At 53.1% G+C, this 483,339-nt stretch overlaps 9 protein-coding genes across 29 annotated transcripts; 6 read left to right on the forward strand and 3 right to left on the reverse strand.

Annotated features, from left to right (window-relative positions):
• The first annotated feature begins 699 nt into the window (after positions 1-699).
• C3H10orf90 (chromosome 3 C10orf90 homolog) lies at positions 700-23,840 on the forward strand. Of its 3 annotated transcripts, none has more exons than XM_029059281.2 (8): positions 700-880; positions 3,805-3,899; positions 7,493-8,807; positions 10,210-10,391; positions 11,653-11,848; positions 18,777-18,840; positions 21,533-21,554; positions 22,979-23,840. In XM_029059281.2, exons 1-8 carry the CDS (start codon positions 853-855, stop codon positions 23,015-23,017), a joined length of 1,941 nt encoding a protein of 646 aa, XP_028915114.1. In that variant the 5' UTR covers positions 700-852; the 3' UTR covers positions 23,018-23,840. The 3 variants fall into 3 exon arrangements, with proteins under 3 accessions (XP_028915114.1, XP_028915112.1, XP_028915113.1); XM_029059279.2 differs by having other exon boundaries at positions 701-880; positions 21,533-21,632; XM_029059280.2 differs by having other exon boundaries at positions 701-874; positions 21,533-21,632.
• Positions 23,841-32,204: 8,364 nt separating this feature from the next.
• Positions 32,205-172,900, forward strand: ADAM12 (ADAM metallopeptidase domain 12). The gene is given in 23 exon segments (XM_029058952.2): positions 32,205-32,523; positions 45,746-45,930; positions 68,165-68,238; positions 106,810-106,888; positions 115,220-115,296; positions 122,075-122,243; positions 128,200-128,265; positions 129,944-130,015; positions 132,298-132,467; positions 133,327-133,411; positions 137,504-137,652; positions 144,633-144,810; positions 148,935-149,024; positions 152,666-152,861; positions 155,534-155,642; positions 155,989-156,187; positions 158,860-158,937; positions 160,613-160,721; positions 165,169-165,304; positions 166,632-166,755; positions 168,665-168,832; positions 169,848-169,978; positions 171,502-172,900. Coding segments are annotated over 23 exon segments (2,838 nt in total). The 5' UTR covers positions 32,205-32,390; the 3' UTR covers positions 171,563-172,900.
• Positions 172,901-176,732: 3,832 nt separating this feature from the next.
• FANK1 (fibronectin type III and ankyrin repeat domains 1) lies at positions 176,733-224,247 on the reverse strand. 4 transcript variants are annotated; one of them, XM_029061481.2, is made up of 11 exons: positions 224,162-224,247; positions 202,078-202,255; positions 194,384-194,508; positions 189,138-189,219; positions 188,818-188,892; positions 188,418-188,483; positions 184,961-185,126; positions 180,136-180,279; positions 179,019-179,127; positions 178,891-178,935; positions 176,733-178,513 (listed from the first exon to the last, which is right to left on the reverse strand). In XM_029061481.2, exons 1-11 carry the CDS (start codon positions 224,172-224,174, stop codon positions 178,116-178,118), a joined length of 1,401 nt encoding a protein of 466 aa, XP_028917314.1. In that variant the 5' UTR covers positions 224,175-224,247; the 3' UTR covers positions 176,733-178,115. The 4 variants fall into 4 exon arrangements, with proteins under 4 accessions (XP_028917314.1, XP_028917316.1, XP_028917317.1 ...); XM_029061485.1 differs by having other exon boundaries at positions 178,358-178,513; positions 179,050-179,127; XM_029061483.2 differs by lacking the exon at positions 188,818-188,892.
• Positions 224,248-225,609: 1,362 nt separating this feature from the next.
• DHX32 (DEAH-box helicase 32 (putative)) lies at positions 225,610-265,882 on the forward strand. 8 transcript variants are annotated; one of them, XM_029059944.2, is made up of 13 exons: positions 225,690-225,753; positions 231,307-231,555; positions 243,490-243,820; positions 248,634-248,827; positions 250,995-251,376; positions 253,102-253,347; positions 255,337-255,433; positions 255,534-255,692; positions 257,567-257,758; positions 263,493-263,642; positions 263,867-264,054; positions 264,708-264,889; positions 265,568-265,882. In XM_029059944.2, exons 2-13 carry the CDS (start codon positions 231,506-231,508, stop codon positions 265,731-265,733), a joined length of 2,337 nt encoding a protein of 778 aa, XP_028915777.1. In that variant the 5' UTR covers positions 225,690-225,753; positions 231,307-231,505; the 3' UTR covers positions 265,734-265,882. The 8 variants fall into 8 exon arrangements, with proteins under 8 accessions (XP_028915785.1, XP_028915777.1, XP_028915782.1 ...); XM_029059949.2 differs by having other exon boundaries at positions 265,578-265,660; XM_029059951.2 differs by lacking the exon at positions 243,490-243,820.
• Positions 265,821-276,943, reverse strand: LOC100086699 (BRCA2 and CDKN1A interacting protein). 2 transcript variants are annotated; one of them, XM_039911642.1, is made up of 8 exons: positions 276,477-276,943; positions 273,113-273,187; positions 272,796-272,876; positions 269,794-269,892; positions 268,386-268,573; positions 268,075-268,258; positions 266,560-266,629; positions 265,821-266,181 (listed from the first exon to the last, which is right to left on the reverse strand). In XM_039911642.1, exons 1-8 carry the CDS (start codon positions 276,741-276,743, stop codon positions 265,940-265,942), a joined length of 1,206 nt encoding a protein of 401 aa, XP_039767576.1. In that variant the 5' UTR covers positions 276,744-276,943; the 3' UTR covers positions 265,821-265,939. The 2 variants fall into 2 exon arrangements, with proteins under 2 accessions (XP_039767576.1, XP_028915788.1); XM_029059955.1 differs by lacking the exon at positions 266,560-266,629 and having other exon boundaries at positions 276,477-276,940.
• A 405-nt stretch (positions 276,944-277,348) lies between these two features.
• Positions 277,349-299,755, forward strand: UROS (uroporphyrinogen III synthase). 6 transcript variants are annotated; one of them, XR_003757762.1, is made up of 11 exons: positions 279,769-279,887; positions 284,126-284,223; positions 286,916-286,999; positions 287,364-287,460; positions 288,519-288,593; positions 289,748-289,822; positions 292,075-292,164; positions 294,232-294,317; positions 294,657-294,755; positions 297,195-297,437; positions 298,889-298,961. XR_003757762.1 is itself a non-coding variant. In XM_029059276.2 (10 exons), the coding sequence occupies exons 2-10, from the start codon at positions 284,161-284,163 to the stop codon at positions 299,012-299,014; spliced, it is 795 nt and encodes a 264-aa protein (XP_028915109.1). In that variant the 5' UTR covers positions 277,349-277,591; positions 284,126-284,160; the 3' UTR covers positions 299,015-299,755. The 6 variants fall into 6 exon arrangements, 5 of the variants coding, with proteins under 5 accessions (XP_028915109.1, XP_039767577.1, XP_028915107.1 ...); XM_029059276.2 differs by lacking the exons at positions 279,769-279,887; positions 297,195-297,437 and adding an exon at positions 277,349-277,591 and having other exon boundaries at positions 298,889-299,755; XM_039911643.1 differs by lacking the exons at positions 279,769-279,887; positions 297,195-297,437 and adding an exon at positions 278,816-279,038 and having other exon boundaries at positions 298,889-299,755.
• A 3,898-nt stretch (positions 299,756-303,653) lies between these two features.
• Positions 303,654-318,037, forward strand: MMP21 (matrix metallopeptidase 21). The gene is given in 8 exon segments (XM_029059910.1): positions 303,654-303,773; positions 303,775-303,873; positions 305,868-306,330; positions 307,472-307,611; positions 310,592-310,733; positions 311,441-311,698; positions 314,657-314,829; positions 317,734-318,037. Coding segments are annotated over 8 exon segments (1,698 nt in total). The 3' UTR covers position 318,037.
• A 2,137-nt stretch (positions 318,038-320,174) lies between these two features.
• Positions 320,175-369,784, reverse strand: EDRF1 (erythroid differentiation regulatory factor 1). 2 transcript variants are annotated; one of them, XM_029060537.2, is made up of 24 exons: positions 369,360-369,784; positions 363,762-363,970; positions 361,395-361,461; positions 358,277-358,402; positions 357,796-357,920; positions 357,149-357,308; positions 352,603-352,724; positions 349,882-349,993; positions 348,145-348,292; positions 347,902-348,010; positions 346,005-346,116; positions 345,511-345,765; positions 341,830-341,901; positions 341,362-341,512; positions 340,621-340,809; positions 337,471-337,671; positions 333,850-334,068; positions 333,070-333,299; positions 332,715-332,873; positions 332,083-332,232; positions 328,296-328,449; positions 328,023-328,135; positions 323,497-323,642; positions 320,175-320,938 (listed from the first exon to the last, which is right to left on the reverse strand). In XM_029060537.2, the coding sequence occupies exons 1-24, from the start codon at positions 369,444-369,446 to the stop codon at positions 320,773-320,775; spliced, it is 3,582 nt and encodes a 1,193-aa protein (XP_028916370.1). In that variant the 5' UTR covers positions 369,447-369,784; the 3' UTR covers positions 320,175-320,772. The 2 variants fall into 2 exon arrangements, with proteins under 2 accessions (XP_028916370.1, XP_028916371.1); XM_029060538.2 differs by having other exon boundaries at positions 320,175-320,932; positions 369,360-369,783.
• Positions 369,785-392,849: 23,065 nt separating this feature from the next.
• On the forward strand, positions 392,850-401,343 carry TEX36 (testis expressed 36). Of its 2 annotated transcripts, XM_029061161.2 has the most exons (4): positions 392,850-393,008; positions 394,446-394,523; positions 397,524-397,604; positions 400,815-401,343. In XM_029061161.2, exons 2-4 carry the CDS (start codon positions 394,512-394,514, stop codon positions 401,211-401,213), a joined length of 492 nt encoding a protein of 163 aa, XP_028916994.1. In that variant the 5' UTR covers positions 392,850-393,008; positions 394,446-394,511; the 3' UTR covers positions 401,214-401,343. The 2 variants fall into 2 exon arrangements, with proteins under 2 accessions (XP_028916994.1, XP_028916995.1); XM_029061162.2 differs by lacking the exon at positions 394,446-394,523 and having other exon boundaries at positions 392,852-393,008.
• Positions 401,344-483,339: the final 81,996 nt, after the last annotated feature.

Consider the following 483,339-nt stretch of genomic DNA (forward strand, 5'->3'; position numbering starts at 1 on the left):
GAGATAGATAAAGGTCATCAGGTTGTCCCATGTGGGGCTCACAGTCTTCATCCCCATTTTACAGATGCGGTCACTGAGGCCCAGAGAAGTGAAATGACTTCCCCAAAGTCACTCAGATGATAAGTGGTGGAGCCAGGATTAGAATCCACTACCTCTGACTCCCAAGCCTGTGCTCCTTCCACTAAGCCATGCTGCTTGTCTAATCACAGCCTACTGTCTAATCTCTTCTGCAAATCACTTCACTTCTCTGGGCTTCAGTTACTTCATCCATTCATTCATTCACTCCGTTGTATTTCCTGAGCGCCTACTCAGTGCAGAGCACAAGCGCTTGGGAGAGTATAACAATAAACAGCCATATTTCCTGCCCGTAGTGAGCTGACAGTCTAGAGACGACTGTGAACTCCCTGTGGGACATGGACTGTGTCCAACCTGATTAGCATGTATCTACCCCGGCTCTTAGAACAGTGCCTGGCACAAAGTAAGTGCTTAAGAAATACCGTAAAAAAAAAGAGGAAGAAGCACCAGTTAAGCCGGCCTCAGCCTAAATTCAGAAACTGCTCCTGGTACTGGGGTTGGCACTGGGGCCGGGGCTGGGGCTGGAGCTGGGCTGGGGCTGGGCTGAAACCCCCATGGAACGGTGGTCAGGCTGGATTGCCATGCCAACATGCTGATGTCACAGCTGGCAAGAATCGTGGTCCTGTCCCCTCTGGGCACTGCCCCCGGCCGGCTCCCATGGCCTCTGGGCCCTGTCCATCCTTGCCAGGGCCTGTCCAGCCTCCCGCTGGGCAGTTTTGCCCCCATTTGGGCCGGGTTTGGGTGAGATAAGGAGAGGCCTCCAGGACTTCAGAGGACATGAGCCGGCCCACGAGGACAGGTGGAGGTGACTTCTGGGGCCTCGGGGCAGGGGACCGGGAGGGCCGGGGTGGAGGGGCACTAGGGAAGAGGGTCTCCGATGGAAGCAGCGTGGCCTTGTGAGAAGCAGTCTTGCTCAGTGGAAAGACCCGGACTTGGGAGTCAGAGGTTATGGGTTTGAATCCCTGCTCTGCTACTTGTCAGCTGTGTGACTGTGGGCAAGTCACTTCACTTCTCTGTGCCTCATCTGTAAAATGGAGATTAACTGTGAGCCTCACGTGGGACAACCTGATGACCCTGTATCTACCCCAGTGCTTAGAACAGTGCTCTGCACATAGTGAGCGCTTAACAAATATTCATTCATTCATTCAATAGTATTTATTGAGCGCTTACTATGTGCAGAGCACTGTACTAAGCGCTTGGAATGAACAAGTCGGCAACAGATAGAGACGGTCCCTGCCGTTTGACGGGCTTACGGTCTAATCGGGGGAGACGGACAGACGAGAACAATGGCAATAAATAGAGTCAAGGGGAAGAACATCTCGTAAAAACAATGGCAACTAAATAGAATCAAGGCGATGTACATTTCATTAACAAAATAAATAGGGTAATGGAAATATATACAGTTGAGCGGATGTTGTTAAATACCATCATTATTATTATTATTAATGGTTAGAGCACAGGCCTAGGAGTCAGAAGGTCATGGATTCCAATATCAGCTCTGCCACTTGTCTGCTGGGTGACCTTGGGTAAGTCACTTCACTTCTCTGTGCCTCACTTCCCTCATGTGTAAAATGAAGATTAAGACTCTGAGTTCCATGTGGGACAGGGACTGTGTCCAACCTGATTATCTAGTATCTACCTCAGGGCTTAGAATAGTGCCTGAAACATAGTAAGCACTTAACAGACACCATCATTATTATTATTATCCCAGGAACAACATGGGCTCACAGAGGGAACATCAAGATGAACTAAGAAGAGGGGGTTTAACATGGTGCCCCTATCCTGCCTGACAGGACAGACAGACCAGACCAGGGATCTGTGTGATGGCACAGAATTGTTATTATTGCTAGTATTATTATTGTTATTACTATTATTAGTAATAATAATAATTGTGTTTTTTTAAGCACTTACTATATGCCAGGCACTGTACTAAGCCCCGGAATAGGACATGCCAAACAGATTGGACACATGGGACTCAGAGTCTCAATCCCCATTTTACAGATGAGGTAGCTAACACACGATGAAGAGAAGCGATTTGCCCAAGGTCTCACAGCATACAAGTGGCAGAGTCAGGATTAGAACCCATGTCCTCTGACTCACAGGCCTGCACTCTATCCACTAGGCCGTAAGGCTTTTTCACTTATATTGTGCAATCTGAGGTACCTTGCTGCAAGATTGATTGATTGATTGATTCATGGATTGATTGAGAGCACAGCTCTCCCCACTTCTAATTCTTTCTGCAAGTCCAACCCCTCCAGGAAGTCTTCCCTGATTTCTCTCTCATCTCCTAATCCTATTTCCCCCTCAACTGCCACTTCAGCCTTTGTGCGCTCACACTCCAGATGTACCTATATACATATCTTTACATGCTAGTACATAATAACAATAATAGTAATAGCAACAACAATAGTAATAATGATGACGTTTGTTAAGAGGATTCTATTTGCCATGCACTGTACTAAACACTGGGATAGACACAAGATCATCAGGTCAGGAACAGTCCTTGTCCCCCTCCCTTGTAGAAGGAAGAACAGATATTGGATCTCCATTTTACAGTTGAGGAAACTAAGGTACAGCGAAGTGAAGTGACTTGCCCAAGGAAACACAGAAGATAAGGGACAGAGCAGGGATTAGAATAATAATACTAATAATAATAATAATGTTGGTATTTGTTAAGCGCTTACTATGTGCCCAGCACTGTTCTAAGCACTGGGGTAGACACAGGGGAATCAGGTTGTCCCACGTGGGGCTCACAGTCTTCATCCCCATTTTACAGATGAGGGAACTGAGGCACAGAGAAGTTAAGTGACTTGCCCACAGTCACACAGCTGACAAGTGGCAGAGCTGGGATTCGAACTCATGACCTCTGACTCCAGAGCCCATGCTCTTTCCACTGAGCCATGCTGCTGTTGGTATTTCTTAAGCACTTACTATGTGCAGATCGCTGTTCTAAGCGCTGTTCTAAGATACAGGGTAATGAGGTTGTCCCACCTGAGGCTCACAGTTAATCCCTGTTTTACAGATGAGGTAACTGAGGCATGGAGAAGTTAAGTGACTTGCCCACACAGATGAACCCAGGTCCTCTGACTTCAAGGCCTATGCTCTTTCCACTAGGCCACGCTTTTTCCCTAATTTATTTTACTGTCTGTCTTCCAGGCTAGATTATAAACTCCTTGAGGGCATCAATCACACCCACTAACTTTTGAACACTTCCAAACGCTCAGGACAGTGCTGAGTGCTCCTTGAAGTCAGGGATCATGTAATAATAATAATAATAATGGTATTTGTTAAGCGCTTACTATGTGCCAAGCACTGTTCTAAGCCCTGGAGTAGATACAAGGTAATCAGGTTGTCCCATGTAGGGCTCACGGTCTTCATCCCCATTTTACAGATGAGGTCACTGAAGCCCAGAGAAGTTAAGTGACTTGCCAAAAGTTACACAGCTGATAAGTGGTGGAGCTAGGATTAGAACCCATGACCTCTGACTCCCAAGCCCGGGCTCTTTCCACAAAGCCACGCTGCTTATTGCATTTTCCCAGGTGCTTGGTGTACAGTGTTCTGCATACGATATATTGTAAACTCCTTGAGGGCAAGGGTTGGGTTTGCCAACTGTAGTGTATGCTCAGTGCTCCAGACGTGATAAGCTTTCCATAATTTTCACTGATGGATGAATGGATGCATTGATTGATTGATTGATTGACAATGGGCCCATCTGTCTGGTTTTCCCAGGGTCCGCAGCGATCCAGGGCAGCGCCGACTCCCACCCGCCCCTGAGAAGACTCCGCTCTGGGAATGTGGCCGGAACCAGCCCCAGCTTCACTAAGGTAGCCATCTCTGTCTTCTGCAAGCCAAAGCCACACAACGCCGTCCACAGTAGGGGATGCTCGCCCTCCTCCCTGTGTAGTGCTGTCTGCCTCCTCGCATATTGCTCGCCCATCTCCCTGCTCAGTGCTCGTCCACCACCCTGTGCAGTGCTCACCTATCTCTATAGGCTCAGAGAGCCGAGCCCTGCAGCGGGAGCCTGCACAGGTGTCAGGTCAGGGGTTTGTGTATCTGCGGGTTCAACCCTTTGGGGCTTCCATTTGGTGGGGTGGGCTGGGAGCAGGTGAGAGGCTCAGCGGCAGAGCAGTCAATCAATCAGTCGTATTTATTGATAGCTTTCTATGTACAGAGCACTGTACTAAGCACTTGGAAAAGTAAAATACGACAGAATTAGCAGACACGTTCCCTGCCCATAATGAGCTTACAGTATGTGGGGGACATAGACATTAGTATGAATGAATTGGTCATTTATAATGTAGAATTTAAATATAAAGAGCAGGTGCAGGAGTCCCAGGTGGAGGAGAGAGTGTCATGCTGCAAGATGAAGCTTGTGGCTCTTCCCTGGCCTCAGAAGCGGGTGAGGGTGTTTCTACTTTCCAAGCGCCTAGTACAGTGCTCTGGGTTTTGTTTTGTTCTGATTTGCTTTGCAGTCTGTCTCCCCCATTTAGACTGTGAGCCCGTTATTGGGCAGGGATTGTCTCTATCTGTTACCGAATTGTACATTCCAAGCGCTTAGTACAGTGCTCTGCACATAGAAAGCACTCAATAAATACTATTGAATGAATGAAGCTCCATCCCATTAATGAAACCCAAAGATTTCCAGTTCCTGTGACCTCTGGTCAATCAATTAATCAGTTAATCAGTCAATTATTTATTATTATTATTTATTGTATTTATTCAGCTCTTACTGTGTGCAGAGCACTCTACCAAGCACTTGGGAGAGTACAATATAACAGAATTCGTAGACATGTTCCCTGCCCACCACAAGCTTAAAGTCTAGGGAATCATCATGGTCTAGTGAAAAGAGCACGGCCAGGGAGTTAGAGGACATGAGTTCTAATCCTGACTCTGCCACATGCTTGCTGTGGGACCTTGAGCAAGTCACTTCATTTCTCCATGCCTTAGTTACCTCATCTGTAAAACGGGGATTACAGGTGTGAGCCCCATGTGGGACAGGGACTGCATCCAACCTGATTACCTCTTATCTATCCCAGTTTAGAACAGTGTTTGCCCCATAGTAAGCATTTAACAAGTCCAACGATTATTATTATTATTATTAGAGGAAGAGACAGACTTTAATATAAATGAATGACGGATATGAACATAGGTGCTGTGGGACTGAGGAATAAAGGATGCAAATCTAAGTGCAAGGGTGCACAGAAGGGAGTGGGTGAAGAGAGTGATTTCTGCTTCTAGCCCGCAGACGGCTTGGGGAGAGGGTGGTCAGGCAACTAGGCCAGCCATCCACGGACAGTGCTCAGGTTCCCGCCCCAGCGAGGGTCTGGATAATAATAATGTTGGTATTTGTTAAACGCTTACTATGTGCAGAGCACTGTTCTAAGCGCTGGGGTAGACACAGGGAAATCAGGTTGTCCCACGTGAGGCTCACAGTTAATCCCCATTTTACAGATGAGGTCACTGAGGCACCGAGAAGTGAAGTGACTTGCCCACAGTCACACAGCTGACAAGTGGCAGAGCCAGAATTCGAACCCGGGTCCTCTGACTCCCAAGCCCGGGCTCTTTCCACTGAGCCACGCTGCTTCCGGATTCAGGACGGTCAGCTCCCCTGTCCAGAATGGTTGTGGTGTCGGACACTTCTTGTTGGGCATTTTCACTGTCAACGTCCGGCCTCCCAATACCATGGCTCTCAACATCAAGTCCCACAACTCAGACAGGGTGGCCGCGTCCATGTTCTAGAAAGATGATCTGAGCAGTAGAGTCAGTCAGTTGTATTTATTGAGTGCTTACTGTGTGCAGAGCACTGTACTAAACAGGTGGGAGACTATAACAATAAACAGACACATTCCATACCCACAACAAGCTTACAGTCTAGAGAGGGAGAAAGACATTAATAAAAATAAATAAAGTACCGATATAGACGTAAGTGCTGTGGGGCTGGGAGAGGGGATGAATAAAGGGAGAAAGTCAGAGTAATGCAGAAGGGCATGGGAGAAGAGGAAAGGAGCACTTAATCATGGAAGGCCTCTTGGAGGAGGTGGGTCTTCAATAAGGCTTTGAAGGGAGGGAGAGTAATTGTCCATCGGATTTGAGGCGGGAGGGCATTCCAGGCCAGGGGCAGGACATGGGCGAGGAGTTGGTGGGGAGAGGGAAGATTGAGGAATAGTGAGAAGGTTAGCATTAGAGGAGGCAAGTGTGCAGGCTGGGTCGTCATAGGAGAGTAGCGAGGTGAGGTCGGAAGGGGCAAGGGGATTGACTGCTTTGAAGTCAATGGTGAGGAGTTTTTGTTTGATGCAGAGGTGGATGGCCATCCAGTGGAGTTTCTTGAGGAGTGGGGAAACATTTCCTGAAGGTTTTTAGAGAAAAATGATCCAGGCAGCAAAGTGAAGCATGGAATGGAGTGGGGAGAGACAGGAGACTGGGAGGTCAGCAAAGAGATTGATACAGTAATCCAGGTGCGACAGGATAAGTGATTGTAGTAACATGGTAGCAGTTTGGATGGAGAGGAAAGGGTGGATTTTAGTGGTGTTATGAAAGTTGGACGAATAGGATGTGGTGACAGATTGAATATGTGGGTTAAATGAGAGAGAGATGAGTCGTGGATAAGGCCAAGGTAAGGCCAAGACTATTTCATAATTATTATTTTTATGGTATTTGTTAAGTGGTTACTATGTGCCAGGCTCTGAACTAAGTGCTGGTGTTGTTACAAGCAAATTGGGTTGGACATAGTCCATGTCCCACATGGGGCTCACAGTCTCAATCCCCATTTTACAGATGAGGGAAATGAGGTACAGAGAAGTGAAATGACTTGCCCAGTGACACACAGCGGACAAATGGCGGAGTTGGCATTAGAACCCATGACCTTCTGATTCCCAGGCCTGTCCTCTATCCACTATACCATGCCACTTCTCTTACTCCATCACGCTGCCTCTTCTTCCCCTTAGACTATAAACCTCTTGCGGGCAGGGGATATCTCTACCAACTCTGTTGTATTGTACTTTTCCAAGCGTTTAGTACAATGCTCTCAATAAAACAATTAATTGATTGAGACAGTGCCAGTAGAGCAGGCAGGTCTGCACAGGAAGGACCCCTAGGAGGGTCAGTGGCCCACACTCAGTCCAAAAAGTGGGTTCTCCTGTCCAGCAGCCAGTTTGAGGGTGAGCCGCCTTCTCATGGACAAGATCGGCTGTGCATTGACCTGCTCTGCGCCCCGGCTCTGGAACCGCACCCCCAAGATGGTGGGGTCACAGGGGCATCAAAAGGCGGGGTGGGTGGGGATTGAGTGGGGAGGAGGCTGGTGGGGCAGACGGGAGCTGGGACGAGGAGAAGAACAGGGAGGCCCACATCGTCCTTGAGCAGATGGACCACTGGCATCTCTATTTTCTCCCCCCACCTCCTGTCTCTCCCTTGTTTGCAGGAAGTGACATCATGGCGGAGAGGAGGACTTGTCTCCTGGCCGCTGACTGAGGGGAGCACGGGACTGCTGGCTCCATCCCCACAGAGGGTGACATCATGGGTGGGGCACAGGGTGAGCAGCACCCATGCAGGGTCAGCAACTTCTGTCAACCGGCCAGGCATACCAGGGCCGGTCTCCAGCCATGCCACCATCGTGGCCCGGACTGACATGAGCTCTGGACAGAAGCCACGGCCTGGTTGTCCGAGGAAGGGCTTCGCATACATCACCATCACAGCCAGGAGAGTGGGGCCCCCTACCTCTGCACCCGCCCAGACCTCCCGTGGAGCTGCCGGAGACCCTCCCCACATGATGTTTGTCAGGGGCGAGGGGCTAGGGAAAGCCCCCACCCAGCCCATCGGACACATCCACCTCACTGGCCCAGCCCCCCTCACCAGCCACTCCCACTCAACTGGCCATGGACACCTCTCCAGCCGTGTCCACCAAACGCATGCCTACCTCACCAGCCACAGCCACCTGGCCGGCCACAAATGCATTACTGGCCCTCCCAGCCTCACTGGCCATGCCCACCTCTCAGGCCCCACGGAGTACTTCCACCCCACCCACACTTCCGGCCCCGTCCACACCACTGGCCACACCCCTGGCCACTCTTCCACTGGGCCCTCAAGCAGACAAGGACAATCATTCCATCAGGGAGACTTGGGGAGCATCGGATCATCGGCCCCTTGCTCGCGGATGCGGGCAGGTGGGGGTCCGGCCTGGGAGACCAACATCCGACAGCCAGGGGCCAGGGCGGACCACTCAGTGAGCACCTTTCCCAGTGCCCCGCCCCGTCTCTTCACCTCCTGCCTCTTCCTGCGAGTTTCTTGGCCAGGCCCCCGTTCGGTTTCCCCTTCTGCTGGTCCGCCTCCCACTCTTGCCACTGCCAAACAGTCTCCAGGCCCCAGGCCCCGGACACAGTGGTCTGCCACTGCTCTGTTTCCCGAGGAAGACGCCCACAGCATAGACCCCGGAGGCATCGGCAGCCAGTCTCAGGTCAGGCTGGTGAGGGACAGCACAGGAGGAGATGGGTCCGGGCCACAAACAATCTGGGATGGCCGGTGGGAACGGCCACGTGACGGGCCACCATCACAACATGAAGGGGTGTTGGACAGTGACAAATTGCAGCGGACACAGTCCCTGGGGACCAGGGCAGGCCCCTACCAATCGGCCAGCAGAGTCAGCGTGGTGCCAGCGAGGACGGGAAAAGAAGATGAAGCCTCGAATGGCTGGAAACACGTGTCAGCTGTTGCCTTCACCGACTGGAGCTGCTTGGCAGGTATGTGAGGCATCTGATATCAGAGCAGGATTGGGTACATGAAGCGGGCAATCAGAGAGCAGGATTAGGCACATGAGGCATGCGATCTCAGAGTGAGACCAGATATGTGAGGCATGCGATCCCAGCTCAGGATATGGTACATGAGACGTGCCACCCTTAGCCAAAAATCAGATGTGCGCATGGCCCCATCAGTCGCAAAAAACCTGCTCCAGGGATAGAGAATCCACTTGGTTTCCTTGGAAAAGGTGGTGTAAGAGCAGCCCCATAGAAGAAGAGGGTCTGGAACCCAGGACCTCTGACTCCAGCCCACTCTCCACCACGGGCCACATGACATGGCAGCCCCGGGCCACTTGTCCAGCTGGGACAGATGCCAACCAATTGCACCAGCCTCCTCTGGGCTGCATTCAGCAGGGACCATCTGGGTGAACGCCATAGGGGCCTAGCATAGCCCCACCAGATCCAAGCCTGCTCCCCAATTAATAATAATAATAATAATAATAATAATAATAATAATGGTATCTGTTAAGTGTTTACTATGTGCCAAGCACAATTCTAAGCACTGGGGTAGATACAAGGTAATCAGGTTGTCCCACGTGGGGCTCACACTCTGAATCCCCATTTTACAGATGAGGTAACTAAGGCACAGAGAAGTTAAGTGACTTGCCAAAGTCACACAGCTGATAAGTGGTGGATCCAGGATTAGAATTTATGACCTCTGACTCCCAAGCATGGGCTCTTGCCACTAGGCCATGCTGCTTCTGAATTAAACCTTATTGCTCCAATCCCTCTCTTTTCTGTATTGTCTCTGCACTTGGATCTGTGAATGTCATTTATTTAGTTATATTAATGTAGACTATATGCCCCTTGTGAGCAGGGAATATGTCTTCCAACTCTTTGTATTGTTCTCTCCTGAGTGCTTAGTACAGTGCTTTGCACACAGTAAGCACTCAATAAATACCATTTGACTGACTGATTGATTGTCATCAACTCACAGTGCTCCAGTACTCCTTTGATAAGGGTGAAGTTGCTAATTTACCACAGCGGGGAATTAAAGGACAGAAACCAAAGATATTTATTTATGTAAATGTTACTAATACTGCTACTAAATATCCCCTTTTCAGTCTTCCTCTTGTCTGTGTATTTTAATATCTACCTTCTCCTTTTGATCATCAGTCCCTTGAGAGCAGAGATCATGTCTTTTTAACTCTGTGGTACTCTCCCAAGCATTTATTTCAGCGTTCTGCACATGTAGTGAGCGTCAGTACATACCGTTGATCAATTGTGTGATAGATCCCTTCTCCTGGCAAGGCTAATCAATAACCCTATCTCTACGTGGCCTGGGAACCGGGCCGAAACGGGCCAGTGCTGGGTTGCCTGAACGTGGTGCCAATCTATCTTCCAGGTGACTCCAAGCGCCGTGATTTCACTGCGATGCGAAAGAGAAGCGAGAAAAGCAACAGATCAGAGATGCTCCTCAAGCCCTTGACCTTCTCAGCGGCCGCCATCTGGAGCCCAGATGCTTCTCACTGGCCGGTTGTCGACTCTGAGTCAGAGAAGACCCCTCCCAGCCCCCTGACCCTAAGGGTAAGGATTCTGGGTCTTTGGGAGGGGCCCTGACCAGTCCCTCTTGTGGGGGTGGAGGTGGTGAGGCTTTTTGGGGAATCCCCAGGGCATGACACCAGTAAGATTTGGGGTTCCTCATGTGGCTGTTACCTCAGGCCTAGGAGTCTGCTCCATGAGGGTGGGGGACACTGGAAGGCATTGGCCAGCTCAGGAGAGACAGTGGTCCTTGGTCATTGTAATTCTTGCTAAGCACTTACTATGCGCCAAGCACTGGGATAGATACAAGGTGATCCCGTCCCGTGGGGGCTTGCAATCTAATGGGGACGAACCACAGATATTGAGCAGGTCATTCAAAGTGGCCTTAGGCCACCAGGAGAGACGGGTGGCCCTTGGCCAGTTCAGGGGAGATGGGGGGCCTCTTAGCTGGTTCAGGGGAGACCAGAAACCCTTGACCAGTTCAGGGGAAATGGGAGACCCATACTCATTTCAGGGGAGACCGACAGTTCTTGGTTTATTCAGAGACCAGCAGCCTTCGACTGAGTCAGGGGAGATGGGAGAAAGCTATCCGGTTCAGGGGAGACTACCAGCCCCCGGCTAGTTCAGGGAAGATGGGAAACATATCTAATTTAGCCAGTTCAAGGGAGACCAGTGGCCCTTGGTTGGTTCAGGGGAGACTAGCGGCTCTCGTTTGATTCAGTCAATCAATCAATCCATTTACTCAGTGCTAAATAATAATAATAATAATAATAAAAATGATGGTAATTGTTAAGCGCTTACTATGTGCAAAGCACTGTTCTAAGTGCTGGGGGAATACAAGGTGATCAGGTTGTCCCACATGGGGCTCACAGTTTTGATCCCCATTTTACAGATGAGGTAACTGAGGCACAGAGAAGTTTAGTGGCTTGCCCAAAGTCACACAGCTGACAAGTGGCAGAGTCAGGATTTGAACCCATGACCTCTCGACTCCCAAGCCCATGCTCGTTCCAGTGAGCCATGCTATGGGCAGAGCACTGTACTTAGAACTTGGGAGAGTACAGTATAACAGAGTTTGTAGACACGTTTCCTGCCCATAGTGAGCTTACAGTCTAGGGGCAGGAAGAGGCCAGTGGCCCTGGGCTGGTTCAGGGGAGATGGAAGAACCAAATCCAGCTCAGGGGAGAGCAGTGACCCTTGGCCTGTTTGCGATGTAGTGCTTCAGCGCATAGAACAGTGCTTGGCACATAGTAAGTGCTTAACAAATACTATTATTATTATTATTCTGCAAATCTGCTTCTCTTCTCAGGAAGCATTGCAAGTACACCGTCCTCAGTTCATCTCTCGCTCCCGGGAGCGTCTGGAGAAGCTGCAGCACATGGTCCAGCAGAGGAAGGCGCAATGCCGTGGCAGAAGTGCAGAGACCCAACCGGCCACCCCCGCACCCACCCCCACTCCCAAGCTGAGCAGGAAGAAGCAGTTCACGGTCCCTCACCCACTCAGTGGTCAGTAGCTGGAGGGTGGGAAGCACAGGTGGACCAGACACTTTTTGGATCACCTGAGTCAATCACACTATCAGATTTATTGAGTGTTTACTCTGACAGAGCACTGTACTAAGCACTCGAGAGAGTACAGAATAATAGAATTGCTAAACATGTTCCCTGCCCACAAGGAGCTTACAATCAAGAAAGAGAGATAGACATTGAAATAAATGATTCCACTGAACTCCCCTGGACATAAATCCTGTGGGACTGAGGGTGGGGTACAGTAAAGGTGCAGATGCAAATGCAATGGTGATATAGAAAGGAGTGGGAGAAGAGGAAATGAGGGTTTAATCAGGGAAGGCCTCTTGAAGGAGATGGTTTTTAACAAAGCTTTGACAGTGGGGAGAATAATCTTCTGTCACAAATGAAGGGGGAAGGTGTTCCAGGACACAGGCAGGATGTGGAGGAAAGGTCAGTGGTGAGATAGTTGAGAATGAGTAGGTTGGCATTAGAGGTGCAAAATGTTGGTATTTGTTAAGCGCTTACTACGTGCAGAGCACTGTTCTAAGCTCTGGGGTAGACACAGGGGAATCAGGTTGTCCCACGTGGGGCTCACAGTCTTAATCCCCATTTTACAGATGAGGTAACTGAGGCCCAGAGAAGTTAAGTGACTTGCCCACAGTCACACAGCTGACAAGTGGCAGAGCCGGGATTCGAACTCATGACCTCTGACTCCAAAGCTCGTGCTCTTTCCACTGAACCATGCTGCTTCTCTAAATGTGTTGGCGGGATTGTAGTAGGAAATCTGGGAAGTAAGTTAGAAGGGGACAAGGTGATTGAGTACTTTAAAGCCGATGATAAGAAGTTTCTGTTTGATGCAGAGGTGGATGGGCAACCACTGGGAGAGGGAAAATGTGGACTTGAGGAGAGGGAAAATGTGGACTGAACGTTTTGGCAGAAAAATGATCCAGGCAGCAGAGTGAAGTATGGATTGGAGTGGAGAGAGGCAAGACGCAGGGAGGTCAGTGAGGAGGCTGATAGAGTAATCAAGGTGGGATAAATGCCTGGATAAGGGTGGTAACCTTTTCAGTGGAGAGAAAAAGGAGGATTTTAATGAAGTCGTGAAGGAACCTACAGGATTTGGTGACAGATTGAATATGCCGATTAAATGAGAGAAATAGTCAAGGATAATTCCAAGTTGAGACAGGGAGGATGGTGGTGCTGTCTACAGTGATGTGATGTCAAGGGGAGGGCAGGGTTTGGATGGGAAGATGAGGAGTTCTGTACTGCTTAATGCTACTATTACTATTACTACTAAATCCCAAATTGCAGGAGGATAAGAAAGCACCCTTAAACCTTGCTTGTTTGGCTCTGATTCCCCAAAACCAGGTTCTGTAGGGGATCAGGGCATAAGTAGGTAGTGCACAGACTCGAAGAAGATGGCAATCTTCCTGTAGATGGTGAGTTGGCCTCATCGAGACAACAGGAGTCAGAGTGGCCAGAGAAGTCCAGGGTGGCCAGGCCAGAGGGGGTTGGGTGGCCAGGCCAGCGAAGGTCCGGGTGGCCTGAGCAGAGGGGGTCAGGGCAGCAGGCCAGAGAAGGTCAGGAAAGCCAGGCCAAAGGGAGTCAAAGTGGCCAGAGCAGAGGGGTTGGGAAGGTCAGGCCAGAGGGAGTTGGAGCAGCCAGGCCAGAGGGAATCAATGTGGCCAGGCCAGAGGGGGGCTGGGGCGACCAGGCCAGAGGGTGTTGGGTTGGCCAGAGCAGAAGGGCCTGGGGAAGCCAGTCCAGAAGGGGTTGGGGCAGTCATAGCAGAGGGAGTTGGGGTGGCCAGGCCAGAGGGGGATGGGGCAACCAGAACAGAGGGGGTCACAGCGTCTGGGCCAGAGTGGGTCAGTGAGATCAGGCCAGAGGGGGTTGGAGCAGCCGGGCCAGGTAGGGTAAATGAAGTCCGGCCACACAGAGTAAGCGTGGCAAGGACAGAGAGGGTTGATTTCAGAGCTGTGAAGGTCTCAGGCCTCCTTAGTTGAACGGCTCACCTCAACAGGGATGAGAAACTCCTTCCTCAAAATATAAATCAATAAATACAATTGATTGAGTGAATGATCCTCTGGTCCCAGTATAGGCTTAGCAATCTGGCCAGAGTTAGTCTTGAGTTTCCTGTAGTCATGGCGTTTACTGAGAGCCCCCATGGAACAGGGCACTGTACTAAGCACAGGGCAAAGGGTGACAGATACTCAGATGGGTACCCTGCTGGCAAGGCGCTTCCACTCTAAAAGGGAGACAGACAGAGGAATAAGTACAAACCATGTAACCAGTGGCTACTTGAATAAGCGTGTCTGCATAAGTGCTGCAACTGGGTATAAATGGGCCCTTGTGAGCGCCCAAGCCTGACCAGATCGATCAGTCAATCAATGGTATTTGCTGTGTGCCTAGTGTATGCATAGCACTGTACTGAGCACTTGGGAAAGTACAGTAGAGTGACCTCTACTCTATCCTAATCCTCCTCGATGCCTCAACTGCCTTCAACCCTGTGGACCATCCCCTTCCCCTGGAAACAATATCCACCCTTGGCTTCACTGACACTGTCCTCTCCTGGTTCTCCTAGCTCTTGGGCCTCTCCTACTCAGTCTCTTTCCTGGGCTCCTCCTCCATCTCCCACCCCCTAACTGTTGGTGTTTCTCAAGGTTCAGTTCTGAGTCCCCTTCTAATCTCCATCTACACTCACTTCCTTGGAGAACTCATCTGCTCCCAGAGCTACCTCCTCAATGCAGATGATTCCTAAATCTACATCTCCAGTCCTGATCTCTTACCTGCTCTGCAGTCTCGAATTTCCTCCTGCCTTCAAAACATCTCTACTTGGATGTCCTGCCAAAAACGCAAACTTAACACATCCAAAATAGAACTCCGCACCTTCCCATCCCTGTCCTCCTCATGACTTTCCCATCACTGTAAACAGCACCACCATCCTGCCTGTCTCACAAGCCAATAAACTTGGTGTTAGCCTTGACTCCTCTCTCTCATTCAACCTACATATTTGATCTGTCACCAAATCCTGTCGGTTTTACCTTCACAACATTGCTAAAATCCACTCATTCCTCTCCATCCAAACCACTACCATGTTGATCCAAGCACATATCGTATCCTGGCTTGATTACTGCATCAGCCTCCTCCCTGACTTCCCTGCCTCCCGCCTCGCCCCGCTCCAGTCCATACTACAGTCTGCTGCCCAGATCATTTTTCTATAAAAAACATTCAGTCCAAATTTCCCCATTCCTCAAGAATCTCCTGTGGTTATCCATTCTCTTCCGCACCTAACAAAAACTCCTTACCATCAGCTTTATAGGTTCAATCACCTTGCCTGCTCCTATCTTACTTCCCTGATTTCCTATTGTCATGGGTTATCCCATGATAGTTATGGGAAGTTGTGGGAAGCAGTGTGGAAAGAGCACAGGCTTGGGAGTCAGAGGTCATGGGTTCGATTCCCAGCTCGCCCACTTGTCAGCTGTGTGACTGTGGACAAGACACTTAACTTCTCTGTGCCTCAGTTACCTCATCTGTAAAATGGGGATTAAGACTGTGAGTCTCAAGTGGGACAATCTGATTATGCTTTATCTACCCTGGTGCTTAGAACAGTGCTCTGCACATAGTAAGCACTTAACAAATACCAACGTTATTATTATTATTGTTATTATTATTACTATAACCCAGCCCACACTCTTTGCTCCTTTAATACCAACTTACTCATTGCAAGTCTCTGTTATCTGCCTCACTGCCGATTCCATCCCCCTTCATATAAGACAGACCACCATTCTCCCCACCTTCAAAGCCCTCCTAAAATCGCATCGCCAAGAGGTCTTCCCTGCCTGTCTAAGCCCTTATTTCCCATATTTTCTCTCCCTTCTGAATCACCTATACTCTTGGATCTGCCCTCTGAAGCACCTGATACTCACCCCATCCCTACCCCACCCCTAGCTCCACATTCTCTTCTATTTCCCCTGTCCGAAACTTATTTTAATGTCTATCTCCCCTGCTAGACTGTGAACTCCTTGAGGGCAGGGATCCTGTCTACCAACTCTGCTGTACTGTATTCTTCCGAGTGCTCAGTGCACTGTTCTGCACACAGTAAGTGCTCAATAAATACCACTGATTGATTCATTCATTCATTAGTGGGCAGGATCATTCCCTTCATGGAGCTTACAGTTTACCATAGTAATATTGGTGGTATTTGTTAAGCACTTACTATGTGTAAAGCACTGTTCTAAGCACTGGGGGATACAAGGTGATCAGGTCCCCCCACGTGGGCCTCACAGTTTTAATCCCCATTTTACAGATGAGGTAACTGAGGCACAGAGAAGTTAAGTGACTTGCCCAAAGTCACACAGCTGGCAAGTGGCAGAGCTGGGATTAGAACCCACGACCTCTGACTCCCAAGCCCGGGCTCTTTCCACTGATCCAAGCTGCTTCTCTAAGTAATAGCTGTAGTAGCAGCAGGAGTCCCCTCTAGACTCATATTGTACTCTCCCAAATGCTTAGTACAGTGCTCTGCACATAGTAAGTGCTCAATAAATACAATTGAATGACCAATAATAGCGCAGCATGGCTTAGTGGAAAGAGCCCGGGTTTGGGAGTCAGAGGTTGTGTACACCCCATAAGTCCGCCACTTATGAGGTGTGTGACTTTGGGCAAGTCACTTCACTTCTCTGGGCCTCAGTTACCTCATCTGTAAAATGAGGATTAAGACTGTGAGCCCCAAATATGACAACCTGATTACCTTGTATCTACCCCAGCTCTTAGAGCAGTGTTGACACATAGTAAGTGCTTGACAAATGCCATTATTAGTATTATTATTATTATGAATTAAGTGTGTGTATGTGTGTGTGTGTTTGTTGGAGCAATGCACTGTTTTTGAGAGAGGACAATAGCATTAATAGACATGATCCTCACCCTAAAGGGGCTCACAGTCTACTGTGAGAAGGGCACTGTACTGAAAGCTTGTGGGAGCATAATAGAGTAGACACGATCCCTTCCTTCAAGGAGTTGACAGTCTAGTGAGAGAGGACACTAAAATAAATTGTAGGTAAGGGAAGCAGCCAAGTATAAGGATTCATACCTAAGTGCTGTGGGGGTGGGTGAGGATGAGGGAGGGGGAGGTGAGTATTCAAGGACTTTGGGGGGAATTCGTGCCTGGGTGAAGAGTAGGAGCCTCATTCACTCTTTCATTCATTCATTGAGTCGTAATTATTGAGTGCTTACTGTGTGCAAAGCACTGTACTAAGCACTTGGAAAGTGCAATATAGTAATAGAGACAATCCCTTCCCAATGATGGGCTTGCAGTCTAGAAGGGGGGAGGCAGTCAACAAAACAAAGCAAGTGGACAGGCATCAATACCATCAATATAAATAAATAGAATTATAGATATATACACATCATTAATAAAATTAATAGAATAAAAATATGTACATATATACACAAGTGCTATGGGGTGGGGAGGGGCGTAGAGCAGAGGGAGGGAGTTGGGGTGATGGGGAGGGGAGGAGGAGCAGAGGAAAGGGGGGGCTCAGTCTGGGAAGGCCTCCTGGAGGAGGTGTGCTTTCAGTAGGGCTCTGAAGGGGGGAAGTGTGCTAGTTTGGCCTCCCATGGACACGGCCCCCACGGGCACAGCTCCCACAGACATGCTTCCCATGGACACAGCTCACACAGACACAACTCCCATTAACACCACTCCCTCGGAAGTTCTTCCCTGGATATGGTTCCCACATACAGTTCCCATGGACGTGACTCCCACAGACCCAACTCCCACAGACACAGTTCTTTCATTCAATCATATTTATTAAGCACTTACTGTAAGCGCTTGGGAAAGTACAATACAGCAATAAAGAGTGACAATCTCTGCCCACAACAAGCTCACAGTCTAGAGGCGGGGAGACAGACATCAGTACAAATAGACAGTGCAGATAAATAAAATTACAGATATGTACATAAGTGCTGTGGGGCTGGGAATGGGGGGGAAGGCAAAGAGAGTGAATCAGGGTGACGCAAAAGGGAGTGGGAGATGAGGAAAAGTGAGGCTTAGTCTGGGAAGGCCTTTTGGAGAAGGTGTGTCTTCAGTAAGGCTTTGAAGGTGGGGAGAGTAATTGTCTGGCAGATTTGAGGAGGAAGGACATTCCAGGCCAGAGGTAGGATATGGGCCAGGGGTCTGTGGTGAGACAGGCGAGATGGAGACAAAATGAGACGGTTAGTACCAGAGTAGTGAAGTTTGAGGGCTGGTTTGTAGGAGAGAAATGAGATGAGGTAGGTGGGAGTAAGGTGATGGAGAATTTTAAAGCCATTGGTGAGGAGTTTTTGTTTGGTACAGAGGTGGATAGACAACTACTGGAGATTTCTGAAAAGGGAGGTGACATGTCCAGAACGTTTCTGTAGAAAGATGATCCGGATCCGGGCAGCAGAGTGAAGTTTGGACTTAACTGGGGAGAGGCAAGAGACTGGGAGGTCAGCGAGGAGGCTGATGCAGTAATCTAGGTGGAATAGGATGAGTGATTGTATTAATGTGGTAGCGGTTTGGATGGAGAGGAAAGGGTGGATTTTAGCACTGTTGTGAAGTTGGTACTGACAGGATTTGGTGATGGATTGACGATCTGGGTTGAATGAGAGAGAGGAGTCAAGGAGAACATCAAGGTTTCGGGCCTGCGAGGTGGGAGGGTTGGTGGGTCCCACGATTCCCACAGTTCCCACAGTTCCACTTCCCAAGGTCACAGCTCACACGGACACGACTCCCATGTACACAGCTCCCACAGACGTGGCTTCCACAACCATAGTTCCCACAGACACAGTTCCCACGGATACATTTCCCACGGACTCGGCTCCCACGAGCATGGTTTCCATGGACACAGCTCCCACAGCTGTAGCTCCGAGTGGTCTTTGAAATGAACTGTCTATTTTCTCTTTTTAGACAACCTGTTCAAGCCCAAGGAAAGGTTCATTTCAGAGAAGGAAATGCACATGCGTTCTAAAAGGTACCTCAGCGTTGGAGTGTGGGGGACCAACAAGGGGGAATACACAGCGGGAGTCCTACAGGGGATGCAAGGGGAAGCATGGGCCCGGGTCCCTTTCCCAAGTGGCTGTTGTTGTGTGCTCATTTGGCACATTTGCCCGTTCCCCCACCCCACCATCACTGGATCTGCCCCTCTAGGCTGTAAGCTCACTATGGGCAGGAAATGTGTCTGTTTATCATTGTACCGTACTCTCCCAAGTGTTCAGTACAGTGCTCTGCACACAGTAAGCGCTTAGTAAATACAACTGACTGACTAAACTGCAGGGCCCTTGGAAGAGGAGAGTTTGGACTAGCTTCGGTGTTCAGGGTGCTCCTGATGGGAGCGGGGGGTGGTGCTACCCAAGTTCACCTCCAGGGCCCTAAAACAGGGTCAGAAAGCTGCTTGGGAAACCTCAGCCCGAAGCTTCCCAGCGGGGCCGGGTCTGACTGGAGTCTGACTAGGGTCCGGGGTCTTGGGGTGTGTGGGAGGAGCAGAGAAAGCCAGGCACCCCTCCGTTTCCTTCTATCCACTGTTCCCTAAGGGCTCCCAGAGGCTTCTCGTTTGGTCCAAGCACTGTTTCAGAGTTGCTCAGAGCCAAACAAGTCCAGGGTGATCCTGGTGACCCCTGGCCTGCTGAATCAAGGCCTGTATCCCAATTTTTTTTAAAGAGTATTTGTTAAGCACTTATTATACCAGACACCCTACTAAGCACTGGAGTAGATACAGGCTAAACAGTTGGACACAGTCTATGTCCCGCACGGGGCTCACAGTCTTAATCCCCATTTTACAGATGAGGTAACTGAGCCACCAAGGAGTGAAGTGATTCACCAAGATCACACACCAGACAAGTGGCAGAACCGAGATCAGAACCCTGGTCCTTCTGATGCCCATGCTTTATCCACCAGATTAGATTGTAAACACCTCAGGCAATCAGTCATGGAATTTACTGATCACTTACTGGGTGCAAAGCACTATACTAAGCATTTGGAAGAGTAAGGTATCGACCCTTAGAACAGTGCTTGGCACATAGTAAATGCTTAAAAAATACCATAATAATAATAATTTGGTAGACATGAGCCCTGCTCTCAAGGAGCTAACAATCTAGTGGAAGACAGTTCCTCAAGGTCCTCGAGAGTGGGGCTATTACTCTTATTATATGCTCTGAATCACCCAGTACAGTGCCCTGCACACAATAGGCACCCAGTATAGTGTTCTACTTCCCATAGGCACCTAGCAGTGTTCTGCACATGGTAGGTGCCCAGTACAGTATTTTGCACATATTAGGCACCCTGTGCAGTACTCCACACACAGCTGATGCCCAATACAGTTCCCTGCACACAGTAGGTGTCCAGTCCAGTGCTCTGCCCATACCAGGCCACTCTGTGCAGCACTCTGCAAACAACAGGCACCCAGTACAGGGGTCTTCATACAGTAGGCACCCCAGAAACACTGATGATCATGATGAAGAAGAAGATGGGTAATGAAATGCTTAGACTATACAGCATGATCATTCACTCTCTCTTAGCAAAAGGTGACCCCAGATCAGGCTACACCCACTCCCACTCATGAAAACAGTTCAGGTTTGTACCCAACCCCATGTCCATGTGGCCTGGGTCTTCTGATTTTTGGCGGTGGAGGGACCAATTCTAGGGGGGCTTATTTGGGAGCAAGCGAGCAAGCCGATGGCAGGTTTGGGCACAACCATTTGGAGCCAGCTCAGGGTCTCACTCTGTCCCCACTGAGGGGTTGGGAAGGAGGAGCATGGCTGGGAGGTTGGCGGTCAAGGCTTGGTCACTGACGGTCAGTCCAAGATGCTGCTTATCCAAGGGTCGGGGCTACCCGTCAGTCCCCGTGGGGCCCGGGAGCTCGGGGGGCCGGAAGACAATACCTCTGGTGTCTGGCCACACCCGGGGGCCCCAGACCTCCTGAGGCCTCTGCTTGACAGCCTGATGCATCTGACAAAGCTGACCACTTTCCCCACTCCCACCCAGAGAGGTTGCAGAGAACTGACCGACAGACCAACTGACCGACCGACTGACTAATGGAGTGACCGATGAACTGACCTACCAACCGGTTGTGACCAACCAACCAACTGCCCACCTGAGTGACCTACTGATTGACCGCCCAATCACCCTCCTGACTGCCCAACTGTCTGACCAACAGAATGACTATCCAACCACCTTCTTGACCGACTGACCAACCAACTGCCCAATCGACTGACCAGCCAACTGCCTACCTGACCGAATGACTGACCAACTGCCCAACCAGCGACCCAATTGACCGACCACCCAACCACCTAACTGATCACCCTCCCGACCACCCAACCGACTGACCACCCGACCACCCGAACGACCACCCAACTGAATGACCACCCAAATGCCCACCTGACTGACTGACCGACCGCCCAACCCTTCTGACTGCTTGACTGACTGCCTGGCCAACTGCCCGCCCACCTGACTGCCCAACTGAGTGCTTGACTGCCCACCTGACCGTCCAAACGCCTGACAACTTGACCCACCTGAATGAGGCATCTCTGGCTCTGCCCCATCGAGGGCCCCTTCAATCAATCTATCAGTGCAATTTATTGAGTGCTTACTGTGTTCAGAGCACTAAACTAAGTGCTTGGGAGAGTGCAGTAGAACAGAGTTCTGACTGGCTTCTCATTGGCTTCTAGGATCTACGACAACTTGCCCGAGGTGAGAAAGAAAAAAGAAGAGCAAATGAAAAGAGTCATTTTACAGACCAATCAACTCCGAGCTAAAGTCTTCAAAAAGGTCCCGGGATTTAAAGATGCCCATTTTACCCTGGGAGTCGGGGGGAAGGGGGAGGAGGCAGGGTGGGGTTTAGGAGGAGGGGAGGACTCAGAAAGCGGCCAGGCTAGGAAGCCACATTTTGGGGAGCTTTTCATCATGGATAGGTTACTGTCGGGCCTGGCCATGGTCAGATTCATTCATTCATTTATTCAATCATATTTATTGAGCATTTACTGTGCGCAGAGCACTGTACTAAGTCCTTGGGAGAGGACAATACACAATAAACAGACACATTTCCTGGCCACAACAAGCTTACAGTTTAGATGGTTGGGAGAGGCAGACATTAATATAAATAAATGAATTACAGATATGTACATAAGTGCACTGGGGCTGGGAATGGGGAAGAACAAAAGGAGCAAGTCAAGGTGATGATGCAGAAGGAAGTGGGAATGGAGGAAAAGAGGGACTTAGTGAGGGATGACCTTTTGGAGATGTGCTTTCATTAAGATTTTGAAGCAGGGGAGAGCAATTATCTGTCCTATATGAGGAGGGAGGGCATTTTAGACCAGAGGTGGAATGTGGACGTGGGGTCAGCAGAGGCAAATAGTGATGTGAGGTGAAAGGGGGGAAGGTGATTGCTTAAACACCAATAGTGAGAAGTTTTTGTTTGATGCCGAGGTAGATGGGCAATGACTCGAGTTTCTTGAGGTGTGAGGATGATGTGTCCTGAACATTTTTGTAGAAAAATGATCCAGGCAGCAGAGTGAAGAATGAACTGGAGTCAAGAGAGACAGGAGGCTGGGAGGTCAGCAAGGAGGCTGATGCAGTGATCTAGGAGGAATAGGATGAGTGATTGTATTAACTTGGTAGCAGTTTGGATGGAGAGGAAAGGGTGGATTTAACCATGCTGTGAATGTGGGACTGACAGGATTTAGTGATAGACTGAATTTGTGAGTTGAATGAGAGAGAGGAGTCAAAGATGATGCCAAGGTTTCAGGCATGTGAGACAGGCAGGATGGTGGTGCCGTCTACAGTGATGGGAAAGTTAGGGGGAGGTTAGGATTTGGGTGGGAAGAGAAGTTCTGTTTTGAAAAGGACTGGTCACTGTCAGGCCTATCCACTATCAGTCCTGGCCACTGTCAAGAATGGTCACTGTCAGTCCTGGCCAGTGTCAGGTATGGTCAGTGTCAGACCTGGCCACTGTCAGGCCCCTTCGAAGAGCCGGGCTGCGGCAGGAGGCCAGGAGTCCGGCTCAGACACAGCCCATGCAGACCAGGCCCTTCCTCAGTGATCATCTTTCTCTCTCTGCCTGTGAGGGCCCTGTGTAAGCTAAACACTGACACCTCTGTTCCTTTCTGCCATTCTAGCAACTGCTGGACCAGCTCCTCCACAGAAACACAGATTAGCTGGGTTGCAGCTCCGGCCCGCTTCCGTTCCCTGCACCCAGAATGACTTTGGACTCTGGCTTAGCACCCACACACGCCAACACCTCCAGTCCCAGCCGGGAAGCGATGAGGTCCGGCCTCCTCTCTCCACAGCGTATGGGAAGCGGAGCACTGATGCAAGAGCCATCATCAAGCCTGGACATTCACAGCCACATGACCTACTAGTTGGGGACACTGCAAGGAAGGAATTTCAGGGCAGGGTGGCTTCCATCCCACCCATTTCTACCACTGAGGCCCAGGCAGGGAAAGCTGTCAAAAATGCAGCGAGCTCATCCTTCCAAGGTTTCCTCCCGACTGCTTCCTGGAGGGAAAACCCACAAGAAAATCAGGCTCGGTGATCTTTTAAGGATGTAAAGTGAAGTGAAGTGAGCGGGGAGGGGGTCCAAGGCACCTGGCTCGAGGGTCTACGGGCTGCCACCATCATTAACGTGGTGGGCCGACGGAGCGAGGAAGAGTTCCAGGCAGAGACACCTGCCATCACGCCCCTCCAACAGCCATTTGCGCCACTTTCCTCTCTGGCCTTGCTCCTCACTGCTTCCTGCCCCTTCGCTGGGTTTTGACAGAGCAATTTCGGTAAGGGATGGCGAATTTGGACAGAGAAACCTGCAGACAAATAGCTGGAACAAGGGCTAAGTCACTCCGGAGTTTCTCCTAAAACCTGCAAAATGACAGTATCTGCGCTCTATCTACCCACCTTGGGTTTTTTCCTATGCACATTGGAAAGTTTAAAAGCAATTAGTTTTTTCTCCAAAAAGTGGAAATAAACGTTATCAGAAGAAAATTGTTATATGACTCTTCTATCACTAAAAGTTCACTCATTCATTCATTCAATTGTATTTATTGTGTGCAGAACACTGTACTCAGTGCTCAGGAGAGTATAATATAACAGTAAACAGATTCATTCCCTACCCCTAATGTAAGAAACACACAAAAATCTATTTGTATCATAGGATTTATCAGTAGGAAGAAAATCAGGGTCACTGTCTCTCCTCAGTGCAATGAACTTCCCAGTTCTTGTTCCTTGATTCTAGCACTCTTCCCAGATTTTCACACAGAGCAATTACTGAATTTCCAGTTGTACAACAACTTGTTTACATAAATAACTTCATATACTTGTCCACCTGCATCTTTTACGATCTGTTATTACAGCAGATCCGGAAGCAGAAGAAACAGCAAAGCAGCATTGCCTAGTGGACAGAGCATGGGCCTGGGAGTCAGAAGGACCTGGGTTCTAATCCTGCCTCCGCCATTTGTCTGCTTGGTGGGTCCTTGGGAAAGTCATTTGGCTTCTCTGTGCCTCAATTACCTCAGGTGTAAAATGGGAATTAAGACTAAGCCTTAGATGGAATGGGGACCGAGTTCAATCTGATTAACTTGTATCTACCCCAGCACTTGGCACATAGTAGGTGCTTAACAAATACCAGATTTTAGAAAAAGAAGAGAAGAGAAGGCAGAGAAGAGAGAGAAGGCAGAAAATGAGCACAAACAAACAGATGGCTAAGCCAAGCAAAGGTGAAGGCAAGGAGCCCACCAGATTCTGATGATTATGTTCGGCTGGCTGGCTAAACCTTCATTCGCTAGTGATGTTTTTAATCACAGCTAGAAAGTTTGTTATGCCGGGTTCTTCTGGGCAGATACTGACAAGGCCCACTCAGTCAAGCAATAAATTGCATTTATTGAATGCCAATGTGTGCAGAATGCTATACTGAGCACTTGGGAGGGTACGTGACGCAGTAGACATGATCCTTGCCCTCAGAGAACTGATAATCTGCTGTGGCAGAGCACTCTACTGAGCACTTGGGAAGATACAATAGAGTCTAGGGTTTAGAACAATGCTTGGCACATAGTAAGCGCTTAACAAGTACCATAATTATTAGTTGGTAGACATGGTTCCTACCCTCAAGGAGTTTGTAGTTTACTGGGTGCAGAGCACTGTACTGAGCCCTTGGGAGAGTACAGTAGAGTTGGAAAACATGACCCCTGACGTTTTTTGAGCACCCGCTAGGTGCTTGAAAGTACAGAATAATAAAACAACACATTCCCTGCCCACAAGGAGCTTTTTCTTAATGGTATTTGGCACTTACTATGTGCCGGGCACTGTACTAAGTGCTGGGGTTGTTACAGAGTCCTTGTCCCAGTCTTAATTCCCATTTTACAGATGAGGTACAGCGGGGACAGACATTATGGCTAGATTGTGGGGTGAAGTTGTGGGCCATGTTATGTGGCCATGTTGAGGGGACGTTGAGCTGCCATCATTCACTTGTATCTATTAGGCGCTTACTGTGTGCAGAGCACTAAATTAAGCATATGGGAGAGTACTGTATAACAGACACATGCCGTGTTTTGTGACGACGTTATGGGGTCACGCTGAAGGGATGTTGAAGGGCTTTGTTGTGTGATGATGGAGAAGCAGCATGGCTTAGTGGAAAAAACTGGGTTTGGGAGTCAGAGGTCGTGGGTTCTAATCCCTCTTCTGCCACTTGTCAGCTATGTGACTTTGGGCAACTCACTTAACTTCTCTGGGCCTCAGTTCCCTCATCTGTAAAATGGGGATGAAGTCTGTGAGCCCCATGAGGGGCACCCTGATTACCTTGTATCTACCCCAGTGCTTAGAACAGGGCTTTGCACATAGTACATGCTTAACAAATGCCATCATCATCATTATCATTATTATTATGTTATTGGGTCATGTTGAGGGGATGTTGAACGGTTGTGTTGTATGACGATGTTGTGGGGCCATGTTGGGTGGCCATGGCTGCATTTCTAACTAAGCTCGGCACTCTTCAGCTTCGACCAAGCCCGGTTGAGCCCAGCTCGATGGAGGGTGCATTAACCTGAGGGCTTTGGACGCGGGTGGAGAGTGTAAGAATCTCCACGGGCCAGGGAGCGCAGCCTGCTATTTTAGCAGCTTCATCCAGGTGCTGCTGGAACACGAGCAATTATAACGAGGGTGGTGGGCTGTCCTGTCAAAAATGGTGAACCGGCCTAGGGCCTTCTCCTCCTGCTGCTGGGCGAGCTGTGACCGGAAGCCCTGGAGCGAGTCCATGGTGGCCCCTGGTTAGAGGGGAGGCTGCTTGGCCTTGGATGGCAGAACTGGCGAGGGCAGAGACCTGTCGCGGGCCTCAGACCCCCAAGCCCTGGTGTTGGTAGTGTTCATTATCTGTCCTTGTACCTCTTCCCCTGCTCCGAGGAGACCTTCAGTCCATCCTTGTACCCATTCTCCAGTCGTGAAGGGAACTTCAGTCAGTCAGTCCACTGTATTTACTGAGCTCTTACTATGTGCAGAGCACTGTACTGAGCACTTGGGAGAGTACACTACAACAATATAACAGACACATTCTCTGCCAATAATGAGCTTAATAATAATAATGAATAATAATAATAGCGATGGTATTTGTTAAGTGCTTACTATGTGCCAAGCACTGTTCTAAGCACTGGGATAGATACAAGATTATCAGGTTGTCCCACGTGGTGCTCACAGACTTAATCCCCATTTTACAGATGAGATAACTGAGGAACAGAGAAGTTAAGTGACTTGTCCTATCTCACAGAGCTGACAAGTTGCAGAGCCGGGATTAGAACCCACGACCATGACTCCTCAGCCCGGGCTTTTTGCATTAAGCCATGCTGCCTACAGTCTAGAGGGGGAGACAAAGATTAATATAAATGTCCTTGTATGTCTTCCCTTGGCCTGAGAGGCCCTTCACTCCATTCTTGGATTATTGTGGTTTAGTGGAAAAAGCCCAGGTTTGGGAGTCAGAGGAAGTGGGTTCTAATCCTGGCCCCGCCACTCGTCTGCTGTGTGACTTGAGGCAAGTCACTTAATTTCACTGTGCCTCAGTTCCCTCATCTGTCAAATCATTACTCCATTCAGGAGTCAGGCAGGGTTGTCGGGTGTTGTGGGCACGCCTGCCCTCAAGCAAAGACCCTTTTCCCAGGGTGGCAGGCCAGTGGGACCGGCCAGTGGCATCAATCAGTGGGACAGGAGAGAAGGAGTATGAGAATGATGGAATGGCTGCAGTGGCTTTCCCGATGGAGTTGCCCAAGCCAAGACCACCATCAGCCAGATCAGAAGCCCAGATTGGGAACTTGGATTGGGGCTTTGGATCCGAGAGATTTCTAATCTGTGACTGCACTGTCTGGATTGGGGGCCTGGATCAAGGATTCAGATGCAAGCTTGTTGTGGGCAGGGAATGTGTCTGTTTGTTGTTATTATTGTATTCTCCAAAACGCTTAGGAGGGCGCTCCAAAGCTGTATTTTACTCTCCCAGGTGTTAGTACAGTCCTCTGCTCGTAGTAAGTGCTCAATAAACATCATTGATTGATTGATTGTTTGACCAGAGGGTTGGACCAGGGGTTTGGATAGGAGACTTGGATCAGGGAGTCCCAGACTGGGACTATGTTGCCTGGGTGTGGGGGGGCCTGGATCGAGGGCCTGGGTCAGAGGGTAGGAGCAGCACGGTCTAGTGGATAGAGTACGGACCTGGGAGTTAGAAGGACCTGGGTTCTAATCCTGGCTCTGCCACTTGTCTGCTGTGTGACCTTGGGCAAGTCGTTTCACTTCCTCTGTGCCTCAGTTATCTCGTCAGTAAAATGTGAATTAAGACTGTGAGCCCCATGTGGGATGGGGACTGTGTCCAATCTGATGAACTTGTATCAACCCCAGCGCTTAGAACAATGTTTGATACATAGTAAACGCTTAACAAGTACCACCATCATCCTCATCCTTGTTAGACTGGAGGGTGTCTGGGGCTGTCATCCTTTGTGTGGTCCTCCTGTGATGAGCTTTGTCTGGTAACCGGATTTCTTCCAGCAGCACTCCACAGCTCGAGCAAAGGAGTGGAGGAGGCGGACTTGGGGAGGTGATCCAGGACTGCAGGTTGGTGGTCGGAGACTGGAGGAGGGACGGGAGAGCCAGAGAGTTGAGTTCAGGGGAGATGGCAGTGTTGAGGCCATGGCTTTGCATCTCAAAAGAGTGGGCGTGGAGACCATTTGGGGTAAGATGGCTTTGGAAAATAGGAAGCCCTCGAGAGATGGGAGATTTCTGTGGGAGAACAGAACAGATTTACAGTTATGGGTTAGAAGAGACTGCTGAGAGTAGGATTTCAGAAGGTTTTTTGGGGGGGGGAGGGGTTAGTTCTTTTTATGGTATTTGTTAAGCGCTTACTATGTGCCAGGATCTGTAATAAGCACTTAGTGATAGATTGATTATTTGGGTTAAATGAGAGAGAGGAGTCAAGGATAATGCCAAGGTTATGGACTTGCGAAACAGGAATGATGGTGGTGCTGCCTACAGTAACGGGAAAGTCAGGGGAAGAACAGGGTTTGGGTAGGAATATGAAGAGTTTTGTTTTGGATATGTTAAGTGTGAGGTAATGGGAGGACATCAATAAAGGGATGTCTTGAAGGCAGGAGATGAGAGACTGGAGAGAGGGAAAGAGATCAGGGCTGGAGATGTAGTTTGGGGAATCATCCCCATAGAGGTGAAAGGAAGCATGGCCTAGTGGCTAGAGTACGGGCCTGGGAGTCAGGTGGACCTGGATTCTAATCCTGGTTCTGCAACTTGTCTGTTATGTGACCTAGGGCAAGTCATTTTGCTTCTCTGGACCTCAGTTCCCTCATCTGAAAAATGGGGATTAAGACTGTGAACCCCATGTGGGACAGGGACTGAATCCAACTAGCACTTAGTACAGTGCCTGGTACATAGTAAGTGCTAAACAAATATAAGAATTATTATTAGTTGAAGCCAAGTAAGCACATGCGTTCTCCAAGGGAGTGGGATAGATGGAGAATAGAAGGGGATCCAGAACTGAACCTTGATGGACCCCCACAGTTAGGGGGAGGGAAGCAGAGGAGGAGCCTGTGAAAAAGACTGAGAATGAGCGGCCAGAGAGCTGGGAGGACAACCAGGAGAGGACAGTGTCAGTGAAGCCAAGGTGGAGCACTTATTGTGTGCAGAACACTGTACTAAGCGCTTGGAAAGTACAATTCGGCAACAGATAGAGACAATCCCTACTCAACTATATGGAGGTGGCTGAGGAACTGATGGAGGTAGGGAAGCAAGGACTGAAGACTTTTTAGAGAAATGATCTGCGCAGCAGAGTGAAGTATGGACCGGTGGTGGGAAGAGACAGGAGGCAGGAGGTTAGCAAGGGGGAGGTGGCTTAGGATAAGTGTCAGTTAGTCAATCATATTTACTGAGCACTTACTGTGTGCAGAACACCATGCTAAGCACTTGGGAGAGTACAGTACAATAATAAACAGACACATTCCCTGCCCACAATGAGTTTACTGTCTAGAGGGGGAGACAGACATTAATAGAAATAAATAAATGACAGATATAGCCATGAGGACTGTGGGGCTGGGAGAGGGGTGATGAATAAAGGGAGAAAGTCAGGGTGACGCAGAAGGTAGTGGGAGAAAAGGAAAGGAGAGTTTATTCGGTCTTATTTATTGAACACTTACTGTGTACAGGGAAGTGCTAGTGACTGACTAAGCACTATTTAGGAAAGGGCTCTTTGAGAAGATGTGCCTTCAGTAAGTCTTTGAAGGAGGGGAGAGTAATTGTCTGTTGGATATGAAGAGGGAGAGCATTCCAGGCCGGAGGCAGGACGTGGGCAACGGGTCACCGGCAAGATAGCCGAGATCAAGGTATAGCGAGAAGGTTAGCACTAGGGGAGTGAAGTGTGCGGGTTGGGTTGTAGTAGGAGAGCAATTAGGTGAAGTAGGAGTGGGAAAGATGATTATCTGCTTAAAAGCCAATAGTGAGGAGTTTAATAATGTTGGTATTTGTTTAGCGCTTACTACGTGCAGAGCACTGTTCTAAGCGCTGGGGTAGATAGGGTAATCAGCTTGCCCCACGTGAGACTAACAGTTAATCCCCCTTTTACAGATGAGGTAACTGAGGCACAGAGAAGTGAAGTGACTTGACCACACAGCTGACTAGTGGCAGAGCCGGGATTTGAACCCATGAATTCTGACTCCCAAGCCCAGGCTCTTTCCACTGAGCCACGCTGCTTCTCACAGCATTTGTTAAGCTCTTACTATGTGCAAAGCACTGTTCTAAGCACTGGGGAGGATACAAGGTGATCAGGTTGTCTCACATGGGGCTCACAATCTTCATCCCCATTTTATAGATGAGGTAACTGAGGCACAGAGAAGTTAAGTGACTTGCCCAAAGTCACACAGCTGACAAAAGGCAGAGCCAGGATTAGAACCCATGACCTCTGACTCCCAAGCCCCAGCTCTTTCCACTGAGCCACGCTGCTTCTCTGAGAAACAGGAGTTTCTGTGTGTTGTGGAAGTGGATAGGCAACCAACCACTGGAGGTTCTTGAGGAGTTGGGAAACATGGCCCGGAACATTTCTGTAGAAAAAAGTCCTGAGCAGCAGAGTGAAGTGTGGCCTAGAGTAGGGAGAGGCAGGATAGATGCCTGGATCAATGTGGCAGTAGGCTGGATGGAGAGGAAAGGGCGGATTTTAGCAATGTTGTGAAGGTTGACCTGCCAGGATTTGGTAAGAGATTGAATGTGTTGGTTGGATGACAGAGATGAATTGAGGATAAAGCCAAGATTCAATTATGCTTAGACTGTGAACCCTGTGTGGAATGAGGACTATACCCGATCTGATTAACCCATATCTGTGCCCCAGTGCTTAGTACAGTGTAAGTGCTTAAACACCACAATTATGATCGTTATTATTAGATCCCTTGCCATTCTGAGGGGCTTGTGGTTTGGTCCTCACTGCCCCATTTGCCCTGCTTCACAGCTCTGGAAATTTACACTCGCCTTTATCAAAGCACCTGGGCACACTGGCACATGGGCCCCAGTGGCTTAAAGACACACTAGAACATGGGCACTTGAGACACATGGGCACAGAGGCACAGTGGCACATTGGCATTCATTGAATTGCATTTATTGAACAAGCTCACCTCCTCCAGGAGGCCTGCCCAGACTGAGCCCCCCTTTTCCTCTGCTCCTCCTCCCCTCCCCATCAACTCCCTCCCTCTGCTCTACCCCCCATCTCGGCCCCACAGCACTTGTGCATATATATGCACATATTTATTATTGTATTGATTTTATTAATGCTGTGATTATATCTATAATTCTATTCATTTATATTGATCCTATTGATTACTGTCTACTTATTTTATTTTGTTGTCTGTCTCCCACTTCTAGACTGTGAGCCCATTGTTGTATAGGAATTGTCTCTGTTGCCAAATTGTACTTTTCAAGCGCTTAGTACAGTGCTCTGCACACAGTAAGCACTCAATAAACACGACTGAATGAATGGAGCTGAAACATCCTCTGGGATATTGCGTGACCTTGGGCAAGTCGTTTCACTTCTCTGTGCCTCAGTCCCCTCATCATGGAAAATGGGGATTAAGACCGTAAGCCCCACGTGGGACAGGGACTGTGTGCAACCCGATTATTTGATATCTACCCCAGCGCTTAGTACGGTGCTTGGCACATAGTAAGAGCTTAAGAAATAGCACAATCAGTATTATTACCACCAGTGCGAGGGGCTGGGATTGTGGACGGGTGGGCTATCCGGGAGGGCCTCTGCGGAGGGGGCTGGAGCTGGGGCTAAGCCTGGAGTTGGGACTGGGGGCTGGGGCTGGGGCTGGGGCTGGGGCTGGGGCTGGAGCTGGGGCTAAGGCTGGAGTTGGGGTTGGGGCTGGGGCTGAGCTGGGGCTGGGGCTGGAGCTGGGACTAAGGCTGGAGCTGGAGCTGGGGATGGGGATGGGCTGGGGGGGGAGGAGGGGAGGGGCTGAACGCGGACCCCCGAGCTGAGAGGGGCTCTAGGACCCCGCGGTCCGTTCCATTCATTGGAAAGGGGCCGCAGCCAGGCCAATGAACCCCCGCGCCAGGGGGGTCTCCTCCTCCTCCCCTTCCTCCTCCCCCCTCCTTCTCCTCCTCTTCCTCCTCCCCCCTTTTCTCCTCCTCTTCCTCCTCCCCCCTCCCTCCTCCTCTTCCTCCTCCCCCCTCCCCCTTCTCCTCCTCCTCCCCTTCCTTCTCCCCCTCTTTTCCTCCTCCTCTCCCCCTCCTCCTCTTCTTCCCCTTCTCCTCCCTCCTCCTCTTCTTCCCCCTCCTCTTCCCTCCTCCTCCCCTTCCCCCTCTCCCTCCCCGTCCCTCCTCCTCCTCCTCCTCCTCCTCTTCCCCCTCTTCCCCTTCCTGCGCTCCCGGTCGATGCAGCTGGCTCTGGGGGGTGGCCGCGGGGAGCGTCTCCGGGGCTGACTGTCCCCTTCTTCCTCCTCCTCCTCCGGGCCGCCCTCCCGGCCTGCCGTCAGGGCCCTGGAAGGGCGCCCCGGGGCCTGCCGCCGCCGGTCGGGGGCGATGGACGGTTGGGCTGGGGTCCCGGGGCCGGTCCTGGGGTCAGTGCCGGGGTCAGTGCTGGGGTCAGTCCTGCTGCTGCTGCTGCTGCTGCTGCCCGCGGGCCGGGCGGACCCGGAGCCCCTCCTCCATCCAGGTCAGTCCTCCCCCAACCCCTGACCCCTGACCCCTGACCCCCTGACCCTCCCCCCAACCCCCGACCACGGGGGTCTCCGTCCATCTCTGCCCCCGGGAGAAGCAGCGGGGCTCAGCGGCAAGAGCCCGGGCTTGGGAGTCAGAAAGACCTGGGTTCCAATCCCGCCTTCGGCCCCCTCGTCTGCTGGGTGACTTCGGGCAAGTCGCGTGACTTCTCTGGGCCTCATCTGGAAAATGGGGATGAGTAATAATAATAATTTTGGCATTTGTTAAGGGCTTACTAGGTCCCGAGCACCCTTCTAAGCGCTGGGGGGTGGATACAAGGGAATCAGGTTGTCCCACGTGGGGCTCACAGTCTTCATCCCCATTTTACAGATGAGGTCACTGAGGCCCAGAGAAGGGAAGTGACTTACCCAAGGTAACCCAGCCGACGAGTGGCGGAGCCGGGATTAGAATCCACGACCTCTGACTCCCAAGCCCGGGCTCTTTCCACTAAGCCACGCTTCTTCACGTGAGACTGTGAAGACTGTGAGCCCGTTGTTGGGCAGGGACTGGCTCTATCTGTTGCCGAATTGTACATTCCAAGCGCTTAGGACAGGGCTCTGCACATAATAAGCGCTCAATAAATACGATTGAATAAATGAATGAATGCCTGTGAACCCCACGTGGGACAACCTCATTACCTTGTATCTACCCCAGCGCTTACAACAGCCCGTCATCGGACAGGGATTTTCTCTATGTGTTGCCGAATTGTACATTCCAAGCGCTTAGTACAGTGCTCTGCACATAGTAAGCACTCAATGAATACTATTGAATGCATAAGAGAACAGTGCTCAGTACATAGTAAGCACTGAACGAATACCTTCATTGCTTGGCACATAGTTAGTGCTTAACAAATACCATCATTTATCATTATGATTATTCAGAGTGTCGGTATGTCTCCATCCCCGGCCGTCTCTGCTCCCGGCCTGTCTGTCTCCCCGCCCCCAGCCTTCCCCCCCAAAGTTCCCCCCTCGATGACCAACCCCCGGGGGATTTCCGGACCGCTGTCCTGGGCGTGGGGCACTGTACTGAGCGCTTGGGAGAGGCTAGGAAAGGGTGAGGGGTCCCGCGGGGATTCGGTGGGGCCCAGCCGGGTCTGTCCCCCGGGACTCAGACCCGCCGCGGCCCGGTGCTTTTCAAATCACCGAGGGCTTCCCGGCCAGGGCGCCCACTACACAGGCAGAGACACACAGAGATGGCCAGGCAGAGTCGGGAGGGCAGAGACAGGGAGGCAGAGACAGCCAGCCAGAGATGACCAGAGAAGAGAAGGCAGAGACAGCCAGACAGAGATGAGCAGGCAGAGACATCCAGACAGAGATGGGAGGGCAGAGACAGCTAGCCAGAGATGGGTGGACAGAGACAGCCAGCTGGAGATGGACAGCCAGCCAGAGACGGGCAGGCAGAGACAGCTGTCGAGAGACGGGTGGACATAGACAGGAGGACAGAGACAGCCAGCCAGAGACAGGCGAGCAGAGACAGTCAGAGACGGGTGGGCAGAAATGGTTGGGCAAAGACAGCCAGCCAGAGAGTGGTGGGCAGAGACAGGCAGGCAGAGACAGCCAGCCAGAGACGAACAGGCAGAGGCAGAAGAGGAGGAACAAGCAGGGAGTGACAAGCAGGCAGAGCCGGGTGGACAGGGAGGACAGGCAGAGACAGCTGGCCAGAGACAGCCGGCTAGAAATGGGTGGGAAGAAGACCATCTGCAGCAAGTGATTTTGCCAAGCTGGCGTGGGGCCTGGCGTGTCCAGTAAGTTGGCTGCTAGGGAGGGTTTTCCCCTAGTCTGCACAACAGGTCCAGTGCTCCGGGCCACTCCATTCCACTCCTCTCACAGCCTCTTTCCGAGTAGTAGTAGCAATCAATCAATTGTATTTACGGAGCCCTTACTGTGTGCAGGGTGCTGTACTAAGGGCTTGGGAGAGGACAATAAACAGAGTTGGTAGACACGTTCCCAGCCCACAATGAGTTTACAGTCTAGGGTGGGGAGACAGACATTAATATACATAAATAAATGACACATATGTACATAAATGATGAGCAATTGAGGGAGAGGTGAATAAAGGGAGCAAATCCAAGTTCAAGGCTGATGCAGGGAGAAGTTCAAGGGAGCGGGAGAAGAGAAAATGAGGGCTTAGTCGGGGAAGGCATTTTGGAGGAGATGGGCTTTTAATAAAGCTTTGAAGATGGGGAGAGTGATCATCTTTCCAGATATGAAGGGGGAAGGCATTCCAGGCCAGAAGCAGGATGTGGGTGAGAGATCAGTGCCGAGATAAGTGAGAGAGAAGTAAAATGAGTAGGTTGTCATTAGAGGAGAGAAGCATGGAGTGTAGTAGGAGAGTAACGAGATAAAGTAGGAGGGGGCAAGCTGATTGAGTACTTTAAAGCCCACAGTAAGGGGTTTCTGTTTGATGTGAAGGTGGATGGACAACCACTGGAGATTCTTGAGGAGTGAGGAAACATGGACTGAATTTTTTTTAGAAAAAAGATCTGGGCAGCAGAGTGAAGAATGGACTGGAGTAGGGAGAGACAGGAGGGAGGGAGGTCAGCAAGCGAGCTGATGTAATCAAGGCAGGATAGGATAAGTACTTGAATTAACGTGGTTGCAGTTTGGATGGAGAAGAAAGGGCAAATTTTAGAGATGTCGGGAAGGGAGAACCAACAGAATTTGGTGACAGATCGAATGGGTGTGTTGAATGAAAGAGATGAGTAACACCAAGTTTACAGGCTTGTGGGACAGGGAGGATGGTGGGGTTGTCTACCACGGTTCAGGTGGGAGAAGGAGGAGTTCTGTTTTGGACATGTTCAGTTTGATGTGCAATAAGTGCTTAACAAATAAAATCAAATAAAATGATGGCATTTGTTAAGCCCTTACTACGTGCAAAGCACTGTTCTAAGCGCTGGAGAGGATACAAGGTGATCAGGTTGTCCCACATGGGGGTCACAATCTTAATCCCCATTTTACAGATGAGGTTACTGAGGCACAGAGAAGTTAAGTGACTTGTCCGAAGTCACACAGCTGACAAGCGGCTGAGCAGGGATTTGAACCCATGACCTCTGACTCCGAAGCCCGGGCTCTTTCCACGGAGCCATGCTGTATACCACTATTACATCCAGGTAGAAATGTCCTGAAAGCAGGAGGAAATATAAGCCTGCAAGGAAGGAGACTGAACAAGGTTGGAGATGTAGATTTGGGAGTCGACCACCTGAAGGTGGTAGTTAAAGCCCTGGGAGCCAATGAGTTCTCCAAAGGAGTGGGTGTAGATGAAGAAAATAGTGGCAGTAGCAGTCATTCAGTCGTATTTACTGAGCGCTTACTGTGTGCAGAGCAGTATACTAAGCGCTTGAAAAATACAATTTGGCAACCAGCAGAGACAATCCCTACCCAACAATGGGCTCACAGTCTAGAAGGACTGTAGCAGCAGCAACAGCATTAGTAGTAGTTGTTGTTTTGTTGTTGTAGTTGGAGTAGAAGCAGCGTGGCCTAGTGGGTAAAGCACGGGCCTGGAAGTCAGAAGGACCTGGGACCTAATCCCGGCTCTGCCACTTGTCTGCTGTGTGGCCTTGGGCAATTCACTTTTCTGGTCCTCAGTTACCTCATCTGTAAAATGGGGATTAAGACTGTGAGCCCCTTGTAGGATGTGAACTCCCTCCAACCTCATAGTCTTGTATTTACCCCAGCGCTCAGTAAAATGTCTGGCACATAGTAATTGCTCAAACAAGTACCCTTAGAAAAAATACTAGTAGCAGTTGCAGTAGTAGCTGCAGTAGCAGAAGACAACAGCAGTAGTAGTAATAATAATAATTATGGTATTTGTTAAGCTCTTACTAGGTGCTAAGCACTGTTCTAAGCACTGGAGTATATACAGGATAATCCGGTTGTCCCACGTAAGGCTCAAACTTTCAATCCCCATTTTACAGATGAGGTAACTGTGGCACAGGAAGTGAAGTGACTTGCCCAAGGTCACACAGCAGACAAGTGGCGGAGGTGGGATGAAATTCATGTCCTCTGACTCCCAAGCCCAGGCTGTTTCCACTAAGCCCCACTGCTTCGTTTACTAGTAATAATAATATCCTGGCTCTGCCACTTGTCTGCTGTGTGGCCTTGGGCAAGCCACTTCACTTCTCTGGGCCTCAGATACCTCATCTGTAAAATGGGGATTAAGACTATGAGCCCCACGTAAGACAATCTTCTTACCTTGTATCTACACCAGCGTTTAGAACAGTGCTTGGCACATAGTAAGCGCTTAACAATTACCATAATAATAATTATTATTACACATTACTTGCCCTCAACAGGGACTAGATCAATCCTGGTGAATGAAGGACTCATACCCTGTGGACTGTTTGTAGGAGAGAGTAGGGGAGAAGTGGCTGGACTTAGCCCCTTGAAACTGTCAATGACCCCCTCTCTAAAGCCCAACCAATTGTACCCTTCTCTTGGTCCAGGGCTGGTGCCCAGGATGCCCCTCTCATCTAGGCAGTGCTCCGCGGCAAGAGGCCTGAGGTGACCGGAAGGAAATACCTCATCTCTAGCCCCGCCCTTCCCCTGAGAGCCCGGTGATTCCCTGACGAATGTGCTGATGGCCCAAGTGAGCCAACTCTTGGCCACTTGCCTCCCTTCTCCCATGGCCACTTCATTTGCTTCCCTGAAAGTTCATCCGTGTTTGAAACTTCTCTCCACTGCCATTGCCAAAGAAACCATGAGAAACAGTCGAGCAGGCCTACGGGAAGGTTTTTACCTAGCTGTCCAGGCTGGACCTGGCTGAGAGGACAAGGCAGATGGCAAGGAGTTGGGGTGTTCAGTATTTTAGGAAATTATATATGACTTTGCTTCCTCCTTCTTCCCCTTAGAGGGGTAGCCTGTCTTCCTGTAGCCCTATAATCTGAGGGTGAGAGGGCCTGACAATTCATCCACTCATCATCATAATAATAATAATAATAATAATAATGTTGGTATTTGTTAAGCACTTACTATGTGCCGAGCACTGTTCTAAGCGCTGGGGTAGACATAGGGGAATCAGGTTGTCCCACGTGGGGCTCACAGTCTTAATCCCCATTTTACAGATGAGGGAACTGAGGCACAGAGAAGTTAAGTGACTTGCCCACAGTCACACAGCTGACAAGTGGCAGAGCTGGGATTCATTCATCCATCCATTCATCCACCCAGCCACCCAACTATCTGTCCACCAGCTCATCCTTCCTTTCATCCATCTATCAAACCAACCATCCATACAACAAGCCCATCACCCATCTACCAATTCATCTAATCAACCACCCATCCATATAGCCATCCACTCATCCATCATCAAGTCAGCACCCGTGCAGTCAGTCATTGGCCCTTATTGTGCACTTACTGTGTGCAGAGTGTTGTACTTGGTGCTTGGGAGAGGAATAATAATAATAATAATAATTGTGGTATTTGTTAAGTGCTTACTCTGTGCCAGGTACTGTAATAAATGCTGGATGGATACAAACAAATTAGGTTGGATGCAGTTTCTGTCCCACATGGGGTTCCCAATCTCAATCCCCATTTTATGAATGAGGGAATTGAGGCCCAGATAAGTAATAATAACAATTATGGTATTTATTAAGTGCTGACTATGTGCCAGGCACTATTCTCAGCACTGGGACAGATATGAGATAATAGAGTTGGACACAGTCCCTGTTCCACATAAGGGCTCACACTCTTAATTCCCATTTTATAGATGAGGGAACTAAGGCACAGAGAAGTGAGGTGACTTGCCTGAGGTCACACAGCAGACAAATGGTGCAGCCGGGATTAGAACCCAGGTCATTCTGACTCCCAGAGCCAGCTCTCCCCACTAGGCCATGCTACTTACAGACACACTCCCCACAGTGAATTTACAGTCTAGAAGGGGAGACAGACATTAATATAAATAATCGACCCAGATGCCCTTCCATCTACCATCCCATCTATCCATCCACACATTGTCACATCCAACCACCGATCCGTCATCCATCCATCAGTCCAACCACCAGGTCGTCCACCCACCCACGTTCCCACCCATCTGTCCTCCCATCCATCCACTCACCCTTCCAATTTACTCATTCATCCATCCATCCAAATGCCCTCCCGACCGGTCCAGAGGTGACCTAGAAGGACCTGGACCTCAGTGCTGCATCCCACGATTGTCCTCATCACCGCAGGTGAAAGGTCATATGACTGGTGTGAAAGAGCTTGTTGGCTTAACCGTACTGGGGACACTGAACCATTTCCTGCTTCCTTGGGAAAGAGTCGGGGCTGTTCAGAGTCTGCTTACTCAGGATTCTCCAAACAGCCTGAGCCAAATGTGTCAAGTCCCCAGAGCAGTGCTTTATGTGCTGATGAGGCCAAAACAGGGAAAGTGTCTGGTAATTCTGTTGTATTGTGCTCTCCCAAGCACTTAATACAGCACTCTGCTTATTAAATACCACTGATTGACTGAGCAGCCATCAGTGGTTCCGAAGCCTCGACAAGGCCAGTGTGAAGGCCATGATTAGCAACAGGGATGTGGTTAAATTAAGGTCTGGGCTAGGGAGGGTGTGGGTTGGAGTTGGGACAGCTAGAGATTGGAGTTTCCCGTTAGACTGGAAATTTCTTGTGGGCAGGGAATGTCACTAGCAGCTCTGTTGTACTTTTCCAAGTGCAGTGTTCTGCACATAGTAAGCGCTCAGTAATAACCATTAATTCATTCATTCAGTCGTACTTATTGAGCCTTACCATGTGCAAAGCACTGCATTAAGTGCTTGGGAGAGTACAATAAAACAATAAACAGGCACATTCTCTGCCCCCAAGGAGCTTACAGTCTAAGAGGATGAGCTTTGATTGATTGACTGGTTGGGGTAGTTAAGAGCTGGGGCTGGGGCCAGGGCCAGGAATGCCAGCGATGACATCAAGGGTCTCAAATATTCATTTAATCATATTTATTGAGCGCTTACTGTGTGCAAAACACTGTACTAAGCACTTGGGAGAATACAATATAACAACAAACAGAGCTGCCCACAACGAGCTCACAGACTAGAAGGGGAGACAGACATTAATAAAAATAAATTACAGATATATATGGCTATATCCATATGTGCTGTGGGGATGGGAGGGAGGATGAATGAAAAAGCAAGTAAGAGCGGCGCAGAAGGGAGAGGAAGAAATGGAGAGGAGGGCTTAGTTAGGGAAGGCTTCTTGCAGGAGATATGCCTTCAATAAGGTTTTGCAGTGGGGGAGAGCAATTATCTGCCTGATACAAGGAGAGAGACCTTTGTCGACGTCATCCCATATGTAGGTTGTGAGGTTGTGATATGAGGACCTGGAAAGGACTCACCAAAAAGCATCCCCTCGGATGTCACAGGCCCCTTAGAGCAGCTCAGTCAATCAGCCAATGACCACTGACCCCACCTTCCTCTCAGGGCTGCCTCTTCCCCTCCCAGCTTCCAAGAACATGGGGTCTGAGCCAAGGCTGGCCCTGACAGTGAAAATGCTGGACAGGAGGGTGCCCGGTGACATATCTGGACTGGCCAGGGGTCAGAGCAACCAGAAGCTGAACCATCACTGCGATGTACGTCTGGGAGAATAGCCAACTGCTCTGGTTAGGCCGTAGAGAAGGGGAGAAGTAGAGAAGGATGCTTAACTCATCCTCGATTGGACATCAGGGCCTGGGTGTTGGTGGGCGATTTCTTTGCGGAGCCTGGCGTATGCAGGTGTTTGGTGGGCGGTTTGGGGGGAGGGGGCTTCTCTATAGTGTCCAGATGCTAGGTGACTGGTGGGAGGCTTCTCAACAGTGCCTGGATGTCGGTGGGTGATTGGCGGACAGCTTCTAATAATAATAATAATGATGGCATTTGTTAAGTGCTTACTGTGTGCAGAGCACTGTTCTAAGTGATGGGGAGGATACAAGGTGATCAGATTGTCCCACGTGGGGCTCATAGTCTTAATCCCCAGTTTACAGATGAGGTAATTGAGGCACAGAGAAGTTAAGTGACTTGCCCAAAGTCGCACAGCTGACAAGCAGCAGAGCCGGGATTTGAACCCATGACCTCTGACTCCCAAGCCCGGGCTCTTTCCACTGAGCTACGCTGCTTCTCTCCTGTGCCAGGGCACTGGCAGGTGATTGGTGGGCAGGCAGCTTCTCTGTGGTGCCTGACAGAAGGAGGCAGAATCAGTCAATCGATTGATGGTATTTATCAAGCACTTTGTGCAGAGCACTGTTGCTACCATGGCTTTTGTTTCAACTTTTAATAGTAATTTTTTAAGCACCTATTATACACCAGGCATTGTGCTAAGCGCTGGGGTAGATGCATGTTAATCAAGTTGGACACAGTCCCTGTCCCACATGGAGCTAATAGTCTTAAACCTCATTTTATAGATGAGGTAATTGAGGCACAGAGAAGTCAGTTACTTGCCTAAGGTCTCACAGCAGGCAAGGGGCATATCCAAGTTTAGAATCCAAGTCCTTTGACTCCCAGGCCCGGGCTCTATCCACGCTGCTTCTCAAGAGCATTCATGCTGTTTCCTATCGAATGTTTGCAATCTTAACCCACCCATCAGCTAAATCGGCAAAATTGTGTTTGAATTCCCTCTTCTTCACCTGGCTTCCTTGGAGCACTGAAATCCCGTCAGGATTCTCCCCGTGCCTCACGGAGACCCTGCAAGGAGTGAAACAAGCTCAGCAGAGGCCGGGGAGAGGACTCCTGCATTCCCCTGCAGTACTAGCTGAAAGACGTGGGCCAGTGGACAGAGCCCGGGCCTGGGAGTCGGAAGGACCTGGGTTCTAATGCCGACTCCGCCACTTGTCCGCTCTGTGACCTTGACCAAGTCACTTGACTCTCTGTGCCTCAGTTACTTCATCTTTAAAATGGGGATTAATACTGTGAGCACCATTTGAGACATGGCCTGTGTCCAACTTGATTAGCTATTATCTACCCTGGCCCTTAATACAGTGCCTGGCACATAATAAGCATTTAATCCCGGCTCCACCACTTCTCTGCTCTGTGACCTTGGGCAAGCCACTTAACTTATCTGGGCCTCAGTTACCTCATCTGTAAAATGGGGATTAAGACTTTGAGCCCCATGTGGGACAACCTGCTTACCTGTATCTACCCCAGTGCTTAGAACACTGCTTGGCACATAGTAAGTGCTTAAACATACCATTATTATTATTATTGTTAATGAGTAGCATTTAAAAACCCCAAAACCTGACCCATCCCACAATGGTATGTCCCAAGCGTCCACTGAGCTAGGAAGCACTGTGTTGAGTTCTTGGGAGAGGGTGCTGGAAGCCAGACACCCATTCCCTGCCCTCAGTGAGCACCTTACTCAATGGTGGACGGCTGGACTGGGTCCAAGGGAGGTTTTGAGTGACCTACAGGGATTCCAGACTCTGGCTTGACCTGTTACCTCTGAAGAAGTTTCTGATCCAAGGATTATGACGGCCCCCATTTTGGGAGAGTCACTGAGGGTTTCTGTGTTGTTTCTTAAAAAAAGTAATTCTTAAGGACATACTATGTGCCAGACACTATACTAAGCACTGGGGTAGATACAAGCTAATCAGATTTGACACGATCCGTGTCCCACATGGGGCTCACAGTCTTAATCTCCATTTTACAGATGAGGGAACTGAGGCACAGAGAAGTGAAGTGACTTGCCCTAGGTCACGTAGAAAAGTGGCAGATTAGAGCCCAGGTCCTTTTGACTTCCAGGCCCATGGTCCAACCACTTGGCCACACTGTTTCTGTTCCCTCTGAAGGCCCCGGGACTCTGTCTCAGTGCAGGGAAAGAGAGGATCCAGATCCTTCCCAAATTCCACCCCGAGAACCGAGTTCAGGAAAAATGCTTGAGAAAAGCTCACAGCTACATTATTGTATTACTGTAGATTGTCAAATCCTTGTGGGCAGAGATCACACTTCCCAACTATTTTCCTGACTTTCCCAAGCACTTAGTTCAGTACTCCATACACAGCAAGTGCTCAATAAATACCTTTGATTGACTGCTTTATTACTGTATTCTTTGTGAACGATTTTACGTCTGTGCCTCTGATAAGAATGGAAGCTCCTCTTGGGCAGGGGATGGGGCTCATAATTCTGGTGCTCATGAACAGGTATTGGATCCACATTTTATAGAGGGGGAAACTGAGACCAAGAAAAGTTAAGCATCTTTACCAAAGTCACATAGCAGGCAAGAAGCGGAACCAGGATTAGAACCCAGGTCCTCTGTGTCCCAGACACGTGCTCTTTCCATTAAGGGACAGTTCTTCAGGCCATTGAGCCTCCCCCCAGCAGAATCATGAGAGTTCACAGAACTGCCGGTTTCTCTCACTAACTTCCCTCTCCTCTAAGAAAGTGTGCTGAGGTTCACACCACACTGAAATCCATTTAATGCACTTACCAGGTCATTAACATGGACTTTTAAGTAAGAATTTTGCAATGTGGCTGACCAATGTCTTTGCTTAGCACTATTTGCATGTGGACTGGAGCCAAAATCTTCAACATTCCAAAGATGAAGCATCTTTTAATCTTAAACTCTGATTTTGCAGAAAGAAAGAGCAAAGGGTTATCGTCCAGATTTGTCTGACACAAAGAACAAGTAGATGAAAGAAGGGTTCTGTGGGGCTGCATGATCCCAGGCCCATTTCCCCCTCTCTCCTGGACATGGCTGGAGCATACTGTTCAAATATTCTTGAATTAAGATGGTCCTTGGGAAAAGGAACTTGGAAAATGTGAAAGATTAAATGGTCAAACAACAAAAATGCTTTAAGATTAGTTCAGAGTTGGGAAATTTGCCAAGTTAGATATGCAATCTCTTTTATTAAAACCAGGAACAACAGAGGAACAGAAAATTGAATTTTAAAATTCATGGCTTTGCCTCACGGATGATTGATTCTGAGGCTTATCAAAGGCCCAGGAACGGGGTGTGGGGGGAGTGTGTACTATGGTTTCAGTAGAGTGCTGTGTCCTAGGAGACACCCAATACATATTAGAAATTTGTATTAGGCACTTACTATGTACCAAGCACTGTACTAAGCTCTGGGGTAGACACAAGATCATCAGGTGGGACACAGTCCTTATAATAATAATGATGATGGCATTTATTAGGCACTTATTATGTACCAAGCACTGTTCTAAGAGCTGAGGGGGATAAGGTAATCAGGTTGTCCCATGTGGGGCTCACCGTCTTAATCCCCATTTTACAGATGAGGTAACTGAGGCACTGAGAAGTTGAGCAACTTGAACAAAAACTCACCATTGACATTAAGACAGGCAATCACCTTGCCCCCTCCTACCTCACCTTGCTACTCTCCTACAACGCAGCCTGCACACTTCGCTCCTCTAACACCACTGTACCTCAGTCTTATCTGTCTCGCCGCTGACCCACCCCACCCACGTCCTGCCTCTAGTCTAGAACACCCTCCCTCCTCAAATATGACCATTACTCTCCCCACCTTCAAAGCGTTATTGAAGGCACATCTGCTCCAAGAGGTTTTCTCTGCTGTCTTCCCACCTAGACTGTAAACTCTCTGTGGGCAGGGAATGTGTTGTTTATTGTTATATTGTACTCTTCCAAATGCTTAGTATTGTTCTTGTCTGCCCGTCTCCCCCGATTAGACCATAAGCCCGTCAAAGGGCAGGGACTGTCTCTATCTGTTACCGATTTGTACATTCCAAGCGCTTATACAGTGCTCTGCACATAGTAAGTGCTCAATAAATACTATTGAAGGAATGAATGAATGCTCTGCACACAGTAAGCACTAAATAAATGATTGAATGAATAAATGAATGACCTCGGACACATCACTTCATTTCTCAGTGCCTCAGTTCCCCCATCTGTAAAATGGGAATTAAGACTGTGAGCCACACATGGGTCATAAACTGTGTCCAACCTGCTTAGATACAAATCTACCCCATCACTTAGCACATTACCTAGCACACTGTCAGCACTTAAACTCCATTAAAAAGATAATCAGGGGCATTCTTACATTCCTCCAATTTTTATATTGTTGTATCCTTAAGACCCTGTGAAATTTTATGAGGTCTTTTCTTGCTCAGGAGAATTTATAGACTAAAAATCATCATTATCAGCCCTTTCTGTGTGCAGAGCTCTGCCCTGGACACCTGCTCTACACTGAGTCACATTAGACTCAGCTCCCTGATGATGATCATGATGTTGGTATTTATTAAGCGCTTACTATGTGCAGAGCACTGTTCTAAGCGCTGGGGTAGACACAGGGTAATTAGATTGTCCCATGCGAGGCTCACAGTCTTAATCTCCATTTTACAGATGAGTTAACTGAGGCACAGAGAAGTTAAGTGACTTGCCCACAGTCACACAGCTGACAAGTGGCAGAGCCGGGATTCGAACCCATGACCTTTGACTCCCAAGCCTGTGCTCTTTCCACTGAGCCATGCTGCTTCCCCTGGAGAGTACAGTGAAGAGGAAAACTTGGTCCCTCACCTCATGGGATTTACCCTCAAGTGGGGGAATCAGGCATTCCCCAGAGAATACCCATACAGGGGAAACAGATAAAACTGGTCTCTAGCAAGTGTAAAAACAAAGAAGAAAGTGCTAGAAAGTGTAGAAATGATGAAGAAAGCACTGGAGAGCAATGGGGAGGAAATCAGGTCGCGATCGCCCCCGGGCTGCGGTGGCTGGTGGGCTGGGATGGTCAGTCTGGGAAGGTCCCTTAGAGGAGGTGGTCGAGCATGCTGTTTGAAGGTGGAGGAGGAATGTGGAGCTGTTGATCAGAGAGGGGAAGGGGCTGCCAGGGTGGTGGAAGGTGGGCATGGAGGTGGAGAGAGGTGAGTGGAGGTGGAGCGGAGAGCCAGAAGGACACCAAGATGAGCCTTGCCCAAGGGATTGGTGGAAGGGCACATCACCATTGAAGATGCAGATGATCACCCTTCCCTAGGCAGCGGTGGGAGGGACCGGCCACCAAGGGATGCCGGGCCCATTGCCCTAAAGCCTGCCCCCCCCCCCAACCGCCTCTGGCCACCACCTCGGGCCCCAACCCTTGGGCTGATGGAAAATGGGTCGCTCTCTCTGACCTGGGGAAACTTTTCCTTGTGTGCCCGCCTGCCTGGTGGCGGGGCCCGGAGGGCAGATGCTGAGAGACCCTGCTCTGCCTGGCCCAGCCCTGCCCAGCCCCAAGCCGAGAAGCTGCAGGCCCCAGTCTTCTTGTCTTCTTGTCTCTCTAAGGCCTCAGCGGGAGAGGTCTCTGGGAAGCATCCATGGCCCCGACCACGTGGGACCGCTCAGAACCCTACGGGACCATGCTCTTGACCACGCGGGAACACTCGGCACACCTGGAACCCTATGAAACCATGATCCCCTACTTTCTCAACGGCCAGACCTGGGCCCCGATAAGTCAACTCCAATCACAGGTCAGTGCTGGCCCAGATAATAATGATAATAGTAAAATAATGATAGCAATAATAATTGTGATATTTCATTCATTCATTCGATGGTATTTATCAGGTGCTTACTCTGTGCAGAGCATTGTACTAAGTGCTTGGGAGAGTACAATACAATAATAGACACATTCCCTGCCCACAATGAGCTTACAGTCTAGAGGAGGGGAGAGAGACATTAAATAAATGATTACCTCGTGCCAAGTAACATTTTAAGCACTGGGGTAGGTACAAGATAATCAGGATGGACACAGTCCCCATTCCGCATGGGGCTTAGAGTCTAAGGGATGGGAGAACAAGTAACGAATCCCCATTTTACAGTTAAGGAAACTGAGACACAGAGAAGTCAAGTGACTTGCCCAAGGTTAGACAGCAGTCCCCCTGACTCCCAGGCCAACAGGTCAAATCACCAGCTCGTTTCCGCCCTCAGCCCCACAGAACTTACGTTCATATCCGTAATTTATTTATATTAATGTTTGTCTCCACATCTAAGCTCTTTGTGGGCAGGGAATGTGTCTGCCAACTCTATAACGCTGTGCTCTTCCAAGTGGTTAGTGCTTAGCACAGTACAGTATCATTAAATGCAATTGATTGATTGTTTCCAAAATGGCAGTCGTGCCTGGATACGGTTGGGTAGTGTGTGAGTTGGCTGAGGAGGGCGGTCTTTGTCAAACTAAATGTTTCCTTCCTTCTGGACATGTGGCCAGGGTCTGATGGGGGAAAGTTGGTTCTCTGAGAACAGCCCCCATGATCCAAAGCAGGGACTCCCCCGTGTTTGTTGAAGGAAGATGACAATGGTGCCAGAATGTCTGTCCGAGAATGGCAGGGGGACTTGACCCTGAGGCTTCGGGCCCAAGGTCCTGAGTCGAGGAATCAGAGGCTGAAAGTTTCTATGTAGTTGAAGGCCAGGGATCCGATGGCTTGGGAGTGTTCTTCTGATTTGATTTCTCAATCACCGAGCATGCCATGTCCCCCATCCCCTCCCCGGAATGCAGCCCGCAGTTTCTCCTGGAGATTCTGCTGCCACAGGACACCTCCATCTCCCTTTCCTCCTCCCCCCGACACCATCACAACTTGCCCTAGTGCTCCGTGTTTCCCTAACATCTTGGTATTTTGGAGATGGACCTCTGGGCCACGTGGCCCCAAGATGGCGGATCAGCCTACGAACTGGAGATCAATGGGAATGTTGGAGGAGGGATCAAGAGCCATGAACGAGCTCCATTGGAGACTGAAGGAAGCCAATTTTCTGTTCAACTTCCAATGAGAAGCCACAGATCCGGACAGACAGCATGGGGAGAAATGATGGTTCGCGCCCTGTTGGGGGAACATCTTCCAGAGGGCCAAGGGGAACTGAATGTGTCAACTCGGGGCAGGCTTATGCAAATGGATGGATGTGCTGCACCGTACCACACCATTTAAGCAGTGGCTTGTTCTCAGTACCTTGGACCGGCAGCCACCTCCTGAGACCTCCTGGGAAGAAGAGGGATTAAACGGGCCTGATTTGGAGAGTGGTTGTCCCTGTCTTCTCTTCATTCCACCCCTCTGGGAGTGGTAATAATAATAATAATGATAATTCTAGTATGGTTTAAGTGCTTACTTTGTGCCAGGCACTGTACAATGCCTGGGGTGGATAGAAGCAAATCGAGTTGGACACAGTCCCTGTCCCACTTGGAGCTCACAGTCTCAATCCCCATTTTACAGATGAGGAAACTGAGACTCAGAAGAGTGAAGTGACTTGCCCAAGGTCAAACAGCAAAAGTGGCAGACTCAGAATTAGAACTCACAACCTTTTGACTCCCGAGTCCATGATGCCATGCTGCTTCCCATGAGTGTAGGCCCTTGAGGGCCGAGATCATGTCTGCTAACTCCTCCAGGCACTTAGTTCAGTGTTCTGCAGTAAGTGCTTGATATATCATATTGATGGATTACAGCTTGGGCCTGGGAGTCTGATGTTCATGGGTTCAAATCCCGGCTCTGCCCCTGGTCTGCTGTGTGAACTTGGGCAAGTCACTTCACTCTTCTGGGCCTCAGTTACCTCATCTGTAAATGGGGTTGAGATTGTGAGTCCAGCATGGCACAGGGACTGTGTCCACCCTGATTTGCATGTAGCCACTCCAGTGCTTAGAACAGTGCCTGTCACACAGTAAGTACTTAACAAGAACCACAATTATTATTATTATTATTATTGTTATTATTATTGAATGATTGAAGCGCAGGTGAGGTTTGGCAAGTAGCATGGCTTAGTGGAAAATCATGGCCCTGGGAGTCAGAGGACCCAGATTCTAATCTTGGCTCCACCACTTGTGTGCTGTGTGAATTTGGGCCAGTAACTTCCCTGCTCTGTGCCTCAGTTACCTCATTTGCAAAATGGGGATTCAATGCTTCTTCTCCCTCGTATTTAGACTGTGAGCCTCATGTGGGACCTGATTATTTCAAATCTGCCCCAACCCTTAGTATAATGCTTGTCATATAGTAAGTGCTTTACAAATGCCACAAGTATGTGTGTGCCCCAAGACAGGAGGATGGCACTGGTGGTAATTTTGGTATTTGTTAAGCGCTTAGTATGTACCAGACACTGCATTAAGTGCTGGAATGGATATATCTGTCTTGTCTTATGCCGTCGAGTCACGTCCGACCCATAGCGACCCCATGGACACATCTCTCCCAGTGCGCCCCACCTCCATCTGCAGTCATTCTGTTAGTGGATCCATAGTTTTCTCGGTGAAAATAGGGACGTGATTTACTATTGCCTCCTTCCATGCTGTAAACTTGAGTCTCCACCCTTGACTCTCTCCCATGCCACTCTTGCCCAGCACAGGTGAGTTTTGACTTGTAGCAGATGGCCTTTCACTTGCTAGCCACTGCCCAAGCTAGGAATGGAATGGATATGCCTCTGCTTGACTCTCCCTCCCATAGTTGAGGCTGGCAGAGAACTGGAAAGTGTCCAGGTAATGATAATATTAATAGTAATGATGGCATTTGTTAAGCACTTACTATATGTCAAGCACTGTTCTAAGCACAAAGGGGAATACAAGGAAATCAGATTGTCCCCCATGGGTGTCACAGTCTTCATCCCCTCCACCTGTGCTGCAGACCCCATTCCCGCTCACCTTATAAAAACCATCGCCCCTTCCCTCCTTCCCTCCTTAACTTCTATCTTTAACCGCTCACTCTCCAGTGGCTTCTTTCCCTCTGCCTTCAAACATGCCCATGTCTCCCCCATCCTAAAAAAACCCTCTCTCCCCCTTCCCCTTCCAGTTATCGCCCTATCTCCCTACTACCCTTCCTTTCCAAGCTCCTAGAACGAGTCATCTACTCTCGCTGCCTAGAGTTCCTTAACTCCAATTCTCTCCCGGACCCCCTCCAATCTGGCTTCCGTCACCTCCATTCTACTGAGACTGCTCTCTCAAAGGTGACCCATGACCTCCTTCTTGCCAAATCCAATGGTTCCTACTCTATCCTAATCCTCCTTGACTTCTCAGCTGCCTTTGACACTGTGGTCCATCCCCTTCTCCTCCACACCTTATCTCACCTTGGCTTCATGGACTCTGTCCTCTTCCGGTTCTGTTCTTATCTTTCTGGCCGGTCATTCTCAGTCTCCTTTGCAGGCTTCTCCTCCCCCTCCCATCCTCTAACTGTAGGAGTTCCTCAAGGGTCAGTTCTTGGCCCTCTTCTGTTCTCCATCTACATTCACTCCCTCGGTGAACTCATTCGCTCTCACGGCTTCAACTATCATCTCTATGCAGATGACATACAAATCTACATCTCTGCCCCTGTCCTCTCCTCCTCCCTTCAGGCTCGTACCTCCTCCCGCCTCCAAGACATCTCTACCTGGATGTCTGCCCGCCACCTAAAACTCAACATGTCCAAAACTGAGCTCTTTATCTTCCCTCTCAAACCCTGTCCTCTTCCTGACTTCCCTATCACTATGGATGGTACGACAATCCTTCCTGTCTCTCAAGCCCGTAACCTCGGTGTCATCCTTGACTCGTCTCTCTCGTTCACCCCACACACCCAATCCGGTCACCAAGACCTGCCGGTCTTTATAATATCGCCAAGATCCGCCCTTTCCTCTCCACCCAAACAGCTATCTTGTATAGGCTCTCATAATATTCTGGCTGGTTTATTTTGTCAGCCTTCTCTCTGATCTCCCTTCCTCCTCTCCCTGCTCCAGTCTATTCTCCATTCCGCTGCCCGGCTCATCTTCCTGCAGAAACGCTCTGGGCAGTGGTTGCCTATCGACCTCCGCACGAAACAAAAACTTCTCACTCTAGGCTTCAAGGCTCTCCATCCCCTTGCCCCCTCCTTCCTCTCCTCCCTTCTCTCTTTCTACTGCCCACCCCGTAGGCTCCGATCCTCTGCCGCCCACCTCCTCACCATCCCCTGTTCTCGCCTATCCCACCGCCGACGCCTGGGCCACATCCTCCTGCTGTCCTGGAACGCCCTCCCTCCTCACCTCTGCCAAACTAACTCTCTTCTCCTCTTCAAAGCCCTACTGAGAGCTCACTTCCTCCAAGAGGCCTTCCCAGACTGAGCTTCCCCTTTTCCCTCTGCTCCCTCTGCTGCCTCTCTGCCCCCCACTTCACCTCCCCTCAGCTAAGCCCCCTTTTCCCCCTCCTTCCCTCTGCTCCTCTCCCTCTCCCTTCCCCTCCCCTCAGCACTGTGCTTGTCTGCTCAATTGTATATATTTTTATTACCCTATTTATTTTGTTAATGAGATGTCCATCACCTTGATTCTGTTTATTGCTATTGTTTTTGTCTGTCTCCCCCGATTAGACTGTAAGCCTGTCAATGGGCAGGGATTGTCTTATCTGTTGCCGATTGTACAGTCCAAGTGCTTAGTACAGTGTTCTGCACATAGTAAGCACTCAATAAATACTATTGAATGAATCCCCATTTTACAGATGAGGTAACTGAGGCACAGAGAAGTTAAGTGACTTGCCCAAAGTCACAGAGCTGACAGCTGGCGGAGCTGGGATTAGAACCCATTACCTCTGATTCCCAAGCTCTTTCCACTGAGCCATGCTGCTTCTCAGGTGCGACCCTGAGAGGGGGATATAGTTGTATATATCTGTAATTTATTTATATTAACGTCTGTCTCCCCCTCAAGACCGTGAGCTCGTTGTGGGCAGCAATGTGTCTGTTGGTTATATTGTACTCCCCCAAGTGCTTAGTACAGTGCTCTGTGCACAGTAAACACTCAATAAATATAATTGAATAAAACAATGAATAAATAAATACAGGATAATCAGGTCCCACATGCGGCTCACAGAATAAGTAAGAGGGAGAAAAGGTATTTTGCAGATGAGCTCTTGTTATATAACTTATATATAACTGAGTTATATAACTCAGACTATAACCTTGTTGTGGGCAGGCACTATGTCTGCCAACTGTTGCTTTGTAGCCTCCCAAGCACTTAATACAGTGCTCTGCACATAGTAAGCTCTCAATAAATGCGGCTGATTATGAGCTAGAGGTACCAAAGGGACATCCACATGGAGAGATCAAATGATCAATTAGTGGGATCGATTGAGTGCTTATTATATGCAGAGCAATGTGCTAAGAGGTTGGGAGAGTTCAGTACAGTAGAGTTGTAGACACATTTCCCCCCCACACAAAGCATGTTTATGGTCTAGATTGATGAGAAGATTATGGCCTAGTGGAAAGAGTACAGGCCGGGGACTGTAGAAGACCTGGGTTCTAATCCTGGCTCCACCACTTGCCTGCTATGGGACCTTGGGCAAGTCACTTCACTTCTCTGGGCCTCAGTGACCTCATTTGTAAAAGGGGGTTAAGATTGTGAGCCCTATGTGGAACAGAGACTGTGTCCAACCCATTCATTCATTCAATTGCATTTATTGAGCACTTACTGTGGGCAGAGCACTGTACTAAGTACTTGGGAGAGTACAATGCAACATGGTTATCTTGCTTCTATCCCAGTGCTTAATACAGTCACTGGCAAATAGTGCTTAACAAATACCAGAAAAAATCTCTTGGGCAAAAAGAACCATGATCTGCAGGTGTGAGGGATTTGGAGTTGGAGAGGCAGATTTGGGAGTTTATTCATTTAGAGGTGAGAACTGAAGGTGCTGATTCAATAATAATAATGGTATTTGTTAAGCGCTTACTATGTTCCAAGCACTGCAATGAGCTCTCTAAGCGAGGGAGTGCAGAGGGATCTGGGAAGGGGACCCAGAGCAGAAAAGAACTCAGAGGTTCCACAGAGGCAGGCACAGGGTCAACAAAAGTGGCAGGGAAAGATCCAGTGAAGGGAAGGAGGTCAGTGGAACCAAGATGCCAGGGGGAAGGGGTGGTCCACATCAAAGGGGGTGGGGGAGCGGTCAGGGACGGTTAAGATGGAGTGGGGAATATTTGACTGGAGGAGGCCGGGGAGAGGAGGAGAGGGAGCCAGAGGAAGAGAAGGACTTGGCGAAGTGGAGGAGGTGGTGAGAAGATAAAGAGGAGGAGGAGGAGAAGAGGAGGAAGAGGAGAAGGGGAAGAAGAGGAAGAGGAGAATTGGAAGAGGAGAAGGTGAGAAGGAGGAAGAGGTGGAAGAGGAGAAGGTGAGGAGGAGGAAGAGAGGAAGAGGAGGAGGAAGAGCTGATGAAGAGGGGAAGAGGAGACGGTAAAGAGGAGGAAGAGAAGAGGAGGGGAAGAGGTGATGGGAAGAGGAGAAGGTGAGGAGAAGAGAGGGAAGAGGGAAAGAGGAGGAAAAGGAAGAGGAGGATGAGGAGAAGGTGAAGAAGAAGAGAAAGGGAAGAGAAGGGTGCGGAGAAGGTGAAGAGGAGAAGATGAAGAGGAAGAGGAAGATGGGGAGGAAGAGGAGGAAAAGGCCCCTGGCGACCTTGAAGAGGGCCACTTTGGCGGAGTGAAGGGGTGGAAAGTCAGACTGCAGAGGAGAAGAGGCGAGGTGTTGGAAGAGAAGTGGATAACCCGAGTGTGAAGAATCCAGGTCCTGGGGAGCAGATTGAGAAGAGGCAGGAGCTGGATGTGGCTGGAGGATTGACTGGGACAAGGGGTCGTCCGAGACTGCTGGGTGGCAGGGGTCATCTGAGATTGCTGGGTGGCAGGGTTGCCTGAGATTTCTGGGAGGCAGGGGTCATCTGAGGCTGCCGCCGGGGAGGCAGGGGGCAAGTGGAGGCCCAGTGGAAGAGGGGCAGCTGGGTTGTGGGAGGTGAGCCAGGGCTGGGGGTGGGAGGGGAGGGGAGGAGAAGAATTTGGTTTCGATTTTGTCAGTTTGTGAAATCTCTAGGGTGAGAAAGGGAGATGTAAGGGGTTTCTGGGGGCTTTATCTAAGAAGCAGAGAGTCTGGGCTAATGGGGAGGGCTATGGGCGTGGGAGTTGGGTGGGGAAAGAGAAGGAACTGCTGAAGGGGAAACAGGGCACACAGTTCAATAGTAATAATTGTATTCGTTAAGCGCCTACTATGTGCCAAGAACTGTTCTAAGCACCTGGGTAAGGACAAGGTAATCAGATTGTCCCACGTGGGGCTCAGAGTCTTAATCCTCATTTTACAGATGAGGATTCTGAGGCACAGAGATGTTAAGTGGCTTGCCCAAGGTCCCACAGCAGACAAGTGGTGGAGCAGGGATTAGAAGCCATATCCTCTGACTCCCCAGCCCGTGCTCTATCCACTAAGCCACGCTGCTTCTCTGCAGCATGAGTTTGCAACCCTTGCAACCCACCTAGGGTGAGAGTCCAGTGGAAAGCAGCAGGACCTAGTGGAAAGAATCTGGGCCTGGGAGTCAGAGGATCTGGGTTCTAATCCCGACCCTGTCACTTGCCTGCTGGGGGACCTTGGGCAAGTCACTTCAATTCTCTGAGGCCCAGTTACCTCATCTGTAAAATGGAGGGTAGGAGAATTTTAAGGACTCTTCTATACTGCAAACTCTTTGACTCCTTATCTATCCATTAAGCCACGTTGCTTCCCTAAGCAGTTGGGAGAGTGCAATGCAGTCAGTAGACATGATCCCTGCCCTGATTGACATGGTAAAACAGAGAAGCAGCATGGCATAGCAGATAGAGCAAGGGCCTGGGAATCAGAAGGTCATGGGTTCTAATCCCCCCCTTCTAGACTGTAAACCCTGTGTGGGCAGGGATTGTCTATTTATTGCTCAATTGTACTTTCCAAACGCTTAGTACAGTGCTCTACACTCAGTAAGCACTCAATAAATATGATTAAATTGAATGACTAATCCTGGCTCTTCCACTTGTCTGCTGTGTGATGTTGGACAAATCACTTCACTTCTCTGGGCCTCAGTTATCTCATCTGTAAAATGGGGATTGAGATGTGGGACATGGACTGTGTCCATCCCGATTTGTTTGTATCCCCCGCTCCCAGCACTTAGTACAGAGCTTGGAACATAGTAAGTGCTTAACAAATACCATAATTATTACTGTTATTATTCTTCATCCCAGCGGAAAATCGGGAGTTAACAGCTGAGCGTGGAGCAGCATCGCAAACTTCCCCCAAGGTTGGAGTGGCTCTCTGAGAGAAGGCGTCACGTGAAAAGGGAGACAGGGAGGCAAAAGAGAAAACAGGGCTAAGGCCTGCAAGTATTGAAAACCAGGGATCAACTCTTGTGTGCTCAATATGGCTGGACTGTGGATGCTGCAGTGGCCTTTTCAGCCACACACATATTCATTCTCCCCCTCTATGCTGTAAGCTTGTTGTGGGCAGGGAGTGTGTCTACCAACTCTGTTATTTTATTTTATTTTTTCATGGTATTTGTTAAACGCTTACTATGTGCCAGGCACTGTACTCAGCACTGGGGTGGATACAAGCAACTTGGGTTGGACACAGTCCCTGTCCCATGTGAGGCTCACACTCTCAATCCCCATTTTACAGATGAGGTAACTGAGGCCCAGAGAAGTGAAGTGATTTGCCCAAGGACACACAGCAGATAAGTGGCAGAGCCTCACATATATATTCATTCAGTCATTCAATCATATTCACTGAGCACTTACTGTGTGCAGAGCACTATACTAAGCGCTTGGAAAGTACAATTCAACAATAAAGAGAGACAATCCCTGCCCACATTGGGCTTACAGTCTAGACGGGGAGAGACAGAATCAAAGGAAGTAACAAGCATCAATATAAATAAATAGAATTATAAATAAACTGTACTCTCCCAAGCGCTTAGTAGAAGCTCCACACACAATAAATTCTCAGTAAATCTGCTTGATTGATTGATAGGTGAGCTTCACCATCGGGGTGTCTTCTTCTAATCCAAAACACAGCGATAAAGATTGATTGACTGATGATTGAATGAGCACTGTAGTCAATCAGACCAGCCGGATGTCCTTCCCAACGGCCTCCACTCCTCACGTCCAAACTTTGGATCCTTGTCCTGACTCAGCATTCGCTCCGCCTCCATAAATCCGCCACGCGATTCCTTCCCACTCATCGTTAGAGAAGGTTTGTCTTCTTTCCAAACCAACTTTTCCCCGATAATTCCCCCTGGGTGGGAGCCCAGTCATTTTCCAATGAGATCACCGGAGTACGTTGTTGGCGTGAGGAAGTGAATCTCCCCGAAGACCTGCCCGGTACTCTGGACACATTATGAGCTCATGAATGACCCTGGCTTTAGCTAACGCGGGTGGGAGTCAGGCTGTAGCTTCTCCCCTCAGGACCACTTTTCCGAAATGAATACCATATTTCTCCTCGAAACTGAAAACTTAACAGGATCGCAAACTCGGTCTTCTGTCCTGGCCTTCTTTGTCTTTGGGCTTTGCAAGTAAGAACCGGGGAAGTCCAGGACTCAGTCATCATCATGAGAAACAGCATGGCTAGTAGAAAGAGCCCAGGCTTGGGAGTCAGAGGACCTGGGTTCTAATCCTGCTCCACTATTTCCTTCCTGCTTGACCTTGGGCAACTCATTTCACTTCTCTGGGCCCCTGTTTCCTTATCTGTAAAATGGGGATTAATAACAATAATAAAGTTATGACATTTGTTAAGTGCTTACTATGTGCCAAGCACTATGCTCAGTGGAAAGAGCATGGGCTTTGGAGTCAGGGCTCATGAGTTCGAATCCCAGCTCTGCCACTTGTTGGCTGTGTGACTGTGGGCAAGTCACTTAACTTCTCTGTGCCTCAGTTCCCTCATCTGTAAAATGGGGATTAAGACTGTGAGCCCCACGTGGGACAACCTGATTTCCCCTATGTCTACCCCAGCGCTTAGAACAGTGCCCGGCACATAGTAAGCGCTTAACAAATACCAACATTATTATTCTAAGTGCTGGGGTAGATACAAGGTAATCAAGTTGTCCCACATCTTAATCCCCATTTTACAGATGAGGAGATATGATTTCAATAGGAGACTGCAAGCTCCCTTTAGACTGTGACCTTGCTGTGGACAGGGGCATGTGTTTGATATTTTATTGTACTCTCTCAAGTGCTTAGTACAGTGCTTTGCACACAGTAAGTGCTCAATAAATGTGATTAATCATAATAGGACTTTGGAGACGAGGAGAGTGATGTTCTGTCATATATGAAGTGGGCCGGGGGAGTTGCAGGTTGGAGGGAGGATGTGAGCAAGAGGTTGTTGGTGGGAGAGAGAAGACTGGGGTGCAATGGCCAGGAACAAAGAGTGCTGGATAATTCCAGGAGAGGAACAAAGAGTGCGAGCAGGGGTGTGATGGGAAAAGAGAAGGGAGAGGTAGGAGATAACATGTCTATTTACTCTCTTGTATTGTGCAGTCCAAAGCACTTAATACAGTGCTCTGCATACTGTAAATGCTCAATCATTACTATTGATTGATTGATTGATTGAAGGAGAGAGAGCTAATTAAGGGCCTTGAAGGCCATAGTCAGAAACCCCAGCCTAGCTACCCCCCTACCCTCCCTCTCTCTCACCTTGGTGGAATGTGGGGGACACAGAAACCCTCACCTGGGAGCAATCAATCAATCAATGTTATTTATTGAGCGCTTACTGTGTGCAGAGCACTGTACTAAGTGCTTGGGAGAGTCCAATATGACAGAGGTGGGAGGCACATTCCCTGCCCACAAGGAGCTTACAGTCTAGAGGGGAAGACAGACGTTATTAATAATAATAATGGTATTTGCTCAGCACTTACTGTGAGCCAAGCACTGTTCTACCTCAACTGTTCTACTGTTCTTACCTCAACCTCGAGGTAAGAGGTTGTCCCACATAGGGCTCACAGTTTTAACCCCCATTTTACAGATGAGGTAACTGAGACACAGAGAAGTTAAGTGACTTGCCTAAGGTCACACAGCAGACACGTGGCGGAGATGGGATTAGAACTCATGTCCTCTGATTCCCAAGCCTGTGCTCTTTCCACTAAGCCATGCTGCTTTAATATAAATAAATAGGGGATGGATATGAACATAGGTGCTGTGGGGTTGAGGGAGGAGTGAATAAAGGGATCAAATCCAAGTGGAAGGACAAGGGTGACGTAGAGGCAGCAGCAGCACAAAACCCTCTGCCTGGGACCTCATGTGGTTCTGGACACTCTAACTGGGGACCCCTGTCCCCCGTCTCCTCATGCCACCCTCGGGACCCCTGCCCGAGATCTCCCTGAGGGAATAATAAGAATAAGAATAATAATTTTGGTATGTGTTAAGCGATTACTATGTGCCAAGCACTGTTCTAAGTGCTGGGTAGATAGAAGGTAATTAGGTTGTCCCTCGTGGGGCTCACAGTCTTAATCCCCATTTTACAGATGAGGTAACTGAGGCACAGAGAAGTTAAGAGACTTGCCCACAGTCACTCAGCTGATAAGTGGCAGAGCCGGGATTAGAACCCACAGCCTCTGATTCCCAAGCCCAAGCTCTTTCCATTGAACCGCGCTGTTTCTCAACAACTGTCAGGAGAGGTGCTGGCACAAGGCGGTGTCCGATGGTTGGTCCACGGCCCTCCTGCACAGGGTCCCCCTGGAGCGCCAACCGACCGGCTGGATGCTCCACCAGAGGCCACCAGTCCAGTCCTTCTCGGACTGGAAGGGGACGGGGCACGGCCAACCCTACGGGAGGGTGGGAGACACAGAGGCCACCCAGACACTCCTGAAGGGCAGCCCCAGCCGCTCTGGCACCCTGTTCCCAGCCTGGCCCGGTGCCCGGCGGGGCCTTGCTGAAGGGGACAGAGTGCAGTTCTACCTCCTGTCCCGGAAGGCCTCATGCCCAGGGGGGAAGGCCCCCTAGAGTGGACAGAGTTCGGTTCTGCCCCCTAGCCTGAAAAGCCTCACACCTGGTAGGGAGAGCAGACGGAGGATGGTTCTGCCCCCCGGCCTGGAAGGCCTCATGCCCGGAACCCCTCCGGAGCGGATGGAGCGCGGTTCTGCTCCCTGGCCTGGAAGGCCTCGTACCCGGGACCCCTCCGGAGCAGATGGAGCACGGTTCTGCTCTCTGGCCTGGAAGGCCTCGTGCCCGGGACCCCGCCGGAGCGGATGGAGCGCGGTTCTGCTCCCTGGCCCGGCCGGTGCTTGGTGGGGCCCTCCTGGAGCGGACGGAGTGAGGTTCTGCCCCCCCGGCCCGGAAGGGCTGGCGGCCGAGCTGGACCTCGCCGACGGGAACAGTGAGCAGCCGTGCTGGCCGCGGGCAGGACTGACTGGGAATGTTGGCAGGGGAAGGCCCAGCTGGAGACACTTGAAAGACTTTTTCCTCCCCATAAAACCAGTGTCCAGAAGCCGCGCAGACGCACGTCTGTAGTTAACAAAGACCCAGCAAGGCGGCGGGAGTAGGGACGATTTTCCGGACGGGCAGGAGGCCGGGCGGGCCACGTCCTCGGGCTCCAGGAATGTCCGTGAGCGGCCCGGGATCGGGGCCAGCCGGAAAGCCGGCGCGGGCGGCCGCCAGCTCGCAGCGGAACGGATCCGGGCTCTTCTAGGAATTCCTCTGGCCTCGACACCAAGACGTTTAACTCTTAGAGCACTGCTGCTGCGCCAGTGTCCATCCCAATTACTTTGAATCCACCCCAGCACTTAGTACAGTGCCTGGCACATAGTAAGCGCTTAACAAATAACACTCTTATTTAGGGTTTATTATTATTAACAGCCCTATTGAGCTCCTCGGGCCTCGTTTCCATCTGAGGTCACAGGGGAATTTGGCTCTGGGGCACGGGAAGCTGTGTGGCCTAGTGGATAGAGCACAGGCCTGGGAGTCAGAAGGATCTGGGTTCTAACCCCGGCTCCACCACTTGTCTCCTGTTTGACCTTGGCAAAGTCACTTCACTTCTCTGGCCCTATTACCTCATCTGTAAAAGAGGGATTAAGACCGTGAGCCTCACGTGGGACAGAGATTGCATTCAACCAAATTACCTTTTATCTGCCCCAGTGCTTAGTATGTTACCTGGCACATAGTAAGCGCTTAACAAATAGCACAATTAGTATTATTATTCAGTCATGATGTGAGATTGGCCCCAAGGAGTCATGGTTTTCTTTGGAGATTGGGCCAATTCAGCAATCACTTAATCGGTTATATTTATTCAATGCCTACTATGTGCAGAGTGATGTACTAAATGCTTGGGAGGGTACAGTATAACAGAGTTGGTAGATATGTTCCCTACCCACAACAAGCTTATGGCCTAGCGGAGACAGGCATTAATATGAATAAATAAATGACAGATATGGACATAAGTGCTGTAGGACTGGGGGAAGTGCAAGGTGACACAGGAGGGAGCCAAAATTAAGGCTTGCAAAGACCAAGGAAAGATTTTCCTATCAATTTCCCCATCAACCCTATCCATCGGACCCAGAATTGTATGTCAGTGGGAGCGCTGTGCCCAAGAGTGCGTGTTTATGGAGTTCACTGTTCCTGCAAATGGAATCACTTCCCCAAATGTCTTTCCCTCCAGCCTGCCGGCCCCTACCTGGAAAGCCGCCCGTTCGAAACCAAACTGAAAACCACCTTTCTGACTCTCCTTGTAAAGAGAGTCAGTTTGGGTTGTCATGGAACCATAATTGGCAATTTGAAAGTCGTGTCTCCTGGCTGGTTGACCGAATCAGAGAAAGCTACCTTAAAAACTTTCCTCTTTCCATATTTTTGGAAAAAAAGAGAACATTCCCCGGTGCTAGGGGTTTGTGCTTGCAATTACACTTGGTCTGGGTCCAAGTCCTCTCTCACCCCTGGCCCCCGGCGAAGACCCCCGTGTGCCTCCAGGATGTGGCCCTCCGAGAGCGAATGAGGGGGCGTGTTTCTGAGGAAACTCGCTCCACCTGATGGCTCGCTCCCAGAGGGAAGGAGATGAAAGCCTAGGAAAAATAGGAAAGGCATAGTGTTCAAGGTGTAGATGTGAGCCTTGCAAGCCTGTGGGAAAAGCAGTCAGTCAGGCATTGCTATTTATTCATCGCCCAAGTAGCCTAAACACTGAGCTCAGCTCTTTGGGGAGCTTGCCAGCAGCCAGGCCCACGTCCCCTGCCTGGCAGGAACGGTCAGCCCAGTGTGGGAGACGGGTGGGCGTCAGTGCTCACTGTGGGCAGGGAATGTGTCTTTTTATTGTTACAGTGCACTCTCCCAAGCACTTAGTACAGTGCTCTGCATACAGTAAGTGCTCAATAAATAAGATTGATTGGGCAGGTGGACTGTAAGCTTGTTGTGGGCAGGGAATGTGTCTGTTTATTGTTTTACTGTACTCTCCCAAGCTTTTAGTACAGTGCTTTTCTTATAACAAGCGCTGAATAAATATGAATGAATGGATAAATGAATGAATGACAGAAGTTGGCATTTCATTTCAATTCAATGGAGTGCTTACTATGTGCAGAGCACTGTATTAAGAGCTTGGGAGAGTACAATACAGTAATAAGCAGACAAATTTGGTCGTAGTGGTTCTCCAGATGGAGGTCTGGAAGTAGTTGGGGGCCTCCGGGGGCTGCTAACGATTCTTGGTTCACCCCGCTTGGTCTGGATCCCCAGTGGCCTTACCCATGTCCCCGTGGATGGGGCTAGCAGGGCATGTTTCTGGCATGGCTTAGTGGAAAGTGCACAGGCATGTGAGTCAGAGGACATGGGTTCTAATCCCAGCTCCGCCACTCGTCTGCTGTGTGACCTTGGGCAAGTCACTTAACTTCTCTGTGCCTCAGTTACCTCATCTGTAAACTGGGGTGAGCCCCACCTGTGACAACTTGATTACCCTGTATCTACCCCAGCACTTAGAACAATGCTTGGCACATAGTAAGCACTTAACAAATACCATCATTATTGAGAAACAGCATGGCTCAGTGGAAAGAGCACAGGCTTGGGAGTCAGAGGTCATGGGTTCTAATACCAGCTCCGCCACTTGTCAGCTGTGTGACTTTGGACAAGTCACTTCATTTCTCTGTGCCTCAGGTACCTCCTCTGTAAAATGGGGTTTAAGACTGTGAGCCCCACATGGGACAACCTGATTACCTGTATCTACCCCAGTGCTTAGAACAGTGCTTGGCACATAATAAGCGCTTAACAAATGCCATTATTATTATTATTATTGTTCTGGCCCTGCTTGTCACAACCTCTGAGGGCCAAGGAAGCATGGCTGGGGACTGCCGGGTTTCTCCTCACAAAAAAATGGGGATTCTTGGTGCCAGGAGTAGCCGGCCAGGAGCAAATTTCCTCCTCTCCATGGCCCCCCCCACCCAGATACACACTGGCTTTTTCCTGAACTCGTTCATTCCTTCATTCAATCGGATTTATTGAGTGCTTACCGCATGCAGAGCACTGTACTAAACTCTAGGGAGAGTACAGTATAACAATATAACAGACACATTCCCCGCCCACAATGAGCTTACAGTCTTTGAATAAATAAGATTGAATGAATGAATGCTATTACTATTTCTACTTCTGCTCTTATTACTGCTATTATTACTATCATTAAAGTAGATCCATGGAGTCACTAGGAATCGGAAACGACTCGACGGCACTTAATAATAATAACTACTCTCACTCCTGCTCCTACTACTGCTCCTATGACCACTACTAATTGGAATATTATTACTACTAAGCAGCATGGTCTAGAGGAAAGAGCCTGGGCCTGGGAGTCAGAGGACCTGGGTTCTAATCCCAACTGCACCACTAGTCCATAGTGTGACCTTAGGCAAATCACACCTTCTCTGTGCCTCAGTTCCCTCACCTCAAAAAATGAGGATTCTGTGAGCCCATCGTTGGGCATCTTTATCGGATGCCGAATTATACATTCCAAGCGCTTGGTACAGTGCTGTGCACACGGTAAGCGCTCAGTAAATACGATTGAACAAATGAATGAATGAATGAAAATCCAATGAGTCAATGTCCCTGTCCCACATGGGGCTCACTGTCTAAATGGGAGGGTGAACGGGTATCGAATCCCCATTTCACAGATGAGAAAGCCGAGGCCTAGAGAGGTTGAGTGACTTGCCCAAGGTCACCCGACAGACAGGTGATGGAACTAGAACTTCTCCCTCCCAGGCCTGGGCTCTTTCCGCTAGCCCACCCTGCCTCCTGTGAAAAGCTCCGCTTCCCTCAAATTCAATTCACGATCCTCATCACCAACAAAGCTCTGGGGGTTTTATTCCCAGGCTGATCCCCGCTTTCCTAAACCCTCATTATCTCCTCTCTCACTCCCTTCTGCATCGCCCTGCTGGTTGGATTTGCGTCCCTTATTCACCCCACCCTCAGCCCCACAGCACTTATGTTTATATCCATCATTTATAGACAGAAATACTATATACTCTAACGGCAGTAGCAGCAGCAGTAGAAGTCAGGAAGCGGCGTGGCTTAATGGCAAGAAGCCGGGCTTGGGAGTCAGAGTACGTGGGTTCTAATCCCAATCCGCTGCTTGTCCGCTGTGCAACCTTGGCAAATCACTTCACTTCTCTGAGCCTCAGCTACCTTAACCATAAAATAGAGATTAAGACCATGAGCCCCACATGGGACATCCTGATTGCCTTGTATCCACCCCAGCGATTGGAACAGTGCTTGCCACATAGTAAGCGCTTAACAAATACCATCATTATTATTAATAGCAGCAGTAGTAGCATCTAATTATGTTAATGCCTGTTTACTTGTTTTGATGTGTATATATCTATAATTCTATTTATATTGATGCTATTGATGCCTGTCTACTTGTTTTGACGTCTGTCTCTCCCCTTCTAGACTGTAAACCCGTTGTGGGCAGGGATTGTCTCTCTCTGCTGCTGAATTGTACTTTCTAAGTGCTTAGTACAGTGCTCTGCACACGGTAAGTGCTCAGTAAATACGACTGAATGAATACGATTGAATGAATCTGTAGTCATAATAGTAGTAGCTGAGGTAATAGGAGGGATAGTAGTGAAGCAGTGTGGCTCACTGGAAAGGAGCCAGGCCTTGGGAGTCAGAGGTCGTGGGTTCTAATCCTGACTCTGCCACTTGTCAGCTGTGTTACTTTGGGCAAGTCTCTTAACTTCTCCGTGCCTCAGTTACCTCATCTGTAAAATGGGGTTGAAGACTGTGAGCCTCACGTGGGACAACCTGATCACCTTGTATCCCCCCACCGCTTAGAACAGTGCTTTGCACATAGTAAGTGCTTTACAAATGCCATCATTATTGTTATTATTATTATTAGTGGTCATAATAGCAGTAGTAGAAGCTCAACAGTAGTTATAACTGTGATATATGTTAAGCGCTTACTATGTGCCAAGCACTCTACTAAGGATTGAAGTAGATAGAAGATCAGTAGATTGTACATGGGGCTCACAGTCCAAGTAGGGTGAACGAGTATTCATTCAATCGTATTTCCTGAGCCCTTACCGTGTGCAGAGCACTGTACTAAGCACTTGGAATGTACAATTTGGCAACAGATAGAGACAATCCCTGCCTAACAACAGGCTCATGGTCTACAAGGGGGAGACAGACAGTAAAACAAAACAAGTAGTCACGCAGATTTCTTGTATCTTCCCCAGCATTTGGTGCAGTGCTTGCATACAGAAAGCAGTTTATAAATATTATTATTCAAGGAATAGGGGTGAATGAGAAATTGCCAAGGTGAGATTGGACAGACCAGAGAAGGCAAGGAGGGATGGTGTGGGTAAGAGAGTACCTTGGGCAGGGAAAGAAAGTCCATTAGTACAGTGCTCTGCCGCCAGTAAGTGTTTAATCAATACTCTTACTACAAATGCTACTATTAGTGAAAATGAAAGGTAAATGACAGAGGCTTTTGGTAGAAGTAAGCAATGTATAACCACCCTATAAATCCTCGATTTAGTTCTCTAAATAAGTTCCTTCTGCGGTGGCCTAGTGGAACGAACTTGGGCCTGGCAGTCAGACAACCTGAGTTCTAGTTGTGGGCAGATAGTGTGTCTGTTTATTGTCCTCTCCCAAGCGCTTAGTACAGTGCTGTACACCCAGTAAGTGCTCAATAAATACGGTTGAGTGAATGAATGAATGAATGAATGAATGAATAGTTCTGACTCCGCCACTTGTCGCTAGTGGAAAGAGCCTGGCCTGGGAGTCAGAGGACCTGAGTTCTAGTCCCGACTCTGCCACTTATCTGCTGTGTGACCTTGGGCAAGGAACTTCACTTTTCTATGCAGCGTGGCTCAGTGGAAAGAGCACGGGCTTTGGAGTCAGAGGTCATGGGTTCAAATCCCGGATCGGCCACTTGTCAGCTGTGTGACTTTGGGCAAGTCACTTAACTTCTCGGTGCCTCAGTTACCTCATCTGTAAAATGGGGATTAAGACTGTGAGCCCCATGTGGGACAACCTGATTCTCCTGTGTCTACCCCAGCGCTTAGAACAGTGCTCGGCACATAGTAAGCGCTTAACAAATACCAACATTATTATTATTATTATTATTATTCATCTGATTCTCTTGTATCTACCCCAGAGCTCGGCATACAGTAATCACTTAACAAAAACCATTAAAAAAAATTCACGGTTTCCCCCAGATCTGTGCCCGGAGGGTACTCAGTAAATATCATTACTACTGCTTCTCTTTCTGGGTGATGTACTTTAGGGAGAGTGTGATAGAACTGGGAAGGGATAGTGATGAGTAACCAAGATGATCGGGGGAATAGAGGAGCTGAAAGTTAGGACTCTCCAGCCTGAGAGGTGTGATTAGAGATTGAAGTTTATTGTGTTCTCCCAACCACCTCTTCATGATTTTGTAAACTTCTATCATGAAGAGGTGGTTGGGAGAACACAATAAGTATAATAATAATCATTGTTCTATTTAAGCGTTCACTGTGTGCCAAGCATTGTACCAAGTGCTGGGGTGGACCCAATTTAATCAGATCCCAAATGAGGCTCAGAGTCTAAGCTTGTCATGTTAAACTTGAGGTGAAGAGAGGACATCCAAGTAGAGATACCTTGAAGGCAGGAGGAACTGCGAGACTGTAGAGAGAGAAAGAGATCAGGGCTGAAGATGGAGATTTGGGTACCATCATAGAGGTGGTAGTTGAAGCTGTGTCTTCCTTGACTCGTCCCTCTCGTTCACCCCACACATCCTATCCGTTACCAAGACCTGCCGGTTTCACCTCTACAATATCGCCAAGATCCGCCCTTTCCTCTCCACCCAAACGGCTACCTTACTATTACGGGCTCTCGTTATATCCCGGCTAGACTACTGTGTCAGCCTTCTCTCTGACCTCCCTTTCTCCTCTCTCGCCCCGCTCCGGTCTATTCTTCACTCCGCTGCCCGGCTCATCTTCCTGCAGAAACGATCTGGGCATGTCACTCCCCTTTTTAAACAACTCCAGTGGTTGCCTATCGACTTCCGCTCCAAACAAAAACTCCTCACTCTAGGCTTCGAGGCTCTCCATCACCTTGCCCCTTCCTACCTCTCCTCCCTTCTCTCTTTCTACCGCCCACCCCGCACGCTCCGCTCCTCCGCCGCCCGCCTCCTCACCGTCCCTCGGTCTCGCCCATCCCGCCGTCGACCCCCGGGTCACGTCCTCCCGCGGTCCCGGAACGCCCTCCCTCCTCACCTCCGCCAAACTGATTCTCTTTCCCTCTTCAAAACCCTACTTAAAAATCACCTCCTCCAAGAGGCGTTCCCAGACTGAGCTCCTCTTCCCCCTCTACTCCCTCTGCCATCCCCCCTTTACCTCTCTGCAGCTAAAGCCTCATTTTCCCCTTTTCCCTCTGCTCCTCCCCCTCTCCCTTCCCATCCCCACAGCACCGTACTCGTCCGCTCAACTGTATATATTTTCGTTACCCTATTTATTTTGTTAATGAATTGTACATCGCCTCAATTCTATTTAGTTGCCATTGTTTTTACGAGATGTTCTTCATCTTGACGCTGTTTATTGCCATTGTTCTCGTCTGTCCGTCTCCCCCGATTAGACTGTAAGCCCGTCAAACGGCAGGGACTGTCTCTATCTGTTGCCGACTTGTTCATCCCAAGCGCTTAGTACAGTGCTCTGCACATAGTAAGCGCTCAATAAATACTATTGAATGAATGAATGAAAAGCTGTGGGAGCGAATGAGTTCTCCAAGGGAGTGGGTGTAGATAGAGAATAGAAGGGGACCCAGAATTGAACCTTTAGGGGCCCCCACAGTTAGGCAGTGGGAGGCAGAGGAGGAGCCCGTTCATTCATTCGATCATATTTATTGAGTGCTTCCTGTGGCAGAGGACTGCACTAAGTGCTTGGAAAGTACAATTCAACAACATAAAGGAGACTGAGAATGAATGGCCAGAGAGATAAGAGGAGGACCAGGAGAGGACAGTGTCAGTGAAGCTGGGGTTAGATAATGTTTCCAGGAGAAGGGTGGTTCAAAGTGTCAAAGGCAGCCGAGAGGTCAAGGAGGATTAGGATGGTTGATTGATTGATCGAGTTGGTGATTGGGCAGTAAATAGAGCTTGCAACCTGGGCAGATGGACCCTATCAGCAGCTTCTAGGGTAGTTTGGCTAAATCAAATTCACATTTGGGCTGGGTCACTGGAGGTGAGTCAGTAGTGTTGGATAGTCTGTGCTGGGTCACTGGGGGAGAGTCAGTGATGGAGAAGGGAGAGTCAGGGGTGTTGAATGGTTTGTGCTTGGTTCACTGGGGGAGAGTCAGGGATGTTGGATGGTCCATGTTGGGGCACTTCAGGAGTCAGTGGTGTTGGAGGGTCCAACCTAAACTATGAGGTCGGTGTCCAGGAGGAAAACCAGGACAGGGATTGTTGCCACTGTCAAAGAATCATCATTGTTCGGATGGACCTGGGGACTGAGCCAGGAACTGTGTTTATGTGCTGAAAATAGCTGTTATGTCTTAGTCCCAGAAGCCCCAGAATAAGAAATTCAGCCCTTTTCTGTTGTGCAGCAGGGTTTTGTCACTGATAAACTTCAGGAAAATCACCAGTGAGCCTGTAGCAGAATTTCCCCAAGGTAAAACATACAGTGCCTTTTAGACATTCTGAAAATACCCATCCTCATACTCTCTCACTACCCCTTTCTGTAATTTATCTTAATGTCTTTCTCCCTGACTAAATTATAACCTCCTTGAGGGCAGGGATTGTGTCTATCAATTGGGGAGAAGTAGTTTGGCTTAGTGAAAAGAGCCAAGACCTGGGGGTCAGAGGACTTGAGTTCTAATCCCTACTCTGCCACTTGTCTGCTGTGTGATTTAAGGCAAGTCATTTCACTTCTCTCTCTCTCTTTTTTATGGTATTTGTTTAGTGCTTATTATGGATCCAACACTGTATAAACATGGGGGTAGATATACCAGAATCAAGTTGGACACAGTCCCCATTCCACGTGGGGTTTATGTCCTTAATCCCTGTTTTTCAGATGGGGTGAAAGGCACAGAGATGTGAGTGACTTGGTCTAGGTCACACAGCAGCCAAATGGCAGAGCCTGGATTAGAACCCAGATCCTTCTGACTCCCAGACCTGTGCTCTATGTACTAGGCCACGCTGCTTTTCTGCGCCTCAGTTTCCTTTTTTACAAAATGGGGATTCAATCCCTTTCCTCCCTCCTACTTAGCCTGTGAGCCCGCTGTGGGACCTGATAATCTTGTATCTATCCCAACACTTAGTACAGTATTTGGCAAATAGTAAGCACTTAGCAAATTCTACAATTATTGATACCAATTCTTTTGTATTGGCCTCTCCCAAGGGCTTAGTATAATGTTCTGTACACAGTAAGTGCTCAATAAATTCCACTGATTGTTTGATATTAACAATCACTGTCAACTTCTGCTTTGATCCACACTGAAGCCAGGCTCCTGAGGGGCTTCACGGGAGGTCCCGTGGTTTTCAGACTGGCCTTGACCTTTTCTCACTGAAAATTCCCAGACCAAGAGAATGCTTCTCCAAGGAATCCCTGGGTTTGTTTTCCAGAATCCCCCAGAGGTGCTCACTATCCGAATGCACGTGGAAGGCCGGAAGCTGACCGTCGCTCTGCAGAGAAATGAGTAAGTCAACTGATCCCTCCTGAGCCTCTTCTTTGGGTGCTAGAAGGATGAAAGATTGCCCACTTCACTCCACCTGCTGCTTTACTGACATTCGGAAGGCAGAAAAATCAGCCTAAGGAGTGATCTGCCTGCTTTGAAGCCGGGGCATCCTGTGGCTGGGACCAGAACTCAGGGGTTCTAGCTTTGTCCTGGTGGTAAGGCCTCTGGGTTTTTGGCTTTGTCCGGCTGTGATGCTGAGGAATCCTGTGGCTGGGAGGAGTATTCCAACTTTGTCCCAGCTGTGAGAACTCCGGGTTTCTGGTTTTGTCTTGGCTGTGAGGACTCTCTCCGACTTTCTGGTTTTGTCCTGGCTGGGAGTACTCTGGGTTTCTGGCTTTGTCTCGGCTGTGAGGACTCTGGGTTTCTGGCTTTCTCCTGGCTTTGAGAACTCTCTCTGGGCTTCTGGCATTGTCCCATTTGTGAGGAGTCTCTCCAGGTTTCTGGCTTTGTCCCAGCTGTGAGGACTTTGCGTTTCTGGCTTTGATTTGACTGTGAAGACTCTGGGTTTCTGGCTTTGTCTTGACTGTGAGGACTCTGGGTTTCTGGCTTTGTCCTGGCTGTGAGGACTCTGGGTTTCTGGCTTTGTCCTGGCTGTGAGGACTCTGGGTTTCTGGCTTTGTCCTGGCTGTGAGGACTCTGGGTTTCTGGCTTTATATCGGCTGTGAGGACTTGGGGTTTCTTGTTTTGTCTTGTCTGTGAAGACTCTGGGTTTCTGGCTTTGTCTCGGCTGCAAGGACTCCGGTTTTCTGGCTTTCTCCTGGCTGTGAGGACTCTCTCTCTGGGCTTCTGGCTTTGTTCCAATTGTGAGTACTCTCTCCAGATTTCTGGCTTTGTCCCGGCTGTGAGGACTTCACATTTCTGGCTTTGCCTCGTCTGTGAGGACTCTGAGTTTCTGGCTTTGTCCTGGCTATGAGGACTCCGGGTTTCTCGCTTTCTCCTGTCTGTGAGGACTCTCTCTGGGTTTCTGGCTTTGACCCAGTTATGAGGACTCTCTCCGGGTTTCTAGCTCTGTCCCGGCTATGAGAACTTGGAATTTCTGGCTTTGTCCCTGCTGTGAGACCTCTTGGTTTCTGACTTTGACCTGATGTGAGGCCAGGGTGTCCTGAGCCTGGATGAGGATACGGCATTTCTGGCTTTATCTCGGCTGTGGGGTCGGGGCGCCCTATGGCCAGCATGCGGACTTCACATTTCTGGTTTTGTCCCTGGCTGTGAGGTCGGGGCGTCCTGTGGCCGGGACCCTTGTCCAGCAGAAGCTTGCACGTTAACCCTTTAAGCCCCTTGCTCTGCCCGATGGGAACAGCTGCCTTTATTGATTCTCTGGGGTAGATTGGGGAGATAAAGTGAAAGGAAAGTGAAATTTTCCTCTTTTGGGGGCTAGAAAACTCCTCATTGCCCTCCCACTGATGGAGAGACAAGCTTTCCTGCTTGGAAATTTCCTTTTCTGCAGAAACAGAGAAGCAGTGTGGCCTAATGGAGAGAATACTGACCTGAGAGTCAGGGGACCTGGGTTCTAATCCTGGCTCTGACAACCCCCCCCCCCCGATGTATGACTTTGGACAAGTCACTTAACTTCCCTAGGCCTATTTTCTTCATCTCTAAAATGGGAATTAAATATCAGTTGTCCTTCCCCTTTAGTCTGTGAGTCCTGTATGGGACAGGGACTGTGTCTGACCAGATTGTATCTACTCCAATGCTTAGTTCAGTGCTAGGCTCAGAGTGAGAGCCTAACCAATACCCCAATTATTACTGGGGGGGTTTTGTGGCATTTGTTAAGCCTACTATAATAATAATAATAATAATAATGTTGGTATTTGTTAAGCGCTTACTATGTGCCGAGCACTGTTCTAAGCGCTGGGGTAGACGTAGGGGAATCAGGTTGTCCCACTTGGGGCTCACAGTCTTAATCCCCATTTTACAGATGAGGGAACTGAGGCACAGAGAAGTTAAGTGACTTGCCCACAGTCACACAGCCGACAAGTGGCAGAGCTGGGATTCGAACTCATGAGCCCTGACTCCAAAGCCCGTGCTCTTTCCACTGAGCCACGCTGCTTCTCTGTGCTGCTACTATGTGCCAAGCACTGTTCGATGCGCTGGAGTAGGAACAAGCTAATTAAGTTGAACACAGTCCATGTCCCACATGGGGCTCACAGTGTTAATCCCCATTTTAAAGATGAGGTCACAGAGGCATAAAGAAGTGAAGTGACTTGCCCAATATCACAAAGCAGACAAGTACAGAGCCCCAGGATTAGAACCCAGATCCTTCTGATTCCCAGGCCCATTCTCTACCCATTAGGCTATGCTTCTTCTCACATTCCAAGTGCTTAGTACAGTGCTCTGCACATAGTAAGTGCTCAATAAATGCTATTGAATGAATGAATGAAGATCGCGCTGGTGTTCTCTCTCACCGGTGACTCTCCCTCACTAGTGATCTGTCTTGTTGGTGAGCTATTGCTGGTGACTGCCCTCCAATCCACATCCATGCTAATACCCAACAATTGTCTCTTTCACCAGAATATTTGGTACTTGTGTCCCAGTGGCCTGTGGAAATAATGAGAATTTATCCCCTTCTCAGTCCCCCAAATATCACCAGGCCCATAGATTCCCAAATCCTCACACCCCCAAGCAGCCAGTATAGCTGTCTGCATAAAGTAGATACCTAGTACCATTCCCTACACACAGCAGACACCCAGTCCACCACTCTGCACACAGTTGGAGTCTAGTACAGCACTTCATCTACAGAAGGAAAAAGCAGGAGTTCTCTCACTACTGTCACTTTCTGTCCAAGGGATCTGCTGGAGTTTAAGTTGGGTATTGTACTTTTCCAAGGAATTAGTACAGAGCTCTGCACACAGTAAGCAGTCAATAATACCGCTGATTGGTAGATAGATCTTTTCATCTCTCAGTTTTCTGCAAACCATCTAGAGCCACCTTCCCAAAGAGTTTCTCCTCCATCTCGCTTGAGCGATTGGCCTGCTTTCAGCAATCCCTGGACACAGACATGTTTGTCGCTGATGTGTTCGAACATCTTCGGATGCAGCAGACCGAGGCTGTTCCAGAATGGGGAATTGCTCTGCTTTTTCACTGAGGAGGAAACAGGAAATCGTAAAACACCTTTCCTGGCTGTTTTCCGGTCTGGCACAGGAAATTAGTATTTCCCAGTTTGAGGGCCTTCCTGCTGCTCTACTTTCTCTTCCTGAACAAAGGAGGGGCCCCATTCTGGCATCCTTGCCGACCCCAAGTGTTCCCTGGGCTGGAAGAAGTTTCATTTCCTTTCATTCATTCATTCAATCAATCGTATTTACTGAGTGCTTACTGTGCAAAGCACTGTACTAAGTGCTGTAGAGAGTTCAACGTAACAATAAACAGACACATTCCCTGTCCACAATGAATTTACAGTTTAGAGGTGGTTCCTGGGTGAGAATCTGCCATCTTACATCCCTTGAATTTTTGAGAGAAGCTGAAAGCTGAGTACCATGTCCTGAAATGACTCCTCCAAGAAGCCTTCCCTGACTAAGCCCATCTCTCCCCTTCTCCCACTCCCTTCTGCATCACCCTGATTTGCTCCCTTCATTCATTCTCCCTCCCATCCCCACAGAACATATGTAAATATCTGTAATTTATTTAATTATGTTTACTAATGTCTGTCTCCCTCTCTAGACTATGAGCTCACTGTGGGCAGAGAATGTGTCTGTTGTTATACTCTTAAGTGCTTAATGCAGTGCTTTGCACACAGTAAGCGCTAAATAAATATGATTGAATTGAAATGTCCATTTATCTGCATTCCCTAACAAACAATGGCCGTCATTGGGCAGGGATTGTCTCTAACTGTTGCCGAATTGTACATTCCAAGTGCTTAATATAGTGTTCTGCATATAGTAAGCGCTCAATAAATACTATTGAATGAATGAATAGAAGTTACAGAGCTCTCTCTAGCCACCTCTACATGTATAGATTATATATGACCTCTCTGGGTCACAGTGCCATCTGCAAAATTTCTGATGGAAATTTGCAGTTCTTGAGAAAACTATAGATTTCTGGCAGATTTCCTGCTGTTCTACCCTCTTTTCCCGAACCAAGGTGTGGCCCGATGCTGGCATTCTCTGGGCTGAAAGAGAGGTTTCATTTCCTGTGTGAATTTCCACCATCTTACCGCGCTAGAATTTTTGAAGGAGGCTGATGTAGAGTGCCATATCCTGAAATGTCCATTTACCTGCATTCCCTGTCAAATATTTGAGACTACAGCGCTCCCTATAGCCAGTTCAATGTGTATAGATTATATTTGACTTCCATGGATCACAATGCAATCTGTAAAATTTCTGTCATGAAGTTTGAGATTCTAGAGAAGACTACAGATTTCTGGCAGATTTCCCACCATTCTACCATTCTTTCCCAAACCAAAGTGTGGCCCGGTAGGAGAAGCAGCGTGGCTCATTGGAAAGAGCCTGGGCTTGGGAGTCAGAGGTCGTGGGTTCGAATCTTGACTCTGCCACTTGTCAGTTGTGTGACTGTGGGCAAGTCACTTAACTTCTCTGTGCCACAGGTACCTCGTCTGTAAAATGGGGATTAAGACTGTGAGCCTCCCATGGGACAACCTGATTACCCTGTATCTACCCCAGGGCTTAGAACAGTGCTCTGCACATAGTAAGCACTTAACAAATACCATAGTTATTATTATTCCCTGGGCTGAAAGAGGTTTCATTTTTTGAGTGAGATTCCACCATTTTACCTCACTTGAATTTTGATGGGGGCTGAATGTCGAGTGCATGACAAATATTCAAAACTACAGAGCTCCCTTTAGCCGCATCTACATAATAGATTATATATGACTGCCGTGGGTCACAGTGGAATCAGCAAAATTTCTGTCTTGAAGTTTGCAATTCTCAAGAAAACTACAGCTCCCTGGCAGATGGGTAAAAGCAGGAGTTTGGCTTCAGTGATGGAGTGTGGAGGAACTGAGAGGAAGAGATGTGAGAAGTCAAACTGTGAGAGTGACCCACTGCCCTGGGCACCCTCAATCACCTTGCCCTCTCCTACCTCAGTTTTCTACTCTCCTACTATGACCCAGCCCTCACACTTGGCTCCTTGAATGCCAACCCTCTCACTGTACCTCAAATTCATCTATCTCACCTCCGACCTCTCACCCATGTCCTGTCTCTGACCTGGAACATCCTCCCTCCTCATAGCTGACAATTACTCTCCCCGTCCATCCCATTCATAGCCTTATTGAAGGCCCATCTCCTCCAAGAAGCCTTCCCTGACTAAGCCCTCTCTTCGTTTTCTTCAACTCCCTTTTGCATCTCCCTGACTTGCTCCCTTTATTCATTCCCCATCCCAGCCCTCTAGGACTAATGTCCATATCTGTCATTTATTTCTATTAATGTCTGTCTCCCCTTCTAGATTATAAACTCATTGTGGGCAGGGAATGTGTCTGTAACATTGTTGTATTGTCCTCTCCCAAGCGCTTAGTACAATGCTCTGCACATGGTACGCACTCAATAAATATGATTGAATGAATGACAGACAGAGGGACAGGTAATCGCCCTGGCTCTAGGAAAGTAAAAACAGATTCAGATAAACTACCCAAGAGGGAGCCTCCCTCCTGGAGCGATGGATGGGCTTCTGAGATCCTGCGCGGAGAAATTGAAGCTGGTGTCAGTGCCTGGCACGGTGCCACCCGCATTCTCCAGTCCCTTCCCACTGTGCTCCTGCCAGGGCCTGGAGTGCAACAAGTGAGAAAGGAGGGCAGAGCGCCACATACACTGAGGTGCAGCATCCAGTCTACCCCCAGGATCCGAGCTGAATTAGGACTAGAACCCAGGACTCCTGAGTCCCAGAGTAGGCTCATAATAATAATAATAATTGTATTTGTTAAGCACTTACGGAGGGAGAGAGCTGGTGCAGCCGGGGCCAACGGTCCCCCGGAGAGCACGGCCTGAACTAGAGCCCGGCCAGCCAGAGGAAGCACCCTGCAGCAACCTGGCCTGCATCAGGTACTTCTCTCCTTCCCTCCCTCCTCTCTCTCTGCTCCCCGACCAGCTACCCATGCTGCCGGTACTGGGAACATGACACGGTGGAGTGGTGTGGGATGGTGTGGGTGCGCCCTGCTCCGCTCCATCCCCTCCTTCTTGGTGCCTGGATCCTCTGCCTCCACCCCCCACCTTGTGCGTTGTTGGTCTCAACTGCCCGGCCCTTGCCCTTCCTTCCTCGCAACCCCGGACCCAGCGCTTAGCACAGCCCGTGGTGATTCTGAGCCAGGCTCGGTTCAGAGCAGCCTTCCCACCCTGTAAGCTCGGTGAGGGCAGGGAATGGGTCTCTATTGTGTTGTACTCTCCCAGGTGCTTAGTATAGAGCTTAGAGAGGGCAGGATGGCCTAGTGGGTAGACCGGGGCCTGGGAATCAGAAAGTCATGGGTTCTATTCTCGGCTCCACCACTTGTCTGCTGTGCGACCTTGGGCAAGTCATTTCATTTCTGGGCCTTAGTTACCTCATCTATAAAATAAGGATTGAGACTATGAGCCCAACGTGGCACAGGGACTGTGTCCAACCTGATTACCTTGTATCTACCCCAGCACTTAGAACAGTGCTTGGCACACAGTAAGCTCTTAAAAAATGCCATAATAAAAAAAATAGTAATATATGCTAGACACTGTACTAAGTATTTGGGTAGATACAAGCAAATCCAGGTTGGACACAAGTTTGTGTAATAATTATAATAATAATAATGGTATTTGTAGGCACTGCACTAAGTGCTGAAGTGGATACAAGCAAATTGGGTTGGACACAGTCCCTGTCCCCCATGGGGCTCACAATCTCGATCCCCATGGGACACAGTACCTGTTCCCCCATGGGGTTCACACTCTCAATCTCCTTTTCACAGATGAGGCAACTGAGGCACAGAAAAGTGAAATGACTTGTCCAAGGTCACACAGCAGACAAGTGGTGGAGTCAGTATTAGACCCATGACCTTCTGACTCCCAGGCCTGTGCTCTATCCACTATACCATGCTGTTTCTTTCCACTGGCCTGTGGGCAGTGTATATGTCTACCAATTCTGTTACCTGGTACTATCAGTACAGTGCTTGGCACACACAATAACCGTTCAACAAACACGTCTGATTGATTGATTGATTGATTGAGTGAGTGAGCGAGCAACTAGCTGCTCCCTAGCAGGACTCTGACGACAATGACTTGTTCCGCCAGCCCTCAGCTGCTGTTGGTTTTCTCACAAAGACAAAGCATGTAATTTACCCTAACGAGCTCACTTTGAATTCCGGGACTCTAACGAGATCATTTTCCGATCAGACAGCTGAGATGGGACACTCTCGCTGCGGGTCACCAGTCCAATTAACCCATTTCTTCTTCTGCAAAGCTGACAGGTGACAGAGCTGTGGACAGAAATGTGGGCAGCGTCTTTAAAGCCCATTTGCTGGTTTTGTTGAAAATAGAACATATTCTAAGCACTTACAGTGTTCCAGGCACTGTACTAATTGCTGGGGGAGTAGATAAAAGATAATTGGGCTGGACACAGTTCTTGTCCCACAGAGGGCTCACAATCATAATCCCCATTTTTCACTTCTCTAAAGCACAGAAAAGAAGAGCAACTTGCCGAAGGTCACACAGCAGACAAGTGGCCTTGGATTCACACCCTTTAATCACCCCATCCTTAGCCCTACAGAACTTAAATCCATATCCATAATTTACTTATATTAATGTCTGTCTCCTCCTCGACTGTACGCTCTTTGTGGGGAGAGAATATGTCTATTAACTCTGGTGCACTGTTCTCTCAAGCTCTGCACACAGTACAGTACAGTACTCTGCACACAGTAATCACCTAATAAATGTAATTGGTTGAAGAGGCGGAGCCAGGATTATAACTCAGGTCCTCTGATTCCTAGGCCCATACTCTTTCCACTAGGCCATGCTGCTGTTTTATTATTATTACTATCATTATTTAAGGTATAAATGTTAAGTGCTTTAGAAGCAGCATGGCTTAGTGGAAAAAGCCTGGGCTTGGGAGTCAGAGGTCATGGGCTCTAATCTTGCCTCCACCATTTGTCAACTCTGTGACTTTGGGCAACTTCTCTGTGCCTCAGTTACCTCATCTGTAAAATGGGGATTAAGACCGTGAGCCCTACCTGGGACAACCTGATAATCTTGTATCTCCCCCAGCACTTAGAACAGTGCTTGGCACGTAGTAAGCACTTAAATACCATCATTATTATTATTGTTATTAAAATGGGGATTAAGACTGTGAGCTCCACATGGAACAACCTGATCACCTTGTATCTACTCCAGTGCTTAGAACAATGCTTGGCACATAGTAAGAGCTTAACAAATACCATCATCATCATCATCATCATTATTATTATTATGTGCCAGGCACTGTACTAAGCACTGGGGAAGATACAAGCTAATCAGGTTGGACAGAATCTATGTCCCACGTGGGGGGTCACAGTCTGAAACTCCATATTATAGATGAGGTAGTAGAGGCACAGAGAAGTTAAGTGATTTATCCAAGGTCACATAGCGAGCAAGTATCGGAGTCGGAATTAGACCCCAGATCTTCTTATTCCCAGCTCTACGTTCTTTCCACTAGGCCACACTGCTAATCACTGTACCAAGCCAGGTACAGTGAAACCAAGGGACAGGGAAGTTAAACCACTCACTAAAGGACACACTGCAGGCAATTGGCGGAGTCAGGATTCGAACCCAGGTGTCCAGATTCTACTCTACCCCAAGGGCTCCATCCCATAGCGTCCCAGAAGGACAAGCCCTTCCTATCCCATGGGAAGGTACAATTCAGCGATAAAGAGAGACAATCCCTGCCCATATTGGTCTTACTCCCCCAAGCACTTAGTATGGTGCTATGCATGCAGTAAGTGTTCAGCAAATACAATTGACTGACTCATTGATTCCTCTAGACTGTAAACTCATTATGGACAGGGAATGTACCTGCTGATTTCTCTTGTATTGGACTCTCTCAAGTGTTTAGAATGGTATTCTCCGTATAGAAAGCGCTCAATAAATACCATAGATTGATTGATTGGCCTTGGACCACTGGGGAACTGGCTGTAGTTGTCAATCGTATTTATTGAGTGCTTACTGTGTGCAGAGCCCTGTACTAAGTGCTGGAGAGAGTACATTATAATAGATACATTCCCTGCCCGTAATGAGTATACGGTTTAGAGGGAAGACAGACATTACTATAAATACGTTACAGATATGATGCAGATATATATGAGACTGGGAGAGGGAAGAATAAAGGGAGTAAGTTGGGGGATGCAGAAGGATGTGGAAGAAGAGAAAAAGGGGGCTTAGGGAAGGTCTCTTGTAGATGTTCCTTCAATAAGGTTTTGAAGAGGGGGAGAGTAATTGTCTATTGGATATGAGGAAGGAGGGCATTCCAGGCCAGAGGCAGGAGGAGGGAGGTCAGCAAGATAAACAAGATTGAGGTACAGTGAGAAGGTTAGCATTAGAGGAGTGAATTGTATGGGCTGGGTTGTAGTAGGAGAATAACAAACTGAGGTAGGAGGGGGCAAGGTGATTGCTTTAAAGCCAGTGGTGGGAAGTCTTTGTTTGATGTGGAGGTGGATGGGCAACCAATGGAATTTGTTGAGAAGTGGGGAATAATAACAATAATAATAATAATGTTGGTATTTGTTAAGCGCTTACTATGTGCAGAGCACTGTTCTAAGCACTGGGGTAGATACAGGGTAATCAGGTTGTCCCACGTGAGGCTCACAGTTAATCCCCATTTGACAGATGAGGGAACTGAGGCACAGAGAAGTGAAGTGACTTGCCCACAGTCATACAGCTGACAAGTGGCAGAGCCGAGATTCGAACCCATGACCTCTGACTCCCAAGCCCGGGCTCTTTCCACTGAGCCACACTGCTTCTCGAAACATAGAAACATAGACTGAATGTACATAAATGATCCGGAGAGCAGAGTGAAGTTCGGACTAGAGTGGGGAGAGACAGGAGCCTGGGAGGTCAGCAAGAAGGCTGATATAGTAGCCAAGGTGGGATGGGGTAAGTGCTTGGATGAACGAGGTAGCAGTTTGGATGGAGAGGAAAGGGAAGGTTTTAGCAATGCTGTGAAGGTGGAATCGACAGGATTTGGTGATGGACTGAATATGCAGATTGAATAAGAGGGAGAAATCAAAGATAACGCCAAGGTTACGGGACTTTGAGATGGAAAGGATGGTGGTGCTGTCTACAGTGATGGGAGAGTGATGAGGAGGACAGGGTTTGGGTGGGAAGGTGAGGAGTTCTGTTTTATAGACACATTAAGACTCTAGGGACACGGCCCTCAGGTCTGGCTGGCACGTGTCTCCCGTTAGCCAGCAGCCACAGGTGTCGTCTCTGCCTGACTGGCCATCATCTCAGCGGGGGGACGGTCAACAAAGACAACATCTTCCTAATCCAGTCCTTCGCCTAATGCATCCCCTTAATCTCTCCACAAAAACAGATGGTATAGTATTACAACCCTATACAATGGAAGCAGTATGGTCTAGTGGATAGAGCTCAGGCCTGGGAATCAGAACGACCTGGGATCTAATCCCGGCACTGCCACTTGTCTGCTGTGTGACCTTGGGCAAGTGCTGAGTACAGAGCTTTGCACATAGTAAGCACTCAATAAATATGATTGAATGAATGAAGGAAAGTCATTTCATTTCTCTGGGCCTCTGTTCCCTTATCTGTAAAATGGCCATTAAGGGTGTGAGCCCCTTGTAGGACAGGGACTGTGACCAACCGGATTAGCTTGTGTCTACCCCAGTGCTTAGTACAGTGCCCGGCACATAGTAAGTTCTTAACAGACACATTCCCTGCCCATAATGAGCATATGGTTTAGAGGGGGCATTATCATTAGTATTAGTATTATTATTGTTGACTAAAATTAAAATCAGGGGTTGCATTCTTATTTTATCTCATTAGTCACTCTTCCTCTGGAAGGACTAGGAACATCTGTTATACACATTTTTAACACCCACATGAGCCAAAATTGGATGTTACTTCAGACTGTGATTTTTAAAATTTGTGTATTGGAGACATTAGTAGTTTTGCAAAAGCAGTGTTACAGTCAGCTCTGCACTTAGCCCAGCTAAAGCTGTGACACATTTTGAATGAGTTGTAGGGTTTTGAGCATGTCAATCTGTGTCACTGGTCACTTAATATCGTGAAAGATGGCTCCATTACAGTGTAAACTCCTGAGAACACAGAATCTGCCTTTTCTCTTATTTCAATAATAATAATAATTAATAATTATGATATTTATTAAGTGCTTACTATGTGCCAAGCACTGTTCTAAGTTGTCCCACTTGGGGCTCACAGTCTTAATCCACAATTTACAGATGAGGAAACTGAGACACAGAGAAGTTAAGCGGCTTGCCCAAGGCCACCAGCAGACAAGTGGCGGAGCCAGGATTAGAACCCACATCCTCTGACTCCCAAGCTGGGCTCTTTCCATTAAGCCATGCTGCTTCTCACTTCTACCTCCCTAAGCACCCAGTAAGGTGCCCTACACCCAAAAGGGATCCAGTACAGTGCCCTTCATGCCATAGGTGCCCAATACAGTGTCCATAGTCTCATAGATGCCAAAATTGCCCTCTCAAAGGTCACCAATGACCTCCTTCTTGCCAAATCCAATGACTCCTACTCCATCCTAATCCTCCTCAACCTCTCAGCTGCCTTGGACACTGTCCACCATCCCCTTCTCCTCAACACATTATCCAACCTTGGATTCACAGACTCTGTCCTTTCCTGGTTCTCCTCTTATCTCTCTGGCTGTTCATTCTCAGTCTCCTTCACAGGCTCCTCCTCCCCTTCCCATCCTCTAACTGTAGGGGTTCATCAAGGGTCAGTTTCTTGGTCCCCTTCTGTTCTCCATCTATACTCACTCCCTTGTTGAACTCATGCACTCCCACGGCTTCAACTATCATCTCTACACAGATGACACCCAAATCTACATCTCCTCCCCTGTTCTCTCCCCCTCTCTCCAGGCTCTTATCTCCTCCTGCCTTCAGGATGTCTCCACCTGATGTCCACCCGCCACCTAAAACTCAACATGTCCAAGACAGAGCTCCTTATCTTCCCTCCCAAACCCTGTCCTCTCCCTGACTTGGCTGTCACAGTGGACTGCACTACCATCCTTCCCGTCTCACAAGCCTGCAAGACTGGTGTCATCCTTGACTCCGCTCTCTCATTCAGGCTACACATCCAATCCGTCACCACAACCTGCCGGTCTCACCTTCACGACATCACCAAGATCTGCCCTTTCCTCTCCATCCAAACCGCTACCACGTTAGTACAATCACTCATCCTATCCTGACTGGATTACTTCAACAGCATCCTTTCTGACCTCCCAACCTCCTGTCTCTCCTTGCTTCAGTCTATACTTCACTCTGCCTGCTGCCCAGATTATCTTTTTACAGAAATGCTCTAAGCATGTCACTCCCCTCCTCAAAAACCTCCAGTGGTTGCTAATCAACCTTCGTATCAAGCAAAAACTCCTCACTCTTGGCTTCGAAGCTCTCCGTCTCCTTGGCCCCTCCTACCTCACCTCCCTCCTCTCCTTCTCCATCCCGGTCCATACACTCTGCTCTGTTAACCTCCTCACGGTGCCTCGTTGTCTCCTGTCCCACCGCTGACCCTTGGCCCACATCCTACCTCTGGTCTGGAGTGCCCTTCCTCCTCACATCCGCCAAATTACCTCACTTCCCCCTTTCAAAGCCCTACTGAAAACTCACCTCCTCCAGGAGGTCTTCCCAGACTGAGTCCTCCCTGTCCCTCTGCTCCTCCTCCCCTCCCCATCACCCCATTCCCTCCCTCTGCTCTTCCCCCTTCCCCACCCCACAGCACTTGTGTATATTTGTACATATTTATTATTCTATTTATTTTATTAATGATGTGTATATATCTAGAATTCTATTTATCTATTTTGATGCTATTGATGCCTGTCTAATTGTTTTGTTGTCTGTCTTCCCCCTTCTATACTGTGAGCCCATTGCTGGGGAGGGATTGTCTCTATGTGTTGCCAAATTGTACTTTCCAAGTGCTTAGTACAGTGCTCTGCACCCAGTAAGCGCTCGATAAATATGATTGAATGAATGAGTGAATAGATGCCCAGTTCAGGGCTTTGACTGTAGTAAGCACTTTGCTCATAGAAGTCCCTTGGTACAGTCTCTGCCCACAGAAGGCCACCGAGTACGCTCTCTGAACACAGGAAGCATCCAGTACATTCTCTACTCACAAAAGGCAATCAGTACAGTCTCTTCACACAGGAGGCTACAACGACAGTCTCTGCACACAGAAAGCACCCAATATAGTCTCTGCACACAAAAGGCACCCAATACAGCCTCTGCCCAGAGAAGGAACTCAGTGCAGTCTCTGCCCACGGAAGGCACCCTGTACCGTCTCAGAACGCAGGAGTCATCCAACACAGTCTCTGCTCATAGAAGGTAGCCAGTTCAGTCTCTGCATGCAGGAGGCAACTAGTATAGTCTCTGCATACAGAAGGCATCTAGTACAGACTCTGAAACAGGAGTAATCCAGCACAGTCACTGTTCACAGAAGACAATCAGTTCGGTCTCTGCCCAGAGGAGCGCCCTGAACAGTGTTGTGCACAGAGGAAGTCTCATGATGGGAGGATGGTCCTCCTGTATGCCTCCTGATTGGTCAGAGATCATTTGATTGACAGGTGCCATGTGGGGTTTAGACAGTTTTGAATTGGTATCTCCTCATGTTAGAGAGAGGGAAGAACTAGGGAAGAAATGAGGGGAGAGAGGAAGGGGTTAGAATGGGTAGAAGCAGGGGTGATTGGGAAGCTAGAAAACTCCAACAGACTCTCATCCAGGGTTTACCAGGACTCCTAGGGTTGGGACAATCAATAAATCAGATTTGTTGAGTACCTACTGTGGGCAGAGCACTGTACTAAGCGTTTAGGAGAGCACAATACAAAATTGTGGGAAGCAGCGTGGCTCAGTGGAAAGAGCATGGGCTTGGGAGTCAGAGGTCATGGGTTCGAATCCCGGCTCTGCCACTTGTCAGCTGTGTGACTGTGGGCAAGTCACTTAACTTCCCTGTGCCTGAGTGACCTCATCCGTAAAATGAGGATGAAGACTGTGAGCCTCATGTGGGACAACCTGATTACCCTGCCTCTACCCCAGCGCTTAGAATAGTGCTCTCCACATAGTAAGTGCTTAACAAATACCAACATTAATATTATTATTAACCAGCTCGGTAGATACATTCCCTGCCCACAAGGAGCTTACAGTCTAGAGGAGGAACCAGTGACAGCCAAGGCTAAACAGGTGTGTGCAATCAATCAATCAATGGCATTTATTGAGTGCTTACTGTGTGCAGAACACCGTATTAAGCATTTAGGAGAGAACATTGCAAAATGGTTAGACACACTCCCTGCTCACAGCATCTAGGGATTAAGCAATGGCAGCAGAGGCTAACTGGATGTGTGCAGTGAATCAGGGTCAATCCGTCAGTGGTATTTATTGAGCTCTTAACGGTGTGCAGGACACTGTACTAAGGCGCTTGGGAGAGCACAATATAACAGAGAGTTGTAGCCACATAACGTGCCCACAAAATGTCTGTAGAAGAATCATCGACAACCATGGCCTCAGCCGATACTGACCGTGCCGTTGTCCATCAGAAAATAGAGAAGCAACGTGGCCTAGTGGAAAGAGCACAGGCCTGGGAGGCAGAGGACCTGGGTTCTAGTCCCTGCTGCAGTTCATTCATTCAATAGTATTTATTGAGAGCTTACTATGTGCAGAGCACTGTACTAAGTGCTTGGAATGAACAAGTCGGCAACAGATAGAGACAGTCCCTGCCGTTTGATGGGCTTACAGTCTCACTGGGGGAGACAGGCAGACAAGAACAATCGCAATAAATAGAGTCAAGGGGAAGAACATCTCATAAAAACAATGGCAACTAAATAGAATCAGGGTGATGTACGTCTCATTAAACAAAATAAAATAAATAGGGTGATAAAGATATATACAGTCGAGCAGATGAGTACAGTGCTGAGGGGGTGGGATGGGAGAGGGAGGGGGGAGAGGGAAAGGGGGGAGAAGAGGGTTTAGCTGCGCAGAGGTGAAAAGGAGGTAGAGGGAGCAGAGGGAAAAAGGGGGGAGCTCAGCCTGGGAAGGCCTCTTGGAGGAGGTGAGTTTTAAGTAGGGATTTGAAGAGGGGAAGAGAATTAGATTGTCTGAGGTGAGGAGAGAGGGCGTTCCGGGACCATGGGAGGATGTGGCCCAGGGGTCGACGGCGCGATAGGCGAGACCGAGGGACGGCGAGGAGATGGGCAGCAGAGGAGCAGAGTGTGCGGGGTGGGCGGTAGAAAGAAGGGAGGAGAGGTAGGAAGGGGCAAGGTGATGGAGAGCCTTGAAGCCTAGAAGAGCAGTTCTTGTCTGCTGTGTGACCTTGGGCAAGTCTGTTCACTTCTCTGGGCCTTAATCCCCTCATCTGCAAAATGGGGATTAAATCCTCCTCCCTGAGACTTTTTTTTTGGAGGGGTGCTATTTGTTAAGCAGTTACTAAGTACCAGGAACTGCATTAAGTGCTGGGGTAGATATAAGCTAATCAACTTGGACACAGTCCATGAGTCACATGGGGCTTGCAGTCTTAATCCCCATTTTACAGATATGAGAAATGAGGCCAAGAGAATTTGAGTGATTTAGTTTGTGAACCTAGTGTGAGACAGAGGCAGTGCCCAACCTGATTAGCTTCTATCTACCCCAGCGCTTAGAACAGTGCTTGACACGTAGTAAGCACTCAACAAGTACCATTATAAGAAGCAGCATTGCCTACAGGGCTGTGTTCTAATCCCGGCTCCACCACTTGTCTGCTGCATGATCCTGGGCAAGTCACTTAACTTCTCTGTGCCTCAGTTACCTCATCTGTAAAATGGGGATTAAGACTGTGAGTCCCATGTGGGACATGGACTGTGTCCATCCTGATTTTCTTGTATGTACCCAGTGCTTGAAATGTGGTAAGTGCTTAATAAGTACCAAAAATAAAATAAAATAAAACAAAAACATTAAAAAAAAAACAGTGAAGGAGCCCATCATTCCGTTGATTTGATGACATCACTATCATCATCAGTATTTATTGATCACCCACCGTGGCCAGACAGACTGTTGCACTGGGCAACACCATGTACTGGACACCTACTGAGGCCCTGTACTGGGTGCCAACTACAGGTAAACTTCTGTAGACTCCTCTAGACTGTAAGTCCATTGTGGGCAGGGATTGTCTCTCTTTATTGCTGCATTGTACTTTCAAACGCTTACTACAGTGCTCTGCTCACAGAAAGCGCCCAATAAATACGATTGATTGAATGAATGAATGAATGCTGTGCTGGGTACCCACTGTCTACAGAGTACTAAACTGTCTTCCTTCTGGCTTCAGAGAGCTCTACTCATTTATATTAATGTCTTTCTCCCACTCTAGACTGTAAACTCACTGTGGGCAGAGAACGTGTTTATTGTTGTACTACAGTAATATAAATGATGCTATCTGTTAAGTGCTTACTATGTGCCAGGCACTGTACTAAGCACTGGGGTGGATACAGACAGATCAGGTTGGACCCAGTCCCTGTCCCACGTGGGGCTCACAGCCTCAATCCCCATTTTATAGATGAGATAACTGAGGCCCAGAGAAGTGAAATGACTCACCCAAGGTCACATAGCAAACAAGTTGCAAAGCCAGCATTAAAGCCCATGACTTTCTGACTTTCAGGCCATTCTCTATCCGTACTGCTTCCAAGATGCTTAGTGTTTAGTACAGTGCTTGGCACACACAGTAAGGGCTCAATAAATATGATTGACTGACTGACTAGTGCATGTAAAGCGTTGTACCAGACGCTTGCTGGGTTATGAGCACTGTACTGGGAGCCAGCTGTGTGCAGAGCCCTGTTCTGAGCACTTCTGTGTGCAGAAAGTTGTAATGAGCACCTCTGTGCAGAGCGTTATCCTGAGTGAAGGGTGCGAGCTGGAGAGCAGTGGGAGGGAAAGGTCAGGTGGAGAGCGCTATTGGTGAAGCAGAGCGTAGTGACCTGGGGTCAGAGCGTTTAGGAATAGTGGGATTTAAGGAGCTGAGCAGAGAAGGGAGGAAACATGAAGAGCTGATTAAAAAGCCATTGAGCTTAATGGGCTTCCAGCACTCGTGGGATTAAGTCCACTGGCAGAATTGAAGGGAAGGAAGGAAGTATCCGGGACAATGGTGGGAAAGAGTTAGGTAGGTTAGTTACACACCAAGGAACTGCAGCTGGCTTCCCCAGTCACCCTTCCTGGGGGTCTGAACTCAATCTGCTCCCCCAAATCATAATAATTATGGTCCTGGTTAAGCATTTACTATTTGCTAAGCACAGTTGTAAATACAAGTTAATCAAGTTGGACACAGTCCTGTCCCACATGGGGCTCACACTCATCCCCATATTACAGATGAGGGAACTGAGGCACAGAGAAATGAAGTGACTTGCCCAGGGTCACACAGCAAGAAGTGGCGGATGCAGCATTAGAATCCAGGTCCTTCTGACTCCCAGGCCTGTGCTCTATCCACTAAGCCACATTGCTTCTAACAAACCAAAACCCCAAACAAATCCCAGACCAAGCACGCTGCAGGCCAGGGGCAGGAGGTGGTCGGGGGGGACGGAGACCAGGGGACTGGACCCGGTTCTAGTCGATACAGAGTGGCTACCGAGCACTGTCTCAAAGAAAGAAAGAGCAAGTGCCCTGTCCTCAGGATGGGGGGAGTTGAGAAGCCTTGTGACCTCAGCTCTCCCTCCCCTCCCTGTCACCCCAACTCTCTCCCTTTGCTCTACCCGCCCTTCCCGCCCCACAGCACATGTGTATATATGTACATATCTATAATTCTATGTCTTTATGTTAATGCCTGTTTGCTTGTTTTGATGTGTGTATAATTCTACTTATATTGATGGCTGTTTACTTGTTTTCCTTCATTCCGTGGCTCAGTGGAAAGAGCATGGGCTTCGGAGGCAGCGGTCATGGGTTCGACTCCCGGATCTGCCACTTGTCAGCTATGTGACTGTGGGCAAGTCACTTCACTTCTCTGTGCCTCAGTTACCTCATCTGTATAATGGGGATTAACTGTGAGCCTCACGTGGGACAACCTGATTACCCTGTATCTACCCCAGCTTAGAACAGTGCTCTGCACATAGTAAGTGCTTAAAAAATACCAACATTATTATTCATTCAATCGTATTTATTGAGCACTGACTGTATGCAGAGCACTGTACTAAGCACTTGGAAATTGTTCTGATCGTTGTCTCTCCTTTCTAGACTGTGAGCCCAGTGTGGGCAGGGATTCTCTCTCTCTATTGCTGAATTGTACTTTCCAAACGCTTAGTATTGCGCTCAGCACACAGTAAGCGCTCAATAAATCCGATGGAATGAATGAATGAATGAATGAATGAATGAATGAATGAATGAATGGAAGTTCATTGGGGAAAACCTCCTGGATAATTTCCAGAGGTCTTGGAAGATAGCGATCAGTCAATCAATCGGTCATATTTATTGAGTGCTTACTGTGTGCAGAACACCAATTTATTTATTCATTCAATAGTATTTATTGAGCGCTTACTATGTGCAGAGCACTGTACTAAGTGCTTGGAATGAACAAGTCGGCAACAGATACAGTCCCTGCCGTTTGACGGGCTTACAGTCTAATCGGGGGAGACAGACAAGAACAATGGCAATAAATAGAGTCAAGGGGAAGAATGTTGGTATTTGTTAAGCGCTTACTATGTGCAAAACACTGTTCTAAGCATTGGGGTAATAATAATAATAATAATAATGTTGGTATTTGTTAAGCGCTTACTATGTGCCAAGCACTGTTCTAAGCGCTGGGGTAGACACAGGGGAATCAGGTTGTCCCACGTGGGGCTCACAGTCTTAATCCCCATTTTACAGATGAGGTAACTGAGGCACCGAGAAGTTAAGTGACTTGCCCAAAGTCACACAGCTGACAAGTGGTAGAGCCGGGGTTCGAACCCATGACCTCTGACTCCAAAGCCCGTGCTCTTTCCACCGAGCCACACTTGGGAAAGTAATAATAATGTTAATAATGTTGGTATTTGTTAAGCACTTACTATGTGCCGAGCACTGTTCTAAGCGCTGGGGTAGACATAGGGGAATCAGGTTGTCCCACGTGGGGCTCACAGTCTTAATCCCCATTTTACAGATGAGGGAAATGAGGCACAGAGAAGTTAAGTGACTTGCCCACAGTCACACAGCCGACAAGTGGCAGAGCTGGGATTCGAACTCATAAGCCCTGACTCCAAAGCCCATGCTCTTTCCACTGAGCCACGCTGCTTCTCCGATGTAACAATGAAACGGACACATTCCCTGCCCACGCTGAATTTACAGTCTAGAGGGGGAGACAGGCGTGAATATAAATAAATAGATTGCTGGGGTCTGGCAGATTTGCAGAAGAGGGAGAGTTCGTAGCAGGAGGATGGGTGTGAGCCAGGGGCTGGAGGTGGGAGATGGGAGGGAGAGAGCCAACATTCCCCTAGGAAGGGCGTGGAGCAAGAACTCTGGCTACCATCTTGCCGGCAGTAGAGAAGAATGAGACCCCCTTGGTAATTACCGCAAACATCTTTGTTCATTCATTCAGTCGTATTTATTGAGAAACAGCGTGGCTCAGTGGAAAGAGCCCGGGCTTGGGAGTCAGAGGTCGGGGGTTCTAATCCCGGCTCTGCCGCTTATCAGCTGTGTGACTTTGGGCAAGTCACTAAACTTCTCCGTGCCTCAGTTACCTCATCTGGAAAATGGGGATGAAGACTATGAGCCCCTCGTGGGACAACCTGATTACCTTGTATCTACTCAGTGCTTAGAACAGTGCTTGACACATAATAAGTGCTTAACAAATACCAACATAATTATTATTATCATTATTGAGCTCTTACTGTGTGCAGAGCCGGGTGCAATAAGCTCTTTGGCATTTCTTCTCCAGCGTGGTGACACAAGTGGCGTCTTTGAGATCCTTTGTGGCCCAGAGGTTGAGGAGGAGTTTGTGCGAGGGTTCAGACCTGGAGACTGCTCCAGGTTTGTGAGAGGGTTTAGGCCGAGGGTCCGCTCTGGGTTTAATGATCATCCATTCAGCCCTCAGGGTCCTGAGACTTTCCCCTCCACCCCCTCTCCTCATTCGCCGACTCGACCCAGCTCTGACAGCTACGTAGAGGTGACTGTTACCGATCTTGGGTAAAGAGTCATATCTTCACACGTCGGGAGGGTTGGTGGATTTTGCAGATCCTCACTCTCAGCAGTCTGCCATACCCTGGGAGCAGCACGGCCTCCTGGATTAGAACAGTGTTTGGTACGGAAAGAGCACGGGCTTGGGAGCCAGAGATTGTGGATTCTAATCCCCGTTCCGCCGCTTGTCGGCTGGGTGACTGTGGGCAAGTCACTTAACTTCTCTGTGCCTCAGTTAGCTCATCTGTAAAACAGAAATGAAGTCTGTGAGTCCCATGTGGGACAACCTGATTACCTTGTAACTACCCCAGCGCTTAGAACGGTGCTTGGCACATAGCAAGTGCTTAACAAATACTGTAATTATTATTATTATTACATAGTAAGCGCTTAACAAATACCATCATTATTATTATTGTTTCCAGACCTGGGAGTCAGAAGGACCTGGCTTCTCATTCTGGCTCTGCCACTTGTCCACTGTGTGACTATGGGCAAGTGACTTCACTTCTCTGTGCCTCAGTTACCTCATCTGAAAATGGAGATTAAGACTGTGAGCCCCACGTGGGACAGGGACTGAATCCAACCTGATTAGCTCGTATCTACCCCAGCACTTAGTACCTGGCACATAGGAAGCGCTTAACAATACCTTTTTAAAAAAAGGGCATTCTGAGGTGGGTGCCAAAATCTTTAGGCCATTTTTTACCATTCCTTCCTGTCAGTGACAGGACTGGCACCATCTTCACTGTTCGGAGGTGTGTGGTGGCCCATAAAGGGCTGTTATAGAACCTTTAGCTACGTATGAGAGATTTGGGTTGTGTGTTTGCGCAGCTCTGGTTCCTTATTTCTGCTTGGACGATTAGAGTTGTCTACCTGTTCAGCTGCCATCTTGGCATGTAATGGGCAGGGGTCTACGTATTCTAAATTATTTGTATTATTATCTGTCTCCCCCTTCAGATTGTAAGCTTGTTGTGGACAGGTAACATGTATGCTAATTCTCATATTGCACTCAAGTGGTCTGCCCAACAGTAAGCACTCAATAAGTACCAGTCATGATGATGTTGAAGACAGGTACTCAGCCACCTCAGTGAGGAGAGACAGGATGGTCTAGCAGAAAAAAAAATAGGATAGAGAGGTAGGAGGCTCGATTTCTAGCATCAGCTCCGCCTCTAGCCTGCTGTGTGACTGTGGGCAAGTCACTTCACTTCCCTGGGCCTTAGTTTCCTCATCTGTAAAATGGGATTAAATTCCTGTTCTCCCTTAGACTGTGAACTGCATGTGGGACAGGAACTGTCTGACCTGACTCTATTTCATCAATCCCGGGACTGAGTACAGTATAAGGCACATACATAACAAATGCCACTTTTAATAGTAGTGTTCTTATTGAATGCCTCATTAAACATTGAGATAATATGGATTCTTCTGGGGAGCTTTGCTTATGTTGTTTTTCATTTGTCTCCTGAACGATCCATCCCTTTTCAGAGCATGATCCTCAGCACATTTTTTTTTTGATATGTGCTTACTGTGATCCAGGTGCTCTACTAAGTTCTGGCTTAGATACAAGCTAAATGGGTTGACCATAGTCCTTGTCCCACATGGGGCTCACAGTCTTAAACCCCATTGTACAGATGAGGTAACTGAGGCCCAGAGAAGTGAAGTGACTTGCCATAGGTCACACAGCTGATGAGGTGGAGTTGGGATTAGAACTCAGGTCTTCTGACTCCCAGGCCTGTGCTCTATCCACTAGGCAACCCTTTCTCTAATCTCAATGCGGACTGCTTCTTGAATGGTCAAATGAGCTAATCTCTGGCACGGGGAGAGGGGGCAATGAGCAGAGAATAGTTGATCTGTCCCTGGAGAGCAAGGCAATGAGAAAGCAGCAATCAATCACTTGTATTTATTGAGTGCTTACTGTGGGCAGAGCACTATACTAAGCGCTTGGGAGAGAACAGTACAACAAAAGAGGTAGACATATTCCTTGTTGGGGGAGACAGTAACATAAATAAATTACAGATATGGACGTTAAGTGTTGTGAGATTGGGACAGGGGATGAATAAAGGGATCTAGTCAGGACAATGCAAAAGAGAGTGGGAGAAAAGGCAAAGGGACTTAGTCAGGGAAGCCCTCTTGCAAGAGATGTGGCTTCAGTAAGTCTTTGAAGGAGGGGAGAGTAATTGTCCAGCGGATATGAAGAGGGAGGGCATTCCAGGCCAGGGGCAGGATGTGGGTGAGAGGTCGGAGGTGAGGTAGGCGAGATGGAGGTACAGTGAGAAGGATGGCATTAGAGGAGCGAAGTGAGCAGCCTGGATGGTAAGGAGGAGAGCAGCGAGGTGAGGTAGGAGGGGGAAAGGTGATGGACTGCTTTAAAGCCAGTGATGAGGAGTTTCTGTTTGATGTGAAGATGGATGGGCAACCACTGGAGATTCGTGAGGAGTGGGGAAACATGGACTGAATGGTTTTGTAGAAAAATGTTCCAGGCAGCAGTGTGAAGTACGGGCTGGAGTGGGGAGAGACAGGAGGCAGGGAGATCAGCAAGAAGGCTGATACAGTAATCAAGGCGGGATAGGATAAGTGCTTGGATTACCATGGAAGCAGTTTGGATGGAGAGGTAAGAGTGGATTTTAGCAATGTGAAGTTTTATCTGAAAGGATTTAGTGATAGACTGAATGAGAGGTAAGGGTGGATTTTAGCGATGTGAAGTTGTATCTGAAAGGATTTAGTGATAGATTGAATATGTGGGTTGAATGTGAGAGGGGAGTCAAGAACAATGCCAAGGTTACAGGCTTGTGAGACAGGAAGGATATGGTGCCCTGTACAGTGATGGGAAAATCAAGGGAGGACAGGGTTTTGTTGGGAAGGTAAGGAGTTCCGCTTTGGACATGATAAGTTTGGGGTGACGGCAGGACATCCAAGTAGAGATGTCTTGAAGGCATGAGGAAATGTGAGATTGCAGAGAGGGAGAGAGATCAGGGCTTTGGGAAGCACATCCCGTTGGAGGTACAGGGAAAGATGGTCCTGGCCAGAAGCTGAAGAATGTTGTGATGAAAACCAGTTGGAAAAGAAAACACGAATGTTGAACAAAGGTCTCGTGCTGACTCACATATTGAATGGGAAGCTTTTTCTTTTTACAGCAAATGTCAAAAATGGAAACAGGACATTGCTTGGCTTCTCGCTCCTGGCTCCCGGCCCTAGTCCAGCCCCTAGATCCTAGCTCCGAGCCCTCTACCCCAGCCCTTAGAACAGTGTTTGGCACATAGTAAGAGCTTAACAAGTACCATTATTATTATTATTATAATTATTATTATTAGTCCTGCCCCAGACTCTGGCCCCTAAACCCTAGTCCAGGGCCCAGCCTCTGCCTCAAATTTCTATTCCTGGCCTTTATCTCAAGCCCATCTCTCAAGCAGCATGGCTTAGTAGATAGAGCATGGATCTGGGAGACAGAAGGTCATGGGTTCTAATCCCAGTCCCACCACTTGTCTGCTCTGTGGTCTTGGGCAAGTCACTTCACTTCTCTGTGCCTCAGTTCCCTCATTGTAAAATGGATATTAAGACTGTGAGCTCCATGCGGAGCAGAGACTATATCCAACCCAATTTGCTTGTATCCACTCCAGCACTTAGTACACTGCCTGGCACATAAAAAGGGCTTCGCAAATAACATAATTTATTCATTTTTTTTAATTGGCTGCTCTGGCCCCCCCAGTGCATGCTGCTGGCTCTGTGCCTTCCAGCCCACGCGTTTGGTCCAAATTGGGACAGGGCAGCCCAGCGGCTCCTCTAGAGAGTGCAGTGACCAAGGTCCAGCAGGCGGCCATCCTGCTGGTGAACCTGGGAGGGGAGGGTCGAGGAGAGGATTGTCTCCACATGACTGACATCCATCCCTCGAGGATCCCAACCCCAACCCCCCAAGATTATCTAGCTCCAGTGGGCAGCTTTCACTCCAGAGATTTTCCAAGCTCCAGGAGCTCGCTCCGACTGCCCCTGGAGGAGAGCTGAAGTGCCTCCCTCCCCACACGCCTCTCTGCCATACACCACCCTGCCACACACTGACCCTCTACACACCTCCCTCCCACCTCCTCTGCACACACCTCCCCACCACACTCGCACACACAAAAGCACAAGTGTTGCTCAGCAGAACCTCTCCGTGGACCGACCAAAACCCCTCCCTCTGTGGGGGTCCTGTCCTGATGGTCCTAGAATTCCCCGGGATCCCCAGGGTGGACACAACCTAGCCCAGATTCAGGAGCTTCCTTAGGGGACCCTCGGGAGCACAGTTGAGCAAGGCCAGTTGGGTTGCTGAGTTAAGAGTCTCGCAACTAATTCTTTCTGAAGCGACCACAACATGAAATGCAGAATGTGCTTGTAGCATGGCACGTTTAACAAGTTTATCCTTGGTCTTCAGCAGTTGAGTTAACCCTGCTGGTGTGTGTACACACACAAACACAAACAGTCTCTTTCTGTCTCTCTCACACATACATTCACACACACACTGGTAACTTCCCAAATCTCCACCCCTATTTCCACACGACATTTGGGGCTGGACATAGTTGGGGGTTACATGAATGAGACAATCCCCCTGTCCAAGTGTCATGGGAACCTGGGGGGAACCTCTCATCCCCTAGAGGCCCAGCTCCTCCGGACGTGACTAGACAATAGACCATCGACATCCCACTCTTATTGCTCAGGGTGCTCCTTGGGAGTTCTTCCTCAGCGAGCCACAGTGATCCAGCTCACAGGATCCGGTACCTATGTAGTTTTGACTGCAAAAGATGTTCTTTTCATCCCTTTCTTCCATGAATACTTCAGTTAGCCTTCTCAGTAAAATAAGAGAAATAAACTAAAGATTTATAGGCCAAAATAAATCCTGGGATGAATCAGTTCTTTTTGTGGAAAGAGTGGAGGAAGTGTTGATTCATTGTGAGTCGCAGCATATGGAGCACATTTCCATTTAGAGCTTATTTCAAGAAGGGGCAGTGTACTGTGAGTAAGGCAAGAATGCCTCCAGGAAGCCTTCCATGATTAGCCCTCTCCTCCCCACCCTATTTCTCTCCCATTTGCCAATCCAGCACTTCTTGTTCTAGACTTTAAGCTCCTCTTCGTGATTGTAAGAGCCTTGTGGGCAAGGATTGTGTATGCCAACTCTATTTTCCTTGGGTGGGCTGGTGTCTCCCGCAGTTCAACTGGCTTTTCCCCAGGTGTGGGTCAGTGATTCCCCATGGAGGGCCGGTGTTTCTCCTGGGGTGGACTGGTGTTTTCCCATGTGTGTTTTCCTATATGTGGGCCAGTGTTTTTCCCACGTGGACTGGTGTTTCCCCCGACTTGGGCCAATGTTTCCCCATGCAAGGGGCAAAGTTTTCCCGTGGTACACCAGTTTTTCCTCATGCATTGGGCAGAGTTTCCCCTGGGCTGACTGGCGTTTTCCCCCCATGTTGGAAGCAGTGCGGTCTAGTGGGTAGAGCCTGGGCCTGGGACTTGGAGAGCTCACCTCCTCCAAAAGGCCTTCCCAGACTGAGCTTCCCGTTCTCCCTCTGCTCCCTCTCTGCCCCCCCCCTTCACCTCCCCTCAGCTAAGCCTCCTTTCCCCCTCGTTCCCTCTGCTCCTCCCCCTCTCCCTTCCCCTCCCCTCAGCACTGTGCTCATTTGTATATATTTTTATTACCCTATTTATTTTGTTAATGAGGTGTACATCCCCTTGATTCTATTTATTGCGATTAAGTTATTCTGTTTTTGTCCATCTGTCTCCCCCAATTAGACCGTAAGCCCATCAATGGGCAGGGATTGTCTCTTTCTGTTGTGGAAATGTACATTCCAAGCGCTTAGTACAATGCTCTGCACATAGTAAGCACTCAATAAATACTATTGAATGAATGGAAGGACCTGGGTTCTAGTCCCAGATCCATCACCTATCTGCTCTGTCACCTTGGGGAAGTCACTTCACATCTCTGAGTCTGTTACCTCATCTGTAAAATGGAGATTAAGCCTGCAAGCCCCAAGTGGGACAGGGACTGTATTCAACCTGATTAGCTTGTATCTACCTCAGTACTTAGAACAATTCTTGGCACATAGTAAGCACTTATAAATTATTATTATCATCATTATTATTATTGTTGTCACGTGGGCCCAAACCAGCATGGCGTAATGGATAGAACACGGGCTGGGGAGTCAGAAGGTCAAGGGTTCTAATTTTGGCTCTACCACTTGTCATTCATTCATTCATTCGTATTTTTTGAGTGCTTACTATGTGCAGAGCAGTGTACTAAGCGCTTGAAAAGTACAATACAGCAATAAAGAGAGGCAAACCCTGCCCACAATGGGCTTACAGTCTAGAGGAGGGGAGACAGACATCAAAACAAGTAAAGAGCCATCAGCATAAATAAATAGAATTATAGATATATGCATATATACACATAAGTGCTGAGGGGCAGGGAGAAGGGGGGAAGAGCAAAGTGAGCGAGTCAAGGTGACACGGAAGGGAGGGGGAGCTGAGGTAAAGGAGCTGAGAAGCAGCGTGGCTCAGTGCAAAGAGCATGGGCTTGGGAGGCAGAGGTCATAGGTTCGAATCCCAGCTCTGCCACTCGTCAGCTGTGTGACCGTGGGCAAGTTAAGTGAAATACGGATTAACTGTGAGCCTCACGTGGGGCAACCTGATGACACTGTATCTACCCCAGCGCTTAGAACAGTGCTCTGCACATAGTAAGCGCTTAACAAATACCAACATTATTATTAAAGGGAGATTAGTTCAGGAAGGCCTCTTGAAAAAAGTGCATCTTCAGTAAGGCTTTGAATAGGGGAAGATCATTGTCTGGCAGATTTGAGGAGGGAGGGCATTCTAGGTCAGAGGTAGGACATGATGAGGGGAGACATGCAAGATGGAGGCCAAGTGAGAAGGTTAGTGGCACCAGAGGAGCGGAGTGTGCGGGCTGGGATGGAGAAGGAAAGAAGTGAGAGGTAGGAAGAGGCAAGGTGATGGACAGCTTTAAAGCCAATAATGAGGAGTTTTTGTTTTAATACGGAGGTTGATAGGCAACCACTGGAGGAGGAGGAGGGTGACATGCCCTGTTTCAGTAGAAAGATAATCCGGGCAGAGGAGTGAAGTATGGACTGAAGTGGGGAGAGGCAGGAGGTTGGGAGGTCATCAGATGTGAGCTCCTCTCTTCAGGTGTCAGCTGTGTGACCTTGTGCAAGTCACTTCACTTCTGTGAGCCTCAGTTACCTCACCTGTAAAATAAGAATTGAGACTGTGAGCTGCATGTGTGACAGAGACTGTGTCAACCTGATTTGCTTGTACCCACTCCAGTGCTTAGTACAGTGCCTGACACATAGTAAGTGCTTAACAAATACCATAATTATTATTAGTGGTAATAATAATAATTTCCCTCACGTGTGGGCTGGTTTTTTACCATGCGTTGGCAGTGTTTTCCCCGGGTTACACCAGTGTTTCCCTGTGTGCGGGGCAGTGTTTCCCCTGGGTTGACCAGCATTCCCCCCATGTGGGCCAGTGTTTTTCCTGTATGTGAGCCAGTTTTTCACCACATGTGGGCCAGTGTTTTCCCCAGCTGCATCAATGTTTCCCCGTGCATGGGGCAGTGTTTCCTCTGGGTTGACCGGCGTTTCCGCCCTTGTGGACCAGTGTTTTCCCCATGTGTGGGCTGGTGTTTCCCCATGCCTGGGCCGGATTTTTCCCTGGGTGCAAGAGTGTTTCCCTATGCATGGACCGGAGTTTTCCCCAGATGCAGCAGCAGTGTTTCCCCATGCGTGGGCTGGAGTTTTCCCCGGATGCAGCAGTGTTTCCCCATGCGTAGGCTGATCAGAGAACTCCCCACACTGCGTTGGATACATCTGCTCACTTGTGGAGCCTGGCTCCCTCCCCTCGGTCCCCGCCAGCCCGGACACCTGGTTCTCATTCCAGTCTTGACGCCAACTGACCGGGCAGGCGTCCAGGGGCTGAGCCAGCAGGCTCGGAACCCCAGGAGCTGTGCAGAGACCTCATTCCCAAGTTGGGGAGGGCGTGCCCCTCCCCCTATCCTGCCTCCCCTCCCCAATTTGTTCCCAGCATACCGGCAAAGTGCACGCTAGCAGCGAGCGAGGGCAGTTGAGTGTGCTGAATGGTCCCCGTCCTGCTGCCCCCAGGCGAATCGGGGCGGAGACATGGCAGAGGGTCCCAACTCGGCCTGTCCAGTGGGGTCTTTGCCATTGTCTGGCTGACCTGCTCCGGGACGGGGGGAATTCAGGGGTGACCAGCATCAATGACAGAATTTATTAATAATACTACTAATAATAATAATGGTGGAGACTCAAGTTTCCTGCACAGAAGGAGGCAAAGGTAAACGACTTCCATATTTTTTACAAAGAAAACTCTATGAATCCACTACCAGCATGATTGCAGATGGAGAGTGGGGCATTCTGGGAGAGATGTGTCCAAGGAGTCGCTATGGATCAGAAACGACTCGACAGCATAAGACAAGATGATGGTATTTGTTAAGCACTTACTATGTGTCAAGCACTGTACTAAGCACAGGGGTGGATACAGGCAAATAAGGTTGACACAGTCCCTGTCACACGTGCAGCTCACAGTCTCAGTTCTGAGTACTGGGGTAGATGCAAGCTAATCAGTTGAACCCAGTCCCCATCCCACATGGGGCTCACAGTCTTCAGCCTTATTTTAATAATAATAATGTTGGTATTTGTTAAGTGCTTACTATACGCAGAGCACTGTTCTAAGCGCTGGGGTAGATACAAGCTCATCAGGTTATCCCACATGGGGCTCACTGTTTTAATCCCCATTTTGCAGATGAGGTTACTGAGGCACAGAGAAGCTAAACGGCTTGCCCACGGTCCCACAGCAGATAAGTGGTGGAGCAGGGATTAGAACCCATGTCCTCCGACTCCCAAGCCTGTGCTCTTTCCACTAAGCCATGCTACTTCTTTACTACCAGTTACTATGTGCTAAGCACCGTCCTCCATGCTGGAGTGCGATCCAGATGAGCAGATGGGACACAGTCCTCGTCCCACCTGGGGCTCTGACTCAAAGAGGCCGGGAAAGTAGAAATCTGATCTCCATTTTCTAGAAGAGGAAATGGATCCCAGAAAGACTGAGGGACTGGCCAGGAAGCATTCCAGGCTCTTTCCTCCAGGTCTACTCTCCCCACTCTCCCCATCTTCAAAGCCCTACTAAAATCACACCTCCAGGATGCATTTCCTGGCTAACATCTCCCTACCCTATTCCCCCTCCCTTCTGCATTTACTATGCACCTGGGTCTGTATATACTTATATACATATATACCTAAGTGCTGAGGGGCAGGGAGAGGGGATAGAGCAAAGGGAGCCAGTCGAGGTGATGCGGAGGTGAGGGAGACCTGGGGAAAGTGGGTCATTCAATCAATCAATTAATCAGTGGTATTTGTTGAGTGCTTACTGTGTGCAGAGCACTGTACTAAGCACCCAAAGCACCTTGATACTCCACCCCCAGCTCCACAGCACTTATGTGCAGATCCTTATATGGGTTTTCTTTTTCCGACATGTAAATTGTTTTAGTGTCTGTCTTCCCTGCTGGACTACAAGCTACTTGAGGGCAGGGGTTGTGTCCAACTGTATTATTACATTTTCTATGATATTTGTGAAGTGCTTACTATGTGTCAAACAGTGAGGTAGATACAAGTTAATCAGGTTGGACACCATCCTTGTCCTGTTTGGGAGTCACAGTCCAAGTAAGAAGGAGCACATGTATTTGATCCCCATTTTACAGTTGAGGAAACTGAGACACAGAAAAGTATTGTGACTTGCTCAAAGCCACAAAGCAAGCAATTGACAGAGCTGGGATTAAAACCCAGGTCTTCTGACTCCGAGACCTGGATTCTTGCCACTAGGCCATCCTCCTCCACTGATTCTCCCAAGTGCTTAGAACAGTGCTCTGCACATAGTAAGTGCTTATTGGACACCATTGATTGGTTGAGAAGGCCCCCAAAACAGTGCTCTTCAAACTAGAGTACTGAACTCCACACACAGAAGTCACCCCAACAGACCCCACTGGACCCCACCTCACCCCAGGGACAAGGTGATTGGCATTTATGAGCCCCCAGGGGAGGGATAGCAGGGGCTCTACAAATGGGACACAGGGAGGCTTAATAATAATAATGATGGTGTTCATTAAGTGCTTACTATGTGCCAAGCACTGTTCTAAGCGTTGAAGTTAGATACAAGGTAATAATAATAATTATGGTATTTGTTAGTTTTATATTTGTTAATCAAGTTGGACAGAATCCCTGTCCCACATGGGGCTCACAATCTCAATCTCCATTTTACAGATGAGGTGTTGGGGACCCAGAGAGGTAAAGTGACTTGCCCAAGGCCACACAGCAGACAAAAGTGGTGGAGTCAGGATTAGAACCCATGACCTTCTGAGTCCATGCTGCTGCTTCTGCTTTAGTGGAAGAAGCATGGGGCTGGGTGTTGGGAGACCTGGGTCCTGGACCTCTGGCCTGCTCTGTGCCCTAGGGCAAGTCACTTATCATCTCTGGGCCTCCATTTCGGTGACTGAGAGGTCGGCCGCAGGAGAAACAAGATCTGGGGACTGTTAGTAGGTGGTGGGTTATTCATTCAGTCATTCAATTGTATTTATTGAGCCCTTACTTTGTCCAGAGCACTGTACTAAGCGCTTGGAAGCAGTTCAGCAATAAAGAGAGACAATCCCTGCCCACAATGGGCTCACAATCTAGAAGGGGGGAAACAGACATCTAAACAAGTAAACAGGCATCAATAGCATCAATATAAATAGATAGAATCATAGATATATACACAGCAAAACAAGTAAACTGGCATAAATAAATAGAATTATAGATATGTACATATATACACCAAGTGCTGTGGGGAGGGGAGAAGGGGTAGAGCAAAGGGAGCAAGTCGAGGTGATGGGGAGGGGAGGGAGATCTGAGGAAACGGGGGGCGCTTAGTCTGGGTTAGAGGAGCAAAGTGTGCAGTTTGGGTTGTAGTAATGTTGGTATTTGTTAAGCGCTTACTATGTGCCGAGCACTGTTCTAAGCGCTGGGGTAGACACAGGGGAATCAGGTTGTCCCACGTGAGGCTCACGGTCTTAATCCCCATTTTACAGATGAGGTAACTGAGGCACCGAGAAGTTAAGTGACTTGCCCAGAGTCACACAGTTGACAATTGGCCAAGCAGGGATTCGAACCCATGACCTCTGACTCCAAAGCCTGTGCTCTTTCCACTGAGCCACGTAGTAGGAGAGTAGCAAGTTGAGGTAGGAGGGGACAAGTAGGTAGATGCTTTAAAGTCAATGGTGAGGAGTTTCTGTTTGATGCGGAGGTGGATGGACAACCGCTGGAGGGTCTTGAGGAGTGGAGAAAGGTGGGCTGAATGTTTCTGTAGAAAAATGATCTGTGCAGCAGAGTGAAGTGTGAACTGGAGAGAGGAGAGACAGAAGGCAGGGAGGTCAGCAAGGAGGCTGAAACAGTAATCAAGATGTGATAGGATAAATGCTTGGAGAAAAGCAGCATGGCTTAGTGGAAAGAGCATGGGCTTGGGAGACAGAGGACACGGGTTCTAATCCTGACTCTACCACTTGTCTGCTATGTGACCTCAGGCAAGCCACTTAACTTCTCTGTGCCTCAGTTACTTCATATGTAAAATGGGGATTAAGACTGATCCCCATGTGGGACAACTTGATTACCTTGTATCTATCCCAGTGGTTAGAACAGTGTTTGGCACATAGTAAGCACTTAACAAATACCATAATTATTATTATTAATGTGCTAGCAGTTTGTATGGACAGCAAAGGGTGGATTTTAGCGATGTTGTGAAGGTGGAACTGACAGGATTTGGTGACAGATTATGTGAGTTGAATGTTAGACCTGAGTCAAGGACAACGCCAAGGTTATGGGCTTGTGAGAGGGAGGATAGTGGAATTGTCTACAGTAATGGGAAAGACATGGGGAGGACAGGGTTTGGATGGGAAGATGAGTTCTCTGTTGGACCTCTTAAGTTTAAAGTTTTGGTGGGACTTCCAAGTAGAGATGTCCTGAGGGCAGGAGGAAGTGTGAGACTGCAGAGAAGGAGAGAGATCAGGAATGAAGAGGAACATTTGGGAAGCATCCATGTGGAGATGGTAGTTGAAGCCAGGGAGAGAATGAGTTCTCCAAGGAAGTAGGTGTAGATGAAGAATAGAAGGGGACCCAGAACTGGACCTTGAGGGACCCCCACAGATGGGGGGTGGGAGTGAGATTGAGAATAAGTGTCCTTAGAGCTAGAAGGAGAACCAGGAGAGGACAATGTCTGTGAAGCCAAGGTTGGTTAACGTTTCCAGGAGAAAGGGGCGGTCCTCAGCGTCGAAGGCAACTGAGGGGTCGAGGAGGATCAGGATGGAGCAGAGGCCTTTGGATTTGGCAACAAGGAGGTCATCGGTTTGAGAGGGCGGTTTCTGTGGAGTGGCGTAGACGGAATCCACACTGTAGAGCAAAGAAGGGAGTTGGAGGAGGAGAAGTGGAGGTAGTGGGCGTAAAGAACACACTCCGGGAGTTTGGACGGGAAGGAGAGGAGGAGAGACTGGCTTCTCCACATTCTTCTGCTGGGCCTCTCAGTTGGCTGAGGGCTAGGCCAGAGATCCACTCCTGGGTTCGGAGCCCACTAGCCCAGTCCTGATGTGAGAAAGAATCAATCGCTCAAGGAATCAACAGTATTTATTGAGCCTCTACTGAGTTCAGACTTCAGAAGTAGCAATCAGTGGTATTTATTGAGCACTTACTCTGCGCACCGCACTGCACCAAACAAGTGGGAGATTACACTACAACTGAGCTGGTAGACACTATCCCTGCCCACAACCTTTTGGGAGACCACAATAGTTGCAGGACATTCGATTCTATTTTGTCAAAAACCTTGTACTGTGCTCTTACCATTGCAGAGCACTGTTCAGGGTGTTATTATTATTATTACTATTATTAAGTTCCATTGAGGCATTTCCAATTCATAATAATAATAATGGCATTTGTTAAACACTTACTTTGTGCCAAGCACTGTTCTAAGCACTGGGGTAGACACAAGGTTATCAGGTTGCCCCACGTGGGGCTCACAGTCTTAATCCCCATTTTACAGATGAGATAACTAAGGCACAGCGCAGTGAAGGGACTTGCCCAAAGTTACACAGCTGACAAGTGGCAGAGCCGGGATTAGAACCCACGAACTCTGACTCCCAAGCCTGTGCTTGGGAGCAACTCCATACTTTCTCCAGAACATCCTTTCCTCTGCCATAATCCTCAACCTTTCTAATGGTTCTTCTGTTATGGTTGTTATGGTCTCTATCCATCTAGCTGCCGATCTGCCTCTTTCTTGTTTTCCCTGGATTTTTCCTAGCATTAGTGTCTTCTCCAGAAAATTAATCCTCCTGATGATGTGTCCAAAATATGCTAATCCAGGTCGAGTCATTTGGCCTTCCAAAGACCACTTTGGTTTAATTTGCTCCAAAATCCATTTGTTTGTTTTTCGGGCAGACCATGGTATTTGCAAAAGCCTTCTCCAACACCACATTTCAGAAGAATCGATGTTCTTTCTATCCTGTTTTTTCACTGTCCAGCTTTCTGATCCATACATTGTCACTGGAAACACCATAGACTTGACAATTTGTATTTTTGTGGCAATTGTTAATTCAGCACCTTCCATGACTTTTTCCAGGCTCCTCAGGGAGTGCTAATCAATGACATTAATTGAGCATTTACTATGTGCAGAGCACTGTACTAAGTGCTCGGGAGAGTACCTCCTCTAGACTGTCAGCTTGTTGTGGGTGGGAAACGTGTCTACCTACTCTGTTGTATTCTCCCAAGCACTTAGTCCTGTGCTCTGCACGTAATAAGCAATCGATAAATGCAATTGATTGACTGATTGATACAATCCAGCAGAATGGGTAGACACATTTCCTGCTCACAGCGAGACTACAGTGTAAAGGATGAGTTTACATTGTAATTTTGAAACCCATTATGCCCTTGCACATAGTCAGCCTTTCTTTAGAAAAAGCAGCATTTCTGGAGAGTCCACGTGGCTGTGTTCAGACACTCCCGGGGGGAGCGGGGATCCGTTTTCCAAATCATTGAAAGCAGTTGGTAAAATTAGGCAACAGCGGGGTCACAGAAGGTCCGAGTAGCATCTAGCGGGGCAGACTGGAGAAAATGTGTTCTTTATGGGGCCCGAAACGGATTTCATCATGTTTCAAAGCACAGCATCTCCTTTGAGTCCGTTGTCTGTTTTATTACTGCCGTTGCATGAATCGCTCCCACGCAAGAACTGCCAGGAGTATCTGGTGGCCAACAAGAGACCAGCACAGTGTCCTCCCCCCGGCGCCAGTGGTAATGTTCAGTCTTTCTCTGGGCCAGAATTTGAGTTATCCCCCTCTTGCTCCGGCCCCGGACCAGCCGTAGATGGCCTTGCTACAGGTGGCTGTGGGATGTGGAAAGAGGTCAGCGCGGTGGCCCGGTTCATGGGACACAGGGTTCTGAGCCCCGGTGTCCTGGCCTGAACCTGCTCCCTGAGGCCTGCGGGGAAGCCCAGCCCAGTGACAAGCGGCATTGGCCACATGGTCAATCTGTTGGTTCTTGCTCCTGATGCGAATTCCTGCTGTTCCATCACGCTATTCCACCCCTCGAGGCGGCCTCAGGACCCCAGCCCCCCATCCCTCTCCTGCCTTGCTGCCTGTGCTCTCCTCACCCAGTAGGACTCCAGGAAGGTGGGAGTCGTGGCTGAAGGACACCATGATGGGTGGGCAGCTTCCGTCCTGAGGGATGCCACTCTGGGCATCCGGGATGCTGCCCTGCTGTGATATCCTCCTGAGGACCTGGTGGGGAATCTGGGGTGCCAGGCGGGCACGTGTGTCCTAGAAAGGCAGAGGTGAGTCCTTGCCTAGCTGGGCAGAGGAGGGGCACGGTAGGCCAGATAGATCAAGCACTCCGGTTTGCATTTGGAAAAGCCCTGCCAAGCCCGATACAACATTGGAAGTAGCTTGGCTTAGTGTTTAGAGCTCGGGCCTGGGAGTCAAACCTGAGTTCTAATACCAGCTCCTCCACCTGCCTATTATGTGAACTTGGGTAAGTCATTTCACTTCTCTGGGCCTCGATTTCCTCATCTGAAAATGGGGATTCAGTCAATCCCAATTCACGCTCCCCATTGGTCTGGGAGCCCCTTGTAGGACAAGGATTGTTTCCCAAATGATCTGATGGTCTCTACCCCAGTGCTTGGCACAGACTAAGCACTTAACAAATGCCACCATTAATATTATTATAATTAAGTGCATTCTCCTCTGTTTTCCTAAAAATGATAATGATTAATTTAACAATGGTGATAGTTGCCAAGAACTGTACTGGGCGCTGGGGTAGGTACAAGATAATAATAATAATTGTGGTATTTATTAAGTGCTTACTATGTGCCAGGCACTGTACTAAGCCATGGGGTAGATACGAGATAAACAGGTTGGACACGGTCCCTGTCCCACGTGGAACTCACTGCCTAAGGGTAGGAAGAAGGGGTATTTCATTCCCATTTTACAGATGAAGAAATTTTGGCCCAGAGAAGTGAAGTGCCTTGTTGAAGGACATAATAATAATAACAACGATGCTATTTGTTAAGCACTGACTATGTGTTAAGCACTATTCTAAGCACTGCGGTAGATACAAGCTAATCAGGTTGGACATAATCCTTGCCCCACTTGGGGCTCACAGTCTTGATCCCCATTTTACAGATGAAGGAACTGAGGCCCAGAGAAGTGAAGTGATTTGCCCAAGGTCACACAGCAGACAAGGTCACCCAGCAGGCTGCATCCAACCCAATTTGCTTGTGTCTACTCAGTGCTGAGAACAGTGCTTGGCATATAGTAAGCACTCAACAAGTACCATAATAATAATAATAATAATAATATTTATAATAAGTATTAATTAATATTTGTTTATTGTTTAATATTTATATTTACTATAACACGTGGTGTTTTATACTTTATTAACAATTAATAATTATTATCATTATTATTAAGTGGCAGCACCAGGATTAGAACCAAGGTCCTTCTAATTCCCAGGCCCAGGCTCTGTCTATTAAGCCACACTACTTCTCAGTTATTTAGGGACCGTAATCATTTCTCTCCCGAATCGTTGAGCTACACAATTACTCTGTCAATAAGCATCTAGTGGTGGATTAGTGTTTGTGCCCTGCCAGCCTCCCTCTGGAGATTTATAGTCTGCAGGGGAAACCATTTCATCTTGAGTTTGCTCATAAACCAGCTCAGTCGGCCCATGTCTCTGTGACCTCCCAAGGCTCCTTCACCACTTGCTAAGAATTGTATAAGGAGGCTCACACTCTGCTGTTTTCATTTCAAATATAATAATAATAGTAATAATGTTGGTATTTGTTAAGTGCTTACTATGTGCAGAGAAGCAGCGTGGCTCAGTGGAAAGAGCACGGGCTTTGGAGTCAGAGATCATGAGTTCGAATCCCGGCTCGGCCACTTGTCAGCTGTGTGACTGTGGGCAAGTCACTTAACTTCTCTGGGCCTCAGTTACCTCATCTGTAAAATGGGGATTAAGACTGTGAGCCCCATGTGGGACAACCTGATTCCCCTATGTCTACCCCAGCGCTTAGAACAGTGCTCTGCACATAGTAAGCGCTTAACAAATACCAACATTATTAACATTATTAGCACTGTTCTAAGCGTTGGGTTATACAGGTAATCAGGTTGTCCCACATGAGGCTCACAGTCTTAATCCCCATTTTACAGATGAGGTAACTGAGGCACAGAGAAGTTAAATATGTTAATGCATCCATTAGAAACCTAATAGAAACAGCACGAACCTGAGAATCAGAGCACCTGGGTTCTAATCCCGACTCTGCCTGTTGTGTGAGCCCATCACTGGGCAGGGATTGTCTCTATCTGTTGCCAAATTGTACATTCCAAGCACTTAGTACAGTGCTGTACATATAGTAAGCGCTCAATAAATACTATTGAATGAATGAATGAATGAATGGGTGACCCTGGGCAAGCCACTTTGCTTCTCTGTGCTTCTGTTACCTCATCAGTATAATGGGGATTTAGACTGTGAGGTCCATGTGGGACATGGACTGTGTCCAATCTGACTAGCTTGTGTTTATGCCCAGTGCTTAGTACCGTGCTTGGCACATAGTGTGACCCCATCATTTGGCAGGGATTATCTCTATCTGTTGCCAAATTGTACATTCCAAGCACTTAGTACAGTGCTCTGCACATAGTAAGCGCTCAATAAATGAGAAGCAGCATGGCTCAGTGGAAAGAGCCCAGGCTTGGGAGTCAGAGATCATGGGTTCAAATCCTGGCTCTGCCACCTGTCAGCTGTGTAACTGTGGGCAAGTCACTTAACTTCTCGGTGCCTCAGTTTCCTCATCTGTAAAATGGGGATTAACTGTGAGCCTCACGTGGGACAACCTGGTGACCCTGTATCTACCCCAGCGCTTAGAACAGTGCTCTGCACATAATAAGCGCTTAACAAATACCAACATTATTAAATACTTAAATTAATGAATAGTAAATACTTTTTTTTTTAAAAAAAAAAAAGAACATTCCAGGAATTATTTTGGGTTTCCCATTCTTGAGTGCCCTATCTTTGTGCTTAGTCTCAACAGTAGACACACAAAGCAATATGACCTAGTGGAAAGAGCTTGGGCCTGGAATTAATCAATCAATCAATCGTATTTATTAAATGAGTACTTACTATGTGCAGAGCACCGTACTAAGCGCTTGGGAGAGTACAAAACATCAGAATTAGTAGACATGTTCCCTGTCCTTAATGAGCTTACAGTCGAGAGACATCCTACAGTCTGGAAGTCAGAGGACCTGGTTCTGCTCACAGCTCTCTCTCTTGCCTGCTGTCTGACCACGGACAAGTCAGTTTGCTTCTCTGTGCCTCAGTTCCCTCATCTGTAAAATGGAAATTCAACACCCATTCTTCCTCCTTCTTAGACTGTGATATCCATCTGGGGCTGGGACTGTGTCTGACCTGATGAACTCGCATCTACCCCAGCACTCAGAACAGTGGTTGACACATAGTAAGAGCTCAATAAATGCTATTTTAGGAATAATTAAGAGGAAGTTAAAGCGATGGGCAGGCCGGGACAGTTTATTCGGAATCAGAACTGGTGACTTCAGCTCAGCGAGGTTCTATTGAGGAGAGGGGCTGGTCCCAGTGTTCTGCCGTTCCCCATGATGTTTGCAGACCTTGGCCATCTTGACCCCAGGGGCCTTCAAGGGGCAGACTGGAGGCTGCCATCACAACATTCACTGTCCTTTGTCTTTCCAGTGGGCTCTTTGCCAGCCGCTACACGGAAACACACCATTCGAAAGACGGCACGGATGTTTCGCTTCGTGGGAATGGCACGGTAAGCCTCCCGGCAGGGTGGGTCTCACTCCCTGAACTGCAGGTCATTCATTCATTCATTCGATCATATCTATTGAGGGCTTACTGTGTACAGAGCACTGTACTAAGTGTTTTGAAGAGGGCAATATAACTGTGAACAGACACATTCCATGCCCACAGTGAACTTCCACGTTAAATCCCTCTCCTTTCCAGGCCACTTTTGGGACTTGACTTCTGGACATAAAGGCCAGATGAGGCAGTAGAGAAGCAGTGTGGCCTAGTGGATAGATCCCTGGGGGTCAGAAGGTCATGGGGTCTAATTCCGTTTCCACCACTTCTCTGTTGTGTGACCTTGGGCAAGTGATTTCCCTTCTCTGGGCCTCAGTTACCTCATCTGGAAAATGGGGATTGAGACTATGAGCCCCACATGGGACAGGGACTGTGTCCAACCTGATTATCTTCTTTCTACCCCAGTGCTTAGAACAGTGCCTGGCACAAAGTAAGAACTTAACAAACATCATAAAAAAAGAAAAAATGGACTGTGTCCAACCTGACTAGCTTGTATCTGACCCTGAACTTAGTATAGTGTCAGGCACATAGTAAGTGCTTAAGAAACACCATAAGAAACAAAACAAAAAAAGAGCAGAGGACTTGTACAGAATCACAGTCCGGACACACAAGAATGAGCTGCATCCGCTGGCTTCCCTCAGAAAGCGGGGCCTCAACCTCACCCCGTCCCATGATCTACTGGGGGACGTTGGAATGAGGGTTTCCGGGCTGGAGACGGCGGCTCCTGGCCTCTGCTCTTCCCTGGGGGAGACCCTTTCTCCACAGGAAAAACACAGGCCTTAATGGAACCAAATTTAGAAATGAAGACAGTGAATCTGGGGCATAGGGAAGAGTAGAAAGCCTCCAGTCGGTCTCATGCCCGGGATTCTGCTGACCTGCATTAGTGTGAACTCACTGAGTACGCTTTAACAGCAGTGCTTTGCCATTTCACCAAAGAAATAAAAAGAAAAAAATCTAAAGAAATGACTAACCTCTTGGGAAATTCTGGGATGGAATTTTTCTCACTTTTCTCGAGTCCAGGCGTAGAGAAGCAGCATGGCCTAGTGGATAGATCCTGGGCCTGAAAGACAGAGGACCTGGGTTCTCTTCCCGGCTCCACCATGTGCCTGCTACGTGACCTTGGGCAATTCACTTCACTTTTCTGTGCTTCAGTTCCCTCATCTGTAAAATGGGACTTCAATACCTGGTCTCCCTCCTACTTAGACTCTGACCCCCAAAAGGGACCTGATTATTTTGTATCTATCCCAGTGAGTATAATGTGACCTTGGGCAAGTCACTTAACTTCTCTGTGCCTCAGTTACCTCATCTGTCAAATGGGGATTTAAAAACTGTGAACCCCACATGGGACAACCTGATCACCTTGTATCCCCCAATGCTTAGAACAGTGCTTTGCACATAGTAAGCGATTAACAAATACCACAATTTATTTATTTATTTATTCATTTATTTTATAGTGCTTGGTACTTAGTAAGTGCTTAACAAATACCAGTTATTAGAAAAATGAAAGCAAGGTGTGTCAGTCACTCAGTGGTGCCGAGCACTCACTGTATGAAGTACACTATATTACCCTATATATTGCACTATATGTACACTATAGACAAGCAGCCTGGCTCAGTGGAAAGAGCCTGGCCTTGGGAGTCAGAGGTCATGGGTTCTAATCCCAGCTCTGCCGCTTACCAGCTGTGTAACTTTGTACCAGTCATTTAACTTCTCTGTGGCTCAGTTACCTCATCTGTAAAATGGGGATTTAAACTGCGAGCCCCACGTGGGACAATCTGATCACCCTGTATCCCCCCCAGAGCTTAGAACAGTGCTTTACACATAGTAAGGGCTTAACAAATACCACCATTATTATTATTATTATATTAAGTGTTTGGGAAAGTACAGTACAACAGAGTTATTAGACACATTCCCTGCCCTCAAGGAGCAAACTGTCCTAGGGAGGGAGCAGACATTAAAATGAATTATTATTATTAATAATAATAATAATGTTGGTATTTGTTAAGCGCTGGGGGAGATACAGGGTAATCAGGTTGTCCCACGTGAGGCTCACAGGTAATCCCCATTTGACAGATGAGGTAACTGAGGCACGGAGAAGTGAAGTGACTTGCCCACAGTCACACAGCTGACAAGTGGCAGAGCTGGGCTTTGAACTCATGACCTCTGACTCCCAAGCCTGTGCTCTTTCCAATGAGCCACGCTGCTTCTCAATTACAGATAGGGGAAATGGGGGCATTTAAGCATATGGACATAAGTAGAGTGGGGCTGGGGTGACTATCAAAGTGCTTATGGGGTACCCAGCCAAGTTAATTCATTTATTCAATCCTATTTATTGAGTGCTTGCTATGGGCTAAGCACTGTATTAAGAACTTGGGAGCGTACAACGTAACAACAGACACATTTTCTGCCCACAATGAGGTCACAGGGCAGAGTCATTCATTAATTCATTAATTCATTCATTCAATAGTATTTATTGAGCGCTTTCTATGTGCAGAGCACTGTACTGAGCGCTTGAATCGTCCGTCTCCCCCGATTAGACTGTAAGCCCATCAAAGGGCAGGGACTGTCTCTATCTGTTACCGATTTGTATATTACAAGCGTTTAGTACAGTGCTCTGCACATAGTAAGCGCTCAATAAATACTATTGAATGAATGAATGAATGAATTGTACAATTTGGCAACAGATAGAGACAATCCCTGCCCAATGATGGGCTCACAGTCTGAACTGGGGAGACAGACAGCAAAGCAAAACAGAACAAAACAAAAACAAGACAATATCATCAAGATAAATAGAATCAAGGAGATAGAATAATAATAATAATGTTGGTATTTGTTTAGCGCTTACTATGTGCAGAGCACTGTTCTAAGAACTGGAAGAGATACAGGGTCATCAGGTTGTCCCACGTAAGGCTCACAGTCTTCATCCCCATTTTACAGATGAAGGAACTGAAGCACAGAGAAGTGAAGTGACTTGCCCACAGTCACACAGCTGACAAGTGGCAGAGCCAGGATTCAAATCCATGACCTCTGACTCCCAAGCCCGGGCTCTTTACACTGAGCCACACTGCTTCTCTGAATAAATAAATAAATAAATAGATAGATAGATAGATAGATAGATAGATAGATAGATAAATAAAGGGTAATAAATAATATATATAAATGAGCACAGTGCTGAGGGGAGGGGACAGGGGAAGAGCAGAAGGTCGGGGGAGGGAAGGAGAGGGGAAGCAGAGGGAAAGGAGGCCTCAGTCTAGGAAGGCCTCCTGGAGGAGGTGAGCTCTCAGTAGGGCTTTGAAGAGTGGAAGAGAGTGAGTTTGGTGGAGGTGAGGAGAGAGGGCATTCCAGGACAGCGGTAGGACGTGGGCCAGGGGTCGATGGGCCAGGGGTCAATGGCGGGACAGGCGTGAACGGGGGATGGTGAGGAACTGGGCAGCAGAGGAGCGGAGTGTGTGGGCTGGGCAGTAGAAGCAGAGAAGGGAGGTCAGGTTAGGAGTGGGCATGATGATGGAGAGCTTTGAAGCCAAGAGTGAGGAGTTTTTGTTTCATACGAAGGTTGAGAGGCAACCACTGGAGGTTTTTGAGGAGCAGAGTGACAGGCCCAGAGCCTTTCTGTAGGAAGATGAGCCGGGCAGCCGAATGAAGAATAGACTGGAGCGGGGAGAGACGGGAGGAAGGGAGATCAGAGAGGAGGCTAACACAATAATAATCCAGTCAGGATAGTATGAGAGCTTGTACCAGCACGATTGCAGTTTGTATGGAAAGTAAAGGGTGGATCTTGGCGATATTGTGAAGGTGCGCGGAGGGAAGGGCAGAGAGGGCAGGATAGACACTTCTACTACTACTACTAATAATTAATAATAATTGTGATATTCATTAAGCACTTACTATATTCCGGGCATTGTACTAAACGCTGGGGTGGGTACAATTAAATTAGCTTGGACCAAACCCCTGTCCTACATAGGGCTCACCGTCTCAATCCCTAATTTACAGATGAGGTAACTGAGGCCCAGAGAAGGGAAGTGATTTGCCCAAGGTCACAGAGCAGACAAGTGGCAAAGCCAGGATTAAACCCCATGACCTACTCACTCCCGGGCCGGGCTTTACTACGCCGTGCTGATTCTTGAGAAATGAGTGCTTAGCCACTTTTCTGCTATGTGACCTGGGGTAAGTCACAACTCATATTGTATTAAAATCCCATCTCCTCCAAGAGGCTTTACCCACTAAGTCCTCATCTCTCCTACTCCATCTCTCTTCCACATCCCCCTTGTATTTGGATCTGTATCCTTAAAGCACCTGATAGTCACCCTGCCCTCAAACCCCACAGTACTTATGTACAAATCCATAATTTGTTTTAACATCTGTCTCCCACCTAGACTATAAGCTTCTGGTAGACAGGGAATGTGTCTACCAACTCTGATTTTTTTTAAATTTATGTTTTTTACATGGTGTTTGTTAAACTCTTACTATGTGCCAGGCACTGTACCAAGTGCTAGGGTAGATACAAGATAATCACATTCCATGTCCCACATGGGGCTCACACTCTTAAATCCTCATTTTACAGTTGAGGCAACTGAGGCACAGAGAGTGACGTGATTTGCCCAATGTCACACAGCCAGAGAGGTGGAGGAGTCGGGATTAGAACCCAGATCCTCTGACTCCCAGGTCCGTGCTCTTTCCACTAGGCCATGCTGCTTCTCTATTGCACTCTTCCTCATGCTTAGTACAGTGCTCTGCTCAACATAAGCGCCATAGATTGAAGGATTGATTGATCGATCCTCTGTGCCTCAGTTTTTTCTCCGTAAAGTAGGGTGAAATATGTGATCAGAGAAGCAGCATGGCCTAGTGGGCAGAGCACGGGCCTGGGAGGCACAAGGTCACGGGTTCTAATCCTGACTCCGTCACTTGCCTGCTGGGTGACCAAGGGCAAGTCACTTAACTTCTCTGTGCCTCAGTTCCCTCATCTGTAAAATGGGGATTAAGGCTGTGAGCACAGTGTGGGACATTCCAAGAGCTTAGTACAGTGCTCTGCACATAGTAAGCGCTCAATAAATACGATTGACTGAATGACAGGGACTGTGTCCAACCCAGTTTTCTTGTATCTACTCCAGCACTTAGAACAGTGCCTGGCACAAAGTAAGGGCTTAAAAAATACCAGTTATTGTAATTATCTATTCTTCTTCCTTAAACCATGAGCCCTGTGTGGAGTAGAGATTGTGTCAGACCTGAGGATCTTTTTTTTTTTATGGCATTTCTTAAGCGCTTATTATATGCGAAGCACTGTTCTAAGCGCTGGGGAGAATACAAGGTGATCGGGTTGTCCCACGTGGGGCTCACAGTCTTCATCCCCATTTTACAGATGGGGTAACTGAGGCCCGGAGAAGTGAAGTGACTTGCCCAAGGTCACACAGCTGACAAGCGGCAGAGCCGGGCTTTGAACCCATGACCTCTGACTCCCAAGCCTGGTCTCTTTCCACTGAGCCACGCTGCTTCTCTAAGAGAAGCATCTTCTATCTCCCCCGGTACTTAATATAGTACTTGACACAAGTAAGCACTAAGCAAACACCTCAATTACTTTTATCAATCAATCGATCAGTCAGCAGCATTTATTTGAGCACTCACTATATGCACAGCATTGTACTAAGTGCTTGGGTAAGTACAACATAAGCAGCACATTTCCTGACCATAACGAGCTTGCATTATTGTTGTTAATATTGTTATTGTTGTCAGAGGGATTGTGCTGCTTCAACTGGGTCCTGGAAATCGAGTTTGGTCTAGTAAGAGATGTCAAAAGCTTCCCCCTTCAGGCATGGCACAGTTCCCAGTGGATGAAGCAGCTCTCAGAAAGTCATTACCAAGAGTTAAGGGTGGTCTCCTTAGTTAATGAGCTGAAGGAGTTCAGAACAAAGTAAATACATCTGTCCTTTACGTGAGAATGATTACTGTTTAGGGGATTCTTTAATCAGTGGTTTATAGACCCAAATCTCACTCCTTGGGGAAAAAAAGGGGGAGGAGGGGGAAGAGGAGGAGAGGAGGAAGAGGGAGGGGAAGTCGAAAGAGGGAGGAGATGGGGTGGGAGGAGGATCAATTAATCAATCAATGCTATTTATTGAGGGCTACTATGCGCAGAGCACTGTACTAAGTGGTTGGGAGGGTACAATATACCAGAGTTGGTAGACATAATAATAATAATAATAATAATAATGTTGGTATTTGATAAGCGCTTACTATGTGCAGAGCACTGTTCTAAGTGCTGGGGGAGTTGCAGGGTAGTCAGGTTGTCCCACCTGAGGCTCACATTCTTAATCCCCATTTTACAGATGAGGTAACTGAGGCGCAGAGAAGTGAAGTGACTTGCCCATAGTCACACAGCTGACAGTTGCAGAGCCAGGATTCGAACCCATGACCTCTGACTCCCAGGCCCGTGCTCTTTCCACTGAGCCACACTGCTTATTGTATTTTCCCTGCCCACCCCAAGCTTACAGTTTAGAGGGGGAGGCAGACATTAATAGAAATAAAGTGCTGTGGAGCTGAAGGAGGGGTGAATGAAGGTGCAAATCCAGTACATGGGGGTACACAGAAGGGAGTGGGAGAAGAAGAAATGAGGGCTTAGTCGGGAAAGGCTTCTTGAAAGAGATGGGCCTTCAAGATGTTACAGATAGACCACTGCTCTCCTCATCTTCAACATGCTTCTAAATCCCATCTCTTCCCAGAAGCCTTCCCTGACTTACCTCTCATCTCCCCTATTTCCCACCTATTATCCTTTCAGCTCTTAATCAGTGAATCAATCAATGTATTTATTGGCTGCTTAGTCTGTGCAGAGCATCCTGGCCTGATGGAAAGAGCATGGGCCAGGGAGTCAGAAGACCTGAGTTATAGTCTCGGCTCTGCCAATTGCTTGTTGTGTGACCTTGGGCAAGTCACTTAACTTCTCTGCGCCTCAACTGTAAAATGAGGATTAAATCCTACTCTCCCTTCTACTTAGACTGTGAGCCTCATGTGGGACAGGGCCGGTGTCCAACCTGATAAATAAAGAAGCAGCCTGGCTCAGTGGAAAGAGCCCAGGCTTGGGAGTCAGAGGGCATGGGTTCTAATCCCGGCTCTGCCACTTATCAGCTGTGTGACTTTGGCCAAGTCACTTAACTTCTCTGTGCCTCAGTGACCTCATGTGTAAAATGGGGATGAAGACTGTGAGCCCCACGAGGGACAACCTGATGACCTTGTATCTCCCCCAGGGCTTAGAACAGGGCTTGGCACATAGTAAGTGCTTAACAAATACCAACATAGTTATTATTATTATTCTTATTGTTATAAACATGTACCTACCCCACACTTAGGATAGCTTTTGACACATCGTAAGGGCTTAACAAATTCCATAAAAGAAACAAACACTGTTCTAAGCCCTTGGAAGAGTACAGTAGAGTAAGTAGACACAATCTCTGTCCTCGAGGAACTTGCAGTCTACCGTGGCGGAGCACTGTACTAGCACTTGGGAGAGTACAATAGACTAAGTGGACACAATCCCTAAGTGCTCAGATGCTTCCTCCACATTTCCCCCTACCAGCCTCAGCCCTTAAATCCGTATCTTTAGATTCAGCTATTTCTGCTGCCTGTGATTTATTTTAGTGACTGTATTCCCTGCTAAACAGTAAGCTTCTTGTGGGTGGGGACTGTGTCTATTAATGCTATATTGGACTCTTCCCAAGAGCTCAGTACAGACTTCGGCATCCAGTAGATTGTAAGCTCCTTGAGGGCAAGGATTGTCCCATCATTCTAATGCACTCTCCTAAGCATTTAGTCCAGTATTCTGCAGACAGTAGGCACTCAAGACACACTTATCTGTTGATTAATGTGCTTTCCATTATTATCGGTGGGAAATTAAATTTGTTTCAGTGCTCATTGGCTGCCCATTTGGTTTTCACAGAAGCTATTGGTGCAGGGCTGGAGTTGGGGAGAGGAAGGGGCCCTACTTAGCGATTGGTACAGGGCGGACTAGTGAGTCAATGGGACAGACTGCAGGAAATTGTTTTGAGGAGCTGGGATCTGCCGGAATCAAGCTTCCAGGCTTGGCCTTCCAGGCTCGGCCTCCTGGGTTTGGCCTCCCTGACTCGGCCTCCCTGACTCGGGTTCCCAGGTTGGCCTAAGCAGCAGGGATGCTTGCTTGGGAGAGGTAGAGGTAGAGGGGACTCGGGCCACCCTAGGAGAAGCAGGGTAGGGAGCTCCCACAGAGCTTGAGGTGGTGGGAAGGGCGGGAAGGAACGAGCACTGATTTCCGGTCTGTGTCCAGGGCCGCTGCTACTACCACGGAAGCGTGCGAGGCTCCCTCGACTCCAGCGTCAGCCTGGCCGCCTGCTCCGGACTCAGGTGAGTGGGGCCCATTGGCCTCCCGGCCTCTCTGCCCTCAGCAGAGGGTGAGACTGTGCCTCCTTCCCTCCCTCCCTCCTTTCCTCCCTGCCCAACCTGTACCACAGAGTGGGCCGGATCGGGGGAGACAGATGCCGTGCTCTCCCAGGACCTGTGGGAATATCCTCCCTCTTCCCTCCCCCAAACACACACAGACACACACACTCCCTCTCTCTCTCTTTTCTCTTTCTCTCTCTCCCTCTCCAAGAGACCTTCCCTGATTAAGCCCTCCTTTCCTCTTCTCCCACTCCCTTCTATGTCACCCGGACGTGCTCCTTTATTCATCCCCTGTCCCAGCCCCACAGCACATTCATCCATATCCCTAATTTATTTATTTACATTAATGTCTCCCCCTCTAGATCATAAGCTCAACTGGGGCAGGGAATGTGTCTACCATCTCTGTTATATTGTACTATCTCAAGCACTTAGTGCAGAGCTCTGCACACAGTAAGCCCTCAATAAATATGATTGACTGACTCTCTCACACACATACACACAAAGAGAAGGCAAACACTTGGGGTCTTTGCCTGACGGGACACTGTCAGGTCTGGGCAGAGCGAGGCCAGTGCTGGGCGAGAAAGAAGCCTCTTCTCAGGCCCCAGGGGAGTGGACACCCAAGGCTGAGCCTGCTCTTGGGGAAAAATCCATTTCCCGGGGGAGAGGTGAGATGGTCTCAACTCCATGAGCCTGCAGAAACTGTTCTGGGAACAGTAGTGTGGTATAGTGGTCAGAACCCAGGCCTGGGAGTCAGAGGGACCTGTCTTCTTATCCCAGCTCTGCCACTTGTCTGCTAGGTGACTTTGGAAAAATCCCTTCACTTCTCTGGGCCTCAGTTACCTCATCTGTACAGCGGGGATTAAGACCGTGAGCCCCGTGTGGGACATGGACTGTGTCCAACCTGATTGTCTTGTACTACATTGAACACCTGGGAGAATACTAGAGAAGCAGCGTGGCTCAGTGGAAAGAGCCCGGGCTTTGGGGTCAGAGGTCATGGGTTCAAATGCCGGCTCTACCACTTGTCAGCTGTGTGACTGTGGGCAAGTCACTTCACTTCTCTGGGCCTCAGTTCCCTCATCTGTAAAATGGGGATTAAGACTGTGAGCCCCACGTGGGACAACCTGATTCCCTTGTGTCTACCCCAGCGCTTAGAACAGTGCTCTGCACATAGTAAGCGCTTAACAAATACCAACATTATTACACTAGTTTTAGTAGTCACAATCCCTAGACTGCGAGCCCCACGTGGAACAGGGACTGCATCCAACCTGATTGCCATGGATCTACCCCAGAGCATAGAAGAGAGCTTGACACATAATCAACACTTAACAGATACCACTGAAAAAAATAATTGTCTGCCCTCAAGGAGCTTACATTCTGCTCTGTTAAGAGCACCTTACTGAGCACTTTTTTTAAAAATGGTTAATGAATTAATGGTATTTACTGAGTGCTTACTATGTGCAGAGCACTGTACTAAGCTCTTGGGAGGGTACTGTACAAGGGTGTTTACTATGTGACAGGCACTGTTCTAAGTACTGGGGTAGATACAAGCGAATCAAGTTGGACACTATCCATATCTTACATGGAGCTCAGTTTAAATCCCCATTTACAGATGACTGAGGCACAGAAAATTCAAGTGACTTGCCCAGTGTCACGGACCAGACAAATGACAGAATTGGGATTAGAACCCAGGCCCTTCTGGCACCCAGGCTCACGCACTTTCAACTAGGCCCTGGCTGTGGAAGCATACACTAGAGTTAGTAGGCGTAATCCCCGCTCTCAAGGAGCTTCCAGTCTACTGTATGCAGAGCACTGCGCTGAGCACTTGGGAGAGGATGATAGAATCAGTTGTCCCCGTGACCTCTTGCCTAGAGGAGCTGAGTCCTTCCAGCTCCTCTTGGACTGGCTCCAACTTCCAAGAGTTGTGCAAATTTGCTTTTGTGCCGTGACCCTGAATTGTAATATTTCTCAGGGCCGAAAGATATGTCATTTTTCCACTAAGAAATAATAAAGATGTCAATCCTAGTTTTCAGGGAACACCCAGACTGTTTGATTAGCGAAATCCAGAGAAATCGAGAACAGATTTTTCCTGACCCTGGGCTATGGACCCACTTCAACTCCCACTGGGTCCCACCCACCCCCTCCTCCCACCCCTCGCTGTCCTTTTGCTGAGACCTCAGACCCCTAAAGCTGCTCTGGGCTCCTTGAAACTGGCACAAATGCTTTCCCTCAAAAAACTGTCTTCTGCCCCATCCATCCAGCTGCCTCCGGCTTGGCCTCAAATTCTTTCATTCATACTCAGTCTACCCGCAGCTGTCGTGTCCGGCTTCCAGTTTGGAATTCCCCTTGGCTGGGGGTGGGAAGGGCGGTGTGGTCTGGGGCATGAAGGGAGCTTGAGGTCAGAGGAAGAAGGGGAAGGAGAAAATCAATGGTATTAATTGAGCTCTTTCTGGGGGTAGACCACTGGACTGAGAATTTGGAAGAGTATTCTGCAATCAATCACTTGTATTTATTGCGTGCAGAGCACTGTACTAAGCACTTGAGAGAGTACAGTACAACAGAGTCATCAGGCACATTTCCTGCCAACAACAAGCTTACGATGCAATAGACATGATCCTTGACCTTGAGGAGTTTTCCATTCTATTGTGTGTGCAGAGCACTGAACTGAGCACTTGGGAGAATTTAGTATGGCCTAGTGGAAAGAGCAGAGGACCTGGGTTTTAATCCCAGCTCTGCCAATTGCTTGCTCTGTGACCTTGGATAAGTCTTGATCCTATTTATTGCTATTTATTTATCTATTTATTGCTATTGTTCTTGTCTGTCCGTCTCCCCCGATTAGACTGTAAGCCCGTCAAAGGGCAGGAACTCTCTCTATATGTTACCGATTTGTACATTCCAAGCGTTTAGTACAGTGCTCTGCACATAGTAAGCGTTCAATAAATACTATTGAATGAATGAATGAATGTCACTTAACTTCTCTGTGCCTCCACTTCCTCAACTGTAAAATTCATTCATTCAGTCGTATTTATTGAGCACTTAAGGGGATTAAATCCTACTTAGACTGTGTGACTGTGGGCAAGTCACTTCACTTCTCTGGGCCTCAGTTACCTCATCTGTAAAATGGGGATTAAGACTGTGAGCCCCATGTGGGACAACTTGATTCCCCCGTGTCTCCCCCAGCGCTTAGAACAGTGCTCTGCACATAGTAAGCGCTTAACAAATACCAACATTATTATTATTATTATTATGAGCCCCAGGTGGAACAGGGACTGTGATTACCTTGTATCTACCCCAGCACTTAGAACAGTGCTTGATACATAGTAAGTGCCTAACAAATATCATGATAATAATAACAGGAATACAATGGAATGTGTAGATATGATCCCTGCCATCAAGGAGCTTAAAGTCTATTGTGAGCAAAGCACTGTACTGTGTGCTTAGGACTCTATTTATTGCCATTGTTCTTGTCTGTCTGTCTCCCCCGATTAGACTGTAAGCCCCTCAAACGGCAGGGACTGTCTCTATCTGTTGCCGACTTGTTCACTCCAAGCGCTTAGTACAGTGGTCTGCACATAGTAAGCGCTCAATAAATACTATTGAATGAATGAATGAATGAATGAATGAATGAGAGAACAATAGAATTAGTAGACTTGATCCCTGCCCTCAAGAAGCTTACAGTCTAGCAGAGGAGATGGACGTTAAATTACAGACGGGGGAAGTGGCAGAGTATAAGGGTATAGACATAAGTGCTCTGGGACTGGGGGTGGGGTGAGGAGCTAAGTGTTTTGAGGATACAGAGACTCAAGTGCATCAGCGAGGCTGAAGGCAAGGAGAATAGGGTGAGGTGATGAGAGGTTAGTCAGGGAAGGCTTACTGGAGGAGATGTGATTTTAATAGGGTATGAAGATGGGGAGAGTTGTAGTGGTCTGTCAACCCTGTCAACTGAGAAGCAGCATGGCTCAGTGGAAAGAGCACAGTCTTTGGAGTCAGAGGTCATGGGTTCGAATCCCGGCTCTGCCACTTGTCAGCTGTGTGACTGTGGACAAGTCACTTAACTTCTCTGTGCCTCAGTTACCTCATCTGTAAAATGGAGATTAAGACTGTGAGCCCCACGTGGGATGACCTGATTCCCCTGTGTCTACCCCAGCGCTTAGAACAGTGCTCTAGAACAGTGCAGAGAGGAGAATGGCCATCACTGGGTCCCTGTGGTGCACCTGGAGTTCCTGGGCTGGGATGAACTAAGGGATTGGGATTTGGATTAGGGTAAATTGGATAAATTGAACAGCCAGGGGAATGAAGCTAACCTGCTGCTTCAGAATGAAGAGGAATTTAGCTCTTGGTGCACTGCGGGTCTCGCATCCCTTGCTCTAGAGATGTGTGTCTCGGGGGGACAGGGAGCAAGCCAGTCCCCCGGGATCTGTCCCAGCCAACTCTTGCCTTCTGCCTCAAAGTTCACAGGACATAGCCAACCCAATCAGCAGAACGGGCAACAAAATGGCCAGTGCTCGCTGCCATACTCCCTGGCAGCTTGGATTCAACCAGCTGAGAGGTCACTCTCAGGATCTGAACCTGGTGGAGCCAGCTCTAACTGCCCACTGCAGTACTTACACACAGATCTAGAAATTATATATTATCAATTCTAAATTTATATTACTGTCTGTCTTCCCGTCTAGACTGTAAACTCATTGTGGGCTGAGAATGTGTCCCCTTTCTACTATATTCTCCCAAGGGATTAATATAGTGCTCTGAACATAGTAAGTGCTCAGTAAATACCACTGATTGACTGACTCTACAGTCCAGACTCAATCTCCAACAAAGATGAGGGGCCTGGTGATATCAATCAATCGTATTTATTGAACTCTTACTATGGGCAGAGCATTGTACTAAGCACTTGGGAGAGCAATATAAAAGAGTTGGTAGACACACTCCCTGCCCACAACGAGCTTACAGTCTTGAAGGTAGACAGACATTAATATAAATTAATAAATGACAAATCTGGACATAAGTGCTGCGGGATTGAGGAGGAGGATGAATAAAGGGAGCAGGTCTGGGTGACAAAAAAAGGAATGGGAAAAGAGGAGAGGAGGGCTTAGTCAGGGAAGGCCTCTTGGAGATGTGCCTTCAATAAGGCTTTGAATTGAGGGAGAGTCATTGTCGGGTATGAGGACGAAGGGTGTTCCAGGTCAGAGGCCGGACGTAGGTGAGAGAGAGGTCAGCAGCGAGATAGATGGGATGGAGGTACAGTGAGTAATTTAGCATTAGGGGAGCGAAGGGAGTGGGCTGGGTTGTAGTGGTACATCTCACTTAGCCTGCTTTTACCTGCCCCTTCATAGTTAATAATAATAATGTTGGTATTTGTTAAGCGCTTACTATGTGCAGAGCACTGTTCTAAGTGCTGGGGTAGATACAAGGTAATCAGGTCGTCCCACGTGAGGCTCACAGTTAATCCCCATTTTACAGACGAGGTAACTGAGGCACAGAGAAGTTAAGTGACTTGCCCAGTCACACAGCTGACAAGTGGCAGAGCCGGGAGTCGAACCCATGACCTCTGACTCCGAAGCCCAGGCTCTTTCCACTGAGCCACGAACTAGAGGCCGGGAGAGGCCGGGAGGTCAGCGAGGAGATAGATGCACAAGCAGAAGGCACAAGCCTCCCTCAGAAGAGCGGGCCCTGTCTCTGCCCCATGTCCTGCCCAGGTCCAGAAAGGCTACGGACGTACTGTAGCCTCAGAACACCGTCCCCGTCTTTCAGCCGGCCCAAGGAACCGCACAGTTTCAACTCGGGCCGAAGCACTGCCGCCTGGGCCGCCCGCCCCATGTTGTCCAGTGCCACGTGGCCGGGGTTGCCGCACTCCTCGAGCCACCTCACGGAGGAGCCATGCCAGCCAGTCAATCAGTCAATTGTATATCTTGAGCACATATTTATTTACTGTGTGCAGAACACTATACTAAGTGCTCGGAACAGTACACTACAACATAGTTGGCAGAGATGTTCCCTGCACACAATGAACTTGAAGACTAGAGGGGGAGACAAACACAGATACCAATAAATAATAATAGTCATAATAATTGTGGTATTTGTTAAGCGTTTACTGTGTACCAAGCCCTGTTCTAAGCACTGGGGTAGATACAAAGTAATCAAGTTAGACGCAGTCCTTGTCCCACACGGGGCTCACGGTCTTAATCCCTATTTTACAGATGAAGTCACTGAGGCACAGAGAAGTGAAAGGACTTGCCCAAGGTCACGCAGCAGACATGTGGCAGATCCAGGATTAGAACCCTCCTCCTCCGACTCCCGGGCCTGGGCTCTTTCTGTTAGGCCATTCTGCTTGTCAGTAAATAAATAAATTGTAGATATTCATTCATTCATTCGTATTTATTGAGTGCTTACTGTGTGCAGAGCACTGTACTAAAAGCTTGGAATGTACAATTCGGCAACAGATAGCTGTGTGACTGGGGGCAAATCACTTCACTTCTCTGTGCCTCAGTTACCTCATCTGTAAAATGGGGATTAAGACTGTGAGTCTCATGTGGGACAACCTGATGACCCTGTATCTACCCCAGTGCTTAGAACAGTGCTCTGCACATAGTAAGCGCTTAACGAATACCAACATTATTATTAAACAATCCCTGCCCAACAACGGGCTGACAGTCTAAAAGGGGGATGTAAGTGCTGTGTGACTGAAAGTGGGGCAAATAAAGGGTGCAGAGCCAAATAACAGCTTCTTCCCTTCCACTTCCAACAGGGGATTTATTCAGCACGGAAACAAAACCTTCGTCTTCGAACCTCTGGGCGGGTCCGGGATCAAGCACAAGATCGTGCCCCTGGCCAGACTGGGCAACCGGCTGGGGGCCTGCGGTCATGGCCTGACCGGGCCGGACCCTCTGCAGCTCTTCCCAGCACCTGCAAGGAGGGTAGGAGAAGGAGCCCAGTGGTTCCTGGTCCTCGAGACGTGGGATTGTTATTCACTGTTGGTTGCCTGCTCTGCACTGAGCGCCGTAGCTGAGCGCCTACTTACTTTGTGCCGAGCCCTGCTGCTGAGCACCTACTCTATGCCGAGCATTAGTGCTGAGCCCCTACTCCATGTTGAACCTTGTTGCTGAGCTCCTATTCCAAGCCGAGTGCTGTTGCTGAGAGCCTACTCTGTGCCAACCACTGTTGCTGAGCGTCTACTTTGCACTGAGCACTGTTGCTGAGTGCCTACTCTATGCCAAGCACTGTTGCTGAGCACTTGCTTTGCTCTGTGCACTGTTGCTGAGCACCTACTCTGCCAAGCACGGTTGCTGAACACCTACTCTGTGCCCAGCACTGTTGCTGAGCACCTGCTTTGCTCTGAGCACTGTTGTTGAGCACCTACTCTGTGCCAAGCACGGTTGCTGAACACCTACTTTGTGCCAAACACTGTTTGTTGCTAAGCACCTACTCTGTGCCAAGCACAGTTGCTGAGCACCTACTCTGTGCCAAGCACGGTTGCTGAACACCTACTTTGTGCCAAGCACTGTTGCTAAGCACCTACTCTGTGCCAAGCATGGTTGCTGAGCACCTACTCTGTGCCAAGCACAGTTGCTGAGCACCTACTCGGTGCCAAGCACGGTTGCTGAACACCTACTTTGTGCCAAGCACTGTTGCTGAGCACCTACTCTGTGCCAAGCACTGTTGCTGAGCACCTGCTTTGCTCTGAGCACTGTTGCTGAGCATCTACTCTGTGCCAAGCACTATTGCTGAGTGTCTACTCTGTGCCAAGCACTGTTGCTGAGCACCTACTCTGTGCCAAGCACTGTAGCTGAGCACCTATTCTGGGCTTAGTAGAGTGCTTTGCACAGAATGAGTGCTCAATAAATACGATTGAGTGAATGAATGAATGAATGAATGAATGAATGAATGCCAAGTATCACAGCTGAGCGCCTATTCCATGCTGAGCACTTTGCTGAACAGCTACGCTTCACTAAGCACTGTTGCTGAGCACCTACTCTGTGCCGGGCACTGTTGCTGAACACCTATTTTATGTCGAGCCCTGCTGCTGAGTGCCTGCTCTATGCTGAGCACTGTTGCTGAGCACTAATGCTCGGGAAACCAGGCTGTTTTTTCTCACACTATGGTAGACGAGATCAGGGCCTGGGGGAGATGAACCACCAACATGACTTCACATTGACCATCGCCAGGGAGTCATTAAAATATCTCAGCAAATCAAATTATCAGAAGGCAATGAGCATTGTTTCAATCCAACAATTATATTTCTTGAGCTACCGAGCACTGTACTAAGCGCTTGGGAGAGTAAATCAGTTAGTAGACCTGATACCCTCAAGGAGCTCACAATCAATCAGAGAAGCGCCGTGGCCCAGTGGGTACAACACAGGCCTGGGAATCAGAATAACCTGGGTTCTAATCTCCGCTCTGCTGCTTATCTGCCATGTGACCTTGGGCAAGTCACGTCACTTTTCAGGGCCTCAGTTCCCTCCTCTGTAAGCCCCATGTGGAACTTGAACGACGTCCAGCCTGATTAACTTGTACCTAGTCCAACACATAATACAGTTCCTGGCACATAGTAAGAGTTTAACAAATACCATGTGGATATCTTGCTGCAAGCTGGCATGTCGTGTGCCCACTGGTGAAAACATGATCCTTGACCTCGAGAAACTTACAGTCTTCTGTGTGCAGAACACTGTGCTAAGCACTTGGGAGAGGACACTAGTGCAGAGCACTGAACTGAGCAGTTGGGAGTGCAGGGATTGTCTCTATCTGTTGCCGAATTGTACATTCCAAGTACTTAGTACAGTGTTCTGCACATAGTAAGTGCTCAATAAATACAGTGAATGAATGAGTGGACAATAGACTTAGTGGACACAATTCCTAGCTGTGGAATACAGTGAATGAATGAGTGGACAATAGAGTTAGTGGACACAATTCCATTAAAAAGAAAAATGGAAGATATTAGTGTTTAAATAAGACAGGGAGATACAAAAGTGCTCTGGAAGCAGCTTGGCCTAGTGCAAGAGCACCAGGCCTAGGAGTCAGAGGAACTGAGTTCTAATCCTAGCTCTGACACTTGTCTGCCATTTGATCGTGGGCAAATCACTTCACTTCTTCTGACCTCAGTTTCCTCATCTGTCAAATGGAGATTAAATACCTGCTCTCCCTCCTACTTAGAAACTCTTTACCATTGGGTTTAAAGTACTGAATCAACTCACCCCATCCTTCTTAACCTCACTGCTCTCCTACTCCAGCCCAGCCCGCACACTCGGCTCCTCTAGTGCCAACTTGCTCACTGGGCCCCGATCTCTTCCGTCTCGCCGCCGACCCCTTTCCCACGTCCTCCCACTGGCCCGAGACACCCTCGCCCTCCATATCCACCAGACCACCCCCTCTCTCCACCTTCAAAGCTTTATTTAAGGTCGCATCTCCTCCAAAAGGCCTTCCCTGATTGAACCCTCTTTCCCCCGGCTCCCTCTCCCTTCCGCGGTGTCTCTTCACTTGTGTCTGTGATCTTTGGACATTTGCTATTTATCCCACCCCCAATCCCATGGCACTTATGTACACATATTTCAAATTTATAGGTTATTTATTTATTCATAGTAATGTCTGTCTCCCCAACTAGACTATAACCTTCTTATGGGCAGGGAACATGTCTCTTAATTCTATTGTACTGTACTCTCCTACCTGCTTAGTTCAGTGTTCTGCTCATAGTAAGAGCTCAAAAAATATCACTGATTGATAGTTTGACTGTAAACGTTAAGTGGGACAGAGGCTCTGTCCAACCTTCGGGAGAAGTAGCGTGGCTTAGTGGCAAGAGCCTGGGCTTGGGAGTCAGAGGGCGTGGGTTCTAATCACGGCTCCGCCACTTATCTGCTGGGTGACCTTGGGCAAACCACTTAACTTCTCTGTGCCTCTGTTCCCTCATCTGTAAAATGGGGATTAAGACTGTGAGCCCCATGTGGGACAACCTGATTACCTTGTATCTACCCCAGCTTTTAGAACAGTGCTAAGCACATAGGAAGTGCTTAACAAATACCATTATTATTATCATTATTATTAACTTATATCCTCTCTAGCTTGTAATACAGTGCTTGGCACATAGTCAAGACTTAATACCTCAGTAATAATAAGAATCATTACATTTATACATTATCTATCTAGAAGCAGCGTGGCTCAGTGGAAAGAGCCCGGGCTTGGGAGTCAGAGGTCATGAGTTCGAATCCCAGATCCACCACTTGCCAGCTGTGTGACTTTGGGCAAGTCACTTCACTTCTCTGTGCCTCAGTTACCTCATCTGTAAAATGGGGATTAAAACTGTGAGCCCCACATGGGACAACCTGATCACCTTGTATCCCCCCAGAGCTTAGAACAGTGCTTTGCACATAGTAAGCGCTTAACAAATACCACCATTCTTTCTCTCCCTTTTAGATTATCAGCCCTAAGTGGGACAGGGACTGTGTCCAACCTGATTATCTTGTCTCTACCCCAGCACTTAGAACAGTACCTGGCACATAATAATTATGTTGGTATTTGTTGGTATTTGTTAAGCACTTACTATGTGCAGAGCACTGTTCTAAGCACCAGAGTAAATACAGGGTAATCAGGTTGTCCCACATGAGGCTCACAGTTAATCCCCATTTGACAGATGAGGGAACTGAGGCACAGAGAAGTTAAGTGACTTACCCACAGTCACACAGCTGATAAGTACTTAAAGGTCTAAAAATAAGCACTTAAAAATATCAGAGTTAATATTATTATTAATATATGGAGGGTCTGGGGATTTTTGTATTTATGATTCTTAAGTACTTCCTATATACCAGGCACTATACTAGGCATTGGGGTAGATACTTAACTTCTCTGTGCCTCAGTTCCCTCAACTGTAAAATGGGGATTAGGACTGTGAGCCCCACGTGAGACAACCTGATCACCTTGTATCCTCCCCAGTGCTTAGAACAGTGCTTGGCACATAGTAAGTGCTTAACAAATGCCATCATTATTATTAGATACAAGCTAATCAGGTTGGACACAGTCTTAAAAATAAGCACTTAAAAATATCACAGTTAATATTATTATTAATATATGGTAGGTTTGGGGATTTTTGTATTTATGATACTTAAGTACTTCCTATATGCCAGGCACTGTTCTAGGCATTGGGGTAGATACAAGCCAATCAGGTTGGACACAGTCCTTGTCCCACAAGGGGCTCCCAGTCTTAATCCCCATTTTGCAGGTGAGGTAATTGAGGCCCAGAGGAGTGAAGTGACTTGCCCAAGGACACACAGCAGACAAGTGGCAGAGCTGGGATTAGAACCCAGGTCCTTCTGACTCCCAGGCCCAGGCTCTAACCACTAGACCATGCTGCTTCTCTGTTGTAGCCACCCCAGCACTTAAAAAGTGCTTGGCACATTGTAAGTTCTTCACAAATACTGTTATCACTGTTGTTGGTGATGTTATAATAATAATAATCACTATCATTGTCATTATTTCTGTGACAGAAAGCAAAGATTTCTACCCTTGAAGGGATACTGAAGTTATGATCATTATTGTTGTCATTATTATTATTATTATTTAGTCATCTGATATCTACCCTATAATACAGCACGCTGCCTAAAATGCAGTGACAGGCAAAGAAATAGAAAAGCAAAAAAAAAAAGGCCAACGCCCCTCTTTGGAGACTGTCAAACAGAATGTATTGGCAACGTGGTCTAGAGTAAAAGTAGGAGGAGTCAGACTAATATTAATTAAGTGCTTACCGTCTGCAGAATATTGTTCTAAGCCTGGAAACAGAATACACAGGTGAGGATTAGAAACGGCCCCTTGCCCGTATGGAGCTCCCAATCTAAGAATGTAAGTGGGGAGAGGGGACTGGAGAAGGAAACGTGAGGAGTGTCCAGCCTCATGCTCTATTGCACTTTCCCGAGCGCTTAGTACAGTGCTCTGCACACAGTAAGTGCTAAATAAATGAATTACAGTTGAACGAGTGGTGAAACAATCAAACAGGAAAACAACAGGAAAGACCAGGCCAGCTAGACTAAATGAAAGCAGGGTACAGCCGGGCACGGCTGGGCACGGCCCACTGCCATCGGGCTTCCTGTGGTTCTCTGGAGGCCTCATGTAGTAATTAATTCTAAAAGGCTCTCCCCAATTAAGTCCTCTTTTCCCCAGCTCCCTCTCCCTTTCATCTACGCGGTTGGATCTGTGACCTTTGGGCATTTGATATTCGCCCCAACCCCACAGCACTTATGTACATATCTTTAAAATATATCATTTATTTATACTGATGCCTGTTTCCTCCTCTAGTCTATAAGCTCGTTGGCGGCAGGGAAAGTGTCTGCCAACTCTGTTATATTGTACTCTCTGAAGCGCTTAGTTCAGTGCTCTGCACACAGTTAGCGTTTAATAAATACCGATGATGATGATGATAAAGATATGATGATGATGACCTGCCCAGAGTCACACAGCAGGCCAGTAGCGGGGGCTGGGAGGAGCAGCATGACTTAGCGAGGAAGAGCATGGCACAGTGGATAGAGCCTGGGACTGGGATACAGAAGGTCATGGGTTCTAATCCTGGCTCCGCCACTTGTCTGCTCTTTGTACTTGGGCAAGTCACTTCACTTCTCTGTGCCTCAGTTCCCTCATCTATAAGATAAGGATTGAGACTGCGAGCCCCTCGTGGGACAGGGACTGTGTCCAACCCGATATGCTTGTATCCACCCCAGCGCTTAGTACAGTGCCCGACACATAGTAAGTGCTTAACGTATACCCCAGTTATTATGATTATTATTATTAGATCTCGGGTCTCCTGGCTCTCGATCCTCTGGTCCGTTCATGGGACCCCGCTGCCTCCCCGCTGAAGGTTTGTAGTTTTGTAGGTTGAATCAGTGTGTGATTTTGCAGCCCAAAAGGGAGACGCAGAAGATGGCCAAGTACGTGGAGCTGGTGATGGTCGCCGATAACCGGGAGGTAAGGCCGCTCGGAAAACCCACCAAACCAAACGCTCCGCCCGAGGCCCCGGCTCTGCCAGCGTGGGCTCCTCCAGCGTGAGCTCTGCCTGGGCCTGGGCCAGGGAATCAGGAACACCTAGTTGGAAATAAGGTGATCTGGAGCTGGAGAGGCCAGCCCCAATATCAGTGCTTCTGGCATGGGGACCCAGCACCAGCGAATAAATTTGTCAGGGTGACGCAGAAGGGAGTGGGAAAAGAGGAAAGGAGGGCTCAGTCAGGGAAGGCCTCTCGGAGGAGATGTGCCTTCGGTAAGGCTTTGAAGGGAGGGGGAGACACTGTCTGTTGGATTGACCTGGAGCCTGATCCGTTAGCCCTGACAGAAAGCCACCTGTCACCAGGGTCCCAGCGGGGCGGGGGTTGCCAAGGTGAGACAGAGCGTGGAGCTCAGGGTCCCCTCCCCTTCACCCGGCCCCCCGGCCCTCCGAGTTCTCCAGCTGGACTGGACTGTTGAGAAGACCGGGAAGGTGAGGCTAATATGAAAATAATGTATAATGATAATTATGGTACTTGTTAAGTGCTTATTATGTGCCAAGCCCTTTACTAAGCACTGGGGTAGATACCAGTTAGTCAAATTGGACACAGTCCCTGTCCCCCATAGGGCTCATGCTCTTAATCCCCATTTGACAGATGAGGGAACTGAGGCCCAGAGAAATGAAGTGACTTGCCCAAAGTCGCACAGCTGACATGAAGCAGCATGGCCTAGTGGAAAGAAGATAGGCTTGGGAGTCAGAGGACCTGGTTTCTATGCCGGCTCCGTCACTTGTCATTTGGGAAAGTCACAACTTCTCTGTGCCTCAGTTCATCTGTAAAATGGAGATTAAGACTGTGAGACCCACATGGGACAACCTGGTTGCCTTGTAACTACCCAGCACTTAGAACAGTGCTTGGCACATAGTAAGCACTTAACAAATATCATCATCATTATCATGATTATTATTACTAATAATAATAATAATACCAGCTTCACTACTTGTCTGCCATGTGTGACCTTGGGGAAGTCATTTATCTAATCTGGGCCTCAGTTATCCTATCTGTAAAATGGGAATTAAGACTGTTAGCCCCATGTGGGACAGGTACTCTGTCCAACCTGATTAACTTGTAGCTATCCCAGCCCTTAGAATAGTGCTTGAAACATAGTAAGTGCTTAACAAATACCAGAATTGTTATTATCATTATTATTATGGTCATTATCAATATTATTAACGGAATACTCACACGCACACTCTCTACCCTTACACCAGATCTGAAGCACTGTTGTAGCCTCTCCCGGTTGTAGCCTCTCCCGGACGCCCCCAACCTCACCCTCAAGCCCCTCCCATCTCTCCCACCCTCCCTGTCTCCCTCCAACCCCCTCTCCTTCCTCCCCACCCCCCTTCACCCAGCAACTCCATCCCCCTTCTGACCCCCGGACACACTCCAGCCCCTCAGACCATAAAACACTTCACCATTTCCAGGAGGGGAAATGGAAACATCATCCAAAGCCCCAAAACAAGCAGTTCCCCCTCTCTCAGAGGGGCTTTCTCCAGTCCATTCTCACCCCCACCCTGCCCTACAGTCCCCGTGTCCCGGGTCTGGTGGAGGGTCCGGAGGGGCTGACCACTGCTGCTAACCCAGGCATTGCCCTGTGACCCTTTAAGTTTCAGAGGCAAGGGAAGGACATAGAAAAGGTGAAACAGCGGCTAATCGAGATGGCCAACCACGTGGATAAGGTGAGGCCCTGCTTTCCGTCCTGCTATTCCTTCAATCGTATTTCAGTCGTATGTATTGAGCGCGTACTCTGTGCAGAGCACTGTACTAGGCGCTTGGGAGAGTACAATATAACAATAAAGAGACACATTCCCTGCCCTCTTCAAGCTGACAGTCTAGACGGGGAGACAGACGTTACTAGAAATAAATAAATTACAGACATGGACAGGAATTACAGATACGTACATGTGGGCCTGGCAGGGGGAAGGCTGAGCGAGGCACACCCAGGCTTGGCCCAGTGTAGAGAGCCCGGCTCTGGGTACCAGAATGCCAGGGTTCCCAACCAAATTCTTCCTGGAGCTAATGTGGGCAAGGGTGTCCGTCCGGACTCAGGGTCCCGCAGGAATCCAATAGCACCAGTGTCAGCCACCAGCCCTAGAATCAACTCCTCCACTCAGGGGGTCAGCAGGGAGGCCGTGGCATCGAAGCCCATCCGTCGTTCCCGACAGGAAATGTTGGAAAATTGCCAATGGATGGGAGCGTAGAGGGCGCCCGGTCGACCCTACGGTCCGGCGGCAGGAAGGCAGAGCGGGTGACCCCACGGGGACGGATCTCACTCCCTGAGGTCCAGGCCACAGCGGCCAGCCCATCTGCTCACCCTCATCCAGACTGCTGCTGCCTTATTCCAAACAAAATTCTTTCTTTTAATCGTACTTATTGAGCACTTACTGGGTGCAGAGCACTGTACTAAGTGCTTGGGAGAGTACAATAGAACAATAAACAGGCACGTTTCCTGCCCACAGAGAGCTCGCAGTCTAGAGGAATGTCCTGGGGGCCAACTCACCCATAGTCCAGCTCAGAAGGATTTCAGGCCCATCAGCACTGGTCCGGGAACCTGGCTAGGTTCCCGGGAGGCTCGGACTAATTTCGATCTGGGAAGAGGAGTTACCGAGTACATTCCAAATGCAGAATGCTGCACTGAGTCCCCATCACGGGCAAAGTGTTGAACTGAGACGCTGAGAAGCTGTGTGGCCTAGTGGATCGAACACAGGCCTCAGAGTTAGAAGGATCTGGGTAGAGAGCAGCGTGGCTCAATGGAAAGAGCCCAGGCTTGGGAGTCAGAGGTCATGGGTTCTAAACCCGGCTCTGCCACTTGTCAGCTGTGTGACTGTGGGCAATCACTTCACTTCTCTGCGCCTCAGATACCTCATCTGTAAAATGGGGATTAAGACTGCGAGCCCCACGTGGGACAACCTGATTCCCCTGTGTCTACCCCAGCGCTTAGAACAGTGCTCTGCACATAGTAAGCGCTTAACAAATACCAACATTATTATTATTATTCTCTGTGCCTCAGTTACCTCATCTGTAAAATGGGGATTAAAACTGCGAGCCCCACGTAGGACAACCTGATCACCCTGTATCTACCCCAGTGCTTAGAACAGTGCTCTGCACATAGTAAGCGCTTAACAAATACCAACATTATTATTATTATTATTATTATTATCATCATTAGTGAGTGAATGGTGCTGTTCTGAGCACTTGCTTTGTGTGCAGAGCACTGTTCTGGGTGACTATTGGATGCCTTCTATGTGCAGAGCTCTGACTGGGCACCTGGGAGACTACCATAAAACCAAACTGAAGATCACCTGCCTTCGAGTTCGTTTGATTTTTAATGGTGTTCATTGAGCACTTACTATGTGCCAAGCACTGTACTAAGCGCTGGGATAGATACAAGATAGTCATGGTGGACACAGTCCATGTCCCACGAGGGGCTCACAATTTTCAACCCCATTTTACAAGTGAGGTCATTGAGGCACAGAGAAGTAAGTGACTTGCCCAAGGTCACACAGCAGGCAAGAGGTGGAGTAGGATTAGAACCCAGGTCCTTCTGACTCATGTTCTATCTACTAGGCCATGCTGCTTCTCTTAAATTATTTACACTCTACAAGGCCTAAATTATTTACCAATAATGGGAGCAGGAAGGAAGGAAGAAGAGAGGTAGAATAAACAGCGGATGTGGATATCCTCATCGATGGTATTTATTGAGGGTATACTATGTGCGGAGCACTGTACTAAGTGCTTGGGAGAGCACAGTACAACAGAGTTGTCAGACACTCCCTGCCCATAAGGAGCTTACAGTCTAAAGGGGGAGACAGACACTACTATGAATTTATTAATAATTTATAACACCTATAATACCATCAGTCGATCGATTGAGCGGCGTGAGCGAGGGGAGGGTGGGTGGAGAGGGCGGTCGGGTCTCCCGCGGCCTGGGTCCGACCCCTCCGGCCGGCTTTGGCTTCAGTTGTACAGGCCTCTGAACGTGCGGATCGTGCTGGTGGGCGTGGAGGTGTGGAGCAGCCTGGACCGCTGCACCATCAGCCAGGACCCGTTCCTCAGCCTGCACGAGTTTCTGGACTGGCGGAAGTTAAAGCTCCTGCCGCGGAGACAGCACGACAACGCCCAGCTGGTCAGGTCAGATGTCCGGCGTCCCTCCCATCCTTCCGTCCCGTGTGCCGTCCGCGCCGTGGGGAGAGGCTGGTGTGGGCTCAGGTCCCCGGCCCCTGCCCTCCGCGTCACCCCACCCCTGGATCAGCGTTCGGCCAGTGGGAGTGAGCTGCGGGGAAGTGAGCTGTGGTCCCTGTTGGAGCTAGTGCAGATGGTATTTGGGTCTGAAATCTGGGGGTGGAACGCTTGGGCTTCGACCTCAACGTATGCAGGCTGTATCCAACTTGGAGCATCCTGCTGGGGCCTGCCTGAGGAAGGGGCCTGGGGGCCGGGGCTGGGGCCAGGTGGGGGCTGAGATGAGAGCCCGTTGGTTAGGGTTGAATGAAAATAGAGAAGGATGGGCAGCCGGCAAACCAACTCTGCTGCCCTGGCCACCCAGGGCCACCCCAAAATGGCAGTCTGCTGACCAGGGTCAGCGCTCACCCATTCCACAGTCAAGCGGCCGGTCACCACCTTGCCGTGTCCAGTCTGGTCCGATCCGGGCTTCACCTTCCCAGTTGATGACCCTACTGGGGGCCTCAGGGCAGGCAGGGCCCGGTGACTTGCCCGCAGCTGCCTCTCCCCAGCCAATCAATCAGCGGTATTCGTTGAGCTTACTCTGTGCAGAGCACTGGACTAAGTGCTTGGGAGAGTCCAATAGAGCAGAATTGGCAGATCCATTCCCGATTCCCAAGGAGCTTCCCGGATGGAGCTTGGAGCGGGTCACCCTTCAGGAGAGGCTCGGCGGGGAGCGAGGGCCGGCGGATGGCGTGGGGCTGAGCCCGGGCCGGCCGGGAGGAGACGGGACCCTTGAGCTGACGGACCACCTCTCCTCGCTCTCTCCCAGTGGGGTGTTCTTCCAGGGAACCACCGTGGGCGTGGCCCCCCTCCTCAGCATGTGCACCGTGGAGCAGTCCGGGGGCATCGTCATGGTAGGCAGCCACGATCACGGTCCACTCTTTCCTCCTCCAGGTGGCCATCGAGGGTTCTGGGGGTGCCCCCATTCCCCCAGTGGGAGAAAGCCTTGTCCTCTTGGCATTTCCACCTGAGGCTCCGCTCCCTTTCATTCATTTGGTGGTATTTATTGAGCGCTTGCTATGTGCAGAGCACTGTACTAAGCACTTGGGATAGAATACTATAACAATAAACAGACGCATTCCCTGCCCACAATGAGCTTACAGCCTAGAGGAGTGCCTAGCACACTGTTAGAGCTACCTCACTCAAGAAATACTTCCATCTGATCCCGTCCCAAGATTAGAGGAGTCAGAGCTGGCAAGCGTCAGAGTGTAAGACTGAGGAGACAAAGCCCTAGGTGTATTTTATGGTATTTCTTGAGCATTGACTATGTGCCAGGCATTGGGATAGATACAAGAAAATCGGGTTGAATACAGTCCACGTCCTACACGGGGTTCACAGTCTTAATCCCCATTTTACAGATGAGGGAACTGAGGGCCAGAAAAGTGAAGTGACTTGCCTAAGGTCACCCAGCAGACAAGTGGTGGAGCCAAGATTAGAACCTGGGTCCTCTGACTCCCAAACCAGGGCTCTTTCTGCTCGGCCCTGCTGCACCTCTGTCGACGGTAATGGCAGTCTCCGTTCCCCCTCTTGCAGCCAGGCAGAGGCACTCACTCGCCCGGTCGATCTGTCAGGTCTAGAAATCCCAGGGTTGGAGTGATTTCAGAATCCTGGGGTCAGGGAACCAGCAACGACCATTCCCCAAATTCAAGGTCATTCGGTGGTGGAATGTACATGGACTGCACATGGAAACTAAAGTTCGGATATTTGAATCTGTGTGACCTTGGGCAAGTCACTAAACCACTTTGGTTCTCAAGTCTCCTCATCTGCAAAATGGGCATATGATTCCCCACTCAATTCTCCCTCTTCTATTACGACCCTGGGTGAAACGGGAGCTATTATCTAGGATCAATTCTGGCTTTTGCACAGTGCTTGGCACGTGGGTTTTCAAGACAAAGCAGGGCTTCCCCGAGGCAGCATCTCCTGACAGAACCATTCGAATACAGTGATCCACCTCTCTAAGGAAGGAAGAAAATCCCAACAAAAGTTTTGGGAGCTCAGCTGCCAAGAGCTTTATCTGTTGGACGGATAAGTCCCCTTGGACTTCCAGGTCAGGGAGGCTCCGACTTTCTACATTCTTCCCTCATCCCCTTTCTTCTTTCTGTGGTTCCTGAGGTCAGTTTCCTTAAACAGTTTGTAGGCCGTCCGCTTCGAGGATGATCATTTCTAAGCCAGCCCATGCAGCAGACATTCCCGGCCATGGTGCGAAGTGACTGGGAGGAGAGGAGGAAGAGGGAGGGAGAGAGAAAGCCAACCAACCTGAGTTGAAGCCCTGGGGCCCCTAGAACTTCTACAGTGGAAAGTTTCTCTGCCCAGAGGCTCAACTGGTTAATAATTATAGTATTTGTCAAGCCCTTATTATGTGCCAGACACCCTGCTAAGCGCTGGGGTGGATACAGGCAAATCGAGTTAAACACACTCCCTGTTCCACTTGGGGCTCATGGTTCTCAATCCCCATTTCGCAGATGAGGTAACTGAGGGACAGAGAAGTGAAGTGACTTGCCCAAGGTCACACAGAAGACAAGTGGCAGAACTGGGGTTAGAATCAGTTGACTGACCCTGGACAGCTGGAAAGGGGAGGCAGTGTGACCTAGTGGAAAGAGCCTAAGTCTGGAAGCCAGAGGACTTGGTTTCGAATCCCAGCTCTGCCACTCGCCTACTGTGTGACCGTAGCCAAGTCACCTCACTCTGGACCTCAGATTCCTCAACTGCAAAATGGAGATTTAATACCTGTTCTACCTCCTACTTCAATGTGAGCCCCTTGTGGTACATGGACTGTATCCAGCCTAATTAACTTGTATCTACCCCAGCACATAGAATGGGGTTTGATACACAGTTAGCACTTATTAAATGCCGTAAAAGGTTGGCGTGTTGGGAGGGGACAGGGTTGGCTACCTTCGGGTAAAAGGGCAACAAGGAGATATCTCCAGTGTGAGGTATTTTCCCCAAGGAAAGATGAGTATAAGCTTGTTTGTGGGCGGGGAATGTGTCTTCCACTTCTGTTATATTGTACTTTCCAAGTGCTTAGTACAATGCTCTGCACATGATAAGCACTCAATAAATATCATTGATTGATTATCTCATCTAGGGCTTTAGAGAACCCCAGTCTGCCTCCTTGACAAAATCCCTCCCTCACAATGTCTGACTGTCATGATGTCTATCAGTCAATTAATAGCCATGACAGCATCTACTCTGTTCAGAGCACTGTGCTAAGCCACGGGGAGTGTCCAATGGACAATCTCTGCTCCGCCATTCATGGGGTTGCGATCAGTCTGATGTCTCTCTCGATTGGGGAATCTATGCTCATTTCCGACCTTGTTTCATCTTGAAGTGGTAAAATTCCCACTTTCTGCCATTGAAACAGCATAGCTTCCCCCATCGTTAGAGGTGTAGCCAGAGCTACGGCTATGAAAATTGGCAGAAAGAACAATATATTGTATTCCTTATGGATTTTATTAAGGGCCTACTAAGTGCCGAGCACTGTGTTAGATGTTGGGAGTAGATACAAACTAATCAGATCGCACACAGTTCCTCTCCTACATGGGTTTCACAGTCTAAAGCACAAAGAGAGCGGGTACAGTAGTTATAACAATGAAGCAGTGTGGCCTAGTGGAAAGAGGCACGGGGCTGGGAGTCAGAGTACTGTACTAAGTGGGGGAGGGATATAATATAACAGACATGTTATCTGCCCACAATGAGCTTACAGTTGAGGGGGGAGACAGCACGGTGTAGTGGATAGAGCACAGGCCTGGGAGTCAGAAGATCATAGATTCTAATCCTGGCTCTGCCACTTGTCTGCTGTGTGACCTTGGGCAAGTCACTTCACTTCTCTGGCCCTCGGTTCCCTCATATGTAAAATGGGGATTGAGACTGTGAGCCTCGTGCGGGACAGGGACTGTGTCACCCTATTAGCTTGTATCCACCCCAACAATCTGTATAGTGCCTGGCACACAGCAAGTGCTTAATAAATACCACAATTATTATCATTATCATTGCTATTATTATAAATAAATGAATTACAGATATGTACATAAATTTTGTGGGGCTGGGAGGGGGAGATGAATGAAGGGAGCAAGTCAGGGTGATGCAGAAGTGGGGGAAGAGGAAAAGAGGGCTTCATCAGGGAAGGCCTCTTGGAGGAGATGGACCCTAAATAAGGCTTTGAAGGGGGAGAGAGTCATAGTCTGTCAGATACAAGGAGGGAGGGCATTCCAGGTCAGAGGCAGGATGTGGGCAAGAAGTCGGCGGTGATATAGATGAGATTGAGATTGAGGTATAGTGAGAAGGTTAACATTAAAGGAGTGAAGTATGTGGGCTGAGTTGTAGTAGGAGAGTAGCAAGGTGAGGTAGCACAGCGTGGCTCAGTGGAAAGAGCACGGGCTTTGGAGTCAGAGGTCATGAGTTCAAATCCCGGCTCCGCCACTTGTCAGCTGTGTGACTGTGGGCAAGTCACTTAACTTCTCTGTGCCTCAGTTACCTCATCTGTAAAATGGGGATTAAGACTGTGAGCCCCACGTGGGACAACCTGATTCCCTTGTGTCTACCCCAGCGCTTAGAACAGTGCTCGGCACATAGTAAGCGCATAACAAATACCAACAAATACCAACATTATTAGGTAGGAGGGGGCAAGTTGATTGACTGTCAATGGCATTGATTAAAGCCAATGGTGAGAAGTTTCTGTTTGATGCAGAGGTGGATGGGCAACCACTGGAGGGTCTTGAGAAGTGGGGAAACATGGCCTGAACATTTTTGTAGAAAAATGATCAGGACAGCCGAATGAAGTATGGACCAGAGTGGAGAGAGGCTGGAGGCTGGGAGGCCAGCAGCGGAGCTGGAATTAGAACCCGGGTCCTTCGATTCCCCCCAACCCAGTAGAAGCTCTCTCTCACCAGCCGTGCTGAACGGCAAGAGAGCAAGGAGAATATGTGTATGCTTTTCCCTTTCCCGAGGACCACTCCGACCACCCGGTGGGCACGGCGGTCACCCTGGCCCACGAGCTCGGCCACAACTTCGGATGAACCACGACACCCCGGGACGAGGGGCTGCTCCTGCCCGTCAGCCGGGGAGAAGGAGGCTGCATCATGAACCCTTCCACTGGGTGAGCGACGCCATGGTCCGAACTCTTCCTTTCACTCTGACGCCGGGCCTGGCTCGGGTCCAGTACAGGCCGGTCTGGCTCGGGTGCGGCCCCGGGCTCGGCTGGACACTCCGGCCCGCTCCAGGGGGTGGGTCCCACCCTGGTCAGCGGGAGGGAGGGACCGGCCCCTCCGCACCTTGAGGAAACCGCCTCAGCGCTGGGGGCTCGACTTGGGTCCCAGCCTGGTGGTGTGGCCTGCCCCGGGGGCAGCGGGGAAAGGGATCCCAGCGGCCTCTGAGGTTGGGGAGAGCTGTGGTCTGCGGGATTTGGAGCGGGAGGGAGACCCGGATGGGGAGAGGTGAGAAAGTCGAACGAGTGCTTTTTTTTGTATTTTGGCTGGGGGAGGCTGTTTTTAATCATATTTGCTTACTATGGGCTGGCACTGTACTAGATTCATTCATTCAATAGTATTTATTGAGCACTTACTATGTGCAGACCACTGTACTAAGCACTTGGAATGTACAGTTCAGCAAGTAGATGCTGGGGTAGACACAATAATAATAATAATATTGGTGGTAGGCACTTACTATGTTCTAATTCCAGCTCCATCACTTGTCTGCTCTGAGAACGTGGGCAAGTTATTTCACTTCTCTGTGCCTCAGTTACCTCATCTGTAAAATGGGGAGTAAGACTGTGATCCCCCGATTACCTTTTATCTACCCCAGCACTTAGAGCAGTGCTTGGCACATAGTAAGTGCTTAACAAATATTATCATCATCATGATTACTATTATTATGTGCCAAGAACTGTTCTAAGCGCTGAGGGTAGCTAAAATAAAATTGAGTTGGACACAGTCCCTGTCCCAAATAGGGCTCACAGTCTCAATGCCCATTTTATAGATGAGGGAACTGAGGCACGGAGAAGTGAAGTGACTTGCCCAAGGTCACAGAGCAGTCAAGAGGAGGAGCCGGAATTAGAACCCATGACCATCTGAGTCCCAGGCTCGTGGTCTATCTACTAGGCCACACTGCTTCACAAGCCAAACAGGGTGGACACAGAGGGGTTCAAATAAGTAATGCCTTGCAAACAAAACCCTCAAATTTTTGTGGAGGAAGAGCTGAGGGTCTGAGGGGAACAAAAACCCTAAAAGTTGGGGACTCCTTCCTGCTAGGACTACAATTCCCAGAAGCCACAGGACATTTTCTGTGGCTTGAATAGAACCAGAAGCAACAAAGCAACAGACGCAAAGCCTTCCGCAGATGCTACGCCTCCCAGAAGGCATTTCCATCCATCCATTCATTCATTCAGTTGTACTTATTGAGTGCTTCCTGTGTGCATAGCACTGTACTAAGCACTAGAAAGAGTACAATACAACAACAAACAGATACATTCCCTGCCCACAACGAGATCACTGTCTATAGTGGGAGACGGACATTAATACACATAAATAACAGGTATAAATGTAAGTGCTGTGGGGCTGGGAAGCGGAGTGAATGATGGAAGCAAGTCAGAAGGGAGTGGTAAAAGAAGAGAGAAGAATTTGGTCAGGGAAGGCTTCTTGTAGAAGATTCATTCATCATTCAATTTTACTCAAGTGTTTATGGTGCTGTGCAGAGAACTGTACTAAGCACTTGGGAAAGAACAATGCAACAATAAACAGTGACAAACCCTGCTCACATTGAGCTCACAGTCTGGGGACGGTGGGGCAGAGAGACAGCATCAATATAAAGAAATAAAATAGCAGATACATACATAAGTGTTTTGGGCCGGAGGGTGGGGGGTGGAGGAGCAAAGGGAGCAAGTGGGGGTGACACAGAAGGGAGTGGGAGGATGAGGAAAAGTGGGGCTTAGTCTGGGAAGGCCTCTTGGAGGAGATGGGCCTTCAGTAAGGCTTTGAAGGGGAGAGAGGGTCATTTTCCGTCGGATTAGAGGTGGGAGGGCATTACAGGCCAGAGTCAGGACATGGGCCAGAAGTCAGCAGCAAGACAGGTGAGATGGAGGCACATTGAGAAGGTTAGCGACACCAGAGGAGCAAAAGTATACGGGCTGGGTTGGAGGAGGATAGAAGCAAAGTGAGGTAGAAGTGGACAAGGTGATGGAGTGCTTTAAAGCCAATGGTGAGGAATTTTAGATACAGAGGTGGACAGGCAACCACTGGAGGTTTTTGAGGAGCGGGGTGACATGTCCTGAACGTTTTTGTAGAAAGATGATCCAGGCAGTGGAATGAAGTATGGACTGAAGTGGGGAGAGACAGAAGGCTGGGAGTTCAGCTATGAGGCTGATGCAGTAATCTAAGAGGGGTAAGATGAGTGATTGTATTAACATGGTAGCAGTTTGGGTGGAGAGGAGAGGGCGGATTTCAGCAATGTTGTGAAGGTGGGACTGACAGGATTTGGTGGTGGATTGAACGTGTGGGTTGAATGAGAGAGAGGAGTCAAGGATACCGCCAAGTTTATGGGCTTGCGAAATGGAAAGGATGGTGGTGCCGTCTACGGTGATGGGAAAGTCATGGAGTGGACAGGGTTTGGGAGGGAAGAAAAGGAACTCTGTTTTGAACATATTAAGTTTGAGGTGACAGGAAGACAACCAAGTAGAGATGTCTTGAAGGCAGGAGGAGGTGTGAGCCTGGAGAGAGGGAGAGAAATCAGGGCTGCAGATGTAGATTTGGGTATTGTCTGCATAGAGATGGCAGTTGAAGCCAGGGGAGCGAATGAGTTCTCCAAGGGAATGAGTGCGGATGGAGAATAGAAGGGGACTCAGAACTGAACCTTGAGGGACCCCCACAGTTAGGGGGTGGGAGGCAAAGGAGAAGCCTACAAAGGAGACTGAGAATGAATGGCTAGAGAGATAAAAGGAGAACCAGAAGGGGACAGGGTCAGTGAAGCCAAGGTTGGATAACGTTTCCAGGAGATGGGGGTGGTCCACAGTGTTAAAGGCAGCTGAGGGGTCAAGGAGGATTAGGATGGAGTAGAAGCAGTTGAATTTTGCAAGAAGGAGATCATTGGTGACCTTTGAGGGCAGTTTCTGTGGAGCAAAGGGGACGGAATTTCCCAACAGTATCTCGAAAGGGGATCTCCTGCCTTCTCTCAAAGTCTTCCCCCTCAACCTGCACCTCTGACCCCATCCCTTTGCACCTTATCGAAGCGCTTGGTCCCTCCTTTCTTCCCTCCCTGACTTCAACTGTTTGCTCTCCAATGGCTTCTCCCTCACTGCTTTCAAACATGCTTACGTTTCCACTATCCTAAAACAACCCTCCCTTGACCCCACGGCTCCCTCCAGTTACCGCCCCATCTCCCTCCTACAGTCCCTCTCCAAATTCTCTGAACAAGTTGTCTAAAATCTCTCCTTGACCCCCTTCAATCTGGCTTCCAACCCCATCGCTCTACAGAAAATGACCTGATCTTCTTGTAATAGCCCCATCGCTGAGTACAGTGCCTGGCACATAGTTAGCACTTAACAAATACCACAGTTATTATTACCATTATTATTATTATTATTAAGCACTTAAGAAATACTCAGAATTGTCTATCCCAAGCACTTTACACACAATCACCATCTGACCATTATCTTGAGAAGCTGGACTCCCCAGCAAACAGGGAACCTCCCCCGTTGCAGGGGAGCATCTCATCATTAACCTTTTCCTTCCCCAACAATCATGCTGGTGATGTTGGTGGTGGCATGGCTCAGTGGAAAGAGCCCGGGCTTGGGAGTCCGAGGTCATGGGTTCTAATCCTGGTTCCACCACATGTCAGCTGTGTGACTCTGGGCAAGTCACTTCACTTCCCTGTGCTTCAGTTCCCTCATCTGTAAAATGGGGATTAAGCCTTGTGAGCCTCATGTGGGACAACCTGATCACCTTGTATCCCCCCAGTGCTTAGAACAGTGCTTTGTACATAGTAAGCACTTAACAAATACCATCATCATTATTATTATTATTATGAAAGAACATCCCCTTGATTCTATTTATTGCTATTGTTCTTGTCTGTCCGTCTCCCCCGATTAGACTGTAAGCCCGTCAGAGGGCAGGGACTGTCTCTATCTGTTACCGATTTGTACATTCCAAGTGCTTAGTACAGTGCTCTGCACATAGTAAGCGCTCAATAAATACTATTGAATGAAGGAATGAATGAAGAGGCGATGATGGGAATTGTGTGATAACGATGGCAGTTATGAGGCACTGGTGACAGTGACAGCAGTGGCGATGTTGATGACAATGGAAAGGTGAAAATGGTGAGGAGGATGACGGAGAGGGCGATAGTGTGGTGATGATGACGGCGGTGGTGACAATGATAATCATGCTACCGGCCCACGTCCTACCTCCCCTGGCCCACCTCCTACCTCTGGCCTGGAATGCCCTCCCTCCTCACATCTGCCAAACAATCACACTTCCCCCCTTCAAAGCCCTACTGAAAGCTCACTTCCTCCAGGAGGCCTACCCAGACTGAGCGTCCCTCTTCCTCTGCTCCTCCTCCCCTCCCCCATCGGCCCGACTCCCTCGCTCTCCTCTACCCCCCTCCCCGCCCCACAGCACTTGCATATATATGTACATATTATTCTGTTATTTTATTATTGATGTGTATATATCTATAATTCTATTTATTTATATCGATGCCTGCCCACTTGTTTTGTTTAGTTTTGTTGTCTGTCTCCCCGCTTCTAGACTGTGAGCCCATTGTCGGGTAGGGATTGTCTCTCTCTGTTGCCGAATTGTATTTTCCAAGAGGTTAATCCAGTGCTCTGCACACAGCAAGCACTCAATAAATGAATGAGATACAAAAGCTTGTTTAGAAAGGTGCTGCACTGCTTTAAAGAACACAAATGGCCCAACTGTTGTTGTGGGAGAGAGAAAATGTAACAAGCGAAAGGCTCTTTTAGAAGTGAGCCAGAAAAGTGGCCTCACTCTTCTCAGCGAAAGGTTCAAAGTGACTCCGTCACTTTCCACCCTTTATTTGTTGTGGGCAGGGGACGTGTCTACTAACTCTGCTATATTGTCCTCTCCCAAGCGCTTAGTACAATGCTCTGCACACAGTAAGTGCTCAAAAAATATGATCGTTGGATTAAACTATTCACCCCACCCTCAAGCCCAGAGCACTTTTGTCTGTATCTGTCATTTATTTATCATATTAATGTCTCTAGACTGTAAGGTCCTTTTGGGCAGGGATCATATTTACCAACTCTGTTATATTGTATGCTCCCAAGAGCTTACTACAGTGCTCTGTACACAGCAAGCGCTCAATAAATACTACTGATGAATGGATTGGGTATTTCTGTCCAGACAGATCTCCATTGTCGTGGCTCAGGCAGAGGGTCGATGGAGAGGGGAGGGAGCGAGAGACTGACATGAGACTGGGAACAGTTTCCAGACAGATGCCAATCTCCGTCATTTTGCCGGGGGAGGAAGGGTCGAGGGCAGGACTGGCCTGGACTCGTGAACGCACATTGTGTTTGCGGACCAAAATAACCAAACAGGAAATCGCATTTTTCTCAAAGAAAAACAATTGGAGTAATTTTTCAGTTCCTTAATTCAAGGAATTCTTGCTCAAGAGTTTTCAGACTTTCTAACATCCTTTTTAGGATAGATTTCGGCTTCGCGGGGCTTGAGAATAGGAACCACCGGGCACCAAGTCATGGAATTTTATGGTGTCACCACCGCAGGCCAGGATTAATCAATCAATGGTATTTATTGGGTGCTTCCTGCGTGTAGACTAGATCACTCTACTAAGAGCTTGGGAAACTACAATGCAACAGTGTTGGTAGACACGTTTCCTGCCCTCAAGGAGTGCTCAGTCTTCAGGAGTAGACAGGCATTAATTTTCATGAATACAGATATTGACATGTGTGGCTTAGTGGAAAGAGCCCGGTCTTGGGAGTCAGAGTCCATGGGTTCTAATCCCGGCTCCACCACATGTCTGCTGTGTGACTTTGGGCAAGTTATTTCACTTCTCTGTGCCTCAGTTACCTCATCTGAAAAATGGGGATTAAGACTGTGAGCCCCAAGTGGGACAACCTGATTACCTTGTATCTCCCCCAGCACTTTGAACAGTGCTTAGCACATAGTAAATACTTAACAAAGACCATCATCATTATTATTATTATCTACCCCAGAGCTTAGTACAGTGCCTGGCACATAGTAAGTGCTTAATACCACAATCATTATTATTATTATGTGGGACATAGACGGTGTCCAACCTGATTAGGTTGTATATACCCTAGCATTCAGTACAGTGCCTGCCACATAATAAGCGCTTAACAAATACCATTTTAAAAAGTGTAGTGATTTGGCCCAGGTCACACAGCAGACAAGTGGCAGACCAGGATTAGCTCCCAGGTCCTCTGACTCCCAAGCCTGTGCAATTCCCACTAGGCCATGCTGCTTTCCGATTAATTCACGATACCCTGCGGAATAAACAGTACATGCCTAGCACATACACAGTCCAAGAAGCACACATCCAGATTTTGAGCCCCACAAGGGATGGGGACTATGCTTCATTCCTCTAGACGTGAGCTTATCCTCTAGACTGTGAGCTTGCTGTGGGCAGGAATGTGTCTGTTTGTTGTTATATTGTACTTTCCCAAGCACTTAATACAGTACTTTGCACACAGTAAGTACTCAATAAATACAATTGAGTGAGTGAGTGAGTGAGTGAGTGAGTGAGTGAGTGAGTGAGTGAGTGAATGAATGAATGAATTCCCATCTGTGTATTCTCTTCCAGCTAAGGCACAACACTGCACACAGTAAGTACTTAACAAATACAATTACTAAAAAATGCTGTTGCTATTCTCCATGCCCAGTATCCATGCAGTACAGACAGCACATGCCCAGCACACACACTCGTTACACACCCAGTCTAGGGCGCAGTTTCCTGGAATGGGGACAGAATCCCCTTTCCCCACCCGCCACCACCCCAATCTGGGCCAATTCTCTTCCAGCCCCTGTGGGGGTGGCTGCCGGTCCCACTCGGCGGCCACTCAGGGACCACCCTATCCCCTTGCCCCCACAGGTACCCCCTGCCAGGGGCCTTCAGCAGCTGCAGCGAGAGGGACCTGGAGGAGAGTCTGCAGAAGGGAGTGGGCACCTGCCTCTTCAACCTGCCGGACGCAAAGGAGTCTCTTGGGGCCCGGAGGTGCGGCAATGGCTTTGTGGAGGAAGGAGAGGAGTGCGACTGTGGGGAGCCTGAGGTGAGAGCCCCGAGAGCCCAGCCGGACCCGCGCCGGGGAGACTGGCTGCAAGAAGCGGGCCACCTGGGCTCGGGCCGCGAGAACCCGGGGCCACGAGAACCTGGGACTGCGAGAACGTGGGCTGGGACAACCCAGGGCAATGAGAACCCAGGACCACAAGAACCCAGGCCGCTAGAACCCAGGGCCACGAGAATCTGGACCTCAGAAACCTTGGCTGTGAGAACCTGGAGTGGAGAAGTTGGCCAAGGAGAAGCTTCCTCCGGCCACCTTCTTCAGCCCGGGCAGCAGCACAGCGGGGTGGGTGGGGCAGCAACACCTCCGTGGCCTCAGCGGCCTTAAACACCCACTCTGTGCCAGGTGCTCTGCAGCCGCTTCAAGGCGGGCGATCAGACATGGCCCCGGTTGACACCAGACCCTCTGTCTGAGCCGGAGGCCACACCCGCAGCCCAGTCAGAACTCGTCGCCAGCGCCGGTGAGGCCAGACCAGCCCCTGGGACATAGTGAATGAGGGCAGAGGGCAGAGAGGAGGAAGGTGGCAGGAGACTGGTTGTCACGACAGCCTCCTGGCTTCCATTTCCTGTCTGTGGGCCTTGGGGCCTGGACCAGCTGCCCTGACCCAACCGCAGGATTAGGTGAGGGGCCGATCTGCTCTCGTCTGCCCAGGGCTACGCTGGTCAGCCCTCAGCCAGGCCCAGAGGTGCTCAAAGGCGCTCTCCCAGTCATATCCCATCCTACCCGGCTCATCTGACCCTGGCCTCTAAGACCGCTGACTGCTCGATGATCCTGCCACCTTCCTCCCCTGCTCTTCAGAGTTGTGGCTCCCTGGTGAAACCACGGCCTGGTGGAGAGAGGTTGGGGCTGAGAGCTTAACCTCTAAATTTGGAGAAGATCCGTGCTCTCTCTACTTCATCATGGGGGGACAGTGTCTGATCTGACTATTCTGTATCTACCCAGCGCTTAGTACAGTGCAGCAGCGTGGCGTGGTGGGTAGAGCATGGGCCTGGGAGTCAAAAGGTCAGGGGTTCTAATCCCCACTCTGCCGCTTGTCTGCTGGGTGACCTTGGACTTCTCTGGGCCTCAGTTCCCTCATCTGTAAAATGGGGATTAAGACTGTGAGCCCCGGAGGGACGGGGACTGTGTCCAATCCGATTTGCTTGGATCCACCCCAGCGCTTAGTACGGTGCCTGGAACATACTAAGCACTTATCAAATACCATCATCATCATCATCATCATTATCATCATTACAATATGTGGTCCCTTGAAAGCACTCAATCAGTGTTGTAATGAAGGCACTGCTTTAGGGTGAGCTGCCGTCTCTGGTCAGTGTCTGTTTTGAGAGCACAGATTCCACACAGCCGATTTCACTTACAAGGGGAAGCAAAGACGTGATTTTCTTCAATCATATCTTGTTAGTGCAGTCACTGAGACGATACTTGTGTGTGCCCAAGCGGTTGAACTGCTTCGTGACCTCTTCCTCCTTCATTGACCCGGATTTATTGAGCACCTGCTGTCTGCAAAGCTTGGCGACTCCTCCACGGGCCCCCTCCTGCCACCCACTCTGAGGAAAACAGAGCAACGGGAGAGCCGCTCCATGGCTAGGATGTTGCGGAAGCGGTGGTCGAGGCAGGGGCCGAGGCTGAGGCTGTGGCCTACAATGAGGTTGTTGCCGAGGTCGAGGCTGTTCCTGAGACGGACCCTGTAGCCGAGGCTGTGGTTGTGGCTGAGGCTGTGGTTATGGACGAGACCTGACAGAGGCCGTGACTGTAGCCTACACTGAGGTTGTGGCCAAGGTTGAGGCGGTGGTTGTGGCCGAGACTGCGGTTGTGACCGAGGATTTGCCTGCGGCCTAGACTGAGGTTGTGCCTGAGGTTGAGGCTGTGGCTGAGGCCGAGGCTGCGGTTATGGCCGAGGCTGGGGTGTGGAGAAGCAGCGTGGATCAGTGGAAAGAGCCTGGGCCCGGGAGTCAGAGGTCATGGGTTCTAATCCCGGCTCCACCGCTTGCCAGCTGCGTGACTTTGGGCAAGCCACTTAACTTCTCCGTGCCTCAGTTACCTCATCTGTAAAATGGGGGTTAAAACTGTGAGCCCCACCTGGGACAACCTGATCACCTTGTATCCCCCCAGCGCTTAGAACAGTGCTTTGCACAAAGTAAGCGCTTAACAAATACCACCATTATTATTATTATTATTGTGGCTGAGGATTTGACTGTGGCCGAGGCTGAAGTTGCGGCCAAGGTTGAGACTGTGGGTGAGGTTTTTGGCCGAGGCCTAAGTTCTGGCTGAGGGTTAAGCCGAGGGGGAGGTTGCGGTTATGGCTGAAGCTGTTGCTGTAACCGAGACTGAGACCGTGGCTAAGGCTGTGGTTATGCCACTTGTCGGCTGTGTGACTGTGGGCAAGTCACTTAACTTCTCTGTGCCTCTGTGCCTCAGTTCCCTCATCTGTAAAATGGGGATTAAGACTGTGAGCCCCACGTGGGACAACCTGATCCCCCTATGTCTACCCCAGCGCTTAGAACAGTGCTCGGCACATAGTAAGCGCTTAACAAATACCAACATTATTATTATTATTATGGCTGCCGTTAAGACTGAGGCCTGTAGTTGTGGCTGAGGAGGCAGTGACTGCGCTAATGTCTGGGGAGAAGCAGCATGACACAGTGGAAAGAACCTGGGCTTGAGAGTCAGAGGTCATGGGTTCTAATCCCGGCTCCGCCACTAGTCAGCTGTGTGACTTTGGGCACTGGGCCTCACTGACCTCATTTGGAAAATGGGGATTAAGACTTGAGCCCCACATGGGACAACCTAATTCCCTTGTATCCCCCCCAGCGCTTAGAACGGTGCTTAACACATAGTCCCGATTAGATTGTGAGCCCATCATTGGGCAGGGATTGTCTCTATCTGTTGCCGATTTGTTCATTCCAAGCGCTTAGTACCGTGCTCTGCATATAGTAAGCGTTCAATAAATACTATTAAATGAATGAATGAATAAGTGCTTAACAAATGCCATCATTATTATTATTATTATTACAATTATTCTCTGGGCCTCCGTGACCTCATCTGTAAAATGAGGATTAAGACCTTGAGCCCCATTTGGGACAGCCTGATTACCTTGCATCTCCCCCAGTGCTTCGAACAGTGCTTGACACATAGTAAATGCTTAACAAATACCATCATTAATCCCGTCTCTGCCACTTGTCAGCTGTGTGACCATGGGCAAGTCACTTAACTTCTCTGTGACTCAGTTAATTCATCTGTAAAATGGGGATTAACTGTGAGCCTCACGTGGGACAACCCGATTACCCTGTATCTACCCCAGCGCTTAGAACAGTGCTCTGCACATAGTAAGTGCTTAACAAATACCAACATTATCATTATCATTATTATTATTTTTATTAATGATGGCTGAGGTGGAGGCTAAGGCTGTGTCTGAACACGAGTTTGAGGCTAAGGCTGAAGTGGTGGCCGTGACTGGACCTTTGACTTTTGAACTCTGAGCCCGAGAGCCAGGACTCCATTCCTCTAGCCACAGCGCCAGCCTCAGCCTGAGGAATTCGTTTTACTGCTTACTATGAGCTTCATTCAATAGTATTTTTCATTCGACGGTATTTATTGAGCGCTTACTATGTGCAGAGCACTGTAGTAAGCGCTATGAGCTTGCGGTCTCCAAATCTTTAATCCATCTTGGCAGGGGGCCAAGGGTGTTGAACTTCCTTGAAACTTAATGGTTGTCATGATAATTGCGGTTCAGTATTCATTCAGCGTTTACTATGTGTCGAGCACCCTGTCGAGCCCCGGGTAGATACAGAGGCAGGGGGCCAAGGGTGTTGAACTTCCTTGAAACTTAATGGTTGTCATGATAATTGCGGTTCAGTATTCATTCAGCGTTTACTATGTGTCGAGCACCCTGTCGAGCCCCGGGTAGATACAGACAGACAAATCAGACCCAATCCCTTGGCATCCTTAAATATTCTGTTTTAATGAAAAGCAGCACAGGAATCACAACGGGCTCCAGCCGGCGACACAGGGGTTATGGGGAGAGGGGGGGCGTCGGGCAGGGGTCCGGGCAAGGGCCGGGCACGGGTCGCCAATGGTCGTAGAGCCCCACTGCCCGGCCTCTCCATCCCCAGGAGTGCACAAGCCGCTGCTGCAATGCCACGTCCTGCACTTTGAAGCCAGGAGCCGTCTGTGCCCACGGGCTGTGCTGTGAAGACTGCCAGGTGCGTCCCTGGCTGGCGGGGGCAGGGGTCGGGGGCACGGGGGTCGGGGGGGTGGGGCTGTCCGTCCAGGTCCCATCCAGGACCAGTCTGTCACCCAGTTCATCGGGGGTCGCTACTGATCATGAGGTCCTGGTCTGCACACCTGGGAGGCGAGACGAGAAGCAGGATGGCCTAGTGGATAGAGCCCGGGCCTGGGAATCAAAAGGGCAGTGGTTCTGATTCCGGCTTCTCCACTAGTCTGCCGTGTCATCTGGGACAAGTCGTTTCTCCTCTCTGGGCCTCAGTTCCCTCAACTGTGAAATGGGGATTAAGACTGAGAGCCCCATGGGGGACAGGGACCGTGTCCAACCCGATTAGCTCGTATAATAATAATAATAATGTTGGTATTTGTTAAGCGCTTACTATGTGCCGAGCACTGTTCTAAGCGCTGGGGTAGACATAGGGGAATCAGGTTGTCCCACGTGGGGCTCACAGTCTTAATCCCTATTTTACAGATGAGGGAACTGAGGCACAGAGAAGTTAAGTGACTTGCCCACAGTCACACAGCCGACAAGTGGCAGAGCTGGGATTCGAACTCATGAGCCCTGACTCCAAAGCCCGTGCTCTTTCCACTGAGCCACGCTGCTTCTCCACCCCTGCGCTTAATACAGTGTTTGGTACATAGTAAGCACTTAACGAATGCCATGAAAAAAAGGAGGGGCACCTAGAGGCAGGCCCACATGGCCCTGCCCTCCAAGGGCTCACACCCAACCAGGGAGAGAGACAACCACAGACATAGACACACACAGAAAAACGAGGCACGAAGGCCAGAACTGGGGGTGGTGCCCGGGGCTACCATAGAAAGCGGTCATTCATTCATTCAATAGTATTTATTGAACGTTTACTATGTGCAGAGCACCATACTAAGCGCTTGGAATGGACAATAGGGCAACAGATAGAGACAATCCCTGCCCAGTGACGGGCTCACAGTCTAAACGGGGGAGACAGACAGCAAAGCAAAACAGAACAAAACAAAACAGGACATCATCAAGATAAATAGAATCAAGGAGATATATACCTCATTAACAAAATAAATAGGGTAATAAATAATAGATACAAATGAGCACAGTGCTGAGGGGAGGGGAAGGGGGAGCAGAGGGAGAGCAAGGAGGATGGAGAGATGACAATTTAAAGGCAGGTGTGAACAGGTTTAGAAGGGCCCGGGGAGGAAATGAGATAAGGAGGAAATGAGATAAGATTCCTACCTGCTAAGCGATGGGGGGTTGCGAATTAATCAGAAAGCAGCGTGTCTCAGTGGAAAGATCCCAGGCCAGGGAGTCAGAGAACCTGGGTTCTAATCCCAGCTTTACCACTTGTCTGCTGTGTGACCTGGAGCAAGTCACACTTTTACGGTGTTTGTTAGGCACTTACTATGTGCCAGGAACTGTTCTAAACTCTGGGGTAGTTGCAGGCTAATCAGGTTGGACACAGTCCCTGTCCCATATAGGGCTTAGAGTCTTAATCCCTATTTTACAGAGGAGGAAACTGAAGCGTAGAGAAGTGAAATGATTTGCCCAAGGTCACACAGCAGTGAGGAGGCGGAGCCGGGATGAGAAGCCAGGGCCTCTGACTCCCAGGCCTGTGGCTCTATCCAGGAGGCCATGCTCCTTCACTTCTCTGTGCCTCAGTGTCAGTGTGAGCGGAAGCAGGGTGGCTCAGTGGAAAGAGCCTGGGCTTCGGAGTCAGAGGTCATGAGTTCGACTCCCGGCTCTGCCACTTGTCAGCTGTGTGACTGTGGGCAAGTCACAACTTCTCTGTGCCTCAGTGACCTCATCTGTAAAATGGGGATTGACTGTGAGCCTCATGTGGGACAACCTGATTACCCTGTATCTCCCCCAGTGCTTAGAACAGTGCTCTGCACATAGTAAGTGCTTAACAAATGCCAACATTATTATTATTGTGTTCCCAGCCTGAGGTGCCTGGGTCAATCACTCAGTCCATTTCATGTCCAACACACACCCAGTATGTCTAGCAATCAGTCCAGAACATGTCCAGTAGGAGCCCAGTATGTCTAGCAGTCTGTAGCATTTATGAAGCTCCTAAGCAGCATGGCTCAGTGGAAAGAGCCCGGGCTTGGGAGTCAGAGGTCATGGGTTCGAATCCCAGCTCTGCCAATTGGCAGCTGTGTGACTGTGGGCAAGTCACTTCACTTCTCTGTGCCTCAGTTACCTCATCTGTAAACTGGGGATTAAGACTGTGCGCTTCACGTGGGACAACCTGATTACCCTGTATCTATCCCAGCACTTAGGACAGTGCTCTGCACATAGTAAAAGCTTAACAAATACCAACATTATTATTATTATTACTCCATGCAGAGCACTTTGGAAAGCCTAATAAAATTAGTAGATATGATCCTTTGATGGGAGTGATGCCTGTCTACGTGTTTTGTTTTGTTGTCTGTCTCCCTCTTCTAGATTTTGATCCCATTGTTGGGTAGGGATTGTCTCTGTTGCCGAATTGTACTTTCCGAGCGCTCAGTACAGTGGCCTGCACACAGTAAGTGCTCAATAAATACAATTGAATGAATGAATGAATCCTTGCTCTCAAGGAGCTTCCAGTCTACTGTGTGCAGAGCACTATACTGAGTTCTTGGGAGAGGACAATAGCATGAGTAGACACAATTCCTTCCCTCAAGGAGCTTGCAGTCTACTCCGTGCAGAGTAGTGTACTGAACGCTTGGGAGAGGACAATAATAATGATGGCATTTGTTGGGCGTTTACTATGTGCCAAGCACTGTTCTAAGCACTGAGGTAAATACAAGGTAATGAGGTTGTCCCACATGGGGTTTACAGTCTTAATCCCCATTTTACAGATGAGGTAGCTGAGGCACAGAGAAGTGAAGTGACTTGCCCAAAGTCACAGAGCAGACAGGTGGCGGAGCCGGGATTAGAACCCACGACCTCTGACTCCCAAGCCTGGGCTCTTGTAAAGAGACACAATACCTGCCCTCAGCGTGGTTTAGTAGATGGACACAGGGCTGGAAGTCAGAAGGCCATAGATTCTAACCCCTGCTCCACGACATGTCTGCTGTGTGAACTTGGGCAAGTCACTTTACTTCTCTCAGGCTGGAAATTGGTGATTAAGGGTGGGAGCCCTATGTGGGACAGGGACTGTGTCCCACCTAACTCGTATTAACCCCAGCGCTTAGACTAGTGCTTGGCACATAGTAAGCACTTAGCAAGTACCATAATTATCATTATTATTATTAAGGAGCTGACAGTCTACCGAGTGCAGAGCACTGTACTGAGCACTTGGGAGAAAACAATAGTTAGTAGATATGATTGCTGCCCTCGAGCTGACAGGTAGCAGGGGAGTCAGACAGACAGACAGGTGCAGTTGACAGGTGGCAGAAGCGGGAGGAAGAAGAAGGCAGGGCGGGAAGTGGGTGGAGGCCGGGCGGGGAGAGAACGGAGGTGGGGAGTAGTACAGGGAGGAACGGGCCGAGCGTGGTACAAGGCAGCTGGCACGATGCCGCCGGCACGGCGATGCCGCGCCGACGGGCGAGCTCTGACGGGGGGACCGGACCGACGGGCTGCAGCGGGGGCCGGGAGCTGGGCACGCCTTGGGGCGCCACGATCCGACCCCCGACCCCCCGTCACCAGCTGAAGCCGGCCGGGGTCTGCTGCCGGGCCTCCAGCAACCCCTGCGACCTGCCCGAGTTCTGCACGGGAGCCGGCCCGCACTGCCCGGGTAACGTCTACCTGCACGACGGCCTGCCCTGCGCCCGCGTGGACGGCTACTGCTACAGTGGCCTCTGCCGGACCCACCAGGACCAGTGCGCCGCCCTCTGGGGCCCAGGTAGGCCCGGCCGGCGGGGGATGCGGGGGCGGCGGGGGCTCCGGGCCACCCCGCTCGTTCCTGCAATCACATTCCCTGAGCACCGGCTGGCTGCAGACCACTCTGCACCCATCAGGAGCCCAGAACAGTGCTCTGAACACAGTAGGAGTCCAGTATGCAGTCTGGACCCATTAGATGCCCAGTACAGCATCTGACCCCACCCACTGAGCACCCAGTTCAGTGCTCTGGACCCATTGGATGTTCAGTATAGTGCTCGGCACCCAGTTGGCACCCAGTAGTGGATAGAGCCCGGGCCTGGAAGTCAGAACGTCATGAGTTCTAATCCCGGCTCTGTCACTTGTCTGCTATGTGGCCTCGGGCAAGTGACTTCACTTCTCTGGGCCTCAGTTACCTCATCTGTAAGATGGGGATGGAGACGGTGTCCCCCTGTGGGACAGGGATTGTGTCCGACCGGATTTGTTTGTATCCACCCCAGCGCTTAATACAGTGCCTGACACACAGAATAAGCACTTTATAAATACCAGAACTATTATTATTATTATGGCACTCTTCACCCAGTAGGAGCCAAGTACAGTGTTTTGCAGTCAGTAGACACTCAGTACAGTGCTCCGGGCCCAGTAGATGCTCAGTACGGTGAGCATATAGTAAACAGGGGAAACAGCGAGGGAAGCAGCATTGCCTAGTGGGCAGAGTACGGGCCTGGGAGTCAGAAGGACCTGGGTCCTAATCCTGGCTCCACCACTTGCTGGCAATGTGACCTTGGGCAAGTCACTTCATTTCCCTGGGCCTCAGTTCCCTCACCTGTAAAATGGGCATGAAGATCGTGAGCCCCGTATGAGACATGGACCGTGTCCAACCCGACTATCTTATATCTATCTCAGTGCTTAGAACAGAGCCTGGACCTTCCATTCATTCATTCATTCATTCATAGTATTTATTGAGCGCTTACTGTGTGCAGAGCACTGTACTAAGTGCTTGGAAGGTACAAATCGGTAACAGATAGAGACAGTCCCTGCCCTTTGACGGGCTTACGGTCTAACGGTCTAATTGGGGGAGACGGATGAGCACATGGGGGAATCCAATAGATTTAGTAAACATGATCCCCGCCCTCAGGGAGCTTACAGTGGACTGTGCGCAGAGCCCTTTACTGAGCACTGGGGAGAGTAGGGACAATCCCTGCCCTTGAGGAACTTCCAGTTTACCGTGTGCAGAGCACTATGCTGAGCACTTAGAGGACCATAGAGTTAGTAGATATGATCCCTGCCATTGAGGAATTCCCAGTCTCTCTCATTCAACCCACATTTACAGCCCGTCACCAAATCTTGTCTATTCTACTTTCACAATATCATTAAAATCCACGCTTTCCTCTCCACCCAGAAGCAGCGTGGCTTAGTGGAAAGAGCACGGGCTTGGGAGTCAGAGGTCGTGGGTTCTAATCCTGGCTCCACCACTTGTCTGCTGTGTGACCTGGGGCAAGTCACTTAACTTTTCTTTGCCTCACTTACCTCATCTGTAAAAATGGGGTTTAAAAAGTGTGAGCCCAATATGGGACAATCTGATTACCCTGTATCTACCCCAGTGCTTAGAACAGTGCTCAGCATGTATAAGTGCTTAACAAATACCATAATTATTATTATTATTATTATTTCTACCAAGTTAATCCAAGCATTTATCTATCCCGCCTTGATTACCACATCAGATTCCTCCTTACCTCCTGCCTCTCCCCACTCCAGTCCGTATTTCACCCTGCTGAGCGGATCATTTTTCTACAGAAATGTTCAGCCCGGGTTTCCCCACTCCTCAAGAGCTTCTGGTGGTTGCCCATCCAACTCTGCATCTAAGAGAAACTACTCATCATCGGCTTTAAGTCACTCAGTCTCCTTGCCCGGCCCTCACCTCGCTGCTCTCCAACTCCAACCCAGCCCAAACACTCTGCTCCTCTAATGCCAACCTCCTCCCTGGGCCTCCATCTCTCCTGTCTCACCTCCAACCCCTTGACCACGTCCTCCTGCCTCTGGCCTAAAACTCCTTCCTTCCTCAAATTTGACAACGATTCTCCCCGGCTTCAAAGCCTTATTGAAGGCCCATCTCCTCCAAGAGGCCTTCCCCCCCAAGCCCTCTTTTCCCCTTTTCCCACTCCCTTCTGTGTCACCCTTCCACTCGGCCTTACACCCTTTATTCCCTCCTCCCTCAGTCCCAGACCACTCAGAGTGAGAAGTAGTGTGGAGTAGTGGATCGAGCACAAGTCTGGGGAGGGTCAGAAGGTCATGGGTTCTAATTCTGACTCCGTCACCTGTCTGCTGTGTGACTTTGGGCAAGTCACTTCACTTCTCTGTGCCTCAGTTTCTTCATCTCTGTTGACACTGTGAGACCCACTTGGCAGTGTGTCCAACCCAATTTGGTTGTATCCACCCCAGCGCTTCGTACAGTGCCTGGTACGTAGTAAGCGTTTTAACAAACACCACAATTATTATCATTATTATATCCATAATTTATTTGGATCCGGCAGGAATTCCAGCCCACTCTCTCCCCGACACAACCTTGGGGGCTGAATGGGTGTGTATGTGTGTGTGTGTATTTGTGTGAGTGTGTGTTTTGAGGGAGCCCCAGGGGTGGGGGTGTTTGTGCGTGCTGCAGAAGGGACACGGGTGAGGGTCCGGGGTGTGTTCCAGGAGCCAAGGCAGCCCCCGGGATCTGTTTTGAAAGAGTCAACGCGGCGGGAGACCCGTATGGCAACTGTGGGAAGCAATCCAGGACCTCCTTTGCCAAATGCGAGGCCAGGTGAGTGGGGCACATGAGGATGGGGGAGGGGGTGGAGAGGAAGCCCCGAGATGGGGGGGGGGGTGTCTGTGACCAGGTGGGGGGAACTTTGAGACCATTTAGGAAGGGTCTCGCTCACTCTAAGGAAGGACTCATGTCCCCCTCTTCCTACCCCCCAGTCACACACAGACACCCCCAACACACACACATCCCCCTCCACCCCTGCTCTCCCTCCCTCCCATCCCTCCATCTCTCCCTTCCCCCCAACCCCCTTTCCTCCTTCCCTCTCCCTCCTCCCCTCCTCCATTCTGAAGGCCAAGAGAAAGGCGGGATGTGTGCGTGCCTTCTCTTCTTTCCCTCCTCCCAGGGACGCTAAATGTGGAAAAATCCAGTGCCAAGGCGGTGCCAGTCGGCCGGTGATCGGGACGAATGCCGTTTCCATAGAGACGAACATCGCCCTGCAGGACGGGGGCAGGATCCGTTGCCGCGGCACCCACGTGTACCTGGGGGACGACGTGCCCGACCCCGGCCTGGTGCTAGCCGGCACCAAGTGTGGGGAGGGCAAGGTGAGGCGCGGGGCCGGGTCCTCAGGACGCGAGGCCGGGCCCAAGTCCGTCCGTCCGTCCGTCAGTGGCCGGGGGGAGGAGGCCTACTGGAGGAGCAGCTTGGCTTAGTGGAGAGAGCACAGGTTTGGGAGTCAGAAGAACCTGGGTTCTAATCCCGGCTCCACCATATTCATTCATTCATTCAATCGTATTTATTGAGCGCTTACTATGAGCAGAGCACTGTACTAAGCACTTGGGAAGTACAATTCGGCAACACCGGGCTCACAGTCTAGAAGGGGGAGACAGACAGCAAAGCAAAACAAGTAGACAGGCCTCACTACCATCAAGATAGATCAATAGAACCATAGATACATGGACATCATTAAAAAAATAAATAGAGCAATAAATATGTACAAATATACGCAAGTGCTGTGGGAAGGGGAAGTGGGTAGAGCAGAGGGAGGGAGTAGGGGCGATGGGGAGGGGGACGGGGTGGAGGGAAAGGGAGGACTCAGTCTGGGAGGGCCTCCTGGAGGAGGTGAGCTCTCAGTAGGGTTTTGAAGGGGGGAGGAGAGTTAGTTTGGTGGCTGTGAGGAGGGAGGACGTTCCAGGCCAGAGGTAGGATGTGGGCCAGGGGTCAGTGGCGGGACAGGCGAGAACGAGGCCCAGTGAGGAGGTTAGCACCAGAGGAGCAAAGTGTACGGGGTGGGCTGTAGGAGGAGAGAAGGGAGGTGAGGACATGTCTACTGTGTGACCTTGTTCAAGTCACTTCCCTTCTCTGGGCCTCAGTTACCTCATCTGTAAAATGCGGATTAAGATTGTGAGCCCCATGAGGGACAGGGACTGTGCCCAACCTGATTAACTTGTATCTACCCCAGTGCTTAGAACAGCGCTTGGCACATAGTAAATGCCACAGTTATTATCATTATCATCATTATTATTATTATTCTTGGGTAGCTAAGGCAGGTAGAATGCTGGACTGGCCACTTTCTCGATCAAGAGGCCTTCCCCAGTTGAGTCCTGGTTTCCCCGGCTCCCTGTCCCTTCTGCCTAGTCTATGAATTTGCATCCGTGTCCTCTGGACATGGTATTCGCCCCACCCTCAACCCCACAGCACTTGTGTCCGTGCCCGTCATTTACTCCGATTCCCCCTCTAGACTGTAAGCTCCTTATGGGCAAGGGAGTATGTCTACCAACTCTGCTGTTTTGTTCCCTCCCAAGCGTTTAGTATTCATTCATTCATTCATTCATTCAATAGTATTTATTGAGCACTTACTATGTGCAGAGCACTGTACTAAGTGCATGGAATGGACAATTAGGCAACAGATAGAGACAATCCCTGCCCAATGACGGGTTTACCGTCTAATAGGGGAGACAGACAAAAACAAGACAACATAATCACCATAAACAGAATCAAGGGGATGGACACCTCATTAACAAAATAAATACGGTAATAAAAATACATACAATAGAGCACAGCGCTGAGGGGAGGGGAAGGGAGAGGGGGAGGAGCAGAGGGAAAGGGGGCTTAGCTGGGGGGAGGTGAAGGGGGAAGGGGGAGAGAGCAGAGGGCAGAGGGGGAGCCGAGAGGGAGCAGAGGGAAAAGGGGAAGCTCAATCTGGAAAGGCCTTTTGGAGGAGGTGAGCTCTCAGTAGGGCTTTGAAGAGGGGAAGAGAGTTAGTTTGGCGGAGGTGAGGAGGGAGGGCGTTCCGGGACGGCGGGAGGACGTGGGCCAGGGGTCGACGGCGGGACAGGCGTGAATGGGGGACGGTGAGGAGGTGAGAGGCGGAGGAGCGGAGCGTGCGCGGTGGGCAGTAGAAGGAGAGAAGGGAGGTGAGGTAGGAGGGGGCGAGAGGATGGACGGCTTTGAAGCCAAGAGTGAAGAGTTTTTGTTTCGTGTGGAGGTTGATAGGCAACCACTGGAGGTTTTTAAGGAGGGGAGTGACAGGCCCCAGAGTGTTTCTGCAGGAAGGTGATCTGGGCAGCGGAGTGAAGTATGGACTGGAGCGGGGAGAGACGGGAGGAAGGGAGATCAGAGAGAAGGCTGACACGATAATCCAGCCGGGATAATATGAGAGCTTGGACCAGTACGGTAGCCGTTTGGGTGGAGAGGAAAGGGCGGATCTTGGCGATATTGTAATTTTTGTGTGATATTGATTAGTACAGTGCACTGAACCCAATAAGCGCTTAGTAAATGCCATTGATCGATTAATTGATTTCTGTGTTTCGAGCAGCAAACTTGATATCTTCGGTGAACTGGGTGCCAGCTGTGTGCAGAGCATTCTGCGGGGACATAACTGTGTGCAGAGCACTCTGCTGGGCTCCTACTGTGTGCAGAGCACTCTGCTAGGCCCTGACTGTGTGCAGAGCACTGAACTGGGCACTAATGAGACTAACTAGAAGAGCGTTCAATGAGTGTCCGTTGGGTGCGATCAATCCATCGAAGATATTTATTGAGGGCTGTGTGCAGAGCACTGTACTAAGCACTTGGGAGAGTACAATACGGCATTAAAAAGACAAAGGAAGGAAAAAGTCGGTGTGGGAAGGAAGGTGGCCCTGGGGGGGCGAGGAAAGGGGCAGGGAGAAACGAGTAGGGTGGGAGGGGGCCGTGATCTGGCCTGGCACGGCCTGTGGCCCGGGGGCCCGGGGCGCAGACACGAAGAGCCCCTCCTCCTGCTCTGCCCTGCCCGCAGATCTGCCTGAATCGTCGGTGCCAAAACGTCAGCGTGTTCGGGGTCTGGGCCTGCCTCGCCAAGTGCCACGGACGTGGGGTGAGTCTCCCCCCGCGCCCCTCTTCCTCGGCCTGGACCCCTGGACCGGACTCTCCCGGCCTCTCCCCCTCAGTCCCGGCCCGGGCCCCTCTCCCCTGGCTCGGGCCCCCACCGGAGCCCCACCCCACCCCCTCTGTGGTCATTCCCAGCCCCCAACCCCCTGACACACCCCCCAGCCCGCCCTGCACCGCCATCCCCACACCCCTTGCCCATCCTGAGAAGCAGCGTGGCCTGGTGGAAAGAGCCCGGGGCCTGGGAGTCGGTGGACCTAGGTTCTAATCCTGCCTCTGCCAGTTGCTTGCTGTGTGACCTTGGGCTAGTCATTTGACTTTTCTGTGCCTCAGTTTCCTCAACTGTAAAAAGGGGATTTAATCCTACCCCTTCCTACTTAAACTATGAGCCCCGTGTGGGACGGGGCTGTGTCCCACCTGATAAGCTTGTATTTACCCCTGCATTAGGTACAGTGCTTGACGCGCAGTAAGTGCTTAGCAAATACCATAAAAAAATAAACAAATAAACCTGGCCCAGCCCCTGGGTCACTTTGGTTAGCTGCAGCACCAGCCCCACAACACTTAATGTAAGTATCCTTACAACTTTCTCTTTCTCCTTTTTCTAATCTAATAAAAATGATAACTGTGGTATCTGTTAAGTGCTTAAGATGATCAGGTTCCACCTGGGACTCCCGGTCTCACTCAATTTCTCTGTGCCTCAGTTCCCCCATCTGTAAAATGGGGATTAAGACTGCAAGCCCCACGTGGGACATGGATGCTGTCCAACCTGATCGGTTCACCTCTACCGCATGCTTAGTACAGTGCCTGGCTCTTAGTAAGCGCTTAACAAATACCATTATAAAGTAAGCGGAAGAACAGGTAATGAATCCCCAATTTGCAGATGAGGGAACTGAGGCATGAAGAAATTAAATGACTTGCCCAGGTCACACAAGAGGTACGTAGTGGAGCTAGGATTAGAAGATTAGAGAAGCAGCGTGGCTCAATGGAAAGAGCCCGGGCTTGGGAGTCAGAGGTCATGGGTTCTAATCCCGGCTCCACCACTTGTCAGCTGTGTGACCTTGGGCAAGTCACTTCACTTCTCTGTGGCTCAGTGACCTCATCTGTAAAATGGGGGTGAAGACTGGGAGCCCCACATGGGACAACCTAATTCCCTTGTATCTACCCCAGCGCTTAGAACAGTGCTCGGCACATAGTAAGCACTTAACAAATACCAACATTATTATTATTATTAGACTCCAGGTCCTCCGACTCCCAGATCTATGCTCTTTCCCCCGTCCACATTACTTGAATGTCTGTCTCCCCGTCTAGACTGTAAGCTCATTGTGGGCAGGAAACGTGTCTACCGACTCCGTTGTATTTTCCCAAACACCCAGTTCGCTACTCTGCACACATTAAGCACTCTAAAAATCCCATTAATTGATCGATCGATTGATTGGCTCCACCCCCCAGCCCCCGCTCCTAGCCCCGCCGCCCTGGTTCGGCCTGAACCCTCACCCTCAGCCCTGCTCCCCGAGATCTCCCAGCAGGCTGCGGGCCGAGCGGGAACTAGAACCCGGGTCTCAGACTCCCCGCCCGGGATCCGCCACGAGGCCCCGCTTCCCCCCTGTGTCCGTGAGCTCAGTCGGTCGCCGCCTTCTCTCACTCCCTCTCTGTCGGGGTCCCAGGTCTGCAACAACCACCAGAACTGCCACTGTGAGGCCGAGTGGGCCCCCCCGTTCTGTGACGTCCCCGGCTTCGGCGGGAGCGTGGACAGCGGACCGGTCCGGCGGCCAGGTGAGGGAGTGAGCAACGGCGGCCGGGAGCGCACACGGGCCCGGGAGCTCCGTCGGACGGCCTGTCCGCCCGGGCTCAAGCTTCCGGACGGTCGACTAATCCATCGGTCAATGGGGGGTGTTTAATGAGCACTTATTCTGTGGCGAGCACTCTATGAGAAGGAGAAGCAGCGTGGTTCAGTGGAAAGAGCACGGGCTTTGGAGTCAGAGGTCATAGGTTCGAATCCCGGCTCTGCCACTTGTCAGCTGTGTGACTGTGGGCGAGTCACTTCACTTCTCCGTGCCTCAGTTCCCTCATCTGTAAAATGGGGATGAAGACTGTGAGCCCCACGTGGGACGACCTGATTCCCCTCTGTCTACCCCAGCGCTTAGAACAGTGCTCTGCACATAGTAAGCGCTTAACAAATACCAACATTATTATTATTATTACGATACACAATTCCTGCCCTCGAGGAGTCTTCTGCGTGTGCAGAGCACTATAGCGAGAACTTGGGAGAGTACAGTAGAGTTTGTAGACACCATCCCTGCCTTCGAGGAGCTTTTAGCATGAAGCGGCATGGCCTAGTGGAAAGAGCCGGGGACTGAGAGTCAGAGGACTTGGGTTCCAATCCTACCTCCTCCATGTACTTACTGTGTGACCTTGAGTAAGTCACTTCACTTCTCTGTGCCTCATTTCCCTCATCTGCAAAATGGGGATTCAGTACCCGTTCTCCCTCCTGTTTAGAGTGTGAGCCCCATGTGGGTCCTATCTCGTGTCTACCCCAGCACATAGCGCAGTGCTTGGGACATAGAGAAGCAGCGTGGCTCAGTGGAAAGAACACGGGCTTGAGAGTCAAAGGTCATGGGTTTGAATCCCGGCTCTGCCACTTGTCAGCTGTGTGACAGTGGGCAAGTCACTTAACTTCTCTGTGCTTCAGTTACCTCATCTGTAAAATGGGGATTAAGACTGTGAGCCTCACAGGGGACAACCTGATTACCCTGTATCTCCCCCAGCGCTGAGAACAGTGCTCTGCACATAGTAAGCGCTTAACAAATACCAACATAGCAAGCGCTTAACAAATACCACTTATAAGCTACAGTGTGTAGAGCACTATGCAGAGAGCTTGGGAGAATACAAGAGATGATAGACCTGATTCCTGCCCTCAAGGAATTTACAGTCTACTGCATCCAGATCAGGGTACCACTGGGAGAGTAAAATACAATCAAGGTGGTAGGCGTGATCCCTGCCCCCGAGGAGCTTCCAGTCTAGCAGGAGAGCCCAGGTGACAGGCAGACCCGAGCCGGACGACACCCCACAGGCTCCCTGATCATCTCCATCTTCGGGAAAAGAGACGAAGCCTCCCCCCTCTCCACTACCGGCCAGATTCCTGCCAGGGCCTTCCTGGACAGGAGATGGAAAAGCAGAGTCAAATTCTCTGTCCGTGACTCTCCCCCCGTGACCCGGCACAGACCATCCCGCGCCCCTGACTCTCTCCCAGAGACCCAGCACAGACTATTCCAAACGTGACTGTCCCCTCTCCATCCCTGTCCCTCCCCCGGTGACCCAGCAGGGACAGTCCACTACCCCCTGACTCTCCCCTCTCCATCTGTGTTTCTCCCCAGCGACCCAGCACAGACCACCCAACCCTCCTGACTCTCCCCTCTCCATCCCTGACCCTCCTCCAGTGACCCAGCATGGACTATCCACTAGAGAAGCAGCATGGCTGAGTCAAAGAGGCCCGAACTTGGGAGTCAGAGGTCGTGGGTTCTAATCCCGACTCTGCCACCTGTCGGCTGTGTGACTTTCATTCAATAGTATTTATTTATTGAGCGCTTACTATGTGCAGAGCACTGTACTAAATGCTTGGAATGAACAAGTCGGCAACTGATAGAGACGGTCCCTGCCCTTTGACGGGCTTACGGTCTAATCGGGGGAGACGGACAGACGAGAACGATGGCGATAAATAGAGTCGAGGGGAAGAACGTCTCGTAAAAACAACGGCAACTAAATAGAATCAAGTGACTTTGGGCAAGTCACTTCATTTCTCTGTGCCTCAGTTACCTCATCTGGAAAAAGGGGATGAAGACGGTGAGCCCCACGTGGGACAACCTGATTACCTTGTATCTACCCCAGCGCTTAGAACAGTGATCGGCACATAGTAAGCACTTAAGAAATACCATCATTATTATTATTACCCCCGGCTTTCCCCTTTCCATCCTTGACACTCCCCAGTGACCCAGCACGGATCATCCAACACCGCTGACTCTCCCCTCTCCATCCTTGACCCTCCCCCAGTGACCCAACATGTACCATACAACACGCCCAACTCTCCCAGTGACCCAGCACAGCCCATCCCACAGCCCTGACTCTCCCCTCTCCGCCTGCGGCTCCCCATCAGTATCCCAGCTTGAGAAGGATGGAGGCTTGGGCAGGATGTTCCTTCCTGCCTCGGTAGCCCGACAATCCTCACCCACATCCAGGTGACGTCATCTGAACGAGGAAAAGTTTGATGCTTCTCTCAGCGCCGTCTCTATTGTGTCCGAGGCCCCCGAAAATACTCCTTTTCCACCAGGGGTGATCGGGCGTCGATCAGTTTGTAATTGGGCAAACAGCGCCCGCCGGGACGTGAGGTGGAGAGTTGGTGGCTTGGCCGCTGTTTCCAAGGCAACGGACCGTCGGCCGCGCGGCTCCAGCAGAGCGAGGGGAGAGGGCCGGAAAGGGGGAGTTTTCCCTCAGCCAGCCCCTGCCTGGGAGCGTCCACAGGAATGCCCCTCCCGCCCCCTGCCCCCAGGACTCAGACACAGCCATGGTCCCGGGCACTGTGCTAAGCGCTGGAGTAGATACAAGGTAATGGGGTTGGGTGCATTCCCTGTCCTACATAGGGCTCACAGTCTTAATCGCCATTTTACAGATGAGGGAACTGAGGCTCAGAGAATAATAATAATATTTAAGTGCTTACTACGTGCCAGGTACTGTACTAAGCGCTGGGTTAGATACAAGGTAATAAGATTGGACACGGTCCCTGTCCCTCACAGGGCTCACGGTCTTAATCCCCATTTTGTAGATGAGGGAACGGAGGTGCAGAGAAGCCCAAGGTCACAAAGCAGACAAGTGGCAGAGCTGGGATTAGAACCCAAGTCCTTCTGACGTGCAGGTCTGTGCTGTGCTCTGCATAGACTAAGCATTTATAGAGAAGCAGCGTGGCATAATCAATCGTTCAATCAATCGACTAATCAGTTGTATTTATTGATTACTTCCAAGGTGCAGAGCCCTGTCCTCGGCCACTGCTGTGTGCAGAGCACTGTATTTTTTTTTATTAGTATTTATTAGGCACTTATTACGTGCCAAGCACTGGTGTAGATACCAGATAATCCAGGTTGGACACGGTCTCTGTCCCATATGGGGCTCACGGTCTAAGGGGGAGGGAGAATAGGTATTTAAGATGAGGAAACTGAAGCCCAGAGGACTAAAATGACTCGTCCAAGGTCACACAGCAGGCAAATGGTAAAGTCATCATTAAAACCCAGGTCCCCTGACACCTAGGCCTGGATGCTTTCCATCCTTCTCTAGACAGTAAGTTTGTTGTGGGCAGGGAATGTGTCTGTTATAATCTCCCAAGCATTTAGAACAGTGCTCGTCACACATTAAGCGCTCAATAAATACGATTAATTGATTGATTCATTCATTCTATGATTGATGAGGCCACACTGCTTCTCTATAAGCGCTTACTCTGTGCGGTGTACTGTTCTGAGTGCCTAATAATAATAATGATAATAATTATGGTATTCGTTAAGCACTTCCTATGTGCCAGGCACCGTTCTAAGCGCTGGGGTAGATACCCGGTAATCAGGTTGTCCCACATGGGGCTCACAATCTTAATCCCCGTTTTACAGATGAGGTCACTGAGGCACAGAGAAGTTAAGTGGCTTGCCCAAGGTCACGCAGCGGACAAGTGGCGGAGCCGGGATTAGAACCCACGACCTCTGACTCCCAAGGCCGGGCTCTTTCCACTGAGCCCCGCTGCTTCACAGTAGGCTGCTTCTGCCTACTGTGTGCAGAGCACTCTACTGTGCTCCCACTGGGTGCAGAGTGTTGAAGGCTCTACCGGGCACTTGGGAGAGGAAAATAGAGGGATGGGACACAGCCCCTTAACTGGAACAGTGCTCTGCATATAGTGAGCGCTCAATAAATAGCACTGATTGAGTGATTGATTGGAATGTGAAATCTCTCTGGAGCAGGGTCAGGCGCTTAAGCCAGGAGCGAGAGGTGAAAGAGAGGCCCAGGTGGTCCCTGCCAGGCAGTGGGGAGCGATCCGGGAAAAGGGGTAAATCGCCGGGTCGCGTCCCCGCCCCCGACGGATGCCCCCGGCTGACTGACGGACGGGTGGACAGATGGCCCCTCCGCCCCGGCCCCGGTGGGCGCCGGCGTTGACCCCTCCTGACGGCGGGCGGCGCGGGGGTCGTTGCAGATGGCGGCGGTCGGGCGCTGGGCCTGCTGGGGACCCTGCTGGGACTGGCGGCGGCGGGATCGGCGCTGTGGCTTCAGCGGAAGGCCGTGCTGAGAGTCCTGCTGGCTCGGGAGCGGCTCGCCGGCCGGAAGCTCAGGTGACGGGGACCCCCGCCTGCTCCCTCTCTCCGCTCTCCCCTGAGGGGCTGCCGCTCCGGCCCGGATTAGCTAAAGGGAAATGGAGCCGGATCCCCCCACAGGGCTTTGTTTTCATGCCTGGGGGAGTCTTTCTGGGGAGGAGTTTGGTCCCCAGTTTCCTTGGGATCGTCTCGGTGTCGGGGTGGCCCTGGGAACAAAGGTTAGCACGGAGTGTGGGGAGAGTTTGGTCGTCGCCCCAGTTTCCCGGGGATCGTCTCGGTGTCGGGGTGGCCCAGGGAACAAGGGTTAGCACAGAGTGTGAGGAGAGTTTGGTCGTCGCCCCAGTTTCCTTGGGATCGTCTCGGTGTCGGGGTGGCCCAGGGAACAGGTGTTAGCAGAGAGTGTGGGGAGAGTTTGGTCGTCGCCCCAGTTTCCCTGGGATCGTCTCGGTGTCGGGGTGGCCCAGGGAACAAGGGTAAAGCACAGAGTGTGGCGAGCCCCCATTCTTCATCCCCCTCACCCCTCTGGCCCCATGGGGAGGCCTCCCCTCCGGGGCCTTACTCCCAGGCCACGTCTCGCAAGGGCCAGTCTTCAGAGCGAAGCATCGTGGTGTAGTGGGTAGAGCCCGGCCCTGGGAGTCAGAAGGACCTGGGTTCTAATCCCACCTCTGCCTCTTGCCTGCTGCGTGTGACCTGGGGCAAGTCACTTCACTTCTCAGTGCCTCAGTGTCTCTCCTCTGTATAATGGGGATTAAGACCGTGAACCCCTCGTGGGACAGGGACTGTGCCCAACCGATTTGCTTGTATCCACCCCAGCCCTTAGTTCAGTGCCTGGCACATAGTAAAAACTTAAGAAATACCACAATTATCATTATCATTATCATTATTCCTGGCTGGGCTATTCAGAGAGATCATTTCACAGGCCAGCGGCTCCCAAAGCGGTAACACTTTGTTTTAACTTGCAGCTCCCCAGTCATTACCTCATCACCATCGTCATCATCCCAAATCAGTGTGAGATTTCTTAAGTCCATCTATGTGCCAAGCACTGTACAAAACCCTGTGGTACATGCTACATAATTAGGTTGGACAAGCCCCATCCTACACGGCTCAGTCTAAGCGGAAGGGAGAACGGGTTAGTAAATCCCCATTTTGCAGGTGAGGAAACTGAGAAAAGCCAAGTGACCTGCCCAAGTTCCCCCAGCAGGCAAATGACAATCAGGATTAGAACCCAGGTCCTACTACTCGCAGGCCCAGGCTCTTTCCACTAGACCGCGCTGCCCCTGATTGGTTTCCAAAAGGGCACAGGCCATAGAAGCCTCCATCCGAGCAGCTTCCCCTCTTGTTTCAGGCTCGGGGTCCCCACCCGGCCCCCCGCCCAGCCCCCCAACAGCTTGGAGCCGCCCCGGGACCACCCCCCGCTCCACCCTCAGACGCTGGTCCCAAGGCTGCTCCCCACGACCATCATCCAGCAGGTGGGTCATGAACGGATCAAGTCGGGGACAGCGTCAGCTCCTTGAGGGCCCGGGCTGGGCCCCCTGCTGCCGCCAGCTTCTCCCGAGCGCTCAGTACGGTGCTGCGCAATCAGGAGGCGATCGGTCCACGCCCCCGGTGGACCGACAGAAGAGGATGAGTATTTGCTGTCCCCGCTGGGCCTGGAGCTCCACGGTTACCAGTGACTCTGGGTTTTAGCTCCAAGGGAAAGAAGGCGGGAAAGGGGGAAGGGAGGGAGGGAAAAGTTGGAGGGAGGGAGGGAAGGAAGAGAAGGCTGAAAGGGTTGCCCAGAGGCAGAGGAATGCCCCCGTACCCCATGCCCCTCCACGGGTGCTGTGGTCTAGACTCCTCCTGGGGCGAACTGAGAACAAGCCGGGCTGGAACTTTGCTGAATGTCATTCACCTTTAGCAGTGTCCTCATTCTGCAGGTGAGGAGGGAGCTTTGCATGCGGTACACACCCAGTCCGGGGCTCTGCACTCGACAGACACCCAGTACGGCATTCTGCATCCGTTAGGCAACCCAGGACGGCCCTCTGCCCACGGCAGACACCCGGTCCAATGCTCTGCACCTGACAGGCGCCCAGTACATTGCTCTCCACGTGACAGACACCCATTACGGCCCTCTGCACACAACAGACACCCAGTCCAGCATTCCGCATGCAGTAGACATCCAGTCCAGGGTTCTGCACTCGACAGACACCCAGGACAGCACTCTACATCCCATAGGTGCCCCAGGACAGCCCTCTGCCCACAGAAGACACCCAGACAGGCACCCAGTACATCACTCTGCACCCACAGACACCCAGTACAACACTCTACACACAACAGACACCCAGGACAACACTCTGCGCACAATAATAATAATTATGGTATTTGTTATGCACTTAGTCTGTGACAAGCACTGTTCTAAACCCCGGAGTAGATACAAGGTGATCAGGTTGTCCCACGTGGGGCTCACAGTCTTAATCCCCATTTTGCAGATGAGGTAACTAAGACCTTGGCTTAGTGGAAAGGACATGGGCTTGGGAGTCAGAGGATGTGGATTCTAATCCCGGCTCCCCCACTTTCATTCATTCAATAGTATTTATTGAGCGCTTACTATGTGCAGAGCACTGTACTAAGCACTTGGAATGTACAGTTGTCTGCTCTGTGACCCTGGGCAGGCCACTTACCTTCTCTATGTCTCAGTTACCTCATCTGTAAAATGGGGATAAAGACTGGGAGCCCCACGTGGGACAACCTGATTATCTTACATCTACCCCAGCGCTTAGTACAATGCTTGGTACATAGTAAATGCTTAATAAATACCATGATTATTATTATTAAGTGGCTTGCCCAAGGTCATACAGCAGACAAATGGTGGAGCCGGCATTAGAACCCATGTCCTCTGACTCCCAAGTCCGCGCTCTTTCCACTAAACCATGCCAAGTTAACAACAGACACCCAGTCCAGCGCTCTGCACCCACCAACACCCAGTACAGAACTCTGCCTCCAGTAGCAGCCCAGTAACAACAATAATAATAATAATGTTGGTATTTGTTAAGCGCTTACTATGTGCCGAGCACTGTTCTGAGCGCTGGGGTAGATAGAAGTGATCAGGTTGTCCCCCGTGGGGCTCCCAGTCTTCATCCCCATTTTCCAGATGAGGTCACTGAGGCCCAGAGAAGTGAAGTGACGGGCCCAAAGTCACACAGCTGACAGGATTAGATTAGAACCCATGACCTCTGACTCCTAAGCCCGTGCTGTAGCCACTGAGCCTCGCAGTACTGTGCCGGACCACAGCCTCCCGGACAGGAGATTTCTGCCCCCCAACTTGCCACCCCAGCTTCCTTCTTCTCGGCTGCTGCTGCCCTTGACCCTCGTCTGAGGCAGAGCTGTGTCTGCCCGCAGAAAGGAGGCGTCGCAGGATTCCCGCCGCCTCAGCCCTTCCACGTGGGCAGCCCGGTGCGCCCTCCGGCCCCGGCCCCCGCCCCGCGTCCGGCTGCTCCACCTCCGCGGGCGCCGCCGAGCGCCCCAACCAGGCCGCCCCCAGCCTGCCCCCCGCCGCCACAGCCCCAGGTGAGTCCGCGCGGCCCCGGGCCGGCTCCATCCGTCAACCCATCCATCCCTGGGCCTCTCCCCGCTCCGGGCCTCCGAACCCTCCCATCACGGGCCTGGGAGTCAGAGGACCTGGGTTCTAATCCCAGCTCCGCCACTTGTCTGCCGTTTGACCTCGGACAAGCCGATCACCTTCTCCGGGCCTCGATCACCTCATCCGTCAAATGGGGGTTAAGATGGGGAGCCCCATCTGGGACGTGGACTGTGTCCAATCTGATGAGCGGGCATGGCTCAGCGGAAAGAACCCGGGCTTGGGAGTCAGAGGTCGTGGGTTCTAATCCCCGCTCCGGCACTTGTCGGCTGTGTGGCTTTGGGCAAGTCACTTCACTTCTCTGGGCCTCGGTTACCTCATCTGTAAAATGGGGATTGAGAATGTGAGCCCCATGTGGAACAACCTGATTACCTTGTATCTTCCTCCAGAGCTTAGAACAGTGTGTGGCACATAGTAAGCGCTTAACAAATGCCGTCGTTATTATCTATCCCAACACTTAGTAGTAAGATAGTAAGTGGCAGATAGTAAGCATTTAACAGATACCATAAAAATAAGAAGTTGAGAGGCTGGGGAATAATCATAACAGTGGTATTTGTTAAGCACTTACTATGTGCCAAGCGCCGTACTAAGTGCCGGGGTAGATACGAGGTAATCGGGTTGGGCACAGTCCGTGTCCCGCATAGGGCTTTCGGTCTTAATGCCCATTTTACAGATGAGGGAACTGAAGCCCAGAGAAGTGAAGTGACTCGTCCGAGGTCACACGGCAGACGAGTGGCGGAGCTGGGATCAGAATCCAGGCCCTTCTGATTCCCAGGCCTGTGCTCTGTCCACTAGACCACGGAGGGAGGGGTTTGAGCCCGGGTGAAGTCCGTTCAGGGCACGCCGGTGTTGTGGGCCGGAAGGGGCAGGGCATGGAGCCGGTGGTGTTGGCCATCGGCAGATGTTCCCGGAGGCCCGCGACGGGACATTTGTGCTCTGTTGCAGGAAACGCAGAAGCCCAACCCTCCCCAGAAGCCTCTGCCGGCCGACCCCCTGACCAAAGCTGCCCCGCTGACCCGGGCTTTAGGGACAATGCCGGTAAAGCAGGGTACTGGGCTGCCCATCACACCCGCGAGGTGAGTCTGTCGACCAAAAAAAAAAGCAGTGTGGCTTAGCGGAAAGAGCCCGGGCCTGGGAGTCTGAGGATCTGGGTTCTAATCCCAGCTCTGCCACTTGTCTGCCACGTGACCTTGGGCAAGACACTTCACATCTCTGGGCCTCCGTTTCCCCATCTGTAAAATGGGGATCGAATCCTACTCTTCTCTGATGGAGAAGTTGCTCTCCAGTGGAGAAGTAGCATGGAAATCGTGGGGAAGCCCAGTTTCTTTCTCCCTCATCCCAGCACTCCTCCTCCTCCTCCTCGTCTTTCTTCCCCCTGGCCCCTCTCCAGGTGGCCCCGGGGAAGCCATAGAAGAATGGATGGAGGCTTCCAGAGTTTTGGACTCTCCCAGAGTCATCTCATTCATTCAATAGTATTTACTTATTGAGCGCTTACTATGTGCAAAGCACTGTACTAAGCCCTTGGAATGGACAACTCGGCAACAGATAGAGACAATCCCTGCCCATTTACGGGCTTACAGTCTAATCGGGGGAGACAGACGAGAACAATAGCGATAAATAGAATCAAGAGGATGGACATCTCATTAACAAAATAAATAGGGTAATAAAAATATATACACATATTTTGTATATTATGTTAAAAAAATACACATATGTTTTTATGTGTGTATATATTTTTTATATATAAATATATACATATATTTTGTATATATGTAAAAATATATGCACATATATTTTTATGTGTGTGAATATATTTTATGTATATATAAATAGATACATATATTTAGTATATATGTAAAAATATGTACACATATATATCTCTTGGTTCCCACCTCCCGTTCAAGCGCACGGGGACTAGCAAGAGCACTCAAACGCAGCACCCCTAACCTTTGCTGAAGCCTCTGGGTAACACAAGCAACTGTGGCTGAACAAACGCGAGGGGCCGCAGCGATGCCTGCTGCGGCTATTCCTGCTGACCAGGTCCATCCCACCACCGCAGGCTGCATCCCTTCTCCCCAGGGAGCACGGGATGACCGGGCCAGGGAGTGCGGATGGCTCCGTGCATAACATCCCCACTGCTGCAAACACAATTCTCACGCCGATCTTGCCAGTGGTGGGACGCACCTCTCCCCTCTTCGCCGTTATTGTCTGAGCGATGCTCACTGAGCAGCCGTGGTCCGGACGAGGGGCTTGACCGCGTCTCGATGGGAACGGGGTGCCCCGGAGGTTAGGTGGGTCTATGGGCTCGATTCGTGTGGGAGACACGGATCAGTGAGGGCAAGAAACGTGTCTGTTTATTGTTATATCGTATTCTTCCAAGCGCTTAGTAGAGTGTTCTACGCACAGTAAGCGCTCAATAATGTCTTTTGAATGAACGGACGAGTGGAGGAACAGCAGAGGTTGGGGGCCGGGGAAGGGTCCTCAAAAAAGCCATGGATTGATTGCCTGATGAAAATAGACACGTGCATTTCTGGGAATTAAATCACTTCTTCCCTCCCTCCCTCTGTCTGCCGTCTGTTTCTCCGTTGCTTTGACGCAGGTCCACCCTCGGGCGCCTCCCGCGAGAGAGCAGGCCGGCCCCCGGGACGCCCTCCCAGTGACAGGAAGAGCTCGGAGCCCCCCGGTAGCCGTGAAAACAGAAGTTTGCCCTCTCCTGACCCCGCAGTGGGAGTCCCCTGTTTCTCTGGCTTCCTCGGGGAGGGGTCCCGTCTCGGGCTGCGCTCTAAGTCTCCTGGGCAGCTGCCCCTGGGTGCCGGGCCGAGGGGGGTCTGGCCTCTCGCTCAGTGTCCGGGGAAATGATTAATTTATGTTAATACTTGTTTGGGCGCGACGTCCGGCGTCGGGTCGGCGTGAAGCCCGGCGTACTGGCCGCTACCGTGTCGGTGAAGCCGGCCCCGTCCGCTCTGGGGACACCTGGACAGAACGCGGGTCGCCACCCGGTCCCAGGGCCGGCAGCCGACCGGGCAGGCTTCTCCGGGCTAGGTGTCCAGTCGGGTCCAAGCCCGGTTCACCTGACTCCCGCCCGGTTCTCCAGAAACCTGGTGCCCGTCTGCCCCGGGAGAGATGTACCGGAGGCGGCAGGAGCCAAGGATCTCCTGCCACTCTGCCCCACGGGCCTCTTTCCTAGAGGGATGAGGCCCACTCACTCTCTCCTAGCATTTCTGCGGGATATCTGCTCCTCCAGGATTTTTCCGGCCAGCTTCCAGCTCCAAGTCTGTCTCCTGCTGGGACGGATGAAGGTGCCTCAAGGCTGGAAGCGCGGGTCACCGTTAGACACCCTCTGCGTCTTTCTGTCTCTGAGAGCCACGGGACAGGAGGAAAAAACCTGCTTTCCCAGTGCCCGTTCCTTGTCCTCTGCCGGGGCCGGCTCCCGGCCCAAGGGGTCCGCAAGAAGCCGGGCTCGGCCCACGCTCCGGTCCGGGCCCGGGGAAGCTCCTTTTGGCCTCCGGGGACTTTCTCGTTGGGCCGTGTGGCCCGAGGCTGCTGGCGTTCCAGCTCTCCTCGCTGAGGTTTCTCCATTCTCCTTGTTCCCTCGCCTTTTCCCGGGAAGGAAAACTCTCCAGAAAGTCTCGGTTTCCTTCCCAGCAGACACAGCAGCTGTCGTCAGGCCCCCGGCCTCGGGGCCGCGGACGGACTAAGTGCGGATGGACCCGTCAGCGCCTCGGGGCCGCGGAGCCCCCTCAGCCCTTCTACCCCAGCTTGGGGGCTCCCGCGTTGCGGACTTTCCGCGCTTCTGCTTCGGATGTGCCAGGGGAAGGCTACCGGAGAAACCATGAATTAAACGTTGCCGGTCCGTCCGATTCGGTCAGGGGGTCGGCAGCCGAGCAGACGGTCCGGCAGGTGAGGGATCGGCCCCAGCAGACGTCACTGCTTCGAGGACCTGGGTACTAATTCCGACTCCTCCACTTGTCTTCTGTGAGACCTTGAGCATGTCACTTCTCTGTGCCTCAGTTACCTCATCTGTAAAATGGGGATTAAAACCGAGCCCCACGTGGGACAGGGACACTGTCCAATCTGATTAGCTTGTATCTTCCTCAGCGCTCAGTTCAGTGCTTGACACATAGTAAGCGCTCAAAGAATACCGTCATCATCGTTATCATCGATTCCCTCCCAGTCCTGCTCCCTGCCTTCTGGCATCCCAAACTGCTCCTCCAGCCCGTGCCAAGATGGAGCCCGAGACAGTTCCTCTCAATTCAGATGCCCCCGGCCTGGGGTGGTCCCCTAGCCCCTTCCCCACCCACAAGTCCCCGGAACCCCGGGCGGCCCAGTCTGGCCCGTGGTGGCAGGGGACGGCCGGGCTGGGCGATCCCCCCTGAATGAAGGGTCCGGAGTCAGGACGGGCCCCCGGCCATTCCCTGGACCCAACACGAGGGACCCCCCACCCCATCTTCACCCGCCCGGTCTCCCCGGCAGCAGCACTGACAGCTGGCTTTGCCCCCAGAGTGCCCGGGCCCTGAGCCACGCTCCCTCCTCCACTACAGCTGCCGTGCCCCCGGAGAGAGAGACGAGGGGGACCAGGTACAGCCATGGGGCTTCCGGGGAGCTCTCTGGGGTTTCCAGAAGCCACCCAGGCGTCCTGCTGATTCTGGTGCTTTCCTCTGGAGTTCTGATGACCCATTGAGAGAATGAGCCCCCCCCCCCAACCCCAGTCCCCGCAAAAGAGTGTTCCGCCAGGAAATGGGGGCCCCTGGCCTTCCTAGCATTATTTTTGGCCAGACCTGACACTTCTGAAGGAAGAGCGGGAGCTGAGCCTCTTGGAATGGGAGAAGGGCCACTGGGCCATGGACATTTTGCTGCCTTGCCCGATGAGGCCCTTGGCTGAGGGAGAGAGGGAGGAAGGAAGGAAGGCAGAAGGCTGGTGAGGAGCCAGGGGTCAGCACTAAGGTCGGGGCTAACTCAGGACCGGTCAGACAGGGACTGCTGAGATCTCTGTCGGGAAAAAGCGGGAATATCCATCCACCTGTGTTTACAGGCTGCAGGCCGAACTCTGGCCTGGGTACACTCAGGATGGGAGAAGTGAGTGTGCGTTTGTGTGTGTTTGGGGGGTGATGTGATACATTGCAGGCTCCATCCAGCTCAGGTGTGTTTGTGTGTGTTTGGGGAGTGTATGCAGGCTCTGGCCCAGTCCTTTCAGTGTGTGTGGGGATGTGGGGGGTGCAGGCCCCGGTCAGGCCCCCCTGTCGCTGGGTGTCTAGGGGCGTGAGGGTGTGTCGGTGGGGAGAGCCATTTCTGCGTCCTGGACTTAGCAGGCGGCGGGTGGGATAACTGGCTATCACACGGTGGGATCCCGTCCGGGGTTGCTAGGAGACACGGTAGGGGAGCGGGAGCTGGGGCAGGAGACGGAGCGGGAGCCAGAGCCGGAACCGGGCAGAGCGAATGCCTGCAGCGGGCACGTGAGGGACGACGTCACCCCGATCGACCCCAAGGGCACCGAGAGCTCTCAGTCCACCTCCCTCCCTAACTTTATCAGACGCGTCTTTCTCTCTCCTCCCTCCCCCCTCTCTCTTCTGGCTCCTCTCTATCCTCTCTTCTTTTGTTCCGTGGTATTTTTAGTGCTTAGTACAGTGCCTGGCACATAGTAAGCCCTTGACAGATACCATAATTGTTATTATTGTTGAGCACTCACTGTGTGCCATTCACTGTACTAAGCGCTGGGGTAGAGACAAGCTAATCAGTTTGGAGATAATCCATGTCCCAGAAGGGGCTCACAGTCTTAATCCCCATTTTACAGAGGAGGTAACTGGGGCCCAGAGATGTGATTTGCCCAAGGTCACCCAGCAGACAAATGGCGGAGGCAGGATTAGAACCCAGGTCCTTCTGACTCCAAGGCCTGTACTCTATCCAGTAGGCTGCCTGCTTCTTCTCTCTCCTATTTCCTATTCTCCGCTCTCCTCTCTCTCTCGATATCTCTCTCTCTCTCTCTCTCTCTCTTCCTCCCCCACACCCCTTAAGGCCACTGTTCTCTTGGATGGGCCAAACTGTAGCCTCTTGGTGACCAGACAAGCCCAGGACCACGGTAGGGATGTGTCCCGAATATCCGGGATCCCAACTGGCATGCCGGGGAGAGGAAAGGTCCCGGGACTTTGGTGTCAATCAATCAATAATCATTCAGCAGTACTGATCGATTGATTGTGGTGCACAGCACTCTCACTGAGCACTTGGGAGAGGACGGTACAGTCGGTAGACGAGATCCCTGCCCTGAGCTGACAGTCCACTGTGTGCAAAGCGCTGTACTAAGCACTTGGGAGAGTCCAGTAGGGTCGGTAGACACAATCCCTGTCCTTCAGGAGGTTGGAGAGGAGCTTGGAGTCTACTGTGTGCAGAGCACTGTACTGAGCACTTGGAAGAATACAATCCAGTTGATCGACACAATCCCCGTCCTCAAGGAGCTTGCAGTCTACTGTGTGCAAAGCATCGCACTGAACACTCGGGAGAGTCCAAAAGAGTTAGTATATGTGACCCCTGCCCTCGGGAAGCTTACAGTCTACCGTGTTCAGAGCACTGTACTAAGCACTGGGGAGGGTAGGCAGGATCCCCGCCCTCGAGGACCTGAAAGTCTACTGTGTGCTAAGCACTTGGGAGAGGACACTAGTTAGTAGACGTGATCCCTACCCTCAAAGAGTTTACAGTCTACTGTGTGCGGAGCACTTTGCTAAGCGCTCGGGAGAGTTCAAGAGGGGTAGTAGACAGGATCCCTGCCCTCAAGGAGCTTCCAGTCCTGTAGATCTAGAGCCTGGGCTTCGGAGTCAGAGGTCACGGGTTCGACTCCCGGCTCGGCCACTTGTCAGCTGTGTGACTATGGGCAAGTCACTTAACTTCTCTGTGCCTCAGTGACCTCGTCTGTAAAATGGGGATTAGCTGTGAGCCTCACGTGGGACAGCCTGATTCCCCTGTATCTACCCCAGCGTTTAGAACAGTGCTCTGCACATAGTCAGCGCTTAACAAATACCAACATTATTCGATCTAGGTTCGGGGGAGAGGCAGCTTCGGAAGGGCTCCCGGAAGGGTCCCGCCTGTTCGTCAGGGAAGAACCGCCATTGGCCGAGACCGCGGGGCAGGAGGACGGGGAGGCGGGGGCTCCCTTTGGGTCCGCCTCAGGGGAACGTGGGATTCCCGAGGCAGCCACCTTGGGCCCACCTCCAGAAGGACCCCGTCCTCTCCTGGGAGCTGCAGGACCCCCCCGCTCGCCCCCTCCCCTCCCCTGGACGGGGCCGGCAGTGGGGTCCGGCCCTCCGGCAGGGCCTCGAGGACCCCGTCCCCTCCCGCCGGGGCAGGGGCAGAAGCGCAGCGGCCAACAGCGTCTGTTTCGCTCTCTCTCTGGCCGGGCCCGGACAGAAGAGGCCACGCGTGCCTCCCCGAGGCTGGGTTGAGAGGCCACGACTCAGGAAGTGCTGTGGGCGCCTGGCTTTGGGGTCTCAAAACAAGGGTGGCGACCACCCAGGGGGAGAAGCCCGAGAAGCAGAAGTGGGTCACGGTCCAGCCCGCTCCTGGCCCAATAAATCCCAAGTAGGACCACACGATGGGGAGAGCGGGGACAGTGGCAGCCACGTCGAAGGGTTCTCCAGTGGCCGAAATCAGATTCGCAGAGGCATCCGGGAAACTCCCCACAGGCCTCCTGCTCCGGCCGCCCAGAAAATTCCTGTTGTGTCACCTTCTCGGGGCTCAGTCAATCGGTCGTATTTCTCGAGTGCTTACTCTATGCACTGTACTAAGCATTTGGGAGAGTACACGACCCTTCCCGGCCCACACTTTGGCCACCACCACAACAAATCGAAGGAGTCGGAAAGGGTAGTTTAATTACACCAAAACAAACATTTAGCTGAGCCTCCGGGCTCTCAGACAAGTAAAGCGAAGCAGAGCCAGAACAGGAAACTTCTTTTAGAAGCTCTTCGAGGCATGTTCCAGGATGATCGGAGGCCAGACGATGCCATTTCTCTCCGTCCTCGTAGCTCAGACTCTGAGAATGCGGCCACTGTCTCAAGGTGCGTTGCAATTTATCAGTCTAACTGGTCACAGACTGTTGAGCGGAGAAGCGTTTTGAGTTCCAGGAGGTCGATCGACAGCACGTTCGTGTTTAGTTTGCTCCTCCTGTTTCGAGAGGTGCAGCTTGCTCCCCCGCCCACCCGCCCATGCCCCGCTGTGCCCTGCTACGCTCCGGTCGGTGCCTTCGGTGCCCACGTCTGGGTTGACCTCGCGGCCTCTCTGCTGCCCCAGCAGAAGCAGGTGGTGGCCGCCGGACCTTACGCTGAACGAACAATAAACCTGTAGCCGCGCAGGGCTGGTTACGTTTTTGGTGTCGGGACGGAGGGCATCCAGGAAGGGCGGGAGGGACGGGAGGAAGGGAGAGGTCGTGGCCAGAGCCATCCACGCGTGTGAGCCTCGCCTGGCCTCGGCGCGCCCTCCTCTCCCCCTTCCCCGGGGGCGTCGGTCCATGTGGGAGGCGGAGGTGGACGAGCCGGGGGGCAGCGATGTTTTAAGCGGGGAGAAATGGGCCAGAGCCGACTTCCAGCAGGGGAGTGCTTCTGTCGGGAAAGGCCGGCAAAGGAGCGGACGTGGCTTGGGGACTTTGGGGCGCAAAGGCTGGATGGGCCAGGCTTCAGCGGCTCCGCTGCTGAGCCACTGGATTGTGATCATCCCCACCCGGTGACGTGGTCGCTGCCATCCTCGGGCCGGGGCAAGACAAAGCAACAGGCCCTGACCCCGACCCCGACCGCACCCCCGCCCCCGATCCTGGCCCCGGCCCTACCCTGAAGACCAAAGCCTCACTTTAGTCACGCTGAGGAGAGGTCAGAATGGTGAGCCAGACCGACCCCACCGCTCCCCACCGCGGCGGCCACGTGCAGATGGAGCCACGGGGAGGAGACCTCAGCCGGAAACTCGGGAGGGGAAGAGTCTCGGGCCCCCAGGTACTGTTGGGGCGGGGAGGGGGGTGGAGCGAGCGCCTAAATATCCATATTCCTGCCTCACGCCGCCGTGGGGCTCCCGGGTCAGGAAGGCCCTGAGCGAGTCGGTCAGTGACAGGACTGGCAGTCACGGGGCCTGCAGTGACATGGCCGGGGTCACAGGCCGGCAGCGACAGGGCCGGGGCCACAGGGTTGGGCGGGGCCGGAGCCAGTAGTCACGGCTGGTGGTCACGGGGCCAGGGTCACAGGGTCACAGCTGGCGGTTACGGGGTTGGCACTCAGGGGCCAGCAGTGATAGGACTAGCGGGCATGAGGCCAGTGGTGGTGGGGTCGGCGGGCCGGGGCCAGGCCCAGCGAATTCGGTCAGTGGCAGAAGTGAAGCGTCCAGGGCACTGGGCAGACAGCAGGGTTTGCAAGCGGCACATGGCAGCACATGGGGTGGGACGGGGCAGGGCGGCGGGGGGACGGGGCAGAGGTGGGGGCGGGGCGCGGGGCGCGGGGCGGGCGGAACGTCCGAGGCTGAGGAGGACCCAGGCGGGTGAGGCCAGAGGCTCGCGGGGCCCCCTCGGACCCGGCCTGGGCTCAGGAAGCAGGCGGCTTCTTGGTCCCGGGGCCCTGCTTCCGTTCCTCCAGCAAGGCCACCAGGCTCTAGGGGAGGAAATGGGGCTTTCAGCGGGCATCCCGCGAAACCCCCTTGTCATTCTCCTCATGCTCTCCCCAAAACTCACCCCCGCACTCTCCCCGGTGCTTTCCCCCCGATTTTCCCCAGCACACTCCCCCATGGTCTCCCCGTGGCTCTCCCCGCTCAGATCCGCTGGTCTGTCTTGGCACATGCTGGCCGCCAAGGCGAGCGCCACGAGCCGGGGAAAGGTGGGGAGCCGGAGGATGGCCACCGCGGCTGGCTCGGGGCGCAGATAAAGCACAAATCCTCCTGATGGGGGGCAGTCGGGAGCGTGACCCTCCCTCCCCAGATAAACGACCCCCCCAGAATTGGCTGTGGAGACGCGGGAGGGCGATTCCCAAACCTCTCTGCCGAAAACTCTGGCCATCTGCAGGACGCTCTTGCCGAACTGGGAGAGAGAGTGGCCACGGTGACCGGGGTCTCCCCGCCGGCACCCCTCCTCCATCCCCCCTCCCCGGCCACCCAGCCCACCTCCCCGGGTGTCTCGGCCGGCCGGGGTCACCTCATTAGTCACGTTGGGGTCAGCCCCTTTGTCCAGCAGGAGTTGAACCAACTCTTCGTGGTTGTTGAGGACGGCCACCTGTGGGGGATGGCGGACGGTGCCCGGGCTCTACAAGCCGGCGGCGGGCGGCGGGGCGGGACCCTCCACCCCCTCCACCACTGTTGCCCGTACCTGCAGACGCCCCCTCCATCACCTCTGCCAACCCCTCCACCACCCCCTCGATGGTCTACCACCCCTGGGGTCCCCCTATTTTTTAATGGTTTTTGTTAAGTGCTTACTCTGTGCCAGGCACTGTACTAAGCACTGGGGTAGGTATAGGTTGGGCACAATCCCTGTCCCACGTGGGGCTCACAATCTTAACCTCTATTTTACATATAAGATAATTGAGAATAATAATAATTATGATATTTGTTAAGTGCTTACTATGCACCAATAATAATAATAATAATGTTGGTATTTGTTAAGCGCTTACTATGTGCAGAGCGCTGTTCTAAGCACTGGGGTAGATACAGGGTCATCAGGTTGTCCCACGTGAGGCTCACGGTCTTACTCCCCATTTTACAGACGAGGTAACTGAGGCCCAGAGAAGTGAAGTGGCTTGCCCACAGTCACACAGCTGACAAGTGGCAGAGCCGGGATTGGAACCCATGACCTCTGACTCCAAAGCCCGTGCCCTTTCCTCTGAGCACTGTTCTAAGCGCTGGGGTAGATACCGGCTCTTCGGGTTGTCCCACGTGCGGCTCACAGTCTTAATCCTTAATCCCCATTTTGCAGGTGAGGGAACCGAGGCACAGGGTAAGCTAAGCGGCTTGCCCAAGGTCACACAGCAGATCACTGGCGGAGCCGGGATTAGAACCCGGGTCCTCTCGACTCCCACCCAGGCTCTCTCTACCTGGCCGCGCATCACCCCCTCCATCCCCTCCGCCTCCACCGTCCAGTCCACCACCACCACCACCATCCCCTCCTCCTACCACCCCTCCATCGCCGCCCCCCGCCCCCAGGAAACGTCCCCTCGAGAAGAGGAGGAGGAGGAGGAGGAGCGGCTTCCCTGCAGGGTCCCAGGAGGGAGCCGCCCGTGGGACCTACCATCAGGGGCGTCTTCCCGTCTTTGTCCCTCACGTTGACGTCGGCTCCCGCCTCGATCAGCAGCGAGGCCACGTCCCTGTGGCCCGAGACGGCCGACACCCTCATCAGCGGGCTCCACCCGGACACGGCGTCCAACACGTTCACCTGCCGTCCGGAGAGGCAGAGGGTGGGGCCCGCGACCCAGCTCCGGGCCTCCGCCGTCGGCTCTTCCGGGGCTGGGACGGAGCGGTCCCGCGGGCTGTAGCGCTCTCTCGAGTGCTCAGCACAGCAATAGACCGTCAGCTCCTTGAGGGCAGGAATCGGGTCCACTAACCCGACTGTACTCTCCCAAGTGCTCAGGACAGTGCTCTGCACACACTAGACCGCCAGCTCCTTGAGGGCAGGCGTCGGATCTACTAACGCTACTGCACTCTCCCAAGCGTTGGGTACGGCGCTCTGCCCTCAGTAGACTGTCAGCTCCTCAAGGGCAGGGATCATGTCTACTAATTATTGTACGTTCTTATGGGCTCCATAATAATAATAATAATTTTGGTATTTGTTTAGCTCTACGTGCCAGGCGCTGTACTAAGCATTGGGATAGATACAAGCTCGGGTCAGTCACAGTCCCCGTCCCACATGGAGCTCACAGTCTTAATCCCCATTGTACGGTTGAGATAACTGAGGCACAGAGAAGTGAAGTGACTTGCCCAAAGTCACACAGCGGACAAGTGGTGGAGTCAGGATTAGAACTCAGGGCCTCTGTCTCCCTAGCCTGTGCTCTCGCCACTAGGCCATGCTACCTCTCTCAGTACCGTGCCCGGCACACAGTAAGGGCCCGACAAACACCACTGACCGATGGATTGTGACCGATGGATTGTGACCGATGGATTGATGAGGCGAGGCTTGAGACCAGCCTTCCTTTCCATCACACGTGTAGTAATAATAATAATCATGGTACTTGTGAAGTGCTTACTATGTGCCAAGCTCTGAGGTAGATACAAGTTAATGATGTTGGACACCGTCCATACGGGGCTGACACTTTTAGTATAGCAGCGGGCACATAGTAAGCGCTAAACAAATTCCATTATTACTGTGATTACTATTCCCACCATCCAAGCTGCCCCTCTGCGGGACCGGAGTCCAGCCGCCTCCCGGTCAGTCAATCGTATTTATAAATTTATACTGAATCGTACTTACTTACTGTATGCAGAGCACTGTACTGAGCGCTCAGGAGAGTACCATAGAATTATATAGCAGACATTCCCTGCCCACATTACAGTCTAGAGGGGGAGACAGACATTAATAGAAATAAATGAATGAGAGATATGGACGTAAGTGATGTGGGGCTGGGAGTGGGGGGTGAACAAAGGGAGAATGTCAGGGTGATGCAGATTGGAGTAGAAGAAAAGAGAAGAAGGTTTAGTCGGGGAAGGTCTCGCTTTGCCCACAGTAAGTGCTCAACAAAGACGATTGAATGGATGAATGAATGAATGAATGAATGAATGAATGAATGAATGAATGAATGAGGAGATGGGTCTTCAAGAAGGCTTCGAGTAGGGGAGAGTAACTGTCTGACGGATTTGAGGAGGGAGGACGTTCCGGGCCGGAGCCAGGACGCGGGCGACAGGTCAGCGACGAGATAGACGAGATGGAGGTAGAGTGAGAAGGTTGGCATTTGAGGAGCGAGGTGTGCGGGCTGGGTTAGAGAAGAAGAAAAATGAGGCGAGGTAGGAGGGAGTGAGTTGATTGAGTTCTTCAAAGTCAATGGTGAGGAGTCTGTTTGATGTGGCGGTGGATGGGCAACCACTGGAGATCCTGAGGAGTGGGGAAACATGGCCTGAACGTTTCTGTAGAAAAATGACCCGGGCAGCGGAGTGAAGCACGGACTGGAGCGGGGAGAGACAGAAGGCAGCCGAGCGGGAAGATCAGCCGAGAGACCCCCCCTTCCCGGGACCAGAAGCGCTCGCCAAGGCAGCTGCCCCAGACTGTCCCGAGCCCAGGCCGGGAAGGGGGACTCCGGGGAATGCTTTGTCTCCCCCGTCTGCTCCCGAACCGCTCTGGCTTGGACTCCCCGATACTGCCACCATCCCGCGGCCAGGTGGCTTAGAAACCCAAGAAGCTCGGGGAGATTGCGGGGTGGACCGTTGCTGCTGACCGGCTCCTGGAGGAGAGAGTCCATCTCCCTCTCCAGGCCGGAAGCTCCTGGTGGGCAGGGAATATATCTACGAACTCTGCGGTACTGTACTCCTCCAAGCTCTTAGTATAGTCCTCTGTACACAGTAAATGCTCAATAAATACCACGTTTGAGTGCTCGCCCCAACTCCTTCCCCCATTTTTTTATATGGTATTTAATAATAATAATAATAATGGTGTTTATTAAGCGCTCACTATGTACCAAGCACTGTTCTAAGCGCTGGGGTAGCGACAACCTGATCACCCTGTATCTACCCCAGTGCTTAGAACAGTGCTCTGCACACAGTAAGCGCTTAACAAATACCAACATTATTATTATCTTATTATTACAAGGTAGTCAGGTTGTCCCATGTGAGGCTCACAGTCTTGATCCCCATTTTCCAGATGAGGGAACTGAGGCACAGAGAAGCGACTTGCCCAAAGTCACACGGCTGACAGGTGGCGGAGCCGGGATTAATAATAATAATAATAATAATGTTGGTATTTGTTAAGCGCTTACTATGTGCCGAGCACCGTTCTAAGCGCTGGGGTAGACACAGGGGAATCAGGTCGTCCCACGTGGGGCTCACAGTCTTAATCCCCATTTTACAGATGAGGTAACTGAGGCACCGAGAAGTTAAGTGACTTGCCCAAAGTCACACAGCTGACAAGTGGTAGAGCCGGGGTTCGAACCCATGACCTCTGACTCCTAAGCCCGGGCTCTTTCCACTGAGCCACGCTGCTTTTTGTATTTATTGCCAGGCAGTTGCCTGTCCCCTGAGGTCAGGTGTGCAATCCTAGAAGCCCCCGGGGCCAGGAAAGTGCCCTTAGCCTTTCCCCCCGCTCCCTCCACCCTTGTGGGCAGGGAATGTGTCTGCTCTTGTTCTGCTGTACTCTCCCAAATGCTTGGTATAATGGTCTGCGCACAGTAAGTGCTCATTAAAGATAATTGACCGACTGACTCCCGGGAGAGTCCGGTCGGCGGGGCGGCCCCCTCTCCCGGGGTGACCCCGGAGGGCTGGAGTGACCTCAGTCTCAACCCGGACTCCCTCCCTCACACGGCGGCCCACCCAACCCAAGACGCGAACCATCTGCTCCGGCTCTCGGAGAGAATTCTGACGACGTTTCCAGCAGGCCCTCGGCCTCCAGACACGCCGCTGACCTTGGGACCTGGACTTTGGAACTCGGGGAAGCAGCGTGGCCTAGTGGATCGAGCACGGGCCTGGAAGTTAATAGGACCTGGGCTCTGATCCCGGCTCCACCACTTATCTGCTGGGTGACCTTGGGCAAGTCACTGCATTTTTCTGTGCCTCAGTTGCCTCATCTGTAAAATGGGGATGAAGACTGTGCGCGCCACGTGGGACAGGGATTTTGTCCAATCTGCTTATCTACCCCAGAGTTTAGAACAGGGCTTGACACATAGTAAGCGCTTAGCAAATAGCATTGGAAGTCCAGGTCACCTGTTTCATTTCCTGGGCCTCACGGGGGTCTGGTTTCCTCCGACGGAGGGACCCCTCCTACCCCAAGGACCCCAATCCTGACCTTCCCGGCCCAGAGTGGTCCTTCGACTGCCATGCAACTTGGACCCAAAGCATCCAGGCCCCTTCTCTGCCGCGAATGTGACGGACCTCAAGCCCCCTCTGCCAGCCCCCGGGGCCGGAAGGGGCCTGGGAGGTCCCGGGGGGTCCTGGAAAATCCTGGGGAACCGTGGGGGGGGGGGAGCCTAGTTCACTGGCTCTACAGCTCCGCTCTTGCTCGCTAAATTGAATTTGGGCCTCTCAAGAGCATGAAACTGCAAGCAGCCAAACGTGCTTGGCTCCAGGTAACTGAGGTTAAGGGTAATAGTGCTGAGTTCTCAACGAAATAATAATAATCACAATAATTACGGTATTTGTTCAGCGCTTTCTACGTGCCGGGCACTGTACTAAACGGTGGGGTGGATACAAGCAAATCGGATTGGACACAGTCCCTTGTCCCACGTGGAACTCGCAGCCTCAATTCCCATTTTCCGGATGAAGTAACCGAGGCACAGAGAAGTTAAGTGACTTGCCCAAGTGGTGGAGCTGGGATTGGAACCCATGGCCGTCTGACTCCCAGGCCCGTGCTCTATCCACTCGGCCATGCTGCAGCAGGCTCCCAGTCAGGAAGCGTGGCTTTTAATCTCCAGAAATGTCAAAGCCAACCAGGAATAATCCAGTCACCAAGGATGTGTCCCTTCTTCCCTGTGGGGCGGAGGGGAGGGCCTTTCCTCCTCCTGGGGGTCATCGCCTCCCACCTCACCCCTTCGACTCAACCCACGGGGGGAGACGATCCAGATTTCTCGCCCGAGAGAAAGGGGGTTGCGGGGAATCTCTGGAGGATGCTAGTGGACCAAACCCACCCACCCAGCCTGCATCGGAGGACCCCCACGGCCCTCGCCGACACCCCTCCTGTCACGAGACGGGGCTACCAAATCAAGATGGTGCCACAGTCCCTGCCAGCACAAGGTGGAAACCACTGGTTCCAAGAAAATGGGTCCATCCATCAAGAGTATTTACTGAGCCCCGACTGAGGGTCAAGCCCTGTACTGAGCACTTGGGAGACTACAGCAGTGTGAGCCACATGTTTCGCGCCCTCACCTAGGTCGCAGTTCGATCGGGGAGGCCGACGGATGATGCGAGGGAAGTTTCCATACCTTGCAGCCATCCTGAAGCATCCATTCGATGACGTGGCAGTGGCCCCCGTCTGCCGCCCAGTGCAAGGCCGTACACCCGCCGAGATCTCGGGCCTCCCAGGACGCGCCGTGGGCTCTCAGATACTGAACGATGTCCAGGTGTCCGGAATAACAAGCGAGCATCAGGCTGAAACGTAATAAATAATAATTGCGGTACTTCTCAAACGCTTACAACGTGCCAGGCACTGTTCTAAGTGCCGGAGTAGATACAAGGAAATACGGCTGGACACAGTCCTTGCCCCACGTGGGGCTCACAGTCTCAATCCCCATTTTAAAGAGGAGGTCACCGAGGCACAGAGAAGTGAAGTGACATGTTCAAGGTCACACAGCAGACGAGTGGCGGAGATGGAACTCGAACCCATGACCACCCGCAACATCTGGAAACGTCTGCAAGAGCAAGCGTTTGGCTACAGTGGCAGAGAGGAAGTCGCTTCAGTCCTCTGGCCTTCAGTGACCGCCTCTGTAAAAGGAGCTCTCCTACTGAGAGCTCACCTCCTCCAAGAGGCCTTCCCAGACTGAGCTTCCCCTTTTCCTTCTGCTGCCTCTCTGCCCCCCTCTTCACCTCCCCTCAGCTAAGCCCCCTTTCCCCCCCCTTTCCCCCTGCTCCTCCCCCTCTCCCTTCCCCTCCCCTCAGCACTGTGCTCATTTGTCTATATTTTTATTACCCTATTAATTTTGTTAATGAGATGTCCATCCCCTTGATTCTATTTATTGCTACTGTTTTTGTCTGACTCCCCCCGATCAGACCGTAAGCCCGTCAATGGGCAGGGATTGTCCCTATCTGTTGCCGAATTGTACATTCCAAGCGCTTAGTACAGTGCTCTGCACATAGTAAGCGCTCAATAAATACTATTGAATGAATGAATAAAATGGGGAGTGCGACTGTGAGCCCCATGTGACACATGGACCGTGTCCAACCCAATTTGCCTGTATCCACCCCACCACTTAATAGAGTGCCTGGCCCATAGCAAGTGTTTAACAAATATCGTAATTGTTTACGGCGCCGTATCTGTTGCGGTGGGGAAATCCATTTGCGTTCTTGATGGAAAATGTAAATGGGAGCAGTCTCTTAAGTCTGACTGATCCCGGGGAAAGGAAGCCACTGCAGAGGAACACCCTTACTGTGCTCAGTCAGTCAATCGAAGGAATGTAGTGAGCGCTTACTGTGTGCGGTGCACTGTATTCAGCGCTTGAGAGAATACAATACCATAGAATAATAATAATAATAATATTATAATTTTGGTATCTGTTAAGTGCTTACTCTGTGCTGAGCACTGTTCTAAGAGCTGGGGGAGATGCAGGGTAATGAGGTTGGCCCACGTGAGGCTCACAGTCTTCATCCCCATCTTACAGAAGAGGGAACTGAGGCCCAGAGAAGTGAAGTGACTCGCCCACAGTCACACAGCTGACGAGTGGCAGGGCTGGGATTCGAACCCAGGACCTTCTGACTCCCAGGCCCGGGCTCTATCCACGACTAGCCACGTGCTACTTCTGAACCAGCGAGGACTTCTCTTCCCTTTGACACGAGCCAGGATGGAATTCCCTTCGAGAAGAATGGCAGCCAAGAAGCCCGGGATAAATGATGATGTTGGTATTTTTTAAGCACTTACTCTGTGCCAAGCACTGTTCTAAGCGCTGGGGGGGAATACAAGGTAATCGGGTTGTCCCATGTAGGGCTCACAGTCTTCATCCCCATTTTACAGATGAGGGAACTGAGGCCCAGAGAAGTGACTTGCCCAAAGTCACACAGCTGACAGGGGGCGGAGCCGGGATTAGAACCCATGACCTTTGACTCCTAAACCCGGGCTCTTTCCACTGAGCCACGCTGCTTCTGATGTCTGCCTCCCCCTCTAGACTTGTATACTGGTTGTCGGCAGGGAACGTGTCTGTTTCTTGTCGAAGCGTACTCTCCCATTGACAGTGTATAGATCCAGCGGGGCTCAGTGGAAAGAGCCCGGGCTTGGGAGTCAGAGGTCATGGGATCGAATCCCGGTCCTGCCACTTGTCAGCTGTGTGACTGCGGGCGAGTCACTTCATTTCTCTGGGCCTCAGTGACCTCATCTGGAAAATGGGGATGAAGACTGTGAGCCTCACGTGGGACAACCTGATTACCCTGTATCTACCCCAGCGCTTAGAACAGTGCTCTGCACATAGTAAGCGCTTAACAAATACCAACGTTATTATTATTATTATCCAAAAGGTGGACAGTGAAAAAACAGAATAGAAAGAGCATCGATTCATTTGAAATGTGGTATTAGAGAAAGCTTTTGCGAATAATAATTATAATGATGGCATTTGTTAAGCGCTTACTATGTGCAAAGCACTGTTCGAAGCACTGGGGGGAGGGATATAAGGTGATCAGCTTATCCCATGCAGGGCTTACGGTCTTCATCCCCATTTTACAGATGAGGTAACTGAGGCCCAGAGAAGTGAAGTGACTTGCCCAAAGTCACACGGCTGACAGGTGGCAGGGCCGGAATTAGAACCCACGACCTCTGACTCCCAAGCCCGGGCTCTTTCCACTGAGCCCCGCTGCTTCTCTCTGTGTGCAGTCTCTACACCGTGCACTGCCCGAAAAACAAACAAATGGATTTGGGAGCAAATTAAACCAAAAGTGGTGTTCGAAGGCCAAATGACTCGACTTAGATTAGCATGTTTCGGACACTTAATCAGGAAGACTGATTCTCTGGAGGAGACAATAATGCTAGGAAAAGTCCAGGGAAAACGTGAAAGAGGCAGACGGGCAGCTAGATGGATAGAGACCTTAACAGCGATAATGGAAGAATCCTTAGAAAGGTTTCCGTTTCTGGCAGAAGACAGGACGTTCTGGAGAAAACATATCCGTAGAGTCACTATGAATCGGAAACGACTTGACGGCACTTGATAATAACCTTGGTATTCGTTAAGCGCTTACTATGTGCCGAGCACCGTTCTAAGCGCTGGGGGATACAAGGTGATCAGGTTGTCCCACGTGGGGCTCATGATCAATCCCCATTTTACAGATGAGGTAACTGAGGCACAGAGAAGTGAAGTGACTTGCCCAAAGTCACACAGCTGGCAAGTGGCGGAGCCGGGATTCGATCCCATGACTTGATAATAATAATAAAACTCTCCCAGGCGCTTAGTACAGTGACCACAGGCAAGTCACTTCAATTCTGTGTGGCTCAGTTCCCTCATCTGTAAAATGGGGATTAAAAGTGTCAGCCCCGCATGGGACAACCCGATTATCCTGGATCTACCGCAGTGCTCGGAACAGTGCTTGGCGTATAGGAAGCGCTTAACAAATCCCATCGTTATTATTATTATTATTACAGTGCTCTGCACACAGTAAGCGCTCAATAAATACAGGTGCCTGGGCACCTAAACTTGCTGGGGGAGGGGGAGGAGGACCAGGAGGAAGAAGGGGCGTCCTGGGCACCTGTCCTTGCCGCTGCTGTTCCTCCCAGACACGTCCGTCCCATTCTGAACCAGGATCTTCACGAGGCTGTGAGGGAGACGACATCGGGCCAACGCTGGAGAGCCGCGACACCCTGCCGGGGTGGGGGGTGAGGGCCGGGGGCCCGGAGGGCCAGGGATGGAGCTGCCCGGGGGAGGGGTCAAAGGGCACGGGGTGGGGACATCAGGGTGGGACCAGGGGGCAGGGGCAGGTAGGCCTGTCGGGCCGGAGCTCGGTCCCGCCGTTGCGGCCGGCCCGGGGTGGGGCCGGGGTTCGGGGGATGGGGCTGGGGGGCCGGGGAGGGGGGCCGGAGGTCGGGGGGCAGGGCCGGGGTAGGCTCTCCGGTCCCCCAGCCGAGGCCAGTCGGCCGAGGTGTCCACACCTGGTGAATCCCTTCTGCGCCGCGACCATGAGGGCGGTGAACCCCAGCCGGTTAGGGGCGTCCACTGGAACGTGCCTGGTGGGAGAGGACGGGGGGGGGGGGGGCCGGGCCGACCACGGGGCATGGGGAGCCGAGGTCCGAGGGGACCGTGGGGCAGGGGCAGGAGCGGGCCGGGAGGAGCAGGGGGCCGGGGGGAGCCGGGGCCCGGTGGGACCACACTGGCCAGTGTGGACGGTGGGGCTAGGGCAAGCCTGGAGCTGGAGGGACCTCGGGGGAGGGCAAGCTGGGGTGGCCCCAGGGGCGCGGGGACGTCATCTCACCGTCCCTGGAGGACACGGACGAGCAGCTCCTCGTCGTTCATGGTGACGGCGCGGTGCAGGTGCTCGCTGCTCAGCGGCTCCCCTGGGACCCGGGACGGGAGCGGCGTCACCAGGCCCGAGCGGGGCAGGGGCTGGGGAGAGCTGGGGGCGGTGCGCCGCGGGGAGGGCGGCCGGGCTCCGCGGGGTCGTCTCCCCACTCCCCTCCCCTCCCCTTCTCCACTGGGGCAGGGGCCCGACCGCGGCCTGCGGCCTGCGGCCTCCTCCATCCACTGAGGGGCCCGGCCGGACCGCACGACGCCTCCCCAGTCCCGGACGCCCGCTTGGCACCTCGGCGGTGACCCTTCCCTCGGGCCTAGCCGTCTTTGCCATCTCTGGGAGGAGTTGGAGCCGCTCCGAGACCACCTTCCCCACGGTAGTGAACACTCTAGAGATCAGCGGGAGCGAGGGCAGACTCCCCGCTGTCCTGAACGCTCAGGAGAGGTCAGCGGGAGCCGAGGCAGAGTCCCCACGGGACGGAGAGCTTGGGAGAGGTCAGCGGGAGCAAAGGTGGAGTCGACGCTATACTGAACGCTCGGGAGAGGTCAGCGGGAGCAAAGGCGGAGTTCCCAGGCGCCCAGCCCTCCCGGTCTACGTACCCGGCTCTGGGTTCCGGGGAGGAGGCAGGGAGGCCGGGAGACTTTGAAGGGAAGGAGAGGAGGCGATCACGAACAGGGAGGCCCGGGCAGGCCGGAGAGGAGGCCGGGAGGCAGACACAGATGGGCAGGAGGGAAGGCAGGCAGATAGGCAAGGAGGTCGGAAGGGAGGCAGATATAGATGGGCAGGCCCAGGCACGCGGAAAGGAGGCAGACATAATAATAATAATAATAATTGTAGTATCTGTTAAGTGCTTACTATGTGCCCGGCACTGTACTAAGCGCTGGGGTGGATGCAAGAAAATCGGGTTAGAGACAGTCTTTGTCCCTCGTGGGTCCCTCACTTTCGGTCCCCATTTTACAGGTGATGGAACTGAGGCAAAGAGAAGTGAAGATCACACAGCAGACCGGTGGCAGGGCCGGGATTAGAACCCAGGACCTTCTGACTCCCAGGCCTGTGTTCTATCCACTAGGCCAGGCTGCTTCTCCTAGACAAGGAGGGGCAGGAAAGGAGAAAGGGAGGCAGACTTAATAATAATTGTGGTACTTGTTAAGTGCTTATTATGTGCCAAGTGCTGTTCTAAGGTAATCAGGTTATCCCATGTGGGGCTCACGGTCTTCATCCCCATTTGACAGATGAGGTAATTGAGGCACAGAGAAGTGAAGTGACTTGCCCGAGGTCACGCAGGAGACAGGTGGCGGAGCCGGGATTAGAACCCACGACCTCTGACTCCCAAACCCGGGCTCTTTCCACTAGGCCACGCTACAGACCTAGACAGGGAGGCAGGGGAAGAGAGAAGGGAGGAAGAGGGGCGAACATAAAGCAGCAGAGAGGGAAGCGGGCGGGTAGTCTCTAGACTCTAAACTCGTTGTGGGCAGGGAATGTGTCTGTTATATTGTTCTACTGCACTCTCCCAAGCGCTTAGTACAGTGTTCTGCGCACAGCAAGCGCTCAATAAAAATGATTGACTGAGGGGGCAAGGAGGCAGGAAGGGAGGCAGACACAGACAGGCAGAAATGATTTCCAAAGACGGTGGCGGGGGCCGGGGGAAGCGGAAAGAAGAGGAAGGAATTAAGAGGGAGTCACGCCAATGTGTGCGGCTGAGAGCACGATCAACTGTCCATATGTACGGAAGTGCCGAGGAGACGGATAAAATACAAAACCGTGTCCCAGGCTGACTCGCCCACGCCAGGAGAGCCTCGCTCCCAGGACACATTAGAGGAGCACTGTGGCGGTGCAGCCGGAAGAACCCGGCCCTAGAGGTCGGAGGACCTGGGTTCCAATCCCGGGCCCGACACGTGTCTGCTTGGGCAAGTCCGCTGCGCTTCTCTGGGCCTCAGAGAAGTTGCTAAACGGTTATTAGTAACGAGAAGCGCCGGGGCTCAGTGGAAGGAGAACGGGCTTGGGAGTCGGAGGTCGTGGGTTCCAATCCCGGCTCCGCCACCTGTCCGCTGTGTGACTTTGGGCAGGTCACTTCACTTCTCTGGGCCTCAGTTACCTCATCTGGAAAATGGGGTGTGAGCCCCACGTGGGACAACCTGATTACCTTGTATCAACCCAGTGTTTAGAACAGTGCTTGGCACATAGTAAGTCCTTAACAAATACCATCATCATCATTATTACTATTATTAAATCCTCCCCACCCTGACTTGGCCGGTAAGCCCCATGTGGGACAAGGGTTGCGCCCAACCTGATGATCTTGTAACTACCGCAGTGCTTATTATAGTGCCTGGCACATAGTAAGTGCTTAATGACTACCATAATTTTTTTTTTAAAAAAAACAGGCTTGAGCTTGCAATAAATAATGAGCCTAGCGGTCCCCTGGGGTGTCAGCCATCTGCCAAAAAAAAAAAACAAAAACCCTAAACCACAATGAGCTGCGTTACCAAAATTAAATTCAGGAACACTCCCCCGCACCCTGGACCAATTAAAAATGCATTTTTATGAAGTCGTAGGCTTTCCGACCGCCTCGGCGCCATTTAAGAATCCACTGTAATCTATTTCCCATTGACCGTTTCGATAGATATTAGTATCGACAGCTCCGGCACGATGGTCGTCCCCCAGCTCTTTACAATTCGCAGTTACCCTCTAAGATCTTGCTGTAGACGCAGGCCTCTTCCAGGAAACCGACCTCGTTTTCTGAGGCGGGAGCCGGGAGGGGAAGGGGGCCGTGAGCCGAGATGATTATTGGGGGGCTACAGGCAGGAGAGGGACCCGGGGAGCAGCCAGAGGCAGAGAAAGACAGGGAAGATGAAGGGAAAAGGAGACAGGGACAGACAGAAGAGGACGAAGGAATGGAGAGGGCGGGAGAGACAGAGAGCGAGTGGTCGCTAAGGTCACCCGGCGACCTTCTTCTTGCCAAATTCCACGGCCTCCACTCCATCCAAACGCTCCCCGGCCTCTCAGCTGCCATCGACACTGCGGACCACCCCCTTCTCCTGGAAACATTATCCAACCTTGGCTCCGCTGACACTGTCCTCTCCTGCTTCTCCTTCTACCTCTTTGGCCGCTCCTTCTCAGTCTCCTTATTGGGCTCCTCCTCTGCCTCCCTCCCCCTAACTGTGGGGGGTCCCTCAAGGCCTACTTCTGGGTCCCCCTCTGTTTTCCATCTACACCCACTCCCTTGCAGAACTCATTCGCTCCCACGGCTTCAACTACCATCTCTATGGGGATGATTCCCAAATCTACCTCACTAGACCTGACCTCTCTCCTTCTCTGCAGGCTGGCATTTCCTCCTACCTTCGGGACATCTCTGATGTCTCGCTGACACCTCCATCTTAACATGTCCAAAACAGAGCCCCTCCTCTTCCCACCAAACCCTGTCCTCCCCAAGACTTTCCCATCGCTGTAGAGAGCACCACCTTCCTGTCTGTCTCACGAGCCCGTAGCCTAGGCGTTATCCTCCACTCATCTTTCATTCAACCCGCATATTCAGTCGTCAAATCCCGTCGCTTCTACCTTCACGACATCATTAAAATCCACTCTTTCCCCTCCACCCGAACTGCGACCACGTGGAGCCAAGCGCTTCTCCTAGCTCATCTAAACTACTCCATCAGCTTCCTTGCTGACCTCCCCGCCTCCTGTCTCTCCCCACTCCAAGGGATCGATCATATTTATTGAGTGCTTACTGTGTGCAGGACACTGTACTAAGTGCTTTGGAGAGTACAGTCTAATAACAGACACATTCCCTATCCACGATGAGCTTACTCCAATCCATACTTCACTCTGCTGCCCGGATCATTTTCTAATAAACCATTCAGTCCACAATTCCCGACTCCTCAATATCCTCCGGTGGTTGCCCATCGACCTCCGTATCCAACAGCAACTCCTCACCGTTGGCTTTAAAGCAGTCAGTCACCTTCCCCCATCCTACCTTACCTCCCTGATTTCTCACTACATCCCAGCCCGCACGCTTTGCCCCTCTAACACTAACCCACTCAGTGTACGCCAGTCTCCTCTATTTCGCTGCTGACCCCTCACTCACATCCTACTTCTGGCCTGGAACTCCCTCCCCCTTCGTATGAGACACCACCACTCTCCCTACCTTCAAAACCTTATTAAAAGCCCATCTCCTCCAAGAGGGCTTCTCCGCCTAAGCCCTCGTTTTCTCTTCTCCCACTCCCTTCTGTGTCACCTTTGCCCTCGGATCTGTGCCTTTTCTTCACCTCCTCCTGAGCCCCGCAGCGTTTCTGCGCATTATCTTTCAGGGCATTTGTTTAGCGCTTACTAAGTGCCAGGCACTGTACTGAGCTCTGGGGTGGAAGGAAGCAAATCGGGATGGACACGGTCCCCGTCCCACATGGGGTTCACAATCTTAATTCCCATTTTACAGATGAGGGACTGAGGCCCAGAGAAGTGAAGTGACTTGCCCCAGGTCACACAGCAGTGGCAGTGTGGGGATTAGAACCCATGACCTTCTGCCTCCCAGGCCCGGGCTCTACCCACTAGGCAATGCTGCTTTTCTAAATAGTACTTCCCTAAGCCTTTCATCCAGTGCTCTGCACACAGTAAAGATTCATAAAATGTCTCTATTTTGTTTGTGTGTTTGTCTCTGTTGCCGAATTGTCCATTCCAAGTGCTTAGTACAGTGCTCTGCACATAGTAAGCGCTCAATAAATACTATTGAAATACCATTGAATGAATAAAATCCCTTGGATGGAGAACTGGAAGGGCAGCCCCGGGAAACAGTCTCCAATATCCCGATGGAAAACCAGGCCTCCCTGTCTGCCTTTCCCTTCCTCTCCTAAAATGGGTCCCCAGATCCCATCTCCGTCCCGGAAACCTTGGGATTTCCATTAACTCAGTGATACTTGTACAACCCCGCAGTTCATTGATTTCTATTAATGCCTGCCTCCCCCTCTGGATTGTAAGCTCAAGGTGGGCAGGGAATGCGTCTGTTATACTGTTAGCGTGTACTCTCCCAAGCGCTTAGTACAGTCTCCGCACGCAGTAGGCGTTCAATAAATACAACCGAATGAATGAATGGGGTGACAGAACCTGGAATTTCCCACGCCGCAGCTCAGCGGTACACAGGGGTGTCTTTCTGTACGTGCCCTCTGGGCACCTGAGATTTCGGGGACCTCAAGACGGGGCGGGGCCCTCTGGGCACTCACTGGTGGTAGACACGGCGACTACCGGACTGTATTCGGACTCTCCGGTGGGGCTGGTGACCTTCAGCCGGAATCTATATAGGGTCCGGGGCTCCAGGCCCTCGACGACGTGCTGAGTGGCATAGCCCCTGCCAGGAACAGAGAGGGCACACGTTCTGATGCCTGCTGTCCAATCTGTCAATCTTTCAGTGGTATTTATTATTATTATTAATAATAATAGTGATGTTGGTATTTGTTAAGCGCTTACTACGGGCAGAGCACTGTCCTAAGCGCTGGGGGAGATACAGGGTACTCAGATAGTCCCACGTGAGGCTCACAGTTGTCATCCTCATTTTACAGATGAGGTCATTGAGGCCCAGAGAAGTGAAGTGACTCGTCCAAAGTCACACAGCTGACAGGTGGCAGAGCCGGGATTCGAACCCATGCCCTCTGACTCCCAAGCCCGGGCTCTTTCCACTGAGCCACGCTGCTTCCCGTTAATAATAATATAATAATGGAACTCGTTAAGCGCTTACTGTGTGCCAAGCACCGTTCTAAGCACTAAGGTAGATACGAGTTGACCCGATCGGACCCAGCCCCTCTCTACATTGGGCTCCCAGTCTTGATCCCCGTTTTTTACAGATGAGGGAACTGAGGCCCAGAGAAGTGAAGGGACTTGCCCAAGGTCACACAGCAGACAAGTGATGGAGCCGGGATTACAACCCGTGACCTTCTCACTCCCAGGCCCGGGCTCTACCCTTGCTGCTTCTCCTACCGAGTGCTCACATTGTGCAGAGCACCGGACTGAGCGCCAACAACCAGATAGTCTGCATTTATTTGGCAAACACTTCTTTCCTGCTCCATATTCCAGGGAAGCAGCATGGCCCAGTGGAAAGAGCGCGAGCCTGGGAGTCAGAGGATCTGGGTTCTAATCCCGGCTCTGCCACTTGACTGCTGGGTGACCTTGGGATAGTCGCTTCCCTTCCCTGGGCCTCAGTCGCCTCACCTGCAAAATGGGTATCAATACCCGGTCTCCCTCCAACTCCCCCGTGTGGAACCTGATTACCTCATATCTATCCCAGCGCTTAGTACAGTGCTTGACACATAGTACGCGCTTAACGAATACCACGGTTATTATTATGATTCCTTTCTCAAGCCTTACCGAAGGGAACCTTTTACAGACATAACAATGGGCCTGGGAGTCTAGGGGTCTGGGTTCTAATTTCAACTCTGCACTTGCCTGTTGTGTCACCTTGGGCAGGTCACTTCCCTTCTCTCTGCCCTAGCTTCCTCATCTGTTCTCAAACGTTGTTTTCCCTCCCCGTTAAACTGGGTGCTCTGATGTAGGATGGGGACTTTTTTATGATATTCGTTAAGTTCCCACTATGCGCCAGGCACTGTACTAAGCGCTGGGGCGGATACCGGCCAATCGGGTTGGACACGGTCCCTGTCCCACATGGAGCTCCCAGTCTTAATCCCGTCTGACAGATGAGGGAACTGAGGCACAGGGAAGTGAAGTGGCTTACCCAGTGTCACACAGCAGACCGGTGACAGGGGCAGGATTAGAACTCCGGTCATCTGACTCCCAGGACCAGGGTCTTTCCACCAGGCCACACTGCTTCCCATGTTTTTATGAGATGTTCTTCCCCTCGACTCTATTTATCGCCACTGTTCTCGTCCGCCCGTCTCCCCCGATCAGACCGTGAGCCCGTCAAACGGCAGGGACCGTCTCTATCTGTTGCCGATTTGTCCATTCCAAGCGCTTAGTACAGTGCTCTGCACCTAGTAAGCGCTCAATAAATACTATTGAATGAATGAATGAAGCAGCATGATCGGGCTGTGGGTAGACCAATGTATTTTGCACCTACTTCATGTGGAAAGCTATATTGGGTACCTAATACAGAGTGCTCTCTGGGATGCTGCTGTGTAGAAACCACTGTACTGGGTGCCTACTGTGGGCAGAGCACTGTAACTTCACAGAGAGGGCCAGCAATGGGACCCTGTGAAATTCGGCCGTGTCAGTGGCTCTGCCCCACCCCAGCCTCTGCCCATCCCATTCATTCATTCATTCAAGGGTACTTATTGAGCTCTTAATGTGTGCAGAGCACTGTCCTAAGCGCTTGGAAAGTACAATTCAGCAATAAAGAGAGACGATCCCTGCCCACCCCGGGTTTACAGTCTAGAAGTGGGGAGACAGACATCAAAAGAAGTAAACAGTCATCGATATAAATAGAATTATAGATATATATACACGTCAAAGCAAGTAAATAGGCATTAATATAAATAGAATCATAGATATATACATATATACACAAGCGCTGTGGGGCGGGGAAGGGGGTAAAGGGAGCGAGTTGGGGCGATGGGGAGGGGAGGAGGAGCGGAGGGAAAGGGAGGGCTCGGTCTGGGAAGGCCTCCTGGAGGAGGTGAGCTCTCAGGAGGGCTCTGAAGAGGGGAGGAGAGTGAGTTTGGCGGAGGTGAGGAGGGAGGGCGTTCCGGGACGGCGGGAGGACGCGGGCCGGGGGTCGACGGCGGGACGGGCGTGAACGGGGGACGGCGAGGAGGCGGGCGGCGGAGGAGCGGAGCGTGCGGGGTGGGCGGTGGAAAGAGAGAAGGGAGGAGAGGTAGGAGGGGGCCAGGGGATGGACGGCTTGGAAGCTAAGAGTGAGGAGTTTTTGCTTCGTGCGAAGGTTGATAGGCAACCACTGGAGGTTTTTGAGGAGGGGAGTGACATGCCCAGAGCCTTTCTGTAGAAAGATAATCCGGGCAGTAGAGTGAAGTATCCCAACCCAGCCCCCCCGACCCTGCCCATTTTTTCCCCCGGGCGGACAGTCGGCCTGTCCCAGCCCTCAAACGCCCAAGTCCTGGAAGTGACGGTCAGAGACTCTGATGCATTATGCGACCCACTAAATGAGAGAGGGAAAAAAAAAAAACCCAGCAACTAGGCCGGTGTTGATTTTATTTCACTAATTAATGATGCGCCCTCTGTGTTTCAAAGGCTGCCTGGATTAATAGGATGCTCCGTGGCTTGGAAAACCCCTCACAGTCATCCGTCCACAAGGACCGCAGAAACCGGCAGCCGTTATCTAACATCCGCGTGTCAGCGTCGAACCATATTTATTGATTCGTCCCGAGGTGTGAGACCGTGGACGAGAAGCTGTCATATTATTCTACCGCTCTATGAGTCGTAGCAGCAGGAGGAGGAGGAGTAATCACATTTCTTGAGGGTTGGTCAGCTCTCCCCTTCTACCTCTCCCTCCTCCTCTCACAGCACAGCCAGGCCTGCCCTCTTCGATCCTCTATTGCCAATCCATCAAGCAATCGATGGTATTGACTGCACGCTTGCTATGAGCAGAGCATTGGACTAAGCACTTAGGAGAGACGGTACAACTGAGTTGGTAGACACGTTCCCTGCCCACATTGAGCTTACGGTCTAAACGATTTTAGACTGCCTAACAATGACAACCGTAGTATTTATTAAGCCCTTTCTATTTGCCGGACACTGTACTAAGCGCTTTCTACAGCCCACCCCGCACTCCGCTCCTCTGCCGCTCACCTCCTCACGGTCCCCCGTTCACCCCTGTCCCGCCGTCACCCTGGCCCACGTCCTCCCGCGGTCCCGGAACGCCCTCCCTCCTCACCTCCGCCAAACTAACTCTCTTCCCCTCTTCAAAGCCCTCCTGAGAGCTCACCTCTTCCAGGAGGCCTTCCCACATTGAGCTTCCCCTTTCCCTCTGCTCCCCCTCTCCTTCCCTCCCCAACCCTCTGCTCTTCCCCCTTCCCCTCCCCTCAGCACCGTGCTCATTTGTATATATTATTTATTACCTTATTTATTTTGTTAATGAGGTGTACATCCCCTTGATTCTATTTATCTGGATGATGTTGTCTTGTTTTACTTTTTTCTGTTTTGCTTTGCCGTCCGTCTCCCCCGTTTAGACTGGGCAGGGATGGTCTCTTTCTGTTGCCGAATTGTCCATTCCAAGCGCTTAGTACAGTGCTCTAGCACATAGTAAGCGCTCGATAAATACTACTGAATGAATGCAAGCAGCAGAAGCAGCGTGGCTTAGTGGAAAGAGCCCGGGCTTGGGAGTCGGAGGTCGTGGGTTCTAATGCCGGCTCTGCCACTTGTCGGCCTGCCTCGTGTCAGCTGTGTGACTTTGGGCAAGTCACTTAACTTCTCTGGGCCTCAGTTCCCTCATCTGTAAAATGGGGATGAAGACTGTGAGGCCCACATGGGGCAACCTGATAACCTGGTATCTACCCCAGCACTTAGAACAGTGCTTGGCACATAGTTAGCAAATACCATCATTATTATACAAGCAAGTAGGGTTGGACACAGTCCCTGTCCCACGTGGGGCTCATTTTACAGAGGAACCTGAGGCTCAGGGAGGTGAAGTGACTTGCCCAAGGTCACACAGGATTGTAGACAACCTACTCACTATGACTCCATCTGTTCTCTCTCATCGCCGACCCCGCGTTCACTTTCTCCCTGTGGCCTGGAACGCCTTCCCTCTTCATATCATAATAATTAATAATTATGGTATTTGTTAGAGAAGCAGTGTGGCTCAGTGGAAAGAGCCCGGGCTTGGGAGTCAGAGGTCATGGGTTCAAATCCCGACTCTGCCACTTGTCAGCTGTGTGACTGTGGGCAAGTCACTTCACTTCTCTGGGCCTCAGTTACCTCACCTGTAAAATGGAGATTAACTGTGAGCTTCACATGGGACAACCTGATGACCCTGTATCTTCCCCAGTGCTTAGAACAGTGCTCTGCCCATAGTAAACACTTAACAGACACCAACATTTTTATTGTTATTATTACTATGCTCCAGGCACTGTACTAAGTGTTGGAGCGGATACAAGCCATCAGGTCGGTCACAGTCCCTGTCCCGGGTGGGGCTCACAGCCTCAATCCTCATTTTATAGCTGAGGCAACTGAAGCACAAAGAATAATAAGGTTGGTATTTGTTAAGCGCTTACTGTGCGCAGAGCACTGTTCTAAGCGCTGGGGGAGATACCGGGTAATCAGATTGTCCCACGTGAGGCTCACAGTCTTAATCCCCACTTTCCAGATGAGGTAACTGAGGCACCGAGAAGTGAAGTGACTCGCCCACAGTCACCCAGCCGACAAGTGGCAGAGCTGGGATTCGAACTCATAACCTCTGACTCCCAAGCCCGTGCTCTTTCCGCTGAGCCACGCTGCTTCTCGGTGACTCGCCAAAGGTCACGCAGCAAATGGCGGAGCCGGAATTAGAACCCATGACCTTCTGACTCCCAGGCCCGGGCTCTATCCGCTACGCCATGCTGCTTGTCTAACGTATCGTATCCAACGGACCGGGCCTCTCCCCACCTACAGAGACTTATTAAAATCACCTCTCCTCCAGGAAGCCTGCCCCAACTAACCTCTCACCTCCCCACCCTCCTCACCCTCCCTTCTTCGTCACCTATGCGCTTGAGTCTGTCCCCGCCGAACACGGTGATACTCACCCCATCCCCACCATCCCCTCAACACGTACGTCCACGTCCTCTCACTCTGCCCTTTCCCCGGCCTGTACCTTATTTTAATGTCTGCCTCCCCCACTAGCCTCTAAACTCTTCAAGAGCAGGGGTCGCGAACACCAACGCTACTGTATCGCACGCTACCGAGCGGTTAGTAGAGTGCTCTGCACACAGAAGGCGCTCAATAAAGACCACTGGCAGACTGATGGATCAGAGCCATTGCCCGCAACAGACGTTCAGGGAGGCGCTTGTCCAAATCTGAATTAAAATCCGAAGGATTTTTTTCCCTCTCGACACAGAAGGTAGCCGGTAATAATAATAATAATGTTGGTATTTGTTAGGCGCTTACTATGTGCAGAGCACTGTTCTAAGCACTGGGGGAGATACAGGGTCATCAGGTTGTCCCACGTGAGGCTCACAGTTAATCCCCATTTTACAGATGAGGTAAGTGAGGCACCGAGAAGTGAAGCGACTCGCCCACAGTCACGCAGCTGACAGGTGGCAGAGCCGGGAGTCGAACCCGTGACCTCTGACTCCGAAGCCCAGAGGTAGAGTGCTCTCAGCACAGTAGGCATCCACTTCTGCGCTCTGCATAGTACAGTGCTCTGCCTGCAGGAGGTACCGTCCAGTACAGGGCTCTGCATGCAGAAGGCACCATCTAGTATAGTGCCCTGCGAACAAGAAGCGTCATCCGGCATTCTGCGGGCAGGAGGTGTGGTCCAATACAGCGCTGCTTTGTGGGAAGGAGGTACGGTCCCGGACGGTGGTCGGTACGGTCTGGTAATAATAATAACGATAATTATAGTACTTGTTAAGCGCTTACTATATGCCAAGCACCGTTTTAAGCACCGGGGTAGATTCGGGTTAGGTTGGCCAGAATCCCCGTCCCACCCAGCGTTCATTCTCTTGATCCCCATTTTCTAGATGAGGTAACTGAGGCCCGGTGAAGCGACTTGCCCAAGGTCACAGAGCAGATGGGTGGCGGAGCCGGGTTTGGAACCCGTGACCTTCTGACTCGCAGACTCGGGCTCTATCCACTGAGCCATGCTGCTTCTCCCTCTCGTCAGCAGGCCTCACCACGATTTTGTCTCTTTGGTTGGGGATTTTTAATAGGAACAATTAGGACTGCGAAGGATAGAAAGTTTCCAAGCTCCGGGTTGGGGAAACCTGCAGCCGGTAGCCCCGATCCACCCTGAGCACCCATCGGTCCCTTTCTGCCCGAAACCAGAGTCGGGCCTCCTTCCCCTGGAGGAGACCGGTCCGGCTCGGCCACCATTAAAGCCACCCGCGCGGACATAAACCCGACGCTAAAGTGACCTGCTCGGACAGAAAGCCCAGGGTTCGAGCGGTTGGTTCAGACACAAATCTGCCTTTAAGGAGGCAGCACGGCCTGGTGGGAAGACCTCGGACCTGAGATCTAATTCCGGCTCTGCCACTTATCGGCGCCGCGACCTTAACGATGTTGGTATTTGTTAAGCGCTTACTATGTGCAGAGCACTGTTCTAAGCGTTTAACCTTGGCCAAATCACTTCATGTCTCTGGGCCTCCGTTATCTCATCTGTAAAATGGGGATTAAGACTGGGAACCCATGTGGAAGAGGAAAGGTTTCCAGGGATCATCTTACATCTACCCAGAACTTAGTACAATGCCCGGCACATAGTAAGCACTTAACAAATACCAACATCATTATTATTATTATTACATTGTGGTATCTGTTGAGTGCTTACTATGTGCCGAGCACTGTTCTAAGCGCTGGGGTAGATACAGGGTAATCAAGTTGTCCCTCGTGAGGCTCACAGTCTTCATCCCCATTTTACAGATGAGGTCACTGAGGCCCAGAGAAGTGAAGTGACTTGCCCACAGTCACACAGCTGATAAATGGCAGATCCGGGATCCGAACCCATGACCTCTGACTCCCAAGCCCGGGCTCTTTCCACTGAGCCACGCTGCTTCTCTATCATCATCATCATCATCATCAAAGTGGCCCGCTCGGACCTAAACCCGGCATCCAAACAGCCGGCTCGGGCACAAGCCCAGCATCAAAGCGGCCTGCCTGGACAGAAGCCCGGTGTCCGACCGGTCGGCTCGGACACAGGCCCGGGATTTCGAGAGGCCGGCTCAGAGACGAGTCCGGCAACAGAGCGGCCGGCCGGGACGCCGGCCTGGGCTCAGGGCGGCCGGCTCGGCCCGCGGCCCGGCGGAAGAGCAGCGAGCAGTGCACCTACGTATATATGATACCGAAAGTGTGCCTCTTGGCATCCTCCTCTTCGACGGAGAAGCGCAGCCACCGCTCCTGGGGCCCGCTCCTCTGGGCCGGCCGCTCCGCCTCCCAGCACAGCTTGATGCTGTGGTGGTTCACCTCGCCCACCACCGGCGGCCGCGGCTTCGGGAGCGCCGGGGAACCTGGAAAGGGACAGGGACAGGTCAGAGGCGAGCACGCAGGGGGAGTCTGGGGAGGAAGAGCAACAGGTCAGAGGCAAGAGCCCGGTGGGGGGGGGGGGAACCAGTCCGCCCGTCCAGCTGCCTTGCCAGATGCCGGGCCTTCGCGGAGCCCCTCGGCCTCTCGCCCGGCTCCCAGGCCGCCCGACCATCTGAAGCCACCGGAAATTGGGAGGTAGCCAAGCGGATGACTGAGCCGACTCAGAATCGATCAGTCCACGGGTCAGCGGCATTTACCGACAGCCTCCTGCGGGCAGAGCGGCAGCGTGGCTTAGTGGAAAGAGCCCGGGCTTGGGAGTCAGAGGACGTGGGTTCCGATCCCAGCTCCGCCACTTGTCTGCTGTGTGACTTTAGGCGTCACTTCACTTCTCTGTGCCTCATTTGCCTCACCTATAAAATGGGGATTAAGACTAGGAGCCTCACGAGGGACACTGGTAAGCACCGGGGTAGGTACAGGTTAATTAGGTCGGACACAGACCAGGGTGTGTGTCCTGCTTGGGCTTCTCAGTCTAAGGAGGAGGAAGAATGGGTATCCCAATTTATAGTTGAGGTGACTGAGGCCCAGAGAAGTTAACTGACTTGCCCAAGGTCACACAACAAGCAATTGGCAGGGTCAGGTTTAGAACCCGGGTCCGTTTGTGTCCCAGGCCGGTGCTCTCCACTAGCCTGTGGGCTGGTGCTTCTTCAACTGGGCAACTTCGTAAGAAGATGGGTTTCGCAGAGGGTGTGGAGGGCTTGGGCCCCTGGCCAGGGGCACCTTCGGGTCACGTGTGGGGTCTTTGGCAAGAATAAGGGGAGAGGAGGAAGCAGCGAGGCCTAGTGGATAGAGCCCAGGCCTGGCAGTCAGAAGGACCTGAGTTAATAATAATAATGATTAATAATGATGGTATTTGTTAAGCACCTACTTTGTGACAGGCACTGTTCTAAGCGCAGGGAAATCAGGAAATCAGGAAATCAGGAAATGATATAAGGAAATCAGATTGTCCCACACGGGGCTCAGTCTTAATCCCCATTTCACAGATGTGGGAACTGAGGCCCAGAGAAGTTAAGTGGCTTGCCCAGGGTCGCACAGCAGACAAGTGGCGGAGCCGGGATTAGAACCCACGTCCTCTGACTCCCAAGGCCGTTCTCTTTCCACCAAGCCCCGTCCTGTGCTACAGATGAAGTAACTGAGGCACAGAGAAGCTAAGTAGTTTGCCCAAGGTCAACCAGCAGACAAGAGACGGAGCCGGCATTAGAACCCAGATCCTTCTGACTCCCAGGACCGGGGTCTATCCACTAGACCACACTGCTTCTCTTTTGACCAAGACAGTCAGATGTGACCACAGGGAGTGAAGAGTCCACGTGAAACAGCGACTCTCGTCTGACCTGACTCCCTCCTATCTTCCCCAGCGCTCAGTACTCGGCTTGGCATACAGCAAGCACTTAAAAATACCACAGTAGTAATAATAATAATAGTAATGCAATGATGTTATCATTATCATTAGCCATTCCCCTGCATTTTCTACAGAATTCAATGCAGAGTCAAGAACCCAGAATGAAATACAGGAGATGGTGTTGAACATAGTTTAGCTATGAATGTTTGCTCAAGAAAATGATCGCAGGACTTAAATTCCACCCATCTCCCAAACCAAGCTAAGAAGAGACCTGAAAATAAGGGAAATTCAAAGGGAGGCTCACGGCTTGCTCCATTCCAGCTTCAGGAGATTATTTAACTGGGAAAGGCTTCCAGGGGTTTCCTACTCTCTAACTCCAAAACAAGGGGCCTATTGATAATAGCTTTTATTGAGTATTTATAGAGTGTGAAGCACTCTACCAAGGCTGTGAAGACAAGCAGTTACTTGTTAGAGAAGGCCTGTGTCTGGAAGAAACTCAGTTACGGTTTCAGGAAAGCAGATATATATTAGTTCCACTGGTATTTCGTTAACCTACTTTCTGAAAGTTTCATTCATTCATTCAATAGTATTTATTGAGCGCTTACTATGTGCAGAGCACTGGACTAAGCGCTTGGAATGGACAAATCGGTAACAGATAGAGACAGTCCCTCCCCTCTGACGGGCTCACGGTCTAATCGGGGGAGACCGACAGACAAGAACAATAGTACCAAATAGAATCAAGATAGTAATAAATAGAATCAAGATAGTAATAAATAGAAAGAGCTATGGACTCGGAAGATCCTTGGAAAACTCAGAAATAGCCTCATGCTCTTAATAGTACTTGTTAAGCGCTTACTGTGTGTCAAACACTGTTCGGAGCCCTGCGTTAGGTACAAGATCATCAGGTCAGACACTGCCTCTGTCCTACAAGGGGCTCACATTCTAAGTAGGAGAGCGAATAGGTATTAAAACCCCAATTTACAGTTGAGGAAACTGAGGCAAAGAGAAGTGATGAGAAGTGAGCTCCCCTTTTCCTCTGCTCCTCCTCCCCTTCCCAACCCCGACTCCCTCCCTCTGCTCTGTCCCCCTCCCGGCCCCACAGCACTTGTGTACAGATGTACATATTCATTATTCTATTTATTTTATTAATGATGTGTATATATCTATAATTCTATTTATTTATATTGATGCTATTGCTGCCTGTCTGCTTGTTTTGTTGTCTGTTTCCCCCTTCTAGACTGTGAGCCCGTTGTTGGGTAGGGATTGTCTCTGTTTGTTGCCGAATTGTACTTTCCAAGCGCTCAGTACAGTGCTCTGCTCACAGTAAGCGCTCAATCAATAAGAGTGAATGATTGAATGAATGAAGGGACACTGCCCAAGGTCATACAGCAAGCAATGGGCAGAGCCGGGATTGGAACCCAGGTCTTCTGACTTCCAGGCTCTTTCTTTGCACTAGGCCATGCTGCTTCTTTTAATAACAATAATTATGGTATTTGTTAAGCGCTTACTATGTGCCAAGCACTGTTCTAAGCACTAGAGCAGATACAAGGTGATCAGGTTGTCCCACGTGGGGCTCACAGTCTTAATCCCCATTTTACAGATGAGGTCACTGAGGCCCAGAGAAGTGAAGTGACTTGCCCAAGGTCACACAGTAGACAAGTGGCGGGGCTGGGATTAATAATAATAATAATAACAATGGCACTTGTTAAGCGCTTATTATGTTCAAAGCACTGTTCTAAGCGCTGGAGAGGATTAAGGCCATCGGTTGCCCCAAGTGGGGCTCACAGTCTTAATCCCCATTTTACAGATGAGGTCACTGAGGCACACAGAAGTTAAGTGACTTGCCCAAAGTCACACAGCTGACAAGTGGCGGAGCCAGGATTAGAACCCGTGTCCTCTGACTCCCAAGCCCGGGCTCCTTCCACTAGGCCATGCTGCTTCCTTGTGTCTCTACTGATGAGACTGAGCACAAAGATAGGGCAGCTGAAAATGGGAAACACAAAAAACAATTGCTGGAGTGTCCTTTTTTTTCCAACTTGTATTTGTTAAGTGCTTACTACATGCCAGACACTAAACTAAGCGCTGTGGTAGATACAAAATAATCTGGTTGGACACAGTCCCTGTCCAAAATAGGATTCACAATCTTAATCCCCATTTTACAGATGCAGTAACTAAGGTACGGAGAATCGAAACGACTTGTCCAAGGTCACACAACAGACAGGTGGCAGAGTTGGAATTAGAACTCACGTCCTTCTGACTCCCCGGCCTGTGCTCTTTCCACTAGGCCATCTCGGTCCCAATCTGCTGGTGTTCTTAATCTTGTATGTATATATTTTTATTCCCCGATTTATTTTGTTAATGAGGTGTCCATCCCCTTGATTCTATTTATCGTGATTAAGTTGTCTTGTTTTTGTCCGTCCGACTCCCCCGATTAGACCGTAAGCCCGTCGATGGGCAGGGACTGTCTCTATCTGTTGCCGAACTGTCCATTCCAAACGCTTAGTACAGTGCAGAGCACCTAGTAAGCGCTCAATAAATACTACTGAATGAATGAATGATTATAATTATAATCTGCTCTGAGCTTATCTTCTGTTACTTCAAGTGTGTCTAACCAAATCTAATGGCATCTTCAAAACCTCCTGAAATCCCTCCCTTTCTGGGAACCCTCTTGGAAGCAGTGTGGCCTAGTGGATAAGGCCCGGGCCTGACAGTCAGAAGGACCCGGGTTCTAATCCCAGCTCCTCCATTTGTCTGTTGTTGAGAGCTTGGGCAAGTCACTTCACTTCTCTGGGCCTCAGTTACCTCATTTGTAAAAATGGGGATTAAGCCTGGGAGCCTTATGCTTAGAACAGTGCTCTGCACATAGTAAGCGCTTAACAAATACCAACGTTATTATTATTATGTGGGAAATGGATTACACGTCCAACCTGAATAGTCTGCATCTACCCCAGAGTTTAGACGAGTACCTGGAACATAATAAACGCTAAACAAACCCCATTTTAAAAATAAGTCTCACCCAGGTACAACAGGGGGAAACAGTCAGTCGACTGTATTTATTGAGTGCTTACCGTAATAATAATAATAATGTTGGCATTTGTTAAGCACTTACTATGTGCCGAGCACTGTTCTAAGCACTGGGGTAGACACAGGGGAATCAGGTTGTCCCACGTGGGGCTCACAGTCTTAATCCCCATTTTACAGATGAGGTAACTGAGGCACAGAGAAGTGAAGTGACTTACCCAAAGTCACACAGCTGACAAGTGGCCGAGCCAGGATTCGAACCCATGAACTCTGACTCCAAAGCCCGTGCTCTTTCCACTGAGCCACGCTGCTCCCAAGTACTGTATTAAGCGCTTGGGAGAGTACAAGACAATAATAAGCAGACATTTCCTGCCCACAAGGAGCTCACAGACTAGACTGGGAGAGACAGACATCGACACAAATAAATAAATTACAGATACGGATATGAGTGCTGTAGGGTGGGAGGAGGGATGAACAAAGGGAGCAAGTCAGGGTGATGCAGATGGGAGTCGGGGAAGAGAAAAAGAGGGCTTAATTCATTCAACAGTATTTACTGAGCGCTTACTATGTGCAGAGCACTGGACTAAGCGCTTGGAATGGACAAATCGGTAACAGAGACAGTCCCTGCCCTCTGACGGGCTCACGGTCGAATCGGGGGAGACGGACAGACGGGAACAATAGCAATAAATAGTTTCAGGCCAGAGGCAGGACGTGGGCGAGAGGTCGGTGGCCAGATGGGACAGATTGAGGTACAGGGAGCCACATGAAGAACAGGGTCTTGGTACAGGGCTTGGTACACAGTAAACGCTCAATAAGCATTCACTCAATAGTATTTATTGAGCGCTTACTATGTGCAGAGCACTGGACTAAGCGCTTGGAATGGACAAATCGGCAACAGATAGAGACGGTCCCTGCCCGTTGACGGGCTCACGGTCTAATCGACGGCAAGAAGCAGCACGGTGTAGTGGATAGAGCCCGGGCCCGGGAATCCGAAGGTCATGAGTTTTAATTCTAGCTCCGCCACTTGTCCGCTGTGTGACCTTGGGCAAGTCACTTCGCCCTCTCTGTGCCTCAGTTACCTCATCGATAAAATGGGGATTGAGATCAGAGAAGGCCTCTTGGAGGAGACGGGCCTTCGATAAGGCTTTAAAAGGGGAGACTGATTGTCGGATTTGAGGAGGGAGCATTGGACGGGACAGACAGGAGTCAGATCAGGTACAGTGAGAAGGTTAGCATTAGAGGAGTGAAGTGGGAAGGCTGGGTTGTAGAACAGGATTTCTCCCCCCCAAAATAATAATAACAATAATAATGATGGTATCTGTTAAGAGCTTACTATGTGCCAGGTACTGTTCTAAGCACTGGGGTAGACACAGGTTAATCAGATTATCCCAAGTGGGGCTCACAGTCTTAATCCCCATTTTCCAGATGAGGTAAGTGAGGCACAGAGAAGCAAAGTGACTTGCCCACAGTTATATCCCGGCTAGACTACTGTGTCAGCCTTCTCTCTGACCTCCCTTCCTCCTCTCTTGCCCCGCTCCGGTCTATTCTTCACTCTGCTGCCCGGCTCATCTTCCCGCAGAGACGCTCTGGGCCTGTCACTCCCCTTCTTAAACACCTCCAGTGGTTGCCTATCGACCTCCGCTCCAAACAAAAACTCCTCACTCTAGGCTTCGAGGCTCTCCGTCACCTCGCCCCTTCCCACCTCTCCTCCCTTCTCTCTTTCCACCGCCCACCCCGCACACTCCGCTCCTCCGCCGCCCGCCTCCTCGCCGTCCCCCGGTCTCGCCCGTCCCGCCGTCGACCCCCGGGCCGCGTCCTCCCGCGGTCCCTGAACGCCCTCCCTCCTCGCCTCCGCCAAACTGATTCTCTTCCCCTCTTCAAAACTCTACTTAAAACTCACCTCCTCCGAGAGGCCTTCCCAGACTGAGCTCCTCTTCTCCCTCTACTCCCTCTACCACCCCCCTTCACCTTTCCGCAGCTAAACCCTCTTTTCCCCCTTTCCCTCTGCTCCTCCCCCTCTCCCTTCCCATCCCCTCGGCACTGTACTCGTCCGCTCGACTGTATATTTATTTTGTTAATGAATTGTACATCGCCTCGATTCTATTTAGTTGCCATCGTTTTTACGAGATGTTCTTCCCCTCGACTCTATTTATCGCCATCGTTCTCGTCTGTCCGTCTCCCCCGATTAGACCGTAAACCCGTCAGACGGCAGGGACCGTCTCTATCTGTTGCCGACTTGTTCATTCCAAGCGCTTAGTACAGTGCTCTGCACATAGTAAGCGCTCAATAAATACTATTGAATGAATGAATGAATGACAAGTGGCGGAGCTGGGATTAGAACCTACGACCTCCGGAGGAGGAAACTGAGGACTCTGAGAGATTATGCAACTTGCTCAAGGTCATTTGACGGGTTTGTGGCTGAACTGGTTGCAGAACCTGGGGCTCCTGGCTCCCGAAACCCAGGCTCTTTCCAGCAGCCCAAGCTGGGCATCACTGTCCAACGCAACAATAATAATAATAATAATGTTGGTATTTGTTAAGCGCTTACTATGTGCAGAGGACTGTTCTAAGCGCTGGGGTAGATACAGGGTAATCAGGTTGCCCCACATGAGGCACACAGTCTTAATCCCCATTTTACAGATGAGGGAACTGAGGCACCGAGAAGTTAATCATGATAATAATAATGTTGGTATTTGTTAAGCGCTTACTATGTGCAGAGCGCTGTTCTAAGCGCTGGGGGAGATACAGGGTCATCAGGTTGTCCCACGTGAGGCTCACAGTCTTCATCCCCATTTTACAGATGAGGTAACTGAGGTACAGAGAAGTTAGGTGACTTGCCCGCGGTCACACAGCCGACAAGTAGCAGAGCCGGGATTCGAACCCCCGACCTCTGACTCCCAAGCCCGGGCTCTTCCCGCTGAGCCACGCAGCTTCTCAATGGGATCCAATCACCATCCCCAAGACTATCGCATCCGTAGGCCGCGAAAATGACCGCAGCCAAGTCCCTCTCTCCGACGCTGACTTCCTTCACGCCCCTTTGATTTCTTCCGTGATAAAGGAACCTCCCCTATCATTCCATAGGATAGAGAGCTACTGCCCGGGGAAACAAAATCCAATTCGGAAGATGACACGCTCCACGGGGGAGAAGCATATTCCGATCGCCCGGATGGTTGCGGGTGAGTGAAGGGGAAAATGTGAGCAAACGATTTCAATGACCGCTTTGGACTGTTCTGTCAATATTCTGTCAGACCCACCCGAAAAGCCCCAATCACCATCATCGATCCCCGACGAGGGGGTCTTTAGATGCCCGCGTCCGGCCGGCCTGCCGGTCCGACCGGTAATTGGACGTTTCCCCCTAGGTCACTTCCCATCCTAAGGAGCGATCGCTACTCTTCCCTCAGCCTCGCGGGAGAGTTAAGGGCTGGGCCGGGGCTGTGGACGGGCTCCTATTTTACGATCGGATTATAATAATGTTAATCACGTTGGTACTCGTTCAGCGCTTACTATCTGTTCTAAGCGCTGGGGGAGATACAGGGTCATCAGGTTGTCCCACGTGAGGCTCACGGTCTTCATCCCCATTTTACAGATGAGGGAACTGAGGCACAGAGAAGTGAAGCGACTTGCCCACAGCTGACAGGCGGCAGAGCCAGGATTTGAACCCATGACCACTGAGTCCCAAGCCCGGGCTCTTTCCACTGAGCCACGCTGCTTCAAATAAATGGCAGATACGGACATAGATGCCGTGGTGCTGAGGGTGGGGAGAACAGCAAGTGCCCGGGTAATAATAATAATAATGTGGGTATTTGTTAAGCGCCTACTATGTGCCGAGCACTGTTCTAAGCGCTGGGGGAGACACAGGGGAATCAGGTTGTCCCACGTGGGGCTCACGGTCTTCATCCCCATTTTACAGATGAGGGAACTGAGGCACCGAGAAGTGAAGTGACTTGCCCAAAGTCACACAGCTGGCCAGGGGCAGAGCTGGGGTTCGAACCCATGACCTCTGACTCCAAAGCCCGTGCTCTTTCCACTGAGCCACGCTGCTTCTACTAGATGATACAGAAGGGAGAGGGAGTCGCAGAAAAGAGGGAGGGCTTGATCGGGGAATCACGCTGCTTCATTATACCCAAAGTGGCCCTGACAGTTCCGTGAAGGAAGTCCTGGTGGTGAGGTTCGCCCGTAGACTGTGGGTGAAATCTCAAAAAACAGCCTCACACTCTGCAATTCCCCCTATCTGGAAGTTACAGCATTGCTCAGTGGAAAGAGTCCGGGCTTCGGACTCAGAGGTCATGGGTTCGACACCCGGCTCTGCCACTCGTCGGCTGTGTGACTGTGGGCGAGTCACTTCACTTCTCTGGGCCTCAGTTCCCTCATCTGTAAAATGGGGATTAACTGTGAGCCTCGCGTGGGACAACCTAATTACCCTGTATCTACCCCAGCGCTTAGAACGGTGCTCTGCACATAGTAAGCGCTTAATAAATACCAAGATGATGATGATGATTGTTTTGAGGATCGTCTTCTCCTCTAGACCGTAAACTCCTTTTGGACAGGGATCGTGTTTATCCAAGCCATTTGTATCCTTCTCTCCCAAGTGCTTAGTACAGAACCTTTGAGCGAATGATTCCCCGATCAAGCCCTCCCTCTTTCCTGAGACTCCCTGCCCCTTCTGTATCGTCTCCACGGGCACTTGCTGTTCTCCCCAATCTCAGCACCGCGGCATCTATGTCCGTATCTGCCATTTATAATAACGTTGGTATCTGTTAAGCGCTTACTATGTGCAGAGCACTGTTCTAAGCGCTGGGGGAGATACAGGGTCATCAGGTTGTCCCACGTGAGGCTCACGCTCAATCCCCATTTTACAGATGAGGTAACTGAGGTACAGAGAAGTTGCGACTCGCCCACAGTCACGCAGCTGACAAGCGGCAGAGCGGGGAGTCGAACCCATGACCGCTGACTCCGAAGCCCGGGCTCTCTCCACTGAGCCAGGCTGCTTCCCCAGTTGACCTCTGTCTCCCCCGCTAGCCTCGAAGCTCTTTGTGGGTAGCGACTCCATCATCTCTCACGATCATCTCTATCATCTATCATTGAGAAGCGGCGTGGCTCAGTGGAAAGAGCCCGGGCTTGGGAGTCAGAGGTCATGGGTTCTAATCCCGGCTCCGCCGCTTGTCAGCTGTTCCCTCATCTGTAAAATGGGGATGAAGACTGTGAGCCCCACGTGGGACAACCTGATCACCTTGTACCCCCCCCCCAGCGCTTAGAACGGTGCTTTGCACATAGTAAGCGCTTAACAAATACCATCATTATTATTATCTCTCCAGTTGCACTACTGACTAAAACGGGTACAGCCCCCTCGACCCTTCCAAGGCCCAGGAATTTCAGAAGATACAGAGAGAAAAACCTCAGACGTTTCCAAATCGACAGAACGTTGCCCCAGAGCAACAAGTTTTTCAGTGGTGTTTGTGAAGCACTCACTCTGTGCCAGGCGCTATACTAAACGCTTGAGTAGAAACGAACTAATCAGGTGGGACACAGTCCCTGTACCACATGGGACTTTCCATCTTAAACGGCATTTTCCAGATGAGGTAACTGAAGCACAGAGAAGTGACTTGCCCCGGGTCTCACAGCGGACACGTGGTGGGGCCGGGATTAGAACCCAGGTCCTCTGACTCCCAGTCCCGTGGTCTTTCCACAGGCCGTGCCGCTCACCCATCCCAGTGCCAGAGCCCGGGCTGCGATTTTCACGCTGGTGAGACGTTGGCCATTTTCCTGGCCTAAAAGTCGGAGCATAAATGCCACCTCCCGATCACTTCCTGCTGTGCTTCGTCTGCGCTCTCCCCACATTGACGGTGATGATGGCATTTGTTAAGCGCTTACTATGTGCAAAGCACCGTTCTAAGTGCTGGGGGGATACAAGGTGATCAGGTTGTTATTCAATAGTATTTATTGAGCGCTTACTATGTGCAGAGCACTGTACTAAGCCCTTGGAATGAACAAGTCGGCAACAGATAGAGACGGTCCCTGCCGTTTGACGGGCTCACGGTCTGATCCGGGGAGACGGACGGACGGGAACGATGGCGATAAATAGAGTCGAGGGGAAGAATGTCTCGTAAAAATGATGGCGACTAAATAGAATCGAGGCGATGCACAATTCATTAACAAAATAAATGGGGTAAAGAAAATATATACAGTCGAGCAGACGAGTACAGTGCTGAGGGGACGGGAAGGGAGAGGGGGAGGAGCAGAGGGAAATGGGTCCCACGTGGGGCTCACAGTCTCCATCCCCGTTTTAGAGATGAGGGAACGGAGGCTCAGAGAAGTGAAGTGACTTGCCCGAAGTCACACAGCTGAAAAATGTTGGTATTTGTTAAGCGCTTACTATGTGCAGAGCACTGTTCTAAGCACTGGGGTAGATACAGGGTAATTAGGTTGTCCCACGTGAGGCTCACAGTTAATCCCCATTTTACAGATGAGGCACAGAGAAGTTAAGTGACTTTCCCACAGTCGCACAGCTGACAAGTGGCAGAGCTGGAATTCGAACCCAAGACCTCTGACTCCCAAGCCCGGGCTCTTTCCACCGAGCCACGCTGCTTCTCACAGCGTGAAAAGTGAGGTTTTGCCTACGTCGGGGAGGACGACAAACCGACCTCTCCACATAAAATTTTCCCAGCTTTAGATGCCCAAGTGACCTGACGCCGTCCGCTGGCACAAAACACCCGCTCGATTGCCCGCTCCAGAATCAACCTCCCCCGTCCAGGTCCGGCAAGTCACTCAATCATTCATTCCACTGTATTTCATTCATTCGATCGTATTTATTGAACCCTTACTAGGTGGAAAGCACTGTGCTAAGCGCTTGGGAGAGGACACTAGAACAACAAACGCACACATTCCCCGCCCACAACGAGCTCGCGGTCTAGAGGGGGCGACGGACATTAATGTAAATAAATAAACGATGGCTATTAATTGTGGTATTTGTTAAGCGCTTACTATATGCAAAGCACCGTTCTAAGCGCTGGGAGATACAAAATAATAGTGTTGGTATTTGTTAAGCGCTTACTATGTGCCGAGCACTGTTCTAAGCAGTGGGGTTGATACAAGGTAATCAGGTTGTCCCACGTGGGGCTCACGGTCTTCATCCCCATTTTACAGACGAGGGAACTGAGGCACCGAGAAGTGAAGCGACTTGCCCAAAGTCACCCAGCTGACAAGTGGAGGAGCTGGGATTCGAACCCATGACCTCTGACTCCCAAGCCCGGGCTCTTGCCACTGAGCCACGCTGCTTCTCTATGGCCATCAGTGGTGTGGGGCTGGGGAGGGGGATGAATAAAGGGAGCAAGTCAGGGTGATGCGGAAGGAAGAGGGAGAAGAGGAAAGGAGGGCTCAGTCAGGGAAGGCCTCTTGGAGGAGACGGGTCTTCAAGACGGGCTTTGAAAGGGGAGAGACTCATTGTCGGATCTGAGGAGGGAGGGCGTTTCATTCATTCATTCATCCAACAGTATTTATTGAGCGCTTACTATGTGCAGAGCACTGGACTAAGCGCTTGGAATGGACAAATCGGTAACAGAGACAGTCCCTGCCCTCTGACCGGGCTCACGGTCGAATCGGGGGAGACGGACAGACGGGAACAATAGCAATAAACAGTTTCAGGCCAGAGGCAGGACGTGGGCGAGAGGTCGGTGGCCAGATGGGACAGATTGAGGTACAGGGAGCCACATGAAGAACAGGGTCTTGGTACAGGGCTTGGTACACAGTAAACGCTCAATAAGCATTCACTCAATAGTATTTATTGAGCGCTTACTATGTGCAGAGCACTGGACTAAGCGCTTGGAATGGACAAATCGGCAACAGATAGAGACGGTCCCTGCCCGTTGACGGGCTCACGGTCTAATCGACGGCAAGAAGCAGCACGGTGTAGTGGATAGAGCCCGGGCCCGGGAATCCGAAGGTCATGAGTTTTAATTCTTGCTCCGCCACTTGTCCGCTGTGTGACCTTGGGCAAGTCACTTCGCTTCTCTGTGCCTCAGTTACCTCATCGATCAAATGGGGATTGAGACTGTGAGTCCCATGGAGGACCTGGGCTGTGTCCAACCCAAGTTGCTTGTAATAATAATAATAATAATGTTGGTATTTGTTAAGCGCTTACTCTGTGCCAAACACTGTTCTAAGCACTGGGGTCAGATACAAGGGAATCAGGTTGTCCCACGCGGGGCTCACAGTCTTCATCCCCATTTTACAGATGAGGGAACCGAGGCAAAGAGAAGTGAAGTGATTTGCCCAAGGTCACATAGCTGACACGGGGCAGAGCCGGGATTAGAACCCACGTCCTATGACTCCCAAGCCCGGGCTCTTTCCATTGAGCCACGCTGCTTCTCGTGTATCCACCCCAGCGCTCAGTACGGTGCCTGGCGCATAGTAAGTGCTTAACAAATGCCATTATTATTAGAAATACCATAGATTAATAATAATGTTGGTATTTGTTAAGCGCTTACTATGTGCAGAGCAACGTTCTAAGCGCTCTGAGGCTCAGAGTTAATCCCCATTTTACAGATGAGGTAACTGAGGCCCAGAGAAATGAAGTGACTTGCCCACAGTCACACAGTTGAGAAGTGGCAGAGCCGGGATTCAAACCTATGACCTCTGACTCCCAAGCCCGGGCTCTTTCCACTGAGCCACGCTGAGGCACTACTCTGGGGGGGCAGGGTTTTGGTTAAGCACTTACTATGTGCCAGGCACTGTACTAACCACCGAGATAGATATGAGCTCACTTCCTGTCCCATGTGGGGCTCACCGTTTTCATCCCCCTTTTACAGATGAGGTAACTGAGGCAACTGAGGAATTGAAATGACTCGCCCAAGGTCACGCAGCAGACATGTGGGGGACCCGGGATTAGAATCCAGGTCCTTCTGACTCCCAGGGCCGGGCTCCAGCCACTGGGCCGCACCGCTTCTCCCTACCCTTGCCATGGGACTTTAAGACCCTCTGCTCCTCCCTGTGCTCATCTGCTCATTTGTATGTATTTTTATGACCCTATTTACTTTGTTAATGAGATGTACATCCCCTTGATTCTATTTATTGCTATTGTTTTTGTCCGTCAGTCTCCCCCGACTAGACCGTGAGCCCGGCGATGGGCAGGGACCGGCCCTATCTGTTGCCGAATTGTCCATTCCAAGCGCTTAGTCCGGTGCTCTGCACATAGGAAGCGCTCAGTAAATACTATTGGGTGAACGAATGAATGAATTTAAAATGTGGGCTCTCGTTAAGAAATGTGACATTTCCGGATGCCCCCTTTTCTCTGGATGCTGTGCTCACTCAGAGTAGGTCGGTGTCAGAAAGTTGGCCTGCTGAGGCGGGCTGGGCCGATTTCAGGAGTCTTACGGCCCCGGGGGAAATAGCTGTATTTTTAGAACAAAGAAGCCATTGCTTTAAAAAGAAGTTGGCCCTGAGATTTGGAAGACACAAGGAGTTAGGTCACATATTCCACTCTAACACCTGCCCCATCCTTTCCTCACACTCCCTCACGGCCTATTTTGCCTCCCTCCATCCCCCTCATCGCCTCCTCCCCCTTCCCCTCAACTTATTCCCTTCCCAGATGATCAGAATCAGGAACACCTCACCCTGGGCTTCAATGCAATCACCTCGCCGCTCTCCTAACGTTGGTATTTGTTAAGCGCCTACTATGTGCCCAGCACTGTTCTAAGCCCTGGGGTAGATACAGGGTAATGAGGTTGTCCCACGTGAGGCTCACAGTCTTCATCCCCCTTTTCCATTTGAGGGAACTGAGGCCCAGAGAAGCGAAGCGACCTGCCCACAGTCACGCAGTTGAGGTGTGGCGGAGCCGGGATTGGAACCCACGACCTCTGACTCCCAAGCCCGGGTTCTTTCCACTGAGCCACGCTGCTTCTCTCTCCTAGCGCAAGCCAGTCCGCAGACTTGGTTCCTCTAATGCCAACCGTGCCTCCGTCGCGGTGATCTGGACGCCCACCCCTCGCTCCCATCCTGCCTCTCTTCTGGAACGCTCTCCCTCGCCCGTCCCGCCGTCGACCCCCGGCCCACGTCCTCCCGCCGTCCCGGAACGCCCTCCCTCCTCACCTCCGCCAAACTTTCTTCCCCTCTTCAAAGCCCTACTGAAAACTCCCCTCCTCCAGGAAGCCTCCCCAGCCTGAGCCCTCCCTTTCCCTCTGCTCCCTCTCTGCCCCCCCCTTCACCTCCCCTCAGCTAAGCCCCCTTTTCCCCCCCTTTCCTTCCGCTCCTCCCCCCTCCCTTCCCCTCCCCTCAGCACTCTGCTCATTTGTGCATATTTTTATTTCCCTATTTATTTTATTTAATGAGGTGTACATCCCTTTGATTCTATTTATCGTGATTGCTTTTGTCCGTCCGTCTCCCCCGATTAGACCGTAAGCCCGTCGATGGGCAGGGACCGCCTCTATCTGTTGCCGAATTGTCCATTCCGAGCGCTTAGTCCAGTGCTCTGCACATAGTAGGCGCTCAATAAATACTATCGAATGAATATCCGACAGGCGATGGCTCTCCCCAGCTTCAAAGCCTTATCGAGAAGCAGCGCGGCTCAGTGGAAAGAGCACGGGCTTCGGAGTCAGAGGTCATGGGTTCGAATGCCGGCTCGGCCACTCGTCAGCTGTGTGACGGTGGGCGAGTCACTTCACTTCTCGGTGCCTCAGTGACCTCATCTGTAAAATGGGGATGAAGACCGCGAGCCCCACGTGGGACAACCGGGTTCCCCTGTGTCTACCCCAGCGCTTAGAACAGTGCTCGGCACAGAGTGAGCGCTTAACAAATACCAACATTATTATCGAAGGCTTCCTCCCGGCCAAGCCCTTGTCTTCTCTTCTCCCACTCCCTTCCACGTTGCCTCTGCACCTCGTTCGGCTCCCTTCATTCACCTCGGCCCCACTGCACTTATTCATTCAGTGGTATTTATTGAGAGCTTACTGTGCGCAGAGCACTGGACTAAGCGCTTGGAAAGTACAATTCGGCAATCAAGAGAGACAATCCCTGCCCACACCGGGCTTACGGTCTTGTTGGGGGGGAGACAGATATCAAACCAAGTAAACGGGCAACAATATAAAGAACTAGAATTACGTACTCATCTCCCCCTCTAGACTAGAAACTCCTTGTGGTCTGCTAATTCTGCCGTATTGCGCTCTCCCAAGCACTTAGTCCAATGCTCCGCACAGAGTTAAGTGCTCAATAAATGGAGAAGCGGTATGGCTCAGTGGAAAGAGCCCGGGCTTGGGAGTCAGAGGTCGTGGGTTCTAATCCCGGCTCCGCCACTTGTCTGCTGTGTGACCTCGGGCAAGTCACTTCACTGGGCCTCAGTGACCTCATCTGTAAAATGGGGATGAAGACTGTGAGCCCCACGTGGGACAGTCTGATTACCTTGTATCCCCCCAACGTTTTGAACGGTGCTTGGCACATAGTAAGCGCTTAACAAATGCCATTATTATCATTATTATTAAACTGGGGATTAAAACTGTGAGCCCCATGGGGAACAACCTGATTACCTTGTGTCTACCCCAGTGCTTAGAACAGTGCTTGGCACATAGTAAGCGCTTAACAAATACCATAATTATTATTATTAATAAACCCCATTCCTTGACTACTGATTGATTATGTACAATATCCACGGTTCATCATGGCCGTTAATGTCCGCCTTCCCCTCTAGACCGTAAGCTCACTGTAGGCTGGGAGCGTGTCTACCGGCTCTCTTATACTGTACTCTCCCGAGAGCTAAATAAGATTAATCGATCGATTGATTGGCTTGGGTGACACCCTTCACTGGCCCTCTCTGGTCCTTCCGAATCCTGCTCCCACGGGGGTCTGGAGCCCAGCGAGCCGGCACGGGGATGGCGTGGGAACATGAGCAGCGTGGCTCAGTGGAAAGAGCCCGGGCTTGGGAGTCAGAGGTCATGGGTTCAAATCCCAGCGCCGCCACTCGTCGGCAGTGTGACTGTGGGCAAGTCACTTAACTTCTCTGTGCCTCAGTTCCCTCATCTGGAAAATGGGGATTATGACTGTGAGCCCCATGTGGGATAACCTGATGACCTTGTATCTCCCCCAGCGCTCAGAACAGTGCTCTGCACATAGTAAGCGCTTAACCTATACCAACATTATTATTATTATGAGCCAGCTACTGGAGAAGCAGTGCGGCCTCATGGGAAGCACCCGGGCCTTGGAGTCCGAACACCTGGGTCCTCATCCCGGCTCTACCACTGATTCATTCATTCATTCAATGGTATTTGTTGAGCGCTTACTCTGTGCAGAGCACTGCACTAAGCGCTTGGACCGTACAATTCGGCAACTGATCTAATCCCGGCTCTGCCGCTTGCCTGCTGTGTGATCTTGGGCAAGTCACTTCACTTCTCAGGGCCTCAGTTCCTTCATCTGGAAATTGGGGATCGAGACCGCGAGCCCCACGTGGGACGGGGACTGTGTCCGGCCTGATTAACTTGTACATTTCCCAGTGCTTAATACAGGGCTTGGCACATAGTAAATAACAAAGACCAATCAATGGTATTTATTGACTGTTTACTGTGTTCGAAGCTCTGTACTAAATGCTTGAGAGAGAACAGTACCACCGATAACTAGAGAAGCAGCGGGGCTCAGTGGAAAGAGCCCGGTCTTGGGAGTTGGAGGTCGTGGGTTCGAATCCCGGCTCTACCACTTGTCAGCTGTGTGACTGTGCGCAAGTCACTTCACTTCTCTGTGCCTCAGTGACCTCATCTGTAAAATGGGGATGAAGACTGTGAGCCTCACTTGGGACAACCGGATGACCCTGTACCTACCCCAGTGCTTAGAACAGTGCTCTGCACCTAGTAAGCGCTATTACTATAATAATAATTATTATTATTATTAGACATGTTCCCTGCCCACAAGGAGTTTACATTCTATAGTGGGAGACTGACATTAATAGAAATAAGGAGGAGCAGAGTGGCTTACTGGAGAGAGCACGGTCTTGGGAGTCAGAGGACCAGGGTTCTAACCCCCACTCCACCATGTGCCTGCTGTGTGACCTTGGGCAAGTCACTTAACTTCCCTGTGCCTCAGTTACCTCACCTGTAAAATGGGAATTAAGAGGGTGAGCCCCACACGGGACATGGACTGTGCTCAACCTGATTAGCTTGCATCTACCCCAGCTCTACTACATAGTGAATACTTAAATACCATTTTAAAAAATGAAGAAATCAAGGATGTGTATAAAAGTGCCCCGGGGCTTCGGATGCGGGGGGGGGGACTATCAGGTGTTTAAAGGGTACAGATCTAAGTGCTCTCAATCAATCATATTTATTGAGCTCTTACTGTGTGCAGAGCAGGGGACTATGTGCTTGGGAGAGTGTAATAGTTGGAAGACACATTCCCTGCCCAAAGTCAGCTTAGAGTCTAAGTGGGAGAGATAGATATTAATATAAATACATTGGGATGAGGGAGGGGAGAATAAAAGGAGAAAAATCTAATTAGAAAGGGTGTGGGAGGAGAGGAGACGAGGGCTTAGTCGGGGAAGGCCTCTTGGAGAAAATGGGGCTTTAATAAGGATTCAGAGGTGGGGAGGAGAGTGACGGTCTGCTGTATAGGAAGAGGGAGGGGGCTCCGGGTCACAGAGAGGACATGGGCGAGGGGTCAGCGGCGAAAGAGATGACATCAAGGTACAATAAGTAGGTTGGAGTTAGAGGAGCAAAGTGTGCGGGCTGGGCTGGAGTAGGAGAGCAGCCAGGTGAGGTAGGAGGGGGCGAGGGGATCGACTGCTTGAAAGCCAATGGTGAGGAATTTCCGTTTGATGCGGAGATGGACGTTCTTGAGGAGGGGGTAAAGTGGACTGAACAGTTCTGTCGAAAAATAATCCCGGTAGCAGAGTGAAATGTAGACTGAAGTGAGGAGAGACAGGAGGCAGGGAAGTCAGCAAGGAAGGGGATGCATTAATCAAGGCAGGATAAGTGCCTGGATCAACATGGAAGCAGTTTGGGTGGAGAGGAAAGGGCGGAATTTAGTGATGTCGTGAAGGTTGAACTGACAGGATTTGGTGACGGATTGAAGGTGTGGGTTGAATTCATTCATTCATTCATCAGTATTTGTTGAGCGCTGACTACGGTGCAGAGCACTGGACTAAGCGCTCGGAACGGACAATTCGGCAACAGATAGAGACCATCTCGGCCCAATGACGGGCTCACAGTCTAAACGGGGGAGACAGACAGCAGAGCATAACGGAACGAAACAAAACCACATCATCAAGATAAATAGGATCAAGGAGATATACACTTTATTAACAAAATAAATAGGGTAATAAATAATATATATAAATGAGCACAGTGCTGAGGGGAGGGGAAGGGGGAAGAGCAGAGGATGGGGGAGGGGGAACAGAGAGAAAGGGGGGCTCAGTGTGGGAAGGCCTCCTGGAGGAGGTGAGCTCTCAGTAGGGCTTTGAAGAGGGGAAGAGAGTTAGTTTGGCGGAGGTGAGGAGGGAGGGCGTTCCGGGACCGCGGGAGGACGTGGGCCAGGGGTCGACGGGGGGATAGGGGTGAACAGAGGACCGTGAGGAGGTGAGCGGCAGAGGAGCGGAGTGTGTGGGGTGGGCTGGAGAAGGAGAGGAGGGAGGAGAGGTACGAGAGGGGAGAGAAATGACTCAAGGATAATGCCAAGGTTATGGGATTGTGAGACAGGGAGGATGGTGTTGCTGTCTACTGTGATGGGAAAGTCATGAGCAGAACAGGGTTTGGGTGGGAAGATAAGGAATTCTGTTTTGGACATGTTAAATTGGAGGTGTCCACAGGACATCCTGGTAGAGATGTTCTGAAAGCAGGAGGAAATGCGAGACTGCAGAGAAGGAGAGAGATCAGAGCTAGAGTGGTAGATTTGGGAATCATCTGCTTAGAGATGGGACTTGACGCCAAGGGAACGAATGAGTCCTCCAAGGGAGTGGGTGGAGATGGAGAATAGAGGGGGACCCAGAGCTGAGCCTTGAGGGACCCCCACAGTTAGGGGGTGAGAGGCAGAGGAGGAGTCTGCAAAAGAGATGGAGAATGAATAGAAAAGAGAGATATGCAAAGAGATATGAGGAGAACCAGGAGGAGACAGTGTCAATGATCGCTTTTAATATTAATGTTATGATTAATAATTATTATTACCGGCAAAACGGGGTTTGGAACCGAGACCTTTATTAATATCATCAGGACTGATCGAGTCATGTGCCCGATCTCGGTTCTCACAATTTGGGGCAGGGAATGTGTCCGTTTATTGTAGTACTGCAGTCTCTCAAGTGTTTAGTACAGTGCCCTGCACACAGTGAGTGCTCAATAAATACGATTGGCTAATCGATTGTCAGACGGTTCAGGCCAGGGCCATCCTCACGGCTTATTTTCCACGTCGTCCCTGCTTCTGCACGTAACATGCAGGGTGGCCGCTGACCAGCATTGAGCCAAAATGACAAACGGAAAGCAGATTTATTCATTCTAATCTGAGGAAGGGGGGAAATTATCTCAATGTTTCCTATCTTTTCCCTGGGCAGACAATATGTATTCCTATACAATGACTTTCCCCCGCTTCAAAGCCTTATTGAAGGCCCATCTCCTCCAAGAGGCCTTCCCTACCTAAGCCCTCCTTTCCTCTTCTCCCCCGCCCTTCTGCGTCACCCTGACTCGCTCCTTTCATTCATTCCCCTCCCAGCCCCAAGCACTTGTGTCCGTATCTGTCATTTATTTATTTATCTTGATGTCTGACTCCCCCTCTAGATTGTAAACTCGTTGAGGGCAGGGAATGTGCCTATTGTATTGTTCTATTGTATTCATTCATTCAATAGTCTTTACTGAGCGCTTACTACGAGCAGAGCACTGGACTAAGCCCTTGGAACGTACAATTCGGCAACAGATAGAGACAATCCCTGCCCGATGATGGGCTCACAGTCTAAACACTCTCCCAAGTGCTTAGTACAGTGATCTGCACACAGTAAGGTTTCAATAAATCCGACTGACCGACTGTGCATCCTTTCAAAATGTGCAGAGCCTCTCCTCAAACAGAAAAGCTCCTTGCGGGCAGGAAAAGCATCTACCAACTCTGTTCTATCGTCCTCTCCCGGGCACTGATTACAGTGCTGGGCACACAGTAAGCGCTCAGTACATATCCCTGCTCTACACATAGAAGCGCTCAATAAATACTGTTGAATGAATGATGAATCGATCGATTGACAGACAGGTGGAAAGGCTCGCTGTAGGAACTTTTCTTCTGGGGTTGATTTAGGGGGCAGGAGCCAGGTGGCCAGGGAATGCTTTTAGCCCCTTCTGTTGGACTTTTCCCAAGGAGGTCCAACAGGGAAAGAGCACGGGTCTGGGAATCAGAAGACCTGGGTTCTAATCCCAATGCGGCCCGGAGCTGGCTAACCCGGGCGAGGAGCGCATGTGCACTCCGCAATGTGCTGCAGCCCTGCCCGCCTTGTTGCGCTCCGGACCCCAGCAGGAACCCACCTGGCTGAGAAGAGAAAGGGTGAGAGGTCCCTAATAAACCACTAGCACTGTCACCAGATCCTCAAGGACTGAGATTTCTCTGTCCTTCCTGCCGGGACGCTCCATCCATCCCCTTTCCCAACCGCTTAGTACGGTGCACCCAGATTTTACTGTCCGCCTCGGAGCGGACCATCGACTCCCTACCGTGCGCTTTCGTGGAACTCCTGGGATCAAATCATCCTGTGAGCTTGTTCGGCAGGACTTTCTGAGGTGGAAAGGGCGGGGAGGAAAGGAATTGGGGGGGGGGCGCGGGTGAAAGGGGAAGGTGGGGAGAAGGGGAGTTGTCGCTGAGGGTTTTTCTGTTACCACAGAAGCTCCAATCCGGGATAGGGGGATACTTTCGGGAAGGGTGAGCAGATAGTAATAATAATTACGGTACTTGTTAAGCGCTTACTGTGTCCCGAGCACTGTTCTAAGTGCTAGGGTAGATAGAAGTTAATCAGGTTGGTCCCAGTCCCTGTCCCACACAGGGCTCACACTCTTAATCCCCACGAAGAATGGGGGAACGTCACCGTCTGTATAGGAATACAAATTGTCAGCACAGGGAAAAGAAAGCAAGCGGCACTGAAATGATCTCCCCCCCTTTCTCGGATCAGAATTCATAATTCTGCTTTCCGTTTGTCACTTCTCTGGAGCCCAGAGAAGTGACTTGCCCAAGGTCACACAGCAGACATGTGGCAGGGATTAGAACCCATGACCCTGGGATCAGAAGACTCCCAGGCCGGGGCTCCGTCCACTCAGTCCCGCTGCATTTTTCAGCCTCGCCAACGGGTGTTCCCCGACTCGGCGGCGGAGGCCTGCTCCGGCCCCTTCCCGCTCCCGGCCTCATTCCTTTCCTAGCTCCCTCTCCCCGCCCTCCACACTCTACCCCTCATCCCCCCCATCTCCCACACGACCCCTCAACCCCCCCATGTCCCCAAAAGGCCTCCCTGCCCTTCCTCCCCCTCGCTGCTCCCGGGTCCCGGGGCCCTTACTGCAGGTCTCCATGGTCCCGCTGCTCGGAGGAGGCGGGAGGTGGAGGAGGCTGCAGGAGGCTGCAGGAGGCTGGGCGGGGAAGGTTGCAGGAGGAGGAGGCTGGAGGAGGCTGGAGGTGTCGAAGTAGTAACTGGAGGAAGAGGAGGAGGAGGCCGGAGGAGGAGGAGAAGGCTAGAGGAGGCTGTGAAGGAGCGGTCTGAAGAAAGAAGAGGAGGAGGCAGAAGGAGACCGGAGGAGGAGATTGGGGGAGAATGGAGGAGGAGGAGAGAGTTGGAGGAGGTCGGAGGAGACTGGGGGAGGAGGAGAAAGTTGGAGAATCTGGAGGAGGTTAGGGGAGGCTGGGGGAGGAGGATGAAGGAGGAGGCTGGAGAAGAGGGAGGATGTTGGAGGAGGCTGGAGGAGGCTAGGGGAGGAGGATAAAGTTGGAGAAGCTGGAGGAGGTTAGGGGAGGCTGGAGGAGGAGGAGAAAGATGGAGAAACTGGAGGAGGCTGGAGGAGGAGGCTGGAGAAGAGAGAGGTTGGAGGAGGCTGGAGGAGGAGGAGGAGAAAGTTAGATTGGCCGGAGGATGTTGGATGAGGATGAAGGAGGAGGCTGGAGAAGGGAGGAGGAGGAGAAAGTTGGAGAAGCTGGAGGAGGAGGCAGGAAACGTTGGAGGAGGCTGGGGGAGGAGGAAGGAGGAGGAGGCTGGGGGAGGAGGAGGCAGGAGGAGGTTGGAGGAGATGGAGAAGATGGAGGAGGAGGCTGAAGGAGGAGGAGACAGTTGGAGAAGGTGGAAGAGGAGGCTGGAGGAGGAGAAGACAGTTGGAGAAGCTGGAGGGGGAGACTGGAGGAGGAGGAGGAGGAGGAGGCTGGAGGAGATGGAGAAAGTTGGAGAGGCTGGAGGAGGAGGAGACAGTCGGAGATGCTGGAAGAGGAGGCTGAAGGAGGAGGAGACAGTTGGAGAAGCTGGAGGGGGAGGCTGGAGGAGATGGAGAAAGTTGGAGAGGCTGGAGGAGGAGGGGACAGTTGGAGAAGCTGCAGGGGGAGGCTGGAGGAGGAGGAGGAGGAGGAGGCTGGAGGAGATGGAGACAGTTGGAGAGGCTGGAGGAGGAGGCTGGGGAAGTGGGAGGAGGTTGGAGGAGATGGAGAAAGTCGGAGAGGCTGGAGGCCGTTGGAGGAGGAAGAAGGAGGAGGCGCAGAGGCCTAGCGCGGTGGAGGCCTAGCGCGGTGGAGGCCTAGCGCGGTGGAGGCCTAGCGCGGTGGAGGCCTAGCGCGGTGGAGGCCCTGCGGCCATGGGGGCCCGCGTCCCCCCGCACCCTCCGTCGTCCTGGCAACCCCGGGGGCGGGGCCCGGGGGGGCGGGGCCGGAAGCGGCCGCGGGGGAGGCAGCGCGGGGCGCGGCCGCCAGGGGGCGCGCTGCGGCGGGGGCGGGGCCGGCGGGGGGCGTGGCCGGCAGGGGGCGCGCTGCGGCGGGGGGTCGGTTGCCGGGCGGGCCGCCCGCCTTGCGCCGCCGCGGCTCCGCACGTCCGAGCGGTGGGCCGGGCCGGGCCGGGCCGGGCCGGGAAGGACGGACGGACGGACGGGTCCGGAGCGCGGACAGCGGCCTCCGCAGGTGCGGGGAGGCCGACCGGGGGGTGGGGGGGGGGGAGGGGGGAAGGGCCCGGCGCCGGGCGGGCGGGCGCGCATGCGCGGGAGGGGTGTGCGCGCCGGCGGGTGGGGGGGCGGCTGGCGCGCATGCGCGGGAGGGGGCGGGCGCCGGAGCGGGTGGGGGCGGCGGGCGCGCATGCGCGGGAGGCGGTGTGAGCGCGAGCGGAGGAAGCGTGCGGGTGGGTGCGCATGCGCCCTGGGGGCCGGGCCCTCAAAAATCATCATCATCATCATCATAATTGGTATTGGTTAAGCACTTACTATGTGCAGAGCACTGTTCTAAGCGCTGGGGGGAGATACAGGGTCATCAGGTGGTCCCTCGTGGGGCTCCCAGGCTTCATCCCCATTTTCCAGAGGAGGTCACTGAGGCCCAGAGAAGGGAAGCAGTAAAAATAAACAAATAAAAATGGTATTTTGTTAAGCGCTTCCTCTGTGCCGACCACTGTTCTAAGCGCTGGGGGAGACCCAGGGGAATCGGGTGGTCCCCCGTGGGGCTCCCAGGCTTCATCCCCATTTTCCAGATGAGGTCACTGAGGCCCAGAGAAATGAAGGCATAAAAATAAATAAATAAAAATGGTATTTGTTAAGCGCTTACTATGTGCCGACCACTGTTCTAAGCGCTGGGGGAGACCCAGGGGAATCGGGTGGTCCCCCGTGGGGCTCCCAGGCTTCATCCCCATTTTCCAGATGAGGTCACTGAGGCCCAGAGAAGGGAAGCAATAAAAATAAATAAATAAAAATGGTATTTGTTAAGCGCTTACTCTGTGCCGAGCACTGTTCTAAGCACTGGGGAGACACAGGGTCATCGGGTGGTCCCCCGTGGGGCTCCCAGTCTTCATCCCCATTTTCCAGATGAGCTCACTGAGGCCCAGAGAAGTGAAGCAATATAAATAAATAAAAATGGTATTTTGTCAAGTGCTTACTATGTGCCGAGCACTGTTCTAAGCGCTGGGGGAAACACAGGGGAATCGGGTTGTCCCCCATGGGGCTCCCAGTCTTCATCCCCATTTTCCAGATGAGCTCACCGAGGCCCAGAGAAGGCAAGTGACTTGCCCACAGTCACCCAGCTGACAAGCGGTGGAGGTAGGATTAGAACCCATGACCTCTGACTCCCAAGCCCGGGCTCTTGCCCCTGAGCCACGCCGCTTCTCTGAATGAATTCGTTCAGTCGGTGGTGTTTATTGAGCGCTTACTAGGTGCAGAGCACTGGACTAAGCGCCTGGAATGGACAATTGGGCCACAGATAGAGACCATCCCGGCCCAACGACGGGCTCGCAGTTTAAACAGGGGAGACGGACGGACAGAGCAAAACAGAACGAAACAAAAACAAGAGAACATCATCCAGATAAATAGAATCCAGGGGATGGGCAGCTCATGAACAAAATAAATAGGGTAATAAATAATATATACAAAGGTGCACAGTGCTGAGGGGAAGGTCGTGGGTTCTAATCCCAGCTCCGCCACTCGTCTGCTGGGTGACGTTGGGCCGGTCACTTCGGAGCAGCGTGGCTCACTGGAAAGAGCCCGGGTTTTGGAGTCAGAGGTCGTGGGTTCGAACCCCGGCTCGGCCACTTGTCAGCTGTGGGATTTGGGCAAGTCACTTCACTTCTCGGTGCCTCAGTGACCTCATCTGTCAAATGGGGATGAAGCCTGTGAGCCCTACGTGGGACAACGTGATTCCCCTGTGTCTACCCCAGCGCTTAGAACAGTGCTCGGCACATAGTAAGCGCTGAACAAATACCAACATTATTATTATTATTCTCTGGGCCTCAGTTACCTCATCTATAAATGGGGATTTAAAAATGTGAGCCCCACGTGGTAAATCTGAGTGTCCTGTATCTACCCCAGCACTTAGAACGGTGCTCAGCATATAGTAAGTGCTTAATAATAATAATGTTGGTAATTGTTAAGCGCTTACTATGTGCAGAGCACCGTTCTAAGCGCTGGAGAGGATACAGAGTGGTCAGGTGGTCCCACATGAGGCTCACAGTCTTCATCCCCATTTGACAGATGAGGGAACTGAGGCCCAGAGAAGTGAAGTGACTTGCCCAAAGTCACACAGCTGACAGGAGGCAGAGCCGGGATTTGACACAGTTTAACAAATACCAATGTTATTATGTATTGAGCACTTACTGCGTGCAGAGCACTGTAATAATAATGATGGCATTTGTTAAGCGCTTACTATGTGCAGAGCACTGTTCTAAGCACTGGGGAGGATACAAGGTGATCAGGTTGTCCCACGTGGGGCTCACAGTCTTCATCCCCATAATAATGTTGGTATTTGTTAAGCGCTTACTATGTGCAGAGCTCTGTTCTGAGCGCTGGGGTAGATGCAGGGGAATCAGGTTGTCCCACGTGGGGCTCACAGTCTTCATCCCCATTTGACAGAGGAGGCAACAGAGGCAATAGAAGGGAAATGACTTGCCCAAAGTCACCCAGCTGACAAGCGGCTGAGCCGGGATTTGAACCCGCAACCGCTGACACCCAAGCCCAGGCTCTTTCCACTAAGCCATGCTGCTTCTCTAAGTGTACTTCGCTGCTTCACTATACTAAGCGTTTGGAAAGTACAATTGGGCAACAGATCCATTCATTCAAGAGTATTTATTGAGCGCTTACTATGTGCAGTACTTAGTACTATGTACTAAGCGCTTGAAATGATCAACTCGGCAACAGAGAGAGACCATCCCTGCCCAACACAGGGCTCACAGTCTAGAAGTGGGGAGACAGACAATGATACTAATAATAATGATAATTATTATTATAAATAATTATAGAGAAGCAGCGTGGCTCAGTGGAAAGAGCCCGGACTTGGGAGTCAGAGGTCAGGGGTTCGAATCCCAGCTCCGCCACCTGTCAGCTGTGTGGCCTTGGGCAAGTCACTTCACTTCTCTGTGCCTCAGTTCCCTCACCTGGAAGATGGGGATTAAGACTGTGAGCCCCACGTGGGACAACCTGATTCCCTTGTATCTCCCCCAGCGCTTAGAACAGTGCTCGGCACATAGTAAGCGCTTAACAAATACCAACGTTATTGTAATGGCATGGGTTAAGCGCTTACTGTGTGCAAAGCACTGTTCTAAGCGCTGGGGTAGATACAAGGCAATCAGGGTGTCCCCTGCGGGGCTCACAGGCTTCATCCCCATTTTACAGATGAGGGAACCGAGGCCCAGAGAAGTGAAGTGACTCGCCCAAAGTCACACAGCTGACACGTGGCAGAAGCGGGATTAGAACCTCTGACTCCCAGTCCCAGGCTCTTTCCACTAAGCCACGACACATTCCCTAACAAAACAAGTAGACAGGTCTCAATACCGTCAAAATAGATAAATAGAATCATAGACATCTACGCATCATTAATAAAATAGAGTAATAAATAATAGAGACAAATATAGACAAGGGCTGTGGGGAGGGGAAGGGGGAAGAGCAGAGGGAGGGAGTCGGGGCGATGGGGAGGGGAGGAGGAGCGGAGGGAAAAAAGGGGGAGCTCAGTCTGGGAAGGCCTCCTGGAGGAGGTGAGTTTTAAGTAGGGTTTCGAAGAGGGGAAGAGAGTGAGTTCGGCGGAGGCGAGGAGGGAGGGCGTTCCGGGACCGCGGGAGGACGCGGCCCGGGGGTCGACGGCGGGACGGGCGAGACCGGGGGACGGCGAGGGGGCGGGCGGCGGAGGAGCGGAGCGTGCGGGGTGGGCGGTGGAGAGAGAGAAGGGAGGAGAGGTAGGAGGGGGCCAGGGGATGGACGGCTTGGAAGCCAAGAGTGAGGAGCTTCTGGGGGCAGAGGACTGTACTAAGCGCTTGAGAGAACACAATAGGTGTAATTGACAGATCCGATTCTGCCCCCCAAGGTTTGGCTGAAGGGCCGTATCAGGGAGAGGCCGGGAGACGTTTGCTCCCAGCGGGAGGCACAGCCAGATCCCGGTTATCCTTGGCGGGACTGGCCGTCCTCACCTTCCTTCGGCTCTTGAGTTTTCGACAGTGGGGAGGCCGAGGGAAGAGTCGCGAAACCGTCCGACCCTCGGCCCTGAGGAGCCGAGAGTGCCCGGGATTCTCCGTCAGCGGGAGCGGGGCAAATCCCGGGATCGCCCAGAGCCAGAGGGGCCCCCTAACTGGGACGCTGGCGGAGGAAATAATAATAATAATAATGTTGGTATTTGTTAAGCGCTTACTATGTGCAGAGCACTGTTCTAAGCGCTGGGGGAGACACAGGGTCATCGGGTCGTCCCACGTGAGGCTCACAGTTAATGCCCATTTTACAGATGAGGGAACTGAGGCCCAGAGAAGTGAAGTGACTCGCCCACAGTCACACAGCTGATAAGTGGTGGAGCCGGGATTAGAACCCATGACCTCTGGCTCCTAATAATAATAATAATAATAATGTTGGTATTTGTTAAGCGCTTACTATGTGCCGAGCACCGTTCTAAGCGCTGGGGTAGACACAAGGGAATCAGGTTGTCCCACGTGGGGCTCACAGTCTTAATCCCCATTTTACAGATGAGGGAACTGAGGCACAGAGAAGTGAAGTGACTCGCCCACAGTCACCCAGCTGACAAGTGGCGGAGCTGGGATTCGAACTCATGACCTCTGACTCCAAAGCCCGTGCTCTTTCCACTGAGCCACGCTGCTTCTCTAAGCCCGGGCTACCGGAAGCCCGTGGTGGGCAGCCAGTGCGTCCGCCAACTCGGTCGTCCTTTTTTTCTTTTTAGGGTATTTGTTAAGCTTTCACTGTGTGCCAGGCACTGTATTGACTGCTGGGACTGATGCAAGCTGATCAGGTCCGACACAGTCCCTGTCCCACGTGGGGCTCCCTGTCTTCATCCCCATTTTCCAGATGAGGTCACTGAGGCCCAGAGAAGGGAAGCGACTAGCTCCCACTCTAGAGGAGAAGCAGCGTGGCTCAGTGGAAGGCGCCCGGGCTTGGGAGTCGGGGGTCACGGGTTCTAATCCCGGCTCCGCCCCTTGTCAGCTGCGTGACCGTGGGCCAGTCACTTCACTTCCCTGGGCCTCAGTTCCCTCCTCTGTAAAATGGGGACGAAGACAGTGAGCCCCACGTGGGACAACCTGATCCCCTTGTATCCCCCCCAGCGCTTAGAATAGGGCTCTGCACATAGTAAGCGCTTAATAATAATAATAATAATAATGTTGGTATTTGTTAAGCGCTTACTATGTGCCGAGCACTGTTCTAAGCGCTGGGGTAGACATAGGGGAATCAGGTTGTCCCACGTGGGGCTCACAGTCTTAATCCCCATTTTACAGATGAGGGAACTGAGGCACAGAGAAGTTAAGTGACTCGCCCACAGTCACACAGCCGACAAGTGGCAGAGCTGGGATTCGAACTCATGAGCCCTGACTCCAAAGCCCGTGCTCTTTCCACTGCGCCACGCTGCTTCACATTAACTTAACAAATAACAAATAATACATTAGCTTAACAAATACCACCATTATTATCAGCGCTTAGAACAGTGCTTTGCACAGAGTGAGCGCTACACAAATGCCGTCATTATTATTATTATTATTATTATTATTTCCACTAGGCCACACTGACCCCTGCTGGAAAATGCAGCGGCGGAAGACGCCGCTGAAACGGGGACGTGAACTTTCCTTTTCGCCGTAAATCGGAATTTATTGAGCGTCGGCTGCGTGCGGGGCTCTGGACTGACCACTCGCGATAGTCCGACAGATCTTCCAGTCCTCAGGGAGCTTCCAGTCCGGCAGGGGAGGGAGACCCACAATATGTTACGGACAGAAGGAAGGCGAGGAAGAAACAATAAATATATGAATGAGTAAGTGCTTAACTAGCAGAACGTAGAAATCTGTTTGTACAAAATTGCTGTGGTTAGCAGTAATAATAATAATAATAATAGTTATGGCATTTGTTAAGCACCTACTATGTGCTGAGCACCGTTCTAAGCGCCGGGATAGATACAGGGTCATCAGGTTGTCCCACGTAGGGCTCACGTTTTTTTTAAATCCCCATTTTTACAGATGGGGGAACTGAGGCACCGAGAAGCGAAGGGACTTGCCCAAAGTCACACAGCTGGCAGGTGGCGGAGCCGGGATTAGAACTCGTGACTCCTAAGCCCGGGCTCTTTCCAGTGAGCCACGCAGTAGTAGTACGTGGCTCAAGAGAAGCAGCCTGGCTCAGCGGCGAGAGCCCGGGTTTAGGAGTCAGAGGTCGTGGGTTCTAATCCCGGCTCCGCCACCTGTCAGCTGGGTGACGTTGGGCAAGTCCCTTCGCTTCTCGGTGCCTCGGTGACCTCATCTGGAAAATGGGGATTGAGACTGTGAGCCTCACGTGGGACCGCCTGATAACCCTACGCCTACCCCACCGCTTAGAACAGCGCTCGGCACATAGTAAGCGCTTAACAAATGCCAACATTATTATTAGTGACAAAAATTGTGGTGTTTGTTAAGTGCTTACTCTGTGCAGAGCACTGAACTGAGTGCTGGGAGAGACTACCCAGGTGGGAAAGTATGGAGCTGTTGAGGAGGGAGGTTTTTTTATGACATTTGTCAAGCGCTTACTATGTGCCAGGCACTCTTTTATGGTCTGGGGTAGATACAAAGTAATCACATCGGACCGTGTCCTAGATGGGGATCACATTCTTAACCCCCATTTTACAGATGAGCAAGCATTTTACGAGAAGCAGCGTGGCTCAGTGGAAAGAGCACGGGCTTTGGAGTCAGCGGTCATGGGTTCGGATCCCGGCTCGGCCACTTGTCAGCTGTGTGACTTTGGGCGAGTCACTTAACTTCTCGGTGTCTCAGTTACCTCATCTGTAAAATGGGGATGAAGACTGTGAGCCCCACGTGGGGCGACCTGATCCCCCTGTGTCTACCCCAGCGCTTAGAACGGTGCTCGGCACATAGTAAGCGCTTAACGAATACCAACATTATTATTATTATTATTATTATTAGATGAGGTCACTGAGGCACAGAAAAGTGACTTGCCCGAAGTCACACAGTAGACAGATGGCCGAGCCAGGATAACAATAATAATAATAGTGTTGGTATTTGTTAAGCGCTTACTAGGTCAGAGCACCGTTCTAAGCGCTGGGGGAGATACAGGGTCATCGGGTGGTCCCACGTGAGGCTCACGGTCTTCATCCCCATTTTACAGATGAGGTCACTGAGGCCCAGAGGAGCGAAGTGCCTTGCCCACAGTCACACGGCTGACAAGTGGCGGAGCTGGGATTCGAACCCACGCCTTCTGACTCCGCTTGGATGAGAACCCAGGCCGCTCGGACTCCCGGGTCCGGGCTCTAACCACCAGGCCGTGCTGCTTCTCCACGGGGGAGACGAAAATTCATTCAGGGAAGGCCTCCTGGAGGAGGTAGGACTTCTGAAGGGCCCTGAAGATGCGGAGAGGGCCGGCAGGACGGTGGGGCCGAAGGGGGACCCAAAGACAAAATAAATTAGAGAAGCAGCGTGGCTCAGTGGAAAGAGCCCAGGCTGGGGAGTCAGAGGTCATGGGTTCTAATCCCGGCTCTGCCGCTTGTCAGCTGGGTACTTTTTGGGCGTGTCACTTACCTCTTCTGTGCCTCAGTTCCCTCATCTGTAAAATGGGGATAAAGACTGTGAGCCCCACCTGGGACAACCTGATCACCTGTATTCTCCCCGGTGCTTAGACCAGTGCTTTGCTCATAGTAAGCGCTAAACAAATGCCATCGTCATTATTGTTATTATTATAAATTAGTGTGAGTTTCACCAGGGAGAGACTGAAGATCTCTGACGTACACTTTAAGCTTTGGTTATCGGTCAGCCCATCGGTCCCACCCCAGCCCTGTAATAACGCACACATTTACTCCGTTAAAAAAGTATCCGTTCAGTCGTATTTATCGATTGTTTACTTTATGCAGAACGCTGTACCAAGTGCTCGGGAGAGTACGACCTGACAGTAAACAGACGCGTTTCCTGCCCAAAACCGACTTTCAGTCTAGAAGGGGAGACAGGCATTAATATAAATAAATTACAGAAATGTACATAAGTGCTGTGGGGCTGGGAGGGGGGCGATGAATAAACTGAATATATCCGGAAACTAGCTCTCCACAAACACAACCTCAATCCCCTTTTCGACTGGGAGCCCGCTGTCGGGTAGGGATCGTCTCTCTTGGTTGCCGAATTGTGCTTTCCAAGCGCTTAGTACAGTGCTCTGCACACAGTAAGCGCTCAATAAATACGATGGAATGAATGAACGAATAATTCAGAGATCCATAATGAAGATTATTGAGCAAAGCTTTGAAGTAGTCTGTTCGTTCCAAATGCACAACCATAACCCGCAAGTTGCAACCGATTTGTCATCCCCGGAGATTGATCGTGTTTCCCGGCCTCTTTGGGTTTGCAGAAAAGCCATTTAAGGAACACGAGCAGCAGCGTGGCTCGGTGGAAAGAGCCCGGGCTTGGGAGTCAGGAGTCATGGGTTCAGATCCCGGCTCCGCCGCGTGTCAGCCGGGTGACCGTGGGCGAGTCACTTCACTTCTCTGGGCCTCAGTTCCCTCATCTGGAAAATGGGGATGAAGACTGTGAGCCTCACGTGGGACAATTGAGTCCCCTGTATCTACCCCAGCGCTTAGAACAGTCCTCCGCACATAGTAAGCGCTTAATGAATAGCAAATACCAATGTTGTTACGATCAGTCATATTTACTGAGCGCCTACCGCTTGTGGAGCACTGTACTAAGCTCTTGGGACAGTACAGTACAGCAGAGTTGGTAAACACGTTCCCCGCCCAGAATTCATTCAGTAGTATTTATTGAGCGCTTACTATGTGCAGAGCACTGGACTGAGCGCTTGGAATGAGCTTAAAGGCTAGAGGGGGAGACATTAATATGAGTAAATAAATTGTGGATGTGGACAGAGGTGCTACTTTACTGGGGGAGGAGTGAATAAAGGGAGCAGATTCGAGGGCAAGGGGGCCGCAGAAGGGAGTGGGAGGAGGGGAAATGAGGATTTTGGAGGAGAAGGCTTTGGGCGGGAGATGTGCTTTTAATCAGGCTTTGAAGGGGAGGGAGAGCGATCGTCTGTCCGATATGAAGGGGGAGGGAGTTCCAGACCGGAGCCGGGACACGGGCAAGAGGTGGGTGGTGAGATAGTTGAGATTGAGGTAAGGTTAGTAATAATAATAATAAATAAAATAATAATAGTAGGTTGGCACTGGTGAAGTGCGTGGCCTGAGTAGGAAAGGAGCGAGGTGATTGTTTTTAGACAATTAGACTGTAAGCCCATCGGTGGGCAGGGACTGTCTCTATCTGTCGCCGATTTGTACATTCCAAGCGCTCATTACAGTGCCCTGCACATAGTAAGCGCTCGATAAATACTATTGAATGAATGGCGAGGAATTTCTGTTGGACGCGGAGCTGGATGGGCAACCGCTGGAGGTTAGACCGTAAGCCCGTCAAAGGGCAGGGACCGTCTCTATCTGTTGCCGACTTGTCCATTCCAAGCGCTTAGTACAGTGCTCTGCACATAGGAAGCGCTCAGTAAATATGAATGAATGAATGAATGAATGAATGAATGAATGAATGAATGAATGAGGAGCAGGGAAACGTGGACTGAAAGGTTTTGGAGACAAATGATCCGGACAGCCGAGTGAAGTGTGGACCGGAGTAGGAAGAGAAAGGAGACAGGGAGGTCAGCGAGGAGGCTGATGGAATAATCAAGGCAGGAGAGGAGAAGTGCTTGGACGAAGGTAGCAGCGGAGGGTGGAGAGGAAGGGGCGGATTTTAGTGAGGTCACGAAGGTTGAACCGACCGGAGTTAGTGGCAGATTGAATATGCGGGCTGATGGAGAGAGATGAGTCTAGGTTAATGCAAAGTTTTGGGCTTGCGAGGCAGGGAGGATGGTGTCTTTTTCCCTCTTCAAAGCCCTACTGAGAGCTCACCTCCTCCAGGAGGCCTTCCCAGACTGAGCTTCCCCTTTTCCCTCTGCTCCCTCTCTGCTCCCCCTCCGCCCTCTGCTCTCTCGCCCTTCCCCCCTTCCCCTCCCTTTCAGCTAAGCCCCCTTTCCCTCCGCTCCTTCCCCTCCCCTCAGCCCTGTACTCATTTGGTTCTATTTTTATGACCCTATTTATTTTGTTAATGAGGGGTCCATCAACTTGATTCTATTTATCATGATGACGCTGTCTTGTTTTTGTCCGTCTGTCTCCCCTGATTAGACGGTGAGCCCGTCACGTCTCTATCCGTTACCAAATTGTCCATTCCAAGCGCTTAGTACAGTGCTCTGCACACAGGAAGCGCTCAGTAAATGCGACTGAATGAATGAATGAATACAGTGATGGGAAAGTCTTGGGGAGGACAGGGTTTGGATGGGAAGATAAGGATTTCTGGTGTGGACGTATTAAGTTTGAGGCGTTTGGGGGACGTTCGATTAGAGGTGTCCTGAAGGCAGGAGGACATGCTGGACTGCGGAGCAGGAGGAGAGAAAGATCAGGGATGGAGAAGGGTGATTTGGGGAACACTAGTCAGAGACCTAGCTTCTAGACTCCGAGCTCATTCTGGGCAGGGAATGTGTCTGTTCATTGTTTTATCGTACTCTCCCAAGTGTTCAGGACAGTGCCGGGTAGCCAGTAGGCGCTCAATAAATACGCCCGCCTGACTGAGTGAGAGCGTCGGTCTACGTGGGTGCGGGTAAGTGTCCGTCGCTTGGGGTTGGCCGGTGCTTCCGCCCTGCCCCCGTCTGACTTTGACTTCTGGAATAGCCGGTTATTTTCCCGGCGGTTGGGTGGAGGGCTCGGTTTGTTTGCCAACCCATCTGCCGGCACGAACTAGAGCGAGGGAATTTCCTGCCTCCGCCTCGGGAAAAAGCCAAATAGCAAGACGCGGAGAGATTGATTTGCTTCAACCTCATCCTCGTCAGTGCCACAGATTGTGACGTCTGTTTAGCTCCACCTAAGTACAAGGTCCTGTGCTCTGTGTCGAGGTCAGACATAGCTCCTTTCCCACAAGGGGGGAAGGAGAATAGCCACTCCGTCCCCATTTCACAGATAAGGAAACTGAGGCCCGGGGACGTTAAGTGAGTTGCTCAAGGTCAATCAGTAGGTCGTATTTTTTTGAGCTCTTACTGTGTGCAGGGCGCCTTACTGAGCACTTGGGAAAGTACAGTATAATGGAGTTCATTCATTCAATAGTATTTATCGAGCGCTTACTACGTGCAGAGCGCTGTACCGAGCGCTTGGACGGGATCCCGGCTCGCCCGGAGCTTCACATCCACAGCATCAATCGATCCGTGGCATTTATCGAGGGCTAAGTGTGTGCGGAGCACTCGACCAAGTGCTTACGGTACAGTTCAGTACAGAGGCGAGGGGAAGGAAGAGATGCGGGAGAAACAGAAAAATGAGAAAGTAACCAAGGCTAAGTGCGTGCGGAGCCCTTTTCAATAGTATTTATTGAGCGCTTACTATGTGCAGAGCACTGTACTAAGCGCTTGGAATGAACAAGTCGGCAACAGATAGAGACGGTCCCTGCCGTTTGACGGGCTTACGGTCTCTACTAAGTGCTTACGGTGCAGTTCAGTACAGAGGCGAGGGGAAGGAAGAGATGCAGGGGAAGCAGAAAAATGAGAAAGTAACCAAGGCTAAGTGTGTGCGGAGCCCTCTACTAAGTGCTCACGGTGCAATTCATTACAGAGGCGAGGGGAGGAGGGGAAGGAAGAGATGCGGGAGAAACGGAAAAATAAAAAAGTAGCCAGGGCTAAGTGTGTGCGGAGCCCTCTACTAAGTGCTCACGGTACAGTTCAGTACAGAGGCGAGGAGGGGAAGGAAGAGATGCGGGAGAAATGGAAAAATGAAAAAGTAGCCAGGGCTAAGTGTGTGTGGAGCACTCTACTAAGTGCTCACGGTACAGTTCAGTACAGAGGGGAGGAGGGGAAGGAAGAGATGCGGGAGAAACGGAAAAATAAAAAAGTAGCCAGGGCTAAGTGTGTGCGGAGCCCTCTACTAAGTGCTCACGGTACAGTTCAGTACAGAGGCGAGGGGAGGAGGGGAAGGAAGAGATGCGGGAGAAACGGAAAAATGAAAAAGTAGCCAGGGCTAAGTGTGTGCGGAGCCCTCTACTAAGTGCTCACGGAACAGTTCAGTACAGAGGCGAGGGGAAGAGGGGAAGGAAGAGATGCGGGAGAAACGGAAAAATGAAAAAGTAGCCAGGGCTAAGTGTGTGCGGAGCCCTCTACTGAGTGCTTACGGTACAGTTCAGTACAGAGGCGAGGGGAAGAGGAGAATAAATGTTCGTATTTGTGAAGCGCTTACTATGTGCCGAGCACTTTTCTAAGCACTGGGGTAGACACAGGGGAATCAGGTTGTCCCACGTGGGGCTCACAGTCTTAATCCCCATTTTACAGACGAGGTAATTGAGGCACAGAGAAGTTAAGTGACTTGCCCACAGTCACACAGCTGACAAGTGGCAGAGCCGGGATTCAAACCCGTGACATCTGACTTTAAAGCCCGTGCTCTTTCCACTGAGCCATGCTGCTTCAGATGCGGGAGAAACAGAAAAATGAAAAAGTAGCCAAGGCTAAGTGTGTGCGGAGCACTCTACTTTTTATTTTTCCGTTTCTCCCGCATCTCTTCCCCTCTTCCCCTCCCCTCTGGTACAGTTCAGTACAGAGGCGAGGGGAAGGAAGAGATGCGGGAGAAACGGAAAAATAAAAAAGTAGCCAAGGCTAAGTGTGTGCGGAGCACTCTACTAAGTGCTTATAGTACAGTTCAGTACAGAGGCGAGGGGAAGAGGGGAAGGAAGAGATGCGGGAGAAACGGAAAAATGAAAAAGTAGCCAAGGCTGTGTGTGTACGGGAGCACTCTAAATAAAAATAAATAAGTAAATGGTGGTATTTGTTAAGCACTTACTATGTACAAAGCGCTGGGGGATACAAGGTAATCAGGTTGTCCCACGTGGGGCTCACAGTTTTAATCCCCATTTTACAGATGAGGTCACTGAGGCACAGAGAAGTGAAGTGACTTGCCCAAAGTCACACAGCTGGCAAGTGGCGGAGCCGGGATTCGAACCCATGAACTCTGACTCCCAACCCCGCGCTCTTTCCACTGTACCACGCCGCTTCTCTCTCTCTAAGTGCTTACAGTCCAGTTCAGTACAGAGGCGAGGGGAAGGAAGAGATGCGGGAGAAACGGAAAAATGAAAAAGTAGCCCAGGCGACGAGGGTGACAGAGGAAGAATAATAATAATGTTGGCATCTGTTAAGCGCTTACTATGTGCCGAGCACCGTTCTAAGCGCTGGGGTAGACATAGGGGAATCAGGTCGTCCCACGTGGGGCTCACAGTCTTCATCCCCATTTTACAGACGAGGGAACTGAGGCACGGAGAAGTGAAGTGACTCGCCCACAGCCACACGGCCGACAAGTGGCGGAGCTGGGATTCGAACTCATGAGCCCCGACTCCAAAGCCCGTGCTCTCTCCACTGAGCCACGCTGCTTCTAAGAAGCACAGGAAGAGAAGGCCGGAGCGGGGGCTAGGGGCTGGCGGAGACCGTCGGAGAAGACGAGGCCTTCGGGAGGGCGCAGATGGGAACCTCTGGACCTGGGGGTGACCCCGGCGGCAGGGGCGTTCAGGAAACGCCCACCGGTGACCGGAGAGAGCCCCCGTCCCACGCCCGGCACCTCCCGGGCTCCGGTGAAAAGGCCAAGGGGCTCGGTCCGGTCACGGGGGAAGCTTTTCTCACCCGGGCCCCTCCCTTCGACCCAGTTTCCCTCCGTCCCTGGATGGGCAGCTCCCACGGTCACCAGTGCGGCCAGAGGATTCCCCGGGGCTCTGCCCCGCCCAGCCTCCCCGGCCCATCCTCCCCCGCGCGGCCCCGCTCTGCGGAGGCCGCCGCCGTTGTCCCTCGCACCCCCGGCCTCCCCCACCGGGCTCCTCTAGTCCCTGCCGCCTCCCTCTCCTATCCCACCCACCACTTCCCAAGGTTGGGATCCTTCCCGGAAGCGGGAAGGAAGGGCGGGCTGCAGGGCGCCGCTGCCCGGGAGAAGGCCCGTCCGGCCCAGAGACACCTCACGGCCGTCGGCCGTGTCCGCTCGCCGCCCCGCGGCCCCGCTGGCCCGGAGGCGACGGGGCCCCCCCCCCCTCCGGGCCCCGGCTCGGACGCCGCAGGGCCCGATCCCGTCGATCGTAATCGTTCGTCCGGCTCGATCGTCGTGGCTCGGTGGAAAGAGCCCGGGCTTTGGAGTCGGAGGTCACGGGTTCAAATCCCGGCTCTGCCACCTGTCAGCTGTGTGAGACCGTGGGCAGGTCGCTTCACTTCTCTGGGCCTCGGTGACCTCATCTGGAAAATGGGGATGAAGACTGGGAGCCCCACGTGGGACAACCTGATGACCCTGTGTCTACCCAGCGCTTAGAACGGTGCTCGGCACATAGTAAGCGCTTAACAAACGCCAACATTATCATTACTGATTGAACGCCTCCTGTGTTCAAGGCGCCGTACCGAGCGCTTGGGAGAGCGCGGCGCAATAAACAGACGCGTTGCCTGCCCGCAACAAGCTTACCGTCTAGTGGTGGGGGTTTTTTAGGCGCTCACTATGTGCCAAGCTACTGTTCATTCAATCAAGAGCCCGGGCTTGGGAGTCAGAGGTCGTGGGTTCGAGTCCCGGCTCTGCTACTTGTCAGCTGTGTGACTGTGGGCGAGTCACTTCACTTCCCTGGACTTCAGTTCCCTCATCTGTAAAATGGGGATGAAGACTGGGAGCCTCAGGTGGGACAACCTGATGACCCTGTATCTCCCCCGGCGCTTAGAACAGTGCTCTGCGCGTAGTAAGCGCTTAACAAATACCAACGTCATTATTATTATTCTTCTTTATTAAGGGCTTACTGTGAGCAGAACTATACTATACTAAGCACTTGGGAAAGTACACTTCAACAGTAAACAGTGACATTCCCTGCCCACAACGAACTCGCAGTCTAGAGACGGGGAGGCAGACATAAATACAAATAAATAAAATTACAGATGTATGCGTGAGTGTTGTGGGGTTTGGCGGGGAAGAAGAATGGGAGCAGGTCGGGGACGCAGAAGGGAGTGGGAGATGAGGAAAAGGGGGGCTTAGTCAGGGAAGGCCTCTTGGAGGAGATCATTCAATAATAATATTGTTGGTATTTGTTAATAATAACAATAATAATAATGTTGGTATTTGTTAAGCGCATACTATGTGCAGAGCACTGTTCTAAGCGCTGGGGTAGACACAGGAGAATGAGGTTGTCCCACGTGGGGCTCACAGTCTTCATCCCCATTTTCCCGATGAGGGAACTGAGGCCCAGAGAAGCGAGGTGACTTGCCCACAGTCACGCAACTGACAAGCGGCAGAGCCGGGAGTCGAACTCATGACCTCTGACTCCGAAGCCCAGGCTCTTTCCGCTGAGCCACGCTGCTTCTCAATTCAATAGTATTTATTGAGCGCTTGCTTTGAAGAGGGAGAAAGTAATTGTCGGATTTGAGGAGGGAGGACGTTCCGGGTCAGAGGCGGGACGCGGGCCGGGGGTCTTACGTGGGGTAGATACAGGTCTGTGGGATCGGACACCCCCCGGGGGCTCCCAGGCTAAGAGCGAGGGAGAACAGGCAGCTCATCCCCCTTTTACAGGGGAGGAAACAGAGGCCCAGAACACTCAAGCGATTTGTCCGAGGTCACCCAGCGGGCAAGCGGCGGGGCCGAGATTAGAACCCGGGTCTCCTGACTGCCGCTTCTCCAGTTGGCAGGCCGCCTAAATTTGGGTGGTTCTGCGGGTGCCCGGAGCCAAAGCCAGGGGCGGCTCCTCGCCCGCCTCCACCTCCCCTCCTCCTCGCGCCCTGCCCGCCCCGACCGGCTGCTGACCGCACCCAGATCCCGCCGCTCCCGGCGAGCAGACGCGGAGCGGACGGGAAGGAGGAGGTGAGCGTCCGCCTGGTGCCCCGGTAGGCAAGGGCCCGGTGGGGCGGAGGGGCGGGGAGGAGGAGACGAGAGCCCGCCCGCTGCCCCGCTCGGGCCCGTGGGCAGCGACGGAGGGAGCAGACGTGGAGGGGCAGGAAGGAGGAGGTGGGCATCTGCCCGGTGCCCCTTGGCGGCGGAGGCAGGCGCGGAAGTGGAGGGGCAGGAAGGAGGTGGCATCTGCCCCGTGCCCCGGTTGGGGCCCGGGGGGGGGGGGGGATTCTTGAGTCACAAGCTTCGGGGAGTGTTGAATTTCCAGTTTCTGGGTGTGGCGGGGCAGGGAGGCGCGGGCAGAGGGTGTTCGGAGGGGGGCAGAAGGAGGGCGGGTTTCCCAGCTGGTCCTCCCTCCTGGGGGTGACTTTCTGCTGTGGGGATTGTCTGGGGGGGTTTTTCTGCGGGGGAGAGGAAAAGAGAGACACAGAGAGTCTGTCTGCCTGCCTAACGGGCCCGAGTCCCGGTCCGGGAGGAATCCTTCCCAAACCGAGCCGACTCAGTGAAAGGGAAGTTTATCCGGAGCCTCTTGCGACCACAGGGGGTCTATGACGCTCCCCTCCACCCCGCCACCGCCCCGGGACGGGGGGCTCCTTTCCAGCCCCCTCCTCGGCCCTGGTCACCGTGTGTTTCCTTACCGGGGGCGGGGGGGGATGTTCATCTCTCGCTTCTGACGACTCTAGACTCTGAGCTCGCTGTGGGTGGGCTGTGAGTCCACCAACTCCGTCCTGTTGTACCTTCCCGTGCGCTTAGTATATTCATTCAGTAGTATTTATTGAGTGCTTACTATTCATTCAGCAGTATTTCATTCGACAGTATTTATCGAGCGCTTACTATGTGCAGAGCACTGTACTGAGCGCTCGGAATGAACAAGTCGGCAACAGGTGGAGACGGTCCCTGCCGTTTGACGGGCTCACGGTCTAATCGTGCAGAGCACCGGTACTAAGCACTTAATGATAATAATGATGTGGGTATTTGTTAAGCGCTTACTACGTGCAGAGCACCGCTCTAAGCGCTGGGATTGATACAGGGTCATCGGGTTGTCCCACGTGACACTTAATTACAGTCTTCATCCCCATTTTGCAGATGAGGTCACTGAGGCACAGAGCTGTCAAGTGACTTGCCCGCAGTCACACAGCTGACAGGTGGCAGGGCCGGGATTAGAACCCCTGACCCCCGACTCCCGGGCTCCCTCCGCTGAGCCACGCTGCTTCTCTACCGCCGAGAGCGCCGCAACGAGAAGCAGCGTGGCCCAGTGGCTGGAACGTGGACCCGGGAGGCCGAGGGATCTGGGATCTAATCCCGGCCCCGCCCCTTGTGTGCTGGGTGTCGCTTCACCTCTCGGTTCCCACATCTGTAAAATGGGGAACGGAGACCGTGAGTCCCAAGCGGGACAGGGACCGGGTCCAACCCCACTTGCTCGCATCCACCCCGGCGCTCAGTACGGCGTCCGGCACGCGGTAGACGCTCGGCACGCCCCACGGTCGTCATTACGAGAAGCCGCGTGGCTCAGTGGGAAGAGCCACGGCTTGGGAGCCGGAGGTCATGGGTTGGACCGCGACCGTGGGCAAGTCATTTAACTTCTCTGTGCCTCAGTGACCGCATCTGGAAAATGGGGATTCACCGTGAGCCTCACGTGGGCCAACCCGATGACCCCGTATCTCCCCCGGCGCCTAGAACAGCGCTCCGCCCGTCGCAAGCGCTTAACGAACGCCAACGTCGTCATCGTTAGGAGGGGCCGGCACGCCGGGCCTCGGCTTGGCCCGGAGCGGGGGACGGGGACGGCGCGGGGCCGGACCGGCTGACGGGGCTCTGTCTTGCGTCCGTCCGCAGGGCGGCTCGATGGAAACGCCCTGGCCGGGCCCCGACGACCCCGTGGCCGGAAGGAACGGACGAGGACGGGATGGACGGGCCCGCCGCGCTCCCCGACTCCTCGGGCTCCAGTGACGGGGAGGGCGACGGCGGCGACGGGGCCGCCCCGGACCGCGACGGGTTGGAGCTGAACCCCTTCGACGGCCTGCCCTTCTCGTCCCGCTACTATAAGCTCTTGAAGGAGAGAGCGGCCCTTCCCGTGTGGAAAGAGAAATATTCCTTCCTGGAGACGCTGCTCCGGGACCAAGTGGTGATCGTGTCGGGGGAAGGCCGGTGCGGGAAGAGCTCACAGGTCGGGGGGCCTGGCGGGGACGGGGGGGCGCGGGGGGGGACACGGCCGTCTGGTCGGTCACCCTGGGGGTGAGCGGGCGGAGCGGGGGACCCGCCTCCTTGCCCCTCCCGCTGGGCCGCACTTCCTGATCCCGCATCCCCCAGCGGTTGGGCGGGACTTCCCATCTCCTGGACCACCTGGCGGGAATCGGTTGGGCAACCTCTGGAGGTCCTCGAGGAGTGGGGAAAGGGGGACCCGACGGTTTGGTAGTAAAATAATCATATTGGTGGTATCTCTTAAGCGCTTACTCTGTGCAGAGCACTGTTCCAAGCGCCGGGGGAGACACAGGGTCATAATAATCATAATGTTGGTATCTCTTGAGCTCTTACTCTGTGCAGAGCACTGTTCCAAACGCCGGGGTAGATACAGGGTCATAATAATAATGTTGGTATCTGTTGAGCGCTTACTCTGTGCAGAGCACTGTTCCAAGCACAGGGGTAGATACAGGGTCATAATAATAATGTTGGTATCTCTTAAGCGCTTATTATGTGCAGGGCACTGTTCTAAGCGCTGGGGTAGATACAGGGTCATAATAATGATAATGTTGGTATCTCTTAAGCTCTTACTCTGTGCAGAGCACTGTTCCAAGCGCTGGGGTAGATGCAGGGTAATAATAATAACGTTGGTATCTGTTAAGCGCTTACTATGTGCAGGGCACTGTTCTGAGCGCTGGGGGAGATACAGGGTCATCAGGTTGTCCCAGGTGGGGCTCACAATTAATCCCCATTTGACAGATGAGGGAACTGAGGCACAGAGCAATGAAGTGACTTGCCCACAGTCACAGAGCTGACGAGTGGCAGAGCCGGGATTCGAACCCATGACCTCTGACTCCCCAGCCCGGGCCCCTTCCACTGAGCCATGTGAGGCTCCCAGGCTTCATCCCCATTTTCCAGATGAGGTCACTGAGGCCCAGAGAAGTGAAGTGACTGGCCCACGGTCACACAGCTGACGAGTGGCAGAGCCTGGATTCGAACCCATGACCCCTGACTCCCCAGGCCGGGCTCTTTCCACTGAGCCACGCTGTGGGCAGCAGGGTGAAGTCTGGACTGGAGGGAGAGAGGCGGGAGGCTCGGAGGTCAGCGAGGACGCTGAGGCAGTAGTCAAGATGGGAGAGAATAAGTGCTTGGATCAGTCTGGAGGGAGTCTAGATATTTAAATTAATATTTATAGATACTTATTAATATATTAATATTTATAGATATTTATATTAATGTCTGTCTCCCGCTCCAGACTCTATGTAATAAGGTCACTGTGGGCAGGGAGCATATTCATTCATTCATTCAGTTGTAGTTATTAAGCGCTTACTGTGTGCAGAGCACTGTACTAAACGCTTAATAAACGCTTAGAGAAGCAGCGTGGCTCAGTGGAAAGAGCCCGGGCTTTGGAGTCAGAGGACATGGGTTCGAATCCCGGCTCGGCCGCTCGTCAGCTGTGTGACTGTGGGCAGGTCACTTCACTTCTCTGGGCCTCAGTTACCTCATCTGGAAAATGGGGATGAAGACCGTGAGCCCCACGTGGGACGACCCGATTCCCCCGTGTCTACCCCAGCGCTTAGAACGGTGCTCGGCACATAGTGAGCGCTTAACGAATACCAACATTATTATTATTATGTGCCGGGCACTCTATGAAGCGCTGGGGCGGATACCAGCGTGACTCAGTGGAAATGACCCGGGCTTGGGAGTCAGAGGTCATGGGTTCTATTCCGCAAAGTGCGCAGGCTGGGCTGTAGTAGGAGATCTGGGAGGTGAGGTAATAATAATAATAATAATGTTGGTATTTGTTCAGCGCTTACTATGGGCAGAGCACCGTTCTAAGCGCCGGGGTAGACACAGGGTCATCGGGTTGTCCCACGTGAGGCTCCCGGTCTTCATCCCCGTTTTCCAGATGAGGGAACTGCGGCCCAGAGAAGTGAAGTGACTCGCCCACAGTCACCCAGCTGACGAGTGGCAGAGGCGGAATTCGAACCCACGACCTCCGCCACCCAGCCAGGCCGCTTCTCTAGTCCTACTACTCCTCCGCTCCGCTCCGGTAGAGATGGCCTGAAGGCAGGAGGAAATGCAAGAGTGGAAGGAAGAAGGGAAGGTAGGGCTGGAGGTGGAGATGTGGAAATCCCCTGCGGAGAGGTGGTGATTGAAGCCGTGGGAGCAGATGAGTTCTCTAAGGGAGGGGGTGTAGATAGAGAATTGAAAGGGACCCAGGGCTGAGCCTTGAGGGACCCCCACAGTTAGGGGGCGGGAGGCAGAGGGGAAGCCCATGAAAGAGACCCTCCGGGCTCAGATCTCCTCACGCCTCTGGGAGGTCTCCACATCCGGCCCACCTAAAACTCAACATGGCCAAAACTGAGCCCCTCATCTTCCCTTCCAAACCCTGTCCCCTCCCTGACTCTCCCATCGCCGTGGACGGCCCGACCATCCTTCCCGCCTCACGGGCCCGCGACCTCGGTGTCGTCCTCGACTCGGCTCTCCCCTTCACCCCACGCATCCGATCCGACACCAGAACTTGCCGGTCTCACCTTTATGACATCGCCGAGATCCGCCCTTCCCTCTCCATCCAAACTGCTACCTTGCTGGTACGGGCTCTCACAGTATCCCAGCTGGATTATCGCGTCAGCCTCCTCTCGGATCTCCCTTCCTCCCGTGTGTCCCCGCTCCGGTCTGTTCTTCACTCCGCCGCCCGGCTCATCTTCCCGCAGAAAGGCCCTGGGCCCGTCACTCCCCTTCTTGAACACCTCCGGTGGTTGCCCATCGACCTCCGCCCCGAACAAAAACTCCTCACTCTGGGCTTCGAGGCTCTCCGTCGCCTCGCCCCTTCCCACCTCTCCCCCCTTCTCTCTCTCCCCCGCCCGCCCCGCACGCTCCGCTCCTCCGCCGCCCGCCTCCCCGCCGTCCCCCGGTCTCGCCCGTCCCGCCGTCGAACCCCGGGCCGCGTCCTCCCGCGGTCCCGGAACGCCCTCCCTCCTCGCCTCCGCCGAACTCACTCTCCTCCCCTCTTCAGAGCCCTCTTGAGAGCTCCCCTCCTCCAGGAGGCCTTCCCACACTGAGCCCCCCTTTCCCTCTGCTCCTCCTCCCCTCCGCATTCCCCCTCGTCCCACCCTCTGCTCTTCCCCCTTCCCCTCCCCTCAGCACTGTGCGTATTTGTATATATGATTTATTACTGTATTTATTTTGTCAATGAGGTGTATATCTCCATGATTCTATCTATCTTGATGTCGTCTGCGCTGGACTGCTCGTTCTGTTCTGTTTCGCTTCGCCGTCCGTCTCCCCCGTTTAGACCGTGAGCCCGTCACTGGGCAGGGATGGTCTCTATCTGTTGCCGAATTGTACACTCCAAGCGCTTAGCCCAGTGCTGTGCACATAGTAAGCGCTCAATAAATACTACCGAATGAAAAGAGACTGACAAGGAGCCATCAGAGAGCTAGGAGGAGAACCAGGAGAGGACAGTGTCAGTGAAGCAGAGGTTGGATAAAGTTTCGAGGAGAAGGGGGTGGTCTGCAATGTCGAGGGCAGCCGAGAGGTCGAGGGGGATCAGGATAGGCACATAGTGAGCGCTTAGCAAATACCGTAAAAATACATGAAAATAGAGTAGTGGCCATCATGTCGTCATCATATCGAGCAGCAGCGTGGCTCAGCGGAAAGAGCACGGGCTTGGGAGTCGGAGGTCATGGGTTCGAATCCCTGCCGCTTGTCAGCTGCGTGACTGTGGGCGAGTCACTTCGCTTCTCTGGGCCTCAGTTCCCTCATCTGTAAAATGGGGATGAAGACCGTGAGCCTCACGTGGGACAATCTGATTCCCCTGTGTCTACCCCAGCCCTTAGAAGGGTGCTCTGCACATAGTGAGCGCTTAACAAATGCCAACGTTATTATTATATTTGGCGAGAAGAAGGTCATTGGTTACTCGAGAAGAAGGTCATTGATTCATTGATTCCCTTACCAGTTGCCTGCTGTGTGACCCTGGGCAGATCACTTCATCGTACCTCGATTTCCTCTGTCAAATGGGGATTCGATCCCTGTCCTCTCTCCTCTGTAGACTGTGAGCCCCATGTAGGGCAGGGACTGTTGCCTCCAAAATTAATTTCTATCTCCCCCAGCACTTCAGACTTTTCACGTAGAAGGCGCTTAACAAATAGGTACCGTCATCGAAAAATGTTTTTTACCCAGAGGACCCCAGAGAACCAGGCCGACCCGGGGACTCCGTGTCGCTCTGGGTTCCCGTTGAACACGTTAAAACAGTAACGGGTGACCGGAGCGAAAAGCGTTCTGCTCACTGTCGTATTTCTTGAGCGCCCGCTGTGTGCAGAGCGCTGTACTAAGTGCTCTGTGTGGGTGTCTCTCTGTGTCTGTGGACTAAGTGGGGAAGCGGCGTGGCTCAGTGGAAAGAGCCTGGGTTCGGAGTCAGAGGTCATGGGTTCGAATCCCGGCTCGGCCACTTGTCAGCTGTGGGACTGCGGGCGGGTCACTTCACTTCTCTGGGCCTCGGTTCCCTCATCTGTAAAATGGGGATGAAGACTGTGAGCCCCACGTGGGACGACCCGGTTCCCCGGCGTCTCCCCCAGCGCTTAGAACAGTGCTCGGCACGTAGTAAGGGCTTAACAAATACCAACGTTATTATTATTATTATTATTATTACTAAGCGCTTAAAAATGAGCCCCGAGCTAATCTCCCTCGGCTCCTTCCCGCCGTAGATCCGCTGGGCGGGAGCGCGGGGTTGGCGGGGAGGGAGGGGTGCGGCGTACGCGCGTCCCGCTCTGATCTCTCCCGGCTCCTTCCCGCTGCAGATCCCGCAGTGGTGCGCCGAGTTCTGCCTGTCGGAGCGTCCCGAGGCCGGGAGCGTGGTGTGCGCCCAGGTGCACCGGCAGGCGGCCGTGGCCCTGGCCCTGCGGGTGGCGGACGAGATGGACGTCAGCCTCGGCCAGGAGGTGGGCTACGCCGTCCCCTTCGAGAACTGCTGCTCCAGCGAGACCATCTTGAGGTGGGTGGCCTCGGGGCTGGCGGGGGGTGGGGCGTCTCCTCTCCCGGGGGTCCGGCCTAGCCGATCCGCGACCCCCGAGCTGACCGGGGGTGGCCCGTCTCCTCGGCCCGCCCCCTCTGCCCGCGCACTTCGCTCCTCGAATGCCAGCCTGTTCGGTGTACCTCAGAGGAGCAGCGTGGCTCAGCGGAAAGAGCCCGGGCTTGGGAGTCAGAGGTCATGGGTTCGAAGCCCCGCCGCTCGTCAGCTGTGTGACTGAGGACAGGTCACTTCTCTGGGCCTCGGTTCCCTCGTCTGGAAAATGGGGATTAAGACCGTGAGCCTCACGTGGGACAACCTGATCACCCTGTATCTACCCCAGCGCTTAGAACAGTGCTCTGCACCGAGGAAGCGCTTAACAGATACCGACATTATTATTACTACCTTGATCTCATCTCCCTCACCACTGACCCCTTGCCCGTGTCCACTCTGTTACCCGGAAACACCCTCCTCCTCCTCCTCCTCCCTCCCCTTTCCTATTCGACAGACCACACCCTCCCCATCTTCAAATCCTTTTGAAAACTCCCTCTCCTCCAAGAGGCCTCCCCTGACCGAGTCCTCATTGCCTCTTTTCCCACTCCCCTCTGCGTCGCTCTTGCATTGGGATTTTCTCCTTTTATTTCCTCAGCACTTGGGTCCACATCCATCATTTATTCATCTCTGTACTTAATGTCTGCCTCCCCCTCTAGACTGTAAGCTGGTGGTGGGCAGGGAGTGTGTCTACTAACTGCTGTGGGGTACTGTTGGAGAAGCAGCGGGGCTCAGTGGCAAGAGGCCGGGCTTGGGAGTCAGAGGTCGTGGGTTCTAATCCCGCCTCTGCCGCTTGTCAGCTGTGGGACTTTGGGAAAGCCACTTCACTTCTCTGGGCCTCGGTCACCTCATCTGGAAAATGGGGAAAGTGTGAGCCCCACGTGGGACAACCTGATTACTCTGTATCTTCCCCAGCGCTTAGGACAGTGCTTGGCACATAGTAAGCGCTTAACAGATGCCATCATTATTATTATTATTATTACTCTCCCAAGTGCTTTGTCCAGTGCTCTATCAATCAATTAGACTGAGCATTTGTTACGTGCAGGGCACTGAACTAAGCCCTTGGGAGAGTTCAATATAACAATAAAACAGTTGGTAGGCACATTCCCTGCCCACAATGAGCTGACAGTCTAGAGAGGGAGACTGACATTAATATAAATAAATCAATTATGATCATTCACTCCACAGTATTAATAATAACGTTGGTATTTGTTAAGCGCTTACTATGTGCAGAGCACTGTTCTAAGCGCTGGGGTAGATACAGGTTGTCCCACGTGAGGCTCACGGTTAATCCCCATTTTACAGATGAGGTGACTGAGGCCCAGAGAAGTGAAGTGACTCGCCCGCAGTCACCCAGCTGACAGGTGGCAGGGCCGGGATTCGAACTGACGACCTCTGACTCCCAAGCCCAGGCCCTTTCCACTGAGCCACGCCGCTTGCGCTTACTATGGGCGGAGCGCTGTACTAAGCGCTTGGAACGAACAATGCGGCAACAGAGAGAGACCCTCCCGGCCCAACGACGGGCTCAGGGTCTAAACGGACGGAAGCGGTGCGGGGCCGAGAAGGGGGTGAATAAAGGGGACGGGACGGATCAGGGCGGTGCGGAAGGGAATGGGAGAAAGGGAAGCGAGGCCTCTTGGAAGAGGGGTGCATTCGATAAGACGCTGAGGGCGGAGACAGTCATTTTGTCCGTCGGCTATGAGGAGGGAGGGCGTTCCAGCCCAGATGCGGGACCCGGGTGAGAGTCCGTGGCGAGAGATAGACGGGATCGGGGCCCAGTGAGAAGGTTGGCATTAGAGGAGCAAAGCGTGCGGGCTGGGATGGAGTAGGAGAGTAGCGAGGCGCGGTAGGAGCGGGCGAGGGGATCGACCGCTCTGAAACCGAGGGTGAGGGGTTTCCCTTTGACGTGGAGGTGGACGGACAACCGCCGGAGGTCCCCGAGGACCGGGGAGACGTGGCCTCGGCGTCTCTGTCGACCGGGCAGCGGAGCGACGGCGTATGGGGAGAGGCGGGGGCCGGGGGGGGCGGGGGGCGGAGCCGAGCCCCCGGGCCTTCGGCGGGGGTGTCGCGGGGCCGTGACCCCCGCGCCCCGCCGGCCCAGGTACTGCACGGCTGAGGTGCTCCAGCGGGAGATGCGGTCGCTGCCGCTGCTGAGCCGCTACGCGGTGGTGGTGCTGGACGACGTGCACCACAGGAGCGCCGCCACGGACGTGCTGCTGGGCCCGCTGCGCGGGGTGCTGCGCGCCCGCCCGCGGCTCAGGCTCGTGCTGGTGCTGGCCGACTCGCCGCCCCTGCTGGCCGAGCTGCGGGCCTTCTACGGGCCCGCGCCCGTCCTGGAGGTCGGCGCCCGCCGGACCCCCGCCCGGGTCACCTACCGCGGGGACGCGCTCGGCGACCCTTTCGGCTCCGCCGTGAGGCTGCTGTTCGACATTCACCGGACGGGAGAGAGCGGCGACGTGGTGGTCTTCCTGGCCTGTGAACAGGTGCCGGGGGAGAGCGGGGGAGGGGGCGGGGGGGGGGAGAGCGGCTCCGACCCCTGACCCCCGGGCCTTCCCTCCGGGGCGTCCGAGCCCATCCGACCCTCGGCGCGGAGCCCCAGCCCGGCAGACAGTGTGGCTCTCGCCACACCTCCCGGCCGGATCTCCGAGACCGGAATGAGGAAGAGGAGGAGAGAGGGGAAAAAGAGGAGGAGGAGGAGGAGGAGGGTGGTCAGGTGTTTCTAGGGCCCTGTGGGAAATCCTCCCACGAGGCAGCCCAGCAGCAGGAGACAGATGGGGTCAGGGCATTTCTCTCTCTCTCTCTCTCTCTCTCTCTCTCTCTCTCTCTCTCCTTTCTTCTTTCCCCCTTCTCCTCTTCTCCTTCCTCTCTCCCTTCTCCTCTCTCCTTTCCCCTCTGTGCTCTCCTCTCTCCCACCTCTTCTCTTTTCTCTCCCTCTTCTATCGTCTCTCTTTCCTCTCTCCCTCCCCTACGTCTCTCTCTCCTCCCTCTTTTCTCCTCTCTCTTTCCTCCCTTCTCGCCTGTCTCCTCTATCTCCCTGCCCTCCTCTTTCCCTGTTCTCCCCTCTCCTCTTTTCTGTCTCACCTCTCTTCTCCTCCTCTCTTCCCTCCTTTTTTTCTCCCTCTCCTATTATCTGTCTTTCCTCTCTTCTTCCCCTCCATCTCTCTCTTCTCACTACTTTCTCCTCTCCTCTCCTTTATCCTTTATCTTCTTTCTTTTCTCCCCCTCACCTATCTCCTCTCCTCTTTCTCCCCGTCTCCTCTCACTCCTTGTCGTCCTCCTCTCTTCTCTCTCCTCCCTCTTTCCTCTCCTCTCCCCTCCCGTCTCCCTTATCCTCTCTCCTTTCCCTTCTCTCCTCTCTTTTCTCTTTCTCCTCTTTCTCCCTCTTTTATCAGCTGTCTTTCCTCTCTCCCTCCCCTCCATCTCTCTCCTCCCTCTCCTCTTTCTCCCACCTCTCCTTTCTTTTCTCTCCTCTCTCCTCTCATTTCTCCCCTCTCACCTGTCTCTCCTCTTTCCCTATTCTCCTCTCCTGTCTCTCCCCTCCTCTCTCCTTTCTCCTCTCCTTCTCTCTCCTATCTTATCTCCCTTCTCTTTCTCCTCTCTTCCCTCTTTTTTCTCCCTCTCCTATGATCTTTCTCCTCTCCTCTCTTTATCTTTTTCTTTCTTTTTTCCCCTCTCGCCTATCTCCTCTCCTCTTTCTCCCTGCTCTCCTCTTTCTCCCTGCTCTCCTCTCTCTCTCCCTGTTCTCCTCTCTCCTCTCTCTCCCTTCTCCTCTCTCCCTCCTCTCACCTGTCTCCCATCTTGTCCCTCTCCTCCCTTTCCTCTCCCCTCTCTCAGCCAGTCCGCAGCGATGGTACCAGTTGCACTGGGCTGCGCCGTTAAGAGGTGGAAATAGCTCCCTCGGCCAGGAGGCCGGTGTGCCAGAGAGGCCGCCAGGCACACGGCGGGAACGGTTCCACGAAGGAGAGACAACCACCGGCTTCTCGTGCCGTGACCGCCCCCGCTCACGGGGATACCCTTCCCTTCCACCGCAACCCCGACTGGGAGTCGGAGCCGGATCCCTCACGTCCACGGCGGCCCCCTCCCGGCTCCGGGCTCGGCCGCGTCCGGAGTTGGGGTGGGGGTGGGGGGCCGGCGGTCTCGCGGCGTCGACGGCGAGGACGAGGAATCCGGGAGAGATATCTCTGAATCGGACGCGTTTCCAATTTCAGGAGATCAGGAGAGCCTATGAACTGATCTGTGAGGAAGGATCGCGCCTGGGCCCAGAAGCCGGAGAGCTGGTGGCCGTTCCTTTATATCCGAGGGAAAAGTATAAGATGCTGAGGCCAAACGACGAGCCGGAAGAAGGTTCTCGGGCCCCGCGGAGGAGAGTGGTGCTGACCACCAGCTCGGGAGAGGCCCTGATCGGACCCGACGCCTTCAGATTCGTCATCGACGTGGGTCTGGAGAGGAGGAAGGTGGGCGCCTGCTGGGGGCTTACGGGAAAACCGGTGACCGGAGGGAGGGCTTGGTGTCGAGCGGCCGACTGGCAGCGGCGATCGGCCGGTCGGCGGTATTCACCGAGCGCTTATTGTGTGCAGAGTACTGTATTGCCACCTGCTGCTCTGTCTTTTGGAGAGAGAGTCGTTCCCGAGCGAGGAGAACGGTTAATTGAGGCTCCAGAATCCATCTGTTGGAATCGGTCGATAAATCAATCGTTTATTGAGCGCTTACTACGTTAGAGAAGCAGCTTGGCTCAGTGGAAAGAGCCTGGGCTTCGGAGTCAGAGGTCATGAGTTCGAATCCCGGCTCTGCCACTTGTCAGCTGTGTGACGATGGGCGAGTCACTTCACTTCTCGGTGCCTCAGTTGCCTCATCTGTAAAATGGGGATTAAGACCGTGAGCCCCACGTGGGACATCCTGATTCCCCTGTGTCCACCCCAGCGCTTAGAACAGTGCTGGGCCCATAGTGAGCGCTTAACGAATACCAACATTATTAGTAAGCGCTTGGGAGAGTACGGTACGACAGAATTAGCGGTCACGTTCCCCGTGCTGGTTTTAACCACTTGGGCCAGTCGATCGGTCCGTCAGTCAATGGGTGGCATTTACCGAGTTCCTGCCGTGGAGTGAACACTGTGCTGTCAGTGGATGAGAAACAGCGTGGTTTATCAGTGAATCGTATTTATCGAGCGCTGACCGTGTGCAAAGCACTGTACTAAGCACTTGGGAGAGTCCAACAGAACATTGTAACAGAGTTGGAGGACACGTTCCCCGCCCCCAGTGATCTTACAGTCAAGAGAGGAGCTTACAGTCTAGAGGGGACAGTGGATAGAGCACAGACCTGGGAGTCAGAAGGACCCGGGTTCTAACTCTTGCTTGCGGTGTGACCTCGAGCAAGTCATTTCCCTTGTCTGTGTCTCGGGTCCCCTCCCCCCCCCCCCGTAAAATGGGGATTCGATCGATCCATCGATCAGTGATATTTCTCGAGTGCCTGGGCAGGGCACGGTACTAAGGGCTTGGGAGAGCCAAATTCGACAGAGTCGAGAGACAAGTTCCCTGCCTACGACGAGCTTGCAGTCTAGATGGGGAGACAGACGTTTACTAGAAATTATGCATTTATTACGAATAAATATTATTTTATACGAGTAAAGGAGTCAATCCCCATTGTCCATCCGTCCTCAGACTGTGAGCCTCATGTGGGACAGGAACCGTGTCCGGCCTGATTAACTTCTAATTACCCCAGCACGTAGAGGAGTCTTGGGCACGCGCTAAGCGCTTGCTAATTTGTACCGTACTCTCCCCGAGCGCTTAACTCGGCGCTCCGCACACCGTCAGTCTTCAGTCAATACGTTTGATCGGTTGACCACCCCGCAGTTGTTTTTCTTGTGGTGGTTATCAGGCCTGGGAGTCAGAAGGAGCTGGGTTCTAATCCCACCTCCACCACTGGTCTGCTGAGTGACCTCAGACGAGTCACTTCATTTCTCTGTGCCTCAGTTACCTCAGCTGTAATAATAATAATCGCTATGGTATTTGCTAGGAGCTTATTATGCGCCAGGCACTGTACTAAGCGCTGCGGTAGATATAAGCAGATCAAGTCGGACACGGTCCCCGTCCCACGTGGGGCTCACGGTCTCAGTCCCCATTTTCCGGAGGAGGGAACTGAGGCCCAGAGAAGTGACTCGCCCAAGATCACACAGCAGACAAGTGGCAGAGCCGGGGTTAGACCCCACGGCCTCCTGACCCCCAGGTCCGGGCTCCGTCCCCTGTGCCGTACCTGTAGAATGGGGATGGAGACCGTGAACCCCCCGGGGGACAGGGACCACGTCGGACCCCATCCGCCTGCGTCCGCCCCAGCGCTTAGTCCGGTGCCCGGCGCGTAGTGAGCGCTTAAGAAGCGCGACCGTCATCGTGGTTAACCGGAAGCCGGCCCCGGCGGGACCCCCGGGGCCCCGCGTCTCTTCGGGCAGGTGTACAACCCGTGGATCCGGGCCAGCGCGTGGACGACGCGGCCCATCAGCGAGGGCCGGGCCCGGGAGCGGCGGTGCATCCCCGCGGCCCCTGCAGGTAATCCCTTTCCCCTCCCCCCCCGGACCCCCGGGGTCGGGGGCGCTGCGGACCGGAGCCCGGGGACGCCCGGCTTCCCTCCCCCCACCCTTCCTTCCAGGCCAGGTGTTCTGCCTGTATTCCGAAGAGTGGAGGCGCAGGCACGTGCAGCCGCTCGCACCCGTGCAGCTGCAAGAATGCAACCTGACCGGCACCGTGCTGTTCCTCAAGAGGATGGACATCGCCGGCCTGGGCCACTGCGACCTCATCACCAAGCCAGGTAACGCCGGGGCCCCTTCTCCGCTGCTAGAGAAGCAGCGTGGCTCGGCGGAAAGAGCCCGGGCTTGGGAGTCAGAGGGCGTGGGTTCCAGTCCCGGCTCCGCCGCTTGGCAGCCGGGTGACTGCGGGCGAGTCACCTCACTTCTCTGGGCCTCAGTCCCCTCATCTGGAAAGTGAGGGTTAAGACGGCGAGCCCCACGGGGGACAACCTGATGACCCCGTATCTCCCCCAGCGCTTAGTGATGGTATTCATTAAGCGCTCACTACGTGCCGAGCACTGTTCTAAGCGCTGGGGCAGATACGGGGTCATGAGGTTGTCCCACGTGGGGCTCACAGTCTTAATCCCCATTTGACAGATGAGGGAACTGAGGCCCAGAGAAGTCAAGTGACTTGCCCAAAGTCACACAGCTGACAGGTGGCTCTGCACACAGGAAGCGCTCAACAAATACCAACATTATTATTCTCCAGGCGCCTGCCTGGCCCCGTCTCTGCCTGCCCATTTCCCCGTCCACCTGCCTGGCCCCCGTTCCCCGGCCCGTCTCCCCGTCCGCCCGCTGCTCCGACGGTGAGCTCCGGCGCCCCGCTTAGAGGAGCCGGCTGCCGCAGCGAAGACGGCGGGGCGCGGACCCCCGAGACCAACGGGCTCTGGGCCGTGGTGGAGGCGGAGCACACCCTGGAACGGGAATCTAAGCCGGTCGGCTCGAAGGATAATCATTCGTTCATTCGATCGTACTTATCGAGCGCCTACCACGTGCAGAGCACCGGACTGAGCGCTCGGAATGGACAGTTCGGCAACAGCTAGAGACCAGCCCTGCCCAATGACGGGTTCACAGTCTAATAATAATAACGATGGCGTCGGTTAAGCGTTTACTATGTGCCGAGCCCTGTTCTAAGCGCTGGGGTGGACACAAGGTAATGAGATGGTCCCACGGGGGGCTCACAGTCTTCAGAGAAGCGGCGGGGCTCCGTGGAAAGAGCCCGGGCTCGGGAGTCAGAGGTCACGGGTTTGAATCCCGGCTCTGCCGCTTGTCAGCTGTGTGACTGTGGGCGAGTCACTTCACTGTGCCTCAGTTCCCTCATCTGTAAAATGGGGATCAAGACTTTGAGCCCCACGTGGGACAACCTGATCACCCTGTATCTACCCCAGCGTTCAGAGAAGCAGCGCGGCTCAGTGGAAAGAGCCCGGGCTTCGGAGTCAGAGGTCATGGTTTCGACTCCCGGCTCTGCCACGTGTCAGCTGTGTGACGGTGGGCGAGTCACTTCACTTCTCGGTGCCTCAGTTGCCTCATCTGTAAAATGGGGATTAGCTGTGAGCCTCACGTGGGACCACCTGATTACCCTGTATCTACCCCAGAGCGTAGAACAGTGCTCTGCACACAGTAAGCGCTGAACCGATACCAACGTTATGTTTAGAACAGTGCTCTGCACTTAGTAAGCGCTGAACCAATACCAACATCGTTATTCGTCCCCAATTTACCGACGAGGGAACCGAGGCCCAGAGAAGTGAAGTGACCTGCCCGACGTCGCACGGCTGACAAGTGGCGGAGCCGGGATCGGAACCCACGACCTCCGACTCCCAAGCCCCGGGCTCTTGCCACTGCGCCAACGCCGCTTCTCTGCAAAAAGATGATGACCGTTTTACGGGTCGTTCCCCCCTCAGCTGGGCCGGGCAGGATCCGGGGCAAGGGGCGGGGAGGGTCCCGGCTCCCCGGGCCGTCCCCCGAGTCCGGCCCCGTCGGCCCCCGTCCCTGCGGGAAGTCCGGACCGCCGGGAGCGGGCCGGGGCCGGGGCCGGGCCGGCGGGCGAACCGCGAGCCTCCTCGCCGACGCCGTCCGCCCGTCCTCCCCGCGGGGTCTCCCCCCCCGGCCCCGGCAGCCCCGGCCAGCCTGATGCAGGCGCTGGAGGACCTGGATTACCTGGCGGCCCTGGACGACGAAGGGAACCTGTCCGAGTTCGGGATCATCATGTCGGAGTTCCCGCTGGAGCCGCAGCTGGCCAAGGCCGTGCTGGCGTCCTGCGAGTTCGACTGCCTCTCGGAGATGCTCACGGTGGCTGCCATGGTGACAGGTACCCTTCCCTCCCCCCCCCCCCCCCCCCCCCCCCCCGGGGTCCCCGCAGCCCACCGGGCAGCGCGCCCGTCCGGGCCGGGCGGCTCGGCGGGCCGGGGGGCGACGACCCCCCCGACGGCCGAGTGAGATCGCCCGTCGGCACGGGGGGAGCGACGCCGCTCGTGGGGACTCAGAGCGTTAGTTGGTGTGAGAAGCGCCGTGGCCTCGGGCTGGGGCCCGGGCCTGGGAGTCAGACGACGTGGGCTCTGCCGCGAGTCTGCCGAGCGACCCTGGGCAAGTCACTTCGCTTCCTTTCGGCCTCAGTTCCCTCATCTGCGGAACGAACAGCGCTCCGCACGTAGGAAGCGCTCAATAAATACTACTGAGTATCTGTGGTCCTTCGTGATTAGGCTGTGACCCCCACGTGGGACCCTTTAGCGGCTTGGCTCCCTGGAAAGAGCCCGGGCCTGGGAGTCAGAGGATGTGGGTTCTAATTCCAACTCCGCCACCTGCTTGCTGTGTGACCTTGGGCAGGTCGCTTCGCTTCTCTGTGCCTCAGTGACCTCATCTGGAAAATGGGGATGAAGACTGTGAGCCCCACGTGGGACAACCTATCTAACCCAGCGCTTAGAACAGTGCTTGGCACCTAGTAAGTGCTTACCGAAGACTATTAGTATTGTCCTAGCACTTAGTACAGTGCAGGGCATCTAGTAAGCGCTAACAAAAAACAAAATTCTTTTGTTTCAGTGTAAGGTATCTAGTAAGCGCTAACAAAAAGCAAAGTTTCTTTTTTTTTTTTTAGGAACCATCAATCTCATTTATTGAGCACTCCCTGTGTGCAGAGGACTGTACTAGACACTCGGGAGAGTACAATGTAACAGACACGTTCCCTGCCCGCAACGAGCTTACAGTCTAGAGGGGGAGACAGACATCAATATAAAAAATGAATTATGGATATGTAAATAAATGCCATGGGGTAGAGGGAGGGGTGAATAAAGGGAGCAAATCCAAGAACGTTATTATGAACGTTCTTGGGAAGCAGCGCGGCTCAGTGGGAAGAGCCCGGGCTTCGGAGTCAGAGGTCATGGGTTCGACTCCCGGCTCTGCCACTTGTCAGCTGTGGGACTGTGGGCGAGTCGCTTCACTTCTCTGTGCCTCAGTGACCTCATCTGTAAAATGGGGATTAACTGTGAGCCTCACGTGGGACGACCTGATCGCCCTGTATCTACCCCAGCGCTTAGAACAGTGCTCTGCACATAGTAAGCGCTTAACAAATACCAGCGTTAAACATTAAACGTGAATAACCATGGTATTTTTTACGGTACTAAGCGCATACACGTCTAGCACATAGTACAGTCCCTGGTACGTAGTAAGCGCTTAACAAACCCCATACACAGTGTTAAGCCCTGGACTAATTATAAGCTGTCAGATCAGAATTCTCTAAGTCAGACTTCTCTAGAAAGTGGCAATTTTGACTTTTCATCACTTGAGAACGCTGCCAAGCTGAATTTATTTTTGTCGAAACCCTCCGACATCAGCTCCCCGATAATAATAAAAACAATGACGGTTTTTGTGAAGCGCTGACTACGTGCCGAGCCCTGTTCTGAGCGCCGGGGTGGATACAGGGTAAGCAGGCTGTCCCACGTGGGGCTCGCGGTCTCAATCCCCATTGTACAGATGAGGTCACCGAGGCACGGAGAAGTGAAGTGGCTTGCAACAAGTGGCGGGGGCGGGATTAGAACCCGCGACCTCTGACTCTCAAGCCCGGGCTCTTTCCACTGAGCCACGTGCTGCGATGCTAATCGATCAATAGGATTTATTGAGCGCTTATTTATTGAGCAGTCAAATCCATCGGGGGTAGTTATTGAGCGCTTATGCGGAGCGCTGTAGTAAGTGCCTGGGAGAGGACCGTAGAACAGAGTTGACTGACTCGTCCCCCGCCCACACGGAGCTTAAATCTAGAGGGGGAGACGGACGTGAATAGACATAAATAAATTATGGATGGGTACAAAAGTGCCGTGGGGCTTAGAGAGGCGAATAAAGTGAGCCCGTCGTTGGGCAGGGATGGTCTCTGTTGCCCGACTGTCCATTTCAAGCGCTTAGTACAGTGCTCTGCACAGGGTGAACGCTCAATAAATACCACTGAATGAATGAAAGGGTGCAAGTGAGGTGAACATCCCCTTGATTCGATGGGTCTTGACGATGTTTTTGTTCTGCTCTCATTCGCTCTGCCGTCCGTCTCCCCCGTTTAGACCGTGAGCCCCTCGTTGGGCAGGGATGGTCTCTCTCTCTTGCCAAACTGTACACTCCAAGCGCTCGGTACAGTGCTCTGCACCTAGGAAGCGCTCAATAAATACGATTGAATGAATGCAGAAGGGGGTGGAAAAAGAAGAGATGAGACCTTATCAACCAGTCATTCAGTCATTGGTATTTATGGAGCACTTGCTAAGTGCAGAGCAGTGTATTAAGCGCTTGGGAAAGTACAGCAGATTTAGCGGACACATTCCAAAGCAAGCTTACCGTCTAGAGTGGGAGACAGACATCAGTAGAAGTAATCCATATTATAGAATTCATTCAATGGTATTTATTGAGCGCTTACTATGTGCAGGGCACTGTACTAAGCGCTTGGAGTGGACAAATCGGCAATAGACAGAGACAGGATATACATTAAGGGCTGTGGGGTTGAGGGTGGGGCAAACGTCAGATACCCAAAGGTCACAGAAGACGATGCAGAAGGGAGAGGGAACACTGTTCTAAGCACTTAGGAGAGTACAATAATAATAGTGGTGGTATTTGGTAAGCACCTACCCTGTGCCAAGCACTGTTCTAAGCACCGGGGTAGATACGAGGTCACCAGGGTGTCCCACGTGGGGCTCCCAGTCTTCATCCCCATTTGACAGATGAGGGAGCTGAGGCCCAGAGAAGTCAAATGACTTGCCCAGAGTCACACAGCTGATAAGTGGTGGAGCTGGGATTAGAACCCACCACCTCTGACTCCCCGGCCTGCTCTTTCCACTAAGCCACGCAATACCACTGGTAGATATAGTCCCCGTCCTCAAGGAGTTTACGGTCTAACTAATAATAATAATGTTGGTATTTGTTAAGCGCTTACTATGTGCAGAGCACTGTTCTAAGCGCTGGGGTAGACACAGGGGAATCAGGTCATCCCACGTGGGGCTCACGGTCTTAATCCCCATTTTACAGATGAGGGAACTGAGGCACAGAGAAGTGAAGTGACTCGCCCACAGTCACACAGCTGACAAGTGGCAGAGCTGGGATTCGAACTCCTGAGCCCTGACTCAGCCCTAACTGGATACAGACAATCCGTCGGTTGCATTTATTGAGCGCTTACTGTACTAAGCGCCTGGGAGATTGCGGTATAGGAGTCGGTAGGCATTTTGCCTGGCCGCCAGCCGGTTATTAGTCTAGAGCTTGCAGGGACCCCGTGCTGGTCCTTTTACAGCAGCTGCTGGGGCACGGCCTAGTGGCAAGAGCCCGGGCTTGGGAGTCGGAGGACGTGGGTTCCAGTCGCAGCTCCAGCACCTCTGCTGCGTGACCTTGGGCAAGTCACTTTACTTCTCTGGGCCTCAGTGACGTAAAATGGGGCTGAAGACTGTGAGCCCCACATGGGACAACCTGAGAACCTTGCATCTACTCCAGCGCTTCGAACGGTGCTTGGCACATGATCAGCGCTTAACAAATACCGTCGTCGTTATTATCATCAGCGGGGGAGGCAGACAGGTGTCCATTCCAAGCGCTTAGTACAGTGCTCTGCCCATAGTAAGCGTTCAATAAATACTACTGAATGAGTGAACGTGAAGATAAATTACGGCTATGTACCTCAGGACACCCTGACGACCTTATATCTACCCCGGCGTTTAGAACAGTGCTCGGCACATAGTAAGTGCTTACCAAATACCACATTATTATCATCATCATTGTATTGTACTAGGAAGCGGCGTGGCTCGGTGGAAAGAGCCCGGGCTTTGGAGTCCGAGGTCATGGGTTCGAATCCCGGCTCCGCCACCTGTCAGCTGTGTGACTGTGGGCGAGTCACTTCACTTCTCTGCGCCTCAGTGACCTCATCTGTAAAATGGGGATGAAGACCGTGAGCCCCACGTGGGACGACCTGATTCCCCCGTGTCTACCCCAGCGCTTAGAACAGTGCTCGGCACAGAGTAAGCGCTTAATAACATTTAAAAAAAAAAAATTATACTGTCCTAAGTGCTTAGACCAGTGCTTCCTCTCCCTTTTGCTGGGGCTGAGGGGGAGGAAAATAGCCACGACTTCCAGGGTACAGATAGGAGTACAAGGGCGTTGCAGAAGGAAGGGGCATTTGGAAAGGAGGGCTTACTCTGGGAAGACCTCTTGGAGGAGTTGCCATTTCAGGAAGGTTTTGAAGACTTACTCCTCTTCCAGACCGGTCCACGAGCGCGTTGTGGGCAGGGAACCTCTCTCCCGACTCCCTTCCGTTGCACTCTCCCAAGCGTCGAGTACAGTCCGCTGCACAGGGCAAGCGCTCAATTAATATCCGCGGGGAAGCGGTGTGATCTCGTGATGACGGCGTTCATCCAGCGCTTTGGGGCTGCCAGTCTTAATCCCCATTTTCCAGATGAGGGAACTGGGGCCCAGAGAAGTGACGTGACCGGCCCCAGGTCGCACGGCCGATAAGTAGAGGGAGCCGGTTTGGATGGAGGGGAAAGGGAGGATTCTAGAGATGCGAGGGTAGAAAGAACAAGATCTGGTGACATCGAATGCGTGGGTTAAACGAGAGAGACCAGTTGAAGACGTCTGAATCAACTTTCAGTATCGGTATTAAATTACAGGTGGGGAAGCGGTAGAGCCGAAAGACATCCGGATAAGTGCTCCGGGGGGGTTGGACATCCAAGCGTTTCTACCTAGGCGGGGCGGAAGGGAGGACAACTAGGGAGGGGAAATGAGACACTCGGTCGGGGGAGACCTCTTCGAGGGGGTGATGATAATAATAATAATAATGTTCGTTAAGCGCTTACTATGTGCCGAGCACCGTTCTAAGCGCTGGGGTAGATACAGGGTAATCAGGTCGTCCCACGTGAGGCTCCCAGTTCATCCCCATTTTACAGATGAGGTCACTGAGGCACAGAGAAGTGAAGTGACTCGCCCACAGTCACACAGCTGACCAGTGGCAGAGCTGGGATTCGAACTCATGACCCCTGACTCCCATGCCCGTGCTCTTTCCACTGAGCCGGGGGTGATTGCAGTAGGGCTTTGAGAGAGGGGTGGCGGTCCGGTCCGTCAGAGACGAAGCAGGAGAGAGTTCAGGAGGAGAGTGGAGGCGGAGGCTCCAAAACTGAGCCGGGCAGGAGAGCGAGGTGCGGACCGGAGAGGGGAGAGACAGGAGGCGGTTCGGCTGGAGCGGAAGAGTCGGATTTATTAATAATAATAATAATAATAATGTCGGTATTTGTTAAGCGCTTACTATGTGCCGAGCACCGTTCTAAGCGCTGGGGTAGACACGGGTATCAGGTCGTCCCACGTGGGGCTCACAGTCTTAATCCCCATTTTACAGATGAGGGAACTGAGGCACCGAGAAGTGAAGTGACTTGCCCAAAGTCACACGGCTGACGAGTGGCCGAGCCGGGATTCGAACCCATGACCCCTCTGACTCCGAAGCCCGGGCTCTTTCCACCGAGCCACGATTTAGGCCCGGCGGGCGGCACGGGCGCTTGGGAATCGTGCCGCCCACCCGCCCCTCTCCCTCTCCGACCTCCCAGCTCCTCCGTGCTTCTCCCACCCGCCCCGGGGGCAAGAGGAAGCCGCGTGGGCCAGCCGCCACAGGTTCGTGCACCCGGAGGGAGACCACTTCACTCTGGTCAACATCTTCAACGCCTTCCAGGAGGCCGGCGAGGGGCCCCGCGGCCGAGGTGAGAGGGCCGGGAAGCCGGAGGAGAGGAGGGGAGAGGAGGGAGGAGGGAGGAGGAGGAGGGAGGAGGAGGAGGGGCCCCGGGAACCCCGCGGTCTGTGGCGCCACCGGTTCCGCCCGGGCACCGGCCCTCTCGGCCGCCGTCCCCGAATCCGGGAGCTCGGCCTCCGGGGAGACCACGGTGTCCGCGCGGGCCCCGGCCCCGCGCCCTCCGCTCTCGCGCAGGCCGGGTGGAGCAGTGGTGCCGGGACCGCTTCCTGGACTGCGGAGCCCTGCGGGCGGCGGCCGCCCTGCGGGCGGAGCTCGTGGAGATCGCCAAGCGCGTCGAGCTCCCCTGGTCTCCGCCGGCGTTCGGCTCCCGGGAGAACGCCGTGAACCTCAAGAAGGCCCTGCTGTCCGGGTTCTTTATGCAGGTAGCGGGGAGCGGGGGGCGGTGGTCCCGCCACCCTCGGAGAGCGGCCGGGGGCCCGGCCCCCGGCGGCTGGCCCTCCTCCGGCTCCCGGGCGCTTCCGGCCCCCGTTCCCGCCCAAGCCCTGGCTTCTCTAGGTCCCCCGCTGAGGGAGGGGAGGCGGGGGACACCCTCCAACCCGAAAGACAACCTCAAACCTGGCGGCGCGGAGGCTGGAACCCCCAGGCCTGGCTCCTCTCCGCTTCCCCGAGGACCCCTCTCCCGGGGATCCGGCCACGACCGACTCCCTGGGGGCTTCCCGCCCCGCTGCCGGCCCTCTGTCGGTCCCTGCCCGCGCTCTCCGCGCCGCGTGCCTCCCTCCGCAACTTTTAAGACGGCACCGCCCGCCCCGGCCCTCCCGGATAGCCAGAAGATCACCCTTCCGCCCGTCCCCAGCCTCGCCCGCTCCCGGAAGCGAAAGAGCGGAGCGTCGGGCCGGGGCCGGGGCCGGGGCCGCGCCGACCTCTCCGGGTGGAGCGGGGGAGTGGAGCCCCGGGAGGGAGGAGGGGAAAGATTCCGGGCCCTAAAGCTCGGGTGGCCGGCTTTAGGTCACTTTCGGGGTCCAAACCCGCTCACGCGGAGGCTCTCCGTCTCTCTCCCTCTCCCCGCCGGCCCCAGACGGCCCGGGACGTGGACGGAGCGGGTAACTACCTGACGCTGACGCACCGGCTGGTGGCCCAGCTGCACCCCCTCTCCGGCTACCGCCGCCGCCGCCGGATGCCCGAGTGGGTTCTGTTCCACGAGTTCCGCCTGGCGGAGAGGAACTACATCCGCGTCGTCTCGGCCGTCACCCCGGAGCTGTGAGTTCCGGCGGAGGGGGAGGGCGCCCCGGAGGCTGGCGGCGGAGGGTTCCTCCGGCGGCCGAGCCTGCCGACCGTCCCCCCGGAGCCGGGGCGGAGCCGGGTCCGGTCCCTTCCCCCGTGCCCCGTCCAAACGCGGCGGTCCGACCGTACGGCACTCGAAGGACCGGCCGCTCCTCTCCGACCTGGCTAAGGTGCTCCGGGCCAACAGGTCGAGACGGGGGCGGCTCCGGGAAGCAAGTCGGGAAGCGGCGTGGCTCAGTGGAAAGAGCCTGGGCTTCGGAGTCGGAGGTCATGAGCTCCACTCCCGGCTCTGCCGCTTGTCGGCTGCGTGACCTTAGGCAAGGCGCTTCGCTTCTCTGTGCCTCAGTTCCCTCATCTGTAAAATGGGGATTAACCGTGAGCCTCACGTGGGACGACCCGATGACCCCGTATCTCCCCCAGCGCTTAGAACAGTGCTCTGCACATAGTAAGCGCTTAACAGATACCAACATCATTATTATTATCATTTCCACCCCGGAGCCGGAGGAGATGGGGGAGCGGAAGCGCGGCCCCGGGGACGGGGGACGGGGGACGGGGGCGGTCCGGTACTGGCGCGTCTCCGCGGCTGAGGTCCTCCCCGCCTCTTCCTCTCCCCCCCCCCCCCGCCGGCCCGCGTCCCCCCCCCCCGGCTCCCAGCTTCGTGCAGCTGACGCCGCAGTACTACTTCAGCAACCTGCCGCCCAGCGAAAGCAAGGACCTCCTGCTCCAGGCCTCCGGCCGCTCGGCGGCCCCCGCCACGCCCGAGCGGGACCCCGACCCCGGCGCCGCGGCCCCCGCCGGACCCCGCTGCAGCGTCCAGTGACGCCCGGACCCGGGCGGCGGGCGCGCGCCGCCGCCCGCCCTCCGCCGGCGCGCGGGAACGGGGGCGGAAAAATTCCAGACGAGAGCATTAAGAGGAAAACACCCTGTACCGCTCTGTCACTGAGAAAAGGCAATAAATAGTCTCTCGGCTTCGTTTCCGAGATCTGAAATCCACGGGCGGAGAGTTCGCGGTGGACGGCGGGGCCTCTAGCGCCCGACCAGTCGGTCCCTCCCCGGGAAACGAGATGGGCGTTTCCCCGCCCCGTCCTCCCCACGGGTCAGACGGCCAGATGTTCTTTCAGCTTGTCCATGATGGCGTCCATCTCGGCGGCGGCGACGAGCATGACCGTCCGCATGGGCTTCATGGGCGTGTCGGCGAAAGACCACCTGCCGCCCAGGCACGAGTCGCTCTCCTCCTGCACCGAGTAGCTGAACTTCAGGAGGGCTTTCTGCGGGACCGAGAAGACCGCCGCCTCGGGTCACGGACCGCTCCGGCTCGGGGCGCCGGGGCGGGAGGCGGGCACGGGCGGACCGGACTAAAGCGCTCCCACGGCACGGGGCGCCATCCTCAGACCGGACCCCCCCCGAAGTCCTTTCCTGAGATGGGTGGGGTCCCGGGCCCCTCACCCTTCGCCCCCGCAGGGGGTCGGGGAGGGCCATTTCTAGGGGACTCGGCTCCCCAACCTAACGGGAGCCTCGTGTAATGACACGCTAAGCTCGTCTCTGGGCCGGGGACGTGTCGACCAACTCCGCTGCACTGTGCCCTCCCCGAGCGTCTAGTGCAGTGCTCTGCGGACGGGAAGCGCTCAATAAATACCACCGATTACCTGACTGAAAAGCGGAGGATCCCCGAGACGAAACCGAGAGGCAGCGTGGTCTGGTGCCAAGAGCGTGGGCCTGGGAGGCGGAGGACCTGGGTTCTAATTCCGGCTCTGCCGGGCGTCCGCTTTGTAACCCCGGGCAAGTCTTTTATTTATTTTTTTTTAAGTGCTTACCATGGGTCGCACGCCGTTCTAAGCACTGGGGGAAGTACAAGTGAACGAGGTCGGACGGACTCCCTGTCCCACTCGGGGTTCAAGGACTGAGTGAAAGGGACAGCAGGATAACCGAGGCACGGAGAAGTTACGTGACTTGCCCAAGGTCACCCAGCCAGCATTCGGCAGACCCGGGAAGAGAACTCAGATCCTCCGGGCCTCAGTCGCTCCCTCTGTAAAATGGGGATTCGATCCTTCTCCCTTCTACTTACACCGTGAGCCCCAGGTGGGACGGGGACCGTGTGCGACCGGATGAACTTGTATCTTCCCCAGCGCTTAGAACCGTGCCTGGCACATAGTAAGCGCTCAACGAGTACCGTTATAATAACGGGGGGCGGGGCCCGGGTCCAACCTGATGAACTTGTTTCCACCTCGGTGCTCAGAAGAGCGCTCGGCACAGAGTGAGCGCTTAACGAGTACCATAATGATAATACAGAGAAGCAGCGTGGCTCAGTGGAAAGAGCCCGGGCTCGGGAGTCAGAGGTTGCGGGTTCTAATCCCCGCTCCACCACTTGTCAACGGTGTGACCTCGGGTAAGTCACTTCGCTTCTCTGTGCCTCAGTTCCCTCATCTGTAAAATGGGATGAAGCCTGGGAGCCCCACGTGGGTCAACCTAATTCACTTGTATCTACCCCAGCGCTTAGAACGGTGCTTGGCACACGGTAAGCGCTTAACAGATACCAACGTTATTATTAGGGGTTCGAATCCCAGCTCTGCCACTTGTCAGCTGGGTGACTGGGGGCAGGTTACTTCACTTCTCTGTGCCTCAGTTCCCTCACCTGGAAAATGGGGATTAACTGTGAGCCTCACGTGGGCCTACCCGATTACCCTGTATCTACCCCAGTGCCCAGCGCTCAGAACAGTGCTCTGCACATAGTAAGCGCTAAACAAATACCAACATTATTATTATCATCATTAGAACAGTGCTCTGCACATAGCACTTAACGAATACCGACATTATTATTATTACTATTATAAGAGCAATAAGACCAATCCCCCGAGGGATTTGCCGGCGGCACCAGGGGCCGGCCCTGGGAGCTGCCCGGTGCCCTCGCCCTAAGCGAGCCGAACAGCTGGGCGACAAAGATGGCAACCTTCTCACTGGGACCGTCCCCGCGAGGGGCCGGACCAGCCGGGCGCAGCCTCGGCCCGCACGACGGACGCGGCCTGGGCGGAGAGGGCAGCGACCGGCCCCCGCTCCGTCCCCGGGGCGGCACTCGTGCCGACCGCGGGGGAGGCGATGGGAGGCGGGGGGCGGGACGGGATGGGGCCCGGGGGGCCGAGGCAGGCCGCGCCGCGCTCTCTCACCTCATAGAAGAACTCCTCCTCCGCGTTGGCAAACATGAGGTCCGGGGTCCGGCGGGGACCCCCCCGCTTGCCGTCGCCACCGGCCCGGCCCGGAGCCGGGGCCACGAACGTCTTGCTGAGGAGGAGGAAGTACGCGCACCTCCCGCACGGCTTGTTGGTCTTCTGCGTCTCCGCCAGCTCTTTCCTGGAAAACGGGCCCAGGGCGCCGTTGGGGACGCGCTCCCGAGGCTCGCCGGGGTCGCCCGACTTCTCCCGTGCCTCGGTCTCTCCGAGCGGCGGCCGGGGGGCCGCTCCCCCGGGGGGACACTCACCGGAGCTGCAGGTGGAGGGGCAGGGCGACCTGGGGAGGCATGTTGAGGAAGCGCTCGCTGAGGATCAGCCCGACGGGCCGGGAGGCGTCGGCTAGGAAGTCCTGGAGCCGCGCGGCCGCCTGCCGCTCGCCGCTCTTCCGGCACAGGTCCAGCAGCAGCGCTTCGATCTGCTCCGCGCACGGCGTCCCCTGGAAGCCGAGGCCGGGGCGGTGTGGGACGGGAGGCGCCCCGCGGCTGACCGCGGACTGGGGGACAACCCGACCCCGCGGCTCTTCGACCGCGGCCCGGCCCACGCATTTTGCTCCTCTGAGGCCGACCCGCTTTCCGTACCTCCATCTCCTCTATCTGGCCGCCAACCGCTCGCCCACCTCCTGCCTCTGGCCCGGAACGCCCTCCCTCTTCATTTCTGACAGAAAATCTCGGAGCCTTACCGGAGGTCCTCCATGAGGGCTTCCCTGGCTGAGCCCTCCTCTCCTCCCGCGTCCCCCTCGCGCTCGGATCTGCGACCTTTATTCCCCGCTCCCACGGCACTTCCGTCCACATCCATCATTTTATATTAATCCAAGTCTGCCCCTCTAGACCGTCAACTCCCTGCGGGCGGACGACGCTGTCGACCGACTCTGTTCTCCAAAGCACACGGTATAGCGCTCTGCACACGGTGAGCACTCAATAAATACGTCCGACTGGGAATCCGGCGGCCCCCCGGGTCTCGGCGGAGGCCCCGCCCACCCCCTACACCGGCGGGAAGGAGGGACGGCAAGAGCCGGGAGAAGGATGGGATCCGAGGCGGTGGGCCCCCCCGTACCGAGCCGAGGTGACTGGTCGGCACTGCGCCGAAACCCCGCGCGGCTAATGGGAAGGGGTGATACGAGGCAGACCGGCGGGAAGAGGTGACGAGGGACGGGCCGCCACGCAGCCGCTGTGTGACCTCCGGCAAGTCGTTTAACTTCTCTGGGCCTCGGTTCCCTCATCCGCCAAAGGGGGATTCCACACCCGTTCTCCCTCCTACTTGGACCGTGCCCTCCACGTGGGCCCTGATGGTCTCGTATCCACCCCAGTGCTGGGCACACAGTGACCGCTTCACAAATGCCCCGATTAGAAGGGGAAGGGGGGGGGGTCACCCGGTGGGGTCGGCGTGGGGGCGGGAGGAGGCGCGACGGCCGGGCAGGCCAGCGGGAAGGGGGCCGCCCCCGTCATCGGTCAGACCCCCCGACCCGGCCAAGCGCCGGGACCCGGAAGCCCCGCCGGCTGAGGGAAGCGCATCTCCGGAGGCCCGCGGAGGGAAACGCGGCCATCGAAACGCTCACGGCAGCGAGGCAGTTCCGCCGGCACGTGGGGCGGGGTGACGGGCCGCGAAGGGAGCCCGGGAGCCCGGCGCCCAAATGCTGCCGCCCCCAGCCTCGCTCACCTTTCTCTCCGTTAAATTCAGGAGACTTATGAAGCCGAAGATCTCCTCTTCGTCATCAGAATCCCTCTCGTCCTCACTCTCCTCTGGGACATCTGTTTGCTGTTGCGGGGGAGAAAGAGGGAGAGAGATTCAATAGCATTTATTGAGCGCTTACTATGTGCAGAGCACCGTACTAAGCGCTTGGAATGAACAAGTCGGCAACAGACAGAGACGGTCCCTGCCCTCTGACGGGCTCACGGTCTGATCGGGGGAGACGGGCAGACGAGAACGATGGCGATACATAGGGTCGAGGGGAAGAACATCTCGTAAAAACAATAGAGATGTTGATTCACGCTCCACTGATTTTTAAAAATTTTTCTAATGGTATTTGTTAAGCGCTTACTATGTGCCAGGCACTGTATTAAGCGCTGGGGTAGATACAAGCTGATCAGCTGGGACGCCGTCCACTTCCTAAACGGAGCTCCCAGTCTTCATCCCCATTTTACAGGTAAGGTACGGGGAAGTGAAGCGAACTGCCCAGAGTTGACCCGGCAGAGAAGTGGCAGAGCCGGGATGGGAACCCAGGTCCGCTGACTCCCGGGCCTGCGTTCATTCAATAGTATTTACTGAGCGTTTACTATGTGCAGAGCACTGTACTAAGCGCTTGGAATGAACAAGTCGGCAACGGATAGAGACGGTCCCTGCCGTTTGACGGGCTCACGGTCTGATCGGGGGAGACGGACGGACGACAACGATGGCGATGGCCACGCTGCTTCTCGGCTTGTCCTTCATTTCCCAGAACTGTCCGTTTCAGTGAAGTCAGGGGGCAGACGACAGTTCCGAGTCCACGGCGTTCAAAAAGCTCCAAACAGCACGCTCGCCGTTCGTGTGCGCAGAAACCACCGGGAAATGCTTTCCAGGCAAGGCCCTCCACGATGCCTCGTGACTCGGGACCGGCTAGACGTCCCGGGCTTTCCCGGGCCACCCGCGAGGTTTTAGGGGGCTGCGGCCATCCGGCCGTCCTGGAGAGACGGCGCGCTCCCCTCCGTGACAGTTCGCCGGGCAGGCGCGAGCCGAACCACCGCAGGCGGATCTGGCCGGGGCTCAAACTCCACTCCGCGTCCGGTGGAGCCGGGGCACGTTCCGGGTCCTGCCGGCGGCCAGCTACCGGGAGGAAACGGGAAGCGGGGCCTCGCCCGCTTGTGCCCGCACATCCAACTGGCTCCTCCTCCTCCGGAACACCTCCCGCGCCCGCCCCGACGGGCGCCGCCCTGGTCGGCTCCCGGCGGGACTACGGCACCGGCCTCCAGGCCTCTCCCTCCTTCAGAATGGGCTCGACCTGATTGTCTTACGTCTACCGCCGGCACTCAGAACGGCGCCTGGCACGTAGAGCCTGAGAAGTGCCGCGCTCATTCACTCCATGCTGCCACGCAGGCTCCACTTCGTGGGCAGGATTCGCGCCCGCCAACCGTTCCGCCGGGCCCTCCCATCGGCTTAGGACAGAGTTCTGACCGCGGTCGGCGCACGATAAACGCCACCGACGGACTGACTGCTTGACACCCATCTGCTGGCTTCTCCAAACCCTCCGGGGCTCCCCATCTCCCGCTGCACCGGGCGGCGGCTCCCGCCCGCTGGCCTTTCGGGGTGGCCTCCGGCTCCGTCTCCCCGGTCGGATCTCCCCGCGCTACTCCCCAGATCACCGTCGTTGGGCGGGGACGCTCTCTACCTGTTGCCGAACTGTGCATTCCCAACGCTCAGTCCAGTGCTCTGCACGTAGCAAGCGCTCAGTAAGGACTATCGAACATAACGGTCTTCACTCTTCCCAAGCCAACCCTCTTGTCCTTTGCTCTCCCCTCCATCCCCCACAGTTCGTGCCGTTCCCCTATCCTAGAAACACCTCCCCTCCGCCGCCGTTTACCAGACCACGGCTTTCCCGCGTCTTTAAAATCCTGAATTCCCAGCTCTCGGGAGTCTTCACTGAGGGCCCACCGGTGCACTGTACCGAACGCTCGGGCAACAAGCTCCCTGCCCACAGTTAAGCAGCGTCCGCTCTCCGCTGATTCTCCAGCCCGGTTCTTTGGCATCGGCACCCTGGCCCTTGTCAAATTCAATTCTATCGTGTAGCACGGCTCCCTTAGTGATCAGTCGATCGACAGTATCTACTGAGCGCTGTGCGCAGAGCACTGTACTAAGTGCTTGGGAGAATCCATATATTATTTATCCAATTTATTCATTCATTTTTTCATTCAGTAATATTTATTAAGCGCTCACTGTGTGCGCTGCACTGTATTAAGTGCTCGGGAGAATACAACAACCTAACAATCTACCGATCCACCCGTCTGTCCGTTCGACCTGCTTCATCAGCTGCTTCGTGCTGATGGGTCCGGGTTGCCTTTCCTACTTTACCGTTCTCGTTCTTCCTCCGGCTCCCACTCGCTGGACCTCGAGTCCAGCCCGACTGACTCCCTGTGGTGCACCGGCTCCTCGAGGGCAGGAAGCGAGGGCCTCCCCAGTGCTCGGCGCGGGACTAAGTAGCCCCCGGCGACCGCTGGGCTGGTCACTAGCCTTCATTCCTTCATTCAATAGTATTTACTGAGCGCTTACTATATGCAGAGCACTGTACTAAGCGCTCGGAATGGACAATTCGGCAACAGATAGAGACGATCCCTGCCCATTGACGGGCTCACGGTCTAATCGGGGGAGGCAGACGGACAAAAAGACAACTTAATCACGATAAATAGAATCAAGGGGATGGACACCTCATTAACCAAATACATCAGCCCGTGGGACCCGGAGTGGCCAGCGCCCCTGGGTCTTCCCCATCCCTCCTCACGAAGGGGGGGGGACGGGAGACGGCTCGGGACCGGCCGGGGACGGGGAGCCCGGCGGGAGGCAGCCGGGCCTCCCCACCTCGCCCCCACGGCTGGGCTGAGGCCGCCGGAGGGAGGGAGATGGGGCCGGGGGTGTCCCGCGGGGCGGTCACGAGCCGGACGAGGGTGATCCCGGGCCCCGGCGCCGCTCACCTTGATGACGCTCCCGATGTGACTCTGCTGAATTAAGAGGCCGGTCAGCTCGGCGACGTTCACCGCGGCTTTCAGAAACAGCTAGCGGGGGAAGAAACGACACACGTGGAGCTCGAAGGGGGGGTTTCCGCAGAGCCCGCTCCGACCCCGGAGGTTTCAGGAGGGCCCGCTCCGACCCCGGAGGGTTCCAGAGAGCCCGCCCCGACCCCAAGGAGCACCAGATTAAAACGCGCCCGTCACCGCAGCCCGTAAGGCCGGTCGGGAGATCGGGCCGGCACGAGAACCCGAAAGCTAGAGATCCCAGAGGTGGGCTGTACCTGCTGCAGTAATTTCTTTATCCCGTTGTAATCCTGATCTGAGATTGAATGAGCTTCAAATTCGACATTCACCTCCTGTTGAAAAAGCACCCGTCGATCAATCGATGGCATTTACCGAACGCTTACTACGCGCAGAGCGCTGTTCCGAGCACTTGGGTGGGTGTAATACAACAGAATTAACGGCTTGTTCCTTGTCCACCTCGCTTACAGTCTAGAAGAGGAGAGGGACATTAATACGAACAGGTAATTCAGAACATATCATTTAAAACTCTGTACTTGAGTGCTACGGGGCGACCATCAAATGTCCGAAGGTCACAGATCCAAGTACGTAGATGACGCGGAGGGGAGAGGGAGCCGGGGAAAAGGGGGCTTAATCGGGGGGTGGGGCCTCGTGGAGGAGGCGGGACCTTAGGGATGCTTCAAAGGTGGAGAGAGCGGTGGTCTGGCACACGGGGGGGGGGGTGGGGAGGGAGTTCCAGGCCAGGGGGAGGATGCGGGAAAGGACATGGGAAAATAGAAATTTGCACACTTTGCCCGCGATGCAAAGTCACCCAGGGTGTGTCTCTTATCTCCCTTGTCAAAACCATGAAAATTGTGGTGGTGGGATTCATTCAGGGCTTCCCGTCTGTCAAGCTGCCAAGGAGGTACAATAAATACTAATAATAACTGTGATATCTGTTAAGCGTTTACAACGTGGCTGGTACTGGACCAAGCGCCGGGGCAGATAGAGGCAGATCGGTTTGGACACAGTCCCTGTCCCATCCGGGGCTATCAGCCTTAAACCCCATTTTACGTGAGGAAACAGAGGCACGGAGAAATGAAATGACTTGCTCAAGTTCACGCTACAGACAAGAGGCAGAGGCGGGTTTGGAACCCAGGTCCTCTGACTCCCGAGCCCGTGCTTTTTGCACTAAGCCAAGGTGCTTCTCACAAATCAGATGGGACAAAGCCTCTGTCCACACAGGTGGAGCTCTCAGTTTAAGAGGGAGGAAGGAGAGCGGCGGCTCTATTGCCATTTTACATTTTAATAATGACGTCGGTATTCGTTAAGCGCTTACTATGTGCCGAGCACCGTTCTAAGCGCTGGGGGAGATACGGGGTCATCAGGTTGTCCCATGTGGGGCTCACAGTCTCCATTCCCATTTTCCAGATGAGGCAACTGAGGCCCGGAGAAGTGAAGTAACTTGCCCAAAGTCATCCAGCTGCCAGGTGGTGGAGCGGGGATTAGAACCCTAAGCCCGGGCTCTTTCCATTGAACCATACAGATGTTAAGGCGAGTCACTTCACTTCTCTGGGCCTCAGTTCCCTCCTCTGTAAAATGGGGATGAAGACGGTGAGCCTCGCGTGGGACAACCCGATTGCCCCGTATCTCCCCCAGCGCTCAGAACAGTGCTCTGCGCCTCGGAAGCGCTTAACAAATACGAATATTATACAGATGAGGCTCAGAGAAGTCGCCCTTTTTCCCAGGCTGAGCCCTCCCCTTCCCTCCGCTCCTCCTCCTCTCCCTGTTGCCCCTCTTCCGTATTTATTGGGCGCTTACTATGTGCAGAGCACTCTGCTCTACCTCCTCCCCTGCCCCACAGCACTGCTGGAAATTTGTATCTATTACTTATCACTCTATTTTATTATTATTTATCTGTTTTGAGGGCATTGATGCCTGACTACTTGCCTCGTTTTGTTGTCTCTCTCTCTCTCTCCCCCTTTTAGCCTGGGAGCCCGCTGTTGGGCAGGAATTGTCTCTCTTTGTGGTCGAATCAGCCCAGTGCTCTGCACACAGTAAGCGCTCAATAAATACGACCGAATGAACTGTCTCTGTTGCCCAATTGTACTTTCCACGCGCTTCGCCCAGTGCTCTGCACAAAGTAAGCGCTCAGTAACCACGACTGAATCAAGTGGCGGGGCCCAGGTCCCACAGCAGACAAGTGGCGGCGCCGGGATTAGAACCCAGGTCCTCCGCCCCCCCCCCCCCCCCCCCGAGCCGGTCATGGGGGAGCGCAGCGCTCCGCACAAGGTTGATGCTCAGTCGTCGCCGCTGAGGGATGTGGCTGGTGAGCAGGGGCGGAGGGGGCAGGAAGGCTGGTTCACCATTTTCACCTCATTTATTCATCCATTCAATGGTATTTATTGAGTGCTTACTGTGTGCAGAGCACTGGATTCATTCAGTGGTATTTACTGAGCGCTTACTATGTGCAGAGCACTGGACTAAGCGCTTGGAATGGATAATTCGGCAACAGATAGAGACCGTCCCTGCCCAACGACGGGCTCACGGTCTAGAAGGGGGGAGACAAGCGGCAAAGCAAGGAGACAGACATCAATACCATCAACATCAATAAACAAAATCCTAGACAGATAGACAGACAGACAGATAGATAGACAGACAGATGAATAGATGGATGGATGGATAGATATAAGGATAGATAGATGATGGACACACAGACAGATATAAGGGTAGATAGATATAAGGATAGATAGATAGATAGATAGATAGATAGATAGATAGATATAAGATGGACAGACAGACAGACAGACAGATATAAGGGTAGATAGATATAAGGATAGATAGATAGATAGATAGATAGTCAGATAGATAGATATAAGGGTAGATAGATAGATAGATAGATAGATAGATAGATAGATAGATAGATAGATAGATAGATATAAGGGTAGATAGATAGATAGATAGATAGATAGATAGATAGATAGATAGATAGATAGATAGATAGATAGACAGACAGATAGATAGATAAAAGGGTAGATAGACATAAAGATGGATGGATAGATAGATAGATAGATAGATAGATAGATAGATAGATAGATAGATATAAGGATAGATAGATAGATATAGATAGATAGATGATAGATAGATATGGGGGGAGAGAGGGAGAGAGAGAGATAGATGGATATAGATAGATGGATATGGTTGGATAGATATAGATGGATAGATAGACAGATGGGTAGATATAAGGATAGACAGATATAAGGATAGATGGATAGATATAGATGGATGGCTGGATAGATAGATGGGTAGATATAGATAGATATAGATGGATATAGATGGATGGATAGATATAGGGATAGATAAAAATGGATAGATACAGATGGATGGATGGACAGATGTAGATAGATAGCTGGATATAAACAGATATAGACAGATATAGATGGATGGATAGATGGATACATATAGGGATAGATATAAAGATAGATAGATGGATGGATATAGATAGATATAGATGGATATAGATGGATGGACAGAAAGATGTAGATAGATATAAATACAGATAGATACATATAGATACGTATAGATATAGGGACAGATAGATAGATATGGATATAGATATAGGGATAGAGAGAGATCGATCGATACCTCATCGATTCCTTCCTCTTCCTCGTCGTCTTCGTCGTCGTCTTCGTCGTCGTCGTCGGTGTCGCCGTCGTCCCTGCCCAGCCCGTCGTGGCCCTGACGGGCCTCCTGCTCGTCCTGCTGCTGCTCGTCCTGCTGCTGCTCGTCCTGCTGCTGCTCGTCCTCCTGGTCGGGCTGGTCCCCGTGGGGCTTTGGGGCGGGCCCCCGCCGGGCGCCGACGGGCCTCGGGGCCCCGCTGCCCACCGCCCTCCGCTTGGCGCTCGACGCCATGAGGAGGTGGTGGTGGTGGTGGTCGTCGTGGTCGTCGTCGTCGTCCTCCTCCTCCTCCTCCTCCTCACGCGGCTCCTGCTGCCACCGCCGCCCTGCTGCCTCCCGCGCTTGCGCACGACCTTCTGCGCCTGCGCACTACGCTGCCGGCCGCCCTCCTTTCTCCCGCGCTTGCGCACCGTCTTCCACCCGACTTCATTCGCGCCTGCGCACTACGCTGCCGGGCCCCCCCCCCCGGTTTCTCCCGCGTTTGCACACCGTCTTCCACCGGCTTCTTCCGCGCCTGCGCACTAGGCTGCCGGCCGCCCGGCCGTCTCCCGCGCTTGCGCACCGTCTTCCGCCCGGCTTCCTCCGCGCCTGCGCACCACGCTGCCGGCCGCCCGGCCGTCTCCCGCGCTTGCGCACCGTCTTCCGCCCGGCTTCCTCCGCGCCTGCGCACCGCCCGCCGCCCTGGTTTCCAGCCGCGCTTGCGCAGTATCTTCCGCCCGGTCCGCGCCTGCGTAGCGCCTTCTTCCCCCTCCCCCCAACTCCCGCGCCTGCGCAGCGCCCTCCGCCCTGCTGTCCCCGATCTCCCCTTCACCCCCGTGGACGGAACCATCGAGAGAAAAGACGCGGGGGGGGGCGCAAAACTCCCCGTGGCGACTGGTAGCCAGCGCCATATCTCTGCGAGCCCGAGGACTCAGAGGGTTTTGACTTAGCGTTTTGAGCAATGTCCAACGGTAAAGGGCCTGAGGGGTGAGGCTGTGCCGGCCGGGGCCTCGTCTTCAGGGGGGCATCCCCCCTCAGCCCTCGATGGTTCCGTCCGCCCCCCCCACCCAGGACCAGAAGGAGAAAAAGAAGAAGAAATAAGGGTGAGGTTGATGGGGATTATTCTAGGGGGAGAAAGAAGGGGCTCAAACTCCCTCTGAAACGGCTCCTCCTTGGCATTTGAGAATAATAAAAATAATCCTTTAAGCCCTTCCTCTGTGCCAGGCCCTGCAATAATTAGGGCAGCCTATCAAACGCTTACTGTTTGTTTACTGCTTGTTCATTCCAAGCGCTTAGTCCAGTGCTCTGCACCTAGTAGGCGCTCAATAAATACTATTGAATGAATTACTAGGTGCCAGGCACTGCACTAAGCGCTAGGGTGGATTCAAGCAAATAATCATAATGTTGGTATCGGTTAAGCGCTTACTAATACTAATAATAATGTTGGTATTGGTTAAGCGCTTACTCTGTGCAGAGCACTGTTCTAAGCGCTGGGGTAGACACGGGGGAATCAGGCTGTCCCACGTGGGGCTCCCAGTCTTCATCCCCATTTTACAGATGAGGTCACTGAGGCGCAGAGAAGTGAAGTGACTCGCCCACAGTCACCCAGCTGACAAGTGGCAGAGCTGGGATTCGAACCCATGACCTCTGACTCCAAAGCCGGGGTGCTTTCCACTGAGCCACGCTGCTTCTCTAGGTGCAGAGCACTGCTCTAAGCGCTGGGGGAGAGACAGGGTCATCAGGTGGTCCCACGTGGGGCTCACAGGCTTCATCCCCATTTGACAGATGAGGGAACTGAGGCCCAGAGAAGTGAGGTGACTCGCCCACAGTCACACAACTGACGAGTGGCAGAGTCGGGATTTGAACCCATGACTTCTGACTCCCCAGCCCGGGCTCTTTCCACTGAGCCCTGCTGCTTCTCAATAATAATAATGTGGGTATTTGTTAAGCTTTTACAATGTGCCAAGCACCGTGGTAATGTTGGTGTTTGTTAAGCGCTTCCTATGTGCAGAGCACTGTTCTAAGCGCTAGGGGAGATACAGGGTCATCAGGTGGTCCCACGTGAGGCTCACAGTTTATCCCCATTTTCCAGATGAGGGAACCGAGGCCCAGAGAAGTGAGGTGACTCGCCCACAGTCACACAGCTGACGAGCGGCAGAGCCGGGAATCAAACCCATGACCTCTGGCTCCCAAGCCCGGGCTCTTTCCACTGAGCCCCGCTGCTTCTCTTAAACAGTGCCTGGCACATAACTAAGCGCTTAATAAACGCCCTAATTATTCATTATTATCATGATTATTTGAATTAGCAGACCCGATCTCTGCCCTCCAGGCTCCGACTCTCTACCGTGAGCACTTGGGGGAGTCCAGCGGAGTGAGACACGACGCCTGCTCTCAAGGCTTTTAAAATCTGCGGTGAGCCAAGACACTGTACTGAGCGCTTGGGAGACGAGATGCCCCTCCCGAGCCCGGGGCCGTTGTTTGAGACGCCCCCGGTGCCTGTTAACCCCGGGAGAGGCTGGCGTTGGGGTTCTCTGAGCCCGCCTGCCGCAGGTAATAATCATCATCGTCATAAGAATAATAATAATAGAGAAGCAGGGTGGCTCAGTGGAAAGAGCCCGGGCTTGGGAGTCAGAGGTCGTGGGTTCTAATCCCGCCTCCGCCACCTGTCTGCTGTGTGACCTCGGGCAAGTCACTTCTCTACGCCCCAGTTACCTCATCTGCAAAAATGGGGATTAAAAAACGTGAGCCCCACGGGGGACAATCTGATTGTGCTGTATCTCCCCCGGCGCTGAGAAGAGTGCTCTGCCCATAGTAAGCGCTCCACAAATACCATAATATTTCTTGTTAATCGGGGTGGCCACAGCAGATTATCGGCCGGGGCCGGCGGCCGCAAGATCTCAGTCGTCGGTCCCCCGGCCCGGCCGGGACCGCTCAGGACACCGTCGGCCGAGACGGAATTAGTCGTAGAGACACCAGAGGTGGCAAATGAGCTCGGCCCTGCCCACGACACCCGCTACGGTGCCCGCTCGCCCGCGATAGGCGCCCAGCTCAGAAATCTGCACGCGGGAAGGGCCCGAGATGATAATAATAATAATACTGTCGGTATTTGTTAAGCTCTTACTATGTGCCGAGCACCGTTCTAAGCGCCGGGGCAGATACGGGTAATCAGGTCGTCCCACGTGAGGCTCACGGTTCATCCCCATTTTCCAGATGAGGTCACTGAGGCCCAGAGAAGTGAGGTGACTCGCCCACAGTCCCACAGCTGACAAGTGGCCGAGCTGGGATTCGAACTCATGACCTCTGACTCCCAAGCCCGTGCTCTTTCCACTGAGCCACGCTGCTTCTCAGCCACTACAGTGCCTGCACAGCCTAAGCGCCCAGAAGAGAGCTCCGCACACGGTAATCATAATAATAAGAGGAACGGCACCGGGTTAAGCGCTTTCTAGGTGGCGGGCACCGTATTCATTCAATAGTATTTATCGAGCGCTCACTATGTGCAGAGCACTGTACTAAGCGCTTGGAATGGACAAATCGGCAACAGATAGAGACGGTCCCTGACCGTACTGAGCGCTGGGGTGGCTAGAGGCAGGTCGGACGGAGTACCTGGCCCCCCCCCCGGGCCTGCTCGGAGCCTTCGGGGGTGGGAGATCCCACATTGAAGTCCCTAGTACAGTGCTCTGCACACAGTAGGCGCTCAGTAAATGTGAGTGGATGAAGGAACGGATGAAGCAGCGGGGCTCAGTGGAAAGAGCATGGACTTGGGAGTCCGAGGTCGTGGGTTCGAATGCCGGCTCTGCCACTCGTCAGCTGTGTGACTGTGGGCGAGTCACCTCACTTCTCTGGGCCTCAGTGACCTCATCTGTAAAATGGGGATGAAGACTGGGAGCCCCACGTAGGACAACCTGATTCCCCTGTATCTCCCCCAGCGCTTAGAACAGTGCTCTGCACATAGTAAGCGCTTAACAAATACCAACATTATTATTCATATTATGAATACCATTGATTTTTTTAAGGTATTCATTGAATCCCAGCTCCGCCGCTTGCCAGCTGCACGACTTTGGGCAAGTCACTTCACTTCTCTGGGCCTCAGTGACCTCATCTGTCAAATGGAGATTAAAAACTGTGAGCCCCACGTGGGACAACCTGTTCACCTTGTATCCCCCCCGCCCCCCCAGCGCTTAGAACAGCGCCTTCCACATAGTAAGCGCTTAACAAATACCACCGTTATTTTTATTAAGCGCTTGGAAGAGCACAGTAGAAGATCTCTGAGCACAGGAGTCGATGAACGATAATAATAATGTTGGCATTTGTTAAGCGCTTACTATGTGCAAAGCACTGTTCTAAGCCCTGGGGGGGGATACAAGGCGATCAGGTTGTCCCACGTGGGGCTCACGGTCTTCATCCCCATTTTGCAGATGAGGTCACTGAGGCACCGAGAAGTGAAGTGACTTGCCCACAGTCACCCAGCTGACAAGCGGCGGAGTGGGGATTTCATTCATTCATTCAATAGTATTTATCGAGCGCTTAGTACGTGCAGAGCACTGTACTAAGCGCTTGGAATGGACAAATCGGTAACAGATCGAGACAGTCCCTGCCCTTTGAAGGGCTTAGGGTCTAATCGGATTCGAACCCCTGATCTGTGACTCTTTCCACTGAGCCACGCTGCTTCTCTACAGATCCATTGATTCGTTCGGTCATATTTATTGAGCTCTCACGGTGTGCAGAGCACTGTACTGAGCGCTTGGGAGAATCCAATATAACGATAAGCGGCCACGTGCCCTTCCCCCCACGAGCTTACAGTGTGGAGAGCTGACATTCTGGAGAAAGAGAGAGAGAAACAGCGTGGCCTAGGGAAGAGAGGCTGGGCCCGGGAGTCAGAAGGACCTGGGTTCTAATCCCAGCTCTGCCGCTCCCCGGCTATGCGACCCGGGGCAGAGTCCCTTCACTTCTCTGTGCCTCGGTTCCTCCATCTGCAAAATGGGGATTCGCTACCCGTTCTCCCTTCGACTTAGACGGTGAGCCCCATGTGGGGCCTGATGTTCTTTAATCTAGAAGTCAGGCTAGAATAATAATAACTGTGGTATTTGTTAAGCGCTTACTATGTGCCACGCACTGTTCTAAGCGCTGGGGGAGGTACAGGGTCATCGGGTCGTCCCACGTGGGGCTCACAGTCTTCATCGCCATTTTACAGAATGAGGGAACTGGGGCACAGAGAAGTGAAGCGACTTGCCCAAAGTCACCCAGCTGACAGGTGGCGGAGCCGGGATTAGAACCCGCGACCTCGGACTCCCAAACCCGGGCTCTTCCCACTAAGCCACGCTGCTTCTCTAATAATAACAGTATTTGTTAAGCGCTTACTATATACGAGGCTCCGTTCTAAGCCCCGGGGTAGATACGAGGTAATCGGGTTGGGCGGAGTCCCTGTCCCACCTGGGACTCACAGTCTCGATCCCCATTTAATAATGTTGATATTTGTTAAGCGCTTACTGTGCGCAGAGCACTGTTCTAAGCGCTGAGTAGATAGAGGGTCATCGGGTCGTCCCACGTGAGGCTCCCGGTCTTCATCCCCGTTTTCCAGATGAGGGAACTGAGGCCCGGAGAAGTGAAGTGACTCGCCCACAGTCACACAGCCGACGAGCGGCAGAGCCGGGATTCGAACCCCTGACCTCGGACTCCCGAGCCCGTGCCCTTTCCGCTGAGCCACGCTGCGAAGCACGGAGAAGTAAAGTGACTTGCCCAAGGTCACACAGCGATTAGACTGCGAGCCCGTCGTCGGGCAGGGGCGGTCTCTATCCGTTGCCCAATGGTACAATCCAAGCGCTTAGTACAGTGCTCTGCGCATAGTAAGTGCTCGATGAATACTGTTGAATGAAGTGGTGGAGCCAGGACTAGAACCCATGACCTCCTGGCTCCCAGTCCCGTGCTCTGTGGGCAGGGAATGTCGCTATTATTAATAATAATGATTGTGGCGATTATCAAGTGCTTACACTGTGCCAGGCACTATACTAAGAGCTGAGGTAGATGCAAGCAAATCGGGTTAGACGGAGTCCCTGCCCCACCTGGGGCTCACGGTGTCAATCCCCATTTTACAGGTGAGGTAACTGAGGCACAGAGAAGCTAAGTGGCTTCCCCAAGGTCACACAGCAGACAGGTGGCAGAACCGGGACTAGAACCCAGGTCCCGCTGACTCCCGGGCCCGGGCTCTATCCACTAGGCCACCCTGCTTCTCCCTCCTACTTAGACTGCGAGTCCCACGCGGCACCTGCTGCTCTCGTAATAATAATAATAATAATAATACTGTCGGTATCTGTTAAGCGCCTACTATGTGCCGAGCACCGTTCTAAGCGCCGGGGTGGATACCGGGTGATCAGGTTGTCCCCGGTGGGGCTCACAGTCTTCATTCCCACTTGACAGATGAGGGAGCTGAGGCAGAGAGAAGTGAAGTGACTTGCCCGAGGTCACACCGCCGACAAGCGGCGTGGCTCAGTGGAAGGACCCTGGGCTCGGGAGTCGGAGGTCCTGGGTTCCAGTCCCGGCTCTGCCACTCGTCTACTGTGTGACTTTGGGCAAGCCACTTCCCTCCTCTGGGCCGCAGTTCCCTCATCTGGAAAATGGGGATGAAGCCCGTGAGCCCCACGTGGGACCACCCGATGACCCTGCATCTCCCCCGGCGCTCAGAACGGCGCTCTGCACCTAGTAAGCGCTTAACGAATCCCAACATCTTTATTCTTATCAGAACCCATAACCTCTGACTCCCAAGCCCGTGCCCTTTCCACCGAGCCATGCCGCGCGCACCTCCCCCGGCGCTTAGTACGGCGCCAGGCACGTAGCGAGTGCTTAATAATGATAACATCGCCTCGATCCTATTTAGTCGCCATCGTTTCTACGAGACGTTCTTCCCCTCGACTCTGTCTGTCGCCGTCGTTCCCGTCCGTCCGTCTCCCCCGATCGGACCGTGAGCCCGTCAGACGGCGGGGACCGTCTCTGTCTGTTGCCGACTTGTTCGTCCCAAGCGCTTAGTACAGTGCTCTGCACCTACGTAGAGAAGCGGCGTGGCGCAGTGGAAAGAGCACGGGCTTTGGAGTCAGGGCTCATGAGTTCGAATGCCGGCTCTGCCGCTCGTCGGCCGTGTGACTGTGGGCGAGTCACTTCACTTCTCTGTGCCTCAGTTCCCTCATCTGTAAAAATGGGGATGAAGACCGTGAGCCCCACGTGGGACGACCTGATTCCCCTGTGTTTACCCCAGCGCTTAGAACGGTGCTCTGCGCATAGTAAGCGCTTAACAAATACCAACATTATTATTATTATTATTCACCTAGTAAGCGCTCAATAAATACTATTGAATGAATGAATGAATGAAATAATATCGGTGTTTGTCCGGTGCTTACTACGCCCCGCCGCCCCAGCGACACGGTATCACGTGCGGCCAGCCGGCTTCCCTCGGCCTTATCAGACGGCCGGGGCGCCGGGAGCGGGGCCGGGGGGGGGGGGGCGTCGGGAGGCCGGGGCGGGGCCCCTCCGCGGCGGGATCCGCCCCAGCGCCCTGTCCGGAGGAAGCCTGGTCCGTCCGGAGCGGGGTCTTCCCTCGGGCAGGGCAGGCCGGGGCGGCGGGCAGCTCCTCCTCCCCGTCCCCACAGGGTCCCGGGGGGCCGACCGAGCCGCCGTGGGAACGATGAAGGTCTTACTGCTGAAGGACCCCAAAGAGGAGGATCCCGGACCGGACCCCTATGTCGCCGTGAGTCACCCGCCGCCGTTGACAGTTATGACGGCGACGACGATAACGGTGCCGTTCTCCGAAACGCTCACTACGCGCCGGCCGCCGGGCTGAGCGCCGGGGCGGCCACGAAGAAATGGGGTAGGACGCGGTCCCTGCCCGACGTGGGGCTCACGGTCTCGTGCCCCCTTTTGCGGGGGACGTAGCTGAGGACGGAGGAGTGAGGCGACCCGCCCCGGGTCACGCGGCAGGGATTAGAACCCGCGTCCTTCTGACGCTCGGGCCCGGGCTCTGGCCGTGAGGCCGCGCTGGCTTCTCTGTCGATTAACAATGTCGGTATCCGTTAAGCGCTTCCTGCGCGCCGGGCACCGTCCTGAGCGCTGGGGGGAGACGCAGGGGAATCAGGATGTCCCACGTGGGGCTCGCCGTCTTCATCCCCGTTTGACAGGCGAGATGACCGAGGCACCGGGAAGTGAAGCGACTCGCCCCAGGTCCCACAGCTGACAAGTGGCCCGGGCGGGATTCGAACCCATGACCTCTGACTCCCAAGCCCGGGCTCTTTCCACTGAGCCACGACCGGGAGCCCGGCGTTGGGCAGGGACTGTCTCTGTCTGTTGCCGCATTGTCCATTTCACGCGCTTAGTACGGTGCTCTGCACATAGTAAGCGCTCAATAAACACCGTCGAACGAATGGATGATGATGAGTATGATGGAGGCGCTCGTTAAGCGCTTTCTAGGGGCCAAGCACCGTACAGAGCGCTGGCCTGAATATAGTCGGGTCAGGCATGGTACCTGGCCCACAAGGGACTCAGAGTCTAGAGGGGAGGGAGATCCCATACTTAAGTCCCTAGTCCAGTGCTCTGCACACAGTCAGCGCTCAATAAATACCACTGACTGATTTTTTTGATGGTATTTGTTAAGCACCGACTCATTGCCAGGCCCTCTGTTAAGCGCTGGGGCAGATGCAGAGTGATCAGGTTGGACGCGGTCTCCGTCCCACGTCGGGCTCCCAATCTTCAGCCCCATCTTGCAGCTGGGCAAACCGAGCCCCAGAGAAGTGCAGCGACTTGCCCGACGTCATTCAGCGGACGGTGGCCGACCCGGAATTAGAACACGGGTCCTCTGACCCCCGGCCCGTGCTCCCTTTCCCCCGCAGCCGGGCTGCTTCTCGTTTTCCAGATGAGGACACTGAGGCCGGAGAAGTTAATAATAATAATGTTGTTATTTGTTAAGCGCTTCCTATGTGCAGAGCAGCGTTCTGAGCGCTGGGGGAGAGACAGGGTCATCGGGTGGTCCCACGGGAGACTCACGGTCTTCGTCCCCATTTTCCAGATGAGGTCACTGAGGCCCAGAGAAGTGAAGTGACTTGCCCACGGTCACACAGCTGACAAGGGGCCGAGCCGGGACTCGAACCCACGACCTCCGACTCCCCAGCCCGGGCTCTTTCCACTGAGCCGCGCTGCTTCCCTAAGGGACTTGCCGAAAATCACGAAGCGACCAAGTGGCCGGGCTCGGATTAGAACCCGGGTTTCTGGCTCCCGGGCCCCAAGCTCTTCTCGGCAGGCCGTCCCGTCCTGGCGTAGTGGAAGGAGCCCGGGCTTGGGAGTCGGAGGTCGTGGGTTCTAATCCCGGCTCTGCCGCTTACCAGCTGTGTGACTTCGGGCAAGTCCCTTCACTTTTCTGTTCCCTCATCTGCAAAATGGGGATGAAGACCGTGAGCCCCACGTGGGACAGCACGATCACCGTGTATCGCCCCCAGCGCTTAGAACGGTGCTCGGCACCTAGTAAGCGCTTAACGAATACCATCATCTTCATTATTATTGGGAAGCAGCGTGGCCTAGTGGAAAAAGCCCGGGCTTGAGAGTCACAGATCGTGGCTTCTGATCCCTTCTCTGCCACTTGTCAGCTGTGTGACTGTGGGCAAGTCACTTACCTTCTCTGTCCCTCAGTTATCTCATCCGGAAAATGGGGATGAAGACTGTGAGCCCCACGCGGGACAACCTGCTTACCTTGTATCTACCCCGGCCCTTAGAACGGTGCTTGGCACCTAGTAAGCGCTTCCCAAATACCATCATTTTTTCTTTTTTAGTATTTAGCGGGTCCAGGTCCGGGTAGGGTACTGTCCTGAGCAGTTGGGAGCGTTCATTCAGTACAGCAGAGTCACTTCACTTCTCCGTGCCTCAGTTCCCTCATCTGTAAAATGGGGATTAAGACTGTGAGCCCCACGTGGGACGACCTGATTCCCCTGTGTCTACCCCCAAGCGCTTAGAACGGTGCTCTGCACATAGTAAGCGCTTAACCAATACCAACATTATTATCATTATTATTATTATTATTATCATTTCTGCCTTCGAGGAGTTTACAGTGTAGCCAGGGGAAACAGACGCAAAGTACCGCACAGGTAGGGGGAAGCCGAAGAGTGTGAAGATACGGATGAAAGAGCCACGGCGGGCGGGGCGGGGCGGGGCGGGGGGTCAGTCCTCAAGTGTTTGGGCCACGCCAAAGGACGGAGGAGGCTATTGGCGGGAAAAGCAGGGGGGGATTTGAGCTATCCATCCTCTCCTAGGAGAGTCCCTCCCTGCCGCCGGCTAGAGGGAGGGGGACCCGCCTGCCCCCATCTGAGGGGATCCTGGGGGAAGCACTTCGGAAATAGTTGACGGTCGTTTGGAAGACGCCGGGTCCCGGCCTGCCGATTTTTCCCTCTTCTCTGCAGGAACTGGGGCTCTGGGGACTTGAAGCCACGCTAATCCCCGTTCTGTCCTTCGAATTTTTGTCTCTTCACAGTTTCCGCGAAAAGGTAAGATGGGTGACGACTTCCCAGCCGGGGCGGCCCGGCTTCCCGCCGCCGAAACCGAGGGCGGGCCGGGCCGGTGGACGCCGCCCGCCGAGGGGCTGCCGTCGGGAGAGGGTCGGGTCCGCCCGGCACGTGGGGCTCCGCTCCGGCGGCCGGACCGTCCGTCCCCGGCACTCGGGGCGGCGTCCGCCTCTCCGAGGGGCGCCGGACCCCCTCCGTCCGCCGCCCGGCCGCTCCTCGACCCGCCGGTCCCCGCCGCCGCCGCTTCTCTAGAGGCCGCCGCGCGCCCGGGGGGGCCCAGCCGGTCTCTGGCGGCGGGCGGTCCGGGGTCCGTCCGTAAAGCCCCCCGGACGGTTCTCGTCCACAGCTTTCCCACCCCGAGGACTACGGGGGACTCATCTTCACCAGCCCCAGGGCCGTCGAAGCCGTGGGACTGTGCTGGGGCCGGGGCCGGCCGCCCGCCGGTGAGTGGGGGCGGGGCGAGCCCCGTGGGGGGCGGGGACGCGCCCTCCCGCCCTCGGAGGGGAGACCGGGCCCCCGGCCGCCCCGGGCCCCCGCGATGCAGCCGCCGCCGCGGCCGGGGACCCGCCCCGCGGGACTCGGGCCCCGCCGCCGGGACCGTCGACCCCTGCCCTCCCCTTCCCCCCTCCCCGTGGCCGGCCCCTCCGGGGAGGGAGGCTCGAACCCACGGCTGCAGCGCTCTCCCGAACCCTCGGTCCCGGGTCTCGCCTCCCGTCCGGGTCTGGCGCTCGATCCGGCGTCTTAACCTTCCGCCCGGTGTCCGGCGCTCAGTCCGGCGTCTCACCTTCTGTCCGTGTCTAGCGCTCAGTCGGGCGTCTTACCGTCCGTCCAGTGCCGCGCGTTCAGTAAATGCTCAGTAAACCCCTCCGATGGCTTGAAAAAAGAAAGACGGCGTCGCTTCTGTCGAGGCACGTCGCGGTTGCAAACGATCCGCCCTCGCTATTTAGCTACCGTCATGCCTTGTTGCTAGAACAGTAATTTCCTTTCGGCGTTTTATTTTTCTCCCCCCCCCCCCCAAATCGCTAGCGATGCAATTTCTAAGCATAAAATGTGTTTGGTCGCCTGTGCCCTGAGCGTACCACGACCCTGCTTTTCTGGAATTACGAGGTGTAAGCTGTTGGTATGTGTCGGGGGCGGGGTGGGGGTTAGCTAGTGTACGCTATAAAACACTTTGGATTTTGGGCTATTGAAACTGTCCTTTACAGCGGGTAAGATTCCTTCCCTTCCCTGAGAGACAGGGATTTTTCGCCTCAGCGTCACCAGCCAGATGGCTGCCGCGCGTGAGATCTGTTCTGCCGGTGACGTTGAGGGGCGGCCGGGGTGGGTGGGTGGATGGGTCGGGGCCGGGGGATGTGACCCGCCCGTCCTCGGTGCAGTTGCTCCTCACTTGGCGGGGCTCGCCCGGTGGGGCGCGGGGCGGGGGGGAGTCCGGGCCGAGGCGTCCCCCGACGACGGGGCCGGAGCCGTGGCCCGTTGACCCCGAGGATTTTGTGTTTTGCAGAGTGGGAAGGATCGCTGAAGGACCAGTGGAACGCCAAGCCCGTGTACGCGGTGGGGCAGGCCACGGCTTCTCTCGGTCAGTCCGGGGCCGGGGGCTCCGCTCGTCGGACCCTCCCCTCTCTCCCGGCCGCTGGCCACCCTCTGCCCGTTGGTCCGTCCGTTCCCTTTCTCCGTTCGCTATGCGCTTACGCCAGTCATTTCCCGTGGTGACTGCGGTTTTTTTTAACCGCTATTTGTCACGAGCTAACCACGTGCCGGGCGCTGACCCGCGGGAGATTCCAGCTAATCGGGTTGGACACGGTCCTTGCCCGACTCGGGGCTCACAGACCTGATCCCCATTTTAGAGATGAGGGAACTGAGGCACAGAGAAGTGAGATGACCTGTCCAAGGTCACCCAGAAGTCATGAGGTAGAGCCAGGCTCAGAAGCCAGGTCCTCCGACTCCCCGGCCTGTGCTCTTTCCACCGCTTCTCATCCTTCCCGGTGTCCCCGATGTATATTTTGCGTCTATATAGTCACGTCGGTAAGTCGTTCGAATTTATTGAGCGCTTACCGTAGGCAGAACGCTGCACCGAGCACTTGGGAGAGTACACTCAGAAGCAGCGTGGCCTAGCGGCAAGATCACGGGCTCGGGGGTCGGAAGACGTGGGTTCTGATCCCGGCTCCGCCGCTTGTCCGCTGTGCGACCGTGGGCGAGTCGTTTCGCTTCTCCGTGCCTCAGTTTCCTCATCTGGAAGATGGGGATTAAGACCGTGAGCCCCACGTGGGACAGAGACTGTCTCCAACCTGATGACCCTGTATCTATCCCAGCGCATAGGACAGCGCTAGGCACGTAGTAAACGCTTAACAAATACCATCACTATTGTTATTATTAACAATATAACAGACGCATCCCCACCCACGACGAATAGAGAGACGGGCACAGAGCGATGCTTTGGAAAAGCGATCCGGGCAGCGGAACGAAACCCGGCCTGGATGGGGAGAGGCCGGAGGCAGGGAGGTCAACCGGGAGGCCGACGCGGGGAGGCCGGGGGGCAACGACCGGGGCGGCGGCCATTTGGAGGGGAAGGGAGGGGTGGATTCTGGAAGTGAAGCAGAGGCAGAGGTGACAGGATTCGGCGTCTGACCGACGTGGGGCCGGGGAGGCCGGGAGGGCGGCAGAGGAGGGGCTGCGGGGCCGGCCCGACCCCCGCGCCGGGTGAGGAAAGGCGTTTCCGTCGTTGTCTTTCAGCGGGTCGCATGGGGCTCGCTCCGCAAGGACAGCACTGCGGAAACGCGGAGAAGCTGGCGGAATTCATCTGCTCGCGTGAGTCCCGCGGTCTTTTCGCCCCCCCCCCGCCCCCGGCTTCCCGCCCGACGGTCGGCCCCTGAGCCGGGCCCGCGGCCACCCCGCCCCCCCGCCTCTCCATCCTCTCCTCCGGGCCGTGAGCCGGCCAGGAGGGGACCATCGCCGGGAGGGCTTCCCGGAGGAGGCGGGGCGGGAGGCGGGGAGGGCTCCGAAGGGGCCTTTTCCAGGAAGGTCGAGGCTTATTCCCCATCCTACGGTGCCCCACCCCCCAAGCACGTGCACACACGGACACCCACTTCTCCCTCCTCTTCCCGTGAAGAAAACCTTTCCATCATTCATTCATTCATTCGGTCCTATCTTTTGAGCGCTTACTATGCGCAGAGCACTTGTACTCAGCGCTTGGAATGGACAGTTCGGCAACCGACAGAGACGATCCCCGCCCATCACTCCCCTCCAAGGAAGAATTGGAACAGGTTTTCAAGAGAGAAGGCCAAACCCAGCTGTCTCCGGGGAGAATTACTTCATACTGATAATTGTGCTGTTGGGTTTGGGGGGGGGAGCTTTTTACGGTATTTATTAAACTCTTATCATGCGTCAAGCACCGTTCTAAGCGCTGGGATAGTACGAGGTACTCAGGTTGCACCTAGTTCCCGCCCCACACGGGGCTCGTGATCTGAGTGGGAGGGAGAGCCAGGAATTGACTCCCCTTTTTACAGATGAGGCAGCTGAGGCCCAGAGAAGTGAAGTGACTTGCCCAAGGTCACGTAGAAGGCAGTTGGCAGAGCTGGGATTAATAGGAATAATCATAGTAATTGTATTAAGCGCCGGGGCGGATACGAGAAAATCAGGTCGGAGACAATCCCCGTCCCCTGTTGGGGCTCACAGTCTCAATCCCCGTCTTACAGATGAGGTCACTGAGGCGCAGAGAAGTGAAGTGACTTGCCCAGGGTCACACGGCAGACAAGGAGCGGAGCCGGGATTAGAACTCACGACTTCTGACCCCCCGGCCGGGGCTCTTTCCCCTACACCGTGCTGCTTCTCAACCCGGGTCCTCTGACTTCAAGGCCCAGGCTCTTTCAGCTAGGCCACGATGCTTCTCTAAACGCCTGTCGTGTTCCAAGCGGTGTCCCAAGCGCTGGGGGAGTTACAGGATAATCGGGTCGGACACAGTGTCCGCCCCTCGCCGTCCTCCCGGTCTCAGAGGGAGGGAGGAGAACAGATCCCGGCTCTGCCACTTGTCAGCCGTGTGACTGTGGGCCGGTCGCTTCACTTCTCTGGGCCTCAGTTCCCTCAGCTGTAAAATGGGGATGAAGACTGGGAGCCTCACGTGGGACCACCCGATGACCCTGTATCTATCCCAGCGCTTAGAACAGTGCTCTGCACGTAGTCAGCGCTTAACAAATACCAACATTATTATTATTATTATTATACCGAATCCCCGTCGTACCGATGAGGAAACGGGCACAGAGAGGCAATGAATCGACGGTATTTATTGAGCACTTATTGCGTTCAGGGCGCTGTACTGAGCGCATCGAAAAGTTAAACGAGTCGCCAGGGGTCACGGAGCAGGCGAGTGGCAGAGGTGGGCTTTGAAGCCCGGTCTCAGGGTGGCCAGGGAGCGGCGATCGTGGCTCGGCCCCCAACCCTGCCGGCAACTCGCCGCCCCCCGGCCGCTGGCGGGGACGGGGTGAGAGGGGCCCGGCCCCGACCCCCACAGTGAAACCGGCTCCCCCGCCCGCCTTCCCGGGAAGCAGCGTGGCCCAGTGGCCGGAGCCCGGGCCTGGGAGTCGGAAGGACCTGGATTCTGATCCCGGCTCCGCCACTTTTCTGCTCTGCGACCTCGGGCAAGTCGCTTCCCTTCTCTAGGCCTCGGCTCCTCCTTCTGTAAAAACGGGGATCGAGACCGTGACCCCCGTGTAGGACAGGGACTGCGTCCGACCCAAGCCCGGGCTTGGGAGTCTAGAGGTCACGGGTTCTAATCCCGGCTCCGCCACTCGTCGGCTGGGTGACCTTGGGCCGGTCACTTCGCTTCTCTGGGCCTCAGTGACCTCATCTGGAAAATGGGGGTGAAGACCGGGAGCCCCACGCGGGACAACCTGATCACCTCGTATCCCCCCGGCGCTTAGAACGGTGCTTTGCACAGAGTAAGCGCTCAACAAAAGCCATGATTATTATAGCTACCCCAGCGTTTAGAACGATGCCTGGCACGTAGTAAGCGCTGAACAAATACCGCAGATATGATTATTACAGTGTTGATGATCATTATCCAGGGGAAGCAGCCGCCCCCACCCCCGCCCCTCTCCTGTTCCCGTGTGGGGCCGTCAAGGGCGAAGCCCTGCCCGCGATGCTGCGAGACAAAGGTAAACGGCGCCGGCGGACCCGGGGCCCCCCGCGGGGCGGAGGGGAGTCCCCAGGGCCCTGGCCCGAGGCCCGGGGAGGAGGGGAAGGGCGGGGACCACCCTCCCGGACCGCGGTCCGTCGGGGGTCCCGAGGGTGGAGAGGACGGACGGGCCGCTTCCTGCGGAGTCTCACCTCGCTCCGCCCGGGCTCGAGCCCTGCACGCTTAGAGGTGAAGCGGCGTGGCTCAGTCATCCGTTCCGTCGTGCGTATTGAGCGCTTACCGTGTGCGGGGCACCGTACTAAGCCCCCGGGAAGGTATAATACAGGACAGAGAGTGACAATCCCTGCCCACGACGAGCTCACAGTCCGGGGGGTGGAGGCCGGGGTGGGGCGGAGACAGACGTTCATTCAGTAGTATTTATCGAGCGCTTACTGTGTGCAGAGCACCGTACTAAGCCCTTGGCACAGGAATAAAGAGTGACAATCCCTGCCCACAAGGAGCTTACAGTCGGGGGGGGGGGGGGGGCGGCGGAGACGGACGTCTACACGAATAAACAGACATCAGTGTAAATGACAGATCTATGTAATCAGTATATACACGGCTTAACGGATAGAACCCGGGCCTGGGAGTGGGTACGACCTGGGTTCTAGTCCCGGCTCTACCGTCTGTCCGCTGTGTGACCTCGAGCAAGTCACTTCACTTCTCTGGGCCTCAGTACCCTCATCTGCAAAATGGGGATGGAGACTGTGAGCCCCACGTGGGACACAGACTGTGACCAACGCGATTACCTTGGATCCACCCCGGGACTTAGTACAGCGCCTGGCAGGTAGTAAGCGCTCAACGAATACCAGTATCGTTATTATTAGAACCCTAGTTCCTGCCCGGGAGACAGCGCCCGGCGAAGTCATCCAAGTGGCCTTCTCTTTCCGCCGATGAAATACCCATTTCATTCTCACCCGAGTAACAGATCTGGGTCTCTGCCCGCTCCCGTCCACCCCCGCGCCCCCCGCCAGGCTCGTCCCCCTGGCGGGCGGGGGGCGGAGGGGGTCCAGCCGAGCCCTCCCAAGTCCCGGCCCGACCCCTTGCCGTCCCGCGGAGGTTTCCCTGCCTCCCGGCCTCCCGGCTTCAGGGAGGGAGGAAAACCCGGGCGGCTCTGTAACGCTTGCGAGATCCATAATCACGGTAGTCACCGGGGAATTTGGTGAGCGCTTACTAGGTGCTGAGCACTGTGTTGAGTGCTGGGGTAGATCCAAGCTCGTCGGATCCGACACGGCGCCCGTCCCACCCGGGGCTCACGGTCCAAGGTGGGGGAGAACGGGGATCGAATCCCCGTTTCACAGACGCGGGCGCCGAGGCCCGGAAAAGCCAAGCGACTGGCCCGAGGTCAGAGAGAGGGCGAGGGGCAGCGCCAACTGTCTCCGTGCGGGAAGGCAGGACCCTCCGGTGGCCCGTAAGAGCCGAATGGCTTTCGCTGGCATCTACGGAAAGGGGGGGGGGGGTCAAGGGTTCAGCCAGCTTGGGGTCTAGCAAGCGTCCTCCTCCCTCTCTCCGGTCCCGCCCCCCTCCGTCGCCCCAGCCGGCGTCCCGGGTCGCCCGTGCGGCGGGGCCGGCGGCCTCGCCCACCCCGGGATAAACCGCGGCTTCGTCTCCCGCCCGAAGCGGCCCGACGCGTCGAGGGGAGCGAGGGCCGTCTGCCCCGCGTCGTGGACGCCTCCTGTCCCCTCCCCCGGGGGCCGCTCCCCCGCTGTCCCCCCCGGCAGGTGGCCCCGGGTCCGGGCGGAAGCGGGACCCGCCTCGCCGCCCCATCCTCCGAGCTCCCCGGCCTCAGCCGGTCGGCCCCCGCGGGCGCCCACCCGCCTCACACCTCATCCCGGCGGGCTGGGGGGGGGTGAGCCCTTGCCCTGGCTCTGCGGGACAGCAGTCCCATCTGGGCTCGTTTCGGGGTACGGCTCGTCCCGGCGGGCTCGGGGGTGACCCCCGTTTCCGAGCGCCCGTCGACCTGAGCTGGTTTCAGGGGCGCGGTCCGTCCCGGCGGGCCGGGGGCGACCCCAGCCTCTGAGAGGCCGCCTCTCCGGGTCGATTTCAGGGGTGCCGATGGAGAGCATCACGGTGTACCGGAAAGCCCCCCGGCCCGGCCTGCGGGAATCCCTGCGCGGCTACTTCTCCACGCAGGTACGTGCCGGGCCTCCGCTCGACCGTCCGGGCCCCCGGCCGCCGACGCTGCAAACTCACCCGCCCACGGTCGCCCAGCGGGCCGGGGCGGGCCCGGCCGGGGCTCCGGACCCGCGGCTGCCATCTTCCAGGCTGGCGGGCTGGGGGGTGGCCGAGCCCGGGCCGGACCGTCCCGCCCACCGGCTCCGCTCCAGGCCTCGGAGAGGGGGTCGAGGGGTCTTTTCGGAGGGGTGCCCGTCGCCCGCCGCCCGTCTCGAAATGGGCAGCGGGGATCCGTGGGCGGCGGGCGGGGCTCTCCCGGACCCCGGAGGGTGACAGGCTCTGGGTGTCCGCGCACAGGGCGTCCCGGCGAGCATCACGTTCTTCAGTCCGTCCGGCCTCACCTACACCCTCGAACACCTCCGAGAGTTGTCGGGAGACGCCTTCCGCCAGATTAAGGTAAGGAGCCGGCGGGGTCACTGGCTTTTTTTTTTTTTTTTTAGTGGTATTTGTGAAGTGCTTACTGTGTATCGGGCACTGTTCTAAGCCCTGGGGTAGATAAAGCAGTTGGACACAGTTCCTGTCCCACATGGAATTCACAGTTTTCATCCCCATTTCACAGGTGAGGTGACTGAGGCACAGAGAAGTGAAGTGACTTGCCCAGGGTCACTCAGCAGACAAGTGGCATAGAAGCATAGAAGCGGCTCAGCGGAAAGAGGACGTGGGTTCTAATTCATTCATTCAGTGGTATTTATTGAGCGCTTACTATGTGCAGAGCACTGTACTAAGCGCTTGGACTATACAATTCGGCAACAGATAGAGACGGTCCCTGCCCAGTACCGGGCTCACGGTCTAAACGGGGGAGACGGACGGCAAAGCAAAACAGAACAAAACAAGTAGTCTGGCATAAATATCATCAAGATAAATAGAATCACAGAGATATACACATCATTAACAAAAGAGAGTAACAAATAATGTGTACAAATATACCCCAGTGCTGAGGGAAGGGAAAGGGGAAGGGGAGCAGAGGGAAAGGGGGGCTCAGTGTGGGAAGGCCTCCTGGAGGAGGTGAGCTGTCAGTAGGGCTCTGAGGAGGGCAAGAGAGTCAGTGTGGCGGGTGTGAGGAGGGAGGGCGTTCCGGGACCGCGGGAGGACGCGGCCCGGGGGTCGACGGCGGGACGGGCGAGACCGGGGGACGGCGGGGAGGCGGGCGGCGGAGGAGCGGAGCGTGCGGGGCGGGCGGGGGAGAGAGAGAAGGGAGGAGAGGTGGGAAGGGGCGAGGCGACGGAGAGCCTCGAAGCCCAGAGTGAGGAGTTTTTGTTCGGAGCGGAGGTCGATGGGCAACCACCGGAGGTGTTCAAGAAGGGGAGTGACGGGCCCAGGGCCTTTCTGCGGGAAGATGAGCCGGGCGGCGGAGTGAAGAATAGACCGGAGCGGGGCTAGACGGGAGGAAGGGAGATCGGAGAGGAGGCTGACGCGATAATCCAGTCGGGATATTATGAGAGCCCGTAACGGGACGATAGCCGTTTGGCTGAAGAGGAAAGGGTGGATCTTGGCGATATTGCGAAGGTGAGAGCGGCAGGGGTCGGTGACGGATCGGATGCGTGCGGTGAAGGAGAGAGCCGAGTCGAGGACGACACCGAGGTCGCGGGCCCGTGAGGCGGGAAGGATGGTCGGGCCGTCCACGGCGATAGGGAGGTCAGGGAGAGGACAGGGCTTGGGGGGGAAGATAAGGAGCCTGGTCTTAGACATGTTGAGTTTTAGGTGGCGGGCGTCGGATAAGCAGGTGGAGACGTCCCGGAGGCGGGAGGAGATACGAGCCTGGAGGCAGGGGGAGAGAACGGGGGAGGAGATGGAGATTTGGGTGCCATCTGCATAGAGACGATCTGCCACTTGTCTGCCGCGCGTGACCTCGGGCAGGCCACGTGACTTCTCTGGCCTCAGTTCCCTCATCTGTAAAATGGGGATCAAGACTGTGCGCCCCACGTGGGACAACCTGATTACCTCCTAATAATAATAATGATGTTGGTATTTGTTAAGCGCTTACTATGTGCGAGCACCGTTCTGAGCGCTGGGGTGGACACAGGGGAATCAGGTCGTCCCACGTGGGGCTCACGGTCTTAATCCCCATTTTCCAGATGAGGGAACTGAAGCACGGAGAAGTGAAGTGACTTGCCCACAGTCACACAGCTGAGAAGTGGCAGAGCTGGGATTCGAACTCATGACCTCTGACCCCAAAGCCCGGGCTCTTTCCACCGAGCCACGCTGCTTCCCGTATCTACCCCCAACGCTTAGAACTGTGCCGTTTAGACCGTGAGCCCGTCACTGGGCGGGGATCGTATCTATCTGTTGCCAAATTATACATTCCAAGTGCCTAGTACAGTGCTCTGCACATAGTAAGCGCTCGATAAATACCACTGAACGAATGAATGCTTGGCACGCAGTAAGCGCTTAACAAATAGCACAATTGTTATTATTAAGTGGCGGAGCCAGGATCGGAACCCAGGTCCCCCCGACTCCCAGGCCTGATCTTTGACCACTTGGCCACGCGACCTGCGGGTCGGTCGACCCGCTCGGTGCCGGGACCCGGTAAATCCGAGCCTCGGACGGTGCCGCGTCGCGGCCGGACGCTGGGCGTCGGTGGCCGGGTGCAGACCAGCGCGGCGCACTGCCGTCAAGGAGGGAGGGGGCCGTCCTCGAGCCGAAGCTACGGAGGGAAAGAGGGGCAAAGAGGCGAACGAGAAAACGGCACCCGAGGTTAAGCGCGACGGCAACGGGGGGCAGCCATTTTGTCTGCCGGCCCCGGCCCCGGCCCCGGTGACCTCTTTCACCCCCCGACTCCATGAGAACAGTCGCCTCTGGGGCGTGCCCGGCCTCTCTCTCTCTCTCTCTCCAAAGGTCTTCTTTCCCCCAGCTCGCTCGTTTTGTCCTGCCGGATTCCTCGGGAGGCAGGGACAGATGAGGCTCGTCCCCCCAGAGCCCCCAGGGGGCATGGAGAGATGAGACTCGCCGTCCCCCTTTGACCGAGGAGGGCCACCGAGGAGGCCCAGAGAGGTTCAGGCGCTGGCCTGGGGTCATAAGGGCGGAACAGAATATGGCGATGAGCGAGTTCTCAGGATCCAGAGACAGACGGGGACCAGGGTATGTTGGGGGAGGGAGGGAGGGAGTGTGCGTGTGGTTACGTGCAGGGGTGCGTGTGTGTGCAGAGAAGCCGCGTGGCTCGCTGGAAAGAGCACGGGCTTTGGAGTCAGAGGTCATGAGTTCGAATCCCAGCTCCGCCACTTGTCAGCTGTGTGACTCTGGGCAAGTCACTTCACTTCTCTGGGCCTCAGTGACCTCATCTGTAAAATGGGGATTAAGACCGTGAGCCCCACGATGGGACGACCTGATTCTTAGAACGGTGCTCGGCACATAGTAAGCGCATAACAAATACCAACATTATGCGCTCCTGTGAGAGAGAGAGCACCGGCCGTGGGCGCGAGCGTAGGGATGACCGTAATGATAGCATTTGTTAAGCGCTTACTGTGTGCCAAGCACTGTTCTAAGCGCCGGGGTAGACACAAGGTGATCGGGCTGCCCCACCCGGGACTCACAGTCTTAATCCCCATTTTCCAGATGAGGTCACTGAGGCGCAGAGAAGTGAAGCGACTCGCCCAGAGTCGCACCGCCGACAGGTGGCGGAGCCGGGCTGGGAGCCCACGTCCTCCGACTCCCGAGCCCGGCCTCTTGCCACTGAGCCCCGCCGCTTCTCTTTTGCGAGCGCCTGTAGCTAACGGTAATTACGGTACTCGTTAAGTGCTTACTATGTTCATTCAGTAGTATTTATTGAGCGCTTACTGTGCGCAGAGCGCCGTACTAAGCACTTGGAATGAACAAGTCGGCAACAGATAGAGACCAAGCACTGCTCTGAGCCCTGGGGTGGATACACATTAATCAAGTCAGATGCAGTCCTTGGCTCACACGGGGCTCACGCTCCTATCCCCATTTTCCAGATGAGGGAACTGAGGCCCAGAGAAGTGAAGTGGCTCGCCCCAGGTCACGCAGCAGAGCGTGGCTTAGGGGCAAGAAGCCGGGCTTGGGAGTCAGAGGACGTGGGTTCTAAACCCGGCTCCACCGCTTGTCTGCCGTGGGACCTTGGGCGAGCCACTTCACTTCTCACCTCATCTGGAAAATGGCGACGAAGACTGCGAGCCCCGTGTGGGACGGCTTAATTACCTCGTGCCTACGCCCGCGCTCAGAACAGGGCCGGGCACACAGTAAGCGCTCAACCAATACCACCGCGGTTATTATTATTACGTGGCGAAGCCGGGATCAGAAGCCAGGTTGATCTGACTCCCGGGCCGAAGCTCTTATCTACCAAGCCGCGCTCGTCCAGGCTCGGCCGCGCCCTGCCCCGGCCTTTAGAAGCGCAGAGGGGCCAGAGGTCGGGCCTCGCGCTGGCGCGTTTGCCGTTTTTGAGCGGCGGGCCCCTGCTCCCCGGGGCCGGCGGGGCCCCCCCTCCCCCCCCGGGCCCGCTCCGCGGTCCCTCGGGTTCGGGGAGCGTCGGGGGGCCGGTCCGCTCGGCCCCCAGCCCGCGCCCCTTGTCGTTTCAGCTGGCCGCCATCGGGCCCACCACCGCCAGAGCCATGGCCGCCGCGGGCCTGCCCGTCAGCTGCTCCGCCCGCGGCCCGACGCCCCGGGACCTGGCCGACGCCATCGGGGAAGCCCTCCGCACCTAGGGGGCCCCTCCGCCGGGCCCCGGCGGCCCCCGCACCGCCCGGGTCCGAGGGGCTCCCGGCCGGTGCCGCCCGCTCCCTCGCCGCATCCGTCCCGGCCGTTGTCCCGCGCCAACCCGGGAGGCCGGAGTCCGGACGGAGAGCGCCGGCCGGGCCCCGGCTCCGAGCGGCCCCGTCTTCCTCCCCGGTGGGCGGTCCGGCCCCTCGGCGGGCTTCCTCCTCGCGAATCCCCACGCGGGCCAGGGTCGGCTGCCCGGATGCCCCGGGAGGAGGCTGGGGGCCAGAGGGGTCAGGCCTTCCGCCTCGGGTCACCCGGCGGGCCGGGGGAATCCGGCGGGACCAGAACCCGGTCGGTCTCCCGCGGCCCGCCGTGCGCCCGATCCCCCGGGCCGGCCCGCCCGCGCCTCGTCAGCGGGGGGCCCGGCGGGGCCGTGTCCGGCCGGGCGGCCGCAACGGTGGACGCGGGCCGACGAGAGCCGCGGGCCTCCCCGCCCACCGGGAGGAGGGGAGCGCCCCACGGCTGTTGACCGACCCGGCGGGGGTGGCCGGTCGGTCCGGGGCCGACGCGTACCCGCGGAATTCGACGCCTCGGCGCCGGGAGCGGTGCGTGCGCGCGTCGGGGGGGGGGGAGGGTGCCGGCGCTCGGGAGAGCCCGCGCCGGGGGCGGCTTGGCAACGCCTACGCGGGCCGGACACCGAGTGAGAGCGGGCGATGCCGCCTCTTGGAATAAACCCCGTCCCCCTCCCCGCGGCCCCGGTTCTGTGTCCCGCGGGAGGCTCGGCGGCCACGAGACCACTCTTCCGAAGGAAAGCGGGGCCCCCGACCCCCGGTAGCCGGGCGGAGCGCCCCTGGCCGGGACCCGCCGGTGGAATCGGTCGGTCAGTGGTATTTAATGAGCGCTTCCCGTGCGCAGAGCACTGTACCGGGCGCTTGAGATAGTACAGTATAACAGACGCGGTCCCCGCCTACAACAAGCTCACAGTCCGGAGGGGGAGACAGACACTAGTATCGGTAAAGAAATGACCGATACGGACGTAAATGCGGTGGAGCCGGGAGAGAGGATGAATAAAAGGAGTTAGGGCGACGCTAACTAAAGGAGTGGGAGAAGAGGAAAGGGGGGCTTAATCTGGGAAGGCCTCTTGGAGGAGAGGGGCCTTAATAAGGCCTCGAAGGGGGGGGAGAGGAATGGTCCGTTGGACATGAAGACGGAAGGCGCTCCAGGCCAGAGGCAGGACGTGGCAAGAGGTCGGCGGCGACGTAGACGAGCTCGAGGTACGATAAGAAGCAGCGCGGCTCGGTGGAGAGAGCCCGGGCTTAGGATTCGAGGCCAGGGGTTCGAATCCCGGCTCCGCCACCGGTCAGCTGGGTGGCTTCGCTTCTCGGTGCCTCCGTTCCCTCTTCTGTAAAACGGGGATGAAGACCGCGAGCCTCACGTGGGACAACCCGATCACCCCGTATCTACCCCAGCGCTTAGAACGGTGCTCGGCGCGTAGTAGGCGCTTAATGAATATCAACATTATTATTATTATGAGAAGGTTGGCAACAGAGGAGTGAAGTGCGCGGGCTGGGTTGGAGTAGAATAGCGAGATGGGATAGGAGGGGCCGAGGGGATCGAGGGCTCTAAAGCCGACGGTGTTCGATGTGGAGGTGGACGGACAACCGCCGGAGGTTCCTGAGGACCGGGGAGACCTGGTCTGAACAGCTCTGTATCGCCGCGGGGGCCCTCCCGAGAACCGGGCCGGAGCAGCTCCCCCCCGTTTTCCACGCCGGTCACGAGTCGGGGCCGGGCGACGGTGATCACTTTTGGATCAGCGGGTCCAGCGGGCGGTGGGGGAACCCCAATATTGCGGGGGGGGGGGGGTGGTCCCCGGGAAGGGGGGAGATCTCCGCGGGAGGAGGGGATTTCTGAGGCGGGGGGATCTCTTGGAGGAAGAGGATCCCTGGAAACCGCCCTGCGCTGGACGAGTCGGACCCTGGAGGAAGCGGGAGGGTGCGGGGCCGGGGGAGCCGAGCCCACCGCTTCGAGGGGGCGGGGATCGGGAGGGCTCCGTGAGGACCGTGCCGAGGAAGGTCGTGAGGGGGACAGAGTCGTAGGCGCGTCGGAACCGAACCGCCGACGATGATGGTGGTGGTATTCGTTACTGTGTGCCGGGCACTGTAATAATAATAATAATGTTGGTATTTGGTAAGCGCTCACTGTGTGCAGAGCACTGTTCTAAGCGCTGGGGTACATACAGGCTACTCGGACAGTCCTACCTGAGGCTCCCGGCCTTCGTCCTCGTTTTCCAGATGAGGTCACTGAGGCCCAGAGAAGTGAAGTGACTTGCCCACGGTCACCCAGCTGACGAGTGGCCGGGCCGGGATTCGAACCCGCGACCTCTGACTCCCAAGCCCGGGCTCTTGCCACCGAGCCCCGCTGCTTCTGTACCGAGCGTCGAGGTGGATACGAGCCGATCGGGTTGGATACGGTCCTTGTCCCGCGTGGAGCTCGCGGTCCCAATCCCCATTTAACCGATGAGGTAACTGAGGCCCGGGGAAGTGAATTGACCGGCCCGGGTTCACACAGCAGACAAGTGGGGGAGCCGGGATTGGAACCCACGACCTTCTGACTCCCAGGCCCGGGCACTATCCGCTCCGCCATGCTGCTTCACACACCCCTCCCCTGCATGTGCAGGTGCCTTTCGTTCGTTCGTTGGTCCGATCGTATTCATTGAGCGCGCACCCAGTGCGGAGGATCGTACTAAGCGCTCGGGAAGGCCGGAAACCGCCCCCTGCCCGTCGGCCGGCCCGGCCCCGGCGACCGGAAGGCCTCCCGCCCCGAGGTCGGCTTCAGGCCGCCCGCCCCGGGCCTCCGCCGACCCGCCGGCCGTGCCGGACGGCGAGGCCCCGACCGAGGCGCCCCTTCCTCCCTCCCCCGGGACTCCGACCTGTAGACCCCGGCGTCCCCGGCCGGGCCCCCCCCCCTCCGTCGGACCCTCCGGCCGGCCCGGCTGCCGCCGGAGGCCCCGGACCGGACCGGTGGACGGGCACCTTCGGTCGGCCGAGGCCGGGGCGGTCCGCTGCCCGGCCAGCCGACGCGGACGGGGAGCGCGGGGTCGGGCTTGTCTCTTTGGCCGTCGTTTTCTTCATTTTGGAAGATTTGCGCCTCCCCCTTTAGACGGTGAGCCCGTCGTCGGGCAGGGATCGTCTCCGTTGCCCAACTGTACCTTCTAAGTGCTCAGTACGGTGCTCTGCACGTAGTATGCGCTCGATGAATGCCATCGAATGAATTCATGAATACGATACAGCCACGAAGAGAGACGATCCCCGCCCACGAGGGGCTTACAGTCTAGAGGGCGGGGGACGGACATACAATTACGGAACGCTTCACGGATTTTAAGGCCAAGCAGCCCCGGCAGGCGGGGGCCGATGAACGCCGGGGTAATTCGGGCGCCACCGGCCAGCTGGCCGTCTGGGAGACTGAGGGAAGCCTGTCGTTCACACCCATACGCGCCCGTCCTGACGGCCGACACCCGTCACTCGTGCCAAGACAGCAGCCGGTCACACTGAGAGGGACCTGCCGGTCACAGCGACGGGGACCCGGGGCTGGAGAGCGGGCCTCCCGGCTCCCAAACCTCTCTGCCCATTGGGCCACACCATCTGCCCCGGAAGGACGTCTCCTTGCCTCCCAGACGAGCGTCGGCCCCCACGGGTGCGTGGACACACGTGCCCCTTACCTACTGAAAAAACCCGGAACCGTGTCAACGAAAATCACAGCGGCACCAATATCCAGTAGGCCATCGGCTCCCCAGGAAATCTCCGCGGGCCGAAAAGATTCTCTCATTCTTGCGTCGTATTACCTGAGCGCTTACTATGTGCAGAGCACTGTACTGAGCGCTTGAGAGAGTGCAGGACAACAGACACATTCCCTAGCCACAGCGAGCTCAGATACTAGAATCCAGAAGAGGTTCGGAACCGAACGGCGTGTGCCCGAAGGGGATAATGATGATAATTACGCGACCTCTCAAGTGCTTACTACGGGCACTATATTAAGCGGTGGGGTGGCGGGGGGGGGATACAAGCAAATCGGTTTGGACACAGTCCCTGTCCCGCATGGGGCTCGCAGTCTCATTCCCCATTTTCCAGATGAGGTAACTGAGGCACAGGGCCACGAAGCGACTTGCCCGAGGTCACACGGCAGACGGGCGGCAGACCCGGGATCAGGATCCGTGACCCTTCGACACCCAGGCCCGGGCCGCGTCCCCCGGGACGTCACGGGTCGGCGGGCGGGAAGGAGCCGAGCGGGGGCCGGAGGCGGGCGGCCGGAGGGGCCTAGTTCCAGAAAGTTGACCGTGTGTCCGGCGGGCAAAGCCGGAGGGTCCGCGGGCCCGGGCCTCGGCGTGCGTCCGTGCGCTCGGACGGCAGGGGAGCGGAGGGGAGGGCCGAGCGGAGGCCCCGTGTGTGCTCAGACGGCGGGGGGCCGCTCCGTGCGTGTGCGTCTGTGTGCTCAGACGGCGGGGGGCGGCCCGCCCGGCCGTGCGGCGACGATCCCCTGACAGTTTGGCGAGGCCGGGCCGGGGTCCGGGCTTATAAGCGTCGGGGCCGGGCCCCGCCGTGGGTCGGGCCGGGCGCCCGGCGGAGAGGCCTCCCCGCCGGCCCGGCCATGCCCGCCGGGCTCCGGCTCCCGCGGGCACCTCTGCTCTGCCTCCTGGCCGGCCGGTGGGCCCCGGCGGGCCGGGTCGGGGCGGCCCTGCTGCTCTGCTGGCTGGCCGCCCCCCCGGCCGGGCCGCCCCGAGAAGCTGTTCCACAGGCGAGACCGCTCGGACCTGGAGGTGGCCGCCCTGCCCCGGGCCCCGCCCGTCGCCGACCTCCCTTCGGCCCAGGTAGGACCCCGGGGGCGGGCGACTGGGCCGGGGGCCCCCCTCTGCCTCTGCCCGGGCCCCTCCGCGGACGCGAGGGGGGCTAGGTATCTCCTCGTCCCTTCGCGTCCTTCCTCATTCCCTCGATCGTCTCTATCGAGCGCTCGGCGCTTAGGAGAGTACAGAGGTCGTGGGTTCCGATCCCGGCTCCGCCACGTGTCGGCTGGGTGACTTCGGGCAAGTCACCGCTCTGGGCCTCGGCGACCCCATCTGGAAAATGAGGATTGAGAGCGTGAGCCCCACGTGGGAAAACCTGATCACCTTGTATCTACCCCGGCGCTTAGAACGGTGCTTGGCACACAGGAAGCGCTTAACACCTGCCATCGCTATTATCATTATGACAGAGGCCATCACGGTCATCATTATTACAACCTGACAATAAACAGAGGCATTCACTGCCCTTACAGCGTAGCACCCTCCGAAGCCACCTCCTCCAGGAGGCCTCCCCTGTTGGACGCCCCCCCCCCCCCGCTCGATGCGTCACCCACCCTCGGCCCGGGCTTGGGAGTCAGAGGTCACGGGTTCGAATGCGGCTCTGCGACTTGTCAGCCGTGTGACTGTGGGCGAGTCGCTTCACTTCTCGGGGCCTCGGTTCCCTCATCTGCGGAAGGGGGATGAAGACTGGGAGCCGCACGTGGGACGGCCTGACGACCCTGGATCTCCCCCAGCGCTTAGAACAGTGCTCTGCGCATAGTAAGCGCTTGACAAATACCAACGTTATGATTATCAGTGGTATCATTCGTTCACTCGATCGCATTTATCGAGCACCTGTTACGTGCAGAGCACCGCACTGAGCGCTTGGAATGTACAATCGGGCAACGATCCGGCACCCCATCCTCCCGAATGCGGGTTTCCACTGCCAGCTGGGGAGGGAACACGGTGGGAGAGATGAGAGAGATCCTGCCGCCGACACGTGTGCGTCCTCTCTGAGCACTTACCGTGTGCAGAGCACTGTACCAAACGCTCGGGGGAATACAACAGGGCAAGTAGACCCAAACTCTGCCCTCAGGGAGCTTGACGACCGGTGAAGGCATTTTTCAAAGATCCGAACGGGATACACGGAAAACGGTTTGGCCCAGCGGAGAGAACGCGGGCCCGGAAGTCGGAGGGCCTGGGTTCTAATTCCGGCCCTACCGCTTGCTTGCTATGGGACCTCGGCCAGATCACTTAACTTCTCTGGGCCTCGGTTTCCTCTACTCCTCCTCCTATTAATAATGACGACGGTATCTGTGAAGGGCTTACTATGTGCCAAGCACTGTTCTGAGCGCTGGGGTAGATACAAGGTGATGAGGTTGTCCCCCGTGGGGCTCCCAGTCTTCGTCCCCATTTTCCAGACGAGGGAACTGAGGTCCAGGGAAGCGAAGCGACTTGCCCAAAGTCACACGGCGGACGAGCAGGCGGAGCGGGATTAGAACCCACGACCTCTGACTCGGTGGAAAGAGCACGGGCTCGGGAGTCAGAGGTCGTGGGTTCTAATCCAGTGACCTGGGCAAGTCACTTCACTTCTCTGGGCCTCAGTTCCCTCATCTATAAAATGGGGATGAAGACTGTGAGCCCCACGCGGGACAACCTGATCGCCCTGTACCGCCCCCCCCCCCGCCCCCCGGGGCTTAGAACAGTGCTTTGCACACAGTAAGCGCTTCACAGATACCATTCCAATTATTATTATTTCCGCTAAACCACGCCACTTCTCTACAGTCAAATGGGCATTCATTCATTCACTCGTACTTATTGAGCGTTTACTGTGCGCCGAGCACTGGACTAAGCACTTATTCAATACCTTGTACCTCTCCACCTGAGATCGTGAGCCCCGTACGGGCCAGAGACCGTGTCCGACCTACTCGTATCTACCCCGGAAAGAAGGCCTCGGTCCCCGGGGCGGGGGGAGAGGGCAGGGCCGGACGACGGACCGCGGCGGCCGCCCCCTCCGGCGCTCATCCCATTTTTCCTCTCGGCAGGAATTCCTGTCCAAATACGGGTGGACCCGACGGTCCCCCTGGCCGGCCGCCCCCCCTCCAGCCGCCGCGGGCCCGGCCTTCGCCGAGGCCGTGCGCGGCTTCCAGAGGGTCAACGGCCTCCCGGCGACCGGCCGGCTCGACGAGGCCACCGTGGCCGCCATGAACGGGCCGAGGTGCGGCGTCCCCGACGGCCCGGCCGGAGGACCGGCCCCGGCCGGGGCTCGCCCCCGGGCCTTCCCGCGGCGACGGCGGGGGGCCGGGCCCGGGCCGTCGGCCTTCTCGCGGAGGACCCTGAGGTGGCGGCTGGTGGGCGAGGGCTACAGCAGCCAGCTGTCCGTCGACGAGCAGAGGGCCGTCCTGCGCTCGGCCTTCCGCATGTGGAGCGAGGTCACGCCGCTGCAGTTCCAGGAGGAGCTGGGGGCTCGGGCGGCCCCCGTGGACGTCCGGCTGGCCTTCGGCCGAGGTAGGACCGGCCGGCTGGACCCCGGCGGCGGCCGCCGCCCTCCCCGTTGGGCCGGGGGCCGCGGGACACGGCCGTCCCCGCCGGCGGCGGCGCGGTCCGGGTTCGGTCGGAGGGCAGCCGCGCTGGGCGCTGGGGAGAGTCCGATACAGCAGAGTTGGTAGACGCGTCCCACGCTGTGGTGGATGGAGCCCGGGTCTGGGAATCAGAAGGTCGTGGGTCCTAACCCCTCCTCCGCCCCTTGTCTGCTGTGTGACCTCGGGCAAGTCACTTCCCTTCTCTGGGCCTCAGCCGCCTCATCTGTAAGATGGGGATGGAGACTGTGAGCCTCCCACGGGACAGGGACCGCGCCCAACCCGATTTGCTCGTATCCTCCCCGGCACTTAGTACGTATTCTTCCCAGCGCTGTCATAGAGAAAGCGCTTAAAAAAATACCGTTATTATTATTTTTTCCTGCCCGCCGCGAGCTTACGGTCTAGAGGGATCTTGTCCACGTTCCCCAGGCGTGCAGGACAGGCCCCCCCGCTCCCTAACACGGGCATCTGGGACAACCCTCCTCCATCCTGTGGATGCTCACGTCAGCCCCCTCCCTAGTGGGTGCCCGGGACACCTCCCCTGCCCGCCATGAGCACTCGGGACGGCCCCCCACCCGCCCCCACGAGCGCCCGGGACCGCCCCCCGCCCACGGTGGGCACCCGGGACACCTCCCTCCCCTTCCGTGAGTGCCCAGGACAGCTCCCTTCTCCCCATGAGTGTCCAGGATGGTCCCCCGCCCACCGTGGTCACCCGGGACCCATCGCACACCAGCTCGACAGACACGGACGGCCTCCTCCGCCCCCATCCCCACTGACCCCCCCGTCCCCACTCCATCCAGCGTGGCCTCCCGGCCGCCTCGGAGGCTCCACGGCCCCCGGATCCCCCGAACGGGGTCCCGTCCCGGAGGGCGGACGGCCACCGTCCCGGCTGGGTTGGCGAGCCCGATCCGGGGGCCGGCTTCCCGGAGCTCCGCTTCCGGGCCGGGCCTCGGGATGGGGGCGGCCCGGGGACGGGGCCCGCAGGTGGGGAGTCGGGGCGCGGGCCGGTCCACCTCTTCTTCCACCGTCCCTCGACTCTTCCACCTTTCCCTCCCGGCGTTCCGCCACAGGCCGTCACCTGGGGTGCCCCCGGGCGTTTGACGGGAGCGGGCAGGAGTTCGCGCACGCCTGGCGCCTGGGCGACGTCCACTTCGACGACGACGAGCACTTCACGTCCCCCAGCAGCGACCGGGGCCTCAACCTCCTCCGAGTGCGTATCCCGAGCGGGCCCGCTGGATCCCCCCGGACTCCGGTCCCCTCTCCGGCCCACCCCGCCTTGCCGGGTCACCCCGGGAAGGTCACTTGGCCTCTCCGGGCCTCGGCTCCCGCGTCTGCCGAGATGGCCGTAAGAACCCCGCTCGCCCTCCCTTGGACGGGATGGGTCCGATCGCCCGGACGACCTCATCCCGGCCCCGGCGCTTAGAATACCGGGGTTAATACCCTCCTTCGTTGACGGAAAGCCCTGGGGGAGGGCGAATACCCCGATTAATAACCCCAGTCGGTAAGGACAACCGTGGATCGTACGTCGATAAGGACCGCATTTAGTTAAATGACCGCCACGGTAGATGAGGACCACCATTAAAGACCCCAGGTCGATGAGGTTGTAATAACAACCACCACCCTGGCTGGTCAGGGTCATCGTGAATCAGTGGTGACCAGGGTAATAACCATTGCGGTAATCAGTTAAGCCCTCACTATGTGCTAAGCACAGAGTATGAGAAGCATATGAGAAGCAGCGTGGCTCAGTGGGAAAGGGCACGGGCTGGGGAGGCAGAGGTCATGGGTCCTAATTCCGGCTCCGCCACTTGTCAGCCGGGTGACTGTGGGCAGGTCGTTTCACTTCTCTGGGCCTCAGTGACCTCCTCATCTGTCAAATGGGGATGAAGACTGTGAGCCCCACGGGGGACCACCTCATCACCTCGTATCCCCCCAGCACTTAGGACGGTGCTTTGCACATAGCGAGCGCTTAAAAAATGTCATTATTATTATTATTAAGCACTGCACTAAGCGCTGGGGTAGTTACAAGATCCTGAGTCCCACGTGGGACCAGGGCTGGGTCTAATCTGATTAGCTCTTCCCCAGCGTTTAGAACAGTGGTTAGCGCATAGTAAGCACTTAAGTACCATCATTATTGTTAATAATAAGTAGGAGGGAGAACTGACTGTGAGCCCGTCATCAGGCAGGGATTGCCTCCATCTGTTGCCGAATCGTACATTCCAGGCGCTTAGTACAGTGCTCTGCACATAGTAAGTGCTCAATAATGAATGAATGAATGAATGAATGAATGAATGAATGAATGAATGAATCCTCATTCGGCGAATGAGGAGACCGAGGCGCAGAGAAATGAAGTGGCTTTCTGGCCCCGGGTCACGCTGCAGGTCCGTGGCGGGGCCGGGACGAGAACCCAGGTCCTCCGAGTCCCAAGGCCACGCTCCTTCCCCTGGGCCACGCGGCTTCTCACGGTGGCCGACGGCCCCTTTCCATTATTCACGGCCAGCGCCGGTTGGGCCCAGATGGAGAAGCGGTGCCCCCGGGCGGAAAGCTCTGCCCGGCGAGGGTCTGCGGGGTGGGAAAACCACGATGGCTCCCGCTGAGTTGAATCCAACCCACCCAGCACAGCCCAGGGGATTGAGCCTGGGCCTGGGAGTCAGAAGGACCTGGGTTCTAATCCCAGCTCTGCCACCTGTCTGCTGGGTGACCTTGGGCGAGTCACTTTTCACTTCTCCGGGCCTCAGTTCCCTCATCCGTAAAATGGGGATTCCGAGTGTGAGCCCCGTAAGGGACGGGGACCGTGTCCAACCTGAGCAGCTTGTCTCTGCCCCGGTGCTTAGTACAGTGCGTGGAACATAGTAAGGGCTTAACAAATGCCATAAAAAAGTCTCACCCCGCCCTTCCACAAGGGAGAGAACAAGATGTGGCCGAGAGAGCTGATTGGACCCGATCACCTCACGGGATAGATCTTCGCAACATCCTTGTGTGGGCCGACCTCGTCCACTCGAAGTTCAACCTTTCTTGCCGTAACTCCGCCCTCTCCTCGGCCCCGCAAAACTCTGTCTCTTCCCTTACTGACCCCCAAGCCCATCACCCTCCTCGGCTGTTCCGGACCTTTAACTCCCTCCTCAGGCCCCAGCCCTCACCCCCGACCATCTGGCCACCTACTTCATTAGGAAAATTAACACCGTCGGGTCTGAGCTCCCCAAAGTCACCCCTCCCTCTCCTCCGTCCCGCGTCCTCTGCCCCTCGACCCCTCTCCTCCACTTTCACATCCCTCTACCCTCGCTGCCTCGAATTCCTCTCCTCCGACTCTCTCCCGGACCCCCTCCGATCTGGCTCCCGTCCCCTCCGCTCCACCGAAACCCCCCTCTCAAAGGTCACCCGTGACCTCCTTCTTGCCAAATCCAACGGCTCTTACCCCAATCCTCCTCGACCTCTCAGCTGCCTTTAACACTGTCGACCACCCTCTTCTCAACACGTTATCCAAACCTGGCTTCACAGACCCCGTCCTCTCCCGGTTCTCCTCTTCTCTCTCTGGCCGTTCGATCTCGGTCTCCTTCGCGGGCTCCTCCTCCCCCTCCCATCCCCTAACCGTAGGAGTTCCTCAAGGGTCAGTTCTCGGTCCCCTTCTGTTGTCCGTCTATACCCACTCCCTCGGTGGACTCATCCGCTCCCACGGCTTCAACTCTCATCTCTACGCTGACGACACCCAAATCTCCATCTCTCCCCCTGTCCTCTCCCCCTCCCTTCAGGACATCTCTCTTGGATGCCCTCCCGCCATCTCAGACTCACCGTGTCCGAGACTGAGCTCCTCATCTTCCCTCCCGAACCCTGTCCCCTCCCTGACTTCCCCCATCACTGTGGACGGCGCGACCATCCTTCCCGCCTCACAAGCCCGCGACCTTGGTGTCATCCTTGACTCCGCTCTCTCATTCATCCCACATTCCTCGCCCACGACGCACTTCCAGTCTGAGGGGGAGACAGACATTAGTATGGATAAATGACCGACCCGGACATAAGTGGTGTGGGGCCGGGAGGGGCGTTGAATAAAGGGAGTGAGTCAGGGGGACGCAGAAGGGAGTGGAAGTAGGGGAAAGGAGGGCTTAGTCAGGGAAGGCCTCTTGGAAGAGGTGTGCCTCGAATAAGGAAGGGTTCCAGTCGTTCCTTCCTTGCATCTCCCCCCGCTCCGCTGGCAGGTGGCGGTCCATGAAATCGGCCACGTGCTGGGGCTGCCCCACATCCACCGGCCGGGATCCATCATGCGGCCCAACTCCGTCCCCCGGGACCCAGGCTTCGAGCTGGACCCGGCCGACCGGAAGGCCATTCAGAAGCTGTACGGTAAGAGCGGCCCCCCGCCCCGCACCCCGGGCCCCGGGCCCCTCACCGCACCGTCCCGGATGCTCCCTCGCGGCTGCCCCGCACCTCGGCCCCCCGGGTCCGCCTCGCGTTTGTTTAGCGACTAGGGGAAACCCCCACCCTCCCCGGCCTGTCCCCGTCATTCATTCTTTCGTATCTCCCAAGCGCTTACCGTGCGCAGGGCACCGTACTAAGCACTTGGGAGAGGACCGTAGAACGATGAGGAAGACGCATTCCCTCCCCATAGAGAGCTTACGGTCTAGAGGGGGGGACGGGGTGGGCATCCCGACGGGCTCCCGGCCCTCGCTCGCCCGCCCACCCACCACGTGGCCAGCGGACGGTTTGGCCCGGCTGCCTCGGAGCGTGGCGGGAGGGAGGGCGTGAGGGCCGGCGGTCTGCCCGCCCGGCCCCCGGGGCAGCCCGGGTGGGTCATCCCCGTGACCGGCCGCGTCCTGGAGCGGGGAACCCTCACCCCTATCAACCGGCACTCGGTAGGTGCTCGGTAAATGCCGCTGAAGGACTGAGCGCCAGGCCTCCGGGACCCCCGGGTCAACCCCGCCCGCATCTCTGGGGGGGATTGTGCCATCTTAAGAGCCTTCCCTCGGCCCCGCCCCCGCCCCCCGCCCCCGGCTCCCCCCGGTGCCCGGCGGGAAGCGGGACCCAACGCCTTTCCCGCCGTTCCGCGCCAGGTTCCTGCACGGGGCCGTTCGACGCCGTGTTCGACTGGATCCGCACGGAGAGGAGCCCGTTCGGAGAGCGGCTGGTGCGGTTTAACACCTATTTCTTCCGCGGCGGCTGGTACTGGCTGTACGAGAACCAGAAGAACAGGACGCGCTACGGAGACCCCATCCCCGTGGTCACGGGCTGGCGGGGGCTCCCGGCCCGCGACCTCGACGCCTTTGTCCACGTCTGGTCCTGGGGGAGAGACGAGCGCTACTTCTTCAAAGGTGAGCGCGGCCTCGCCCGGGGGCGTCGCCTGTCCGGCTGGGCCTCCCGGCGGTCCCGAGTCAAATAAATAAACGATGGTATTGGTTAAGCGCTCACTATGTGCAAAGCACCGTTCTAAGCGCTGGGGGATACAAGGTAATCAGGTTGTCCCACGTGGGACTCACAGTTTTAATCCCCATTTTACAGATGAGGTAACTGAGGCACAGAGAAGTGAAGTGACTTGCCCGAAGTCACACAGCTGGCAAGTGGCGGGGCCGGGATTCGAACCCGTGAACTCCGACTCCCAAGCCCGCGCCCTTTCCACTGTACCACGCTGCCGAGTTCTAGTCCCCGGTCCGCTGGGTGACCTTGGACAGGTCATCTTGCCTCACTGGGCCTCGGTTTCTTCATCCATAAAACGGGAAATAAGGCCTGTGAGCCTTGGTCTGGGAGCTGGGAATCAGCTTGTCCCACATGAGGCTCACAGTTAATCCCCATTTTACAGATGAGGTGACTGAGGCCCAGAGAAGTGAAGTGACTCGCCCACAGTCCCACAGCTGACAAGTGGCAGAGCCGGGCGTCGAACCCACGACCTCCGACTCCGAAGCCCGGGCTCTTTCCACCGAGCCGCGCTGCTTCCCCTATATAATAATGTTGGTATTTGTCAAGCGCTTACTACGTGCAGAGCACTGTTCTAAGCGCAAGGGTAGATAGAGGGTCATCAGGTCGTCCCACGTGAGGCTCACAATCTTAATCCCCATTTTACAGATGAGGGAACTGAGGCACGGAGAAGTGAAGCGACTCGCCCACGGTCACACGGCTGCCAGGTGGCGGAGCCGCGATTCGAACCCGTGACCTCTGACTCCCGAGCCCGGGCTCTTTCCACTGAGCCCCGCTGCTTCTCAGAATTGGTGTTTAATCCCCATTTGACAGAGGAGAAAATGGAGGCCCAGAGAAGCCAAGTGATCCCCGAGGAAGTAAAGTGGCCCAACCAGGTTTCGAACCCAGGTTAGCGTGCTAGGTCTATCTAGTGTTTGGTTTTGTCGTCCGTCTCCCCCGTTTAGACCGTGAGCCCGTCACTGGGCGGGGATTGTCTCTGTCTGTTGCCGAACTGTACGTTCCAAGCGCTTAGTACAGTGCTCTGCACAGAGTAAGCGCTCAATAAATACGACTGAACCAACACTCCCACCTGCTTCTCCCTCAAGACTGTAAGCTGGACTGCACTCTCCAAAGCCGTTCGCACAGTGCTCTGCCCAGAGTAGGCGCTCAATAGAGAAGCAGCGTGGCTCAGTGGAAAGAGCCCGGGCTCGGCAGTCGGAGGACGTGGGTTCCAATCCCTCCTCCGCCGCTTGCCGGCTGGGCGACCCTGGGCCGGTCACTTCTCTGGGCCTCGGTGACCTCATCCGTCAAACGGGGATGAAAACCGTGAGGCCCACGTGGGACGACCTGATCGCCCTGTATCCCCCCCCCAGCGCTTAGAACGGTGCTTCGCACATAGTGAGCGCTTAACTTTGGAGTCAGAGGTCATGGGTTCGGATCCCGGCTCGGCCACTCGTCAGCCGGGTGACTTCGGGCAAGTCACTTCACTTCTCGGTGCCTCAGTTCCCTCATCTGTAAAACGGGGATGAAGACTGTGAGCCCCACGTGGGACGACCTGATTCCCCTGTGTCTACCCCAGCGCTCAGGACAGTGCTCGGCACGGAGTAAGCGCTTAACAAACACCAACGTTATTATTATTATTATTATTATTATTAACAAATACCAACATCATCATTACGACAAGTATGACCTGTGGATCGACGGGGAGACGTGGGGGCGCTGGGAGGCCAGCGGGGGACCCTCCAGGGCGGGCGCGCTCCCCGTCGCCCCGGCCCCAACCACATCCTCCCAGTTGGGTTTTTTCAATGGCGTTTGTTAAGTGCCAACTCCCAAGCCCAACACGGGCCTGGGAGCCAGAGGACGAGGCTCCCGATCCCGGCTGTGCCGCTCGCCCGGGCGGGTCATTTCACTTCTCTGGGCCTCGGTTCCCTCATCTGTAAAATGCGGGGAAGACCGCGAGCCCCATGTGGGACAAGGGACCGTGTCCATCCTGATTATCTTGAACCTGCCCCCGCGCTTCGGGACAGCGCCCGGCGCGGAGTAAGCGCTTAACAGATACCGCGAGGCGGCGTGGCTCGGTGGAAAGAGCTTGGGAGTCATTCATTCGTTCAACGGTATTTATTGAGCGCTTCCTACGTGCAGAGCACTGGACTAAGTGCTTGGAATGGACAGATCGGTAACGGACAGAGACGGTCCCCGCCCTTTGACGGGCTCAGGGTCTAACCGGGGGGAGACGGGCAGACGAGGACGATGGCAAAAAACGGAATCGAGGGGATGAACATCTCATTAAAACAACAGCAAATAAATAGGATCGAGTCAGAGGTCACGGGTCCGAATTCCGGCCTCGCCACTCGTCAGCTCTGTGACTTTGGGCCAGTCACTTCACTTCTCGGTGCCTCAGTCACCCCATCTGTAAAATGGGGATGAAGACCGTGAGCCTCACGGGGGACAACCTGATGAGCCCGGATCTACCCCAGCGCTCAGAACGGTGCTCTGCACACAGTGAGAGCTTAACAAATACCGACATTATTATTATGATCGTCATTTTTATGATTATATGCCCGGCACCGTTCTAAGTACCGGCGTAGATACGGCCCCTGACCCACAGGGCTCACAGTCTTGATCCCCATTTTACAGATAACTGAGGCTCAGAGAATCGAAGGGACTTGCCCGGGGTCATAAGGCAGACAAGCGGAGAGCCAGGATTAGAACCCAGGTCCTCCCGACCATCAGGCCCGTGCTGTAGGCGCCAGGCCACGCTTCTTTTCCGCGTGGTCGTGTCGTCCTCCGCCGAGCGCGCGGCGCTCCTCCCCCAGTGAGCGCCCGGCCTGGGTGTTCTCCGGCAAGTGACCGGCTCCGTGTCTCCCGCCGGGCACCAGGGGATCGCTACTGGAGGTACGACAGCGACGGCGACCGGACGTACGCGGAAGACGAACGGGGCCGCGCGTATCCCAGGCCCATCTCCGAGCGGTTTCCGGGAATCCCGAGTCCCCTCGACGCCGCCTTTTACGACCGGAGGAGTCAGTGGATCTACTTCTTCAAGGGCGCGCTGGTGAGGGCGGGGCGGCGGCGCGGGGAGCGCTCAGCAAGGGGGCGGGGGGCCGCCGCAGGGGGGCTGCGTTTGGGCAGCCCCCCGGCTCTGCGACCTATCTGCTGGGTGACCTCGGCCAAGTCGATTCACTTCTCCGGGCCTCAGTCCCCTCACCTGGAAAATGGGGATTGAGACCGGGAGCCCCACACGGGACAGGGACCGTGTCCAACCTGACGACCTTAATAATGTCGCTATTTGTTAAGCGCTCACTATGTGCCGAGCACTGTTCCAAGCGCTGGGGTAGACACAGGGGAATCGGGTCGTCCCAGGTGGGGCTCACGGTCTTCATCCCCATTTTACAGATGAGAGAACTGAGGCACAGAGAAGTGAAGTGACTCGCCCACAGTCACACAGCTGACGAGTGGCGGAGCTGGGATTCGAACTCATGAGCCCTGACTCCGAAGCCCGTGCTCTTTCCGCTGAGCCACGCTGCTTCTCCGTGCTAGACCCCGTTATCTACCCCAGCGCTTAGGACGGTGCCTGGCGCGTAGTAGACGGCCCCCACTGGTAAACGTTTGGGGCGCGGGGCGGTCTCCCCTCCGGGTCCACCGGCACCGGGGTCGGGGCGGCAGCGACCTCCTCACCGGCTCCAGTGAGCCCTCGGGAGGAGAGCATCACGCCTTCAGTCTGAGCGAGCGCTCGGTGAGTACCAAGCAGCGTGGCTCAGGGGAAAGGGCCCGGGCTTGGGAGTCAGAGGTCATGGGTTCGAATCCCAGCTCCGCCCCTCGTCAGCTGGGTGACGGTGGGCGAGTCACTTCGCTTCTCTGGGCCTCAGTGACCTCATCTGGAAAATGGGATGAAGACTGTGAACCTCACGTGGAGCCACCTATTGACCCCCTATCTACCCCAGCGCTTAGCACAGTGCTCCGCACATAGTAAGCGCTTAACAAATACCAACGTCATTATTACCCTGGACTGACTGGCCGCAGGAAAGGGCTGAATCTGGCCGTGTGCGCCTCTGGTCGCCTGCTCTAAAATGGAAGGTTCAGGAAAGGAAACTTAAATCGAATCATCAATAATACATACCAAGAACCTAGGCAGAGCAGTTCATTCATTTATTCATTCATTCAATAGTATTTACTGAGCGCTCACTATGTGCCGAGCACCGGACTAAGCGCTTGGAACGAACAAGTCGGCAACGGATAGAGACGGTCCCCGCCCTTTGACGGGCTCACGGTCCGATCGGGGGAGACGGACGGACGGGAACGACGGCGATAGATAGAGTCGAGGGGAAGAACGTCTCGTAGAAACGACGGCGACTAGATAGGATCGAGGCGACGCACAATTCATTAACAAAATAAACAGGGTGACGAAAATATATACAGTCGAGCGGACGAGTAGAGTGCCGAGGGGATGGGAAGGGAGAGGGGAGGAGCGGAGGGAGATGGGGGGGAAAAGAGGGTTAAGCTGCGGAGAGGTGAAGGGGGGGGCGGTAGATAGAGGGAGGAGAGGGAGAAGGGGAGCTCGGTCTGGGAAGGCCTCCTGGAGGAGGTGAGTTTTAAGTAGGGTTTCGAAGAGGGGAAGAGAGCGAGTTCGGCGGAGGCGAGGAGGGAGGGCGTTCCGGGACGGCGGGAGGACGCGGCCCGGGGGTCGACGGCGGGACGGGCGAGACCGGGGGACGGCGGGGAGGCGGGCGGCGGAGGAGCGGAGCGTGCGGGGCGGGCGGGGGAGAGAGAGAAGGGGGGAGAGGTGGGAAGGGGCGAGGCGACGGAGAGCCTCGAAGCCCAGAGTGAGGAGTTTTTGTTCGGAGCGGAGGTCGATAGGCGGTTGTATTAGATGCTTGGCATAATATTGGTGGCATTAATTAAGCGCTTAGTTTCAAGCACCGAAATGGGTAAAACGTGCAATGTAGTAGACACAATCCCTGCCTTCAGCTTGTAGTCTACCGTGTACAGAACCCTGTAATAACTACGGTGTCCGTTAAGCGCTTACTATAATAATGTCGGTATCCGTTAAGCGCTTACTACGTGCAGGGCACCGTTCTGAGCGCTGGGGGAGATACAGGGTCATCAGCTTGTCCCACGTGAGGCTCGCAGTCTTAATTCCCATTTGACAGACGAGGCGACTGAGGCCCAGAGAAGTGAAGCGACTCGCCCACAGTCACGCAGCTGACAGGTGGTAAGAGCCGGGATTCGAACCCACGACCTCTGACTCCCAAGCCCGGGCTCTTTCCACCGAGCCACGCTGCTTCTCTCCCATGTGCTGAGCACTCTACTAAGCCCCGGGATAGATACAAGGTCATCAGGTCCCACAGGCTTAGGCTCCTAATCTAAGTAGGAGGGAGAAGCACTGGACTCCTATTTTGCAACTGAGGAAACGGAGGCAAAGGCAAGTGAAGTGACTCACCCAGGGCCACACAGCAGACGGGCGGTGGAGCCGGGATCAGAACCCACATCCTCTGACTCCCGAGCCCGGGCTCCTGCCACCAGGCCACGCTAGGACGCGCTAAAATACCACGATTATTCATTACTCACTATAGAAGCGGCGTGGCTCGGTGGAAAGAGCCCGGGCTTGGGGGTCAGAGGTCATGGGTTCGAATCTCCGCTCCGCCCCTCGTCAGCTGCGTGACCGTGGGCGGGTCGCTGCCCTTCTCTGGGCCTCAGTGACCTCATCTGGAAAATGGGGATGAAGACTGTGAGCCCCACGTGGGACGACCCGATCACCCCGTATCTACCCCGGCGCTTAGGACGGTGCCCTGCACATAGTAAGCGCTTAACAGATACCAACATTATTAAATACCGACATCATTGTTATTCTCATCGAGTAGCCACGCTCCCTGGCCTCAGGGAGCTGCCAGTCCAGCGGGAGGGCGCTTAGCGTCACCGGGGGCGCGGACCGAGCTCTCACCATCCTGCCGCCCCACAGGTGTTCGCCTTTGACGTCCAGGAGAACCGGGCGGTCAGCCCGTACCCCCAGAGGCTGGCCGTCGCCTTCCCCGCCGTCGCGCCGCCCAGCCACCCGGCCGGGCACCTGGACGCGGCCTACCACTCCTACGCCCACGGCGCCGTCTTCCTGCTCAAGGGCAGCCGGTACTGGCGGGTGGTCGGCGATGCCGACAGGCGGCGGGACCCCGCCCTGCCCGTCAACGGACTCTTCCCCGCCGAGCCCGTCTCGGAGCGCTGGTTCGACATCTGCGACGTCCACCCTTCCGCCCTGAACGGGAAATAGGCCGGGCGTCTCGGGGCGCTCCCCCGCCTGCCCGGCTGCCCCCGGCGGGTCGCCCCGGGGCCCGTGGGGCTCCCGGCCCCTCCCGCTGACCCCCCGGGGGGGACCGCCCGGAGACCGGACGCTCCCCGCCGGCTGGAAGCCGCGTGGCCTAGCGGGGGTCAGGGGTCGTGGGTTCTAATCCTGGCTCTGCTCGTCCGCTGGGTGACCTCGGGCGAGTCGGTTCACCTCTTTGGGCCTCGGTTCCCTCACCTGGGGATTGAGACTGGGAGTCCCACATGAGACAGGGACTGTGTGTCCAACCTGATGACCCTGTAGCTCCCCCAGCGCTTACAACAGTGCCTGGCACATAGTCAGCGCTCAACAAATACCATCATTATAATTATTAGAACAGCAGGGTACCGGCCGCCTGACCACCCAGGAGTGACCGCCCAGAAACCAGACACTCTGTACGAGCGAGGACAGCGGGGCACTGGACCGGCTGACCTCCCGGGGTGACCGCCTAGAGACCGGACCCTCCCCCCCGGCTAGGACAGCCGGGCGCTAGGCTAGCCGACCTCCCGAGGGTGACCGTCCAGAGGCCAGACGCTCCCTCTCGGCTTGGACGGCTGGGAAGTGAGCCCGCTGACCTTCCGGGGGCGGTCACCACCTGGACGCCGGAACCGTCCCCGACAACCGGCGCCGACAACCGGACGCCGGGCGAGACGACTTCCCAGGAGTGACCGCCCGGAGACCGGACACTCCCCGCGGGGGACGATCTGAAGCAGCGACAGCCCGTGCCCCGGGATCAGACGAGCCCGGAGAGCTCCCGCCCCTCCCCGCCCGGCGCAGAACCGCCCTCACCGGCCCCAGCTTCCCACGGCCCCCGCCCCGCCCCACGGGGGCCGGGGCAGCGCCGAGGAACGCAAGCTTTCCAGCCGCAAGCTGGCCGGGCACGGGGAACGGCGGGTTACGACCCATCCCGCGGGGGACGGGTCTCTCTCAGAGGGGCACGGGTACCCCCAGAGGGGGCCAAACGGAGTTACCGACGACCCCTTTCCGCTCGGGAGGGGAGATCTAGGGCAGCTGGGAGCCAGGGGCAAGTGCCCCCCGAGCCCCACGACGGGCAAAGGTGGGGCCTTAGGAGGGTTCCGCGGCCGGGGACCGGAATCCAGACTTTGGGCTGAAATACCTTCAACGAGTCAGCAGACCAATCACTAGGTTCAAGAAGAAGATGGACGTTCCTTACCGTGTCTCCCATCACAGGAAGGAGAAAAAAGAAAAGACAAGGTGTTTGTTGGGCCCTCTGGACGCCGAGGATGGGTGACAGTAGTGCTCCCAGTAATCGAAAAGGTATTTATCGACCGCCCCTGGGGTCACCGCACCGGGTGCTCGGGAAAGCATAAAGGCAGCGTGAGAGATGTTTCCCGACTTCAGGGAACTCCCGCTAACCAGAAGGCAGACAGAAGAATATTTAGAAACGGGGCAACCAGAGTAAGCGATCGTCGGCCCGATCGTCCGTGCGTTTATGCTACGCAAGTGCCGGGGGAGGGCAGCTTTTAGGGCCGGAGAGGCCGCAGGCGGCCCAAGGGCTGATCCGACTCGGGGGCCGGGAGGTTCATCGGGGAGGGCTCGTTGGAGGGAGTCGGAGGTGGGCCGAGCTGGGGTCCGTCTGATGGACAGAGAGAGAGGGAGAAAGAGGGAGCTCGCGGCGGCCCCGCTCGCCCTCCCTGATGGGGTCCGCTCGGGCCCGGAGTCCCCGAGGAGATCCATCGAGGGATTCCGTCGAGCGCTCGCTGGGTGCAGGGCACGGTGCCGAGAGCTCGGGAGAGTCCACTCGGACAGAGTCGGAAGACACGTTCCCTGCCCACAACGAGCAGCCGGTCTAGCGGGCGGGGGAGCGAGCGACGGGGAGGGCCGAGCCGGAGGTTCAGTACCGTGCCGGGTCCGGCCCGGTTGCCGCCGTGAAGCCCGGCGACGCGCTTCCCGCACGACCCCGGGGCCGCCACCGAGGGCCACCCGCCGGCACCCCCAAAACCGGAGGCCGGGAGCAGACCCGCGGACGGCCCCGGCCTCGCTCGGCATCCCCTACGGCGACACGTCCGCCCACCCCCCGGACCGCACCGCACGACCGGGAGCCGGGGACAGGCGGCGGCCGCATCTGGTTTTAATAAATAAATTTATTTCTTTAAAATATCTCTGCCGGCTATTCACAGTTTCTCGTTCCCAAAGGGGCGAGGGGGAACGACGGCCCTCGCTGACCCGTCGCCGGAAGGGGCGGGAAAAAGGCACGGGGTTTTGTGCGGGACGACGGGCCGTGCTCTACAACGGGGGGGTTGAGAGGCCCGGGAGGCGAGGGGGCCCCCGCCCCCAGCCCCGAGGCGACGCCCCCGGACCCGCCGAGGTGGCGGGGGGCCCGCCCGCCCCGGGGGGGGGGGTGGCACGGACCACCGCTCCCGCCCGCACTCCATCTCCCGGCCGGTGGCGGGGCCCCGGCGAGACGGGGCCACCCGGAAGCCAAACTCCCGGTCCCTGGCCGAGCCCTTCCAACGTGAAGACGCCAGGAACCGGAGAGCCCCTCCGCCCGGCGGGCGACCGCCCCCCTTCTCCCTTCGGAAGCGGCCACCGGGGTCACCGCGGGGCGGCCGGTCGGTCGCCGGCGGGACTCGGGTTACCGTGGGGCAGCCGGTCACCGGGTCACCGGGTCGCACGTCACCGCACGGCGGTCGGGTAGTCCCCGGGGGGCCGCGAGCCACCGGGTCACTGAGGGGAGGCGGGGGGGGCCAGCTGACCCATGAGGCGGAGGATGAGGTCGACCCTGTCGAGCACGGTGGCGCCGCGGTCGGCCGAGGCCCTGAGCAGGAGCGAGTACATCCTCTTGTTGGTCTTCAGCACGGCCTCCTCTTCGCCGCCGCCGCCGCTGCCGGAAGACGGAAAGGTTTGCGCTCCCCTCCGCCCGCGGCTGCCGTCCGGGCCGGGTCCGTCGGCCCGGATCCGGCCTTCCCTCCCTCCCGCCCTCTCCGGCCCCGCCCGTCGCCCTCCTCCGCCGGGCCCGCACCACGGAGGGGATCTCCGCTCTCTCGGTCCCGCTCCGCCACGGGATGGAGTCCCGGAAGCCCCGGGGCCCCCAGCGGCGGGCCGCCCGGCCGAGCCCGGACCTCTAGGGGTGCGGGGCCGGGGCCGGGCCCGGGCCGAGCCCCGCTCCCCGCCGGGCCGCCCACCGCCGGGTTCCGTGACGAGCCGGCCCCGCGCGGGCCGTTTCCGCGACTCCGCGGTGGCGTCTCCAAGCCGGTCCGCCTCCCCGGAACGGCCAAGCGCCTAAAATCGTACCCACCCCATCTCGCTGGACGGCTTCGAGCCCGACCAACGGCCGCCCCCCTCCTACCTCACCGACTCCAACCCCTTCTTCAACCTGCCAACCTCCCGGCCGGGCCCCCGTCACCCCGGTCTCGCCGCCGACCCCTCGCCCACGTCCTCCCTCCGGCCTGGAACACCCTCCCCCTTCGCCCCCGGCAGCCCACCGCTCCGCCCGCCCTCGGAGCCCCGCCGAAATCCCATCCCCGTCGGTCAGGCAGGCGCGAGCGCGCCGGACCCAACGCCGTCAGGCAGGCAGATGTGAGAGTTTGGGACCGGACGCCGTCGACCCGTTGCGGGCGGGGAACGCGTCTGTTCACGGTTCTAACCGTACTCTCCCTCGGGAGCCTCGCGCAGCGCTCTGCACGCAGTAAAGGCTCCGTAAATACAACTGAGCGGCAAGTCGCTTCACCTCTCTCTGCCTCGGTGACCTCATCTGTAAAATGGGGATCACGACCCGCCCGCATCACGTCAGTCACCATTTCGATTCTGGGGACGATGCCGATTCCATCACGCAGATGACGACGCGCGCTCTCTAGCCCGGAAGCTCCTTGTGGGCAGGGAATATATCTACCGGCTCCGTTAGACTGTACTCTCGCGAAGCCCCCACCGCGGGGCTCTGCGCACGGTAAGCACTCGATAAATGCCCCAGATCGACTGATCGATTGATTACCCTAAGAGTGTTGAGGACGGCCTGGGGGAAAGAGCGCAGGACTGGGGTCTGAGCCTCGCCTACGTGACCTCGGACAAGTGGTTCACCATTTAGAGGGTAAGCTCCTTGCGGGCGGTCAGTCGGTCCGGCCGATCGCCTTTATCTAGAGCTTACTGTCTGCAGAGGACCGTACTGAGCGTTGGGGGAAGTAGAACGGTCACATTCCCTGCCCCTGACAAGCTGACGGTCGACAGCCTGTCTGACTGAGAACCGGTGGGGGTGGAAGGGCGGAACGTGAGCCCGCGCGACCGCGCCGCCGGGGGCGGCCCGGGCCCGCTGCGCAGGCGAAGGTGGGCGTACGTGACCGAGCGCCGGTGGGGACGGAATTCGAGCGTGGGGCAGGAGAACGGAAGCGGGCGTATGTAACCGGACCCCGACGTCGGGGGAGGGGGGAGGTGTGACGGAGCAGCGCGAGGCAGGCGGACGTGAGCGGGTGCGATGGAGCGCGGCCAGGCGGGCGGACGTCGACGGGTGCGGCCGCACCGTCGGGCGACTTCGGGCGAGTCGCTTAAACTTCTCGGCGCCTCGGTTCCCTCGTCCGTAAAAGGGGGACGGGGACCGCGATCCCCGCGTGGGCCAGCCCGATCAGCCTGTAGCTCCCCCGGCGCTCAGAACGGTGCTCGGCACCCGGTAAGCGCTTAACCAATACTGGCCTCATCATCACCGTCGTCGTTATTGGGTCGGCAGATGTGAAGGAGCACCGTGGGGCGGGCAGACGTGAGCAGGCACGTCAGAGCACTGGGAGACGGGGAGGCGCGGGGAGGCGGGACGGCGCCGTCAGAGGGACGCGGGCAGATGTGACGGAGCGCCGTGAGGAGGGCAGACGCGAGGGGGGAACGTCAGAGCACCGGGAGACGGTAGGATGCGAGCGGGTGGGACGGCGCGGGCAGGCAGAAGGGAGCCGGAGCGACGGGGCACCGTGAGACCGGCAGGCGGGAGCAGGCGGGACAGAGCATTGGGGCGGGAGGGTGGGGGGGGGCGGATGGGCGCGTCCGAAGGAGCCGGCCCCGAGGCGCCTGAGAGAATGCACCGGGGGAAGTCCGGGTGGGGGCGGCGGCGGCCCGTCCCACCTCCGCCGGGCGGGAGCCCGCGGGCCCGCTCTAACCCGTGGGCCGCCCCACTTCCGGCCACCTGCTCGGGGCCCCGCGGCCCGGCCACGCCTCCCGCCCCCTCTCGCCCCGCCCCCTACCCCTGCCGCCACGACAGCCCCGCTCCCGCAAGGGAAGTGCGGCCTTCCGCCTCGTCCTCCCCTCCCGCCACTTGCGGTAGGGCCGTCCGGAGCGGCGGCGGTCCCGCCCCCCGGGCCGGGCGCGGGGGGGGGACGGCGGGGGACGAGGGGAGAGGCCGGCCCGCCCGCCCGCCCGCCCGCCCGCCCCCGGGGGTGGACAGGAGACAGCGACCGGAGCAAGTCGGCGCACCTGGTTTTCTTCTTCACGGCCGAGAGCAGTTTGATGGACTGGAGCAGAAGGAAGGACAGGCGCGACTCGAAGATGCCGAGGAGCTTGAGCACTTCTTCCCGGCTGACGGCGGTCGAGGGGTCGCCCGAGGCGGGGGGCTCCGCTCCCTCGTTCCCCGGAAAGGCAGCGGGAAGTCAGGGCCCTCCGCCCCGGGTCCGCTGCCCGTTCGCCCCGCCGCCCGCCCCCCACCCCCAGGGGGGCCGGGGCGGGGAAGGCGGCGGGGGGGGGGGGGCGGGCGCCCGGTGCAGCTCCCGCGCGGGGCTTCCGGGCGGCCGCCCGACGGGCCCGAGCCAGCGCTTCTGGGCGGGATCGTGGCCGCCGACTGCCGTCCGGGACTCTCCCGAGGGCTCGGCACCGTCCTCCGCGCCCAGCAGGCGCTCGGTGAATACCATCGACCGATTCGAGGGGCGATGGACGGGGGGCAAGGAGGGGGCGAGCCTTCCTTTCGCATCGATCCCTCTCCCTCCTTCAAAACCTTATTCCCCGATTAAACCCTCCTTTCTTCTTCTCCCCGCGTCGCCCCGACTTGCTCCCTTTATTCATCCCCTCTCCCCGCCCGCAGCACTTACGTCCACTTCCTTCGTTTTATTTCTATCCGGGTCGGTCTCCCCCTCTGGGCCGTCAGCCCGTTGCGGGCGGGGAACGTGTCTCTCTCGTAGCTACACCGGACTCGCCCGAGCGTTACGCTCGGTACAGGGCTCTGCCCGCAGTGAGCGCTCAAAACATACGACCGACTGTCCGACGGACCGACGTCCCTTCCCCGAAGCCCCGGGAAGTCCGCCCGGACGACCGAACCTTCCCCTGCGCCTTCCGCCGCTTCTCCAGAAAAAACGCGGCTACTAACTACGCGTTCACCGTGTGCCCGGCACCGTGCCACGGGCGGGAGTCGCCACGGGTCGCCACATCGGCCACAGCCCCTGCCCCGTACGGGATTCACGAGCCGATCGATCCGTAGCACCTCCTGAGCGTCCACCGTGCGCCCGGCACGGCGCCGAACGCTCGGGACGGTGCCACGGAATCAGACCGTGAGCCTCGCGGAGGACGGGGACCGCGTCCGACCCGACGATCGGGTCTCTGCCCGAAGGCTCGGTCGGTGCCGGGCACAGTAAGTACTTAAAGAAGCAGCGTGGCTCGGTGGAAAGGGCCCGGGCTTGGGAGTCGGCGGCCATGGGTTCGAATCCCGGCTCCGCCACGTGTCAGCTGTGTGACTGTGGGCAAGTCACTTCACTTCTCGGTGCCTCGGTTACCTCATCTGTAAAACGGGGACTGACCTTAAAGAGATGTTCATCCCCTTGACTCTATTTATTGCCATTGTTCTTGTCCGTCTCCCCCGATTAGACCGTGAGCCCGTCAAAGGGCAGGGACCGTGCCTATCTGTTAGCGATCTGTCCATTCCAAGCGCTTAGTACAGTGCTCTGCACCTAGTAAGCGCTCAATAAATACTACCGAATGAACTGTGAGCCTCCCGTGGGACAACCTTATTACCCTGTACCTCCCCCAGCGCTTAGAACAGTGCTCTGCACCTAGTAAGCGCTTAACAAATACCAACAATATTATTGTTATTATTAAATTCTACTATTACATTACCATTAATTGCTGGAGGTGTCCTCCGCCCTCCAGGAGATTAATAACGACGATGGTACTCGTTAAGCGCTTAGTACGCGTCAAGCACTGTTCTAAGCGCCGACCGCCGTCCCTGAAACAGAATTCCCCACCTTTCCACCCAAACCCTGCGCTCGCTCGTACTTTCCCATCACCGTAGACCGCAGCACCACCCTCCCTGCCTCCCCACTCCATAACCCCGGCCTCATCCGAGACTCATCCCTCTCATTCACCCCACCTACCCGGCTGCCGCCGAGTCCCGTCGGTTCTACCACCGCGACATCACTCAAATCTGCCCTCTCCCCTCCCATCCGAACCGCTCCCACGCTGGTCCGAGCGCCCTGGCCTCGCTCGCCTCGAGCGCTCCGTCGGCCTCCTCACTGACCTCCCCGTCTCCCGTCTCTCCCGACTTGAGGAGCAGCGGGGCTCAGCGGCAAGAGCCCGGGCTTGGGAGTCGGGGGACGTGGGTCCTAACCCCGGCTCCGCCACTCGTCCGCCGGGCGGACTTGGGCGAGCCACGTCACTCCTCTGGGCCTCGGTTACCTCGTCTCCAAAATGGGGACGGGGCCGGCGAGCCCCCCGTGCGACGACCCGATGACCTCGTATCTACCTCGGCGCTTAGAACGGTGCTTGGCACGTAGTAAGCGCTTAACCAAGACCATCGACACTATTACTATTCCGGACCATATTTTACTCGGCTGCCTAGACCATTTTTCTAAAAAACCCCCCAAAAAACCATTCAGTCCCTGTCCTTCCACGCCTCAAGAACTTCCCACGGTTGCCCGCCCACCTCTGCACCGAACAGAAATCCCTCACCTTGGCTTTAAAGCACTCGATCGCCCTGCCCTCTCCTCCCTTACCTCCCTGACCTCTTACTATAACCCAGCCTGCACACTAATAATAACAATGTTGGTATTTGTTAAGCGCTCACTAGGTGCAGAGCACCGTTCGAAGCCCTGGGGTAGATAGGGGGTCATCAGGGTGTCCCACGTGAGCCTCAGAGTCTCCATCCCCACTTTTACAGATGAGGTAACTGAGGCCCAGAGAAGTGAAGCGACTCGCCCACGGTCAGCCAGCTGACAAGGGGCGGAGCCGGGATTAGAACCCACGACCCCTGACTCCCAAGCCCGGGCTCTCTCCGCTGAGCCACGCTGCTTCTCCTACTGACGCGCTCTTCCAATGCCAACCTACTCACTCGCCGATCTAGTATACATGGATATATCTCCATCACCCTATTTATTTCGTTTAATGAGATGCACATCACCCTGATTCTATTCACCTGCCATCGTTTGTACGAGACGTTCTTCCCCTCGACTCTACCGCCATCGTTCCCGTCCGCCCGTCTCCCCCCGATCAGACCGTGCGCCCGTCGGAGGGCAGGGACCGTCTCTATCTGTTGCCGATCCGTCCGTGGCAAGCGCTTAGTCCAGTGCTCTGCACACAGCAAGCGCTCCATAAATACCACTGAATGAATGAACCTAGCCGATCTCACCGTCGACCCCTTGCCTACGTCCCGCCTGGGGCCCGGAACGCCCTCCCTCTTCCTACGCGGCGGACCGCCGCTCTCTTCGCCTTCACGGCTTAACCGAAGGCATTTCCCCGCGAGGCCTTTCCCGACCGAGCCCTCTTTCCCCCTCCTCCCTCTCCCTTCTGCACTCCCCCACCCTCGGCCCCAGAGCGTTTAGAAATCTGCTCACCGAGGGCGGGGAAGGCGTCTACCACCCCGCGGTACTGTACCCTCCCGCCGGTTAACACGGTGTCCCGCACGCTAGGCACTCGGGAAATACGACGGATTGACTAACACTCTTCCCTCTGGCCGAACAGCGGGGAGAACGTGTCTACGAACTCTTCAGACTGCGCCCTCCCAAGCACGTACTGCGGCGCTCTGCACACACGGCAGACGCTCAGCAGCGTGGCCTAGCGGCGAGACCCCGGGCTTGGGAGCCAGAGGTCGCGGGTTCTGATCCCGGCTCCGCCGCCCGGAGGCCCGCGGGCCTCCGGGCGAATCACTTCACTCCTCTGGGCCCCCGTCACCTCATCTGGAAAATGGGGAGGAGGACCGGGAGCCCCACGTGGGGCAGCCGGATCGCCTGGCATCCGCCCCGGCGCTTAGAACGGCGCCCTCCACGTAGCGGGCGCTTAACCGACACCGTCACTACCACCGTCGATCACTACCACCGTCGGTAGCAGTCGTTGGCAGCACAGACTAAAGGGAGGTCCCGCGCCCCGGGCCGCTTCCAGAACCGCATCTCTCCGGTCTCTCGGGGGCGGAGGGGAAGGAGGAAGGAGGGTAGGGCCAGTCGGCTATGGGACCCCCCCCCCAATGGGCAGGGGAGGCGGGGGGGGGGCAGTGGGGGGTCCCGGTGGAGGCCAGCCACCCGGGGCGGGGGGAGGGGGAAGGGAGGGGAGGGCCCGGGACGAGGTCGAGGCTGACCTCGGCAAGACCGGCCCCGCGGGGGGCCCGCCGCCAAGTTCAGCGACCTCGCTTTAGGGGCAGAGGGAGGCTCGGCGGCGGCCGGCCGCCAACGGCCACCCGCCCGGGGAGCCGGCCCGAGGACCGTCGCCGATCGGGGTCAGAGACCCGTCCCTTCGACGGGCCCCACGGAGGCGGCGGACTCCCCTCTCCCCAGAACCCCCCGGGGATGCCGGTCCCTCTCCAGACCGCAGGCTCCCCGCGAGACGTGGCCCTGATTCTGCCGTACCGTCCTTTCCCGAGACCAGCGCTCCGCACACGGGAAGCACCCAATCAATACCACCGATCGCTTCGGGGGACGGGTCTGGGGGGGGGGGGGGTTACGGCACCCTCGCCCCGGTGGCTCTCACCGGGCGGCGGGTGGGCCCGGTCCCACGGGACGCCCCGCCCGCGCCCGCCGTCCCGCGGTCACCTGGTCCGGCTCCCCGAACTCCCTCCTGATGAGCTGGAACGCCTGCTGCGTCTTCATCATGACGTCGAGGGCTCCCGACAGGGTCTTGAGCTTCCCGGCGTTGCTGTTCTGACCTGAGATTTCCCCAAGAGATCAGGGCCCCGGGCTCGTCCGGGGCTCAGTGGGCGGGAGGGATCCCGTCGTCCTCCCGGCTCCCGAGAGGGGGTCTGGGACCCGCCGACGGGGGGGGGGGGGCGAGCCGACGCGAACCGTCCTCGGTCGCCCCCCACTTACTGGCCATGTGGAACTCGGCGAAGGCCACCCTCTCGAGCTGGACGCGCAGCAGCTCGCAGGGCGCGTCCCGCAGCAGCTGGAACAGCTTGGCCGCTTTGCCGTAGTGCAGCTCCGCCAGCACCCGGTGCTGCTTCCTCAGGGGCTCGTCCCCCACCTGGGCCACGGAACCGCCGCCGTCACCGCGGGCGTCGCCCGACGTCCCCCCCCCCCCCGCTCTAGAGACCGGGAGCTCGTCGAGGGCGCGGACGGTCACCGTCTATTACTGCGCCGTGCTTTCCCGACGGCTGGGTAAAGCGCTCCGCACGCGGTAAGCGCCCGATGAAGGTGACAACGGACGAACCGGATGGACGACGACGGCAACCGACATCGCCGTGGCGTTTAAGCGCTCACCATGTGCCAGGCCCTGGTATTTTTATGGTATCCGTAAAGAGCTCACTAAGGGCCAGGCGATACGCCAAGCCCTGGGGTAGACCCAAGGTAATCATCCATTCAACAGGAATAACAACGTTGGTATTTGTTAAGCAGTTACTAGGTGCGGAGCACTGTTCTAAGCGCTGGGGGAGATACAGGGGAATCGGCTTGTCCCGCATGAGGCTCGCGGTCTTCATCCCCATTTTCCAGCTGAGGGAACTGAGGCACAGAGAATAACGTTGTATTTGTTAAGCGCTTACTAGGTGCGGAGCACTGGTCTAAGCCAGTCACACGGCTGACAGGTGGCGGAGCCGGGACTCGAACCCACGACCTCTAGCTCCCAAGCCCGTGCTCTTTCCACTGAGCCACGCTGATAGCATTTACTGAGCGCTTTCTATGTGCACAGCACTGTACTAAGCGCTTGGAACGGACAATTCGGCAACAGATAGAGACAATCCCTGCCCGACGACGGGCTCACGGTCTAATCGGGGTAGAGGTAATCGTGGCTCAGCGGAAAGAGCCCGGGCTTTGGAGTCAGAGGTCGTGGGTTCGAATCCTGGCTCGGCCACCTGTCAGCTGTGTGACCGTGGGCGGGTCCCTTCACTTCTCGGTGCCTCGGCTACCTCATCCGGAAGACGGCGATTAAGACTGTGAGCCCCAAGTGGGACAACCCGATTCCCCTGCGTCTACCCCGGCGCTTAGAACAGTGCTCGGCGCAGAGTAAGCGCTTAACAAATGCCAACCTTATTATTAACGAGACTGGGCACGGTCCCCGTCCCGCCCGGGGCTCTCCATCTTAATTCCCGTTCTATAGATGTGGTAACTGAAGGACTGAGACGTGAAGCGACTCGTCCAAGCTCCCGCAGCAGGCAAGCGGGGGAGCCGGGACTGGAAGCCTGACTCCCGGACCCGTGCTCTGTTCAACAGGCCTCACTGTAGAGGATGGAGCACGAGCCCGAGAGTCAGAGGTCATGGGTTCTAATCCCGGCTCTGCCACTTGTCGGCTCTGTGACTTTGGGCAAGGCACTCGACTTGTCGGTGCCTCAGTTACCTCATCTGGAAAACGGGGACGAAGACCGTGAGCCTCCCGTGGGGCAACCCGACCACCCGGTATCTCCCCCAGCGTTTAGAACGGTGCTCGGCACAGAGGAAGCGCTTAAGAAATACCAACCTCATTATTATTATTGTCGGTGCCGCAGTTCCCTCATCTGTAAAATGGGGATTAAGACCGTGAGCCCCACGCGGGACAACCCGATTCCCTCGCGTCTACCCCAGCGCCTACAACGGTGCTCGGCACATAGTAAGCGCTTAACAGATACCAACATCATCATCATTACTGTCCGCCGAGCGACCCGGGGCAAGTCGCTTCACTTCTCTGGGCCTCCGTTCTCTCAACTGGAAAATGGGGATGTAGACCGTGAGCCCCACGCGGGGCAGGGACCGCGTCCGACCCGACTGGCTCGTTTCTACCGCAGAGGATAACAACGGGATGGCATCCGTTGAGCGCTTACTGCGCGCCGGGCGCTGTAATCGGCGCTGGGGTGGATCCGCGTCAATCCAGTTGGACACGGTGCCCCGTCCCACACGGGGCTCACAGTCTCAACCCCCACTTTACGGACGAGGTGACCGGAACCCGGAAAAGCGTCAAGTGCCTCGCCCGAGGTCACACGGCCGACGGGTGGCGAAGCCGGGATTAGAACCCGGGACCTCTGATCCCCAAGCCCGGGATCTCTCCACGAGGCTGCCTATTTCCCACGGGGGCTGGACTGCAGCAGCTGACGCCGGCGCCCGCGGGTCCCCTCCCTCCCCCCACCCGCCCAACTACCTCTGACCAAGTGCGTCCGAGGGGAATGGCGGGGGGGGGGGGGGGGGTGAGAGGGGTGGAGGGTGACCCCCCCCAACCCACTGTGTCACCCAGGCGGCCATCACCCCCCGCCCTCTCCTCCAACCACCCTTTTTCCGCCGGCTCCCCCGAGGCCGACGGCCCGCCCGCGCGCCCTGCTCCGAGGCCGGGTCTCCGGCCCAGCGGAGCGCGCCGTTCCCGACCCGCGGCCCGGCCCCCGCAGCCCTCCGCGGCGCGGGGGCGGACGCCGTGCCGGACGCCCACGCGGGGGTTGACGTGGGACCGGCTCCGGGCAAGCGCGGGCCGCCGCCCACCCTCGGCGGAACCCCGTGGCTCCCCAGTCAAGCCGGGGGCCCGGGGCACAGAGCCCGGGAGGAGGCCCTCGGGGACCTTCCCCTTCCCTTCTCCTCCGGGGTCGCGGTCCCCGGCCGCCCCGGATTCAGCTCCCGAGGGGTCCCCGGCCTGGCCGGAACCCCGGCCGAGGCCTCGGGCCCAGGCCCCGCCACCCCACGCCGTTCACGCCCACCCTCGGAATCCCGCGATTTCTCATTCACGTCCGTCTCCCCTTCTAGACCGGAAGCTCCTTGTGGGCAGGGAACGCGTCAGCGTGGCCTGGTGGATAGAGCCCGGGCGTCAGAGGGACACGGGTTTCGATCCCGGCTTCGCCGCCTGTCTGCTCTGTGACCTCGGGCAAGTCACTTTACCTCTCTGGGCCTCAATACCGACGACGAGGACGGTACCTGTTCGGCGCTTCCTGCGGGCCGAGCTCTGCCCGCAAAACGGGGATTAAAAACGCGGGACGGGGACCACGAACAACCCGATTATCTTGAATCTACCCCGCTTCTCAGAACACTGCCTGGCACGTAGGAAGTGCCCGACGGATGCCACACGGTATTTTTCCTTTTTTACTCTCCCAAGCACCGAGCACAGGGCTCCGCACGCAGTAAACCCTCGCCAAGTACCGCCGACTGACCGACCGGCAGGAGGTCCACGCCGAGTCACATCTCGGCTGAAATTTCCCCTCCAAAGCCCCTCCGCCACTCCCGGCCCCCTCCCTCCCTCCTCAGCGACAGCGGCGACGTGATGGGGAAAAGGGGAGAGGGGAGAAGCGCATTTCCCAAAGGGAAAGAGATCTAGTTCTCCACCCGTTCATTCTCTTTTCCTTCTTTTTTCACAAAACCAACATCTGGTCAGGAAAAAAATGAGCGCACGAGTCAAGGGCCCCGGTCTCGTCCCAGCTCAGTCCCCGGGGGGGAGACCCCCCCCCCCCCCGTCCCGCCCCATTTTCTCTCCTCCGGCCACCACGGATCTAGCTCCGGGGGGGGGGGGGGGCTCCCGGGCCCGGCTGAGAACTCCGGCCGGGAGAGCGAGGAGCAGCTCTGGCTATTCCTGCCGCCTCCTCCCCGTCGAGCGAAGCGACGTGGCGGACGAGCCTGAGGCCGGCACGCGTCCTTCACGCGCCCCCGGCCCCAGCCGCAAACAGGAGATGCCCCCCGGGGCCCCCCGCTACCCCGCGGGGTCGAGCCGCGTCACCTGGTTCCGCAGGCAACTGTGGTACATGGAGGCCAGCCGGTGGTGGATGGTGGCGGCCCGGTACTGGCAGAGGGGCTGGCGGGCCGAGGCCGTGTCCACGTCGCAGTGCTTCAGGGACTTCATCATGGCCTCGCTCACCTCCTTCTCGATCTAGGAAACGCCCCGGCCCCCCCGGCCCCGCCACGGGCCCGAGCGGCGTCAGCCCCACACCAGATCCCCACGGCCCGCCGGGGCGCCGGCTCTAAACCGGGGGGGGGGGGGGGGGGCCGCCCCGCTTTCCGCTGCCACACGCGTTGGCCGTCAAGGCGGGAATGGGCTCCGACCGATAAAAACGGGAGGAGAAGCAACGAGGCACGGTTCACCACAGCCTACTGCGGCGCACCGACGGCCGGAGGAGAACGGAAAAGGAAGGGAACGCTTCCGTTCCCCATTTCTCGGGGCCGGAGGCGGCGCGCGCCGTCTGTCCGACCGACGGCGGCGACCGCTCGGTGGGGCGGGGCCGGGGGGAGGGAGCGGGGCGACGGGTCGGCGGCACGTCTCCGGCCGTCTCTTAACGGGCCGCGGCGCCGGGAAGCGGCCCGGGTCCTCCCGCCCACCGCCCGGAGGGCGTCGAGGAACCCCAGCGGGCCTACCTGCTCCTGGGCCTTCCGCGACAGCGGGGCGTAATCCTGCTGTAACGTGGCCATGGTGAAGTACGTGGTAGACAGCTCCCAGTTGACCGAGTCCCAGACGGCCGGGTGAACCTCCCTCGCGCCCAACGACCTCAGCGCCTTCAGGTAATAATCGACAGCCTGGGGGGCACAAGGACGGGGGGAGTCCCGGCGCTCTGACGGGTGCCCGTCGGCGGAGCCGGCCCCGGGCCCTCGGAGGACACGGGGCTCCACGCGGGAGGACTGGAAAGCGCTCCCGATCCGGACGGGCGGCTCTAAAGCTCCAGGCCGGGCGCCCGCCAGGGAGGCGGAGGGGGCCGGCGGGCCGGGCGCTCACCTTGTGGTAATAGAGGGCCTCCTCGGGGGAGAACTCGCGCTGGCTGCCGGCGGTGGCGGCGGCGGCGCAGTGGGCCTGCGCGCAGATGCGCATGAGGCGGCCCGTGTTGCAGAGCAGGAGGGCGGCGTTGGTGGCGTCCTCGATGGCCTCGAAGTGGCGGATGCCCTGCTCGAAGCAGGAGAAGCTCTTCTTCCACAGCTGCTGCTCGGCGGCCGACACGCTCCCGCTCGCTGGGCGCACGGGAAGAGGGGGCTTGGCTGGCCGGGCCCCGCCTCCCCCCCCCCCCGGGACCGGCTCCCGCCCGAACGCGGAGGGAGAGGCGCGCTCGCGCTCCGCCGGGCCACGGCCGTCCCGGTCGTGAGCGCGGTTAGCGGCTGGGTCCTCCCGTCTCCTTCCCCACGTGCTCCCCCGCCGCAGGACGGTCGGCGGCTCGGCCGTGCGAGGCGCGCGGGGCCCCGGGCACCGCGCGGACGGCCCGGTTGACGAAACGAAGTCGGCCCGGTCCTCCGGTGCCCCGGCTTTGAGAAACTTACGCTCTCTCCGTCTCTCTCGCTCCCCGAAGGCGGAGGGGGAGCCGCGGCATTCCGATACTAAATCCCCCCGGACGAGCAAGGCCACGATCCGTATCCCGGGGGAAGGGGCTCCGCCCACCCCCCCGGCCACGTCCGGCTCCCCGGCGGCTCGCCGGGAGGAGACGCGGACGCGGTGCCCGGGCCGAGAGAAGCCGGAGCCCCGCTGCCCGGCTGCCCCCGCCTCCCCGGGCGAGAGAGGGATACTTGCCCACTCTTTCCGTCTGGAGGGCGGCGGCCTGGTTCATGTAGAAGACGCCGATCTCATTCCGAATGTTGCCCATCCTCTTCAGCACCTGGTTATGGTGCTCCGGGTTCTGGCCCTTCAGGTCGCCGAAGAGCAAGATCTCGTTGGCCGCCTCGTAGCACTTGCAGCTGACCGACAGCTGGCACTCGAGGTCCGTGGACAGGTCGGTGGCCCAAGCGAAACCTGGAAAGGCGGACGCCGGAGTCCGTCGGACGGTGCCGTAGGGGGCCGGGGCGGCCCCGGGACCGCACGAGCGGACGGCACGGTGTTCGCGAGCCATCGCAGACCGACTAATTAGGATGGACGGAGTACCCGGCCCACGCGGCCCTCCCGGTCTTAATCCCCATGTTACAGACGGGGGAGGGGGGGCCCGGAGAGGCGAAGCCACCGGCCCGAGGTCACAGGGCAGACGAGTGGCAGAGCTGGGATGAGAATCCGGGTCCTTCTGGGTTTCCATCCACTAGGCCGCGCGGTAGAGCGGCGCACGATTCCTTAGGGCCTCGGATCTCCCCTCCCGGGGGACGTCGAGACCGTAGCCGACCGGGGACTCCGCCATCAGGCCGACGAGCACGGCGGTGGCCCCCCTCCGACACCTCCACCTTTGCCCCCAGACCTCTCCCTCCCCGGGGACCCCACTGGTCCACGGGACACCTTCAGGAGGAAGAGCAGGTTAACCATCACCGCCCCCAGACCGCCCCCTGGACTCCCGGGAGCACGGCACGACTCCACCGGCGACGCGGACGGCCGAGCGCCCCCGGCCGGGCACGCCGGGCCAGCCGGGGCCCGAGGGCGCAGGACGGAGGAATCGACCACGGCGCCCGGGACTCCCGAGGCCCCGCCGGGGCCAACCCCACCCCGGGTCACTGCCGGAGAACGACCCACTCGGCGCCGCACAGAGCGGCGCCGAGGCCTAGCGGACGGAGCCCGGGCGTCGGAACGACCTGGGTTCTGATCCCGGCTCCCGGCCACGGGCAAGTCACCTCACTCGGCTGGCCTTCCGTCACCTCGTCTGTAAAATGGGACGAAGACTGTGAGCCCAGTGTGGGACAGGAACTCTTTCCTGATGATGATGATGTTGGTATCTGTTGAGCGCTTACTACGTGCAGAGCGCTGTTCTAAGCGCTTGGGTAGACGCAGGGGAATCAGGTCGTCCCGCGTGGGGCTCACGGTCTTCGTCCCCATTTTACAAGATGAGGTCACTGTGGCGCGGAGAAGTGAAGTGACTCGCCCACAGTCACACAGCTGACGAGTGGCAGAGCCGGGATTCGAACCCATGACCCCGGACTCCAAAGTCCGTGCTCTTTCCGCTGAGCCACGCCGCTTCCTGATCAGCTCGTAGGCACCCCAGCCTGGAACCTAGTGTGTGCTTAACCAATACCCTTAAGAAACACACACACACACACACACACACACACACACACACACACACAAAAAGCTTCACCCTACTAGATCACTAGATCAGAGGAGCAGCGTGGCTCAGCGGAAAGAGCCCGGGCTTTGGAGTCAGAGGTCGTGGGTTCGAATCCCGGCTCTGCCACTCGTCAGCTGTGTGACCGAGGGCGAGTCACTTCACTTCTCTGTGCCTCAGTTCCCTCATCTGTAAAATGGGGATTAAGAGCGTGAGCCCCACGTGGGGACATCCCGATTCCCCTGTGTCTACCCCAGGGCTTAGAACAGTGCGCTCGGCACGTAGTAAGCGCTTAGCAAACACCAACATTAATTAATTGGATCACAGACGATCCTAAATGGGAAATGGTAGTCATCCGTTCTCATCTCTCTCGAGACCAGTCTTGAACCCTCCCGCCGCCCGGCCACTCAACATCTGGCAGACCGTCGTTCTCCCCACCTCCCGTGTCCTTCGGCAACGACACCTCCTCCGGGAAGGGTTCTCGGATCTCTCGGCTCCCCCGTCCCTCCTCCCCTCCTACTGCTACTTCGCCCCGATTCTACTCAGTCGCCGTCGTTCCTACGAGACGTCCTTCCCCTCGACTCTGTTTGTCGCCGCCGTTCCCGTCCGTCCGTCTCCCCCGATCGGACCGTGAGCCCGTCGGACGGCGGGGACCGTCTCTGTCTGTTGCCGACCTGTTCGTTCCAAGCGCTTAGTACGGTGCTCTGCCCAGAGGAAGCGCTCAATAAATAAATACTATCGAATGAATACCCACGGGTACCTGGTACCTTTAGTACAGCTCCCCTTCTCTGAACTTCTTCCCTTCTGGGAATTTATTTTTGGGTCCGCCTCTCCTGCTGGGATACGGATTCCTCGAAGGCGGCGATCGACTCTCCCAAGCGCTCGGTGCAGTGCCCCGCACACGGCGGACTCCGAGATCCTCAAGAGCCGTGCTCGGCAGACGGCGGACCGGCGGCTCTTCGAGGCTAGGGATCACGTCGGCCGGCTCGCCCGGCCTCCCCCACGCGCTCAATGCAGCGCTCCGCACCCAGACCGTAGGCTCCCAGAAAATACTCCCGATGGATCGAGAGGGACCAGAAGTGAACGCGAGAGGAGCGCGGCGGCACGCAGGTTGGCCCAGTGGAAAGAGCAGGGGCCGGCAGCCCGAGGGCCTGGGTTCTAATTCGGGTTCTGCCGCACATCCACTGGGGCGACCGTGGAAGAGTCATCTCTCCCCCGTGCCTCGATCGCTTCATCCACACAACGGGGACTAAGGCCTCGGTCGGCTTCTAACTACCCCGGGGCTTAGTCCGGCGACTGGCGCATAACGAGCACTCTACAAATACCATTAAAACAATCACGATAACGATAACGACGATAACAACACCGGTTTCCGTTAGGCGCCGGGAGAGATACGGGGTAATCAGGTCGCCCCACATGAGGCTCACAGTTAATCCCCATTTGACAGATGAGGGAACTGAGGCCCAGAGAAGTGAAGTGACTCGCCCACAGTCCCACCGCGTGGCTCGGTGGAAAGAGCACGGGCTCGGGAGTCAGAGGTCACGGGTTCGAATCCCGGCTCCGCCACTCGTCAGCTGTGTGACTGTGGGCGAGTCACTTCACTTCTCCGCGCCTCGGTGACCTCATCTGTAAAGTGGGGATTAACCGTGTGAGCCTCACGCGGGACAACCCGACGACCCCGCATCCACCCCAGCGCTCAGAACAGTGCTCGGCACATAGTAAGCGCTTAACAAATATACCAACATTATTATTATTAAGCGGCAGCTCCGGGATTCCAACCCACGACCTCTGACTCCCCAGCCCGTGCTCTTCCCGCCGAGCCACGCCGCTTCTCTAATAACAAAAATCACACGACGCCGGCATCCCAGCCCCACCACCTCCTGCCGGCGCGACCCCAGGCAGGCCGCTCCTCTGTGCCTCGGTCCCCTCACCCGTTAAACGGGGACGAAGACCGCGAGCCCCACGCGGGACGGCCCGATGCGCGGGACCCACCCCGGAGCGCCGGCCGGCGCCCGGTGGGCGCCGATTCGGACGCCATTTAAAAGCAAACGACGGCAACGGCGACGAGGACGCCGCCGCGAGAGCGGCAGAGGACGCCCGGGGGCTCCTCCTCCGGGCCGAGGGGGCCGCGTGCCGCCGGGTCGGGGCCCGGGGGCCTCTCTGGCGGCGCCTGGTACCTTGGCAGCTGGCCTCCCTGTGCAGGCTGTGCAGGATTTCCTGGTCTTCTTTGGTTTGGTAGTTAAATTCTTCGAGGTAGGCGGCCCGGTTGCTGGCGTTCTGGGCGAGCATGAGCTGGATGTCCCCGCACAGGGTCAGGTACTGAGAAAGGAACAGCAGCACGTCCGAGAGCATGTTGGTGCACAGGCAGCAGTAAGTATCTAGGGGCGAAGGGACGGGACGGAGACGGGGGGGAGAGACCGACACGTCAGGACACGGCGAGAAGCGGCGGGGCGCGGCGGGACCGACGCGGGCCCGGGAGTCGGGCCGGCCGGGCCTCGTCCGGACCGCGCGCCCGGCGCTCGGGACGGTGCTCTGCCCGTAGTAAGCGCGCAATAGATAGGACTGGACGAAGGGGTTCCACTCCCGGCTCTGCCAACCGCTTGCCGCGCGACCCCGGGCGAGTCACTTCACTAGGCCTCGGTTCGCCCGTCCTCCCCCCTACTCGGACCGGGAGCCCCACGCGGGACGGGAACCGGGTCCGATCCGACGGACTCGGATCTGCCCCGGCGCTCGGAACGGTGTTCGACGGACAGTAAGCGCTTAAATACGAACGGCGGGGACCGTCTCCACCTGTCGCCGACTCGTCCGTTCCAAGCGCTTAGTACAGTGCTCTGCACGTAGTAAGCGCTCAATAGATACTATCGAATGAATGAAAGTACGGTTCCAAAAAAAAAAATTTACCCAGGATATTCATCCCGGACTCGCACGCGCCGCAGACGTTCCTCAACTCAAAACTAAGCTCCCTTTAGCTTTTCTAACACTTCTCGAGGTTCGATCTCGTCGTCCGCTTTACGGCCTCTGATAGAGAAGCGGCGGGGCTCGGCGGGAAGAGCCCGGGCTTGGGGGTCGGAGGTCATGGGTTCGAATCCCGGCCCCGTCGCTAGCCGGCGGTGCGACCTGAGGCGAGTCGCAACTTCTCCGGGCCTCAGTTCCCTCATCTGTAAAATGGGGATTAAAAACCGAGCCCCAGGCGGGACAACCCGATCGCCTCGTATCCCCCCCGAGAGCTTAGAACGGTGCTTCGCACACAGTGAGCGCTTAACGATGCCGCCGCGATCAGCATCATAAATAAAAAAGAGAGACGTCCCGACAACCCTCCTGGTCCTCCCGGGGAGCCCAGGCGGATGGCGTCTCCCCGCAGGGACGACAGGCCAGCTCCGGCCTGAGACTTCAGGATGGAGACCGCCGGCGCGCACAGTGGATTCTAGAGCCCGTGACCCGTGGACCGTAAGCCCGCTGTGGGCAGGGAACGGCGCCAGTTCGCCGTTACGACGTACTCTCCCAAGGGCTCGGCACAGCGCTCTGCCCACGGTAAACGTTCAATAAATGCGACCGAATGAATGCGGCCCGCTTCCGTGACCGCCCGCCGTGTTTCTGCGGTGCCACGGGCCGGCAGGCGGGCAGGGGCGTGGCTCGCGGAGGAGCGCGGGCACGGCCTTCGCCCCGGCGAGGCAGCTCCGGGAAGGGCCAGGCCTCGCGCCCGGGACTCCCCGTCCCCAGAGCGAAGCTCCGCCCACCGCGGGGGCGGACGCCGCCGCCCTCCGGGAGTCGCGCCCCCCCACTCTGAACCGGAGAGCCCGGAGAGGAACCCAGAGCCGCTGCGGGCTCTCCACCCGGACCCGCGCCTCACCCAGTCTCTGCCGACCCGCGGGGCGTGGTGGCCCGTCTGCGGCGGACGGACCCAGGACGCCGGCGCCTGCGCCCGGACGGCCGGCGCCGCCGCCCGAAACGGCAGGGCGCCCCGTGACCCGCGAGGCGCCGGGTGCCGAGAGCGGCGGCCAGCGCGACGGCCCGAGGGTCGGCTGGGACCCCCGGCCCTCTACCGCATCCCCGGGCACACGCTCGCCCAGGGGTGCGCTGCCCCGCCACGGGGAAACGCCTCCGAGAGGCCTTCCCAGACCGAGCGTCCCCTTTTCCCTCCGCTCCCCCTTCACCTCCCCTCAGCTAAGCCCCCTTTCCCCGCTTTCCCCCTGCTCCTCCCCCTCTCCCTTCCCCTCAGCACCGTGCTCGTATGTACAGATCTTTATTACCCTATTTATTTTGTTAAGGAGGTGTACATTCCCTTCATTCTATTTATCGTGATTAAGTTGTCTCGTTTTTGTCCACCCGTCTCCCCGCGTTAGACCGTGAGCGCGTCAGTGGGCAGGGACCGTCTCTATCTGTTGCCAAATTGTACATTCCGAGAGCTTAGTACGGTGCTCTGCACAGAGTAAGCGCTCGATAAATACTACTGAATGAATGAATCACTTCCCTTCTCTGGGCCTCGGTTTCCTCAACTGTAAAATGAGGACACTTGTCTGCCCTCCTAGACGGCCAGCCCCGCGTGGGACGGGGAATGAGCCACGTAGAGAAGCAGCGTGGCTCAGTGGCAAGGGCCCGGGCTTGGGAGTCAGAGGTCACGGGTTCTAATCCCGGGCTCCGCCGCTTGTCGGCTGGGTGACTTTGGGCAAGTCACTTCACTTCTTTGTGCCTCAGTTCCCTCATCTGTAAATTGGGGATTAAGACTGTGAGCTCCACAGGGGAACAACCTGATCACCTTGTGGCCCCCCAGCGCTTAGAACAGTGCTCTGCACATAGTAAGCGCTTAACAAATACCATCATCATCATCATCGCTGACCTAATTCACCGGTACCTACCCCAGTGCTGAGGACAGCGTTTGACACGTTGTAAGTGCTTCACAGACACTGCAAAATAAGCAGCAGCACGGCTCGGCGGAGAGAGCGAGGGCCTGGGGGGTCGGAAGAACCGGGGCTCTAGTCCCGACTCGACCGCGTCTGTTAGGTGCTCGGCACGTAGTAAGCGCTTAACGAGTACCAACACTATTATTAACATTATGCGACCCTGGCTGAGTCGCTTCACTTCTCTGGGCCTCAGTTACCTCATCCGTACAGCGGAGCCTACGAGCGTGAACCCCATGCGGGCCGGGGACTGCGTCCAACCTGTATCTACCTCGGCCCGTTGAACGGTGCTCGGCACGCACTGAGCGCTTTACGGGTACTGTGATTTCTATCATCATCATCATATTACCGGGGGGGGGTCTTCTCACGTCAAGGACGGACACGTGCGTACGCGAGTACGCGGGTGCCTTACACCTCGCGGCAACTCACCGTGACTCTGTAAAGCTAATTTGATGTATCGCAGGGCTCGGCCGTACTTCTGAAGGCCCATGGCGGCATCCGACAAGACGTAATAAGCCTTCGACGACTTCAAGATCAGCTGGAGCTTCATTTTATGCTGCCAGGAGCCCGGGATCATCCCCGACTGGCTGGAGCGTTTGCCCTCCTCCAGCGAGCCCACTAGAATCCGAGAAGGAGAGGTGGATCCCGTTGGAGGAGGAGGGCCCGGCCGGGGACCCGGGACGCCCTCAAGGGAGCCCCGCCGTTCTCCCGGGAATCGCCTCGAACCTCCGAGCCGACCGGCAGGACGGTTCCAACTTCCCCCCCGCACGAAACCTTCGCTACTCAAGAGCGATCAGCTCCTGGGGCGCCCTCGGCGCCGGCCCCGGAAGGTCCCCGCGGGCGGCCGCCGCCTCTCCGAGCGCTCGCGACGGCGCTCGGCACCCACGGCCGACCCGCCTCCCCCTCCCCGGGTCTCCGGCCGCCCCCGGCCGCCGGCCGGCCGCGGCGGTCCGGGCTCCGTGCCGTCGCCCCGTCGCCCCGGCCCACGGCCCGAGGGCCCGGTCCCTGTCTCGAGGAGGGGGACGAGGGTGGCGGCCCCGGCCGGACGTCTCCCCCCGGGTTCCGTGCCAGGGGACCTCCTTTCCAGCCCACGCGACGATCCTCGCGGGCCGGGTTTAACCGCCGCCGAGCGAAGCCGGGGTAGGGCCGGGCCGCGCCGGGCGAGCTTACTTTTGTCTAAAAACAAAGCCATCTGTTTCTCCAGGGTCTGAGGGCCGCCGCTGGCGGATTCGTCTTCGTACTTCAAGGGGATCGGAGTGTTGGGGTCCGCAGCCGGGAGGTCGCTTTCCCTCTTGACGCTGCCGTCCACAGACTTCAAACCCTTCCGAGGGAGAGAGCGGGACCGCGGGTCGGCTTCGGCCGGGGGGCCCGCCGAGCCCGCCGCCCGCCCACCGCGCCCAGGTTCGGGCCAGAACGGGGTCGGGAGACAAAACCGCCGCTCCAAAGGTGCAGTCGGAAGGCGCGTCGGCCGGGCGGGATCCCGTGGGACAACCCGAACCCGGCCCCCACCGGACCCGGCTGGGAAGGGGTCTCATGAACCTGACCCCCGATGGGCCACGGCGTCCCCTCCGCCGGGCCGGGGCGGGCGGGAAGGGGTCTCGGGGGCCCCCCCCCCCCCCGGGGCCGGGGCGCACCAACCTCGAGGACGTAGCCGAGCACCAGACGGCAGCGCTCTTCCGTGTCGTGGCAAACTGGAAACGCACAACTGGGCTGCGCAACGAGAGAGGTCCCGGCGCCGTCAGTGACCCGGCCGGCGAGCGCCCGGCCGCGAGGAGCGGTGGACGGAGCCTCGGCGGAGAGAGCCCGGGCTCGGGAGTCAGAGGTCTCGGGTTCTAATCCCGGCTCCGCCGCCGGTCCGCTGGGCGACCCGGGGCAAGCCGCCTCACTTCTCTGGGCCTCAGTTACCTCAACTGGAAAACGGGGATGAAGACCGTGAGCCCCACGGGGGACAACCTGATTACCTTGCATCTACCCCAGCGCTCAAAACAGTGCTTGGCACAGAGTCCCGGCTCCGCCGCTGGTCGGCTGCGTGACCTTGGGCAAGACACCTCGCTTCTCTGGGCCTCTGTTCCCTCATCTGTAAAACGGGGATTAAGACCGTGAGCCCCACGTGGGACAGGGACCGGGTCCGACCAGATTAGCTTGTGAACACCCCGACGCTTAGTACGGTGCCCGGCACACAGGAAGTGCTTAACAAATACCGCAGATAACAAACCAGGTCCTTCTGACTCCCAGGCCCACGCTCTATTTTTTGGACGACACCGCTTCTCTTGTTTGTTTTCTTCTTCCCCAACGCTCAGTACAGACCACTCTTTCCTTACTGCCGTTTGCGTTCCCCCTTCCGACTCCCTCCTCACTCTCTCCTCTTAACCCTGTACGAGCAGAGCTCCGGCACGCGCCTCGACTGGGAAAACGTCTCCCCGCTGCTCAATCAAGCCGACGGCAAGAGGAACCGCAACCCTTCGGAACGGGAAATCCTCCGTGCCCGATGTGGGTACCGAGCCGGTAGAGAGGCAGTGCTATTTAATCACCTGTAATAGCGACGAATTAATCCATTACCACGCACTTTGGAAAGAAGAGAAGAGGCCCCGTGGCCTAATGGAAAGAGCCCAGGCCCGGGGGTCGGAAGGACCTGGGTTCTAATCCCGGCTCCGCCATTTGTTGGCTGCGTGACCTGGGGCAAGTCACTTCTCTAGGCCTCAGTTCCCTCACCTGCAGGCTGGGGACTGAGGCTGTGAGCCCCACGTGTCCAACCTGGTGAGCTGCTATCTACCGCAGAGCTTAGAAGCAGCGGGGCTCAGTGGAGAGAGCCCGGGCGTGGGAGTCAGAGGTCATGGGTTCGAATCCCGCCTCTGCCACCTGTCGGCTGTGTGACCGCGGGCAAGTCACTTCACTCCTCTGTGCCTCAGTGACCTCGTCTGGAAAATGGGGATAAACACCGTGAGCCTCACGTGGGACAACCCGATCACCCTGTATCTCCCCCAGCGCTCAGAACAGTGCTCTGCATGTAGTAAGTGCTTAACAAATAACAAAAAAACCCAAAACGGTGCTCTCAGAACTGTGTTTGACACACAGTAAGCACCGAAATATAATTTAACCACAACGCTGATGATGATAATCATCTGGATTATCTTGACTAAAGAGAATCATCTCGATTCTATTTAGTCGCCATCGTTTTTACGAGACGTTCTTCCCCTCGACTCTATTTACTGCCATCGTTCTCGTCCGTCCGTCTCCCCCGATCAGACCGTGAGCCCGTCAAACGGCAGGGACTCTAGCTGTTGCCGCCTTGTTCGTTCCAAGCGCTTAGTCCAGTGCTCTGCACATAGTAAGCGCTCAGTGAATACTATTGAACGAATGAACGAATGAATAATGGATCAGCTATTCCAACAGTCAACGCTGCCGGCTACAACGGTCTAAGAACTCGCCGTTTCGAGCGGTATTCCGAACTGGACTTCAATCCGGAATTCCTGGAGTCCCGTGTTGCCGTCCCCCCCGTCCTCTCCTTCCCCTCCCGTCCCCGCTCTCTCCCGGGGAGGCAGGGCTCCGGCATTCTCCGTCACCTGGGTCACGTCCCGAAAGCCCAGCAGCGGTGCGCTGGAGAGGATTCCCCTGCGGGGAGAGGGGTGCTGCCGGCTGAGCGCTCACTGCGGGTCACGTGCTCTGCTCGGGGCCTGGGGGAACTCCGTGGGGGAGAATTAAAGCCGGCCCCCCGGAGGGGCGGCCCTCAGGCTCGGCCATATTCCGGTCTTGTCTTTTATAACAATAATGTTGGTATCCGTTAAGCGCTTACTATGTGCCGAGCACCGTTCTAAGCGCCGGGATAGATACAAGGTCATCAGCTCGTCCCACAGCGGGGCTCACAGTCTCCATCCCCATTTGACAGATGAGGGAACTGAGGCAGAGAGAAGCGAAGTGACTTGCCTAAAGTCACCCAGCTGACAGGTGGCGGAGCCGGGATTAGAACCCACGACCTCTGACTTAACCCCGGGCTCTTTCCCTTGAGTCTCGCTGCTTCCCTGGGGCATTCTCTTCTTTTCTGGCATCGGCACATGTGACAAGCCCTGTTCTGAGCGCTGGGGTAGACAGGAGGTCATCAGGTTGGACGCAGGCCCCGTCCCCCACGGGGCTCACGCTCTCAGGAGAAGGGAGTAGGACTGAATCCCCGTTTCACAGCCGAGGAAGCCGAGGCCCCGGGCAGTGAGCTGATCTGCCCGAGGTCGCTCAGCGGACGGGTGGCGGAGCCGGGACGAGATCCCGGGGCCTCTAACCTCTCGGGCCCGGGCTTTACCCACCGACTGGCGCCGCTTCTCTACGCGAGGCCAGAGCGGAGGCAGATGCCTCCTGGGGTCTGGTCTGGCCGCTCCTGCCCCTCCTGGGGCTCACGGCCTAAGGCGGAGGGAGAACGGATCCCCGCATTTTGCAACCGAGGAAACTGAGGCGTGGAGAAGCGAAGCGACTGACCCGCGGTCCGTCGGGGGGGCGGGGCCGGGATGAGAACCCAGCTCTTCTGGGTTCCTTCGTTCTTTCAGTTGTATTTACTAAGCGCTTACTGCCTGCAGAGCACTGTGCTGAGCGCTTGGAAAGTAAAAGAGTTTGTCTGGGTTACTGTCCCCTCTAGACTGTAAGCTCCCTTCCCCTCCCCACGGCACTTGTGCACATTTCTGTATATTATCTATTTCTCTATTTGGCTAATGATGTGCATAGAGCTATGATTCTATTTATCTCGATGCTGTCGAGAAGCAGCGTGGTTCAGTGGAAAGAGCCCGGGCTTGGGAGGCAGAGGTCATGGGTTCTAATCCCGGTTCTGCCACTTGTCAGCTGGGTGCCTCTGGGCAAGTCACTTCACTTCTCTGTGTCTCAGTTCCCTCATCTGTAAAATGGGGATTAAAACTGTGAGCCCCACGTGGGACAACCTGATCATCTTGTATCCCCGCCAGCGCTTAGAACAATGCGTGGCATATAGTAAGCGCTTAACACATCATCATTATTATTATTATTGACGCCAGACTGTTTTCTTTTCTTTCGTTGTCAGTGATCCCTGTTTAGACTGTGAGCCCGTCGCTGGGCGGGGATCGTCTCTATCTGTTGCCGAACGGTACATTCCCAAGCGCTTAGTACAGTGCTCCGCACATAGTAAGCGCTCAGTAAATACAAAACGAATAAGCTCGCGGTGGGCAGGGCCACTGTGGCCACTGTGGGTTCTACCGTCCCCTCCCAAGCACTCGGTACGGTGCTCGGCACACAGCGAGCGCTCAGTAAGTAGGACGGCCTGACCGACTCGGACTTCCGGGCCGGGGCGGGCGAGAACGAGCTTACTCTGATCTGGTGGATGGACTTGTACTTCTCGGGGACCGACAGCTCCCCGACGGACTCGATGACGGCCACCGCTTTACTGTCGTCCGGCCGATCGGGGCCCGCGCGGCCGGGGCCGTTCTCGTCGCTGTCCGGCGGCTCCTCCTCGTCCTCGCTGTAGCTCTCGTCCGAGTTCTCGTTTAAGGGAGAATTCTCTTCCTTTTTGGGCTCGTCCAGCTGGAAGAGCTCGGACAGCATGAAATTCGCCGAAGCGATGATCTGGAGGGGGAGGAAGGATGCGCGGTTCCCAAGGGGCCGCGGGACCGTGGCCCGGACGGCGTCTGGGCTAGAACTCCGGCCCCCCAAAGCTCTTCTTCAAGCGCGTCTGTCTCTCACACACACACACACACACGCACGCACGCGCGCGATTTCCCCAGTCAGAACCAATGAGGTCTCCTGGCCGAAGGCGACCCGCGAGGCGCGCGTAGCGGGAGAGTGAATTCTAATGTCAGGTTTACTTGCGGATGCCTGCCCTTGTCCAGTAGCTTGACACAATTAAGGAGCAGCGTTCTGATCGTTCCGTAGTGTTTCTTATTTTGGTTTTTCTTCATCATCATGTTGCAGGCAACCCTAAGACAAGAAGAGTGAATGACGATGATGATTTTTTTTTTAAATAAACCACTTCGCTCCACCCTTGAAGGTCACCCCTCCACCGGCAAGGGGGCCACACCATCACCGCCTCGCTCCTGGTGCTCCCAACGACGTGACGGGGTGGCCCGGGGTGAATGGCGGACGGGTTCCGGTCCGGCCGCGAAGGTTCAGGACCCAGGACTCGCCCGCGGGAAGCGATGCCGACGCCGGAGGTTTGCACGGCACCACTCGTGCCCTCTGCCCCTGCCCGCTGTGCTCTCCCTGAGGTCCCGAGGGCAACGGGACGCAGCACGGCTAGTGGGGAAAACCCGGGCCTGGGAGCCAGAAGACCTGGCTTCTGATCCTGGCTCCATCGCCCGCCCGCTGGGTGACCTCAGGAAAGTCACTGCGCTTCTCTGGGCGACCTCGGGAAGGTCACTGCGCTTCCCTGGGCCTCGGTTCCCTCACCTGCAAAATAGGGATTCGATACCTATTCCCCCTCCTACTAGACCCTGGCAGCTGTGTGACCGTGGGCACGTCACTTCACTTCTCTGCGCCTCAGTGACCTCGTCTGTAAAATGGGGATTAAGTGTGAGCCTCACGTGGGACGACCTGATGACCCTGTATCTACTCCAGCGCTTAGAACAGTGCTCTGCACGCAGTAAGCGCTTAACAAATATCAACGTTATTATTACCCCGTGACCTCCGCCGACCGGCAGGAAGTCGCCCGGGAGCCCCGGCGTCCTCGGCCACCTCCACTGGTCTGCTGCTTTTCGGGATTTCTGCGGCGCCGGTCCGCTCCGAGCGGCCCCCTGGAGTGTTTCCCTGGCCGCCCCCTCCCCTCCCCGGCCGACGGCCCACCCGCCCCCCTTCCAGCCCCACGGAACCTACGTCCACATCCGTCATTTATTTCTTTATATTAATGTCTGTCTTCCCCTCTAGTTTGGAAGCTCCTTGTTGGCAAGGAATGGGTCTGTTTATTGCTCTACTGTGCTCCCCCAAGCACTAAGTACAGTGCTCTGCACACAGTAAGTGCTCAATAAATACAACCGACCGACCGGCCCCCCCCAGAAGAGGTCCGTGTGCTCTCGGGCAGCGGTCTGCAGCGGTCTCGTGCTCTCGAGCGCAGCTTTGGTCTCCGGGACCCAACTGACAGGCGGAGAGTCTGCCGGGATGGCTCGCACCCCTGGCTCCCCCAGGGGTCCCTGACCCCTTGCTGCTTAAAAAAAAAATAAAATGATTTTTACTGGTCCTTGTTAAGAGCCTACTACGTGCCAGGCACTATACTAAGTGCCGGTCTAGGTACGAGACAATCGAGTTGTACACAATCCCTGTCCCGCTTTGCAGATGGGGGAACTGAGGCGCCTAAGTGAGGTGACCTGCCCTAGGTCACGCAAGAGACAAGCGCCTGAGCCGGGATTAGAACCCAGGTCCCCCTGACTCCCGGGCCCGAGCTCTATACGCTAGGCCACGCTGTTTTTCACCCTTTGCTACTCTACACCTAGAGCCAGCTCGCTTGGCTGGATCGGAGAGTCAAGTGCTGTACGCTGAACGCTTACTAAGTGCCAGGCGCTGTGCTTAGAGCTGGGGGACAGAGAAAACAGTCAGGTCAGGCACAGTCTTCGTGAAGTAGGGGGGCGAGTCAGGACCCGAATCCCCATTTCTCGGGCGAGAGGACCGAGGCCCGGGGAAGTCGAGCGACTTGGCCCAGGACACGCAGCCGGTAAGCGGCGGGGTTCCCGAGCCCCGAATCCGTTTCCAGCGCCTTCTCCCCTCGGCGCTTACTTGTACAACAGAATTGCCACGGGCATGGTGAACGGGTTCTGGTATTTGTCTTCGGTCTCCTCGCACAGGGTGGTGAGGTCGTACAGCTTGACGATGTCACTGCCGCTCGCTGGAAGGAAAAAAGACCCCCGGGGCACCGCAGCCCGGCCCCCGGGGCCCGGATGGGCGGGTGAGCCGTCCGAGCGGCCGGGCCGGTCCCTCGCCCGGCCCGGCCCGGCCCGCCCCGCCCCGGGGGGCGCTGACCTTTGAACAGCCAGTAGGTGTGTCCTTCCTTGGTGCAGTTGGACTTGAGGAAAGACAGGATGTTCTGGGCGATGTCCTTGATGACTTTCGTTGAGAAGTTGGAGTTCTCCAAATTGGGGATCTCTTCCGTCTTGATCATCTCGTATTTCTGGAAGGACGCGTCGGAGCGGCGAGTCGCCGACGGGTCCCCGGCACCGGCACGCCCTCGGGACGATGCCCCTCGAGCCCCCAGGGAGCGGCCCCCACGCCGCCGCCCCCACCCCGAACGCCCACGCCGATGACCGAGTTCGGCCCTCGGGTGTCACGGGCCCGACTGAGGCTCCCAGATCCGTCTCCCCCGTCGGACCACAAGCCCCCCGTGGGCAGGGAGCGTTGTCTCGAGGCCTCCGGGGAACCGTCCCGGAGGCTGGGCACGGCGCTCGGCCCCCAGGAGACGCTCGGCCACTGCTCCTTCCCAGCCACGAGGGAGGCGGGAGCAGCGCAGGAAGGTGCCATCTCCCGCTCTGTCTCCTCCCACCTCCCGTCCTCACTCCCCGACTCCTCAATTCCCTTCCCTGACGAGGCCTGTGTGGCCAGACTTTTCTTTTTAACCGGTAGCCAAATAAGGCAGGGACAGTTGGGGGGTGGGAGCGGGGAAGGGGGGTGGCGGGCGCGACACACGGCAGTCGGGCCCTCGTGCCCTCCGTCGCTTTGTGATCCACAGGGTCCGGGCCCCGGGGCCGCCACCGCTTGCAGAGTGAGGCGCGGCCCGGCTAGACTCCTCTAAAACACCCACCCGTGCGCACGGCCCACCCAGCCACGACTCCGCAAGCAGGACACCCAGATCGATCGGTCTCTCAGAGTCGGGGAGATTTTGCCATCTGACCTGGTCTTCCTGATCATTCAGTTCTATTTAAGGAGCGCTTACTGTGCGCATAGCACCGCACTAAGCATTCGGAGGAGTAGTGTATAACAATGAACAGGCACCTTCCCTCCCCACAACGAGCTTACGGTCTAGAGAGGGAGAGAGACGTTAATATAAAATAAATGACAGACGGGGGCATGAGTGTCGCGGGGCTGGGGAAGAACAAAGGGAACGAGTCAGAGCGAAGCGGAAGGGAGTGGGAGATGGGGAAAAATGGGGAAAAACAGTCAGAAAAGGCCTCGTGGAGGCCTTCGATAAGGCTTTTGAAGGGGGGAGAGTCACTGTCTGTCGGATTTGAGGAGGGAGGGCGTTCCAGACCAGAGGCGGGACACGGGCGAAGGGTCGGTGGGGGAGATAGAGGAGATGGAGGCACATTTAGCATTAGAAGAGCGAAATGCGCGGGCTGGGTCCCAGAAGGAGAGTAGCGAGTTGAGGTAGGAGGGGGCAAGGAGAGCGAGTGTTTTGAGGCCACTGGTGAGGAGTTTTTGTTTGATGTGGAGGTGGATGGGCAACACCGATCAGCCACTGGGAGAGAGTAAGCTCCTTGACGACAGGGATCGTGCCTACTTTAACCCTATTGTACTCTAACACTCAGTACCGTGCCGTCCCCACGGCAGACGCTCCCAAATAAACACCCGACTGATCGAGGTCGGGCCAGGAAAAGAAAATACCGACCCTACAGGCGTTGGGCGCCGGCAGTCCAGCCCACCGACTGATGAGAGTTGAGGGGGCGGGGGTGGGGGAGCGGCACCGTGCCGGGGCCCGGTCAGACCGGCCCCCGGGGGAACAGGGTGGCCGTGGTGTGCCCGCCGGCCCCGCCGGCCCCATCTCACCTGCACGATTCCGTTGACGTGGAAACACATGACGAGCTCGGGCACGTTGCATATCAAGTTGTCCAACCAGTAGTCGATCCCGGTGAGCACGTTGATCGGTTTGTTGTTATCCCTGGAAAGGAAACGGGCCGCCGTTAGCCGGACGCCGATCCTACCCCGGCTCTGGTCACCGCAGCGACCCCCTAGCTGACCTCCCTGCCTCCTGTCTCTCTCCGCTCCGGACTTCGCTCTGTTGCCCGGCTCATCTTTCTACAAAACCGTTCGATCCACGCTTCCCCACTCCTCGAGAACCTCCAGTGGCTGCCCATCACCTCCGCATCAGAAATTCCTTACCGTCGGCTTTAAGGCACTCGGTCACCTTGCCCCTGCTCTCTCGCCATCACCTCCGAGACGCCTTCCCCGACCAAGCCCTCATTTACTTCCCAACTCTCTCTCCTTTCGGTGTCACTTCGGTACGCGCCCTTTAGTCACTCCCCTATTCGGCCCCCCAGCGCTTATGTCCACATCCACGGCGGACAGAACACGGGCCCGGGAGTCAGGTGGTCACGGGTTCTGCTCCCGGCTCCGTCACGCGTCCGCTGTGTGACCTCGGGCAGGTCACTTCACTTCTCCGGGCCTCAGTTACCTCATCTGGAAAATGGGGATCGAGCTTGGGATCCCCTTGCGGGAAGGGACTGTGTCCACTCCAGCGCTAAGTACGGTACCCGGCACACTTAAATACTGCAATTATCATCGTTATCCGTAATTTATTTTAACGTCCACCTCCCCAGCTAGGAGGCAGCCTCGGCGTGGGCGGGGAACGTGTCTTCCCACTGTGATACTGTACCCTCCCGAGTGTTTAGTACAGTGCTCTGCACACAGTAAGCTCTCAGCAGATACCGCCGATGGACCGATCGGGCTCCGGATCCGCGGCATATCAGTCGGACGGATCGACCGATGCCGTCGCTATCCGGGGTTGGAAGCCACGGTATATTGACCGGTTTCTCCTCTCCAGGCACTTGATGATATAAGGGCCCAGGAATGCCACGTGTTCCCAGCTGAACTCCTCCCCTTCCCAACGCCCTCACCACAACCGGGCGATCACTCACCCCCGACTCCTCACACACCTGCCACCCAGACTGAGAGTGGATCCCTCCCTCCTCCTCTTTGTACTCCATCCTCGCAAGCCCCGACACGCCCTTCCACCCCTCCAGTACAAGTTCCCCTTCTCCCGATTCTCATCCCTCTTCCTCTCGGCTCACACACGGGCCAGCCACCGCCCAGGGGCGAGATCCCGGCTCTGGGAGTCGGGAGAAGGGGCTCCGGGCCCGGCCCTCCCAGCCGGGGCCGTGCCACGGGCGGAGAAGGCGTCCGTCCGAAGGACCCCCTGGGCCGGACCGTTCCGACAGGTGGACGGGCCCGGCGTGCCCCCAGAAAGATGGCCGCCAAGAGCCCGGTGGCCAACAAGGCCACCGCCCGGCGGGGCCCGGCGCTCCGGCCCAGAGACGCGGGAGCTTCAGCCGCCGGCGGTCTTGCACGGCCGACGCCCTCAAGTGCCCTTCGCCACCCGCTACCTCCCTGGCCTCCTTACCGCCTCGTGGCATCCGGACAGGCCGGGTAGGGACCGGAGCGGACTGGGGCCGGGCGAGCCACTAGCGCTAGAACCAACTCCCCTGTCCTCGGGACGAGGCTCGTCTGTCCCTCCCAGTCGGCTTGGTCAGCAGCAGCCGTGTCTTTCTTAGACTGGGTGCCCGTACCTTGTGAAAAGCCCACCTGTACATTCTGTCCTCGGGCTTAGCCCGCGGTAAGCGCTTAATACGGACTATCACTACTATCCGATCGTATTTACTGAGCGCTTACTAGGTGCAGAGCACCGTACTAAGTGCTTGGAATGGACAGTTCGGCAGCAGATACAGACCATCCCTGCCCAGCGACGGGCTCACGGTCTAATCGATACGAGTCGTTCCACTCCTTAAACGTTCCCAACGGCTCCCTATTTCTTGTTGCGAGAAACTCCCACTCCTTCCATCACTGCCCGTCTCGCTCCGCGTGGGCCGGTTCCCGCTGGCTCCTCCTATCTTCTCCCCTCTCCCTGAAGCTGCTCAGCTCAGGATCTTCACTTCTCCTCACCATGTCTCTCTCTTGCCGCCCCTCACTATCAACTCTCTCCTCCCCTAGAGAATGCTCCCCTTCTCTCTCTCCCTCGCCAAGCTTCACCAAATTGAGTCCCCCTCCCCTCCTTCAGGGGATAGACCGTGACTGAGAGCATCCCCTATGTCCCCAGGCATGCAGCTCTCTCTTTTTTTTTTTAAAGTTATCTGTTAAGCGCTTACTATGTGCCCGGCACTATAGTAAACGCTGGGACAGATCCAAGCTCTCCTGGGCAAGCGGAGTCTCTAATGATTGATGCACACATCTCCTCCCGCTATCACCCCACAGAGCAGAGAGAAAACCCACCGACACCACCCCAGCGCTCGGGGTGGCCCGAGATTTGAGGAAAGGGCCGAACGAGACGGATTTTCACACGGTTGGCAGGTGAGCCTCGGGGAACCCCGAGGGCCCGCCTCGCGAGGCCTGCGGACGGTTGCCTCCGGGAGGCTGGACCGGGCAGCGGTGGGGGGGGGGATGCGCCCAAGTCGCCACGGCCCGCCGCTTCACCGTCACGACGAGAACCCGCGCCCCGCCGAGGAGCGGCCCCGGGACCGAGTTCAGTCAGAGGGAACGGGAAGGGGTTTCGTTTACCTGAGACGTAGGCTGACGGCGGGATACCTTCCCCCTCCAAAAATGGGCATGTTGGACCCTACCAACATGTGAATATCTTCAAAGGTCCACAGGATATTCCGCACAAAGTCATTTTTAAGTCCCTTGAATCAAGTGAATTTAAAAACGAGATCATGAACAAGTCACCCGATGACCTTCCCCCTTCCCAAACCAGAAAGATCAGCATACCAAAGCTCCCACAGGAATCAGCTATAAGTTCATTACGAGCAGGCAATGCATAATAATAATAATAACGTTGGTATCTGTTAAGCGCTTACGATGTGCCGAGCACTGTACTAAGCGCTGGGGGAGATACAAGGTGATCAGGTCGTCCCCCGTGGGGCTCACGGACTTCATCCCCATTTTACAGATGAGGTCACTGAGGCACAGAGAAGTGCCTTGCCCAAGGTCACACAGCTGACAAGTGGCAGGGCCGGGATCCGCCAACTCTGTCGTATCGTGCTCTGCACACAGGAAGTGCTCCATAAACACCACAGACGATGACACCGAGCATCCTCTGCTTTTGAGCCGCAGATGTCAGAAAACGCTCCGTGCGGGGGACCCAGTCACGTGGGCCTCCCAAAGGTCCCTGACCGACCGGGGACTGGACTTCGGCTCCGATGCCACAGAGGGCACCGGGCGGGGCTAGATTAGGGTCAGGCATTGGTGGGGAAGGGCAAGTGCGTACGTGTCTGTGTTCACGATATGCGAGAGGTCCTCGAGCTGGCGCCCCAGGGAGGGGCGGAGGAGGGCAGGAGGGCGGCGTTTCCCAGGAGGTGCTGGTGCCGACCCCTGACCACCTGCGCACGGTAACCGGGGACCCTTGGCAGAGCCAGGCCCCTGCCCCCGTCCCCACCCCGAGTTGCTCTGGCAGGACGGAGAAAGAGCTTCACCCCGACCCCCTCTGGACGCCGACCGAGCGAGGAGGCTCGTCGTCACAGCCCTCGCCCCCCGCGGGCGCGGGGACGAACAGGTGCCACCCAGAGGGCCACATCCTCGAATCACGCTGAGGGGAAGGTAGGCAAGGGAAGTGGGGGCTCAACAGACGTTCTGAAAAACAAGGTGGTCTAGTGGGAAAAGCCCAGGCCTGCGAATCGAAAAGACCTGAATGCTAATCTCAGTTCTGACACTTGACTGCTGGGTGACACCGCTTCTCAGATCTCGGTTTCCTCCTATGTAAAATGGGGATTTGCTACTTTGTTCTCATTCCTCCTTCGAAAGTGAGTCCCGAATCGTGTAGGGATGTGTCTGACCAGATTACTGTATACCTAACCCTAGTGCCTAGTACAGTGCTTGGCACACAGTAAGCGCTTAAGAAATACCACTGCTATTATTTAGGAGTTTTTTCTGGTGTAAATCTTAGTTTGTGGCTTTAACTCTCTGCTCTAATTTACTTCCTTGCAGTCTCTTCAACTGCAGCTCCGATTACAATATGAAACCCCACAACCTCCTCACCTGCTTTCTCTCCTACAGATTCCCTCCCTGCAAACCTGTCCTATTTCCCCCCTCAGAGGCCCCCCGATATCTCGACCTCTTCCCATTTTCTCAAGTCACCCTGCCCCATCTGGTCTCCATACCCGACCTGCCTTCTCTTGATGCACGTATCTACACCCCCAAAACCTCCTTCTTCACCGATCTCAACTCCCTGCTCCCGTCGATCTAATTATACACAAACCCACAGTCCTGGACCACTTCCACAGTCCCTTTTCTCCAGTCCTGCGCTCGAGCAGCGGAGCGCAACCGGCGGAAATCCAGATATCAGGCTGAACCCATCCACCTCAACCTCATCCTCACCTGCTTTAACTCTGCCCTCTCCCCGGCAACAATACTTAATAATAATAATAATAATAATGTTGGTATTTGTTAAGCGCTTACTATGTGCCGAGCACTGTTCTAAGCGCTGGGGTAGACACAGGGGAATCAGGATGTCCCACGTGGGGCTCACAGTCTTAATCCTCATTTTACAGATGAGGTAACTGAGGCACAGAGAAGTGAAGTGACTCGCCCTCGGTCACACAGCTGACAAGTGGCAGAGCTGGGATTTGAACTCATGACCTCTGACTCCAAAGCCCGTGCCCTTTCCACTGAGCCACGCTGCTTCTACTATCCTATGGACTCCATTGCCCACCGCCCACAGCAGCTGTTTCAGGCAACTCCCTCCTCAAACCTCATCCTCCCACCACCCCCGTCTCTTGTCTCAGTGACCTTGCTATGTACTTTATTGATAAAATTGACACCACCAAGCGCGGTCTCCCTAGAATCTCCCCTCCTCCTCTCCGGTCCCACCCTCCTCGACTCTCCGATCCTCCCCGGCAGTAACTCGATGGGGTCGCCTGCCTCCTCTGCCACCAGTGCTTCTGACCCCACCCCTCTTCACCATATCAACATAATAAGAGCTACGGTATTTGTTAAACGTTTATTACGTGCCAGGCACCGTTCTGAGCACTGGGGTGGATACAAGGTCAGGTCCGTCGCGGTCCCTGTCCCACAGTGGGGCTCGCAGTCTTAATCAAAACATTTGCCCCCTCCCTTCTTCCCTCTCTGACTGCCATTTTCAACCGTTCCCTTTCCGATGGCTCCTTCCCCGACTACTTTCAAACACGCTCACGTCTCCCGTATCTTAACCACGCCCTCCTCTGACCCCAATAGGGGACGGGGACTGTGTCCAACTTGATTATCTTGGATCTACCCCAGCACTTAGACCACAGTAAGGGCTTAACAAATACCATAATTAAAATGATTACTCAAGCCAGAATGAGCCAAATTAAATGTCAACAAAAAGTCTCAGAGGAAAAGGGAAGCAAAATAAGAACAAAAACACAAACATCGCTGCACTCTGCTATAAATTCCTCCACTTGAGTGCAAGAGGCACTTAAGAGTGCAAGAAGCAGTGGAATGAGCACGGGCCTGTGAGTCAGAGGATCTGGGTTCTGATCCTGGCTTGACCACTTATCTGCTGTGCAACCCTGGGCAAGTCACTTTACTTGTCTGTGGCTCAGTTCCCTCATCTTTAAAATGGGGATTAAAGCTGGGAGCCCCGTGTAGGACAGGGATTACGTTTAAACTCATTATTTTATATTTACCCCAGTGCTTAGTACAATGCAGGGCACATAATAAGTGCTTAACAAATACCATCTTAATTCAGAAAAAATAAAAGAGGCAAGTCAACCTGATGGGGAGAGGGAGGAGGAAACAGTGCCTGAGGGTTGGTCCAGTCATCATCATCATCAATGGAATTTACTGAGCGCCTACTGTGTGCAGAGTACTGTACTAAGTGCTTGGGAGAGTTCATGACTGCTGCATCAACCATCTTGCTGACCTCCGTGCCCCGTCTCTCCCTGTGCCGATCCACGCTTCACTCTGCTGCCCGGATCATTTTTCTACAAAACCCTCCGTGTTTCCCCACTCCTCAAGACCCTCCAGTAGCTGCGCACCCACCTCTGCATCAGACAGAAACTCCTCACCGTTGATTTTAGAGCCTCCAATCCCCTCGCCCTGTCCTACCTCACCTCGCTGCTCTCCTACTACCAGCGCGCCCGCACCTTTCGCTCCTCTAATGCCACACTACTCAGTGGATTTTGATCTCGTCTGGCCGCCGACCTCTCCCGTGTCCTACCCCCAGCCTGGAACGCTCTTGCCTCATCATATCCAACGGACGATCCCTCTCCCCTCCAAGAGGCCGTTCCCCGGCTACGCCCTCCTTTCCTCTTCTCCCAGTCCCTTCTGCAACACCCTTGAGCTTGGATCTGCACCCTTTATTCACCATCCCCCTCAGCCCCTCGGCATTTACGTCCACATTGCTACAGAATAGACACCACCGGTCTACAGTCAATGGTGTTTACTGAGAGCCTATTGCGTGCAGAGCACTGTACTAAGCGCTCGCCCTGCAGGCCTGAATCTAAGCAGGGGAAGCGGTTTGTGGCAGATGATAATTTTAGGAAACATTTCACGGGCCCCGAGGAGCCCGTGCCCCAACCCCGGTCGGCACGGCCCCGGGCTCTCGGCCTGCCCCGGACGGAGGAAATGGCACCAGGACACCTCAAAGAGCCGGACGGACAAATGTTACGGGCGGAAACGCTCTTCTCTCTTAGCCCCGCTCCTAGGGCGACGAGGCCACTGCCGGGCACGTTGCCGGGGCACCAGGCCCTGCAGCCCCCGGGGCCACATTCTGGGCCGGGCACCACGTCGGGAGCCGAGCAGGGAGAGGGGGACCCGCTCTCCGCTCAGCCTGGGGCCGGAAACTCCCCTCTAGGCTAGAAGCTCATGGTGGGTAGGGAATGGGTCCGTTCTATTGTACTCTCCCAGGCACTCGGGACATGCTAAACGCTCAATAAATACAACTGACTGAATGCTGGGAGTGGGAAGGGGAGGAGGCACCCACTCTCCGCTCTGTGCCCGGATCGGGCCCGATGCCGGAAGCAAAAGTTGGGGGGGGGGGGGACTCGAGGAGGGGTGCCCGATGCTGGGGTGAAGGGAGAGGGGAGTCCCGCAGTCGGTTGAGGACGGCCCCCTCCTTTCGGGTCCTTACCTGATTCGAAGAGCTCGGGTCCTCGGGAACGGAGGACGGCAATTCAAAGGGGGCTGGCCACGACGCTCCCTCGGGGTGGCCCCCCTGGCCCGGGCCGGGAGAGGCCCCCGGCTCCGAGCCCGCCGCGGGGACCTGCTGGGCTGCTCCGTCCCCGTTAATGCTGCCAAAGAGATGGGAAGGACAGCCCTGAGCCCCGCGGCCCGAGGGCCGGCCCGGCGGCCCGCCCTGGGCGGACCCGGCCTCCAGCCCCGCCTCCGCGGCCGGCCCGCCGGGAGAGCGCGAGCGAGTCACCGAGCCTCTCTGGGCCTCCGTTCCCTCATCTGAAAAATGGGCGAGAAGAGCCCCAACCCCCTCTCCCTCAGGCGGCGAACCCCGAGCATCCTTGGCTTCACCCCAGTGCTTGGGTCACGGGAAGCCCTTAAAGTGTCATCACGACCGTCGTTACGAGGCTTCCTCCACGTCACCCCGCACGCTTTGCTCTTTAGGAATGCAACACCTCGTGAACACACACCACACGGTAAATATGTCACACAGCCCATTTCCAGAAGCCTCTTCCACTTCCTTTCCCCATATCTCTTTCACAGACAGGGGAAGTTGAGGGGGGGAAGCCACCTCCAAAGACCTGCTCAGTTACCCGATGCAAATACCTGTAATACAAGAACTTGGAGAGAATGGCCTTCTGATACCAGTGCTCTTTGCTCTTCTTCTTCCTCTGCCACTTCTGGTCGATGAGTCTCTGGTAAAACTCCTTCAGCCAGGTCCAGTCCCCCGTCTGGGGCCGGCAGATGGACGGCATCAACGGGAGGAGGGAGGAGTCACGCCTCCCGGCTCCCCCCGACCGGCAAAACCCGCACCCTCCTCCCGACGGGTACGCCCGCGCGCCGACACGCACGCCCGCACGGGCGAGCCAAGCCGCTCCCCGGCCCGGTTTAACGACGGACGCCTTCCCCGTTCCGGGGCCACCCCCCGAGAGGCAGAGAGCAAACGGCCCGGGGGTCAGACGGTCAGCCCCCGGCCTCTCCTCCCCGGGGGAAGCGTGCAAAGTCCCGGTTTGAGCGGGGAGGGCCGGGCGGTGCCCGTGCCGGAGCCCAGGGGCCCCCCGCCCGCCGGCCCGGGAGGACGGCCCACCTGCGACGACCTCATGAAGAGCTCCTGGATGTCGAGCTCGTCGAGGAGCAGCGTCCTGCCCACGCGATGGACGGCCATGCTGACGTGAGACTTGCTGTACGGGATCTTCAGGAGCTTTTTTATGTTCTTGTAGAAAGAGCGGGAAAGGGAGGGCGACCAAACCAATCAGCCGATCAATCAGCCAACCCGTCAACGGCCGCTATCGGGCCCACCGGGCTCCTCCTCCGGCCGGCTTGGGGCGCCGAAAGGGAACGGGTGGTGACCGACCCAAAAATGACGGGTCTGAGGAGCGGCGACGTTTAGCAGAAAGGGACCGGGCCGGGGAGTAGGAGGATCGGGTTCTACTCTGCTGTGGGACCTGGGATAAGTCACTTCACTTCTCTGTGCCTCAGTTCTCCTCCTACTTAGACCGTGAGCCCCGTGTGGGGCGACGACTGTGCCCCACCTAATTAACCTGCATCTGCCCTAGCGCTCAGGACGGTGCTCGGCACGTACAGCAGCGGCGGGGCTCGGTGGAAGGAGCCCGGGCTTGGGAGTCAGCGGTCGTGGGTTCCGATCCCGGCTCCGCCACTTATCAGCTCTGTGACTCTGGGCAAGTCACTTCGCTACTCTGGGCCTCGGTTCCCTCATCTGTAAAATGGAGATTAAGGCTGTGAGTCCCACATGGGACAACCTGATAACCTAGTACCTACCCCAGCGCTTAGAAGAGTGTTCGGTACATAGTAAGCGCTTAAATGCCACTTCTATTATCATTATTATTAAGCACTTAACAAGCACCAGGATTAAAAGAGTGAAGGGTCCTTTCACCCGAAAGCAGCTAGTGGGCCAGAGAGAACTACTTCTTGACACGGCCAAGCCGCTCTCCCACTAAGACACCAAGCCGCCGCCTTCACCTTGGCTTAAATTCTCCCCCCGCCCCTCCTCTCCCTCCTCAACCTCCGAAGTAATCCGACTGACCTGAATAGAGTGACGAAAGCCCATCTCCAGGCAGCAATACATAACGGCAGCCCTATTTAGCAGACAAATGCCAGATCTCTAGCCTCTGGCCTAATTCGTCAAAGTTAACACGCTGAAAACCAAATAACGATCTATATACGTGCGGCCAAAACGAGAAAGATAATCTCATTCTAAATCCTTTCTTATCGGCACCTATTCGGCCACACACAGCACCTGAGGTGCTCTGGATCACATTCCTTAATCTACTGGCGCTTCCTGATCGATTTTTTGGAACCTTGGGACCGCAGTCCTGGGCTTTATGCGAAAGCCAGAGAGGTGGGGGATGGGGGTGTGCACGCGTGTTTGCACATGCGTGTGCGCGCACGTCACACATGATAGGGACTGTAAGGCTCACATTGGGCTCTGTGGTCACAGACACACACGGGAAGCAGTGCGGCCCAGCGGTAAGAGCGTGGCCCTGGGAGTCGAGAGACCTGGATTTGAATCCTGCCTCTTCCACTTGCCTGCCATGTTACCTTGGGAGAGTCCCTTCACTTCTCTTTGCCTCCGCTCGCTCTTCTCTAAAATGGGGATTCGAATACCTCCTCTCCCTCCCACTAAGAGTGGGAGCCCCACGTGGGTCAGGGACTCTGTGCACCCTGATTGGTCTGTATCTGCCTCAGCGCTTAGTGCACGGCTTGACACAAAATAAGTTCTTAGCAAATACCATCACCAATATGGGCGAATTCAAGGCCGGCACAGTTCTGCTCACGTCACACGTCGGCTCTTTTTCCTCACCCCCTCTGACCCCGTTCTCCAGCTCACATGCTCGGTTTCTTCCCACGGCCACCCGCTTTCTACTTGTACCTCGTTCTCACCTCTCCCGTCTCAGTCCCCACCCCCCAACTCAGGCCTGCGGCTTCCTCCCCCCGGATGATAATTAATAATAACAATGATGGTGTTCGTTAAGCGCTTACTACGTGCCAGGCTGGCGTGGCTACGAGCACATCGGGTTGGACAAGGGTCCAGATGAGGGAACTGAGGCCCAGAGACGTGAAGGGACTGGCCCAGGGTCACACAGCAGACAAGTGGCGGAGTTGGGATTAGAACCCATGACTTTCTGACTCCCGGGCCTGTGCTCTACCCGCCACGCCATCCACCACACCATGCTGCGCACCTCAGCTCTCGCCTCCTCCAAAGCCCACCTCCTCCTTCTGGAAGCCTTCCCAGATCGATCCGCCATACCGCAGCGGCCCCCACCTCATTCCTCTCCTCAGTGCTTCTCTGCCTCCAGAGGTTGACGTGGCTTATTCTGATAAAGTACAACTATTTCCCGCTATTTAATAATAATAATAGTGCTGCTATTTGTTAAGCGCTTACTATGGGGATTAAAAAAATGTGAGCCCCACTTGGGACAATCTGATTACTCTGTACCTTCCCCAGCGCTTAGTACATTGCTCAGCACATAGTAAGCGCTTAACAAATACCATAATTATTATTATTATTATTATTGGGTCAAGCACTCTTCTAATCACTGGGGTAGATGCAAGGTAATGAGGCTGTCCCACAGGGGGCTCACAGTCTTCATCCCCACTTTACAGATGAGGGAATTGAGGCCCAGAGAAGTGAAGTGACTTGCCCAAGGTCACACAGCTGACAAGCGGCGGAGCCGGGATTAGAACCCATGACCTCTGAATCCCAAGCCCGGGCTCTTTACGCTAAACCACGCTGCTTTTCATTCTCGTATCCCCATTCTCTCCCCTCCTCACCCTATCTCCGGATCGTCAGTTCCGCCCCTCCGTCTGCCCTGTGAGATGGTAGGCTGCTTGAGGGCAGGGAATGTGCCTGGTTTCTGCTGGACCCCATCGAGGTCCCCCGTTTATTCATTCATTCGATTGTATTTATTGAGCGCTTACTATGTGCACAGCACCTTACTAAGCGCTTGGAATGTACAATTCGGCAGGCCCGTCGTCGGGCAGGGATGGTCTCTCTCTATTGCCGAATTATCCATTCCAAGAGCTTAGTACAGTGCTCTGCACGTAGTAAGCGCTCAATAAATACTATTGAATGAATCGAGGGCTCAGTAGGGGTTCGACAGGCACCGCCGGCGGGCGATTCATCGCCCCGTAAAACCCTCGGCCGCCGAGGGGAGCCTCACGGACAGGCGAGGAAATCTACGTACCTCGGAATCGGACACGACATCCACGTCGTTCCCAACGGAGTCGATGAAGTCGTAGGCCATACCGAAACTGGAGGGGAGGGGAAAAGAAGAGAAACAAAACGGGGCCAAGAGTCACAACGTGGGCTCTGAAAGAGAACGCTCCCATCGCCACGCGTTTCCCCGCGATCCCAGCTTTGGGCGGAGCGACTCCGGGGCGGAAGAGTGTTTCCGCTCGTGCGGGCGGGGGACTCGTCTACCCATTCTGTCGTAGAGGACTCTCCCGAGCGCTTAGATCGGTGCTCTGCACACAGACAGCGCTCAACCAATACCGTCGGCGGTTAGATTTGACCCGTGTCACCCTCGAGGCTGCGGAGGACTGACGGGGCCGAGGAAGAGCAGGCCGAGAAGGACCACCACCGGGGCCCGTCCGGCTTCCGAATGCCCGCTCCCAGAGTTCCCTCTCCCTGGCCGGCGGGCTCAGACACCCCAGACTCGGCTTGGAAATGTCATCCCTCCGACCTTAAACTCACCTCCTGTCTCTGTGGGGGTGACCCGACCGCCCTCCCCGGGCAATGGCTAACCGCCTTGGGGAAGAGAGCGCGGCTAGCGCGCCGTGGACACCGGACCCCTGGCCAGTTCAGGGGAAGAACAGAGGGGCGCGGGCCCGGAGGGTCCGGGGGCGGCAGAGCTCCGACATCCCCTCAGCGCTTCTGCACACAAACCACGACTTTCTCCTACCGGTGACCTGTTGTCATGCTCACCAAGTCTGTTTCATTGGACCCTCCCAAGCGCTCAGCACAGTGCTCTGCACGCAGAAAGCTCTCAATAAATGTGAGCGACTGACGGTCTCATCACGCCGCGTGGGCAGGAAGTGGGTCTCTTTGATGTACTTATCATCATACAAACTTTCAGGATGTGACTCCCCACTCCTCGAAAAAAAACTCCAGGGGCTGCCCAACCATCTCCGCATCAAACAAAAACTCCTCACCACTGACTTTAAAGCCGTCCACCACCTTGCCTCCTACCTCACTTCCTTCCGACCGTGACTCAGCCCGCACACTTTGCTCCTCTAACGCTAAACTTCTCGCTGTGACTCCATCTCGTCTATCTCGCCGGCGACCCCCGGTCAGGCCCGGAACACCCTCCCTCCTCAAATCCAACACACAATGAGCCTCCCCCTCTGCGGAGCCTTACGGAAGGCCCGTCTCCTCCAACAGGCCTTCCCCGACGAAGCCCTCCTTTCCTCTTCTCCCATTTCCTTCTGCATCACCTTGAATTGCTCCCTTTATTCGACCCCCCTCCCAGTTCCACAGCACTCGTGTCCGTACCTGTCGTTTATTAATTTATATTAACGTCTGCCTCCCCGCCTCTAGACTGTAAGCTCGTCATGGGCAGGGAACGTGTCTACTGCTATACTGTACTCTCCCAAGCGCTTAATAGAGTGATCTGCATACAGTAAGCACTCAACAAAAATAATCGACTGGTCCCCCAAACGCTCAGTACAGTGCTCCATAAATACCACTGGTGATGATGATGATGATACTCTCCGTCAACTCTTCTTGCTTGAAGTGATGACAAGCACTGGGACCGACACCCAAGACGGCGCTGGATCGAAAGTGAAAGTGAATGTGGACGATCCAGACTAGAACTGCTCATACTAGGGCTCAAGACCTATCTCTGGATAGATCTGTTAGGCGCTTCATCCTCCAATCAATCAATCAATCAATCAATCAATCAGGGGTATCGACGGCGCCCAGGCAGTCCTCGACTTAGAGCGTCCCGAGCTCTGACAATCGGCCCTCGCAGGCGGACGCCTGTAGGTGACCCCCCCCCCATCCAGCTGAACGCCCGATCCTCCAAGGCACCAGCCCCAGAAGTGAGGAGACGGCGAACTGGCCGGAAGATGGAGAAAGCCCTCTCACGTCTGCGGCAGCAGGAAAGGAGAATCTCTGGGATTCGGCGATGGAGAGGAGCCAGTCGGGCTGCCGGATGGAGAGTCGGAGTGGAACCGCGCTGCCTCCGGGGAAATGCGGACCCGCGGGACCCAAGATGAGCCACTGCCCACCACCGAGTCCGCCGGCCCAAACGGTAGCCCTCCGCGTCCTACTCCCAACTTCGCTCCCCGCCGACAAACCACCTTTGGGAACACGAATTCTGCCATTTCTCACTTAGCGAAAAGGAGTCGGCGAGGTCACCGGCGGGGGGGCCGAGCCTGGGGGCCGGGGGCTTCGGGACAAGTTAAACGTCCGGCTCCCGTTTAACCCTCTTTCGCACCGGTGCCTGGCACACAGTAAGCGCTGAAAAAATACCATTATTATTAGGGCCGAAAAAGCCCTCTGCCCGCTCGGGAGGCGGGAAGCAGCCGGCCCAGACGGCGCTGGCGGTTACCTGGAGAACGGTTTGCTCTTCTTGCCGGTGCCAAGGATGGTGGTCCCGGCAGGGCCCAGCTTGGCGCTTTCCCGTAACCAGTTGGCGGGCGGCAGCTTCAGGTCCGTTTTCTCTTCGAGCTGGGCGAAGGCGGCCCGGGCCGGGGCGGCCGAGTACTTGACCACCGCGCGGCTCTTGACCTCTCCGCTGCCGAGGACCAACCCGGACCCCTGCGGGAGGAGAAAGAGAGACGTTGGTGGGCACGGAGGCCCCCACGGCACCCGCCTCGGCCCGGCGGCCCTCCCTCTACCTCCCCACGCAGAAGGGTGGGAACTGTACTCGTCCGCTCAACTGTATATATTTTCATTACCCTATTTATTTTGTTAATGAAATGTACATCGCCTCGATTCTATTTAGTCGCCATTGTTTTTACGAGATGTTCTTCCCCTCGACTCTGTTTATCGCCATTGTTCTCGTCTGTCCGTCTCCCCCGATTAGACCGTGAGCCCGTCAGACGGCAGGGACCGTCTCTATCTGTTGCCGACTTGTTCATCCCAAGCGCTTAGTACAGTGCTCTGCACATAGTAAGCGCTCAATAAATAAATACTATTGAAATGGCAGAGGTCCGGCTGCGGCCCCGTCGGGGACGTGGACGTCTTTAGGGGGAGAGGCAGCCGGCCGCAACCTCTTTCCAAACACCTGGGTACTAAAACATTCATCCATTCGTTAATAGTTTTTACTGAGCGCTTATTACGTGCAGAGCATCCCACATACATACAATCACCATCTGAACTTCGACAAACCTATCCGATTCAACCGGCCACAAAAGTAAGCCGAAACCTGGGGTTGTGTTTGTTTGGCGGGGGCGCGTTGAGGGGGTTGGTATCCATCAGGGGAAGGAGCTGAACTTCTAATCGTCCCGCAAGCAATCGACAGTATTCTGGGGGCACCGACTCTGTGCAGAGCACTGTACTAAGCATTTAGGAGATTACCCTCTGCCAACAGCCCCATTCCCGCCCCCCGTCCCCAACCCCAGACCAGAAGGACGTTACTTGGGGCTGTTCCCGACCGTTCAACAACCGTCACGAGGCTGCCGTCGCTGTCCCATTTTACAGCGGGGTGGTTCGGCGGAAAGAGCCCGGGCTTGGGAGTCAGAGGTCAAGGGTTCTAATCCCGCCCCCGCCACTTAGCTGTGTGACTCTGGGCAAGTCGCTTCACTTCTCCGTGACTCGGTTCCCTCTTCTGTAAAATGGGGGTGAAGACTGTGAGCCCCACGTGGGACAAGCTGATCACCTTGTATCACCCCCAGTGCTTGGCACACAGTACCACCTTCATTATTATTATTATTATTACAGGTGAGATAACTGAGATCCAGAGAAATGAACTGCCCGAGCTGGGGCTCCAACAGGGGCCCCGGCTCCCAGTCGACCCCACAGGCGGGCCGAGGCGACCTCTCTGCCGAATTCGCGGCCTCTACTCCAACCCGATTCTCTTGACCTCTCCGCTGCCCCGGCCGCCGTCGGCCGCCGACTTCTCCTTGGAAACCTCCTCCCGCCTCGGCTTCGCCGGCGCCGTCCTCTGCCGGTTCTCCTCCTGGCTCTCTGGCCGCTCATTCACCGTCTCCTTCGCGGGCTCCTCCTCTGCCTCCCACCTCCTAACCGCGGGGTCCCATTAAGGGTCAGTCCTGGGCCCACTGAGGCCTCGGGGAGCTCATCTACCCGCTCCCAAATCCACAACTCCCCCTCTCTGCGACCTCGCCTTTCCTGCTGCCTTTAGGGGGTCTCTTCTTGACTGGCCTTCCCTCCTACGCCCTCCCCCTGGGCACCAAAGCTCAACTCGTCCAAAACCGAACTCATCTTCCCGCCCAAGCCCTCCCCCGCCATTTCACATCCCCGTAGACGGCACGTCCACCCCGTGCCCCGTCTCAAAAGACCGCAGCCTGGGCGTGACCCTCCACTCCCGGCTCCCTCCTTCGTTTTGCGCATTCAGCCTGTCCCGATGCGTTGTCAATTCCGTCACCGCCACATCCCCGGGCTCGCTCTTATCTCCCCCTCCAAACGAGCCCCGGCTGGTCCAGACCGTCTCGCCCTACCGCATCCTCCTCCTCGCCGACCTCCCCGCCTCCCTCCCCTCTCCGGGTCCCGCTTCACTCGGCTGCCCGGATCGCTTTTCTGAAAAAAACTGTTCCGCGCACGTCTCCCCGGACGTTGAAAACCTCCAGCAGTTCCCCATCCGCCTCCGCATCGAGTCATTCATTCATTCAATAGTATTTACTGAGCGCTTACTATGTGCAGAGCACCGTACTAAGCGCTTGGAATGGACAAATCGGCAACATATAGAGACAGTCCCTGCCCTCTGACGGGCTTACGGTCTAATCGGGGGAGATCGTCGGTTTTAACGCAATCAGCCCTCTCCTTCCTGCCCATATTAATGTTGGTATTTGTTAAGCGCTTACTACGTGCAGAGCACTGTTCTAAGCGCTGGGGTAGATACGGGGTAATCAAGTTGTCGCACTTGAGGCTCACAGTCTTCACTCCCTTTCATTCATTCATTCAATAGTATTTATTGAGCGCTTACTATGTGCAGAGCACTGTACTAAGCGCTTGCAATGAACAAGTCGGCAACGGATAGAGACGGTCCCTGCCGTTTGACGGGCTTACGGTCTAATCGGGGTCTAATCCCATTTTACGGATGAGGTCACCGAGGCCCAGAGAAGTGAAGTGACTTGCCCACGGTCACCCGGCTGACAAGTGGCAGGGCCGGGATTCGAACCCACGACCTCTGACTCCCAAGCCCGGGCTCTTTCCACTGAGCCACGCTGCTGTCTCCCCTTCGAGACCGAACGCTCTCTGCGGGCAGGGAAAGCGTCTACCGACTCGGCCGTATCGTACTCTCCCAAGTGCTTAGTACAGTGCTCTGCGGACAGCGAGCGCTCAATAAACAGCATCGCCGACGATACCTACCCGCTATACCCCAGCCTACATACTGGGTTCCTCCACCGCCACGCCGCTCCTCGGGCCTGGCTCTCTCCTCCCTTGCTCTCGCCTCCCTGCTCCGCTCCTCCCTCCGGCCCGAAACTCTCCCCCCCTACTTGACCGACCACTGTGCTCCTAAATTCCCACCTCCTCCAGGAAGCCTTCCCTGACTAACCCCTCACTGCCCAGGTGTCGCCAAGGCACTTGCTTCTGGACCCCCAAAGCCCCTTCTAATAATAATAACAATGTCGGTATTTGCTAAGCGCTTACTATGTGCGGAGCACCGTTCTAAGCGCCGGGGGAGATACAGGGTGATCGGGTTGTCCCACGTGAGGCTCACAGTCTTCATCCCCATTTTCCAGGTGAGGTCACTGAGGCCCAGTGAAGTGACTTGCCCACAGTCCCCCAGCTGACGAGTGGCCCAGCCGGCATTCGAACCCGTGACCTCCGACTCCCAAGCCCGTTCCTACACTGGAAGCTCACTGCGGGCAGGGAACGTGCCGGGTCACTCCGTGTCCTAGTCTCCCAAGCGCTCAGTACAGTGCTCCGCACATAGTAAGGGGTCAGATGATAATTAAAATGATGGTGGTATTTGTTAAGCGCTTACTACGTGCCGAGGACCGTTCTAAGCACTAGGGAGATACAGCTTGTCCCACGTGGGGCTCCCAGTCTTCATCCCCATTTTCCAGATGAGGTCACTGAGGCCCAGAGAAGTGAAGGGACTCGCCCAAGGTCACACAGCAGACAAGCGGCGGAGCCGGGAAACCAGCGACCGACGCTCAGCCTACCGCCCTCCGGCTCACATCCGTCTGTTCCGTCCTTTAATCTACGTCTCCCCTTCTATTTATTCGTTCGTTCGATCGTATTTACTGAGCGCTTGCGGTGTGCGGAGCGTTCCTGGGCAGGGCTGGTCTCTCTCTGTTGCCGAACTGTCCATTCCAAGTGCTCTGTGCAGCGCCCTGCACATAGTAAGCGCTCAATAAATACTGCTGAATGAATGAAAGTACAATATGGCAATAAAGGGAGACAATAATAATAATGTTGGTATTTGTTAAGCGCTTACTATGTGCCGGGCACTGTTCTAAGCGCTGGGGGAGACACAGGGGAATCAGGTGGTCCCACGTGGGGCTCACAGTCTTCATCCCCATTTTACAGATGAGGTAACTGAGGCACCGAGAATAATAATAATGTTGGTATTTGTTAAGCGCTTACTACGTGCCGAGCACTGTTCTAAGCGCTGGGGTAGACACAGGGGAATCAGGTGGTCCCACGTGGGGCTCACAGTCTTAATCCCCATTTTACAGATGAGGGAACTGAGGCACAGAGAAGTTAAGTGACTTGCCCACAGTCACACAGCCGACAAGTGGCAGAGCTGGGATTCGAACTCATGAGTCCTGACTCCAAAGCCCGTGCTCTTTCCACTGAGCCACGCTTGACTTGCCCAAAGTCACACAGCTGACAAGTGGCCGAGCCGGGATTCGAACCCATGACCTCTGACTCCAAAGCCCGTGCTCTTTCCACTGAGCCACGCCGCTTCTCGCACCCACACCCGCACCCGCAACGAGCTCACAGTCTCGCTCACACGCTGTGAGAAGCAGCACGGCTTAGTTGAAAGAACCTGGGCGTTGGGAGTCATTCATCCATTCATTCAGCAGCGGGGCTCCGTGGAAAGAGCCCAGGCTTTGGAGTCAGAGGTCATGGGTTCGGATCCCGGCTCCGCCACTCGTCAGCTGGGTGACTGTGGGCGAGTCACTTAACCTCCCTGTGCCTCAGTTCCCTCATCTGTAAAATGGAGATGAAGACTGTGAGCCCCACGTGGGACAACCTGATGACCCTCTATCTACCCCAGTGCTTAGAACAGTGCTCTGCACATAGTCAGCGTTTAACAAGTACCAACATTATTATTAACAAATACCTACGTTATTATTAACTTCTCTGGGCCTCAGTTCCCTCATCTGTCTAATGGGGATGAAGACTGAGAGCCTCACCTGGGACCACCTGATGACCCTGGATCTCCCCCAGCGCTCAGAACAGTGCTCTGCACGTAGTAAGCGCTTAACCAATACCAAAATAATAATAATTATTAGCTTCTCAGGGCCTCAGTTCCCTCATCTGTCAAATGGGGATGAAGACTGAGGGCCTCACGGGGGACCACCTGATGACCCTGGATCTCCCCCAGCGCTCAGAACAGTGCTCTGCCCAGAGTAAGCGCTTAACCAATACCAAAATAATAATAATAATTATTATTAGCTTCTCAGGGCCTCAGTTCCCTCATCTGTCAAATGGGGATGAAGACTGAGAGCCTCACGTGGGACCACCTGATGACCCTGGATCTCCCCCAGCGCTCAGAACAGCGCTCTGCCCAGAGTAAGCGCTTAACAAGTACCAACATTAATTATTAATAAATACCTACATCATTATTACTACAGGAAGCGCTTAGGATCCTTCCAAAACAAAAAAACCAGGCCACCTCTGTGAAGGCAGGGGTGTCACCTGGGGGGGGGGTCCCCAAGTTGGGGGAGGGGGGACAGAGACACAGAGACAGAGAGAGACAGAGAGAGACAGCCGGGGGGTGCTCGCGAGCGCCCCCAGCAGGCCGGCGGGAGGCCCCTCCGAGCGCGCATGCGCCGCCCCCGGCCGTTACCTGCGGCTGGGGCGGGTCCTCCAGGGGTCCCGCTCGGTCCTCCAGGGGTCCCGGGGCCTCGGGCCCGCAGCCGCGGGGGTCGCCCATGTCCGGCCCGCCGGGCCCCGGGTGGGGCAGCGGGAGGAGGGAGTAGACGGGCCCGGCACGCCGGGCGTCGCCACCTCGGGGCGGGGAGACGGGCACGACGAACCCGCCCCTACCCTCGCCTCCTCCGGGGAGGGACTGAGGGAGGCCTCGGCGGCAGACACGCGCCTGCGCCGTGGGAGAGGTTCTGCTCTCGCGAGATTTCTCCGCCCGGGACTCTAGGGCGCCTGCGCGGTGACCGAGCCTCCTCCCCCCCCGCCCCACCAAATCTCGCGAGCTTTCTCCGCTGGGGGCCTGCACAGTGGAAGAGGCCCCTTAACTCGAGAGCCTCCCCCGCCCCCTTGTCCCCTAGGGGGAGCTGGGGCGCCTGCGCGGTTATCGAGTGCCCACCCACCCCCAATCTCGCGAGCTTTCGCCGCTGGGGCCTGAGAGCCTGCGCAGTGGAAGCCTCCCCTTACTCTCGCGAGCTTCCCCCCCCCCACTCCGACCCGGCAGGGGGCCTGAGCGCCTGCGCAGTGGAAGCCTCCCCTTAGTCTCGCGAGCTTTCCTAACTCCCGACCCGGCTGGGGGCCTGAGCGCCTGCGCAGGGGAAGCCTCCCTCAAATCTCGCGAGCTTTCCTAACTCCCGACCCGGCTGGGGGCCTGAGCGCCTGCGCAGTGGAAGCCTCCCTCAAATCTCGCGAGCTTTCCTAACTCCCGACCCGGCTGGGGGCCTGAGCGCCTGCGCAGTGGAAGCCTCCCTCAAATCTCGCGAGCTTTCCTAACTCCCGACCCGGCTGAGGGCCTGAGCGCCTGCGCAGTGAATGACTCCCCTCTTCCCTCCTAGTCTCGCGAGGTTTGTCCCCTTCCGAGCTGGCTAGGCCTGAGCGCCTGCGCAGTGGAAGGGGCCCAATGGGCAGAGCATTGTCCCAAGCGCTTGGGACAGGGCACCTAATGGCTCTTCACATCCATCCAGCTTTAAGTCGCAGCTCCTTGGTCTCGACTGACTTTTAAGGCAGAGCCCCTGGCCTTTGCAAAAACCATCAATCACACAATCAGTGGCATTAATTGAGTCCTTATTGGACACAGAACACTGTACTAATAATGTTGGTATTTGTTAAGCGCTTACTATGTGCAGAGCACTGTTCTAAGCGCTGGGGTAGACACAGGGGAATCAAGTCGTCCCACATGGGGCTCACAGTCTTCCTGCCCATTTTACAGATGAGGGAACTGAGGCACAGAGAAGTGAAGTGACTTGCCCACAGTCACACAGCTGACAAGTGGCAGAGCCAGGATTCGAACCCATGACCTCTGACTCCACAGCCCAGGCTCTTTCCACTGAGCCACGCTGCTTCTCTAAGCGCTTCATTCATTCAGTTGTATTTATTGGCCAATTTCTGTGTGCAGAGCACTGGACTAAGCGCTTGGAATGAACCATGGGGCAACAGATAGAGACCATCCCTGCTTGAAGCAGCGTGGCTCAGTGGAAAGAGCCTGGGCTTGGGAGTCAGAGGACATGGGTTCGAATCCTACTCTGCCCCTTGTCAGCTGTGTGACTGTGAGCAAGTCACTTCACTTCTCTGGGCCTCAGTCACCTCATCTGTAAAATGGGCAGGAAGACTGTGAGCCCCATGGGGGACAATCTAATGACCCTGTATCTCCCCCAGTGCTTAGAACAGTGCTTGGCACATAGTAAGCGCTTAACAAATATAAATACCAACGTTATTATTATCCCTGCCCAACAAAGTAAGCCCATCAATGGACAGGGATGGTCTCTCTGTTGCCCAATGGTACATTCCAAGTGCTTAGTCTAGTGCTCTGCACATAGTAAGCGCTCAATAAATACTATTGAATGAATGAATAATAATAATAATGATGGGATTTGTTAAGCCCTTACTATGTGCCGAGCACTGTTCTAAGCGCTGGGGGAGATACAGGGCCATCAGGTTGTCCCACGTGAGGCTCACAGTCTCATCCCCATTTTACAGATGAAGGAACTGAGGCAAAGAGAAGTGAAGTGACTTGCCCAAGGTCACACAACTGATAGGCAGAGCTGGGATTAGAACCCATGACCTCCGACTCCTAAACCCGTGCTCTTTCCACTGAGGGCTCACAGTCTAAAGGGGGGGGGGGCAGCAAAACAAAACAAGTAGTCAGGCATCAATACATCAAGATAAATAGAATCATCAATGTATACACATCATGAATAAAATAAATAAAGTAATAAATAATGTATACAAATATGCACAAGTGCTGTGGGGAAGGGAAGGGGGGAGAGAAGGGGGGGGGAATGGGGAGTAGGATAGAAAAGAGTTGGTAGCAACGTTCCCTGCCCGCAACAAGCTTGCAGTCTGGAGGGGATCATCCACCCAACCATCAGAATCCTCCATCTAATAGCGAACACGTTCATCCGTCAAATACTGAATCATTCATCTAATTTTAGTATGTGGAGCATGACTCATTCAGGGTGAAATACATCCATGACATCATCAAGTGCTAAAGCTACCTGGTTGCATCAAACCTCAGATAAATTATTATTATTAATGTGCCAGTCACTGTACTTCCACGCGGGAGGCCCGAGTTTGTTTCCCGGCCAATGCATTGAAATCTTAGAGAAGCAGCGTGGCCCAGTGGAAAGAGTCCAGGCTTGGGAGTCAGAGGTCATGGGTTCGAATTCCGACTCCACCATGTGTCAGCTGTGTGACGGTGGGCAAGTCACTTAACTTCTCTGGGCCTCAGTTACCTCATCTGTAAAATGGGGATTAAGACTGTGAGCCTCACGTGGGACCACCTGATGACCCTGGATCTCCCCCAGCACTTAGAACAGTGCTCTGCACATAGTAAGCGCTTAACAAATACCAACATCATTATTACTAAGCACTGGAGTAGAGCCAAGCAAATTGGCTTGGACACAGCCCCTGTCCCACATGGGGTTCGCAGTCTTAATCCCCATTTTACAGATGAGGTAACCGAGGCCCACAGAAGCAAAGTGACTTGGCCAAGGTCACACACAGCAGACAAGCGGCGGAGGCAGGATTAGATCCCAAGACCTTCCGACTCCCAGGCCCTGGGCCCCATCCACCACACCCATGCTGCTGCTTCACTGTTTTGCACCACCTGACCTGCGTTCTAATCCTGCCTCCACCGCTTGCCTGTTGTGTGACTTTGGGCAACCAATATAACTTCCCTCTGCCTCAGTGCTATATTGTCCTCTCCTAAATGCTTAGTACAGTGCTTTGCACACAGTAAGTGCTCATGATCGATTGACAGCTTTTCTATGCCTCAGCTTCCTCATCTGTGAAATAATAATCATAACGATGGCATTTGTTAAGCGCTTACTATGTGCAAAGCACTGTTCTAAGCACTGGGGAGGATACAAGGTTATGAGGTTGTCCCAGGAGGGGCTCACAGTCTTCATCCCCATTTTACAGATGAGGTAACTGAGGCACAGAAAAATGAAATGACTCGCCCAAAGTCACACAGCTGACAAGCGGCAGAGCCAGGTTTAGAACCCATGACCTCCGACTCTCAAGTGCGGGCTCTTTCCACTGAGCCACGGGATGAAATTCCTCTTCCCAGTCAATGGTATTTATTGAGTGCTTATTCTTTTATTCTTCCAGGTAATTAGTATAGCGTCCTGCACACAGTAAGTGCTTAATACATATAATTGATTGATTGATTGATTGAAGGGAGTAGGAAAAGGCCTTCACAGGTTGGTTCCCACCAACCCACCTCAAGCAGCGTGGCTCAGTGGAAAAAGCACAGGCTTGGGAGTCAGAGGTCATGGGTTCTAACCCCGGCTCTGCCTTTTGTCAGCTGTGTGACTTTGGGCAACCTCTTTGTGCCTCAGTTGCCTCCTCTGTAAAATGGGGATGAAGACTGTGAGCCCCACGGGGGACAACTTGATCACCTCATATCCCCCCAGGGCTTCGCACATAGTAAACGCTTAAAAAATGCCATAATTATTTACATAATTATTATTATTATTTACATCCATCAGTTACCTCTAGCGCTAATTTTGCCCCATCCTCAGCACTTTGGGAATACTAGCCTTCTTGATACCATATTCTACTTGCTCGACTCGCTGCAAACGACTACGCAGTGATAAGCAGAGGCCTTGAAGTGGTGCCAGAATCCTGAGATGATAGTAGAATCAATCAGTCTAATTTATTGAGGGCTGAATATGTGCAGAACACTGTACTAAGTGCTTGTTCCTTCTCCATCCCAGCCCGCACACTCCGGTGCTCTGGTTCCAACCTCCTCACTGGGCCTCCGTCTCACCTATCCCGCCATCGACCCCTGGCCCACGTCCTCCCTCTGTCCTGGAACGCCCTCCTTCCTCACCTCCGCCAAACAATGACTCTTCTCCCCTTCAAAACCCTACTGAAGACTCACCTCCTCCAGGAGGCCTTCCCTGACTAAGACCCCCTTCTCCTCAGCTCCCCCTCCCTTCCATGTCACCTCCACTGGCTCCCTTTGCTCTTCCCCTCTCTCCCCCGCTTCTCAGCACTTAATAATAATAATAATAATAATAATGATGTTGGTATTTGTTAAGCACTTACTACGTGCAGAGCACTGTTCTAAGCGCTGGGGGAGATCCAGGGTCATCAGGTTGTCCCACTTGAGGCTCACAGTTAATCCCCATTTTACAGATGAGGTCACTGAGGCACAGAGAAGTGAAGTGACTCGCCCACAGTCACACAGCTGACAAGTGGCAGAGCTGGGAGTCGAACCCATGACCTCTGACTCCGAAGCCCAGGCTCTTTCCACTGAGCCACGCTGCTTCCCTTATGTACTTATGTACTTCTCAGCGTGGCTCAGTGGAAAGAGCCCGGGCTTGGGAGCCAGAGGTCATAGGTTCGTATCCCGGCTCTGCCACTTGTCAGCTGTGTGATTGTGGGCAAATCACTTAACTTCTCTGTGCCTCAGTTCCCTCATCTGTAAAATGGGGATTAAGACTGTGAGCCCCACGTGGGACAACCTGATTCCCCTGTATCTACCCCAGCGCTTAGAACAGTGCTCTGCACATAGTAAGCGCTTAACAAACACCAACATTATTATGTATATATGTACATGCCTATAACTCTATATGGATGCTTATATACTTGTTTTGATGTCTGTCTTCCCCTTTCTTGACTATAAGCCCGATGTGGGCAGGGATTACCTCTCTTTGATGCTGAATTGTACTTTCCAAGCGCTTAGAACAGTGCTCTGCACACAGTATGCGCTCATTAAATACAATTGAATGAATGAATAAAGACAGTACAACAGAATTAGCAGACACATTCCCTGCCTATAACCAGCTTACAGTCCAGAGGAAGGATGTAAGCTAGGGAGAAGAAGATTAACTGGGGAAAGAAAATCGGTCAGGCAATCAATGGGATTTATTGAACGCTGACCGTGCACAGAGCACTGGACTAATAATAATAATAATAATAATGTTAGTATTTGTTAAGCGCTTACTATGTGCCGAGCACTGTTCTAAGCGCTGGGGTAGACACAAGGGAATCAGGTTGTCCCACGTGGGGCTCACAGTCTTAATCCCCATTTTACAGATGAGGGAATTGAGGCACAGAGAAGTGAAGTGACTGGCCCAAAGTCACACAGCTGCCAAGTGGCAGAGCAGGGATTCGAACCCATGATCTCTGACTCCCAAGCACGTGCTCTTTCCACTGAGCCACGCTGCTTGTCTAAGCGTTTGGGAGAGTACAGTACAACCGAGTTGGTAGATATGTTCCCTGCTGGCAATGAGCTAAAGTCCAGAGGGTGAGAAAGATGTGAAAATAAATCAGGGATATGGACATAAAAGCTGAGAGACTGAGGCTAGGTGAGGTCCTTAGGGGGTACAAGTCCACATACACAGGTGACGGACAAGGGAGAAGGAGTAGGGGAGATGAGGACTTTATGGGGAAGCAGCGTGGCCTAGTGGATAGAGCGCAGCCCTGGGAATCAGGTCATGGGTTTTAATCCTGACTCCCCCACTTGCCTGCTGCGTGGCCTCGGGCAAATCACTTCACTTCTCCGGGCCTCACCTGGAAAATGGAGATTAAGACCGTGAGCCCCGTGGGGAACAGGGACGAGCTCACTGTGGGCAGGAGTGTGTCTGTTGGTTGTTACACTGTACTCTCCCAAACGCTTAGTACAGCGCTTTGCGCACCGTAAGCCCTCAGTAAACACGAATGAATGCATGAAGGAAGGACTGTGTCCAACCTGATTTCCTCGCACCGACCCCAGCCTTTAGCACAGTGCCCGGCACATAATAAGCCCTTAACAAACACCGCAATTATCATCGTTAAGTCAGGGAAGGCCTCCCGGAGGAGGTGTGACCCTAGCAAGACTCCGAAAATGAAAGTTACTCGCTTACAAATACCCGAACTAACCGTACCCCTTCCCCTCTTGTCCCCACCCCCCTCCCAACCCCAACTCTGAACGTTAGCCGAGAGCCCAACGTTTGACAGCAAGTGAAAGCTCCAGGGCCGCCTCGCTCAGCAGCCCCGCTTTCTGCTCCGGGGCGGGCGGGGGCACCGGGGTCTCATTGGTGGACGGGGGGAGCCACCAATTCTCCGTTCTCTACTTACTCCCGTGGTTCTGCCACTGGCATCTGCTAGTGGCCCTGCCCGTGACCACATCAAGTCTACTGTTCTTATTATCGGACAGGCTTTTAATTAGGCTTTGAAGGTGGGGAGAGTGGTGGTCTGTCGACTATGAAGGAGGAGGGAGTTTCAGGCCAGAAGCAGGACGTGGGCAAGAGGTTGGCGGCCTGATAGACGAGATGGAGGGACAGTCTATACTTCGCTCTGCTACCCGGATTATCGTTCTACAGAAAGGCTCTGGGCATGTCACTCCCCTCCTCAAAAATCTCCAGTGGTTGCCTATCAACCTTCGTATGAAGCAAAAACTCCCCACTCTTGGCTTCCAAGTTGTCCATCCCCTCGCCCCCTCCTACCTCGCCTCCCTCCTCTCCTTCTCCACCCCAGTCCGCACACTCGGCTCCTCTGCCGCCGCTCACCTCCTCACCGGGCCTCCTTCTCGTCTGTCCCGCCGCCGACCCCCGGCCCAGGTCCTATCACTGTCCTAGAATGCCGTCCCTCCTCACCTCAGCCAAACTCACTCTCTTCCCCTCTTCAAAGCCCTACTGAGAGTTCACCTCCTCCAGGAGGCCTTCCCAGACTGAGCCTCCCCTTTCCCTCCGCTTCTCCTCCCCTCCCCATCTCCCCGACTCCCTCCCTCTGCTCTCCCCCCTTTCCCTCTCCACAGCACTTGTCTATATTTGTATATATTATTTATTACCTTATTTTATTAATGATGTGTAGATATCTATGATTCTGTTTATCTATTTTGATGCTATTGAAGCCTGTCTACTTGTTTTGTTGTCTGTCTCCCCCTTCTAGACTGTGAGCCCATTGTTGGGTAGGGATTGTCTCTATCTGTTGCCAAATTGTACTTTCCAAGCGTTTAGTACAGTGCTCTGCACACAGTAAGCGCTCAGTAAATACGATTGAGTGAATGAATGAAGGAATATAATGAGTAGGTTGGCGTTAGAGGAACGAAGTGCGTGGGTTGGGTGGGAGTAGGAGAGTAGCGAGGTGAGGTAGGAGGGGGCAAAGCGATTGACTGCTTTAAAGCCGATGCTGAGGATTTTCTGTTTTACGTGAAGGTGGGTGGGCAACCACCGGAGGTTCTTGAGGAGTGGGGAAACATGGATTCAACGTTTTTGTAGAAAAATGGGCAGCAGAGTGAAATATGGACGGGAGTGGGGAGAGACAGAAGGCAGGGAGGGCAGGGAGGAGGCTTGATGCAGTAATCAAGAGGCCTTCTCCTACTAAGCCCTAAATTTCCTCTTCTCTCACTCCCTCTGTGTCACCCTTGCGCTTGCATTCGCACCCCTTTATTCATCTCTCCCTCACACCACTAATGTCCGTATTCGTAAATTATTCACTCTTTGCCTCCCCCTCTAAATTGTCAGCTCCCTGTGGGCAGGGAACATGGCCACCAACTCTGTTATATTGTGCTTTCCCAAGTACTTAGCCCAGTGCTCCGCACCCAGTCATGAGCTCGATAAATATGATCGATGACTGATGACTGATTAATTAAAATAAGGGTTAAAGTATGTATTCTTTGACCGCGAGCCCCGGTGGGTCAGAGACTGAGTCGAACTCGATGATCTTGCCTGGACACATAGAGATAAGTGAGTGGCGCCCAGACTGGCCCCTTCTCAGGGTGGCAACCGGAGACTTTCCAGTCCTCTACCGGTCTCGGCTACAGGACGAAGAGTCAAGCAGCGGCCTACTCATTCCGTCCCTAGCTTGGGCAGTGGCTAGCGAGCGGCAGGCCGTCTGCTGCAAGCCAAAACCCACCCGTGCTGGGCAGCAGCGGCACGGGAGAGAGTTGAGGGCGGAGACTCGGGTTTACTGAGTGGAAGGAGCCAATGGTAAACCACTGGTGGATTTTTACCAAGAAAATTCTATGGATCCACTACCAGATGGATCCATATGGATCCATATCCATTCTATGGATCCACTACCAGATGGATCCACGATTGTAGAGGGAGGTGGGGTGTTCTAAAAACTCCTCACTCTTGGCTTCCAAGCTGTCCATCCCCTCGCCCCCTACTACCTAACCTCCCTCTTCTCCTTCTCCAGCCCGGCCCGCACACGCCGCTCCTCTGCCGACACTCACCTCCTCACTGGACCTCCTTCTCGCCTGTCCCACCGTCGACCCCTGGCCCACGTCCTCCCGCTGTCCCGGAACGCCCTCCCTCCTCACCTCCGCCAAACTCACTCTCTTCAAAGCCCTCCTGAAAGCTCACCTCCTCCAGGAGGCCTTCCCAGACTGAGCCCTCCCTTTCCCTCTGCTCCTCCTCCCCTCCCCATTCTCCCTTTTCCCGCCCTCTGCTCTTCCCCCTTTCCCTCCCCTCAGCACTTGTGCATATTTGTATATATTATTTATAGCTCTATTTATTTTATTAATGATGTATATATAGATCTATGATTCTATATCTATTTTGAGAAGCAGCGTGGCTTAGTGGAAAGAGCCCGGACTTGGGAGTCAGAGGTCGTGAGTTCTAATCCCGGCTCCGCCACTTATCAGCTCTGGGACTGTGGGTAAGTCACTTCACTTCTCTGTGCCTCAGTTCCCTCATCTGTAAAATGGGGATTATGGCTGTGAGCCCCAAGTGGGACACCCTGATTACCTTGTTTCTACCCCAGCCTTAGAAAAGTGCTTGGCACATAGTAAGCGCTTAATAAATATATTATTATTATTTTTCTTGACTGATGCCTGTCTACTTGTTTTGTTTTGTTGTCTGTCTCCCCCTTCTAGACTGTGAGCCCATCGTTGGGCCGGGATGGTCTCTATCTGTTGCTGAATTGTACTTTCTAAGCGCTTAGTCCAGTGCTCTGCACACAGTAAGCACTCAATAAATACGATTGAATGAACATGTCCATAGAGTCGCTGTGGGTCAGAAATGACTTGACAGCATAAGACAAGACCCAGACTGGAGTCCCAAGAAATCTCATCATGATCGTTATCTGAAGCCTGCCTGCCCTCTCCCCTCAAAAATATCTCTGTCCCTATTCTGTCCCCTCACTCCAAACACACCTTCCATTGTGAGTTTTCTCCACGTCCACTGATTTCAGGAACCGTGCCCTGAAGTTATCTTTTGACCAGATCTAAAATGCTAGTAGGTTTAAGAGATTGTCAGCTTGCTTATTAAACAACATGATTCATTCATTCGATCGTGTTTATTGAGTGCTTACTGTGTGCAGAACACTGCACTAAGTGCTTGGGAGAATACAATACAACACTAAACCGACACATTCCCTACCCACGGCAATCTTACGGTCTAGAGGGGAAGGCGAAACCGAAGAGATGAATGCAGGTTAGAAATCAGCCAGAAATCAATGTATAAATATACATATATTTCTTACTGGTATTTAAGCTCTTACTCTGTGCCAGGCACTGTACGAACCACTGGGGTAGATACAAGTTAATCAGGTTGGATACAGTCCCTGTCCCGCATGGGGCTCACAGTCTTAATCCCCATTTTACAGATGAGGGAACTGAGGACCAGAGAAGTGAAGTGACTTGCCCGAGGTCACAGAGCAGACAAGTGGCAGAGCCAGGATTAGAACCCATGACCTTCTGCCTCCCAGGTCCGGGCCCTATCCCCTCGGCCAAACTGCTTCACAGGCTTGGTCTGTATGAACATAGAATATTCAATTAGACAACTGGACAATCATAGGAAACATAAGAAAATTGAATAATCAAATGAATCTATTTCAACATTAATAAAAATTAATCCAGTGACAATGGAATAATACTGATTTTCATAGTTTAATTGCAGCCTGAACGTGAATAAAGCAAAGAGCCATTATGACTCTTTTCATGCTGTGGAAGAAATCACTAAAATTTGTCTCTTTTCAGGGCAAAATATTCAGGAAATTAATCAGAGATTAATTCCTAATTTCACTGACTACATACCACCCTACTTAGCAAATACTGACCTCACTAAAGCATAGAATAACAATGATAATTATTATGGTATTTGTTGTTAATAATAATAATAATACTAATGTTGGTTTTTGTTAAGCGCTTATGGAGGAGACAAGCCTGTAGACCACAAGCTTTTTGTGGGCAAAGTTTGTGCTTGCCAACTCTATTGTAATAGTAATAATAATGTTGGTATTTGTTAAGCGCTTACTATGTGCAGAGCACCCTAAGCGCTGGGGGAGATACAGGGTAATCAGGTTGTCCCACATGAGGCTCCCAGTCTTCATCTCCATTTTACAGATGAGATCACTGAGGCCCAGAGAAGTGAAGTGACTTGCCCACAGTCACATAGCTGACAAGTGGCGGAGCCGGAATTCGAACCCATGACCTCTGACTCCCAGTCCCGGGCTCTTTCCACTGAGCCACGCTGCTTCTCACTTTGTCCCAGGCACTGTTCTAAGCACTGGGGTAGATACAAGATAATTGGAATGGACGCGATCCCTGTCCCATGTGGGGCTCACAGTCTTAATCCCCACTTTCCAGATGAGGGAACTGAGGCAAAGAGAAGTGAAATGCACACAGATTTCAATAAAAACCACCGATTTTAAGTTCAAATCTCATCATTACTCAGTTCATCCTGGCCTAGTGGAGAAAGCCTGGGCCAGGGAGTTAGTAGGTCACGAGTTCTAATCCTCCCCCCACCGCTTGTCAGCTGTGTGACTTTGGGCAAGTCACTTCACTTCTCTGGGCCTCAGTGACCCCATCTGTAAAATGGGCATGAAGTCTGTAAGCCCCACGTGGGACAACCTGATCACCTTGTATCCTCCCCAGCACTTAGAACAGTGCTTTGCACATAGTAAGCGCTTAACAAATGCCATTATTATTATTATTATTATGCGAACAAGACAGTAAGCTCCCCGTGGGCAGGGTATGTGTCCGTTTGTGGTTTTATTATCCTCTCCCACGTGCTCAGTACAGTGCTCTGCACACAGTGAGCGCTCAGTCCATTCAGTCAATCGTATTTATTGAGCGCTCACTGTGTGCAGGGCATTGTACTAAGCGCTTGGGAGAGGACGAGACGTCACTAAACGGTGATAATCCCCGCAGAGCTCGCAGGCTTAAATATGATTGATTGACAGACTGGGAAAGGCTCAGATGCTGTCAGAGCCCTGCGGGGATCCAGGCCGACCGTTCACCCCCACCCAGCTGGACCCCTGCCCTTCCTCCCCCCACCCCGTTGTCCCTTAAAGATGACCCAACTGGAACTCCTGAGAAGCAGCGTGGCTCAGTGGAAAGAGCCCGGGCTTGGGAGTCAGAGGTCGTGGGTTCTAATCCCGACTCCGCCGCTTGTCAGCTGTGGGACTCTGAGCAAGTCACTTCACTTCTCTGGGCCTCAGTTTTCCTCATCTGGATAATGGAGATTAAGACTGTGAGCCTCATGGGGGACAACCTGATCATTTTGTATCTCCCCCAGCGCTTAGAACAGTGCTCTGCACATAGTAAGCACTTCACAAATACCAACATTATTATTCACTTCTCTGGGCCTCAGTTCCCTCAACTTTAGAGAAGCGGCGTGGCTCACTGGAAAGAGCCCGGGCTGGGGAGTCAGAGGTCATGGGTTTGAATCCTGGCTCTGCCACTTGTCAGCTGAGTGACTGTGGGCAAGTCACTTCACTTCTCGGTGCCTCAGTTCCCTCATCTGTAAAATGGGGATTAACTGTGAGCCTCATGTGGGACGACCTGATGACCCTGTATCTCCCCCAGCGCTTAGAACAGTGCTCTACTCATAGTAAGCGCTTAACAAATACGAATATTATATTATTATTATTATCTGGAAAATGGGGACGAAGCCCGTGAGCCCCACGTGGGACCACCTGATGACCTTGTATCCCTGCTCCGCCGCTTGTCAGCTGTGTGACTGTGGGCAAGTCACTTCACTGCTCCGGGCCTCAGTTCCCTCATCTGTCAAATGGGGATGAAGACCTGGAGCCTCACGTGGGCCAACCTGATGACCCTGGATAATAATAATAATGTTGGTATTTGTTAAGCGCTTACTATGTGCAGAGCACTGTTCTAAGCGCTGGGGTAGAGAGAGGGTAATCGGGTCGTCCCACGTGGGGCTCACAGTCTTCATCCCCATTTTACAGATGAGGGAGCTGAGGCACAGAGAAGTGAAGTGACTTGCCCACAGTCACACAGCTGACAAGTGGCAGAGCTGGGATTCGAACTCATGAGCCCCGACTCCAAAGCCCGTGCTCTTTCCACTGCGCCACACTGCCTGGATCTCCCCCGGCGCTTAGAACAGTGCTCCGCACATAGTAAGCGCTTAACAAATACCAACATTATTATTTGGTTATTGTCCACCCCCCGGCGCTTAGCACAGCGTTTGGCACATAGTAGGCGCTTACCAAATGCCATCCTTAGTATTGCGCCACCACCAGCGGTCATGAGGCAGAGCGTCCAGCAGGTGGCGCCCCCGCCCTTGCTTTCTCGCTGCCCCGTCGTCTGAAACTCCCACGTTCAATCAGTCAGGCCTATTTAATAACGTTGCTATTTGTTAAGCGCTTACTATGTGCCGAGCACTGTTCTAAGCGCTGGGGTAGACACAGGGGAATCAGGTTGTCCCACGTGGGGCTCACAGTCTTCATCCCCATTTTACAGATGAGGGAACTGAGGCGCAGAGAAGTGAAGTGACTTGCCCACAGTCCCACAGCTGACAAGTGGCCGAGCTGGGATTTGAACCCGTGACCTCTGACTCCAAAGCCCATGCTCTTGCCACTGAGCCACTATTTATTGAGCGCTTACTGTGTGCAGAGCACTGGGCTAACCGCTGGGGAAAGTACACTGCGGCAACCGAGAGTGGCAGTCCCCACCCACCACGAGCTCACAGTCTGGGGGTGGACGGGGAGACCTAACATGCACATAGTAAGCGCTTAACAAATGCCATAGTAAGCGCTTAACAAATACCATTATTATTATTGGTATTATCAACGTTGGTATTTGTTAAGCGCTTACTATGTGCCGAGCACTGTTCTAAGCGCTGGGGGGAGGGATACAAGGTGTCCCACATGGGGCTCACAGTCTTAATCCCCATTTTATAATAATAATAATAATGTTGGTATTTGTTAAGCGGTTACTATGTGCAGAGCACTGTTCTAAGCGCTGGGGTAGACACAGGGGAATCAGGTTGTCCCACGTGGGGCTCACAGTCTTAATCCCCATTTTACAGATGAGGGAACTGAGGCCCGGAGAAGTGAAGTGACTTGCCCAGAGTCAGCCAGCTGACAAGTGGCAGAGCTGGGATTTGAACCCATGACCCCTGACTCCAAAGCCTGTGCTCTTTCCACTGAGCCACGCTGCTTCTCTACAGATGAGGGAACTGAGGCCCAGAGAAGTGAAGTGATTTGCCCACAGTCACCCTGCTGACAAGTGGCAGAGCCGGAATTCGAACCCATGACCTCTGATTCCCAAGCCCGGGCTCTTTCCACTGAACCCCGCTGCTTCCCATCGCAATAAGAATGATGGTATTTGTTAAGCGCTTACTATGTGCCGAGCACTGTTCTAAGCACCGGGGTAGATACAGGGCAATGGGGTTGTCCCACGGGGAAGCAGCGTGGCTCAGTGGAAAGAGCCCGGGCTTGGGAGTCAGAGATCATGGGTTCAAATCTCGGCTCTGCCACTTGTCAGCTGTGTGACTGTGGGCAAGTCACTTCACTTCTTTGGGCCTCCGTTACCTCATCTGTAATAATAATAATGATGATGGTAGTTGTTAAGCGCTTACTATGTGCCAAGCACTGTTCTAAGCACTGGGGAAGGTACAAGGTCATCAGGTCCATCCCCCGTGGGGCTCACAGACTTAATCCCCATTTTCCAGATGAGGTCACTCTGGCACAGAGAAGTGAAGTGACTTGCCCAAGATCACACAGCAGACAAGTGGCAGAGCCGGGATTAGAACCCACGACCTCTGACTCCCAAACCCGGGCTCTTTCCACTGAGCCACGCTGTTTCAATATGAATAAATACGAATAAACAATCAATACAAATAAACAGACATCAATAAAATAATAATAATGAGGGTATTTGTTAAGCGCTTACTATATGCCAAGGACGGTTCTGAGAGCTAGGGTAGGTACAAGACAATCAGATTGTCCTGGGGGGCTCCCAATCTTAATCCCCATTTTACAGATGAGGTAACTGAGGGACAGAGAAGTTAAGCGGCTTGCCCAAGGTCACACAGCAGACAAGTGATGATGATGATGATGATGTTGGTATTTGTTAAGCGCTTACTATGTGCCGAGCACTGTTCTAAGCACTGGGGTAGACACAGGGGAATCAGGTTGTCCCACTTGGGCTCACAGTCTTAATCCCCATTTTACAGATGAGGTAACTGAGGCTCCGAGAAGTTAAGTGACTTGCCCAAAGTCACACAGTTGACAAGTGGCCGAGCCGGGATGGAGCTGGGATTAGAAAACACGTTCCCTGACCCCCAAGACTGTGCTCCGTAAGCCACGCTGCTTCTGTATTATTTATTCTGTTTATGTATATATTGAGAATATATATATATATATATATATATTGAGAAGTAGTGGGGCTTAATGGAAAGAGCCGGGGCTTGGGAGTCAGAGATCCTGAGTTCTAATCCCTGCTCAGCCACTTGTCAGCTGTGTGACGTTGGGCAAATCACTTAACTTCTCTGTGTCTCAGTTACCTCATCTGTAACATGGGGATTAAGTCTGTGAGCCCCAAGGGGGACGACCTGATGACCCTGTATCTCCCTCTGTGCTTAGAACAGTGCTTGGCACATAGTAAGTGCTTAACAAATACCGTCCTTATTATTATTATTTTATATAAATAAATAAAACGACAGGTATAGACATAAGTGCTGTGGGGCTGGGATGGGGTTGGGGGGAAGAGTTGTGGAAGCAAGTCAGGGCGACCAGAAGGGAGTGGGAGATGAGGAAAAGTGGGGTTAGTCTGGGAAGTACTCTTGGACGAGATAGACGTTCAGTAAGGCCTCGAAGGGGGGAGAATATAATAATTTTGGCATTTGTTAAGCCCTTACTATGTGCCAAGCGCTGTTCTAAGTGCCGGGGTAGATACGAGATAGCTGTCCTTAATTCAGGGCACTGCACACAGCAAGCATCAATAAATACGACCGATCGATTGATCGATCGATCGAAGTAGAAGCCCTCATTTCCTCTAGCCATCCATCTCTCCGTGTTGACTATTCGTTTGACTGTGCATCCCTTAATCACCCAGTCCCTCAGGATTTCTGGAAATATTGGGTCCAACCCAATTTGCTTGTAAAAATAATAATAAAAATAATGATGGTATCTGTTAAGCGCTTTCTACACGTGAGCTACTGTACTACGTACTGGGGTGGAGGCAAGCAGATCGGACTGGACACGGTCCCTGACCCATGTGGGGCTCTCCGTCTCAATCCCCATTTTACAGATGAGGTAACTGAGGCATAGAAAAGTGAAATAATTTGCCCAAAGTCACACAGCAGACATTATTACTCCTCAACTCCGCCAACCTCTTGCTCCACCACACCTCGCCCGCTCACCAACTTGGTCACTCCCTCGATCACATCATCTCTAATCGTTGCACAATCTCTACCCTCCCCAACTGTGAAATCCCTCTCTCTGACCACAACCTTCTCACTTGCCTCTTCTCCCACACTCCTCCACCCCGTAGATCTGTAATATTCCCCCACCCATAGTCCTCCATTCTCTCTACCCCATCCAACACTGTCATAATAGTAATAATAATGATGATGGCATTTGTTAAGCGCTTACTATGTGCAAAGTACTGTTCTAAGCGCTGGGGAGGATACAAGGTGATCAGGTTGTCCCATGTGGGGCTCACAGTCTTAATCCCCATTTTACAGATGGGGTAATTGAGGCACAGAGAAGTGAAGAGACTTGCCCAAAGTCACACAGCTGACGAGTGGCTGAGCGGGGATTTGAACTCATGACCTGACTCCCAAGCCCGTGCTCTTTCCACTGAGCCACGCTGCTTCTCTGATCACACCCCACCTAGCCTCCCTACCCGCTCGACCCACTCTTGATGACCAAATAGACGTTCTCGACACCACCCTCTCTACTCAGCTCGACTCACTCGCTCCCCTACCCCTTCGTCGCTCTCGCACCACTAACCCCCAGCCCTGGGTCACCACCACTGTCCGCCTCTTTCGTTCTCGTGCTTGAGCCACTGAAGGCCGCTGGCGGAAATCTAAACGTCGGGCCGACCTCGTCCACTTCAAGTTTGTCCTCTTTTGCCTTAACTCCGTCCTCTCCTCTGCCCGGCGAAACGATTTCTCTTCCCTTATTGACACCCATGCCCATCACCCTCCTCAGTTGTTCCAGACATTTAACTCCCTCCTCAGATCCCCTGTCCCCCTTCCCTCTCCCCCATCCCTCGAACCCAGTGATCTGGCCATCTACTTCATGAAGAAGGTCTGAGCTCCCCCAGATCACCCCTCCTGCTCCTCCATCCCCCCTCCTCTCGATCTCCTTTTCAACTTTTCCATCCTTCCCAGCCGTATCTTCAGAGGAGATCTCCTGCCTCCTCTCAAGTGCCATCCCTCCACGTGCACATTGGACCTCATTCCTTCGCACCTTATAAAAACTCTCGCCCCATCCCTCCTTAATTACCATCTTCAAACCGCTCACTCTCCAATGGCTTCTTCCAACTGCCTTCAAACATGCCCATGTCTCCCCCATCTGAAAAAAAACCCCTCCCTTGACCCCTCCAGTTATCGTCCCATCTCCCTCCTACCCTTCCTCTCCGAACTCCTGGATCGACTTGTCTACACTCGCTGCCTCAAATTCCTCTTCTTCAACCCCCTCCTGGGCCCCCTCCAATCTGGCTTCCACCCCCTCCACTCCCTAAACCACCCTCTCAAAGGTGACCAATGACCTCCTTCTTACCAAATCCAACGGCTTCCACTCCATCCTAATCCTCCTCAACCTCTCAGCAGCCTCTGATACTGTGGACCATCCCCTTCTACTCAACACATTATCCAACCTTGGCTTCACTGACTCCGTCCTCTCCTGGTTCTCCTCATCTCTCTGGCCGTTCATTCTCATTCTTCTTCGTGGACTCCTCCTCCTCCTCCCATCTCCTAACTACTGGGGTCCCTCAAGGTTCAGTTCTTGGTCCCCTTCTGTTCTCCATCAACGCTCACTCTCTTGGAGAACTCATTCGCTTCCACGGCTTCAACTATCATCGCTACAGATAACACCCAAGTCTCTATCTCCTCCCCTGTTCTCTTTCCCTCCCTCCAGGCTTGCATCTCCTCCTAGCTTCAGGACATCTCTACTTGGATGTCCTCCTGCCACCTAAAACTCAACCTGTGCAAGACAGAGCTCCTTATCTTCCCTCCCAAACCTTGTCCTCTCCTGAACCTTCCCATCCCTGTGGACGGCACAACCACTCTTCCCTTCTCACAAGCCCGCAACGTTGGTGTCATCCTTGACTCCGCTCTCTCATTCAACCCACACATCCAATCCGTCACTAAATCCTGCCGATCTCACCTTCACAACATCTCCAAAATCCACCCTTTCCTCTCCATCCCAACCACTACTATGTTAGTAGAATCACTCATCCCGTCCCAGCTGGATGACTGCATCAGCCTCCGTTCTGACCACCCAACCTCCTGCCTCTCTCTATTTCAGTCCATACTTCACTCTGCTGCCCGGATTATCTTTCTACAGAAACGTTCAAGGCATGTCCCCCCGCTCTTCAAAAATCTCCAGTGGTTGCCTATCAACCTTCATATCAAAGATAAACTCCTCACTGTTGGCTTCAAAGCTCTCCATTGCCTGGCCCCTTCTTACCTCACCTCCCTTCTCTCCTCCTCCATCCCAGGCCGCACACTCCACTTCTCTGGTGCTACCCTTCTCACTGGGCCTCCATCTCACCTGTCTCGCTGCCATCCTCTGGTTCCCGTCCTACCTCTGGCCTGGAACCCTCCCTCCTCAAATCCACCAAGCGCTCTTCCCCCCTTCAAGCCTTACTGAAGGCCCACCTCCTCCAAGAGGTCGTCTCAGACTAAGCCCCCCTTTCCTCAGCTCCCGCTCCCTTCCGCGTCACCTCGACTCGCTCCCTTTGCTCTGCCCCACTCCTCCCCGCCCCACGGCACTTATGTATATAAGTACATACCCATAAATAGAATTATAGTGATGCCCGTGTACTTGTTTTGATGTCTGTCTTCAGTTTTCGGGGAGGGCCTCATGGAGGAGGTGGAATTTCAGAAGGGATTTCTGTTATATTGCACTCTCCCAAGTGCTTAGTACAGTTTTCTAGACTGTAAAACCTATGTGGGCAGGGATTGTCCGTCTTCATTCCTGAATTATACTTTCCAAGCACTTAGTACGGTGCTCTGCACACAGTAAGTGCTCAATAAATATAACTGAATGAACGAATCAACGTGGTGGAGTCAGGATTGGAACTCAGGTCCTTTTGACTCCCAGGTCTGTGCTCTATCCAGTGACTGGCATATAGCAGGGGCTTAGCAGATACCAAAATTATTATTATTGTTGTTGTTCTCTACTATTTCCCCTATCCTTAATCTATTTTAATGTCTCTCTCCTGCTGCAGACTGTCAGCCTCTTGCAAGTAGGGATCTCGTCTACCAATTCTGTGGTATCGTCGTCTCCTAATCGCTAAGTCCAGCGCTCTGCACACAGTAACCGTTCAATAAATATGATCAATCATTTGATTGACACTTAGACTGTGAGTCCTTTGTGGGACCAGGACTGTCTCTGACCTGACTACTTGCTACCTACCCCAGTGCTAAGCACAGTGCTCTGAGCACAATAATAATAATAATACTGAATAACTGTGGTATTTGTTAAACACTTACTACGTGAAGCAGCGTGGCTCAGCGGAAAGAGCCCGGGCTTGGGAGCCGGAGGTCTTGGGTTCAAATCCCAGCTCAGCTGCTTGTCAGCTGTGTGACTTTGGGCAAGTCACTTCACTTCTCTCTGCCTCAGTTCCCTCATCTGGAAAATGGGGATTAAGACTGTGAGCCTCACGTGGGACAACCTGATCATCTTGTATCCTCCCCAGTGCTTAGAACAGTGCTTTGCACATAGTAAGCGCTTAACAAATGCCATCATCATTATTATTATTATGTACCCGATTAGGCTGTGAGCCCATCATCGGGCAGGGAGTGTCTCTGTTGCCCAATTATACATTCCAACCGCTTAATACATTGCTCTGCACATAGTAAGCGCTCAATAAATACTATTGAATGAATGAATGTGCCAGGCACCGTACTGAGGGTTGGGATGGATACAAGCCAATCGGATTGGATACAATCCCCGTCCCACGTGGGGCTCACAGTCTCGATCCCCATTTTCCCGATGAGATAACTGAGGCACAGAGAAATTAAATGACTTGCCCAAGGTCACAGCAGAAAAGTGGAGGAGCCGGGATTAGAACGCATGACCCTCTGCCTCCCAGGCCTGTACTCTATCCACTAAGCCACGCTGCTTTCCCTGTGACATTGGCCAAGTGTCACTTCAGAAGAAAAAGAATTAAATGATAACCGTGGTATTTGTTAAGCGCTCACTCTGCGCCGTGCATTGCATTAAGACCTGGGGGAGATACCAGATCAGCAGGTCAAACACAGCCCCTGTCCCAAATGGGGGCTCTCAGTCTGAAGAGGCGGGCAAATGGGATTTTACTTTGTGTCCCCGGGACCTCGGTTCCCTCACCTGAAAATATGGAGGTCAAATCGCGTTTCCCTCTCCCTTTAGCCGTGAGCCCATGTACGACAGGGACTGTGTTCGGTCTGCTCGGCCTAGCCAACACAACAGTGATTATCACCCGATTATCCTCCACCTACCCCGGGGCTTGTCACAATCAGTCATTAATATTGAGCGCTCAGTTACCTCATCTGTCCAAGCACGCTGTAGTAAGCGCTTGGGAGAGCACGGTTCAACAATAAAACAGACACATTCCCAGCCCAGAAGGAGCCTACGGTCTAAAGGGAGAGACAGACATAAATATAAATCAATAAATTTCAGTTATGGACTAAGTGCAGCAGGCCTGGGAAGGGGGATGAATAAAGGAAGCAAGTCAGGGTGACACAGAAGGGAGTGGGAGAAGAGGAAAGGTGGGCTTAGTCAGGGAAGGCCTCTTGGAGGAGATGGGCTTTCAATAAGATTTTGAAAGGGGTTCGAGGGGAAAGTGAGGGCCTGTGGGGTATGAAGATTAGACTCCCCCGATCAGACTGTAAGCCCATCAAAGGGCAGGGACTGTCTCTATCTGTTACTGATTTGTCCATTCCAAGTGCTTAGTACAGTGCTCTGCACATAGTAAGCGCTCAATAAATACTATTGAATGAAAGAGGGAGGGTGTTCTAAGCCAGAGGCAGGACACGGGCGAGAGTCGGTACGAGATAGTTGAGATCGAGGTACAGTGAGAAGATTGGCATTGGAGGAGCCAAGTGAGCAAAGTGAGCACATAATAGGCACCAGTTATTACTATGATAGGCACCACAGTTATTACTAATATCCTACACCAGGCCAACGCACACCTCCTCTCCTTGGGCGGTGCCTCCTGCCCCTCTGCCCCCCGCCCCTCGGCCACCCTGCCCAGGGTCGGGCCCAGGCTCGGGAAAGCCGTCCCCACCCACGACACACAACCGTCTCCCCGATGTCTGGCGTCAGGGGGTCCTTGTGTCCCCCGGGATGGCCCGTCCCTGCTGTCCACCCCGACCGACGTCACCGCCCGCAGAGCCCAGCTGCTCGGCTGACTTAATGTCCATCTTCCTCGCCGGAGGGGACGCTCCTTGTGGGCAGAGATTGGGTCACGGCCTCCGTTCTGTACTTCCCAAGGACCTAGTAGAGTGTCCGCACCCCGTGGGCACTCAATAAATGCTGTTACTACTGTGTGCCAGGCACCATACTAAGCCCTGGGGTGGATCCAAGCAGATGGGGTCGGACCCAGTCCTTGGCCCATGTGGGACTCACGGTCTCAATCCCCTTTTTCCAGATGAGGGAACTGGGGGCCAGAGAAGTGAAGGGACTTGCCCAAGGGTGACACAGCAGACAAGTGGCAGAGTCGGGATTAGAACCCCTGACCTTCTGATTCCCAGGCCCGGGCTTTGCTCACTCCGCCATGTTGCTAAAACTATTACTACAAGAACTCCTACAAGCACCTTCCAAGTGCTTAATACAGTGCTCGGCACATAGTAAATGTTCAATAAATATGATTGAATGAATGAAGTACCGCGAAGCAGTGTGACTCAGTGGAAAGAGCCCAGTCTTAGGAGTCGGAGGTTGTGGGTTCTAATCCCGGCTCCGCTGCTTGTCAGCTGGGGGACTCTGGGTGAGTCACTTCACTTCTCTGGGCCTCAGTGTCCTCATCTGGAAAATGGGGATGAAGACTGTGAGCCTCACGTGGGACAACCTGATTACCCTGTATCTCCCCCAGCGCTTAGAACAGTGCTCGGCACATAGCAAGCGCTTCACAAATGCCATCGTTATTATTATTATTCGTACTGCTGCCGCTACTATAATTATTACTATTACTACGACTACTGACAGTCAGACAATCATATTTATGGAGCACTTACTGTGTGCAGAGCACTGTACTAAGCACTTGGGAGAGGACAATAGGACAATAAACAGACATATTCCCTGCCCACAACGAGCTTACAGTCTAGAGGGGGAGAGAGACATTAATACAAATAAATAAATTACAAACCTAAGTGCTGTGGAGCTGGGAGGGGGGATGAATAAAGGAGCAAGTCAGGGTGACGCAGATGAGAGCGGGAGAAGAGGGAAGGAGGGCTTAGTCAGGGAAGGCTTCTTGGAGGAGACGGGCCTTCCGTAAGGCTCCGAAGAGAGGGAGAGTCATTATCTGTTGGATTTGAGGAGGGAGGGCGTTCCGGGCCAGAGGAAGGATGTGGGCGAGGGGTCGGCAGCGAGATAGATGAGATGGAGGCCCGGTGAGAAGGTTGGCATCAGAGGAGAGAAGCGCGCGGGCTGGGATGGAGTAGGAGAGTAGCGAGGTGAGGTAGGAGGGGGCGAGGGGATTGAGTACTCTGAAGCCCAGGGTAAAGGGTTTCTGTTTGATGTGGAGGTGGGTGGGCAACCACTGGCATTTCTTGAGGACTGGGAAACATGGCCTGGACATTTTGGTAGAAAAATCATCCAGGCAGCAGAGTGAAGTATGGATTTGAGTGGGGAAAGACAGGAGGCGGGGAGATCAGCGAGGAGGCTCATACAGTGATCGAGACAGAATAGGATAAATGATTGGATTGATTCCATCGTACTTATTGAGAGCTTACTGTGTGCAGAGCACTGTACTAAGCGCTTGGAATGTACCATTTGGCAACAGTTAGAGACAATCCTTGCCCATTGACGGGCTCACAGTCTAAACGGGGGAGACAGACAGGAAAGCAAAACAGAACAAGACAAAAACAAGACGACATCAAGATAAATAGAATCAAGGAGATATACACCTCATTAACCAGATAAATAGGGGAATAAATAATATATACAAATGAGCACAGTGCTGAGAGGATGGGAAGGGGGAAGAGCAGAAGGTGGGGGTGATGGGGAGGGAAGGGGGAGCACAGGGAAAGGGGGGCTCAGTCTGGGAAGGCCTCCTGGAGGAGGTGAGCTCTCAGTAGGGCTTTGAAGACGGGAAGAGAGTTCCACCGGGGACTTGTCATGACTAGTATTCACTGGATGAACCTCTCTGGGCCTCAGTCCCCTCATCTGTAAAATGGGGAGCAAGCCCATTTCTGCCCAGCTCTGAGCCCAGTGCTTGGCAGAAAGTAAGCACTCGCTTGGCAAACGCCGGGACTAAATCCGAGGAACAGAGGGTGCCGGACCCCCGTGGGAACCCCAGGGTGGACTCTGGTCAGCAGCCAACCCATTGTGATGAAGTAAGTCCCCCCGCCCTCCGCCCTCCCCTCCCCTGCCCCCATTTCCATGGCAACCGGTCACCTTGGCGCCCAGGCCCTTGTGGTGCCCCCTGAGCGGAGAGTGTGAGCAGGAGTAGTGGGGCTGGAAGATCTGGAGAGGGAGAAGAGCCCGCACAGCCGCCTGCTGTCCTGGAAACATGTATCAAGTGAGGCTCAATGACTCATGTCGAGAGCGGGCCCGTCCCCACCCCCGCAACCCACCTCTCAGCCCGACCCCCTCAATCCCACCTCCCCGTGCACGACTCACCGGGAGAACAGGACCGGAGATGGCCGAGAAAGAGTGGGACTCAGTCACCTCATCTGCAAAATGGGGATGCGATACCTGGGCTCCCTCCTACTTAGAGCCCCACGTGGGACCTGATTATTCATTCAATAGTATTTATTGAGCCCTTACTATGTGCAGAGCGCTGAACTAAGTGCTCGGAATGTAGAATTCACAATGATTATCTCGTATCTACCCCAGCGCTCAGTACTGTGTTTGGCACGGAGGTCATGGGTTCTAATTCCCCATCTGCCACCTGTCTGCTGTGTGACCTTGGGAAGTCACTTCTCTGGGCTCAGTTTCTTCATTTGTAAAACGGGGATTGAGACCGTGCGCCCTGTGTGGGACAGGGACTGTGTCCAACCTGACTTACTTGTGTCCTCCCCCGCGCTTAGTACAGTGCCTGGCACATAGTAACAAATGCCGCATAGTAAAAGCCGAAGAAATACCGCAGTTGTTATTATTATTGTTATTACTAAGCACTTGGGAGAGTACTGCATGACAGAGTTGGTAGCCATGTCCCCGGCCTACAGGTGCTTGCAGTCTGGATGGGGAGACAGACAGTAATTTAAAAAAGAAATGTTGGACGTGGACATAAGTGCTGTGGGTCTGAGGGAAGGGGGAATTAAGGGAGCCAATCCAACTGCAAAGGAAAGGCAGAAGGAAGAAGGCGTAGGAGAAATGATTCTCACAGTTAGGGGGTGGGAAGCAGAGGAGGAGCCCGCCAAAGAGACCGAGAAAGAGCGGCCGGAGAGAGAGGAGGAGAACCGGGAGAGGACCGTGTCAGGGAAGCCGAGGTTGGATACTGTTTCCAGGAGAAGGGTGCTGGTGGTTGACGGTGTCAGAGGCAGCTGAGGCGGCAAGGGAGATTAGGGTGGAGTAGAGGCCGTTGGATGTGGCAAGAAGAAAATTCGCGGTGACCTTTGAGAAGGCAGATTTTGTGGAGAGAAGGGGGTGGAAACCAGAGTGGAGGGGGTCAAGGAGAGAATTGGAGGAGAGGAACTTGAGCTAGTGGGTGTAGACAACTCGGTCAAGGAGCCTGGAATGGAATGGTAGGAGGGAGGTGGGGCGATAACTGGAGGGAGCCGTGGGGCCATCTGATAGATGAGGGAACTGAGGCCCAGAGAAGTCAATCAATAGTCTTTATTGAGTGCTTACTGTGTGCAGAGCACTGTACTAGGAGCTCAGGAGAGTGCAATATAACAATATGATACATTCCCTGCCTGAAATGAGCTTCTAGTTTACGACCTACAGAGTTTAGACAGCATGCACGTGGCAGAGCTGGAATTAGAACCCAGGTCCTAAAAAAAACCCTTTTAAGATAAGAGAGACATGAGCAGGTTTGAAAGAAGTGGGGAAGAAGCTATTGGAGAGTGAACCTTTGAAGATGGTTGTCAAGGTACGTGTACACACTATCCTTTGTTGTCTGCAGTGCTTAGCGCTGTTGTTTTTCTGCCTGGGAGTCCGAGGACCTGAGTTCTAATTCCACCTCTGCCACGGGCCTGCTGTCTAAACTCTGTGAGTCGTAAACATGAAGCTCACTGTAGGCAGGGAATGTGTTATATTGCTATATCGCACTCTCCTAAGCGCTTAGTACAGTGCTCTGCACACAGTAAGCACTCAATAAATATGATTGACTGACTTCTCTGGGCCTCAGTTCCCTCATCTGTCAAATGGAATTTCAATACCTGTTTTTCCTCCCACTTAAAGTGTGAGCCTCGTGTGGGATGAAATGATCTGGTGTCTACTCTAGTGCTTAGTACGGTGTTTGGTACATAGTAAGCACATAATAATAAGAATAATAGTATGTGCCAAGTACTTACTATATGCCGAGCACTGTGCTGAACTCTGGGGTAGACACAAGATCATCATGACCCCAAAGAAGTCAAAGTCTAAAGTAGGAAGGAGATCAGGTACAGAAGTCCCATTTTGCAGATGAGAGAACTGAGGCTCAGAGAAGCTAAGTAATAATAATGAATAATTATTTGTTAAGCGCTTCCTGTGAGCAAAGCACTGTTCTAAGCGCTGGCGTTGATACAAGGTAATCAGGTTGTCCCACGTGGGGTCACGGTCTTCATCCCCATTTTCCAGATGAGGGAACTGAGGCCCAGAGAAGTTAAGTGACTCACCCAAGGTCATACACAGACGAGTGGTGGAGCCAGGATTAGAACCCAGGTCCTCTGACTCCCAGGCCAGTGCTCTTTTTCCCTAGGCCATGCTGTTCCTCAACAGATACCAAAGTGATCTGACCCCTTGTGTCACGATCCTTATGATTTACCTGCTCAAAGAAAGCCCTTCCTTTTCAGACTTCAAGTGTGCTTGTCTTTTCTAAGTAACTGACTCCCAGTTTTCCATCTACCAGTCGGTGGTTTTCAATGAGCGCTTACTTTGTGCCGAGCACTGTACTAAGCACTTGGGAGAGTACAGTACGATAAGGTCACCACATATGCATCCATCTAATAATAATAATAATAATGTTGGTGTTTGTTAAGCGCTTACTATGTGCAAAGCACTGTTCTAAGCGCTGGGGGGGGATACAAGGTGATCAGGTTGCCTCACGCGGGGCTCACAGTCTTCATCCCCATTTTACTCTGGGGTAGACACAAGATCATCATGTCTCACAAAGAAGTCAAAGTCTAAAGTAGGAAGGAGATCAGGTACAGAAGCCCCATTTTGCAGATGAGGGAACTGAGGCTCAGAGAAGGTAAGTAATGATAATGAATAATTATTTGTTAAGCGCTTACTATGTGCAAAGCACTGTTCTAAGCGCTGGGGTTGATACAAGGTATCTGGCCCAGATGAGGTCACTCTGGCACAGAGAAGTGAAGTGACTTGCCCACAGTCACACAGTTGACAGGTGGCGGAGCCAGGTTTAGAACCCATGACCTCTGACTCCGAAGCCCGGGCTCTTTCCACTGAGCCACGCTGCTTCTGCCTATAATCATGATTGATAATAATGGTATTTGTTAAGCGCTCACTATGTGCCAGTGCTAAGCGCTGTGTTAGTTACAAGTTTATCAGGTTGTCCCCCGTGGGGCTCACAGTCTTCACCCCCATTTTACAGATGAGGGAACTGAGGCCCAGAGAAGTAAAGTGACTTGCCCGAGGTCACCAGCGGACAAGTGGCAGAGCCGGGATTAGAACCCACGTCCTCTGACTCCCAGGCCCGGGCTCTTTCATCTGGACATATTTACCCAACTTCTCTGGGCCTCAGTTTCCGCATCAGATGAAGACCGTGAGCCCCATGAGGGACAGGGACTGCATCCAATGGATTAACTTGTTTCTACCCCAGCTAGTTTCTACTTAGTGCTAGTGCTTGGCACATAGTAGGAGCTTAACAAATACCGTTAAAAAAAAGCAACAAAAGAAACTTTACTCTCTTGTCCTTCTTCCTCTTCCTGCCCCCTCTCTTTCCGTGGATGGTGTTGTCTCGCCACATTAGACTGTAAGTTCCTGGAAGGCAGAGAGTGGATGTCTCGTCCTGGCCGCCCACCGCCCCCCATCCCCGAGGCTTCCCCCGGGCGAGGGGGCTTCGGTCCCCTGAAGGTGTTCAGTACAGAGTACGGAGAGCTTAGACTCACGAACCACCCCGGCCCGGACCGGCTGATGAGTCAGCTCGGCAAAGCCCCCAGTGGCCGGGTCAGAATTTGTCAATCTATCAGTCGATCGATCGATTGTATTTATTTCTTTATTTTTCAAAGCTACTTGCTAAGCACCAACACCAACCACTGTACTAAGCTCTGGACAAGATCATCAGGCCGGACCCAGTCCCCGTCCCACGTGGGGCTCGCAGTCTGCATCCCCATTTGACAGATGAGGGCACCGAGGCCCGGAGAAGTGAAGCGTCGGGGTGACAAAGTAGATGAGAGGTGGAGCTGGGATTAGAACCCACATCTCCCGATTATTATTATCGGGTGCTTTTTCCGGTGCCGAGCCCTGGACTAAATGCTTGGGCGAGTACAATAGTTGTTTGCCTGCCCTCAAGGAGCTGGCAGTCAGTGCTCGACATACAGGAAGCGCCTGATGGATACCGTGGTCGTCAGAGAAGCGGCGTGGCTCAGTGGAAAGAGCCCAGGCTTGGGAGTCAGAGGTCATGGGTTCGAATCCCGGCTCCGCCGCCTGTCAGCCGTGTGACTTTAGGCAAGTCACTTCACTTCTCTGGGCCTCAGTGACCTCATCTGGAAAATGGGGATGGAGACTGTGAGCCCCATGAGGGACAATCTGATCACCTTGTATCCCCACCAACGCTTAGAACAGTGCTTTGCACACAGTAAGCGCTTAACAAATACCAACATTATTATTATTATTATCTTTTGGGGGAGGGGGGAGGTAGGGGAAGCCGCCAAGCAGAGGGCAGCATCCGGAAGTGCCTCTCTCTCCCTCCCTCCGTGTTTTCCAGCCGGAGACCAACCCCAGTTTCCCGTTCTCGGCCCACGATAACAAGCACAGCCTCCAGGACTCGGGCGAGTACTTCGACTCCGTGAGTATCGCGTCCGACCGGAGCACTGAAGAAACGGGGTGAGGGGCTAGGGGAGCGGCGAGGCGTCCTGGTCTAACCACATGGCCCGGAGTTGGGAGTCCCAGGACTTGGGTTCTAATCCCGGCTCCACCACTCGCCCGCCGGGGGAACTTGGGCAAGTTGCTTCCCTTCTCTGGGCCTCACTTTCCTCTGTAAAATGGGATTCGATAGCCATTCTCCCTCCCCTTTAGACTGTGAGCTATGCTTCGCTATGTCCATGGCTTAGAACAGTGCTTGGCACATAGTAAGTGCTTATCAAATACCAACATTATTATTATTGTACCTGCAAAAGGCTCCGACTTGTTCTTGCGCAGTTCTTGGGGGATGGAGGGGCCCTTGGGTAGGGAAGGGCCGGCCAAGGGGAGTGGATGGAGAGGGGATTCTCTCCGTCCCGGTGGGCAAGCCGCCGGGTGCCCTTCCTGACTTCTCGGGGTGCTGAGAACCAGACTCCCTTGCCAGATGGGGTGGGGGCCTCCGGGGAAAGCATCATATTGCATTTACGCTCACCTGTTCAGTCAGTACTGCGCAACATAGGTGCCCAGCATGACACTCATTAATAAAAATAATGTTGGCATTTGTTAAGCGCTTACTATGTGCCGAGTACTGTTCTAAGCGCTGGGGTAGATACAGGGCAATCAGGTTGTCTCACGTGAGGCTCCCAGTCTTCATCCCCATTTTACAGATGAGGTCACTGAGGTCCAGAGAAGTGAAGTGACTTGCCCAAAGTCACACAGCTGACAGGTGGCGGAGCCGGGATTAGAACCCATGACCTCTGACTCCTAGGCCCATGCTCTTTCCACTGAGCCACGCGAATTAAGCGCTTACTATGTGCCAACCGCCGTTCTAAGCGCTGGGGTAGATTCAAGTTAATCAGGTCGGACCCAGTCCCTGTCCCACATAAAGTGCATATTCTTAATCTCCATTTTACAGATGATCATAATAATAGCAACTGTGGTATCGGTTATGCGCTTACTATGTGCCGGGCACCGTACTAAGCGCTGGGTGGATTCAAGCAAATCAGGTCGGACCCAGTCCCTGTCCCACATAAAGTGCATATTCTTAATCTCCATTTTACAGATGATCATAATAATAGCAACCGTGGTATCGGTTATGCGCTTACTATGTGCCAGGCGCTGTACTAAGCGCTGGGGTGGATTCAACCAAATCGGGTTGGACCCAGTCCCTGTCCCACGTGGGGCTCACGGTCTCAAGCCCCATTTTCCAGATGAGGGAACTGAGGCCCAGAGGCGTGAAGTGACTCGCCCAAAGTCACACGGCAGACAGGTGGCGGAGCCGGGATTAGACCCATGACCTTCTGCCTTCCAGGCCCGGGCTCTAGCCACTCTGCCATGCAGCTTCTGAGGATGAGGTAGATGGTGGCCCAGAGACTTGTCCAAAATTTACCCCAGGTCATATAGCAGACAGGTGGCCGGGATTAGAATAATAATAATAATAATGTTGGCATTTGTTAAGCGCTTACTCTGTGCCAAGCACTGTTCTAAGCACTGGGGTAGATACGAGGGTCATCAGGTTGTCCCACGTAGGGCTCACAGTCTTCATTCCCATTTTCCAGATGAGGTAACTGAGGCACAGGAAGTGAAGTGACTTGCCCAAGGTCACACAGCTGACAAGCGGTGGAGCCGGGATTCGAACCCATGACCCCTGACTCCCAAGACCGGGCTCTTTCCGTTGAGCCACGCTCCTTCTCACCCTGCCGCTTAGAACCCGGGTCCTTCTGACTCCCAGGCCTGTATCCTATCCACTAAGCCACTCGGCACTTAGTAGATGCCCCGTCCAGCTCTCCGCACCCAACCGGCGCTCAGAACAGTATTCAGTACTTAGTACGTGCCCTGAAGAGTGTTCTGTACAAACTGGGTGTCCAATACGGTGTTTGGCCCAGAGAAGATGCCCTCAACGGCACTCCGCACACAGCACCCACTCTGGACACTGCTCTGCACACAGTGAACATCCGGTCCTGAGCTCTGGACACTGTGGGCACCCAGTACAGCCCTTTGCAAACAACTGGCGCTCAGTTCAGAGCTCTGCATGCTGTGAGAATCCTGTATCATCATCATCATCATCATCATCATCATCATGAAGAAGCAGAGGAGCCTAATGGAAAAAGCCCAGACCTGGGAGTCAGAGGACCTGGGTTCTAATCAAAGCTCTGCCAGGCGTCTGCTGTGTGACCTTGGGCAAGTCACTTCACGACCCTGGCCCTCAGTTCCCTGATCTGTAAAATGATGATGTTGGTATTTGTTAAGCGCTTACTATGTGCAGAACACTGTTCTAAGCGCTGGGGGGATACAAGGTGATCAGGTCGTCCCTCAAGGGGCTCACAGTCTTCATCCCATTTTCCAGATGAGGTAACTGAGGCACAGTGAAGTGAAGTGACTTGCCCACAATCACACAGCTGACAAGTGGTGGATGTGGGATTCGAACCCATGACCTCTGACTCCCAAACCCGGGCTCTTTCCACTGAGCCACGCTAAAATGGGGATTAAGAGCGTGAGCTCCAAGTGGGACAGGGACTGTGCCCAGCCTGATTAACTCGTATCTACCCCAGCGCTTAGAACAGTGCTAAGCACACAGTAAGCGCTAAACGAGTACCATGATTCTTATCTATAAAATGGAGATTAAGCCTGGGAGCCCATGTGGGACAGGGACCGAGTCCAACCTGATCAGTTTCTCTCTACCCCGGTGTTTAGTCAGCGTGGCTCAGTGGAAAGAGCATGGGCTTTGGAGTCAGGGCTCATGAGTTCGAATCCCAGCTCTGCCACTTGTCGGCTGTGTGACTGTGGGCAAGTCACTTAACTTCTCTGGGCCTCAGTTCCCTCATCTGTAAAATGGGGATTAAGACTGTGAGCCCCACGTGGGACAACCTGATTCCCCTGTGTCTACCCCAGCGCTTAGAACAGTGCTCGGCACATAGTAAGCGCTTAACAAATACCAACATTATTATTATCATTATTATTAGTCCGGTGCCTGGCGCGTGATAGTGCTTAACGAATACCATGAGTATTATTATTATCCTTCTCAGCAGCTATAGTATCGGCTGAGCGCTTACTCCGTGCAGAACACTGTTCTGAGCACTTGGGAGAGCACAAAACCCTAAAGAGACCAATTCCCTGCCCACCACAAGCCTACAGCCCAGTCCGTTCTTTCCCTCAGGGCCTGGGACGCCGGAAAGTGACCCCGGTGAGAAGGCAGCACAATTCCAACAGTTCCCGATTCTGGAAAGACGAATCGGTGTCCGGCTGCTTCCGGGGCTCCACCACCTACCAGGTGGCCTTCGTGGCCCAGGGGCCCGTCCCAGACTGGGGCCGCCGGCGCTTCCCGCAGCATCACGGCCAACGGTGGGCCGCCCTCCCGCCCCGCCCCGCGCCCGGCTGCTGCCCATTGCCCGGCTGTGGCCCGACACCCAGCTGCCCCCCGACGCCCGCCCGCGGCCCGACTGGAATCGCGGGCGGCGAGCCCCAGGAGCCCAAGCCGGGCCGCCCCGTCGCTGACGGTGACCCCGAGGCCGCCGGGACCCCCGGGGCCGCACCTCGGGATGAGGCCCTCCTTTAGGGCCGGACCAGACCGGAGCTGCCCGGGCCGGGGGCCCTGCTGGGACCCCAGCTGGGGGCCGGGGCCGGGGCCGGGCTCACCGTTATCCGGATTCAGCGGCTCTATTAAAGCTTTCCTCCTCCTGGCACTCCTCCCGGACACTCTGAGGCTCTTGTCACCTACAGGGCGCCACAGCCCCAGAATCCATCAGTCAATCAGTTGTATTTATTGAGTATTTACTCTGTGCGGAGCACTGTACTAAGCGCTTGAGAGAGGACGACCCATCAATATAAGACACAATCCCTGCCCACGACGAGCTTACACCCTAGAGGGGGAGACGGACCTAGACGGGCTGTGGGACTGGAAAGGGTGGTGGGAGGTGAATAAAGGGAGCAAGTCAGGGCGATGCAGAAGGGAATGGGAGAAGAGGACAGGAGGGCTTAATCAGGGAAGGCCTCTTGGAGGAGGCGGGCCTTCAGTAAGGCTCTGAACTGGGGGGAGAGTCATTGTCCGACGGATATAATAATAATAATAATGTTGGTATTTGTTAAGTGCTATGTGCAGATCACTGTTCATTCATTCATTCAATAGTATTTATTGAGCGCTTACTATGTGCAGAGCACTGTACTAAGCGCTTGGGATGAACAAGTCGGCAACAGATAGAGACGGTCCCCGCCGTCTGACGGGCTTACGGTCCGATCGGGGGAGACGGACGGACGAGAACGATGGCGATAAATAGAGTCGAGGGGAAGAACATCTCGTGAAAACAATGGCAACTAAATAGAATCGAGGCGATGTACAATTCATTAACAAAATAAATAGGGTAATGGAAATATATACAGTCGAGCGGACGAGTACAGTGCCGTGGGGAGGGGAAGGGAGAGGTGGAGGAGCAGAGGGAAAAGGGGAAAAAGAGGGTTTAGCTGCGGAGAGGTAAAGGGGGGGTGGCAGAGGGAGTAGAGGGAGAAGAGGAGCTCGGTCTGGGAAGGCCTCTTGGAGGAGGTGAGTTTTAAGTAGGGTTAAAGCACTGTTCTAAGCACTGGGGTGTACAGGGTAATCAAGTTGTCCCACGTGAGGCTCACAGTCTTAATCCCCATTTTACAGATGAAGTAATTGGGGCACAGAGAAGTGAAGTGACTTGCCCACAGTCATACTGCTGACAAGTGGCAGAGCCGGGATTCGAACCCATGACCTCTGACTCCCAAGCCCGGGCTCCTTCCACTGAGCCACGCTGCTTCTCGTGAAGGATATGAAGAGGGAGGGCGTTCCAGGCCAGAGACGGGACGCGGGCGAGAGTTGGGCGGTGAGATAGACGACGTGGAGGTACAGCGGGAAGGTTGGCATTAGGGAAGCAGAGTGAGCAGCCTGGATTGTAAGTAGGAGAGCAACGAGGTGAGGTAGGAGGCGGCAAGGTGGTGGACTGCTTTAAAGCCAACCGTGTGGCGTTTCTGTTTGATGCCAAGGAGGATGGGCAACCGCTGGAGTTTCTTGAGGAGGGAGGAGACGTGGCCTAAATGTTTTTGTAGAAAAATGACACAGGCAGCAGAGTGAAATCTGGACTGGAGTGGGGAGAGACAGGGGCGGGGAGGTCAGCGAGGAGGCTGATGCAGTAATCAAGGTGGGAAAGGATAAGGGTTTGGATAAGCACTCGAAGCAGTATGGTGTAGTGGATAGAGCCCGGGCCCGGGAGTCAGAAGGTCATGAGACAGATCTGCCACATCTGCTGTCTGACCTTGGGCAAGTCACTTCACTTCTCTGGGCCTCAGTTACCACATCTGTGAAACGGGAATTGAGACGGTGAGCCCCACATGGGACGGGGACCGAGTCCAACCTGATTTGCTTCTATTTACCCCAGCACTTATTATAGTGCCTGGCCCATAGAAAGCGCTTAACAATACCATCCTCATCATAATTATTATTATTACCATTATTATTATAGCAGTTTGCACAGATTTTAGTGATGTTTTGAGATTGAAACCCCTGGAATTCTTCATCCCCAAAACTCTCCCTGCTCTCCCCAATGTCTTCCTACCTTACCAGCCCTGCCCCGCCACCCCAGCCTGCCCTTCTCCCCGCCGCCCTGACATTCGTGTCCCTGCTTCTGCCCCTACCTACGACCCCTGTCCATTCATTCATTCAGTAGTATTTATTGAGCGCTTACTATGTGCAGAGCACTGTACTAAGCGACTGTAGTGTACGCTTCGGCAACAGATAGAGACAATCCCTGCCCGATAACGGGCTCCCAGTCTAAATGACAGGCTCACCCTTCTTAAGGGTGAGAAGCAGCGTGGCTGAGAAGCAGCGTGGCTCAGTGGAAAGAGCACGGGCTTTGGAGTCAGAGCTTATGAGTTCGAATCCCGGCTCGGCCACTTGTCAGTTGTGTGACTTTGGGCAAGTCACTTAACTTCTCGGTGCCTCAGTGACCTCATCTGTAAAATGGGGATTAAGACTGTGAGCCCCACGTGGGACAACCTGAATCCCCTGTGTCTACCCCAGCGCTTAGAACAGTGCTCGGCACATCTGTTGCCGACTTGTTCATCCCAAGCGCTTAGTACAGTGCTCTGCACATAGTAAGCGTTCAATAAATACTATTGAATGAATAGTAAGCGCTTAACAAATACCAACATTATTATTATTATTATTATTATTATTAAACCTCTTCCCCACCCAATCCTCTGTCACTAACCCTCATATACAGTGATTTCTGTGGAATCAGTGACAAGGTAAAAACATATACAAATCATGTCCATGCTTTCAGTCAGTAGCATCCACAGGGGATTCAATGTGTGCGGACTCAATGTGTGCAGAGCACTGTGTTGGGCACCTACTGTGCCCAAAGGAGTGTCCTGGTTACTGTGTAAAGAGCATGTGCTGAATTACTACTGCTTATAGAGCACTGTACTGAATACCTGGGAGAATACAATAAAGCAGTCCTCTCCCTGACTTCCCCGTCACTGTGGACGGCACCACCGTCCTTCCCACAGGCCCCCAACCTCGGTGTCATCCTTGACTCCGCTCTCGCACTCACCTCACACCCAATCCTTCACCAACACTTGCCGGTCTCACCATCACAACATCACCAAGAGCCACCTTTTCCTCTCCATCCAAATCTCTACCACTGGTAATAGACTGAGCCCCCCTTTTTCCCTGCTCCTCGTCCCCTCCCCATCACCCCGACTCCCTCTGCTCTACCCCTCTCCATGCCTCACAGCCCTTGTGTACATATGTACATATTTATTATTCTATTTATTTTATTAATGATGGGTATAAATCTGTAATTCTCTTTATATTGATGCTATTGATGCCTGTCTCCTTGTTTCGTTTTGTTTTCTGTCTCCCCCCTTCTAGACTGTGAGCCCATTGTTGGGCAGGGATTGTCTCTGTTTGTTGCCGAACTGTACTTTCCAGGCGCTTAGTACAGTGCTCTGCACATAGGAAGCGCTCAATAAATACGACTCTATGAACGAATGAACCTGATCTGATGATTTTTTATCTGTCCCAGAGCTTGGCACATAGTAAGTGCTTAATAAATCAATCGAATTTATGGAGCACTCACTGTGTGCAGAGCACTGTACTAAGCCCGTGGGAGAGCACAATATAACAGAGTCGGTGGATACGTTCCCTGCCCACAGTGAGCTTACAGTCTAGAGGGAGAGGCAAACGTTAATAGAAATAAATAAATGACAGAGATGGACATCAGGGCTGTGAGGGCTGAAGGAGAACTGCCCCGCTCCTAGATGGAGCTCATAGTCTAAGTGAGAAGGGAATGGGTATTGAATCCCCATTTTACAGACGAGGAAACTGAGGCAGAGAAAAATTATGTAACTTGCCCAAGGTCACGGATCAGAAAAGAGGCAAAGCAGGGAGAAGAACTCAGGTCTTCCGTCTCTCAGGCCCTTGTTCTTTCCTCTAGACTGTGCTGGTTTTTTCATCATTTTTAAAAGTCTATTTACATAGTTAGAGTCAATGTTTTGGATCTTGGGACCTCATTAATGCTCTTTATGTGATTTCCTTTGGGAAACTAGACTGTGTTTAACACTCCTTCGCTTAGCACTCTGCCGTTTCCATGGAGCCCATTCTGAGCAGGAATTTTACGGGTTGATCTGAGAACTCTGCAGTGAATGAATCGATCGATCAGTGGTATTTATTGAGCGCTCACGGTGTGCAGAGCCTGTACTAAGCCTGTGGGAAAACACAGTACAACAGAGTCGGTAGACACGTTCCCTGCCGTAAGGAGCTTGCAGTCCAGCCTCTGGCCGGGAACGCTCTCCCTCCTCATATCCCAAAGGCAATGGGTCTCCCCCTCGTCAGAGCCTTACTGAAGGCTCACCTCCTCCAAGAGGCCTTCCCTAACTTAAGCCCCCCTTTCCTCTTCTCCCACTCCCTTCTGCATCGCCCTGACTTGCTCCCTTTATTCATCCCCCCTCCCAGCCCCACAGCACTTATGTCCATACCTGTCATTTATTTATTTATATTCATGTCTGTCTCTTCCTCTAGACTGTAAACTTGTGGGTAGGGAAGGTGTCCGTTTATTGTTAAATAATTATAAATAATTATGGTATTTGTTAAGTGCTTACTATGTGCCGAGCACCGTCCTAAGTGCTGGGGTGCATACATGGTAATCAGATTGTCTCAAGTGGGGCTCAAAGTCTTAATCCCCATTTTACAGATGAGGTAACTGAGGCACAGGGAAGTGAAGTGGCTTCCCCAAGGTCACACAGCAGACAAGTGGCCGAGGCTGGATTAGAATCCATGTCCTCTGACTCCCAAGCCCATGCTCTTGCCACCAAGCCATGCTGCTTCTCTTGTTTTATACTGTCCCAAGCGCTTAGTACCGTGCTACTTCTCTTGTTTTGTACTCTCCCAAGCACTTAGTACTGTGCTCTGCATGCATTAAGTGCTCAGTAAATATGATTGACTGGCTGGCTGACTGACTAGAGGAGGAGACAGACGCTAAAGTAAATCAATAAATGAGGGCTATGGACATAAGCAGTGTAAGAATCCAACTTCATTTGCCTGTATGCACCCCAAAGCTTAATACAGTGCCTGGAACATAGTAAGTGATTAACAAATATTATTATTATTATTGTTATTACTAGAACAATCCACATCTGACAACGGAGACCGGGTCAAAACCTGCCCACTGACACCAGTGAAATGGACCGGACTCGGCCTCTTCACTAGCGCAGAGAGGTCCTCTGCTCCCAGGAACACACACTCTTGATATGCTCTTCAACAGTTCCCTGACTGAAATGCGTCTTGAGGTTAATACACGTTCGCCAAGTAACTCTGAAGGCGAGCCCCTCGGAGCATACGAGAAGCAGCATGTCTCAGTGGAAAGAGCCCGGGCTTGGGAGCCGGAGGTCATGGGTTCAAGTCCTGGCTCAGCCGCTTGTCAGCTGGGTGACTTTAGGCAAGTCACTTAACTTCTCTGTGCCACAGTTACCTCTGCCGGAATGCCTCTTTGGACGTTTCTGGCCCCGTTCGGATCTCGGCTAGGGGCCCCTCTCCCTGAGGCGTACGCTCCGGAGCATGGAGCACGGATCCTTTTGGAAGAAATTAAGGCCATTCCCAGCTTCTCTTAAGCCTTTATGGGAGAATTTTGGCCCTCCTACTGTTTGAGCCACTAAAACGTAGGAAAACCAAGAGAATAGTTTACCGACAGTGACTGTGGTGAAACGATAAAGGGTGCTGCAAAGGACATAAAGGGGGATAATATCTTTGAAAGCCCAAGACTGACGGGAGCACGCAGAGAGCCTCCGAGACAGCTGACGTGTGGAATTACTGGGACAATTTCCCAGACCCAGAAATATATGGCTCCTCTCCTAGGCGGAGCAAATTGCTGGCTCCCAGGAGAGTCCTGCAGCCCTTCGAGCGGGGGCTCTTGTCTGGCCTGGCCAAGGGGTGAGGATGAGGCCTCTTGGCCTCTGTCTCTGGAGCAGGAAGAGACATCTGGCCACCAAGACAAGAAATACATATAGGTCAAAAGTCAACCTGGCATTGGTTCCAGATGTTCCAAACTCCTCAAGAGAGAGTTGTCTACACCTACCGTCTCCAGTTTCTCTCTTACAATTCTCTCCTTGACCCCCTCCAATCTGGCTTCCTCCCCCTTCATTCCACAGAAACCTCCCTCTCAAAGGTCACCAGTGACTTCCTTCTTGCCTAATCCATTGGCCCACTACTCCAACTTAATCCTCCTCGACCGCTCAGCTGTCTTCGCCACTGTGGACCACCCCCTTCTCCTGGAACATTATCCGATCTTGGCTTCACTGACACCGTCCTCTCCTGGTTCTTCTCCTATCTATCTGACTGCCCATTCTCAGTCTCTCCACAGAATCCTCCTCTTCCTCCCCCTAGGTGGGGGAGTCCCCCAAGGCTCAGTTCTGGGTCCCCACCTATTCTCCATCTACAAATCCCGGCTCTGTCATTTGTTTGCTGTGTGACCTTGGGCAAGTCACTTTACTTCGCTGCCTACTTCTGCCTTCACTTCACTGCCTGCCTACTGGTTTTGTTTTTGTTTCGTTTCCTGTCTCCCCCTTCTAGACTGTGAGCCCGTTGTTGGGTAGGGATTGCCTCTATCTGTTGCCGAATTGTACTTTCCAAGCGCTTAGTACAGTGTTCTGTACACAGTAAGCGCTCAACAAATACGATTGAATGAATGAAGGAATGAATGAACCTCTCTGGGCCTCAGTTGCCTCCTCTGTAAAATGGAGATTGAGACGGTGAGCCCCATGTGGGACAGGGCCCTTATCCAACCCGATCTGCTAGTATCCACCTAGTGCTTAGTACAGTGTCTGGCACATACTAAGCGCTTAGCAAATACCATAATTATTATGATTATTATTATTGGATCACATAGCTTCAATTACCTTCTCCACATAGATGATTCTCAAATCTCCATCTCCAACCCTGACTTCTCACCAATAATCCCGGCTTTGCCACTTGTCAGCTGTGTGACTGTGGGCAAGTCACTTAACTTCTCTGTGCCTCAGTTACCTCATCTGTAAATTGGGGATTAAGACTGAGAGCCTCACGTGGGACAACCTGATTACCCTGTATCTCCCCCAGTGCTTAGAACAGTGCTCTGCACATAGTAAGCGCTTAACAAATACCAGCATTATTATTATTATTAATTTCACATTTCCCCCTGCCTTCAGGACGTCTCTGCTTGGATGTCCTGCCAACTCTTCCAATTTACCGTGTCCAAAATGGAACTCCTCATCTTCCCACTCAAACGCTGTCCTCCCCATGACCTTCCCATCACTGCAGACACCACCACCATCCTCCCTGTCTCACAAGCCCTTAACCTTGGCATTATCCTCGTCTCATCTCTCTCATTCAACCCACAGATACAATCTGTCACCAAATCCTGTCAGTTCAACCTCCACAATATCGCTGAAATCCACCCTTTCCTCTCCATCCAAACCGGTATTATGCTAATTCAAGCACTTACCTTACTCCACCTTGACTCCAGCATCAGCCTCCTCGCTGACCTCGCTGCCTCTTGTCTCTCCACTCTTCAGTCCATACTTCACTCTGCTGTCCGGATCATTTTTCTACAAAAACGTTCAGTCCATGTCTCTCCAATCCTCAAGAACCTCCAGTGGTGGCCCATCCACCTCCATAGCAAACAGAAATTCCTTACCAGTGGCTTTAAGAAATTCAATCAGCTCTCCCCCTCCTACCTTATCTCCCCGATTTGCTACTCCAACCAGGCCCGCAAACTTTGTTCCTCTAATGCCAATCTACTCACTGAGCCCCGATCTCGTCTATCTCACCGCCGACCTCTCGCCTACTTCTTGCCTCTGGCCTGCATCTCCCTCCGTCTTTGTAGCCGACAGACCACCTTCAAAGCCTTATTGAAGGCGCATCTCCTCCAAGAGGCCTGCCCTAAATCCTCACTTCACCTCCTCACCCTCCATTCTGCGTCACTTGTGAACTTGCATCTGTACCCCTTAATCACTTCAATATTCACTTTGCCCCTAACCCTACAGCACTTATGTCCATATCCTTTTACTCTCCAATTCCTTCCTCTGTAATTTATTTTAATTTTTGACTCCCCCTCCAGATTATAATCTCTCTCATGGCCAGGGAATGCGTCTCTCAACTTCACTGTATTTTTGACTCCCAAGTGCGCACACAGTAAGCACTCAATAAATACCACTGATGAATTGAATGATGTTCCACCATGATTCCTTCCTCACTTACACACTTTTTATAAAGATGTAAACCACTCAGGTGGGGTGTGCAAATAGTCACAGTGCCTGAGACACATAAGATACATTTCTTTCTGTTCTCTTCATGAAGAGATAATGTCTGGAGTATCTCCAGTTGGGAAATTGGCCTGTGAAAATGCTCAAGTCTGCAAGTGTCGAGTTGGGCAAACAACCCGGAGCCGGCAAACAAATGATCCCATTTGTTTAGAAAAATTTCTGTGAATGAAGAAATGTTCAAGCACCGGTAGTCAGAGATGTTTGTCTCTCCCTAGCTTTCTTTTCTGGGATTGGTGGCTATAGTCATCTTTTGGGGGATTTTGGCTAGGCCTTGCTATCTTTTCCTAGAGATACCTGGTCATTTTTTCTGTGATCATTGGCAAGCGTGGTTCTCTTTTCTGGGATCCTTTGCTAGACTTCGTTCCCTTTTCTGGGATCTCTTGCTATGCTTAGCTATCTTTTCTGGGATTATTGGCTATGCCTAGTTTTCTTTTATGGAAACGTTGGCTACACCTAGTTCTCTCTTCTGGAATTACGGGTCATGTTTTATTCTCTTTTCTGGGAATGTTGATCTTGTCGAGTTCTCTTTTCTAGGATAATTATAATAATAGTAATAACTCATTATTATTATTATACTTCTTAAGTGCTTACTATGTGACAAAGATTGTTCTAAACACTGTGGGAAATGCAATTTAATCGGGTTGGACACGCTCCATGTTCCACATGGAGCTCACAGCCTTAATCCCCATTTTCCAGATGAGGTAACTGAGGCCCAGAGAAGTTAAGTGACTTGTCCAAAGTCACACAGCAGACATGTGGCGGTCAATATTAGAATTCGGGACCTCCAGACTTCCAGACCCGTGCTCTATCCACTGAGCCATGCTGCTTCTATAGGATCATTAGCTATGCCTTTTTCTCTTTTCTTCAATCATTAGCCAACCCTACCTATCTTTTCTGGGATCATTGGCTAGGCTTTGTTGTCTTTTCTGGGATCACTGACTATGTCTGGTTCTCTTTTTTGGGCCTATGTGGTATGCCCGGTTCTTTTTTTTGGAATCACTGCCTATGCCTGATTCCCTTTTCTGGGAATGTTGTCTCTGACTAGTTTTTTTTTTCTGGGATCGTCGGCTATTACTAGTTCTCTTTTCAGGGAATGTTGGCTAGGCCTACTTCTCTTTTCCTGGGATCATTGGCTATGCCTGGCTACCTTTTCTAAATGAAATTCAATTTGGCACTGGATCATTCCCCCACTATTGAACAAACTCTAATTATGTCCCAACTGCCCATCAGTTGGCATTCTCGGGAACTAAGCGGCTCTTCGGAGGTCTTCCCTAAGGCCATGCCAGACACTCTGTGACAATTAGTCTAACAATTGTTTGGGTCAAAGATTCCCCCTCCCCAAAGGAATAGCTCATCAATCAGCAGAATCATTTCACCAGCATCAATAGGAACCCATTTACTGCCCAATTATTGGATTGTTTTATGACTTAGTCCTGAGGTTCCCGAGATCCAGAGAAGTGGCAAATTCCCACAGAGGCCAAAGATGCATTGTGTGAGAACAGGAGAATTTTGACTGCGAGCTTTCCTGGTGACGCTGGAGAGTCCAAATGATTTATTTCTATTTATGCCTGTCTCCCCCTCTAGACTGTAAGCTTATTGTGGCCAGGGAATGTCTCTGTTTACTGTTCTCTTGTACTCTCCCAAACACTTAGTACAGTGCTCTGCACACAGTAAGCACTAAGTAAATATAATTGATTGAATGAATGAACAATAATAATATTAATAATAGTAATATGAAGAATAATGATATTTGTTATGTGCTTACTACTACTATTGGTAATTATAAGTGTGGTACTTGTTAAGAGCTTACGATTCGTCAGGCACTGTACTAAGCGCTAGGGTGGTTACAAGCAAATCAGGTTGCACATGATCTCTGGTACAAGCTCTCATAATATCCCGACTGGATTATTGTGTCAGCCTCCTTCCTCTGTGATCTCCCTTCCTCCTGTCTCTCCCCACTCCAGTCTATTCTTGTTTGGGTCAGTTCTTGGCCCTCTTCTGTTCTCCATCTACACTCACTCCTTTGGTGAACTCATCCGCTCTCACGGCTTCAACTATCATCTCTATGCAGATGACATGCAGATCTACATCTCTGCCCCTGTCCTCTCCCCATCCCTTCAGGCTCGTATCTCCTCCAGCCTCCAAGACGTCTCTACCTGGATGTCGGCCCGCCACCTAAAACTCAACTTGACCAAAACTGAGCTCCTCATCTTCCCTCCCAAGCCCTGTCCTCTCCCTGACTTCCCTATCACCGTGGACGGTACAACCATCCTTCCCGTCTCTCGGGCCCGCGACCTCGGTGTCATCTTTGACTCGGCTCTCTCGTTCACCCCACATATCCGATCCATCACCAAAATCTGCCAGTCTCACCTTTATAATAACGCCAAGATCCGCCCTCTCCTTTCCACCCTAACGGCTATCTTACTGTTACGGGCTCTCGTTATATCCCGGCTAGATTACTGTGTCAGCCTGCTCTCTGATCTCCCTTCCTCCTCTCTCTCCCCGCTCCAATCTATTCTTCACTCCGCTCCCCGGCTCATCTTCCTGCAGAAACGCTCTGGGCGTGCCACTCCCCTTCTTAAAAACCTCCAGTGGTTGCCTATCGACCTCTGCACGAAACAAAAACTTCTCACTCTAGGCTTCAAGGCTGTCCATCACCTTGCCCCTTCCTACCTCTCCTCCCTTCTCTCTTTCTACCTCCCACCCCGCAAGCTCCACTCCTCTGCCACCCACCTCCTCACCGTCCCCCATTCTCGCCTGTCCCGCCGTCAACCCGTGGGCCACGTCCTCCCGAGGTCCTGCAACGCCCTCCCTCCTCACCTCCGCCAAACTAATTCTCTTCCCCTCTCAAAACACTACTTAAAGCTCACCTTCTCCAAGAGGCCTTCCCAGACTGAGCTCCCCTTTTCCCTCTGCTCCCCCTGCTCCCCCTCTACCCCTCCTTCCCCTCTCCTCAGCTAAGCCCTCTTTTTCCCCTTTCCCTCTGCTCCTCCCCCTCTCCCTTCCCCTCCCCTCAGCACTGTACTCGTCTGCTCAACTGTATATATTTTCATTACCCTATTTATTTTGTTAATGAGATGTACATCACCTTGATTGTATTTATTTGCTATTGTTTTAATGAGATATTCATCCCCTTGATTCTATTTATTGCTATTGTTCTCATCTGTCTGTCGCCCCCGATTAGACCGTAAGCCCGTCAAAGGTCAGGGACTGTCTCTGTTACCGATTTGTACATTCCAAGCGCTTAGTACAGTGCTCTGCACATAGTAAGGGCTCAATAAATACTATTGAATGAATATTCTTCATTCCGCTGCCTGGATCATCTTCCTACAGAAAGGCTCTGGGCCTGTCACTCCCCTCCTCAGAAACCTCCAGTGGTTTCCTAACAAACTTCGCATGAAACAAAAACTCCTCCACTCTTGGCTTCAAAGCTCTCCATCACCTCGCCCCCTCCTACCTCACCTCCCTTCTCTCTTTCTACTGCCCAGCTCCTACACTCGGCTCCTCTGCCACTCACCTCCTCACGGTCCCCTGTTTGCGCCTGTCCCGCCGTCGACCCCTGGCCCACATCCTCCCACTGTCCTGGAACGCCCTCCTTCCTCACCTCCGCCAAACTAACTCTCTTCCCCTCTTCAAAGCCCTACTGAGAGCTCACCTCCTCCAGGAGGCCTTCCCAGACTGAGCCCCCCCTTTCCCTCTGCTCCTCCTCCCCTCCTCTTCCCCCCACCCCCTGCTCTTCCCCCTTCCCCTCCCCTCAGCACTGTGCTCATTTGTATATTTTATTTATTACTCTATTTATTTGATTAATGAGGTGTATATCTCCTTAATTCTATTTATCTTGATGATGTTGTCTTGTTTTTGTCTTGTTCTGTTTTGCTTCGCCATCTGTCTCCCCCGTTTAGACTGTGAGCCCGTCACTGGACAGGGATAGTCTCTATCTGTTGCCGAATTGTACTTTCCAAGCGCTTAGTACAGTGCTCTGCACATAGTAAGTGCTTAATAAATACTATTGAATGAATGAATGTCCCACATGGAGCTCACAGTCTTAATCCCTATTTTACAGGTGAAGTAACTGGGACAAAGAGAAATGAAGTGACTTACCCAGAGTCACACAATAGAAGAGTGGCAGAGTCAGAATTAGAACCCAACTCCTTCTGTCTTGCATGCCCACACACTAGGCCATGATGCTTCACTGTATTGAGTGCTTGGGTAAATACAGATAATCAGGTCTCACGTGAGGCTCATAGTCCAAGAAGGAGGGAGAACAGGGATCACATCTCCATTTTACAGATGAGGTAACTGAGTCACAGAGAAGTAGAGTGACTTGCCCAAGGTTATACACACACACACACACAGCAGACAAATGTCAGAGCTAGGATCAGAGCCCAGGTCCTCCGGTTCCCAGGCCTGGATTGCACGGATAATCCGATGAGAAACAGTGCCCGCCCCACACGGGACTCATGATCTAAAGGAAAGGGAGAGCGGGGCTTTTTACACCATATTACAGGTGAAGAAACGGGGTCAGAAAGGTGGAGTGACTTGCCCAAGGCCACACAGCAGGCCAGCGGCAGAGCTGGAACTCGAAGCGGGGTTCCTGACTCCAGCCTGTCCTCTTTTCACTGGCCCCTGCTGCTTCTCTGATGCCACATGACACACACCAAGGACCGGTGTCAGTCTTGGGTACCTACTTTGTGCAGAGCACGGTATCGAGTGCTTACTGTGTGCAGAATACCGGCCTGGGTGCCTACTGTGTGCAGAGTACTGTACTGATCACCTACTAAATACTGACTACTGGCCCCGTTTGTCTACTGTATGAAGAGCACTACATTGAGCACCCACCCTACGCAGAACACCAGCCCAAGTGCCTTTGGTTTGCAGAGCACTGGGCTGGGCCCTATTGTGTCCAGAGAACTGTATGGAGCACCTATTGAATGCAGAATAACCTACAGTGAAAACAAGGTCTCTTGCCCTCAAGGAGCTTATGATTTATAGTGGGTAAATCTTCTTGTAGTTTATGAAACTTTCCTTGGAAATTAATGTTTCTTCCAAAACTTTCAGAAAAATGGGGGATGCTGAAATGGCTTCGTCTGTCAGAACACACACACACACCATGTGACGCGGCCTGCTGACTTCCGTCGTCTGAAACAATATAGGACCTGACACGCAGACACGGCCAGCGCAAGTAAGCATTAAACTGCACAACACGACTTCTCTTAATTATTAGCTGTCAGATTGAGATGAAATTGGGCATTAAATTAAGTTTAAAGAGAGATTAAACTGTGACAGGGTGAGCGCTGGAAAGACACAGTAAGCATTGAAAATACAAAGTAATTATAGAGAGTAAAATCACAGACCTGAGGTTGTGAGGACTTGTCTGCTCACACATTTGAAACGAAGCTCATCCTAAGGTAAAAATGCCCGGGGAAAGATGATTTCCTGAGAACCTCAGAAGCTTCTGGAGTGATGCTTTGCCCAGGACCGATTTCCTCTCTAGCACAAGGCACTTTCAGCCTAGGGCAGATTCCCCATTAAATCCATTCATCCATCCATCCATCCATCCATCCATCCATCCATCCTTCCATCAATCAGTCGATAGTATTTATTGAATGCTTACTCTTTTCAGTGCTCTGTTCTTAGGCTTTGGGAGAATTGCGTAGAGTTAGTAGACAAGACCCCAGCCCTCAAGGAGCTTATAGTCTAATGCCTTCAGAGCCCTGGACTAAGCACCTGGACGAGTGCAATAGAGTTAGTAGATGTAATCCCTGCCTTCAAGGAGCTTGCAGTCTACTGCATATAGAGCACAGTACTAAGCACCTGGAAGAGTACAGTAAAGTAGTCCTCTCCATAACTTTCCCGTCACTGTGGACGGCCCAACCATCCTTCCTGTCACTCAAGCCCGCAACCTTGGTGTCATCCTCGACTCCGCTCTCTCATTCACCCCACATATCCTATCCGCCACCAAATCCTGTCTCTCTCACTTTCACATCTCCAAGATCCTCCCGTTCCTCTCCATCCAAACCGCTACGACGCTAGTATAATCACTCATCCTGTCCTGACTGAATTATTGTATCAGCCTCCTTTCTGACCTCCCTACCTCCTGTCTCTCTCCACTTCAGTCCATGTTTCACTCTACTGCCTGGATTATCTTTCTAGAGAAACGTTCTGGGCATGTCACCTTCCTCCTCAAAAATCTCCAGTTGTTGCCTATCAACCTCCGTATCAAACAAAAACTGCTCACTATTGGTTTCAGAGCTCTCCATCACCTTGAACCCTCCTACCTCACCTCACTTCTCTCCTTCTACAGCCCAGCCCACTCACTCCGCTCCTCTGCTGCCGCTAACCTCCACATTGGGCCTCGTTCTCTTCTGTCCCACCATCGACCCCTGGCTTACATCCTACCTCTGGCCTGGAACATCCTCCCTCCTCAGATCTGCCAGACAATCACATTTCCCCCCTTCCAAACCCTACTGAAGGCTCACCTCCTCCAAGAGGCCTTCCCAGACTAAGCCCCCCTTTTCCTCAGCTCCTTCTCCCTTCCACATTGCTTCAACTCACACCCTCTTCCCCCCTCCACAGCACTTATGTATATATGTGCATATCTATAATTCTATTTATTTATATTTATGCCTATTTACCTGTTTGGATGTGTAGGTATCTACAATTCTATTTATTTAGATTGATGCCTGTATACTTGTTTTGATGTCTGTCTCCCCCCTTCTAGATTCTAAACCGGGTGTAGGCAGGGATTTTCTCTATTGTTGAATTGTTCTTTCCACGCACTTAGTACAGTGCTCTGCACAAAGTAAGCGCTCAATAAATGCAATTGAATGAATCGAATGAATGAATGGATAGTGGTTATGGATATTGGATAGAGCTTGGACCTGGGAGTCAGAAGGACCTGGGTTCTAATCCTGTCTCCACCACTTGTGACCACATGTCAAGTCGCTTCACTTCTCTGGGCCACAGTTTCCTCATCTGTAAAATGGGGATTGATCCTGCGAGCCCCATGTGGGACAGGGACTGCGTCCAAACCGATCTGCTTATATCCACCCCCAGCTTAGTCCAGTGCCTGGCACATAGTAAGCACTTAACAAAAACTGTGATTGTTATTGTTATGATTACGATTATTATTCATGATCCTTGCCTTCAAGGAGCCTTGAATCAACCGTGTGAAGAACGCTGCACTAAACGCTTGGTAGAATACAATAGAATGAGTAGAGTGAGTAGTCCCCGCTCTCAAGGAGCTTCCAATCTAGCACGGAAAAACTGAAGAATTCTATTCCATGAGAGGATCATTTCCTTCAGGGCTGGGAACTTTTGTCTTCTGTTTTTATTTTCCAAGAACTGAGAACAAACAACGAGTTCCCCCAAGTCCTCCCAATGGAACCCAGTGGAGGTCTCCCAGTCCTCCCAGTAGAGTCCAATAAGCCCAGTGGAGGTCTCCCACCTCCCAGTAGAGCCTAGTGGAGTTCCCCCAGTGTTCCAATGGAGCCTTCTGCAGGATGAAGGCCTGAAGCTGGGGCTGGACTCCACACCCAATTGGTCCCTTGGGAGTAGGGGATCTGAGTTCTAATCCTGGCTCCACCACTTGCCTGCTGGGTGGCCTTGGGCAAATCACTTCACTTCTCAGTTTCTTCATCTAAAAAATGGGGACTAAATACCTGTTCTCTCCCCCATTTAATCCAGGAACCCCATGCGGGAAAGGCACTACATCTGACCCGAGTAATTGGCATCTTCCCCAGGGTTTCATAGAATGCTAGGCACACAGCACTTAATAAATATTACTATTATTATATATTTAATATAAATATATCACATATAATTTATATTTTCTAATAATAACAATAACATGCAACACTGCCCCACCCCCACGCCCTCGAGGACAACTCAGTCTCTGACTGATTAAACTGATCGCCCCACTCCAGTCTATTCTTCACTCCACTGCCCAGCTCATCTTCCCGCAGAAATGATCTGGGCCTGTCACTCCCCTTCTTAAACACCTCCAGTGGTTCCCTATCGACCTCCGCTCCAAACAAAAACTCCTCACTCTAGGCTTCGAGGCTCTACATCACCTCGCCCCTTCCTACCTCTCCTCCCTTCTCTCTTTCTACCGCCCACCCCGCACGTTCCGCTCCTCCGCCGCCCGCCTCCCCGCCGTCCCCCGGTCTCGCCCGTCCTGCCGTCGACCCCCGGGACGCGTCCTCCCGCGGTCCCGGAACGCCCTCCCCCCTCACCTCCGCCAAACTGATTCTCTTCCCCTCTTCAAAACCCTACTTAAAACTCACCTCCTCCGAGAGGCCTTCCCAGACCGAGCTCCCTTTCTCCCTCTCCTCCCTCTACCGCCCCCCCTTCACCTCTCCACAGCTTAACCCTCTTTTCCCCCCATCTCCCTCCGCTCCTCCCCCTCTCCCTTCCCATCCCCTCGGCACTGTACTCGTCCGCTCGACTGTATATATTTTCTTCACCCTATTTATTTTGTTAATGAATTGTACATCACCTCGATTCTATTTAGTCGCCATCGTTTCTACGAGACATTCTTCCCCTCGACTCTATCTATCGCCATCGTTCTTGTCTGTCCGTCTCCCCCGATTAGACCGTAAGCCCGTCAAACGGCAGGGACCGTCTCTATCTATTGCCAACTTGTTCATTCCAAGCGCTTAGTACAATGCTCTGCACATAGTAAGTGCTCAATAAATACTATTGAATGAATGAATGAATGAAAGATTGACCTCCAAGCAGTAATCAGATGATAAATGCCATCAGTTAATCAAACAGTAGTATTTATTGCACAGTCCCTGTGTGCAAAGTACTGAAGGAGAACCTGGGAGAGTACAACAAAATTGAAAAAGCAAAACAAAAGACAGATATAGCTGTCCGGCTCTCGAGGGCTTTGGAATGTGCTAGCATTCCGTTCTCCGTGTGCTTCCTTGGCCTTACTTGAGTACCAAAGACTCAAAAAATGCCCAATCACCAATTCATTAATCGGACAATCGATGAATGGTATTTACTGAGCACTTACTGTGTGATGAATATATGTTCCTCAAAAAAAAGTGACATTTGACGTTTTGAAGGAAATCCACTCTTCCTGAAATCCTGAGAGCTATATGACACCTTCCTATTGGGGAAATTCAGACACTTTAAAGAGTTGCCTCATTTAAAACAAATGGTCTTTAAAAAAAAATCTTAAAGACTTTAAAAAAATTCCTGTCCACATTGTTATTTTCAAATCATGTCATAAAATTAAACTAAAAGCTTTCATGCTAAGGAAACTGGAGATTAAATATTTAAACATAAACTGTGGCAATATTAATAATTACATATCTGAGTTAACTGGGAAAGTTATTTGAACATTAATTTATTTACATATATTCAGTTTTGTGTCCCTGAAGCATTCAAGTCTTTGCAGTTGAAGCATTAATCAATTAGAAAGCCGTACTCAACGGGATTGCAATTTATCTGTTGCTTTTATTGCTGTTTCCAAGCCGCTGGAGCTGGTTGGGATATGAACACTGACTGCGGGAGTGAAGGAATCAATCTGTGGTATTTATTGAGTTCTTACTGTGTGCAGAGCACTGTATTAAGCACTTGGATGAGTACAATACAACAGAGTTAGTAGACATGTAACCTGCCCTCAAAGAGCTTTCAATCTAGTCAGGAAAATAGACATTAAAATGGATTAGAGGTAGGAGAAGCTGCAGAGTATAAGAATTCCCTGTAACAGCTTCTAGAAAGTTTGGAATAAGGCTCAGAATGCCCTGTAATCATAAGAATTGGGATAAATTTAAGCACTTACCATGTACAAAGCGTTGTACTAAGCTCTGAGGTAGAAAGAGGTCATGTACTTCACTACCGACCTCTCGCCCACTTATAATAATAATAATCATAATGTTGGTATTTGTTAAAAACGCCTACTATGTGCCGAGCACTGTTCTAAGCGCTGGGGTAGATACAGGGTAATGAGGTCGTCCCACATGGGGCTCACAGTCTTCATCCCCATTTTCCAGATGAGGTAACTGAGGCACAGAGAAGTTAAGTGACTTACCCAGAGTCACACAGCTGACAAGTGGCAGAGCCAGGATTAGAACCCACTACCTCTGACTCCTAAGACAGGGCTCTTTCCACTGAACCACGCTGCTTCTCCACCTCTCTCTCTGGCCTGGAACACTCATCCTCTTTATATCCGATGGACAATTACTCTCCCCCTCTTCAAAGCCTTACTGAAGGCACATCTCTTCCCAGAGGGCTTCCCATTTCCTCTTCTCCCTTTCCCTTCTGCATCTTTCATGCACTTGGATTTGCTCCCTTTATTCCTCTCCGCTCCCCTCAGCCCCCGGAGAATTTTTAATAATAATGTTGGTATTTGTTAAGCGCTTACTATGTGCCGAACACTATTCTAAGCACTGGGGTAGATACAGGATAATCAGGTTGTCCCACGTGAGGCTCACAGTCTGAATCCCCATTTTACAGCTGAGGGAACTGAGGCACCGAGAAGTTAAGTGACTTGCCCAAAGTCACATAGCTGACAGGTGGCGGAACCGGGATTAGAACCCATGACCTCTGACTCCTAAGCCTGTGCTCTTTCCACCGAGCCATGCTGCTTCTCTGTCCATGTCCATCATTCATTTATTTCTATCCATGTCTGTGTCCCCCTCTAGACTTGCTAGCTCGTGGTGGGCTGGGAACGTGCCTACCAACTCTTTTAATAATAATAATAATAATAATAATAATAATGTTGGTATTTGTTAAGCGCTTACTATGTGCCGAGCACTGTTCTAAGCGCTGGGGTAGACACAAGGGAATCAGGTTGTCCCACGTGGGGCTCACAGTCTTAATCCCCATTTTACAGATGAGGTGACTGAGGCACAGAGAAGTTAAGTGACTTGCCCAAAGCCACACAGCTGACAAATGGCCGAGCCGGGATTTGAACCCATGACCTCTGATTCCAAAGCCGATGCTCTTTCCACTGAGCCAGGCTCTTTTATACTGTTATGCTCTCCCAAGGGCTTAGTACAGTGCTCTGCACAACTGTAATCACTTGTTAAATATGACCGATTGATACAAGATAACCAGGTCAGGCACAGTCCTGGGGCCTTACGTGGGAGAGTACAATCTAAGTAAGAGTCAGTCAGTCAGACAATCATATTTATCGAGTGCTTACTGTGTGCGGAACACTGTACCGAGCACTTCGGAGAGTACAACGGAACAATACAGCTATAATAACAATAACAATAAGAGGGAAAACAGGTATCGAATCCCCATTTTGAAGACGAGGACACCGTGACCCAGAGAAGGGAAGAGACTCTCCCAAGGTCACACAGCAGACAAATGACAAAGCTGGGGTTCGAACCAAGGCCTCCTGGCTCCGAGGCCTGCGCTCATTCCATTAAGCCGTGATGCTTCTTTTCTTCTCAGTCAATCCATCCATCAATCAATAGGTGGTATTTACCCATCGCTTAAGTGATGCAGAACACTTCTCTGGTTGCTTTAACCACCATTCTGTCAATCAGTCATTCAGTCGTTTGCATTTACTGAGCGCTTACTGTGTGCAGAGCACTGTACTAAGCACTTTGGAGAGTACGCTATAACAACAGATTCCCTGCCCACAACGAGCTGACAGTCTAGAGGGGGAGAGAGAGATGTTGGGAATGGGGGTCGGGAGACAGAATCCTCCTGTCAAACGGCGAGGTCGTCCAGGATCCTCTCCGGCCTTTGGCCGTCTGGCGTGTCCGGCCGGTGACTCCGGGGGAACCGCTTGAAGAGCCAGAGGTGGCCATCAGGCGGGGTTCGGGTCTAGTGACCGCAGAGAAGGTCGGACACATCCCGGCAGCTCGGGGGACCCTCAGGCCGCCCTGGAGGCTGAGGGGACCCCGCTGCCGCCGCCAGACGCTGTCTGACCGTCTCCCCGAGGATGCGCTGGCCTTCCTCATTCGGTTTTCTACTTCCCTGTCTATCACTGCCGTGTTGGTCACCTCGTGTTGCCTGGGTAACGGAACTCTGCGACAGTATTTAGCTCTCTGTTGCCAACGTGAATTTTGGGTTGTGCTTGTGGCTTCCTCGGTGGAAGCTGATCTATCACCTCTATTTCCTTTCTTCATTCATTCGATCGCGTTTATTGAGCGCTTATTGTGTGCTAAGTACTAAGTGCTTGGAAGAGTACAATACCACGACAGACACATTCCCAGCCCACAGCGTGCTAGCGAGTCTAGAGAGGGAGACAGACGTGCATATGAATAACTAATTTCTAATATATTATTTATAGATATGTACATAGGTGCTGTGGGTTTGAGGTTGGGGACAAATTGCAAATCGTCGTAATTCCTGGCTGACTCAGTACATCGGTTTAATCTCCTTTGCTTGACACCCTAGGACTTTGGACGAAAGTCTAAGGAAACCGTGTAGAAGTCTTGAGGCTGTTCCGTTCCCCACCCTTTTCCTGTAGCCAACACATAGAAGACGATCTTGTCTTTATTTATTTTCGACTTCTCTGGTGGGAAATCTTTTTCTGTTTGCCTTCCTGTTAGAGTGTAAATTCACTATGTGTAGGAGACTTATCATTTCTCTGGTTTTTTGTTCGTTTTAGGGGTTTTTTGGTATTTGTTAAGTGCTTACTATGTACCAGGCACTGTACTAGGCGGTGGAGAAGCAGCATGGCTTAGTAGAGAAGCAGCGTGGTACAGTGGAAAGAGCGCGGGCTTGGGAGTCAGAGTTCATGGGTTCGAATCCCGGCTCTGCCACTTGCCAGCTGTGTGACTTTGGGCAAGTCACTTCACTTCTCTGTGCTTCAGTTACCTCATCTGTAAAATGGGGATTAAAAACTGTGAGCCCCATGTGGGACAACCTGATGACCCTGTATCTACCCCAGTGCTTAGAACAGTGCTTTGCACATAGTAAATGCTTACAAATACCGCCATTTAGAGCACAGGCCTGGAAGTCAAAAGGTCATAGGTTCAAATCCTGCCTCAGCTGCTTGTCAGCTGTGTGACTTTGGGCAAGTCACTGAACTTCTCTGTGCCTCATTTCCCTCATCTGTAAAATGGGGATTAAGACCGTGAGCCCCACGTGGGACAACTGATCACCTTGTGTCCTCCCCAGCGTTTAGAACAGTGCTTTGCACATAGCAAGCGCTTATCAAATGCCATCATTATTATTCTAATTCCGGCTCCACCACATGCCTGCTGTGTGATGTTGAACAAGCCACTTCACTTCTCTGTGCCTCAGTTACCTCATCTGTAAAATGGGGATTAAGAGTGTGAGCCCTATGTGGTACAGAGACTGTATCCAACCTGACTAACTTGTATCTACCTTACGCTTAGAAAAGTGCTTGGCACATAGTAAGCACTTAAAAAATACCATTATTATTACCAGATAATCGAGTTGGACACAGTCCCTGCCCCACATAGCGCTCCCAGTCTTAATCCCCATTTTACAGATGAGATAACTGAGGAACAAAGAAGTGAAGTGACCTGCCTAGGTCACAGGCAGCAGACAAATGGCCGAGCCGGGATTAGAACTCATACTCTCTGACTCTTAGGCTCAGCTCTATTTTATTTTTTTTAATGGTATTTAATAATTGTGCTAATTAATAAGCGCTTACCATGTGCCAGGTGCTGTACTAAGCACTGGGGTAGAAATAGGGTGATTGGACTGGACACAGTCCCTGTCCCAGATGGGGCTCACAGTCTTCACCCTCATTTTATAGATGAGGGAACTGAGGAACAGAGAAGCAAAGTGACTTGCCCAAGGTCACACAGCAGACAAGTGGTCAGAGATCGTGGGTTCTAATCCCACCTCCACCACTTGTCTGCTGTGTGATCTTGGGCAAATCACTTAACTTCTCTGTGTCTCAGTTACCTCATCTGTAAAATGGGGATGAAGACTGAGCCCCACGAGGGACAACCTGATGACCTTGTATCCACTCCAGTGTTTAGAACAGTGCTTGGCAAATAGTAAGCGCTTAACAAATACTAACATCATTATTATTATTATTATTAAGTGGTGGAACTGGGATTAGAACCCAGGTCTTTCTGGCTCCCAGGCCCATGCTCTATTCATTCAATCATATTTATTGAGTGCTTACCATGTGCAAAGCACTGTACTAAGCGCTTAGGCCATCTTGTTTCTCTATTTGTATTTGTTAAATACTTACTATGTACCAGGCATTGTACTAAACGCTACGGTAGATACAATCTTATCAGGTGGGATCTGGTCCACGTCCCACCTGGGACTCAACAGTCTTAGTTTCCTTTTTAGAGATGAGGTAACTGAGGCCCAGAGAAGCGAAGTGCCTTGCCCCAGGTCACCCAGCAGGCAAATGGTGGAGTCGGGATTAGAACCCAGGTCCTTCTGACTCCCAGACCCGGGCTCTTTTGGCTGGACCATGCTGTTTCTCTCTCTGTTTTGTATTTCCTAAGCATTTAGCACAGTGCACCCCACCCAGAGGGTGCCCGGGTAACCAAGACTGCTGCCACGGACCGACTCCATACCTCGCCGGAAAGGGAGAGGAGCCGAGAGGGGCAGGGTGCGGTCAGCGTTTCCCACTGGCTGTTTGCCCGCTTCCTCCCGTAGAGCGGAGATGGCATGGACGTTAATTAAGTGATACGTGCTCGGCTCTTTGGAGATGCCAGATAGCCAGGTAAAAGATAGTCATGAATTATTTGTTGGCTTTGATTGCATCCTTGATGACCCCTCAGGGACAGCAATATTCTTTCATTCATTTGAATTCGTAGCGGGCTAATTCAACTGCTCCCGGCTGGGAGGGAAAAGCCGGTCTGGAGACTAAAATAATAATGTTGGTATTTGGTATTTGTTAAGCGCTTACTATCCAGAGCACTGTTCTAAGCGCTGGGGTAGATACAGGGTAGTCAGGTTGTCCCACGTGAGGCTCACAGTCTTCAGCCCCATTTTACAGATGAGGTCACTGAGGCACAGAGAAGTTAAGTGACTCGCCCACAGTCACACAGCTGACAAGTGGCAGCAGCGTGGCTCACTGGAAAGAGCACGGGCTTTGGAGTCAGGGGTCATGGGTTCGAACCCCGGCTCTACCACTTGTCAGCTGTGTGACTTTGGGCAAGTCACTTAACTTCTCGGTGCCTCAGTTACCTCATCTGTAAAATGGGGATTAAGACTGTGAGCCCCACGTGGGACAACCTGATTCCCCTGTGTCTACCCCAGCGCTTAGAACAGTGCTCGGCACATAGTAAGCGCTTAACAAATACCAACATTATTAACATTATTAGAGCCGGGATTCAATAGTATTTATTGAGCGCTTACTATGTGCAGAGCACTGTACTAAGCGCTTGGGATGAACAAGTCGGCAACAGATAGAGACGGTCCCTGCCGTTTGATGGGCTCACGGTCTAATCGGGGGAGACGGACAGACGAGAACAATGGCACTAAACAGCGTCAAGGGGAAGAACATCTCGTAAAAACCGATGGCAACTAAATAGAATCGAGGCGATGTACAATTCATTAACAAAATAAATAGGGTAACGAAAATATATACAGTTGAGCGGACGGGTACGGTGCTGTGGGGATGGGAAGGGAGAGGTGGAGGAGCAGAGGGAAAAGGGGAAAATGAGGGTTTAGCTGCGGAGAGGTAAAGGGGGGATGGCAGAGGGAGTAGAGGGAGAAGAGGAGCTCGGTCTGGGAACGCCTCTTGGAGGAGGTGAGTTTTAAGTAGGGTTTCGAAGAGGGAAAGAGAATCAGTTTGGCGGAGGTGAGGAGGGAGGGCGTTCCGGGACCGCGGGAGGACGTGACCCGGGGGTCGACGGCGGGACGGGCGAGACCGAGGGATGGTGAGGAGGTGGGCGGCAGAGGAGCGGAGCGTGCGGGGTGGGCGGTAGAAAGAGAGAAGGGAGGAGAGGTAGGAAGGGGCAAGGTGATGGAGAGCCTCGAAGCCTAGAGTGAGGAGATTTTGTTTGGAGCGGAGGTCGATAGGCAACCACTGGAGTTGTTTAAGAAGGGGAGTGACATGCCCAGATCGTTTCTGCAGGAAGATGAGCCGGGCAGCGGAGTGAAGAATAGACCGGAGTGGGGCGAGAGAGGAGGAAGGGAGGTCAGAGAGAAGGCTGACACAGTAGTCTAGCCGGGATATAACGAGAGCCCGTAACAGTAAGGTAGCCATTTGGGTGGAGAGGAAAGGGCGGATCTTGGCGATATTGTAGAGGTGAAACCGGCAGGTCTCGGTAACGGATAGGACGCGTGGGGTGAACGAGAGAGACGAGTCAAGGATGACACCGAGATTGCGGGCCCAAGAGACGGGAAGGACGGTCGTGCCATCGACGGTGATAGAGAAGTCTGGGAGAGGACCGGGTTTGGGAGGGAAGATGAGGAGCTCAGTCTCGCTCATGTTGAGTTTTAGGTGGCGGGCCGACATCCAGGCGGAGACGTCCCGGAGGCGGGAGGAGATGCGAGCCCGAAGGGAGGGGGAGAGGACAGGGGCGGAGATGTAGATCTGCGTGTCATCTGCGTAGAGATGGTAGTCAAAGCCGTGAGAGCGGATGAGTTCACCGAGGGAGTGAGTGTAAATGGAGAACAGAAGAGGGCCAAGAACTGACCCTTGAGGAACTCCAACAGTTAAAGGATGGGAGGGGGAGGAGGCTCCGGCGAAGGAGACCGAGAATGACCGGCCAGAGAGGTAAGAGGAGAACCGGGAGAGGACAGAGTCCGTGAAGCCAAGGTGAGATAAGGTATGGAGGAGGAGGGGATGGTCGACGGTGTCAAAGGCAGCTGAGAGGTCGAGGAGGAACAGAATAGAGTAGGAGCCATTGGATCTGGCAAGAAGGAAGTCATGGGTGACCTTAGAGAGAGCAGTCTCGGTAGAGTGGAGGGGGATTCGAATCCATGACCTCTGACTCCCAAGCCCAGGCTGTTTCCACTGAGCCATGCTGCTGGTCCATCAATTATCTGGAGAGAGAGGGGTCCTCAGGACCCCACGCTGCAGACTCTCCTTTTACGTCCTGCGGTCCAGACCTGACCAGTCCTCAGAGTTGGTGCTCGGAGCCAGTGCTCGGAGCCAGTGGGCAGAGCCTGGGGAAGAGTCTACGGGCAGGGCCGGGAGGGGCAGAGCCTGGCTGAGGATGTGATGGAGCCCCTCCCTGTCAGAGGTGGAGCTGTAACCGTGGAGCCCGCAGGAAGGGTGGAAGGAGAGAAGGGAAAGAGGAAAAGTGGGAGGGAGGGAAGGAGCGAGGAAGTCATGGAGGTAGGGAGCCACTTCCACTAGGAAACTCCAGTTCCCAATCATTCATTCAGTCAGTCAGATTTATTGAGCATTTACTGTGTGCAGAGCACTCTACTAAGCTCTTGGGAGAGTACAATAGTACTAGTAGACACCACAGCTCTCCCCTCAGGAAACTTAGAGTCTACCCTGTGCGGAGCACTGTACTGAGCACTTGGAAAAATTCAATAAAGTAAACACGATCCCCTGACTTCAAGGATCCCAGGATCTACTGGGTGCAATGCTTGGGAGAGTTCAAAAATAATAATACTCACGGTATTTGTAAAGGTTTGCTCTGTACCAAGCACAGCAATAGGTACTTGGGTAGATTCAAGATTATCAGGTCAGACTCGGGGCCTGTCCCACATGGGGCTCACAGGCTAAGTAGGAGAGGAGAACAGGTATCGAATCCCCATTTTACAGATGAGGAAGCTGAGGTCTAGAGTCAGTCAGGCAGTCAATCGTATCTATTGACCTCTTACTGCATCCAGACCACTGAATTAAGCACTTGGGAGAGGACAGTGTAACAATATAACGGACACATTCCCTGCCCACAGTGAGCTTTCAGTGTAGAGGACTCTACTAAGTGCTTGGGAGAGCATAATATGAAGCGAAGTGGCTTTCCAGCAGGTACTGGCAGAGCCAGGATTAGAACAGTGTTTAGCTCTCAGCAGTCCACATTCAGTAAGTGTATTCGATAAATACAAACGAATGAACCCAGATCTCCTGACTCCCAGGCCCCCACTCTTTCCAATAAGTCATGTTGCCTCTAGAATAACAAGACACAATCCCTGCCCTCGAGCAGCTTAGTGGTCTACTGTGTGCAGAGCACTGTGCTGAGTGGAGTGGAAGGAGAGTACAATAGAGTTAGTAGATGCGATCTCTTCCCCCAAGGAGCTACCAGTCCACTGTGTTCAGACCACTGGACTGAGCACTTGAGAGAGAGAACTAAAGAGTTAGTTCATTCATTCAATCGTATTTATTGAGCGCTTACCCTGTGCAGAGCACTGTACTAAGTGCTTGGAACGCATAGTTCGGCAACAGATAGAGACAATCCCTGCCCAACAATGGGCTCACAGTCTAAAAGGGGGAGGCAGACAGCTAAACCAAACAAGTCGTCAGGCATCAATACCATCAAAATAGAATCATAGATATATACACATCCCTAATAAAATAAATTGAGGAATAAATAATGCATACAAATATACCCAAGAGTTGTGGGGAGGAGAAGGGGGTAGAGCGGAGGGAGGGAGTGGGGGAATGGGGAGGGGAGGCGGGGAGGAGAGGGAGGGAGAGGGAAGGTTCGGTCTGGGAAGGCTTCCTGAAGGAGGTGAGCTCTCGGTAGGGCTTCGAAGAGGGGAAGAGAGTCAGTTTGGCAGAGGTGAGGGGGGAGGGCAATCCAGGCCAGAGGTAGGACGTGGGCGAGGGGTCGTCAGCGGGACAGACGAGAACAAGGCCCAGTGAGGAGGTGGCAGAGGAGCGAGGTGTTCGGGGTGGGCTGTAGAAGGAGAGAAGGGAGGTGAGGTAGGAGGGGGCGAGGTGATGGACAGCTTTGAAGCCAAGAGTGAGGAGTTTTTGCTTCATGCTAAGGTTGATAGGCAACCACTGGAGGTTTTTGAGGAGGGGAGTGACATGCCCAGAGTCCTTCTGTAGAAAGATGATCCGGGCAGCGGAGTGAAGTATAGACTGAAGCGAGGAGAGACAGGAGGATGGGAGGTCAGAAAGGAGGCTGACAAAATAATCCAGTGGGGATATTATGAGAGCTTGGACCAGCAAGGTAGCAGTTTGGGTGGAGAGGAAAGGGCGGATCTTGGCGATGTTGTGAAGTGAGACCGGCAGGTTTTGATGACGGATTGGATGTGTGGGGTGAAAGAGAGAGCAGAGTCAAGGATGACACCAATGTTGTGGGCTTGTGAGATGGGAAGGATGGTAGTGCCATCCACAGTTATGAGAAGCAGCTTGGCTTAGGGGATAGAACAGAGGCCTGGGAGTCAGAAGGGTTCTAATCTGGGTTCTAATCCTGGCTCTACCACATGTCTGCTGTGTGACCTAAGGCAAGTCACTTCACTTCTCTGGGCCTCAATTCCCTCGTCTGTAAAATGGGGATTAAGGGTGTCAGTCCCATGTGGAACGGGGACTGTGTCCAACCTGATTAATTTGTATCTACTTCAGTGATTAGAACAGTGCTTGGCACATAATAAGCACTTCACAAGTACTATTATTATTATTATAATAAGTTAGTAGGTACAACCCCTGCCCTCAAGGAGCTTCCAGTCTAATGTGTGTAGAGCACTGTGCTGAGCTCCTGGGAGTGGACAATAGAGTCAGTAGACCAGATCCCTGCCCTCAGGAAGCTTCCACATGTCCTTAGAACTTTGTTGCATTGTCCCCGCTTGAGCAAGCCCCCCTGCAGTCTCTAACGCCTCACTCACACATCTCCTCTTGCCCCCAACGTCCTTCCCCCAAAATCAACCAGATCAGCCTTGTGCCATGAACAGACCCCGGGCCTGGGGGTCGGAAGGTCATGGGTTCTAATTCTGGCTCCATCACTTGTCTGCTGTGTGACTTGGAGCAAGTCACTTTACTTCTCTGGCCCTCAGTTCCCTCATCTGTAAAATGGAGATTGAAACTGGGATCCCCACTTGGGACGGGGGATGTGTCCAACCCGATTTGCTTGTATCTCCCCCAGCACTTAGTACAGTGCCTGGTACATAGTAATCGCTTAGCAAATGCCACAGTTATTTTCATCGTGTTCCCCTTCCTCCGACCATCACGCTCCAGGTGGTCCAACTCCCCCATGGGTCTCCCCTAATTAGTCCCCCAAGGCCCAGTCAAATGGCCTTCTCTCAACTGTCAGCTCATTAGGGGCAAGGAACGTGTCTACCCACTCTGTTGGACTGATCTATTGATCTCTCCCAAGCACTTAGTTCAGTGGTCTGCACACAGTAAGTGCTCAATAAATACCATTGATGGACTTCTTCCATCAGTTTTCTTCTTCCTCGTCTATTGTTGTTATTATTATAATAACTAATAGTAATAATTACTGGGAAATCAGGTGCACGAGGTAAGTGCTCAACAAATGTCCTATTAACGATAATAATAATAATTATGGTATTTAAGTGCTTACTATGTGTCAAGCACTGTTTTAAGCACTGGGGTAGATACAAGGTAATCAGGTTGTTCCACACGGGGCTTTTAGATACAAGGTAATCAGGTTGTTCCACACAGGCTCACAGTCTTAACTCCCATTTTACAGATGAGGTAACTGAGGCACAGAGAAGTTAAGTGACTTGCCCAAGGTCACCCAGCAGACAAGTGGCAGAGCCTGGATTTGAACCCAGCCCTCTGACTCCCAAGCCTTTCCTCTTGCTCTTTCCACTAAGCCGCACTGCTTCGCTACCCACGCTGCGCCCTAAGGAAAAATCTTCCTCGTGCTAAACAGTTGTCCCACCGCCTGAATGGGGCTCATTTTCCCCATTCAGTCCTCCCCCTCCCACAATCCACCCTCTTCCCAAGGCTGACTGACAGCTGAATAAATTATAGCAGATTTTAAATACAAATAGAAGAATTACTTGCGCTATTTGAATGACAGCCAACTCATCTGAATGACTCATTGTTTCCAAATAAGCCATTTCAACGCAAATTCAACAGAATTGCTCTAATGGCTGGAAACTGTGGAACCCCCCGAATTATAATAAAACGGAATCGTCGCCTCATGAAACCCGATAAAGGGTTATCTTCTGTTAGCGAGAGTACGTCCCAGTATAGCTGCTTGAAAACCGCTCAATCTCCTGTTCAGGATGTAGAAAATGAATATACTTAAGGGAGGATGTTATTAGTGTTTCAATGGGAAATGCAACAGGAAATATACCGCTGGCTGTTGGAAGACTCAAATTACCTGCTAAGATGATGTCCCAAGGCAGATGCGTGCGAAAAACGAAACAGACCCAAAAAATCCTTCGACCATTGCGTTACCAAACAAGACAGTTTACGATGGGTTTTATTTTCATGTGTTGCTCCTTATTAGAAGGTGGGTTGGAAAATCCAAGGAAAAGTGAGACAAATCGGGCCCAAGCTCATTGTGGACTGGGAAAGTGTCTGTCGACTGTTGTAGTGGACTCTCTCAAGTGCTTAGAATAGTATTAGGCACACAGTCAGCGCTCAATAAATACCACTGATGGACTGATAGACTGTCAGCTCCTTGTCTACCAACTGTTCTATTGGACTCTTCCAAGAGGTTAGTTCAGTGCCCTGCCCATAGTGTGTCCTCAATAAATACCACCGATGGATTGATAGCCACAATGGTAAGAACGAATTGCATTATCGAGAAGGAAGGCCATTAGCAGAGTTTAACAGGAGAAGGGGTCTTCTCCCCTCAAGCCCCAAACATTCCTGAGAGAAATGATTTCTGTTTTTGTCTGCTTTCTGTTGCTTGGCTTTCCCCAGACTTCGTATGCCTTATGCTTCCAACCTCAACCCCAAAATCGAGATACTTTTTTACGCCTGAAGCCATAGAGGAAAAGGCAACTCGAGGAAGCAGCATGGATTAGCGGATAGAGCCCAGGCCTGGGAGTCGGAAGGTCATGGGTTCTAATCCCGGATCTGCCACTTGTCTGCTGTGTGACCTTTGGGCAAGTCACTTCACTTCTCTGAGCCTCAGTTCCTTTATCTGTAAAATGAGGAGTAAGACTGTGAGCCCCACATAGGACGGGGACTGTGTCCAACTTGATTTGCTCGTATCCACCCCAACACTTAGTACAGTGCCTGGCACATAGAAAGCGCTTAACAGATACCATCATCTACCCCGGAGCTTGGAACAGTGCCTAGCACACAATAAGCACTTAACAAAGACCATAATTATTATTATTATTGTTAAGTTCGACTTTCTAATTTATTTTAAACAAAAGGGGCAGGAGAAGGGGGGAAAGTGGAAGAGTATTTCCTGTTGAATTAATGAAATGCTAATGTGCAGAAATGATTTTTGGAGGTATTGACATAGTTTATTGTAACGAATGACACCTTCTGTAGCTTTTAAAAAAAGGAAGCGTTAAGCTGCCTGGCTCCAGTGCCCAGGTTGAATTTGCAATTGTTTCTATTTTATTTATTTATTTTTTGAATGGTATTTGTCAATCGCTTACTCTGTTCCAGGAACTGTAGTAACTCAGGGATAGATACAAGCTAATCAGGCTGGACACAGTTTATGTCCCACAAGGGGTTCATGGTCTTAATCCCCATTTTACAGATGAGGTGACTGAGGCCCAGAGAAGTTAAGTAACTTGCCCAAGGTCACACAGCAGACAAGTGGCAGAGCCAGGATTAAAACCCAGGTCCTTCTGACTGCTAGGTCCGGTCTCTGCCCAGTAGGCCACACTGCTCCTTTGCCACAGAGGATAGGGAGGTTTGCACGGGCCCGGATTCTCAGCTCTGAATAGGTCATGGACATTCAGAAAACGCTTCGCGGGCTCTTCCTCGTCAGCCTCCCCTCGCCACGCAGCCATGACGGTGTCTCTGTGAGCTTTGGACTCCCTCTGATGAAGGAAAGCACAACCGTCTGATGCAGGCTCGGAGCGACAATAAGGGTCATCTCTGCTGCTGGGAGCATGGATGCCAGGGTCACATTTCATGACTGGGAACCATCGGAGGGTTGAGTGGCAGCTGCTGTGCTCTCGGGAGCTGGTCGTTTGTTTATCCTGCTTATTATATTCATTTGTCATTATATTATATATTAATTTGTCATTGTTGTTATTTATTATATGTTCATTTATTTGTATTGATATCTGTCTCCCTCTCTAGACTGGAAGCTCTTTGCAGACAGGAAATGCGTCTGTTATATTGTACTCGCCCAAGCATTAGCAATAATAATAATAATGTTGGTATTTGTTAAGCGTTTACTACGTGCAGAGCACTGTTCTAAGTGCTGGGGTAGATACAGGGTAATCAGGTTGACCCACCCGAGGCTCAGAGTCTTAATCCCCATTTTAGAGATGAGGTAACTGAGGCACAGAGAAGTTAAGTGACTTGCCCACAGTCACACAGCTGACAAACGGCGGAGCCGGAATTCGAACCCATGACCTACGACTCCCAAGCCCAGGCTCTTTCCAATAGTACAGCTCTCTGTGCCCCGCAAGACTTCCATAAATATGATTGACTGTCTGACTGACCGACTAACCGCTTGTGACCGTCTTCACACCACTCTGGTCAGACGATCGGCTCGTTCCTTCCCTCTCTCCCCCGCTCTCCTCAGTGAGCTGAAGACGCCATCCTTGTTCTTCCCATCAATCAGTCAGTGGTATTTACTAAGGGCTTCCCATGTGCAGAGCACATTACTAAGTACTAGAAAGTTGGTAGGCACATTCTCTGCCTACAATGAGCTTACAGTCTAAAGGGGGAGACAGACATTGATATAACAAATAAATGACAGATATGAACATAAACGGCTTTGGGGATGAGGGAGGGGGAAATAAAGGAGGAAAATCCAAGTGTGAATCCTCCCTTCTCCTGATGTTCCTTCCCTCTCCACAATTCCATTCTCATTTCTGGCTCTCTCTTCCTCTCCGAAAAAGAAAGGACATCTCTTTGACTCAGCACGCTCCGCTGCGTGCCTCTGACTTGGTATCTGTCAGGCAAAGGAGCGGGAGTAGTAGTTATCTTAAAACACCTGGTGTTTCACTTTTATTACCTGTATACTCTGTCGCCCTGCCTCCGAACCTCTGTCAGTTATAATAAAGAGAAATCTCTCAGAAAAAAATCTATCCATTCACCAACCCGCCCCTGGATCCCACAGAAATTGCTGAATCCAATTAATGTCTATCTCCCCCTCTAGACTGTCATCTCCTTGTGGGCAGGAAACTTGTCTACCAACTCGGTTGTATTATACTCTCCCAAGTGCTTAGTGTAATGCTCTTCACATAGTAAGTGCACACTGCTTGAGTGACTGAATGATTACTAACTTTGTTGTATTCTCCCAATTGACAAGGACAGTGCTCTGCACATAGTAGGAACTCAATAAATACGACTGGGGGATGGATTGTTTATCTAGTTACAACAGGCTTCACTTACGCCATTGAAGTTGTTTAAAACCATTGGCCGGGCCTTTAAACATCCCTCAACTAAAAATATGCCGTGTTACTAAAAGCCGAACTGACTCTGGGACGGGGTGACCCCTAACTGAAGGTCTGAACTCTCGAGGCGGTCTCATTTTGCTTTCACAAGGAACCTCTCCCATCTTTTCAACAAGATTTGCTTTTGGAGAAGTAAAAACCTGCCCCTCGCCCCAGCCCTTCCCCTGCCCTCCCCACCCCATCCAATCAATCAATCGGATTTATTGAGCGCTTACTGGATGCAGAGCACTGTACTAAGCCTTGGGAGAGTCCAATAGAACACTGTAGCAGACACATTCCCTGCCCACAGTGAGCTTCCACTGGAGCTGCCCCTGCCCTTTCGAGACTGTGAGCTCACTGTGGGCAGGAAATGTCACTTTATTGTTGCATTGTACTTTTCCAAGTGCTTAGTACAGTAAATTCTTAATAGATATGATTGAATGTCCCCTGTCCTCTCCCCCTCCCTTCAGGCTCGCATCTCCTCCTGCCTCCGGGACGTCTCCACCTGGATGTCTGCCCGCCACCTAAAACTCAACATGAGCAAGACTGAGCTCCTCATCTTCCCTCCCAAGCCCGGTCCGCTCCCAGACTTCTCCATCACCGTGGATGGCACGACCATCCTTCCCGTCCCGCAGGCCCGCAATCTCGGTGTCATCCTTGACTCGTCCCTCTCGTTCACCCCACACATTCTATCCGTTACCAAGACCTGCCGGTTTCACCTCTACAATATCGCCAAGATCCGCCCTTTCCTCTCCACCCAAACGGCTACCTTACTATTACGGGCTCTCGTTATATCCCGGCTAGACTACTGTGTCAGCCTTCTCTCTGACCTCCCTTCCTCCTCTCTCGCCCCGCTCCGGTCTATTCTATTAGAGAAGCAGCGTGGCTCAGTGGAAAGAGCCCGGGCTTTGGAGTCAGAGGTCATGAGTTCAAATCCCGGCTCTGCCACTTGCCAGCTGTGTGACTGTGGGCAAGTCGCTTCACTTCTCTGTGCCTCAGTTACCTCATCTGTAAAATGGGGATGAAGTCTGTGAGCCCCACGTGGGACAACCTCATTCCCCTGTGTCTACCCCAGCGCTTAGAACAGTGCTCTGCACATAGTAAGCGCTTAACAACTACCATCATCATTCTTCACTCCGCTGCCCGGCTCATCTTCCCGCAGAAACGATCTGGGCATGTCACTCCCCTTCTTAAACAACTCCAGTGGTTGCCTATCGACCTCCGCTCCAAACAAAAACTCCTCACTCTAGGCTTCAAGGCTCTCCATCACCTTGCCCCTTCCTACCTCTCCTCCCTTCTCTCTTTCTACCGCCCACCCCGCACGCTCCGCTCCTCTGCCGCCCACCTCCTCGCCGTCCCTCGGTCTCGCCTATCCCGCCGTCGACCCCTGGGTCACGTCCTCCCGCGGTCCTGGAACGCCCTCCCTCCTCACCTCCGCCAAACTGATTCTCTTTCCCTCTTCAAAACCTTACTTAAAAATCACCTCCTCCAAGAGGCCTTCCCAGGCTGAGCTCCTCTTCCCCCTCTACTCCCTCTGCCATCCCCTCTTTACCTCTCCGCAGCTAAAGCCTCATTTTCCCCTTTTCCCTCTGCTCCTCCACCTCTCCCTTCCCATCCCCACAGCACTGTACCCGTCCGCTCAACTGTATATATTTTCGTTACCCTATTTATTTTGTTAATGAATTGTACATCGCCTTGATTCTATTTAGTTGCCATTGTTTTTACGAGATGTTCTTCCCCTTGACGCTGTTTAGTGCCATTGTTCTTGTCTGTCCGTCTCCCCCGATTAGACTGTAAGCCCGTCAAACGGCAGGGACTGTCTCTATCTGTTGCCGACTTGTTCATCCCAAGCGCTTAGTACAGTGCTCTGCACATAGTAAGCGCTCAATAAATACTATTGAATGAATGAATGAATGAAGGAATGAATGGAAGAGACCCCTGCCAGCACCTGCAGGAAGGTCTCCAGCCCCCAGAATCTCCTCTGGATGGGAAGGGCCTCCCTCCAGGATTGGGGGGCGGGGGGTCCTGAGGGCCAGAGGGAAGAGAGGGACAAGTGGTACCACCGCCCTGCATCCCAAGCGGATGGGAGTCCCACTCTGTCCCATCCCTCCATGGAAACCACAGCGGTGCCTCCAGAGCCTCACCTCTCCCCACCGCTCCCCCTCCTCTTCCTTCCTCCTCTCCTTCCTCTTCTCCCTTACTAGGGAAGCAGCATGGCCTATTAGATAGATTCTGGCCTGGGAGTCCAAAGAGTCATGGGTTCTAATCCCAGCTTTACCTCTTGTCTGCTGGGTGACCTCGGGCAGGTCACTTCACTTTTCTGTGCCTCAGTTACCTCATCTGTCAAATGGGGATTGAGACCGTGAGCAGGAACAGGTACTGAGACTGGTCCGACCCAATTTGCTTGTAACAATGATAATAATAATAATAATGATATTAATGGTATTTGTTAAGCACTTACTATGTGCCAAGCATAGTGTCAAAGCGCTGGGGTAGATACAAGGTAATCAGGTTGTCCCACGTGGGGTGCACAGTCTTCATCCCCATTGTACAGATGAGGTCAGTGAGGCACAGAGAAGTTAAGTGACTTGCCCAAAGTCACAAAGCTGACAAGTGGCAGAGCCAGGATTAGAACCCATGATCTCTGACTCCCAAATCCATGTTCCTTCCACTAAACCATGCTGCTTCCCTTGTATTCTCTTGTAGCACCCCCCAGCACTTAGCAGTAATAATTGTTAAGCACTTACTGTGTGCCAAGCAATGTCCTGAAGCACTGGGGTGGATAGAAGCAAATCGGGTTGTCCCACGCGGGGCTCACGGTCTCCCTCTCCATTTCACAGATGAGGTAACCGAGGCCCAGAGAAGTGAAGTGACTTGCCCAAGGTCACATGGCAGACGAGTGGCAGAGGTGGAATTAGAACCCGTGACCTTCAGACTCCCAAGCCTGTGCTGTATCCACTACTCTACGCTGCTTCCCTGCACGGCTTAGTATAGTGCTTGGCATACAGTAAGCGCTTAACCAATACCACAGTAATAAGAATTACTATCATTATCATTCTCCCCCTCCTCCTCTTCCTCCTCTTCCTTCTCCCCCCCTTTCCCCACCTCCTCCTCCCCACCCAACACAGGGCAAGTCTGGGTCGGGAAGTCTGGGCCACCCCACGGGAATCTCGGGGATGCCGTCCCTCGGGATGAGGGAGCCAGGAGCCAGGAGCCAGGACCAAGTCCATGGAGCCTCCAGATATTTCCCAGACTCTCCAAATGGAATTCATAGTAATGTCTGTCTCCCCCTCTAGACTCTAAGCTCCTTGTGGACAGGGAATGTGCCTACCAACTCTATTGCGTTCCACTCTTCCGAGCGCTTAGTCCAGTGCTCTGCACACAGTAAGCACTCAATAAATACCACTGACTGATTGATTTGGATGAATATTCTAAGGGAGAGTAAAGAGAGGGAAATCGACCAGATCGGAGTGGTTCAACAGCTCTGGATAAAGAAACTTAAATACAATCAATCAATATTTATTGAGCGCTTACTATACCCAGAGCACGGTACGAAGCGCTTGACTTACAGACACAAACATCTAGAATATACAAGCAAACATCCTTAGACACAAAGACAAACTTCTGATGCGAAGTTTGAACATCATCAAAGCAGTCAGCGAATATCCCAGCAGGCAGGAGTAGAAAGAGCCGATCCTTCCCCCTTCATATTTATCGATTGTCTATGGAATGCTAAGCTCTGTACTTAGCACTTGAGAGCATGTAACAGAAACAAGATATATATCTCCTCCCCTCAAGGAGTTTATTATCTAATGGGGGAGACAGACAGACTGCAATTATTTAAAAATAGTGGATGGAGGAATAAAAAGTAGAGGCTCAGAAAATCCCTAGGAATGCATGACTAGTCATCCTCCCAGCCTGTATTTGTGGGGGTTGGACCTCCAACTGTTTAATATGTCAAACAGTCATGCACGATACACAGATGATGAAATCATCTTGGAAAATTAATAAATAAATTAAATCTGCCAGCTCCACATTTTCTAAAGAAATCTATCCAGACTTTGTTTAGTTAATGGAATTTTTCAGCAAAATCTGGACACTGACTAATAATTAGGCCTAAAAGCCTCTGTATTTTTTGTCCCACATTAATTTGATTGTAATTCCTTTTCTGGCTGAGTCGGCATTTAATCCAATCAATAAAACTGACTTCGAATTCCATCCATCCTAGGGCGTAGTAATGAGTGCTATCTAGTCTGTGTCAAGTCTCTGTTTAAAGGGTCCTTGCCTTCCTAGAAGGGAAGCAGTGTGGCTTAGTGAGTAGAGCCCGGGCCTGGGAGTCAGGAGGACCTGGGTTCGAATCTTGGATCTTCCTTGGGGAAGTCACTTTATTTTTCTGGGCCTCATTTATCTCACCTGTGAAAAATGGGGATTAAGAGCATGAGCCCAGTGTGAAAAAGGGACTGTTTCCAAACTGATTGACTTGCATCTACCCCAGCACTTACAACAGTGTTTGTTATATAGTAAGCACTTAACAAGGGAGATCTCCCCTGATCTCTCTCCCTCTCTCCAGTCTCGCATCTCCTCCTGCCTTCAGGATGTCTCCACCTGGATGTCCTCCCGCCACCTCAAACTCAACATGTCCAAGAAAGAGCTCCTTGTCTTCCCACCCAAACTTTGTCTTTTCCATGACTTTCCCATGACTGTAGACAGCACAACCATCCTTCCCATCTCACAAGCCCAGAACCTTGGCTACATCCTTGACTCCGCTCGCTCATTCAACCCACATATCCAATCCATCACCAAATCCTGACAGTCTTGCCTTCTCAACATCGCTAAAATCCACCCTTTTCACTCCGCCCAAACCACCATGGAGAGGCTTGGGGCTGGGTGACAACTGTACAGTCAGTCAGTCAATTGTATTTATTGAGTGCTGACTGTATGCAGAGCACTGGCCTAAGCTCTTGGGACAGTACAATATAACAATATAACAGACACATTCCCTGGGAGACAGACATAAATAAATTGAATTTCAGATATGCACATAAGGGCTGTGGGGCTGGGAAGGGGGATGACTAAAGGGAGAAGGTCAAGGCAACACAGAAGGGAGTGGGAAAAGAGGAAAGGAGGGTCTTAGTCAGGGAAGGCCTCTTGGAGGAGATGGGCCTTCAAGAAATCTTTGAGGCGAGGCCAGGGGGAAGAAATTGTCTGTCATATCTAAGGAGGGAGGGCGTGCTGGGCCAGAGGCAGGAAGTGCGTGGGAGGTCTATGTCGAGATTGATGAGATGGAGATACAGGGAGAAAGCTGGTGTTACAGGAGCAAAGCGTATGGGCTGGGTTGGAGTAGGAGGATTGTAGTGGGCAGGACAGTAATGGGTGTCCCTCTCCCTCCAGAGTCCATGGGAAATTTCCCAAATACATCAGAGCCAAGGCCTTGAGGAACGGTGATTCCAGCCCCATCTCCATCAGGAGGCAGGGCCCAAGTGGGTCCTCCTCAGGCGACTCCCCAGGAGGGTCTGTAGGAGGGGCAAGTGGATAATAATAATAATAATAATGTTGGTATTTGTTAAGCGCTTAATATGTGCAGAGCACTGTTCTAAGCACTGGGGTAGATACAGGGTGATTAGGTTGTCCCAAATGAGGCTCACAGTCTTAATCCCCATTTTACAGATGAGGTAACTGAGGCCCAGAGAAGTTAAGTGGTCACAGAGCAGACAGGTGGCCTAGCTGGGATTAGAACCCATGACCTTCGAACCCCCAGACCCACGCTCTATCCACTACATCATGCTGCTTCTCAGTATTTATCCCAGTGCCTAGCACAGAGCTTGCTGCTTGGTAAGCACTTAATAAATATCATCACTGACTACTACCGCTAAATTTCTCTATGTGCAGAGTGCTCAACTGGTCCCTATTTTATGCCGAGGGCCGTTCAGGACTCCTACTGTCTACTATTACGATAGAACTGTCTCTTTTAGGCAAAACCTTTGCACTCTACTCATCCCATTTTCAATTTTCCTGTCGGAAAAGGACGTGAGGCTGGCTTGTCGCCCCCACTGAGACACACAGAGGGTTTTTGAGGGCCTTGTTGGTTCCCTGATTCAATTCACGCCACGGATCCTAGGCGGTCTGGTGGCGTCATACCAAAGTCTTCCCGGTCGCCTAATGAATCCAAGCGACTGGCAGGAAACGGAAACACCCCTGGCGTCTCAGAGCCGTCTGTCTACTTGGGTGCCGTTCCGTCCTCAGGGGCCTGGGGTCGGGTAGGCGTGATCCCATTCTGCTATAATTGGCGCCGAGTGATTGATAATGTGTATTCCTGTAAGAGAATACCCACGATTTTTCCATAATCAGAGCGCGAATGCATAATGAAGGCTCTGGGCCGCCTTAGCGTCAGGTCTGTCTATCAGACAGCACTATTATTTCCATATTGATGCAAGCTAAGATATTACACTCCCTCATTACTCTGACGTGACCCATCTTTCAATAGGCAGCTCCCAATCACAAACGCCGCGCAAACAAAATTGCCTGCATTTTCTCCTTCAGTTCCAAGGAACCGGCAGTTAAAATACATCCTAACAAGCTGATCGACTAATTTTTAGGCTATGTGGGAACCATTTAATATTCTGAGAGGAAACAAGAAAAAGTTGCTAATGATCCTGCAGGCATAAACAGAGAAATAAATTGGCAACGGTTCCCTGAACAGGAGCATCCTGGAATTTGACCAAAGTCCCCATGGAATTCATGGGGCAAGTCAAAAAAGCGATGTCTATTTGTGTCCGTGGCCAAGGGCTCTCATGTGGTCTGTACCCACACTAGCAGGGAGGGAAAGGGGAGGAACAAGTTGGGGGTGGAGGGGGGAAGAGAGAAGGAAGGGGAAAAAAAGGAAAGGAGTGAAGAAGGAAGTGAGGAAAAGAAGGAAAGGGGGGAAGAGGGAGAGGAAGGGGCAAAAGGAAGGTGGGGAGGGAGAAATGGGGCTTTTTATTTTATGGGTCATGGGAAGCCATGGCATGGCAGCTCTGTGGGCCCTGATCAATCAGTGGTATTTATTGAGCGCTTATTGTGTGCAGAGCACTGGACTAAATGCTTTGGAGAGGACAATATAACAAAGTTGGCAGACACCTTGCCCACAGTGAGCTTCTCAGGTGACTCTGGCAGGAAGCTGAGGATTGAGAACTTTAAAGCTGATGGTGAGGAGTTTCTGTTTGATGCAGAGGTGGAAGGGCAACCACTGGAGGGTCTTGAGGAGTGGGAAAACGACGCCTGATAGGTTTTGTAGAAAAATGATCCAGGAAACAGAGTGATGTATGGACTGGAGTGGGGAGAGACAGGAGGCAGGGAGGTAAGCAAGAAGGCTGATGCAGTAATCAAGGCAAGATAGGATAAGTGCTTACATCAGAGAGGTAGCAATTTGGATGGTGAGGAAAGGGCAGATTTTAGCACTGCTATGAAGGTAGAACCAACAGGATTTAGTGACTGAGTGAATATGTAGATGGAATGAGAGATTAGTTGAGGATAATGCCAAGGTCACAGGATGATGGTGTTGTTTACAGGGATGGGAAAACCAAGGGGAGGACAGGGTATGGGTGGGAAGCTGAGGAGTTCTGTTTTGGATGCATTGTTTGAGGGGTTGACAGGACATCCAAATAGAGATGTCCTGAAGGCAGGAGGAAATGCGAGACTGCAGAGAAGGCGAGAGATCAGGGCCAGAGAGGGAGATTTGAGAATCATCCACATAGAGATGGGAATTGCAGCTGTGGGAGTGAATAAGTTCTCCAAGGGAGTAAGTGTAGATGGCGAATAGAAGAACCTTGAGGGGTTTCCACTGTTAGGGGGCGGGAGGTAGAGGAGGGATCCATGAAAGAGAATGAGAAGGAGCAGCCAGAGAGTTAGGAAGAGAACCAGGAGAGGACAGTGTCAGCCAAGTCAAGGTTGGATAATGCAACTGGTGAGAAGATTTGGTCCACAGTGAAAAAGCAGCTGAAAGGTCGAGAAGGATTCGGTTGAAATAGAGGCTGTTTCAGTTATGGCACGAAGGAGGTCATTGGTGACCTTAGAGAGAACAGTTCCTGTGAAGTGGGGAAGCAGCATGGCCTAGTGCAGACAGCCTGGGCCTGCAAGTCTGAAGATCTGGATTCTAACTTGGCTCTCCCATGTACCTTTTGTGTGACCTTGGCCAAGTCACTTAACTTCTCTGTTACCTCATCTTTAAAATGGGGATTGAGGCTGTGAGCCCCCATGTAGGACATAAACTGTGCCTGACCTAATTACCCCGGGTCTCCAGTACGTAGTACAGTGCAAGGAACATACTAAGTGTTTTACAAATACCCATAAAAAAAGAGTGAAGAGGTTAGGGTTAAAGTTAGGTTAAGGTTATGGAGGATGTCAAAGAGAGAACTGGAGGAGAGGAAGTGGAGACATTTCCCTCCTACCATTCCTCTCCAAACTTCTTAAGCGAGTTGTCTACATCCACCGTCTCCAGTTTCTCTCCTCCAGTACTCTCCTTGACCCCCTCCGATCTGACTTCCTCTCTCTTCACTCCACAGAAACCGCCCTCTCAAAGGTCACCAATGATCTCCTTCTTGCCCAATTCTACAGCCCCCACTCCATCCTAATCCTCCTCTACCTTTCAGCTGTCTTTGACACTGTGGACCATCCCCTTCTCCTTGATACTTTAACCAACTTTGGCTTCACTGACTCATCCTCTCCTGGTTCTCCTCTTATCTCTTTGGCCATTCGTTCTAAGTCACCTTCACGGGCTCCTCCTCTGCCTCCCACCCCCTAACAGTGGGGTTCCCTCAAGGTTCAGTTCTGGGTCCCCTTCTATTCTCCATCTCCACCCACTCCCTTGGAGAACTCATTCGCTCCCATGGCTTCAATTACCTCCTCTATGCAGATGATACCCAAATCTGCATCTCCAGCCCTGATCTCTTTTCCTCTCTCCTGTCTCACCTCTCCTCCTGCCTTCAAAACATCTCTACTTGGATGTCCTCTCATCACCTCAAACTTAATAAGGGCTCCTTATCTTCCCACCCAAACCCTGTCTTCCCCTTGGCTTTCCCATCACTGTAGATGGCACCACCATCCTTCCTGTCTCACAAGCCCATAACCTTGGCGTTTTCCTTGACTCCTCTCTCTCATTCAACCCACATATTCAATCTATGGCTAACTCCTGTCAGTTCCACCTTCACGACATCGCTAAAATTTGCCCTTTCCTCTCCATCCAAACTGCTACCACAGTAATAATAATAATAATGTTGGTATTTGTTAAGCATTTACTATGTGCCGAGCACTGTTGTAAGCGCTGGGGTAGACACAGGGTAATCAGGTTGTCCCTCGTGAAGCTCATAGTCTTCATTCCCATTTTACAGATGAGGTAACTGAGGCACAGAGAAGTTCAGTGACTTGCCCACAGTCACATAGCTGACAAGTGGCAGAGCCGGGATTCAAACCCATGACCTCTGACTCCCAAGCCGGGGCTCTTTCCACTGAGCCACGCTGCTTACAGTCACTCATCCTATCCCTCCTGGATTACTGCATCAGTCTCCTTGCTGACCTCCCAGCCTCCTGTTTCTGCCTACTTCATTCATTCAGTCAGTCATATTTATTGAGTGCTTACTGTGTGCAGAGCACTGTACTAAGTGCTTGGAAAGTACATTTCGGCAACCAATAGAGACAAATCCCTACTCAACAAGGGGCTCACAGTCTAGAAGACTGTCCATACTTCATTCTGCCTCAAGCAGTCAAGCACCTTGCTCCTTCCTACCTCCCCTCACTTCTCTCCTTCTACAACCTAGCCCATAAGCTTTGCTCCTCTAATGCTAACCATCTCACTGTATCTCGATCTCACCCCTCTCACTGCCGACCCCTAGCTCACATCCTGCCTCTGGCCTGGAATGGCCTCCCTCCTCACATCCAAAAGACAATCACTCTCCCCCGCTTCATATCTCCTCCATGAGGCTTTCCCAGACTAAGCCCCTCCTTTCTTCTTCTCTTCCTTCTGCGTCGCCCTGACTTGCTCCCTTTGCTCTTCCCCCATCCCAGCCCCACAGCACACGAGTACATATCTATTATTGATTTATTTCTACTGATGTTTGTTTCCCCCACTCTAGACTGTGAACTCGTTGTGGGCAGGGAATGTCACTCTTTACTGAGATATTGTACTCTCCCAAGCCCTTGGTACAGTGTTCTGCACACAGTAAACACTCAATCAATACGATTGAATGAATGAAAGCGTAGACAAGTAGCTCTAGGAGTTCGGAGAGGACTGGTAGGTGGAAGATGGGGCAATAACCGGAGAGAGCCGTGGGGTCAAGGGAGGGTTTTCCTAGGTTAAGGAGATGAGCTGGGGTCGCTGGCCACAGGTAATGGTGACTTGGAATTCATGAGCTGCAACACAGATCGGTCTACACTGCTAGGTGGTCCTAGGGAAAAAGGAAGAGGAGTGAGTCAATCAGTCAATCCATCAGTGGTATTTATTGAGCACTTACTGTGTGCAGAGTGCTGTACTAAATTCTTGGGAGAGGACAATACAACAGGATTGGTGGACAGGGAAGGGAACGGGGATTCTGGCGTGACAGCCTGGGGGCAGCTTGGTTAGGCTGGGAGGCAGATGAGGGCAATAATAATAATAATAATAAAAATAATAAATAGTAACAACTGTGATATTTGTTAAGTGCTTACTATGTACTAAGCACTGGGGTGGATACCAGCAAATTGTGTTGGACACAGTCCCTGCCCCACAAGGGGCTCCTGATTTCACTTCCCATTTTACAGATGCAGAATTTACAGATGCAGATGCAGATTTTTAGAAGCAGCTTGGCTTAGTGGAAAGAGCACTGACTTGGGAGGCAGAGGTCGTGAGTTCTAATCCTGGCTCCGCCACTTATCAGCTAAGTGACTTTGGGCAAGTCACTTCACTTCTCTAGGCCTCATCTGGAAAACGGGGATTAAGACTGTGAGCCCCACGTGGGACAATCCCATTACCTTAATAATGTTGGTATTTGTTAAGCGCTTACTATGTGCAGAGCACTGTTCTAAGCGCTGGGGTAGATATAGGGTAATCAGCTTGTCCCACGTGAGGCTCAGTTAATCCCCATTTTACAGATGAGGTAACTGAGGCACAGACAAGTTCAGTGACTTGCCCACAGTCACACAGCTGACAAGTGGCAGAGCCGGGAGTCGAACTCATGACCTCTGACTCCGAAGCCCAGGCTCTTTTCCCCTGAGCCACGCTGCTTCCCATCGTATCTACCCCAGTGCTTAGAACAGCGCTTGGCACAGTAAGCACTTAACAAATACCATCAGTATTATAACTGAGGTGCAGAGAAGTGAAGTGACTTGACCAAGATCACACAGCAGACAAGTGGAGGAGCCAGGATTAGAACCCACGACCTTCTAACTCCCTGCTCTATCCACTACGCCATGCTACTACGCTGACAGTGTTGGTCTGGCAGCAGCCAGAGCCGGAGAGGAAGGTTCACTCATTCATTCCGTCAATCGTATTTATCGAGCGCTTACTGTGAGCAGCACGCTGTACTAAGCACTTGGGAGAGTACAATATGAAAATCAACGTACACATTCTCTGCCCAAAATGTGCTCACGGTTTAGAGATGAACTTGCAATTGGCAGGTGAATGGGCAAATGGCAGTGGCATCCATTCATTCATTCATTCAATCATGTTTATTGAGTGCTTACTGTGTGCAGAGCACTGGACTAAGCGCTTGGAAAGTACAATTAGGTGACAGAGGTAATCCCTACCCAATGGGCTTACAGTCTAGAAGGGGGAGACAGACAACAAAACAAAACAAGCAGACAGGCATCAAGCAGTGGTGGTGGAGGTAGATGGGCGGCAGGGGAGTGCGGCAGGTAGTAATGATAATGTTGGTATTTGTTAAGCGCTTACTATGTGCAGTGCACTGTTCTAAGCACTGGGGTAGATACAGGGTAATCAGGTTGTCCCACGTGGGGCTCACAGTTAATCCCCATTTTACAGATAAGGTAACTGAGGCACAGAGAAGTGAAGTGACTTGCCCACAGTCACACAGCTGACAAGTGGCAGAGCTGGGATTCGAACTCATGACCTCTGACTCCCAAGCCCGGGCTCTTTCCACTGAGCCACGCTGCTTAGGGTGGCAGGTGGTGGTGAAATGCGAGTCAGGCAAGTGGGGTGATAAGGGGTAGTGGAAGGTGACCTTTGCCATTTGAACAAAAAGAGTTGTTTAAATTGCAGTGCTTTTAATGTGAGCTCTCTTCTTCGAGATCAGTTTCACTGATTTGTATAGCTTCTGAGAAATAACAATAATCATCGTGCTATCTGTTAAATGTTTACTATGTGCTATGCACTGTCTTAAGTACTGGGATGGATACAATAAAACCAGATGGGACCATCTCTGTCCAACACAGGACTCACAGTCCAAGAGAAAGGGAGAACAAGGATTGAATCCCCACTTTACGGGTGAGGATACTGAAGGCAGAGAGAAGTGACTAGTCCAATGTCAAAGAATTAGCAAAGGCCAGAGCCGGGATTAGAACCCAGGTTCCCTGCTTCCTAGCCCTAGGCTCTCTCCCTTAGGGCACCATTCTACTTCTTCAATATAGACAGCCCTGGAGGGGAACACTGGGGTGAAAAGGCTTTTGGTTTTCAGTTCCAGTCCTATGGAGATCAGGAGTTGAAGAAATCAGTGGTATTTATTGAGCACTTTCTGTGTGCAGAGCAGTGTACTAAGCACTTGGGAGAATATAGGATTACAGAGTTGGCAGGCACATTCCCTTTCCACAGGAGTTTACAATTCTAGAGGCGAAGACAGGCATAGATTCCAATACAGAATACAGATTCCAATAGAGAAGCAGCATGACTCAGTGGAAAGAGCCTGGGCTTGGGAGTCAGAGGTCATGAGTTCGAATCCCAGCTCTGCCACTTGTCAGCTGTGTGACTGTGGGCAAGTCACTTCACTTCTCTGTGCCTCAGTTACCTCATCTGTAAAATGGGGATTAACTGTGAGCCTCACGTGGGACAACCCGATGACCCTGTATCTCCCCCAGTGCTTAGAACAGTGCTCTGCACATAGTAAGCGCTTAACAAATACCAACATTATCATTATTATAGGCAGGGGAAATGTCAGGGCATAAGGGCTGTGGGACTGCTCATTGTGGCCAGGGTATGTCTTTACTTATTGTAACTTAGTATTCTCCTAAGCACTTAGTATGGTACTTGGCACACAGTAAGCACTCAATAAATGCAATTGAATGAATGAATGAATGAATGAATGAATGAATAGACAGCAAATGCTTGAAGGGCAGAGATTCAATATATAGATGATGCAGAGCACTGTGCTAAGCTCTTGGAAAGTACAATTCAGCAACAAATGGAGATAATCCCTACCCAACAATGGGCTCAAAGTCTAGAAGTGGGGAGACAGACAACAAAACAAAGCAAATAGACAGGCATCAATAGCATCAATATAAATAAATAGAATTATAGATATCTTTGCATCATTAATAAAATAATCAAATAATAAATAAAATAATAAATAGAATTATAGATGTATTCACATCATTAGTAAAATAATAAATAATAGAATGATAAATAAAATAATAAAAAATAGAATAATAATATTGGTATTTGTTAAGCGCTTACTCTGTGCAGAGCACTGTTCTAAGCGCTGGGGGAGATACAGGGTAATCAGGTTGTCCCACGTGGGGCTCATAGTTAATCCCCATTTTACAGATGAGGTAACTGAGGCACAGAGAAGTTAAGTGACTTGCCCACAGTCACATAGCTGACAAGTGGCAGAGCCGGGATTCAAACCCATAACCTCTGACTCCGAAGCCCAGGCTCTTTCCACTGAGCCACGCTCATAATAAATATGTACAATTGTACACAAGTGCTCTGGAGTGGGGAAGGGGGTAGAGCAGAGAAAGGAAGTTGAGGCGATGGGGAGAGGAGAAGAAGCAGTGGACAAGGGGGACTTAGTCTGGGAAAGCATCCTGGAGGAGGTGAGCCTTCAGTAGGCCTTTGAAGGGGGGAAGTGTGCTAGTTTGGCGGAGGTGAGGAGGGAGGACACTCCAGGCCAGAGGTAGGATGTGGGCCAGGGGTCGACTGCGGGACAGGTGAGAACGAGGCCCAGTGAGGAGGTGAGGCACCAGAGGAGCAGAGTGTGTGAGCTGGGATGGAAAAGGAGAGAAGGGAGGTGAGGTAGGAGGGGGCAAGGGGATGGACAGCTTCGAAGCCAACAGTGAGGAGTTTTTGCTTATATGGAGGTTGATAGGCAACCACTGGAGATTTTTGAGGAGGGGGTGGTGATATGCACAGAGAGATTCTGTAGAAAGATAATCCAGGAAGCAGAGTGAAGTAAAGACTGAAGTGGGGAGAGACAGGAGGTTGGGAGATCAGAAAGGGTGCTGATGCAATAATCCAGTCAGGATACGTTGAGTGATTATACTAAGGTAGCGGTTCAGATGGAGAGGAAACGGAAGATGTTGGTGATTTTGTGAAGGTGAGACCAGCAGGTTTTGATGTCAGATTGGATATTTGGGGTGAATGAGAGAGCAGAGTCAAGGATGACATCAAGGTTGGGGGCCTGTGAGACGGGAAGGATGGTAGTGCCTTCCACAGTGACGGGAAAGTCAGGGAGAGGACAGGGTTTGGGAGGGAAGGATAAGGAGCTCAGTCTTGGACATTTGAGTTTGAGGTGGCAGGAGGACATCCAGGTGGAGATGTCCTGAAGGCAGGAGAAGATACAAGCCTGGAGTGAGGGAGAGAGAACAGGGGAGGAGATGTAGTTTTGGGTGTCATCCATGTAGAGATGATAGTTGAAGCCGTGGGAGCAAATGAGTTCACCAAGGGAGTGAGTATAGAAGGAGAACAGAAGGGGACCAAGAACTGACCCTTGAGGAACCCCTACCGTTAGGGGATGGGAGGGGGAGGAGGAGCCTGGGAAGGAGATGATTGATTGATTGATTTTGAGCGTGAACTGAGCACACACTGAGTCTATTCTGAGCATATATGTGCATGCACTGAGCACTTATTAAGCATGGGAAGCAACGTGGCAGAGTGGATAAAGTCCAGGCTTAGGAGCTAGAGGAGCTGGGTTCTAATTCCAACTCCACCACTTCTCTGCTGTGTGACCTTGGGCAAGTCATTTAGCTTCTCTGCGCTTCAGTTTCCTTAACTGCAAAATGAGGGTCCAGTACCCGTTCTCTCTCCTACTTGAGAAGGAGAACGAGGCCCACCTGGGACGGGAACTGTAACCGTACTGATTTATTTGTATCCACCCCAGTGCTCAGAATAGTCCTAGACACATAGTAAACACTTAACAAATACCATTAAAAAACATACTTAACTTGTGCCGGCATGTACGGACTATGTACTGAACATGCACTGGGCATGTACCAAACATGTCTTGAGCAGGTGCTGAGCATGTACTGAACATGTAATAGCCAAGTCCAGTTTGACCAGCCCCATCTCTAAGGCCACTGCAGATTTATCTACAACTGTCAGTCGGGAAACACGACAACAGTTCAGGCCTGCGGTCTCCCCAGCCTGGTTCCAGGGCCCTACCCACTGCAAGAAGGTTTAGCAATAAATTCGGGGCCAAATTTTCTCATTTTGAAGTTATCACTTCCGACTCTGGAAGCCAAAATATTCAGACTAATCTCGAATAAGTCGGATACATTTTTCTCACCTCTGAGAAGATTGTCAACTATATAACAAGGTAGCTTTGAGCTTCTGACAGATGCTAATGAATTGCTGTTTACATTTTTGATTTACTGTCTAAACAAAGATAAGACATACACACCGAATGCACAATCCAAACACATCCATTAAAGCTGTCACAATATACAGGACAGCTTTCTTTTAACCTAACCACCGGCATGCCTCATTTACATGTTAATGAGAAGCCCGGGATCAGGCTGCACAAATTGCTGTGGTTCTCCTCTCTCAGGGGGAGGGGTGGCAGAGCAGGGGGCACGTGGTGGTGTGAACATGACAGGGTCACGTCTCCTCCGCCATTTTACAGCCTGCCTTGGGATTGGCTCTATTCCCTAGCCAGAGACAGGCTCCAGAGTGGAAACTGTGAGGATGCCCCCCTCGTCCCCCCTGAGAATGTGGGCTGGCAGGACAGCTGGCCCTGGGAGGTGGGAGACCTGAGACCTGGGAGATGGGGAGACCTGAGCCCTGGGAGGTAGGGAGAGTTGGTCCCAGGCGGTTGGGAGAACTGGGCCCTGAGAGCACAGTACAACAGAATTAACAGACACCTTCCCTTCCCATAATAACCTTACAGCCTATAGAGGGAGAGAGACATTAAATAATTTATAATATATAATTTAAAGATATATATATATATACACAAGTGCTGTGGGGTTGGGGGTGGGGTGAATATCAAATGTGCAAAGGTCACAGATCCAAGGACATAGATGATGCAGAAGGGAGAGTGAACCAGGGAAAAGAGGGCTTAATTAGAGAATGCTTCTTGGAGGTCTGTCCTGAAGAATGTTTTGAAGGTAGAAAGAGCGATGGTTTGGCATATATGGAGGGTGAGGGAGTTCCAGGCAAAGGGGAGGATAATAATAATAATGTTGGTATTTGTTAAGTGCTTACTATGTGCAGAGTACTGTTCTAAGCACTGGGGTAGATAGAGGGTAATCAGGTTGTCCCACGTGAGGCTCACAGTCTTAATCCCCATTTTACAGATGAGATAATTGAGGCCCAGAGAAGTTAAGTGACTTGCCCACAGTCCCACAGCTGGCAAGTGGCAGAGCCGGGATTCGAACCATGACCTCTGACTCCCAAGCCCATGCTCTTTCCACTGAGCCACGCTGCTTCTCTAATGTGGGATGTGGCAAAGGGGTCGGCAGTGAGATAAATAAGATTGGGGCGGAGTGAGTAAGCTGGTGCTTGAAGGAGCAGAGTGTGTGAATGGGCTGTAGTAGAAGATCAGGGAGGTGAGGTAGGAGGGGGTGAGCTGATTGAGTGCTTTAAAGCTGATGGTAAGGAATTTCCGTTTGATGTGGCGGTGGATGGGCAACGACTGGAGGTACTTGAGGAGTGGGGAAGCGTGCACTGAACGGTTTTGTTGATAAATGATCCGGGTTGCAGAGTGAAATATGGTCTGGAGTGGGGAGAGACAGGAGGCAGGGGGACCAGCGAAGAGGCAGATGCAGTAATCAAGGCAGGATAGGAGAAGTGCTTGCATCAGCATGGTAGCACTTTGGATGGAGAGGAAAGGGCAGATTTTAGCAATGTCTCAAAAGTAGAACCGACAGGATTTGGGGACAGATTGAATATAATAATAATAATATTGTTGGTATTTGTTAAGCCCTTACTATGTGCCAAGCACTGTTCTAAGCGGTGGGGTAGATACAGGGTAATCAGATTGTCCCACATGGGGCTCACAGTCTTCATCCCCATTTTACAGATAAGGGAACTGAGGCCCAGAGAAGTGAAGTGACTTGCCCAAGATCACACAGCTGACAAGTGGCAGAGCCGGGATTAGAAGCCACGACCTCTGACTCCCAAGCCTGTGCTCTTTCCACTAAGCCACGCTGAGAGAGATGAGTGGAGGACAACGCCAAGGTTATGGGCTGGTGAGAAAAAGAGGATCGTGGTGTTGTCTACTGTGATGGGAAAGACTAATTCCTGGAAAGCTAAGCTTCTCACTCTGTCAGGGAAGGGAGAAGAATGGAAGCAAGTGCTATTAGAAGGTAAGAGGGTATGGGATCAGAGTTACAGGAAGGAGTCTCAAGAATATGCTGAAAAATGCTGGGAAAAATCAGGCCAATTCTCTTCATTCTGAGGAGTGAGAGGGAGGCAGGAGACAGGGAGGGGCGGGGAAGGGGCAGGGGCGGGATGAGAGGGCAAGGAAAGGCCCTCAGAAAGACAGATTGCTTCCTGTGATTCCCTGGTCTCTGCTTCCCAGATTCCACCTGCTCTGGCCCCAGCCAGGAGCAGCCGGGGCTTCAGGTCCTGGAAAGTTCATTCATTCATTCATTCAATAGTATTTATTGAGCACTTACTATGTGCAGAGCACTGTACTTGGAATGTACAATTCGGCAACAGATAGAGACATTCCCTGCCCATTAACGGGCTTACAGTCTAATCGGAAAGTCACCAAGAGCGGCTCTGTGCTAGACGGGGGGCTCTCTGATAGGGCTCTCTACTGGGCAGCGTTCTCTGATAGGGTTCTCTGCAGGTCTCTCTGGGGGTTTCTTTGTATATGTGTGTCTCTCTGCATGTCTCTCTCTCTCTCTGCAGATATTTCTGTTTATCTTCCTGCATGTCTCTCTGTGTACTCGTATATCTCTTTCCTGCAGGTCTCTATGTCTCTGCATGTCTCTCCACAGGTCTCTGTTTGTATCACAATGGGTCTCTCTGGATGACTGTCTGCAGACCTCTCTGTATATCTCTCTGCATGCTTCGCTTCTGAGAAGCAGCGTGGCTTAGTGGAAAGAGCACGGGCTTGGGAGTCAGAGGCTGTGGGTTCCAATCCCGGCTCTGCCACTTGTCTGCTGTATGACCTTGGGCAAGTCACTTAACTTCTCTGTGCCTCAGTGACTTCATCTGTAAAATGGGGATTAAGACTGTGAGCCCCATATGGAATAACCTGATAACCTTGTATCTATCCCAGTGCTTCATACTCTGCTTGGCACATAGTAAGCGCTTAACAAGAACGATTGTTATTATTATGATTATTCGCTGTGTGTCCCTGCTTATCTCTTTGCAGATCTCTGTGTGTCTCTCTGCAGGTCTCCATGTGTATCATTGCAGGTCTCTCTGCATGACTCTCTGCTGACCTCTCTGTGTATCTCTCCGTAAACCTCACTGTGTCCCTGTCAATCGCTCTTTGCAGGTCTCTGTCTGTCTGTCTGCAGGTCTCTGAGTGTATATTGCAGATCTCACTGCATGTCTCCCTGCAGATCTCTCTGAATATCACTCTGAGAGTCACTCTGCATGTCTCTGCAGAAATTCGCCCAGCAGCATCACTGCTAGTATTCCCATTCTCCATGACTGGGTGTCTGTCCCTTCTCAGCCAATGTAAGAATCCCTAGGATTTTCATGGGAGACTTTCATGGCTCAGTGTACTTTACTGAAGCGAGAGGAGAGCACTCTGATGGAGAGATTTGCTATGAACCAAATTTAACCTCAGACACAGTAAATGGAGGGTTTGGAATATAACATGTTTTTTCATTTAATTTAAACTATTTTGTGCATAAACTATATTTTTGCAACTCCAGTAACTGCTGGTTTGGGATTATCAACTATTTTTTGATCGGTTTTTTTCCTCCCAAGAACATTCTGCTTGAATTTCAAACTAAATCTTATTTTTTTTGTCTAAATAAAAACAAATGTGGAAAGGGAGTGAAACATTTTAATCATCATCAATCAACGGTTTTTATTGTGAGCTCACTGAGAGCAGAGCATTTGGGAATACAGAAGAGTTAGGAAACAGGGTCCCTGCCCTCAAGGAACTTATGATCTAGAGGGGAAGATGTACAGTAAAATAAATTACAGATAGGGGAAGCTGCAGAGTATAAGAAAATGCACTTGAGTGCTGTGGGAATGGGGATGGAGGGAATACTGAAGTGCTTAGCCGATAGGGACTTAAGATCATAGGCAACACAGAAGGGAGAATGGGGGAGAGATGAGAGGTTAGTCAGGGCAGGCTTCTTGGAGGAGAAGTGATTTTCATAAGGCTATATTGCACTTTCTCAAGTACTTAATTCGGTGTCCTGCACAAAGGAAGCACTTAATAAATACGATCAAATGAAGGAATGAAGGGGGAAAGAGTTCCAGCCGGAGAGAGGACGTGGGCAAGGGATCGAAGATGAAGGAGATGACAGTGAAGCAAATTTATCTTCATTCATTCATTCAATAGTGTTTACTGAGCGCTTACTATGTGCAGAGCACTGTACTAAGCGCTTGGAATGTACAAATCGGCAACAGATAGAGACAGTCCCTGCCCTTTGACGGGCTTACAGTCTAATCGGGGAAGACAGGCAGACAAGAACAATAACTCTGCCCTCTCCTCCACCCAGAAACCATATTCTCCATCCTCATTGACTCCCACGCTCATTGCTCACTGTGTTTCAGTTGTTTAACTCTGTCCTCAAACCCCCGGTCCCTTCTCCTCTCATCTCTTCCCCTAATAACCTGACTACATGCTTTATTGAGAAAATTGAAGCTACCAAGAGTGATCTCCCTAAAATCTCCCCAGCTCCTCTCCAGCCCCTCCCTCCTCTTGCCCCTTCTTTGACTCTCCCATCTTTCCCAACAGTATCTCAAGAGGAGATCTCCTGCCTCCTCTCAAAATCCACTCATTCATTCATTCACTCGTATTTATTAAGGGTTTACCGTACTAAGGTCTTGGGAAAGAACAATACAACAATTAATAGTGACATTCACTGCCCACAACGAGCTCACAGTCTAGAGGGGAGAAGACAGACATCAGTACAAATAAATAAAATTACAGATACATGCATAAGTGCTGTGGGGCTGGTGGCAGGGGGGAGGGGAGAGCAGAGGAAGCAAGTCAGGGTGATGCAGAAGGGAATGGGAGATGAGGAAAAGTGGGACTTAGTCTGGGAAGGCCTCTTGGAGGAGATGTGCCTTCAATAAGGCTTTGAAGCAGGGGAGAGTAATTGTCTGCCAGATTCGAGGAGGGTGGACTTTCCAGACCAGAAGCAGGACGTGGGCCAGGGGTCGGTGGAAAGACAGGCGAGATCGAGGCACAGTGAGAAGGTTAGCACTAGAGGAGAGAAGTATGAGGGCTGGGTTGTAGAATGAGAAAAGCGAGGTGAGGTAAGAGGATTCAAAGTGGTGGAGTGCTTTAAAGCCAATGGTGAGGAGTTTCTGTTTAGTACAGAAATGGATGGGCAACTACTGGAAATTTTTGAAGAGGGGAGTGACATGTCTTGAATGTTTTTATAGAAAGATGATCCGGGCAGCGGACCCTCACCGGCACCTCTGACGCCATCCCTTCACACCTTATCGAAACATTTGCCTCCTCCCTTCTTCCCCTCCCTAACCCCATCTTCAACTGGTTCACTCTCCAATGGCTTCTTTTTCATAGCTTTCAAAAATGCTTATGTCTCTCCTATCTTAAAAACACCCTCCCTTGACCCCACAGCTCCTTCCAGTTATCACCCCATCTCCCGCCTAACCATTCCTCTCCAAACCCCTTGAGTGAGCTGTCTACACCTGCTGCTTCTCCTTCCTCTCCTCCAACTCACTCCACCAGTCCCCGCAAATGGGCTTTCTCCCTGTTCACTCCATGGAAACTGCCTTCTCTAAAGTCACTGGTGACCTCCTTCTTTCTAATTCCAGTAGCCCCAAATCCATCCCAATCCTCCTTTGCTGACTTGGATACTGGTCCTTCCTTCTCCTGGAAACATTATCTTTGGTGTTTTTTTGTCATGGGGTTGGTATTTGTTAAGTGTTTACTATGTTCCAGGAACAGCATTAATCACTGGGGTAGATAAAAGCTAATCGGGTTGGACACAGTCCATGTCTCACATGGGGCTCACAGTTTTAATCCCCATTTTACAGAAGAGGTAACTGAGGCACAGAGAAGTGAAGTGACTTGTCCTAGGTCACACAGTAGACAAATGGTAGAGCAGCATTAGAACCCAGGACCCAGGCCCCTACCCACTAGACCACGCTGCTTAGACTGTCCTCTCCTGATTCTCCTCCTATCTTTCTGGCCGCTCATTCTCAATCTCTTTTGTGGTCTCCTCCTCTGTCTCCCACTCTCTAGCTATGGGGGTCCCTTAAGACATCTCTGGGTTCCCTTCTGTTCCCCATCCAAACCCACTCCCTTGGAGAACTCCCTCCCTCCCTCAACTTCAACTTCAACTACCCTCTCTATGTAGATGATTTCCAAATCTCCCCTTCCAGCCCTAATCTCTCCTCTACAATCTCACATTTCCTCCTGCCTTCAGGACATCTCTACTTGGATGTCCCACCAACACCTTGATGCCTTGATGGCTGTCTACTTGGTTTGTTTTGTTGTCTGTCTCCCCCTTCTAGACTGTGAGCCTGTTGTTGGGTAGGGATTGTCTATTTGTTGCTGAATTGTACTTTCCAAGCGCTTAGTACAGTGTTCTGCACACAGTAAGTGCTCAATAAATATGATTGAATGCATGAATGGACTCCTCAAACTTAACGTGTCCAAAACAGAGCTCCTCAGCTTTCCACCCAAACTCTCTCCTCCCCTTGACTTTCCCATCACTGTAGACAGCACCAGCATCCTCCCTGTCTCGCAAGCCCATAACCTTGGCATTATTCCCTACTTCTCTCTCTTATTCAAACCACTTATTCAATTGTTCAACAAATCCTGAGTTCAACCTTTTTATGGTATTTATTAAGTGTTTACTATGTGGCAGGCGCTGTAATGAGTGCTGGGGTAGATACAAGATAATCAGGTTGGACACAGTCCCTGTCCCATTTTACAGATGAAGTAACTGAGGCACAAAGAAGTGAAGTGACTTACCCAAAGTCACACAGCAGATGTGTGGCAGAGCTGGGATTAGAACCCTGGTCCTCTAACTCTCAGGCCCATTTTCTTTCCACTATGTGACTGTCCCCGTATGCAACTTCACAACGCTTCCAGAATCCCCTCTTTCCTCTCCATCCAAACTACTTTCATGTTACTCCAAGCGCTTATCCAAGCCCATCTTGACTACTGCATTAGCCACCTTGCTGACCTCCCTGCCTCCAGTTTCTCCCCTCTCCAGTCCATCATTACACTCTGCTGTCTGGATCATTCTTCTGAAAAACTGTTCAGGTCATTCATTCATTCATTCATTCAATTGTATTTATGGAGCGATTATTATGTGCAGAGCATTGTACTTAAGCACTTGGAAAGCCCAATAAAGGATTAAAGAGAGATAATCCCTGTCCACAATGGGCTCACAATCTAGAGGGGGAGTGACAGACATCAACACAAATAAACAGCATCAATATAAATAAATAGAATTATAGATATATACATGTATATGTAAGTGTTGTGGGGCGGGGAGAGGGGGGAGAAGGGCAAAGGGAGCAAGTTGAGGTGACATGGAAGGGAGGAGGAGCTGAGGAAAAGGGGGCTTAGTCTGGGAAAGCCTCTTGGAGGAAGTATGTCTTCAGTAGGGGTTTGAAGGGGGATTTGAGGAGGGAGAGGGTTCCAGGCCAGAGGTAGGACGTGGGCCAGGGGTCACTGGTGAGACAGGTGAGATCGCAGCACAGTGAGAAGGTTAGCATCAGAGGAGTGGAGTGTGCAAGCTGGGATGTAGAAGGAGAGAAGCGAGTTGAGGTAGGAGGGGACAAAGTGATGGAGAGCTTTAAAAGCCAATAGTGTGGAGCTTTTGTTTGATATGGAGGTGGATAGGCAACCGTTGGAGATTTTTAAGGAGGGGGATGACATGCCCTGAATGTTTCTGTAGAAAGAAAATTGGGGCAGAAGAGTGAAGTATGGACTGAAGTGGGGAGAGACAGGAGGTTGGGAGGTCAGAAAGGAGGCTGTTGTGGTAATCCAGTTGGGATAGGATGAGTGATTGTACTAATGTGGTAGTGGTTTGGATGGAGAGGAAAGGGTGGATCTTCGTGATGTTGTAAAGGTGAGACCGACAGGATTCGGTGATGGATTTGATATGGGGGCTGAATGAGAGAGCGGAATCAAGGACGAACACCAAGGTTACGGGTTTATGAGACAAGAAAGGTGGTCGTGCCGTCTACAGTGACGAGAAAGTTTGGGAGAGGACAGGGTTTGGGAGGGAAGATAAGGAGCTCTGTCTTAATAATAATGTTGGTATTTGTTAAGCGCTTACTATGTGCCGAGCACTGTTCTAAGCGCTGGGGTAGACATAGGGGAATCAGGTTGTCCCACGTGGGGCTCACAGTCTTCATCCCCATTTTACAGATGAGGGAACTGAGGCACAGAGAAGTTAAGTGACTTGCCCACAGTCACACAGCCGACAAGTGGCAGAGCTGGGATTCGAACTCATGAGCCCTGACTCCAAAGCCCGTGCTCTTTCCACTGAGCCACACTGCTTCTCTTGGATATGTTGAGTTTGAGGTGGCAGGAGGACATACAAGTAAAGATGTCTTGAAGGCAGGAGGAGATGTGATCTGGAAGGAGGGAGAGAGAACAGGGGAGGAGATCTAGATTTGGGTGTCATCTGCATAGAGAAGCTGTGGGAGCAAATGAGTTCTCTATGGGAGTGAGTGTAGATAGAGAATAGAAGGGAACCCTTGAGGGACCCCTACAGTTAGGGGATGGGAGGGGGCAGAGGAGTCCGCGAAGGAGACTGAGAATGAACGGCCAGAGAGATGAGGAGAACCAGGAGAGGATGGAGTCAGTGAAGCCAAGATTGGATAATGCTTTGAGGAGAAAGGGATGGTCCACAGTGACAAGGCAGCTGAGAGGTCGAGGAGGATTAGGATAGAGTAGGAGCCATTGGATTTGGCAAGAAGGACGTCATGGGTGACCTTTGAGAGGGTGGTTACAGTGGAGTGGAGGGGATGTAAGGCAGATCAGAGGGGGTCCAGGAGAGAGTTGGAGGAGAGGAATTCGAGGCAGCGAGAGTAGATGACTCAAGGAGTTTGGAGAGGAAAGGTAGAAGGGAGATGGGGGGGATAACTGGAGGGGACTGTGGGGTCAAGGGAGGGTTTTTAAGGATAGGGAAGACATGGGCACGTTTGAAGTCTGTGGGGAAGAAGCCATTGGAGAGTGAGAGGTTGAAGATGGTAGTTAAGGAGGGAAGGAGGGAAGGAGCGAGAGTTCTTATAAGATGCAAAGGAATGGTGTCCAACGTGCATGTGGAGGGGGTGGCACTTGAGAGGAGGCAGGAGATCTCCTCTGGGGATACTGCTGCCCATCCACCTCCACATCAGATTTGAGGAGGGAGGGCGTTCCAGGCCAGAGGTAGGATGTGGGCCAGGGTTGAGTGGTGAGACAGGTGAGGTCGCAGCACAGTGAGAAGGTTAGCATCAGAGGAGTGGAGTGTGCAAGGTGGGATGTAGAAGGAGAGAAGCGAGGTGAGGTAGGAGGGGGCAAAGTGAGGGAGAGCTTTGAAGCCAAGAGTGAGGAGTTTTTGTTTCATGTGAAGGTCCTGGATAAAGATGAACCTGGAGTAAAGATCGAAGGAAGGAATATACATAACCTTGATTATGCTTATGACCCTATCCTACTAGCAAAAAATACAGAAGATTCAAAGGGCTTATTTTAAAGGTTAAGGAACAGAGCAAAAGATGGGCCTACATTTGAATGTCAATAATAATAATAATAATGGTATTTGTTAAGTGCTTACTATGTGCCAAGCACTGCTCTAAACGCTGGGGTAGATACAAGGTAATCAGGTTGTCCCACGTAGAGCTCAAAGTTTTAATCCCCATTTTACAGATGAGGTAACTGAGGCCCAGAGAAGTCAAGTGACTTGCCCAAGGTGACACAGCAGACAAATGATGGAGCCGGGATTAGAACCCACATCCTCTGGCTCCCAAGCCCGTGCTTGAAAACAAAGATCATGACAACTGGAAGGTTTAACACATTTGTAGTGGATGGAGAGTAGATCGAAATAGTTGACAATTTTTCTCTCCTGGGTTCAATAATCAATAATAAAGGAGCTAGCAGTCAAGAAAAACACCAAAGAGTAATGTTAGGAAGACTTGCTATGAAGAGCCTGGAAAAAGTCATGAAATGTGCTGAGGTAACAATTGCCACAAAAATACAAACTGTCAACTCCTTCAAGAGGCCTTCCCTGATTCAGCCCTCATTTTCTCTTCTCCCACTCTCTTCTGTGTCACCCTGATTTGCACCTTTTATTCATCCCAAAATTCAGCCCCACAGCCCTTAAGTACATATCTGTAATTCATTTCAATAATAAATGATAATGATATTTGTTAGGTGCTTACTATGTGCCATGCACTGTTCTAAGTGCTGGATAATAGTGGTATTTGTTAAGCACTTACTACATGCCAAGCACTGTTCTGAGCCCTGGGGTAGATACAAGGTAATCAGGTTGTCCCACATGAGGCTCACTGTCTTGATCCCCATTTTACAGATGAGATATCTGAGGCACAGAGAAGTTAAAGTGACTTGCCCAAAGTCTCACAGTTGACCGGTGGCGGAGCTGGGATTAGAATCCACAACCTCTGACTCCCAAGCCTGTGCTCTTTCTACTAAGCCATGCAGCTTCTTGTTAATGCCTGTCTCCCCGCTAGACTCTAAACTCTCTGTGGACAGGGAACATGTCTACCAACTCTGTTGCATTGTACTCTCCGAGCACTTAGTACAGTGCTCTGCACACGGTAAGTGCTCAAAAAATGTGACTGATTGATCTATCTATTGAGTGTAGATTGTAAGCTCCCTGTGGAGTTTTGCAAACAGTAAGCACTAAATATAAAATTGAATAAATGAATGACTGGGTCACACCTATCTACTCTTTTTCAATTTACTCGCCCAAGCGCTTAGTCCAGTGTTCTGCACTCAGTAAGCACTCAGGAAATACCACTGATGGACTGAGTGATTCAAGTCTTCTTTCCTTTAGTACTGTACCTCTGGCATCGATAGCTGTATAGTAGGAATTACCTACTGCCTTTTGTCTTTTTGGACAAGACTCCGGATTTGTTAGAACAACCCAAGTAACCATCTTCCATTTTCCCATTTTCCTGTGCTCTGTGGCCTGCTACATCTCACTTGCCATTAGGATCGACCTTTTATCTCTAGTATGCTGGCTCTTTACATGAAGTTTCTTGTGGGCAAAGATTTATTGCTGAATAAGAACTCTTCAGATGTTACTACTCCTATAATTCATTTGTGGGACTAATAGCAGGAAAACTTGTAGCAACCTAGTGGAACGAGCGTGGATCTGGGGCTCAGGGAATCTGGGTTCTCATCCCAGCTCGCCACTTACTTGTTGTGTGACCTTGGACAAGTCACTTAACTTTCCTTTGCCTTTGTTTCCGCATTTGTAACATAGAGATAAAATAGTCTGTTAAACTGTGAGCCCCATGTGGGATGGGGATAGTGACTGACATGATTGTCCTGTATCTATCCCAATCCTTAGGACAGTGGTTGACCGGTAGTAAGCCTCAACAGATATTATTCTGTTCAAAACTTATGTTCCCTACATCTTCGGCCCTGACTCATAAACAGTTACCCTTTTCCTCCTTTCCCCCATCTGCAATTTATTTCCATCTCTGTCTCTCCTGCTAGACTGTAAGGTCTTTGAAGTAAAGGATCGTGTCTACCAACTCTATTGAACTCTTCCAAGCACTCAGTACAGAGCTCTACACGCAGTAGACTTTAAGCTCCTTGAAGGGAGGGATCATGTCTGCCAACTCTTTTGGACTCTTCCAAGTGCTCAGTACAGTGCTCTGTCAGCTCCTTGAAGGCTGGAATTGTGTTTACTAACTCTATCGTTACCCTCTAGACTGTAAGCTCGTTGTGGGCAGGAAATGCATCTGTTAAAATGTTACATTTTACTCCCCCAAGTGCTTAGTAGAGTGCTCTGCACACAATGAGTGCTCAATAAATACAATTGACTGTATGCTCCTAGTGCTCAGTACAGGGATCTGCGCACAGTGAGCGCTCAATCAATACATTTAAAAGGTAGGGATGGGGCTGGGGGTGAGGCAGAGATGGGGGGAATGAGTTCTACTCTTTTCCTCTGTTCAGGTGCTTCTCTCTGCCTTGAATTTTGAGGATAAACGAGCTCTCATTCTCCCCTTGCTCCCAGTTGCCCATCTGTTGCTGGGACCCTGAAACTCGGCCATTCTGTTCCCCTCACTCCCTGACCAGCCCGTATCCCAGCGGTCACCTCCTGCTTGCCCTTGTCCACACACCATAGCAGCCCTCATTTCCTCTTCCCCGACGCCCTTCTGCATCACCCTTGAACTTGGATTTGCTCCCTTTATTCACCCCTCCCTCAGCCCCATGGCACCTATGTCCATATCTGTCATTTATTTATTTCTATTGACTCCCCCTCAAGACTGTAAGCTCACTGTGGGTAGGGAATGTGTCTGTCATTTTGTTATACTCTCCTAAGGGCTTAGTACAGTGCTGTGCACACAGTAAGTGCTCAATCAATACGACTAAATGATTGACTGATTGATCAACTGAGGGGCCTGGAACGCCACTGCTGGAGGGTGGGGGGGTGGGACAGGCCGAGGTGCTTCTGTGGATCTGGGGAACGTGGGCAGTCGAGCCATGGGCACAGCTGGACCAGCCCCAGCCAACGCCCGCTTGACGTGAAGGGCCGAAGTGGCAGTTGTCAGTGAATGGGGTGAGGGAAGGCTCCCTGGAGGAAGTGAGCTGTCCAAAGGGCTTTGAAGATGGGGAGGGCAGTAGTCTGCCAGATGGGTAAGGGGAGGAAGTTCCAACTGAAAGGGAGGAAATGAGAGGTCAGTGGTGGTGAGAGAGACGAGAATGAGACACTCTTAGTAGGTTGGCTTGGGAGGAATGAAGAGTTCGAGCTGGGATGTAGTGGAGAAGAGAGTAGATGGGTAGGAAGTGAGATTGCTCATTGGGAGCCTTAAAGCCCATGGTGATGATTATATTTTTGTCTTAGTTTGTTTTTTATGGCATTTGCTAAAGGCTTACACAGTACCTGGCATTTAGTGTTTAACAAATACCACAGTTATTATGAGCTGCCTGGGCTCCAACCTGTGTCAATTCAGCTTTTGTATTTGAGGGTGGGGTGGGGGAATGCCCTGCAGGAAGTTATGGCTGGTGGGTGAAAGGAACACGTGTGCTATTACAAAATAAAGTCCATAAAGTCATCTCTAAAGTGCCTGTGTCTGTCTTGGTCCTTTGGACAGTTATAATAATAACGGGGGTATTTGTTAAGCGCTTACTATGTGCAGAGCACTGTTCTAAGTGCTGGAGGGGATACAAGGTGATCAGGTTGACCCACCTGGGGCTCACAGTTTTAATCCCCATTTTACAGATGAGGTCACTGAGGCACAAAAAAGTGAAGTGACTTGCCCAAAGTCACACAGCTGACAAGTGGTGGAGCCGATATTTTGCGGGGGGCCGTCGAGGGGCTTCTTCTTGACAGCTTTTTATCATCCCAGTTTACACTGCTTAATGGCATTAGGGAAGGCTGGGGCTCATTGATGGAGGTTTGTTATCCTTGTATATCAGCACACTACAGCACACTTGAGGCTTAGTGGAAAGAGCACGGGCTTGGGAGTCAGAGGTCATGGGTTCTAATCCTGGCTCTGCTCTTGTCAGTTGTGTGACTTTGGGGCAAGTCACTTCACCTCTCTGTGCCTCGGTTACCTCATCTGTAAAATGGAGATGAAGACTGTGCGTCCCACACGGGACAACCTGATAACTTTGTGTCTACCTCAGTGTTTAGAACAGTGCTTGGCACATAGTAAGCACTCAATAAATACCATCATAATTAAATACCATAATAATTATTATGTGTCATGTGCTGTTCATTCATTCAATCATAATTATTGAGTGCTTACTGTGTGCAGAGCACTGTACTAAGCGCTTGGAAAGTAAAATTTGGCAACAAATAGAGACAATCCCTACCTAACAACGGGCTCACAGTCTAGAAGGGGGGAGACAGACAACAAAACAAAACAAGTAGACAAGCATCAATAGCATCCATATAAATAAAGAGAATTATAGATGTATACACATCATTACTAAAATATATAGAATAATATATATGTACATATATACACAAGGGCTGTGGGGTGGGGTGGGAGCATAGACCAGAGGGAGTCAGGGCAATGGGGAGGGGAGGAGGAGCAGAGGAAAGGGGGAGCTCAGTCTGGGAAGACCTCCTGGAGGAGGTGAACTATCAGTAGGGCTTCGAAGGGGGGAAGTGTGCTAGTTTGGCGGATGTGAGGAGGGAGAGTATTCCAGGCCAGAGGTAGGATGTGGGCCAGGGATCGACAGTGAGACAGGCGTGAACGAGCCCAGTGAGCGGCAGCAGAGGAGCGGAGTGTGCGGGCTGGGCTGGAGAAGGAGAGAAGGGAGGTGAGGTAGGAGGGGCCAAGGGGATGGCGAGCTTTGAAGTCAATACTAGTTCTAGTACTAGGGTAGAAACAAGTTAATCAAGTCAGACATGGTAGTCCCTGACCCACATGGGCTCACACTCTAAATAGGAGGAAGAACAGGTATTTCATCCCTATTTTACAAATGAGGAAACTGAGGCACAGAGAAGTTAAGTAACTTGCCCAAGATCACACAGCAGGTAAGTGGTGGAACCTAGATTTGAACCCAAATCCTTTGACTCCCAGGTCCATGCTCTTTCCAGTAGGCCATGCTGTTGCCCAAACCGACAGTGATGATTATGGTATTTGTTAAGCGCTCACTACGTGTCAAGCACTGTTCTCCTGTCTGCCTCACCCTGTGCGTCACCCTGACTTGCTCCCTTTGTGCATCCCCCCTCCCAGATCCACAGAATGTATGTACATTTCTGTAATTTTATTTATTTGTATTAATGTCTGTCTTCCCAGCTTCTGGATTGTGAGCAAGTCGTGGGCAGGGAATGTCACTGCTTATTGTTGTACTTTCCCAAGTGCTTAGTACAGTGCTCTGCACACAGTAAGCACTCAATAAAACGACTGACTGAATGAATGAATGCCTCCCTGTCCCTGATGGGAACTGCTTTCCTCCCCCAGTGATTCCTCTGCCCAGGTGTCAGGCCCGGTGCCACTTTCCCCTGACCCACCCTCAGGCCGGCAGCTCAGGAGCCCGGGGAGAGGGGGCAGATTGGGTGCAGAGGTCACAGAAGGCTGCAGTAGGCCAAAGTTCTGGCTCTGCTCCAGGACAGGGCCAGGACAGAGTCCAGGAATCGGGCCAGGGCCAGGACGGGGGCCAGGAATCAGGACAGGAATCGGACAGAGGGGCCAGGATGGGGGCCAGGAATCCCCGGATGGAGAACGCACAGCCCTGCCCAGTCCCATGGAGAGGCTGGCCTTCCTCCAGACCCCCCGCAAACTCTTCAGCTGCCACGACCCTGTTCTACAAGAGAGACGAGCAGAGAGGCTCTGGAGCGAAAACCTTACCCTTTTCTGTGAGCGCATTTGTTTTGGGGCAGAGAAAATGTCACGAGCAGTTGAACGTTCTCCCAATAGTGCAGAGATAAAGGGTTTACTCCTTGATTAAACAGCTCGAAGCGATGGAGACAGTTAGCATTTTTTAAATCTCTTTAATGTCAGCGTGTCAGGGGCTTTGGGTAGAGAGGCGGGCCCAGATCTCAGGGTCCGGACAAGGAACGGCCTCAAGCCTCTGTCACCCCGAGAACACTGACCCGCAGATTGGCTCTTGATGCCGGGTCACCTGTAAGTGACATTTGCTGAGACTGCCTGTTTACTTGTTTTGAGGCATATGAATCTATAATTCCACTTATTTATACTGTTGCCTGTTTACTTGTCTCCTCCTTTCTAGACTGTGAGCAGGGCATGGGCAGGGATTGCCTCTCTTGATTCCTGAATTGTATTTTCCAAGTGCTTAGTACAGTGCTTTGGAGTCAGGGCTCATGAGTTCGAATCCCAGCTCTGCCACTTGTCGGCTGTGTGACTGTGGGCAAGTCACTTAACTTCTCTGTGCCTCAGTTCCCTCATCTGTAAAATGGGGATTAAGACTGTGAGCCCCACGTGGGACAACCTGATTCTCCTATGTCTACCCCAGCGTTTAGAACAGTGCTCGGCACATAGTAAGCGCTTAACAAATACCAATATTATTATTATTATTATTAGTGCTCTGCACACAGTAAGTGCTCAATAAATACGACTGAATGCATGAATGAATGAATTTACTGAGTGCTTACAGAGTTCAGAGCACTGTTCTGAACTCTTGGAAGAGTGCAATAGTCTACACCATCCCTGCCTTCAAGGGCCTTACAGTCTACTGTGTTCAGAGCACAGTACTTAGCACTTCAGAGAACTCCTCACCATTGGCTTTAAAGCAGTCAATCCCCTTGCTCCTTAGAGAAGCAGCGTGGCTCAGTGGAAGGAGCACGGGCTTGGGAGTCAGAGGTCATGGGTTCAAATCTTGGCTCTGCCACTTGTCAGCTGTGTGACTGTGGGCAAGTCACTTCACTTCTCCATGCCTCAGTGACCTCATCTGTAAAATGGGGATTAAGACTGTGAGCCTCAGGTGGGACCACCTGATTACCCTATATCTACCCCAGCGCTTAGAACAGTGCTCTGCACATAGTAAGCACTTAACAAATACCAACATTATTATTATTACCTCACCTCTCTATTCTCCTGCTTCATCCCAGCCCACACGCTTTGCTCCTCTAATGACAACCTTCTCACTGTGCCTCCATCTCATCTATCTCACCTCCGACCTCTCGGGCACGTCTTGCCTCTGGCCTGGATTGCCCTCCCTCCTCGTATTCATTCAATCGCAATTACTGAGCGCTTACTGTGTACCGGCCACTGTACTAAGATCTTGGAAAGTACAGTTTGGCAATAAATAGAGACAATCCCTCCCCAACAAGGGGCTCACAGTCTCCTCATATCTGACAGACAATTAATCTCTCCCCTTTCAAAGCCTTATTGAAGGTCCATCTCCTCCAAGAGGCCTTCTCTGACTAAGCCCTCCTTTCCTCTCTTCTCCCACTTCCTTCTAAATTTATTCATCCCCTGCCCCAGCCCCAGCCCCATATGTACTTATGTACATACCTGTCATTTATTTATTTATATTAATGTCTGTCTCCCCTTCTAGACTGTGAGCTCATTGTGGGCAGGGAATGTGACTGTTTGCTGTTGCATTGTACTCTCCCAAGCCCTCAGTACAGTGCTCCACACACAGTAAGCACTCAATAAATACGATTGAATGAATGAAGTTTGTAGGCACAATCCCTGGCCTCAAGAAGCTTCTTACCTACGGTGTGCAGAGCATTGTACTGAGGGCTTGGGAGAAGCAGCTTGGCCTAGAGGTTAGAGCTCGGGCCTAGGAGTCAGAAGGACCTGGGTTCAAATCCCGACTCAACCAGATCTCTGCTGTGTGACCTTGGGAAAGTCTCTTCACTTCTTTGGGCCTCAGTTACCTCATCTGTAAAATGGGGATTAAGATTGCGAGCCCCATGTGGGACAGGGACTGTGTCCAACCTGATTATCTTGTATCTACCCCAGGGCTTAATACACTGCCTGGTACATAGTAAGCATTTAACATATATTATTATTGTAGTTTCCCAAGTATTTGGCACAGTGTTCTGGCCATAGTAAGCGCTCAGTAAATATGATTGGTTGATTGATTTGAAGGGGGAGGGAGTTCCAGGCCAGAGGGAAGATCTGGGTAAGGGGTCAGGGGTGAGATAGACAAGATAGAGGTACAGTGATTACGTTAGCATTAGAGGAGCAGAGTGTGTGGGTTGGGCTGGGTCGGTCCCACCTTCACAACATCGCTAAAATCCACCCTTTCCTCTCCACCCAAGCCGCTCCCACGTTAATACAATCACTCATCCCATCCCACCTGATTATTTCATCAGCCTCCTCGCTGACCTCCCAGCCTTCTGTCTTTCCCCACTCCAGTCCATACTTCACTCTGCTGCCGGATCATTTTTCTACAAAAACGTTCAGGACATGTCTTCGGAATGAATAGGAAACCAGTAAGGTTAGGTAGTGGAGAGAGAGCGGACTGAGTGCCTTAAAGGAGTTTCTGCTTGATGCGGAGGTGGATGGGCAACCACCGCGGGTTCTTAGGAGTGGGGAGACGTGGACTGAACGATTCTGTAGAAAAGTGTTCTGCTCAGAGGAGTGAAGTAATGGACCGGAGAGGGAAGAGACAGGAGGCAGGGAGGTCAGCAAGGAGGCTGATTCAGTGATCAAGGAAGGAGAGAAAAGGCTAGATTTTATCAATCTTGTGAAGGTAGAACCATCAGGTAGATAGACTTTCCTCCTCTGAAAGTATCAGCTCCATGAGATCAGGGATCACAGCTTTTACTTTTGTTTGTTCCCCAGACAATTTATCCATCAATACTACTTATTAAGCACCTACCTTATGCGGATCACTGCACTGAGCATTTGGGAGAGTATAATAGAGCTAATAGGTACGATCCCTGTCCTTAGGGTACAGATAGGCTAAAAATAATTTTCAGGTAGGAGGAAGTGGAAAAGCGGCTATGTAGGTGATGTGTAGACCTGTCAACCACTATAATGCTCCGCATAAATTAATTCATTCATTCAATAGTATTTACTGAGCGCTTACTATGTGCAGAGCACTGTACTAAGCACTTGGAATGTACAATTCGGCAACAGATAGAGACCATCCCTGCCTAAAGATGGGCTCACAGTCTGAGCCAGGGAGACAGACGGCAAAGCAAAACAGAACAAAACAAAAACAAGATGACATCATCAAGATAAATAGAAACAAGGGGATGCACACCTCATTAACAAAATATATAGGGTAATAAATAATATATACAAATGGGCACAGTGCTGAGGAGAGGGGAAGGGGGAAGAGCAGAGGGTGGGGGGAGCAAAGGGAAAGGGGGGCTCAGTCTGGGAAGGCCTCTTGGAGGAGGTGAGCTCTCAGGAGGGCTTTGAAGAGGGGAAGAGAGTTTGACTTAATAGAGTTCTGTGCACAGACTACGATCCATTGCAGTGTTCTGCACACAGTAGGCAGGCACTCAGTGCAATGTTCTGCACCAGGCATGTGCCCAGTTCAATATTCTGAACTCAGGAGATACTTAGTACACGGCTCTTTACAAAGTAGGCACTTAAGAAATAGAATAGGAGATAGATCTGATTTCCCCCACAGAGTCAGTGCTCAATACAGTGCTCGGTACAGTACCTGACATACTAGATGCTGAACAAATGCCATAAAAGAAGTTTAATTATGGAGACCAATAAAAAAGCTCAATCAACTTAAATTTAGGTGTTAATCTAAATCTGACCCTGTAATTTCACACACCTTCCACGAAATTTAAATTCTAAGTAATTCCTTTATTCGGAATGACTTGTTTTAGCTGTTAAGGTAAAAACTTTTTTTTATCATTGATAATAATAGTAATAATAATAATAATGAAAATAATATTTGTTAAGCTCTCACTGGGATGGGTACGAGTCAATCGAGTTGGACGCAGTTCCTGTCCCTCTCATCAGGCTCACAGTCGAAGCAGGAGGGAGAATAGGTATTGAATGTACAGATGAGGCAACTGAGGCACTGGGAAATGAAATGATTTGCCCAAGGTCATACAGAAGGCAGGTGGAAGAGCAGGGATTAGAACCCCGGTCCTCTGACTCCCAGGCTTGGGCTCTTTCCACTAGGCCAAACTGCTACCCAAACTTCATTTGGATGGTACCCTTTGAAGTGCTCTACCCACAGAAGGTGCCCAAAAACGTGCCCTGCACTCAACAGTCGTCTAATACAGTGCTCTGCCCACAGAAGCCACCTGTTCTCTTGAGAAGCAGCGTGGCTCAGTGGAAAGAGCACGGGCTTGGGAGTCAGGGGTCGTGGGTTCTAATCTCATTCCACCACTTGTCAGCCGTGTGACTTTGGGCAAGTCACTTAACTTCTCTGTGCCTCAGTGACCTCATTTGAAAAATGAGTATTAAGACTGTGAGCCCCATGTGGGACAACCTGATTACCTTGTGTCTACCCCAGTGCTTAGACCAATGTATGGCACATAGTAAGCACTTAATAAATACCATCATTCGTATCATTATTCTCTGCACACGGGAGGTACCCGATAAAGGACTCCACATATGGTAGGCACCCAGTACAGTGCTCTACTCACACTAGGAGAAGCAGCTTGGCTCAGTGGAAAGAGCGTGGGCTTGGGAGTCAGAGGTCATGGGTTCGAGTCCTGGCTCTGCCACTTGTCAGCTGTGTGACTGTGGGCAAGTCACTTCACTTCTCTGGACCTCAGTGACCTCATCTGTAAAATGGGGATTAACTGTGAGCCTCACGTGGGACAACCTGATGACCCTGTATCTCCCCCAGCATGTAGAACAGTGCTCTACACATAGTAAGCTCTTAACAAATACCAACATTATTATTATGCCTGGGCAGGCTGCTTTTGACATAGAATCTGTGTCCACAGTTTCTTAATGTTGTTTTAGTCATTTAATAATTGCGATTGATTTATTGACTGAATTGCTAATATTTGCAGGCAAAGTTCTGGTGGCATATTTCACTTGCCACTAAAGAGCTCCATGGGCAAAGCTATAAATGCACCTATCTGTTTACCCCTTGACCTTAAGACAACAGAATCAAACACACCCTCCAAGTTCACCGTATTTCACAGCAGCAAACTATTGGTCCCAGTAACACCTTCTCCGGGCTCACACTGGGTCGTGATCCCTGAGATCCGACTTCTCTATCGCTTCCCTAGTCCGGGGCGGAGAGGGTGGTGGTCAGGGTGGGATTGCCACTGTCAGAGGGAGTTTGGGACTGAAGACCCCTCCGGGGACAAACATCCAGGCACTGGTACTCGCAAGGACAACTCAAGCCTCCGAGATATGCCTGTGAGCTCCTGGTAGGCAGGAAAACGTGCCTACCAACTGGGTCGTATTGCACTCTCCCAAGCACTTAGTACAGTGTTCCTCACAAACAGTGATTGCTCAGTAAAAACCATCAGTTGACTGAGTCCTTTTCCCAGGGCCCTAGCCCTTGCTCGGAGTTTGGGTGCACTAACAATTTAGGGCCCGGGCCGGGTGGCGGGGAGGGATCTTACTCTGAAGGAGCGCTACTCTGCTCCTTCAGGATTGGGGCAACCCTGGTTTTCATTTGTTTGTTTGGTTGGTTTTTTGTTTTTCATGGTATTTGTTAAGCGTTTACTATGTGCCAGTCACTGCACTAAGTGCTGGGGTAAATACAGGATAATCAGGTTGGACACAGTCCATGGAGGGCTCACAGTCTTAATCCCCATTTTACAGATGAGGGAACTGAGGTACAAAGAAGTGAAGTGACTTGCCTAAGATCACACAGCAGACAAGTGGAGGAGCCATTATTATTATTATTATTAATTATTATTATAACATAATAATAATTGTGACATTTAAGTGCTTACTATGTGCCAAAACTGTACTAAACTCCAAGGTGGATACAAGCAAATCAGGTTGGACACAGTTCCTGTACCACGTGGGGCTCACAATCTCAATCCCCATTTTAGAGATGAGGGAACTGAGGTACGGGGAAGTGAAGTGACTTGCCCAAGGTCTGCCACGTGAAGCGGCAGAGCCGGGATGAAAACTCAGGTCCTTCTGACTCCCAGGCCCATGCTCTAACCAGAAGGCAACACTGCTTCTCTGGTTGAGCATACCAGAGTCAGAGAACGTGGGTTCTAATCCCATCTCTGCCACTTGTCTACTGTGTGACCTTGGTCTAGCTGCTTAACTTCTCTGTCCCTCAATTACCTCAACTATAAAATGGGGATTAAAAGTGTGAGCCCCACATGGGACAACCTGATTACCCTGTGCCTACCCCAGCACTTAAAACAGTGCTTAGCCCATAGTAAGAGCTTAACAAATGCCATAATTAATTAATTGATGAGGCCCACACAGCCGGACTCCCTGACTCCCCCACAAACCAGCACCTCTCAACCAGGAGCAGCTGAAATATCCTTTCTTCTCTCAGGGGCAGCACCTCAAGCTGTCGAGCCAGGAATCTCCTCCAGACTCCAGGGGAGGAAACGGCAGTTATAAAAGCAGGGCTCAGGTTTTCCTCCTGTCTATTTGAGGCGGGGTCCCCTCAGCGGTGAGAGCTACATTAGCGCGCGTCCGCCCGGCCCTGACCCCACCAACAACCCCCAGAAGTGGACCCAAAGAGGGCTAGCGTCCGTGGCTACTGAACCCTGGGCTGAATGCCTATCGTGTGCACAGCCCTACATAAGTGTTTCATATAGTGTTCTGTACAAAGGAAGCACTTCAATAACAGCGTGGCTTAGTGGAAAGAGCCCGGGCTTGGGAGTCAGAAGTTGGAGTTCTAATCCTGACTCCGCCACTTGTCTGCTGTGTGACTTTGAGCAAGTCACTTCACTTCTCTGTGCCTCAGTTACCTCATCTGTAAAATGGGGGTCAAGACTGTGAGCCCCAAGTGGGACAACCTGTTAACCTTGTATGTATCCCAGTGCTTAGAACAGTGCTTGGTACATAGTAAGGCTTAACATATGCCATCATTATTATTAGTAGTGGTAAATAATAATAATAACGATATTTGTTGAGCACTTACTATGCATCAAGCCCTGTTCTAAATGTTGGAGAAGAAACAAGCTAATCAGGTTAAACATAGTCCCTGTCCCACATGGGAAACACAGTCTTACTCCCCACTTTATTCATTCATTCAATTCAGTAGTATTTATTGAGCGCTTACTATGTGCAGAGCACTGTACTAAACCCTTGGAATGTATAATTTGGCTACAGATAGAGACAATCTCTGCCCACTGACAGGTTTACAGTCTAATCGGGGAGACAGGCAGACAAAAACAATAGCAATAAATAGAATCAAGGGGATGTACATCTCATTTACAAAATAAATAGGGTAATAAAAATATATACAAATGAGCAAATGAGCACAGTGCTGAGGGGAGGGGAAGGGAGAAGGGGAGGAGCAGAGGGAAAGTGGGGAAAGGGGTCTTAGCTGAGGGGAAATGAAGGGGGGGGCAGAGAGGCAACAGAGGGAGCAGGGGGAAAAGGGGAAACTCAGTCTGGGAAGGCCTCTTGGAGGAGGTGAGCTCTCAGTAGGGCTTAGAAGAGGGGAAGAGAATTAGTTTGGCCGAGGTGAGGAGGGAGGGCATTCCAGGACGGCGGGAGGATGTGGGCCAGGGGTCGACGGCGGGATAGGCGTGAACGGGGAACGGTGAGGTGGTGGGCGGCAGAGAGCGGAGCGTGCGGGCTGGGCTGTAGAAGGAGAGAAGGGAGGTGAGGTAGGAGGGAGCAAGGTGATGGACAGCCTTGAAGCCTAGAGTGAGAAGTTTTTGTTTTGTGCAGAGGTTGATAGGCAACCACTGGTGGTTTTTAAGAAGGGGAGTGACACGGTCAGAGCATTTCTACAGGAAGATGAGCTGGGCAGCGGAGTGAAGAATAGACTGGAGTAGGGAGAGAGAGGAGGAAGGGAGATCAGAGAGCAGGCTGACACAGTAATCTAGCCGGGATATTACGAGAGCCGGTAGCAGTAAGATAGCCATTTGGGTGGAGAGGAAAGGGCGGATCTTGGCAATATTATAAAGGTGAGACCGGCAGGTGTCGGTGACGGATCGGATGTGTGGGGTGAACAAGAGAGCCGAGTCAAAGATGACACCGAGGTCGCAGGCCCGAGAGACGGGAAGGATAGTTGTACCATCCACAGTGATAGGAAAGTCAGGGAGAGGACCGGGCTTGGGAGGGAAGATGAGGAGCTCAGTTTTCCTCATGTTGAGTTTTAGGTGGTGGGCATTCATTCATTCATTCATTCAATAGTATTTATTGAGCGCTTACTATGTGCAGAGCACTGTACTAAGTGCTTGGGATGAACAGGTCGGCAACAGATAGAGACAGTCCCTGCCGTTTGACGGGCTTACAGTCTAATCGGGGGAGACGGACAGACAAGAACAATGGCACTAAACAGCGTCAAGGGGAAGAACATCTCGTAAAAACAATGGCAACTAAATAGAATCAAGGCGATGTACAATTCATTAACAAAATAAATAGGGTAACGAAAATATATACAGTTGAGCGGACGAGTACAGTGCTGTGGGGATGGGAAGGGAGAGGTGGAGGAGCAGAGGGAAAAGGGGAAAATGAGGCTTTAGCTGCGGAGAGGTAAAGGGGGGATGGCAGAGGGAGTAGAGGGGGAAGAGGAGCTCAGTCTGGGAAGGCCTCTTGGAGGAGGTGATTTTTAAGTAAGGTTAAAAATCTGGGCAGACATCCAGGTGGAGACGTCCCGGAGGTAGGAGGAGATACGAGCCCGAAGGGAGGGGGAGAGGACAGGGGCAGAGATGTAGATCTGTGTGTCATCTGCATAGAGATGATAGTTGAAGCCGCGAGAGCGGATGAGTTCACCGAGGGAGTGAGTGTAGATGGAGAACAGAAAAGGGCCGAGAACCGACCCTTGGGGAACCCCAACAGTTAGAGGATGGGAGGGGGAGGAGGAGCCTGCGAAGGAGACCGAGAATGACCGGCCAGAGAGATGAGAGGAGAACCGGGAGAGGACGGAGTCCACGAAGAGATAAGGTGTGGAGGAGGAGGGGATGGTCGACAGTGTCAAAGGCAGCTGAGAGGTCAAGGAGGAATATAATAGAGTAGGAGCCATTGGATCTGGCAAGAAAGAGGTCACAGGTGACCTTAGAGAGAGCAGTCTCGGTAGAGTGGAGGGGACGGAAGCCGGATCGGAGGGGGTCCGGGAGAGAATGGGAGTTAAGGAATTCTAAGCAGCGAGTGTAGACGACTCGTTCTAGGATCTTGGAAAGGAAGGGTAGTAGGGAGATAGGGCGATAACTGGAAGGGGAAGTGGGGTCGAGAGAGGGTTTTTTTAGGATGGGGGAGATGTGGGCATATTTAAAGGCACAGGGGAAGAAGCCATTGGAGAATGATTGGTTAAAGATAGAAGTTAAGGAGGGGAGAAGGGCAGGGGCGATGTTTTTTATAAGGTGAGCGGGAATGGGGTCTGAGGCACAGAGGGAGGGGGTGGCACTTGTGAGGAGGGATGAGATCTCCTCAGAGGATACTGCAGGGCAATATTATAAAGGTGAGACCGGCAGGCCTTGATGATGGATTGGATGTGTGGGGTGACTGAGAGAGCCGAGTCAAGGATGACACCAAGGTTGCGGGCCTGAGAGATGGGAAGGATGGTCGTACCATCCACAGTGATAGGGAAGTCAGGAAGAGGACAGGGCTTGGGAGCAAAGATAAGGAGCTCAGTTTTGGACATGCTGAGTTTTAGGTGGTGGGCAGACATCCAGGTGGAGATGTCCTGGAGGCGGGAGGAGATACGAGCCTGAAGGGAGGGGGAGAGAACGGGGCGGAGATGTAGATTTGGGTGTCATCTGCATAGAGATGATAGTTGAAGCCGTGGGAGCGGATGAGTTCACCAAGGGAGTGAGTGTAGATGGAGAACAGAAGAGGGCCAAAAACTGACCCTTGAGGAACCCCTACAGTTAGAGGATGGAAGGGGGAGGTGGAGCCAGCAAAGGAGACTGAAAATGAACAGACAGAAAGATAAGAGGAGAACTGGGAGAGGATGGAGTCCGTGAAGCCAAGGTGAGATAAGGTGTGGAGGAGGAGGGGATGGTCGACAGTGTCAAAGGCGGCTGAGAGGTCAAGGAGGATTAGGATAGAGTAGGAGCCATTGGATTTGGCAAGAAGGAGGTCAAGGGTGACCTTTGAGAGAGCAGTCTCAGTAGAGTGGAGGGGACGGAAGTCAGTTTGGAGGGGGTCCAGGAGAGAATGGGAGTTAAGGAATTTTAGGCAGCAAGTATAGATGACTCGTTCTAGGATCTTGGAAAGGAAGGGTAGTAGGGAGATAGGGCGATAACTGGATAGGGGAAGTGGGGTCGAGAGAGGGTTTTTTAGGATGGGGGAGACATGGGCATGTTTGAAGGCAGAAGGGAAGGAGCCATTGGAGAGCGAGCGGTTAAAGATAGAAGTTAAGGAGGGGAGGAGGGAAGGGGTGCTGGAACTGAGGCCCAGAGGAGTGAAGCGGCTTGCCCAAAGTCAACCAGAAGATATGTAGCAGAGCCAGGATTAGAACCCAGATCCTTCTCAGTCCCAGGCCCATGGTCTATCCACTAGGCCATGCTGCTTCCCCTATGCCCTTGATGGATTGATATTAAGCACCTATTGTAGGTAGAGCACTATATTAAGCCCCTTCTGGGTGCAGAGCACTGTCCTTTCTGATCTCCCAACCTCTTGTCTCTCCCCACTTCAGCCTATACTCCACTCTGCTACACGGATTCTCTTTCTACAGAAACACTCTGGGCATGTCACCCCCCCTCCTCAAAAATCTCCAGTGGTTGTCTGTCAATCTTTACATGAAGCAAAAACTCCTCACTCTTGGCTTCAATGCTCTTCATCCCTTTGCCCCCTCCTACCTCACCTCCTTTCTCTCCTTCTGCAGCCCAGCCTGCCCACTCTGCTCCTCTGGTGCCTACCTCCTAACTGTGCGTCATTCTCGCCTGTCCTCCCATCGGTCCCTGGCCCACATCCTACCTCTGTCCTGGCATACCTTCCCTCCTCAAATCCGCCAAACAATCACACTTCTCTCCTTCAAAGCTTTGTTGAAGTCTCACCTCCTCCAGGAGGCCTCCCCAGACTAAGCCCCTCTTTTCCTCTGCTCCCCGCCATCACCTCGACTCGCTCCCTTTGCTCTACCCCACTCCGCCCCATAGCACTTATGCATATAAGTACATATTTATAATCCTATTTATTTATATTGACTTGTCTATACTTATAACTCTATTTATTGATATTGATGCTATTGATGCCTGTCCACTCGTTTTGTTTTGTTTTGTTGTCTGACTCCCCGCTTCTAGACTGTGAGCCCATTGGGTAGAGATTGTTTCTATTTGTTGCCGAATTTTATTTTCCAAGCGCTTAGTACAGTGTTCTGCGCACGGTAAGCACTCAATAAATACGACTGAATGAATGCATACTAATTTCTTAATACATGCAGAGTACTGTATTTGTTCATTCAATTTATTCAATGGTATTAAGCGCATTCTGTGTTCAGAGCACTGTACTAAGTGCTTGGGAAAGTACAATACAGCAATGAAGAGTGACAATCCCTGCCCACAGTGAGCTCACAGTCTAGAAGGAAGGAGCAGACATCAATATAAATGAACAGATGTCAATATTATTAAGCATTATAATAAGCATTTATTATATGCAGAGCATTATATTAAGCATTAGTATATGCAAAGCACTGTACTGATTTCCTACTGTGTGCAGAGTATTGTGCTGAGCACCAATTGTGTGCAGAACATTACATTAAGCACTTACTGTATGCAGAGCATTATTTTAAGCACCTCCTGATTGGAGAGCACTGTAATGAGCTCCAACTGTATGCAGACCACTGTCCCGATGGTCTATTGTCCACAGAGTAGGGTGCTGAGACCATACTGTGTGCAGAGCACTACATTCAGCACCTACTTTATGCAGAGTATTATTTAAAGTCCCTACTGAAGGTGGAGCACTGTTTGCAGAGAACTGTGCTGAACTCCTACCATATGCAGAATTCTGTTCTGAGCCCACACTGTATGCAGAGCACTCTAATAAGCACATGCTGGGTCCAGACCACTGTGCTGAGCACCTACTAGAGGGGGCCTATCTCTCCAGCCTTGTGCAGCCTCTCTCTGATCCGCAATGCCGCCTCTCCTCCTGCCTCCAGGAGGCCTCCCCAGACATCCCGCTGGGCCATCAGACCTCCCATGTCTCATGCCCCACTCCTCCTCTTCCCCACAACCCACTCCTCCCTGGGATTTTCCCATAAAATAATAATAATAGTGATATTTGTTAAGCGGTTACTATGTGCCAGGCCCTGTATTAAACCCTGGGTAGATACAAGCAAATTGTGCTGGACACAGTCCCTGTCCAACATGGGGCTCACAGTCTTAATTCCCATGTTACAGATGAGGTAACGGAGGCCCAGAGAAGTGAAGTGACTTGCCTAAGGTCATAGAGCAGACAGGTGGCAGAGCTGAGATTAGAAGCCACGTCCTTCTGACTCCCAGGCCCGTACTCTATCCCCTCCCTCCAGGCTCGTATCTCCTCCTGCCTCCATGACGACTCCACCTGAATGTCTGCCCGCCACCTAAAACTCAACATGTCTAAAACTGAGCTCCTCATCTTCCCTCCCAAACCCTGTCCTCTCCCTGACTTCCCCGTCACTGTGGACGGCACGAACATCCTTCCCATCTCACAGGCCCGCAACCTCGGTGTCATCCTTGACTCTGCTCTCTCGTTCACCCTACTCATCCAGTCCATCACCAACAACTGCCGGTCTCACCTTCACAGTATCACCAAGATCTGCCCTTTCTGCTCCATCCAAACTGCTATCGTGCTGGAACGAGCTCTCATAATATCCCCACTGGATTATTGTGTCAGCCTCCTCTCTGGTCTCCCTTCCTCCAGTTTCTCCCCACTCCAGTCTATTCTTCATTCCGCTGCCCGGATCATCTTCCTACAGAAACGCTCTGGGCATGTCACTCCCTTCCTCAAAAACCTCCAGTGGTTTCCTATCAACTTTCACACGAAACAAAAACTCCTCACCCTTGGCTTCAAAGCTCTCCATCCCCTCGCCCCCTCCTACATCATCTCCCTTCTCTCTTTCTACTGCCCACCCCATAGGCTCCGCTCCTCTGCCGCTCACCTCCTCACAGTCCCTCGTTCACTCCTGTCCCACGTCCTACCGCTGCCCTTTTACGAGATGTTCTTCCCCTTGACTCTGTTTATTGCCACTGTTCTTGTCTGTCCGTCTCCCCCGATTAGACTGTAAACCCGTCAAACGGCAGGGACTGTCTCTATCTGTTGCCGACTTGTTCATCCCAAGCGCTTAGTACAGTGCTCTGCACATAGTAAGTGCTCAATAAATACTATTGAATGAATGAATGAATGAATGCCCTCCCTCCTCACCTCCTCCAAACTCTCTTCCCCTCTTCAAAGCCCTACTGAGAGCTCACCTCCTCCAGGAGGCTTTCCCAGACTAAGCCCCCCATTTCCTCTGCTCCTCCTCCCTTCCCCCCCACCCTCTGCTCTTCCCCCTTCCCCTCCCCTCAGCACTGTGCTCATTTGTATATATTATTTATTATTTTGTTAATGAGGTGTATATCTCCTTGATTCTATTTATCTTGATGATGTTGTCTTGTTTTGTTTTGTTCTGTTTTGTTTTTCTGTCTGTCTTCCCCATTTAGACTGTGAGCCTGTCATTAGGCAGGGATTGTCTCCATCTGTAGCCGAATTGCCCATTCCAAGTGCTTAGTCCAGTGCTCTGCACCTAGTAAGCGCTCAATAAATACTACTGAATGAATAAATGAATATCCACTAAGCACTCTGCCTCTCATCCGATGACTCCTGGCCCCGAATCACCCTCCCCGCCTCAGAAACCTATGACCTCGATGCGTCCGCCTCGTCCAACTCTCACATCCAGTCCACGGCCAAATCCCGCCGGTTCTTCCGCCACAATCTTCCCCTTCCTCTCCACCCTAACCGCCCCCCTCCCAGTTCGAGCCCCGGGCTTGTCGCAACTGGACCACTGCCTCAGCCTCCTGGAAGCTGCCCCTCCGGCCCCTCCCCACTCTTGTCCTGACATAACTTTGCCACCTGCTGTGAGCTTGGTTCACGATGGAATCTCCCGCTAGGTGGAACGGGCAAGCCCCAGTCCTGAATTTGGTTAGAGTGTCGTGAGTTCGTGTCTCCCCTATCCTGAAATAACCTTCCATGACTCCACAACTCTCTTCAGTTACCACCCCATCTCCCTCCTACCACTCCTCTCCAAACTCCGTGAGTGAGTTGTCTACAACTGAGAAGCAGCATGGCTCAGTGGAAAGAGACGGGCTTGGGAGTCAGAGGTCATGGGTTCGAATCCCTGCTCTGCCACTTGTCAGCTGTGTGACTGTGGGCAAGTCACTTAACTTCTCTGTGCCTCAGTTACCTCATCTGGAAATTGGGGATTAAGACTGTGAGCCTCATGTGGGACAACATGATTGCCCTGTATCTACCCCAGCAATTAGAACAATGCTCTGCACATAGTAAGCGCTTAACAAATACCAACATTATTATTATTATTATTACAACAGCCGCCTCAACTTCCTCTCCTCCAATCCTCTCCTTGACCCCCTCCAATCTGCCTTCTTCCCTTCGCTCCACACTCTCAAAATGCCAGGGTTCTCCTTCTTGCCAAATCCAACCACCTCTCCTCCATCCTAATCACTCTTGCACTTGGCTTTGTTCCTTTTATTCCTCAATCCCTCAGCCCCACAGCACTTCTGTACACATCCATAATTAATTTATTTCTGTTATTGCCCAACTCCCCCTCTAGACTGTAAGTTCATTGTGGGCAGGGAATGTGACTACGAACTCTGTTGTATTCATTCAATCGTATTTATTGTTGTAGTGTACTCTCTTGACTGCTCAATATAGTGCTTTGCACACAGTGCTTAATAAATATGATTGATTGATTGAACCTCTTCAATTTCTCAGCTGCCTTTGACACTGGATCACCCACTTCTCCTGGAAACAGTTCCCAACCTCTGCTTCACTGACGTTGTCCTCTCCTAGTTCTCCTCTTAGCCTCTCTAGCTGCTCCTTCTCAGTCTCTTTCGCGGACTCCTCCTCTGCTTCCCTCCCCCTAACTGTGGGAGCCCCTCCAAGCTCTTTTCTGAATCCCTTTCTCACTCCCTTGGAGAACTCATTCGCACCTGTGGCTGTGACTTCAACTTACCACCTCTACGTGGATGATTCCCAAATCTGCATCTCCAGCCCTGATCTCTCTCCTTCTCTGCCGTCTCGTAATTCCGCCTGCCTTTGGAGCATTACTAACTGGAGCAGCGTGGCTCAGTGGAAAGAACATGGACTTGAGAGTCAGAGGTCATGGGTTTGAGTTCCGGTTCTGCCACTTGTCAACTTTGTGACTGTGGGCAAGTCACTTCACTTCTCTGTGCCTCAGTTCCCTCATCTATAAAATGGGGATTAAGACTGTGAGCCTCACGTGGGACAACTTGATTACCCTTTATCTACCCCAGTGCTTAGAACAGTGCTCTGCACATAGTAAGCACTTAACAAATACCAACATTATTATTATTATTATTATTATTAATAAACCCCTCCCACCCCTACCCCATCCAAACTAATCATGTCGAAAACAGAACTTCTTATCCTCTCACCCAAAAACCTGACCTCCCTCTGGCTTTCCCAACACTGTAGACAACAGTACTATCCTCTCTGTCTCATGAGCCTATAACTTTGGCATTATCCTTGACTCATCCCCCAATTCAGTCAGTCACCAAATTTTGTCGGTTTTTCCTTCACAACATCTCCAGAATCCCCCCTTTCCTCTACATCCAAACTGCCAATAAGCTAAGCCAAGACAAGCACTTATCCCATCCCACCTTGATTATTAGAAGCAGCATGGATCAGTAGAAAGAGCATGGGTTTAGGAGTCCGAGGTCATGGATTCTAATCCCGGCTCCGCCACCTGTCAGCTGTGACTTTGGGCCAAGTCACTTAACTTCTCGGTGCTTCAGTTCCCTCATCTGTAAAATGGGGATTGAGACTGTGAGCCTCACGTGGGACAACCTGATTACCCTGTATCTCCCCCAGTGCTTAGAACAGTTCTCGGCACATAGTAAGGGTTTAACAAATACCAACATTATTATTATTACAACTACATCAGCCTCCTTGTTGACCTCCCTGCCTCTTATCTCTCCCCACTCCAGTCCATTCTTCACTCTGCTTCCAGGATCATTTTTCTATAGAAACGTTCAGTCCGTGTTTCTCCACCCCTCCGGAATCTCCAGTGTTTGCCCGTCCGCCACCGCATCCAAAAGTAACTCCTTACCATCGACTTGTAAAGCACTCAATCACCTCGCCTCCACCTACCTCACCTCGCTGATTTCCTACTATAATGCAGTCCTCACACTTTGCTCCTCTAATGCTAACCTATTCACTGAACCTTGATCTCGCCTCTCTCACCACCGGCCCCTTGCCCACATCCTGCTTCTGGCCTCAAATTCCCTCCCTCTTCATATCCAACAGACCACCTCTCCCCACCCCCGCATAAAATCACATCTCCTCCAAGAGGTTTTCCCCAGCTAAACTCCTATTTCCCCTCCTCCCTGTCCCTATTGCGTTCCCTGTGGATTTGGACCTGTACCAAGTCGGGGTACAGAGGGTGGGTTGCCCCAGGACAAGAGGACATGGGATGGGATTGCAGCCCAGGGGAAAGGCAGGTTGAAGAGCAAGGACAGGATAATCTTGGCCACGTGCTGCGGTTCCCAGATGTTGTCCTTGTGAGCTCACCGCGGGCAGGGATTTTCACTGTTCATTGTTGTACTGTTCTTTCCCAAGCGTTTAGCACAGTGCTCTGCACATAGTAAGTGCTTAATAAATACACTTCATTGAATGAATGAAAGAATGAATGAACTTGTCCTTTACTGTCTTGCAGGCCACCCCCTGAAGCTTTTCCAGGCCAGACGTGGATTCTAGGCACAGAGAAATGCCTGGTTGTCCCTCCCCCTTAGATTACGAGTCCCAGAAGGGGGACAGGGACTGTGTCTGACCTGGTTATCTTGTGTCTACCTCAGGGCTTAGAATAATGCTTGGCACATAGTAAGTACTTATCAACTACCATAATTATTATTATTCATTTATTTGTATTTATTGAGCGCATTCTGTGTGCAAAGTACTGTACTAAGCACTTAGGAAAGTACACTATAACAACAGACATTCCCTGCCCCCAACAAGCTCAAAAGGTATTATTATTATTATTATTATTAATAAAGATATGAATGCTACAGGCAGCAGTGAGTACACAACTACTTAGGTGGTGCAGCGAAGCAGCAAATGAGGGGCTCTAACCTGGGGGTCACGCAGAGTGTAGATTATTCCAGGCCCTGGAAGAGTGTTGGTTAACTGTGATCTGTGGCTCTTCTTTCAGGCATCTTCCCATGGAGTAAATCTTTGGGTGTCTTTTCTTTCTTCCTGCCCCACTTCTCCTTCAGGGTCTGGGGACCCTGGGCTCTTGGGGCTCCTTTTCCAAAGAAGGAAAAAGTCAGTCAATCGGGTGGTCAATCAGTCAGTCAACGGTATTTATTAAGCGCTGTGCACAGAGCACTGTACGGAATAACAATTTAACATTCAGTCCCCTTCATCCGGGAGTCCACTGGTCTCCCCCAGTGAGGCACGTGGCGGAAGCAGCATGGCTTAGTGGATAGAGCACGGGACTGGGAGTCAGCAGGTCATGGGTTCTAATCCTGGCTCTGTCCCTTGTCTGCTGACACTGGGCAAGTCACTTTAGGGCTTAGAACACTGCTTGGCACATAGTAAGCGCTTAACAAATGCCATTATCATTATTCTTATTATTCTAATATTATTCTTCTCTGTGCCTCAGTTACCTCATCTGTAAAACGGGGATTGAGACTGTGAGCTCCACATGGGACCAACCCAATTTGCTTGTATCTACCCCAACGATTAATACAGTGACTCGCACACAGTCAGTGCTAAACATATACCATTATTATTATTATTATTATTATTAACAAATGGAAGTTAATTTCAGATCGAACTTTGGCTGCTATGGGTTGCTTTTTGGCCCTCAAACTCCGGGAGCAATGCTACCAATCAGTGATATTTATTCCCCACTTTTCCTCATCTCCCACTCCCTTCTGTGTCATCCTGACTCGCTCTCTTCGCTCCCCGGCCCCCAACCCCCCACACTTATGCCCAAAGCTGTCATTTTATTTATTCCTACTGATGCCTGCCTCCCCGCCTCTAGACTGTGAGCTTATTGTGGGCAGGGAATGTCACTGTTTATTGTTGTATTGTACTTTCCCAAGCGCTGAGTACAAATCCCTGCACACGGTAAGCGCTTAATAAATACGATTGAACGAATGACTGAGTGAATGGGTGCAGAGCATTCATTCATTCAATAGTATTTATTGAGCGCTTACTATGTGCAGAGCACTGGTCTAAACGC

Source organism: Ornithorhynchus anatinus, chromosome 3 (assembly GCF_004115215.2).
Source record: "Ornithorhynchus anatinus isolate Pmale09 chromosome 3, mOrnAna1.pri.v4, whole genome shotgun sequence".
Taxonomy (NCBI): Eukaryota; Metazoa; Chordata; class Mammalia; order Monotremata; family Ornithorhynchidae; genus Ornithorhynchus; species Ornithorhynchus anatinus.

Coding starts and splice junctions, on each gene's coding strand:
- EDRF1 (XM_029060537.2), bottom strand. CDS start 369,446: ATGGGCGACCCCCGCGGCTGCGGGCCCGAGGCCCCGGGACCCCTGGAG. Junction 345,766..346,004: donor ACAAGGGCAGGCATCCGCAA/GTAAACCTGACA, acceptor CTCCCCCTCCAG/ATCATCGCTTCGGCGAATTT. Junction 341,513..341,829: donor TGCTCGGCTACGTCCTCGAG/GTTGGTGCGCCC, acceptor CTCCCTCGGAAG/GGTTTGAAGTCTGTGGACGG.
- TEX36 (XM_029061161.2), top strand. Junction 397,605..400,814: donor CGGGCGAGTACTTCGACTCC/GTGAGTATCGCG, acceptor TCTTTCCCTCAG/GGCCTGGGACGCCGGAAAGT.
- DHX32 (XM_029059944.2), top strand. CDS start 231,506: ATGTTACGGACAGAAGGAAGGCGAGGAAGAAACAATAAATATATGAAT. Junction 253,348..255,336: donor TGGGTCTGGAGAGGAGGAAG/GTGGGCGCCTGC, acceptor CTCTTCGGGCAG/GTGTACAACCCGTGGATCCG. Junction 255,693..257,566: donor CGACCTCATCACCAAGCCAG/GTAACGCCGGGG, acceptor CGGCCCCGGCAG/CCCCGGCCAGCCTGATGCAG.
- UROS (XM_029059274.1), top strand. CDS start 279,782: ATGACCTCTGACTCCCAAGCCCGTGCTCTTTCCACTGAGCCACGCTGC. Junction 292,165..294,231: donor CGCGATGCTGCGAGACAAAG/GTAAACGGCGCC, acceptor GGTCGATTTCAG/GGGTGCCGATGGAGAGCATC. Junction 294,318..294,656: donor GCGGCTACTTCTCCACGCAG/GTACGTGCCGGG, acceptor GTCCGCGCACAG/GGCGTCCCGGCGAGCATCAC.
- FANK1 (XM_029061481.2), bottom strand. Junction 180,280..184,960: donor TGCTTCAGGATGGCTGCAAG/GTATGGAAACTT, acceptor TCCGGACGGCAG/GTGAACGTGTTGGACGCCGT. Junction 179,128..180,135: donor ACGGGAAGACGCCCCTGATG/GTAGGTCCCACG, acceptor CATCCCCCACAG/GTGGCCGTCCTCAACAACCA.
- C3H10orf90 (XM_029059279.2), top strand. CDS start 853: ATGAGCCGGCCCACGAGGACAGGTGGAG. Junction 10,392..11,652: donor CCAGCCCCCTGACCCTAAGG/GTAAGGATTCTG, acceptor TTCTCTTCTCAG/GAAGCATTGCAAGTACACCG. Junction 18,841..21,532: donor ATGCACATGCGTTCTAAAAG/GTACCTCAGCGT, acceptor ATTGGCTTCTAG/GATCTACGACAACTTGCCCG.
- LOC100086699 (XM_039911642.1), bottom strand. CDS start 276,743: ATGGCGTCGAGCGCCAAGCGGAGGGCGGTGGGCAGCGGGGCCCCGAGG. Junction 273,188..276,476: donor AAGAGGAAGGAATCGATGAG/GTATCGATCGAT, acceptor CTTTTTCAACAG/GAGGTGAATGTCGAATTTGA. Junction 272,877..273,112: donor TAAAGAAATTACTGCAGCAG/GTACAGCCCACC, acceptor TTCCCCCGCTAG/CTGTTTCTGAAAGCCGCGGT.